Source organism: Falco rusticolus, chromosome 4 (assembly GCF_015220075.1).
Source record: "Falco rusticolus isolate bFalRus1 chromosome 4, bFalRus1.pri, whole genome shotgun sequence".
NCBI lineage: Eukaryota > Metazoa > Chordata > Aves > Falconiformes > Falconidae > Falco > Falco rusticolus.
In genome coordinates this window covers 75653149-76089298 of record NC_051190.1, presented here as the reverse complement: position 1 = coordinate 76089298, position 436150 = coordinate 75653149, and the positions used below count along the sequence as shown (strand labels likewise).

At 38.8% G+C, this 436150-nt stretch overlaps 10 protein-coding genes and 1 long non-coding RNA gene across 34 annotated transcripts; 7 read left to right on the top strand and 4 right to left on the bottom strand.

Annotated features, from left to right (window-relative positions):
* The first annotated feature begins 4138 nt into the window (after positions 1–4138).
* Positions 4139–19910, top strand: FAM133B (family with sequence similarity 133 member B). Of its 4 annotated transcripts, XM_037386071.1 has the most exons (12): positions 4139–4313; positions 8127–8224; positions 8912–8990; positions 11066–11140; positions 11315–11347; positions 11743–11811; positions 12394–12489; positions 13583–13630; positions 15397–15492; positions 16278–16326; positions 16481–16544; positions 17826–19910. In XM_037386071.1, exons 1-12 carry the CDS (start codon positions 4290–4292, stop codon positions 17947–17949), a joined length of 855 nt encoding a protein of 284 aa, XP_037241968.1. In that variant the 5' UTR covers positions 4139–4289; the 3' UTR covers positions 17950–19910. The 4 variants fall into 4 exon arrangements, with proteins under 4 accessions (XP_037241968.1, XP_037241971.1, XP_037241972.1 ...); XM_037386074.1 differs by lacking the exon at positions 16481–16544 and having other exon boundaries at positions 16278–16322; XM_037386073.1 differs by lacking the exons at positions 4139–4313; positions 8127–8224 and adding an exon at positions 10134–10358 and having other exon boundaries at positions 8911–8990.
* A 603-nt stretch (positions 19911–20513) lies between these two features.
* On the top strand, positions 20514–30941 carry EFCAB1 (EF-hand calcium binding domain 1). 3 transcript variants are annotated; one of them, XM_037386076.1, is made up of 7 exons: positions 20515–20647; positions 20905–21060; positions 23202–23306; positions 24905–25056; positions 27203–27307; positions 29129–29198; positions 30830–30941. In XM_037386076.1, the coding sequence occupies exons 1-6, from the start codon at positions 20590–20592 to the stop codon at positions 29177–29179; spliced, it is 627 nt and encodes a 208-aa protein (XP_037241973.1). In that variant the 5' UTR covers positions 20515–20589; the 3' UTR covers positions 29180–29198; positions 30830–30941. The 3 variants fall into 3 exon arrangements, with proteins under 3 accessions (XP_037241975.1, XP_037241973.1, XP_037241974.1); XM_037386077.1 differs by lacking the exon at positions 30830–30941 and adding an exon at positions 30305–30576; XM_037386078.1 differs by lacking the exon at positions 30830–30941 and having other exon boundaries at positions 20514–20647; positions 29129–29326.
* Positions 29396–34255, bottom strand: RBM48 (RNA binding motif protein 48). The gene is made up of 5 exons (XM_037386070.1): positions 34030–34255; positions 32397–32587; positions 32121–32266; positions 30656–31191; positions 29396–29645 (listed from the first exon to the last, which is right to left on the bottom strand). The coding sequence occupies exons 1-5, from the start codon at positions 34141–34143 to the stop codon at positions 29559–29561; spliced, it is 1074 nt and encodes a 357-aa protein (XP_037241967.1). The 5' UTR covers positions 34144–34255; the 3' UTR covers positions 29396–29558.
* A 155-nt stretch (positions 34256–34410) lies between these two features.
* PEX1 (peroxisomal biogenesis factor 1) lies at positions 34411–61898 on the top strand. Of its 5 annotated transcripts, none has more exons than XR_005103990.1 (25): positions 34411–34654; positions 36880–37023; positions 38908–38991; positions 39240–39354; positions 39443–40215; positions 41668–41787; positions 41893–41925; positions 43893–44016; positions 44305–44414; positions 45717–45817; positions 47140–47272; positions 47987–48083; positions 49196–49366; positions 50776–50930; positions 52101–52290; positions 52492–52661; positions 53509–53643; positions 54217–54281; positions 55119–55261; positions 55340–55443; positions 56596–56772; positions 58460–58563; positions 60044–60244; positions 60554–60684; positions 61610–61898. XR_005103990.1 is itself a non-coding variant. In XM_037386067.1 (25 exons), the coding sequence occupies exons 1-25, from the start codon at positions 34526–34528 to the stop codon at positions 61692–61694; spliced, it is 3918 nt and encodes a 1305-aa protein (XP_037241964.1). In that variant the 5' UTR covers positions 34412–34525; the 3' UTR covers positions 61695–61898. The 5 variants fall into 5 exon arrangements, 4 of the variants coding, with proteins under 4 accessions (XP_037241964.1, XP_037241963.1, XP_037241965.1 ...); XM_037386067.1 differs by having other exon boundaries at positions 34412–34654; positions 52495–52661; positions 58333–58563; XM_037386066.1 differs by having other exon boundaries at positions 34412–34654; positions 58333–58563.
* A 4874-nt stretch (positions 61899–66772) lies between these two features.
* On the top strand, positions 66773–81152 carry LOC119146824 (1-aminocyclopropane-1-carboxylate synthase-like protein 1). Of its 4 annotated transcripts, XR_005103853.1 has the most exons (15): positions 66777–67131; positions 67263–67322; positions 68660–68730; positions 69547–69616; positions 69931–69997; positions 71580–71677; positions 72342–72419; positions 75109–75209; positions 76874–76960; positions 78168–78213; positions 78780–78921; positions 79012–79154; positions 79282–79435; positions 80127–80352; positions 81035–81152. XR_005103853.1 is itself a non-coding variant. In XM_037385061.1 (14 exons), the coding sequence occupies exons 1-14, from the start codon at positions 66835–66837 to the stop codon at positions 80294–80296; spliced, it is 1569 nt and encodes a 522-aa protein (XP_037240958.1). In that variant the 5' UTR covers positions 66773–66834; the 3' UTR covers positions 80297–81152. The 4 variants fall into 4 exon arrangements, 3 of the variants coding, with proteins under 3 accessions (XP_037240958.1, XP_037240959.1, XP_037240957.1); XM_037385061.1 differs by having other exon boundaries at positions 66773–67131; positions 79282–79420; positions 80127–81152; XM_037385060.1 differs by having other exon boundaries at positions 66778–67131; positions 80127–81152.
* Positions 81153–86057: 4905 nt separating this feature from the next.
* On the bottom strand, positions 86058–92016 carry GATAD1 (GATA zinc finger domain containing 1). Of its 4 annotated transcripts, none has more exons than XR_005103855.1 (7): positions 91743–92016; positions 91504–91629; positions 90950–91009; positions 89326–89509; positions 88363–88601; positions 88158–88273; positions 86058–86731 (listed from the first exon to the last, which is right to left on the bottom strand). XR_005103855.1 is itself a non-coding variant. In XM_037385064.1 (6 exons), exons 1-5 carry the CDS (start codon positions 91929–91931, stop codon positions 88411–88413), a joined length of 750 nt encoding a protein of 249 aa, XP_037240961.1. In that variant the 5' UTR covers positions 91932–92016; the 3' UTR covers positions 86058–86731; positions 88363–88410. The 4 variants fall into 4 exon arrangements, 1 of the variants encoding a protein (XP_037240961.1); XR_005103856.1 differs by having other exon boundaries at positions 88158–88213; XR_005103854.1 differs by having other exon boundaries at positions 88158–88601.
* A 7928-nt stretch (positions 92017–99944) lies between these two features.
* On the bottom strand, positions 99945–192145 carry ANKIB1 (ankyrin repeat and IBR domain containing 1). 4 transcript variants are annotated; one of them, XM_037382474.1, is made up of 20 exons: positions 192038–192145; positions 161371–161636; positions 142797–143097; positions 136520–136702; positions 129028–129145; positions 126363–126571; positions 124039–124127; positions 122144–122288; positions 120584–120750; positions 116369–116457; positions 115227–115357; positions 111342–111476; positions 110700–110786; positions 110541–110607; positions 109991–110136; positions 109154–109332; positions 108564–108615; positions 105218–105329; positions 103536–103669; positions 99945–103190 (listed from the first exon to the last, which is right to left on the bottom strand). In XM_037382474.1, the coding sequence occupies exons 2-20, from the start codon at positions 161556–161558 to the stop codon at positions 102438–102440; spliced, it is 3285 nt and encodes a 1094-aa protein (XP_037238371.1). In that variant the 5' UTR covers positions 161559–161636; positions 192038–192145; the 3' UTR covers positions 99945–102437. The 4 variants fall into 4 exon arrangements, with proteins under 4 accessions (XP_037238371.1, XP_037238374.1, XP_037238373.1 ...); XM_037382477.1 differs by having other exon boundaries at positions 103626–103669; XM_037382476.1 differs by having other exon boundaries at positions 105218–105311.
* Positions 192146–192450: 305 nt separating this feature from the next.
* KRIT1 (KRIT1 ankyrin repeat containing) lies at positions 192451–214467 on the top strand. Of its 6 annotated transcripts, none has more exons than XM_037382481.1 (18): positions 192451–192530; positions 193794–193865; positions 194795–194916; positions 195336–195495; positions 196841–196933; positions 197822–197951; positions 200050–200293; positions 200587–200702; positions 201133–201276; positions 202349–202505; positions 202792–202899; positions 204202–204358; positions 206701–206852; positions 207477–207643; positions 209533–209620; positions 211325–211531; positions 211835–211951; positions 212737–214467. In XM_037382481.1, exons 3-18 carry the CDS (start codon positions 194815–194817, stop codon positions 212803–212805), a joined length of 2211 nt encoding a protein of 736 aa, XP_037238378.1. In that variant the 5' UTR covers positions 192451–192530; positions 193794–193865; positions 194795–194814; the 3' UTR covers positions 212806–214467. The 6 variants fall into 6 exon arrangements, with proteins under 6 accessions (XP_037238378.1, XP_037238376.1, XP_037238377.1 ...); XM_037382479.1 differs by lacking the exon at positions 192451–192530 and adding an exon at positions 192615–192676; XM_037382480.1 differs by lacking the exon at positions 192451–192530 and adding an exon at positions 193169–193551.
* A 1719-nt stretch (positions 214468–216186) lies between these two features.
* Positions 216187–227993, top strand: LOC119147448 (lanosterol 14-alpha demethylase). Its single transcript, XM_037386446.1, has 10 exons — positions 216187–216364; positions 217027–217125; positions 218149–218325; positions 222378–222504; positions 223459–223633; positions 223809–223928; positions 224375–224570; positions 225155–225250; positions 226119–226287; positions 226955–227993. The coding sequence occupies exons 3-10, from the start codon at positions 218173–218175 to the stop codon at positions 227131–227133; spliced, it is 1215 nt and encodes a 404-aa protein (XP_037242343.1). The 5' UTR covers positions 216187–216364; positions 217027–217125; positions 218149–218172; the 3' UTR covers positions 227134–227993.
* A 304-nt stretch (positions 227994–228297) lies between these two features.
* On the bottom strand, positions 228298–349026 carry AKAP9 (A-kinase anchoring protein 9). Its single transcript, XM_037386447.1, is given in 54 exon segments — positions 228298–228900; positions 229555–229694; positions 230881–231001; positions 231803–231888; positions 232890–233122; positions 233505–233705; positions 234261–234446; positions 235323–235431; positions 236416–236621; positions 239069–239737; positions 240617–240767; positions 241843–242062; positions 242809–242953; positions 243543–243731; positions 244359–244550; positions 245356–245474; positions 246164–246227; positions 246642–247145; positions 247538–247684; positions 248761–249849; positions 253094–253273; positions 253532–253684; positions 254117–254221; positions 254327–254503; positions 257501–257620; positions 260139–260371; positions 261554–261592; positions 262772–262984; positions 267454–267616; positions 272847–273058; positions 280469–280674; positions 281391–281491; positions 282040–282180; positions 283579–283803; positions 284771–285142; positions 286672–286767; positions 287610–287703; positions 290730–290928; positions 291351–291456; positions 293424–293521; positions 294023–294161; positions 295602–295621; positions 295624–295680; positions 296401–296439; positions 296442–296613; positions 298170–298726; positions 298729–300613; positions 301405–301602; positions 302613–302768; positions 305249–305419; positions 305819–305872; positions 312839–312883; positions 320853–321107; positions 348792–349026. Coding segments are annotated over 54 exon segments (11844 nt in total). The 5' UTR covers positions 348840–349026; the 3' UTR covers positions 228298–228856.
* Positions 309105–335699, top strand: LOC119147450. Its single transcript, XR_005104042.1, has 3 exons — positions 309105–311872; positions 329960–329970; positions 335689–335699. It is a non-coding gene; the product is annotated as an uncharacterized LOC119147450 (long non-coding RNA).
* Positions 349027–436150: the final 87124 nt, after the last annotated feature.

Here is a 436150-nt window from a genome sequence, read left to right as displayed (position 1 = left end):
CAGACAGACAGCCATGCTCCCACCCCAAGGGCTGCAGCAGTGCTGGGCACGGTTTACACGGGTGCAGCGTGATGGCACTGGTCACCTAGAACTGGATTGTGTGGCTGTGTGCCAAAAGGGCCCAAATCTGTTCAGGGTGAGGACATCACCACACTTCACAGAAGGAGTATCGTTACATATTAGTAATACTCCTAATCTTATTTTGTGTATATTTTAATGCAGTTTGTTTCTTCTGTCTTCAATGTACTTCTCCAGCATCACAGGCAGCCCAACGAGAACTTCCGCCTGAGGTGCTTCCAAAGTAGCCATCCTCATTTTAGTATACACCAACTATTTTCTGAGGGATTAAATTTTTCCCTTCCCTTATGCACTATCTTGCAATTTCCAACAGTAAATTTTATTTGCAATTGAGCAAATGTTACTTGCAGTTCTGGTGTAGTCACCTTCTTAGTTTTCTTGTAGTTCCTCACAGACTGCTCTTGGTTTTACTGAGTAATTTGGTATCACAAATTCCCACAGGTTCACCAATTTTCCAGCTATTCCCAAATACAATAAACACAGCAATGCTACTTCAGAAGCAAAACTCGTTTTTACTTTGTATGATAAATGTATTGACATGCGATTATTTTTCTTCATTTTTACAAAGCTGTGACTAATATGCAGTAACTTTTAATGGTAACACTTTAAGGAAAGGACATTTGAAATTTGGAGTTAGTAGATCCTGGTAACTCCCAGGCTTCCCCTAGCATTTTCATTAACCTTGTCAATATTACAATCTTCTTTATTTTGCAGTGCAGAGAGCTAACAAGCACTTTTGTTTCCCCTTTTTTTTTTTTTATCAAATACAGCCCCATTTCATTGAATTCTATGCCAGGACAGGCTGCTATTTCATAATACCTTGGTCTATGCATCTACTGAAGGAAAAAGGAAAAGGAAACACTGCAGTTCCACCTGTAGCTGACCACTAGACAGATCAAGAGAACAAAAAACCCTCATAGTGGAATTTTGTCCTGTCCTGGGATGTTTATTCCAGGTGGGTGCCCCAGGCCCTGCACCCCAGGATACAGGTGTACACATATGTTTTATTTCTCCCCTCAGTTACACTCCACTCCCCCAGCTCCCCCTCGCCAAGGCCAGCCCAGCGTTACCTTCCTGTTGGCAGGCCAGGGCATGGCCACTGATGGGAGCCTGCCCGCTGTGCCACTGGCCCTTCACTGCCACCATCATAACAACACTCATCCTGCCAGGGCCACCGCCAGCTCCCCACCATTGCCACCACCCCAACCAATGCCCTGCATTAAAGCTCCTCCACTTTCACAGAATCACAGAACCACAGAATGGTTGGGGTTGGAAGGGACCTCTGGATATCATCTAGTTCCACCTCCTGCTAAAGCAGGTTCGCCTACAGCAGGTTGCACAGGATCATGTCCAGGTGGGTTTCAGATGTCTCCAGAGGAGACTCCACGGCCTCTCCAGGCCACCTGTTCCCGTGCTCTGTCACCCTCAAAGTAAAGAAGCTGTTCCTCATATTCAGATGGAAATTCCTGTGTTGCAGTTTGGGCCTGTTGCCCCTTGTCCTGTCGCTGGGCACCGCTAAACAGAGCCCGGCCCCAGCCTCTTGACACCCACCCTTAAGATATTTGTAGACACTGATAAGATCCCCTCTCAGTCTTCTCCAGGCTAAGCAGGCCCAGCTCTCTCAGCCTTCCCTCATAAGAGAGATGCTCCAGTCCCCTAATCCTCTCCATAGCCCTCCGCTGGACCCTCTCCAGCAGTTCCCTGTCCCTCCTGAACTGGGCAGCCCAGCACCGGCTCCAGCACTCCAGGTGCTGCCTCACCAGGGCAGAGCACAGGGGCAGGATCACCTCCCTCGACCTGGTGGCCACGCTCCTCCCCATGCACCCCAGGATCCCACTGGCCTTCTTGGCCCCAAGGGCACCCTGCTGGCTCATGGGCACCTTGCTGTCCACCAGAACTGCCAGGTCCTTCACAGAGCTGCTTTCCAGCAGGCCACCCCCCAGCCTGTACTGGTGCATGGGGTTATTCCTTCCAGGTGTTGGACCTTACTCTTGCCTTTGCTGAACTTCATTAGGTTCATCTCCACCCAACTCTCCAGCCTGTCTAGGTCCTGCTGAATGGCAGGGCAGCCTTCTGGTGCAGCAGCACACTCTGTCCCCTCATCCAGGTCACTGATGAATAAGTTGGACAAGACTGGACCCAGCACCGACCCCTGGGGAACACCACTAGCTACAGGCCTCCAGCCAGGCTCTGGGCCACTGATCACAACCCTTTGGGCTCTGCCATTCAGCCAGTTCTCAATCCACCTCATTGTCCACATGTCTGACCCACACTGCCTGCACTTACCTATGAGCATGCTATGGGGGACAGTGTCGAAAGCCTTGCTGAAGTCAAGGTAGACAACATCCACCGCTCTCCCCTTTCTACCCAGCCAGCCATTCTATCACAGAAGGCTATCAGATTGGTCAAGCATGATTTCCCCTTGGCGAATCCATGGTGACTGCTCCTGATAACCTTCTTTTCCTCCACGTGCTTAGAGGTGATGTCCAGGATGAGCTGCTCCATCACCTTTCCAGGGATGGAGGTGAGGCTGACTGGCCTGTAGTTTCCTGGCTCCTCCTTCTTGCCCTTTTTGAAGGCTGGAGTGACATTGGCTTTCCTCTAGCCCTCAGGCCCCTCTTGTGTTCTCCTGACCTTTCAATGATGGAGAGTGGATTAGTAATAACATCTGTTAGCTCCCTTAGCACTTGGCGGTGCATCCCATCAGGGCCCATGGATTTGTGGGTGTCAAGTTTGCCTAAATGATCTATAACTCCATCCTACCTAACCAAGGGAAAGTCCTCCCTTCTCCAGTGCTTGTGAGTACAAGGCCCAGCAGCACACCTCACCACGTTGGCTCCTACACCACATATGTCAAAGAGTTGTCATCAGTGCTCTGCAGAAACCTCCTGGACTATGTGTGCCTAGCCACGTTGTCTTTCCAGCAGATATCAAGGTGTTTGGAGTCCCCCATGAGAACCAGGGCCTGTGATCATAAGGCTACTTCCAGCTGTCTGTAAGAAGCCTCATCAACTTCTCTCCCTCACCAGGTGGCCTGTAGCAAACACAACAGCGTCACCCATGTTGGCCTGCCCCTTAGTCCTTTATCCATACGCTCTTGACTCATTCTTCATCCACGCCTAGGGACAGCTCAGTACATTCCAGCTTCTTTCTCACATAAAACCCAACTCCACCGCCTCTCCTTGCTGGCCTGTCTTACCTAAAAAGTACACGGCCATCCATGACAGCGTTCCAGTCGTGCCAGCTATCTCACCGCGTCTCTGTAGCTGCACTAGGACCACAGCCCAGCGACCACACATGGAGCTCCGGTTCTCCCCGTTCGTTCCCCGTGCTGCGCGTGCGGTGTACGGGCACTGCAGAGGGAATCGAGCGTGTGGGTGTCCCAGGAGGGGTGCAGGAGGATCCACCACAGCCACACACCCCTGGAGGCAGCTGGCTTTCCGGTACTCATCTTGGGAGGCAGCTAAGGAACATACACCGCTGCTCTGGCTGGCCTGGCGTAGCCCCCAGCTGGATGCGATGGCGTGAGCAGTGCCACTCTGGACACCCCACCCCCCCGAGCCCACCGGTGTGAGGCCTGCCTGGCCAAGCCGGCTGGCCGCTGCCTCCCCTGGGCAGGTGGAGCCCACCCCTCCCCAACAGGCCATAGAAGCCAAGCCCTCACACCGGCACCAGCCGCCAAGGCCGCAGTTGATGTGCATTGTACACCTGCTGCTGGCTGCGCCCTTTCCTCGCACCGGTAAAATGGAATTAATAACAACTCGGGCACCAACATCTGCCACTCGTACCCCCAGGGCGTGATCGCCTCCTGTGGCTCTGCCCCGGTGCTGGCTTGTTCTGTCATTCGCGCCCCCGTGACAGAGCAGCAGCGGCCGGGCGGTGGCACTTCCGCGGCAGCACCTGTCACCGGCCCCCGCCCCACCCCACCGCCCCCCTCCCCACTGCGCCCACCCCCCCCGCCGCCGGGCTGAGGGGCGGGGCGCGGCTGAGGCGGGGCGCTAACGGCCACAGCCCTCCGGCAGCGAGGGCCCGCGGTGGCGGCGCGGTCCCGCCAGGCGGCGCTGTGTGGCCGCCGCCATCGCTGCTCCCCGCAGCTCGGCGGCTGCTCGGGGCCGAGGCGGCTGCGGCGCGGCTTCCCGGGCGCGGGGAGAAGGCCTCGGGCTGGGCCGAGGCGACGGCGGGCGGCGGCGGCGGCGGGTCTCGGCGGCGCCATGGGGAAGCGGGACAACCGGGTGGTGAGTAGCACGGGCGGTCCGGTGGGGAGGTGGCGGCGGGGCCCGGGCCGGCGCGGCGGCCGCCCCCGGGATCCGCCGCGGCGGCGGCAGCTTCGGGCGGGCCCCGTTGGGGAAGCCGCGGGGAGCGGGGCGCTGCCTGAGCGCGGGCAGCCGCGGCGGCCTAAGCAGGCCCGTCCGGCCGCTGCCGTGCCCCGGGCGCGGGGGCGGAAGGGCCGCCGCCCCGCAGCCGCGGGGAAGAGGGGCCCCGTTCGGGCGGGCCTGCGCCTCGGCGGGCGGGAGGCACTCGCGGGCTGGGTACGCGGCGGCGGGGCCGGGGGGCCCCGTGCCGCCAGACAACAAAGGCGGGCCCGTGCCCTGCCGGGCCGCCCGGCCGCGGTGGGCGCCGCGGGGAGCGGGCCTGGGCCGCCCGGGGCGCTGCGGGCCGGGCCGTCCCTCAGCGCGGGCGGGCGAGTCCCCGCCGTCCCCGGGCCGCGCCGCGCCGCCTTGTCAGAGCCGCGGCGGTCGTGGCCGGTGCCCGCTTTGTGATCTGCTGCGTGAAGGTGATTAAGATGCTGGCCGGGTCCTTACAAAGCTACGGTGTTCCCCGTGGGAGCTGCAGCATTCCCTGAAGGAGCTCCGCTCCTCGCGAAGCCGGATTTCCTTAAACTTGGCGTTCCGCGGTACCGGAGCGGTTTGAAATGTGCGAACCCTCGGAGCCAGCCGCCGGGCGGCCACAGATGTGCTCCTACACACCCGGCGGCAGGACCTCACTTTATACTGCTACCGCGTTCATCCCTCTTCGTATTTTTCTTGAAAACTTTTTAATAGCAGTTAGCCATTCACCTTATGCTCATAACTCATTTAGGCACTGTAAATTTACAATTAATGAGCTTTACGAGTAAAACCAAGTCATAGTGTTCTCTACCCACACACCCCCACCTCCCACCCCGCCTTGTCTCTGGTATGTGCTAGGAGTTCATACTCAGATCCATTCAGGGGAATGTCTTTGCTTACCTTGGTGGAATAATACAAAACAGACATGGTGGACATAGTTTGTATATGTGTATTTGTATAATGTATAAAGGCCTTTGATTATGGAGGCATCAAAATAAGTGTACTGAGAAAGTGTGGACAGTGTTAGACTGCAAGACCTGGCCTGTGCTCAAAATGTGTTGCCCTCCCATAATGTTTTTGGGTCTATTTGGGTGTCTTATGTTCTTTCAATGAGACAGTTGGGATGCACCTACCAATGCCAGCAAATCTTTACATTCTTATATAAGGTTCATTATGCTATGACAGCTGCTGGCACAGACAAGTTATAATATAGGAAGGACCCTTCACCTCTGTTCTATGATCGTAAAGCTTCCTACCTGTTGCTTCTTTCCCATGACCCTTTTTAAATACACCATCGTTTTGACAGTTTGGAGATGGAAAATAAATTTAGGTTTTTCATATCTGCAGGATACTTGCAAGGCAGTAATAGCTTGTATCGCTTGCCCAAAGAACCCTAGCTGACTGGAGCCTTATGCTTTTCATAAGCATGAAAGCTATACAACAGATACCTTTTAATAACTGCTTGAGCAAACTGCCAAAAAAAGAAAATGAATGTGCAGACAAGCACTTTCTTTACTGAGGGTGCATTTCTGTGCTCTTTCTGGCGAGTGAGGTGCAGTTTGGCAAAGTCGCGTAAATACTTCTAAGAAACGTTTATTGATAAAGTAATTCTTCATAAATAAACCTGTTTGAAATTGCAAGAATGTCTTTTAAGACATCAGTTTCCTAATTGTGGTATATATTTCCTAATCGTGGTGTATATAGAGCAGTATTCGGTCGTTATGCACTTGCTTCTAGAAAGTTAAAGAAGGCCACTTGAATGGAGGAAGGAAGCTTCCTAGCTGCTTATCTGGGATCAGTTTGAGGAAGTAGAAAAACAACACTTGACAGTTCTAGCCTCTTCTGCAGGTAGTGAGTTTTGTTTGGAGGTGGTAAGGTGTTTGTTTCAGGTTAGCTCAGGTAAGAAGGTAGCTAATTTCTATTAAATTTTAATGTTGGGTATAATAATTATGTAAGAAGATAGACCTTTCAGATATAAATTGTTGAATGGTAACCGGAAAGACTTGACTTGCTTTGCTCTCTGGAGTAAGCCAAGTGATTAAGCATGTTGCTGTTGTTTTCTATAGTGGATCTAGTACATTGAAATTACCTTTGTTCCGTGAAAACAGTGTTCAGATACTCTCTTCCAGCGTTGCTAAAGGAGCTCATTTTCTACTTGAAGATGAATTCAAATGCAAATACTTATTTGTCATATAATGAAATGCTAGAGTTAATAATGTGAATACTTATCTCTAAGTGCTGTAACTATTTGAGTGCATACATCCACCAGGCTACAAAAGAAGGTGCCAAGCTGAGGTTCAACTAGTTTAAATTGGCATACCTCAGCATTTACCTGCCCATGTTAGTTAGTCCCTTTTTGTGTGAAGTAAAGGAACACAGCAAAGCCCCAAGAAATGGCAGCAGACCGCAAAGTTAAGAGTTGCAAAGTCAACCTGAGTCAAAAAATGGTCCACTTGAAAGACCCCTCAGATTGCTTCAGTGTGGTCTAGCTGATGGACCATGAGCCAAACTCCGTGTGGGGACTGTTTCCCTCCGGCCTGCTGCCGCATCCCAGGTAGAGCCTAGAGTCTCTTTTCCAGGACCAAATGTGGTCCCAAGAGCTGCAGGCCATCAGCCTGCTCGCAGTCCAGTCCAGAAACTCAGTGTTGCAGTGTCCACTGCTTCTGCAGTAGGGGGAACAAGAGAGGAGGCGGCAGCTGCGGTTTTTGACAGCTTTCACAAATGTTCACTTGCTGTGCGTGGTGGTTTCCAAATGCTTACTTTATGGCCTGATAAAAAGCAGTGCGGGCATGTAAGAGCTACTGTGCGTATGGTCAAATCTTTATTTTGAATCTACAAAACGTTGTACTTCAAAAAAAAAAATAAATCTTGAGCTGGTCAACTAAAGCTAATCATTGACTGTTGGGTCAGTGTTCTTACTGTGGACAGTAAGAACAGCACGTGTTATGTTTTGCAAAAGTAAATTGTGACATGTTGAGAGGATGTAGTGGTAGAAGCCCTTGAGGTAAGGGGGTACATGTACATTCCTTTTGCGTAAGTAAAATATTGGTATAAAAATAATAATTGTTTGCTAGTTAAGAGTTTTTTCATTAATTGCTGAGGTGGGTTATGGTTTCTAAGTTTTAAATTAATCTTTTGTAAGCTGTTACATTTTTAGGGTGAATATGGAGAGGCTGCATGGGTTTGGAAAATGGAATACCTCATAAGATATTTAAAAAAACCCATAAATTTCCCCCTCCCTAAAATAGCCCTAAATCACAGAATTTTCACACATGCATGACTGTAGCACAGCATCGCCACTTGCTTGTTTTGGTGTTACAGCAAGAAACTTTATGCAGAATTTGTTGAATCTACTGTCATGAATTTGAGCAGAATTTTAAAGGCATAGTAGGATCACTTGTCCCAGAGAGAATATTTCAGCAGTTGTGATACTGTACTCGGTTTGCAAAATCATTGCTCAGGGAGGGGAATTACTGTAAGCAACATAGTCTCTTTGTGGATGAGTTCTTTCTGTCAGTCTCTAACTGAAAGCGCATACCTGAGTCTTTCTGCCAGACTGAATCAACTTGGTTTAGTTAAATATTTTATATCTTTAGAAACAAGTCAGAATTATTTTTCAACAAGCGAGAAGAAGTTCCTATGAAGAACAAAAAGGACAGATTTTGATATCACAGCGCAGCTAGTGAATTTGATATTTCTTTTTGTTATTTCATATTCAAGGCATATATGAATCCCATAGCTATGGCCAGAGCGCGAGGTCCTGCCCAGAACTCGGGACCAACGATACAGGACTACTTGAACAGGCCAAGACCAACATGGTAAGTGGCAACAGTTGTCTGTCTGTCCTTCTGACCTTTTGAGAGAAAGATTTGGTCCCTCTTACTAAGATGACAATGGTATCTACCTCCTCCCCAGTAATACATCTTGAAAGATGCCTTGTCTTTGGCCAGGGTGTTCTTTTTCAAATATGTATTTAATCTCCTCTTTTAAAAACAATAGTATTTCATTTTGAATTGCATATTTCTTATTTGTCTTTAAAAGTTTTGGCAACAGTTTCTCAGAAGAGGAAAACATCAGTCATTTTGCCTCTTTCACAAATCCTACTACCTAAAGCCTGCAGATATCTATAATTTTTAAACAAAGTAATCTCTAGCAAAAGCTTTTGCTGGTATATTCACAGAACACAGTTTACCCAACAAAATCATCGCTTTGAGATTATCAACAACTTACTTTACATTCAGTCCATTTTGCCTCCTCTCATTAGACATTAGAGAACAGTTCACCTAATTACAAAGTTAGGTTTAGATCTTTCAGAGGGATTTAATTACCATACTTTAAGTTATTACGGTTAGGTTACGATATGCATAACATCTAAGATGCTTTCATTCTTCTTTCTGTTGGAAGTTCAGCCAAAGTTAAACTTGAAAAAAAAACTACAAAAAGTTAGATGCCAAAGAAGGTATTTTTAATTGTGAAAATTGTGATCTATCATCCTTTTTATGTAGGGAAGAAGTGAAAGAACAACTAGAAAAGAAAAAGAAAGGATCCAGGGCTTTGGCTGAGTTTGAAGAAAAGATGAACGAGGTTGGTAATGTTATTAGTATGTTAGTACTTGATTCTTCATATCTTACATACCACTTTCCTTCTGTTATCTTTAACAGCACCAAGTAGCCATTACATTTCACTTCACTCAAGCTTTCAATGAGTAAATATTTTGTCTCATTTGTATCAGAAGTTAAGGTTTACCACTTAACCAGTGAAGAGCTATTCTCAGTTAAGAGAAACACTATATAAAAAGTTTCGACAACTGCTGCTGAATAGAACTTTTTAACTTTTCAAAAATGTAAATACAGTTTACAAATGCATGTGTTTATATTAATAAATGAAACTCATGCACTTTCCAGTATGATAAACTGAAGTCTGTTGGGCTAATCTTCTCTTGTTTAAGGTCACATGATCCGAATATATTTTAAAAACGTGCATTAGTGGAAACGTGTCTTTGGCAAGAAACGTACACATAATATTAGTATGGGAGAAGGCACAAAGAATGGCCTTCAATACACAGATAAGACTATAAAGCACTTTCTCTCTCATCCTAAGATGATTAATTCCATGCTGGTTCCCTGCTATAAATGCAACCGTTCTGATGCTTGTGTTCAGTACCTACTGGAGATCAGCACAGTGTAAAAGTTTCATGTGTAAGTCCTGTTGTGTATGTAGGAAGAAATTAGTATACAATGAATTAAACTGTTCCTGTTCCTTTTTGGATTCTGGTATCTTGAGCTAAGCTTCAAGCTGTAGTCTCCGTCACTGTGTGTGAGTTTCTAGTTGAAGTAGATTATGCTCCTGCTCTGTTACTGGAAGGGTATAGTACGCGTAGTACTCCTGCTACTACCTTTTTGCCTAAGAAATTATACTGGTATTTGGAGGGTCATGGTGTGCTATTCTGAGAGGATTGGTTGTTCTGTGCTCTGCCAATTTTCGCTTGGTGAGTTTGATTTAGTATTTTATTCCTTTCCTGCTTTTATCTTTGCTTTATTATGAAATAATTGGAACTGGCATAGATAGAAGATAACAGCCTTTCAGTATGGCAGAAAGGTAGGAGGGGGTGCAGCAAATAGTGAAATGGCCACGAGTTCTTCCTGAAGCTCTGAAGAATAGATCTCTGAAAGCTGAAAAGATTACAAGTCTCTGAATGAGTTGTGCTCTCTCCTGTTTTACTGACAGATAATTTAAAGAGAGCACCTGCCTAATAAAGCACAGGCTGTTGTTACAGACCCCTCGGGTAGCTCTGGGTAGCTGGTATATCGAAGTACGCGACCCACCGCAGTATTGCGTAGATGGACCATGGAAGCACATGACACACAGCAGTGTATCTGGGCTCAGCAGCACTGGTCAGCTAATTCACCGTATGCTGACTTGGGTTTCTGTGTATCATACTGCATTGCACAGGTATAATCTTGTTTAATTCCAAATTTTTTTCCTGTCCCTTCAGCACAATATGTGGATTATTGTTGCTTTGCCAATACAATACCAGTGCGGCTTCATTGTGAAGAAAGGGAGGATCGGAATAGTAGTAATGACGAAGGGAGCATGTGGTGTGTCTGACAGGAAGCAGGAATAGCACAGACTGGAGCTAGCAGCCTTTCAGTCTGATGGGGGCAGGTTGGATATTTCCAAGCTCTTGAAGAGGGGATTTTAGGTAGACATAAAGACCTTGTGAGGAATTGAAAAGGAGGAATGAGAGGAGACTTCTATGTGTGCAGTGTGTTTGGCCTAACAAAAGTAAGAGTGTTGCTATGAAGTTTTTCTGGTAGGGTACCCTGGCCTTCTGAAGTGCTGTAGCAAGAACACTGTGCTACAAAAGTAAAAATACCGTAATTAACACCCTCGAAGATAAATTCCAAAGTCCTAAATCCAAAAAACTTGAACATTAAGGTGTGAACTAACATGATATTTTTGATGAATATTATTCTTCTGTAAAATCAAATGCATTATAGCCTTGGTTAACATTATATGTTGTTTATTTTCTGTGGGTTTTGTGAAGGCTATAATACCAGGTAGAGGACAAGATTTCGAAAAAGGCCTCTTAAAAAGACCTATTTGGAAATAACACTTGTGTCACTGTTTCTGTTTGGGGTGTTTGTTTTTTTTTTCAGAATTGGAGGAAGGAACTGGAAAAACACAGGGAGAAATTACTGGGTGGAAACGAGAGTTCCTCCAAAAAGAAAGAGGTACGTTATTTTTCAGTTTCCTACAGCCTGTGTTCAGAACTGCATTTATCATCGATGCTGCCAGTACAGAATTTCATAAATACATTTTAAAAGCCATCATCAAAGTACATAAACCTAAATGCACAGCAGAAGAACATCATGCCAAAGTAACATTTGTTTTATTCTATTTTTAAGAAAAAGAAAAAGGAAAAGAAGAAATCTAATAGGGTGAGCAAAATTTTCAGTTTTCTGAGCTTTTTTTTGCTTTGGGTTTGTTCCTATTTGTCATTCAAGTTCTCTTGGAAAGAGAGAGTATAACTAATTTTTAATTTAGCTGTTAAAATAACTTGAGAGGGGTGGCGTACATTCTGTACAAGCAGAATTTTACTTCTGCTTAAAGGGAGGAAAAGAGCTTTAAATAGATATCGTTAAAAATGTTAGAAGTTACTTTTTACAGTTTTAATAAATAAAATCTGTAAGACGAGCTGCTTGGAAGTAAAATTTCGTTGATAATACCTTGCAAATTAATAAACTTTAAAGGTAGGGTTTGGAGGGACTTTAGAATATTTGCCAGACAAAATGCTGCATCTCACAAGCTTCACTTTTTGTTGTGTTTGGTCAAGTTGTCTTCATCTTCCTCTTCTTCATCAAGCTCTGATTCTTCCAGCAGTTCATCTGATTCAGAAGATGAGGTAAGAACTAATAGAATCTAATATGTTTTGTTAATGAGGCTTATTAACAGAGATTTTGGTAATATATTTTAGAATATTGTTTGAGGGCTTGGATCGCATAAAACTATTTTTTATGCATTTGATACATATAAAGTTGTGAATTTTAGACATGTATCTCTGCAAGAATTTCTTTGAGGACTATAAATTTTTGGTGCCTGGCTTGTAAACTGGATCAATTTCTGTTTTAACATTGAATTGTATATTTTCTCAATAGAATCCCCCATCTAATCATAAAAATGCAAAAATATCATTTTTACTTTTTAGCAAAAATCTTTATTACAGATAATCAGATTCTACAGCACACATCTAAATAATAAACAGAACCTAGAGAACCTGGATTTTTCACCATTATTTCAATGCAGGAGAGTTATGAAGGTCTTCCTCTTAAGAGAATCTGACTGTAGTGTACTTTATTCCTTCAAGAGAACATGCTAACATGTAGGAATTTGGTGTTCCCTATTCTTTACATTTAATTTAAGTCTTTAATTCTAGTGAGAATAAATTCTTTTTTTCTTTTTTTTTTCCTACAATATTTGTGGATAGGATAAAAAGCAAGGGAAGAAAAGAAGGAAAAAGAAGTACCGCTCCTCACGGAAATCTTCAGCAAGCTCAACTTCTGCATCTGAGTCGGATAGCAAGGTAAATATGCAGATGTGTTACCCTTGGCAAGTTTTCTTGATCTGTGTTATAAAGACATACACACTTCTGATTTTCACTTACCTGGGTGGGGTTTTTTATCTTCCAAATTTTAAACCATGCATTCTGTAGCTGAGCTGCACTTGTATCTTCCAGATGCAGTCAGGAATCTACCTCCACTGGTCACAATGCCTGGCAGAAATAATTTGATCTTAGAAAAAGAACATGCTTTATTCCAACAACTTTTAGCTATTTTTCTGAGTTCAGACATAGGCAGCTTTTGTGCTGCTCAAATGTTTAGTTTTACTACTACGTTAGCACTTAATGTTCTGTGAAATTCTTGTGAATATGCTATTTAATTGAACACCATCTGTGAAAATATAGTTATTACAGGCTATCAGTGGCCAAAATACTGCCTTTCCAAGTATCTGTGGACTGTGGATATACGGGCTTACTCAATGAACAAAAGGGTGGAGAAGATACATGAGGCAATTTGTTCTTGTATGTTAGCATTGTTCTGTGTTACACTGGATGGTAATTGTACTTCTTGCCTAAATATTAATAATATAGCAAGTTGTTAAGATTTTATGTGTAGACTTCATCACAGGCTTTCACTGGAATACCTAATTCAGTGTGGTATAAACGTAAGGAATTTGTGCTAATGGAACTTTTAAAACTTTTGCTACATAAAGGGACACAGATCTATTACTGCTGAAATTGGAAGACAGAAGACTCCACGGAAGTATCTTCCTAACTCCTGCCTGATCAGCAGAGATGGGCTTAGAGAGAGAATAAGAACTCCAGACTGTTATATGTGGTTATAGTAGCGATAGCTGGTACCCTTTCCAGAGGCTCTTTACATGTACTGCAAGGACTTTGTTACCTGTTTCCATAAAGACCTTTTTACGCTGCTGGTTCAAGAAATTAGTAGCTGCATCAAAACTATGACTTTTTTCCTGTTAACTGCAAGGTAGAAAGAAAAACTCTGAAGAACGACCTTCAGTAGACTGAAAAAGGCAATGGGTCAAACAGCTTTTGGGATTTCAGCCTTTTTCCTGAAATAGTTTTGTCATGGTTTGTTTTCCTTTCTATTTAGGACAGCACAAAAAAGAAAAGGTCGAAAGAAGATTATGAAAAAGAGAAGGTATTTTTACTCTTTAAATACTTGCATGAGAACTGCATTTTATGTACGCACTTTTTTAAAAAAATCTTTAATATTGAATGCTTCAATTTACACCTATGGAAATTTTCTGTCCAAAGCTACACAGTCAGAAGGTATTCAGTACCCCAGTTTGACTTAGACTATTAGTTGGGATCAGCTCCTGTTTTAATAATTCTTGTTAGTGGAAACTGCTGGATCTGTTCATGTTATGAAGGTAAATGAAAAAAGTATCTGATCTGCTGTAAGTAGATCAGCTGCATTTCATTATTTTGGGTTTTATCATGAGCAGTCACATTGAGCTAAAAATACGTGTGGTGATATTTCAGTGGCATGCCTGGTAGGATACTGGCTGGTTGCTGTAAATTAAGGAATGTTGAGCAGAGGATATATTTATCTAAATGTAGTCATAATTGCAAATATTGTACTTACGACAGCTTTGAAAAATTGCAGAGAAAAATGTATATTGGCTTAAGAAAAAATTATCTTATTCTATCTTTGAGCATGAAAACCCTCTCTCCTTTCTGCTGCCACCTCACCATTTTGTCCACACGTCTGAGGACTTTCTTCTGTTTAATGCACATAATCTTGTTGACCTAAGTTAGTTTACACATAGGGTAGAAATAACAATGCTTTCAGAGTCCTCCCTAGTCTTTCTCTCCAGTTACCTCTCTTATCACATTGGCCTCTACCATCCCAGTCAACAGTATTGACTTTGATGTACAAATTCTCGGTTGTGTAAGGCGAATGTGTCAATACATTTATTCCATCACCACCCTCCGTGCTGCTGCTTCCATTTCACAGAGTTTCCATTTCCCATCAACTCCTTTTAACTTCTAGGTAGCTTTGATTCAAAGACCAAGTGTCTACCAGAACCCCTTACTGTAATGCTGCTTTCACACATCCTCTGAAAGCAAAGGGCCTTTGGGGACTAGAGGTCTTCTACCTGAAGATCCCCCATTCTTCAAATGTGTTGCATCATGTCTACTTTTCCTGAGTACTTTTGGGAAAGGATTGTGGTACCTACTATAGACTAAATAGCACAACTGAGATGTGTGATCATACCTTGCAAAAAGTTGATTAGCAAGAAATTGTTTTCAGTCTCTGGCCTTAGAAACCGAATGGAAGAAACTAGCTTCAGTCTTAGGAACACCTTGCCTGGTCCAGAGGAAAGGTGGGGGAGTTGAAAAGTAGCTCATCAGAGCAGTCATGCAGCATCAAGATTGTAAAAATAAAGTCTGTCCTTTCAATGTACCGAGATTATAAAGTGTTGAAGTGCAGCTGGCAGGGACAGCTTTTCCCAATGGGAGACAGATATAGAGGGAGCTTTTTCTTTTAATCAACAAAGCAAGAGTCTGAAACCGCAACATTTGTATGTGCGTTTTGAGACATCTTAATTTACTCGGTATCTGGAAGTGGTGAAACATTTTATTTTCAAACGTTTACTCCTTCATGTGTTATTCTTTAAAATAAGAGACTATACTGTAGTAGTATTGCTCTCACTTATAGAAGGCTGCTGTATCTTGGTAACAAGAGAAAGGAATATACAGAAAAAGGATTATTTCCACTAAAAGCATTTTAACAGCTGGTAGGGTAATTTGTTGATGATTAGTAATTTGTCAACAATATTGTCAACAATATTTAACAATATTTCGCAACTTAGAAATAATATTTCAATTTTAAGTTTTAAGCAGAAGTTCTACAAAATTTGAAAGGCCTGACTTTACTCACCAATACATTACTTTGTGTAGGAAGGCAAAAGTCACCACAGGAAAAGGAAGAAAGCCGATCGCGGTGATGGACCTTTATCATCAGACTCCTTATCAGAATCAGATCAGACAGAGGAGGTCAGTATGAAACCTCAGTTTCAGATGTGATAATGCTTTAGCTTACTGATTCGCATGAGTCAGTGAACAAACCAGCTTAGATTTAATCTGTTGTTGAAACTGTTCTGCTCTGTGCAGTTGAATTCAAGAGCAGCACATTCAAAGTTGTTTGTGGTTTTTTATCTTTAATAAAAAATTTTACTAGAATTTTAATACAATTCCTATTACTTATAAGTAAATTAGAATTAACTTTCTTGAAAACTTTCAACTTTTAATGGATATTTTAGAGCTCAATGAAATGAGGTTTAAGTGATTGGTGTGGTGTCCTTCACAAGAAATCTGCCAATCTATTCAAAATCATAAGAGAGAAATGAAGATGTCTAAAATGTTTTGGCTCCCTTTTCTAGTGAATTAGAAAATTTTGAACATAATAACCTTACTCTCACCCTTGTGTATATCTACTTTGAGGATCTGTATTCTTGTAGGATTACAACATTTGGGAAGGTTCCAATGTGGTTTTTTTTCATTAAGAATTTTTGCAACGTTATTGGCTTAGTAATTTTACCTTTATATCTCTGCTGTGTCTTGTTCTGCTGTGTATTAAAAGCGGAGTGTGTTTCCCAAATCATATGTGTAGGGTAATGTGTATTCCAGAACATAGCACAGAACAGATAACCAGTGTTTCTTCAGTATGTTTTACCGCTGTTGTGCCATCATTAATTTATATGCAACAAAACCTCAAACTTTTATTTAAAACAGCACTTCCAAAGCTGCTTTTCCATTACATTAGATTTAATTCTTTTCAGGTGCAAGTGAAAAAGAAGAAAAACAATGAGGAAAAAGAGAAAACAGCAAGTATCCTTCTTACACATACTGTAGTCTTAGGGTATAAATATTCTGTACTTGATTAGTTTCCAGTTTCACGTTTTTCAGTAATACAGATGTCTTATCACAAAAGTCTACTGTCACATGAATTTAAATTAACAATTTCTCTATTTACCTGCTGAAGTCACTTTTTCAGTTGTTGAATTAAAGGAAGGATTTTTCACAGAGATACGTGATTTGAGATTTGTGTAAGTTTAACGCTTACTGTAGCATATATTTTACTGTATCAACCTACTAGAACTAGTCATCTGTGTGGTATTGGGTAGGGTAGCAGTTTGCCACACAGCCATCAGTGCTGCTTTTTTGTCAGTGTCGTGCATAATTCTTCCATGCTAAGCCCCCTCTACCAGACCGTGAAAAGGGCCTTAGGATGTAATCGCTGCAACATCTACACGAATATAATTCTTCCCCCAACCAAATAAAAAGCTGTCAACAACCTATTACTTTTCTTAATTTTGTCCATTTGTTTCTGTTGGTAAAAGTGAGAGGAAGGTTCAGCAGTGATGTATATACAACTCAAATTCATGACATACACCTGAGGATCCTCAGTTAGGAGTATAGTGATTCTGAGATCCTAAATGTCTGGCAGAGATGTCTGTATCTTTCCATCTCCTGTGTCAGCAGCAGTGCTCCTAATCGGACATCTCAGCTGTCTAGATGAGTTACCGTGAAGGGAAGGTTTAGGTTTACATTAGTCGCCTAAAAATACAAGCATAGGAGTGTCAGTGATAATACACATTGTCCATAGTACTTGTTTGGTTTTTCATAATCATATAAGTTGTTTGCCATGAAATTTCTAGTGATACAAAGCTTTCATACCAGGATTTTTTTTGCTTACATAATGTCACATCTGTTTACAAATTCCAGTTCAAATTCTGCTTTCAAAAAGACAGAATTGCATCTCTCAGCTTCTGTATTACAGTGATCAGGTTAATATCTCCAGGACTGAATCCAGTAGGGTTAATTGAGTGTATTCATATTTACAATTGAGATCATAATTGTTTTATTTTAAATGATGTGCAAGTGCTGGAGATTCTAGCCAAATGTGGTTGAACTATTTAATTGTGCACAGTAAAAGCAAGCACGCACTTTAGAATCTGTAAACATTCTAGTTACTCCCACATATATAAGTTGTCACTGCTTGTCAAAGCACTTCCTTAGTACTTTCTCAGAAATCTATAAAGCACTGAAAATCATCTAAAAGATTAGAAGATGTAATAGTGATGGTGATAAGGGGTGTGAAATAGCCAGACCATGATGGAGATAAATTGAAGACTGCTTATTAATAGTACAAATTACTGGGTAAAATACACATTTTCTTTCTGTGATCTCTCAGTAGGCTTTTACAGAAATCTCTTAGGAAATCTTTGTTAAGATACCCTTTCTGTGCTCTCATTTTGCACTAGCAGAATTTCATAGACGGCAATTTTATTATACAATAGCTTCAATTTAATTTTATTATTTTTTAGGATAAAGCAAAAAAGAGAAAGAAGCACAAGAAACATGGTAAAAAGAAGAAAAAGAAGATTGCTGGTTCAAATTCGGATTCAGAATAATAATAATAAAAAAAGACTATCAACAGAAGTGCAATGACTGAAGGAAACTTAAACTGTGAAATGACAGCAAACTTTACCAAACTGCATGAGTTTTCCTGTGTTTTAGAAATATTCATAATCTTTCAGTAGCCAGCCAGATGCAGCTGTGCTGGGAAAGACCGTTGTTATTGCCTGCTGCTTAATACATGAGGTACAACTTCTATAAAATTGCAGTAAGCAGTGTTAGATGTTTGAAACCGTATGAGATGGTAGTCCAGCAGAGATGTAAAATATCGGAAAATAAAAGTTGAACTTTTTAGATAGTAAGAGTAGTCTTTTAAAGCATTAGTAATAGTCTTTATTTGTAAATCTGGACAAAGAAAATCCCAAGTTCATCCTGCAGGTTAATATTATACATAAACTATTACATGCTGGTGTCTGCTAATGGCATTTACAAAATGGGAAATTAATGATAACATTTAAAATGCTGCCTTTGTAGAAATGTTTATGATCTGCCCCATTACCATCTTCATGCTTACGAGAAAGGGAATGCTACAATTTTGGCTGACCGCATAGGGTGCCTTTGCCTTTGATTCTTGCAAATCTGCTATTCTTAATCCACGCAGCATCTCTGATTCTAGGGAGGCCAGAACTATTGTCAGCAGACTTCTTCTGAATAAGCAGTTCTGTGCTTCTAAGCATGTGCTTCTGCATTAAGCAAGAGCAATGACATTTTGCAGTATAACTGACGTTCGAAACCTGAAGATTTTACTTCTGCTTCTTTGAAATAGTGATAGCTTTTTGCTAGTAAGTATGCATATTTCATTTAACATAATTTTGGGTTAGTTGAATACTTCTTGCAAACACTGGGAGCTTTCTTTGCATTATCTTTAGAATTGTTTTGCATGATTTGTACCATTTTTAAATTAACGAAATGCAGGTAATCGTTTGTTGTAACCAGTTCTATGAATTATGTTCCACATGCAGAGTTTCATGTATGTACTTAGTTACTCTTATAGTTAAGTTCATTGCTGTGTTTAAGTGCACACTTGAAGATACTTAGCATGTAAAAAGCGGGGTTTTGATACCTTAACAGCTTCATATTGAAGCTGATTTTACTCTAAGCAAGTTCAGTGGCAGACCTGTTACATGATGTGTCCTGTTAGATAACTACTGCCAGAATCTCATTAAAGATACTGTTTAAACAGTTTGTATTTATATTTTTGTACTTGAGGGCTACAGAATGTTGACTAAATCAGAAAGCTGATTTACTTTTAAATTAGTTGCTTTAGAAATTGAAAAAAAGCTTTTGTAAATTAAACGTGCACACAAGAAAACACAAGCAACCATTTGATTTTAGTTTTTACATGAAATTCTCATAGTACCTTCCACTGAAGTACCTATCGCTGGGCTTCCATTTAGTTAAGAACGGCCTGTCCCTCCTCTATGGTCAGCTGTAGATTTTGCTCTTGATCCGCCCCTTTTTTTCGTTGTGCAGGTGCTAACTTAGAACTTAACCTCTGTTGCATACAGATGTTTCTCAAATATTGTATTGCCAAGAATTGCAAGACCTTTAAGACCTTGATGGTTAGTCTGCAAACCATAACCAAAAACGGGGGGGAGAAAGGTGATTTCATATTGGCATTCTACAGAGAAATTGACTTCAAGTTCTTGAGAAAATACAACTGTTGAGTCGCAGCAGTGTCCCTCTAGACTGTAGTAAGAATATGTTGATCAGATATTTTATACTGATGGGCTTGATGTTACTGATTCTAGATGCTGTTTTGCCAGTGACGTTGTAAAGACAAGGTGAAGTGAACAGTAGGGGTTTGATTAGGGTTTGTGTTTGATTTTTTGGGGGTGGTTTTCTTTTTGAGTCATGGTGTTGCAGTTTTGGTAAAAGAACTTGTAATGAACCATAGCGTAAATGCTGTGTCCTGTGTGATACCGTAATTGACTTCTACACAGCCACCTGCAACGGAAAGAAATAAAAATGGAAATGAGCCCCAGTCTTCCAAATTGTAAGCTGGTATGTCATTTTAATTGCCTGAATCTAACGTGTGTGTTCTGGTCAGCTGCGGGCTTCAGGTGCTGCTGCCGTGCCTTGGAAGCGGCGTAGCTGCTCGAGGGGCTGACAGGCCGCGGCAGCTGCCAGCAGAGCTGCTTTAGTAGTGACCGTGACGCCTCTCCGTTTGCAATACGTACAGGAACGCGTTGCCACTCCTCTCGCATCCTGCTTTTCCCGGAGGAACAGCCTGGTGGCCGCCCTGCACGGGTGGGCGGCCCGAACGCGGGACGGTGGTGCGGGATGCGGGTGGCGCCGGGCGACCTGCAGGTGTTGGCGTTACAGCAGCGGGACGGAGCAGGAATGAGCCGTGTGGGAGTAAAAGCGTTGTAAGGTCCTCTGACCGCAGGGGAGCAAAGCGGCATCGCACGTAGTAGCTAACTTGTTAAACAGGATCGCACGTAGTAGGTAACATTAGCTCTTGCTTCCGGAAACATCGATTGAGGTTTGAAGTTCGGTTATTTTATTTTCTACACCCGCTGGTTGCTGTGTGTGAGGAAGGTGTCTGCCTGTTTATGCGTGACGCCCCGCAGCCGCCAAGCGGCGCGGCCCCCGGGCCCGCTGTGCCCCGCCCGGCCGCGTTGCCGGGGAGCGGCGGGGCCGGGGAGCGGCGGGGAGAGCCCGCCCGCCGCCATGAGCAGGAAGCGGCTGCAGCAGCTGGTGGAGGCGCTGGGCCGGTCCGCCCGGCACTGTGAGTGCGCGGCCGGCGGGGCGGGGGGCTGCGGGGGTCGAGTGCCGCCGCCGCCTGAGGGGCGGGCGCCGCTGCCGGCCGCCTCCCGTTGTCCCGGCGCCGGGCCCTGCTCGCCCGCCGCCGCCCCCGGGGAACGGCGGGTGGGGGTGGGGGGCGGAGGGGTGGGGGTCGATGGCTGACCCTCGAGGTGCCCGGGCCCGGCGGCTTCCCCGCGCCAACTGACGTTACAAAATGTGCCCGTTTGTTCCGGCCGGCAGTTAATAAAGGCGAGGTGGAGTGTCTGGTCCGGCTGTTCGACGCGCTGGTGGCCGGGCCCGGCGCCCGCCCCGCCGCCGTTGGCTTTGACCGCAGCACGTTCAGGGACACCCTGCACGGCGCCTTCGGCTTGACGGACGACATGATCTTGGACAGAGGTGAGACGGGGGGCGGAAAAGGGTGTGCGATCTGACGTGCGGAATTAAGTTCCGTACCTCAGGATAAGTTATAAAGCAGGTATGTTTATTGCGGCACCGGGTGCAAAGGGGGTCGCTCCTCCAAACTTGCACACTTGGTTGTACTCACAATGCACATTTATACAACGAAGTTGGTTAGTTCTGCCCGAAGTCTACACCTACTAATTATTGCTTTCTCGCTTCAATTTAAAGGTACAGTTCGTTAAAAATTTACTGCGCATGCTCCCCGAGCGGGGTGTTCACTCTCTTCGGGGGGGGGGGGGGGGCTATTTGAGGAAGGGGTCATGATCTCCCACTTTATCCTGGTGTCCTTGAGCCTTGTCACTTCAGTGGGTTTTCTTTTAGCAATTAGCACGTCCTGTCAGAAGGCTACTGGTTTTCACCCTTGCAGAGTGATTTAAAGAATCCATCCTTTAGGTCAACAACAGAGGCCTTGGGACGTTTCCCAGCTTTAGATAAAACTTAAGTATATCATTCTTTAGATAAGCGGTACGCCGTTCATCATTCAGGAGCTCACCGACATCGGTACCAGCTGTCCCTTTGGAAGCGCTGAGCGGCCCGGCCCCAGACCTTCTCTCGCAGCCGGTGGGGCTCCTGCCTGCCTCTTGGTGCTTCTGTTACCTGTGCAGCTCCTGCCTGCAGAGTTTTAGGGGTTTCACTGTGTTTTCTCACATCACTACGTTGTTGACTTGACGAACAAGCCTGGACAAACCCGTGCCGGCTCGCCCTTGCCAGGACAGCAGAGGAAGAGCTGTGCCCAGGAGCTGCTGAGTAAGGGAGGGCTTCCCCCCTCCCCCCTTCTTCGTGCGGAATTATTTTCCCTTGGTTCAGCGTGGCTCACGCTGTCGTACGAGGGAGACCGGCCGTAGGGGGCAGTTGTAGTGCTGCGACTGTCTCTGTCGCAGTTACTGCGCTGTCGCGACGGAAGAGGGCAGCACGGTGTCGCTGTCTCCTCCGGCGGCCGCGGCGGGACTGCGGGCACCGCGCGAGGGGCAGCGGGGTCTGTGGGGCCGGGGGTCCCGGGCCGGCGTTCGGCTGGGGCGGGGGGGCTGCTGCAACGGAGGCGCTGCGGACAGCGCTGAAGGAGCCGGGAGGCGGCGGGCGGAGGTTGGAGCGTGAGGCAGACACCCCCCTCGAGGATGCGGCCGGGCCGCCAGGGCAGCTGCCCTGGAGCCGCACGGGTGGTCCCTGAGGCACAGCCGCGCAGGGGGTGCGAGCCTGCCGTGCTTCCCAGCTCGGGCTGCTGAGAGCCACCCCTTGGTTCGGCGTGGCCCTCTTCGCCAGCAGGAGGGGTATTTAAATGCCGTAACGTAAGAAACCTGTTGTCGTTTTGCACGAGTCAGGTGTGTCTTGGAAGGCACCTTACATGAACACGTCATTAAAAATTACTTCAATGCTTACATGCAAGGGAGCCGATTTCAGTTCGCAAAAGCAAACCTATTGTTTTCCAGTTCCAAAATGCTTGGCTCTGTGTTTAGAGGCATGTTTGTCGCCAACTTACTAATTAACATTCAAACATACGAATTCTTACAGATGTTAGTTGATGCTTTGAAAAACGTCTTTGATTTGTGCTACCGTATTATAGGCTGTATGAATAGTGAAGCTGCACGATTGGAAGTTGCTTATTTCAGGGAAGGGAGAAGAAAAAGATTTTGGTACATGAAAGACCGGAGAGAGTTATTTTTCTTTGTATATTTGAAATATTTATGTATCGTTTCTCAGATTACATTCTCCAAGATTTTCTGCAACAAAACCTAGTAACTAAAATCTTTTTCTGTATTGAAATATGTCTTAGCGTAAGGGATATTGGTTTATTTGTTTACATCTGCATGGCAGTGCACTTCCTGTAGCTAAGTCAGGAAAGCAGCAGATCAAACAAAATATCTTATCCCGCAGGATTCTGGAGTGGAAGATCAGTAAACTGAGGGGCAAAATCTATTGTTACGTTCTAGAAAGATTCAAGAAGGGTAATCATACCTTGGGTGAAAGCAGAGGAACATCTTCAGAAAAAATACTTATATTTTCGTTGAATTTAAGAAAATATGCCTTTGTTTGTGTTTCCCAATTCTATAAATTTAAAAATTATCTAATATGCTTCCCAGTGTTCCGCACTTTTGATAGAGACAACGATAGCTGCATCAGTGTGGTGGAATGGGTGGAAGGCTTATCAGTATTTCTTCGGGGGACATTGGAAGAGAGGATTAAATGTAAGATTTAGCTGTACACTTATATTTAGTAGTAGTCACTGAATTCACGCCTACTAAGTTACGCACTGCTTTTATTTCTTATTTCTTGTTTCTTATTATTTATTTCTTGTCATTTATTAGTTGCTCTTATAAAGTATTTGGTAATTGAAGAGTTTTCTTCTGTGTAGTTTGGTGAAACTGACCTCACAAATGGCTTCTCCAAGGCAGGTTTTCTGTGTAAACTGCTGTTGTCATAGCTGCCACCTTATTTTGTTGCTTACAAAAACTAGCATTTGAACTGAAGCTTGTTCTACATTATACAGTTTTGACAGAATGTATGTTTTTGTATTCACAAACAGAATTAGAAAGAAGTAAATGTAGCTCAGGCTACATTTGCATTTGGTTATTTTGGCCAAATAACACAGTCTGAAGCCAACCAAGCCTTGCCAGCATTCATTTACTGGCACAATGGGGGCACAGCAGCAGTTGCATTAATTCCAGCAGTTCTTCAGCTTGGAAGCATAGATGGAAAAACTGAGTCTGTAAGATGGTCATGAGAACCTCCACAGTAGTGATGGAGAAAGATGGGGGAATAAAAATAGCAGGAACTCTAGAGTTTTAAGGAATTACACAAAAAAATAAAGTAGGGCACGTGGGGGGGAAATTGTTACAGACAAAGGAGAATGACAACATGATGTTTCCATAGTTCCCCCGCTGTAGCATCAGCCATGCCTAATGCAATATATAAATTCATCTGCAAAGTGGCCTGGGATGTCACAGCACTAGGATGTGTGCCCAGGATGTAATTCAGTGTGTCAATACAACTACAAGCAGTAAAATACACAGCCCTACTGTAAACACTATAGAATATACTAGAGCTTAGTGATACACAATGTTGTCTGTCGTAATTGTATGCCAGTAGTTTTTCACTGTAGACATCGCCTTTGTCAGAAGAAAAACAAACAAAAAAACCCCAAATAACTCTTGAGTTCCAAAATTGAAGAGTTTTGTTTGTTTGTTTAAAAGTTTTGTGAAGGATGGTAAAGTCTATTATGATCGTACATTTCTGATTCCAGGAAGGTAGAAATAATTAGACGGGGAATTAGGCAGATACTCATACTTAAAATGCTCCATTACAGGGATTTTCTCTTTCCATTAATGGATACCTCAGTTGTCTTTTCCATCCTAGTACAGCTCAGTCTTCCTTTTTCTTTTCTTTTCTAACCCAGCTTCTGAAATATCAATGATGTTTTATAACTGCAGTGTCCTTCTGATACAGACAGCTGGTCCCTGCTGTGGTGAATTGGGCTTCTAAACCAGAACCTTGGTTCTAAATCGACAATTTTAGAGAAGATCTGCAAGTTATTATAGTTTCTGAGAACTGAAGATTATTTATTTGAGCAGAAACAGATTTTTAACTATGAAGGGTAAATAGGCAATAATTGGCTAGTATGTGTATCAAAATGTGATACATATATATTTAAGATATATATATATGATGTGGCTCAGTAGATAAGCTGTACAACATAAAATGCACATTTTCTGTCTAGATCTGTCAACAGTTTTAATGTGTACAGTACAGTTTGTATGACCTTGAAATCAATTTATCTTTTAAAAAGACTGTTTTGAGGTTTACGACCTGAATGGTGATGGATACATTTCAAGAGAGGAAATGTTTCAAATGCTGAAAAACAGCCTTCTCAAACAACCATCAGAAGAAGATCCTGATGAGGGAATTAAGGATTTGATAGACATAGTACTGAAGAAAATGGCAAGTACTTACTCCTTGTGATAATTGAGTGTCTTTCAAAAAGTCACTAACTGAACCTTAGAACATTCCCATGAGATAACAAAATACGGTGTCTGATCTCCAGTGGGATTCTGAGCTATGGAAGGAGTTAGGTACTCAAGGTAAATAAGTCTCTTGAGGAAAGCCAGAAATATAATTCAGATCTAATGAGTCCCAGTCCAGTATCTTCAACTGAAACTTAATGTATTATGTGAATGTATTATAAACTTTATATATAAACTAGCATGTCTATGTGTGCATGTGCATGCCCAGTCAAAACAAATGCCCAGTCAAAAGTGGAATATTCAAATGCGTAAGCTGCATTTATTCCAGTGTTAGGCATCTGCAGTGGCTTTATTATTAAGTATGTTTGTGTTTTATCAACTGGTTGTGAAATTTATTAATCCGATTTATGTATTTTATTAGAATAGTAACCTCAAGGTTATTAAGGTAAAGTTTGTCTTACTGTGATTAATCTAGGATATTCAGATCAGCGTTTCAACATTTCCATCAAATCAAGAAATATAACCTCCCCTCTTATAGTTCAAAAGATCTCACTTCAAACCAGGTCTTGAATCCCAACTCCTTTTGTCTAACCCATCTTTCCTATTTTTCAAACCCACTCCTTTTGCACACCCTCAGCTGACAGTCTGTCTTGCTGAGTTACTGAGAACTCTGAGTTTAGTCTCGTGCAGAAAGCAAGCTATTTGTTTGTCTTTGGAGCACCTACACACACAGCTTTCCTACAGGCTGCATCCAAAATGAATATCCTTATGTTCTGGGCAGCTGACAAGTGGGCTATGCTAGTCCAGGCACAAGCACTATGCTCTAGACATAATAAATCTTCAAATTTGTAAGAACATACTGTAAACTAACCATGTACATAATCCCGTTTCAGCTTTCCCACAAGAACTTAATAAAGCTTTGATATGTTTGAATAATTCCCAGATCTGATTTGGCTGCTGGGCAGTTGTCAGAGTAGGATAGTGCTACCTGTATCAGATAACTAAACAACTATTAGGTATCCAAAAATGCATTTGTGGAGTCCATCGCTCAAGAGAAAATTACTCTTTGAGCAATTGCCTGTACGTACCGTGGCATTGTGACTTAAGCGTAAGTCCAGTCCCGTGATACTATTTTCATACCTTGAAGTATTTGTAAGGAATATGCTCATGCCCTGCCCTCCCTTGTGCTGAAGAGTATAAAAGGTAGAGAGTACCCAGCCACTTCTGTTTCTCTTAGGCATCCGGTGGCGGGTTTTCCTGCTCAGGAAATCTCCATCTGTGTAGCTCCTTGCCTCTGCTTTTCTGGCTGTTGGAACCTGTGCTCCCTGCATGTTCACCAGCTATGACGGTTCATTCCTTGGCTTGATCTTCAGAAATGTTGATTTGGCCCTGTGCCCTGAACACTAGTCATATCTACCTGTCAATCTTCATTTTAAAGCCTTTCTTTTATCTGGTTTAACAAAGTACTTATGCTCACCATAGCGCTTGTTGGTGGTTTAGGCTACCATGTCAGTAGAAACAGGAGCTTTTCAAATTGCAGAAATACTAAAAATGCAAGGATGCTTTTTCCACCCCCAGAGGAATATTCTGCTGTGCTGAGATTCTGCAGCACGAAGGAAGTGGGCTGGCATCAGCACACTCCACCATACGCTTCTGGGTGCTGTATGTGAAAAAGACAGGGCAGGAGTGTGCCTACTATAGAACCCACTAGCGTAAAGTATTTCCAGCCTCGTGAATAGGATGTAGGTACACTCATGATGTAAATAACATATACAGAATATATCCTAACGCTTTCTCGTACTTTTAAGTCTCCTTTTAATTTATCTGAGTGCAACTGTGCTTGAGGTTTATCTGTGCAGTTTTCAGCTCAGCCTCTTCCCATGTTAAGGTTTTGCCTTCTCTGGAATTCTGTTAGGAAAGCCATACGAGATAGTTGAGCTTGCTCCACCTTTTATGCCTTAAGTAGAGGCAAATGATACGGACCTTGCCCGAGCAGAGGACTGATGGCCCAAAGAAAATGACTTTTGCATACAAACTAAAAATAGAATCCATGTCAGTAAAACGACCTGCTAAACAAAAATACAAGTAATCATCCTTTACTGAAGAGTTCCTTTGTTTTGTAGGACTATGATCATGATGGCAAGCTTTCTTTTATGGACTTTGAAAAAGCAGTCAGAGATGAGTATCTTCTCTTAGAAGCCTTTGGACCATGTTTGCCAGACATAAAGGTACATAACATTGAGTTTGAAAAAGTGCAATATTTTCTGTACTATTGGTAAGGAGATGTAAATATTATGGTGTTAATTGTCATTATGTGGGGCCTGCTGAAGTCAACTGATAGATGCCTCGCTTGGGAGATGCACATGTGTGAGTTCCTGTCTACCTTTCACAGCACTGGTGTTTCCTTATACAGTACCAGAGAATTTAGGAACGCACTTTTCATCTGTCCTGGCGCAGCAATATAATGAATGATCCTCAATAAGCATCTGATCAGACTAAGAAAATGAGAGTGTTCTCTTTAATTGTTTATCTGAAAGATCTCCAGGAATACAACTTTCATTTCTTCTTTCTTCAGTGCCACTGGCAACACTTGCCATCACCTCATTTATAGAGTCTTTTTTGGGAGAGGCTGGTAACTTTCTGAAAAAAATACCTTGAGTAATTTTCATCTTAGTGTGGCACTGCTGTTTTTTAACCTAACTGGCCTGTATTTATTAGAAATAAATCTAATTCAATTCAGAATATTTGATGGTAATGTAGAACGTGCTTTTCCCCTCAGTGTCAAGTTCAACTGTGGAGAGCATTTGTGCTCTATATAAAGAATATTTTTTTCCTCATCCAGTAATCATTATTCTATTTGAATGGCGTGTCATTTTAAAATACCGATAGTTGTGCCTTCATAGAGGTGGAAAAACAAAATTCTGAAATACAGGCAGTGCTTCCCAGAAACAGAAAAGACTGTAAGACTGCGGAGAACACCACAAGTTTTTGTTTGCTGGAAACCTACGCTTTCTGCCAGCTCACCTGCCTGGCAGGCTGGAGGACAGGAAGGAAGAGCCTTGTAGAGTGATTGCAGGCTGTACTGTATCGTGTCAGCTGCAAAGCAGCTGTTTCCAAAATGCCAGACTTCTTGGCAGGCTGTCAAAAGACTTTGAAGGATTTTGGAAAACCCAGGTTAAGTACTCTGGTTTTTTACACCAGTGAAAAGGTTTTAAGAAGTTTCTGAGCAAAATTACATTCATAAATCAGTTTGCTGTCACCGTTGGTGATAAAGCAGGTACACAACTCGTGGCAAGAGGTGGGAAACTTGGCTTGTTTCTTGCTTACAGTATTCGGGCCCTCTGTTCTGTACCCTACCCAGCTTTTGCCTTTTTATGAGGTCTGTAGTTTCAGCTACCAGCTTTACAGGTAGAAAACCTGTAATGTACTAGATTTCCTAGTGGGGTTATGTTGGGGAAATTTAATTGTACCCCTTGACTCAAATTAAACACTTGTTTCTAGTTAAATATATTTTTTAAAAATGTAATGAACAATGTATTGGACTGAGTTCTAGCACTGTAAGTGGTCCTACAAGAGTCCACAAAGATATGCCATGAGCTGATCTGTTACATGGGCTTGGACCCAGCACCAATCCTGTTGAGTGTCAGCGTGGGGCACCATAGCCCAGTGATGGGCTCATCACCCCAGCACCAGTTCTGCTGCCAACAGCAGCCCCGGAGCGCTCCCACTCCAGGACTGTTACAACGCAGTGCTGTGGATAGTTATCTCATCATCAAGGGAAATGTCGCTCCTTTACTCATTCCTTCCTCACACGTTACCACTGCTGAACAGTTACAATGTGAATTTCCCCTTCAGTTGTAACTTCAAATATTCTGACTAGTCTCTCGGCGATGATGTCATTAATGCTATGGAATTTACCTTTTCAAAGCTAAAAAGCAAGAGGTACCCTAAATGTAAGGACTTTCACTGCTTACACGTTTCATTTCAGCACTTTTTCTGGCCAAATTTAAATCCTTTAGTAACTGAAAATATTTTGTTTTGTTTTACAGAGCAGTATGGCATTTGAACAGAAGACTTTCCGGGATGTTCGTAAACTCTAACTCCAAGTGGAATACTGTTGTAAGAGGTTTTTTCTTCACTGTTCTTCATGGTATAGTAAAAATAGGAGCAACTTAAAACTGTTACCAAGTTTCAATAGTCCTTTACCGTAAAAGCTACTGAATAAATAGTTTACTTCTATTACTCTACCTAAATACAGTTCTTCAATGAGTTATGTAATACATTACACATTCAAAGACAAGACTGCAACAATAATATATTATACTGGTTTTTTCATTCCAAGAAACAAATTGATACAATTTTCAACAGGGAATTCTCTGTAACGCAATATAAAATAGTTTTATTTTTTATATTAAAAAAATAAGTATTTTAATCTATAGCCTTTAAAAAAGGACTGTTGGAAGATGCTGCCAGCAGTACCTATATTCTTCTTCTCTGCTTTACAAGTGGTTTGGCTGAACTACTCTCTGGCTTTTCCACAGATGTCCTTGAAACAGAATCTGCCACCTAAATTGGGAGAAAAAGTAATTTTTAGTAAACTGCAGCCACTTCTTTTTTTTATGCTGAAGTAAGGCCACGTCTCCAAAATCTGAGTATTGGGAGGGATGTATTACTGTAATCACACTTGTATGGAACTTTCCTGCAGAAAAAGGGGAAAAAGGTAACACCAAATGCAGCATTAAACACAAGGGACGTGAAACTTGGATGTGTTAGCAGAACCATTTTTGTATATTAACCACGGAAACTGATTTCAGATACTCAGTAATAAAGCATTGCGTATCTCCCTACCAGAGGTATTTAAAACACGTACCAAATCTTACTTTGAAAACTCGGGTATTTCAGGAAGAGATGAGAAAGCAAAAGTGTGTTCAGACACCTATTTTAGAAATGTATTTAATATAAGCAGTGACTGGAGATAAGCTCTTTCAAATCAATCAAGTTAGTCATAGTCAAGGGAGCTTTTTTGTATTATAATGTAAATGGAAAGTTACCAGGAGTGTTTGACCTGCTGATTGATTAATGTCCTCCATAAAAGGTTATAAAAAGCACTTCTACCATGCTTCTCGGCATAGAATTTGTAGTTCTGTACATCTTTTAATGCCGTAAGAAGTGTTGGAACAAAATTACATTGAACTCCGACTTTGTTATTTTTCACTCCCTTTCAGAAAACAGATACAAGTCATGTACTTGATACTGGAGTCAGCACAGCTACCTGCAAAGTTGCTGTGCCTCCCCATGTGGGGGGGTGCAGAAAAAGTGTCATTTACTAAAAATCATTTAGGACCATGCACTGACACTCATACTTGCTGAAGTGTTGTGTAAGAGGTATGGAGTAGAATTGCCTACAATGTTTTGCATTATGGAAGAGTTAAATAGTAAGAACATCAGCTTCATGGCAAATAAACTGCTAAAACTAAATAACTGTTGAAGTAAATTATCTTAGGGTCTCTATTTTTATGGATAATGAACATATATGTGTTTGAAAATGAAAATATCAGAACTTTTGGAACCCATACCTCTTTCAGTTTATTTCGAATTAACGCAGCTGAAGTATTCAATGAATCATCATCCATATCCACTTTAGGTATTTCCGGTAGCTGTGGACCAATAATGACTTCAGTATTGTCCACGCTTGTTCCAATAAGGGGAAATTTGTTATCTTCTTCTCTCTTCCTCTTACGTTCTTGCAGGTGAGTTGTACGAGGCATAAACCTATCAACTCCATTATCAATCGGAACCATTCTTTGCTGCATTAAGGAAGCTGGTGGAGTGCATCCTCCTGGATGTACACTTGGAGTTAGGGATACGTTTTGACCAAAGTACCCAGAAGTTCCAGTGCAACTGTTACCATACTGGGGAAATGTCAACAGACCCTGATTAGGATTCCCAGATGGATACCCCATGTGGTGGGACACCCCGTGAGAATTTGTAAAGCAGGATGGATCCCAGTTACTGGCTGCACGTGATTCTGATGTACTCCACAGACAGTTGTGCTCGGAGCTCTTTGAGACTGTCTTCTTAGGCCCCTCTACTTTCTTTAACACAAAGCAGTCTTCAAAACAAAAAAAGTAGCTTCACTATTTCACATCATTATTAGTTCTAACATGTAACAAAAAACATTTAGTAAAATTACAGAAGCAATACCAGTGGTCCTTCATTCCCAGCCACCCTTCTGCACTTCTTTTCTCTTAAGCGGCACCTTTCAAACTAGTTTTCCAGCCTAGTCCCTCTGCTGGCTTGTGAGGAAAGCCTGAGCAGAAGTATTTCAACAGTTTTGAGAACACAAGGCAGATATATCTAATGCTGAAATTGGAACTGGAGGTAAAAGTCACTGATTTGCAAGGACCGGCTGTCTTGCAACATTGAAAAAACAGGCGTTCTGATGTGAAGTCAATGATTTTACTCACTTTAAAATATCCTCATGCAATGAATAATTATATGAAAGTACACAAGCACAGGAAAGGAGAAGCCTGTGTTCAGCAATCTGCTTATTTCTTAGCTTGCCCAGCCTTCAGTGCTGCCTGGGAATGCTGCAGTACAGTAGCCTTTATAAACCCAGCCCACTCCTAGCATTCCTCCTGTGCCAATATGTAGGCTGGAGAATTTTTTTGATGAAGGTTCTAGTATAGTCACCTTCCTCACAAAACTGCCCCTTTGGGCATGCCTGAATAAGCTGGAACAAGGGTGAAAAGATGATCTCAAATTTCCTGCCACTGCTTTAAATTTCTGATAACATTTTGCAAAGAAAACAAGAAGAGAAGGAAGTATTTCATTATTAAAGGGTCTTAACCAAAACAAAAAAGTTACTCTGAAGAAGGTACAGCCCTCTAAATACTGAAAGATGTCTCCATTCTGCTGCAAACAAAATGCATCTTTAAAACAGCTACCCAAAAAGCATTTTCTTTAATGGCCATTTTAACCAAAACCCTACTCACCCCTGAAGTGAGATGTTACGATTCTATAGGAAGTTTAATTACAAACCTCTTTGATTTGTTGCTTTTGCTATGTACTTTCTTCTATCCTGCAACTTCTCCCTAGTTTCTTGGACTGTTTCAAATTCTGGAGCGTAGCACACATGCAGCAAACTACCAAAGAAACTTCGTTCGTCCATTTTTTTCTTGGCCACCCTGAAGGGAATTAAATTGTATTGGCAAAACTGAGGATTTTACTTCAACTCTCTAGAATCTTAACAGATTGTAAATAAAGAAGGTGTAGAAGATTAAGACAGCAAGAGGCAGATACTGCCCTGTCCAATACCTTGCACATTGCAGTTTCTGGAATTTTATAAGATAAACTTCAGTGAATTGCTCTGCTGGATATTCATCTAGAGCATGGTACTCGTCAATGGCACCATATAATGCAAATTGTTCAACTAATTCCTTCATAACACCTAATGCTGGAACTCCTTGTATTAGTAAATAACGAGATTCCAAGTTGATAGTATAAACCTGGAAAAAAATAAAGAAGACACAAAACAAAATACAGTAATCTAAAATGCTCACATTCTTGTTTTACTGCAAAAGCAAGGAATTTCTCCGTGTTTTCTGTTGTTTCTCAAATCCTCTCAGGATGCTGAAAATCCCACTGTGCTCTATTTTGACTGCACTCTTGCAGGAACATTAAGTACATGGCTATCTGGGACCTCTTCATCACTGAGCAGGAACTAAACTCAAGCTTCTTACTCAAAGTAGAACACAAATTAGAGCCGATTCTTTCACACCAGGTTAGGGTACTGACATTTGCCGAGTAAAATCTCTCTCTGGCTAATGCCCTTGCAAGACTGACTAATAGCCAGCTAATATGAGGCAGTGCCATGATAAAGAAAAAAAAAACCACACTGAAAAACCTGTCTTGTTCAGAGACAGAGGTCACACAGGTAAAGCAGGGGGGAATCCACAAAAAAAAAAACACCAAAAGTACAACAATTCCAGATCACCTATGCGCAAAGCTAAGCTGTCTCCTTGCTCTGGTGCTCAAACAACATACATTTTTAATACAAGATACAAGAAAGACGACAAGAGAAACAAGGTCTTTCCCCTGCAGGTTAAAAACCAGCCACTTTTTTTCTGCTTTGTGTAATGACTGTCACATAACACAGACTCGTAAGCGAAGTTCTCTTGACGGCTCACGACATACACTGGGCAGCTAAGCTATTAAGATCAAAGGAAGTTAATTCTTTGTTAAAAAACCCCACGTTTAGACTGCATGAGTTACATGTATTTCTCAAAAACCAGAAAACGCAGGACAAAGAGAGAGCCACTGAGGAAACCAGCTCTCAAACTGCCATCACAAAAAACAGTCTCTGCAAATAGGTCGCACAAATTGTTTTTGTGACAGCGGCTTCCTCCTGCCTGCTCCTTCTCAAGCCAGCCCTAGAAGGCGCCGTTACAGCCCACCACTGCACGTCAACAGCACCGACCAAACCCAGATCCAGCGTTCGTGCTGCTGTAACGCGAGCCCCTGCCGCGCAGCAGGCACAGCAGCGCCCTGTGCCCCCAGCCCCGCGCTCCCGCCGCCCCCCGGCCAGCGGCGACAGGCGGCCCCGCCGCTCCCGGGCACGGCCCCGCACCGCCGGGCGGACACCCCGCCCGCTACGCGCGTTCCTGAGCGACCAACTCGCACAGCGCAGGGCGGGCGGTACCCGAGCCACCCGGCTCCGCTCCAGCCCTTCCCCCGGCGCCTGCTGCCAGCCGAGCCCTGCCCCGCCGCACCGAGAATAACAACCAAAACCACCCGGGACGGGGCCGAGCACTAATGGCGGCGCGCAGGCGGCGCCACAGCCGCAGCCGGGGGCAGGCGGGGAGCCGGGCTGGCGGTCTGCCCCGCGCCCCATGAGCCGCAGCCAACGCCCCCGGCCCCGCGCGGCCCCGCGCGGCCCCGCCGGCCCCACCTTCACGGCGCGCGGCCTCCGCCCCTCCCGGTATTTGGCGCGCGACTCGCAGACCCCAAGCTGTGCGTGGTGCTTGCAGGCATCACCCGGCCCGCCGCTGCCACCGGCCGCCATCTTCCCATCGCCCACCGCGCCCCGCGTCAGGCCGCTCTAGCTGCTCGCCGAGAGAACAGCCAGTCGGGCAACGGGCAGAACTCCCGTTGGCTGCAACTGAGGCGGATATAGACGGGGTCGGTAAACCAGACAGAGCAGCCGAAACCCTCGATAGAGAAGCCAATCAGAGGCAGAGAACGGGTATAATGCCGCGTCCGCATTGGCTGGCAGCGGGCCACGCCCCTGCTTCGGGCGTGGCAGGGGAGGGAAGGGGGCGCTCTGGGAAGGGCCGTCCCGCCCTCTCCGCCCGTCCCCGGGGAGGCAGCGCCCTGCCGGGGCGGAGCGGGCGCGTAGAGGTGCCGGGCTGCGGGGCCCGGCCCGGCTCGGCTCGGCCGCCGGCGGCATGTGGGGCAGCGGCAACCCCGGCGGAGGGGGAGCTGGAGCCGCTGCGGTGACGGTCGTCCTGAGCGGGACCCGAGACTGCTTCCTGCACTTACCTCCCGTGCTGGCCTCTCACCTCCGCCTGCAGCAGGTACCGGCTCGGCGCCGCTCGGGGCCCGGGCGGAGGGGAGCCTTGGGCAGGGAGGATCATGGGAGAGCACCGGCTCCCCGCCCCCCAGCACCCCGCTGCAGCGGTGATACGAAGAGCCCCCTCCCTCCGCGCCTCGGCCCTCCCCACCGCCGGCTGCGGTGTCGCTGTGGCGACGGAGCGCGTGGGCCCCCCCGCCGTTGGGGGACACCCGCCGCCCCGGGGACGCAGCTGCCCCGTGGCCACGGCGACAGGCAGCCCCGCACGCCGCCTCGGGCGGGCCGGGCCCTGCAGGGGCGCTCCCTGCCTGCCCGGCCCGGCCGCTCAGCCAGGGGCGGGGGATTGGGGGCCCGGCCTACACCGGCTTTCCCAGTAACTCGCTGGCGTTAACCGAATACTGTGCAAATTAATCTCTCGGGTGTGAGGTAAGGTGGTAAATCCGAGCTGAACCAGCGTTCTTGGCGTACGCGAATCGTTCGTTATGTATTCCTGTGCGGAAAGGGACTCCTGTCCTGCTAAGGCCTCTTAGGTAGATTGCTCGCTTGCAGGAAGCCCACCTTCGATTCTAAATAACATTTCCATATGAAAACAAGAGCAGGGCCTGTGCACATCCCTTGTGCAATGAACACGAGAGTTAAAGCTCTGCTAGCAGAACAGACAGGTTGAAAAATGGCAAGAACCAGCAGGTGAAGGGGAGCAGGCAGGAGTGAAGCTCAGGAGCGGAGGTGGCAGCCGCAATCCTGGCAAAGCCCCTTCTGGCTAGGCTGGCCTCACCCAGTATGTGTAACCTGCTCGTTTCCCAAGGCCAAAAAGGACACTTCACAAAAGTGCAATCATCTAGACTTGTAAAAACCTGCTCTTTTCCTTTGGGGTAGTAGAAGAAGGTTGGTAGGGTTCCAAGAAACCTGGTATAAATGTTAGCTTTGCTTCTGCTACGGTTTCTGGATGTCTTACAAATTTGCTGATAAGAGGGAGGGAAGAGGAGTGCAATTCCTTTGAAGTCTTGTGACGAGTGTCATTCTGTACATAGTTGGTTATGGTGGGCTCCTGCTTTTACTTAACGTGATCCACAAAAAAATGCATGATCTCTGAAGTCTTGAATGAAAATATTAAAAAGGGGATAAATAATTACATTAATAGATTACACTGAGTAAATAATTAAAAAATGCAAATGGAATCAAAAGCTAAATCTAATTGCAGAAGGTATTAGATAAGTGAGTGACGAAGTGGTCTACAAAACTCAGTGTTGTGTGGCAATTAAGACACTATGGGAGAAACTCTTATCTGTGTGAGTAGAGGGAAGAGCTGTAAATTAAATATATCATTTAGTAAAAGAATCTTGGGACCATTGTAGATGTTCTCTGAAACTTTTCAGAGTTCACCAAAAAGTCAAATAATACTTGAAATTATTGGGATACAGTTGCAAACAGAACAGAAAATGTGACTATATTAATAATTAAATCTGTGATATGTTCACAGTGTACATTGTCTTGGTCACTTGATTTTCATAAAAATAGTAATGTTTGAAAAAAAAGTCACTTGAGTGATACAATCTAGGGTATAGTCTCTTTATATGGAAACTGAGTGGACATATTAAGATTCTTCAATTTGGGATCAACAGCGCTGAGCAGTTGTGAAACAAATTAATAAAATCATTTTGGTCTGAGTTCATGTGATTTGTCGCTTACATTAAATATTCCCCATCTCATGAAAGCAGTCTTGGAGTCCATGCAAATGTTACAACACATATAAAGTTTAAGCCTATGCTTATGTTTTTTCCTCATTTGAGAAACAGAACTGTGTTACATTTCTGTAAGGTATTTCCTTGACAGACTATAATACAGAAGAAAGGAAGAGGAATTACTGTTCTTACTTAAACATAGTCCATAAAAACTAAAAGCTGTTTAACAGTTGAAACCAGCATGCTTTTCTGTGTTGAGAGTTGTAAAGTAGGTAATGTGGAGAAAAATTCTAAAGATGGTCTTAAGAAGTTGGCCAGTCTGCCAGAATTAAAAAATAATTCTGTCACTGCTAATAGAAACACCCTTTACTAACACGTTGTAAATTCTGCAAGTTATTTTTAGGGAATGTTAATTAAAATAGGGCACATAAAATCCAGATAATATTTTTAAATCCTCTGATCTAATCAAATACAGTTTAGGTTGACTAATAGTCATCTTATTTAGCTTGTTTGATGTTAACTTATTTTATTCCTTTGAAATTTGTAGGGCCAAGCTGTGAAAGTATCCTGCAGTCGTCAGCCTGTATTTTTGAGCTGGATGGAAATCAGGCGTCGAGGTCACCAGGGTGAAAATATTGCAGAGATTAACAGACAGTTAGCAGAGAAACTTGGCATTACAGATGGAGAACAGGTTTGCAATGCAATCTTTTCTTCTTATTTAAATAAAGACTATATTTTAAGATCATTGGTATCTTGTAAGAAAAGGTATTTACCTTTCAAGAAAAGGTAAACAAGTTAACTAGGACCTTCTTGTTTCATATATTTAGACAGTTACTTCATTTATATCTGCTCGTAAGAACAGTTAACAGTCATTGAATGTCTCAAACATGAAAAGATTTGCTCCTTAAATCATTAACAATTGCCTAAATAACGTTAGGATAGGCTTGTAGGTAGGTCTTTCCCAGGTTGGAGCCACTCTCTGCAGTGCCATTTGTTTTAGGAAAGTACACTTCTAAGCAGCTAAATAATTTGGGAATTATGAGAATATTTTGCTAGGGGTTCCTGTTATTTTAAAATAATGATTGACTTACTGCATTATTCTTTGACTTGTTTGGGGTTTAACTTTTCATCCCTTTTTTCCCCCCTTCACCATACGTCCCCATGCATCCTCTGGCTTTGAATGTGCGTTTAAATTGGCCTCTTACTCTTGGATGCTGTGTTAAACTTTTTGTAAATGATTCTTTCATTGGACAGAAGTTGAGAGAGGCAGACAGAGCTTCTTGACGTAGGACTATTAAAATATGAGCATCCAAGTGTGGGGTTTTGGTTTTTTTCCATTAATGGGTGGAAATTTAAGTGAACAGGAATAGAAAAGTATTCCTCTATACAATGTTATTGTGTAGTATGTTCATATACACCTATTCTTTCATATGGAAAATTTTATTCAGGTAGTAGAAGACATCAAAGAATGTGGCTCAAAGCAGTGTATTATCTTACCTTATTAACTTTTTTTAGCATATTCTGTCTAGAAATGAGGTATCAGTTTGCAGAGCTTTACAATTTACTGGTTCAGTGGCAAGGTAAGAACCTTTTTTAGTTCTAGCAATTAATAGCCTTCAAGAGAAAAACAGTTGGCAAAGGAAACCTAAGAAAACCTCACCTAACTGTTGCCTAGAAATAAGCATCTGTACGGTCAAATACGTGAATAATTAGGTAGTTAGCCATTGTTTGGATTCAGGAATTATATGTTTGCAGTGTTTCATAATAATAGGCTCTTCTATTTACCATGCTGGGGAAAAGATACTCCTCTCAACTTTTGCTTCAAATTGAGGACCTAGAAGAACTCAAAATCAATTTTTACTTTTATATATTGCTCTCAGAAGACAAGTAACTAGTTTTGTCTCAAGAAAAAAATAATTAAATTTATTTTAAGATGTATGACATGATATTGTTTTAAAACTGTTACTTTCTGTCAAATGGAACCTTTGGTAGAAGTTGACTTTTGAAATGTATGCTTAATGGTTTCTGAAAAGCCTAAGCCACAATAGCTTTCATCATCCCTCCTGATGAACTTTATGAATGGTTTCACAGGAAGCCTCGCTTCCACAGAACCGTTTTAAAGGAGCTGGTTCTGCTTTTGTATTATACTTTTTCCTGATTTTTTTCAGCTGTTTCTGCGCAACCTAAATTTGCCCGCAGCTTAATGATTTTTTTCAGCATTCTAAAGTCCAGAACATTTAAAAATAAAAATCAAAACATTAAAAGATGATTATGTGATCAATATGCATTAAAAATTTATTGTTATCAGCTGGTAAAGCTCTTGATGCTTTTCACATTCGCTTCCATTCATGGCTTGTTGAAGTCCCCAAAGCATGGCCCATGCAATCTATTTCCCATCTGTTCAATATCCAAATTCTGCTTGTGAATTCCCTGGTGTCGTTAAGAAGATGTATGTTCAAAGTAGTGAAAGCATATAATGAAGGAGATGTCAGTTCTGTAGTTGCATTAAAGGTGGAGCTTTTATGTGTTTAAAAGTAAGTAGTTAAGCATTTTGAAATAGTGTTACTTTTGCCAGGTATTTCTTGAACCATGTTCCCACATCTCCTCCTGTCAGCAAGTAGAAGTGGAACCACTCTCAGCAGACGACTGGGAAATTCTGGTAATAAAACCCTTTCCACTGTTCACGTTCTTTTCTTACAGATGACAGAGATTCTGATGCAAGCATATTTTTTTTTGCAGAATGCCCCATTCTTTTCAGCCCCTAAAGAACTAATAAATGTGATGTAATGCTAATTTGTATTTTATATTTCAAATGATGTATTAGAAGGACATTTAGAGTTTTCACCTTCAAACAAATGTTGAAAATGAATGCAGTATTTAATTGATAATGGTACCACATTTCCCCAGGAACTGCACGCTTCTTCTCTTGAAAACCATCTTCTTGACCAGATTCGGGTAGTATTTCCCAAAGCCATCTTTCCTGTATGGGTTGAACAGCACACTCACGTTTACATCAGAATCGGTAAGCAACAGCGAAGGCTCTTGTGGAACCTTGAGTAAGCTGTTTTGCAGGAGTGGATGCATTCATGACCTGCTTTGTTCATACTCAGGTACGCTTAAGCCAGCAGCCCCCTATGGGAGATTAGAACCATGCACGGAGCTTCTAATACGTCCCAAAACACGCGAACTTGAGGAAAATACCACCAGCACAGCTTCCACAGAAAGTGACATCTTGCTCAAAAGTTTTGTGAAAAACAACATGGAGCAAGAAGAAACAGTAAAGGATCCTTTTGCCAAAGAACCTTACTTAAAGCCAGGAGTCCTTGAACAGAGTAAGGCTGATGCAAACATGACATTTGGCTCAAATGTTCTCCCAAATATATGGAATTTCATTGGGAGCATTTTTTCTCATACATCTGAGCAGAAACAAAAGACTTTGTGTGATAAAGATGAAGTGAGCACCTTCAAAGACAAGCTGCTGAACTTAATTCACATGGATTCCGTTTTTAGAGTATGTCAGTCCCAGCCTCCCAGCGTGCAGAATGCATCTACCACTCATGCGTTTCTGAAATGGAATGCTGTTCATGTTTTTCCATGGAACTTAGAATTTACTGATTTGGATCCAAATCCTGTAGTATCATATGGCAAAATTAATCAGCTGCTTTCCCCGAGACAGCGTCAACAAGAAGCAAAGCAAAATCTGCCATCTGAAAAGCAAAAGCAGTTGGCTAGTACACAAGACAAAAATCATTCTGGTTCTAATAGCAGTCAAGCATCCAGTGAGGGTTTTGTTGTTCAAATTGTTTGGAATGGATTTGAAGACCTAAAGAGTGTCATAGAGTATCGCCACAGTGGGGAAGCCTTACATGTTGGAAGAGTTTGGGTCAGTTTGAGCACACTATCTTTTGGGCTTTTTATGCAATAATATTTTCTGTTGGATAATTGTGGAACTGGCTGGTTAACATGCAGTTTTGGGATATAAACTTTGTGTTAAGCTCTCGAGTATACTAGAATCAAATAATATTTACTAGAGCTGTGCTTTGGTAAGCTGTCTCATTCTGGACTACATTACTTACTGTCATCCTCCAAGATGTACAGTGTATTCTGGGATTCTTCATCCTTAGCATTTTTTTCACCAAATGGGGAAAATGCCTCAGTGTTTCTGGAGGGAATGCATGGTTTCTTCAGAATCTGTTGGTAGTCATTGTATTCAGGAAAATGTGAAAGTATCTACTTACCTACACTCAGTACTGCATAGCGAGATTCTTTTTGTCAGTTAGAACTTTGAAATGTGCTTTGGACTTTAGGTGTCATCAAACGGTAAAGTTAATGGGATCACATATCCTACTGCCACACAATGTTTGTGAGTGCTTTTATATACTCTTTTAAAATACCCCTTAAAATTAATATAACTAGGTTTTATGTAAGTTAAACTATTTTTTGTATGCTGTTTTGCAAGGTGGCATAAGTCTTGGTGTATAGGTGCTGACATTTCAGCTTGTCCTGATAGAACTACAGCCTGGTTATGTTCTGTCTTTCCTGGAAGCACATGTGGGACCAACAAAAATAGATAAAATGCACTCCAAATCACTGTTTGATTATTTTGACATAATACACTTTTCACCGTTCACTTACGTTTTTTTGTTGAGAATGGGAGCAAGAGCCTGTAGTAGTCTTTACCACTAAATCTTTTGAGACACTTAACAGTTTTCCAAATGCCAGCAACCATAAAGTCTTTTAGACTTATCAAACATTTATGAGATGTTTTCAATTTCGATATATGTTTAAAATATCACAGAATATTTGAAAAGTAGTTTGCTTTTTAAAAGGGCAAACTGACTAGTACAATTTAAGGAGGCTGGGTTTTCTCTCTCTGTGCTGCAGATGTGCTTAGTTCTGATCTGTGTAATGGCCTACTTATGTTTACCTGCCCATGTAAAATTAATTTTAATCAGCAAATGAAGGTAGAGTTGTTGGGTTTCTTCTATACTAAAAGCATTCTTACAATGTTCTAAGAACTCCGCCTAATTCTTCTTTTTCAACCTTTTGGGGTTTTATTAAAGAAGTTAGTAGACCATCAGCTATAGTGAGCACTTTCACAATTAGGATAGAAGGCAATTAGAAGTGTGCATGAGAGAACAAGATTTGGACACTACCATCAGTTTTATGGTTTCCTTCTATTCTATACAGATTACAACCAACAGACAGATCAATGGTCAAATCTAGAAGTTCTGTTAGTGATGAAGAAACTGATATTGTATTATAGATGCAATATTATAACTGTTTTACTTTCTAATATTTCCTTTTTTCTTTGCTTTTATTTTAAATATTTCAGATTCCAGATGGTCTGAGGAAAAAACTACATATCGACACACATTCAACAGTCCGAATTAAGTCAATTGAGTCTATTCCTAAAATTCCTGTATCTCTGACACTACAACCCAAACAGAACTTAGTGAGTTTATATTCTCGGTCATGTACATGTTCCTATATTGGAAAACTGATAATGTTGCTCTGGTCAAGTTGGGATTTTTTTTATGGGTTTTTTTTCTTCATTTAGAAGATGTCTGTCATGTTTGACGTAATTCCAAAGGTGTGTCTTTTTTGAATAATTGCTTTATCTTTCTGCTGTGTAAGTTTAAATTAAGAAGATGCTGTAATCTACTTAAAGCTTATCTAGTAATGCTTTTTTGTATTTTGTTGAATGATACTGTAAACATCAAGCCATTAAATTTTAGTTTGCACTTGGAAATATTTCAAATACTTTGGCATGCTATCTGTAACAATTTTCTATCTGAAGGAATTGGTAGAGGTCACAGAGGGTGGACGAAATAGAACTTCTGGATTCTGACTTCTGGTTTCCTGAAGCTGTTAGACAAATGCTGTATAGTCCCTTTTAAATCCTAGGGACTTAGTTATTCTCAAATTGTGAAAATTTCTGATGTCTGTCTTATTAGAAAGGATGTTGACATGAAGGAGAAGTAGCATTGGTAGGGAAAAGATACATTTTTCTGTCTAATTAGGTCTCAAACATAAAACAGTTGCTGTAAAACCAGCAACAATAATCGATAATAATTTTGCATCAGACCCTTCCCTGCAGTACATTAATACTGATTCAAACCTAGCAAATGTTCAGTGTATACATTTAAGCCTATAAAAATAAAACACAAAAAAGAAAAAAGAATTACAGAGTTAAAGAGGAAAAAATACCCATTTTCATTCTTCTGGGGGAAGACATGCTTATACTCTTCAAACATTGCAGTGCCCAGTAGATTTCTAAGAAAGAAACTGCTGTAAAGTTATTACAATTTTGTATATGCTGTTTAGGTTTTTACTTCCTTTTAATGCTTCCTTTCAATTTTTCTTTTCCTTGTACTGAAGATTTAATTTTCTAGAGTTGTCTCATTTAATCCCTCTGTTTTCCTGTGAGGCATACCCAGTCTCCAGAGTGAGCATCTGTGACAGTAAGAACATACCTAGTACCAGTTCTTGCAGCCTGTCAGGTGTAGCTGTGGAATGACGTATTTCTTCATCATGTACCATATGCTTGTTTCTGTGTGACACTGGCCTGATTTGTCATTTTAGCTGCCCTTCAAAAGCTTAAATACAGTGCTTCCCATCATAGCAGGGCTTATGCAAGTTTGTTCTTTATCCCCAGTATTCTAATTTCGTTTCTTACCCACAAAGGAATAGTTGAACAACATTCGTTTTTTTTATATTGGAATTAACAGAAGTATTCTGGCAGTAATCTGCTAAAATTGTTAAAAGTAGTTGTGTGGTTTTATGTTTTAAATACAGATTCTTCCCTTTCTTTCCTTTCTGATTCAGTTGACATTTTTTAGTTCTTGGAAAAAACAGGCAAACACAGAAAGAAATACAACAGTATCTTTCCATTCCTTTTCTGAACACTGCTTCCATGATCTTGGTTGATTCCCCATTTTTTAGGTAGGAATTAGGCTTCTCTGATTAGGAACTCAGCCAAGAGATACGCAATCTAGACTTGATTTCTTTTCCTATTCCATTTATCTGGGTGATCAGGGGTAAGCTGTTTGCTCTCTTTGCCTGCCTCTTGAAGTTTGTTGGTGGTGCCCGGATAAGCGCAGGGTTCTTTGTATATGAAGTGTGTTATACAGGGAAGAAAGGGGTATTCTGAGAACCCAGAATAAGTCATAGGTCAATATTGGTGTATACCCTGGGTGGTCTTTCAAACCCAGGAGCTGAGTAGTTCGCTTGGATCTGGCAATACAGATAAGTAAAACAAGAATAAAGGCTTTTCCTTGCCCCCAGGTCAGTGTTTCAAAGATAAAATCTTCAGAGGTGGCAAAAGATTCAGCTGTTGCCATAGCAAGGGCTAGGCAGATGCTTTCCATGGAGCAGTTGACAGAAATGGTGTTTGCTGGAAAAATACCATTTTCTAAATAAATAAAATTCTTGTATCTTCTTCCATCTCTGTGCTACCATAAAAGAAACAAATGCCTCATGCAGAGGAAGAAAACAGTTTTACTTACTAACACCTTGTTCTATTTCCCTCTGTTTTTTTTTTTTTTTTTTCCTATTTAGCATAAAGATATACATGAAGATGATATTAAATCTGCTTTCAGTTCTTGGCTGCAGGATTCCACTACTGATGATCACCCGTGGATAATGACAAGCACATGCTGTATAGATCTGTCTGTTAAAGAAGGTAAGGAAGGATAATAGTGTCCTGTGGTGTAGCTGTCTTAGCTGTCCATTATGGAATTTACTTAGGCAATATGCCACTTAATATGTGTATACACCATTTAACATAACAGATACCTCTTTAAACTGAAACTGTAAGCATGAATTATGCTTTAATAATGTTCAATATTTATTATTCTTTCTTTTTTATTATATCTTAGTAATTCAGAAGACACTAATCTGTTCCATCTTGTAAGGAATAAAAACTGAATTTATTTGTAATTTTAATAGTTGTTCCTTGGGTTTGTTACAGGAACGGAGGAGTTTGTCCTTAGTGTAGTGCATCCTGTGCACGTTGAAGAAAATAAGTCTGAGAATATTTTTATACTGAGTCCCAGTTTGCTGCAAAAGACTAATATACAAGTAAATATCACATAGTATCAGGTATCAAGTAATTTAAGTTGTTATATTTTGTTAAAAATGTATTACTTTTTATATATAATGTATTTTGGTTTCCATTCTTAAGTAAATAATGTCAGACTGTTCATTAAATTATGTTTGCATTCTTTAGATGTTATTTTATAGCCTGAGGTATTGCTAAGATTCCAGGCGTGCCACGCTTGTCACTGAATTTCATAGTCTGTATCAAACTCTCAGAAAAATCAGTTAGAGCAGAGGAATGTTAGTACTGTCCAAGTCTGAACATACTGTCCTTATACTTTGTTGGTCTTTCCCTTAATACCTAAAGCACTGTAAAATCACTTCACAGTGTATCTGGCAGGAACAGTACCTAGTTCTGACAAAGATTCAAACCTACCAAGCTCACACTACCTTCTCTTTCATATAGTTCATGTGCCTTCTGTTCCTTCAGTCTTTCCTTTCTCAGAAGAATAAATATTTCTATTTAACATTAGGATTACTGTTTCCATTAATAATTCTGGTTGAACCAGTGGCCATGAGCCCAGGCTTATGGTTATAGGAGTGAGATAACATGTTTTCATTTTTAAACTGATAGTTACATTTTAGTGGAGAATTAAGGTGTCCTCTTCTGGCTGTTTAGAATATAGTTTTTCTGCAAAATTCAGGATTCCTGTTCCAAAAAAAAAGTAAAACTAGCTTTATTTCTGCTGGTGGTAGAGAAGTACAAGAAGGCTTCTACAAATTGTGCTAGTGACTGGTGCTAAGATGAAGGGGCAAAATGTGTTTCTTAATAGCAGTGCCAGCATCTCCTACCAGCGTGTTCTCATCTGTGAACCTCTCTGTTAGCCCTGTTTGCCTGCCAAGAGTGAACTAGACTGAAAAATCCATGCAGGTAAAAAAACCAAGGTGTTTAGTCAGGTTATTTTTCATCCAGGCCAGACTCCTGGTGTAGTTCACTATCCTGCCTCACAAGTGCTCGTGCCAGCACAACAGGGAGGGCAGAGGAGAAGGAACAAGTAGTTACAGGTAGGGAAAGAGATGATGGGCTGCATAGTGTGGTAGAAAACAGCACTTGGCCTAACACCTAGTCATAGGTTGTTACATCACTGTAAACACTGGGTTGTGTTTTGAAATAGTTGTATCTATGCCATTTCACCAATGCATCTTTCTTTCAAGCACAGTAAACTTCAGCAGAGCATACATGCAACATTTTCTTTACACAATTCCTAAAATGGCTAGTCACTTTGATACCCTTCTCCTGTAGTTATATTTAATGTAAAGTACTAACTCTTCCCTTTGTTGTAGGTTCTTTTACATCCTCTAACTAGAAAAGCTGATGGTGACAGCCAGCCACCTATATGTGATACAGACAGGAACCTTCCTTACCACAAACTAAACGATTTAGGGTGAGACATTTTCATAGTAGAAAACATGGGAGGGAATGGGAATGAGAATTATAAATAAATAAATAAATAAATTGGTGGAAATGCAGCTTTTTTGAAAACTAAGCCAGGTCTAAAAAAAAAAAAATCTCTGCACCTTTTGCCTTGTGCCAGGTTCAGACCTTATCCTAGTAAATGTAAATGGTTAATTTTATCCTCTGAATAGTCTTACTGCAGTGAATAGAAAACTTCATGTGACTGAAGCTGTTCACATTCTGAAAAGTTCACCATGTCTGACAGTAGGATGGGAGGTCTCAGAACTGCCTAAGTTTCAGAAGAAATACTGATGTTGCCAAGTACAACATAGTGTACTGAGATACGCCGCGGGTAAAATGTGCCCTTCAAACTCAACAGCTCCTCAGTTAACCTGCTAGGTGGCCCGTGGCAGAGGTGTAGTCTGGAACTAGCCATAGGACATGCTGTCTCCCAGCAAATAAGTAATAATGCAAAGCCATGCTCATTGATAGAAGGGAAGACAGTGGTACCACGTAGCAAACTTCAAGTAGGGATGGGACAGAGGGGACGTGAGAGAGTTGGAGTGTTGTGGTAGTATGCTATCAGCTTTGTGAAAGGCAACTGAGGATATTACTGAGGTATTTTGAAAAGCAACTGAGCATATTATTATTGAGGAGGGAATAGGAATTGATGTGGGGGTATTGTGGTAGGGGTGGGATGTCATCGGGTAGGGATGTTAGAAACCAGGATTCATTTGTTCATTCCATTTTTCATGGAACAACACTTTTTGTAGAAAGTTGAAATACAAAACTGATAGCCTTGCTGTTTGTGGATCTGAAAGGAGCACTGTTGTGTTGAAAGTTACAAAGATTTAGGACAGGTGCAGGATAAGGATGTCTTCAAAGCAATTATGTGTTGCTTTATTTCTGAAAAGCCTGAGTTTTCCAACCCAGGCATGCTCCTGGGGTTTTTTTTACTGGTTTGTTAACATTCCTTAGTAGGTTGTTACTCAGCCACTCAAACAGGTGAAGTCCCAAAAGATGGTGAGCTCTTACCTTCTGAGACCTACCTCGTGCTAGGATGGTGTACAACGACTAGGTAACCTTGCCATTGTGGGAGTCTTCTGCAATATCTGTCCGTGTCCCCTGTGTCACCACTGCAGAATAAAGCTGCTGTCTCTTCAGATTGAATTGTCTTTAGCTTTTTCTTGAAAGGGTGAAGTATGTCACAATGTGTCAGCATTGAAACTTCACCATACGGCAGGCCATTGCTATTTACATCATGTGTATTGATGCTACCCTAGGCCATTTAATGTTTTATTTGCTCTGCAGGGGACTGGACAAATTAGGAACATCCTCATTTGAACACATAAGCCACAGTCTTCTGGGGCGTCCTTTATCTCAAAAGCTGGCTGCTGTTGCTGTGGGACTGCGAAGTGGAGGGGTGCTTCTCACAGGAGGAAAGGTACACACCTCACTACTCTCTACTTGCAAACCCCCCCAGGTTGTTTTCCCTATTTACAAAACTGTTTTTCTTAGTTTTCTTTGATACTTCGTGAATTCCAAAGAATTAACAAACAAGCTGAAGAAAGAGCAGTTAATTGAACAGAATTAATTCAGTAAAACATTATATTATATACATACATTATATGCACACTTTATAAATATATATTCATATTTCATGTATGTATAAATATATATATAATGTAAGTTTTAAAGATTGCTACCAATGCAGCTAGGGAATTAATCTACTTTGTGTTCAAAGTATAATAAACACATCATGTCTCTGAAATATTTGAATGAAAATAAGAGTATAGTATTTTCTCCTGTGTTCTAACATAAAATGGCAGTGGAGTTGATATGCTTGTTTTCCTGTTGCCTCTTATGTGATCCATTTAAGGTCAGATTCCACCGAAACTAACAGATGTCTTAACACTGAACTCAGTGGAGTCAGAGCGCTCTCTGCAGTGGATGTATCCACTCTTGAATTTGTTTATACTTGTTTTGCTCTATGGCTTTGTTCTCTACCAAGTGATATAAAGACAGCATTCATATATACCTGGTGAAAATAAAACCAGTGTGTGTACAGCTTTCTCAGCTTGTTAACCGGTATATTCTGTGACAAAAACAGAAGGAGCTAGTTCTGTCGATTTACATTAGCTCACATTTATTTTTGTAGGGAAGTGGAAAGTCAACATTAGCAAAGGCCATCTGCAAAGAAGCATTTGATAGACTGGACGCTCATGTAGAAGTAATCGATTGTAAAACTTTAAGAGGTACGATAATATTTTTTTATATATCTCAAATGTTTGCTGTATGATGAAGAAGCACAATTATGAAGTTGCTATATTTAGTCTGCATAATTTTTCTAGTGTTATTACTGCTTTTGCAAGGATATTTGATGCCCTGCAATAAGCATCTTTCTCAGCCTGATGAAAATACAGCTGCTGTAAGCTTATTTCACACTTTTATCAGTTTCTGTCCCATGTACCACCACCAAATTCAAACCATGCTTGCCATGCTTATTTCTAATTATTGCAAAACAGGAAGAAGTTGCAAGTTGAACTATGCTTTTTTTTCGGCTGTGCTAGCTGGAACAAATGTTACATTAACAAATCATAAGTATTAAAGATTACCTGTATTACTCAGTGAAATGATGACACAGGCACCAAAGAAAGATCAAACAACCAGCTGAAACCTGATTTATGATGACACATTTACTAACCTAGTATATGTTTGCAATAGTCATCTAACACTCATCATTATAGATGATGATGATGAGATGGATGAATCCTTAGGTTTTGTGAGTTCAAAATAAGTAGTTTGCACCAAAGATGGAAGAGGACAAAAAAGGCTTTTTTTAGTCTTTCACTTGCTGGCTTTCCTAAATAATCTTGATGTTATAGAGGCAGAGAATACTCAACTGTTTTCATACAGAGTCGTTGTATTGCATGGCTATACTCTTTTTTTTCTAAAGTTCCTGCCAAGCTCCTTGCTCCAGAGGAAAAGGGAAAGATTGATAAAGAGCTAGGTCCTGCACTCTGAAAAATTCTTCTAATTGCAGGACTCCTTAGTAGCTAATTTAGAATGCTGCTGCTATTGCTCTAACTGTCTAGGAATTAGACCTGTAGACTTCTATAGTGGTTGGGAAAGATGATTAATATAATTTTAGTACAGGTGGATCCTTCTAGTACTTTTTTTACATGGAAGATGTGGTCTCTTTACTGAACTGCTGACTTTGCTTTAATCTTGGTACTTGGATTTTACAGGAGTAAAGTTAAGCTACACAAATCAAAACACTGTAGTATTATGTGAGCACGATGTAGTCAGTCTGATGATTTTTTTTCCCTCATATGTTTTGTCATTAAAATTGTATTTTCCGTTTTAGGAAAAAGATTAGTAAACGTAAGGAAAAATGTGGAAGAAGCTTTTTTAGAGGCAGCATGGAGGCAACCATCTATTCTTTTGATGGATGATCTTGATCACATTGTTGGAGTACCTTCTACACCAGAGCATGAGAACAGCCCTGAAACCATTCAAAGCAGTAGACTTGCTTATGGTAATATTGTGGTACCTGTGGATAAAAATATAATGCAACTTAGAATTTCTTGCACCTGAATCGTACTGTCCTACCTGGACAATTCTGTTTGTCATTATTGCCTGTGGACCATGTGGTATTCCATGGCAGGGATTCACAAACCATGGTATGTAGACAGTTTGTGGACCACTAGCAGAATCAGAACAGTTCACTCTGGAGCTTGGAGTAGTCATTGCCAAGGGTACTGCTGATGGTAATGCCTGTTGTCAGTACCACTGCCAGCTGTAAGGCTTTTCAGTTCCCTTTTAGATTGTTTGTGCACTCAGATATGTTCCAGTTGCTTACAAATTACAGGTGAATCTTTAACTGATAATTATTGATAAGATCAGTATTATAATTGACATATCATTAATATTGATCCTGTTTTCAATAATTATTATTTGTAATTACAGAGGTACATATATTTGGTACTTAGTGATACTTAGAACCAACTTCTTTTAGCTGTGTACTAACGTTTTTGTCATCCTACTTGGTATACTTTGTAGAAGTTCTGTTTTATTTTACAATGTAACAATCCACAGATTTCAAAAATAAGGTTATCATTGTAGCTTGATATCCCATATACAGTTCCTTTTTAGTCCCTAAAATCTAGGCAGTGATAAGTTGCAAAATAAAATTAAAGTGATCAATATCTTTATTTTATTAGCTGTATTAAACTCTGTTCATGTAAAATTAAAGCCATAGCAAAAAAAACCAACCTTCCCTTTCTTAGCTCAGTTTGAGGGAGTTAGCATATTTTTAAATTAAATTATTTTTGAAGTTCAGCAAATCTTACTATAATTTCTTTTTTAAAAATCTGCATTTAAGTTACTTGCAGAAGTGTTTGTGTTTCTTATTACTTTATTTACAGGTATAATACATACAACAGAAGCTTTGAGTTTTAAAGAATATTCCTTGAAGATCCACCTTGCATCCATAATTTCTTTAACTTCCATATATTATTTTTTCCTAGACGGCTTATTTTCTAGTCTTTGCAACTATTTTCAATCTTACAACTTTCCCTTTTTTTGTTTGCATGGAGGGAATAATATTTCTAGAAGAGTGATCATAACGCACAAAAAAAAAATAAATCCTTGTTTAATATCCTGTGGTAGACATCATCAGTGATGTTACAAATCTAGCTTTTAAAGAGCACTTGTGATGGTATTTTATTAATGGAACGTACTGTCCTAGAGAAAATAACTATACATCTCTCTTTTTTTTTTTTTATGATTAAAAAAAAGCCTGTAAACATGGGAGTAAAACAAATAAATAATATGTTACATTTTGTGTGCCCTAATGCTGCTCTCCAGTACAGTAGAAATGTCTATTATGAAATGCAGAATCTTTTGTTATTTTGCAATTCATGGAGCAATGTCTTCTGTGTTTAGTTTTGAAAGATCTGATAAAAGAAGTTATTTCCATGGGGAGTTTGATTGCATTAATTGCCACAAGTCAGTCTGAACACTCCTTACATCCTTCCCTGGTTTCAGCTCAAGGAACTCACATATTTCAATGCTTCAAATGTATCCGATCTCCAGATCAGGTAAATTTGGGTAAAATGGTTAGTGTTGTTCGCCTTCCCTGCAACCTCAAATACAGTACAGGAACAGCTGCAGAAATAGTAGGTTACACCCAAAGATGAGAAAAATATCTGGAAGTCTTAGAAGTTATTTCCTGATACTTAAATACCTCAGAAATTACACATGACATTATAATGTTTTTAAAGAATAAAAGTAATCTAGTGAAAACTCCCAGTTGCCCCCACTTATTACTTGTAAGGGTATTCTAGAGGAGCAGCTTTGAAAAAGTAAATGTAAGTCACTACAGTTAGATAAATGAGATTAAACATGAGTGTGTTTTTTCACTGCTCAGAGGAATAAGTATGTCCCTGTAACATGTATTTTTTAAAACGTTACTAAAACTAAATGTTAATTTTATGGGAAGGGTTTGGGTTGGTTTTCTATATTAATTATATCGCTCTACTTTTGATTATGGTTCATTTTGAAAGCCGAAAAGGAAAACCAGTATAACTTCTTTGCAGAAGACTTGACACTTTCTACCTGTGCATGCCCTAAAGACATGACACAGACATGGCAACTCATTTGTATTTCACAGTTGTTCCTGCCTGCTGGTCTGCTGTCCAGGATAGCAATTAAAAGGAACTGAGGAGAGGATTCTGCATTAGATATAGTGTAGCTTTCTCCCACTTCCTGCAAGTCTACTTTTATTATTTTTAATACAAAAATGATTTAATAAAAAAAATTAATAAGGATGAGACATCACTGGAAAAGTCAGGATCTCAAAAGATAGAAAATTATCTGATGTATTTTAATATAATGCAATATATTTAATCTCAAATATATTCTGCTCAAATTGGCAAAATGAAGGATGTTCCTTTTTCTGTGAAACAGAAAAACTGGTTGTAAAACTATAAAATCTGGGGCGTGGAGGGTTGTTACATTATTATTTTTGGCTGTAAGATAGCTATGGTGAGGTAAACATTTAAGGGTATAAAACTGGTGAATTTATTGAAATTCACCTGAAGAACTAACTTCTGTTTATCTTCATGCCTGCTCAGATTTTGTTATTGGAAGGTTTGGTGACATGTAAATATTTAAGGAAATTTTAGTAACTCATATGTTTTTACTTTCTGAATTTCTGAAATTCATATGAGACTAGTAATACACGCTTGCTGCATAATTCTGTTTTTCAGAAGCAAAGATGTGAAATGCTGTATTCCATAATAAAAATGAAACTGAATTCTGATGTAAAGAAGTTCTCTGATCTTGACCTCCAGTGTGTTGCAAAGGAAACAGAAGGTTTTGTTGCTAGAGATTTTACTATGCTGGTTGATCGTGCCATTCATGCCAGTATTTCCAACCAGAATGCATTTCAAAATGGTGGTACGTTGACAACAAAATCTCTTACTTCATAGCCTTGCTTCTGTCATCCAGAACCTGTGGAGTAATACAGAAATAAAAAGGCTTTTTTTTATGGTTTATGTTTAGAATGTATGTAATTGTTACATATTGTGAGGAATTTGTTACTGGTAGGATGTGTGTTCTCTTTTTTTGCTCAGGTTTTTTTTTTCTTTTTTTTTTAAGTAGAATTGATTCTGTCAACTGTGGATTTTCAGAAAGCTCTAAAAGATTTTACTCCGTTAGCTCTGAGAAATGTCAACCTTCATAAACCTAAAGACATTGGCTGGGACAAGATTGGTGGCTTAAAAGATGTGAAGCAAATACTTATGGATACCATCATGTTACCTGCAAAGGTAGACAGCTTTTTTTTTTAAAATTAGTTACTTGAATTTTGTACATAATGTTAGCAGGGGAAGAATGCTTTTTAAGGTTTGATACAGTATTTGACAGAAAGACAACAGGTGTGATTTTAAGCTACTTTTGTAACTTCCCAGTCTTCAGCTGTCTTCAGCTACTGAAAGACTCTTTCTCCTTCCCTTGCCCTGTTCCAAATACAAACGGCAATGGCTTGTGCTTTCCTGCAGATCAAGTGTTGCAGTACTGCTGACATCATCTTTGCTCCCTGCTCTGTTGCAATGTTTGTGATTAGGCTCTGTGATGATAACATTTTCAGCTGTCTTCTGCAGTACTTTTGCTGGAGTATTCTCTTTTGGATTAATGCCAGTCCACGATTCCCCTTTATTTTGCTTTGACCTTTCTGCCTTGCTTAAGACTTCATCAAGCATTGAGATGAGCCATCCATTTCAGTCTTCAGAGAAATGACCGAACAGTTTTCTGTATAATGGACAGAATCTTTCACTGTATACTTATATAATTTGATCATATCAGTCAGTGATTAAAATAAGAATTCAGAAGCGCCAATATGGGCTTTATAAAGCTCTAGTGAATTCCTGTTTTGTCCTGTTTCCTCTTAGTAGAAAATGCCACTTACTTGTATTTTAAGTACATATGAAGTGGGTTCCTAGGCTTCAGTCTCAAGTACACCACCAATGGCCCAGATGAGCTGTTGTGATAATAATGTGGATTAAAAAAACTGGAGACATTCTGCGTAGACAGAAATTAACACTAGTCAGTGATATTACAGTGCACTGCAGAATAATTACATATTTTAGAATATGTCTTATTGAAACTCTTTTCCAGTATCCAGAATTATTTGCAAACCTGCCCATACGACAGAGATCAGGAGTCTTGCTGTATGGAGCACCTGGAACAGGAAAAACACTGTTAGCAGGAGTAATTGCTCGAGAAAGTGGAATGAATTTCATCAGCATCAAGGTACCAAGATTATGAAGTTTGATTGATTCAGTTGATTAACTGAATGAAACAGCTTAACATAATACCTCTGAGTATTTGTGATGGCTAAATTCCAAAGTAAGAAACTGACATTTAAAATTTGGTATATCTTTGGATATCCTACCATCTGACTTCTGGAACGTCACAGTTTTATTACTGGGGATTTTTTTTTATATATCTATAATTATTCGTAAGGTAGAATTATAAAATTTAATTAGATGTTCTTAGTTTCCCATTTTTTATAAAAAGATCCTGGATTTTGGTTCCATTGGACAATGAAGTTAAGCAATGCATTTTAAACATATTTTCAAAATACAGTGTAAGCCATTGCCTTGTGATACTGTAACATATGTTCTGTCATAGTAGAAAAATAGAAATAAGTTGGAGTGCTTCAGAGATTCTTTTGGTTTATCTAGACCACTCAGCTCTTCTGTTCAGAGATGCCACTCTTGGCTGCAAGAAAATTCACTGTAGTATATAAAATGTAGGCTGATGTTGAATCACACATTAAAACTAAGAAACAAATCATGAAATTTTTATTTTATTTTTTTTTAGGGACCAGAGCTGCTCAGCAAATACATTGGAGCAAGTGAGCAAGCAGTTAGAGATATCTTTTACAGGTTGGTTTTGTAAAGATTGGTGATGTTATTGATGAATTTTATTGGTTGAAGCTCCAAGAAATAATTTGGTTGTCTTAGGAGAGACATGGCATCAGATCACAAAAGCATCTGAAATATGATTAGTTGTGCTGAATCAGATGTTCAGATCTTGACAAGTTCAACTTGACCATCATTATTTAAGAACTGAACATTCGGCTGAGATTGGAGTGCACTTTTGAAGCTGAACTCCCAGTTCTTTCCATTTACCATGCATTGGTCCACATCACAGAACTGTCTTGGAAAACACATGCAGAATTCCATTCCCAGCTGATTCCAGGACACAGTTGAGTAATGCTTCAACTAGTAATGAACACTCAGTATACGGGTTCATACTAGACTTGGTATCAAGGTCCTCTGTGCCAGTTGTTACTACAAATCTGCCCTTACTGATTCTCAGTGTTCACTAATACGGACATACCCTACACAGCCTTTGCTTCTTGTGTAGTTTGAAGTGTAGGCAGTCTGTTAGATGTACATAAGCCAAGACCTGATCTGCAGTGATTGGATTTTAGAACTTTCATGTATATTAACATGACAGTTGAGTATTTCAGAAATTAGAAAGTAAGTGCAAAGTGTGCTATAAAAATGAGCAGTGATTCCATTGCAATCTAATTCTTCAGAACCTCTTAATTTCTACAGAAAAGATTTCATGTTCTCTCTTTAAAGATAACTGAATCTTTGCTTCTCTGAAGCAAAAAGCAATTATCCTTAATATTTCTAAGCAGTTTTACCTGTGACCCAAACTTAAATAGAATTTAATTATTGCTTCTTTTTTTTTTTTTTTTTTTTGCCTTGCAGAGCTCAGGCAGCTAAGCCTTGTATTGTTTTCTTTGATGAGTTTGATTCTATTGCTCCTCGCCGAGGTCATGACAACACAGGAGTTACTGACAGAGTGGTCAACCAACTTTTGACTCAGTTAGATGGCGTGGAAGGCTTACAAGGTAATAATTAATCTATGTGCTCATTTTTATGCAAAAATTTAGCAGATGTTAATTGTGGTTTTTCTGTACTTTCTAAAGGGGTTTATGTGCTAGCTGCTACTAGTCGCCCAGATTTGATTGACCCTGCTTTGTTAAGGCCAGGTCGACTGGATAAGTGCCTGTACTGTCCACCTCCTGATCAGGTGAGGAAACAAAACATTTTAGATTGAATTTTTTTCCTTGCCTCCAAACTAATGGGGTTTATTCTCCTTTTCTTTATATTTAGTGGCATTTCAAACCGCCAGTAATACAACAGTATAAATTCACTGATTTTAGTGTCAATGTGTTCACATAAAGCTAGGGAAACACAAGGCTGTTTACCACAGTCTGCAGGACCAAATCATGATCCTGTGGATATAGCAGATTAAAAAAAATAAAATTAAAAAAGGAAGCTAGCTGCAGAAAGAATTTGGATGCAGGGTAGTGTTTATCATGTTCTGTGTCTTTCTCTGAATTTGAATCCAGTGGATTTGCCATTTGCTTGAAGTGAACTATAACCATTCCCAACTCAACTCTTGAATTACCTAAAGCTTTCCAGAGTAGTTTGATTCCAAATTCAGTTGATCCCACACTTTTTTATCCACATTTAATTTGGAATATTCAAGCTCTTTTAAGTCAGATGTGTCACTAGTTAGGAAAGGAATGATTCCCATTGGTGTCAGTAGGCTTTGGATCAAGTCTTAGAGGCTGTACAATGTGTGCCTTTGATTCTCCATTTTATGAGAAAAAAAACCAGTGCCGTTCATTTTCAGATTAGCACATTTTGCAAATGCCGTATCATTTAATTCTGAAACACACATGAAGATGATGAATCTGTGCCTTAAGAACACAGATATACTCTTTTTCCTTTTTTCTTTTTTCTTTTTTTTTTTTCTTGTAAACTTCTGGTTTGGAATATTCAGGTAAACATAAGGTTTTCACTTTAGTCGTACTTCTCTTTGGAAAAGGTCGTGTGAGTAGCAGAGTTCACTGTCATATTTTTATATATTGCATATATAAAAATCCCAGATATTAACTGCATATTTAAGGAAATATATTTCTCTGTATACTTTATTTGGTACAGTTTCTCTTAGACTCTTCAAGAAAATGTAACAAAATGAATGCCTATATTTTAAAAATTGCTATACAGTATGTCCTATACATACTATTATTAGGGTAATGTCATCTTGAAAAAAGATCCTTCCTCCCTCGGATAGGAAGTTGCTTGTGACAGGGCCAAAGCACTATTTAGAAATCAGAACAAGGAAGAAAATAGGTTGCTTTATTGACTTTTTCTTTTTTCTCCCTTTTTACAGAATTCACGCTATGAAATCTTAAAAGCTCTCAGTCATTCCCTGTCCTTGGCAAACGATGTGGACTTTCAGGATTTGGCAGCAAAAACAGAACGGTTCACAGGGGCTGACCTAAAAGCTTTGTTGTACAACGCCCAATTAGAGGCAATCCATACTAATTTAGGTTCAGGTTTAACACAGGTAAATAACACTGATATAAGAGAAGTCTCTCCTCCTTTTTATTTTGATGTTGATATGTTTGAAAAGGCTAATTTTATCCTTTTTTTTTAACCAAAATTATGTTTAATAAGATGTAATTTTCCAATATTGGTATACAGACAATTAAAGTTTTAGTATCTTTGCAGAAAAATGTAGGAATAATTTAACAAACTAGTTTAAATACTTAAATACAATTTTTTTCCATTTTATGGTAGGTGTTTAATGTTAAATAGATTTATGTAAGCTATATCTGTTTATCATTGTTATGAGGAATGACTGACAGATCAATAGGAGGTATCACACTCAGTTTCTTAGGACCAGCTAGCAAATTCAGTTTTGAGGTGACACATTTCAGATGATGGAGGAGGCAAGAAATTGGTGGGTTTTGTGGAGTTGCTCCAACAGATTGAGTTTGACCTGAGGTCAGGAGAAAAGCAGCCAGAAGATGGGGTTTCTGAAGCAGCCTGCTCTGGCTCGTCTTTCAGGCACCAGCTAATACTTGCACTTCCCAAGTACAGGATTGCACCCCTGGCTTATACCCCTTATGTGACTGACCGTTCCTTTCCTCTTTTAGCCTCTAATCAGCCACCTCTCCTCATATTTTTAATGCCAGTCTTCTGGTTCTAGCTGGAAAGGGGCAGGCATGGCTTCTGCTACTTGGTGGTCAAAGGGAGGGGTTGGGGCAGAGGTGCAAAAACAAGGAGACCTCTCCGGTTCTGTTACCAAGGGATGGGGCTCTGAGGATGCAGCCCTTAGTATTGGAAGGGAGGGATCTACAGCATATCTTCCCTAATAATCGCTTCACTTGTAGCGTCAGTAAGTAGTTGTACGGATACCTGATGATTATGCATCGTTAGAGGCGGCCATTATCTAAAGCAGTTGTCTCCGGAGTGGTGTGCACAAGACAATCCACTGAGGTGCAGGAAGAAAATATTAGAACTTCAATAGCACATGTATATAAATTACAAATAAATAAATGTGCATCTATTTGGTGGAATGTATTTAGAAATGTTTTACTGATAGGGGTGTACAAACAAAGATTTGCAGACACCATTCTAAAGCAACAACCGTGACTTCTACACCAATCCTTAAAATGTGTTGACTGTGACTAAAGGTGAGTACAGCAGTTAGGCACTGTAGAAGTAGATTTACCACAATCTCTTACAGCACTTTACACAAGACACTAAATTGCCTAGAGGGAATGGTTGAGACAGAAGTGATACAGTTCTACAACAGAAAATGTGCATGAAGTTTCCCAACACTTGCTGTCACTGAGGGAGTGAGGCAGTTCAAAGCAAACAAATAAAAACCTTAAGATTCTCTCCTCAAATTCTTTTTCTAGCGTGAAGACAGAAAGTTCTGCTTAAAGGCATTGGATTTTCCTAGCAACATATTTAGAAATACACTCCCAGAGAAGGACAGAATACTAGAATCAAATGTAAATCGATGCTTCCATTCGCACTGTATATTACATTTTTTAATGTATTTCAGATTGCAATTAGCTCTGAGTTAACACTTCTAATGTTCTGTTCTTTGTCACAGGATTTTGGTTCTAGTTCTGATAGTGACTTCAGTCTCTCTTCCATGGTTTTTCTAAACCACAGCAGTGGCTCAGATGATTCAGCAATAGATGGAGACGCAGGGCTAGAGCAATCTCTTATTTCTTTAGACATGTCTGACTTGCTTCCTGAAGATCCAAGGTCCAATATGTATCGTCTTTATTTTGGAAGCTCTTATGAATCAGAGCTGGGAAATGGAACTCCTTCAGAACTGGTAAACTACTCGCTTCCTATTTTGAAATTTCTAAATATTATCACTTGTGAAGCAGAAAAACTGAACTAGGCAAGTGGTGCGGTTTTATAAATACAATTATGTCTGCTTGGTCTTTCAAACTGTCTTTAGCCTGTATCTTGTCCATGGTGCGGCAGCAGATGGAGGGATGTCATCTGACAAAATACAATATGGACTTCTCTGCAACTATGCAGGGCTTCAAAGTCAAAATCCCCAAATATACTGCTTAATACCTTATAATAAAGCAAACTGTATTCATACTAGATCTTACTGTCTGGTCCAATGGCTTATTGCCTTTCAAACTTCAGTACTAAAACAGTCTTTTAGTTTGTTTGTTGTTTTATGTTTTTGTTTTAACTTAGTTTTATTACTCAACAATGGCCATTCAGCTTTCAAGGATTCAGTCAGAATCTTAAGAATCAGCAAACATTTTTCAGTTTCCAATAGTGTGTGTATTAATGGAATAATCTGACCATGGAATTGTGTAAATAACAGAAGTAAACTTCGGCTTCCATCCTTGCTTTTAAGAAGCAGAATTCCTGTTATAGTATCACATTGCACAGAGGGCAGCACATTCTCTGGCTAGCTTGCAGACAGGAATGTGCTGGCTACCCAGCATGTGCGTAGCGATCAGCTGGCCAGCTTGTCTTCCTTGGCAGCTGCTGTGTAAGCAAAACAGAACATGCTGTCTTCGAGCTCCTTATGGTGAACATACGACCTCAGAGTTCATGTGTGATCCACGGGACATTAATTTTCAAAATCTGTTGCAGAACTACTACTACAAGTAGTTATCAAGGTTGTTACGCTTTTTTTTTTTTTTTAATTCAAAAGTGTATGGCATTGATTCTTAAAGCAAAAAATTGCTTATGTTGACATTGGAAAACAAATTTCTGAGCGCTAAGGTGCTTTTGTGTGCTTTATCTTACATAAATTGAATGCTATCATCTATAATGCATCTTTAGAGACTTCAGTTTTCCTCCGAGTGTGAAAGTTTTTCAGCAAGGCTAGAAGGACTTTGATCTTTTTAAAGTTGTTGAACTTAAAATTTGCATATTTTATCAAGTGACAGAGAATTTGGAGGTGATAAATATTTAAATAATGAGGAATTTCAAAGCTTAACTACATAAATTTGCCCAGATTTCTGAACCACTGATTTTCATATGTACATAAAACAACAGAGTTAGTAGACCTTTATTCTTTTTGAGATAGGCCATTGCAAAAATATTTAGATTTTTTCTAAACATGAAACATGTCACTTTGAAACTTTTACTCTTCCCCAAACACCTTGGCAAATTAACCTACATCTTTCTGTTCAAAAAGTTATGTGATATATTTTATAAGAGAAAATACTCTTTTTGCCAGTGGAGGCAAGCTTATACTGAATTGTAGGCTAAATCTCAATGGCAGAATTACTCTTTTGGATCCATAATGAGGTAATTATTTCTTCTTATGGTCAATTTAGAGCTCTTTGTGTTTATCTGGACCAAACTCCCTAAGTCATGATTTTATCAGTGTGACACAGAGAGACACAGCATCATCACAACCTTCAATGCTTAGAACAGCTTCTCAAGAAGACTCCCTGGAAAATAACCAAGAGCAGCAAACAGAGCACCTGAGGACAGAAATCAGTGCTATCAAAGCCAATCACAGAAGCAAGAATGGGGTATGGCAGTTTTTTCAATTATTTAGTCTTAAAGCTTTTCTGTTGTTCCCCTACACTTCTTGGTATTTCAATAAATAATTTCTGCATAATATGTAATGTAACAAAAATAGCAAAGATGAAAATATGCCAGATGTTGCATTCATATGACAGAATAGTTGTTTCTGTGTTGTTAAGGGGGTGGGGGTTTGTGATTGTATTTATAATACATTTGTCTGTACATGTAATGGGGAGGTTCCAGAGTTACTGGTATTCATGGCACTATGTTTCTGTGGTAATTTTCCATTGTCTGTTCATGGTTCTGTTTTCAAGGAGGACAGCACCCTTGATCAGTCCGTGCTTGCCAAGAACAGTTTAATTATTACCCAGTCCCATCTGATGACTGCACTTGAGGGTATAAGACCATCCATTAGCCAAGATGACTGGAAGAATTTTACTGAACTGTTAAGTATTACGTTTTAGTAATTGTGAATTCAGTGGAGATTTGGTATTTTCACAGCCCTTATTCATCAGAAACACAATAGTTATTTAATGTGGGGAACGGCGGTGGAGTTGAATAGCTTCTGACGGCAGTTTTTTTCAGGAATATTAAATTACATACTGGGAAAGGGAAAATATGTTACCAGTGCGTTGTCTTTTATTGTTTTTATTAACATAAGACCTAGAAATTGTAATCAGACCAGAAAACCCTTGTACTATGTTAAGACCTATACCAATACGAAAAGGCACTGATTCTTTAAGACTCAGAGCTAGGCCCTTCCTGCTCCCACTGAATGGTAGCCCCTCATACTTTCAAATGGCTGGATTTTGTCTCTCCATAGTGGTCTTTGTAGCTGCCATGTTTGGGAAAACACAATCATCTGCGTAAGTATAAACGTACTGAAGAGGAGAGTGTTTCTCCTTAGACTTGGAAAAGCTGGAAACTGGTACAGGGATGTTCTGTGATCTCATCATGGGGTTATTCTGACACAAAGATTGTTAAGGAGTTGTCATCCTCAGCTGATACATGGATAAGGGAAGGTCTTATAGCAGGGGAAGGAGAGAAGGAAGGGACAGGAAAGGAGAATGAGAGATGCTTCCCAGGAGTCTATACCACCCTGTCCACTTCTGTTCCTTGTCCCACCCACATCTGTCCTGTCCCCTCGGGGAAAAAAAAAAAAAAAAAAAAAAAAAAAAGCCCTGTAGAGAGCTCTCAGAGTCAGGTCTGTGGATGAAGACTCCCCCAGGTCTGAGAAGACATGCACTTTTCAGTTACGTAAAAACATACTTAAACATCTATAGTTCTGTGTTGCATTAATGTACATCTGAAAAGGCATATGCAAACAAGGGAGTTTCATAAGATTTGCTAATACCTTTTTCTGTTTCCAGGTATGATAATTTTCAGAATCCCAAGAAGAGGAAAGGACAAGTTGGCTCAACACTCAGACCAGGACAAAAAATTACTCTAGCATAGTAACTTGTAATTACTTGTAGTTGATAAACTGTAACTAGGAATGACAAATGTGATTTAAATGAGATTATTTATATTCACATGGATTTATTAACACAGAAGTTGAAGACAAGTTTCTTTTAAACTTACATGCTGTAAAATTACATCATATTTTATTTTGAAGAAAATTGTCTTCTTTCAGAGTGATATTAAATTTTTGAGAGAACATTGGTTATGTTCTGTCCAGTTGTTTATCACATAAAATTTTAAATTTTGCGTTTTATCAGTATAGTTGCCAAAACATAACAATGATTTCCTATCCCTGTTTATTTCCTCACAACAAAAAGATTCTGTTTGAAGAAATTGTAATATCTAATGGTGAAAATGTTTAAAAAAAATATCTATAAAACCATTTTCTAATGGCCTTTGGAGGGCTTAGAGAAGAGTGCTACTTCATGTGTTTATTGGTAGGTAATTAGATTAATACTTCCAGAAAAACTACGGGGGGGGGGGGGGGGGGCGAAGACAAACCAAGATAATTGTGTCTTGGTTTCTGCCACTGCTTATTATTCAGAAGAATATCAATTGCATTTCACAAAAATTGTATCTTCTTATCCCCATCTTTTCTTCTTGGAGGCTGTTCAAAAACATCTCTGATGTTTGGAAGTTTTCTGATGTTACACCCAGAAATTATTCACAACTGCCATCTTACATGAAGGCTGTTAGAGTTGTTCTTCTCAGCTGATACATAGATAAGCAGGTCTTAACAGAAGGGGAAAGAAGGAAGGAACAAGGAAGGAACAGGAAAGGAAGAAAGCTAGAGATGTTTCCCACGAGTCTGTGCCACCCTTTCACAGCATTTTGCCATTATTGGGGAGTTTTACTTGCTTGGTTTTTCACTAATTTTCCTTCCCTACTATTTACATACCTGAGGTAATTAGAAAACATTGATTTTTTTTTTTAATTATTATTATTTTTTGGGGTTTGGTGGTCTTTCATAGCTGTTATGTGCCTTTTCACACCTGTATTGCATTGAGCCATTGGGCATTATTACCCTTTCCATGATCACATAGTATGTCCAGGCTTCCTCTGATCACTTCTTCAGGTACATTAGTAGCAGCAGCCTTCCAGAAGTTGCTTCTATATGTTTGATTATATGGTCCCACTATATTTTTTTCAATTTGTTACTTCATTTATGTATCATGCTACATCAGTAATCAGAAGAACCCATCGTATTGAGCGTATGATTATATTGTTCACTGCTGTCTACTGGCAATTCCTATTCTCAGTGCCAGCAAATAACCCATAGAATACATGATTTGTATGTTTGTTCTTGCAGCCTGGTGCAGGCGAAGCCCGTATACACTGCAGGTCTTGATACACTACAAGTCTTAGCTTATAGCAGTTAATAGCCCTGATTTTCTCATTTATGGTGAGCTATTGCTTTTTACTGGTGCTTAACTCTTGCTTCAGAAGGTTTTGAAACTGAAAATTCTTACTGCATTACTACAAAGCTCTACTATATTGAATCCCACTATGTCATTAACATCACACTTGCTTCTCAAAAGTGGGTTTAGCATTGGAGCCATAGCCTAGATTACCTCTAAACTTGAGTTCATCTTTCTTATATAACAACGTAATTTTTTTTTTTCCTTGGCCACTTTATTTTAAATGGCTGTAGAGGTGAGTATGAATAGTGGTTGCACAGATGAGCAGTTTGCTGCGAAGGAGCAAGTTATTCCCTGTCAGATGCTCCATGGCAACTCACATTTACACTGTGGTAAATACAAGGTACTTTATCTTTTAACAGATGAGGGCTAAAAATCATTGATACTGCTAATGAAGTGCAGCAGCTGGCAAGCCATAACTACTTGCTCTGCTTTGTTTATGTATCAGAACTCAAAAACTTAATGGCTCTTTTTTTTCAATTTAACTTTCTAGGTTCAGTAGTTCATTTTGGGCATTTCCGGCATTCAGGATGTAAGTTATTTGTTTATCAGCTTCTTGTAATCTTTTTTTTTCCTATGATTATTAGTGCAGTGGCATTTTGAGCTCACACAAAATATTTTTTTCAAATCCACGATGCTGGATTATGTTGACTGGGAAAAGTTTTGGGAAAAAAATGAGATAGTGGGTCAATTCTAATTCTGTTAAATGCTGATTTAATCAGTGCAGTCAACTCTACTGAAAGGCTCATGTGTCTGAATGTGGGTATTAGAATTTGGTAATTCCTAATAATCAAAATCTGCCAGACTTATTTTTCCAAGAACTGGGGATGCTGACATAAATAACATTTGTTGTTTATTTGGGAAATGGATTTTCTGTTGTCCAGTAAAAACTTTGTAGGGTATTTATTGTATAACTTCTGCGTCTTAAGGAATCAAACTTTGCACCATTTCTAAAGAGAAAAAAAATAGAAAATATTTCCTACCTCATTTGAAGTCAAATTAAAAGATAAGCAATGTTTGCTGAGGCTTAGATTGCATTAGCCTTATGTTTCATAATAGACATCACCAGCTAGAAGTCTGCTTGACAATATTTTAAGCATGACAGCAACCTGGTTAAAAACACACAAATTTGATGATTTACATTAGGTTTGAAAAGTACTTTGGATTTAGTTCACCCAAACAAGTCTTAAATTTTGTGTGGACTGATCTACATGTAACACAATGCAAAGAGTTCTCCCTCCTCCTCTTCTGGCATTAAGGAAGCAAAGTAAATTTCTCCAGCCCGAAAGCAAACAAATCTTTTAAAATATAATTTCAAAACAAAAGCATTGTATTAATTTAGTTTTATCACAGGGTATTTTACTCAAATTAACTGAGGGTGTGTGTGTGTGTATATATATGTATACATATGAAACATGAACATACAATTGGCCTTTTTAATATTATGAATCTAATTTATCATTTTACTTGTTGCCTAATTTATTTCATAACTCCTAGCTGTTATGAAAATAGTAAAATACATACATGCTGTATTATTGCACAAGGTGTTTATTATTTAATACCTCCTAAGCTCATCTAGTAGGGTGGGAGGGAGTGAAGCCTACTTTCCAGGGAGTTAAGATAGCAATCACAAAATTGTAAGGAATGCAGGAACTTGGAAGAGCGCAGAAGCAGAACAGAATTTCTTGCATGAGTTAGGCTGGTATTTGCAGCATTAACCCTATGGAATGAAGCTGGGGGACTGGACTCCAGTTTGTCAACCTCAGTTGGCAGGTAAGTGATTCATTCTCTCATTCTCATCGGGGAATAATCCATTTACAGCTGCCACTTGAGCACCTCTGCCAGGGCTGCCGAGGTGGTTTGGCAGAGGTCTGTCAGGTTGGCACTCCTTCAGCACATTTCATTGCAGGGGTCTGTAGAGTCTCTGTTGCACTTACTGTGCCCTCTTAAAAATAGGCCACCAGTTAGCATGACCTTGGCATCAGATGTAAGTATGGGTTAAGTGAAATATTTTGCATCTGAAGCACAAGGGAGATGACAACTTGGTCATGATGATAATGTGTTTGACCTCAGTGTAAGCTGTTGTAATACACCAGAAGTTCAGCATTTTAAGTAATATGCAGTTTTGCCTCAGGTACAAATCTGGAGACGTAGTTCTATAATCTGCTTTAGCTTTTTAGCAAGTCGTCCAGTAGGTTATTTCTCTCTTTGATTAGTAAGTGCACAACGGGATTGGAGTGGTACAAATCTTGCTTTAAGGCTCAGTTGCTGTAGTTTTCCTATTTATAAAAGAGACCAAATGGTAACAATCTGTCACAATTGATCTGTGCACTGACATGAAAATCTGTTGGCTAAGGTTTAGTGTGCTGTGCCAGTGATGCAGCAAGGAGATCTAGGATGAAATGCTTTCAGATGCTCACATGGTGGTAGGTAGAGAAATGCTGAATCAGTTTCCTAGTATTTGGTCACAAGCGTTAAGTCAGACTAACAGAAATAAAGTGTGAAAAATTCTCTCCTCTGTATCTTCTAGCAGCTGGTGGGGCTTTTGCATGTACCTCAGTACGCTGCCTTCCTCTGGCACTGTACAGCAGTGGTGTCGCGTCAGCTGCCATTAGATAACCAGGGCAGATTTTGCATTTTTTAGAAGTGCTGTCACACACCAGTCTCCAAAAGTCTTTAGCAGCTTGAATTGGTTGTGACAGTTTAGTGAAGTGTGATACCTTAGGGAAGAAGTCAGTTTGGGACTCCTAGGTGCAAAATGCTGACCTCTTTCTTCATTGTTTACACAAAACCAACTCTTACGATTCTGCAGTAATTATTATCCCGCAATTTAGGCACAGCTGTAACAGTACTATCTTGTGGAGACCCAGGGGATAGGTGGGTGCTGGCACCACATTTTGGTACCTCAGGGATTGCCAGGGTCATACAGCTGTATGACCCATTTCCCTTCCTTCCAGAGAGCCACAGCTTTGCCGAATCAAAAGCAAAATATGTGAAAAAAATATGTGAAAACACCCACAAAATCCTGTCAATGCTGTTACTGTGCAATTCCAGTATACGCACCACTAGGATTAAAGCCATCCTCACAGGTTTGTGCTATTTTTCTGTTGGGAAGATACTTGGATCCTTCAGATGAAGTAGTTAAAAGATTCAGTGCTACTCTCCATTTCCCCCATTATTGCCAAGTAATATATAACAGTAATACAGTTAATAATACTTATACGTTAATACAATACTTTAACAGTGCATTGGCAAATAACTGTGTAACTACAGCACCATGACCATGTTTAGGTACTAAAACGCTTTTCGGTGCAGGACTGTTTCAGTACTTGCCATGAGCCAACTCTTACCCATTTTCTAACACCTGTTTTCCCACACCCCTTTTCCCAGGATTTTCTTATTTCCTAAATGCCTAAAAGACATTTTTTATTTCTAAAAGACAAAAATGTTCTTCAATTAAAAAGCAGGGGTTTAAATATATCTGTAGAAAGTAACACTTGCAGCCAGTGTGTTGAAACTTATTTTTTTCTACGGCCCCCGGGGGAGAACACGGTCGCGGCCTCCCCCACGTGCCCCCCGCCCCGCCCGGCCGCCCCGCCCGGCCGCCCCGCAGCAGAAGCTGGTCCCGGGCTCCTTCCGGCGTGCCGCGGCGGCTGCGGAGCCGCGGGCCGCTCCCAGCGCCCTGTACGGCCGCGGAGCGGGCGGGAGGCCCCGCCATGCTGCTGCTGCCCCGCGGGGCCCGGCGGCCGCGGGGCCCCTTCCCCGCCCTCGCCGCGGGGCTGGGGGGCGGCTCCCGGCGGGGCGGGGCGGCGGGACGCTGCGGAACCCCCGCGGAGCGCGGTGCTGGGCGGCGGAGGATGAGCGGCCACCGGGTGGACGGGGCTGCCGCGGCGGCCCCGGCCCCGGCCCTGTCTGCCCGCGGCGCCCGCATCGCCGGCGGCGCCCCGGGGCTGCTGGACGCGGGCTTCGCCCTCTACGTGGCCGACCCGTTCGATCGGGAGCGCAACCCGCAGGTGCGGGGGGCGGCCGGGCCCGCGGCCCCGGCCCGGCAAGCTGCGGGGCGGGGGGGAGCCGGGGCGGGGGGGGCCCGGCCGGTGCCTGCCGCCCCCGCAGCGGCGCCCTCAGCAGCTGCCGTCTCCTCCAGGGCATCCTGAACCTGGGTACGAGCGAGAACAAGCTCTGCTTCGACCTGATAGAGGAGCGAGTGAGTGCTGCCGGCCCCCGGCCGCTTACCGTGGCGGGGCGGGCTGGGGGCGGCCGGCGGCGGGAGCCCGGTGCGGTGGCCCGGTGCTGCTGGGGCTGCACGCTTGGAAACACGCTTTGCCAAGTAATGCTTACGTTGAAAACTTGCGGACGGTGGAAAACCAGGATGGTTTTGGTTTTGCTTCTACTTCAGTTGCGTTTAACGGAGCGTGTGCCCCAAGCGGGGCTGGCGGTACCGGTGCCTGCAGGGCAGAGGACACAGTTCGGCACGGCAGCCTTCGGGAAGAAGCATGTTTGCAGAGGGGGAAGTCGCGGCCTGATGAGATGCTGGTTGTCCGATGGCAAAGCCAAAGCTTTCACTGAAAATGTGCCATCCATGGAATTCAGGCTTTGAGCAAATTTCAAGCTGTAACATAAACGTTAACGCTGCTTGTGCGCCACGGTACGAGCCAGTCTCGGAAACGCCACTGTGGGGAAATGGCACCTTCTTTAAAGACAGTATTTCCCCCAGAGCTGTTAATACTGGCTCATCTGCGGGAAGGCATGGGGTTCTGCCTTAGGCGTTAACCACGCGAAGCTCCAGTTGCCCGGCCAGCCCTGCAGCATGCCACTTGCTTCTTGCTTCTCCCTCCCACTTCCATGAGGTGATGCGCAGCTGCTCCTGCCTTTGCCGTGCTTGTGGCGCAGGGTCAGGCGTGAGCTCCACGTACAGTTGGGTTAGCTGATGAGCTGGCAGCGCAGGCAAGTCAGAGAGGATTTTTGTTCTTTGGAATAAATCCAAAGGAATGTCACAACGAACATAGGACTGGGCCAGTTTTCAGGGGGTGCGGGGGGCACCTGCTTCAAGAGCAAGAAAGCAGCTGCTGGTAATACAGTGAGTTTTCTTCTGTAGTGCATAGAGTTGCAGTCACTTTTCTTCTGTTGATTGAGAAGCTAATCAAAGTTGACGTGGATTAAAAGCTGGTATCATAAGTATCGCAAGCATTGTTTGAGCTTTAATGTATCTCAGAAGTGGCTGCCGAATCTCATAGGTACAGCTGGGATGCGTTTCCTCAATGTGTTATTCAGGACTTGGTTTCATATATGACAGAATAACCCAATAATTCTTTCATTATTTTCTTCCTTCCTTTTGATGATGTTTTAATGTTTTCTAGTATCTTAAAACTAAAGAAGTTTAAAGTATAACCATAATTGTAACTCACTAATTTTTATATTCTCCATTTCCTTAACATTAATGAATAATGGGGTTTTAAAAAAAAAAATCTTTTACTCTGCTACAGCAGAACAGAAACTCCCAAGAACACTGTGTTCTGCATTCTCTCTCTTGCATGTCACTAGTTCACAAGACCTGACATGAATTATCTGGAGCCTGATCTTTTCCAGTATTCTGATACACAAGGTACTAGAAGGTAAGAAGTTTGTTTTTCCCATTTATCACATTGCTTGTTGTCAGCCATGCCCGGTGTGAAGCTGGGTGCGGTTTCACTCTTCTGGTAAGCCCAAAGGATAGGTGTGTTACTGTTAACCTGCATGCTGGCAAGCTCTTGGATTCCTGTGCAGGAGTTGCTTTTCTGAGTTTTTGTTCGGGTTTTCTTCCCACCCTCGGTGTGCCACAAAGACCCAGAATGGCAAAGGTCAAAGATCTGGCTGGGGGCTTGTTGGCAAGCAGGAGAGCATGTATCGATGTGGAGAATGGTTCTGATGTGGTGAATCACTCCTGGAATGGTTCATTCTAGTCTTTAGTGAGGGATAATCTGAAACTCTGGGGTCTGTGAAGAGTAGAGAGGAAATACTGGCTCGCTGGAGATCTATAGGGAACTCCACCGTTGCCTTCACTCAGGCTATGAAAGCCTGTCTTGATCTAAAGAATTGTCATTGACTCAGGTTCCACTGTTTCACCCAAATTTTTGTCCAAAAAACAGATGCGACTTGGGCTCAGAGATGCTTTCTTTTCTCGTTTTTCTAGTGTATAACAGTAATAGTTGAGGCACAGTCACTGTTATTCAGGGTAGCAGATGGCTTCTGTGTGCTCCTGTCTTACAAATGTAGTGCGCTAGATATCTGAGGAAATTGCATTATTTAATCAAAATCTTCAAGGCTTTTGTAACAGAATGAATTATGTGTTTTTTCTGGTTTTGGTAAGCTTCATTCTTCTGTGTGTATTTTGTGCTTTTATTTCCTGAGAATTACGTGATTGCCTATTTGACTTTAATTCTGTATTTTAGCTTCAGAGAAGAAATTGCCAAATTTCTAACTGACTATGCCAGAGCTGCAAAAGCATTGAATCCAGAACATGTAAGACAAGTGCTTTATCTCTGCATCTTATTTTTCCTAAACTGATAAAGATGAATAAATCTGAACACAAATGTCAGCAAGATACTACAGGAGGGATATATGCAAGATTTGCAGAAGTCTTAGTGGTGTTAATTTTCCATTTGAAAAAGTGGGCAAGCTTTAACACTCAGGGACTAGTGTTATAGGTGTAGTAGGGTGGCTTTTTCATGCTGTTTTTTTGAATTTAAACTAGTGCTGATGCTTATGAATTTAAACAAGTGCTTGTATTTTTGCTAAGTATTTGACTGCTACATGAAATTATGTACTACTTTCAGATAACTGTTATGAATGGCTGTTGTTCTGTTTTTGCTACTCTGTCAACCGTATTATGTGACTCTGGTGGTGAGTAAAAACTTGATAATTTTACTTAAAAACATTTGTTCGCAGTGAATATAATCGTACTGTGACTTCTGACAGCCTGCTGTTACTCTGCCTGAATGAAGCATGGCAAGGAAATCCTTGTCACTGGCAGAGTGTCTTTGAAATAATGCCACTGTTTCTAGAATGGTGGAAAACCTTTGAGGTGTCAACGGGCCCACTCACTTTCTGGAATGCAACCTATAGTTTTTTAAAGAGTGTTACAGAAAGAGGAGAAGGGCATCAAGAGAACGCAGCATATTTTGAAAAGTTAGGAGAAAAAGAGGTGGGAGCCGTGGTGGAAGCTGGAGGGAGCAGGCACACAGGGAGGGAGGTGTACTGGGTTGAAATCTGGGACCTAGAGAAAATTTGGGTAACTGGATAAGGAAAACACAAAGAAGTAATTTGGGACAGAAGAATGGAGCTGTAGCAAAAGAGGGATTCCTGGCCAAACAGGGGTGGTAGTGAGGAGGAAGCAGAGGTGGGAATGCAAAGCAGAAGGACTGAGGTCCCGGGAAACACTCTGCTCACAGCAGAAGCAGGCAGTAGGAGAAAAAAGAGAGCCCAGCAAGGGAAAATAGTTACCTCTCTGGTTTGGAACGAGGAAAAGCAGAGCTGGTGTGCAGTACAGCAGAGAATGGGGAATCCAGAGACCTGCCAGGGAAGGAAGATGAGCAGGATGACTTATACAGCCTCCAGTGCAGGAGGCTGTGCCGCCACCCATAGCACCCTGTTACTGGCACCAAGACCCCCTGGGAGGAGGGTGAAGCGATGCAGAGTGGTGCAGTGACTTCAGCATATTGATGGTGAAACCATGTGAAACCAGTGAGGGTTTTTTAGCTTTAAAGGATAACGGTACTGATGGCTCCTTGTATCCATATCTATTTTGATATGTTCAGATTTCATTATATTTGCACAGTTTTAACAGGAACTCTTCCACTTGAAAGCTAACAGGCGCCTTTTTACCCCTTCATTAATGCAGGAAGCCCACTCCATCCCCTCTGAAACCCTGGCACGCAGGGCTTTTGCAGTATCTCCAGGAGAACACCAACCTTCACAGGCTGAGCCTGTGAGCCAACACAACCTGGGGCTCCTTCACAGCAAAAAATATGAGGAGGGAAACAAGTTTCACAGTGCTGTAGGCTCCCTGGCTGTAAGGTAGCACCTTGGCAACCAGAAAGAAGTAGTCTGAGGTTTGCAGCAATTCTTCATGAAAAATTGATAGTAACAGAGCATTAGCAAAAGTATTGAGAGCAAAATCATTATTTGTCAATATTATTATTTGAAGAAATAAACCAAGTAGTTGATCAGGTCCATTCCCTTTTACTGAAAATACGTGTGACTGTCGAATCTGCTATTGCAAACACTTACAAAGAATATTGGGAAAGAATTCAGGTTGACTGATATATGCTGAATTTTCAGTTTTGTTTAAATATTGGTTTAGGCCACAGTGAGGGCTTTGAGAGTGAGTCAGATGTCAATTTCTTAGATTGTCAGTTTAGCCTATTAGAGTATAAGGAAATAATGGCTCATGAGAAATGTTCATTTCATTTTTTAATATTTTTAGATGGGTATCTTATTCCAGCTCCATACTATGGCGGTATAAATTCGAAAACATGGCTATATGGTGGAATACAGCCTGTTCATGTGCCCTTATTCAGTGAGGTAAAGCTTTAGCTATTCACGTACCTTAACAGACATTTCACAGGGAACAGTCAAAAAACCCTGAAAATGCAAACCAAATCTAAGTGAAGAGACAGGTCCAGTCTACCGCTTTAGAGACAGCCTGTCTTTTTCTCAGGCTGCAGCATGATAGGAGGCTGCTGTCATCAGATATATAGGGTTATGCTTGTTCTGCGCAGACACCGTTCTGCACCGACATGCTGAACTATTAATTTGTCAGCTCTAAGTCTGTCACTCCTACTCTGAGCAAATTTGGTTTGCAAATTTTTCAGTCACATTTTGCAAATCATTCTGTCAGAGAAAAAGTAAATGTGATCTTTCAGGTACACATGTTATTCTGTAAGTTGCTGATAGTATAATCTTGGGTAAGGGCAAGGTACGCTTAAATGCAAAACAATGAATTATATAGAAAAGCCTGATCTTAGTTTCAGATTCTGAGCTGATAATAGTATTGTCGTTAGACTGCTGTTTTTCCCCCCTTGAGTCTGTGCCATGAGTAACTTCTTTTGTTTAACTTTCCTATATTATAAAAGCCAGTAGCAATTGTATTTTCACGAGGTCAGACTGTTTCCTTCACTGTCTCCTTTGTAAAATATATTAATATATTTTGTATCTTTCTATTCTTGCTGATTTTTTTCTTCTTTAGGTGGCTGATGAAGAAAGTCACCCTTTTCAGTTAACAGTTGAAAAATTAGAAGCTGCGTTACAGAAAGCTAAAAAGCAGGTATCAATAGCATTGATTTCTGATTTTCATGTTTTTGTAGTTACTTTGTAAGCAGCGTATGTTCTCAGCATTGAAGCATTTGTACAGTTTCATCTCTGCAGATTTTCAGTCTTGTGGCTGAGGTGGTTCCAACTCTGGCAACAGGAGTGGAATTGATTTTATAGTATCTGGGCACTGTAACAAAAAGCAGAGAAGCCCCCTGACTGTTTTATGAAGAACAGATCTTAACTTGTGTTTCAAGACCAAGTTTCTTTCTCTGTAGATTTTAATGGAATTTGAAGTGTTGCAAACAAGCTATTGTTCTGACGCTCAGGAGAGAGAATATGCTACTGTAACAACCCATTCCGTTAATGAAAGGAACATGTATAATGCGATTTTGAAGAGGGTTCTTCTGAATTCCAGCTAACAAGGAATTGCTAGCAAACAAAAAATTACAAATGTAATTTTTCCAGAGTTTAGGGAAGTTCATTACTTCGAAATGCTTAGCATGGTCAGTGGGTTTATTCTGATCGGGATCTCATAAATGAGGTTATTACTGCTTGTCACATACAAATCTATTTTTTTTTTCCATTCCTCTGTGTATCTGGAACTGCTTTTCTTCCTTGTGGAAGTGTTTAGTTTAGTGATTGTCCACAAAATAGTGCTCACCAGTCTTTCAGGCTAAAATGTTTCCTGTTCTTATTGTCTTGATACTCATAGTCCACTCGCTTAATGGAAAATTGTAAATGCACTTACACTCAACTGCGTGTACTCTTCCTTGGAAGGAGGAGGCACAGGCTGAATAGTAAAACATTTTACCGAAGATGGTAACGTAGTGGTGGTCACCAAAGACGGTGATGGTGGTAGTGATGTTTCAAAAACATGAAGTGAGATAGACTTCTTGTGTCCTCTTCCAGAATAGAAAATTAGGTTTAATGATAAAGATAGTTAACAAGGAAGGACACATGTAAAAAAGTGGGTATTTTGGATGCACACAAATGTATCTTAACATTTTTTTTATAGATATGTTGAAGCTGTCCTAGTTAGAAAATTGCTTGATCAGCACGGTGCCTATGTTTAGACACCATCTGTATGTCTGTGTCATCTGTCTGTGCCTTTGCCAGCCCGTGTGAGCCCAAGCGTTCAGACACTTCTCACTTGATCCTAGCAGGAGGCAGCTAGCATCCCTGCTGCGTTGTGGTGCTGTCAGGACATGAACTGGCTGGACAAGGTGCTGGGTCACAGACCAAATTAACTCTTTAGAGATCCGCATGTGTTTTGTCAGGCTTCTAGAGCTGAAACTGTCTCACCAATAATATTATAAACATCTGCTTTGGATACATGTCATATCATAAATAGCTAGAGGAGCTAGACTAGAACAACGATCGAGACACTGCCGTCCCACAGCAGCTGTTCCCGTGAACAGCATCTTCAGCATAATACACGCCAGTTTCAAAGATATCTGACACCAAGTATGCTATTGTGCAAGGACTACTTGTGGAAACAACTGTTTGTGCTCAGGATTTGCATCTTCTCTTGTTTTAAGGTGATTTCTTTCTGTAACTGGAGTCAAAGGCAATACACTGAAAGTTCATTTCTTACAAAGTTCTTGCTCATAGGACTCATTAATGTTCAAACAAATTACACGTGGCACGAAAAGCGAACGTCAGGGCTTCCTCATCATTGAACTTTATTTCCTGGTGTCCTTGGGAGTTGATCTTTGCAAATAATCTCCTTTGGAGGAGGCTTGGGTGGAGTGAGAATTTGCAGTGGGTAGAGTTTTCTAAAAATTAAAAATGTGGCATCAAAAAATATATAATAGTTTAATTTCAAGTTTATCCCAAACATGAAGTAATGATCAACACATTACTTCAGTCTCCTGTTGATAAGTTTAAAGTCTTGAAAGTTCCTGCTGTAGTCATTGCACTGGGTGATTGTGTACACCAAAAATATATTTGCTGCATATAGTTTACATTAATGTACATTAAGGATTTTTTTAGCAAATAGAAAATGGGTGACTTTCTGAAAAATACCTGTAGACTTAAAAAGACTGGTTATGTTTGTACTTGTAATCTAATTTTTGGTCATTTGGGAGTCTTCTTATTATGCGGTAGAATATTTAGCTTCTGTGGAGAGGATTTCTGTAAAGAAATTCTGCACTGTTGATAAAGTACAATTAAAAAGTAATTATTTGCTCAAGACCTCTGCGCATCTCATAGAACACCAAATAATTCCGTTTTCAGTCTTCTGCAGTTCCTATTACTTGTTTAAAGAAAGGAGCAGCATTTAAAAAGTAATTACTTGGCAGGTTATTAGATGTCAAAGTCCAGTTTCTGTTCAGCTTTCCCACGTTTATCAGCTGTAACTTTGCTCAGTCGTGGGAAATTATTTTGGAAGTATGCCTGTAAAACCAGTATTAATCGCTACAACACCGTAATCCTGCCTGTTGATATCAATGGGTGTTTCAAATGGGTGCTAACCTGATTTTCATTTACTAATAAACTATTAAGTATGGGTTTTGGGGTGGTGTTGGATAAATTATGGAACAAGGTCGGTAGCTGGAACCTTAGTCTGTATAGTAATTATAGTATGTAATTAAATAATTTTCAAAAGTGGCTTTTCACTGAAGGTTCACAAACTTCCTCACTGCATCCTTGCTAGTCATTGGTTTGATGTTGTTGTCTTCAGCTGTTGGTTCTTCTTTTTCCAGGGCATCCGAGTCAGAGCATTGATCCTGATCAACCCCCGCAATCCATTAGGGGACATTTACCCAGCACAGCTACTGAAAGAATGTCTGGAGTTTGCACACAGGTTTGAGCCCTAGTGCTATTTGCTGTTTCATTTTCTATTAATGCAATATAGCAGTGATGAAAAATCACCTTTGGTGATAGCCTGTTCTTTGCCCGTACATGTTCAGAGGAGGTGGGCTGATGGACAGGGTCCTGATCATGTTTCCTGCATAACCATCCTTTTTACTTGGCCTTTCTGGGAATACTAGAAAAAATTGCTTGAACTGGGATCCAGCAATGTTTTTCTGAATGAAATACTGTTGGGATTTTTTTTTTCCTTTAGGTGTGGTTTAAACTTACAAAGCTTTTTATTTGCCTAACAATGTTTGTTAAACATCTTGATGCATGGCTCAGAAAAATGACAGCAGGTCATTGTCAGTGTTTAGCAGTAGTAGATAACATGGTCAGCATTGTCATTTGACACATTATCAAAATAAGAAAATCTTAACATTTGATATTGTTGGAAAGAAATTGAATTGGCAAGAAATAAGTCAACAGTCTGAAGTTTTGTAGGATTTGTTATACCTGCTTAGCTCAAGATGTGCAAGCAATTTGCTTTCCATCAAAGGAAGATACTTCTGAAATACCTCATCCCCATTCCACTTTTTTTATCCTTTCCCAGCTCAGAGTTCATATTCTAAGCTCGAAGCTTGTAACCGTCTCCTGAATCCCCTGGGTACTGGTGGAGAAAAAGCACTTCCTTTTGAAAAGGATCTGTATTTTTTTAGGAAAAGATACGTTCCTTCATTATTTCAGTGAGCTTCTGCCAAAGAATATCACAAAATCCTGTACACTTTGAAAGCTAACAATACTTAGTTTCTGACAATCATAAATAGAGTAGGTTGGTATTAATTGTTCATTAATTACCAAAGATTACTGGGGATAACACAACATTCCTGCATTTTGGCATGATTTTCTTTTCATGGAAAGAGCAGTGGAGGTTGGTAGAATTCAGTGTGCTACTTCCTAAATACTAAGTACTAAAATAATATCAGGGGATAAGAATTAGAAACAATAGTTTTTAGTGTAACAACTGTTCCGAAAACAAACTTAATTTTAAAATAATTTGTAGAACTCAACAATCAAATTAAATGAGGTTTTCTTAGAAGAGGATACCTGCACTACTTGGGTGTTTAAAACTGTTCTGCATTTTTTTCAGTATTTGTAAATACGTGCATGGCTTGTTGGTATCCAGTATGGTAATATGGCTTGCTGTTAACTGTGGCTTTCAGAGCGAGAGCGTATAGAGGGTTATTTTAAGTGCATGACAAGTCTTTTTTAAAATCTAACAACTGCATTTTACCTAGTCTCACTGGAGAAATCTTGCAGGGTAAAGGAGTTTATAATATGCTGCTGTGTTCATTTTAAATTTTAAGTAAGAGTTGGGTAGGACCATGCATATTCCAGAGAACCCTTGGATTCAACATGCAGTTGGATTTTGGTTTAGATATATGGAATGTTATTCCTGGTGTGAAGTATGCAATATGTATACACAGAAGTTGGTGATGATGCACAAGTGCTAACAGTATGCCCTGTCACCTCTTTGTGTAAAATTTATAGGGGGAATATAATAGCAAATAAGTGTGCTTATGGATACTTTGCTATGGCAGTAGTTGAGATTATACATATATATATGCAAATAAATTTATTTTAAATATGTTAATGTGACTATTTTTTTATACGTAGATATGAATTGCATGTAATAATGGATGAAATATACATGCTGTCTGTTTATGATGATACTGCCTTCACCAGTGTTCTTAGCTTAGATTGGTAAGTGTGATTTCTTAGCAGGGATCAGAGATTTTTAATCCTATCCAGCACCCATGCCATTTTTTTCAAACTTCTGGTTAGCTAGTGTAACTGGTGTAGTTCAAATTAACCCATATCCAAGTCTTTGCAACTACGAGGCTAGTTAATGCAAGATATCTTCTTCACAGACAACTTTATATGGCAGATCTCTTGCTTCCAGCTAATGTGTATAATACGGTAATAACAATACAAATTGATAGAGCCCTTAGTCATTTCGCCGCTGCTTTTCGTTGTTGCTCCCTGGCACACAGCCTGGGCGTAAGGTTCTCGCTGTAATGGTAATGAAATCACCTAAGGTTGTGCAAGATACCTGCTAGAATGGGTTTCCTTCCTGACTAGTATGCTGTTGGGCTCCTAGTTTCCTAACGTGTGATGAGAAGAATAAATGTTTCAAGAATATTTAAACCTGTTGGTATGTGACTAATAAAACTTCTTTCCCTGAAAGATTGTCTTTATATAACGGCATAAATTTCCTACTGATGGGAAATTTCCAAGTCTGTCATACAACCAAGCCCAAGCGAGCCCTCACTCATAAAAGATCATGAACTATAAATGAAGCCTAAAAACCTACTCCTGTTACTGAGAAAGTTCACCCAGCTCCTTTAGGCTGAAGAAGGAAATTTCCAGCCTTGGCCCTGCTTGCACAAAGTTGTACAAAGGAGAAAAACCTACCATCTTCAGTGGTACACTGACAAGGAGTGAAGGTTTTGTTTAGTTGCATCCCACTGTGTAGGTGCGTGCCCTAAAATGTTCGGTTTTCCCTTCCCTTGCCTGAAATATAGCATAGCTGAGTGAACAATGCTTCTCCATCAAGTACAAGAGCAGTCGTGCATCACTTGTTGAAATACTGGTTTTGTTTTAATGTGTGTGTGATCACTGACTACGCAGTGGGAACCTGGGAATTTTAACTGGACCATTACATCTTAGTGCAGATCCTTTCTGTTCTTTTTTTGTTTTGTTTTGTAAATTTGTGCCTCAGCACACACTTAGGAGATCAGGGTCATAGGGTAATAATTTGTTAAAAGATCTCTCAAAAAAATGTCATGTCACTTTAAATACCAATTTTACCAAGAAATTACTATAATTTTACAAATTTAAACATTTTTTGTACCTTGCATAACTTGTTCTTCTATAGCAACAATTCTCATCTTCATCTTTTCTTATTCAGTTTACCAGATCCGGAACGGACACATTTTATGTGGGGTTTTAGCAAGGTAGGTCAAAATACTATGTTTGTGTTTTAAGGTATTTCTCCACAAAAATTGGTTGGGCTATTCTGACATAATTTGTGTTCTAGGTGCCAAAATAAGTTTCTCTTTGTTTATTAATTTGTTTTCTTCTTTGGTAGTGTAAAATTTCTTCAACTCTGGAGTTTAATTTGGGATCTAGTTAACAGCAACAGTTAATGCATATGTATTGAAGGCATTGAAATGTATAAGCATGTTTCAGATCTGTCGCATTTTGCCTTTTCTTCTCTTGGAGGGAACAGTCGGCTGATGAATGCTTGGAAGCAGCAGCAGGGTGTAATGGGGCCAGGCCAAGCATGTTTCCAGTTGTGTGAGAAACAACCCAGTTAAAGCCACTGGCCTCCATGCTGCAGGGTTTAGAAGTTGCTGCCTGGTTTTCATTGTGCTTGGGACTGCATTTGGCAATATTGAGAATTTACTCCAGAAGGTGTTTTTTTTTCTTACACATCACAGTGGCTCTAGAGTTGCTGGCTTGACAAAGCACAAACATAAACTAAAAATTGCACCTCACTCTCTTCTTCTTGACCTCCAAGGATTTTGGTATGAGTGGTATCAGAGTTGGAGTACTGTACACCACAAATCAAGAAATTCGGAAAGCTGTGAATCAACTGGCTGTCTTCCATAGCTGTCCTGGACCTGTTCAGCACATTCTCAGTCAATTCCTTAGGGACAGAGGTTAGCCACACTGGAAATGTTTCCATTGAACTGTTTTATTTTTCCATTACAGGTGGAAGTAAAACAATTACATTTTTCTTGCTTTGATAGATTGGCTGGATAATGTGTTTTTTCCCACGAACAAAAAGCGACTTAAAGAAGCACAGAATATTCTTGTGGATGGGCTTGCAGATGTTGGAATACCGATACTCAAAAGTTCAGCAGGACTCTATGTGTGGGCAGACTTCAGAAAAGTATGTAAGAAGTTTGAAAAGGGGTGGGAATGTAAAAATTGACACACTTCATCAAGTCCTGGAAAATACTTTCAATGAATTTATGCAGTTGTTCAACCTTTCATAGAAAATTATTTTCTTCTTTTAGTTCTTAAAATCACAGACATTTGAAGCTGAACTTGAATTATGGCAGAAGCTCCTGGATAAAAAAGTCCTGATTAGTCCTGGAAAAGCTTTTTATTGTTATGAACCTGGATGGTTTAGACTGGTTTTCTCCGATTCTGTAGATAAGATTTACTTGTGTAAGTGGGTTTTCCTTCTAATATGGCATGTAGTAGCATCCAAGTTTTAAGAAACATTAACGTTACAGAGTTCAAACCTAATTATTCTCTTGTCAGCTTGTGAGGGTCATTTTTAGAATTTGTTTGAACTGAGAGATATTAGATTGGCCTAGAGCACAGGTTACAAACATACACTGGATTATATTAAACCTCTGAAGCTTTCAGAATTTAATTTTAGAATTTATTTTTACCCTATCAGAAGTAAGGAACCAAATTTTATGTGAAAGTGTTCTTAATCTTTCAAATTATGCTTTGCAATGGAATTCCTCACCATCCCTCATTTTTATGTGGCCCGTATTAGATACGAAAAATGTGTTCATCTCTTATGCTGTAAAATACTTAATCTTGAATGAATGCTTTATATTGTTGACAAAGTGGATGTTTGTGAAGCATATAGAGCATACAGTGTTACAGACAAATGTGGATGGAAGGGGAACTCTTGGGTCATCTAGTACAGCGTCCTGCTCGAGGCAGGGCCAGTTTCTAAGTCAGAGCAGAACTAAGTCGGGACCTTGTTCAGCCAAGCTGGAGACTGTATAAAGATGGAGATTGCGTAACCTCCTCAAGGAACCCGTTCCAGTATTTAATCACTCGTGGTGAATTTTTTTCCATACGTCCAGTCACTATCTCCCTCTGTATTTCCTTTCTGCAGGTATTCAGAGACTTGAGCAAATGTTGCACAGTTACACTGCTGAACCAGTCACAAACACTGCATCTTCTACTGCAGATGCTTTATGCAATCCAGAAAAAGATTCTTCTGACAGACCTTCAAACACACCAGGAAAAGATGTCTCCCAGCTAAAAAATATACTTGTTTATTAAAATAATATATTAATTTGATGATTTGGTATAATTTAGCATGCTTATGTTTACTGAAGGTGTGTATGACACCAGTATTTTTGGTTGTAGCCTTGCATAGCACTCTCGCTTCACTGTGACCTGGCATTAATAATCTGCAAGTGGACTTACTAAAGTTGAATTTTAAGGAAAACGGACCTCCTGAATATCGTGAAATTAGGCGCTGTTAAGTACAGCACTTGGTTTTACTCCATTTCAAGTGTGCTATGCGTCAGTCAGATCAGTGAGTCTTAATACATACTTGCACAGTTGTTGAACTATGAAATTCTGAAAACACTGGTAAAATAGCTGTGCACATTACTATATATTATGGACTGTATATTTTAATCAGAATACTGAAAGTACTGAATCAGGTGATACTAAAATTTTGCTAAACTTCTGTAGCTGGTAGGATGTTTTTGTATGTTCATGAAATCGCTTTAAGCATACACAGCTCTCAAAATTGTACACCTTTCTGTATACGCACCCTAAGTGAGTACTTTCTGAGAAAGCATTTAGTTTTGGCTTCTGGGCTCCCTTTCAGGTTATTTCTGTGTGCCTGTGTTCATTGGATAGCATTTTCATACATTAATCCATGGAGGTTTGCAATACATACTTACTTGACAGAGTTATATGGAGACTTTTTTTTGCTTTGTTTTTGATTGGTTGGGGTTTTTCTAAAAGTATTTGTAGAATTAATTCACTATTTGCTCCCTTGTTTAGGTTCGGTGAGAGAAAACTAGAACTGCAGAATTAACAGACTGCTGCTGTAGAGGCTCGGTAGGAGGATTGTTGCGCTGTGGCTCCCTAATAAACCTGGAATTTGAGCTCCTGATGGTAATACGGCCTTTGACCTGTTTCTTGTAGCTTTTAAACTTGGCAGCCTTGCACTGTTCAGGCTGATAACATAAATAATCTGCGGTACAGCACTTTTTAAAGCTCATAGAATCATAGAGTAGTTGAGGCTGGAAGGCACCTCTGGAGACTGTATGGTCTAACGCTGTTGCGTGGAGCAGAGTCAGCCAGAGCAGACTGACTAGGATGGGTCTGGTTGGGTTTTGAGTATCTCCAAGGATGGAGACCCCACAGCCTCTCTCAGCAGCTTGTTCTAGAGCTCACTCACTCTCTTTTTTACTAAAAAGTTTTTTCTTACGTTTGAACAGGTTTTGTGTTTCTCATTTTGTGCCCATTTCCTTTTGTCCTGTCACTGGATACCCAGAAGAGTCTGGCTCATCTTCTTCCCCCTGAGCCTTCCCTGTTCCAGGCTGAGCAGTGTCAGCTTTCCCCCGCTCCTTGTATTTCAGGTGTTGCAGTCCCGTAATCATTGTTGAGGTCCTTTGCCTTTACTTGTTCCAGTATGTCCGTGTCTGTCTTGTATTGGAGAGCCCAGAACACTGGGGCCCAGTACTCCAGGGGTGTCACACTGGTGCTGTGTAGAGGCCTGTGGTGTTTAATGGACTCGCCTGATCTTGACAGGGAGAGCGAAGGGTGAAACTGCACCAACAGCAAAAAACCCTGATGAGTAACCTTCTCAGGCCTGTGAAAGCAAAGGTTGGCCATAAAGCACTACAGCCCTTCACAAAATGTGCTGACTGCACTTAGAGGCACTTTACTGTAGATAAAGGGAAAGGAAAAGCACCATGGTAGGGTCTAATGACCATTGCTCTTCAGTAATGATCCCCCATGAAACACCAGCTTGTTGTTAAGAAGAATTTGAATGTTAGAAATTCTTAGAGAAGAAATAGAAAAGACTTCAGAAAGTGTTCTGTCATAATATAAAAATCCGTGGTGTTCCTGCCTGTGTGCTGTTGAAGGTTACGTGCAGTTTAGGTCCTTCTGCACCAAAAAGGATACAGCAGAGCTGGAAAAGTCAGTTCATTCTACTGAGGAGTCCTAAACACGCATCTCTGAAATGTGTTTCAGCAAGTAATATGGTGATTGCCTGGATCTCAATACCAGTCTGTGAGGCATTAGAAGCTGGAATTTGGCCGTTATTGGAGGTGGGCTACTATGCAGAGTTTAGGTTTGCCCTGGTACATCTGTTCCTATGTTACTCTGAAACTCTGCTTCTGAGCATTGGGGGAAGAAAGAATGTAGAGCTCTGTAACAGAGAAGTGGGGGTTGCTGTGGGTGGCGGGGTGCCAGCACCAGCGGAAACAGCAGAACAGGAGTGAAAGGCATGGTCTGCATCAATAGCGATGGAAGCTGCGCCCAGGCAGTCTGGCCAGGGAGCGGGGCAAGCCTTGATGGTCGCACGCTGACAAGACCGTGGCATGGACAGCTTCTGCAGAGGGCCCTGCACTTCTACGAGGGGAGGACGGCAACAAGCCAGCCTATCACGTGGCATTCCTTCATGGCATTAATGTGAGTGTGTAAAACCAGTTTGTTAAGAGAGTTGTTAAACAGATTTTCCCCAGATCTTGCACTGAGTTTTGTTACACTAATTTTCTACAAGAGGCACTGTTTCTACCTCAAAGTACTGTAGCGGGTTGGTCAAAAATGTTGGTCACTAAAAGCTACAGTGAACTTGTCAGTTCCTTTTTTGACAGTCTCAACTTACTCAGGGTGGGCTGTAGGTCCTTATGAACAGGTTAAGCTTGACTTGAAAGCCTATGGAGGAAGCATGTCACAATGTACGTTCCTGTCATTATCCCACAGTATGTGTTTCTATCTATAGCCTTACATGGATATGTTAAAGTTTCAGCATACCATTTCCATGTACCTGACAGAGGGAGCAATTAAGCCACAGACAGGCTCTGCAAACTGCAGGTATGAAGTAGTTTGATTCGGTTTTGTTTTGGCCAACGACAAATGCAGCATCCGCTTCCATTTCCTCCACAGTTTGTTTGAAAAGGGGACGAATCTTTTATCCTGCCTAGCAGTAGTCTGTTACTAAGCAGTTTAGAAACAAAAGAACTAAGAAAGCAGGAAGATTGAACCAGAAGTTAGTAAGATCAGCACCATGAAAAACTATTGATCTTCTTGACACAAAAGGCTTCCTTACACACTGTACAACCATCCCACTATTGGTTGTATGCAGGGGATGAACATGGGTAAGTTTTTCAGTAAGCTTTGCTACCTGGTATTTGCTTATAACGTTTGATGATGTTCTGTTGAACGTGTATGTAATATTTAAATCCTTAATGCCATGACTAGTTTGTGCAGTCAGACTTTACAGCTAGTTTATGCATCCAGCTCTGAACCAATAGGTGCACAGAGATCAAGATTTCATAGGTAAAGACCTTGTTTCTTGAGAAAGAATGACAAAGCTTTCCCTTGGCCATTCATTATACTTCCTACAGTCAATTCTTGTTTTGAAGTTAATAGTCACTAATTGTTTTGTGATATTTCAGAAGATGGGAAACACATGGACAAAACACCCAGTGCAGAACGATGACTAGTGTGAAGGATCAGTATCAGTAAGATCCTGGTGGAAAAACAGTAAGTGAAGATCTCCTGGGATTCCACCTCCATGTGCAGGACATAAGAAAAAAAAATAAAGCTGTTCCTCTGTAAACCAGCTAAATAACATTTTCACTCTGCTATGTCATGATGCCTTCAGGAGAGGTAACTGGAAAATTCTGTATGCAGATTCCCACAATTTTGGAAATTGGCTTCAATTTCCAAGTAGTTGGCAGATTAGGCTAACAGGTTAAAAAAATGTAAATAAGAAGGGCTACACCCTAAATGCAACAGGAGCCTGCTTGCTTTGGATGCATTGAGCAGTATGGGCTGCTGCAATGACTGCCTTGCCTCAGGCAAAGCACATTAGCGGCTCCTGGGAAAGTTTCGTGTCCTTTTGCAGGTTTGTGTGACATACAAACCATCCATATTTGCTAGTGGAGATGTTAACATCAGCAGTGAATGCCCACCTTCCTTAATTAGGCAATTGCTGGTTTCCTTTTACTTGCTTTTTCAGCGATGTAGGGGAAATAAGACTATTCACAACATCTATTAAATATACATTTCCAATGTGGAAGGAAGGGAAAAGTCACCCTCTTTGCGTAAGCCTCATCTTCAGCACACAGGCTCCAGAAAGCATCAGAGATGATCACAGACACAGACTTTTGAAATCTAGGCAGCATAAATCATCCTGTATACCATCACCAGTATAAAACTTACTGTTCAGCACCGTTGCTTGTCACTGTTCATCAGTCATCTTTGACAATTCATCACCTTGTGTTCTTGGCCCTCTGGGAGCTGTGGATGTAAAGAAACCTGGGTTTGAAGAGTATGCAAAGAAAGCCAAGGGGAACAGCACTGAGCACAAGCAGGGGGACATTTTTCTTCATTCACACTTTGGCAATCCTGTTGTGCTCAAGGTGCATGCTGAAATGTGTATTTTGCAGTCTTGTAACTACTGCTTGCGCTTTTCCTAGGACAAGGGTATTAAAGCAGCTGGAGTACTATTGCTGGCTTTCACTTCCAAAGTACACGGAAATGATGCAAACCGCTTGTTCAGATAAGTGTTACAAACCAAGAGGCTGTTAACAGTACCACTTGGGACCTCTGCTGGAGTGAACCGGGTTAGTATTTTGCTACTTTTCCTACATCTTCTGGTTGTCTTGGTGGCATGAGAAGGAAATCTAATCTAATTTCTTAACATTTTCTATTCACATCTTCCATACTGCTTTTTCTTCCTTGAAGGCTGGAATTGCAATGTGAGGATAGTAAAAAAAAAAAAAAAAAAAGTGTGTATATATATATATACACTTACCCTGTGTGTTGAAAACCGCAAAGTTCCACTTACTGATTGTTAGGCTTTTCATTGTCTCTCAGCCCGTTCTTCAGGTTGAAATGGTCAGTGTTGGTCTATAGCACCAAATGCAACCATTGTAGCTTCTCTGCAAGTTCAGGGCTCACATGTTCAGTCAGCGTGTGTTGCTGTGCTTGGTGAGGTGCAAAGTGTTGAGGAAGAAAACCGAACAGCTAGGGGCTCTTGGGCATGGAGGGAAGGGAAAAAAGTTGGTCTAAGGCCAGATCTGTTAACTGGGTCCCAAGTCTGGCTTCTACTCTGTAATGGGCTCAGATCCTGCCCACCCAAGGCTGTCTGTACTGGCCCAGGTAGCTCTGGTCCTCACGTTCAGGCGTTGGAAGGAGATGCAGACACCCCAACAAAGCAGCAGAATTAAAAAGCCTTTGTTAGAATGTAAACCCCATGGGTATGCCACTACAGTGCTTATCAAAAAGTTTCTAGGCATAAATTATTAAAACCTGGAAAATTGAATAAATTCAGTTCTAGAAAATACAGCCCTTGTATTTTTCCCCTTGATCCAGCCTTCAAATACAAATCTCCACATCTTCAACAATACTCACTCAGGCAATTTAGAGGTAAAAAATTTACTACAGACCCAGTGCCTACAAATATATGACAGACAACTACCTGAGAAAAAATTATTTGCATGTATGCATCTGAAGCGAGTCATTTTTCCATTTCAATGAGTATGGCTTTTCATAACGAAGACTCCATTTCAATAATATAAAAATATGCTGAAAAAATATTGAGTATTTAATAGGCAGTCTTCACATATATGAAATCCGAATGCTTTGTTTTCAGCAAATAAAGCTGTTACTTTTTATTTCCTATGTTTAGTTGAGCTATCAGTCACTAGAAAAGTTTTGTTTGCTTCTTTATTTTTATTTGGATGAGTATTGCTATTATTAACCTGCGTACAATTGCCAACCAAACGACTTCACTGAGTGCCTCTTACACCTTGAGAAGCAAGTACATTGCTTAAGTCCATGATTTTTCCTTTTCAAGCTCTTTTATTATTTCTCTTACAAAGACACAAAAGTGAAAATTCTCCTCTAGAAGTAGTTTTAAAAAAAGTCTGTGTTATTTCTGTCGTGGAAACTTTTTCCTGTTCTGCAAGGCAAATGTTTTTGGATTTTGTTTTCTACAACTACAAAAAGGGTATTTTCTTCCTGCAGGAGATGGAACTGCAATGTATGTATCAGGGCGCATCCTGCATATTCTGTACCTTACTCAGTATATTATATATGCTCTTCCAGCTCTTAGCTCCACAGTCCATCTTTAGATCTAAAATTGCTTAACGGGAATGTCTGTTGGCGGGTCATCAAACTCTGAAGCTTAACACATGGCCATAAATTCACCAGTAGTATATCCACTCACAGTCCAATGATGCAAGAATGAAACGTACCTAAATTTTGGCATGGGAGATACCGAACAAGAAAAGAGAGAATGGGTGAGCTCAGCTCCTTCAGCTGCAGGGCATCAAAGCTTTTCCCCATGTGATCCTATAATATCGCTTCTGCTGTAGAGTCCATTTTGCAGGTCTTCCTTTTGCTCTTCCTAATACGAGGAATTTTCACAGAGACATTGCTCTCTGAGGTCCTGTTCTTTCACCTGTGTCTGTAAGAAGCTTGTCAGTCATCCTTCCCATGTTACTGGCTGATGTTCTGGACATAAAAAAAACAAAGACAGCGCAATTGTTCAAGTATCTATAAAGTTACAATGCTTTAATAAGACACTGCCTGTGGTTCCACATTTTTTAGGGAACTTCCCATCAGAATCCTTGCCCAGTTGGATTATTTTTTAGCACTCCCTAGTATCATCAAAAACAAAAAAATACTAAGGGAGGTGAAAAAAAAAAAAATACATTTTATCTTTTTTAGACTGTAGCTGGAAGTATATTAGAATTATTTTAGATTGAATATTTTGAGCGTTTTTCTTTCACTGATTTACATTCTGCTTGACCTTTTTGAGCTAAGAGGTTGCCTCTTCTGCCTTAGCTCCCACAATACAATAACTATACTGCAAGCTGGAAGAATAACTGCATTTGTAACCCTGTTACTGTTTTTATTTACTCTGAAGACAAAAGTAAGTATTATTAATGGATTATGTCACAAATAATCTGTCATGATTTTAATGACAGCTTTGTATGTTTTATCGAGTCACTCAATTTCTACTAGTTATGTTTGCATCTCCAAAATTAGCAAAATTCACATTAAAAAAATGAAATAAAATTGAGTGGTCTGTGCTGGAAACTGTTAAAACTAGCAGGACTGATCCTGCTCTAGTGAGAACCATTAACCCCAGGGAGTTCCGGCCATAGAATCACATCTCATAGTGTCTGGAGCTGACTGGCTTGTAAAATGTTTAGTGCAGAACATTGGTATTTTAGTATGCAGCATTTTTCCCATTCTGCTGTTTAAATATACTGAGACTGTCAATATATAAAATCATTCTTATTTTCCTTAGCGAATGTTTTTTTCATCTGAGTTACTTGAGGATTTTTCTCTACTGTCATTAATTGCAAAATAACAATTTAAAATCAATTTTAAGAGACCCAGCTAACACACACACAAACTCAAATCATACATCAGTGTTGGCTGGCTCAGGAGATGAAGACACATTTCTGTCACGAGGATGCCAGGATGGCAAGGCCAAACAACATTAATTTTTAAATCTGCATCCAGCCTTCCAAGAAATTTGTCCCCTTACATAAGCAAAGTTTAGCAGGAAGCTACACATGTAGGCCCATATTTTAGATTCAATTGAACAAAATTCCTTTAAAGGTGACTTAAATAGAGTACTGCTTTGCAGATGATAGATTTCTCTTCAGACTAAAACCTAAGTAGTTCACTCCTGTCTCCAGTATAACAGAAAACTGTTAACTGCATCACTGACCAAGTTTAGCATTTACTTGGAGCTAGTCTTAAATTATTTAAGAAGTAAACAAAAACTGCAAGTATATATACAAGTGTATATATATACACAAGTATATGAAGTACTGGATGATTATGTCTTTAACTCCTTTTCTGGAAAATAAGTTAGAAAATAAAAACACTAAAGGCAACTTTCAGAAGTCAATTATTTGCTCACCAGAGTTGGAAGATGACATGAAACTTGTGGGTTTGTCCCAAAATAAGCAATAATGCCTGAAGAACAGAGCACGGAAATGACGCATCAAATGGAAAGAAACCTTCCACTTCAAAGATCTGATATAAATTAAAATAAATACCATAATCCATAAAGTAAAATGAGTATTTTATAATTTTTTTAAACTTCTTGTATGGGGTTCACAGACCTGAGAATACACCCAAAATAACTCGTCCAAAGTATTCCTTTAAAAAAATTATAAATTGTTGGTAACAGTTTCTTTAATGGAGATTGCAGGAGTAGGTCCCACATGAGTCCATATATAGCCCTTCTCTGGTCTTGTAGGAACAGTAGGGAAGGGAGATGATCGAGATTTGAAATATTCCGAAGGTGCATGACAAACAAATTCTAAATATTCCATTTTCCTTGGAAGATCTTCTTCTGGTCCTAGGAGAAAAAAAAAAGGATTCTTCAACGACAAAACTTAAAGGCATAAAATTGGAGTATGCAGGACTTAAAAATACGCAGCCAGAGCCAGCATCCCTTAGAGAATGCACCTTTTCAGTGAATGAGTTTCCTAGCAAAGTAGCCTCAAACACTAGGCAAGAAACTTACCTTTATTTTGCTGGCCTGACACCCCCACCCCAAACCAGTTTGAAGCATTCAGTTATTTGTGTGAAGTACTTCAGGTAATGTATTTTAAATAGATACTATTTATGGCCTTTCAAAAGAACTTTTCTGAATTATTAATAGTTTTATAATCAGTAGCAGAACACTCTCTATGCCTTACATATTTTAAGTACCCAAGATGAAGATCAGCTAATTCAGGTCACTTTAAAAGAAACAGCTTGGACTGGTATCAGATTTTAATAACTGTGCCTCTATCTATGGAGTAACAATTTGATCTTTAAAGTTGCAAGACTATAATTGTGTCTGTGAGCACAAATACTTAAGATAATCACACTCACTGCAGTAATGCTAATCATATGTTATACGCAAGATAAATAAAAAAGGTTATTGAAGTAAACAAGACGCTTACAGGATTAGGGTCTAAAATGCGGAAATTGCATAAATGATCTTGACAAGCTAGTAAGTTCACTTAAAAAAATACAACTCTGCCTTCTTCTAGGCACATATAAATAGCTGTATAAAATGAAGGCCTACAGATTACCTATGATATAGGATGCTGGATCAAAACAATCTTTGGGACTGGCTTGTGTAGGAATGAGCCAGGTTAGCGCAGCACTCTTTTCACAGTATTGGTCCTGAATAAACCCACGTATCTGAGCGTAGTATGTTTTTCCGTCCTGCTCGTCGACCACTGAAACAACATCTCCAATTTGATAGTATACCCCCTAGAACATACAAACGATAATTAAACAATCTGATTCTGTAAGTTTCATTCTATGACTCTGATTCATATCTTAAGTATCTCAAATTACCCCAAATTTGAAAGACAGCCTTAATTCAGCCACATGCAAAATAATGGTGGCATAAGATAAGAGTGCAGTCTCACTTAAGCAGTCATCAGCACTGGTTTTGCAGTCACCCAGTGCCCAGGAGTCCGAGCCTACACCTCCTGGCTGCACAGTGGAGATGGCCTCACTCTACCAGAAACACGAGAGCGCAACACCACCTTCTAGAAAAGGTAACTATATTGATTTCCCTGTGTGCGCAGGGAAAGCAGCTTTCTGTCTACAAAGAAGTTCACTGATTTGAATGCAAAGGAATCCCAAAACACGGATCCACCTCCTGCCACCTTCCACGGTGCTCCGTAACACGCAAGGCTGCACAGCAAAGGCAATTCACTACATGTTACAACAGTGTCACACAGCACAAGGCAGTGCCTGCACTATTAAGATCATAATTTGCCAAGAATCATCCAGGAGGGTTTTTTTTTTTTGCAAAAGATAAAAGGAACACAAAAACCCCAAACAATCCCCTTCTCAACACAGCACAGTATCAGAACAGAGATCAGGGTAAATAAAACTTCTGACAAATTCTTAGGAATTTCTTATAAAAAACAAAAACACGCAATAAAAAGACATTAATTCTTTTCTGAACTAGTCAACAGCAGAGCGTCATCTTAGATGCCAGACACGAAGCATCAGGTCTCCAGAGAGCATACGGAAGCTGAGTCTTCCACTTCTCCTCTGGCTGTGCGGTCTCCCATAGCCCTGACCTTTTCTTTTGGCAAAAAGACATTTCAAATGGTTTGTTTGTACTACCAGGAAACAAAAGCAAATTCCAGAACTTCAGAACACTTAACACCTTAGCAAGCGTGAGAAGGCTAGCTTCTGCTTTCATTGCAATAGTCAACCGACCTTGTTCCCAGGGTGTTCAACACTGCTTGCACCCAGCTCTGAAATGGGAGCCCGTTTAGATGTTAGGGCAGTGCAACCCATCCCTTCCACGGGCAATATTCTCTGTGCCCAAGGTAGGGAACATCACATAAATTTAAATCATCAGCTATAGTCACCTTTGCTTGACCTCTGCACAGTGAAACTTAAAAGTTTAAAAACCTTGACTGCAATCACTACTAAGGAAACCAGATGCATCTTTTTCTTGGAAGAAAAAAATGGGGGGACGACATGTACGTAGGCTACAGTCGTAAACCACCTTGCAAGATTTAACGGCTATAACATAAGGCAAAGGAACATCGTACACAACTGCTAGGCAAGGAAGAATGGTCTCTGTGAATACATCTCTAGTGCTTTCACTATCTGTGATAATCCTTGAAATTTGAAAAAGGAACAGCAAGATCTATTTTGCAAACAAATCTGCATAAACCATACCTTATAAAAGATTGATTCTGCTGTAATTATAGTGGATACAGACTCGGGAGCCTTGATGGGCTACGAAAAGAATACAGAAATGGAAGACCGAAAGTGTTAGAACAAATCAATCATACGATGTAATTCCAGGTTGTTGGGGTTTTTTTATCTTTCAAACAACATACTGATACATTAGCTTCTTAGAAAATTAGTAAAGACAAGAAATCGGGTGCAAACATTTCAAACTACTGCACTTTAAAATGGAAAACAATACAGTTAGCGTTTTCGTTCTCAGGATTTTAAGTGGAGAAGCGGGTACTACATTCACACGGCTCCTACTCACGCAGCTCCCTCCCGCCGGAGAAGGGCCCGGCTGCCGAGGAAGGCGCCGGCGCCGGCACCAGCCGCTCCCCGCCCGCTCCCCGCCGCTCTCGGGCTGGCGCTGCGGCCGCGCCGGGGCCCAACGCCGGGGCGGGGGTGGTTGCTCGGGGTCCGTCTCTTCGGGGGATGGACAGGGCGCCCCCCCGGGCCCGCCGCCCCTCCCCGGGCCCGCAACGAGCCGCACACCGCCTTACGTTTTTTAACTTAAAGATGTGCCTCCTCCCCTTGCCCTTCGTGGAGACCTTCTTCTCCGCGGCGGGCGCCGACTTGTACTTGGTGTTCCGCAGCCGGGCGGAGCGCCGGTGGATCTCCTGCTTGCTCTAGGGGGGAAACCGCCGAGTCAGTACGCGGAAGGGCGCTGCCCCGGGCGGAGGTACGGCGGCCCCGGCCCGGCCCGGCCCTCCCCGCCGAGACCCGTCCCGGGCGGGCTCACCTGCTTCCCGCCGCCGCCGCCGTTGCTGTGCTGGGCGGCAGCCGAAGTGGTGGCGAAGGCGGCGGGCCCGGGCGGCGCGGAGCGGGCGGTGCAGTTGTTACACAGGATCTCGCCCTGGCCACCCTTCTTCCACATGGAGGAGGACGTGCTGCGGCACACGCTGCAGGTGGGCTTCAGCCCCAGCGGCATCCTGCGGCCGGCGGCGGGGCCCGCGGCCCCCGGCAGCGAGACGGCGGCGGGAGCGCGGCGCCAACACCGGCCCCGCGCCGGCCCCTTCCCGCCGGCGGCGGATGTCGCTGCGGCGCGGCGGGAGGAGCGGGGCGGCCGGCCCTGCCCTCTGCTGGCGGCGGGGGGCGGCCCCGGCCCGCCTCGCCTCGCCTCCGCGCCCGCCCCGCCGAGCCCCGCGGGGCTGCCTGCCGCCAGCGGCCGGGCCCGCCGCGCTTGTGCCCCGGTAGGGCGGGTGGGCGCCGCTTGGCCGGGCCGTGCCGCCGGGGCCGCGGCCTGCGGGGCGGCTGTGCGGGCAGGGCGGAGCGGAGCGCCCTGGGCCCGTGTGCTGGCAGCCTGAGGGCTGCTGCTCTCGGGAATGGCACTCTGCGGGCGTTGGCGCCCGGTCCCCGGAGAGAAAGGGCCCCTGTCCCGGGCTGAGCGCGCCTCTGGCCTCAGCAAGAACCGTGACAGAGAGGCAGCGTCCCTTCAGTCCCGGCAGGGCCAGAAGCAGCCAGGACAGCCCCGGCGGCTGCAGCAAAGCGCAGGAGCTGCCTCTGGTGGCCGCTCCGTCCCCACCCGCAGGGGGCCGCCGGGCGCCGCCGTCGCAAAGGTGCCCCGGTGCCGTCGCCCTGCGCACCGGGAATCAGTGGAGAAGAGGTGGGCTCACGTGTTGTCCTCATCCGGGAGAGCCGTGACTGTGGATCTGACCCTCAGGGTACGCCAGCCTCAGCCTTCGTCACGCCAGCAGCCCTCTTGCGTGGGCCCTCAGGCACATACCACACAGCTTAAAATGCCGGGGAACGAACTGGCTGCGTGAGGCCCGGTGAGCTGAATGCAGGAGCCGCCGAGCTAAGGGTGGTTCCTCACCCCGATGCCACCTGCATGGCCCCCAGCCATCCTGGGTAGGTGTCTCACGTCTGATGTTAAGAAAGGCAGACCCACTCCTGCACGAGGATTTGCAGCCTCTTAGTTTCCATACTAAGCCTTCATCCTTAGGTTTCATTTAAACCTTCTTTTGTGCAAATTAAGTTTCTTTCTTTTTGTCTTGTTCTCAGTGGACAAGAAGAACATATAATCTTCTTTAATAACATTTTTTACACAGAGGAGAATGATCCTGCTAAAATAACATCATTATTTTAGGTAAAATAAAGCTATTCCATTGAACGGTGTTATGGTAACAGTTGCATAATTAATAGACATAATTAGCAGGGATCTGTTTACCAGATGCTCCGCTCATGCAGCTGCAGTGGATGCCTGGGTTGGTGCTGACTCATGGGCAGCTTTGCTTAACCTCCTGCATGCCTCTCTTTCACACCAGCTTTGACTTTCTTATCTCAGGTGCCAAATTTATTTCCTGTTTTTGATTTAAACCCTATTTTACTTGCATCTTCTTTCAAGCTGTTCATAGTTCTTGGGCTGTTTTTTTGGTTTTTTTTCTGTTCTTCCCTGTGCTTTCATCTATCCCTCTGTAGTTTTGTGTGATTGTCATGGAGATCAGTGAGATCACAGAGACCTTTAAACTCTTCCCACCACTTTTTTTTGCAGCTTCTCCCTACCTGCCTTCCTAACCACCCAGCTCGGAAGTTCTCCATTGCCCAGGCCCTCTCAGTGCCATCACGCTGGCATAGCATCACTAGTATGCACAGAAAAGCAGTAGAAGTGAGTAACAGTGTCCATTTCTGCCCAAGTGAGTGCCTAATACTTTGTGAAGGCTTTTATTCTGTAGGTTTATGAGATACAGTGTTAATGGATAACAAGTAAATTTGGAAATAGTTGGGGTTTTTTTTCAACACCAGTTTTGCTGTAGCCTTTCTACTACTTCCCCCACTCTCAGTTTCTTCCCCTTCAGTCTTTTCAAAACAAAGCTGCAGAGTCTTTTCTTCTGCCACAAATGTAGAATGTATGTATTTTACATATATCTCTATATTCTTAATTACATATGCTACTGTATGTTGTTCTGATAACTTATCCACCATGATTTTTTGTTCAGTTTTGAAATTATAACTTGAATAGAAAAAAACAAACCTCAAGCTTTAAAAACCCTAATTTGAGGTGGTAATTAAGATAATTCAGTGGGGTTTAGACAACCATATTTATGTAATGTTGGCAGAAAAGTGTTTTCAGTATTCCTTGACAAGTCAAAGTGCAGCTTCATTAATGACTGTCATTTCAATGGAACCTCAATAAAACAACCACTTCAGATTACAGTGCATAGTATGATTATTCTGTTGGTCTTGTGAAAGGCCGTTAGAGCTACCATGATGGAGAGGCAGAGATTGCTCTCAGTGCTGTTTGATCACTCCCTACCTAGCCTGAAAGGTAATGGAAAGACCAGTGGTTAGGATGTTTTGTCAAAAATTGAAAACAGCCTGTCTTTTATTGTAGTTATGTCCAATAAAATTAGCATGGGCTAGTGATTTTTGTTACTTGATAGTTAACTCATTATGTAGGCAATAGCAGAAATGCTCTGATTTGAGAGTTGCTGAATACAGAGTACTTACGGGTAGCAGGGGATGGGGGCTGAGGACTTCTTAAAAGTACCCCTCTCTAGAGGATCCCAAGTTTTACAATGTTGATCCTAAATTTTGAGCATCATCTTTAACCTCCTGATTCTCCTTAAAAGAACTAGCCTCTCTTTAAAGCTGAAGTGGGTTGAAAGGCAACTCTTAGTCTGTGGCCTGACTGGAATTGGAAACGCCTGACTTCACTGAGGGATTTTGCACAGTGTAACCTCAGCTAGAGCCAGAGAGTAAATATGTTTTCCTCCAATTAATGCATCTTTCCACTTTTTTTTTTTTTTATTTTTGACCCAATAAGAGAAAGGTGTGCTCTTGGCTAAGCTCTTTGGAGTCATCATAACCCATCCCTGCTCTGAGAGACTTCAAATGTAAATAGACAGGACAGAGAAGTGGAGAAAACAAAATATTGACTGCACTGGGGGAGCAGGAGTGTGAATTTTTAAGAGACACACTGGCTGTTGCTGCAGAATCATTTCTTACTGGGAGCTTTTGGGAAGGGTGTTTTTTTATTTGAAGTGATGCACATCCACGCACACTCTGTGTATCTTCTGCTCAAGTAGCTGAATTGTTCTGCAGTGGTGGATTTAACTGCATTGCTTCCTGTTAGATTCCTACTGCTGTCCTATAGTCTGCTGGTTCACAACTGAAGAATCCTTTATTCTGATTTTCCGTGTGTCACTGCTCCACAGTCAGCTGCAGAGGATGCACCTGAAGTGCTTCTCCAGAAATACTTGCATTTTAAATGCAATTAATTTAATTTGGTAAATTTGTAAATTTGGTATGAATCTGACTGGTGCACTTGCCATTTCCACATCGTCCTGTACTAAGGTTCTGTACTTATTAGGTCTCTTGTGAGAAAAGCAGGTTTTATTCTCTCAATTCCCATAGCTAAAAATGATGCTGTCTTGAAACTTACTGCACAATTATCATTTGCATAAGTAGCGTGCATCTATGTTTGCCACTTCTGGGTCTTAATTACTCATTCAAGTGTGTGGTAGAGCCAAGCGCTTAGCCCAGATTTTGTGAGGTCTTTGGGTTTTGGCCCTGTGGGACATGGCTAGGTAAAGCATGACCACAAGTACTTTGTTCTTTTAAAGCACCTTAAAGCTGTCTCCTGAGCTACTTCATGTGTACTCTAAAATGCTTCTGTGATACATGAACAGCAAAACCACACCTTGTAACAAAAGTCAGTCTGTCTGCACTTGTTGTTTTGTCAGTTCAGGCTCTCAGGACTGACTGACTTTTGTAAAAGCTGACACTTTTTCACTATTGTATCTTCTTGTAAATGGGGATCCTGTAGTACAGACTTTCTGCTTAGCAGGGTATCTTTTACTGCTTCTGCTTTGACAGTTCTTGCAGATCTTGGATCAGTTTTGAAGCAAGTCTTTGAACAAAACTTTAATTGGTGGTTCTGCTAAACTGCCACTAAAAATAATTTAGACTTGGGTTTTAGACTTTAAAATGCTGGTGCAATGATGTGGTCCTTGGATGCAGCCTCACTTATGACTTTGGGATTGTCTATCTGCACTAGTGACAAAAGTAGGTATTGCCCTTAACTGTGAGTATAGAAGTACATTTTCTTTATGTATGTGTTTTGTTAAAGAATGCTTTCACGTCTCCATTATAAGCCAGTATGACAGCTGCAAGTCTGCACCGATTCCTGAAGGCACAACAAGCACGTTCCTGCTATGCATGTAAATTAACTTGTTAATCACATAGACTTTCTCTTCAATGAATTAGTAAAAATACATAAAGGAGATCTGCCAGTTGTGTAAGATTTCATACTGAATGAGAACCAGCCTCAGTTATTTACCATTGCCAGTTTATTAGCTTCAAAAAACCTGACAGAAGTTTGTCCTTTTGAGTCAGCTGCACCTAACAGGTGACTTGGGATTGCCACTGTAGTAGTTTTTATGAACTTTTCCTCTGAGGTAAGCAGCTCCCTGCCCCTCTGCTTCTGATGCCACATCAGCTGTGTTTTTTAAAGCAGTGCTCAAGTCCTTCTGTGGCTGTAGTTCTGTATATTGCACACGGAGTCCCTGTTTCTGAGGAACTGTGTAGTTAGAGCCTTTCCAGACTCCTGAAAGGTGCCAGGCTCATGGTATAGTTTTGTGACTTTTTGTCTCTTCATACACTAGTCAAAAGACCTGCTGCAGCAGGCAATAAACTGAGTCCGAGTTCCTTTTGTTATTTCCAGTGGGACTTCACTGTAGTACCTAAAATGTTCCTGGTTCTGATCTTAGCACCTGTGGCCTTTGGCGTTCTTTGTGTCATTCTGCAATGGTAAGTGTAATCATGAGTACATGGGACTACTGTAAGTATACCTCATTTTCCATGAAGCTTTGCAGCATGTTGCTTCATTTGTTGGATTCTGCAGCCAGTTCAAACTTGCCTAGGATTCTTTTCCATGGTTTAGTCCGTGAGTTTTTCCCACCATCCCCGTTTTATTCCTTGTCGGGCTCTGTTCGTGAACTTCAACCTTTCTCTACATTGTTATTACAATGGAATGTAGAACTACACTCTTCCTTATTTGAGTTCACTGAAGTTTCTTCAAAGATGAAACTGGACTGCTGTGCTGTGTTGATACAGCAGAAGCCCTGTGCTCAAGCAGAACTTTGAAGGCCTGACAAACATGAAAATAGCCATGTAATAGGAAATTATAAGAGGACACATTTTTCTTTACACTGAAACAAAATAGCAATTTGTTATGCAAAGATTTCCAATGCAGAGCAGAGTAAGATCATTTATGAAAAAATGTTTTGTCCTTTCGTTTTCTAAGAGTAGCTACAAACAGGTTATGCCCTATTTGAACAGTAGTTTTCAGTATTTTGATATAGTCTATTCTGGTCCTACCTCACAGACTTACCTAATTTAAATCTCTTAACACTGTTTTGGAGAAGAGCTATATGGTAGCAGAAGCTGCAAAAATCCATCAAGACTGGCTATATGTCAAGGGGAAGGTACTTTAAGTATCTTACATATCTCCTGGTATAATAAATAAACATATACACCATAAAGGTCTACTGTCTCTTTCTGTACCATGTGTATTGTGCTCACTTTGTACAAATAGAGTAAATGGGTTTTTAGTTAGACCATCAGAGTACCAATTTCTTCTGCCTTCCAGAGCAGAATCTAAAATAATGGAGTATGGGATTGGATGGCTAAATTATAGCCAAGGAGAATCTGGACTGCTGTGCTCACTAGCACTGTCTGTATATACTCCAAAAAACAGAACTGGAATTTTAAGTGGTGCCTCCTGCTGAATTTTGTGTAAAGACATCATGGTCAGAAGGAGGGCCTCAAACTCCAGATGCCTGAACAGAAAATAAAAGACCACTAATTTAAAAATAAGTGGGTTTTTTCTTTACATTCTGAAATTAAAAAAAAATTAAAAAAAAGAAAGTTTTCTGTTCTGACAGGTATAAATTCCAGTATTCTTTGCAATCATATTAGTGAAACTTGGCTAGCTAATTAATATGACAGTGCTGTTTGTTTGCATTCCTAAAGGTGGTGATGTTGGCTACATGGACTGTCATGCTAACAAATGTAGACAGCAAGACTGACTTTGGCATTTGCAGAGTAAAAATGGTACTAAGACAGACCTTTTTTCAAATAGATTATTATATATAAAATTGATCTAATAATTAGAGCAGAAGATGCAGTGTCCAAAGTATAACTGATGAATAATTTGCATAGTTATGTTCACTGCTGCTCACACAAAAACACCTGGGTTTGTAGACCAATAAATACTCCTTAAAAACTATTATTAAAACTATTTATGTAAAGGTAAATCATTCTTATGTAGTGAACGATTCTTATGTAAAAACCTGAAGATAAAATCCCCCATCTTTTTTTTCCACTGTCTTGGGGTGGACAAGACACTTATGCTTGGATGAAAAATCACTATAATCTGAATCATGAAGATTACATAAATTGCAGTACTGAACATCTACCTGGATATATTAAATATTTTCTTGCTCATATTCCATTTATCTGGATATTCATGAAAATGACCTAAAAAATATATATACGTATGTAAAACAGCTTTTCAAGTTTGTATTTCACTGCAGAAAGGACTTCTGTAACGATCAAGACCTGCATAATTTTAAAATAACACCATTCTGTTAACAATTAGCTTTAACATTTTGTTGGTGAGAAGTAACCGTAAGCATCTATGAAAAGCTGAGGAAAAAAGGGCTTTGCAATTAAGTTAGGAAACATTTTTTTCTTTACTCCATGTTCTACTTCTAGTAATTTTTTATGAACTACTGAAATTGTTTTATATTGTTATGTATTTGGAGAATAGTATGAATTCTATACTTGCCTATTTTTGAAATGAAAAGAAAGCCTATCATTGCAGAGTCAAGCCTTCATTCCTTCGCCCTCATACAAAGACTGACAGGAACCACAGCTTTATGCAGTATTTACAGGGGATCCATCTCCTTCTGATGCACATCTTGTGCTCTATGCTTCAGTTAAAAAGATGAAATGGTGCAAATGACAACTCACTTTTGTGTCATCACTGGCTTCTCTACCTCTTTCAAGTTTCCACATCTGGCTGATCTACAGAAGAGTAATGAGGACAATAATCGGTATATTGGCTAATTTTGACTAGATTGTCTACACAATTTTTAGTAAAAAAAGTAGTTATTACATCCACGTTTGGCTTCCTCCATTCTTCCCAGCCTCTATGAGTATTACAGCCTTGTTGTGCTGGGAGAGAAGAGATGGTAATGGTGAAATCAACGATAAACAGGTCTCTGAAACTGGGCTGTGGGGATGTCCGATTCTGAAGCATGTTGTGATTTTAAACACCTCAGAAAATATGTTTTAAATTTGTCTATCTATTAGTATGTTCTAGCTTCCATAAACCCCAAAATCTCTCCTGTGGTACTCATGCTCTCAGTAAAGCTCAGCGCTTGCTAATTGCAGCATATGCAGTGACACCACAGCAGCAGGTGATGGCAAGTGCCTTACAGTGACTAATCCAACTTTCTAGATCGGGTTTTAGGAGCTCTCCAGCATCTTGGCATGCTTGTTGGAGGAAGCTAATTAAATTACTGTAACAATGAATAGATTAGTTTAGTGCCTGTTAACATCACAGAGGCAGTAGGCAGTCTGGAATTTCCTGGTAACAATGGAGACTCAGTATTAAGTGGCACTTAAGTAACATTAATTAACAGGATCTTCCTCAAAAATTAGTCCCCCTACTCTCTTTAACACCACTATTTGTAATGACAATACTCCCTGCAAAAAAACAAGTGCACAGTATGGAGTAGCAATTAAGATAGGATTGTCTATTTTAGATTTTGTTTTCAAAGCTTAATAAGTACCTTATTTTTACACATCAAAACATTCAACTTACTATATGGTCCCCAGCTAATCTGGCACAGGACTGAACATATCCTAAAAATGTCTGTCATCAGTCTTAAAAATCTGCTACAGTAAGTCTAAAATGTAATGAAACAGAACGTAATTAGTTTAAGTAATAAATGTTTAATCAAAGAATTTTACATATTATTAACAGCATTCATTTGGCCAAACATCTACATGGTTGTAGTATCCTACTTGTATATAAAGTGGGAATGTATCAAGTATAGACTATGAAAGTGCAAATAACAATTCAAGGTTAGAGTAATTTTTTTACATTATAAAATTAACAGGTTTACAAAATAGTCTTGCCAAACTTTATTTTTGAATTGTAAAGTCAATGACTATGGTGTTAAAATAAGTACCAAGAAAATACAAATTTAATAGGCTAATTTCATGCTTGTAAGAGTAACACGGGAACAATGGATATACTGCACAACCTAACCAAATTACAAAAAACCAGAACCCACAAACTTCACTATCTTCACAGAGAGCACTCTTACATATCTTACTGTAACTTTGCAAGACATCTCAACGCAATACACAATCTTTTTGTGAGAATCTTTCTATTCAGAAATTACAATTCAAGGAAGCTATGCCAGTTAAACAACTTTCAGACCAATTCATGATGACAGTTCATGAAGAACTGTTTTAGTTGAAGGATTTCATACCACAGAACAATTTTAAATAGGTATTTTTCAAAGATGTCCAAAGGTTCATGATGACTATGTCAGGAGTAGGGTGGCTAGAGGAAGAGTTGGAAAATGAGTTCAGACTATTCTATTCCGTTGTCTCTAAAGATGCTTGCAAAATGAACAAGGTTTTTATGGGGTAAGGGTAAAATATTCTTACTTCGTTTTTTTTACTAATATGAACCTTGTGACTGCAAGGTTCAAAAGCTGGATTTGCATGAATTAGTTACCAAAACACTCACTTGAACTCACAGTAATCAATACATAAACTTTGCTATCATGACACTTGCCTATACACACTCAGTAGTAATAAACTTTATATCATATCAACAAATCTCTGGTAACAGTTAAGCAAAACTTAAAATGGAGTGTATGTAATTTGCTTGTGTTATGACAAGTTTTGATTATATGTAATTAAAACAGCCATTTGAACAATTTACTCTAGTTGTAATTACATACTGTACCATTGTATCTCACTAACTGTAGATTGATGCTTTTAAGCAAATCTAAAACCAGTATTTTTTTTTCACGGTACAACAACTAGGAAAAGGGGGTTTTGTGGGGGTTTTTTTGTTTTGTTTTGTTTTTTGTTTGGTTTTTTTTTTGGGTTTTTTTGTTTGTTTTTTTTTTACACTAAACAGTAATCACACAGCAAATGAATATTGTGCAATTGAACAAATACCTAGCAGTGTTTTGTTTATGCAAAAACACTGACTGAACATTTAGTTATTTACTGTAAAGGCAAGGCCATGGGTGGTTTTATGGAGGTCTTTGCAATTAATAGCATAGTTACTCCAGAACAGACACTGAATTTTAATTACTTGTTTAACTGTGGCAACTATCCAGTTGGGTTAGGCAAAGGCACCATAACATGTTGAGCAGAATGTGTTATCTGAACTTTAAGTGTGGGACTGGCTAATATATGAAAATTCTGTATTCCTGTATTTTTATAAAATGTTATCATTAGAAGTAATTGCACTATTAGTGCATAGAATGCTTTGTAGAATTATGAAAACAAATAACTATGATTGCACTTCCGTTAAAGTGTCTCTTAAAATACAGCACAGCTGTTGCTAACTCACTGTATTTTAATATTTAAAATAACTGTTTAACAGCAGCATTAGGTTTTATTAACTTAAGATACAGGCTACATTTAATTAAATGCAGTCACCATGGCAACACATGCCAGTTAAATTTAGAGAAGCAATGCTACCCAGTGGTTTCATCATTGCTAAGAATTGTGGGATTAGTTTGATAGAGTAACACTGCACTGTTTTGTTAGGCTACTGCCAGCTAACTATTCACAGTTTGGCACATTTGGACTGTAAATAGACATGAAAAAGTCTTTGATTTTAATGGGAAAGAATATCCCCTAAAACGTGTTCCTGGAGCAGTACTAAAGAGAAGCATTAAATACCTCTGTTCACACTGCTAACAAAAATGAGAAGTGAGTAAGGAAAAGATACGGAAAACAAAAACAAAATGCAAATGAACTGCTAAATGTTACTTTGGTGAAAGAATGAGTTCTAAAAAATGGAATAAACTATTTCTTAGGAAAACCAACCAAAATAATCAGTGTAAGCCTTTAATCCATACTTTCAAGTTAAGGATCATCAACCTAAGGCTAAACAGATGCTGCATTGTATTAGGAATGTGGAACACAACCTACTTATTCCTTTTTCTTGAGAGCAAAAAGGCAAGTACTACCTAATTAAATGCAAAGGATATTCCTTGAAAGGTTCACATTATTATAAAGAACTACAATTCAAGAGAACTCCTAAATATCTGTTGTTATGTCAGTGGTTACAACTGAGCTGCAATTATGTGGATCAAAGCCTCCATAATGCTTACTCCACATACTGTACCATCTGTCACTGCCACTCACTTACTCCAGATTTAGTTTTTATTCATACCAGATGCACATGTTCAATCCATTCACTTGAGGTTTGAGGAGTCTGACTTGAAGTATCTCCTGAAGTATCTAGGGTGCTTGTTACTCCCCTGTGGTTATCACCACTTTGTGATACCATTTCACCTGGAATAATGTTTTCTTCAGAAGTGCTTTCCTCTGTTTGCGTTCCTCTGCCTTCGTTTTTGAGTGCATCCTCAAACAGTGCATGCTCTTCCTGAGGCTCCAGCCCTCTGTCTATAAGGTTTGGTTGCCCTGCTGACCCATCTTCAGTACTGGGTTGCTGTGACTCCTCATCTGTTTCTGTACTTGTTGAGGGGATCAGAGCAATACTCTGTGGGTTCATGTCATGAAACCAGGCCATAATATTTCCAAGGAGATTTTCATTGGTATTGGGATCTTGACTGCTGGAATCAGCATCACTAGATGTTGAATATAATCCACTTCTTGTATCACTGCAGGGGTGTGAATGAAGACGATCAGCTGCAAAGGGATCATTGCCTGCACCTAGTCTCATCAGGCTGTCACCAAGTTCTAACAGCTCAGAGCTGCTCAACGCGCCTCTGGGATTATCTATACTTATGGGAGCAGAGTCCAATCTTGTAGGTAAAGAGGTACCTATTGCTCCTAAAGATGCCTCATTATTTAGAAAGTCTCTAGTTTCTTCATCTATGGCCAAGCCAGATTCCTGTAATGATAACTGAATGGCTAGCAGGATGTTTGGGTCATCTTCATCCAAAGAACTCAGAGCCTGTGGAAATACATAAAGGTTGCTTTCAGAATAAAACTTTCATCTTGTTACATATTTTGGATGAAAAGTAATTTGGGCTCAAATCTGAAATTAATTCATTATCCCTATGTGCCATTTATCAGAATCAATTTTTACTGACACAGTTAACAGAATTTAAAAGGTGATACTGTTACCACTAGCAATTGCTTAAACAGTTCTTACCGGTGTGAATGTATAATCTGTTGTCCTAAATTCTCCCTTTCTCACGGAAGAATTAAGATTTGGAGAGAGACAAAATGACACAGAAAAGCAGACCAGTGGAAGCCAAGCAAGCAGAGAGTATGGAAAACAGATCAGGAGAGATACCTGAAGAGAATCCTGGTTTTCAGAGCGACTGACAGGGGTATAGTCATGAAGTGAAGAGCTGTGCAGAATACCCATAGAAGCTGAACTCACCATGGATGTGCCATGTCTTCTACTACTGCCACCTTCCTGAGTGTCTGTTTGGACAATTGAAACAAAAACAGTTGAAGAGCCAGTGAGGAAGCCTTCTCCACTATTATTTAGTCAGAGAATCTCTTCCTTCCTTTTGGATTCCAGCTGTGCAATTTTACTCCTTTATTCATTCAGAATGAAATAATCCAGAACCTTCCACACCAACTCTTACGCAGTGGCAAAACACCAGGCCCACTGTTTCAGGAGTGACTGCCTGGCTCATTTGTGCCTTTCTGCTCTCGATACCCTTCTTCTCTTCGAAAGGATGGGGTACGCCATCAGGAGCATGAGCCCTTTGGCAGGAGGGGCAAAGTGCTTCTAAGGCACATACATGATTTATGGAAAGTCCTGAAAAATACTGCACATGGACACGATACAGGATGCATTTACAACAACTCAGCTGTAATGCTGACATTACATTAATTTTTACCATAACATTGCTCCACAATTAGGAGTGGAGTCATCAGTGTATACCTCAGCAATTATTGACATTGTTGTTTTCTTAAAACAACCAACAAAAAAAAGGAAAGTAGTAAAATGCTGTTTCTAGAAAAATTGCTCCATAATAAAAATAAAATGGAAAACTCAATTTTCCATTTCAAAACTCAAAATGAAGTAAGGGCAGACAAACAGCATGCACTGGTCATCACTACAATATCCAACTGTTCAGTCAAATTCTAGTCCTCAAACTAACAAGATGGGTTTGCATTTTATATGTGTAATAGGGAAGGACCAAAGCTCACCAAAATTCTTTTTACAGTTTCTAAAATAAAGAACGCATTTGCTTATTTCTCCTCAGGAAAGGATTTTTTTGTTTTTAGAGGACAAGCTATGTATAGGACCTAAGTTCATGAGACACAGCAATTAGAGTTTCTGCAGCGTGGCTTAGCCACCGAGCACACAACTGGTAGCACTGAAGAAACAGTGTCACGGGATGATTTGGGTTTGAGCTATATTTGTACTGTTGCAAAGGTCCTGGCAGAACAGCCCAGACAGCCAAGTTACAGTGACCTTAAGGTACGGTGCTACCAGCCGTAGCACTGCTTAGAAAAGCAGCACGGTGGAAGCCATAGCCCATGGCGACTTGTTTCTTGGCTGTCTTTGCCAATACAGGAGTTCCTCTGCAGTGTTTTGGAATACAGCATTATGACCACCTGTCAGCAGGCCATGTAGCAGGGGAACCCTCTTCCAACTCTTTATGCAGAACTGGTCTCCTTTCAATTGGCATAAAAGAGCTGCTATATGGGTAAGACTGTCATATGAAGTATGCGCCCTTCAGAATTTCTTCAGAAAAGCAAACCTGCCCTAAGTAGCTGAGGAGCTGTTCGTGGGAAGATCAATGTATTTCTCTTTAAAAAGAGGAGCAGCCATAATGAACTCAGCAACCCTTGTAAGATCACATACAAAAATAACCCTTTATGATGTATCCTGGAAAATACAGCAATGTATATGAAACTTCTTTGAAGTGTGTCCACAGAAGAACACACACTGTGGTCACTACTAGCAATTTCTGAAGCAGGAAAAGAAAAAACCTAGCACCAGGCAGAACATACCTAATGTACTCTCACTGGGGTCATCAGGATCCGGAGTATTACTCAGCAGACTGTGCATGTCTCCACGTCGGCGCTGTCTGTGCCTCCTCCGATACTGAAATTCAGCATATTCCTGCATAAACCAAAGGTTACAAAATACAGGGCAGCATGCAGAAATATTTTTCTGATGTAACAAGCACCACATTTTTATAAAAAAATGTGTGATTTTATATGTACATTATAAAATCACCTGTTTTCAGAAAAATAAATTGCAAGTTATATCATGCAATGCTTAACATAAATAATAAAAAAAATTCCAAGGTAAGCCTAAACCTATAAAATAATGAATTAGCAAATAAAAATACTTGACATATTACTGACATTTTAATACTTGCAATCTCCCTTTTTAAAGAATTCCAAGTATATATTTTTGTTTAAAAGCTTTGATGCCAAACTTTATATACACACACACACACACTGTTTAATAAATATATACCTAGTGATTTTAGAACATAAAAATAATTAATCTGAATTAGACCAACAGACTAACTCAGAGTCCCTGTACCAGCAACTGCCAGTATAAAATAACCTCTGGAAGACCATAGAAAGCTGGCAAACATACATTGGGACTTGTTACGCTTTTCCCAGCCTCCAGGACACTTTGCTATGCCTCAGAAACTTCTTAAGCCACAGCTGATATTCTTCGACTGAACAGGTTTTGATGGATTTTTATTCCATGAATTACAAATCTCCTTTATTTTTTGCTTAACTTGAGCGGTTAATGAGCCATACCACACAGATTTTAACTCCTGCAGCCTGTACTTTCTCATGTTATATGAATTTACTGAAGACTGTTTATATAACGTTTATGGAAAAGACTCATTTTTGACCACATGAAGCTAACATCCCAAAAGTTAATTATCTTAATACTTGGAAATAAATGCTTTGATTTCCATGTCTTTCCTATTAATAAGAGACTGATTTTTTGCTTTGAAGGCAAATTTCCAGATAACGTTTTTTGGTTAGTACAGATGACACTGAACTTGACTGGGTAGATAAGATCTTTCGTTAATTTCAGTTATTCATTTACACAAGGCAATAAAAATATACACGCAGGTACGAGCTCTTCTCTTCAGAAAAGATTATTGCTGTTTATTTCCCTGAGCCCCAAGCTGAGAAATCTGTAATCCAAAAGCTTCATTTGGCCGAATGAACTGGGAAGGATAACTACCTACCATTAGCTTTCCTTTCTTACATTAACTTTTCATCCTAGAATCTCTCAACATCTGAAGTATCTAAAACTTAAATCCAGAAGTGTAATTTCTCTTACACAATAACCTTACTACTTAATTTTGATGATATTATGATGGTATATTGTCTTTCCCTGAACAGTTTCAGACCAGGTTCTTAGTCATAATGACAGATGCAAGGCAAAAAAAAAAAAAAAAAAGATCACAAAATCATCATTGTGGGCAGATTTTTATCTGTGTAAGAAAACTGTAAGAACAGGAAAATAGCTGTACTTGACAAAAGCTGTATTTAGGCCAATGATCTGTCTTCAACAGCGTTAGTAGCATATGCTTGTTAGCCTATGAGACAGCATAAAAACCAGGACAAACATGAAGTGATTCTGCTTTAAAATATTCTTCCAGCTCCTAGGGAGCTCAGGGATTTCCTAAATGGTAGCGCCCCAAACCAAAATCTGGTTTGAAAAATGAAAATAAAAACTTGATATGGAACAGTACAACTGAATTACTTATAAAATATGTATTACTGTGAATCAGACAAGGAATAATGGGAAGCAATCACTGAACACTAAGATTTATTAATCATATCAGATCTTATCTCTCATCTCTTTGCAGTAAAAAAGTATTTTTACCAACAGCCACTTAAGTTTTGGTTGCTTTTTAACCCTTAGAAAGACATCTTAATTACTCCTGATAAAAATTTATTTCTGATTACTTGGAGCAACAAATACATGTGAGCAAAAGAAGTTTTAATTTTGTTGGGTAGGAACATCATAGTTTCACATAATGGTCTACAGTAAGCAGTGTTCCTTGCTAAAACCAGTAAGATTTTGTTTTCTGTAATCATCTGGTATACACAGTAATTCTACTACTTGTCAGTAAAAGTACAGCTCTATGTAAAAAAAACCCTTAGTGAAACTCACTAAAACAAAGATGACTGCTCTTAATTCAACACAATTCCTTTAGGACAGGTGGTTGCAAGTATCCTTGACAGCTATGTAGCAAAGAAACCAACTTGCATCACACAGCATCACATTTAGGCAAATCATAAAAGCTCATAAGCAATCACCTAAGCATGACTGCAATGGCACCTACTGCTAAACAGCTTATCAACATATTGCTTATCAGCTTTTTCTCATAACCAGTTCCACTGATGATACAGTAACATCACAGTGAGTTTGACATTATCAAATGTGGAATTATTTCAAAAGCAAAGACTAAAGGAACTAGACAGGAGAAGCAAGTTGATCTTTTGTAGAGAAGCAAGAAGCTATTTTCTCACCAGTGTGATGCTCACCAACAACAATAGCAAAGGAAATATATAGAAAGAGTACATGGAGTTTTCCAGGATGCTTTAAAATGAGTAGCTAGAAAGAAAACAGCACCAAGGAAATGTTGAAATGAAGTTTCCTTCCCAACTGAATGCTTTAATCTAATGTTCTCAAAATATTGAATAAAAATTAAGATGATAAAGGAAAGCTTTATAGGAACCTTCTCATTATTTTAGTGCAGAGTCTCAAAAATTATTTACTCTTTCCTATATATAAAGATAACGGAATATTAACTTTAAAAACTATAATTTTCATTCTTGGTTAAGTAGCAGAAGCTCATCTCATTTAAGTATGTAATTTCCATCCTGCTTCAATAAATAAAAGTAAAAAGAAACATTTCAAGTAGTTAACAATATTTAGGCATATGCCTGTTATGTTTTTGTTATTACAGGAGGATGGAAATTTCTTAGACTTTTTGTCAAGATGTGCTGAACTGATGTTGCGTTCGAAAGTAATCTATACAATTTCATATATTTGTTACTTTAAGGTTCCCCAGCACACAGACACCAGTTTATATACAATTATAAAACTGGTTATCTACTTGGAAAATGATGAATACAACTCAGCTTGTCTAATGCCACCTTAAAATAACTATATCCATATTAGAGGCATTGCACAATTAGTGATTAATATATTTCCTTCTATTGTGGAAGAAACAAAACAGTAAGCTTAAACCAACTTGAAATGCTTTGAATCAAAATACGGAAGCTCTTCATGCAGATTGCGATCATACCTTTGTTTCTAGAATATGCAGAACTAAGTTAAAAAAATTAAAAAGAAATAGTTTACCTCAGGGGATGCAAATCCTAAATACTCCCAATCCCATGTTCCACCAGCAAAGCTATAAAATGAAGAGATACATCATAAAGTTTAGGAAGTAGCACAAGTATGAACAACCTCCAGCGCTTCAAAACCTATCAATATCTAAACCCTAGTGCAACTGTAACTCTAAACAAGTCTTCTACTTCAATTCTTACCTTGAAATTAATTTAGACAACCATACAATTAAATTGTTGACTATTCCAGAACTGCCTGATATTTTTAGCAAATACTTAAAGATTTTTGAAGCGTACCAGATATTTAGTGACAATCTTGAAGGCAAAAAGAGAAATGGAAGCCATGACATCTACTCCTTAATACAGCACAGATGGGGTAGCAATTTAGGTTACAACATACAGAGCAGTGATGCTCAAGTATGTTTTTCCTCAGTGCAAAGCTGGAATTCCACGAGGATCAAATGTCCAAGAAAATATTACTGCCCGGTGATTTCCAGCCACCACGCTGATCAGCTCCACTGTACCTCACGTTCCAGCAATGGCAGCAGCTTCACGCGCTTTGGCAGCTATCATTTGACCTGCCCAGAATTTTGGTTGGGTTACCTGCGCCTGGGTGCTTCTGGCGAGTCGGCGGGAGCCACGCCACGGGCCACAGAGGCCAGGAACTCCTGCCGCTTCTGCTGCACAAGACAAGCTGCCCGGATGATTTTATGGCGAGGAGTCCGAAGGTAAGGCCTGTTCACTTTCTGTGCAAGGTCTTCAGTGACCATTTCTAGGTCTGTCTGCAATAGTTAATAAGTAACGTAATTTTACAGTGAAATGCAAACAAGGGAGAGCTCTACACCATAAATACTGAGCAGAATTATCTCTATTTTCCTGAAAATACCATTTGAAATACCAAAATAACCCAAAATGTTTGTCCTCTAGCCTACCCTTTTACCAACCTAAATGCTGTCCTCCAGCCTGGAGCACGGCTTCCCTGCACTCACAAATACTGAACATCTTCGGAGGCCCTGAAGGAAAGGAAAGGAGGTGGCAGCCCCTGCCACTGATGCCACTGCCACCCAGGTACACCCCCAGTTTTGCCCCCACCCACTTGTCAGACACATGAGTAGGTAAAGACAAGAAGAGCTAGAGGAGATGAAGACTGTAACTAAAATGTTACCCTCAGAAAGCAGATGAACAGGAAATGATGTTCTTCCTTTCCCCCGCCACCTGTCCTTATCTCTTTCCCCTTGCAGCAAAGCGTTGTTTTTAAAAATTGAACTAAAAGCTACTGTGTCACAGAGTAATAGAAGTGGGCTAATTTTCCAAACTTGGTTACAAATACAAAATCAGTAGATCAGTTTTACACTACAAAAATGACAAAAAGACACTGGTAATAGTATTAAAAAAAAAAAAAAAGTAACATTAGAAAAGCAAAATATACGCATGTATTACCTGCATAAGTTCAAATATTTCCTTCTTTGTGCTTTTAGGCTCCAAAAAGAATCCATATGGATAAGAACACTTAAGAATGCGGCGAGTTTTTAGAAGCTCTTGCACTGCATCTTCAATGAATGTGGTATCAGGACAGCCTCCCTCAGCTGTAAGAGGAAACAAGCATTATGAAAATATTTTCCTGGTGATGTCAGCATTTCTTTTAGCGTATGAGTTTTCCTCAAAAATAAAATTCATATGTATGTCAGTTAAGTATTTTGCAAGTAAACAGCAGCAGATTCTCAATGACTGCACAGTGTTCCTACTGAAGAAGTAAGCACAGAATATTAGCTTCTGCCTTACTAATGCTATTTTCTTCTTGAGTCTTTGGAATACTTAAGATATAATGTACATTTAGCTTTCAGCCACTGCTTATGAATTCCAGTACTGGAGGGATCACATCACACAGCAGACTGATGTGAGATCTGTCCAGAAAAAAAAAAAAAGGGTTTAACCGTAACAGAGATGATTTGATTTTAAATCAAATTCATAGATCACAGCAAACACTTACTTCCACTGAGAGCTCTGCTCAACTGCTCCATCTTTTCTTTGGCTGTTTTTAGAAGGCGCTGTTCTAACTAGAAAAAGAAATTAAATAAAATACAGTAAGATAATTATGTTTTGATTAATAAAATAGAAAAAGAAGTCATTAAAATGGCTTGACCAATACCTGGTAGCTAAGTTCATGGTTCTTAAATCTTGTGTAATAGTGCATAAACCTATCAAGCTCTTGAAATCTTCTATGCTTCTTTTCAGCCTGGAAAACAATAGGGAAACAAAAGAAACCAAGATAAATCTTACGATTTAATTTAGAAATAATCGTTAGAGATAATTACATAACCAAATCTTTCTATTCCCACTATACATGAAGTATTGTACACAATGCTGATGAGTGCCATATAAGTAAAGAGACAAATTTAATTTTTGAAATTTGCAAGTCTGCAAATACCATAGCCAGAGCGTTGATAGATTGTCTGTGCATGCTATTTAAACAGACTGTCCAAATGCCAAAATTAAGGCATGTCTCCTGTAGTGCACAGCAGCTAACAGCAGTACCAGCATGCCCATTTCACAAAAGGGAACCGTGGCACAGAAAAGTAAAGTAACTTGGGTAAATCACCAGTGGTTGTTGCCAAAGCCAAAAGCAGAACCAAATCTTATGTTTCTATAAAAAAAGAAAAGCAGTGTTTTCTTTCTGTCTCTTTGATATATTTAAGATACATTTAGAACTTGGGTTTGGAAGAATTTTGAGGAAACTAATCCTAAACAGAAAACTGCAGCCTTAGCGCTATTTTTCAAACACATTCATTACCTCTACTGTCATCTCCTTGGACTGTTCCTCTACATGCTGAATAACCTCATAGCGAGTGCATCTGTAGTAGCCACCAGTGGAAGAGCTGTGCTTCTTCCATTCTTCTAAGCATATCCAGCAAAAGTCATATTTGCACTTGATAAAAAAAAGGAACAAGGGGGAAAAAAGAAAAAAAGTTGGTAACATTGTAGGTTCTAACTTATGCATCATTATTCCTCCATGAACAACTGAATTAACATCATTCTGAGTCTGCTTTTAAGGAGCCTCCTTCCTATTTTACCTACTACAGATCATCTCAGTTATCAAACCATGTCAGTCATAATTTTTGTTCCTTAGATCACAAGACTGTGTTGCATCTACATGTTAAGTTTTAAGTGGATGAAGTAAATCAAATTATAAATACAGCTGTTCAAGCCTGATTTGTTATCGTTTTTTTAAAAAAATCCCATTTTTTAAGCCACACAGAAACTGTTCATGAGAAAGACTGATTCTTTTCCTAATATCACTTACAAAAATGTGATTACTGGTATTTCTGTGATGTGGTATTCCTGATGCGAAGTATTAATAACAACTACTAAAGCAAGAGAGAAGAAACCAGGACAAAAACTTTGAAGAATGGTTGTGTCAAGGTAAGCCTCTTCTGCATTGACTCAGTAGAGAGCTTTCAAAATAGGCAACACCTTACAAGATCTGACTTATCCAGGCTTCTCTGTGTCAGAGATCAAACTTCTCAACTCAGCACTGATTTCTCAGCTAGTTTATTTCAAAATAATTGCAGCTATTTGCAGATGGATGGGCAAAAGACTTTATGACTTGGTGAATTGTGTTTATTTTACCTATTTTACAGATAAGCAAAGAAAAATCCTGAAAAAATGAAGGAAAAATTTACATTAATTAATATGAATCCATTAATATTATTAGAATTTGATAAATTAAGTCATATTTTTTCTGTCTTTCATAAGTTTAACCTTTCCAGGAATGTCCATACCAGATGTGTTTATCTGTAGTTGTTTTATACAATCCATTAGATATATTACAGGAAGAAATGAAATCTAATTATTGCATTGTACGTTATTTCATGTCACCAGTAGTGCCGATTTTCTCCTAAAAAGCAATGCAGACTAGGGTGTTATTGTCTTGTCATTGTTATTGTCTTGTTATTGTGCTGCACCCTCTTGTTCTTAAACTTTTTGAAGCTGTAAGATGAGTGCAGAGAATGAAGTATGAAAACGACTGTCTACAGAAGTGTTAAGTGTGTATCACTGCATCATTTGCCTATCATTCAAAACTACTCATACTCATTATTAGAAAAAAAAATTACAAAATATTCAAAACCCAGTATGAAACAACTTGTTTCACAAGCAACAGAACTCATAAAGCTTGACTTCCTATTAATTTATGTGTATATGCTCCTACTGCAATAATCTCATCTCTCCCAAACTATCTCCCCTCCATGACCACTCCACTATATATTCCTTCTAATCTCTCATATCTCCAAAAGCGTCCTCAAAACCCCAAGATTCACCCAGTGTTCCCAGATCCTAATTCAAATACCTTAGTCCCATTAAACATTCAAGACTACATCATTTGTTTCTACACATCTCCCAGCCCCCTGAGCTCTGCATTTTGTGCCTTTCTGATCACCTAGCCATGCAGCAGCACTGCCAGGGCTTCACGTCTGCTGCCTGGCCACTGTCTGAGACAAGCAGAAAAAGTAATTGCTGAGCAGGTAACTGCTGAGTAAGTGTTTCTGCCTCTCTCTTGGTGGCAGTACAAATTTAAGTCTCTGCACCATACAGCTAACAAGTTCCAGGAAACTTGCAGTAATTTAGTGTCTGTTGTGCTGGTTTTGGCTGGGAAAGAATTAATTTTCTCCATAGTAGCTAGTATATGGCCATGTTTTGGATTTGTGCTGGAAACAGGGTTGATAATACCAGGGATGCTCTAGTCCCTGCTGAACAGTGCTCACACAGAGCTGGGGGCTTCTCTGCTCCTCACCCCACCCCACCAGCGGGTGGGCTGGGGGGGCACAGGGGCTGGGAGGGGACACGGCCGGGACAGGTGACCCCAGCTGAGCAAAGGGATATCCCATACCATACGGCGTCGGCTCAGCATTTGTTTTGCTTGTGCAGCTTTTGCTTTAGTTATTAAACTGTCTTTATCTCAACCCACGAGTTTTCTCATGTTTACTCTTCTGATTCTCTCCCCCATCCCACAGGGGGGAGTGAGCAAGCGGCTCTTTGCTGCCAGCTGGGGTTAAACCACAAGATCTGTGAACCCTCTCTGCTCCTTCATGTCTGGTTCAAAGTACCCAGGAGGTTAAAAAACTACTACAGGTAGGGGAGTGAGAAAGCAGGTCTGCCTAACACTTATCTCCTTAGAAACTGGGCTCATAAACCTGTAAGATATAAGTACAGAAATGTGATTTTATGAATAAAGAGTATCCCCCTTTACACCAAGGTACATGCTAGCTGCTATGAGGCAGTCGTAGCTTATCATGTAGTAGGCTTGAGCAGACCTTACTGCAGCAAAGGCAGAAGCTCCACCACAGACGGTCACTTCAGAGGAAGAGACAAGTGAGGTGACCACTATACCTGTGTCTGAGCTCTGCAATGAGCTTGAGGATACCCTTCCTTTCCTTCCTCACTAGGCTGAGGGAAGGCAGCTTCAGTTTGCAAAATTGCTCCACCACAAAAGGAATCTGACTGTTTTAAGGACACCTGAAGCTGTTTATAAGGTACAGCATCAAAGAGGAAAAGAGAACGGTGGGTGTCAGCCAGTGCCTCAGAACGGTACTGAATTAAATTATCTATGTTCAGCAGTGTTTAATGGCCAAAGTCTTCTTCAGCCTGCAGCCCTACTTCTGTTCAACTGAGATGAGCTCAGTGGCAAAAGCTGCAACATACCTTTCACAGTTTTTAGTACTATGAAACTGATGAGCTCTTTTAAAATAATTCAAGCTAAAAAAAAAAAAACCAACAAAAAAACCAACGGCAAACTTGCCATAAACCAAAGTGGAGGAGAATCTGTTCTCTGCTGCCACAGACAAAACCAAAGAAAGGCATACACAAAAAAGGCCCAACCTTCAATTTGTATCATAGAAAGAGAGACACTATGTGATTGTAATATAAAGAAAATCAGATCTGCATAGCAATGCAGAGAGACTAACATATTTCCAGAAAAATAAAGGGAATTACTTTCTAAATCTCTTAGCTTTTTATTAGACTATGTAGTGAGTGCTTTCTTATTTTCAATGATGCCGCCTCAAAGAGGTATTAGCTGTAGTTATAGAAGATATTTCTGATATAAATAGTATTCTAAATATGCTGCTTTTAACTAATTTGAGAGAAAAGGAATTCTCAAATGATACTGAACTCATGGCAAAACATTTTTTTCTATTTCGGTGACACAGTGCAAGCTCATGACTAATTTCTTGGATGCTGTCACCAAAGAGTTTCTTTTGGAATTACTCTTTGCTGTCTTTTCATTAATCTACTGATTAATTCCTGTTTACAGTTTTCTATTTAAACTACTCTGTTTTGTTGCTATGTTAGAAAAATAATACAAAAGAAATATGTAGTAAGGCAAAACCTTCATTAAAGCTTACCATTCCTCAAAACTTTCATCTTATGCCAACTAAGAATGTTCTTTCTCTTCTACATTATTAATGATGATTAAATTATCCAATTATTTCTGTTTCCTCAAGTTTCATACTGTATTGCCAGTAATTCTTCGGTGTTTAAGACATTTGATTGTTACAGTGTTCATCTGCCAGCCAAACAGCAAATATTACACATTTTCTTTATCTGTGCTCCTAAAATGTGTACATGACACACGATCTGAAGGATGGGCTTCACAACAAAATATATGAAGGGTCTTTCTTACCTTTGCACATTGCATGTGGTTGCAGCCCTCATTCTTCTGAATTGGAGATTTGCAGTTGGCGCATGGTTTGGAGTTCGTTAGCAACCACAGGCAGTTGGCAGCATCTTCATATGCCTCACTCACTCCCACAACTTTTTGAGGGTGACAGGAGGATATGGAGCATGCAGAAACAGAGAAGTTGAAATTGTACTTGTGTAATCTTTGGTGAAAATCAAATTAGGAAAGACATATGTTTACCTGTTTCTTGACAGAATATTGTTATTACTCACTATATATATTTCTCACATCTACAAATATATATAAATTTTCTAATTTATATGTATTACACATACTATTTCTGTATATTTCCACACATATTTCTATACAATTTTTTTTATATATATCTATAGGACATTTATAGTTTATAAATGAGCAAATACATACATGAGAAAAATTGTCATAGTTTGACAAAGTATTGTGTATTTTGCCTCTTTATAAATTTTTCTATGCTTTCCAGAGTATTTATAACATATTATGGAAAGGCTCTGAACTGTGGTAACCAAGTTAAGTTAGTATTTATTCAAATTACTGCTAATCTTTAATCTTTTTTAAATGCTTACCAAGAAAATGTCTGTCCTGTGTAAACCCAACCTTTATTAGTTTTTTTCAGTAAATATTATTTATCATTAAGCCATTCCCCACAACTCCCTTGCAATTCACCCTCAACCTTACAATCATTCTCACCTGTTGGCTTGAATTAGTTTTAAAGCACACAAACTGCATGGAACACAACCGAAACAGAAGTGCAGACTGGGCTACAAAAATTGCCGAGGACAAATGAAGCCATATTCAGGAATAAATCAATTGATTAATGAAACAAAGCTGTAAGAGGAAGGGAAAAAGAGTTTTGTATGCCCTGACTGAACCACAAGCAGGTTTATGGGGAGGAATGGTTTACAATCTACCACCGAGCTGCCTAATAGGCTGTTGAAGTGTGAAGCAGCCCCCCATTTAGGGGTTCAGTTTTCTTCCCCTCGTACCCCATTTTTTAACTAATGTAGAGTTCTTACCTAATGCAACTAAAAAAATCCCTATAAACCCAAAAGATAAAAACAATAGCAAAAAAATATTAATCCCCACCCATCCCCCGGCATGACTCTTACGTTCTTCTGGTTTCATTTCAGATATTTTCTGCAGCCAGTCCTTCCAGGTTTGGCAGTCACAAGGTTCATGTGCTTCACCAAGACATTCCCTGAAAATGACGGTATATACACAATTACTTCTAATTTAGAGATTTAGAATTAAAGTTAAAATTGGTTCAAGCTAAACCCCATGGAAACGTATGAAGACATACTCAAAAGTCAGGAAGATAAAAAGACATCCAATTAACATTACTTTAAAATACTCTTAGACTACTTGCTCGCAAGCATAGATGACCATTATTAAGATTAACAGAGTGAAATGAGACAGGAAAAGAAAAAGAGATTTTTATGGGTACTATAGCACAAAAAGTGCTAGTTTCTGTGATAAAGGTAAACCAGAATAAAGAGATTATCCAAAAGTAGGTAGTTTGCTATAGCTGAAATGCATTTTATGTAGAACTACTTGCATCTATTCAGTTGTAATAATTAATCTTTAAGTAGCCTCAAGCTTTTAATCTAGAACAAGTTCCAAGTCCTTCAACACCAGCATTAAGTATTTATGGATGTTTACCCTTTCCACCAGAGCCTCTTAAACGGAGGCTTTAACTTAGATATGTGCACACAGTGGAGAAATGAGTCCCTTGAGCTTCTCTTGAAGTTACTACTAGCATTAAGGATGGCAATCACTAGCATGCAGTGGCAGATATATAGCTTCCAGATGGTACTTTGGTGTAGATGTGTCAATATGGACTCTGGATTTGTAATGACTCCATTTTTTATTGGAATGACAGCAAATAGCCTCAGACAAAACAATTCAGAGGGAGTATATTTCACATGGGCACCGGCTGCGTCAGAGCATATGGAAGTTTTCTGCAGATTCAATGGTGAACTGCTCTCTGCAGCACAGATTCAGAAGCTACATCAGTACTGTTCTGATCACTTCTGTCCACATCTTAAGCAGAAATGCAAGAAGGAAGAAAAGGTTACGGTAACAGTTTTCAACCTTTTTGCCACTAGCTAGTCTGCTATCAAACAAGCTTAAATTCACTAGACAAGGGTCTCTGGTTTTGAGATATTTAAGATCTGTAGCTGGGGAAGATCGTATTGGAATGAATAACTAGTCTGTAATGAAGTAGTCTCGGCCCTGGTTGAAAACTGACACCTTTCACTTCTGTAGGACAGCAGTACACTTAAATCATTGACTTCAAGAGAGCCAGGACCTCTCACACAGTATTTGTTCCCAGAAAGAACTGAAACTAGCAAAAATTAACTTTAACAAACTCACTTTTGAGTTAAAAGTTGATTAGTCAGTCTATTATGGGGTGGCAGGGGGAGGTGGTGTCTTTAATGTTTTCAAATTTGTAAATCTGTGGATTTTTAATGAAGTGCCATCATATATATATAATATATAGATATAGATACATGAGATATATGACAATGAAAACAGCACTAAAGAACAACTTCTCATGGAAGAAGTTCTTCCTTCAACCCACCCCAGAACAAAGATTTTTTTATACTGGGATGTCATTTTACTACAGCAAGTGAGTAAAATTTATGAGCCTATCACTCATAAAATTTTTTATGAAACAAAGTTGTATTTTGGAAGACTCCCTGACAGCCCTGAATGAAGGGAACTAATTGCCGAATGGCTGTGCCAGTTAACAGCGCTAGCCTTGCCAAACTGCCTGCCTCAGGACTCAGCAGGATGAGTTACGTGAAGGTGCAGCACATACTTAATACAAATGCAGCAAGTTTCAACAAGTTAAAATACATGGAAAGGCTTAAAAGCATCATCCAAGAAGAATGCAGTTCCAGATTTTCGTTCCCCTCATGATAATATTTATGCAATTTAATGAATTTTGAATCAAAATAGAAAAACACTGTTTCCGATTTATAATCAGCTTCCCAAGAGCACCTTGAAGAGATGTCTCTCCCACAGAACAAGACTCTGCTTCTTATCTCCATCTAGGATGAAAGGAGTGAGGCCGGATGGTACAAAACGAAGTCTGCACTGCCTGCTATGACTAGCTTCCAGAAGTGTCTGCTCACTGCAATTCCTTGTGCATCTGAAACAGCATGAAGTGGTTCTAATATGTTGAATGTATCTGGTAATACACAGATGTAGGATTTGTGCATAATTTTCATTTGTACTACATTTAAATATCTTAGAATGTTTTTTTCTGAAAGGGAATGGAATTCTGTGTTTGTCACAATAGATTACATTTTGTTGAAATCACTGTGAGTCATGGGTAATGAAAAATGAGCAAATTCTAAGGAACTCTGTTTTTCAGAGGAACATTCCTACTTCCACACTAAAAAGAAAAAAGAAATTGCTCAACAGACTTGGAGAATTTTTCCTTTCTTGCTTTCATGAGTAGGAAAGGCTGTAGATCCAGAAAAAACAAGTGGTTATTTAGGGGTTGGTTGGGGTTTTCCAATACATAAATTCCAAAAAATCTCTTACTAAATGAAGTATCAGTAGCTATTACAATGTCTAAGCTGCAGATTACCTGGGTAAAACTTGCAGAAATGACCTAAGTATGGAACTGTGGAATGTGCTGATTGAACTTTACAGGTACAAAGCAAGCTCCCTTTAAGCATACAGTAATGATGAAAATCCTCTGAACTGAGAATACACTTTCTTTTTCTCCAGAGGGACTCATTCGTGCGTGGGGTTTTGTACTGTAACACTAATATGGCTGTCCTCAGCAAAGGGTTCTGATTTACAGTACTGCGGGATGCTTTGGTTGCTAGCAGAACTTTACTGCCATCTCTGAAACTCTTCATTTGCTTTTGAGGGGATGAAAAAAAGGCCTTGGAAAGGTCTTCTTGCACATTTTGCTGCTAAAATGAGATCTTTTCCAAGATCTTAACCATATTTTCTTGTGCAGTATCTCAAAGCATTAACATAAAAAAGCATTCAGAAATATTATCAGGAAACATAAAGATGACATCTCTCATAAAAATTTGGCACTCAGAGGACATTTTCACATTCAGAGGACATTCTGGGAAGCTAGTACATTCAGCCCATGTAAAGGAAGCACAAGCTGGCAATGTCTGAAGAACCATGTCAGTATTACACTAAAGTGGTCTCAAGCTTTGTCCTTCAGGTTAATGGAAAAAATGATTCTCCCTCTGTAATCAGAAGCAAGGACAGTACTTTCTGGTGGAATAGTACTCAGTTTTGTTATAAGTTCACTGGTAAGAAAAACATTTTCTGGTTTGTTTCCACAGGATTTGTTTCTTTCTGAGCTCTCCATCCACTATGAACAACCCCTTCTAAGAAGCTCTGTTTTCTGGCTTCTGTGGTTGTTTCATTATGTCTACTTTCCTCTCATTCCTTCTCCGTTTCCATTCATATGGGCAAAGAACTAAAATCAGAAGCATCTTAAATAAGACATTAAGAGTCTCGTGATATTTGGAATCAAGCACATTATTCAGGATCTCTTCTTCAATTGAAAAACGAAAAGGACTACTCAGCTTGTTTGAACGTCTATACTGTGGTTGACCCTTTTTCATTTCCCAACAGCAAAAAGGATGCCCCACAACAATAGTCATAAATGGTCAGTCTGATAAAGTCAAGGAATTAGGACAGGGCTTTGCTCTGCACTTCAGAAAAATAGAAGACAGGCAATGTGAGGGATCTTTTTAAAATATCTTTAGGCTTTTTAGTCCTTCTCAAGCTTGTATTCATCTTAAGACTCAATAGAAGATAACATAATGTAACGACCATGAAGGGAAAGAAGGATTGGAATGATCCTGGACAGAATAGCTATGTATGAAGCAAAAGGTCCTTCATGGCCCTGTTTAAAGTACAGCTTCTTTGATGTGATTCTAGAACAATTCAGAAAGCTAAAAACTGCTGATTTTCTGTACTGCAATTCAGAATGTGCCATGTTTCAATTATACAACTATCCAGAGCAGACACAAAAATCCCTTCACCAATATCCCGCTTCTCCTCTGTCCTCTCAGAACAGAACATCACAACACTCCATACTGCTGTTTTGCATCTAAGAGAGCCAATAATAAGACAGTATTATATACCTTTGCTGTGCCCCAAAATGCTAAAATATTTGTGCACATAACGTTATTTAGTGCATGGATACAGGACAGTACAGTCATATACCATCCCATACAATTTTTGTTGCGTGCTTGGTACTAAGTGGGACTTTTAAATTAATTCTGGAACAGCAGTAACTGAGTTTATGTAGATGTAGGTAAGTTTCTAGTACTAACCAGCAGAAAAGATGTCCTTTTCCACAATCTACAGCAGGGGCTTTTAGCATAGGGAAGCTAAGCGTATCTGATCCTGCTGAATTTGATCCTTGCCTTGTTAGCCTTACTGCTCTTTCACAGCCTGGTATAGGACACCATTTAATAGCAGGATTATTTTCAACAAAGGCCTGGGGGGAAAAAAGGGAAAAAAGGAAAATGTTTTATCACATAAGATCAGATCTCATCACTGGTATAAACCAACCTGTATTCATAATCTTATTTTGAAGGAACAAAGCCAAAAAACATAAACACAATCTTGTAGCTACTTTGATACACTTTTTAAAATAGTTACAGGGAATAATTCAGTTTCCACCTTAAAGATGTGGTGGTTTCCTTTTTAAACAACAACAGTACTCCAGACTTATGCTAAGATACAAATTACTTACATCCCTAACAAAATGTTCAATGTGTGCAAGTCAATTCCTTTGTGATATGGCTTTACTGTAAACCTCTACTATATATGCACTGGTAATCGAACTGACTCTTGCAGTTAAAAAGAATTAAAACCTTACTGAATAAAACAAAAATCCTGTAATATATCCCACCCACAATAAACCTGAAATCAGAAGAAGACTAACTCAGGAATTTATCTCCAATCTTTTTTGGTTAATGTAGCAGGTCTGCTCTTGTAAAACCTGCTTCTAATAAATGAGGAGGAAAAGGAACTTTCACTACTTTACTTCAAACCTATGCTGATCACCAGCCACGTGAAATTTGAAGATATAAAAGATGAATCAGATCTGGCCATTTAATTTGAATCTTACTGTGTAAGACACTGTTACTGTGTATTAAAAAGAGACTTGTCACACAGAGAAAGCATAGTGCACAAAAAAAACATTTCTCTACCCTCCTTTGCCCTACCACCACTGACAAAGTAGCACATCAGCTCAAAGCCAGGTTCATTACTACACTAATACAGAAGAAAAAAGGTGAATTAGAAGATTGCTTTTAAAAACAAGTTGCAATGATGGAAATAAACACGTGAAAAAAAAATTGAACAGGAAAACCAAATCAAGGTTTTCCTACTTCTCTTCTGATATACAGCAATCATATAAAACATCGGATGGAAAAAAATTAAATAATTCACTTGTACTAACAAATTTTTGAAATGGAAACAAGAATACTATTTTTGAATGTAAACAGTCCCTTGGTAATAAGAATACTCCAAAAACTCTTAACAATTTTAGATAGCCAACATAAACAAGTCCAGCTGATTAAAAGCTTCATATCACCTGTTACAAACATTACTTTGATCAAATCTTGTTATAAATACTGCATTAAGTTACACATTATGGAAGTTCTGCATTTGTGCTTAAGGAGTAAATATAATGTTCTTTCTTTTTCTCACTGGTATATCAAACATTGGTATTATGGCATAAAAGCCAATAATTCAGTGTACATATTTATGGATTTCTGTTTAGAAAGTTACAGACATATTACAGCATATCACATAGAAGTTGTAAGGTTCTTTTTATGAAATGAAATACAGTTCAACAGTACAAGAACAGTTTGATAATTTACCTTGATGTCAAATTGAAGGTATCTTTTGTCCATCTCCTTGGAAACCACACTTTCTATGATGTCTACAGGCACAAGCTGGAAACAATCATACGCTGGGCAAAAAATGTTGTGAGCTTCACCCTCCTGAATTTTCAGATTCAAAAATCTGCCAGAATTTTGTCAGTCAGTATTTGTGAATAAAAAGTAAAAATTAAAAGGCTGCTGAATACTTTATACTAGGTTCACAGATATCCACATTTATCAATTTGTAAACAAACAATAGGAAATATCCCTTTCTGCTTCAAAGGGCTACAGATCTGATGAAGAGCAAAATTTAAAAAAAACAAAACACAACAAAAAAAACCCCAACACTGTCATGGTTCAGAAGTGAGCACCATCAGCTATGCTAGCCATTATGTGTTTGTGTTTTTCATCCTTGCCACTTATAAGAGACAGCTCTTCAGTGTTTAATTAAACTGAGCATTACTTCTAACTTAAACCAGAAATGGGACATATAAGTGTAATTAATCTAGGAAATAGTTAACTTGACATACAATTAATTTTTGCAAATATGCTAGTCAAAACAGGTCTCCTCTTGGAAACAAATTTATAAATTGAGACCTTTATAGTCCCTAAGCACCAGAATGCAAGACGGAGCGAGTTCAGGAATCTGCTAAAAGCCAGACTTTAGCTAATAGTGTACAAGGTAGCCGAGTTTAAAATCTGTAGCTTATAAAAAAAGTTTTATATATATGTGTGTGTATATATATTTAAAATCATATAGAGGACAGGCAGCTATTCTAGTCACCTGGGATCCTTCAATAGTTAAGGTAGGGAGATTTTCCAATTCATCCCATCTTAGATTCATTTCTTAGAATAGGAGAACTCAGTCCTGGCTGTACTCTGGTTAACAGAAATGACTGGCTCTGAAAAATGAATCCCACCCTACCGCAAACCACAACCGCAAATGCTTGCTTGACATTGAACTGTACCTCTGAGTGCATGTGCAAATTGCAGTACACATAGTCCAGCACCCAAATTAGAAGCACCATGTCAAGCCAGTGATCCCTTGGTAATTTCTACATTGCTGCATAGCAATTTGCAAGACAACAGAAGCGTGGCTATTAATTTTCTTGCCACTGAAAAGAACTGCCTTCTAAAAGCTCACATTGAAGAGAAAATGCTCTTCCTTAACACAGGAGGAATGGATTCACATAAATTGGGATGATCTGCAGTACAACTAGCTGTGCTGATATGACACTATAACAAGACACTACAGTGGTACAGCTCAAGTAGTATAATCTCTGAAATGGGGACAAAGAAAAATACAAAAGGCACTGCATACAGACATAATTATTCCTGGGAAGTATGATTAATATTTATACTAGCATAATTATCCATGTCTGAGTTTTTTACTGGCATGACTATTCTGCTTTTAAAAAAAATTTATGTAGTAACAAGAGCATTACACTAACAGAACTTTTAAGCTAAATCTACTCAGTTGTTAACCCTCAACATAAGAAAGCATTTTAATTGCTTTTCTGTCTGGAAATGGATTTATGATGCCTAAGTTTATTGTGCTAAAGTAAGAGAAGGAATTAAGCATGTGCTTAATTTAGAAAGTGTAAACCCCAATGCTGCCAACACCACATACATAAAGGGTAGGCTCACCTATTTACACACAGGCTTAAAACATTTGCTTAAGAGTTTTTCTGAATCAGGACCAAAACAAACTTTATATAGAACAGCTGATGGCCATTTTTGAGTGATAACTTAAATATCTGATGGGGTCAAACCACCAACTCTTTGAAACCCAAACAGTACTTTAACATTAGCTGTTTATGGTCTTTGTCCTTTCCTCTTCAAAATGGCAAGTATCAAAGTTTCTCAAAAGATAGAAAAGCACATCTACTCACGCCTCCCAGCATGCTCTGCAGAAGTCATGTCCACAAGGCATATCCACTGGCTCTTCAAACACAGAAATATTACACATACAAATGTCACACTGTAGATGAAAAAAATACTTCTGATTAAGAAATACCCTAAAGCCTTTCATGCTGTTAGCAGGACATGTTACACAAAGGAACCTCAGCAAAAATTTCAAGGAGTGCTCAGTAGGAGGAGAAAAAAATAATCTAATTGTAACCAGAAAGAAAGTTATTTAAGCTATAGAAATAGAAATGGTAAAGATTAGGTATATATATTTCTATGCCTCCCTATTGAAAAAGCGTATTTTGGGGTGCCTTCCATCATGTCCTCCAGCTCAGTGAGTGCTTCATCCTGCAAAGCACTAGGACATTATAGAGTTCTAGCGATAAAAGGGACCTGAATTTTTCATCAGCCTCACAGGCAGTCAGAAATGGAGTTCGGAGATGACAGAAGCTACAGGAAATGTTTAGCATCTCACACTACCAGGTCCAAATAAAGGTGGAGCAATCTGGTTGTACAACAGCCGCAAATATTTTAAGCAATAATCTACATACATATGTTTTTTTTTAAATAATTATTTATTGTGATAAAAAGCCTCAAAGTAAGTTAAGCTACAAATATTCCAACAGATATACCACTGCTGAATTTTATACAACTAGGTACTACCAAAAAAATAAAACACTGAATATTGAGACCAACCCTTATTCTGAAAACATTTAAAGCACAGAGATGAAACTGCTCATTGCTTGTGGTTAGGTGTGAAAATAAACATTCATGTTCTTCAAGGAGTACAAATGGATTTTTCTTTCCAGAGGAACAAAAATTCCATGCAAATTTACTTCAGCTTTCAATACATTAGATATCATACACACATAGCACATTTTCAAAAAGTTAGTCTACAGTACACCACTTTTTAAAAGCACTTGCATCACAGCCAAAACAAAACCAAACAAGTTGGCCTTTAAAGTGCAAAACTTGATGAAGGCATTTATTGTTTCAGTTATTTCAGCTTATTCTTCTGCCAAAGTTAAATATTTTATAAGTTGCCAATACATCAAAAATATTCATTATTAAATTCATACGCGTTTTCAATTTTGTTTAAAATGTAACTTTAAAATCAGGAATTTCATGAAGCTCTGACTTCAAAGTATCAAGTGCAGGACATTTACCGGAACAGTTTTAGTTACAAGATAGGATGTAAATGCAAAATCTGAAAAGGAGCTTTGTAGCTTGGGGTTTTATTTTATCTATGCTTTTTAGTTTTCTCTTTCCATAAACATTTTGAAAATATGATTTTAATGGCTCTTTAACATTTCTAAATGAACAGGAATACTAGATGTATAACTCTGGATTTGGATTCAGACACACTAGATCTAGAATTGCAAACCACACCTGCATTCCTGGCTTATGGACAATCAGCGAAAACAAAAACCAAAATGTAAAACTGAAGACGTAATCCTTCATTACATATTTTAATTAGGAAATATTCCCAGACAATATTTAACTACTAATGTAAATAAGTATATGATAACATTATTCCTTCTACATAGCTTCTTTTTCAGCATTTTACAATTAAAGACATAAAAGACTTCCACGCAGGAATGCAAAATCTTAATTTTAATACGAGATTTAGGGATGATCCATTTGCAAGACTGTACATAATATTATAGAAAAATGCTTAGGTAGGTCATGGAGCAGAAGTTTTATAATGCTGCAGCTGCAGATTATTAAAAAGAGAACTCTGTCTTCCAAAAGAACCACACTGATTTTAATGAAAGGCGCTTTCATATTTAAAATTTGCAATAGCCTTGTAAACTGCTTGAAGCAGCCCACACATAGTAAAAGTAATTATAAGCTTACAGTACACTAGTGGGCTGACATTTCAAAATGCAGACAAAGAGAATTTTGTTTTCTAAAGAAAAAATTTTCCAAAGGCAGGGTTCACAGCATTAAGTACATTCAGGGAAATGGATACAGTGGAAGTGAACATCTTGGTAAGTATGAGATTAGAAGCAAAAAGAGCCAAATGCACTGATGTGACCATAGCTGGCTAAAATTCTACTTTTGTGAGTGACAGCCAAGGTGTGAACAGAGTGCTTTCCATTAAGCAGGTGCTCAATTGTGTTATTATATTGAACATTTAAGGTGTCAACTTCTCTGTTCACCACTTTTGGGAAGAGAAACACTTTGCAGCTTTACAAATGTATTTTCAGAATGAGATGGTAACACAGCTCTCCTATCCACATAGGTGTGCTATGTTTAGAAATAAGCTCTTTTGCCCTGCTAGTTTCAGATCTATTTATAAACTTACCACAGCTGTCTCAATGTCTCCTGGCGAGGGGCTGATTTCATCAGGGGAAGTTACAGAAGAGCGAGTGGTGCGTGGGGTTCGTGGAGAAGGGAGCGTATCCCATGCGTTGTATCCACTTGGAGGTGGAGTTGGCATCTGAACCCCTGAACGTTGGCAGCAGTTCTCCGGATTGGACATCCATGCTTCAAGTAACTTCTCCCTGTCCCAGTCTTCAATAAATATATAGACACAGGAAATTATGCAGGTGACAATGTTAAAAATATATTTTGTAACTACACCCTCAAAAGAATATATAAACCCTCAGCTAGAAAATTCAGAAAGAAATTATATTTATCACGGGTTAGTTTAGTTTAACATGTGTAAAGATATGCACTCCGAACATATTTACACTTAAAGAATTATAAATTGTATCTGCATTTTTCAAATTACCCTAGGCTTATAATCTTTCAGAGGGGAGGTGACTGATGCTAAGATACAGGTAAAATTTGCTAGAAGTTTTCTTGAGCTCCTTTGTTGTCACTCTATCTTTAAAATCAGCCAGGGTTAAGACATGCTACTAAATAGATTCCACTGTGTTTCTTTACTAACTTCGGATTTTTAGTAAAATATGAGGCAGTTATATTTGCTGAATTGCCTCTCTTATCCTGAAATCAATTGCTGATTATGAACTAGAAGAGAAATAGGAACAATACTGAAAAACACTGTAGAAGAAGTGACGTTATTAATTTTCATGGCTGCTATAATAACATTTCTTTATCTTGGTTCTAACTACATATTTCTGCCTCTTTATTAAAAAAAAAACCCCAAAACCAGAAACCCGAAAAACCCTACCAAAAAACCACTCAACACTTGCAGCCTGTGTCAGTAAATTGATACAATTGTATGATAAAAGAAAGCGTCTTGGATATTACATGTCTGTAAACTATTAAAAATAGTACACAAGAATGATCTTTCCAAGAATTTAAAACATGCTTTTCATATATTAAGCACAAATTGAGTTGAGATTTCACATTATTCTTTTATGAATTTCAAGATTAAATGCAAAAACATTACAATTTGGCATTTGTTTCCCCAGTTGTCTAAGGCTTTGTAAGTAGCTCAGTAATTCCCCCTTACCAGGCTGAACCAATGCCTTCACTTCAAATAAAATAGTTTGAATAATTTCTAGTGTATGACTACAGCTACAGGCAAAACAGTTGACTTTCTCATGACTTGTAAATCGTCTGTGCTTTTTTCTCCGCACTGGCCAATTGCATTAAGTAACTGCTACATCACTAGGGCAACATCAGTAGAATGACCTTTCCAACACAGACCGATTTCTTCTCAACTTTGAATCCCTGCTTGCTAGATGCTGGCAGACATTTCTCCACAGTTTACATCAACCTCATTGCTTTTGGACTTATTATGGGCTGTGCTGTGAGTTTGAACGCTATTGCCATATTTTTCTTACTCAAAATGTCTGCACAGGTTACAGAATCTGCCTACCCACTTAGTCAAATATTTAGTAATATTTAGCCTTAATGAGAGTAGTCTGAGCATCCAAAATAGCATTCAAATGTTGCACATATTATAAATACATTATAAGTATTAAACACATAATCAATGTTAAAAAGCCATAAATGCAAAGATATGCCTTAAGTATCATCAGACTGGAACAACTTCATGTTGACTTAATCAAATGTTAAAAGGGATACAAATACCTACTATTGAAAATAATGTAAGAGATGAGTTTCAGGTAGCATACCACCTCATGAAAGTCTGCCAGATTTTGTGGGTTTAAAATGACGTTTTCCTATTTCACTTTTCCCTTTCATTTTCACAAGGAGCACACAAGAAACAGGGTATGGAAGCTTAATCCAGCATTATGGCGATGAGCATGCAAACCATTAACTGCCCGAGTAGTTCCTTTGGCGTACAGCAACAATGCAGATGCTTCAGTAAGCATATGTTTTGAATCACTGAATCAAAACTTAAAGCCTCCGCTGAGTTTCAAAGATACTTTTGTCTGGAGTGAACATACTGAATTCAGTATATCCTCATTCTGACAACCCCAGTTTACATTACACGACAAGAACATAGACTGAATTCAGTGAAGTTACACTAGTTACAGATACAAACATGGAAAAGTATACTCTATTAAAAGAGTAACTATAAAAAACCTTTCAAAGGCCATACACGCTTATGCTTTAAACTCCAAGGCAATTTCCAACCATCTATTACAATGGTCAGACTGCTTTTATTGCAACAAAAAAATAAACAAATAAAAAAATGTTGATCCAGTTTTATACACAAATATATAGTGGCAGAAAACCAATGGTCTGACAAAAACAGATACAATGAAATTGACTTTTTTGACAAATAAAACCATGGAAGTTCTACTTCTGTGCCTCTCACTAAAGTAGGAAAGCTCTGTTTCTCCACACTGCTTCAGTTAAATTCTCTTCCATTGTAATTCCTAATTTGTACCTCTTTCCTATTGGCTTCCCTGACTGCCTCAATGCTTTCTGACACACCACAGCTGTACTTTCTGAAGTACCTGGGTGAACTGTTTCCTGGTATTTGATGAACTGTTACCTCTTTTACTTGGAAATAAAAAGTAAACATACAACCGCAACTGTGATTTTGCTGAAAATACATTTCTTTAGTCTTCAAGGTTTTGGATTACCATGTGCTCGAAGTAGAGCTTCTGCAGTAAAGAGCGGGGCTTGGAGCATGTCAGCAGATTCCACGATCAGCATATCCTTAAGCCTTCGCAGGTCCTGAAGTCTTAGCCCCTCATACGGCTTTGAGAAGAAGAAAGACAATTTATGTCTAGCAGTATTTTCCAGTTAGCCTCTAATGCCATATTAAAATGAAAGCATTCAAAGCACCATTAACTGATTATCATCTCAACTGGGAGGTAGTATGTGACAAAATGTATTCACTGTGCAGACCAATGACCATGCAAAGCTATACGGAAAAACAGTAACTGTGCAGTATTTACAGTATGATCTTTGTACATTTCAAAAATCTAAAAGACAGTATCTCTAGGGTTCTCCACTAAAATTGAAGGCCATGTTCAAATGATGAACTATCCTAACTGACTCCCTCTCTCAAAAAAAGCTAGATTTCCACAGAATCCAGCTGAATTTTGAAGTGATTAAACCTCAGATGTTGTGGCATGGCAAGAGAACGCCTGACTAGATTTGAACTAAGGATTTCAGAGGAGAGCAAGAGAGAGGTTAATATGCGTTGCATGTAGATTCTCTGACACTAACTTTATACGTGAATTGAGACCCATTAACTTTGCATTGATTTGGGGGAGGATACATCGAGATGTTAGATGGGTATAAGATATATAAGATATATAAGAATGGGTATGTTTGTGAACAGTATCAGGTACCGGTCTTTTAAGGCAATATCTACCCTCACAGAAGTGAAGTCAGTCATGAACAGGATAGATGAGACATGCATTAGAGGTTCACAGAAACACAGAATGGTTGAGGATGGAAGGGACCTGCAGATGTCATTTGGTCCAACCCTCCCACTCAAGCAGGGTCACCTAGAGCCAGCTGCCCAGGACCGTGTCCAGACAGCTTCTAAATATTTCTAAGGCTGAGGATTCACTGTACATGAAGATGCCAAAATTCTTTTTGAGACGCAATGGCCGACCAATAGCCCTACACAGTCAGAGCTGATCATCCAGGTGCCGTCCTGGTCTGGAGCTCCATCCCCTTATTATAGTGTAAAAAAAAAGGCTGAATTAGAAAGACAAAAAGGCAGTATTTTCACAATTCTGAATTAGCTCCAACCAAGGTACTACAGATGCTTACACGTTTTGCACACTCCTTTTTTAAAACTAAGAAAGGAAGAACATGACAGTAAATAATGTATTTGTTAGGGCAAATAATATATTTGTTATTTGCATCTGGAAAATGCCCAACAGGTAGAAAGAGAAAAACAAGTGACAGGATACATGCAGTGAATGGATACAGAAAGCGTATGTAAAAAACTTACTCTCACATGCACTGGTTTTATTTATATAAAGGATAGCCAACAAAAGAATTAAAGTATTTGACATAAAACTGCTATGTGCTCAGAACTTATGAGTAACGTGGCCACCAAATGGCAATTGTCTTCACCAATTTGGAGAAGAAAGGACACAGAGCAACAGTAACAGAAAACCACAGTTAAGATTATGCATCATTATTACCTCCTATCTATATTTTTATTTTATGTAGAGCATAGTCCAGGACTCCCCAGTGCTAGATGATATGCACACACATGCATGCATGCATACATACACACATGCAAAGCAATAGACTGGTTCTGTCCTAAGAAGTTTACAATGTAAGTAAAAGTCTACTGTGCATAATCCTTTGAGGATAACAGGCAGAAGGCAGAAGAGATGGGGGAGAATGGATACCCTGGGCTCCTAAATGATTTTGTTCTTTTGAGACACTCTAAAAACATATCAATGCTTCCTACATTCTAGGTATCATAATAAACTCTGTAAAATGCATCTAAAAGCTTAAACTGAGTCCTACAAGGGCTTCTTCTGTTAGCTAGTCAGTAAAATAAACAGGAACTTCTTGGTATTAGAAACTTTGTGATCGGCAAGAGTAATGGTGCCACAGCCCTGTACTGGGTCTTTGTTCTTTTCGAGAAAGCAAGAGGAGCAGAAGAGAAATGGACTTTTGAGTGTCCTGACCTTTACTTTGATTGCCCAAGTTCAGGGAGTTTCTCTATGTCCTTGCATTGTTGATCATGCATGACTCAGTAAAGGACAATCCGAACATTAATGGCTTGCACTGAAATAAATCTGGGCTGCTTGATTCATAGCATACTGGAATTTGAGTGACCTACTTAATTTCTTATAAAAAAGATAATTTATAAAAACATGTCACAAAGACAGGGATACAAACAGCTGGGTGCATGAATGATTATAATTGTGCAAATATACTGCAAAAAAATTGGAAGCAAATATTAAATCATCTTGACTGAATCTGAACTGCGTTTTGAATTAGAATTGTAAAACAAGTAGCTTTCTCAGCACAACAGTACTCAATTCTTGAAGACCACATATATCCTAAGAAGAAATGTCTTTTCTGTTAAACCTGCAACATATATACATATTTAAGAACTAGGATCTTATCCTGAAATGCAGATATGCTCAAAATTATATTTAACCGATCAGGTCTAGGTCAACCACTGGCAAGTATCTCCCTTGAGTAACAGACTATTATATTATGTCAGCTGGAGCATTCCAGACAACCCAGAAGGGGTTTTTGGATGCTGCAGTTTTTAAGAATCCTAATTACATCTTTTTAAGCAATGAGGGAAGTATTTCTTAAGAATTTGTTTGAAACTTCAGACTTTTATTTTGTAAAATAATATATGAGCCCACAGAAGAAGCTGAAAGGAAGGGAATTCTAGGCTGGCACCATTAAGCAGCTCAATCTGGAAATTCCAGAGTGAAGGCTTTATACAACAAGCAGCTTTAAAAATGTTAGTGCATACAATACACAGTCTTGCAGAGACACAGTCTTCTGCTATAAGGATGTATATCCTTAATAAAAACATACCTCTGCGGTATTACAACTACTTCAAACATTGATGACTATATCTGCACTGTCATATACCGTAAAGGATTTTGGTTACAGCTTATCATGCTCAGAGACCTCCTTTAATACTCATTTATGGAGGAACTCTTTATTTGTATTTGCTGTAAAAAAGGCATTGCTCAGTATTAGCATCATGTAACTATATAATGATTTTGGAATATACTACTTGAGTTACTACTGTAACACACTGGTGAGCTTCTCACCACAGATTTCAACACTTTTGTATTCTCAAAAGCCCCTCCTTTTAGCTATTTTCTTCTCAAGTTTTTACCACTAATATTTAGATATCATAAATTATATAGTTTTTTTTTTTCTCCTGAAAGCACTTTTAATATATAAGCTGATTATTTTAAAGTTCATTTCAAATTATTATTATTTGCTTCACTTTTAAAATATCATTAAAATAGACAAGGGCAAAGTAACTTTCCTACAGTGATGACTATATAATTAAATGGTGTCAAATCAACTCATTTATGGGTGGATGGAGTTCTATAGTTAACGGAGTCATATTAAAAAAATTATTTATACTCCATGTAATTCATTCAAGTATATACACTATATGTATATAAATGTGTACATATCTTAACTACCTGTTGTCCCCTTCTCTCCTTTCACTTAATAAACCATTCTCTATCTGCAAAGATAAAGTAAATTTTAATCAATTTAGATAACTCTATATTTACACTTGTATAATATATATATTTATATGATGTCGTTCTGGAGCAGAAGAAAACCATTCCAACTGGTATACACTCACTAAGTCTGTGATACATTGACTAGCAGTGTATTTCTACAGTATGCCATGACCCGTATGTAAAATTAACTAAGAAGTTATATACATTGCTATTGCACAATATATTTCACTGAGTATGACTGAGAGCCAAAACTGTTCTGGATGATCTGCTCTGAAGTGCTGCTCATTCCCAGACGCTTCTTATATAAGTTTAAAACATTGCATGATGTGAGTGAAATAAAGGTGCCTGTTATCTTCCAGGAATACATCACCAAGATAAATATGCTCCCCTGCTAGAATAAACATCAAATTAAAAGACTGTACAAATAAAGAAACTGCAAAATCTATAACAGCCATTTAAAAAACAAGCAGTTACGGTCATATTATTTAGTGTAACTTCAATTAGATTTAAAAGAAAAATATAAACTTTGATTTTATAGAACAGATTTTTACTTTTTTAGATTGTTCATCAACAAAAGAAAAGAATCAAGACAAAGAAGTTCATCCCATATATTCCCCTGGCTTGTTTTCTAATACCCTTTCTACTGCCCACACAACATAGAAGAATCTTTTGCTACAACTGTGTTAAGAGTCACACTTTATACTCCATTCTTAGAATATTTACCATTTCCATTCTATATAGGGTAATGCAGACTATGTATGTGTTGGCACATGGTTTCCTTCCAAACTGTATTTTGTGGAAACACACTTAGCACATGTTTCTGTTTCAAATCTATTCGGGCCAGTTTTCTGTCCGTTATTAACTGCCGTCTCTAATTTGATCACTAAAATGTACTAAAACTAAAGTAAAATAGAAATGTTGCTTTAATGAGGTTTTAAAAGGTTGGGTAACGGTATGACAGAAATGGACTTTATTCAGAAACCCCTTTCGGAGTAAACTGAACTGCTGGAAGATGGACAGGTCTCTGCTGTTGGGTCTACTCAGCAATGTGTATTTCTTGACAGCTTGAGAGCCTCTGTAATCAAAGAAAGGTATGTGTGCAAGTTATTTTTTTCACTATTACAAGTATTTTGATTCTAAACATGAGCAGTAACGTAACTACTTGGTGAATTTCAGTGTGATGAACACCACCAACTGGTTCTCAACATCAGAAACAAAGCTCTGTTATTACTCTGAATATGCATGCTTAATTCAATGACGCTGCATAGAGCACTAAAAACTCTTTTGCTCTGTATGAAAAAGAGGATTATTTTCTGCTGTAAACATGGTAGGTCTGGAAGGGGAGGTATTGGGTACTATGAGTCCAGACAGTACTGTGCATGTCATAAACACCAGAGTTAAGCCCATTTGGTTGTTTTGCTTGGGAAGAAATCTCATTCATGGTTTTCAAATGTTCATCTTTTCCTCTAACCTTCATTCAAGAGATTAAATTACTTTGAATTGGTGTTCCAAAGTTTTTTAATTCTTCATGAATTTTTTTGTACTTTGGAAGGATGTTGAAGGGCATCACTGAACAATTACTATCTAAACGCTACATTAAACAAGCATTTTGCACACTCATGCCCCTCGGTGTTTAATATTTTTTAAAATGAAATTGAGAGAAAAAAAATGTAGAGGACCATCTTTGAGGGGCAATTTTGGTGAAGGGTATGTGTTCTGGGGAAGGCTGTTGGATCACCTCTTGTGCCCCATTAAGCCAACAGCTGGAGGGACCACCATAGCCAGTGGTAAGCACAGCTTTCACTGCCCATCCCAGACATCTGCCCACAGACCTCGAGGATGAGAACATGCAGTCATCTGGATTGCAGTTCAGTGCTAGTCTTTCTAAGGCCGGGGTTTTTTCAGCTGGTTTTGGCTACACTGAGGGCCAAGATTGAAAAACAAACTTTTCCTGGCTACGTGCTCTTGGCATCTCTCTTGTGCTAGCACTTGTACTGTTACAGTTACACAAGAAGTTAAGAGAACTTACCCCACTGAAAAGTCACAAAGAGAGGGGGGTTGGGAAGAACCGAGCACATGAAGGCAGAACTGCTCTATGGAAGTGAAGCCCCAAGACCACCAGTTTGTGTGCCAAATTCCAGGCTGACATTTTTTGGCTTGTGAATCTTTGGAACATGCGGGAAAGCTGCCCTGGTATGTCAGATGGATCTAGGTTGGCAGGCCTGCCTGCATTTCAGTTCTCATGCTCCACAACTTTGCAAAAAACAAGTCAAATAAGGAACAGAACCGTATCTTTTAACAGTCGCAGTGAAGTGACCCCAAATTAACACAATTACCTTTTACTCAAGTCTTTTGTAACTACGAAGTCTTTAAACTGATTTTGCTCTGAGCATCTACCTTAAACAGTCGTAAGAGATTATTTTCTCTTGCTGAAAGGCCTGTTCAAGTCGTTCTTGTTTCCCCACCCGTATTTGTAAGTTCACTATTCTCTTGGCTGTGCTGGTGCATATGTCAGCAAACCCATGGTATAATATAATGACAAAAATTATTCAGCTTAAATAAAACAAATATTACCACTCTTTTAAAACTTTTTCTTCTTTTAAGCCAAATCATTGCTATGAACCAGCATCAAAATAGTTCTACTCGTACAACCAAAGGAGCAGTAAACTGCAACTGTGGCAGGAAACTGCAGCAGTCTTTTAAAGTGGTTTTGCCAACAGAGAAAATAGAATTTCAAACTATACTTTTACAACAATTTGGGTGTCTCAATCTGGGAATATTCAGAAAACCTAAAATCAGTTAATTACATTTGGTATTTCAATGTACTATTCAAGTATATTAAACCTCATCTCAAAATCTTTCATTTAGCAATAAACAATTTAATTAAGCTTGCTTTTATTTGCATTTACTCAAGAAAATTGGTCAGAAAATTAATTGACCAGTACAAAGACTTTCAAATAAATGTGACCATGAGCGGTATTTTTCAGGGAAACAGATGATGTGATCTAAGGCTACTCATATAAAAATCTGAATTAATTTTCTTCTGAATGTCATTAGGTCGTAAGTGGGCAAAGCTAGTGAAAGGCAAGGCCATGCTACTTTTGAAGGGAACAGCCATACAGAAATCTATTGTCCTTTAACTTACACAGAGTTACTTCGTAGTATTTACTGATTCATATAATTTAATCTATGTATTCTTATTTAAATTTTAGTTAATTAAAATCTGATAATGGATGGGGAAGGGTGCTTCTGCTCAGAATCATTTTGGTCAAACTATCCTTATCAAATCACAGTCTTTATCAGGCATATAGTGTCTCTTACAAAAATTTACTTTAGAATAACACCACCTGTTAGTACCTGTTTTTCATACAAGTTTTGGTATGCAATGGTTTTATAACATGATGCCTGAAGCAAGAAAGTAAATGCACTGTTTTGAAATCCTGCACTACTCGTTTTTTGGTGATATTCAACCCAGTCAGTCTGGGAGGATTCACCAGAACATTTTCCCTGTTGTATCCCACAGATCTTCACCTTTTTAGAATTTCTCCTGCTCTCATTCTTAGACAAAAAGGCATTTGAAGAAATAAAAGTACGTAAGAAATGTTTGTTTTAGAGAAACTGTTTCCCAGCTTACTGGTCTCACTGTATTTTCTCCAGACTCAGAGCCTGCAACACTTTCAAGACATTCCATGGAATTAAATATATGAATAAACCTTCTCTCTAGTTTTGACAATATGTGTGTTACGTTCCCCAAGCTTAACTTGAAAGCTATAAAGAGCTGTGTTAAAACCAAATGGATTACAAATACACAGTACCAAGTACAGTACCTACCAAAATACCTTGCATAATAATTTTGTCATAATGTAATGGCTACAAATATAAATGTGTAAAATACCCCAAAATTAAAGTATCCTCTGACCTCTTTTTTGTCTAAAGCAGCATATTCAGCTTCAATGCTTTCAGCTTCGGGATCACGTGAAAATACCATTCGAGATTCCAGGTTAAGAGCCAGCTCTTTGTGGTGTTGTTTCTCTGCGCAGTCACATGGGGTATCTTTATTTTCATTTTCTGCAAACAAATCTCCACCATGTTTTACTAGAAGCTGAAAAGTAAAACAGCAAAATAAACAGTTATTAATTACCAACTCTAAAAATACCCTGAAGATTGTCGGTTAAGAGCAGCACAAAAAAACATGAACAAGGAAAACAGAAAGAAGAGAGAAATATAATAGCAATGGTCTGCCGGAAGCAAAGATACGCTATTGTTATTAAATAAATTACTGGTTGCTTTCAAACATGATTATACCTATACCTACCATAACTCCACAGAACCCCAAAATCTCAGAAATATGTTACAAGGCAACACTGTCCAATGTCTCTATTAGGTTTCAAAGATTAAAATTCTGCTCTACTGCTACAGTCAATACTCCATAGAAAATAAGGGGCCTGAAGTCCACAAGCATCTGGCAAGATGCAGCTATAAGCACCTTTAAATATTCTTTATATATGGGTATAACTCCACCATTATTATCAGCACTGGTATACTGGTGGTGACAGAAAATGAGAGAATCCTTGAGTAGGAAGGATGATGGGGTACCAATTCACAGATTGCACACAATACTACTGGTAGCTCTACTTTATTATTGAGAACATGAGAAAAGTGAAATGAAATAATACTAACTCTAAAAATCCTAATACAGTCTAGTACTGTGCCATTTCACCAACGTTGTCTCTTGCCAATAATCACCCAGACACACAGTCTCTAGCTAATAAACACTAACTGTGCTGCTCTTACTACCTTGCCAACCTTGTCTCTGCTACAAACTAGTCTGATACAAGCAAGGACAACATACGACAGATTTTAAAGGCCAACAGTGGACCATTTTGCTGATTTACCATGACATCTTTGTAACACATGCTAAACTTCTAATGGTGGTGCACCCAGTACAATTATTCACTACTAAAATGATTCATCTTATTTCTAAACAAAACTAAAATCTATAAACATTATCTCGCCTTCAGATCATGATGGCTGTAACACTGTTGTGTATCTTCAGCCAGGATATTCCGAAACTCAGCTTCTAATTTTTATGCTTCTGAAAAAATTAAAGTTTCCCCCAAATGACCTGTTGTCCACATAAAACTTTCAGATCATAATCAGTCACTTCTTACTTTTCTTTTCAGCCGATTTTATTTCCTTCATCTGTCACTTTAAAATACAGAATGTATTTTACATACCTAGATTCTTTGGAAACTTTTCCCATATTCTCCAAAACAAAAAGAAATGCAAACCTCAAAAACCCACAAGCCAGTATAATAACAAGATTTAGTTGAGAAGATATTAAGTGTCATTAAGTATGACACCGTATTTTATTTCCATAGCAGAGTACCAGGCAGAAATAAAGATAATACTGGGATAATTATCAAGATAACTGCAGGCTGGGTATCTTGTTCTGTCTCAACTTCTTAACATTGCCAAAATTTTGCCGAGTTTCACGTTCTGTCTGTATATTTTAAACTCTAACAGAAATTTAACTGAGGCAACTAAGATACCTTCTGAGGAAGAAAAATATTAAATATACTTGAAGGAACACTCCATAGACCTATGCAGCTCAAAATCTAATCCACAAGTTGAGGAATATGCAAATCAACCAGCTTTTAATAATGATGCCATATTTCTCCGGCAGCACTGTTAAAAAGGCTTGTGTCTCTTAAGTAATTAAAAGGAGATGGATAATCTAAATAATCACCTTAATAATTTAATTGCAAAAATGCCATTTAATATTCCAAATATGCTGTGATAGAGCGGAATATAGTTGCATAAAATCAAACCTATTCAGCATGAAAGGTAAGTCTTTTTTTCTATTCAGCACTTTCAGGTAAGCACATTAACTTTGCCCAAACTACCTCTAGCAATGGATTCCATACAGCTGTTCTGCTCAGAGGAGAAATTTAACACATGTGAATGGAGTAGTATCAAGACTGCACATTTAACTATCAACTCTGAACAAACCAACTAGTAGCTGGTTCACCCACAAGGGGCTATGTTTGGTTTTTCCTTTCCTTATGTGGGTGTGGTAAGGAAAGGGGAAGATACAATCTTGGGGTTTTCCTAAAAAGTTATGGAAAAATAAGGAGATGATTAAAGAGGACTGCTGCTCTGAAATGAGAGCAACCACCACAAACTGCCAAAAGGTGCTCCTGGAGTTCTAAGTAACCCTCAGTTTACTGGAGAGAGGGAAGACAACTTGACAATTAGGCAATTGTGGGTTTTATCTCTTTCTGTTTTGTTAAGATTTTTAATCCTCAAATACTTCCAGGAACAAAGAGATCATTGTTAAATTCCTTCACCAAGCTGTTTCAGGCTTTTCATAATGTACTGTTCCTGTTCATAATCCTGTTCCTGTTGAAGGAGTTAGGACTACAGACTATACTGGAGGACTTAAGATGTCTTAGAGACTAATCTTAGGATCCAAGGCCTTCTACCCTATGGTAGGGCACATAATGAAGTTTGAGCTTGGGGATGTACTCTATGTTTCTAATGTAGAAACCATGATTAGTTAAGACTACACAACTGCGTCCAAACTCTGGCAAATAGCAATCCAAGTGGATCAGACTGTAAATTCTTCTTCAAAGACAAACTGAAGGCAAATTAGAGTCAGGAATGGTTTAGTCAATTGAGCAGTATGTATATTCATGATAACATAAGCCAGTTTATATAATTAAATGGGGAACTAGTAGTCTAGTAGCTGGATTCGTCTTATGAATCATATCACAGATGGTGAGAAATAGCAAACAATAATTTTATGAAAAAACGCAAACGGTGAACTTATCATGATGAGTTTAAAACCAACTGATTTTACAGTCTGTGGTTAAAATGTGCAGCCCAGCTCCAGAACCACAATCTACTCCACAACTTACGCTGCAGTGACTGTGATTCTTTCCAACATCATAGCCTGCCTGGATCTTACTGTGTGAGCTCATGAGCTTCACGCTCTTGAAACTGAAACTTCTGAACAACTGTGTCTACCTCTAATACCACTACATAGCCCCATTTGCAGGCCTGAAGGCAGAATAATTGAGGCTGAAGACTCATTGCTCAAATCCCTTGTAAATCTGAAGTCTAAGTTGCCTGGGAATCTCAAGTGTACAGAAAGATAAATGACAAAAAATAGAGTTCATGTGTATAATGTAATTGTTGTGGGGTTCTTGCAGTACATACTGATATGCATCCAACTATAAACACTTCACAAATCAGTGTAATAGACATAATATTTCATAAATGTGAGCAAGCTTGTAAATACCAGAAATAGAAATATGTTGGAAACTGGTTACTAAACTTTTCTTCTGTTCACCATTTCTCTACCAGACGCAACCCTTTCCATATCAAATAATTTTATGTGAGTGTTTTTAAGACTCTTTGTTCAAAGAGGCTGTTAAATGATGAACCCCGGTATCTCCCATTTTCTGATATGACCTGCACATTTGTCCTCTAATGTATAATAATGTTTAAAACCAATTGGATCTTCTTGGGAAAGGCTAAATAGAACAATTGTGACTGAAAATGCCTGTAGCTAGAATTTATCAGACAGCTGAACCAAACAAGTGGCAGTAAAAAAAGAAAACAAGGGAAAAGTACCAGCTTTATGGAATTAATAATTTTTGTTTGTTTAACAAAGCTAAAAAGAATTAAAAGTTGACAATCAACATAAAAGCAGTATTAACATAGACAGCCTGATATTTATTTACAATTCAACCACATCAAAAGAGGCACTCAATCAATCATATAACCATACAAATAAAGAAAGGGTCATTCTAGTTGACAGGAAGAGCCAGGCAACACCTCTATGTCATTCAGTTACCACATACATAATTAGCAGGGTCTGAGCATAACTCAGCTAGCAAAGACGGCACGGTGACTTGGCTCCCTGTAGAGTGTGTATATAATTTCTAGGGACGTGTTGAAGACAAACCGCTAGTGTGGAGCTTGAGGAGCTTTAACAACATGGGGCAGACAAAAGAGAAGGTGCAGGCTGTGATACTGGAGGTTAAGCATCAGCACTTAACAGCAGCATCCTCTTAACTCCTTTCAGTACTGAGCAGGGGACCAAAGAGACAGAGGCTTAAGTTACAGCACAGAAAATGGCATAAGGAAGCTCAGTTTCCATTCATTAGAAGCTCAGAAAACTAGGATGACACCAAAAAGCTTTGGTGACCACCTGACCAAAACTGTAACATTAACAAGAGTGACATGCTGACCAAGAGCAGAAATACTGCAAGGGCAGAAACCACAAAAATAAAGGAAACTTCAGTCACTGCATCTCTCAAGTACATTGAGAAAATGCTATGCTAATACATGATGCTTAATTAAAATTTCAGACTACATAAGTGACAGAATAATAGACAATAGTTAGCACACAGAGAACCAACTCCTGACTGTCCAGAGTAGTCTACAAGACGTAATTCAAAATGTTATCATCAAAGAAGCACAAAATGTACTTAGATGTACCATTCTTGCAGAAGCAGAAAGAAGACAAATAACCCACTGTCTGCTTTCTAAAAGTGGTACTAAATAAAAGCATGGAAAAAAATTCTAGAAATACCAGAACAATCTGTGAAAGTAGAACAATGGGACAGAATCATATAGGAACTACGAAGCTGAAGCTGTCTCCAGATCTGTGAAGAACAAACTCTGGGAAAGGTAAATGTAAAATCACAATAAAGAAGGCTCTGAATGTTTTTTGAGCAGTATGCCAAGTGCATAACAACTCAGAATAAATAATTTTAAAACATCACACAGTAAATCTGTCAATGTGTTTCTAAAGTTGGTTGCTGGACAAAGTGCAAAAGCAATCTCAAAAAACATAAAGCAGAAAAATGATATGAATTGCTGGGAGCCCAGATTCTCTGTGGATGTACCACACATGCTTTATGAGGACACAAAACTAAGTCTGTTTCAAATTGAAGTCTCAGCACAAGAGGTCCTGGAAAAACCAATAAACCAAATACTAATATACATACCCAGCACCAGATGGTACTTATTCATAAGCTCAAATATGAAACTTCTGAACTATTTATTGTAACATGCAACTTAATGCTTAAATCTGTCAAAGCACAAGCTTAGAATGTGGTAAAAGTAACACCAATACTAAAAATAGCTCCAGAGAAAATCAGGAAGGTACAGGGAAAACATCAGTTTTGACTGGTGACCTGTCTCTGCAGTAAAGTTCCACAGGTGCTGGGACCTGACTGTTTAAGACATGCAGACCTTATCTAGAAACGAAGGGGAATAATGAGGTGATAAACTTCGCTGGTGATAAACTTCGCTGATGACACTAAGTTAACGTAGTCTTAGAAGTGTAGTCTCAATAAGCATCAAGTTACAGACAGAAGAAAAATAACCTAAATTGTACAAATAAATACTAAACTCTGAATAAATTGTTACCATTCAAAACAGAAATCTTGACATAATAATAGACAGACTTATGAAAATGTTAGCTGTTTTTGAAAATGTTAGATGTCTGTTCTTGCGTTCTTTAAACTTAATTACCATCACAATTACATACTAGTATAGTTTAAAAATAAATTTGATGGGAGACTTTCAAAGTCATTATGATTCCCAATTAGTCATTACTATCCACTACTTTCAAAAACATTAAAGTAATTTTAAATTTGTAAAAAGGTAATTATATTTAAGTATGTTAGCACAGATTATGGCATAGTCTAAAAAAACTGGGCACTGTAAATTAAAGACATCAAGCCTGTTCTTGAAACATGGACAGCATTTCCCAGCCTCAGTTACAGAGCAGAACAAAAAGAGCTCCAATTTTCTCTCAGGCAGTTACTTCACTTCTCTTTACACATACCGGTATGCCTATGCCTACCTTCAAAGCTTTTTCTCTGGTGTTAGAGCCTTGCAATTATTTCCAACTTTTATAAGCCTACACAAGTCTTCATGCTGAGGAGTTTATGTCATGAAGTTAATGTATATGTAATCAATTTTTTCATTGTTCTCCACAGACAGTGCATGTTTTGGGCTGTTTATCTTTGTAAATTTTCCAATTAATGATAAAAAAGAATTTTAAAATTAATTTAATATACTGCATCGTATTTTTTTTCCTGAAACAGCTTGTTGAAACACTGCATGTCATTTACTAATAGCAATATATAAACTTGTGATTATATATGAACATTTACCTCGACACAGGTTTTCATCCCTGAGGCAGCAGCATAGTGCAAAGGTGTATTTTTTTTGTTGTCAACAGCATCAATGGCTGCTCGTTCATATTGTCCTTCATCCAGCTTTGCTCCCTTCCACTTCAGGATCATTTGCAGACAATCTGCTCTTCTGCAGTCATCTTCTGAGGGTCGTGTCAGGCGAGGATGAAGAGCTCCTTCTGAGATCATGATCTGAGGTCCCATACACAGTAAGTGCATAGATGTCTCATTGTGCACATTCCGTTTATTTGGGTTACCATCTCTAACAAAAAGGAAAGTTCTGCAGGGGGGGGGGGGAACAGAAGAAAAATAATTAGCACAAAATTCCACTCATTTCCTTGAAAGGGGAAGGGTTTATTGCGACAGCTCTCTTTTCTTCTTGCCAAGATTTTGATTAGCCATGTTAGTGATAAACATTCTTAGTAGGTAATCACTACTGGACAGCTCTCCATTTTTCTTTGGAGTCAAGAGCCGGATCTGGATGAATTACTGAAATATCATTAAATGCCATATATATTTACTCTGTCAGTGTGCAACATAAATTTTAGTTTGAGAAATTATTCCAAAATTCTGTGTTGTGTTGCAATAAAAGTTATTAAGTCACAAGATTGATGAAATGGATACTTGCTTTTTTCTACTGTGTATCCTGAATAGTAAGTAGTGCATTTGGTAGTTTGCAGATAGATAATGCCAGAGCGATTTCTTAAAAATTCATTCTTATTTCCTGTATCTTTTGTCAGATGTCAATGCAGTACTTCCTACTTATTGAAAACATATGAAATATTTTTCCTACTAGCACCGCATGCACTGAGGAAAGACTCTATTTGCTTTTTCACTCTAGAATATATGGAAGTGCAACATAATGCAAACCCTCACCTATGCAGGTAACAGAGGTTGGCAAGAATTTAAGTCTTCTCTTGAATGCTTTAGAGGCAGTTCAAAGTGGACAATATACTGACAAAAAGGATTAGCTTAGGAATGAAAGGGAAATAATAAAACTGACTCCTGGAATCACAACCCTGATTTCTGACAGCTCCTGAGACAAGGCAGCTCTCTGTGCTTCTTGCCAAAAGAAATTACAAAAGTTATAATCCAGTTCTGAAATGGAAGAACCGAGACATATCATAAAAGCCCTGTGAATCCAAACTTGCTTTAGCCTTTTGAGGTATACTAAAGTAATTTTTTTATCAAGGCAGAGTGAACGGTAGGAAATGGCAGAGAAGAAAGACCATCTCTTTGTAGGACTGTCGTTGGAGACACAGCAGTGGTGAAAGACCAGAGAGGTAGCATCAGGCTAGACCAAAGCATGGCATATGTTCAAGAAGTCACTGCAGAAACACCTGCACTACTCCCATAAGCATCTCACACATAAACCCAGCAGAAGCCGCTCTTCATCTCCTCTCCAGGCTGTTGCCTGACTCTGAACAGTTTTCAAATATGAAAAAACCAGTTATTCAGGAATCCTTAAGTCGATACAGCTTCCACCCTCCCTGCCCTCACCGCTAAAGCTCATTAAAGGGTTTTAATAACTTTCAGTTTAAAACAGGCATCTCAGCCACCTGAAGGCAGGCGCTGCCTGAATACAAAATCAGACCATCTTGCTCTTGGTGAACGGTGGAGAGCAGAACAACTTGATAACCAAACTGACAAAAGAAAACATTATTTACCTCAGTTATTGCCTTATGCTGTGGTTACAAGTCTAAATGCTACCTCCCCTTTCCATCGTCACTGAATACCTCCCACCAGGCACTACACAGTATCCCTTTCTCACTCCCAAAGTTCTCCCATGCTCTGTTCAGGACAAAGAATAATTCTGAAATTATTTCATTAATAAAGAAGGAGGCTATACATGGTGGGTGTGGGATTTCCCTTTCTGAAATTATTAAACACAGGCTGGGCAAGTATTTCAGTAGAAAAAACCAGGCACAGCTGATCTGGTCCTGCAATGGAAGGATGTCTTGATGACAGCTGTCGGGTCAGCTGGATTTCTGTCCTTTCCTCCCTCTGAAAAACTCTGAACAGTTAGAAGTTCAAAATGAAACTTACTACTAAAATACCGTTCTTATAAATAAGAGATAACAAGTTATTCAGAGGAAAACATAAAAACAAAACAGGCTCCTCTGTGTCCCATTTTGGCAGGAAAAATGTTCCTTGGAGAAATCTCTCTTTCATTCCATGATAGCTGACATGAAAGATGCATTTGTTAGGAAATACGAATATGCCAAACTTGAGATTAAATATGTTGTGAAAAAGTGAAAGCACATTATGTTTGCTTGGGGTTTTTATTGTTTTCAGATAAAAGGGATTTAGCAATACAGACAAAATGCTTCACAGCCAATGACATGAAATAAGACTAATCAGTATCAAACACTACCCAAAATGAATTTGCTTGTTTGAATTAGCTTCAAACCAGTCACCAAATCACCCCCAATGTAGCCTCCAATGCATTTGTAAACTGCAGTATGAGCAGAAAAATGTAAAGTTGTTCATTTTTCAAGTCAGAGTCCTCACATCAAGAATAAATTAAGCTTTTTTTTTTTTTAAAATATTAATCCCTTCTCCCCTGCCCATGGCGGTTACTATCCATATGCCTCCTAATGTTTTATCCCAAAACTCTTGCATCTTCCCCAAGAAAAAAAAAAAAGAGATCATAGCACTTGTAAGAAAGAGCCAGCAGCTAAAGATTGTAAAAGACTTCATGTGTGGCCCCTTTTTCAGTCATTTTTAAAGCTAGGTAACACTAATGTTCAAGTCAGTAGGCCTAGCTATTTTTACCTGATGCCTGTAACAAAGTTTGTAACTGCAGCACACATCTGTTAACTTCAAATTTGCTGTGGAATGAGTAGAGGAGAAAGGATAAGAAGGGGCCAGATCCCTCCTGCAATCACCACAGTGGACTGCACTGCAGTACCCAGAGTACCAGTTTTCTGCAGAAGCATTCAGCAGGAATCCCTGCGGACACACAACTGAGCAAGTACCGAGATTAAAGGCTTCAACTGGCACCAAGGCACAGCACCAAGCTCGCCGTATGAAGCTAACCGAGACAACTCAGTATTGCAGAGTGTGGACTTTGTCTTTCACAACAAGTGCCTGAACTCTTATTTCAAAGTTTGCACTTAAGACTGTTTAACGTGCTGGATGGCTGCAGTAATTAGACCACCATATTTTGACTGTCAGGGGAGTCCTTTGGGTATTCATTAACCACATCTTTTCTTCCTGCTTTGAGTTGCTTTATATTCAACATACTGATTGAATACTACTACTCATATGATTGAATAATACATACTACTCCTCTAATTCAAAGTAAAATGTTACTTTAAAATTCAGTGAACTGTCTGTGGTTTCTGTATGACACTGACCCAAGGCTTAAGTTTTTTTAATTGCAAGAAGACCTGCACTGTCACTCCTTCCAAATCAGATGAAGTTTCTCTAGTATCTTTAGCTATCTAATCATTACCTTCTAGGCTTGATAATATTATAATGTACATAGCTGTTCTTAATATTTAGCTCTTCATCAGTGGAATTCCATACTGTGGTATTCAGCATGGAATAAAGCATGTGATTCATTCCTGAATCAGATTACAGTGCATCTGATTTCAGAACAGCACAATGTTTTTGTGGTGACCCGTGAAAGACGTAAATCACACACTTTGTCTTAAAGATCAGTATTTTACATACAAACAAAAAAATTCATAACCTCGCTAACCTAACAGCAAGGTTAACTGAATCATATCAATTAAAGAGATCATCCTGCTTGTATTCATCTCCCCCTTTTTATTTTTTTAAAACTTTACTATATTTTTCCCAACAATTCTTTCAAAATTCTCTTTAATAATCCCAAGCTATAGGGACTTTTTGACTGACTATATGCTGTAACCTATTAGTTTTCCATTACTAAGATTTGTGCAGGTTTATAGAAGAACCTTTGCAGAAGACAAAAATGCTGAATAGATACAAATGCTCTCCCATACCTCAAGGTAGGCATTTCACCTTATCCGGAACAGTTCAGTTATGAGATAGTTCTGCCCTAGGCTGAAACTGTGCATAAAAGTAGAATTTGAAGGCTGTCAAACCAGTACCCCCTTTTAAACCCAATATTACTCTCCAAAGCATTAAACAACAGTTTAAAGGGTAATTTTAGTAATGACTATTAATTATCATAATATTATATATTTTATATATATTAACTATTAGTATAAATTTTTCCATAATAAAATTAGGCTTTTGTGGGGAAAAACCCAATAAAGCTCTTGTTTTAAAAAGTTACGTATATACTAATCTAAAATGAGAAGTGCTTACAGCCTGCCTGCTTGCAGACTCTCTGTTAAACAAATAGAAAGGTACTTTTCTGTACTAACCAAATGATGAAAAAATCTAGGATGGATTTAAATCTTTAGAAGTGTCATTGCGCGGTCTTACTATTGCTTCATAGCACAAAGAATATCCCTACTCAAATAAATCTATCAGCAAGGTAGATTTTAAACTCTTGCAGCAAGAAGTATCAGCAATTTTTTTTTTTCCAAGAGAGAAATGCAAAAAGCCTCCCTAGGAAGTTATTCCCTTGCCTAAACGCAACATTTGTCCTTCTGTCAGAGTTATCTGTTAAAAAAAATTGTCCAACCATCTCTAAATATGTTGAAATCTTCAGTAAAAACCATATGCAAATTTTCAAGAACGATTTGTGGGATTTATAAAAAACACTGTTGGGCTTGGGGGAAAACTAGGCTTGATTACTTCTTGTTTCTCACTCAATATCTCTGTCTCATAAATGAGTATGACAAACACCAGAGCTGCCAAAGGCAACCAGCACCTTGCTCTGGACACATAAATAGGCTTCAAAATGCCAAGTAGCCCCCCTTTTTCTCTCCTTAATCTCTTGCAAAAGTGAAAGGATCAGCTCTTCAGTGTAAGGGGAAGTCACGTCAACACTGAAAAGCCCAGCTGAAGCCATGACTTGAAGTTCAAATGCTAATGTGTTGTCCAAAAAAGGATAAATTAATACATTTTACATCCACAAATTCATTATTCAACAGGGATCCATTTCTACCAGTGGTATCTGGCATGTAAGACTTCAACAGAGCAGTGCTATAAACTCCTGCAATTTGGCTCACAACTTCAGAGGTATAAAAAGCTAAATGTCTGGAAATGTACTGATAGAGTGAAAATATGCATTGCCTATGGGAAATACCACTTAACCACAAGGCAGCCAGACTTTACTAGAGTTGTAGTTTCCAGATTTTGCTTCAAGCTATAGTTCTTTGCAGAATCCAAACCTGAGGTGACAAAAGCATCAAAAAGTACTGGAAAAAGTGACAAAAAAGAAAGGGCTGTAATATTCACACCTACTACTACCTGTATTTGCAGAAAAGCAGCAAGAGAGTCAAGATCACAAGGCTGTGAACTTGAATAATAAACAGCTGGCACATTCCCTCACTCCAGGAAGATAACATCAACAGAAGCGTTTCTTCAGGTTTTAATAAAATTATGCATGTTTGGGGCACGAAAACCACCATATTTACAGTCTCTTTGTCTCTCTAAACAAATGTTATATACATGTGTACACATGTATATATATGTATGCATATAAAAACATACAAAAATGTACCTAGGTACAGAAAGCCAGAACAAAAATAAAAACTAGTGTAAAATGAAATTATAAAGGTAGTTCTGACAGCTGGAGACTAAAACAAGTCTGAATCTGCTCAAAGACAGTAAAACTTACTGACTTTTGAATGGAAACTTATGTAAAATATATATAAACTATACAGAAAATTGCAGTGTTGCTTTAAGCAATATAAGAACAGTACTATAAAAAGTTGAGCTGCAGCAGTGAGATAAAAATAATCTGCACAGGGTTACCTTTCACAACATCCCCTCTGGTCCTTGGGTTAGATAGCCTGTGTAAGTCCAGCTTGCCATTAAAAATAAAAAAGTTACACTGCATGCTGCAGTGCAGACATAAACCCAAAGCTCATAGCTTTCTGAGCATTAAGGGACATACAGGTAAGCCATGAGTTAAAACAACATACAGAAGAGCCAAGCCCTGTTACGCAGTAATTTCAAAGTCAAATGCAATGAATTAATTCATACAATTATTGAACCATTCAGCTTCCAACACAATAGGTCAATACTGATGCATTAAAACTTGAATAATCACAGTTATTTCATTAATTCAAAGTACTTTCCCCTGAAAATGTACTGTAACAAAACAACCAGTTACTAGCAAGCACTTCAAGAAATCTTTTTAGTTGGCTGTACAGATGTATGAGCTGGTTTAAATAATTTTGTGCCGAGTATTATTATTTACCCGACGTTGAAAGCTGTATCTACTAAAAGTAATTATTGATATTTTTATTCATTATATAGTGGTAGAAAGTTATTTATTAGTACTTACAGTTTCTTCTCTGTTTCATTAAGATTCTCAGGCATCTCTTACAGCCCAGGAATCTTTTGAATACAGTAAAAACTGGGGCAGGTGACAGTGACTATTTCTATTCTAACATAAGGAATCTGCTGACAGATCATTAACTATTTATCAAAGACAAAAAATCAGGATAGTAGTCTGTGGTTTTTAAGCCTTAAATTCAGTTGGCCCCTTGCCTAAGAACTGTTAGGAACACCACCAGAATTACCATAGTAGTAATATCCTGCTATAGTAAGGAGTGAAGTTATACCAGTGGTGAGTTGGGCTAACAGCAAAGGGAGCATCTAAGAGGCTGTCAATGATACCGTCTCCACTGCTGATGGAAGTTTGCGAGGAGCTAATTCTTCTCAAATTTGAAGTCTTCACAGACATTTCACGATCCCTTACGTCAAGTACTCCACTTTGGCCTCCAGTTCTGTATTTTTCCTAAACAGAAATGGCTCCCATTTGTTTCCATTCATATGATACCTACCAAGTACGGTACATCTGGCAAAATGGGTTAAGTCAATTTCCTGAGTACTCAAACAATTTCTGCTGATCTTCAGATAAAATCACCAATTTGAGAACCAAGTCCAGAATATGGCACATATGAATCCTGCCTTTACTTAGAGCAATCTAAGGTTCAAACAGAAATCGTTGACTCTGCCAACATACACTCTTCTGGGCCTCATGTTCAGTACAAAAATACTGCCTAGAACACAAGCACTGTCCTCACTCTCTCCTAAACCGGCTCTAAAAAGCCTTACAATCTTTTTCACTCTATTGCTGTCATTTCACCTATATTTTCCCAAAACAGCTTGTTTCCAAAAGACTACTAAAGTGACTAAAGTTTGACCAGCACCTGGGTCTGAGTGCCAGTTCTGGACTGACTCATGTTAACGTAGCAACCCATCACCTAAAGACACCTAAGCAAGGTCTTGAGATATAATACACATCAAGAACTTGATATTCTCTTTACTGAAAAGATACAAATAGGTGGAAAGGTTTCTTTGGTTTAGTGGTTTTGTTCAGCTAATATGATTAAGTACAACCTTCTGTACGTAGATAGCAATCTTTGGCATGATAAAACACAAAAAAAACCCCAAAAGGGACAATGTGCAGGAGTGGCAAAGGGATACAATTGAATTGTGGAGCACAGATCCAAAGATGATGCACACTACAAGCCAGGAACAGAAAACTTGGTTAATCCTTACATTTGTTACACTGTAGGCCAAAAATAGCATGCTTTATATATGGTTCCTGTGCCTGTTAGGAGGAACAGCAACACTGAAACACAGAATTAAACCATTCCTGATGCAAAAAGGTATCAACAACATCCTTAAGTTATCCTTAACCAGAAAACTACTGCTTTTATTTATGAATGACTTGAGCTTAGCCTTCCCTTGGACAGTCAGGAATACAATTTCCATGATCCCATGCCACTTCTGGCTTTTATTTCAATATTCTGAGTCAGATTTCAAAAGAAAAAGAGCTGAGTGCCAAAATAGAAGCAGCTTCCGCTGGAGCTGTCTGCTTACCAGCAGCTTTTGTGACTAAATGTCTTCTGTAAGACAGAATCTGTGTGATATTCATCTGTCTCTGGCCCTTCTTCTATACACTTCTTTGTAGCTAGAACCAATTCTCAAATTTAGGTGTCATCCTTCCAGCCTTCCCTCCTTTGAACAGTTTTTTCTGAAAAGACACTGAATTCTCTTTTCATATAACTGTGAGACTTATTTTTAGATTGGTTTCAAACAAATGTCAGATGAAATTAAAAGCATGAAAGTACCAACAAGTGCGTTCATCTTCATCATTTAAACACATATATTGTATTTCCATGAAAGGACCATTATCTACATATCAGCCTGTAAATCACCTAGCAGTGTATGACATCTAGTGTTGATATTATTTATACAGCAATAATGATGAAATTTCAGAGAATACACTAACAGGTTTTGCATCATTTCTGTTCTATTTTTAAAGCTATGAATTTATTCCAGAGATTGTCTCATCTTCCTCTATGTCTCCCTCCAGAAACATTCTTTCAGCCTGTATGTTGCTTGATCCTTGATGACACTAAATTTTATTTTCCTTAAATGTCTCAATGAAGTAATTTTATTACATTTAAATTGAAAAAAAATTACAAATTTAAAAATTCAAATAAGTCACAGTCTATACTTTGGCCAAAAGGTACATTGGGTTTATATACAATGTCACTGATTATTTTAGCTGGATATTACATTTAGCTATAAGAGTTGATTAGTTATTTCTGATAAATCTACTTCTGTTTATCAGAAACTGCAAGTCTCTCAGTCATTATTCTGGTAACTACTGAACCAACATTCTCTGGTAAGGAAGCCACGTGCGCCTCTAACCCCAGGGCCATTTGTTAAGTTAAGCCATGTGACACAATGATTCAGCAGTTACCAATCAACTCCACAGAGTCACAAACTCCACCTGGTAACAAAATTAGTGGAAATGAAGATTCAGTCATCTTGGCTGGCAAGGACCACAGCTGTACTCCTCTACAAACCAAATATAATTTTACTTTGCCTGTGGTAAAATGTTCACAAGGGTTCTACTAAGGAGAACAGACAACACACATTAAAAAAATCTTTAATAGTGTACTGCATTAATGTGTCTCATCTCACCAGTCACTAACAAAGCAATCTTATTCTGCAGTACCCTATTTCCAAGGAAAGAAAAAGGAGAACAATGTGGGGAATAGGTGATCATTTTAGTATAAGCATTTAAATGGCACCTAAACATGCAAGAAGAGCACAGCAACCTAAGGCTCCTGCTTTCCTAAGCAGGAAAACTTAGTAGTAAGAAGCAGCAGTAACTACACGTTCAATGGTGGCACCTGTGACTGGAGAGCAAGGCTGTGTTGTAACTTACAAACTCTGTAGGCATCACATATATTCACCCTATTAAGGTTAATATAATCGGAAAACATCTATAAAAAGGTCAGTTTAAGGGCTAAAAACATAGTAGCTAACTGGCATTTGAGCTTTGCTTGTACGTCAGACTACTATCAAGATAAAGCCTACCCACCATTTTGTCTTGTGAGGAAGTCATGAGGAGCACCAGGGAAGCCACCTTAGGAGGGCTCACATCTAGTTAGTGAGAGCAGCTGTTAAACAAGATTTTCAGCTTTAGAGAAAAAACCCCAATGGAGTAAGTCAGATAAGGGTTTGAGTTTTTAAACCTGCTTTAGCTGTACTTTGGTAGACAATGCCCAACTGGGTGACAGCCTTTGAGAAACCTAGCAAACACTAGTGCTGCTACTTCACACCTGTAGCTGCTCCTCTAAATATTCCTACTGTTTTCTGTCTTTGGCAGTTTTCTCTAGCGAGGATTCAGCCACAGTAAGGAGTTGCTCAATTTTACCATTCCTCCATTCCCTTGAATGCTTTTGAGACTAGCTATCATGAAAATGACCTTATAAATGACTATTTTCTACCATTGTCACATGCTCTGCTACTGAAGTCATGGGCATTTCAATCCACTTGGTCCTCTTGCTTCTTTATGAACATTCCCACAAAGCCTGGTCAGATCACGTGCTTCACATATTGTTCTCTTACATCAGATCAAAAAACTCCCTTCAGTGATTCATATTGCAAAGCATTTAGTAGGTGACAAAGCCTCATAGCCATATAAAATAACTAATCTGAAAAGGGTCTTACAGAGCCAAAACCCTGGTATTTTTCAGCAGAATGAAGGTATTTTCAGTGGAATGACAACAAAACATTCAGGGAAACGCCAGTGCTCGCTGGCACTCAGATGGATCCAAACATTCACCACAGACCACACCAGTGAAACATTTAACACCATGTCACAAACTGTATCTCCCACAAGCAGCATTCATGTCTGATACTGTAAAACTGTGAAAGTGTTGAATTTACAGCTTTGCAGGTGGTTACTGTTCAATTTTACACAATTTAGCATATTCTAGGATAGAGATCTTAGCAGCTCTGGAGATCTACAGTGCAGACAACTAAAGCTGATCCAATTCTCTTAGGTTCCTTTTATAATCAACAGGAAGAAACAGGCACTTCTAGCACATAATTAATTAAAAATACTTCATGGTCAACTTCACAGTAAAATAAACTGTGCTTCACTGTCACTGATTATTCTGACTGGATTTACTACCTAGGTCTACACCGACTATAAAGGGAGCCTAGCATGAGTAATTCCAATGCAGACATACTTACTTTTATGAATAAAATTAATCTTACATAAAATTATATTCTAAATATTCAATTTATGATTTATATTTAAAAAGGAGTTTGCTTTTTCTTGTTCAAAAGTGCATAATCTAGACAATGACATTCCAATAAATTATTCAGATGAAATATTAAAATGCATTGTAATATTTTAAGTTATTGAAACAGGACAGAATTCTTTTGTTGTGTGGGAGAAAGGGAAAATAGTTAGGTGAATATATTTTATACTAAAATCCAAAGTCAAACTTTTAAAAACTACTTTTAGGAAAGAAGTTTACATGACTATTATATCTTCATAATTTTTTTCCCAAATGAGCTGTAAAGTTGCCTGGAAAACACCAAGCAAATTTAATCATTCAGACCAACCACCACACCATACCCCCCCCCAACCAAACAAATGGGGGGGGGGGGGGGGGGGGGAGGGAGAAAGGAAAAAAAGAAGACTCCTCCATGATTTCTGAACAACCTACTGAAAACATCCATACATTCAATACAAATTTCCTTACACTGGGAACCTGTTGTTTTGGTTAGTAACTCCTTTTTTCCTATTTGCCCTTATTAGACAAACAGCTGCTATTAACCTTGTTATTTTTCTTTTGCTCACACTTATATTGGAAGTACATTTATAAGAGTAATTTAAAAGGGAATACCGGTCTTACTGGCAAAGCACTGAACAGATTTTTAGAAATTTGATACAGAAAGAATGTACTTTGTAGCACCTTTCTGAAGATTTCAGCATGAATGATTTAGGTCAATTTGGACCTTAAAGTTTAAACATTTACCAAACTTCTGTCACAGTCGAAACAGCAGAGAGTGAAGTTGCCTGAAGTACCCTCTCTTTTATTTGCATCTCCAGAAAAAAAACCAACACAACTTATCAGGAAATAATCAACTACAGCAGCCTCTCTAAAGCCAGAAGACGTTAACAAGGTCTTCTCTAGTACTTCTCCTTGACATAATTTTTAAAGCACAAAAATCCTCAAATATCCTCTCAACTATAGAAAAATTATGTTCTGAAAAACAGTCTGCACACATCTACCTGCTATACGTGCAAAACTAATTTTCAATGACCGCAAAAGAAATAAAAATCTACAAAACCTGACATGGGAAGAGCCAGTCCTGAATGTGTTGTGACCAATGTGATGCTCCCTCTGATATCAGCAAACATTCTGCCAAATTCATCCTGTATAACATATTGGTAAACTCAACACACTTTCCTTGATTCCATTAAAATTGCTTAGATCAGCCTTTACTGAAACCCCTTGAACAGCCAAGAAAACTAGATAAAGTACAGTAAGACAAGACTAGACAAGACTGTAGCCTACATCAACCTGAAATTCCAAGAGCTGCTTAATTTATTTAACATATCAGGAAATTTCAACCAAGAGGAAACCACCACTACTTTGATCTTCTGCCATTCTACTGCACTGAAAAATACTTCCCAAATTATAGCAGTGAAACAAGAAATACTTTCTATAGCCAGATCCCAGGCATATTTACCAGTGCTTCTCTCTGGCTAGCTTAGCTATGCCTTCAGTGCCAGAGTTCCTTTACTATTATTAGTGACTGGCAGGCATCAAGAATGTTAAAGTTTGGGGTTTGGTGGGTTTTTTTGCAGTTTCAGCATTCACCTCAATTTCCAGAACCTTCTGTAACTAGAAACCTTTGTTTTCCATGTTCTAGAAAAAAAATGGAAAAAAAATCAGCTTCACAAACTGGTCCTGCCTCCCCACAGCCCTGTTTCTATCACCTCCTCCTCCTCCTCCCCCTTCCACCCAGGACCAACAGCAACTGCTACGAACAATCCACTTCTGGCTTGAATACTCACAAAGTGCTCAGACACAGCAGCACGAAGCACATGATGAGGAAAATCTGTCATTGATCCAAAATGCTTCCCAGCAAAGCTAGAACACTGAATGCCACGCCACAACACACATTGCAAAATGACAGTTTTATCTAAGATATTTTTTTTCCCCTTTCAATCACAAGTAGGGTTCCTCATGATTTCCAGCCATTCCACCTCAGCTGCCCTCTAGAAAGGCCTATTCCCTTGCTGAATTTTAGGAGTGGTTCACCAACAGCCATACCCTAGCAACTTTCCATACTGACAGCAATTCTTTCAAACTGACAGTCAAGATGGTCTTAAATGTACCATAGACAAAAACAGCCCGAGGACATCGGAGGTGCTTGACTATGTGAAGACTGCATTTTCTAAAGAAAACAGATCTCCTGTATGCGCTTTCTCTGTAATAGTTTTACACCCATTTAGTGAATGAAACTCAAAACTATCCTCTTGGACGTGAATCTTCTGTCAAGACTTTCATTCACAGGGAATTGTGATACATGTTTATAGCAGAATAAAACCAATGTATATCTTGTACAAAGCTTTCAAAATCCATCTGTAAGTGCTGCTACTATTTTTTGATGTTTCTGAGAGCTACATAACTTTTTTCTCTTACTTCCAAGATGCCCTACGTATCACCCATCAGAGACCACCTATTTATTAGCTTGCAGTGAACACAGTCTGAATAGCAACATCAATACAGTTTTGTAACAGAGATGTCATTTCTGAATAAGAGCTGTTAAGACCAAAGCAAACTTCTCTGAACATTAATGCCGAATCTAAGCACCACCAACAGATGTCTGGAGACTGGAGAAGAAAATCACTGAGTAAATCACCCTTAAATTGTTCCTGCAGTAGTTACAATATAGTCCCATAAAGAAAACTTGAAATGCTTAGTTCTTCGCTTCCAAAATTGAAAGTAACCTTCACATGTTTTCTGGAGGCATTTCAAGGCATATACTTTCTCTTTGTATCTTTCTATGTTTAGTAAAAGGCTCCAGATTGTTAGGGGTTGGCAAAGATGGAAGCAAGGCTGATGCAGCTCCATGCACCCAGGTCCAGCCAGCAGAGAGGCTGGGCTGTATTCCCAATAGACACACGTCATCATATATACACGATACATGTATACATGTGGTCCACATAGATGTACATGGACAGAAACACACAGCACTCTCACGACCACAAACACCACTAGCAGCCTCATTCTGTTCCCCCTTCGAGGCAAGCAGGATGAAGGTCCACTAGTGGCAAATATATGCATATAACAACGTTGATTGTTTCAGTAACTGGCCTTGGATGCTGTTTATCCCATAACTGGCACTGGATGACCTGGACCTTCCAGTTACCTTGCACACACACATACTGCAGATCCCCAGTACCTGGCCCCTTGATCCCCTCATTTCCAGTTGCCTTGAACAGGTCTTCTGGGTGACCTGTGGACTTAATGCTGACTTGAAACATGGCTCCCAAGCCACTTACCCAACTTGCTAGCTAGTCCAGCTTTGATATTCATTAGCTGTTACACATTGATATTCGTACTGACATATGCGTGCACTCTGGTCTCTCCAGCTGCTGGCATCCCAGGCTCAGGGACCTGTCTGTCATGAGGACTCTACTTCAGTTGCTGGTACTTAGACCTGTGTACACAAACATGCACACAGCATTTTCCCAGGTGATGGGATTCTAACTAGTAATAGAGTTTAATGAGAAGACAGGACAGACTGCAGTGATCAGGCATGATCAGAAAAACATTGTAGTCTGATCACACCTCCATTTCACCAGCCCCTTTTAGCCCCTGCTTTGTTGTCCCAAGCATGTTCCTCTCCAAACCACACTGATCACTGTGGTGGGTTGACCTTCACTGGCTGCCAGGTGCCCACCCAGCCACTCACTCTCTCCGCCATCTCAACTGGACGGGGTGAGAAAATACAACAAAATTTGCTTGTGGGTTGAGATAAGGACAAGGAGATGGCTCACCAATTACTGCCACGGCAAAACAGACTCAACTTGGGGAAATTAATTTATTTCCAATTAATAACACAGTAGGATAGCGAGAAATCAAAACAAAACTGAAAACACTTTCCCCCCATTTCCCTTTCTGTCCAGGCTCAACTGCACTCCTGACTCTTCTATCTCCTTCCCCACCACCGCTCGGTGGATGCCGGATGGGGTTGTGGTCTGTTCATAATGCTTCATTCTCTGCTGCTCCTGCCTCTGTTCCCCTGCTCCAGCATGAGGTCCCACCCACATGATGCAATCCTTCCAGACCTGCCCCCATGTGGGTCTTTCCCACAGGCTGCAGTTCTTCAAGAACTGCTCCAGCGTGGGTCCCTTCCACAAGGTGCAGTCCTTCAGGAACAGACTGTTTCAGTATGGGTCCCCCATGAGGTCACAGGTCCTGCCAGAAATCCTGCTCCTGTGTGGTCTCCTCCCCACAGGCTGCAGCTCCTGCCAGGAGGCTGCTCCAGCAGGGACTCTCCACAGGCTGCAGGTGGAGATCTGCTTCACCATTAACCTCCAAAGAGCTGCAGGAGGCTGCAGGGAAGCCTCCCCGTGGGCTTCACCAGGGGCTGCAGGGGAATCTCTGCTCCAGTGCCTGGAGTTCCTCCTCCCTCTACTTCTTCTCTGGACTTGGTGTCTGCAGGGCTGTCTCTCTCACGTTTTCTTCACTCCCCTCTCAACAGCTGCTGTGCAACATTTTTTAGCCTTTCTTAAACACGTTATCATGGAGATGCCACCAGTATCATTGATAGGCTCAGCTTTGGCCAGTGGTGGGCTGGAGCTGGCTGTGTCCAGCAAGTGGCAGCTCCTGATCTCTTCTCACAGGAGACACCCCTGTGGTCCCCTGCTACCAAAACCTTGTCACATAAACCCTGTACAATGCCCTTCTGTAGACTCCTCCTGACGGGGTGGATGGCCTTCCTGTGACAGCCCTGGAGCAGGTGGCTTCTCCGTCCGATGAGCTTACCAGGCTACCCCTGCTGCTCTGCCTCTGGGCTCCCCTGCACTCCTGGGGATGAGCCCTCCATCACACCACCTCACCCAAAATCTAACTACATAACCCCACTAACTGGACAGTGAAAACGGACAGCAGCTCTCAGTTACGGGGAGCTGCTAAGCACTATGTAATAACTTCAGGCAACTTCAAGCAATGCTTCGAAAATTATTTTTTGTGCTAGTTAGCTGTGACCAGCAATTTTTGGTTTTTAAACATTAAATGGTCTGCTAAAACAAACTGATGTCTCAGCTAAACATTATTTAGGGCTGCAGACCAAGCAGAAGTTATATATTAATGGAATGTCTACCTATTTTCCATTTTTATTTCAACATTACTAAAACACCAAAGCTTTCTATGATACTCATGAAAAATTGTCACAGAAACAATCCTAGTATTTTAACACACTCTTGCTGCATCTTGTATAGAGAGAAAATATTAACAGCAAATTTCCAAATTTTTACAGCTCGATTATATACCAAATCCAGTTTCTGGGCTGTAGATGCTGGATGAAAGGCACCGCAGCCAGTTGACTCAGACACCTGATGTAAAACAACTGTGCAGTTCAAAATGATTGAGAAAGTTTTGTTGGCTTAACTTTCTGCCAGTAAGCTTCATGCTGGATTATACAAAGTTTGTCCTGGTCTGGAGTTTCGCTTCACGACCCTTTCACCTCTTCTCCAGTTTCTTGTTTCTTTACTCTTCTGAGACTGTGATACCAGGATGTCCCTAACTCCCTCTCATTGAAAACTAGGTACCTATGCTTTCACCGTGTCTTTGGACAGTCACCACCAGCCATACATCTGGTAACAGGGAATTTGTCCCTTTGCCGCAGTATTTGGTAACAGCATTGCCAGATAGATTATTTCTAAAGATCTCAGAGTATCTCTCTCAATGTATTCTGTTACGCAAAAGGTGTACTTACAACTGCATTGCCCTACTCTATTTTGAGAAAATTTCACACAGTGAATTGTAAAACATGCCAGTTCTTATCCACCTACAATAATACACATATAAGCCTATAAAGAAAAATTGAATTATATGGTATATGTGTAAGTAACGTCTAGAGTTTGAACTACAAGTTAGCATAGCTACAGATTCCCAAATATTTACAAGGTTTAATGAAGGGATGAATAAAAACATTATAGTACTACAGACATATCATAATTGTGAATTTCTCTCAAAATACAAACAGATTAAAATTCATTTATTTTCAGCTACTGCACTTCATCAGTAAATCAAAGCATTCGTTTTAATATTCTGTTTAATCTCTGCCATATCCAGGACTTCCTGTATCAAAAGGAAGAGGCTTAACTGGAATTCACTTGTGCCTTTCCTACTGTCAACTTTGCAAAGTGACAAGCTGTAAGATAGTTATTTATTCACTCTTACTAACAGACAAAAAGGCTCAATTTTTGTGCAGTATGTCCTAGAGAATTCTGAACAAAGCCCTTAGAAAGACAGCAGAAAAGTAACTAGTAAAAAAACCTCAGCAAATTACTCCTACCAACAGCGACAATTCTAACAGTACAGGTTTTCAGAAGCAGACTAGCAAACAATAGCACTTTCACTGCTTACTGGCAAGAAATGTATTGCAAACCTTGGACTCAAACTAGAAAAAAGAATGATTCTGTTGATCGTTTGTTTGCAATGTGTGCAAAATCTAAGTGAGTTGTCCGGTGAGACTTAGATGTTAAATGTCCCATGCAGCTAGCAGTAAAATGTCTTTTCTAAATTACCTTTTTTTTAACACAAAGCAATCATTTGAGATCTCAACATAATGGTGCAATATGAATTAATTTAATGGACAGTTCAGAAATCAGTAATTATAACTCCATTTCCTTCCACATATGCAAAAAATCTCGCATGTCCCTGTTTCAGCGAGGTTCTATTTTCTTAAGAGATATTTTCTTGAAAGAGATAACCTGAAACTCTCAGAGAAAAAAAGAAACCACACAGAAGATTCAAATAAAAACTGGATGCTATTTTAAATCTGGTTTAGTTATTTTTTTCCTGTAATTCAAGAATCAGGAATGGGGGAAAGTTTTGGGGCTGTTAAGAAACAAACAAACAGATTCAGCAATGAAATAAAAATATCAATTAAAAATATTAAAACAGAATAAATGGGAGAGAAGACAAAAATACTTAGCAAAAAATCAAGATAAGTGATAGGTTACAAAGTATAAAAACCGGTTAGGTAAATCTAAAACACTGAGGAAAAATTTATGGCGGGACGCCAGATAACTAATAAAGTTACAGCATATGAGGGACAACATGAACCGTATGAAGAATACCACAGACCCATCAGCTGATAGAAACACAGAGATGAAAAGAATATTAACAACAACACAGTTCATTATATATTTCCATCCTGCTCCCTAATATAAGGAAGAGGATGTTTACAAAATTCTCTCTAACTTACTACCTACTGAAGAGGTTTAGCAACTTCTACTTGGTACTAGCTTCATTAAATATTAGACCACAACAGCTTGTACCTGCGATGTCTGGACATAGATGAGGTGTTAATCTTTAATTGATCTTGAAGCACTGACAAAAATATAGAAGAGTGGAAGTAGCTAACGTCAGGGATTGTCATACATATCAACTGCAGCAATAATAAACTTAGTCACTATCAAGATACTAATGCTCACTGTTATCCAAAATGAAAAAGAAAAGCTGCCTGAATAACACAAGAATAAACATATATTGTGCCTTCTGGAAGTAGATACAATCAGTGTGGTATCCATTATGGACGGCTTTACAGGCTATTTTAAGAGAGGAAAATACATCAAGAATGCTGGAACAGTCACTATTTTCAAAGAACCATGGTATAGGAGTATTCGGGAAGCAAGTCAAAACTGTAAACCAAGACACTAAAAATAAAACTGTTATACCAGTCTGTGATGACAGACTAATTTGTGTGTTTTCTATTACTACTTGAACATGTAACACATTCCCTGTCTGCAACACACACATACATGTACACATATATGTGCACACATATTAGGTATTTATAACCTAGCTGACACTCTTGCATTTCTTAGGTCAGCTCTTCACACCCAAGCAAAACTTCAAATCATACTTACCCCAGTATACGGTTCATTCCATGCCTAGCAGCATAATGGAGTGGAGTATTGTGCTGGTACGTTTCTCCATAAGAAGTATTTGGGTCAAGAGTTTCTTTTAGTTGAGGGTTACTCTCATAGATTTGGCAGGCCAAGTTTTCATCTCCATTTATAAGAGCTTTGCGGAATTTGGTGGTTGTATTTCCCATGTTGCTGTCCTAGCTATCAATGGCACTTTTTCCTTTCCCCTTCATCCACTTGTATGGTTCTGTAACATGCCTCACAGCCTAAAAAGACAAACAATATTTCAGTTATTCTGTAAAACGCTCTTTCCGAGATGAATTCACTCAAAGCTACAGCACTGTAAGAAGGCATGTGAAGAAGTACATAGGGCCTGTAAACTCATGAATTGCTTAAGTCCTTCTAGGCAAATACACACACATTCCCAATTCTTCACAGATTATTTCCCTGATAAATTGTGCCCTCTCCCTATGCAAGTATCTGCACTACCTATACTCTTTGAACATACAGAAAAGAAAAAAAAAGGCCAATATCCAACTGTATTGCAAGACACAGATGAGCACTGAATTTCTATGCATGAACTGAATTAAAAATTAGAAGTGACTTCAAAACACAGCAGAACCAAAGCAAAATTCTTAAACAAAGAGGTAAAATTCTTCAAAAGCATGCAAGAAAGCAGACATCAGTTTAACTTTTACTTAAAGAAGATCACATTAAAATGTGCTTGAAGCACCTGTGCTGCGTAGATGGGCGTAAACAGCACCTTTCTGTGCCAGGAAGACAAATGCACATCAACACAGGAATTATCACGGCCCTATCTTAACAGTTCTGCTAAGCAGACTGTTCTTAAAACACCTAACTTCAGTTTTAAAATGACACTTAAAAGATCAACAACAAATGGATCCATACGATGGCAGGCATTATACTGGCACAAACCAACTGCATCTTACAAGTATGTCAAAGTACTTTCCAGATGCTGTGCTCCCCAGCCTCTCACCTTTATCTGATGGAGGGGACCAGCCGATCCAGTTGCATAGACAGGGCAGGCAGCATCTCTCCTCATGAGATGGGACATGAGAAGCTTATCAGGTCGTACAGCCAGAAAGAGCACTCACTGGTTTGTGTCAGAGGGACAGACAGGGGACTCAGCACCAGGCTGCAGCTGATAGCACAATGAACCTTCTAGGACGTTTCCTTTTGTGCATGTGTCATCCTATCCAGATTGCTCCATGCCAGACCTTTCACCCCACAAAGCACACATTGGGATCCAAATATGCCAGGCACAGCAGGTTAGGAAATTGAGATTTGTTATGTTGGGCACATATAAGCAGGCAGGGCAGAAGCTGCTTCAAGCCCAGTATCTTATGTTCAAGTTGTTGGGACTATCTCGACACTTCTATTTCTACATTGGCTTTCCAGCACAGTTACTGCCCAGACAGCCTTACAGACAGAAGAAACTGAGGAATCCAAGGGGTCTAGAGCTGCAGAAAATCCAAGGGAATCAGCATGTGGATGCAGGATCCAAGGGAATCAGGTTGTCCCATAAAAGGCTTTGGGGAAACCTGGCGAAGAGCTGCATCGAGGTATTTTTGTTTCCTGAGTAGTCCTCTCATGAGCTGCCTTCAGCTACTGTTGTGAACTTACATGTCACCCTGCATCCCAGCCTTACCATAGCTTTGCTCAGATCTCATTCTGCATGAAATCCTACCAGCAGGAGTCTTGCATTGTCTCCTCTCTACAGTTCCTCTGAGATGTCATTTTGTGAAGGGGAGGAAAAAGACCACTTTCGTCCTAATCTCACGAGCGCTGTCAGGGCTGTTCGAGAAGGAGAGCAGTGGTTTTCATGGCCTCCATTTTCATCCCCTTTTCCTAGAAAACCTTGGGGAGGCAACCTTTATTGTGGAGCTGTTGTATCCTACCTTTTTATCTCATTGTGCAAGAGAACAATGATACTGCTGAATCAGCTGACTCAACATGCTAAATATGTTGCCCATATTCTCATCTGTGACCAGAGTTATCTAACAAGCAACCAAATTAAGCAGCTGAAAGTTTCTCATAATAATAATGAAGTAGGCACTCATCTAAAAGCAAATGCACACCCTTCATATGTTTAGTTATATACATAAACCAAAGCCCAGATCCTTCAAACACACTAAGGATTTTGCAGTTTTTTCCATCTTCCCGTCATCTATTTTAAAATATAAACATACAGATACTACGCAGATATAGTATTTCTTCCAGAAAGTCACCGCATATTCACATCACCATATCACAGCTCTCAGTGCTGTAGATTAAATGTGTTTTCAGATGCAGAAAGAGCTGCATTACTCTAAATATTGGATACTTTCAGGCCTTCACAAAAGGCTGTACAAAACCAAGAAAAACTCTACACACTTTTCAATCAACCAGCAGTTCATACTACCTTCAACAGCTAGGATCTCAAAAATAACTTGAAAGAATGCTTTTCAGTGGAGTTTGTCAATGAGATTAGTTTATGGTATTACATTATCTGTCTACCCCTATCCACCACCAAGAGATTCCAAGAGTATCAACTAAATTAGACATGACCAAGTGCCTGAAAGATACCATTTTCTTAGAATCTTCATGTAAATCAATAATGAAGGTACCAATAGTGCCCATAAGAAGATGAAAAGCATAAAACCTTCCATAATTTGAAATTAGAAAGTACAGCACCAATTGCTATGCACTTATTTCTGTCAATTAGCACATGGATAGCTTGCATCAGCTGCAGAACATGCTGCCTCTTGCCCAGAACTGAAACATTAAACAAACCTGGGTAGGGATGACAGAGGGTTTTTTAGAGCATAAGGAGATAAGAAGGTGCCCTCGCGCAGCCTGAGAGGAAGCTGGGACAGGGTGGTACTACTGAGATGTTGAAGATGAGATTTGAATGGATTTGGGCAGGGGTCTGGAAGTGCATGGGAGAAATGAGCAGCTGTGTAGGGTGGCTCTACAGAACTAAAAGCTCAAGTTACTGCAGCACAGAAAAGGCAAAAATTTTAAGTTGTATTGATTCTATATCGCACCAAGCAAATTATTTATTTTTTATGGAGCATGGATGCATTAGTAGGTAGCACAGTATTCAAAAACTAATAATATAAAAGATGTAGGCACATTGCTTGAACTGTTATGTACATTATCGTAACATCTGGGAATGTTAGGAATATGCAGTATGTACTCCATAAGTCACTGAAACAAAACTGACATCTGCTTCCATAAAAAAAGCTTACAGCCCATGTGCAAAATTAAGGGTTACATGCGATACAGAAATTATATAGAAAGGTGAATGAAATAAAACCAGTGTAATACTTGTCTGCATAACATGGCCACTCTCCAAATGAAAAAATTCTCAGTCAAAGAAAAGCAAGAATTTGAAGGGTTATGGAACACAGCAACTATGTGGCTTCAAACAGACAGAAGTGAAGCTCCCTGCAAAACCAAGAATCAGCAGAGAAGTACTGAAAATTTAGCAAATGGCTAATGTAACTATAATCATCACACTATCAAAATAAAATGCAAGATGATAGAATGGGGATAGTCCATGAAAGCCCTTCAGGTGAAGGCAAACAGCTTATATTTGATGTGATACCAAGAAACCAATCCCTGGAAGAATGCAAGGAGAGAAGTGACAGGATCAAAACTAAGTCAGAAAACAATTCCACGCTTAAAATATATGATATAATAAACTGTGCTAATAGTTTTCACTTTCACAAGGTCTTTCTTTCATCTTTAACATTAAAACAGGCATTTTATGCTTTGGAAATTTGGTGGGACATGCTGTAGTTTTTTCTGAATCAGTCATTAACCATGCTAGCAGAAATACAGAGAGACAGGGGAGAAGCTGCCTCAGTACTCTGGCTGTAACAGTTGGCTTCCAGCATGTTTGGAAGTCCAGGAGAAACCAAGACGTGACAGCTGTTGCCGCTCTCAAGCTGCTGTGGCTCACGAGTGCCCTGCTGTAAAACATTCAAGATCTGTCCATTTGCAGTCTTCAGTTCATCTGTCAGTTAACAAGCTACGTCTGCCACCAAAGCCTCTACTTCAACTGAAGGAGAAAAAGGACAAAATATGAGCTGATGCAACAAACTTTTTGTCCTGGTTTCGGCTGGGACAGAGTTAATTTTCTTCTTAGTAGCTGGTGCAGTGATGTATTTTTGATTTGGTGTGAGAACAATGTTGACAGCACATTGATGGGTTTGGTTGTTGCTGGGTGATGTTTATACCAAGTCAAGGACTTTTCAGTTTCTCAGGTCCTGCCAGCAAGAGGGCTGGAGGGGCACAAGGAATTGGGAGGGGACACAGCTGGGACAGCTGACATGAACTATCCGAAGGGATATTCCATATCATAGAATGTCATGCTGAGTATATATAAGCTGGGGGAAGAAGAAAGTGGGGGACACCATTTGTCATTGTTGCATTTGTCTTCCCAAGTAACCGTTACACTTGACGGAGCCCAGCTTTCCTGGGGATGGTGGAACACCTGCCTGCCCATGGGAAGTGGGGAATGAATTCCCTGTTTTGCTTTGCTTGCGTGTGCTTTTGCTTTACCTAATAAACTGTCTTTATCTCAACCCATGAGTTTTCAGTGTAGAATCTCCCAAGTATCACGCCATATTTCAAATCATCAGGGGAAAGCCAGTATCCTACCACTGACACCTGACTACACTACAGAGAGGACCAGTGCTCTGTATGCAGACTGCTGATAGTCTGCATGTTCTGAATAAACTAAGCCACACTTACTGTAGTTTATCATACAAATAACTGAAAGCACTGAAAGAAATACTACACACCATTTCAACTAACATGCAATGTCTGCAGGGTTCTCTGTTTTCACTTAAGCAAGCTATGCTTTGAAGAGTGACAGAATACATGTCTACTTGGTGCATTATAATTATTTTATAAATATCTGTGGAATTAGATTTTGTAAAATATACTCTACTTACACTAAAGAATATCCGTTTCTATGCTATTCAAGTGGGAGGTGAGGAAAGCACATTCAGCTGTCAGAGACATGACAAACAATGTTCACAGACGTACCGGACTAGAAACAAGCACGCACATATTTTTATTGTTTCCTGGAAGCATTCTTACATGCTGGTTTTGTTCTCTGTAAGCTAAAAGACAATGTGACCCCACTGATCTTTGAAAGAGATCTTGATTTTGTTCAGATGAATGAACAAATCAATTTCCTTTTAACAAAGAGGTAATTTAACTGGTCAGCACTCCTTCAAAGCAATACATTCATTTAAGGTCTAAACACAGAATCCGGATCACTCTGTGTCTAAAATGAGATGATTCCCACAGCAAAATAAATTTTCTACACGGTATTTCACAAGCATTTTATGACATTTCTGAGAGAGAAGTTTAGGAACTCCTTAACTCTTTCTAGCCCAAGAGGTACATATCCTGCTTGTCCTGGTGCTAAGTTCCCAGAATCTCAAGTCATCATTGCTAAGAACAAGACATTCAGGTAACTGCAGTGACAAGGATCATCACTTGCACCTAACATATGCCAGAAAAATAGCAGAACTGCAACTGCTGCACTTCCAATAAAATATTTAACATACCCACTGGCAAAATTCTGACTCTGGCTGGGAAATAGCAAAAGATATATCGGACCTCATCTAATTTACACAAACACATAACTAAGAAATGTTTTTAACTTTTGCCAGAACACCTCTGCTGAAATACTGGGCTGTTTTTCCCACTGTGTACAAACTGTTTAATCATTTACATAAAGGCTGTGGATAACAAAATTTAATTATAGCATGTCACAGTTTGTATTTACGAAGATTATTCTTGACTCTAGTGTAATTACAATGAAACAAATCCTTGTTGCGTGATAACTATTTTTGGCTTCAAGACAAATATCAAGCTGAAGAAATCAGAGAGCAAGAATAAAGCTTACTTTAAAAATCCAAAACAATCTGAGCTTGAATTAGAGAATCACAGAATGGCTTGGGTTGGAAGGGACCTTTAAAGATCATCATGTCCAACCCTCCTTCCACAGGCAAAGACATCTTTCAGTACATCAGGTTCCTCAAAGCCCTGTCCAGCCTCACCTTGAACACGTCTAATCATGGGGCACCTAAAACTTCTCTGGGCAACCTGTTCCAGTGTCTCACTGCCCTCATCATAAAAAAGGTCTTCCTTATGTCCAATCCAAATCCACCCTCTTGCAGTTTAAAACCATTGCCCCTTGCCCTGTCACTACAGGCCTTGGTAAAAACTCTCTCTCCGCCCTTCTCATAAAGCCCCTGTTAAATACTGAAAGGCTGCTGCAACAAGGTCTCCCTGGAGCCTTTTCTGCTCCAGGCTGAGCCACCCCAACTCTCTCAGCCTTTCTTCACAGGAGAGGCGTTCCAGCCCTCCGACCATTTTTGTGGCCCTCCTCTGGCGCTGCTCTAACAGGTCCAGGTCCTTCTTGCACTGGGGAGCCCAGAGCTGGACACAGCGCTCCGGGTGGGATCTCACAACAGGAGAGGAGAGCAGAGCAAAGGAGAAGAATCACCTCTCTGGACCTGATGGCTATGCAGTTCTCCTATTAGTTCTTCTATCAGCTCTCTATTAACAGAATCAACATACCTAGTCACTGATGTAGACACTAAGACAATACAAATTACTACTGTTCTTTAGAGAATACTATTACTGAGCTTTCCTATGTAAGGCAAGGAAGTAAAGAGAAATACAAACTACCCGAGTCCCTTATTTTGCAAAATCTGAGCCTTTTGGCATCACAGTTGCACAAAATGGAACACACTATACAGATTTTGTATTACGAAGATTTTCAAGAACCAGTCTAAAAAGAAGCATTCTGCTTTACCAAAGTCATAAAATATTTATAACTTTAACTGAGAAGAGTTTCATCTATTTACTTGACGTTTCTACCAGAAGTAACTGTACAGACACTGGGATCATCAAACAGTGAATGGTGCTTGATAGTTAGTGGATCCTTCTCTGTGATCCAGCTAGTCAGAGGAGACAGTAACAGCAGTTATGCCATTTCTCCTATGTTGTCACTATTCCTGCTGGCAACCAGATAAGGTGGTGGAAAAAGACAGCAGGAGTAACAAGCCTGGCTGGATTGCCAGGAGCAGGAAACAAGGGAAAACAGTTTGCAGTAATCAGTGGGTGGAAAATGGAAACAGAAAACAGAGACTAAAAAACCTTCATCATTCATGGACCACTGTCATGAAAGCTGAATAAGGCAAAACTAGTACGTGTTCATTTACACTAAAGGACATATTAATGAAGGGCCTATACAAGCAGGTGAGTTGTAATGTCCTGAACAAACATCCCTTATTCTGGCACTTCTTATTTCTAGGAAGTTACTGAGACTGTATAAGCCTGTTACAACGATTTTTCTCTTGTTGAACCTTTCTCAAGTAGTATGTGCCTATGCTACTTGTCACTACAATGCTCCAGTCAGGACAATGAAGCTTCTTTAAGAAACAAAGAGAAGCACAAACAAACGATTAACATTACTACCCCTCCTGACATCCAAGTTTAAGAAAAATGCATGTTACAGTGTGCTTGAAAATTAGTATTTATATTAAAAATCTAAGACATAAGTAAAGAAAGCAGGTGTTCTATGACAGAAATGAATTAATTTTTAATTTCACTTTTTCTATGTTCTTTTCACAGCTAATATTGTTGAGAAGTTTGGTAGTATCAGCCAGGGAGTTTTCTGCTCACTCCTGCCTGGCACACAGTTCAGCTTACATGCCCAAAAAATATTAGTGAACACAGACCTACCGTTAATCGTTCTTTTAAAAGTCCCGTTACAGTCTTTCTTGAACAGCAAAACTTTGATACAAACCCCATTCTTTATATTCTAAACCATGACATTCAGGTCACCAGATTCTTATATCTGATGTCTGCCGAAACATTGCACTATTGCATTCACTGTTTCAATTTCCTATCATGCCTGAAAACAAAAATCTCTCTGTTCATGCAGAAATGTGTCATACCAATAGAAGAGCATCTGTGCTCCAACAAATCCAACGGCATTTGTACTGATTAAGGCTAACCAGTTTGCACTTAAGTTTTCATTTTAAATTACTGCAATACTGTTGCAGAAGGCCAGGAATGATTTTGTTGTATTGGTTTAGCACAGAGGCTGCATCACACCACGCTTCACTAACCAGCCTGTATAATCAAATTACCCTTCCTTCAGCCAAAGCCTTTTAAAAATCTTCTTTGTCTCCAATGCAGTAAATTTGACAGCAACTTCCATGAGTTTAGATTAAACAAAAGACAGCTCTTTGGATATCATCCTACTGTTGTGCTAAAAGCCAAGAGAAGGCAGACAAGAAGGTTGTTCAAAGGTATCTGGGGCAAGATAGAATCTCAGCCAAATCTGATGATCCAAAACTATTATATCAAATAAATGTTTGATCTAGGTAAATGGCTGATACAGCAAAAGATAAAGATGCAGACCAACAGTTTCTGGATGAAAACTACTGCCCCAATTTATGAAAGAATACATGGTATTTCACAGAAGAAACCAAGCTTTTGGGTACTGAGAAATGAAGGATCCTTGATAACAGTAAGGTCTCCTAATACCTGTGCTTGCCAAGATAAAGATTTAAGTAATCAGAAAGGATCAGGATGGTATTGAACTTCTGGCAGAATCTCACCAGAGTGAGTTTAAAAGACTGTGAAGACCTGCAGGAGTTGCATTCCTCAATTTTATTTACCTTCTTCTGCATGCTAGAGAAATTGTTTCCCTGGATTGCAACCTCAGAAATTGATATAATCCATTATCTTTCCTGTTAACAGGAGGAGTTTCCTATTACAGAAAGAGTTGTAAAAAGCTTAAACAATGAACTGCCAAGGGAAGAAATTCTTTAGTTCAGCAACTGATTGACCTTGTCCTGAAATGAGAATTCTTCATCATTCGTATTTACTCATGAGCTTTCTTATTGCTTGCATCCACAGTGTGCAATACTCCAAAAATTACAACAGATCCTTGGAGCCAGTGTGTTCTACAGATAATGGGTTCAATTGATACTCAGTTTGGAAACCCGAAAAACTATCTGGCTTCTACAGCAGACCAAGAAAGTAGAAAGTTTAATGAGCTTTTTGTAGCTACATTATTAAGCTTAAGAAAAAAAAAAAAAAAAGAGGAATTACAAAAACATTAGACAAGCCTTTAAAAAAATATAAAAGCAAACCCCAGAGGGTTTTTTTCAGCTCTGTAGATTTCGAAGGGTTATAGTATCAATTAAAAATGACTGTAAGTCTGACAAAGACTGGAGTCCTTTTTTGTTTTGAAAGTTGTTTCAGACTTACTGGAAAAAACAAAGCGTCGGTCCTCAAAAATAAAGGCAAATTTTGCTTAAAAATAAATATCTGAAATTCTAAATGGCAGAAAAAATAGTTTATTCCTACCTTGAAAGAACTCTATCCCTAACAGCAATTCTATTTCAAGACATTAGCTTAAAGCAAGCTGAAGATGATTTTCATTATATATACTCAAATTGGGTTCATTATATACACTCAAATGGGGTTGTTCAGCCTTGAGAAGGCTCTGAGGAGACCTTCTAGCAGCCTTCTAGTACCTAAAGGGGACCTACAAGAAATCTGGAGAGGGACTTTTTACAAGGGCATGTGGTGACAGGACAAGGAGTAATGGCTTCAAACCGAAAGAGGGTAGATTTAGATGAGATATTCAAAAGAAATTTACTGTGAGGGCAGCAAGATACTGGAACATGTTTCCCAGAGAAGCTGTGGATGCCCCATCCCTGGAAGTGTTCCAGGGATGGCTGGAAGGGGTTTTGAGCAATCTAGTCCAGTGGAAGGGCGTTTGGAACTAGATGATCTTTAAGGTCCCTTCCAACAAAACCCAAACCAGTCTATGATTCTATGGAAAGTTATTAATGACAACTAGATTACTTCTTCAATTCTAACAATCTCATTTACCACTTCTACTGTTTAGATGCCAACATTTTATTGATTAATACAATTTATTGTGTGCTTTCATGAAAACAGCATTGTATCTGGTTTGCAGCAAAATTTCCATTGGTTTCAGACTTCACAAATACAAAATCAAACACTTGATATGTAACTTTACTTCTTTTAGAAGTCTGCTGTTACCAATATATGCATTTTTCTTTCCCATTTTGTTTCCAAAGATTATGAACAGTTACAGTAATGGCCATACTGGATCAAATACTACTCATCTAATACCTTGTCCGGAGAGTTGCCAGCATAGTGTACCAATGAAAAGTACAAAAACTGGGCAAGCATGAACTGATACTTTTCCACAATCCTCTTAGTCTTCCACAATTTATCACTTGGTGAATTCTTGAGCTAGGTGAGCTGGTTTTATATTAATAACCTGTAATGCATTTTTCTTCCATTAACTTGTTCAAAAACTCCCTGAACCTACGGAAAATTTTAAGAGCCACAGCATCCTGAAATTTCACAGCTTAACTATTCATTGCAAAGAAACATCTGTTTTTAACCTGACACTTGTTAAATTTCTTTTTCACTGTCTACAAGAACTGAGAGGTAGACAACACAAAAGCTTTCCTATTTACTCTCTTCTTTCCACTTGCAATTTTAGGGATTTCTATCATACCACCTTTCACAGGTGATCACCCTTCTATCGCTATCTTTTGCTCTTTTAGAGATTGACTAACCCTGATTCTTAAAGAATGGATTCTGTGCAACTTTTAGGATCCTTTCTGCTTTTTCTGACCTATTTCCAATGCCACTAACATCTTTTTGAGGTAGGAGCCAAGAAGCTGTGTACAACATGCAAAATGCATGGATTTACATGGTGGTAGCATGGTCTCTACTCTTTCAACATCTGACTTACTTTTTGGACTGGTAAGGACTAAGCTGATTTTCCTTAGAGTTTTTATTATAACCGCAAGATCTTGTTTCCGAGTGGTAATAATTAAGAGAATAATATTCTACATAAATTTAGGACTCCTTTTTTTCTCCCAACCACATAATGTCTCACCTTTTAGCTATACTGAGTTTCATATACTATTTACCACTGTGTGTCATAAAATTCTTTTGCAGTTAAACTGTGTTTGTAGTATTGTCTATAGAGACTATCATCTCATGACTTACCATTTTTTCCAGATCGTTTACCCTCACATTAAACAGTACAGGTCCTAGCACAGATCTACCTGGGACTCTATTAGTAATCTCCAGACACTGCGAAAACTTTCTCTTTACTCCTACCTAATTAAACAGCATGCAACTAGACCCTCCCTCTTCTCCAACACTGTATGGACTTTAAGACTTCTAAGCAAGGGATCACGTGAAATGCCCTTTGATAATCCAAGCAGATTATATCAAATACATTTTCCCTGCTAACGTCTCCAAATAATTTTAGTAAGGTTGTGAGGCCAGACTTTGCCTTACAATGTTATGTTGACTGTTCCTTGGGACATCACATTTTATCAATGTGTCTGCTCATTTGATACATTATTACATCATTTCTATTAATACTCCAGGAACAGGCATCAAGCTTATGCATCTGGTGTTCCACAAGTCTGTCTTGGAATCTTTTAAAAATTGCATTATGTTAACTCACCTCCAGTAACGTGGCACCAAGTTAGTTCTTAAGAGAGAGGTTAAACATGACAAAATGCAAGTTTTTTTGCACAGTTTTAATTATCCAAAAGGTACTAAAGAAAACCATATCTGCACTGAGAAGAGTAACCTGAAACAGAGTCTCCACCACTTTTCTACAGGATACAACAGACAGAGTTCTGAGATCTGACCTACAAAATTAGACCCTGGCTCTCATCACCAGTTAAGTGCATCTCACTTCAGCAAACAATACCTGATAAAGCGATGGTGCCTATGCTAATCTGCCTTTACCTTGTTTGATTCAGCCAGAATGCAGGAAACCTGTAAAGCACATCTGGAACATCGTTTACATTAAGATAAAGGAGTGCTATTCTGTCTTTTAAGAACATTGAATTATTTTAGACTTCTCCCCTATTTTCTCATGAAAGACCTCTCTCGCCAAGAGATGCTGAATATCAAGGAAAGGTTGTAGCCAAATGCTACAAAAAAGAAAGCTTAAGAAGTCCTGCGTGTTTTTTCTCCTACTCTCATCAAGTTCATGGGATCACATACACAGACCTTGCTTCTCCTTACTCTTCTCTACTTCATAGCAACAACAAATAAAGGGAAACTTGCCAAACAAACTGCCCCTCTCCCTACAATTCCCCTGTTCTCCTGTAGTCTCTAAACCTTGCCACTTTTATTACTGTTCTCCTCTTCATGTTTGCTGGGGAAGAACAAGACGACACCTCCTCACAAAAAACACTCGGGTAGCCAAAGCATACCTGAAAAATTTCACTGAACTTCCCAATATGAAGGAGAAAATTCCTCTGACCAGAAACAGATCTAAGCATTCAACACTAATTATACAGTCTAATATACCTGTCAGGAAATTACTTTTTGTGCTTTAAATCAGAACACTGCAGCCTAAAAAAGGGAATTATCATAAAAAGATTTTGATTGTAACTTGACTGTTTTGCTGGATCTCCGTAGAACCTGATCATCTGAGGTACCAGATTTAAGCCTGTTCAAGAGGAGATTGCTAACGGTCATACAGTAATGCTCCCCCTACCCAGCAAAAGCCTTTGGCTTGCTGTCCAGTGGTCAAGATCATCTCAAGCCTTGTCCACTAATTCACCTTCATGTACTGCCCAAGTTTTTGTGGGATGGTTTGGGGTTGGGTTTTTTTGGATGGAAAGCTGCTACCTTACCTCTTTTTACAAGTCAGTTACTTCGCCAGCAAGCATGTGTTCTGAAAAGCAGCATTTATTAGATTTACGTAACCTTTGTTTCTAATACTGCTTGCCCATGAGCCCGTCTGGTATCAAAATACATAATGCGGAGTTCATCACTGGCTCTGTTCCTTCCACATCTGCTCCATACAGTTCCCTGGGTCGTAAGAAAAGAATGACTGACCATGCTGCAAAACATAGCTAGCTCACCAGTGGATCCGGTACTTCTGGTTAGGTAAGGTGACTTCTAGGACCTCTGTGTCTCTTATTTGCTGCTACATTAGACAGAGAGGTCCTGCAGGGCAGAAAGATCCAGGTCATCCTCCTGACTCAGGAGGTGTCAGTGACGCCGCACAGGAGGTTCTTAGCCAGTGCTATTTCTGAATGCTGCTCACAAAGTCACAGAGGACATCTGCACATGGGCTTTCCCTGCTGTGGTCGTGCTTCTGTGATGAGGACACACTTTCCCTTCCTTCTACCTCCATAGCTAGGCATGCCTCCTCACATCAGGGAAGACTTTTACTTCGATGTCTACCAAACCTGGCAAAGCAGTGACAGAGGCACTCTGTCAAAGACAGCCTGTGGCCACCTGAGACCAGGTAACCCTGCATGCTCATGTAAAAGAGCAGGCTTACAGCTATCAGTCAAGTCACCATGTCTCTCCTTCAGCTTGACAAGCCTATTCACCTTCCTTTACCATGACTGGTAAAGCTGTTCTTAAGCAGCCTGACTCACCACTAGGAAAAGTTCAATTATCAATCCAGCATTTGCTAAGTACTGGTAGAACTTATATCTGGCTGCCTGAAAATGAGACAGAAATCCACTGGGGTAAGGTCCAAGAATACAGTTCATTAGAAGAAGAATCCCACTGCCACTTTCACTGCACACACCTGCGGGAGCAAAAGCAAGAAGTGGTAGATGAGACATAAGTCAGAGGAAGCAGCTGTATTAGTTTCAGCAGCTCACAGAGTTGTGCTGCTCAGGAATCCCTTGATGGCTGTTTTATGAACAAACAGCCCCAGTGCCAATGTAACACACAGGCACTTATTTAAAAATAGTTCTTCCTGCTTGTAAAGTAAAAGGCATCACAAGAGAATCCCTTCCCCACAAGAAAAAAAGAAAAGAAAAGAAAAGAAAAAAGCGTATTTCTTTTTCTCCGGCACTTCTTGCTCCTGTCTTGGGTTGTTCTCCTTCAGGTCCAGTTCCCTGTTACTGCTATCCAGATCAGTGTGTGACTTCTACCAGACTTCTCCAGAAGCTTCACAAGTAATTTTAAGAGTTATTATGAAGCACGCACTCAGCAAGTTGGAAATCTGCCTCCATTATCTTTTTATGACACTAATGTTGTTTGAGAAACTTAAGACTGTTGTTTCTAAAGTGGTTTTCATTGACACCAAAGCTGATCCTGCCCTTTCTGTTTCAGATCTGCCCCTTCTGTTTGTCCATATTTCTGCACTTTATTTTTTACTGGCATGTGTCTTTGTAACTGCCTAGAGAAGAGGTAATTCAGAGCAGTTCCTTCTTTTGGGTTTTCTTCCTGGATGTTGATGGTCCAAACAGCCAGAGCACGGCAGCAGCAATAGGAAGGCAGGATGATTTGTACTAGTGCATACTGTAAAAAATGGAAATACTTTCAAAACAGTGTTTTTTCAAACCGAAGTGCAGACAGAAGCAGAAACACCAGCAATGTACAAACTGTGCAAAGCCCACAGCTGTCTGGGTGCTGCAAGCCCAGCAGGACTCTTCGTGAGAACAAACTCTACTAACTTGGCACAAAGCTTTTTGAACAAACACAGTCTTGAAGTGGGGGGTGGTAAGAAATATGTCCAATAAAATACATATCCACATGCACTTTGGGAAGGGCTACTGTTGAACAACAGTCATCCCTTCCTTCCCTCCTATACTGCATATCCTTTGGCATTGTATTTCATAATAGACAATCCATACACCAGATTTTCAATCGCTGGTAGATATGTAGAAACAACAATACTTTATCAATAGGGTCAAGGTATTCACTAGAGAATTTAAGTCTTGAGGTCTTCTGAAAATTTCCAGCAGGCAATCTACCCTGGTGTCACCCTATGCGCTCGTATAACATCCTGCATAGCAAGAAGCTTGTTCTAACTGCATTAAACTACTCTCTAGAAGACTCACAAGGGGGGAAAAAAAGGAATAGACAAGAAGTGAAAGAAATGGAACAGTATTTGTATTACAGTAAAAGTAAGAAGCATCTTTAAGCTGTTAAATGCTTGCTTCAGAGAACAGCCATGACTAACAATATACACTAATAAAAAATATACCCCTATAAAGAGATGAAATAAATATAAGAGATTCCATTTTTAAAAGGTGGCTTGTATGAAAACATATCATATTGCAGCAGAAGGGCACGAGGCTGGAACATTCCAGGAATCAGGGATGCTAAAACCACCTACTCTAAAAGGCACATAATCCACCTATGCAATAGCTTGGTCATTTTCAGGATGTAATCAAGTGTCTGCATAACATAAAATCTTACTTCCTGAATCAATTAGAGCAAACTGTGTAAAAAAAAAAGCCCAAAACGTCACATTTTACAGCCTCATGTCTCATTTAATCCACTCTGAAAACAGAACACTGCTCTCAGGTCTTGAATTCTACATTGAAAAATTTTGAAGTCACTTCTACTTTTAAGAATGCAATACATTTAAATAGAATGAGAAATCATCATCAGAAACATAATCAAATGTAAGGAATCAGGGCCACAACACACAATTACTGCATCAGAACATTTCTCAGGTTCCCTTGGTTACAGCTGTTTGGATACAGCAGCTGGGTGGGCAGTTTAAAAAGGACAACAGAAATCATCAGAGTTAGAGTAAGCAGACCCAGGCAGTACTGGGGAAAACAAAATATACAATAGCTAAAACCAAGGCATGGTCAGAGTGGACTGTCTGGCTTTAAGAATGTGAAAGGATTTATTTTCACAGTAGGCTGTGGGCAGACTGGTTCGGGAATATTTTTTGTTCAAAGCTCATACTTAGGTTTTAAGTTTCAAAAAGAAACTTTGTTGAACAATTCCATTTAGCACTAACCCCATCTGCTTTGATCTGCATATCATCATACTGTGAAGGAGCTAAAACATGCTGAAGACACCCAGAAAATACTGTCTGGTTTTGCTAGAAATTGTATTATTCACACAGAAGTTATTCCCAGGAAACATATGATTTTGGGGTTTAGGATTTCTTCCCTCATACTCATGAGTAGATGCTAAAATTGAGAACCTCTGTAAATCTGCAAAATAATGAAGGACATTTATTACTAACTCCTCATAGCTACCCTGATACCACAACCTACAAACCTGAAGTGAATTCACTATACTTTTAAGGCTTGTGACTAATTTAGAAGAAACTTGACTCATTCTCTTCTTAGAAAGTCATATGAATAGCTAAAATGGGGTGGGGGTGGGGTGTAAAAGAAATTAACCAATCACTGGTTTATTGATTTTAAAACCCTCGTTCTCCAACTGATTCCCCAAATCACTGTATACATAATAGAAATACATGCAGGGGAAAAAAACCCCACCAAAACACCAGCAGGATTTCTGAATTGAGCTCACTGAGACTGAACTTTCACTGAGACTGAACTTAAAAGGTGTTTCTATGAAATAAAGACCAAATCAACAGGCACTTTGCATTGCCTTTGCAGTAAAATTATGTGACTGTTTTAAGTTTGCTTATTTTACATTGTCATAACATCCAGTGTAATAAAGACTAAAATCTCCAAGTTATTTCTTTTTAGTTAAGCATTACAACTATTTTATGCTAGAACATGCTGCCTGTCTAACTTCCATTCCAGACAAATTAATTTAACTTCCTATTCTTTTCCATTCCTTTATTAAGTAGGTATAAATCTCAGGCAGCTCCCTTATGCGAAAGTCTGGATTTATGAATCTGGAAAAAAAACACCCAAACAAAAAAACCCCAACCTCAACAAATAAAACCAGAATAGCCTGTATTCCAACTACAGTTGTACATTTATTTCATTGTCTGAAAGGATGCACAAGAAATCAAGCTACTTCTACAAAGCAGGAAAAATTTATAAAGTAGTATTACAGAAAAAAACCCACCAACATTATTTAAAAATACCAAACTCTGGAAAAAAGATACCTTGTTCAGGATTAGTTTATTTCATTACAGACACATGATAATTCAAAGCACTAAACTAATCACTTCAAATCTTTGACTATATAGAAATCAGGTTAAAAAACAAGGTTTGAGCCATATAGTAGAATTTACATGAGATTCTCTTTCATGAAGCTCCATTCTGGGCCATGGGCTTCAGCTGAGCCAGAACCAGCTGTATGCAGAGGAGGGATAAAATGGTTGTGCAGCTACATCATCTGATATGGAGCAAGTACGCACTTACATTGGAAGGAACCTCTGGAGGTCAACTGCTTCAATCTCCTACCCAGGGCAATCTTCAAAGCTTCAAAGGCTGCTCAAGGCCATTCTCAATTAAGTTGAGTATCTCCGAGGATGGAGATCCCACAGCCTCTCTGGGCAACCTGTACCAGCATTTGACCAACCTCATTGTGTAAACCCTTCCCTAATGTTTAAATGAAACATTCCTTGCTAGAATCTTTTCCGTTGCCTCTAGCCCTATCACCCAGCTCCTCTAAGAGAAGACAGAAGTAGACTCTGTACCCTTCCACTAATTAAAAATAAGATCCTCCCCACCTAGTGTTCTCTCAAAGCCAAGGACACCCAGCTCTTCCAGCTTCTCTTTTTGCATTATGTGCTCCTGCCCCCTAATTATCCTGGCAGTCATCTTCTAGACCTGCTCCAGTGTGTTAGCTTCTCTCCTATAGTGGGGAGTGTAAAACTAGAAGTTTCAGACGCAGTCACAGAAATTGCCAAGCTGACAGAAATGCTTGCTTCTCTCAGCTACTGGCTTCATTCTTGCTAAGTAAAGGCACATGGTTGACTCACATTGGGTGTCCACCAGGAAAGTGACATCATTTGCTGCAATGTTGCTTTCTAGTCATTGGTTCCCAGGGTGTACTACTGTGTAGGGTTATTGTTTCAATTTTCAGATGCTGTTGAACACCATGAGGTTCTTGTCAGCCCATTTCTCCAGCCTGCTGAAGTCCCTCAGAAAAGCAGCCCTGCCCTCCAGCACACAACCTGGTGTCACCAACAAGCTTGCCGATTCCATCGCCTCATGCAGATAGCTAATGAAGGTTATAAATGGAAAACTGCACTATTTAATTTTACTGAGTATTAATTACCATGTCCTGAAAAGGATAAATGACTTCCATGTTGTTTAACGTTAACTAATTAACAGGTTGGTAAATGGGACGTTACAAAGAACTTGCATTTCAGTACACAAGCCACCAAATAAAGCCTCTTCAGTATTTTTTTTAATGGCCAGTTCGCACTTGGTGACTCATTGAAAAAGCTCCAATGAAAGATTTCTCTCCAAAACATCCTTCTAAATATGGAGAACTAAATACATGAAGTATCTGTGTCAGTGACTCAAGAAGTCAGGGAAGAGGGCCTAAATTAAGAGCCGTTGTATCTTTGTACTGCAATAAGCCACAGAGCTGTTAGTAATGTCTCAGTACCGCAGGCTGTGCACCTTCATACACAAGCTTTCAGAAAATGCAGCTGGAGTTCTTCCATTAAGAACAATTCCTTTCTCTTAGAACTGTATATAACTCACAATGCTGCATAGCCCTAGATTATTTGGTATTACAACTTTGTAGTAGAACTATTTCTACAGAAGAAATGTGTCAAATCATTGCCTAAGAACCACATGTTCTGCTATTGTGAAGTCTGCTATACAGCTGTGTCTCAAGATCTGAGCTTTAAAATACCAAGATCCTCACCTTGTGGGTACAGAGGTAACTTCAATATTTAGCAAACATGAATGAAACCGCATCAGTCAGTAAGTTCTTAAAAACATTAAAACATTTAACCTGCATTATTAGCACAGCTGGAACTTTGGTTTGTAGTAGCTACATGCTTTTTTGTTTTTTTCAAAACATCAGTGAAATTCACCATTTTGACAAACTAACAATATATTTTCTGGGCTCTACTCTGCCAGGATGTTTCTACACATAGTCTTTCAACATAATAAGAGAGTTAACTGGAGATTAATACATTTGCTTGTTCCCCAGCTGCTTAGAGATCTAGGACACAGCAGAGCCACCTGGATTTTAAAAAAATCCTCAAAAAATAACAATTCTGCAAGTAATGTACAGGCAAGGTAATAAGAAAAAGGACATTTCAGAGGAAAAGTCCGTTGCAACAGCATTTACAGGTTGCTACTGCTGAAAATCAGTACTGATGTGCATCTAGCCTTGCATATATTATTCTTATATCTTACACACATAGTAGCTAATAATAATAAAAACACACAACTGCATACCACAGCAGTACTGTAACAACCAAACCTTCAGTACAGAGAACAGTTCATTAGTAAAATTACAACAGCCCTAAAATTCCTGTTCTTAAGTCCATGATAAATTATAACAGGACCAGTATTTAATGTAATGGCAGTGCAAAACCATAGATAAATACATATCATGATCTCTTCTCATAATTTTTAACTTTGCCTTCAAAATTCCAATTAGAAATCCACTTGAAATAAAGGGGGTGGGGTGGGGTGTAGAGTTGCTACCCCAATTAATATCTGTGAAAGCTCCTTGCAAAGGAGATCTTAAGTGGACTGTAAACACATCTCAAACTAATAAATGTAACAAAAACAATTTTATCCACTAAGTTATTTGTAGTAATTTACCATCATCAGCACCAAAACCGGCTAAACACAAACAGGACATGATGTTCCTACAATTACTTAAAGTACCTGCTATAAGAATAAGTAGGGCCTGTTTTTAAAGAGGAATTATATTTATAAACTAGAAAAAACTTGTTCTTTTCTATGCTAAATTCCAAGAAGACTGATTAGAAGTGAAGTACTTGGGGCAGATCAGAGAATCAGTTTCCTACTTATGTTTACATTTAAATGCAGTTGAATACAGAGTATATAAAACAGTCAAGAAACTTGCCATTAGTATGTACATAATCAGCATTATATATGTTACCTTTAAGCGTATTTTCCCAGAAACAGCTTTGAAACCTCCAAACCTGTATCCTTCCTCAAGTCATCTTTCATTTACAAACAAACAAAAAAAGGTGGGGGGGAATCGCCAACACTCCTGTAACACATTTTTCAAAAGTCAGTATTCTAACTTTTAAAGACAATAACGACAGAATTAAACTGGGTAAGAACTTTCACAATGAGCCACAATCATCCTTTTACCACTCTTCAAGTAAGTTATCTCAGTGGTTACCCCTGGCTGACATCATCTATTGGAGTCTAAGTCAATACAAAATTATGTTTTCCTCTTTATAAACTTTAATTCTATCTGAATTACAGTTAAATATTCATTCAGGGTATTCACATAAAAACTTGCCCATTTGACTTAATTTCCCCTTAGTTTATCTCACTTCTTGATAGTGCTTTGCTTCACAGTGTCCGCAAGACTGTGTCTCTGTTTTTTAAACTGCTAAGAACTGTTTAGAATTTCTACTTGTATAGAATTGCCAAATCATTGATGGTGGTTAAAAAAAGCCCAAACAAACAGAAAAAAACCAAACCCTCAACACCATAGCGTCTCTAAAAGGTTTCACCCATTCAATTAACTTCACAAGACAGAGGCAACAGCTAAGTATAAAACAGCATATGAGACATTATCACAGCAGATAACGCTGAAGACAGTCCTGACTCTACAAAAATGTTTTACAAGAGCAGATCAAAGCTACAAGGCATTCATGTTGTCAACAGAAGAAAAAGCCCTTTGCTTCATGAGGTATAAAACAAAAATGAAACACAAAATAATTGAAAAAATAAGGGGGAAAGGATAGAAAGAAGAAAAGCAAGAAAAATAGGAATAAATATTCAGAAGCTAGAACACTATATAAATACAGAGGAAACACCAACACAACACCAAGGTAAAACAGCTACTACAAGATATGGGAGAGACACTGTACAGAAGAGAAATGACACAAACCTCAACAGTAGTAGCAATCATGTCCAAGGAAAAAACCAACACTCTTACACGTTACACTTTTGTTAACTTGCATAAATGGAAAAGGATTTAAATGCATCAGATTTAAATATACTACATGAAGGAAAAAAGTCTGCCTCCATGAAACATATTTTAGTATCTGAAGTTAATCCAGAATTTGAAAATAAGCAATGGACCTTTTCTTTAATAAGTGTTTATTATCTCCCTACCTCTGATAATGACTCTTGAAAAAAAATGCCACACGTATTTAAGAATTTACTCCACGTTACTGAAAAATGGCCCAAATTTACAATAATTTCTTAAAGCTATATTTAGGAGGTATACAAGTGATTTACTTTCCTGCTTAATACAGAGAATAACCTACAACCAATTGATCTCTTCCATAGCAAAACAACTCTCTCTAGATTCTTTTGGTTTTCAAAGCTTATTGTCCTATTTCTACAAGTCAAGATTCTTAAACTGACTTGCATTGTATACAGTCTGGCAGATGATCCAGAAATCGATCACTCTTTATTTTTTCCTCTAAATCATGCTTTGTTTCAGAATGCTGTAAGCGAGAGAGGGTTATGCATATGCCTTACAGACTATCAACTGTAAATATAGGAGAATTTCAGATCATTCTAGCAAATACCACAGTAACCTGGAAATGCCTAAATTGTATTTTTGACCACTGTCTTTATTATAAAGCAAGGACTAAATGGTTCAAAGCAGTTTAAAAATACTCCTTTGAAATGAACATACACCATTTGGCTACCACATAACAGTCCTTATTCCATGGAACTTGGTGACTGCAGTATTTCCAAAAGTCTCCTTGGGTTTATTTACTTGTATGCTTCTGGGGTGCCATTTTCACAATAAAAGTATATGTAAAAACAGTACAACTACTTTTTGTTGTTGTTATTTTTGTTGGGGAGAAAAGGAAAACTTAAGTGCAGCAAAGAGATATAGAGAAGTAGCAACCAATAACCAAGTTTCTACTTTCCGGAATGCTATGGGGGCAGACGACACCACGGAAGTTAAAATCATAGAATCCTTTAGGTTGAAAAGACCTTTAAGATTATTGAGTCCAACTGTTAACCCAGCACTGCCAAGTCCACCACTAAATCATGTCCCTAAATGCCACATCTACATGTCCTTTAAACATCTCCATGGATGGTAACCCAAGTATGTCCCTGGGCAGCCTGTTCCAATGCTTGACCACCCTTTCTGTGAAGAAATTTTTCATACTATCCAATCTAAACCTTCCTTGGTGCAACTTGAGGCCACTTCCTCTTGTCCTGTTGCTTGTTACATAGGAGAAGAGATTGACGCCTTGCTACAACCTCCTTTCAGGTAGTTGTAGAGAACAATAAGGTCCCCTGCTGAGCTTCCTTTTCTCCAGGCTAAGTAACCCCAGTTCCCTCATAAGCCTTGTGCTCCAGACCCTTCACCAGCTTTGTTGTCCTTCTCTGGACACGCTCCAGCACCTCAAGGTCTTTCTTGGTGTGAGGGGCCCAAAGCTGAACACAGTGTTCGAGGTGCGGCCTCACCAGTGCCCAGTACAGGGGGACAGTCACTTCCCCGGCCCTGCTGGCCTCACTGTTTCTGACACCAGCCAGGATGCTGCTGGCCCCCTTGGCCACCTGGGCACACTGCTGGCTCGTGTGCAGCCGGCACATGTCAACCAGCACCCCCAGGTCCTTTCCCACCAGGCACTTCCCAGCTGCTCTTCCCCAGCCTGTAGCGCTGTGTGGGGTTGTTGTGACCCAAGTGCAGGACCCGGCACTGAGCCTTGTTGAAGCTCCCACAATTGGCCTTGGCCCATTGGCCAGGCCTGCCCAGACCCCCCTGCAGAGCCTCCTGCCCTCCAGCAGATCAGCACTGCCCCCCAGCTTGGTGTCCTCTGCAGACTTACTGAGGGTGCACTTGATCCCCTCATCCAGATTGTCAATAAAGATATTAAACAAAAATGGCCCCAATACTGAGCCCTGGGGGACACCACTTGTGACCAGACACCAACTGGATGTAACTCCATCCACCACCACTCCTTGGGCTCAGCCATCCAGCCAGCTTTTTACCCAGCATGAAGTATGCCCGTCCAAGCCATGAGCAGCCAGTTTCTCCAGCAGAATGCTGTGGGAAACGGTGTCAAAGGCTTTACTAAAGTCTAGGTAGACAACATCCACAGCCTTCCCCTCATCCACTAGGGAGGTCACTTTGTCACAGAAGGAGATCAGGTCCATCAAGCAGGACCTGCCTTTCATAAACCCATGCTGCCTGGACCTGATCACCTGGTTGTCCTGTACATGACACATGACGGCACTCAGGATCATCTGCTCCATAACCTTCTCCAGCACCAAGGTCAGGCTGACAGGCCTGTAGTTCCCAGATTCTCCTTCCAGCCCTTCTTGTAAGTGGGAGTCACATTTGCTGACTTCCAGTCAACTGGGACCTCCCCAGTTAGCCAGAACTGCAGACAGATGATTGAACATGGCTTGGTGAACACTTCTGCCAGCTCCCTCGGTACCCTTGGTTGGATCCCATTTGGCCCCATAGACCTGCGCGTGCCTGTGTGGTGTAGCAGGTTACTGACCATTCCCCCTTGGATCATGGGGGCTTCATTCTGCTCCCCATCCCCGTCTTTCAGCTCAGGGGGCTGGGTACCCCAAGAATAACTGGTCTTACTATTAAAGACTGAGGGAAAGAAGGTATTAAGTACCTCAGCCTTTTGAGGAAAAAGGTCCTTTGTCACTAAGTTTCCTCCCATATCCAATAAAGGATGGAGATGCTCCTTGGCCCTCCTTTTATTGCTAATTATATTTATAGATTATTCATAAATTATTTTTATTGCCTTCTACAGCAGTAACCAGATTAAGTTCTAGTTGGGTTTTGGCCATTTAATTTTCTCCCCATAACCTCATGACATCCTTATAGTCCTCCAGAGTTGTTGCCTGCCCCTTCTTCCATAGGTCACCAACTCTCTTCCCCCCCCCCCCCCCCCCCCCCCCCGTTCCAGCCAAAGCTCTCTGTTCACCCAGGCCAGTCTTCTTTCCTTCCAACTCATCTTTCGGCAAATGGGGACAGCCTGCTCCTGCACCTTTAAGATTTCCTTCTCGAAGAATGTCCAGCCATCCTGGACCCCTTGCCCTTCAGGACTGCCTCCCAAGGGACTCTGTCAACCAGGCCCCTAAACCTGCCCTCTGGAAGTCCAAAGTAGTAGTTCTGCTGACTCCCCTCCTTACTTCTCCAGGAACTGAAAGCTCTATCATTTCACTATGGCTGTGCCCAAGACAGCCTCCAACCTTCACATCACCCACAAGTCGTGCTCTGCTCGTGAACCACAGGTCCAGTGGGGTGCCCTCCCTAGTTGGCTCCTCACCAGCTGTATCAGGCAGGTATCTTCCACACACTTCAGGAACCTCCTAGACCGTTTCCTCTCTACTGCACTGCATTTTCAGCAGACATCTGAAGTCCCCCACAAGAACAAGGGCTAGCAATTGTGAGACTTCCCCTAGCTCCTTAAAAAATTATTTCATCTGCCTCTTCATCCTGGTTCAGCGGTCTATAACAGACTCCCACCATGATATCTGTCTCATTGGCCTTCCCCAGTTAATACCCATAAACGCTCAACCCCATCATCACCATAGTCAAGCTCTAGACAATCAAAACACTAACATGAGGGGCTACCCACTGTCTCTCTCTCTTTGCCGATTCCTTCTAGATTTAGAGCCATCCATTGCAGCACTCCAGTTATGTGAGTCATCCCACCATTCTTCCATGATGGCAACTATATCCTAGTTTTCCTGCTGCACAATGGCTTCCAACTCCTCCTATTTATTGCCCATATGCATGCATTGGTGTAGATGCACTTCAGTTGGGCTATTGATCCTGCCATCTTTTTGAGCAGATAAGCCCTAATTTGCACGTGACCATCCTCAGGTGCTTCCATGGTTTCTAACACATCAATAACACTTGTGTCTTTGCCACGCCACATGGATCTGCATCCCCTACCTCCACTGTGACAGCAGTCCAAAGGCTCTCACTAGCACACTGTCCCTCAGTTATTGGCATGCCAGCCCCAGGCTTGTCTCTAGTGAGCCTGGTTTTATCCCTTTCTCCCTTCAAATCTAGTTTAAAACTCTCTCAATAACTCCTACTAACTCAGGTGCAAAGATCCTTTTCACCCTTTGATATAGGTGCACCCTGTCTGTTGCCAGTAGGCCTGGCATCCCGTAGACTGAGCCATGATCAAAAAGCCCCAAATTTTGCTTGTGGCAGCAGGCTCGGAGACAGGTATTGATCTGCTGGCTCTTCCTGCTTCTTCCCTCATCATTCACTGCAACTGGAAGGGTAGAGGGGAACACTACTTGTGCTTCTGATCTCTTAACCAGTCATCCCAAGGACCTGAAGTCTCTCTTGATTGCCCTTGGACATCTTGTTGCAACTTCATCCCTGCCTTCCTGAAAAATCAATAATGGATAATAGTCTATGAGGGCTGTACCAGGGTAGGAGGCTTTCTCTTCATATCTTTAACACTGGCCCCAGGGAGGCAGCAGACTTCCCTAAGAAGTGGGGTCCAGTCTGGACACTGGGCCTTCTGTTCCTTTCAAAAGGGAGTCTCCTACAACAATGACCTGTCTTTTTTTCTTTATGGGAGCAGTTTTGCTGCAGGGTATAGGCCAACTTAACACTGGTGACACCTCCAAGCTAGATACACCATCTTCCTCATTACTGTTCAGTTCCACTTGCAGAGCCTCAGACATATTGCACACAGGCACCTGGGAAGGTGGGGTAGTCACACAGGAGATGTGCTTGCTGCTGTGCCAGGCAGAAACTTGTTGCCATTGCCCCTATTCCTTAAGTCACTGTGTTCAGCTGGGCAGGGAGAGGTTAGGGAATCCTCCGTATCATGTGCCCTTTAAGTTTTTCAGGTATGTCAGAACAGTAAGCACAAACCACTGGGAAGCTCCCTTAAGTAGGAAGAATCCCCAAGTAATTTAATAAAGTTTTCTCCAACATAGAAGCCTGCACATAAGAACCATTTTATATGTAATTAATGATACACTGCCTTAGTTCTCATGATGTAATATTTAAACTACACTAACTTATTGTCAAAGAATAACATTACCATACTGCAAGCTGTGTGCAAACATTCGTTCCTAGGTGCAAGTTTATACACCAACATAAAATTTACTTTTAGAGAATTCATTTTGGCCCTTCCTCTTCCTTATCAGAACAGAACCGAACAAGAAAGGTTCCAAGAGGAACTATACAGATAACACTGTCACGCAGCTGCTCCATAAAGCCATCTGAGCCAGGAAGGATCCCAGGCATTCAGCAGAGAAGCCCTTCCAGCTCCCTGCAGTAATCCATTTACAACCTGTTACTGTATTTTTACTGCAATTATCCTTCAACAGTCAGAGTTCAGAATTTATGTGCTTTAAAACATAAATCAAAGCAAAACCACTACACGAAAATATCTCTTAAGCAACTCCAACAAAACCCCTCAAAGAAGATTCAAGGATACTAGCAGTACAACAAATTAGCTCTAGGTCAAAAGATGTGTTTGCCTTATCTAAAAACATGGCAATTCTTTTGTTTGGAAAACAGGAGACTTAAGGATACACATAAATGTGAACTTGAAATATTAACCTACATAATATATGAGATGATTGCACTTCTGAAAATTACTTTTTATTACTAAAAACAAGAATACAGAAAGAGGATCAGAGAAATAACAAGGACTCCTTCAGACCACCTCGACACATCAGTAGAAGAAAAACCCTGGCTGATTTTACACAAAGACTTCTTTAATTTCTTTGTATTTTCATAGTATAATTTAAGGTAATGTCAGACTAAAACAAAAAGAAGCAGAAAGTAAGGACTATACTATTAAAGCATGGAGGGTAAAGGAAATTCAGAAAACAGTTAAAAAAACACAAAGCAACTAACTAGGATCTATCTTTCGCCAAGTGATTTTTGGACTAATAAACTGAAGATATCCTGCTGTTGCTACATTTACTTTTACAGCATGCCGAGCATTTTTTGAGATGAGGAGATAAATGAATGCACATATACATAAAAAAACATGAATTAAGAGTTTCTGCAACGCAAAACATACTATTTCACTGACACTAAAGAAGACAATCTATTATTCCTTAGGGCAAAATCACAGAATGGCTTGGGTTGGAAGGGACCTTTAAAGCTCATCATGTCCAACCCTCCTTCCACAGGCAAAGACATCTTTCAGTACATCAGGTTCCTCAAAGCCCTGTCCAGCCTCACCTTGAACACGTCTAATCACGGGGCACCTAAAACTTCTCTGGGCAACCTGTTCCAGTGTCTCGCTGCCCTCATCATAAAAAAGGTCTTCCTTATGTCCAATCCAAATCCACCCTCTTGCAATTTAAAACCATTGCCCCTTGCCCTGTCACTACAGGCCTTGGTAAAAACTCTCTCTCCGCCCTTCTCATAAAGCCCCTGTTAAATACTGAAAGGCTGCTGCAACAAGGTCTCCCTGGAGCCTTTTCTGCTCCAGGCTGAGCCACCCCAACTCTCTCAGCCTTTCTCCAACAGGTCCACATCTTTCTTACGTTTGGGGCTCCAGAGCTGGACACAGAGCAGAGGCGAGAACTGTCCCCCTTGACAAGCTGGCCATTCTTCTTTCTACATAGCCCAGGATATGGTTGGCTTTCTGAGCTGCAAGAGCACGTTACCCACTCATGTCCAATTTTTCATCCACCAGTATCCTCAAATCCTTCTTCGCAAGGCTGTTCTCAATCCATTCATCTCCCAGTCTGTAATGACACTAAGACTGCCTCAGCCCAGGTGGAGGACCTCATGCTTAGCTTTGCAAAACGGCAAGTGAAAACTATTTTTACTAGTTCCACTTTAAATCTGGAAGACATTTAGTGGTTCTGAAGAAAACTAGCAGGTTTTAAACGTCACAGACTTCTCTGGCTTGAATTTTTAATGTAATGTAATCTTGCATGAAATATCCTTTACCCCTAAAATTTATACATGTGCGATTTCAATAACACTCCACAGAAAAGCATGCGGCATTGGGAGGAGAGAGGGAAAACAGTAAGTTTCTTGTCTGATGATGATGGTGTTGAAAACACAACTGCCTCTGTCTTTTTGAACATTTCAGAATTTCCACAGGGTTGCTCTTCAAGCAAAACAGATCTCTCTTTGCTATGTATCATTACCAACTATGGAACTACAGTAATGTGATTGGAAACATAAACTGGTTCAGCACATGTATTTGTAACCTCCAGCTTCACTATTTTCTTACTGGCATGAGTAACCTTAGCAAAGGCTACAAAACTTCAACAGTGATAACTGCAGAGAACAACTTTAAGTTTTCAGATTCCAAGGTGAAGTTAATTAAGTAGTCAGGTAACAGTAACTACATGACATCTAAACAGCAAAGCTAAAACCAAAAAAACCCCAACCAAACAAAAGAATCAACCCAAAATCACAAATAAAAAACCAAAACAAGAACTAAAAAAAACACAAACAAGCTAAAAAAACCCCACCCCACTAAAAAAAAAAAAAAATCACCACAAACCCTGCTAGACAAACTAGTTAATAATTAATAAACAAAGCTCTATTACTGAAATAAAAAGCAATGTAGTGGTAATCAATTACAGCAGAGGTGTCACAGACCAGTGGGTGAGAAACTGCTGAGGACAGATTAAATCAGCTGTTGGGTTAACAAGGTCTTACATAGTTTTCTAAAACCATTTCTTTATAGTTGCTCCATTAAACAAAAGCTGACAGCTGGAGAAGACACTCCCTTTTAAATGTATGTGTTTAGTTTCCTTTAGTTTCCTGGAGCGTATATGCCTGATATAACAAGCAGGTATGTGTAAACTTACATACAATATAAAACTAAGTCTAGGAAACTCAGTGTTTCTTTCAAAGAGGCCTAATCATGTACATATATGTACATACCTAGTGCGACCTAGATGTGTATGGCACAAGTTAAAATTAAAGGGAATGCATAAAACTTACTTGCTTAATTTTTCTATTTTGATTACTGATGCTATTATTATACCAGTGCCGCTGTTGTTCTTTTGGTTGTTTTTTTTTTTTAATTTTCATTCACAATATTCTCCTGATGCATATATTTAAAAATATATATATATATATAAATATGTCGGCACCACCAACATAATTTAGTTTTTTTAGTAGATTTCTAGGAATATTTTTATTCAGGAACAATATATTGCACTGTTAAAGTATTTTATTCTTCTGTTTAAGGACAAAATTTGTTAGAGAAGGAATCTGCTTGAATACAGGACCACAGAAAGTCTTGGAATTAAAGTTTCCAGAAGCCTCTTCTGTAAATTGGTCTCTTATTTGTAAGGACTGTCATTTTACCTTTTACACGTCCCAGGGCGGGGAAGTTGCTATAAATTCTACTACTTCACTTCTGTGTCGGCACCTCAAATAAATAAGCCACATGTTCTCAGAAGTTGAAAAATGCTGTTGTGTCCCATCTAACTAAAGCCTTCCCCCCCCCCCCCCCAAGGAAGACGAGTATTTTTTCCTGTACTCAAGATAGATTTAAGAGAAATTAATCCACCAAGCTTCATAGTGAAAATCAAAGAGATGAAAGTAAGAATAAAACATGTAAGGAAGACACAATCTCTTTCCTTGCTAACCTCCACAGCTAATAATTCTCTCAAAAGCAGTCTCTTTAGGGAACACGCTTAAATTACAGTACACCTACTGATGTTACATCTACAACTAAACCTCTTTTTCTGAAACTTGTAAGCACAGAAATGCACTCAAAGAAGAAAGCACAATCAACAATGGTTAGTAATGGGGGGGAGGGGGGGGAGACAATTTAAGCTGTGGTATTAGTGCCTTACTCTGCAGAGCCTGTTTTTGTGACTCCACGTTTCGTCTGCACTGTAAATAAAAGGCAGACTGAGCAATCGTGAATTGTCAAGGTTCTTAATGTTCAAAAGTAGCCGAAAATGCCAGTACGTGTTTAGACATGCCTGGAGAGTGACGCTGCTACTTAAATAAAACTGTTACAGTATCAAGATTCAAATTTTACTCAGAAAATCAAAATGAAAATTAGGATACGAGCTCGCGAGCATCCGGTTTCTCTCAGGACAGACGGCTCCGGACGGCGTCACCCAGCCCGGGAGCCAGGCTCCGTCGCCACGGCCCCCCAGCAGCAGCAGCACATGCTCCCGCTCCGGCCGCTCGCACTTTTTCCCTTCTGCCTTCAAGGCAGCATTCCCAGGCTACCGACACGGCGGGCAGGAGCCGGCTGAAGCCACGACATCGGGCAGCTCCAAACTTTCCACCGCCGCCGGCCGAGGGAGCCCCGCCGCCCCGGGGCTGCCGCTGCCGAGCGCCCCGCACCCGGCCGGCTTGCGGGCGAGACACCGGGACGGCGGCGGCCTCTCCCCCCCGTAAACAAGCCAGACCGGCGGCCGCCGCCTCCTACCATTACGCTTCCCCACAGCCCGCCGCCCACCGGGGCCCGCGCTGCCGAGGGCCGGCCCGACACAGGCAGCCAGCCTCGATAACCTGCTGCGTGTTTACCTCCGCTCGCCGGCGCTAACGCTGCTCTCGCCTCCCCTGCTCCGCTCCGCTCCCCCAGCCTGGCGACGGCGCCGAGGAGCTCCCGGAGCCGCCTCCCGGCCCGCCCCACCCGCGATGCGAGCGGCTGCCGACGCCCAGATGTGCAAAGCCCCCCGGCTGCGCCCGCGGCCCGATTCCTCCGGCCTCGCCCCTCACAGCCCCGCGGACCCCGCCCGAGCCTCCGCGGGCGGCGCCGGGATCGCTGCCAGCGCTGCGGGGTACTCACCGGCTCCTCACAGGGGCTCTCCTCGGCCCTTCCCGGCGCCTCCGCGCCCGCCGCCCAGCGCCTCCATTTGCTCAGCGGCTGCTCCCCTCCGCTTCTCCCGCGCCTCGCTCCTGATACGGCGCCCTCTGGAGTGCCCGCTTCGCCGGGGCTCCGGCCCGCGGGCAGCCGGGGCCGTCACTCAGCGGCTGAAGCGGTGGGGAGTGCCCGCCCGGCGGCGAGGCTCCCTCCGCGCAGGCAGGGCGCTGCGGCTGCCGCTGTGTCGCTGCTCCTTTGTTCGGCGGCGGCTCCTGGCGGCGTGGCGGCGCTGACAGCTGCCGGCGGCGCTCCTCGGGACCAGGCGGCCGCTTCACCTCAGCGCCTCCCTGCCTGCCAGCAGCGCCTCATGCTCCCGGCCCGCGCCGCTGCGCGGTCTCTCTGCTTGTTTCTCCGCCCGCGGTCAACAACCGGCGGCAGCAGCAGCAGAAGTTCAGGCCGCCGACCCGGAAACTCATCGGTAGCCGAGGCCCGCGGGGGTCCGACGGGAAGCGGATCCGCCGAGCCGGGGGAGGGAGCGGGGCGGGGCCGGGCCGGGGCGGGACGAGGGGCCTGGGTGCCGGGCGCGGCGAGAGGATGGGGCGGCAGGCGAGGCGCTGGAGGAAGGCAAGGGGGGAGCGGGCGAGCGGGGCCGGGGCGCTGCCCTTCGCCCCGATGGGGCCGTCCCGGGGACGTGGAAGCCGTTGTCGCTCCGCCAGGCTGCGGCGTGAGCACCCCTCCGGGGCCCGGCTCCAGGGCGCCACCGGGAAAGTTCGGGGGGGCGTTTCCCGGCCGTGAGGCGCCGAGCGGCGGGGGGGCTGCGGCCGGAGCGGGCGGTACGGAAGGCGCGGGGCCCCTGCCCGCTCGCCGTGCTCAGCGGTCGGCGGCCGTCTCCCTCCGTGGCGGCGGTTTCGCCTGGCCGAGGCAGCGCTGCGGGGGAGGCCGAGGCCTTCGCCGTGGCTCCCTGTGCGGGGCGGCCTCCCTCGCGGGGGTGGCGTGGCCGCGTGTCCCCGTGGGGCGGTGGGGGCCGCCCGCCGCCTCGTCCCGGCGGGTCCGGAGCTGGCGGGGGGCCGGCGGGCCGCGCTGTGGGAGGGGGCGAGGCCGGCGGCGCTGGGGGGAGCCCGTCTGAGGCGTGTTCGCTAGACCTGCCTCCCTTGGGAGGGTGACGCGTTGTTGGCACCCGGATTTGGTCAGGATCAGTTCACTGGTGGTGCCTTCTGAAGGTGGACATCTTTATTGCCCTTGCAACCCCACTCTTCTTCATCCTCTGTTTTTGTTTTCTGGAGTCATACCGTAGTTCTTAATGTGAACCAGACGTTCTCGTCCCGCTCAGGATTTAGTACAGAGCAGTGACAGAAGGAGTTCGCCCGCTGCCTGTGCCACCTGCCACCCAGGTGGCCCAGCCCTGTCTGTGCAGGATCCCTCCCGCAACCTGTGACCCAAACCCGGTATATCCTGGTACCTGTAGGGAAACCCAGGGAGCACACCTTCCTCAGCTGCCTGTAAGGGATGGTTGGTTCTTGTTGCTTTCAAAACTCCTAATATCCCGAAGTACAAGCTCTCACAAGTCAGCACCTTGCTTGTTTAACGTTTCTAGGTGCTACTGTAATGCAAATCAACAGGTATTTCTACATGGATATTATTGTTCAAGTACCACCATTAAATCCTCTAATGTATTTATCTTAACCAAAGGTGAAAATGTGCATGCTGTTACTTACGTTGGGGTTTTTTAATATGTTTTCAGGTAGTCTGATGCCAGCAAAAATACTGGACTAAGGGCACGGGACTCTGAAGACCTTTGTTTCTGCTAGAAGAGGTGAAGAAGCTAGAAACAGTAACATCCAAAATCTTTGTGGAGGGATTAAGTCTGCAAAAAGCATGTGCTTAGGGATGATATAGAATGACAGGAAGTTCATTTGCAGATGAAGCAGATGATTATCTGGAAGGTGCTAATGGCCAGACATGACCTTTCTCAAATCTGATACATGATTTAGCCTTTGGACGTTTTCCCTATCATTTTTATAAAATTTTGTGATTACTGGAATTGTCACTTGGGGTTAAACAGAAGGGTAAGCAAGCTTTTGTCTTACATCTAAAAACCTGCGTCCACTTTCTGCAAAAACTAAAGATTTATTCCTTTTAGAAGCTCTGTGTTTGAATTAATTGTGCATCAGTTTGCAGCTTCACTGAAGTAAAACTAAGTAAATTAATCCATACTATAGTTCATTTTCATCAGCTTTGTTACTTGGGCTGTAGGGAAGATGGTGTTCTACTTCTGGTGGGGGTGGCGGGCAAGCAGAATCAGGTATTTTCTTGAAATCCCTGTGGAACTCACAGAAATGGAGTACTTTGTTATGGCACATACAAATTACAGTGCCTTGTCACTTTAGAATGGTTTTCTTTTCCATTTCATATATTCTTCAGAGTCCTGAATTTCTCTGACATTATGGCTAGCTTGCAAAAAGGGGAAGATAGTTACAAAGTGGGAAAAAAATATACTTTATTTTTATTTTTAAAATGGGTTAAAGAACAAGATTATTTGTATTACATCTATGTGATATAGAATTCTCCCCTTTCATGAAAGGGAAACAGAATTATATCAGCCATTGATATTTCTTCAGCTAAAGAGCAATAAATGAATAATGCAAGGAATCAGTGGATATAAATACTGCATCCTGAACTTTATCATGCTGTTGGATTTTTTTTTAACTGAACCTTTACTTTCTGTTTATTCATTGTTTCCAGTGATAAAATAAGAAGGCGAAATGGGAAACCCAGAAAACATTGGAGATGCATATGTTGCTGTGATTCGTCCAAAAAATACTGCTAGCCTGAATTCTCGGGAATATCGAGCTAAATCCTATGAAGTAAAACTATTTAAATTTTTGTATTTATTAATGTTTTAAAAAAATTTTTACTTAAACTAGAAGAGAAAATGTGACAATAAAATATTTAAATAATTTCCATGTATGTCATATACCTACTATGCATTGCCCCATCCTTACGGTATTTGAACACTTTAAGGTTTTGTAATATATTTGTGTTTCATTTCATTTCAGGGCCTCTTGCCCTGCGGGCTGCTCATTACAAGGGTACAGCCTGGTCTTTTTCTCTTTAACCTTACTGTTATGGAGGTCATTCTGACTTTGCCGTCCTGCTCCTCCACATTCAGCACTTTCTGAATTTTGTTACTGCTTTTACAGTCATACAGTAAATAACAACAACAACAAGTTCTGTGCTTGTTTCAGTTGTACTTAAACTCCTTTGGTTTCATTATTGCTTGAAGATTTTATTGCTTGAAGTTCCCATTGAAGGCCAAAAGAAAAAAAGAAAGAAAGTTTTGCTGGAAACTAAACTGCAGGGAGGCACTGAGATAACTCAGAGCATCTTGGATTATGTATTAGAAGCCACCAAACCAATTTCACCAGCCAATCAGGGCATTAAAGGTAAAAAAAAAAAAAAAATTGTGGTTGATAGCTCTATAAAAATACTTTAAAAATTAAATGGGCATGGAAACATGCAAAAGCATGAAATTAGTTTTTAAAAAAAAGAACGAATGTTTTGAGGTTCATTAAAAAAATGCAAGCCAACTATACAGCTAAAACCATTAATTTACCTTTTTTCCTTTTATCTTTATAAAATGCTTACTAAATTATTTTTATTAAGTGAAACTTTTCTTGTCTGTACTACTTCTTCATCTCAAATTGAGGTTTGTAGCTAAAGTTCTGGTAAACTGGATTGAAGTGGCTTTTTTATCCTCAATTTCAGCTAAAACTTGACTTGAACTAGTGAATAGATTGCTTCTAAAGTCTTTTCTAAAGCCAGCATCATTCAGTAGGCAGTATCTACATGAAAATATTTCTGGCATAATTTACCACTTACAGATATAATTTGATTAGTACATTTTCTTTTTTGCTGTTGTTGCATAGCTGGTATAGCAAAGAACCTCATGCTTGTGCTGACAAAAATTGTTTTAGCCAGCATATTTCATTTCCAGATTGGTATAAACTGTACTGACTAAAGCATGGTTTTTTGCTGTGTATCTCATCTCTGCTTTGTAAGTAAAGTTATACTAGGAGGGTTGTTAGTTCAGACAAGGCAATGCAGTGCTAACAATTTAGAAAAGGACTAGCTGGTTGCGTGGTAGAATGTTGTGGGTGGCAGTAATTGGGGCTGGATGAGGAATACCTAGTAAAAGCAAAAACTGTTTCTTCCATGGTTTAGAGAGTTTTAAATTGACTTTAACAGAGGGCTGAAGCATTAATATGCATAGCTTAGTGTGGCCACTGCTAAAGTATGCAAGTGAGATCAGAAAAGCAAACAAAATGCTGAATTCGGTAAGAGTGTAAGGGAGGATAACAAAGGAGGAAAATACTGTCATACCACTACATATAAAAAAGCATAGACCCTAACATGGAATATAGCATGCAACTATAGCACGCTTTCCCACTTCAAAAAGAATCTTGTTTAACCTAAAGATTTTGAGTGTGAATGCTATGAAAAGTCGGGGATATAGAAAAGTTGCTATGAAAAAATCAATTGCATTTTTCATGTTAATTGATATATATATATATGCATATTTATGGTCTATTTTTAAATATGTATTTAGATTTTCTTAACTTGCTTTAGATTATATATTTCATAGTTATAATTTTTTTCTTCTCAGAAATAGGGAAATTGAGTCTGGTAAGCTTTCAGATGGCAAACTCTAGGTTTTATTGGTTGGTTGGTTGGTTTTTTTTTGTTTTGTTGGTTAATTAATTAATTTGGCTTTTTTTAATACTGTGCTAGGAAAGCGTGTAGTGTTAATGAAGAAGTTTCCTCTTGATGGAGAGAAGGCAGGCCAGGAGGCATCGCTTTACATTGTTCCAACTGTTGTGAAAGGTAACGTTGAGCATAATTTCTGAAATTGTACCCATTTTAGCAGAAGTTCAGTTGAAGTGTTATTAAGGATTTTTGTGAATATGATAATATGGCTTTTTCTGTATTTAAGCATTAAAAGTTGCATTCAAGTGGAAACCTCTCCCTGAGTACACTAAACTTGAAAAAGTTACTTAGAATTAAGGAAAAAAACCCTTGTTTTTTAATGTATTACTTTTGTTTCTGTAACAATAGTATACTTCTGTTTTAAGCTGTATTTGTTCACTTGATTATATGTAAAAACATATGCGTTAACTTGTATAGAATTTACTGAAAGCAAGTATGAGACAGATACTCTATTCAGTTCAGTGTTCTTTACTCAGAAAAGAATACTCCCTGAAGTCTGTGAACAGTTATAGCAAATAATGTCTTTAGAAGGCAAAGTAAATTGCTTGTCGGGAAAGTATTTTTTAAAAAAAAAGCCTGAAGTGGAAGTCTTTGTGCTTTTGGGGAAACTCCTTCATTTTTGCCTTACTAATAGTTTTTATGCTTAAAACCTATCAAATAAATACCATTGTGGAGATACCAGTGGCAATAAATACCTCTTCTAGTCCTGAGTCCTATTCTTCTTTTCTGGCAACAGAATACATTTTGCATTAATTTTTTAGATGAAGCTGATCACACTGATGAAATAGCAGCTGAACGCTTTTAAGGTTTTTAAGGCTGCTCTGTTGGGTTGTGAATTGTTCTGTAAGGATTGTATGTAATTTCTATCAATTGTCATTTGGAAAAAATGAAGTTATTGTAGCCAGAGTTAGAAAGTGCTCTCAAGAGCGTGTAACTGCAAAAGATGCAGAAGGGAAAATAAGGTTCTTCTCATCGATTTGTCTTCAGAGTATGCTTTCTTTTTAGATAATACGAAATACGCATACAGTCCTGGATGCCCTGTGTTCTACTGTTTACAAGACATCATGAGAGTCTGCAGTGAATCCAGCACCCATTTTGCTACGCTTACTGCAAAAATGTTAATTGCTTTGGATAAGTAAGAAATTTCATCAGTAAAAATATGTTAAAAAACAAGTTAAGATAATTTGTAGATGTAGCACATAGTTTTTATAGCATTCTTGTGATTAAGAAGGAAATCATTGTGATATCACATTATTTTGTTCTTGTTTATCAGAAACTGAAACCTTGACAGCAAATATCTAAATCTTTCTAAAAAAGTTTTTTGCAAACTCAAGAATGGTGTGCTTATCTAAATCAAGTGGCTTTTTACAGGTTCTTGCTCACAGTGAATGTTTTGTACAAGCATATACTAATGATGAATCTTTTAAAAGCGACCTTTAAAAGTATCTGCCAGTGTAGTAAAAACACCCTGTTAATTGTATAATGTTCATGCTTACCTTTAAACTAAACCTCCCTTTAGAAAGGGAGTGCATCTTCCCCAGCCATACAAATTTATTCGCAGTGGGGAGTTAACTTTCAGAAGGTGATTATTTGTTTAGTCAGATTTAGAGTAGTTTGAAAATTGAATATGTGAGCAGTTTTTTGGTCTTTTTAATGTACCCTTAACAAATAAATAGCAGATATACTTACGTGTGAACTTATTTGCATTAATAAAGTTAGCTGAAAATCTTGGCTAACATGCAGAATTGTAAGTTATTAATTATAAGTTAGGCTATTATCTACAAAGATTCTGTGTGTAGGGTTTTTACAGTTTTATTGGTAGAGTCATAATATTTGCATGTATACCATCATGCCAGTTAGACTTATTTGCTGCTTAATGAATGCATTCAGACTCTAAGCTCTGCTTAAAATGTGTTACAAGCCTTACAGTTGTGCGAGAAGCCTTGGCAGTGTAATAGTAAATAGTTTATATTGATTATTCTGTATGTATGTAATCTGAAACACTTCTGAAAGATTCAAACTACTGTAACAAATTTATCTACCAACTGTTTATAGAGGAAAAGCCTGAAAATCCCTCAGGAAGGCAAGAGGGTGTTTATAGCGCAATGACCGCAATTTTACAGTCCTCCTTTCCAGTAGGACCGTGAATAAGTGAAGGAAATACAGCTTTTGCAGTACGTGATAGCTTGGAGGTGGGACTTAAAAATCCAGGCCTAAGCATACGTGGTGAACTGCAAGCCATGTTCTGCCATTCTTACACATGGTTCTGGGACAGACAAGATCCAAGTGGTCTGTCAGTGGATCTATCTTTCCAGAGCATGTACTACTTCTTCTGTATTTCCAGGCTAACTCTCTAAACGGAATTTATATGTTCCAGCAAAGCACGTGTTTATCTCAGGCTTGAGAGAAAGTACATGCAGAAACCTAAATACAAACCTGGCTTTAGACCCTTAGTTAAAATGTGCCCCATTCAACATAACACTAAAATAATTCAGCAATTTAGTGAGAATACATTTATACAAAACCTGAGATGAATAACTTGTCCTGAGCCCTGTGTTTTATGTGGCAGAAAAAAATGCAGCAAGTGTACAGTGCTGACTGCCCCCAGTAGCTCAGAGTAAGAGGGCTCTAAAGCCCTTCTGTACTGACAGTAGGGGAGCACTTAAAAGAGAATAACCAGCACAGCTTTGTGAAAAGGCAGGTGGTAGCCTATCTGAAAGAGGCTTAGCAGTTCAAAAACTGGACCTTCTGATTTTTTGTCTTTTTCCAACTCTCCCTAATGAAACACATAAGTTAGAAGACTTAAGTCAGCACAGATATTGAAACTTCAAATCATCCTTAAAAAAATGCTTTAAGTTTCAAAATGTGTATGTTGAGATTATTGAAAGTACTGAAAGTACACAAAACGGTGACGTGTTGGTGTGGTTAAGTGTTTTTTCTATAACCAATGTTACACTTAGTTTAGCTTATAATTTCCTTTTCTTAGAGTTTGTATTAGCAGGAAATGTGTCTGAGCAAATATATTTGCTTAACTATACTTGGTTAAAAAATACTGTGTTTGGGGATTAATTTAGTCTTACAAAATCGGCTGTGCAGCTTATAATTAATTGTTTTTAATTAAAATATGTGATTATCATACATGCAACCCTTACTCAAACAAAATAATGGACAGGCATGACCAAAATAGTCCTTTTCTGTCTGAAAATAAATTACTTGCGCATTCTGTCCTGCAGGTGGTTGGATGAACGGCACACCCAGTCTCACTCTATCCCAGCTTTATTCAGACCATCTCCTCTTGAGAGAATTAAAACAAATGTGATAAACCCAGCCTATGCTATAGAACCTGGTCAGACAGAGAGCTCATTACATATGGGCTATACTGCCCTGGAAATAAAAAGTAAAATGCTGGCACTGGAGAAAGCAGATATGTGTATTTATAATCCTTTGTTTGGATCTGACCTTCAGTATACCAATAGGGTAAGAATTATATTTTCGTTTTATATTTGTGGAACATACATATGTTTTCATTTTACAATTCATTCATTTATTTGATATGAGTGTGTGCTTTATGTTTGATATAATCAGATTTCTTTATTGCACACTTACTGCTAAATGGTTTTTAAAATCCTCATATTTGAACATCATTCTTGTTAATTGCAAAATGTTAGTCATAACTTGTTTCAAGAGAATATTCAGCCTGGATGGGGGATTGTTTAGGCAAATCTCAATAAGGTATTTTTTCAGTTGTGCTTTAAATTATGTCTTCACAGGTTGACAAAGTGGTAATAAATCCATACTTCGGCCTCGGAGCCCCAGACTATTCAAAGATTCAGATTCCTAAAAGAGAAAAGTGGCAACGTAGCATGAGCAGTGTCACAGAGGACAAGTATTATGTTACATTCTTTTTTCATTAATGGATATTTTTGTTTTGTTTTATTACAGTAGTACTTGGTAGACCTGGTCAGAGTGAGATTCTTCTTACCTTAGGGCTTTATTGTACAAATATTTTAAAAAAATTCTGTTTGAAGTCTGTAAGTAATGAAACACAACAATTAAAGGATGGATCAAGAAAGGTTTAAATTATAAACATTAGGGAAGCATTTCTTAGCATAATTATTACAGCTGTGGCTTGACTACTGCATGATGAAAATACTAGTTGTGTGAATACTGGCACGTTCTAGCTGCATGAGCTTCATTTTTGTTCTTCGTGTAGATCTAGTTAGTGCTATGTTTATGATTTAAAAAAAGTTGATGCTCTCAACTATTGAAATATTTCTGATCTGTGTTTTCCTCTTGTTTCCCCTTCTAATTCATAGAGAACACCAGTGGGTAGATGATTTCCCTCTTCACCGCAGTGCTTGTGAAGGCGACTCTGATTTACTAAGCCACCTTCTGGATAAAAAGTTTTCTGTTAATCAGTTAGATAGTGACCACTGGGCTCCTATTCATTATGCATGCTGGTGAGTCAAATTAATATAGTTGCCAGTCAAATGCACGCTTGTTATCATGATTCTTTATCACTAATCATTTATGTAACTTGTCATATAGACACAAAAATAAGTAATAAAAAAAACCTCTAGACTTGTTACACTTTGACTCTAATATATGTTAGTGTTACCTTCTGAAGAGAAAGATTGCTTCAGGTTTTGAGGTAATTTCAGTTTGAATGGTTTCAGAGGAGACCAGGTGTGGAAATCAAATCATCAAACACTTATCTATAGCCTCTTGTATCTGTCCTGAAACATGTGTTCTAGTTCCTGTTGGAGACATTGGGTCTGGTTTAGTGTGGTAACTTTCACAGTCTTTGTTCATTAAAGGCTCTGAGCAGTTTTACAGCACAGCCATAGCTGAGCTGAGCACATTTTGATGATGGTCAGGCTTTGAGTGGGAAGCTGGACTAGGTGACCTACAGAGGTCAACTTCTCTGATGTTTTAATGAGATATGATGTTTTAATCTGTAAGTGCTTGAGAGCTTTCCTCAGTTGTAAAAATGCTTTTATTTTATGCAAGTTAGTCTTTTGTATTTATAGTAGTGTCTGATGATATGAATAACATCAAAATCAAACTTGGCTATAAAAAAAATAGTTGATTTGTAGTGTTTCAGAAAGCTTACATAAACAGTATACGCAAGATTTACCAGTTATCAGCATGAGGCTTAAGAGTCCTCAGGATCCATCTGCATGACAATCAGAAGCTTTACTCTGGTTCTCACACAGAGTATTTTTTTTTTCAGGCAAGGCTGAATTATGTTTTGCCATGACTGAATTGCTACAACTACCCAAAATTAGCTAGTTTAACGTAAGGTTCGGTTTGTCTGTAATTAATCCAATAAACGGTTACTAGACCAATGGTTACCAAAATGGTGCAGAACTGATACTAATTTCTGAAAATATTAATGTTGCATTGTCTTTGGTGTCCTTTCAAACCTAAAAACTTGAGCATGGGAATACTTTTCCATATTTAGAACTATCTGGAAAAAAAGATTTTATTTTACATTTGCTGTGTCTGTTCTGCTTTAAAACCTGTCTACAGGTATGGAAAAGTTGAAGCCACTCGAATGCTCTTGGAGAAAGGGAAATGCAATCCAAATCTTTTGAATGGCCAACTTAGCTCTCCTCTTCATTTTGCTGCTGGAGGTGGGCATGCTGAAATAGTACAAATTCTGCTAAATCATCCGGAAATCGACAGAGTGAGTTCTATTTGTGTATAGAAACAGAAGTTTTAGCAACAGTTTCTAGCTTGTGTGTGTGTGAGATATCTTGTGTCGAGATCATGATGTGTAAACATAATGATGCTATTGAGAGATTACCAAAGAATGGTTAATTATCTTCTGTTACCTCTACTTTCCCATTGTGTATCAATTAGATGTTTGAACTGTAGGATCAAGGATTTTAATTATCTCAAAAAATGTGTACATGCTTTACCTATCTCCAGTGAAAACAATGTATTACCAGTGTTTCTGTTTCTGTTTGTAGCATATTACTGATCAACAAGGAAGATCTCCGCTGAATGTCTGTGAAGAGAACAAACAAAATGAGTGGGAAGAAACTGCAAAACTGCTGAAGGAAGCCATAAATAAACCTGTATGAGTTTATTTTCAAAATAGTTTCAAGTTTATATTTAATTTACTCACAAACTTGTAGAAGAGCTAGGCTGACATAGCTGCTATTGGAAATGTGCAGTATACTGAAATTGTTAGTGTAAATATTGACAAACTAACGTTTTGTCTCTAAATGTTTCTGTCTATATTGCTCGAGAAATATATGCAAGACTTTAAACATGATTTTTAAATTTACTTGTAGAAGTATCAATAATGTCAGCTACTGATTTTTTGTCTGCTTTTGATCATATAACCATCAGCTTGCTTTGTGCGGTGGCATCCTTAGAAGGAGCGTTCAGCTGGCTAAATGTAGGGTTCTACAAAATAAGCTTTACATCAGTTAGTCAGCGTAGGCTTCCTTGGCAGTCAGTGGAGATCGAGCTAGGATAGTAAATAAAGCGTACGATGTGATTCCTCTAGTTCTGAAGTAGATTTAGAATCAGCCAAATGATACAAAACCGCTTGTTGCGTTTCTTTGACTTCAGATGCAACTTGTATCTCTGTAGGCAGGTGGCAGTAAACCTGTTGATTTTTCAAGATGTTTTAAATTATTTTCATTTCAGTCTATATGAATGAGTTTTCCAAAATAATTAATGAAGGGAATTGACCTCCTTTATTTTAGGGGTCTTATTATGCAGTTGGTCAAATGGCAGAAACATTTAACCTGTTAGATGAAAACAAGACATTTCATGGATTTATGACTTGTGTGTATATGCTTTAGGCATCTGTTTTACATAGAATTACGTCTCACAGGAGGCATACTCCGGGCCCATATGCAATTCAGTGAAAGCTGTGGGAGTTCTGAAGGGGAAAGTTATTTATTAGTAGTAATATTATAGAAGTGCTAAAAGACCTTAGTGAAATTGTACTCTTGTTGTACTGGGGTCTGCATAAAGGGTGGTTCTTCCGTCTGAAAAGTAAGTCTTTAGTAGAGACTGATGAGGGGAATCATTCATAACCTGTGAGTTAACAGTGAGGTAGACGTTTCAGGACATGCATAGGCGCTTGAGCCCAAATCCCTTGGGGAACTTCTAAGTGCCTGCTTACCTTTGAGTTCAACAGAAGTGAAGTCCTCAAAGTATCAATAAGATCTTTCTTGGGGTTATTGTGGTAAGCAGCACAGTGTAAGAATTTGCATAGGACATGAAACAAGCAGTTTTGATAAATAGTAAATCTGCAGGAGTTGTTCTTTTTCTCAACAGTATGGATTAATTGCTTAATTATGGTAAAATTGCTTTTCAGAAGCACCAATATATTTGTTTAATATGTTTAAATTTTTATGTAGTATGAAAAAGCACGAATTTATCGTATGGATGGGTCATACCGCTCTGTGGAGTTGAAACATGGAAACAATACTACTGTACAGCAGATAATGGAGGGAATGCGTTTGTCTCAAGAAACTCAGCAGTACTTCACTATCTGGATCTGTTCTGAGAACCTCAGTAAGTAACAAGGAAGATCATTATACTCGAGAGCTTGTAATGTTTTTTTTAATTTCTGCTTGCCTTTAGAAAAAATAGTATTTCCTTAGGAAAACAGGAAACATCCTCTCTCACAGTTCTGTATTAACCTCTTTCCATCAGCTTTTAAAAGACATCCTTTACAAGTTAATTCGTACTTAGACTGTCTGTTGATACACTTTGCCCCTGCCAGACCCTCTGTAATGCCTGTAGGTCTCATTCTTTCTATCTTTTGCATAGGGAGTGAGACCAGGTTTTCTATTCCCTCTGCTTAAGCTTTCCTCCAGTAGATCAACTGCCAGCTTTTACAGCCTGGTGTCTCCAAACTGTGCTTTCACAGCTATAGAAAGCTTCTCCAGTTTAGGTTTTTGGGTACTTGCAATAGTCTGACCCTGTGTCACTGTGGCATCTAGAATGTACTTCATCTAGATGAAGATGAGGCTAGTCCAGGCTGCCTTTCTGTTACAAGGCACATTTGCTGTCATAGTCCTTACTGCTAACTTACCCTGATTTTAGTAGTATTTTTCTTCCCAGAGCATCTGAAATTGGATGCATGTAGTTGTGTTTACCAATATTTAATCTATTTAAAACTAGTAATTAAAGTAAAGCTGATAAATATTTTTTCATTAGGTCCTTTAATGATATGAATTTTCATGTGATTTGCACCAAAATGATTTTTGATAAACAAGTTTTCAGATATATTTGGTGGAAGGAAATTCTGATGCAAAACATAATTACATTTGCTGTATGTTTTGGTATTTATGATCTAAATAAAAAGTATATTTATAGTTGTAATTTGAGATGTAGCAAAAGGTAAGTAGGACCACAAAAGTGATTGTGTTTTGTCAGAAAACATAGTAAACAGTACTGCTGGAACAAGAAAGCTATGGGATACATTATAATGGATTTACAAAGCATAATTCAGGTCTGGTAGGATACTGTGTTGCAAGTGCCATTAACACAGAAGCCTTGCATTTAAATTTTTATTTACTATTGTCAATCTTCCACTACAGTGGCATTGTTATTTTTTCTTTTTATCTATAAATTTTGCAGGATATCTGTTCTTCATTCTTTTAAAATCTTTTTCTCCCAGTGTCACGCCATTTGCCTTTTTACTTTGCTGTATGCCGCATGGCTACTGTAACCCCCAGTTAAACATAGATGTTAATGTCTGGAGGAAAAGGAAGTTTTTGGGTGTTGAAGTCTCCCTGCTTGTGCCTTTTCTAAATACATATGTCGTGTTTTACTGAAATCATTGAAGTATTACCCTTGCATTTGAGGGGAAGAGCTCACTACATTGTTTAAAACCAAGTAATTATCTAGATACTTTGCCATAGTTTGAAAATGTCAGCTGCTGATTCACAGCTTCAAACAACTACTGGACAAATTTAATTATAAAAAGTATTTATTGCAGTTTGTGTACAACTGTAAAGCCTGTAGTTTTCTTGTTTGTAGGACAGATAACACTTTTCTGTGTTTGAAAGTAAGATGGATAAGTTGAGTGAACAGATTATTCTCAGTGAAAAGATGTTGCGCTGTTACATGTCCTTTGAAATTTTTCATATAATGTGAAATGTCACAGTGTAAAAGCCAGAGCAGCGAGGGTGAGGCAGACACAGCCTTCTAGTTCCTCACTACTAGGAAACAGCCAAGCAATAATCACAAGGACAGGCAGGGTAAGTGAATAAGCATAACTGAAGGTTTGGACCTCTAGTACATAGTAAAACTGTAGTAAAAAGCTCTGTATTAATTTCTCAGCTCTCATATACACAGGAGAACATGAAGCATTGAATGACTGTAGCCTGTTAAGAATAAAGACATTTTACAGATTTTTTTTAAAAAAAAGCCTGTTCTGAAAAGTTCATGGTTTATATATATATCCAAAAATGGCAGATGTGTTTATAAGATAAGCTATATCTGTATTTCTCTGTCAGAAATAAGATCACTGGACTTTGTATTTCTCCCATAATAATTGAAACAACAGTCTCTAATGTTTTATTATTGCATTCTTAAGGTCTGTGTTGGTATTCCATTAAATTTTTAAATACCACTTCACTCTTGAGAAGCTGAAAATAACAGAGGTTCACCAGTAGTGCATTTAGTGAGTTGATGTTGAGAGTTTTGTCAATAAATCCATATTTTCAAAACCTTTTTTTATGGCAGTTTAGAAAACACAGGGGAAAATGTTTGTTAATGAGCCCTTAGTTTCAGATACTCTGGTTTTGGTGCAGCATTTAATCATATACATATATATGTGTGTGTGTATATATGGGGGGGTGCTGGGTTATTCTGTTTATCTAAAACCAAAATCTCTTATTTTTCAGGCCTCCAGCTGAAGCCATATCACAAGCCTTTGCAGCATATTCGAGATTGGCCTGAAATATTCACTGAACTGACAAACTTGGATCCTCAAAGGGAAACTTCACAGCTTTTCCTGAGAAGAGATGTGAGACTTCCACTGGAAATAGAAAAAAAGGTCTGCACTTGGAAGTGATGGCATGAAATCATGGTCAGAGTCAGAATGCTTTGACTATCAACACTCAGTGGGTTTAATGACTGGAGTAATTTCCAAACTTACTTAAACCTGACCTCTCCTCTCCTTTTTTGTACTAGTTTGAGTCTTCAGGTTCTTCTCTCTTTCCTTCCTGCCTTCCCCGCCACGGTTTGGTTTGTCATAAGTCGTGTGTCTCAGTCTTTATCTGTCTGTCATACAGCTAAAGACAACCTGCCCAGTTTTCTTTCTCTTCCTGTGCTGTGATTTTTAAGATATATTAATTGCTCAATTTCTATGGGATTATTTAGATATATTATTCAAAATAGATTAATGGGAGAAAAAAGCCCACAGACGTCAGTATTTCTGTGAACCTTTTGATTGGGCATGGTATGCTAGTCACCTTTAATTTGTGTGTTAGGTCAGTGAAGTGTTGAACTAAACCAATGAACGTATCATTTTTTCTATTACAACACATTACTAAAATGTACACTTCAGTCAGGATCACACCTTTGTCGTCTGTCTCTGAATCAGTGAGAAAATCTAGTTATAGTTTCTAGGCTTATTTTCTTTTACAAAGAAATCATATTATTTAAATTTTTTTGATAGATTGAAGATCCATTGGCTATTCTTATCCTTTTTGATGAAGCCAGATATAATTTACTGAAAGGTTTCTATACATCACCTGATGCCAAGTTGATCACACTGGCAAGCCTGCTTCTACAAATAGTCTATGGAAATTACGAGAGCAAGAAGCACAAACAGGGCTTTCTAAAGTAAGTATGTGTGTTTAAAACTTAAATCATGCTTTTAGATTAAGTATTTTTAGATAGCACTTACTATGGAACTCTTGATTTTTAGGTATGATATATTTATTATTTTTCTTCATCACTGAGGTCTAGTTCAGAGTAATCACATAACCCTCACAGCGTTAATAGAACCTGGACAGGGGTCTTAAAAATGTATTAATCTTAATCATTGCAATCCCAGGCAGAGGGATGGAGGTCCTGTATTCTGAGTCTATATAACTCTATACTGAGATACAGTAATACCAAAATGAGTAATAGTATTCATGTGAATGAAGGGTTTTGATGGGACTGAGACTTTGGACAATGCTCAATTAACTTCTTACTGTGTCCAGTTATTCCATCTTGTGGGATTGGCTTTCCTCCCTCTTTGAAGAGCACAGACCATGCAGAGATATTACTTCTGTTCTCTCATTTGTAGTGAGCAGCTGTACTAAGTTGGTCAGAAACATAGCACCAGTAGGGCTCTGCCAGATGGTGCTTTCCCCTCCCCTTCTCTCTGCTTGCCAGCACAACAGTAGCTGAGCTGTTCTGAGATACGACTTTTTCTTCCCACATACATTTCTGCAGCAGCATCTGAGCCCACCGGGATTCCAGTTCTCTACTGTGTGTACCTTCACTCCACCCCCTACCATCTCCACCTCAGTTCATTCATGTAACAGCAGCTGTGCTATTCTCAAACACTACGATACTTCTCATCTCCTGTCATTCACATCATCAACTGAGCTGTCTTGGTTTCCTTTCTTTTGGTTGTGTTCTCCGCCATCAGTGAATCAGGGTGCATTTTCTGCTATAGTTACTCTGATATAAGTGTGGGCTGCCTCTGGAAGGGCCGACTGCGCTTGCTCATTCCTTTCCCTTCATTCTGTCAGGTGTAGAGGCTATACCATCACAGAGTGAGCTAGGTGAATGAGCTCACTGGAAGGGTTTGGGGTTTGGGTGGGGTGTTCAGTAGGTTCAGCTGTTGACCCATCTTGTCCCAGAGTTACACAGTTGGCAGACTGAGCATAAGGAGAACTGGGTTTAAGTGGGACTGCCTACCTGCAGGAGTGTGCAGTTAAATGCAGCTGGGGTTAACACAAAACTACCCCCTGCTGAATCCCAGCAGCTGCAGGGCACTGGTCCTCTCCATGCTGAGGCAAATCGGGAATGGGGTTCTGAGTTGATCCTGCTCCATGGAAGTGTTTGACTCTGTAGACAGGACTACTTGGAAAGAGAGTTTAGGCCAGATAAAGAGCCTCCTGGGCATCTGGGCATGTTTTCCATCCATATTCAAATTTTGATCTTGGAAAGTATCTCAGCTTGTTCTTCTCCAGACAGATGAAGAGGTTTATATTCTGATTCTTTTTGTCGTTGACATAAACGCTTTATTAAAAGACCGGTCATTTCAAAAATGTATCCAGGCTTTTGTTTGTTTCAGAGTATCCTTGACTTTAAAGATTAAGTTGCATTGTCGTGTGCAGGGTTTTTTCTTGATAGATCACATGTGCAGTTACTGACATAGTTGTATGACTAGATTTTGAGACTACCTTAATTGTGCATAAAAGCAAACTAGTAAAGGCTTCCCTTTAGTGTTTTTTGTTTGCTAACATTTCCTCTCCCTGCTGTGTCCATGATGCATGACACGAAGTGTGTAACACAAAGCTGGATCTCCATTAATTGAGAATTACACTATATCATATCTTAGGAAGCCTTAGCTTACATTTCAGGAAAGCTTCTCACCTGATGAGGCAAAGTAGAGTAGGAGGTGACTGTCTAGCTCAATATGTGACTCGAAGATAGAAATTGTCAGACGTGTTCTTTCTCCTTGCTTTTTTCAGTGAAGAAAAACTTTTTTTTCTGCTTTGTTTTTCTCTTAGTGAAGAAAACCTTAAATCTATAGTACCAATCACTAAACTAAAAAGTAAAGCTCCTCATTGGACAAACAGGATACTTCATGAATACAAGGTAAGATAAATAATCAAGTAGTAGAAAATCCTGTCTTAAACATTTTTGGACTGTTTGGTTGTCAGTTAATTAAAAAAAAGACTGGTATATAAAGCTAGAAATGTGTGTGTTCTGAATTTTTGGGATGGGTTGTTGGAATGCTGTTTTTCTTGTACAGTTACAGTTGATCTGTTTCTTAAAAGTATAATTGTCACCTGTTAATTTATCTTCAGTGTCAACTGTGTATTGGGGATACTGCCAATTCAGACATACATGTAAAAAAATCTACTCTGACTTATTTTCACATGTTTGTAGCGACAGATCCACAGTCCTTTTTGCCAGTGTAACTTGTATGTTAGGGATCTGATAGTGCTACTGATGTGAGCATGTGTATCTGCACACACAAGCTCCTTTGACCAGAGCAGTTAATTGAGCAAAATTTTTAAATGTGGACTTGGGATGCTTCTGTAAAATTAGACATCTAACTGAGGGCTGTGGATTCCAGCCTGGGTCATAGGCACCTGAAGGTTAAATTCGTGAACTTCATAAAAAATTATGGAAAAAGTGAGGTGTGTCAGAGGGAGAACTGTACCGGCTGACATGCATCAGTAAAGGTAGCTGCCAGGAAACACTGCAGAGGCACCCAGGGAATGTTTTCAGGCCTTGGCTGTCTTCTGAGGTTACTTAAAACCAAACTTTCTCTTGGTACCTACACTGTTTTTGTCAGAAACCAGCAGATCATTCCTGTTCTTTCCAGTACAGATGAATGAGAGGATGATGGTGGTCTTTCTAAGACTGTGGGCATAGCAGCATAGTCTCTGCTCTTTCTTGTATCACATAATATGTAGGAATAAACATAGCTTTCTTGACTTCAGTTCTTAGGCCATTATTGGGGTGCAGGGGATGGGGGGAGGGGAAAAGAGTTTCAATCTTTTGTTCCAAAAATACTCATATATTTTACGTTTTTAAAATAGCTGTGTAGAATTCAGGTAAGCTGTAACGCAGAGTGTGGATCCAGCGAGGTTGGTCCCATACACTATACCCACAGTCATGGTCCCCTGACTGTTGAAGATGTGCTCTCTTTTATGCCTGTGCCGCCTTATCTTGCACGTGGCCCAGCCAAGTTTTCTGCTTGTTACTGTACCTTACACCAGTATATTTTGAGGCAGGAACACTTGCAATCCTTCGTTGCGACTGTTTCACACTGCTGAAGAAGGCGAAACAGAAGCCTGTCTCATTGTGAATGAAGACTCCACTAAAGAAAAGAAATCTGCACCTCTGTTTTGCTTAGAAAAGAAAAAAGAAAATCCATGTTTTTTGGGGGAAGGTACTTGCTCATCTTACGATGCCTCACTGGATCGGACCCCTTAAAGGAGGAAGAATGCTTAGTTTTAAGTGATGCGTTTAATGTCAGATGAGTGCGTAGGTGCTTATCCCTGATGAGCTGATCATATTTCTGAGAGAGGCAAAACTGGGGGGCCCTGCACAGGTGAGGTGTCTGTGGCTCAGATTTCTGAGGCTCATACAGGTATCTGCTTTCTGCCTCAGTCTTTTTTGACATTTGGGCCTTTCTGTTGCTCTGGGGTTTAGAGTAGCAAGACAGTTGCTGGGAAGGCACTTCGGGAATACTAGTTCAGTGAGAATTCCTCGAAATAGTGGATTTTCTTCCAATAGCCACAACTATTTGGGAAGACTTGTTGATTGCCATCGTTCCTTTATTTCTAGAACCTCAGCACCAGTGAAGGTGTAAGTAAAGAGATGCATCACCTTCAGCGCATGTTCTTGCAGAATTGCTGGGAAGTTCCTACTTACGGAGCGGCTTTTTTCACAGGACAGATATTCACCAAAGCAAGTTCAAGTAGCCATAAAGTCATCAAAGTGTACGTAGGAGTAAATGTAAAAGGGCTGCACCTCCTCAACATGGAAACGAAGGTCAGCTTAAGTGAATTGCCAGTGTTAACTGTTAAGCTTAATTCTGTTATCTTGAATTCTTTGTGCTAGTAGTCATTTCATGTCCAGCTGTTTAGTTAAACTTGACTGTGAAGATTTCTAAGATTTTATAAGACATACTAACTGAAAGCCTTGTAATTTTCCACTTCACTACTTCATAAGCTACAATTAGATTGTGGAACATTCTGTTCTAAGTCAGAATCCTGTCTAAGTGAATGAAGGAAAGTTCAGTTTGTAAGTATGGAGAATATTTTCTGAGTGACAGTTTCCTACATTTCACTGTAGGCTTTACTCCTCAGCCTAAAGTATGGTTGCTTTATGTGGCAGTTGGGAGATGGAGATACGTGTTTTCAAATCCATAGTCTGGAAAATAAAATGAGCTTTATTGTGCATACCAAACAGGTAAGCATTGTCATTTTTCATCCTTTATGCTCAATTATTGTTTCCTAAACTGGATACGTTCCTCTTCTCATTTGAGATTGACCACCCTTGTACAGTATAAAAGAAGCCCAAGCCAAGCCCCCACAAAAATGATCTTAAAAATTTCTTTTTAGTATTGCAGAATGGTGCTTATTTTCCTAGCACGTGAAGCCTTTAGGGTTCAAAATACATAAAATGCATTTGTCATCATTAAACTTTTTTTTTTAAAATTGAAACTGTTTGTTGCATGTGTCCAATCCCTCAGACTCTAAGGGTAATTCCAAATATGATGCGAATCACAGAGTTGGAGCTGGTAACTTTGCTCTCAAACCTGGCAGGGTTTGATATTGAGTAAAACTAAGGGTCTGTGAAGGCAGTGTTAGAAAGCAACTTCACTGCAGTTGCTACCAGCAACTGTGATAGTGTTTGTGGATGTCTGATAGAAAACGCCTGTTTTACTCATGGTCTGCGTCAGTGGTAAGATGCCATGCTAACATGTGTTCTGATGAAATTACAGCTTTGAGTACCTTGCATACTTTGACCGTACTTGCCTTTGATTCTGTTATATTAAGGTGGTTACAGGGGAACTGTTTGAAGGTTTTGAGAAACACTTTCTGATGGCTGAGAAAAATCCAGGGTTTATTTTCCTGATTTCTAAAGTGATGCAGCTTTTATCTTACTATTTTTATCTACTTTGATCTGTCATATACTTGATTGTGTCATGGTTCTGAAATGCTGATAGAATTTAATTGTATACCTTTATATAGGCAGGTCTCGTCGTAAAGCTTCTGATGAAATTAAATGGCCAGTTAATGCCAAGTGAACGAAGTGAATGATGGAAATGAACAATAGTTACAAAACAACATCTGATGGCTAAGCAAAAAAATTACTTCTCATCACAGCAGAAGACTTCCATGTACATGAATTTTACACAATAGAAAAGTCAATTTGTACAGTTTTTTAACTTTGTACAGAAGCTGCATGGTTTATTTTTTTAAAAAAATTGTACAACATATCTATTATTTTTATAAGTATTTTTGTGTTTCATATATAAGCTATTGTAGGGCTTGAGCTTACCCAATAAAGCTAATGAAATGTAAATGGTTTACCAAGTTGGACGAGCATGAATCAAGTAAGGCTTTTGTTCCCGGAGGACTATGGGACTGACAGTGCCATTAAGCAAGTCTCAGTTAACCTGTTTACCTTTCATGTTATTCTGTGGAACATTAAGGAGGTTGTATATGTTAACAGTATTGTGTAGACACACTTTATTTTTAAGGTATTGTTGATAAGTGTGCTTAAAAGACCAGTCAGACCTTCAAGCGACTACTTTGGGTAAACCATTCTTATGGGTTTCTGACAAATGTTATAACTGGCTTTATTTTTACTTGTAACTTTCTCATACTTTGTATTCATATTTATTCTAAAATATTGCATGAGGATGTCAAAAGGGAAATACTTAAAAACATTCAGAAGCCATATAAATGTTTAGCATGCTTGGGTTTTTTAAAGAATGTTTTTTACTTTTGCTGTGCAATATAAAATATGTCTATGGAAGAGGGGGAGAAACAGATTTACTTACAAATTAGTCTTACTCAGAGGACTTCAGAAAGTTTAATAAATCTTACCCTGGATTGCAACACATAAGCAGTAATGAAAACTCATATAGGAGATACTAAGTTATTTCTGTTAAACTAATTTTCTTACTGATTGATTACTTGAGTTTCTTGAGACTACAAGCAGTGCAGAGTGCAGGAATGAAGATTTATATTGCAAGGAAGCTGGATAAGCATTTTGCCTGCTCTTTGCAGAGTCAGGATTGGATCTCAACCAGTTGGGTCCCAAGTGTAAGGTGGGAGCCTATGAAGTCTGAAACATATCCTCCTATGTTAAAACAGTATCCGTAAGACAAATCTTGTAAAATTTCTGGTTGTATTTCAGGGTTTTAAGTGCACTTGACTATTTCTTCCGTGTAAACTGCATGCTAGAACAGTGTGCAATATTTTGTAAAGAAGTTTTTTTAAAAATAAAAATTAGCACTTGCTTCTTAAGTTTTCAAATAAAAGTTAATATGAATGTTAGGAACTGTGCTGTTGTGTAGTGACTTTACTCATACCTTACTACTATTAAGCACAGTTTAAGAAATAAAGTAGTAAGCAGTTAAAAAAGTGAACAGGAGACATAATTTGTAATCTTAGCAAGTTATACTTTTCTAATTAAACTTCACAGGCATAAATAATGGTAAATCTTCATGGGTTGTTGTATTTTATTTAAGGTAAATAACGCAATAGTCAGGTCCTTCATAGCGCATCCTTGTTATCACTTGGCACTGCTATCAGAAATATACTTCACATAGTACTGCGTTAGAAAACTAGAGGAAAAACATTAAAATGTACATCAGTTGGATATTTAACAATACTATTAATATGCCTTATTGCTGTATAGTTCTTTCTGCTGAATTCTTATTTATTACTAAATAAATTGTTTGCAACAAGTCATGTTTGTTGGTTTTATTATTGCAGCCAGCATGGAAGTGCCATCAGTCTTACCAAGCAGGTGTTCTTACCAAAGGGCAGTATTTTGTAACAGGCTCATCTATGCAAGGTATGTAGGAAGATCATCAGAGAGGATCATCGGGAGGCTCCCATGGCAACTACAAATTAAGACAGCACACAGTGGGAAACCACTCGGGCGTTCATCAAGGGAACTGAAGACTGCTCGTCATGGCAAACCAGAAATTGGCAGATGTAGTGTGTCAGTGGAGGGCATTAAGTAGCGAGAGCTCATTTAAGGCAGTCCTAGCAAGCTTCTTGCAGCTGGGTGCGTAGGAGTTTCCACTATTGCTGCGAGAAGGCAGGTGAGTACAGTCGTTTCATCCAGAAGTGGGTAAATGAAAAATAGGAACAGAGAGAAATCCAAACCCTGTAGAGACAGACTGGTAGCAACAGCCCTCCTCTCTGTACCAAACACAAACAACACTGCCAGAAGGGGGCAAGTCTCAAAATCCTACCTTTAAGTAAGCAAGTGATGCTCGGCTCAACTCCTATAGCTAATCTATCTTATTGACCACCCTTCCAGTGAAGAAATGTTGCCTACTATCCAATCTAAACCTCCCTTGGTCAACTTGAGGCCGTTTCCTCTTGTCCTGTCACTTGTTAATTGGAAGAAGAGACTGACCCCCACCTGCCTACAGCCTCCTTCCAGGCAGCTGTAGAGAGCTATAAGGTCTCCCCTGAGCCTCCTTTTCTCCAGGCTAAACACCCTCAGTTCCCTCAGCCGCTCCTCATAAGCCTTGTGCTCCAGACCCTTCACCAGCTTCGTTGCCCTTCTCTGGACACGCTCCAGCACCTCAAGGTCTTTCTTGGTGTGAGGGGCCCAAAGCTGAACACAGTGTTCGAGGTGCGGCCTCACCAGTGCCCAGTACAGGGGGACAGTCACTTCCCCGGCCCTGCTGGCCTCACTGTTTCTGACACCAGCCAGGATGCTGCTGGCCCCCTTGGCCACCTGGGCACACTGCTGGCCCGTGTGCAGCCGGCGGTCAGCCAGCACCCCCGGGGCCGTTTCTGCCGGGCACCGTCCCACCCGCTCTCCCCGAGCCCGCGGCGCTGCCTGTGTGGGTTCGAAGTCCCGCGGGGCCGGCACACGTGACCCCCGCACGAGCCCAGACCCACGGGTACCACCCCCCGCGCCAGCTCGGCGCCGGCACGCGCTGCCCACGGGCGCGTCTCCCGCGGCGCGCTGCTGCCTCGGCGCTGCGGCACCGGGGACCGGCGGCAGCCGCGCGGGGCGGTGCTCGGGGCAGGGGCAGCGAGCCGCGCAGCGACAGGGCGGTGCCGGCAGCAGTGCGCGGGCCGGCCAAGGCCGCGCCGGGGCTCCGCTCCCCGCTGCGAGGCCGCGGCCCGGCGCCACGCTGCTCTCGCCCGCCGGCAGCTCCGCCGCGACGCCAGGCCGCCTCACCGCCGCCGCCACCCCCCCGGCGCGCCGCGCCAGGCCGCCGCCTGCCGCCAACCGCCAACCACCGCCCGCGGCCCGGCGCCCCGCCCCCCCTCCCGCCCAATGGCGTTCCGCCGCGGCCCGGCACACGCCGTCACCCCGCGGAGCGCGGCCGCCGGTTGGCTCCGGCGCCGGGAATCGTCACATGGGCAGAGATCAGCCCAGCGCGGGGGGCGGGGCGGCTGCCGGGCCCGGCGGCGGGTGCTCGGCGGGGCACGGCGCAGCGGCCGGCGGCGGAGGCCGGGGCGATGCTGAGCCTGGCGGAGGTCGGCGGGTCCCTCCTGGAGCGGGTGGCCGTCGGCAACCCCCTGTCCCTGGTGCTGGCCGCCTCCGCCTTCGCGCTGAGCCTGGGCTACCTGCTGCAGCTGGGGTTACCGGCGCCACGCCGGCTCCGGCCAGGGGGTAGGCGCGGGGGGCCGGGGGCAGGCGGGGGGCCGGGGCGGCCACCGCGGGGCCCGGGAGCGGCCCGGGCGAGCCGGGCGGGGAGCGGAGGGAGGGCCGGGGGGGCCGCGGGGCGCTCCCCTGTGTAGCCGCCCCGGGGGCGCGGGGCACGGGGGGGCGCAGCCGGGCGTGCGGGAGCCGGCTCGGGCCGGGGGGCGCCCGCAGCCGCGGGGGCGGTGTGTGACCGGAGCCCTGTGCCGGGTTGTGCCTGCGCCCGGCTGCGCCCGGCCGGCGGTGTCACACGAGGCGGAGGTGCTGGGCGGGAGCGGCTGAAGGTGGCGCCCCGCGGGCGTGCGGCTCCCGGCCGGGCCGGTAACGCTGCTGCTGAGCGCCGCCGTCCCAGCTGCAGTACCCTCGTGCTTGGCTTTCAGACGCCCCTTAGCAAGCATCTTTAGTTGTATTTATTTTCTTTTAACCTCTGCTGGTTTTAAATGCGGCTTGCTCTTACTCTATTTAAAAAAGAAAAGAAAATCACTTTTCCACGGTTGGCTTTTTCACAAAAGAGTTTAAACAGAACATGTCTGGCGTCTCCTCTGTCTAGTTTTTATGTAAATGGACATAATCTTACTACTTTCTGCACAAATTTCAGTAATTATTTTTCTCTTTTTTTTTTTTTCCCTCAGAAACACCCACCTTACATTTCATCAAGCATCCCTTTCCTTGGACATGCAATTGCATTTGGAAAAAGTCCCATTGAATTTTTGGAAAATGCTTATGACAAGGTAGGTGTGTTTCCCACGTGACTGGCTGAGCATATGCTAAAATATTTCTGTGTATTTATGACAATCTCTGTCTGGAGTCTGTGTAAAATCAATTAATTCTCATTTACCGCCTCGAATGTGGAAATGGAGTGTGCAGGGTAGACTCTTGTTTCTTCAGATCTTTTTATGTACATTGTTGTTGGAGAAATAATGTTTTTTGAGGTATCTCTTATGATTCAGGTTTAAAAATATGTTTGTGTATTTGGGTAATGTTCATAGCCAAATCACAACTTAATTAAAAAGCCATTTTCATGATGTTATTTCATGCCTAAATTGGGAACTTTTAATCTCACTCTATTAATCTGTGACCAGGCTGGAATGTAGCTGATCACCTCTGCAGGCAATTTGATGAATTCTAAGTCCCTCGCCAATGTTACAAGGGCTGGTGTATAAAACCTTAGTAGGTTTTATACTGTAACAGCCCAAAAGAAATGAACTAAGGCAGTACAGCCTTAATTCCAATAAAAGAAGATTTATTGATCTGTTTCACAATGTCTAAAACTTTCTAGAGTCATAAGCTTCAATATTAGCTTGGTTAGCTTAGAGAGAGGCAAATTTAGTACATGAAGGTCTGCTGAAGGTGACCTTTAAACTTCAAAATCTTTTGTTGCTCTTAATTATTTATGCATAACTCCAAATCCGGAATTTTTTGAGACTGTGTTTGTAGGTTACTGGAGGCTATATGTGCTTTAATTACCCTGCTAGTTTTTGTAGTGTAATTGGTCTTTCATTTACATTTTTAAAACTAAATGGTTTTAAAATGTGCAAGATCATGTGTGTTCATTATAACGTTAGATATCGCTAATAAATATATTGAGAACAGAATTTAAGTATGGCTTAAAATATTTCTATTCTGATTAAATCTCTAGATACTTCCTAGGCGAGCAAGTGATTTCTGGCAGCCTGTATATATAGAGAAATGAATTTAATAATTTGTGTTGTTCATATTTAAAACAAATTGTTGCCACTTTTTTCCTCTCTTAGTATGGACCTGTCTTCAGTTTCACAATGGTTGGCAAGACATTCACATACTTACTGGGTAGTGATGCAGCTGCTCTACTCTTCAATAGTAAAAATGAAGATTTGAATGCAGAGGATGTATACTCTCGGTTGACCACACCGGTTTTTGGCAAGGGAGTTGCTTATGATGTCCCTAATATGGTATGTATTTTAAGTATGAGTAGAAAAGTCGCATAATTTAAATTCTGAGTAGGCAGCCCTGAGCTCTTGGCTCTGTATGATGGAGTTGTGTGTTCATATGCAGTTCTGGCATATTGTTGGTAAATTGTCCTGGTTGAATAATCAAGACTGAATGTGTTTAGGTTGGTTTATTTACTACATGGCCCTTTGTCAGTATGGATGCTATTTTTTCTTGTTGAAACCGTCTAATCCCACCACATAGAAGAAAAACCAATAAATGAGTCTCTTCATTTTTCCTTCCCTTACAGCACCACTGGCCACAGTTTACTTTTCCCTTACAAGCAAGTTTAGGTCTTCCTTCTGAGAGAGCTTTAAAGAGTGATAATTTTTCATTTATGCCATGCCAAATCTAGATATGGGAGTATTAATTTGACAGTTTGCACCACAAAGTTTGTCTTGCTCAAACAGAAATCAGTCTGTATATGTTCGCTGAATACAGTCTGCCTGGGTCTGGAATGCTGTGTCGCGTGGCATTGTTTCTGAGCTACGTGTTGGCTACTTTCTTGTTTGTTCATGTTGCTGTCATGACAGACTCTTAAGCGGCAGAAGCCAACTTTTCTGTGGATGGCCTTGCTCCACTGGGACTGTGTTCAGTGTATGTTGACGTTTGCAGCCTGTTGTAGAACAGAGTAATCTGGTGGCAGAAACAGCGCTGCGATACACCGTATTTTGGGGTTTTTGGTTTTGGCTTCATTTTGTTTGTATAAATGCGATCATATAACTGGTAATAGTTTCTACAGCCATCAGTACTTTTCCTCCTTTGTGTGCCTCTTCGCTGTCCCCTGCTGAAGATACTTGCAGTGATTGTTGCCCTCTTAATTATGTGCCTATGGGGCACTAGTCTCTTTTCCTCCACACTGGCATTTTGCAGGGATTCACAAAGAATGTATCTTGTTCTTACCCCATTCTTTTGGAAATCTCATTTACAACTGATTTCCCACAACTTCCATTTAGCAAATAAGGAGAACTTACTAGTCGCCTGCTTTGTCGGGAAATGTTAAATGGTGGGTGGACAGTGTCACAAAAGTTTGGGGGCAGGATTGTTTGGTTGTTGGGTTTTTTTTGCACTTGATGGGTTTGAGTAGCCTCTCCCATCCCTTTGTGAATGAAACTAGCAGGACCGCAGCCTGGATGAAAAGTAGGAGATCGCTTCTTGTGTCCTAGGAGACCTCTTCCACAAGTGGGGCCATTCTAATGGACTTGTTTTGCCAATTCTGACCGTTGGAGGTCTTCCTCAAAAAGTCAGGGATGGAGTTGTGGATCTTTTGGAGCTGCTTGAGTGTAGAGGGTACATGATTCTCTGCAGTGCATCTTTCATGTTCTTCTCTGGTATATGCTAGTTTCAGAAAAGTGTCTATGAATCAGATGTCGACTGCTAAGTCAGCCAGTTTTTCTCGGTGTTGTGCTTGCTCTTTGGATTCCGACTGTCGTGGGATGTCTGCTTGAAAATAAAAAGTGCTGGTTTGTCCTTAATTCTGTGACAGTTCATCCACTTATTACACCTGTTCTGACTTTTGCTTTCACACTCTAGAGTTCATGGATGGATTTGAAGGTCTGTCTTGATTCAAGAGCTAGTTCTTTGATGGGATCTAATCTCATCCTTCAGCAGTTTCATAAAATTTTCTATAAGCTCCTCGGAAACAGGCATTTCCTACAATTATGTTCTTCAGGTATATAGGGATGATTAAGGCCTACCTCACTGATCCACCACTGCTTTTTATCTGAAACGAGTCTTTTTCTAGAGTTTTTTCCCCTAGGGTGTGTTTGAGTTCTGCTTTAGTCAAGAGATTAATCTTTCCGTATTACTCAGTATTGTGGTTTAATGTCAGCTGGCAACTAAGCACTACACAGCTGCTCTCTCACTCACCGCCTCCCTGGTGGGTTGGGGAGGAGAACTGGGAAAAAGGTAAAACTTGTGGGTTGAGATAAGAACAATTTAACAATAGAAATAAAATGAAAAATAATAAAAACAATTGTAAGGAAAAGAGGAGAGAGCAAGAGAGGAATAAAATCCAAAAAGGGAAAAAAACCCCCAAGTGCTGCACAATACAGTTGCTCATCACCCGCTGGCCGATGCCCAGCCAGTCCCCGAGCAACAATCGCAAGGTCCTGGCCAACTTCCCCAGCTTATATATACTTAGCGTGATGTTCTGTGGTATGGAATATCCCTTTGGATTGCTCGTGTCAACTGTCCTGGCTGTGGTCCCTCCCACCTTCTTGTGCCCCTCCAGCCCACTTGCTGGTAGGGCCTGAGAAACTGAAAAGTCCTTGACTTAGTATGAGCATTACTTAGCAACATCTGAAATGTTGCTAAAAATCTAAATCCAAAACACAGCATTGTACCAGCTACTGAAAAGAAAATTCAACTCTGTCCGAGCTGAAACCAGGACAGTTGGTCAGTCTTGAGTGTCTGTGGATAAGTCTATTTAGTTCATACCTTTGATATTAAAAGGACTTCTTCCTTTTTATCTTTGCAGATCCAGGTTTCTAAGAAAATTGCCTAGGCTACTTTTTTCCACAGCTGGGGAGGTGCCGGGACTTTGCTCTTGACATCCACTGATTGTTTCTAGTTGTGTGTTTTCCGATGCGAAGCTGGAGAGGTAGCATGTTGGGTTGTGGCCAGAATTCATTCTGCTAGTAGTGAGCTGGTTTTTTGCATAGCGCTACCACCACGACTTCATTTCAGACATCTGCTGGGAGGGCAGTTAGAGAGACATTCAAACTTTCATTGGCGTTCTAGCATTGATGGATCATTCAGAACTTTCTTTTCAGGCCCCCTTCTCTCTGCTCAAGCTGCTAAGTCTCTGTCTCTTCAGTGACTTCCAGTCATGCGTGTAGAAGCACCACCCCTTACTCTTTAAAAGGAAGTAATTCTGGTAATTGTTGGTTAATATGCATAGTCTATATATCAAGTCACATTCACTCTCTGTCTCCTCCCCTCGAGCCTTTTGTTGATAGTTTTGTGTTGAGAGATGCTGAAATGGCAGAGGACGAGTCTGCTCCTGTGTGTCATCCCTGTCTCTGTCAGGCTGGAGATGGAGATTGGCTAGTGTGTTGTAAGGGACAATGTGCTTGTCTCTGCTCTCTGGCACGTGTACCCTCTGACAGACGGCTGGAGGAGTCCCCACTGCATTCACTCTTTTGAGCAGTTTCTAGGAAGTAACCTTTCTTTTTATGCCTTTTGTTTTGTGAATAACTTTATAGGACATGCAGAGCCCTTGGTGGGAAGATGGATTTTGGCATATTACTCATGGTGCAGTGCAGATCTGTAGTTCAGATGCCCTCATTTGTAATCAGGGCTTAAAAATTAATCAGATAACTTTTCTGAGCCAATGTCCTATCAATCCATTGAACGGTTCTCATCAAATAATGGGCTTTTTACCAGTAGGTTTGTTAGCTTTGAGTCTGTTCAAAGGAAAAGAGGAAGAGGTGAGAAAGACGTGAAGCTCACCGTTTTTCTAGGAGGCAGTTTGCTTCCTGCTTCTGTGTCTGACTTCCTGGGCAGTGAGGTCAGAGGGCCTTTGAAAAAAGGTGTATCTCTGGACCAGAGGTAGGGTATTACTGCGTGAGAGAAGATTGATGCTGTTGGGGAGAGGAAGCAAGGAGGGCACGTCACAAGGAACACAGACTGAATCCAGACTTTGCAAGGACAGGTTTGATTACATTTATGGTCATGTATCTGAAGCGTGTTCCATATTTCAGTCTTGAATGTTTCTTGTATCTTCAGGGATAAAGTTTAACAGAGATTCTCAGATTTATTTTTTGTTCTGGTACTGCAAGAGAGAGAACTGTATTTTACTTGGATGTTGCTAAACTTTTGCTTGAAAAACAAAGAAGGTGAAAACTAGAATAGTACCTGTTATTTAAATTTAAGTGTCTGTTGTACACTGCAGTCCTAATCACAATCTCTTTTTAATTCTGTATGTTCTTATAGTACAAATGATAATAAGTTGTTAATTACATCAGTATGATGAACCTTGTACTGACCACTTTTTCTGTCTTGGTTCCTCTAGGTATTTTTGGAACAGAAGAAGATGCTCAAAACTGGGCTAAATATTGCCCAATTTAAACAGCATGTATCTATGATCGAAGAAGAAACAAAGGAGTATTTCAAAGCATGGGGAGAGAGTGGAGAAAAAAGTAAGTGAGATCAGATGCATTTTTCCACCAGTTTTCTGGGAAGGCATTAAGGCCAATGCAGTGTATGGTTTTGTAAATTATTTACTGCAATAGTAAAGAAATTAAAAATGACATAGGTAAAACTGTACTGAACATTGGAAGAAATGTGCAAAATACAGATTTTGTTTAATCAAATTTAAGGCTATTGAAGAATAAAGTTGCTCAGAAAATCACTGAAAGGAGTGGCGCATTATCTTACTTTTGCTTGCTTAGTCAGCTTATGGAGAGTGTACCTGCTGCCTGGCTGAACCATCCTCATTTCGCACGATCTGAGTCAGCCCAGTGTAACCACTTAGTCCCTAGGAAAAGATCCTGCTCTGCAAGCCCCCAGTGGCATAACAGTGTCATAAATATTATTTATTTAAACATATATATTTTAATTAAATTGGTAACATTTATATAACACTTGTATATTTTAATATAATATGGTTGTAATTTATTTTGGAAGTATATAATTTATATATAGAATGTGATAATACAGAGTTTTATGCTTAAAAGTATAAATATTATATAAAGACAAATCGGTGAGCAGCAAAACTAAAACTGGTTTCTCATGCATTTGGATTTCAAGGTTAAGTTTTCATATGACTTCCTTTATGTTTGTTAAGGATTGAGCTTGTGCTGCATGGCTTACTTTGGAAGGTTTACTAGCTCTCCTAGAAAAATTTCTAGAAAGAAATACTTTAGAAAAAAGCTGTTGAAATCAGCAATTAAAGTGTTGATTAAAGACAGACCTGACAGACACACAGAAATTTAAAATCAGATGCTCCGTTCTCAGAGTAAAACAATCTAAAACACTTAAAATCTGTGTCCAGTTACTTATTTTTCTCTTCTGTAAAATAAAAATAAACCTGTAGAGCATAACATCTCGCCTGAAATGCATCTTCGGTAACATTTTTTCAAATCTTTCCTCAGACCTGTTTGAAGCCTTTTCCGAACTTATCATCTTGACAGCAAGTCGTTGCTTACATGGGAAAGAAATAAGAAGTTTGCTGAATGAGAAGGTGGCTCAGCTGTATGCGGATCTGGATGGGGGCTTTACTCACGCTGCCTGGCTTCTGCCAGGTTGGCTGCCTCTGCCAAGCTTCAGGTACCAGAAATAACAGATGAAGCAACTTAAGCATCTTATCTAAACGTCTTTGTTGTTTGGATCCCCCTCCCCACGTTCTTGTTCGTAAGCTATTCTAGATGTCCCAATAAATCCTCTTAAGCATTTTTTGTGTTGCATTGTATAGAGTTGATAATAGAAGTGTTTTTAATTGCAGACGTCGAGATCGAGCGCACAAAGAAATAAAGAATATTTTCTACAAGGTTATCCAGAAACGTCGAAAGTCTGAGGAAAAGGAGGATGACATGCTCCAGACTCTACTTGATGCTTCGTACAAGTAAGCCAAGGGTTTGAAGACTTATCATTTATAGACCTTAGCTTTGAACTATTCGGTTAAAACTGTCTACCAAAAAAAAAAAAAAAAGAAATATTCCCTCATGGTCTGAACTGTTTTTGTTACCAGAAATTGGTCCTAGCTGTAGTCTTAAAAACAGCTTAAAAACCTTACTTGTTAATGGCTGTTCAGATTTCTGTGATTTTCATCGCTGGTCATGAGGTTGTTTCCTTTCTCTTTGCTGTTCGGTAATGATTTTCTTTAAGGCTCCCAGAATGCGTCTCTCCCTCTGTTCTCCCTTCTCCCTACCCTTAGAGCTTTTGCTGCTCCATATAGGGTAGGCAACAAAATAGAAGGAGGAGAAAGAAATACATTAGAAGAAATCGTAAATGCTGCTGTAACTGGAAAACTGATCAAATGAAGTTCTAACATAACCCCCTTTAACCTAGGGATGGCCGTCCACTGACAGATGATGAAATTGCTGGAATGCTTATCGGTTTGCTGTTAGCGGGGCAGCACACATCCTCCACCACTAGTGCCTGGCTTGGCTTCTTCATAGCCAGAGACAAATCAATACAGGAACAGTGCTACACAGAACAAAAAGCAGTTTGTGGGGATGACCTGCCACCATTAACTTACGAGCAGGTTTGTATGTTACGGTATTGCTGCTGGGTATTTTTATACTTCTCGATGCTTCTTTAGAAAGAAAAACAACAAACAAACGTGAAATACAGTCATGTGCTTTGTGTTAGAATCAGTGTGTCGCTGTCACTGTCATAACACTGTTTGCCAATATTATCTCTTCCTCTCCAAAGAAATACACAGCTTGTTACTGTCTTGTTTTTTTTTTTTTAATTGGTGTTAAGGAAATTACAGTTCCTGCAATGTTTATTTAAGAAACAGTAGTTCTGTAGAGGAGGAAGAGCTTCATATTTCCACTGAGGAAAGGGATGCAGTGTGACTCTGTGCTTTAATTAGGTGTCAGAAAACACTCATGAGACAAATTAGAAGGAAACTAGTCCTATTTGATTGCACTGGTCAGAGACTTTTCCTTCTTAATCGAATCAAATTGGGGAAAAAAACCCATCAGGATAGCTAATGAAGTACATGTAAATATGAGCTGCTTACTCTGTTTTTTTTTAAATTTAGTTTTACGTGGTATAAAAAACACTTTGTTTGTGTTGAATAAACTTGACTTTATTTTGATACATCATTTTCTCTATATTCAGCTCAAGGATCTCAGTTTGCTGGATCGCTGTCTAAAAGAAACTTTAAGGCTTAGACCTCCTATAATGACCATCATGAGAATGGCCAGAGCTCCCCAGGTGAGTATGCTCGTTGGAGCTGACTTCACTTCAGTAGAATGGGGCTGGAAAAGGCCCGGCGGGGGGTGTCCCACGTGGCAGATGGAAAACATGAGTGAGCAGTGTTTGCTGACAGGGAGGGGAGCTGATGTCTGCCTGGGTTGTATCAGTGGGAGTGTAGCTGGTGTTGATTGAGGAAAGCAATTAATACATTGAACTTGGTAGTTGTTACCTTCCGCTGGAATTGTATCCAGTTTTCGACCCCTCCGGCCCCCAGCAATCAACATGTTGATGAAGTGAAGCAAGCAGAGGGCCACCAAGCTGGCAGGGGACGGCAGCACTTGTCCTGTGAGGCTGAAGGAACAGGGTTTGTTCAGCCTGGAGAAGGGAAGGCTTTGGGGGGACCTGGTAACAGCCACGTGTGCACGTGTCTTCTTCAGCAGAACTAACCCTTTCTTCCATCAGTCTCACTGGAGCTTAGTTTGGTGCTACCATTTAAAGATACTTTTTGTTTGCCAGCTACTTTTAGTAGTTATCTTGGAAGAATGTGGCTTGTACTTAAACTTGCTGTTTGTACAAATAAGAAAGTAAAATAATTATTTAAACAATTGTTCCTCCCATAACAAATGCTTTCAATAAATTTAAGGTAACACTTTTTTTTAAAAAACCCTTCTGTAGAAGTGCCAGCCTTGTTAAAGGTTCCTGCAACTACTTGCACATTGTGCCCTGTACAAGTGAAACAATGAAGTATGAAGCTGCATTCATTGTAAATGAGCTTAGGCAAAATCTCTGGAAATTCCAGCGTCGTGATACAACACTTCAGGTAACACTTTGAAAATAAAAATGGGGAAGTTTTGTCACATGTGGAGTCTTGTCTCTTCTCTTGTAGACTGTCGCTGGATATAATATTCCCCCTGGCCATCAGGTCTGTGTCTCTCCCACTGTTAACCACAGACTCAGGGACTCCTGGAAGGATGCTCTAGAGTTCAAGCCTGACCGGTATCTCCAGGATAACCCAGCAGCTGGAGAGAAATTTGCATATATTCCATTTGGCGCTGGTGAGTAAGAGAACACAGCACTTTCCTGAGCGATTGAGTACTGAAGTAGCTCACACTGGTCATCTTGTACAGCACCTCCCCACACTGTAGTGCCCAAGGATCTATTTTTTTCCTTTCTGTTCCCACCTGAAAATTTTCTTTATGTGAAAGCGCTGTTAAAAGAATGAAGTAAATTGAGCAATAGCTGTATATATCACTCAAAGTAGCAATCAGAACAAATTAGGTCAGCATGTGTGATATTTGACTTGTCTTTTCAAGTCAAGGTAAAAACCTGGTAATACAAAGTCAGTTTTAGGCACAGCAAAAATGTGGCAGTTGTGACTCCATGCCCAACAGTTTGCAAATGTCACCACAGCAGGGTTAAAGTCAGCATCTTTTCTCTGTGTTGCAAATGCTTCTCCGGCAGTACGTGAATTAATGCTTTGTGGTGAACACAGAACAACACAATCTCATTCAAATGACTCTCAATCTGTTTTATGCAATGGCAGTTTTTATAAACAAGACTTTGGTGCATCAGAGTTCCATAATGGTTTGTGTGCAACATCAGAGCCTCCTGTTGTTTAGAAAGAAGCAATTACTGGCTGCAAAAAACTTTCAAAGTTAACTTGTTGTCAAAAGTGGTTTGATAATATGTATTCTAAACTGCTTTTTATGGCTTTCCTCCTAGGCCGTCATCGCTGCATTGGAGAAAACTTTGCTTATGTTCAGATTAAGACTATTTGGTCTACTTTGCTTCGTTTGTATGAATTTGATCTCATCAATGACTATTTTCCAACTATAAATTATACAACCATGATACACACCCCTAATAACCCCATTATCAGATATAAGAGGAGGTCACTGTAAATTCTGTAGCTAAAACCTTACTTGTGTAAACTAAGAGACTTTTGAAGAAAATTGTCACAAAATGGGTGGCAAATGGAAGCTGTTGCAGCTACTGTTAACAGAAAGCAACAATAATTACCAAATGCAAAGTCTTTGCATCAGTTTTGTTTGCTGACATCATTTAATGCTGCTGTGTATAATTGCTTGTTCTACACATTTCTCATTGCATTTTTAAAGAAAAAGTGTCTTTATTGGTGTAACACTTTTAAGGTGCATGCCAGCTCTTCAAGGTGAAGAAATAAGTAATTTCTCTAAACAGAACTGTTTGCTTTGGAAAGATAATTGAAGATTATTTTCCACAGATAGTAAGAGGTTAAGACTGCATACTGTACCTCTGTGTCCAATTGCAGTACATCTGTCAGGGAACAGGCACTGCAGGGGAATGTGATTCTGTTCCAAGCCAACAAGGTATGGTTTTGGCTAATTATTTTTAAAAAATGTTACTGTACAGCTGAGCAGTAGGCAAATTGTTCACAGAGACGAACAACTTAAATGTCTAACTTGAAAGCAGTTGTAAAATGCTTAGGTTCAGAAAGAAAAAAAATAATTCTTTAAAAAAGCCTTCTGAAAGTAGTGATCTCTGGAAGCTTGATGTTAAGTGTGAAAGTAACTGATAATACAGATGTTGATTTGGTAAATAACATGTTTGTGTATAAAATGGTCAAAAGTTAAGTGAAACGGCTGAATTTTGTCCCCCTTTGTAATGACTAATGCAGGATTGTGAAACGGCATTTAGTTCAAGAGTGGCAATGATAAATAGTAACGAGCTCTGGGTTACAGGAACTTTGAATTACATTTATAAAAAGTCTTCTTGTGACAGATTTCTGTGCTCTACCCTGTCACTTCTGAAAAGCTTTATGAAGAAGAGTGGGTCTTGCAAGGAGCTTACCCCCCCTTCATCAGTGCTCACCATAATGGGGGTGTTGCCATCAGGCACAGCAATGGTGGGAGTGCAACAGTCTTCCCCGGCAGCCCTCCGGGATGTGACCAGGGTCTTCAGGAGCCAGGCTGGTACCTGTCCTCTCCTCACTAGCAGCAGTGTCTTGGAATCCAGAAAAGTAAAGCTGCCGCAAGTAGGAGGAGCAACCTTTTCCGTGGGAATAAGGGAGTGGTTCTTGAACACAGTTAAAGCATGAAGTCATCTTTTATTTCAGTACTTTGACAAAATACCCATAAAATTCAAAACTTCTACCATTACAAAAATAGGTCTCTACAAGTGATATTCTGTCTGCACTGCCAGTAGCAAATATTACGAGAGTCATGTAACTTCAGTAGCCTTGCCAGAAAAAGTGCAAGTAAACTTCGCTGAATGTAGCTCAATTTCATTAATACACAAGTTTCATCTTCGCCCCCTTTTGATAAATACACACTTGATAAGTTAATCATTTAAATTAGCATTCCACAAATATACATGTAATTTAATGAGGTGGGGGTTCGTCGTTTGGGTGTTTTGAGGGGTTTTTTTGGTTGTGGGGTTTTTTTTTCTTCCATGATCACAAAGTGCCTATATACATAAATCCCAGTCTGCGTGGGCGTGCCAGGATGGAACTGTATACAATTGTATAGCTGTGTTCATATTGGTCCCACGATATACACATTGTACAGAAGCATAGAAAGAGCACAGATCTAGAGAAGGCAATCCATTAACATCACTGCCAGTGATAGAGATGTTGAAAGGGCATTATTATCTTCTCATACCCAAGTGCAGCTGAGTGTACGAAGTTGAACCTGTAAGATGGAGAGATTTCCATTAAGATTACTTGAGGATTCACAAATGACATGTTATTCAGCTGAAGAAGCATGAAAGATTTCCCATGGGTAATCTTTCAAGAACAAAATTTCCTCAAATGATGGATTTTATGCTGAAGCAAGACTTTAATACAGTAACTGCAAACCCCAAGTTTGATAAATTATATCCCATTGATAATTTTCTTGATTTATTCCTTTTGCAGCACAAAATTTACTATCATCTATGGGACAAAAAGGCTGTAACTTTGGGAAGCAAAGTGGTAGGAGATGAAATCCCCATTGTACTCCCACATCCCAATCTCTTGGGTACATTTTTCTCCTCTAGCTTAAAATCGTAATAGGATGCCAACTGAATCCTTGCTGCACATTCATTCGAGATCAGGGAAAGTTAAAGCATTACCAATGACCTAAAAACCTGTAATTAAAGCACAGCTGTGTATCTCCCTTCAAAGAATTTTACAATTTTCTTAATGAGCTTTTTGCTACATCTCAGAGTAGCCTCTTGTTTAAGGCTGAAAATGCCTAAATTCAAAGCCGTTTGTTACAGATCTTGGAGAACCAGCACATGCTTTCTGACGTGGAACTGAGCCCTGTGCTACCCAGAGTCATGGGGAGGACTGCCCCCGCCCTTACCTGACTGCACGCTGCCGAGTCGCCTTTGTAGTGCTTCCAGCCGATTGATATAATCTGTTAAAGCTCGCTCAGGATCGTAGTTCTGCAGCTGAGAACAGGTGAAAGAGGCTGGGTTTAAATCGGCATGCATACCGTGGAACCTAGGGGCAGAACACCACAGATGTTTTAAAAAAACAAAGTTTGAAGTAAAACAAAAGTATCGGCAGACACAGTACTGACTGCACGTCCCTTAACTTACGCAGGAGTAGCCAGCACACCGTACCCATGTCACCTCCCTGCCATTTACTGCCCAAGTCATCACACTGCCTGCCCCAGAGAAACCACTTTTCCCAGCTTCCTCTTCCTTCTACTGATTTGATGCTGCATTTCCCTGGGACAACGACTGACCAGCAAATTCCTGCTGAGACAGCAGCAGAAGCCATGGTAAACTCAGGTTTGCTTTTCTATTTAGAAGCTTGTGTGAACAAGGACACGGCCATCTTTACAGGATTCTGTCTCTCTTCATTACTCTCTAGAATTAAAAATGTGGCTAAAATAGATCAAAGATTTTTTCCATGTAAACTGTTATGGTTGCCACAAAATAAGATTACAAATGTTGAGGTGGTTTACATAAAAATGAAAAACCAAAATGGCTAAAATATGATCTTCAGTAAAAATCTGAGCTCCCAGCTCCACGTAAACTCAAAGGCTGACAGTGCTTATAAAAACGTTGCTTTTGATGAAGGACACCTGGTTTCACTGGCATCTGATTGACCGATTCCTCTGGTATCACAGCTTAGTACAAGCCAACCACAAGGGTTTAAACAAGAACAAGCATGGAGCTACCAAGCAGCTTCCACCCACGCTCTGGCCACAAGGCTGTGGCAATCCCTCCCAGCCCGCAGCAGCCCCACAGCCCGCCCCAGTCCCAGCAAGTGGCCCTGCTTTTTCCTGGCCTGCTTTTCCCTTCTTTTGGCTGAGTGCACCTGAGGCAGCACCTCTCCATGCCGTGCTCCGCTGCCAACCAGAAAGGTGGACAGGTTCGCTTGGTCGTGAAGCCTAGACTCCACAGACGTAGATAACTGTAGCTCCAGCCAGTGACCTACCACCAGTTCCAAGAACATGACATAAATCAGAGAGCAGAAGGCTGCGAGCTTTGGCCTTGATCAGGTGGTAAGTAACCACACACTGAAAGCCTAAGATGTAATCTGCTATGTATCCTTACAAAAGAAGTTTAAAAAACAATCTTCTGGCATCAAAGATTACAAACCTTAGCAGTAAGCACTGATGCATTCACTTAGTAAAACAGTGTTCTCACAGAGAAGAATAATCTAAAATAAAACGTACTTATGGTGAAAGTTTACAGGAGATCTAGGAGACTCCATGTCTGACCTGGATCTATAGGAATGCCTTTGTTCTCCATAAAGGTCCATGCCACCAGAGAATGCATCAGGCCGTAATTCATTACCTAGAAATAAAAAAAGCAACAGCTTGAAAACTAAAGAGAGTAACATCTTTTGCACTTTACTGGGAATCGAAACTGCGAGTTTTCTGTTTGCATTCACAAAACCAGTGTTTAACAAATGCAGACCACTTTCAGTCTGCTTCAGAGAAAACCAGAGGTGAAATCCTGGCTTCGCTGGTGTTAATGAGAAAACTCGCACAGACTGAGCAGGACAGGGTTTTAGTGCAGACCTAGACAGCCACGAATTAATGATGAAGCTTCTGATTCTCCTTAGGCTCATACCAAAAAGCAAACAGAAAATCAGATTTCCAAAACTTTTAAGCTGTAACAAAAGAATGACACGCTTTTGTTCCGAGGAAAAGGCCTGAGGACTGGTCAATAAGCTCTGTCATCACTGCAGGGTCCAGTAGCTGCTACAATTCCCCTGTCCGTCCCTGTCCTCAGCACCCCCTCTCAGAACTGGGGGTGCAGATCTCTTCTGAGAAACCCAAGGACGCAGCTAAAATTGTTTTTGCAAACACACTCCATACGGAAAGTTGCCATATTTTTTTTAAATCCCACCCACAACAGCAAAACAAGCCTGAAAAGCAAGCAGCCTGTGCTGAGCATGAGAAAGTCTGTGCTGAGCATGGAAACTCTCAGAAACCTGAGAAATAGGTTAATTCAAGCAATTATAGCAAAAGGAAGGGGGAACGGCATCCCACTCATTCCACATGAGGAAATACAAATGAAGACCCAACTCCATTAAGCAGCGGTGTGACTTGTGAATACCATTTTTTCAGTCATTACTGGACTATGATTTACCTGTGTTCTGGCTAAAGACATCCCTATTGATACATAGTATACCAGAGCCTGTAACTCTGTGCCATCGACGAACCAGGAACTTCATTCTGCAATTCAAATTTAAAAAAACCATTGATTATTGATAAATGAAATAGCTAAAAATAATCTGCTTGCTGTATTCTAGAAGGCATAAGAATTTCTTAAAACAGCAAGCAAATTAATGGATGGGCATCTAAAAACCTGAAGCTTGAGTAGAAGAGATCCTTATACACATCCCTAAGAAAAACATCTTTTGTCCAAATCTGCTTTCAGCTTCACCTCTGCAATTCCAGTGATTCCAGAGGTGCTGCATAAGTCTAAGTGGACAGCAAGTAGCTTAAGCCATGAAGCAACAGGGCATCAGCATTTAAAAATTATACTAAATACAATTTTTGCACTGTCACATCCCCAGAATTATAACCACAGAGCTATATAACTATGAGTAAAAGCCTCACAACAGGTACATGAATAGTTCCTTGCATTTATACTGCACAGAAGGCTCAGATCAACAGCAAACAGAAGTGCTTGAGGGTTCAAACCTTTCTGAAGAAGGTTTGCAAGCAACGTGGCAGTACTATGCAGCAATAACCTTCACTTGTTCTTCCTCATTTATTCCTATTCATCCTCAGTCTGAGACCTAAAGTCTTGTGAATTCAAAGGACTGCCTACATGGATAAAATTAGTTCACAGATCTGTATTATATTTACGTGTAAGAATTTAACCTTTAAAGGAAATCAAGCTGCAAAAAATATCTTCGTAAGTAAGGGCATACCCTCGAATTGCTAACAGTTTTCCCCCCCCTAATATTATGACTTTAATATACTCCATCTTTGCTTATCTAATACAGAGTCCTTTTCAGCTACGATGTTTGCTTATTCCTATTGCAGATTTTGCCTATGCTCTGCTCAACTTGTTGCCCTACACAGTATCTACTCTATTCATGACTACCAAAAATACGTAATTTAAACAGGATGAAACATGACAAGTTCTAGATTCAACTACAGCTAGAAAAGTGTATATTAAACGTCACAGCCCTATTTGTTCAAAAACTTAACTTCCTCCAGTTTACCTTGAAATTGCGATGGACACTCTGACTGCAGAGCGAAATCTTGTAAAACCCTTTGAATGATGAGTGATGATTTCGAGGTCTGTGTAGGAAGGCTGTCCACCCATTCGTGCAATGAGGGCCAGCGTGGCTTCTTCACACTCCTGGAATCCGCCTAGTAACAGCAGCAAATATTTTTTCTGATATATGAGAGCTTTCCGAAAGCTCTCTGCTCGTAGGTATTTGCCATAAATTCTCTACAACAAGGGGGAAAAAAAAAAGGTCCCATAAGCTCCAAGAATGATTACAGTTCTAAGACTTTTGGACATCATTACTCCTATAGTATTTCTGTGATTATTCATTTTTCACTGTCACAGAGAAGACTGTACTGCTGCTCACACTTGTTAAATGTAGTTTTGTAATTTGACGGTCACCTGAGCAGCAGGAAATATGAGCATACATGAAAGGACAACTCCATTCTTGGGGAGAAAAACTGAGTCAGGTATCTGAGGATGAAAATTTAAAAACTGAGTATCTGTTTATATATGAATAAGTAGAGTGAACACAACGATAAATCTGCCCAAATCAAAACAAAAAAAAGCAGCTGTAGTTAGTATGCGGACAACAAAGTTTTCCTACCCTTAAAACAGCATTTTCGGAATCTGATCCCAGTTCTCTGAGGAAAGCTTCGCTCCTGAGCTCTGCTCTCAGCTTGGAGAGCTCTGCATCAGCTTGTTTCAAAGATTTCTGCAGTGACAGCTTTTCTCTGTTCCAAATTTCCTTCTCAGAGGCAACAAGAGTATCGATATTAATTCCAACATCCGATGAGTGTCTAGAAGACTGAAGAAAAAAGGAAGTAAATTTGAACCACACAGTTTGGAGAAACTTGAACTGTATCATTCCAGTCATTGGTTTGGTGGAGAGCTCATAAAATTAATGATAAAATTACCCACTGATTGGATTTGAGGCCACTCTTGCATTCTAACACCTCAGAAGCAGAGAGTTTAGGAGCCTGATCAATATCCTAGAAAAATACAGCTTATCAAAAAAAAAAAAAAAAAAAAAAGGATCATACCAGCTTTATGATCTTGAAGCTACCTGGATCTGTTTGCTACTCATCATCATGGTGATGAGATACGGATCAAAAAGAGAAGCGCATGGAATTTAAAAGAAAAGAGCAGTTAAAAAGAAGCTGGGTAAAATCACAAAGTTTACTGTAAACAGCATGAGCAGAGATATACTGACCACAGGACAAGAATAACTCACACCCATTTACTCTGCAGGGGGAAGTCAAAAGACAGACGGCTTGATCATTCCCACTTAGGTGACTAAGACAAAGAACAATACTTTCATGCCTATATATACATCATTATATCAGCACCACTAAAGACATACGTAGTCTCCAGAAGGTTGTCTGTGCTGGTAACTTTTCAGTTGTTCTTCCAGTTTCATAACAGCATTCCTCAAATTATTCTTTTCTTCACTCAGTTTGCTGACAAAGCCCGTCAGCTCAGCATTTTGTTTCAGCAGCCTCTCGGTCAAGGAGCTGGATGGAGTCCCTGGTGGCAGCACTAGCTTCAGCTAGAAGGAAGAAAGAAAACCAAAGAAAAGTTGTATTAGATCCAAGTTGCCAACTTGAAAATAAGTGGCTTACAGTGAAAAACTTTTGTAGATAATGACAATAACTTCATAATAACTTACATAAAGAAAACATAAGCGTACATGTAAACTATAGATTAACATGACTTTCCCTTTTGTGCTTATCCTGTGTATCACAGCAAAATACTTTCACACGAGCTCAGATGTACTGGCTGTAACAATTTTCAAAGCTTTTCTACTGTGTTTAGGTTTATCTAGCTTAGAGGAAAAGGAAAGCTTCAAAGTTTTTTTTCAAGTCATGTTGGAAAAACTTGCTGAAAATGCAGGTAAGGACCTAGCCAAGTGCATTTAAAATGAAACATTACTGAATTCTTTGTAACAGATTACCTCATTTTATTTTCTACAGAGGTGCACACTACTCAGTCTTCAACTGCCTTTCCTTTGGTAAACACAGATTAAGTAAATGTATTGTATCAACACAACCTAGTAAATGTTAAATGCTGATTTTAATACCAGCAAGTACTGAGCAAAGCTTCCTCAGTTACAGAAACACTGCTGTTAGAAAAAAAAAAATCTTTTCTTAAAGAAAAAGCCATGAGATTAAAAAATTTATAATAAAAAGAAGAGAAGTTTTAATGTGAAAGTTGAAAATTCACTTTTTAAGGTTATTAAAATTGAAAAAAAGAAAAGAAAAGGGTTTTTTACATTTCTGCAACTCCAGATCAGAACAGTTACTAGAGCAGATTTTCCTGTGTAGAGTACAGACCTGGCTAAGTACAGACTTAACAACTCCTTGCTGGTTTCCACTCATAACTCACCATCCAAACTCTCCCACCGAAGTTTAAACGTCGCACTCACCTCTTCCAGACAGGACAATCCAGGCAGTTTTTGCAGCTCTGAAATAACTTCTTCAATAGCATTTTGTATTGCGATGAAGTCTTGATCATCTGCTGTTTCAAACTGTAATCTGAAACAAAAGTGACAGTTTCAACAGCAGGTATCCTGACACCATGGGCCAGCCTAACAGCACTTTCCATCGATCCACATGCACTGGGACTTCAGCAAGTCACATCAGCATAGTTACCAATGACACAGCAGCATTTTCAAGACTGCTCAGTGACTCTAAATGAAATTGGCTCAATTTTACAAAGAATTTGCATAGAACAGTTCCCACTTATTTAGAAAAAAACCCATGTTCTACATGAAGCACATTTAAAACTGTGGTTCTGCTTCCCACAAATCTGTTGAATCTGTGTGATCAAAATCTTAGGGTATTTTCAGGACAGAATGAATTCCACTTTGCCCAAATGTATCAGAATGAATGTTTAATATTAAATCACCATCACAGCATAATATTATATATATATATATATATATATATATAAATAAAACAGATTAAAACCTCCCATGGACCTGGTACTGTGCTACATTTTTTTCTTAAGAAACAGTAACCCAAGAAAATAAGAATCAAGGTCAGCTTCACTTGACCATCAAGTATTTTTTTTTTCCTGGGGGAAGCAAGGGGGATGATCCATAGCAACAATCCCTATATTCATCCTCTTATACAGTGAATTATTTCATTACTAAATTGTTTTAAAATTACCTACCTACATGATACCCAAATAAACCTTATCACTTTTCAGTGAAAAAAAAAGACAATGTTGCTGTAACTTACAAAAGACCACATTAAGCATGTCAGATTTAGAGCAGCACCTGATACTCTGTGATCCTGTCTTACATCACTATACTTCAAGTACTGGGATACACGATAAAACTAGAACAACCCAAAAATCAGTTAGGCCTGCGGTCTGTGAATTACGATTAATCAATATTATTATTTCAATTATAGAAATATGAAATTATAATTATATTAATTAATATAAATATGATGACAATATATTAACTTGTTGGTTGCTATTAACAAAGCCAAGTAGCTGAAGACTGGTCTAACCTGCTAGCAGCTTTCCGAGCCAACTGCTTCAGCTTTGGAGATACATTTTGCAGCTTGTGTCTGACATTTTCCAGAATTTCAGTAGCAGCAGAGAGATCTCCTCCTCCTGTCAGCGTCGGGTAGGTCAATTCATTTGTCTTGGCTCCTTCCATTTTTTGCTGAAGGACCCAATTTCTTGTTCTGTCATTGGCTGTGTCCCAGGTAGTCTGTACATAAATATGTTTTTTTATATTTATATATATATGTATGTATGTATGTATGTATAAAATGCATGTGTCCTGGTGCTTTAAAATGGAAACATTTGATTTTGAAACACACCCAGAAATTGAAGAACAAACAATTCTGACACAGAGTTTAGTGTGAATACACTGGTGCTGTAGTGTACTACTAGACGTATTTGTGAATGGCATAGTGTGATGCCTCTCTTGACTAAGATCTACCAATCATACAGCTACAGCGTGAATCCATTCAACAAACTCAGCCAGCGGGATGCCACCAAGCCTTTCTGTTTCTTCTACCAGAAGCTGCTTTACCAGCTGTGCAGGGAATTTGGGCAACTGAGCCCATGTGTTTTGGTGACAAATTCATAGTCAGAGAAACAGGACTGGAAAAACCCACCACAGTCATGGAGGTGAGTCCACAGTCACAGGCAACTGTACTACTGATGCTGCCACAAGTGAAGCAACGTGCTGAACACGTGCTCCTCACCCGCACTAAATCCCCCTGACACTGGCCATGGAAGAACTGCAATGCCCTTACAAGGAAACCTGGGTCTATGGCTGTGTCATTGCATATGGCTAGGGGCTCTGCTGCAGGCTCAGGGAAAACGGCTGGGAAGGTGCCCAGGAGAAGCAGACCCGGGGGGTGCTGGTTGACATGTGCCGGCTGCACATGGGCCAGCAGTGTGCCCAGGTGGCCAAGGGGGCCAGCAGCATCCTGGCTGGTGTCAGAAACAGTGAGGCCAGCAGGGCCGGGGAAGTGACTGTCCCCCTGTACTGGGCACTGGTGAGGCCGCACCTTGAACACTGTGTTCAGCTTTGGGCCCCTCACACCAAGAGGGGCGTTGAGGTGCTGGAGCGTGTCCAGAGAAGGGCAACGAAGCTGGTGAAGGGTCTGGAGCACAAGGCTTATGAGGAGCGGCTGAGGGAACTGGGGGTGTTTAGCCTGGAGAGGAGGAGGCTCAGCAGGGATCTTATCGCTCTCTACAGCTGCCTGGAAGGAGGCTGTAGGCAGGTGGAGGTCAGTCTCTTCTTCCAATTAACAAGTGACAGGACAAGAGGAAACGGCCTCAAGCTATGCCAGAGGAGGTTTAGATTGGATATTGGGAAAAATTTATTCACAAAAAGGGTGGTCAAGCATTGGAACAGGCTGCCCAGGGAGGTGGTAGAACCACCATTCCTGGAGGTGTTTATAAAATACGTAGATGCAGTGCTTAGGGACGTGGTTTAGTCGTGGACTTGGCAGGCCTCGGTTAACGGTTGGACTTGATCTCAAAGGTCTTCTCCAACTAAACAGCTCCATGATTCTATATTTGACCACTGTGTAGTACCAGTGAACAAGAGCAGAGTGTTTTAAAAGTCACAGGAAGCAGCAGGAGGTTCATTATTTGAAACTCCAAGCAGATCCTGGAAAACAGATCATACTATCTGCTGCCGAGGAGGCGAAAAAGCCCCAGCAGCCACTGCCAACCTGAACCAAAGGAAGATTTGTAACTGACCACAGTGCTGGCAGGTACCTCTGAGCAGAAAAGCAAAGCGCACAAACTAAACATTGCAGTTATCAATACACTCAACGTCCTGCCTCTAGCTGTGGGTGGTTTCTAGTGCTTCAGAAGATTAAAAACTAGTAGCTAAATCAGATGAAAAGTTTCCTTCCTGGCTCCACAGACAGCTGCCAAAAAGCATGGAATGATGGCATGATGGACAAAATCATAGTCAGCAAAAAGGCAAGTCTCCTGTCAACCATCTCTGGGACCACCCACAAATCTCTCACCCAGCAACACTTATCTTACAGGGAAGTTTCTAAAGAGTTTTAAAAGTAATTTAAAAGTAATTGTAAAAGTTTCCAAACCTTTTATGAGAGAGAAAAATTTACAGGCAACAGTGGCTCCAACTTTCATTCACCTACAAATTAGGCTAAAATCTTTTATTTTTTACTTCGATTTCTTCCTTCTATTTTGTTTGCTAACATATACATATTCATGTATATGCCTGTTGTGATCACTTAATTGCTGAAGTCATTCAGAAATCACTTTTAAATATTTCAAAGCCCACTTGTGGTTTATGAACTAAAGATTAAGAGCACTGACCTGGAGCATTCCTGAGTAGAAAAAGTTCATTCCTGTGACTGGGTGCAGGGAATATTATTCTCCTATACTGCCACACCAAGTGTGTGTATACATTCAGATGCATTTCTCCTGCTCACGCTCCCTCCTTACACACCTCTACAGCTTCATTCTCAGAGGATGTGTGTGAATCGTTGTAGGTAGCAAAACTGGAATGCTTTCCCTTTCTTTGGTGCCCATATTTTGTAATCTGCAGACTATTTTATAGACTGAGTAAAGGCACAGTGACACACAATGCTAACTGAACAAAAAAATTAAAAGCTAAATTGCACAGTTCAGTATTATATATTGCTCTTAGTCCTACTGTACCTCATTTGGATTGTGGCTTGGTGTCCTTTCAGCTTCCTTTCTTCCTTCATTCTCCTGCCCTTTTTTCTGTAGTTCTTGGATTATTTCCTGCAACTTCTTTGTTTCATTCCCTAATTTATTAACTTCTTGCTTCTTTTCTCCAAGCTGCCACTGAAGGTCTTCTACTTTGGACTCCAGTTCATGGAGTTTCTTCTGTGCTATTATGTTAGCATCTTGTTCTGCTTGTAATGCTTTCCTCTGGATCTGCCTTTCTTTTTCCATTTGCTGTCTCACTTGCACAGATTCCAGTTTGTACTTCTCCATCTCACTTACTAACTCCACTATACGGTCATGCTTTTCATCCATTTGTTTCTGTAGCTCTTTAAGTAATTCCTCAGATGGATTAGGTGCTCCAGCTTGCCCCTTATCTTCAGCACTTTGAAGCTGAGCACATAGCTCTTTTTCCCTTTCTAGGGCGCTGCTTATTTCAAGAGCTCGAACCTTCTCTGATTCAAGAAGCACCTGCAACTCAGAATTACGGCCTTGTTCACGTGACAGCTGGGCAGCACTGAGTGCTTCTTGGGATTCAATTTTCTGTTGCAGATCAGTTGACAGCTGTTTCTCTTGCTCCAAAAGTTTAGTCAACTCTAAGTTCTTTTGTTTTTGATCTTCAAGTGAAAATTTTAAATCCTTAACGTTAGAAAACAGAGGAAAAGGATTTATTAAAGCCAGTTATGTATACATTACATTACCTTCTGCAAACTGCAAATATGCTACCTCTACACATATTGCTTTTAACAGACTGCGCTATTCACAATTAATGTGACAATACTCTGAATGCTACATTACATCTGATATTAAAATCTATTACAGATGTCTTTATTCTAAAATCAAATAATTTCATAAAACAGTATTTGTAACATATACTTCTTCGTGAGATACAAACAGCCATAGCTCTGAAATGGAAAACAACTAGCTGCTTTTACTTTCTAAAATTGTGGAAGTGATTTTTCAAGTAAAGATTTCAATTTTATGCCGTTCAAGTTATCGCATTTTTGTCTTTATACTTGTACTACGATACCTGCTCTCTCCCTCATTATATCTGATACTGCAGAGGTACCTAGGAAGCTACTAATGCATTTTCTCCTAAAGTAAACTCACTAATTTGGTTTTCATGAGGTGAAACTGCTGATTTTTTTAAATGGCAGCAAACAATATATGTCCTTAAATACTATCTTTTGTGAGTTAAGTTGTGGTGGGGGCTAGGTGTAGCCATGTTAGCAGTGGCCTGTCCCTTTGGATATCTGAGGGCTATTATATAAAGTAGAATTTTTTCATCTTGGCCCTAAAAAGCACAGCTGTAAAAATTCCCACCGATTTAAATGGAATTTGCATCAGCCTTTTTCTTTCTTTGCTACACAGCTTCTGTACATCTTTCTTCAGCTCTAGATGATACTGAAGACAACAGGGAGCACACATTAGACAGAACAGTAAGCTGAGATGAAATGTTAACTGAAAGAATGTTTGTGAGCTCCTTAATGTTCCAGGTCATTTGGAATTACGGAATACCTCAAGCTCTTCTCTTCCTCTTTCCTCATTGCGTTCCATTTTAGCTTTTTCCTTTTCCAAAGCCCACCGTAGCTCTCTTGATTTTTTCTGTTCGCTGGCCATTGTATCCTTGAGAATATCCAGCTCAGCTGCTTTTTCTTTGACTTCAGTCCTAAAAGAGAAATGGGCAAACTTTAGATTAGACAATGGCTTTGATCCTATCATGGTAACATCACTTACCTGATACTTATTCCACCTTGTGCACTAACATTTATTCCATTTTGTGCTACCTGCTGATGTAGTAGAGTAACAGTAAAAGCCTATTTAGAAAAACAAGCCTAACTCTAAAACAAAAAAACCCCGAAAACCAAACAAAAGAGTTGCATAGGTCAAAAATGACATAGACTGTGTCCATGCTGCTGACTTTGCAGCTGCTAGATTTTAGTGTTCAACTTAATCCAGTCCCTGGCCAAAATCTGAAAGAATGCAGGGGAAATGCATCTTGCTGTCATGTGTCTCAAAGGAAAAAAGAAAAAAAAATATCTTCCAGGAAAAAAAGAAACAAACAAACCAAACCTACACCCTGAATTATATTTTTATTTTTTTTTTTTTTGGCAAATCAATTTTGCATCCATTTGTGAAAGAATCTTGTTCCTGATGGTCTGTAACAGCTGTAAGGTAATCTATAAAGTAATACCAACTTAAACTCTGTCTTAACTTGTTATTTCTGAGCTGAACATTAAGATACCGTATGTGGGCACATCCATCTGGTAAAGGCATAAATAATAATGGCTTTCTTGAGTGCCAGATATTTAGACTGTTACCTCTGCTGTTGACTGTGCCAAAACAACACAAGTCGTAGAATTTCACATGGAGGTACTTGCAAAGTCATATTAACTCTGCAATTTTTTTCTCCATGTTCAGTTTTAGAAGCACAAAAACCTTTAATAAATACAGTATACTTACTAGCTTCTACACAGCAGCCTAACGTGTCAAAATTTAAAAAGAAACTTGTTATTAATAAATCACTAAAACTATGAATCACACCTTCTTAATCTATACAATTGCATTTTTTGTCACATGGAACAGAAATCTATTTGTTGTCACATATTTTTACAGAAAAACTGAGAAGCATTTACATGGCATGAGATCAACTTCCTTAATAAAATCAGTGTTACGATTTCAGACAACACTGAAAAATATCATCTTCACTGTCAAGACAGAAAGTTTGGCACGGAAAGCCATACCTGATGGTTTCTAGTTCCTTGAAGTGCTTGTGCTGTGCTTTAAGGGTTGCTTCAAGCTCTAGTTTGGCTTGTGCAAGTTCATTCTTCAGCTCAGCACCCATCATTCTCTCCGAGTTCAGCTGTTCCTGAAGCTCAGCTGTCCTGTCCTTCATACTGCGGAGTTCCACTTGCATCTCCAGTATCTGTGACTGCTTCTGCTGCATATTATACTCCAGCATTTCTAATGAGAGTACCATCAATATGGAAATTACTCAGTAAACAACCAACATTGCCTATTTGGGTAAAGCTTCCCCTAGCACAGAGAATGACCACAAGGCTATCACAAAGAGTGGTATTTTTAAAATAATATATTCTTTCAATAGTGGAGTGAAAGCAAAACCATGCCTTTTATACTGGAATACCTTTCATATGTTCCAAGATACCACTTCAACTCATAACATTCTTTAAAAGACTATGTGCACAACCATATCAATATTTATCATTTGAGTTACGACTTACATAACTGAAGTTATGTCTGCTTGTGACCAAATTTTTGTGACAAAACACTGACAATGAGCATTTACTTAATTTTGAGGTATACCTGTTCTCTGAACTTTTTGTTGTTCATTCTGATTGCTTCTTAGTTTACTCATTACGACTGACTATCCAACTTCGATAACTTCAAAGCTGTTGAACCTAAACACTGAAGTGCATATATGGAAAATAAACTTAAATACAAGCCTGATTTTCATAGCAACTGAAATAACTTTGTACCACTTTCAATTTGATACAAGTCATAAGTACACAGACTATGTCTTAATTTTTGCAAAATTAGTCCAGTAAGATTGAAAAAGATGAAAACTATGCATGGTCAGAACATGAGTATCAAGATCAGAGCACAAAGAAAGTATTTTTTCACCTACAATGTTATGACCACTGCCATGAAAGTGGCATATAGAAATAGACATATATTACCACAGAAGTCACCTTGGCTTTTTGAATCAATCTCTTGTCCTCTCTTTGGATTATTTTTCTTACTGTTCATCTGAGCATGTAATACTTGAATCTCCATCAGCAAACTTCTTCTGTCTGCATTCTGAAGACAGTCCATTGCTGCTCTCTGGTCAGTAGCCTATTAGCATTAGAAACACTTTAAGGTAAAACTCCAGATTTTATTAGAATATCTATGGTGTGGATCTTACATTTACTTATATATTCATAGGGCAGATATATCCAGAACATTTTCAATGAAGTCATAATTAAGTCAATATTATAATACTGGGAAGAATTGCTCGTTATTTTTGTATTTCTCTACCAGGCATAAAAAAATAATAGAATCAAAAGAGCTATCAGTTTTATGGCAAACTAATTTTCCTCACTAATCCAGAAACTGACCTCTCTGTCCCATAGCAGCCTTATCACTTCCTCTTCTTACAACTTGCTTCACATATACAAGCTACTTTTTCTCTTAGACAGTGTAAGCTAATTCTAATTAACGTAATGAAATCAAGCTCAGAACTTGTGTTTAATTCAAATTGATCTCTGAAGGCTATATTTTTTCTATAGCTGGTGCACCCAACACCTCTTCTTCCTACAAGTCTTACTTTGTTTTCACCCTTAGACTATCAAAACTACTATTAATACATGTATTTTAAATAGATTTATACATTCAAAATCTAATGTAGACAAACATCCTTTGACTAAAGTACGTTTTATATTACCTGCTCTTGTAGTCTGTGCTCTAACTGATTCATCAATATCACTGCATCTCTTGTGCCCAGTTCTGCAAGTTCGGTTTGAAATGCAGCAAGAAGAACATTTTTTTCTCTTACAAAAAGCTGTTGAATAGCATGCAGGAGTTCTCCTCGCCAGTCTGAAACACCTTCAGGAGATTCAGCACTTTCATATATCTACAGTGGTACAAAACCAGTTTAAACAGCAGAATTCAAAGACTACATCAAGCATAGTCATTATCATTTTATGTAAAGTGGTTTTCAGTGGAAAACTGAGCTTTTCTTACTTGATAACTATGTAACAAGCGTTCATACAAATGGATGTATTTATTGTACAGTTTATGATTTCTTCTGCATGCAAAAATGCTAAAGTTTTAACTGTGTTGTAGAAGGAAACAAGTTAGCTTTTTATAACTGAAAACTCTGCCCTGTGTAGTTATTATTTATGTTACTGTATCACACTATCCTTTTGATTTTTATGATGTTATATATATGTTCCTAGACTCTCACAGAACTATGTGGTAGTGTGCAGATACTGTGTATGAAGAAGATTTAATTTTATAATGATATAAAATTAATCCCCCCACTTCACATGCTGAAGGAAATGCCAAAGAAAGAAATGCAAGCTGTAATTTAAGACTTATTTTATTATCAGAAAGTGCAACATGCAGCGTTACTGCATATTTTTAAAATCTTTTGCCTCGTTGCAATATATTTAGAGCATTTAAACCTGAATTGTGAATGTGCCTGATAATGTTATCATAAATTATTTTTTATTTAGACAGAATCTTATATTATTTATACCTCAGCTTCTCTATGAAGTTGCATTTTTGCAATTAGATCTTTCAGAGATGAAATGGTGCTTAGAAAAGCTTTCCTCTCCTCAAGCCAAGACTCTGGCTCTTGCTTAAAAGGTGGGATCTCTCTTTCACCATATGGAAATTCTGTGAGAGACAGCACCTGTACGCCTTCATGATGGACTGCTCTCAGCAAACCCTACAATAAATAGAAATCAGTAATGCCAGTCCTAATAATAAAAATAATAACTACAACAACAACAACCACCACCACCTTATTTCATACATATTGGAATACTGGCACTTCTAAACTGATCAGCGTAAGGAAACTATTTTTACTTCCTGGTATCAAAACCAGAAGCGTCACCTAGTTCTTCATATCTGCCAAATGGTAAAACTTATTAAATAGGTTTATTTGTCCTCAGTTTTAAATTAAAATTCCCAAGGTTCATCTGTCAGATCAATACTCAGATTTTAAAGTGGTTTCTGATAGAAACTGACATTTTAAAAGCAAAGTCCTGGGAAGCTTCCAGGTGAGCTTTGCAATTCACTTATTGAAATCACTGTTAAGCTAAGGCTTTGCTGCAGAAGACTTGCCTTTTTAAAAAAATATAATTAAAGCACGATACCCTTACTGTTTATAATAAACACATTTGTTTACTTTCATAATGTAGGTATTATTCTACACCTATAACAACAGTATCTATACAATTGCGTAATATATGATCATGACATTACCATTAATACACAATAACTACAATAAATTATAAATTAAAGCAGTTATATTTCTTATAATTGAGAACAAGCCTACAATTACAAAACTCATATTTAACCTAATTTAACATGCAAAAAATGCATATATGTATCAGAATTATCTTAAAATCTATCTAGAATTTATTCAAAACTTATCTAACTGGCTCTTTTCACTCATCACGCAGCAGCTAATTTAAGCTTTTGATAATATCACTCTTGTTCCATAACAAAAATGACTGGGTTTATTTTACCTTAATTTTTTTTGGAAGCAAATCTGCTGAAGTTTCACCTTCGTCTATTCCTTCAGATATCATGTCAGATCCCTGGGTCTGGGCAAGATACATTCCTTGACTCCAGTCTGAACTGGAGTCTACAATAAAAGGAGAAAAAAAACATGAAAGCTGGATTACTGTGAAACTTTGAAGAACAGGCATCAAAAAAATATTTTTGTCTGTTGTTGTAACAGGTGGTTGCATGTCACCAGAGTTGATTCTAAGCCTGAAGACTACCTGTTTTATAGATTTTCTTTTCCAGTTTCAAAGCAGCAGCAGCACAACAAAACTAAAAAAACCCCAAACTTAAAATCCTAGTTTAGTTCTAGAAACAACTACTTGCACAAACATTTCTGCCAAATGACCCCCCTCCTTAATATGCTACAAAAAGGATCATGTTAATAATTGTTATTGTTCTTGGAGAAGTCAGTACCTACCATCATCTCCCACCGCTAGGGAGGTGTAGCTTTAAATTGTATCAGGAGATCATGAAGCTACACTGAAGAGCTAACATAATATGTAAGTAGAATATAGGAACTCCAGTGGGAAGATAAAAATCGGCATCTGGTGCCTTGACTCAACCCATCTCCACTCCAGTCATTTCCCTTCCAAAGCAAATTAATAGACATGGCACGCTCAGCACCTTTTGTTAGCGTGACAGGCTTCTGCATCGATCTGGGGAGTAGTTTTTATTTCTTAGAACATAAACCCTTTAATGGTAAACAATATTAAAAAAGCAGATTTCATTTACTATGCTGTTTGAAATCTATAAAAACAAGTTTCTTACCACTAGAACCTCCATCTCTAGCTTGATATGGTGAGGAATGTGCTAATCCAGAAATGGGGATTCCCTATATTTAGAAAAGAGAACAATTCAGTCTTTAATCACCCGACACTCACAATAAAGGAACTAATGCTAAGGAGCAAGAAACGGTATGAGCCTCTTTGCTCGTTCCCTGGCAATCACAGTAATCAAAACGGAGACAAGAAAGATAGAATATTTAATAGGGTGACCTACACTTGTCCCCCCTTCACAGAACAGGACAGGTCCAAGGAAGCGTCTGGTAGTCAAGCACACTCCCAAACTTAAGCTGCTGAGGAAGGGGTTCACGATCTCTCCCTAGGCCATGGAAACATTAGAACACTTAAAAGCTTTATACTTACCATGTGGTGGTTCAAACCTATCAGACATCAAACGGCAGTTTCTGTAGCAGGAACAAAAGCACAAACCAAAGTAGTTCAATGAATAATTATAGGATACATACCTCTTTGGCTTGCAGAGTTTCTATGACTTCCTTTAATGTATTGCACTCTTCAGTCAACACCTGCACTGCAACAAACTTCTCTCTCTTTAATGCTTCAGATTCGGAGATATGCCTTGTCTCCATGTCCATGATTTCAGCAGCGTGGAGTTCTTGCATTTGGTCGATTTTTTCAGTAAATTCTCTTATGATCTCTGCAATCTCTTCTGAAGAGCATCCATTTTGCAAATCAGTTTGGATTTCTGCTTTTTTAACAAGGACTGGTGAAGTCTGGATACAGCTGTTGATTTCCACAGTCATGTCTGTTTGTGATGATGAGCTTTTTCTAATTAGAGTAGACTCACTGGTTGACAAATCACACAGTATTTCTGCATCCTTTTTGCTTTCAGTTTTTGCCGTTTCCTTGCCCTTTCTCATGTAACTCGCAAGCCTCTCTTCTGCTTCAACTAGATTCTCTTTGGCTTTGCACAGGTCTTCCTGAAGATGTATCAGACTTGCTTCTTTTACCTGCAAATATGGAGAATCTGAATCACAGTCCTTCCAAATGCTTAATTAAAAAAAATAAATTAAACAAATCTAAACCCTCCACACCATTAAAGCGTAGTTTACTCCTCTTTTAAAAGCAGTTATGACACACGGTAACAATAATATCTCCTACGAAACACAGCTCTATATCCACTGTTGCACTATAGGGGACTGTAAAACTACTTCAGCAACAAGCGAAGATTTGGTCTTCAGCATCAGTTCTGTTCCACTGACAGTAGGTACTGAGCGACCGTTTTTCTTAGTGGCATTCTCAGTACAAGATTAAAAAAAAGCTATAACATGCATATTTGCTCAATTAAGTTCTGTATAATTATTTGCTTTAAATACAATATGGAAAAATGCGTGATTCTTACTGCTAGTTCTTGCTGAAGTTTTTCTGCCTTTTCTCTGTAACTGCTCAGTTCTTTCTTAGCAGCAGCTGCTTCTTCTTTAACTTGCTCTAGTTCAAGTTCATTAATAAGCACATTTTCTTTTTGACTTCCCATGAGTTGTGCTCCTACCTACATGGCAACATAAGATATGGAAAACTGTGCAGAATCTTTTAAAAAGAATCAAGTATTAACAGCATTGATTGCTTTCACACCAACTTATAAAAAACCACAAATAAAAAGAGCATAGGGGGCAACAAATGTATATTATTTGAATTAACATAGTCTTAATAAATCAATCCTGAAAGACCATTTTCCTAGGATTAACTCCCACAAACTGAATAAGCATGGGAGGAAAGACAAATGTGGGAAGAAAGACTGCCTACTTGCAGTTCACTGAACTGCAAACAGAAATTGGCTACACCACACAGAAAGCACAGGGAGGAAAGCCAACAGAGTAGGAAATAAAGTCTGATAATATTATTAAATTGTTAAGACATTTATGACATTCATTCAATCTGCATTTGGTTGAAGGTCAGAGAACCTTCATGGGCCAGCACTGGGTTCTATGATGTCTCCGAACTTAAGAGTTGCAGCAATCAAGCCCACGTTTGGGCTATCAAGCATAGTCAACTTTGACCAAAGGTTTTAAATTCAGAGGCAACATAACCAGTGATGGATGCAAGTTAGGACAAAAATCTACTGGTAAAAACTACTGATGGGAAATATCTTTGGCATCCAGACAGGAAAGCAAGAAAAAGTAAACCAAAACCAAAGCATATATAAGCAAACAACTTGCCCCCCCAACCCCCTGTACAAATTGCTATCGCTCCCTTATCATTCTGAACTCTTAGATAATTTTTATAATTCTAATTTTTATCTAACTCCATGCCATGTAAAAGGGTAATTCACTCCATTCTATGTCAATTCAAAGTAAGAATAAGAAAGTGTACATCCAAAATTCAAAAATCACCCTATGTTCATGAAAAGGCAAAGTATTTTTAATGCAAAATGGAAATGGATAGTGGAGCTCACCTGAAATCCTCTCCTTGTTGTAACTCCAGGAATAATAGAGAAATGAAGGTCTAACCCCACACAGAAGATTCTTATACAGACTAGTCTCATTAAGAAGTGTTTCATTCACTATAGTTTACATATAAGAACAGATTTTAGTGAAAACAAGCCAAACAAAAATAGCATCTAATTACCTGATATGTCTGCATTTCTTCTTGCTTGATGTATTTCTGAATCTCTCCTTTGTGTTTTTCTTGAACCTCTTCCAGTAATTGCTGAAGTTCTAAGAGTCTCTCTTCTTTCACTTTAGCTTCCTTTTGTGCAACTTTTAGATTTTCTTTTTCTAGCTTGAAGTTACGATTTACTGTTGCCAGTTGGTCCTCCATCTCACTAAGCCTCTGTGTCAAGAATGATAATTTTGATTCTGTCTCATTTACAGTTCTATCAGTCAGATCCTCTGTTTGGGCACTCCTACTTGTTTCCTCCACACATCTTGAAGCTTCCTGAATTTCCTGCATGAATTTCCTTTGCTCTTGAACTGCATTTAGCTGGACCTGACTCACAAGAGCAGCAGCAACTTTTTCCACTAGTGTCTTTTCCAGTTCCAGTATCCTCTTTTTAAGCATTTCTCTTTCAGCTTTGCCTTGCTCTTTCAGGTCTTTTATTTCATTGTAGGACTGGCGCAGCTCTGAATCTTTTTCCTTAACATATGCCTGAAGTTGCTGCAGTTGTACCTCCATCTTGCTAACGGCGACTGTTGTATTCTCACCTGAAGACCTAAGCTTGGATTGATCTAGCAACTCTACCATCTCACATAAGCCTGCTTCCATTTTTTCAGTTTTCCCATTGCTCCCATCTTCCGTTTTCTCCCTATCAGCTTTCATCAGTGCACACTTATATTCCTCTGTCATTCTTTCATGCTCTTTTTTTAACAGACTTATTTCTTGCTTTAGCTGGTTCATTTTTAACTTAGTTTCCTCAAGCTCACTCTTTGTTCGAGATGCCTCTACATTTATGTTTTCTACTTGGTTCTCCAAAGCCTCTTTTTCTGCCAGAACTGTTTCAAGTGTGTGTTTCAGACTGTCAGCATCTTCTTGAAAAGCAGCAATGTCTGCAGGTACTTTTTGTTCAATATTTGACAGTTCCTGCTGAAGCTTTTCAATTACATCATTCAACTGCTCTACTTCTTCATCGTTTTTTTTCTTCAGACGTTCTTGATCACTTTTCAGATATTCTACCTGGGCTTCAAGCTCCCATATACGCTCATTTTGCTCTTCAATAACCTGAAAAAATCCAATAAATACAAGAAAATAACTTCATAATGGGTAACTAAAAACCTTATTTTTTTCCTGGACTTCACAGCAAGTTTGATTAAACATTGAAGCACCTTGTAAAACAAGGTCCTTAGTGAATTTCTTATTGGGATGTCTTTTGTAAAGCTTTATGAGAATCAGGACATCTTTACATGACTGACAAAGTAGCCCGTGACCTCAATGAACTGCAAAATAGGTGTGAAAGCATCAAATGAAGTGAAAGCACTTCTAATATTCAGAGAGGCATGAAACACTGCAGTTTAAGTGTTCACAATACTTTTTTCCCCAATAGTTTGGTCTAAAGCTCTGTCTTGTTATTTTTATTGAAAATTAGAATGGAAACAAGTGGAGTGGTCATGTTTGCTGCTAAATCTTCTTATGAAACCAAGTTTTAATACACTGTTTTTCCTGCATTACATTACATAAAGAACTTCCTTAAAAAAAAAAAATATCTTCAAGTTTACCATACACTGGTCAGCTATGTTCAGTTAGATTAGATAGATACTGTGCTCTTTGTGCAAAAGCACCACTCATTCATATGGTCAAACAGATTTATATAGGACACAGTTAAGATGGATATATATTTTAAATACAAATAGACCTTTAATTAATTGTGTTGAAAATACCATTATAACATGTTTTCTAGTTCAAGACCACAGAAAACACCCATTAGTTGTCTCTGAACTTCCTATTAGAAACTTAAATATGTGTTTGCTTATGTGTGTGCACATGTATGCAGATGTGCACAAAAACATGCAGGGCAAATAGTACCCACAGAGCCAAAGCACAGTTACTTCTTTCTGCTACAGTTTAAACAGTAGTAAAGAGAGACAAAATTACAGAAGTATTTATTTTAAAATGTATATGACTATCCAAACAAAATTAAAAAGAGAGATTGGTGAAGACATGAAGAGAGCGAGAATAATACCTTCCTAGATTACTTCTAAAGACACTTAAAATTACAGGCTGTGTAAGGGGCTCAGAATTCCAAGATATTAATAAAATCACATAAATTAGCAAATATCAGGGTGTTGACTTTATGATGAATAAAAGAGAAGCCATCTTATATCAGCTTCTAAGAAAAAAATAAATGAGTAGACACACAAAAAAATAATCATCAAGTGAGTGGTGTTGATGAACACCAAGTTTAATAAATAAAATTGTAATATATTAAATAATATAATTTCTTAATGTACATCTACTAATTTATTAAACACTAAGTTTAATAAATATAATAGAATAAAAACACAAGTTATCAGATTCCAATACGTTTTATAAAATTAATTAAAAAACCTGCTTGTTAGATGACAGTGGGAGCAAATTCTCATTTGCAAAGTCAAAATAAAAGACAGAGCAGATTCTAAATAGAACATCTAAGAAACAAAGTGGATGTATTTTCTTAAAGGAGTGTCTGGAGATCTGAAATGAACAGTACTTCTACAATGGAAAAGAAAAAGTTCAAAGGAAATTTGTTAAAAATATTTGGAAAGAGATAGTACAAAATAAAATCAGTTATGGTACATAAAATAGGTCAGAACTCTAAAAGGACCTTTTAGAAACATGAAGAAGAAAAAAAATGCAGAAGAGAAGATAGATGACTAAATTAATTACTAAAATAGCCATGCTTTTTCCTTTATCTTTCAATACTTCATTATGTTTAGTTAGTTAAATAGAATAAGATGATGACTTTGTAGTAAGTCTAATATGTGGAAAAATAAATGATAAATGTGACCATATAAATTAGAGGAGCTGATTTGCCAACCAAGAACTTATTTTTAAAAATCCACAGACTAGAGGAAGCTCAAAAACACTAAATAAAATGTGAACAAGTCATTTGTTTTCATAAGAAAAGAACAGCGATCCTGGTGATTGCTATCAAGTCAGCATAACAGTTTCTGTTCTTAATAACATAATGGAATAAAGGACCACAGAAGGCAAATACAGCAATTAAAAGAAGCACGTAGTGGGATGAATATGTCTAAGGGACTAGGAAAGCAATTGACCTAGATATTAAATATCTATTGATATTTAATACCCATCTCATAATCAAGCAGAGTAATTATTTAATGGCCTGGAAAATATAACTGAGTAAGCAGATGAAATTAAGAAAATGAAACTTCATATAACAGGAGAAGAACCAATCATTAAAATGAATTCTACTTGAATCCTGGGTTTGTTGTTTTTTTTCAAGGCAAGAAATGTAACAGTATTACCGTGGTCATTGTATAAAGAAGAACCATTCCAGATTTCTAAAGTATGATCTTTCCTAAATCAAATTTCCTAAGTCTAATTTCCTAAATTCAGTTCAAAGTTTTGTCATTATTCACTGAGGTTCATTATAACTAAATTTTGCACATAAACCCACAGTGAATTTATCCAGCTCGGTCTGAGCTCTATTTTACTGGTCTCAATATGTCCTAGTAGAGTATTACCCTAAATGTTCAATCATCTACTGAAGGGTAACAGAACTCCTGGTCTTACCTTACTGAATAATATTTGCTTTGGGATTAAAGCTTACGACTAATAAATGCTCACATCTAAAATGGTCAGAAAAAAAATCCAATTTTCTTTCTATAAAAATATGTGATACTGAATGCCTGTTTCTGCTATCGCTTACATCAATGCAAAATAAGTATTATTTCTTAAGTAAATAAAAGAAAGATGAATCAATGTTTCTTGCTCTCCATTTCTAATAAAACACAGCATTTTGTTTGCACATCCATAATGCTTCAAACTGCATTAAAGATGTTGCCAACATCAGTATGATGGCAAACTATTTACACAAGCTCATGGAGCACAGAAGTTCACTACAAAATTCAACGCAATCCAGTAGGTGTCACTGAAACATCACACTGAAAGTAAGTCATTGTAGGGAATATGGTAGAATGAATGTTGAGAGTCCATCTATGTACTATTGAATGCTTGGAAGTATTAGATTAAGGAATGCAAAATTGAAGACAAAAACTCAAGCAGAAATAAGGCAGAATTATAAAAAGAAAAGCAAGCAAAAAGTATCCTTCATAAAAAAAATGAGACAAAAGAGGAAAAACAGATTAGGGTTAAAGTGTTGCTTGAAACTGAAGCATTTGCATTTTTAAATTAAGGCAGCAATAGAAGATAATGTAATTGGAGGGGGGGACATGGAGGGGTTTTTATTCTGTAAACAGCTCACAACACAAAGTAGGATTCTCAAAAAGATTTCAAAAGTGCATACTTTGTTGTCAGTTGTGACTTCAAGTTGCTGCTGCAGTTTTGCAATTTGTTCATGAAGATGATCTATTTCCTGCTCCTTTTCTTGCATGACGTGAGCGAGCCTCCCAGCCACTAAATGATGGTCCTTTATGGTGGCATCTTCAGATTTCTGGATAGCTAGTCCCAGTATTTCCATTTCATCCTACCAAAGAAAACCCCAAACAAAACACGTTATAGCTGTACATAACATTTTCTGTATATTCTTGTATAAGCATTTAAGGCATAGGAATCAAAATACACAAATTGCATGGAATGGGAAGTAGTTATATGAGTTCTTTTAATATTTTGCAAGTTGAACTGTGGAATGCTTGAGAAAGAATTTGGCATTTTGGCTTTTTCCAAGAATTTCTTTCTGGGCAGGAGGGAGAACTAAACTCTAGGCTTTCTGTTACACAATTACCTTAAATAATCTGTTCTCTTGTTCAAGTTCTTGCAAGTGTGTAGTAGACTCCTTTCGCTGAATTTCTAGTTGCATGTGCAATTGCTGAACTTCTTCATTTTTATTTTCTAGCTCCTCTCGAAACTGCTCCAGTTGTTCCTCAAGGTTCGTGACCTACGTTTCCAAAATGAATGGAGGAAAAGGAATAGACGGCCATATGAAAAACTGAATGTCATGATTTTCAAGTGCATTGTCTACAGTAAACTGGTTTGATATACGAAAACAAAAGAATGGGTACTCAGTGACATTCTGAATCCTTAAACTGAATGGAATTTTAAAACCCAGTAAAAACAAGCTGAAATCACTATGAAGTTTTTCTTACTTGGGCTGAATTTTGATTCCAGAAACACACTTGTAAGTGATAAGCATGAACATAGACAATAACAATTACCATAGCTCACAAGAGAATTCCAAAGGGATTTGGACTGCTGTCTCTCTGATCTGTTAAAAAATTTCATCTGTATAGTTCACTAAACTCAACAGAAAGCAATAACTGACAAAAACAAAATATCAGCAGAAACACAGAATGTTTCACAGGTATTTTACCTCCTTTTCTTTTCTGTCCACAGCTTCTCGTTCAGCTTGCAGTTGTACTTCAAGAGGTAATTCTCCCTTTACTACGATGGTGCCAAACTGTTTCCTGTCCTCCACCTTTAAATATAAGTAGTATTAATAATAAACAAATAAAAAAGATATACCGTTTTGTTCTCAAGAAAATAAGAAAGTAGTAAATGATCATTTTAGATCAAGCAATACCTTTTGCAGGTTGTCTGCACTGATGATTAAGGCCTGTTCCAGTTCTCTTATCCTGCATTCTAGTTTCTCAATTTCTTCATTTCGTTCTTGTATATCTCTCTGAAGTTGTTCCTTAGAGAGCAAAAGCTCACTGCATTTGTCTGTTTTTTCTTTTAGATGATTTGTTAACTGTTCAACCTGGTGATAACATGGCAAGATGATGAATATGTTGTACTAGACTGGAAGGGTTTGCTAGCAATAGCAACAGCAGTAGTTTTTGACAGAGAGAAAATATCCCTCTTTTTTCTCATAAGAAAACTCCTACTCTATAGGTGAAACAATATAAAGTTAGGATACTGTAGTGCTACATCCAACAAATATAAACAGCATTTTTTAAACAAATTTCATGTTCTATGCTCTATCACCTACTCTCTAGAACTGACCTTGTCCTTCTGAAATTTTCAGACTCTGTAGTCAGTTAAAAGCAAGTAGCATGGCATCCCTATGTAGCCCACTAAAAAGATACCTTTAGCATCTACAGATGGAATGTCTTGACTGTAGGGTCAAGATGCTATTTGCATCTTTAAGGAGTGTCATAATTGTAAGAATCTGCGTCAAAATTATTCAAAATAAGGAGTTGATCAGTGATATACAGACATATCCTAAACTCACTGGGTCTTTAACATTGACAAGAATTGCTATACTTCAACCTTGAGAAACAAAGTTTTGTTTTCTTGCTGGGTTTGTTAAATGGGACCAAATAGATATGATTGATGATACAATTTCACTTTCTACAGGGGACAAAGCACCCAAATAAAGCATTCTAAATCTCAGTAGGTCAGATGTTTGCAGCTTAGAAACAACATATTAGAAGAGTAACTGAAGCAGTAGAGATAGAAATGATCCCAGTTCTAGCAGTATTTCAGTAATGATTAATCAAAATTACAGATAAGAAAGATGTGTGACAAATCCATGGTATTAGGCCTGATGCACAGTTAAGACCTGAGTTGAACTAAGCAATCGAGCAAGAGGCATGGAAAGTAATGTTCGTCCCACTCAAGAAACTGATTTCAGTATTTACAATTAGGAAGTTACGATGTAGCCAAAAGGTAGAAGACTCAAAGCATTTCAATAGATAGAAGAGGACCAGAACATAAAGCTGACAGGATGGTATTATTGACGTTATCCATCCATGAGTAACATCAAAGTCTGAAGTGACCACAGAAAAGTCCTGAGAGAGAAATGGAAAAAGAAAAATCAAGTCTAGAGCAGACTCTTCATGACAAACTTCCCTGGAATAAGTTGACAGAGTAAGCTGAAACAACATTAAAAAAGAAATGAAGTTATCAACAGAATGCTCACAGCATTCACGCAAAGCAGAAGAGCATTTAAAAAACTGTGCAACTATGAAAAAAATAAAGCCACTATCTCAGAAAAGCATGAGAAAGAATGAGAAAAGGTATACTTACAAAATATTCCAAGTGACATCTAAAGATACTATTTAGTAAGACATGTGCCTCACCTGATAAAAATTAAATGTAAATCTAATACACTGTTGAACATTCTGTCTATAATTTATAATATATCACATTCAACATCACCCAGCTCTAAAACAGCTGTCACTCCTGTGGTGCTTGCAGACATTATCTTATTGTCTGTTTTTCTACCTACTAGAAACCTCTAATTTAAAAGCATCCGATACAAATCTGAAAAATTTAATCACAGTTACATCTGTCTTTCATTTTAAAGTATGCTTTAAATTTCTATTGTAGCATACCTGCCAACTTAAAAGAGTATATACATATGCTTATATATGCATATAAAACAAAATTATTTTTACCATAGATTCTGTACAGAAAAATAGGGCAATTTTTATTATGGTATCAAATTTGAATTTTTTTCTTGGGAGAATTTTTATTTTAACATGTGATAATTTTAACCAGGAATTCACATGCTAGCCATGCCATAAATTATACACATACACAGAATGAAATGAATTCAGAATGAATATTCCGGATTCAGGAAAACTAATCATGCTAAAAACTCTCCTCCATTTGTGGAATGTGCCAACAGAAGAGGAGTGTGCACACACTTTGCAATAGAAGGAAACAGATGCGGAATTGCTCTGTATGTGTTGGTTAATACACCCCCAGCTAATCCCAGAAGATTCATTGTGCAGAGGCTGATGACAGCCGTATCACATACTACTGACTGAATACTTTGTAAGATTTCTTACAAACCTTTGTATTAAATTTTATTAAAAAATCCATTAAATACACCTCTAAATCTGAGAATAAGTAAATAAATATTTTGACAACTTGTATCTCACATATATCAATTTATGTCCTATTAATGTCTATAGTTCAGGACCATAAGTTTAGGACTAAAGTATATAATACAGAATACTAAATATTGCTAATATTTAAGAATTCAATTACAGCAACTGAACTACCTCAGTAAGAGCTTCAATTTGAAAATCATAGTGCAACCTAATAAAAGGCATTTTAATACTGAAAATCAGGCAAGAAAATCATGCAAAAATATCAGCCTTGCTGAAAAAGCAGGACACAAGAAAATGCACAAAAAATGAAATGCACTTTAATTGACTAACAGGTCATTAAACAAAACATGCAAAAGCTTCATAATATCTAGCATTTGCACTGCTGCCACTTTTCTTGATTTTGTTGCGTCTAAGCATTTTCTGTGACTCCACTGAGCTGCTGTCCTACAGTCAATACATTTGTTTCAGTGGAGACAGACTTTCACTGGGGAGGTTCCAGTGTACACAGAGCGCACTGCTACATCTCAGGTGCTAAACCTTGGTGACTCAGTTTCTCCAGTCGTGTACCTGTGCTACAAATGGGATGTCAAAAAACAACATAAATCCATGTGAAATTGCTAAAGAAGTTCTAAATGTTTCCACAGGCTTTTGAAAACAGTGGATTTTCTAAATTGTTACGTGAAAGAACCTTTTTGAGTTACAAATGCCTACTATTAAAACCAAACAACCTGCCTAAAAAAACCTCAAAACACAGTTACACCACTCTCACCTTACCCCTCACCTAAGGGGAATTGCTTTCCTGGCTTGTAAATTAATGCAGGTTAGGTACACCATAATATAGCTTCATTACATTATCTTAACAGCTGTCAACTTGTCATTTATACTCATTGCATAAAAGAAAAAAAATGTGTTACCTCTCTGGTTTGATGTTCATTGACAGGCTGACTCCTTTGTGGAATCTTAAGCTGTTGTTCCAGCTTCTGTATCTCTTGCTGGAATACATCTCTCTCATGTTCTCGGTCGATTGCTTGCTCCTGAAAGTTAAGAAATCATGTGGATACACCATTTGATTTAAAAACTACCTAAACTAAGTATATTACTACTTCTTATTTCTGTTAATGTGAGGCTGGTAACATTATGTCAGTATCTTTAAGGTAGCAGAACCTTTTGCAACTACATTCAACAGAAGTTTCATCATTTGGGGCAAATATATTTATTTATTTTTTAAACTAAAAATTTAGGACAGGATAGATGCATTATTTCACAAAAATGACAGCTGTGTTTCTTCTCTTCTGGGTACACCACAGAAATGGTAATAACCCAATATTTTTCTTTCCTAATGTTTATCTCCGATATACGTAAGATAAACAGAAATTAAGAATAGAAATGAACTCTGTGTTAATATCAATGAGGAGCTGACAGAAAAAAAAATATTTGAATTTTACATTTCACTTTACTTTCAACCGGTTTCAGCTGTTATATATCCCAGTCTGACATTTGGGAAATACATCTTTATATCGGAAATAATGCACAACTGGTAGCATCCAGTGAAGCATCACCTTCAAATGACACTTCATAAAACAGACAAACCTTATCAGATGCATTAAAATAAACTAGCTGAAGTATCTGATACACAGAGGAATGCTTCCATCTAGCAACAAAATATTTTGCAAAAAATCAGGAAACCAGAATAAATCCTCAACCGTTACAAGTTGCAGATTTTAAAAACTCACCTGCTGTTTCATGGAAACAGTAGAGTACTAATGCTGCTAGCACAAACAGCTGCCCATCTCAGTATTCCATAACTCTGCAGTTCATGCTATTGATAATCCCAAACCACAATGCATTTTTGACTATAGGACTTGTAACAGGAATTTTTACTTCTGAACCTTGTCCTATTATGACACACTAGTTTTAGTCAGAAGAATAATCTTATAACTGCAGAAAATGAAATAAAGCAAATCCATTTGTGCCAAGAAGTATCTGGAAATATCTCTCCTTTAATAGTGCTTAGTCATAGATTACACAGAGAATGTGCCACAGAGTGTTGTATTTATTAAGTAAAGAATTATTCCATCATACTGCTGTCAGCTAGAGAGTTAATTGAGAAGGCACAGAAATAAGTTTTCTCCCAACAGCACCATAGGACATTTAAAATGGGAAAAGGAGGAAGCAGGGAAGATAGTGTTTGCTGAAAATAGGGTAGAGTCTAAAACAAAATCGCAGAGAGTGCCTAAGGCAGGAAAGAAGTTGTGTACAATACAGACAGCTGCTCCTGTGAATGGGGACAAATACACATATAGTGTAACTGTCTGGAAGGTATAGCTTTATATCTGGAGGTACATTCTTGGATACTATGAAGGAAGACTATAAAAGAAACTTAAGAGAAATTCTGCTTTCAATTTCTAAATACAAATAAAGCTGACAATTCAGAGAATCATAGAATAGTTTGGGTTGGAAGGGACCTTTAAAGTCATCTAGTCCAAGCCCCCTGCAATGAGCAGGGACATCTTCAACTAGATCAGGCTGCTCAGAGCCCCGTCCAACCTGACCTTGAATATTTCCAGGGATGAGGCAACCAGCACCTCTCTGGGCAACCTGTGCCAGTGTTTCACCACCCTCATCATAAAAAGTGTCTTCCTTATATCTAGTCTAAATCTACCCTCTTTTACTTTAAAACCATTACCCCTTGTCCTACTACAACAGGCCCTGCTAAAAAGTGTGTCCCCATCTTTCTTACAAGCCCCCTTCAAGTACTGACAGGCTGCAATAAGGTGTCCCTGGAGCCTTCTCTTCTCCAGGCTGAACAACTCCAAGTCTCTTGGCCTGTCTTCATAGCAGAGATATTCCAGCCCTCTGATAATTTTTGTGGCCCTCCTCTGGACCCGCTCCAACAGGGCCATGTCTTTCTTATGTTGGAGGCCCCAGAGCTGAGCGCAGTACTCCAAGTGGGGTCTCACGACAGTGGAGTAGAGGGGTAGAACACCCTCCCTCAGCCTGCTGGCCACACTTTTTTTGAGGCAGCCCAGGATACAGTTGGCTTTCTGGGCTGTGAGTGCACATTGCTGGCTCGTGTCCAGCTTGTCATGCACCAGTACCCCCCAAGTCCTTCTCCTCAGGCTGCTCTCAATCCCTTCACTCTCCAGCCTATATTAATACTGGTAGTCGCCCCGACCTAGGTGCAGGACCTTGCACAGACAGACTAATTCTAACAGACTTTATTGGAAAACATGGAAATTCCACAAACTGTTAAAAATGAAGGTCACAAAAATTTGTTTCCTCATTAATTTTAGAAGTTTCCCATTATTTTAAACATTTAAGAAGCCTACTAAGTTATACTTAGAAACACAGAGAAGTCCTAAGCAAGCATCTCAAATGAATTTTCAACTTCTAAAACTAATTAAATTCTTGGGCTGGAACCTCTAACACTGTTACTATTGTGTGCTTCTTTATGTTTGCACAGAAGGTGAAAAAATTAGCATTTCCCACTGAACCAATCCCTAGTACAGGTGCCCACCCACCTTCATGAAACTAGCCTTTTATCATACTTACATCTAGAAATTTTCTTGTTTTCTCTAGTTGCTTCTCCAAAGCCTGGTTTTGCTGCCTTAAGTCCATTAGTTCTGCATTTTTTTCTTGCTCTAGCTCTATGAAACGATTGACCTGTTCTTCCAAGTCGATTTCCAAGACTTTCACTTGCTTCTGAAGGTCATCATACTCTTTTTCAGCTTGACGCTGTACTTCAATTTTTTCTTTCATTAGCTTCTCTGTTTCCTCCAGCAATTCTGGTTGTAATAAAAGCATAACACACTACTTTTAGATAGTCAGTAATGTTATGAAGTAAAACCACTCCCCAAGGTATCCATGCTGTACTCTGCAGAAGGATGTGAAGTGGTTTGGGTTTTCGCTATTTTTCTTTTTTTAGAAAATATATTTTCTTCTGAGAAATAATCAAGATCACTACTCAACCAAATTCATATTAAAATTACTATCCTTTAGTTAGTCTTCAGAGGACTGTTAAGTTGTATCAGATCACTTTCCTGTTTAAGTTTCATATAAATTAAAAAGTCTTTGTACAGTTGAAAAGAAAATGCATGGGTTCAAACTACAGATAGTCAGCACAGGGGTTAACAATGAAGAACAGAAAACCCAACCCTCTTCTCATTCCCAGCATCAGTAAAATCAATCCACTCCCAGTCTCATCATTTACTGTGATACATATAAATAATTTGAAGGAAATATTTAAAGACTTAGTGAGGTTGCTGGGCAGGCAGAGGGGGAAATTACTGACCTGTAATGGAGCTTTGCATAATCATTGACTGCACGGACGCCCAATTTTGAGTCCTCATGAAAAGGCTGGCAAGCATATATAGTAAAGCCCCAAACCACTCTACTGAGACTCTTAAGCCACAGCCCACTGAAGTACATATTAACTAACCGTATGAATCCCTTGAGGTAAAATCCAAACTGTAAAGTGCAATTTCATTTGAAGAATCTTTAAAACATGATTGATATTTAGACAGAAACAATACAATTTCACTATAGAAGAAAGATCCTTTAGGCACCATCATCTTACATCGTATTTAACCAATTCTCATTTCTAGGTAACCATTATATATCAATATAATACAAGTGTTTAGTTATCATAATGAATTAATCAACTGTATTTGGAAATAAAAAGAAAAAAAAGGTTACAAAAATATCCCTCCAATACCACCTAAGTATCTGTAATTCGTAGGTGAATAAGATGATGGTTATTAATGAATTTGCTTATTATGTTTAGAAAGTTTAAGAAATGTTGTTAGCAAAATGTAAAACTGAGTATGAAATACAACATCAAAGCTGCAGGCCAGTAAGAATTACAAGTAATGTCAGTAAACCAAAAGCCCAATAATCCTGATTAACAATGTCAGTATGTGTAAGTCTTCCACCCAATTACATATTGGCCATGCAACATACAAACACACCTGCTTGGGAAGCTGCATCGACTGCAGCATCTACTAGGCCTAGGAGAATAGAGAGAGAGAGAAAACAAAAAAAAGAAGCAAAGTAATTCACATGCCAGCTACAGTTTTCTTGTGGTGCAACAATGTAAGAGAAAATGAAGCCAAAGATAGATATGGCATTTAATGACAAAGTTATTGAGGTAACTTAGGGAATGTGGTAAGTTATTCTGGTATGCATGACATAAGTACCTACATGTATTTATAGAAATGTTTATCCTTACAGTTGTTATACATAAAACAAGTAACTAAACTGGAGTCATAGTTAAGTAACTTCTTTACTATAAAGCAGGAAGCGACAGGTTGTTTTTAACATTTCATTGTTACACAAAGTAGATGCAGGAAATTGCAAATATACACCAAGATGTGTAATTTACAAAAACAGCAACATTATAAATTGCCATAAACTTTTAGACGTTAAATAAAATAGTAATTTCATCCTGCTATTCACAATGTAAGTTCTGCAATCCTTGAAAGATCAGTACTTCTTAAAACACCACTATTCTAACTTTCTTCCCCTCTCAAACATAAAATATTAATTTAAGTTATTAGATTAAGGAAGAATTAAAAGACGTTACCTTCATGAAGGTAAATGCTCTTCTGAGTAAGTAGTTAGTTAGATTACATTGACATAGTATTTATCTGAAATTATCACCATCAGTGCCGAAAGTTTTCATTACTGGAAGATAACAGGCTTTCTTTATCATGCAACTTTTCTGCCATTCTTCCCCAAAAGAGGAATTTGTTAGAAAAATGTATCTTCTGTGTCTAAAATAAGTATAGCCATTGTGTAGTTCGATCATGTTCTGGTAGGTATGCTTGCTAGTTGCTCTAAAACTCTGTTTGAGAAGTATTTAGACCAGTACTTTTATCCATAGGTGCTAACTTTCATCTCCAGTGACAATATAGATAAAAGCAGATTTTCAGAGGTATCAAGCTTTTGCTGGCTTAAAAAAACGATTGTGATTGCTTGATACTGCTGAAAATTCAGTCATTTTTTGTTTAAATATCAATAAAAGTTATCATGCTAACATTAGGCATCTGTTATGAAAATACCACATTTTACCCTATTAGATTTTTATTGATTACAAAGAAGTGGGGGAAAAACCTTTGCCAAGATTACTTAGTAATTTATTTGAAAGTGTAAGAAAATCTCATAGAAAGATTGTGAGGAATACGTACGCTGCTCTACTGGCCCCGCATCTGCTCTCATGGCATCCTTCTGTCTGGAGAGTAACTCTTTTTCTTCCTGGATCTGCTGCTGTTCAGCCTCTAACTCCTGCAATTTGTTACCTGTACACAGTAGCTCTTGCTCAAGATGGTCAATTACATCTATTTTTTCCTGGAGTTTTTTTTCCAGAAATGCTTTTTCATCTGCATAACCATCAATGAGACCTGTAGAACATCAATGTTGGGGCAGATTTAATAGACAATAAAGAACAATTTGGTTTTTTTTCCATGATGAAGTCACACACGTTAGATAGCACCTGACAGCTTCTACTCCTGTCCTCGCTATTCTTCCATGATCAACAAATGACAGGAAGGATAGCACAAGACCAAACATAGCTTTTATTTTTTTTCTTGGCACAAGATCTCTGGAGCAAACGGGAACTCCAAAACCAAGGAAAAATAAGTGTGTAATAAACACAGGAGAAGTAAGAAATTTCAAATAAATTCAGGTACCAGGTGCAATTTTAGATGCCTCAAGAAATTTGCCTGACCTCAAACCACAGTTTCCGTAAGATCATGGGTCTCCTGTAGGTCAGGTATAATATAGATACCTCCTACATCATAAGGCACCAAATCTAGCTGTAGGTGTCCATGCTTAGCACCTGAATTGCTCCCAAAAGCCCTGTAGCAGTTGACATTTAAGAAACAATTTAATTTCTTTACTATTAATGCACAATTTTTAAAGTAGCACAGAACTAACTATTAATGATCTTGTTAACAGAATTCTGGACGCCACCTTGATGTATGCTTTTGAAAACTTGTTCACAGTCAAGTAGTTTATCTAGGATTCTGAGGGGAAACTATTTTAGCCTTATGAATGACATCATGGCTGTAAGAAATGGCACCATCTTGGAATAATGTGGAAGTGAGCACAAAGCTAAAGACTTAGGAAAAAACAGTGGATTTCCTTGAGGGCTGTACAAACTGAACTGAGATCCTGCAAGGGTATCTGCTTCGGAAGATTCACATCAGTCCTTTCACAAACATCTGACCACAGAACACAAAAGACATTTACTGAGTGACAGAAGGTACTAAATAGGTATCCCAGATTTCCATGATAAGGTGTGTTCCATCATGTTGGATACCCATGGTTCCAAAAGGTAGACAGAAATCAGTCATATGATGTCCAAACTTCCTCAGCTGGACACAGACACCTATCTCACAGGCTTCTTACTAAACCCACAGAATCTAGAGCAGCATTTTTTCAGTATCAAACTATTTTCAATATGAAAGTACTTTATCAGTACAAATCTATAGTCTTGTGTCAGCATCAAAATGGATTTTACCCTGGCTTGACAATGTAGGAGAACTAAAGATGCTTCCATTCATTATCAAAGTAGGCAAAGTAAAACCTCTGTGAGCATCTAGTTTTGTATGAGAGGAGATTAAGTAACAGTGGTCCTCGTATATACAGTCTGAGAAACACAGGTCAGGTCCTGCTGTGTATCAGTCATGCACACCTGACCAGTCTTTTTTTTACAGACTTAGATTCACAGAGAATACAGCCACATAGAGGGACTGGCTGTTGAAAAAAACCCTCAAACCCAAAAAACTAAACTAAAACCATCATTAACAGCATTTCAAAAAATTGAGACAATATGAATTCTAGTAGTTACTTCCACCATACCAAATGTTGTTCACAATGAGTACTTAACAGATCGGAAGTTGAGAGGGCATTCCCAGGTTAAATGGAGCATGCACCCTCACCAAAAAGGTATGAACCATGAAGTCTACTACGATCACATGTTGTGGTATTTACTCCTGCCTTTTTTTTTTTTTTTTAGGAGATGTAATGAAAGTTGTCAGAGTTCAGTGAACACATTGGCATTAGCTTTTCTATCACATTAGGTAAGTGATATCTGACATGACTAAAACACTAGAGGTTTGAAAAATGTCTCAGCTGCAGTAGTTTTTGCGGTAAGAAAAAAATGATCAAAAATGACACATTTTATCTCGAGAGAAGACAGAGTACCATCAGACGTATAATGAACTGAGACATTGTTCTGCATACCTATCTAAGGAATTTGATAAGAGAATGTAGTTTGGCTTTGTCAGAGAATGCTCACAACTCAGTTCAATAAGCAGAAGAAATTAAATAAAAAGAGTTCTATGGCATTTTTGTTTTGTCACATCAACACCAAAATAAAAGGTGCCTGTCATTTAGAAATGCATTAATTTCGGAAGTTCACAGAAAAAAAGGATGAACAAAGATTTAATTAATTCAGGAGTTAAAAAAGCATTAAAGCAATTAAAAGGGAAAAATGAGCTGAATTCCTGCAAAAGACTGAACTGAATTAAATACCTACATGTGACATAAACCTGCACCTAACTTTAAAAGCTCAACTGTGCAATATATCTGTCAAGGGCTAAAGCTAACATCAAATTCTGTGTCATACTCCAGAACTTTTCACGAACCAAATCAATACAGCCCGTCTGTCATGTCTTATAAACTAACACTGCTACTGTTTTGATTAAAATTAAATTCCAGTTAAAAATTTTTGAAGATGTTTCCACTTTATATGCTTCCATGTTTTTTTTTTTTCTCCAAATAAAATGTGATCAGACAAAATCTGGAGAGTGCAAAACATAGCTTCATAGCTCTCACTAAATTTTTGTGCTTAATATACTTTCTTTTCTAGCAAAAAATACGTATTTGTCTCATCCGTTAGATCCCCAAACCAGGTTCTGATGGAAAATTTCAAGTATTTAAAAAAATTTTACAGGTAAATTTTGCCTTCATTTACATATGGGCAATCCCATTATCTACAAACTGCCAGTGAGTAAGAGTTTGCAGTTTCTTTGCTCCTATTAGTTTGTTTGTATATGGAAACTTTATAACAGAAGTGTATTGCTCAAGAACCTAGTTAATTTTAGATTTTTTTCTTGTCTGGTGGTAATACGATAAAAATAATACTTAAAAAAGAAAATAAAACATGGATAATAAACAGGTCTCATACTGGGAGATGGCATCTTCAAATACAATTATGCATGTACTCTTTGCAATAGACTCCTGCATAAGTGGAAATTTATTTATTGTAAATGAAGAGGCAAGCTTGTAGTTCTTAGCGGGAAGCCTGACTAAGCCCCAAAATACAAACCCAGAAGGCAAAGCAACAGAGATAAGTTCATAATAAAACTTTTTTTTTAATAAATAAAATTAGTCTCTAGTATTATTTTTTAAATGCTACTTGTAGGATTAAACATACGCAGACAGTTCTGACATTGACAGACTCCAGCCTTTAAAGAGAACTTAACACTAACCTCTCTGCTTTGTCCTAATGTATTATTCTGTTCTCCTTAATTATTGAAGATTTGTGAATAAAGACTATCATGAGAAAAATATTATCCTCCAAGGAGAGCAACAACAGACTTATAAGCTGCCTGTGTTCTGAAATTCGTCAATACTAAACATTTTGTAACTCCACATGTACAAGAATATAAATTCTTAGGTCATCTATATTTTGGTGGAAGACTTCATCTATTTTGCATGTTAAGATGTGTTATAAGATTTTTTTCACACAATTTAATATTTAGAAAAAAATTAACAACGCCTCTTTCATATTTACATCTATTCCATCTGAAATTAATTTTCCTCCTTTCTAGTTTTGCTAAAGCTATTGAAATGCTGCAGTCAGTACTGGTGCTGATGACACACAACGTTTATCCTCTGTGGACTGACAGACTACCAACTGTCCCTTGCACCCTGTTTTAGACACGTGGCTTAGAAACCTGAAAAGTGTAAGTTACGTGCGTTCCAGCTGTTAATAGTGTGTGAATAGAACTCATGTCGGATTATCTGTCTATGTAAAAAGAGGAGGAAGGCTGGCAGGATAGCATTCTCCAGGAAAAACATTTTGCTATGAAACTTTACGCTATGCTCCCACTTTGAAACAGAGAAGTCTGCTGAGCTTCAAAACCAACTGAAATATCTTTCTGCTTACTACTACTAGAGATCCTACCTATAGGGTAGGTGTTCTTAGCATCTTTTCCAGATGCTAATTACAAACAGATTGAAACGTATCATTACCATATCATCAAATTCTAAGTGAAGGTTCTATGTTTTTATCCATGTTTTGTGGAACCAGGCCAAGGTCAAGAGGCAGCACACACAAACTGAAACATGAGAAACTGCATTTCAACACACACACACACACAAAAAAAAAAAATCCCTTCCTGCTCTTTGACAGCAGCTGAACACTGGAACGGGCTACCCAGAGAGGTTGTGGACATTCGAAACTTGACTAGACACAGTCCTGGGCAACCAGCTCTACCTGACCCTGCTTTGAGCACAGGGTTAAAATAGATGATCTCTAGAGGTGCCTTCCAGCCTCGTGATTCTAAGTTGTTAATATAATGCTTGTCTGCACAAACAGACATGTTATGATGAAATAAATTAATTTTGAGCCTAACAACACATATTCTACCTATTATTTTTATTAAGTTAGACAATAATAAGTCAGGCAAAGTTGGGAAACAGAATCACACAGTGGTTGCTGTTGGTAAGGATCCATAACTATCCAGAAGGCTCGTAACATTCTGAAATTTGTAAAGAAATTAATCTAATTTGCAGTTTCTTTACCCATGAATAGGTAAGTGAGTGCAAAGTTCAATGATTCATCAAAAAAGCTACTCACCTTCAGCTTTGCTAAGCTCCAAAGCCAACTGCTCTCTGGCTTTGCTTTCTTCATTAAGACGTTCTTGTAGTTCTTCCTGATACTTGATAAATTCTGTGGCTTCTTGTTGCTTTTTGAAGGACTCTCGCATAAGTTCTGTCTGAGCAATTTTAGCATGTTCAAGCTACCACAGGAAAAAAAAGTAAAGAAATTAAACAAACCAAAGATTTTCTGGTTAATAACTATTCTATCTTTCCCCTTTAATTAAGCTGATTTACAGTGTGATGAGAACTCTCACATAACTTCACTAATTCAATAAGACACACATTCACAGACTACAATAGGAAGATTGACTCGGTATGAAAGTCTAAGCAAATAGGCTTTGTCAGTACAGTGCACTCAATGAGCCACCTGGCTAAACCCATGTCTTTGTTCCAGTAATTCCTGGTTTATGAGTTTATACTAGATTCACCTGTATTTAACATATGAGTATTATCCTAAATACAAGTAAGCTATCACACACCATATACTTAGACTGGCTAAAAAACATTGCATAAAACTGGCAGAAGTTTTAATATAAACTGAAACAAGTGGTGCTTCATCTCTTTTTCTCCTTAAGATGAAGATAAATCAGAACCTTAGGAAAACATGAACTTTGAATACACTGCACTTTTCAACAAAGCATTGCTTCTTCCAACTATGTCCACCTAATAAAATTATTAAGAATTTTTTATTCTTCTTTGCTTATCTGATGGGTTAATATTTAATGTGTACTACCACAGGTTTAGCACAATATCACTATGTCACTGTCCTGCACTGCTGGAAAATCAGGACTAAAATGCATAAAATTGTATAGTTGCTGCCCAGTTTAGAGTACCCAAAGCAATAATCTCAAAAAGAATTCAAATTATAATTACAAAAGCAAAATAGTAAAGAAGAAACATTAAAGTAATGTTGGAAGTTTTGATTACACAATATGTTCATCTAAGATAACAGCAAACTGGAGTCAAATACCAAGATGATCTCTACTTCTCAACTGTTAACACTTACAGCCCACACCTAGCTCTTTGAGGGACAAAAATACGAACTGTCAGAGCTGAACCAGGCACAAGTTCTTTGTGTGGCTTCTATTCAAATACAAATTGTCAGAGCTGAATCAGGCAAGACTCTTTGTGTGGCTTCTATTCAAAGTAAAACAATTTGTTTTGAATAAGAACAGTGTTCAGAAAATGAAATAACACAAATACATATTTCCTGCTCCTCTCCCTCTTCTCTTTTTTTTTTTTTTTTTTCTTTTTAATATTGTGGATATTGGCAGGTATTTGTAAGACAGTAACATCTGTGGCTTTGCTACAGTTTCTATAAACAAATTATTGCTCTCAATTTCTTAAAAAATAAAAGCTTTCTCACCATCTCCAGCTAAGTTCATGAATATGATTAGCTTGCTTTAAAATCTCAGAAAAAATGGCTTAGGAGCATGTCATAGAACACTGCACACAAAATTACCCACTTATGAAAAGAATGTCTGAATAATCAATACATTCTCCTTTATAACGCACTGAATTTAAATACTTTCTTTTCTAGAGCATTCCTTTTTAGAGGGACATTATTAACATGAACTATGTATTCTGACAGGAGTTAAAGTAAGTTGTAAATACTGCAGCTGAGTATTGGCACTGGTTTGAGACATTTTAAAAATTTTTAATTTTTACTTTATTCTTACATTTTGAAGTGCTTCATGAAAGACCCATCTCAGATAAAAGGGAAACGTGATAGGTTTACTGTACATGGACTACCATAAAAAATGGCTTACTCAAATGCATCAAATACTCTAACTAAAACTCTGAAAAAAAATTTTCTCCAGCTTTTTTCAGTAGTAACAGCTCATGGTATTATTAAAAAATATCACAGGGTAAAACCAAAGAGAAGCACAAACATGAACGTGATTTGTCAAGAATAAAAATTTCTTCATGGGCTCACTGGAAGCCATTAACAAGCTTCTGCTAGTTAATGTTACTAGTCAGTGCATGAAGGCTATAAAGGAACAATTTAAACTGACTACTGCCCTGCCCTCCCACTCCTCCAAGTTATTCACAGTGAGAAAAATGTAGTAAGTAACATTGAAGTGCTTTAAAGAGATCTCAGATCTCTTTAATTCAATATATTTCTGTCTCTGGTAAATATCTTTTGTTAGAAATGAACAGATAAAATTGTATAATTAAAGCTTTTTCAGTGCCCATTAAAAACTGTCTAGGAAAAAAGCCCGCCAGCAGTACATAACAGCTTTAACAACAGAGACAAGTTTATATGATTTTTCATTGCATTCTCTTCTATTTAAGCTGGTTTAAAAACAATTTCTTTTAAAAACTTTTATACTTACTGAATAGGGAGGTGTAGGCAAGGAGATTTTAGAGACAACTTTTAAAACGTGCCCATTTTTTTTGTGGCTGAAGTGAAAAATTGAAGTATTTACAACTACAGAATTATTCTCATCTAAATGTTCAGTGAAAGGAAAAGGATATGGTAAAGGCACACGAGATTCAACCTCGTATGTATCTTCTTCTTGGCCTTCAGTCCACAAACTACTGAACAGATTAGATGCCCAGTAAGCACGGTAAGAATCCATTCCAAAAAATTATCACTGCTTCTGTCTTCTCCACTATCACATAGGTATTCTGCACTAGCCGGGCTGGTTTTAGAAATTTGTAACAGGAATTTGTAACAGAACATGTACATTTAACAATCTGAAGACACGTATCAGCACTGTTGGTCACAAAGGTACTCAGAATCAGCAGGAAGCCTCAGATCACAGTCTCAAGCAGAGTAATTCAGACTGGATTAATCCAAAATAGAGAGAGGTGCAAGAAAACTTCATACGATCACTCCTAAAATTTGTTCTCAGAGAAGTTTCACATGAAAAAGCAACAGAAATCTTCCAAACGGAGTTGGCAGGTAAGTTCCAAGGCAAGGAAGCCTAATTTTCAAGCTGCACAGGTACGCTGCAGCAGACAAGCAAACTAGCAGAACAGAAACTAAAAATTATCTTCCCTCTCCATTATGGCAAATGAAAGAGTATATGCCCTCATTCTTGTTCTTGGAGTTAATTCAACAGGAAGCACTTTCTCAAACTCTGCTATTTTAAAGGCTTCCCGTAGGTATCTACCAGCCAGCAGAGTTCAGGGGAGTGGCATGATTTATTTACCTATACGTAACGCCAGCAGGTGGAATTTGAATTAAAACACCCACTATATGCTTTGCCTGAGAAGATTTAAACTGCACTTCAGGTCTGAAAGTGTGTGTTCAGACAGGTCTCAAATAGTTACTTTGAAGATTTTGCCAGGTTTCTCTCGCTCTTTTAAGTTTATTTGAAGAGATAGGTACATCTGCCTGTGTGCACAACAAAACTGATTAAGAGGAAAGGTTAAAATCTTTTCTAATATTTAGATTATAAAATACTGCAGAGCAGAAAAAAAAAGTATTTAGTTTCTGAATATTTAAAAATAATTGTCAAGTGACCTACAAACACTTGGTATATACAGGAACTGTTTACAATCCAGTAAGCACACAACAGACATCGCAAAGTAGACAAGCTTGAATGCTTGCAAAGTACCTCTACAGAGAAGATGTCAATATTTATACTTAATACTGTGGGAAAATATGTAAACAGGTTAACATTTTTTAAACTTAAAAAACCCCAAACAAACAATCATCAGGGATAAATCCTTATTTGTGTAACCCATATTAATGAAAAAAAAGCGTGTTATGTGTTTGAGCCAAAACATAACGCTGTTGCTGGTATAGGCAAGATCTCAGTTACAAAGTTATGAAGGGAAAATAAACTTTCTTGATCAATTGACAATAAAAAATAAGCTGCTTAGAATACACTGAGTACTTCCACTGGTATCATGAAAAGTAAAGACTTGCTGCAAAAAATCAGTCACAATAGTAAAATAATTTAAATATTTTAGGGCTATGTATACAACTACTGCATTTAAAGATCAGAAGCAAGATGTCAGAAAAAAAAGCAGCACCAAATAACTGACAATACTGTTATAATCACAGCATGAATTCTTAAGTACTGTGAAGCTCTGAAGTTGTTTTTCTTTGTCTGTATCATCTCCTCTTTAAATGCACGATTTCCTACAAATACCTAAATATATCTTTAAAGACCTCAAGAAGCCCAAACATCTCTTTTTAACTGAACTCATGCTCGAACAGGAGGGTGCCTTGCAAAACGAGTTTGCAAATAAACACAATGCAGAAACTGATTTACAAGATCCACCAGACTACTTAATTTAGTAAGCCAGAGAGGGGTTCACCAAATTTGTATTTAAATTACTTTTAACTTCAGTAACTCACAAATTAGTCTTTTATCTTTTTCTTTAAAAAAAAAAGTATCAACCTCATGCTTTTGAAAAATACCTCAAACAACAAATACTTAAAAGCTTAAAACTGAAGTATTAGCTGAACTTCCATATTACTTTTGTAATTTTCTTCTCCTTCATTTCCAGTAGTTATGATTTACACATTTTACAAGAAAGCAATGACTTTTAAAATAATATTATTACTAGGTTAATAGATGGGTCTGTGTCATAAAACACACTGTATCCTTTGAATTCCAGTCTCACACACAATAAAGAGCTAACTCTAAAGACAGTCCCTCAAGAGAGCTTAAAAAGCTACAGTGAGATACAAAGTATTTACTTTGATACCTTCAAATTGAGATGTACATAATGTAAAAGTAAAGCAGGTGATGTAAGTAGTGTGATTTGAACTGATCAAACTAGGTATACAGCTCCCAAGTCAACAGGGAAGTACCCCAGAAAGCAACCAACATCCCACCATGCAGCATACCCTGGCAGCACACAGAAAGGTGTACCCACACATGGCCTCTTTCCTGAAGACCCTTCATGAATCACCTCACGTGAACACTGGAGAGCTGGAGTGCAGACTCCTTTTCTGCGCTTAACTGGCCGTGTTTAAATCATGGTTGGAAGAGACAGCAGGAGAGCTCCACCCTTCTGGCCAGTCAATTGACTAAAATGTTTGTCAAGAGAGTTGGGCACAGCTCCCCTTAACCCTCCCTCTTCACACGGACCAGCCCAATGTGCCCTGACACCTCCTGTCTCATCTCTGGATTGCAGCAGAATGCAGATGACCCATACGAGCAATGAAAGAGTGCCCTAGATTGACAAACATGCCCAAATTCAGGCTTCCTTTGCAGTCCAAAGCAGATTTTGAACATTAATCAATTAATCGTTAAAGTCATACTGGAGTAGAATTTTTTGGGTGTAGGCACTTGAAGCATTGTTTTGGCTTTCAAAATCACCTTACAGGTTTTAGGCTTGTAAAAACACATTCGGGGGGAGGGGAAGACACAAAATTTAAAATGCTTCACTATTAGATCACCCTACCTGATTTGAAGTTTCATTGATGGCTTCCAGAAGCTTTTCCACAGCCGCTTGCAGTCGAGAACTAATATTCAGAATGAGTTCTTCATTTTCAGGATCTATTTCCACTCCACTTTCTGCAAGATGTTGGCTCAGTAGCCCTTCATCCAATGCTCCTGACCACAAGTTAATATCATCATCTCCCATACTACTACCATGATATGAGGAACAGGACTCTGGAAAAACAGCAGTTACCTTTTCACACAGACTCTCAGCACTTCAAAACATGAAAAAATGTACATCCGAGGTATGATTAGAAAGACAAGTCATAAAATGATTAAAATATTTGCATTGGTCAAAGACAGAAAGGGAAATACTGCATACTCAAACAAGATACACAATGTGTTACCTAAAAACAAGCAGCGGGAAAGAGAAAAGGAGGTACTAATAGGAAATATTTTAGACATCCTTTCAGTACACTTTTGGGCTCTGAGGCTCACCCTCAAACCTTTGTTACTATCAGTAACCATTACTACTTTGAATAACTTGCAATAGTGACTTACAAGATTGTCTTTAAAATACAACCGGGTTAAAAAAACCCAAACAAACAGGCTGTCAGTCCCTGTTTCACCAATGCCCAGCTATGTTAGTGTACATTAACACAAAACTATTTAAATTTAGTGACTCAAAAGCACAGACTCAAGGGAGTAAAGGAAAAGACATGTACATAACAGACTAGAATACAGAATATCAGGATTCAGCATTATTATGAGTGAACTGAAAACTGATTAAAATGGGTTGCTGAACAAATCAAGTACAGTGCAGAGGGACTGTAACTGTCCCTACTGATGGGCCACCTGGCACCTGCCTACTTCTCAATCTTCCTGAGGTCTGATTCAGTTTAGAGGCATTATCCATTCTGCCCGAAAAGCAGAAGACACAAAGTTCAACTATGGTATTAAACTAAGAGCAAGTCACCTAGAAAACAGTAGATTTGCCACATGTCCAATTCAGGGGTGTATTTAAGCAAGAGAAGTGAAAGCAAACTCTTGAGATGTTTTACAAATCACACTTCCAGTATGAAATAACAACACAGTAGTACATCATGACAGTAGATGACAATTGTTGATACAGTGTTTTAAAAATGAAGAAGTGTTACGTCATTAAGCTGTTAGATTTGAAATATCAGAAATAAATGCTACTGTCAAAAGTTTTTTTAAAAAACAACAGGTTATTTTAATGAAGTATATTTCTGAAATAGATAAAAAAAATAAATTGTTTTGGTGTTTTGGTTTTTTTTAAGAATTAGATGTTGGTTTTGCCTAAGGTTTTCTCGAAAAATATTTTGGGAAAGAGCAGTATAACTAAATGGGTTAAGAACAGTCAATGCTTGTTTAGCAATTAAGTTGCAATCTTTGAATTTAAGTTCCTGGTTACTCCACAAATTGTGGCTGCTGAACTGCAACAGTTTGTTTAGTTACAGACGTTAAAATGACGTTATAATAGGTCCATCTGACAAATTGCCTTTAAAAATGTAGTTAGTACTCTTGTTGTATACATTTTCCTTATACTTGCTCTTGCCTCTTAACCAATCATGCAAATAACATTGGAAATAGGAGTCCTCTTGTTGAAGTTGTTTGAACCTAGCAAGTAAGTCAAATTCTAGTTTTCAGGTTTGTTTTTGGTGTTTTTTTTAAACAAGTTGCAACATGATCAGCCACCTGGTTTACTTACAATACTTTTATACCTGCAAACATTCTGATAATAATACCTACACATTTATGTCATTATGTATGCAGCTCTATGTGTGACCCATATACAACAAACTAATCTACAGTGATTTTAATTTCAAAAGATCTTGTTGTTTACTTTTATCTCATAATTGCTAAAATTTTTAAAATGCAAATGTATTTAGTAGTTCTTTTCTTCTGGTTATATGATTATTGTTTCATATCTCCTTTTAGATATGTGGGATATAATGTTAAAAACTCTTTTTCGCTCTTCAAAGGGAAAAAGCAGAAGTACACTATATGTGTGAATGGAACGAATAATCGGATGAATTTAATATACATTCATCACGTGGCACCTTTCATCTACACAGGATTTCTACACCCTAGCAGTGGCTGGCAATCATTTTCTTCCAGTACACCAAATATTCGCCATGGGTTTGTATAGCATAAAAGCTTTCCCATAACATCTTAATATTCCACCCCCTGTGGCGTAAGGAAGGCTGCAAAATCAACAATTTCATAGTTTTTATTCAATAGCATTCCGATTTCTCATCAGCCATATTTGGGTTGGCTCTGGGTGTCTCAAAATACCAATAATGATGCAGAAGCTTTAATATCCTCAGAGTAGAGAGGATCTTCATTTAAGATGGACATCCAGCAGTGTAAATATTTCCAACTGCTATGCCAAAGTATTGGTTGAGGACTGAGCTGAAGGAAAGCATATTCCCTACTGAGCCACCGACACACTTACTGTAGCACCTAATGCTCTGTTAAGGCCACCCATCTTAAGTACTGACCAGGTAAGACTGCTTAGTTTCAGACCTGTATCACAAAATAAAAGCCCAATGTACACAGCTATAAACAAGATAACCCAATGACATACTAGTTACTGCACAATCTAATTATTTCCTGATGGAGTACAAATTACCTATGTAACGTCCTGGTTTTCCTTCTCTGGCTTAACCCATAATTCATGTCCTATAACCCTTATGTTTTACTACATTATTTGCTTGAGAGCTACAGCTGAATTGTACAATGATGAGCGTATGTCAAATACACAAATAATCATTATACAAAATAACTGCAGAAATGTAGTCTGTTGCAATATCATCTAAGCTTCTGGCTCTCTGGAAACTTAGGAGAAAACTTAAAAACACTGATGCCTGCTCAGAGTGTTATCTTTTGAAACCAGGTCCAGAATATGTCTATTAATAGTATCACTAATACTATTACTACTTCTTGCCAGTGACCAGAACAGTAGAATTTGGCCTCTCATAATTCATGCCAAGACTTTAAACTCCTGTTTTGCTTATATCAGTTCTTTTGTAATTTACTTCCATTTGTTCTAGATAAATACAAAATAAATCAATGTTAAAATACAATTTTGTTATACGAAAAAATCTCAGAACAAAACATCATAATTTACCTCAAATATAACTATAAAAAATGAGGAAAGAAAAAGGGAACTGTCAGCTAAAGTATAATTTGGCACACGGAAACTTTACTATGGTCAAAGATAAAAAAGGAAAAACAAAACTTATCAAATGCACACAAAGCCTATAATAACTCTGCCTATACTGTACGGCTGGCAACTCAAATAGAAAAATCAATGCCAAATGATAAATGTAGACATCCATATTATAATTTCTACAAAGTGGCACTTAAGAACAGGAGTTCATATTAAATGTCTTCCTAACTGCAAAGTGAAAATCTCTGTATCTTTTTCCCCTGAAGATGGTCTTAGTATACAGCATCTTAGTACAGCATCTTTCCAGAAGATTTTCAGTGGTGGAAGCAAGAACTAGAAATGTTGTCAAGTCTTATTAACTACCCATGGCAGCTGAATGCCTAACCCCCATTTTACTCATGCTTATAATAATGCTGTTCAATTTCCCACCCCAACAGAACTAAAACAATTTTTTTTTTTTTTTTTGGTCCCGCAATTTTCTTTTTCAGTCAACACAAAATAAAAAATAGAATATAACTGGCCCAAGTAAAAACATCTTCTCCTTGTGTAAACTTTCTGCTTGTAACAACCCCCCCCTCAACAAACAAACCCAACAACAGTTCACATTGTTTCCTTTGCCACAAAGCTTGCAGTTCAGCACGTCAGATGTCATGGCCCACTAAATCTGAAGTGCTTAATTATACAGTGCTTACTCAGAAATTTCAAATACAGAAGTTGCTTATGAGATGCCAAGTAACATTTGCGAAGCAATACATATTTTGCATCACATACAGCTAGTTTCTCAGTTTACTCCTGAGATTCCACTGAGGAATTAAGGTCAGGGGTTAAAAAAAAAAATCCCTCCAAAAAAAACCAGTTTTATGGTTGTTCAGTGTATAAAGCTATTTACTACCTTGTTCCTGGTACACTGTGCGGAAACAAGGAGCTCAGAAAGTAGGTGAGAGGGTTTAGTATTCAAGGCATGCCATAATCACGCCAGCTTCTCCAGAGCAACCTGCATTACTGCAGCCCCTCTACCTAAGGTACAACATCTGGGGCAGGAGAACAGCAAAGCCTGCCTGGCCCAATCTCCAGATGCAATTGACTCACTGAATTACTTTGCACAAATACTGTTCACTTCCAATGGTATGCTTTATGACTGAAATTTGAACTTTACTCACTTTGCTAGAAATAAAATCCTGTGTTAGCCAATAACCTAGGCAAGGTCCCAGATAAACCTCTATATGCTCTATAAATCAGGTTGTGGTTATCAGTATGTGACCTTAATGATTCAGCTTTTTAAAATGCTGAAACTCAGCAAAAAACAGTAAGCTGAATTTTGCTCATCAATAAATATGGATTATGTTCAAAAGGTCAGAGAGAATTTACTTTATTAAACACATTTTTTCTATTTTAGTATTAGATTTTTATTGGTACAGATTTATTCCTCCAAATTTCCTAACAAAAAGGAAGATCTTTTTGGCTAGGTATTAGAAAATTACAATAACATGCACAGGTTAAAATATAAAAGTAGTGTCTACGTATTTCGTACTTCCAGAAAACAATGGGGAAAAAAAATTAAAAGCTAATGTCCTCTCAGGCCACTCAGTGGAAGTATAAGAATTTAATAACAACAGTCTTGTTGCTGAAAACACTAATAGAATTTGTCCCCTAATTTCATTTGAAAAGGATCAAATACTTCAGCGGATGAAACAGTATGACTGCTATTATTACTGCCTGACCCCAGTGGCAGAGCTATGTATACAGCAAGGATGCTGCTGTATCATTTTGAAAGAGAAATAAAGAAAAAGAGAACTGTGAACACAACCTCAGAGATACACTCAGCCATTACAGCTACTGTGAGCTTGGATCTTCTTTAATCCTCACTCTTTTCTTTGGTTTCTCCTCCTTTCATAATTATTTCTGAATGTAAGGAAACACACACAAAAAAAAACCCTGGAATAAACAACTGGTATGTGGACAGCTGGAATGCCGCTCTATACCAAGGAGGGCCATTACAATAACAGACATAGTGTGTTGTTACAGAACAGTGAAACCTTACATGTCTCTCCAAAATGCAGCAGTAGCAAATACAAGGAGTTAAAACAGTCAGCTTTCAACACAAGCAGAATGGATTAGGGTTCTCTTCTGTTTAAGAGAGTAGTGTCTCATCAGAAGACTGCACAAGAAATTAACAATACATTCCAACTACAGGGCCTGTTGTGGGTTTAGATGGCAGTAGTAAGAAAGCCAGGCATAAGCCTATATTGTACCCAGCCAAAATACCAAATAAAGGTAATTTTTAAACTGTGTTTTTCTACATATGTGTAATGCAAGTATTCCATGTTAAGAATTGTTAATTACAGTAATTAGTAACATATACAAGGATACATATTGCTTTGCAGGAGCAGGCAAAAAGCAAATGCACGTATTGTGTATTGTACATGCCTGTGCAGAGCAAGCATGTATGAGAGTAGTGAAGGGCAACAATCACATATTAGTACTTTGTACATACTGTTACGTATATATTATCCGAGAAAAGGGAGCAATAATATTCTCAGGAAATGACAGTGAGGGAGAAAAAACCCAGTACATGTTCTCTGAACAGGCACGACGTAACTGTGAAGTACGTTCAGTGAATGCACGAGGTAATATCACCACACACAGAGCTGTGACAACCTGTGATCACTTCCTTCATAACCAGAACATGTTTTCACCTCTTTGGGTAATGTATGTTGTGAAAATCCCAATGCTTTTTACACACCTCAGACTATACAATGAGAACACCAAGAATATTTATAAATTTCTGGTTTTAATATAGAAAACTTACTTAAAATGCAGTTTACATAAAATTTAAGACTGCCTGAGAAAACCAAAGGAGGCAGTGGTAAACTTCAAGCATGGTCATTGCTCCTTTTACCATTTAGCTAGGAGACTGCAGAAAATAGTTGCCAGTGGTTGAAAATACTTTTAAGTGCTTTAACATAAGTGAACTGTATTAATTTCCCACCTCAAAGTAAATTGCATTTCATTTTGAAAGAAGTGATTCCTTCAATTATAGTAGCAGATGTTCTCCATCTTTAAGGTCTCCTGGACAAGTATCAAAAATTAATGCCAGAAGCTTAGTTATTCAATCTAAAATCTGGAGACAAAGACAACCCCTTGAAACTCTAGGTTCAAAAAGAAGTTTTCCTCACAAATAAATACAGTGAACTGTGCAGAAAACAAAAGTTATGAGGATTTTTGATGAAACAGCAGTACAAGCATAGAAGTGCTGTTAACCTGAAAAATTCAAGAATTCTTAGACTGCAGTTGTACACGTTTCACCGCAGGTAACCTTTTGAGTAATCCACTGAGAGAGATGAAACTATGCTACAAAGTCATACATCCCTTCCTGATTTGCCCCAAGGCTTAATGTGACCTATATTTAAAGCCAGAGGGAATCAATAATATTTAATTTTTTTTAAAAAATTTTGAATGAAAGAGTTAAAGTTCATCTTCATTTACCGTTTCTATTATCATTGTCTATTACTGAAATGTAGTATTTGACTTCCAGTTCTTTTTCTCATTCACTACAGTTAAAATTCCAGCCAAATTCAGATGTATAATGTGCTTCAAGCTGATCGGTTGTATATTGCCTTCCCATAAGAACCAGGAGAAATCTACACACCCTTAATGGCACCTAAATGGCAATATGATAAGAGCACCTATTCTTGCCCAAAAGAGAAATAGACAGACCCTATCCTAGTACAATCACAAGAAACTAAACAGAGCCTGGGAGAGCGTTTATGCACTGGTAAGCAATTAACTGCAACACTAAAATGCTCATTTAGGCTTGTTCCCATTAGTGCTCCTACAAACAGCTGACGGGCAAGTCTGGGCAGTTAGAAAGTTCCTGGAACTGTTTTCAAAAGGCTATTTACATGCAACCACCCACTTTAGGAGGTTAAGGAAGTCCACAAACAAATATATATACACAGACATACACACACACACATCTGTGTATACATATATACACACACACGTGTGTGTGTGTGTATATATTTATTTATGCTGTTCCATGCCAGCTGGCCTCAGAGACCAGCAATATCCTCGCATACTTTAAATGCCCATTCCCCATACATACAGAGGAAGGTGTGAAGTTGGTGGAAGATGCCATGGAGCTGTCTCATTCTCTTTCCCTTTGCCTCCTTCAACAGGAACATACTTGCTTTTTTACTTCTCAATCAGTTCCTCATTCTGCTGCAGCCTTTGCAGCAGGACCCTAGATACAAGTCTTAACTGGCTTGAGGCATGACCCAGACAATGCCTGAATGTTGTCTCTTAAACAGACATGTCATATGCATTCAAATTACAAGGAATTGAAAAAAAAGTTTAATTTAAAAATTCAAAAACTAAGTTTATTTAAATGTATAATAGAAATATGCAAGTGCTACTTTGTTATGAAATAGAAACCCATGCAATGGTACCTTTTTCATATCCCACACGGATACAGGGTTTTACTGACTCCTCTGTCTCCGTGTCCCAGCCAGGTGGTTTGGAAGGCTGGACTTTCCCAGACCGATCCAGTAACCCAAGAACATGGCGACCAATTGTCTCCTCCATCGCCATAGTTGTCTTCACAACTTCTAAAAGAATCTTCATGAGTTTTTCATTAGCCTTCTGGAACACAAGCCTACAGAAGAGAGAAGCTAATCAGTCCTTTGATTTCCCCTGCTTTCAAAGTGTTGTTTATACCTTCTATACCCTTGCAACCAGGAAAGATTTGCAGCTGAAGCAGTAAAATTAAGGTTTCTTTTTTAAGACACAAACCCACATGATACACATAAATATTACATTTGTGTTAGAACTCAGTTCTTCTTACAAAATATGTAAAAAGTCAAACTATTTATCAATATTTCTACTTTTATCTTGCTATTTTACCTAGTTATTCCTGGTCTACATTTCCCTGGTATTCATTATAAACTTACTCTTTCCTCAAAGTGACAATTGAAAAGATTGCTCCTCTATATGGATCAAAGAAGTTACAGAATAGTCAAAAGGTATTACGAAATGTAACAATCATATTCATACAAACGTATTTCACATATGTACATACAATGTGTATATGAATACATGTGTATAGATGATATATACAATTCTATACGTGTGTAAAATGAAAGATACAGTAAAATAGGCTAAGATTTGTCTCATCTTCTGTGCCATTACATTGTTAGGGCTTTATGAAAAATAAGACACTATGTAATCTAAGTCTGTAAACTTAGCAATATAGTTATCTAGAATAAAAAATGCCATTATCATCAGTCGGAATAAAGCTTATAAGTATTATTAACAACAAGAACATGATTCTCAAAATTTCTTAGAAAACGTTTTCTTAAGAGTTCTATGCACCTTTCTTTAGAAAGAAGAGCTGATGTTTCATCAGGCTTTCTTCCTCCATCTTCATGTTCAAAGATCTGCAGTCTCACATCCTTTTGGTTTTCATTTTCATTCTGAGTAAGTTTTTGCAGAGGGAGAGAAGACAAAAAGGACAGAAATCCTGTCATGCCAGAATCAACACATTCTTACACACAGCAGAATATGACATTTAAAACCTAATTTAGTTGTGTTCTGTTAATAAAACTTATGTACCAAATTCAAAACCCAAGAAATAACTCCTCCTACACGGAAAAATTAACTAAAAGATAAATAAAACCAAAACAGGAAATTCAAGGCAGGGCCTATTAGAAAGAACTTTGTTATAGTGATTAAACAGTCCTTGTGTTTTCTGTTGGTGTTGCTATAGTGATATGGAAATGTGAGTTTACCTGAGTAAATAGCTATAGTAATAATCCCCACCTTCAAACTGTTAAAACTAGCTTCTGTTCAGCTGAAGTAAAAAACTACGTCTACCAGTACCGTCTCTTGATTCTTAAACCTTTGTTCAAGCAATAACCAACATCTTTTAGGAAAATAAATTATATAAAAAGAGTAGCAGCAAAAAGGAATCTTACTGGTTTTACATGCCACAGCTGCCAAGAAAATCAAAGTCCATATTTACCTCTGTTTGCGTGCTGCTGTTTTGTAGCTGGCAAAGCAGCCTCTCTTTTCCGGGTACAGAATGTTGTTTTAATGATTCCAGTTCTTCTAAAAGTATTCGCTCTCTTTCTGCAACCAGGTTGTCATTCTCCATTGAGACACGCTAAGAAAGAAGTGTCATAGAGGCACACTCAATTTTTTAAGCTTCTGAGTATTAGCGAGTCCTGTCACTTCTAATTTTTTACATATTTTGCACAATAAAATTTCAGTCCACCTCTTTAAATGGTTAAACAGACATTGAAAGCTTTCTAGAATGGAATGCAGCCAATAAATACTTTTGGTATCTTATACCTTCAAGATTTTCGTGAAATTTTTATGCTTTTTATGAAACACAGTGGTCACAATGCAAACTGGAAGGAATTTCTGGATATTACATGCTGTAGTATGTTTCACACCAGAAAAAAAGATGAAAATAAGTTCTTTTTATAAAAAGCCTACACACACTCTCTTTTAGAAGAGCTAGAAGTGTTCATGGCTTAAATGCAATGTATGCATTTCTATGCAATTCTTATGAATAAACATCCTTGGCTTTAAAAACTGGAGAAAAGCCAGCAGTGTAAGTTCTACTTAATGTTTTTCTAGTTTCAGGAATTTGCAATTTGCAACCTCTAACAAAAGATGCAGTTGCAAATTGACGAAGAGGTAAAAGGAGAAAGGATGTATCTACTGAAAGGAAAGATTATCAGGACAAATGACAGAAAGACACCTACAAAGCAGCTAGGAGAAACAGACACCTGACATTGCTGGAGATGACAACTAGGACACAAGTGACTGGCTCTCTAGATTCCCCAGCTCCTTGATCCCAAACTTAAGCAGAACAGAACCAGGTCTGGATATGGTATGAAGGAACCTAAAGCTCCACTCCACAGTGAAATCAAAGAATTTTAGAGTTCACTGATTACTATTTCCAGGTGCATTTTTGTACTGTTACATTGTTGAAGTTAAATCAGAGCAAGACAAATTCTTCTGGATTCTGTTTGTCTTTCAAGGGAAGAAATCCTTGAAAGCAAGTCTATAAACAACGTTATTTTTGAAGACTTAATTATTAAGATAAATTAATGAGTTTCATTGGCATACCTACTATAGGCTTTGAATAGATGCAGAGTGACGACAAGTTAAGTTTAAAAAGGCAAGGAAACAATGCTGTTTCCCATGAAACTACACAGATCTTTTTGGATTCCATCCACCTGGAATGTGGCATGGTTTACAATGCATCTGCACTCACTCTTCCGGCTGCTGTGAAGCACTACAGGTTTTCTCCAGGTTTACAGAAGTCTAAACTGACCCATCACTGACTGAGCTTTGATTAAAGAAATATGCCTTTTATACATACATGCATATATGTGTTTATATATATGCACATATGTGTGTATGCACGCATATAGTAAATATATGTATACCTCAACATACAGAGAGATACAAATAGAAATAAATATCTCTCTGCCTGGTGATGTCCCTTTGTTAATCCACATTAACCCACTGGGTCAAACTCTGTTATTACCTCAGCTAGTTGCATTTTAAGACTCTCAAGCTCTGCTAAGAGTTGCTCTTGATTTTCTTTTTGGCGTTCCATTTGCTGCATGTGCCCTTGTCTCAATAATTCTGTTGCCTGCTGATGTTCCTGATATTGCCGTACTAGCTCCTGTCGCATGTCTTCCAAACGTTCCTCATATAACAACAGCTCACTTGACGTTTCTGTGTCTGATGCCATCATCACACTGTAGCGCTGAAATATTGGACCTACTTTAGCATTTTATGTTCAATGACAGTTTTTAGTAAACATTTAAATAAATTTTAGAAAATACTTCCACAAATTAAAGTAGCTATCACAAAAGCATTACCTTGTAGCCAGCTTCTTGGGAAGTCCAGGCTTACAATTATTCTCCATTTAATTATTTTTTTTTAAATAACTGTGAACAGTGTTAACACTTAGCTTTTTAGCTGGCAGGGATTTCAACATAAAATACACTGGCTGACAAACACACGTGTCAGTGTGTGTACAACAGCAGATGTTTGAGAGCAGTATCATACAAAACAGGAATATTACAGTTTATTCACTATCAAGATAATACAAGACCAGAATATTTAACCGTTATGGAAATCTGAAACTATGATTTTTAGTCCAGCTAATGCCAAATTTAATTAAAAAAACCATTAAACATAGGATGAAATTGTGGAGTGAAAATTTATGACTGCTTTTTACCATATTTATTCCACCTTAGCCCCACCCCATGTCTTTGAAATGCTAAATATATATTTTACATATTACTTTTATAATTTTTATGTTCAGCTGATAGCCTTTATCACAAGTGCCTCAAACTCTTTAAGCACTATATTTAATTTGTTCCTTGTATAAACACTAGAATATAACCTAGCTTACAAAATGTCTTTATAGAATTTATTGCCTGCAATACAGTTTTATCCATAAAATGGAATAATCTATTTTAATGTAACCCGTGTTATGTTCTATTCCTTTCCTCACAGCACAGCATAACGCCACGACAGGCAGAATGCAGGAAAGACAGGTAGGTAATTTAGGTCTAAAATTGTCACCTCTTTGAAAGGGAAATATTTAAATGGAATTTTCGTCTTAACCTTTCTTTGCAGTTCTCATTGATATCAACTGCAAATCTGTTGGAAAAATTATTCAGATAGTGTTACATGCCGCCATTTTTTTTCCTCACCCCACTTACCTGTGTTTCTTCTGCCAAAAGCCCTTTGACATTGGGAAACTGTTCTTCAGAAATCTCTGGTTCATGTGTGGTCTGTACTAATAAGCAACCAGGCTTGCTATTAGCATGAAGCCGTTCTCCAGGCAAGTTGATCTCACCAGACTCTTCACTGAGTTCCTTGCAAAGTGATTGCAATTCTTCTTCATCCTTACTGCTTTTTCCTGTTGTTTTTCTAAGAAGGCTGTCAACCTCTTCTTCACTACATTGCTTTTTAATTTCAAAATGCATTCCCTGTTGAGGTACAATCTGTGTTTGTGCTGCTTCTTCCTTCTGCCTAGCAATTCCTGACAACTCAGTCTGTTTGGCAAATGCTACGCTCATTGACACAATTACCTGAATAAGTAAGAAAAGTCTGTATTAGTTCATGCTTCACAGCATCTCCTGTTGCTGAAGAAATCTCACTGCTGACCACAATTATATAAGTACTAAAAGTTCTGAACTACAATCTACATTGTTTTTTTTTCCTGAGGAAAACAGGCAAAAGAACAGAGACATCTTGCCAATCTCATCAACAGTCACATCTTAAAATAGAGACATGCTGTATTTAAGGTAGTTTATTAAAATGTGATGCTATTTTCAGTTAAAATGCATTATTTGTCACAGAATTAACTTGTCCTTTTTGAAAAAAAGATTCTATAAGGCGACTTTAAAAAGTCCTGGCATACTGACATAAGTGCAGTTTTGCTAAGCTTCCTCTAACCAATTTATCCTTTGTAAATGTTTCACCAACGTGGAATTTTGGGCTGTACAAAGACAGTAGTGCCATGTACTTGATACTCAGCACAGGAATTTTACTAGATCAGAAAGAAACTTCTACTGGCATTAAATAGCTGAAGTTGCAGTTACAACAGACTGGTAAGTTTTGTAAGTATTGCTAAGTATCTCCTTCTAATACAAATAAATCCCTTTTCCAATCATGTGAGCAGTTATTTTCTAGATTTAGAATACAGCCATTTATAGCATAAGCTACAAAAAAGTGTAAAAATATAGTATAATAAATACAGAAGTGTTATATTTGAAAAGACCTAATACTTCCTTTCCAGATAATGCGTTTGTCTTTTGAACTTAAAACTGCCCTTAAGAAAACACAAACCAGTCACGTACTTTACCTTCCCATAAAGAAGGGTCTTCTGGGCAGCAGATGAGAGAAATGGCACTTTTACTCCAGAAATGTGGATTACTTAAATTAATGCCAGAACCCAGTGCTGGCTATAACATTTTTCTTAACTCTGACTGTAAACCTTTTTAAGAAGTACTCCTTTGTTTTTCCCAATTTTAGATTTATGTTAAACTGATTTTTATTTATGCCATGATATAATGGAAAGCAGAGATAATTTTTCATTCTCAATGAAGGGAAAAGATTTTTGGAAGTCAAAAAGTAAGCAAATCCACAATTTAATATGTCACCTTAAAATCTTAATTTTACTTTTCATGTTTTAAATAAAGTCATCAGATCCAAATAAAACCTACACATTTTACACAACATATTAAAATGCACAAAAAAATATGATCAGAAAATTGTATGAAACTGTTAAATGCAAAATCGTTTGAACTGACCTGCTGTTAAGGCTACAGTAGCGAGAAATTCATTCTCTAAACCTCTGGATTTCCTAAATAAATTCTAGTATCAAGTATGGTTGCATGTTGTCTAGTCTCTTTTGCATCTTAAAGCAAAACACCACCACCACCCCCTTACATAAATAGAAATTACGAGTCACAAATAGGACAGACGGCTAAAAAAACCCACAGTGTTTCAGGTTTGTTTCGTTTTGTTTTTTTTAAAGACTTTCCCATTCAGAAATGGCAAATGAAAATGTCAATTTTTTTAAACACGTTTTTAAGTACGAAAATAAAAATAATACCTTTGCTATCTCTTCTTCTAATCTTTCTTGGTACTGTTTTTCTAGCAATTGAAGGACATCCAGATCATCATTCCCCATTTCACTTGCACTAGTAAGCTGTAAGAAAACCATGAAATCTCAGATCATGTATTTGTGCTTTTATTTAATTTCCAGAGTTTCAATCTGACAGATTTTTTTCTTCAATTAGGTTATCTTCATTTCATGCAAACCACATAATTTTGTAGCACAACATAAAAGAAATGGGTAAAAAAACTTCAAGTTTCTGGTTCAACATGAATTTTAAAAGTAGAATTTGCAACAGCTCTTCATCCAGCACTATTTGAATTGTCAAATGCAGAGAAAACAGGTGAGAAAGCACAGGATCACACTGCAAAACAGCATTGGTATTTTTAAAAATGCAGAATTTTTGAGCCAGGTTTCCAGCAGTAGAGGGGGAGAAATGTATGGGGTCTTTTCCATTTGCATTTGGTTTCTAAGATCTTTGGGATTACTTTTGCAAAATTTCTCCAAAACTGTGCAGTCTATACTTCAAAAGTATTAGGATTTCACTTAAATCACTCTTCTGTCATAACCAGTTTTTAAAGAAGAGTCACAATATTATAGACTCCCGGAGAAATCCCAGAATTTGAACACTAATTTTCTTCCACTTTCGTAAGAAGCAGTCCAACCCCAATGTCTTGTTTTAGAGAAAAAATAATAAAAAAATAAATTTAAATCCAAGACAAATAAAGTAAGTTTTATCCCTCATAATTTCCAGAAGTGTTTTTCAGCAAAAATTATCTTTTTACTCTAATATGGTCTAATAGTATAGCATAGTACTAAGATAATTACTTTAATACTACCAAATATTAGTCTATATTTCAATTTCATCTTAAAAATTAAAGCATCTGTATATATTGACCATATGTATATTACTGTCAACTGAGTTTATACGATACCTCCAGTGTTTCATCTGTTCTTTGCTGATGATTTTCAGTGCACTTCACTTTCCTGAAAACTTCTTTTAGGTTTATTTCGAATCTGTGGATACACCTAGAAAAGTAAAAGAAGCAGAGGGGGTGAAATTTAAATAAGTCCGTATTTCAGTATCCATTTTTTTCCTCCATTAAAATATGCATTTTATAAATACATATATACATTATGTATATCAAAGACCTATAACTTCAAATATTTTCCTCAGAACACACCTTCTCCTGTGCCACTAATTTCATGCACTTGACAAGGTAATTCATCTGCCTTCCAATTGCTAGTTCCTCCTCTCAGTGCAACACACCTTAACACCAGTTTTGCCAATGACCTCACAAAACTTACTTTTAAAGCTACCTGAGAATATTTCATGCATAGTAACTATACACAAAAGATGAGACAAAAGCACCTGTTTGGATCATAACACTATGAGAGAAACCAGAATGGCTATGTGTATGAAGCCCTAAAAAATGGTTATATTTATTTTGATACTTTTAAATTTATGTTTATCAGAGGCACTGCTTTCTTTCCTCTTGTGTTATATAGATGAGGCATACACAGGAAAATAGTAAGAAATCTGATTCACTTTATATTTAGATAACAACATGCTGAAATATATTCAGAGACAGTCTTTTCCAACAGAACCGCTCTACGTATTCACAGTGCTGTAAGTCAATAAACACCAAAGTAACATCACACATCACCAAAACTCTAGCTCCCCTTTCACTACATATTGAAAAAGGCTTAACAGAATTACACTGCCAAAAGGAAAAGATACAGTATCAAACTACCTAAAATAATAAAAAAAATATCTCCTCTAATATTTGTGATCTGCTACCAAAAAGGAACTAACACCTGCTAAAAGACAGGATACAAATTTAAGTTAGCAGGCAAGTTTATTGTCTGAGAGACTTGCAGTCTTAACTATGCTAGGGTTTTACATAGACCATGAAGTTTCCTTTTGCTCAGATCTGAGAGCTGGCATAAATAATCCTGAAATGGAGTCCAGAACAGTAGTTTTTATAAAATTTGTGAGAATTTTAATTACAAGAGCAACCCATTATTTTTAGCATTCACATTTCATTTGGTGAATGAATAGTAGCAACTGGTTGGTTTGGGTTGGGTTTTTACAAAAATTCCCACGCTTGGCCACAGCTATACTCAGATCTTAGTTTAAAAGATGCAGCAACAATCAGGTATGGAGATTGAGTATTAAGAGATCATTCAACAGGCTACTGACTACACCATTAAAGAGACTCATCTCTTCCAGCTGGAGATGTAACGAGACAGACCTCCATACATTATTAGAAACCAGTTTAGGTACCAATCTAGGAACTCTTCCTGTAAAAACTCCAGTTTAATTTTAATGTTTAAAACCTTAAACATTCAAGTATGAAAGCTAAGAGAATGCAACACTTCAAGGGAAATGTCTTCCCTACTGTTAGCTCCTAAATATCGATAAACACTATAATTCTCATTAAACATATGTAAAGTGAATTTTGAGTATTTAGGTGAATAGTTAGCATAGATTAAATCAGAACACTAACTATCCATTTAAAAACAGTTTTAAAAATGATATATGAATATACACCCTTGTCTTGGCCAGCACACATACAGAAGTATATAGTTTTACAAAAAGCATTTGAAATGCTCATAGGGTTTTTTTTTTCCCTTAACCAATTAAAAAGTAATTAAGAAGCCATATAGTCCCTTAAAACCAAACTCAGGCTAATAAACTAATAAACATGTACTGACTCTACAAGGCAGATAGTGAAAAATAGTCATATAAAATTACAAGTCTCAGTCTTACAGATAAATAATCATTTGCAGAACTTGGACCTCTTGTTTATAAAACCAAATATATATAAGTGTTAATTCATAGAAGGAAAAAGATTTGGTTATTTTACTTGCCACTTCCAAGATTAGAAATATATTTTAAGGAATGAAAGGAAAACTGTTTAAAAGTTAGAAAAAACAGATGGCTGAAAAAAGGCTGTGATCAAACAATAACGGAAAAACAGCTGGTTTGGTTCTGATGGGTCATGGTTGAAGGAAAATACTTTCATCTTCATTTCTCTCGCCTTCTAAGGATTTATCCTACCACAGTCCTTTTGCTTTTTAAGGGTGTACTGTGGTAAGTATATCAAGTATTTAACAATTTCCAGAAACATTTAGACAATTTCCCCCCCTTTTCAGTAGCATATCCTATTGCCACTGTGTCTATCCATTTGCCTTTTACAGTTGGGCACTGGTCTGACTAACAAGCCCTCACAGTTCTCTCTCACAGAAGGGAGATTCAGATAAAAGAAAAATGCAGACAATCTGAGCAGATTTGTAGGATAGTAAATTAAACTGTAATGTAAGTAAATGCAAGGAATACAAGGGTCAAAAACAGAAGAACAGGAAACCAGAGATGACACTGAATCAGGCACAATTAAAAGCACCCACCACTCCTTGAACGCATTCAAGGGACAATGAAAGAATCGGGGAACAGAAGCAGGCTCCATAGCTGTCAGGATTCCCCCATGACAATTTCAACTCTTTCAGTTTTGAATGGCCACAAAGGTCAGGGCCAGGAGAAGGCTGTTGAGTGTATCCCATGGCCCACAATTTGGTGAAAGCCAGAACGTATTAACTGGACCTCAATTCTGCCATGAACTTTATTGTTACATATAATTCTAGAAAATCACCAATTTCATGCAACTGTCTCTTAACCAGGTGTCTTTAGTTGTAAAGTACACTGCCTGGAAGTTCAAGGCTTAAAAGTGGTCTATCAAGTCAGGAGTTTTGAAATTACTGCTAAAAAGCTCATCTATACAAAATGACATTTGTACGTTATCCCAATTATCAAATCAGCCTCTATTAACTATAAAAATGTAATAAATTCTAAATGCTGCACTACTTAGTTTGCAATGTTTACGTCATTTCTTCATAACACTCAACAACTCCTGATGGAACAACATAAGAGTAATGTTTTTATAAAGAATTTCTCAAATTTTGAAATAAAACACGTAGCTTTACACAAATGGTTACCTGAAACACTTGTTTTGTACGCAGTGCAAAGTTACAAGGATTAAAGAACAGATTAATACCTCATGCGGTCAGAGGACACCCCAGCACTCTGAAGCTTGTCCTGCAGATGGACAATCTCTGTAATGTATCTCTCTTCACGTTCTTTCAGCTGCTGTTGGAAATAGGACCGGAGGTGTTCCAGTTCTTGAGCATGCTGTTCTTCAAGCTGTGTTTTAAGGTTCCCCATCTCCTTCAAACAATATTCTTGAACTGTAGAATCTATATGTAGGTTATTGGGTGGGTGGATGGGAATAATAAAACTCCCTCTCAAGTTATTAGCAATGATGGACTGAATAATTATCGTGGTTTAAAAATTATTCTGATATCATATCAATTACTTTTCCAAAACAAATAATTCTAACTTCATCTTCAATTTTGCAAAACTATATTTGATATGGCTAACAGAACTTTTTGGTGGAAAACCAAAAAAGCCTAAACCAAAACTGTTTCACAGAATGTAATTCCAAAATATTACAGCAATTTAAAAAAAAAAATTATCAAGAGTATCATACTGCAAAATCTGCAAAAATCTCTTAGGCGCTTTAAGCTGTAGCAATCTATAAATCAGTTAAAATTTGAAGTCATTGTCCTCTCTCTCTCTGAATATGTACTCATTAAGAACAACATATGCATCTTTTTACCCATTGGACCCTGAGAAGGGGTCTGCAGACACTCATTCCGTGTTTCCAGGTGGCAAGGTTTGTCTTCTTTCCTCCTTTGTGAAGAAGATAGCCATGGTTCTTTGACCTAAAAAATAATCAAGTAAATACAAGTGATGACAATTTGTCCAGGAATAATGCAAACATATTAACTGTAATTATAAACATATAAGAAAGGTTGATAGTCAATGCATAAGAGAGCGTAACCAGTGTTACATGTTTCATTTTACAGCCCGAATGACCAAGTATACATTTATTAGCTAGATGATCAGCCTATGTAGAATGTCCACCGTAAATCTCAAATTCCTCTCTTTGGACCTAAACTGTTAAGTCATAATTCCTCTGACTCCAGGACCATTATACTTCCTTTCCAAGAAGAAGAGGTAAACGTTAATACCCTCCTCAGGCCCAAGATGCAGTTTTCACATACAAATGTTTTTTTTCTACATCTATATCCACCAATACACGTGACCTGCAACCATCTCTTGATATAATTGGCTAGTGTACTCTATTTAATACATGGAAGTAACTAACTCCAACTTTACTGACAAAATTTGTCATTAGGAATCCCAGGCCCCCAAGGTAAGTGTAAAAGTTTGGAGCAAGGAAGACAACCTTGGTGGAGGAGAATCAGGTGAGGGAACAAACGAGACATGAAAAATTTGGTAGAGCCTGATGGGAGACACCAAGCAGTGCTGACGGAGCTGGTCTATGTTACTGCGAGGCCATCCTCAATTATCTTTCAAAGGACATTGTGATTGAGGGTGGTTTCTGAGGACTAGATAAAAGCACTCCTACTTCAAGAAAAGTAAGAAAGTTTTGGGGAACTACAGTCAAGTCACCCTCACTTTGATCTCTGGGAAGGCAATGGAGAAAATAATCCTGGAAACCATTCCCAAACATATAAAGCCAAGAAGATACTCCATTTGGGAGTACTCGGTATGGATTTATTAAAGGGGAAATCATACCTGACCAACCTTTCAACATCACCTCTTATTACATGCCCACAGACACACTGATGAAGAATGGGGATGGCAAGGCCAACTGCAAACTGGCTGAACTGCTGGGCTCAAAAAAATTGTGATCGGTTGCACAAAGTCCAGTTGGAAGCCAGTAACTAGTACTAGTGGTATACCTAATCGGTTGATACTAGAACCGATACTGTTTAATCTTTTCATTAATGTCCTGGATAACGGGACAAGAGTGCACCCTCAGCAGCTTTGCAGACTGTACGGAACTGGGAGGAGTGGCTGATACACCAGACGGTTGTGCTGCTGTTTCAAGAGACCTCAACAGGCCAGAGAAATGGGCTGACAGGAGCCTCATTAAGTTCAACAAAGGTGAACGGCAAGTCCTTCACCCTAGAGAGGAATAGCCCTTTGCCCCAGTACATGCAGAGGACTTCCCAGCTGGAAAGCAGCTTTGCAGAAAAGGACGTGGGGGCCTAGGCGCCAAGTTGGACAGGAATCAGTAATGTGCCATTATGACAAAAGTCCAACAGCCTCCTGGCCTGCATTAGGAAGAGTGTTCGCCATAGGGTCAAGGGAGGGGATCCTTCCTCTCTACCCAGCACTGGTGAGGCACATCTGGACTGCCGGTTCCAGTGCTGCACCCCCAGTATAAGAGAGAAATGGACATACTGGCATGAGTCCAGCAGAGGGTCACAAAGGGGATGGGGGGCTTGGAGCATTTGTCTTACAAGGCCAGGCTGAGAGAACTGGAAATGTGTAACCTGAAGAAGACAAGGTTGGCCACTAGACTCTCCATCCTTGGAGATACTCAAAATTCCATGTGACACAGTGCCAGGCAACCTCCTCTTGCTGACCCTGCTTTGTGTGAGGGGTTGGATTAGATAAACTCCAGAGGTTCCTTCTAACATCAGCCATTCCACAATTCTGTGACGTGGGTAGCAGCTTTCTCTATTTTATCAAATCTTTGCCTTCCTCTGCACTCAACCACAATACATAAACACAATTGCAAACACATTCTTTGCTCGTTCAGAGGGAATTCATGCAAGAGAAAATTCAAACACTTATATATATTAAAAATGTTTACCTGTTTACAATCCTTTATCAGCTGTGTTTGAAGTGCTTTCAGCCTACTGTACTCTTCCATTATCCTGTGTAGAAGTGCATCCATACGCTCTTGCACAGCTAAACAACATAACCAGGGACTTAGAAAAAACACAACCAACCAACAAACTGAAATCAAACATTTTACCACAAACTTTAACAATTTTAATACAGTGAATTGTTCACAAGTTCTCTAATGAAGAATTATCTGATAAACATTACATATTATTGAAACAACTGAGGCCCCTTCCAAATTTTGGATGCATTTTTATATAGTATTGATATATATGATTTTTTTGGTAAAGCTGCTAGCTTCTTCTACAAAAGGAGAAGGGGAAGGAAAACAAACCCAAACCACTTTTTTCACCAATTTCCACTACAATGAAAGCAGCACAAGAAAATACCCATAATAAAAAAAAAAAAATCAGAAGTGGTTCAGAACAGTGAGGAAATCCCTAAAGCAGCTATTTAGTCACATTAATCAGCACCTGAACAACCAATGGTATAATTGCCAGTCTGAAATACTTGAAATCAGTAATTTATTATTTTCTTTTAACCAGCATGATAGTACAATGTCATTACCTTGAGCCTGACCTCTATGTATTGGTAATTCTACACTCAGTTTTTCTTTCACAGCAGCAGGTTCGTGGAAAATATCCTGTCCCCTATCACCAGCTTCTACAGCAGGTGAAGAATGTTCCTTTTGATTGTAACACAAAGCCTGCATAACAAATTAAACAAAAAAAAAGTGAAGAATTTTTTGTTAATTTATCAATCACAATTCTAAAACAAAACAAGAAAAATGCTGGCAGGAAAGTAGTACTTTGTGAATATTATCTTCTGTGGAAATGATGGCATAGATGTTTTGTTCTGTCATAAGGACCTAGAAAATCTTTAAAACTCCTGATAAAAGAAACAGGTATGGAAAAACTTTTCAGCTAAAACATAAATACATATATTTTTGAATTCTTATTTAATTTGGAACTGCCAAGTATTAAAATCTTGCAAAGAAAGGCCTCCTTCATTAATACTGAAAGCAAATTTACGTTATAAATGTCTCATTCTTGTAAACCGCAATTTTACTTGGAAGGAGGATTCCCTAAGGCAGAAATGTGTACCTCTTTAGAGATTACCATTCATCATGTCCTTAAGTATTCAACAAATAGTATAAAAGGGGATGGCATAAGAAAACTCATGCAAATCATAAACCAGAACGCCTCATGTTTGTTGGTGTTATGTGGCCAGCAGAATAGCTACCATATTTACCATGACTAGGCAAAGAGAAGATTTATCTGTACAATTTCTGAAGATAAATGATCCTGAAAAGAAACAGGCTGCTCAGAGCACACAGTGGCATTCTTCAGTTAAAGATTTTGGACTCCATAGACAGCAAATTCAGCTTACAAAAGTAAAATCACAATTCCTCCAAAGCCCAACATGGAACATACATAACAGCAGCGTTCTTTCTCAGCTGTGAAACAACTGATGTCAGGCTCTCATCTAGCTGCTACATTCTGTGAGCTACCATTGAGTCCTGCTTAATCTCTCCTAAGTTGGCTCTCCAAGTAAAAAGTGCTGTTGTCTATTTTCCCCAAAAGATATGGCAAAGTAGTATTACTGTGGCTGATACTAGAACGCAGACTAAAAATAAGCTTAAATTTTTTACTTATAATATTTGATTACTGAGAACATATAAACAGCAATTTTACTACTTCTTAGACACTTAAGTCTTTGAAAGATATCCTGCAGCTAAGAAAGAAATTACTATCTTACTGCAGATATGAGTGTGATGTCCTCGTGCGTCAATATGTGTGTGACATTGGATGACTGTTTAAATCAAACATAGAGCCAGACACACACAGAAAGAAAAAAAATACTTCTGAACTAGTAGATGTAAGAGAAACATTAGACAGAAGATTAAGACTAGGTACAAGACAGAAGAATTGTCTGAACAAGGATATAAAAGCAGGGGGGAAAAATATTCAAAACTCCTTGTTATTTGGAAGGTCAGTTTAGCAGTCCTCTGTTTTGAGATCAATGCAAAGAGAAAAGCTGCAAAAAAAACCCCTGTTGGAAATTATGCAGAAAATACGAGGACTCTCTGTACACATGTTTTTGTTTTCAGAATTTTCTTTTTAAAAAGGCTTTTGTTAAATCTTACCTGAGCAAGCCTAGTACATCCTCAGTTACAGCTTCATTCAGCTCTTCTATAAGTCTTTGTGTAGATTTGACTTCATCATCTATAAATAAATATGAATAATTTGTAAACACTAGATGCACAACAACTTTTCAAAGGCCTAATTTCCTGCCTCAGTCACATTGCCTCTTCGGCTTTCTTTTGTTCCATCACACAGACTCACTTATAGTAGAACTGCATTTCAAGAGGAGGAAGTGGTAACAAATGGCTTTGGTGTGTTAGTGATGTCTAGAAACTTTACAGAAACATACTGTAGGGCAAAGAACTTACGCCAAAAAATTATGCAAGGGCAAATTATGGGATGACACAAAAAAACCCCATCATGATAACATAAAGCTCACTATGGCAAAGAAGTAGTAGCAAAGAAGCTTAACTAATGTGGGCAGGGAGTCAATGCAGGAATTCAAAGAACAGAGAACAGAACAAGCCAAAAATATTTTGCTGATGCATTTGCTTATTATTTAGTAAGGAATACAACTGTGTATGTTATCTTTTGTATATTTCTTTACATTAATTCGACCCAATACAAATGGCAAAACACGAGTACTTTCTGTTCCTTCTTTTATATTATTTTACTTTTGTTTGCTTTTTAAGTAAACCAATAATAGACTACTTGTAATGGGGTAAGCAATGTTGGTAAAAACCACTACAAAATGTTCTACAAAAACAATTATTGGATAGCTACAGCACAAACTTTGTGATTTTTTTTTTAAAGACACTTACATATCATAGAGCTTCACTGCCATAATTTTGGCCAAGTTACCTGCTTGTTGAATTTTCAAGGTCTGGAGCTCCAGTTGAGCATGTTTTTAAGATCATTCATCTCTTGCAGGTGACTACTTACAAGTTCCTCTTTAAGACTGCAAAGAGCACTCTCTTTTTCTGCTTTCAAGCACTCACGAACCTGGTCTACATGAGCTGAATAAACCAGGGATAGGCAAATGCGCTGTGCTTCCATCTGTAGCCGTAAATCAGTCTTTGAATAAAAAGACACATTTTACAATGAGTGAGAAACAGGAAAATAAAAAAGTCCCATCTTAAATTTCTGAAATCAATAGCGTTGAATGGAATACTGCATATATGGTATACTTTAGGTAAATTTAAATATACAAAGGTTGGAAAATTGAATTGTAACAAAATAGTGTAAGACTTCTTAAATTTAAACTAAAAATTGAACTAAAACCAACGAAACTCAATATGCTCCAATTACTATTTTGCAGTGATAAAAACTCAACAAATGTTACCTGATGAAGTGAAAGCACTATCACCACCAAAGTAAGCTAAGAAAGCTCACTCCAAATACAGGAAAGAAGACCGTATTATTAGTAGACCTTAAAAACATTGATTTCCACGGCTTGTAGTTCTAGCCTGCACTTTTGGTTATTGTTTAGGATATGCCAATAATGAGCTACTTAGAGTTCAAACCTGAACATATTTTTATAGACACTTCTGGACCATAATGATTTTTTAGTTCTATGGCAGGAAATTGCAAGACCCTTATTCACATCCTCATAAAAAACCCCAAACAAATATTACACAGCTGTAGCTTTTTTCTATAATCTCAGAACTGTTTCCAATGTGGCTTTACTTGTGATTTTATTTCTTAGGAAATGAATGAACTACAAAACAACATAGAAGTAGGCAATGGTGGTATTAGTTCACTGCTAGGTGCATTTTTAGAACATGAAAAATAGTAGACTTGTTCTCATCTATTTCTACAGAAAACTTGGTTGCATACTTCTTGCACCACGCTATTCAACTTCATCACTGTATATAAATTTAAAGGCAGATTTATGATTCCAGCACCTAATTAAATACTGGTAATTCAATACTTCGCTATTTTTACTAGCAAATTACAATCCTTTCCATACTACCTGCAATTCATTTACAATACCAAAAAATATGAGAAAAATTTCTCCAGAAAAACTAAGAGATTGGTAACAATCACATGACACGTAACTTATCTTCACACGCTTCTCTTCTCACATTCACATCCAGATACATTTCTTAAGAAGTGGTAACAGCATACACACAGAGATCTTGATGATTGAAGATTAGTTTTTCACAAGCTTGATATTTCACAGGTTTGACAAAAGATAACTGAAGAAGTTAAGAGTTTCACTATCTCTATATTGTTTGAATTGACTACTTAGCAAGTTGAAAAGCTAATCACAGATTAAATTACATCCTGAATAAGTTTTCATCTCAAGTAGGTTAAATCCTATATCAAAGTGTGAAATGTTACAGGCCTCTTCTCCTTACCTTTTTTTGTTGTCATTGTTGATCTAATTAAATGCAAGGGAAGAATATTTCTTTCACTGAAAAACATTATCTTCATACACACTGAGTACGATTACCATTCTGGTCATTCAAGTAACCACTTTCAACCACCGGCTACACTGCCACACACACACAACCACACATCTGTACTTCAAAGTAGCTAATAGGAAAAACATGATGCAAATTTCCAAGTGCAAGGTCCTACAAATTTTCATAGGTAAATTATTTTCTACACTGCTTTATGTAACATACCTGTTCTGATTTTAAGGCATCCACTTGCTGCTGAAGAGTATTATGTTCACTCTGTGCAATGGCTATTAATGATGTTTCATCCGTCAGTCTGTCTGTCACTCCATGCAAATGTTCTACAAAAGACTGCTGTTCTGGTTTCAACATTTGCTCAACTTCCTTTCTTTTTGTTACCTCATGACTGGTATCTTTATCCAAACCTAGATTTCCTCTTAGATTTATTCTTTCATCAACTTTATTCCTTGGACCAGGGGTTTTATTTCTACTTTCAGCTACTGGAGCAGCAGTCTTTAGAGATTTTCCTTTAGAGCATTTTGTCTTAGTGACATTACTACTCCTAATTCCTCTCTGAGCATGGCTAATTATGACTTCTAGTTCTTTACATTTTGCTACAACTTGTTCTTTCTCATCTTTTAAGGATTTAACTTTTTCATTTAAATGACAAATTTCACTATGTTTTGACTTCAACTGTTCCGAGAGATCCGAAAGTCTCAGGGATAATTCCAGTTTCTCACGCTGTGTAACCTCGAGCTTTTCCATAAGTTCTGTCATATCTTTCCAACGTCTCCAGCCTCAAATGTGTCTGCCCTGAAGACCTTGATTTCTTTACTTCCTTCAAAATCAGAAGTTTTAGTCTTAAATAAAACCAATCTATTGCTTTGCAAGTGGTGAAGTTTTTCATTCAAAGCTTTGAGTTTGCTTTTATATTCAGCTTCCTGCTTATTCTTGGTCTCTTCTAACTCAGTTTTTGCCTTCAGAAGACTTGCACATTCTTTCTGCAGCTCTTCACAATCAGCTTCAAATTTTTTCTCGGTAAATGCAAACACACTCTTCTGCCTTTCAGTATCCTCTTGGAGTTGACCATTTTGGTTTTTAAGTTGCTCATTTTCAGTAATCAGCTTTTCTACCGTTTTTTGCAAGTCCAAAATTTCTGACTTAGAGCTAACACTGTTGTTAAAAATGACATTTTCTTCAGAGCTTACCAACATACTTTTTAATTTCTCTTCCAGAGATTTGTTTTCCCCCTTCAGAATGTTATTTTGCCTTTCAAGTTCTGAACACTTTTTTTTAAAGCTATCTTCTGTCTTCCTCATTTGTTCCTGCATCAACTCAGTTTTAAGCTGCAGCTCCTGAATTTCTTGTTCAAGGGTACCTTTTTCCTTTTCCTCCTGCCTAAGCACTTCAATCTCATTCTGCAGCTCATGGATTTGAAGTGTCATTTCTTCAGATCTAGAATTCACAATAGACTGCTGTAAATCTTTTAGGTTTGAAATCTCTAATATCAACTGATTTTGCTTTGTAATTAAGTTGTCCTTTTCGTATTGCATGGCTTCCATCTTTTGACTCATTTCATTTTGTACCTCATCTAACTGCTGTTTATGATGCATATTCAAGTTATCTTTAAGGTTTTCCATGTTCACCATGTGCTCTTTTTGTAAGTCTTCTTTAAGTCTGGAAAGTTCCTCTTCATGACTAAACAGCAGCTTTGTTCTCAGTCTCTCCAATTCTGCTTCTTGAGATTCAGCCATTCTGTCCAAAACCGCATCCTTCTCCCTTTCTAGCATTTCAAGTTTTATTTTGTAATTTGTGACTTCTGCCTCATGTTTTAATTCCAATTCCTTCCTAAATTCAGAAGCAGAATCCAGCTGAGTTTTTAAATCTTCAATCACAATCTGGTATTTTTCAGCTTCATTTAATCTACATTCCATGTCCACTATAGTCTGTTTGGCTCTTTGAACCTGCTCTCTTGAAAAATTCAGCTCTTGGAAAAGATCTTCGATTTTATTTTGTTGAAGAGACTTCTCAGCTGAAATGACTTCCATTTGTTGTGACAACTCTTGCTTTATTTTTTCCCTTTCATTATCAGCATCTTGCAATTTTACATTCAATTCATTAATTTTAATATTCATTAAATGCATTTGATCTTCATTAACATACTCATTCAAACACAGACCTGAAGTTTTCTCCAATTCTACTTTTTGTTGCAAAAGACGCTGTTCTATTTCCACTGCATGTTGCTTAATTAATTCTTGCTTCATTTGTACAATCTGCTGCCCATGCATTTCATCTAATTCAGCCTGAAGTTGTGCCAGTCTCCTTTGTGTTTCTAATTCCATTCTTTGCACAATGTCAGCTTCAGACTGGCTGTCTTTATAACATCGTTTCTGCAATTCTTCCACAGTTCCCATTAATTGTTTTATTTCATCGGAACACTGCCTTTCTTTCTGTTTGTAGGTGGCAAGTTCAACTTTCATGTTACTTATCTCCTGGTTCTTTAGTGAAATCTGTTCTTTCAATTCTTCAAGCAATTTACTGACATCTGATAATTTTTCCTTAAGCTGAAATGAATTTTTTTCTTCTTCTCCAAGTTTTGCTTCCAGCTCTCCAACTAATGCTTCTTTTTCCTGTAGTTTACTCAAATCTTCTCCCTCATTTTTCTGTTTTTCCTTTAAAAAATGAGCAAAAACCATGTTCTTATTTTTAGTTCATCTGAACATATAAGAACATTTATAGACTTAGCTATTAAACACAATGCCTTTTTTAGAAGGCTAGCGATCATTTATAAGAACTAAATATAAATTATTTGTTGACCTCATTTAAAGGCTTTCAGTACCTTTGGAATAAGTGACAATCCCTGCCCCCGCAAACAAAGGAAAACAACCAAACAAAATCAAAAAACACCAGTTACTTCCATTTTCCCCAGTTGTGCTCTGATACTTTAAAAAAAAAAAATAAAAATTGGTACAAGCTTTGTCTCTTGTCACTGTTAATGATATTTTATTTTTTTAGGAACTTTTAAGATGTTTTCTAGGAAGGATAATAAAAAAAATTACACGAAGAAAAGAACTGGTTCTTTCCTTAAGACAGAAAAGACTGTTCAACCAGGTTATTTTAATTTTTTTTCCTAACAAAATGATCTAATTTAATCAAGACATTCTAATATACAGTATAGTTTCATAATTTGTTGTAAATATTTCTTCATTTTTTTAGAACATGATACATATTACTGATTTAAAAATTTCAGGTTTAAACTATGCATGTATTACGTGTTAGTTAACAGAAGCAGTCTTAAATTTAAAATTAGGTTAGAATTAAAATTAAATTAGAAAAATCTTTGTATGCATTATATACAGCACGCTCACAATCTGTGATTTGGCCCTTATATTTCAAAGCAACTATAAAATCCTGAAAGGAACAAACAGATTAGGAAAAGTGATCTTTCTAGTAAGGAACATACCATTTCATATGCTGTGATTTTGTCTTGAAGGTATGTAATCTGCACTTCAAACTCTTCATTCTTTTTTTGGTAATTCTTCAACAGACATTCTTGTTCTTCTAGCTGTTGCTGATGTGAAATTATCTGTTGCTTGGCTTGCAATAAATCAGCAGCTGTGCAACTATGGCTGGTGTTCCTTAGTGCTTCACTTGCCTGCAACTTGAATGTTAAAAAAAATAAAACTTAAAATACATCAAGTTCTTCAGAAACAGCTTGTACTACATATAAACAATATTTTTATTATTATTTTTTAAATAATGTTATTACTGTATTAAAAAATACATACAAAGAGTGATCTTTATTTTCTTCTTCCACATCACAGGCCTGAAGACTATCGCAAAATTTTAGAAGGTCTTTTAGGAGGTACTGATATAGCCTTATTCATTTGGGATGGCTAACCAATAAAAGATATTCAATATTAAATCATTTCATGGTGAGCTAGCACAGGACAGCAGTGTCTCAGAAACATTTCTAAGTAGTAAAATGAACTAGTTGCAATTACTGTCCCCATAACCAGATTTTTAATAATAAATAACTCAGGCTTCAGAATATAATCCACTTGAAGCTCAAAAGAGCTTTATAAGGTGCTTAAACAGCACAAAATACTACAATATCAACTGCAACACTGTAAACTGTGGTCACACAGGCTAACAGAGCACCTCAGTCACTAGTGCTTTTAGAACAAATGCTTCTCTGAAACTTAACTTTGTTATTTAAATTAACTTCTAATAACACCACAAGAGGCAGGTTTTACCCAAAAATACAGGAAGGACTAGAGCATGAAGTGGTGGGGCCCACCAGAGTTGATGACTGGCTGTTTTGATTTCAAAGGGAACAGGCTGGATTTCTGCCCAAAGCTCTGGGAGCTAATTACACAAGTGTTTTCCCCTAAAATAACTGTCATTACCCAGTATTTATCAGAAGCTACTACCATATACTATGAAAGAAAACAGCCTAATTTTTACTATTCTATAGTGAATTAGTACAATAAACCAGGTACTTTAATGACAACTGTAGGACCCTAAAGTGACTGCTGATCTACATTATGAGAGCAATTCTTCAAAAATGCACAAAAATTCTGTGTTTCTGAAGGAAGTAGCCTTTTATGGACCATCCAAAGTGACACCAATTTTCAAAAACCGATAAATATTGGTAGCACTGTAACTTACATGCTGAAACTGAATTTGCAGTTTTTGACTTTGTTCAGTAAGCTCTAAGAACTCCCTCATAGTTTCATCCTTTTCTTTCCGTGCCTGCTGTAGGTTAGTAGTGAGCTGAGTGATAATGTCATCTCTTTTTTTGATAGCAGCTTCAAATTCTTGCAGCTACAAAATATAAAATTTAAACTATTAGTGTACCTTAAAAAAAAAATACTAGCTAATTCTAGTTAATTAGAAATTCATCCCTACCCTCTCAATTTAAAAGATGTCTCACAGACCTACTGGAGCATTTATGTTTTCACAAACCCTATTTATAAAAATTTCAGAAACAGAATTTCCCCCCTCACCTAACAATATATGACTTCTCTTTATCAAAGAACAAAATCTGAACCTTTAAGAAGGTTAATTGCTATGTATTTAACTTGCTTTTAAACTAAAAAGTGTGGCCACATAAACAAACCATCATAAAGGAAGCCAGAGTAATCTACCTAATAGTGTTTCAGCAATTTTGTACAACTACTCATGTCCACACACTTTTCCCACAATAAATGCAAGTTATATCACCTTTCACTGAAAATGCAATAAATTGCATTCATCATACTAAAAGTATGTAATAGATACCATGCAGTACTCTACATTGTGAACCCTGAGAAATTATTCATAACTACATGAGAAAATCAGCTCAAGCTGCAAAACTTACACAGTGTACCTAACAGATGAATCTTTTGTAATTTGTAATGATGAAGAAATGACAAAAGTACAGAAAAAAATCCTTTGCAACTGTTTAACTTTTTTTGTAGGATTACAATCAGGCCAACAGGAATTCCACAATACTAATTCCAACTATTTTACGTGCAATTACATAAATACATGTGTTACTTGGTTAAATGTCTATTTGAACTTATTTAAAGACTAGTGGTATCTTCATCTCTACATATTGCAAATTTCTTAAAACAGTTATAGAGGATGACTGATGGTTTGTTCCCAAACTGTTCCCCAAAAGAAGCTTCTCCAGGTTACACCCTGAGTCTCGAAGTTAAAATTGTAATGCTTCCAGATAAAGCTTACTGATTTAGAGGATAGGGACATTATCAGGGGATACAAAAAACAGAAGTCCCTTAAACAAGCCAAACTATGCAAAGAATTTGAGGAAATTCCTGTAAAGTTCTTTTCACAAGACTGAACTCCTACTATAAAAGCACAGACCTAGTAGAAATACTAGATGTTTGTTATAATAGAGAAAATTAGGAACAGATCAGACACTTAAGTATGTCATACCTTTCCTTTTGCATCTGTTCAAAGAAATTGAATTAATAAATATCTCTGTTCCAATCCACACACTGTTATGATAATTTTCAACTTTTATAATTCAATCTTTTTCTATAAACAACAGGCAGAACTAAAGCAACAAGGTATCTTCCACACTCCCCTTTTACAATTCTTTTGTTTCTTCTGAAAAACAAGCTATATGCATTTCTCAACCGAGATAATATGCACTGTACTACTATCATAAAAAAACATGCTGCAACTATTAAGATATTATTGTACCACAGCCTGCTTTGCTTTAATATATTTTAATTTATTTTTAAATAGTAAACAGTCATTTAAAAAATGCAAACATTTCCACTTTCAGCTTTTTCAGGAAAATCTAGCAGTAGTCACAATTGTGAGAAGCTAGAATTATGTTTATGTTCTTTGTTACGCTGTAATTATTACTATTATGTTTAGCAACACAGACAAAAGACACACTAATCAGAAGCTGAGTTTGACTTAAAATGCAACACCAGAAATTCACCAACAGACAAAGGAATGGTAAACCACCTCCTCCAGGGCAACCAACAAGATCAGTCTAGTATGGTGGAAAAATACAACATCCATTTTCACAGAAAAATACAAATGAAAGCAGAAAAAATTATAACTGTGCAATAATATGATTGCAAAAATGACAATATTAGAACAATTTCTGTAGTAGTTTGCAACAAATAGAAAAACACAATGATGTGACTTTAATCCAAATTAAAAGAGAGAAGTAAGACATGAAGCATGACAAAGCACTGCTTCCAGTGCATTGCCACACTTGCTTGAACTGGAAGAATATTCTTTACTTTACAATCTAACTTTAAATTCCAATGGCATTTCTAAAGTACAAAATACTTCCCTGTAATCCCAAGATGTTTATTGAAACATTCTGACACAGCTGCCTTGTATTCCAGACGTGAAGTCTGACAAAATATCTTTTTCGTTCAAGGATCAACTAGTTATATTATTTCTTAGGAAGTAAAACCTGAGGTTTTTTTATCTTGGAGCAAAAGAAAGGTATTAAAGAAACGCAGTCTTTGCACAACTAGAGAAGAATTAGGGCTCTCCTTGAAGAAAATTGTCTTTGCATTCCTGATTTGAAGAAAGTCACTTCAAAGACAACTGGAATTTTAGTCACAAAATACAGAGAAGCAAGACACACGATGGAAATGCCATTCAAAGAAACAGAGTGCATAGTATTGATTGAAAGAAATTATGTGTAATTCTGTATCACACACTGACTGCATTGTGAACAGCTGCCATTAAGTGTGAACTCTTTCAGGTGATGCTCTGCAATTTTGCATGTAACCAAGTAGCAAGCAGAAAGCAACATAAGGTAATTATACCTGTTGCAATCCTTCTGTACCATAAGCTGCCCTCATTTCTTCTAGCTCTCTGTTTAGCTCTTCAATTTCTTGTTGTTTCCCAGCCAATTCATCCTCCATCACCTCTAGTTGCATGTGAGAGTGCTGCATTCCATACTCAGAACAAATCTCTCCAATTCCAAATTCTTCTTCCTAAATCAATCCAAGTTCCTTAACACGCCATTTTTTTATGCTTTATCACAGTAAACTAAAATATCAAATGCCACCTTAGAACATTAACATACAAGACAGCATCAAAGATCTTATTGCCATGGTAACCTCTTTTGTTAGTATAATTCACATCTCAGAAGCACTAACATAAAGCATTTCTGCCAGTTCTGCTTTATAATCTTAGCCTTAATAGAAGTAGTAATTTGTTTTTAATTTCAAGTTTAATGACACACTATATTAAAATATAATAAATAATGTAGATGCAGAGCAGAGCATGCAAAATAAAGTATTAGTCAGCAACATAGGTTTTGTTCAGAACAAATTGTTTTGAGGTTTTTAGTATTTACCATTAGTATTATCATTCAATTTGCAATACTGTACCCTGATTAAGTCTGCAGGTATAGCTGTTCTTGTCACAAAACTGCAACCATTTACCTGTATAAAGACAATTTCTAAATACATTATTATTTGAAATAAACCTTGATTTCTATTTTCCATTCATTTGAATCTTTTGTGGGGATTCCTGCAGACCAACAGGAATTTTTATGCTACAAAAATTTCATTTGAAATACAAAGTAGCTTTATATATAGTAAATTGCATCAAAGTAAGCATATGTAACAGGTAAAACACCCAAAACTGCAAAAATGGATACTACTGTCTAAAACCAAACCCCATATTTTGAATTTAAACATCTAAAGAAAGCAGAGGGATTCAGATTTAAAGGTCAATGCAAAGCTTTATACTTAAAATTATTAAAATGCAGTACTATTGCATTTAAAATTGTTTAATATTTCTCTATATTACTAAACATAGTTATGCATTCTAAACGTTATTTATACGCCCCCAAGATTTACTCTTTCTGAAAGTCACCAATCTCTCAATAGTAGATGAAAGGCAGTATCATAAGACTCTTATCCTCAATTTGAAGGAATTTCTTAAAATTGAAAGAACAAGGCAAAATTTATGCATTTAACATAAGACATTTGGGGAAAATCCTCTTTCACCCACCTCACACTGCAATCCCTTTCAGCTTCTGTGAGAATTTTGGTTCTACACACTGTGCAAACCAGTAAGGACAAATCTCCAAAAGGCAAGCAGAAGCCCAAGTGGCAGTTACAGGTCAAAAAACCACCTCCAAATGAAAAGAATTATGTTGTGTACTTCTGGGTAACCATAAAACAGACAGGCAGGCTTTTAAAGGAGCAGACCAATGTTTTAAAATGAGAACGCAGTAATAGCTGTACTTCCCCTCAGAGCTTTCTATTACATCAGAGCCTGAAACAAAATAACGCTACTTGAGACTGAAAGGCATGCATCACAGTGTTTCAGACCGGAATACTATGTTTCCATGAAAGAAAGAAGCTATACTGCTCAGACTTTTGCCATAGTCTAGATTAGGGCTTACTTACAAAGGACTATTACGCCTGAGCAAAGCAATAAGCACAGTTAGAAATGGGATCGATATAGTCATCAAGTTTGTATTAAGAGAATGAATAAACTTGCATTAGACAAAAATTTGCAGAGCTGACACAGTGCCCTTTCAATTCCTGGCTTCCAGTAAAAAGGAAGACAACACAGGCAGATTATTACTTTACTTTAGAAAGAATTAAGAAAATTGCAGTAAACAGCAGTCCAGGCAACTCACAGAGGCACTGCACATCGCTTGTGTATTGCCAGATGTTCGCTCTACATTCAGACATACAAGCATCTACACAACGCCTGGCACCAACGTCTTTATTCAGATTTTGGGGCATGTCCCAGATTAATAACACTAGTAGTTTAACAGAAACTCTATTTTGAAACACTTTTCCTTTTTTTTTTAACTCCCATTTTATTTAGGCTTAATTGATAAAGATGTAGTATAGGATTCTTGTAATCTACCACAGTGGACATGCTTCTCTTCCTGTGAACAACAAAGACTCTTAGTTGCTTTATAACAAGCGCTGCTAGGAAAGACATAAAAGCCTTATCTCATTAAATGTTCCAGACTCCTCAGCAGCTGAAATTTCTACAAAAGACCTTTCACTTATAAAAGGGATTTTGCTATATTCATTCAAAACAACTGCCTGGAACTTCAGAAATCCTGCCTCATTTCACAGGAGCCTAACTCTTAGAGATCACAGAAATGAACCACAGTAATACGGTAGTCCATGCTATTTCTCATCTGGTACCTTCTCCTTTCAAATGCCTTATGCCTTCTCTTAAAGTGCAAACTGAAACACAACAAGACAACAAACTGCACTGCAATCCATGGAAAAAGCAGCCAAACCACAGCAGCAGGGTGCTGTGCACATGGGAGACTCAAGAGCAGCCTGGCAACTTCTAGCACGACAAGAATCCTTCTGTGTCAGAACAGACAAGACAGTTGGGGCTGAGTTACTACCTTCAAAACATCTTAATTTAAAATTATTTTTTCACTTATCTGCAATATATGAAGACTGTAATCCAGATGTCAGCTTCAGCATTAACATCTGTTTACAAAAGGCCTACTGAACTTCTGTGTTTTCTGTCATGGCCCCAGTAGTTTACCCATATAGAGATTTTCTGCAAGCCCATAAATACTACTGATGTAGATTCTTAGAATTTTTTTTCTTTTAAAGCTTTGCAGTTCACCTTTAATGCTGAAACATCCTTATGATGCGCTTAGTTACATACCCCAGCAAACAATCAAAGGTGTAAAGAAACAATCAAACTGCATCGGATTTTAAGGTAATGGAAACAAGGAGTAACCAGAGCTCTAGATACAATTGCATAAACAAAGTAAGAAAAAATTAGATTTTACAACACATTAGCTGCCCAGGAGCAACTGTTCTGGTGAACAACAGACAGGAAACAAGCGAAGGTTATAGAAGTCATTCAATGGACATTCTGATTTTTTTCTTCCTTGTTTGTATTTTCAAAATAATTCACAGAAACAGTATTTACTAATACAAAGTAAAATAAAATTTGTAGTCTATTGGCTAAAAATAAAGGTATTATTTATATTGCATCAGTAAATACATATGTTTAAAACAAATTAATCTTCCAGAAGAACACAAAGAAAACCCAAGTTCCACCACTGAATTAAGGCAGCAATTCATGACAACTGCCACCAGGGGGCAGGATTACACTTACGAAGTCACTGTACCTCTTTTAATGTTCCTTAGACCTTGGAAGACTTGAAACTGTACCCCAGAAAGAGTAGCAATAATATGTAATGTGCGACTACTTATAACATTAATGCCAGTACTACAGAGATCTCCCTTTATCAATAGCTAATTCATGCTCAGCATACTGTTCAATCACTGGCAAATATAAAAAATGCCCTCAATACAACTTATTACAGACAGGCAAGAAGACTTCTGATTAATCAAGTGCTTTGATTTCGTAGTAGAAACATACAGAAGTATCTTTGAATGGATTAACAATTTTACCTCATGTTTTCATTCCCCCCACCCCCCTTTTCTTTTAACTTTTAGACATCCGACTCCTTCACAAAAATTAATACGTAGACCAGCAACACTGCTTGTCACTGTTCTTAGCCTCTCCTCAATTATCTAGTTATGTCACAACTGACTGTATGAAACATAGCAATTAGGGTTACTTGGGAAAATGAATTTCAGTTGTGGGATTTTTGTGTTTTGTTGGGGTTTTTTAATACTCCATAAACAAAAAACATTCTCAGTTTGTGATGAAAATAATTACAATCATCTAACTACAGTTAATAACTTCTGAAGAATAAAAACTAATGGCTTTTTAAAATATCATGGCTTAATACACTTCTTAATATATTAATAGCACACAATAAAGGATTTCTTTATGTAGTGGTTAAGGTTGAGGTATAGAATTTCATTAACATTAAAAAAAATTGGGTAGAGAGTCAATAAGGGGGGGAAAAATAACCAGGTGAAACAGTCTTTCCGTCATACTGTAAAATTGAGGCATACAGAAAATATATGGGGGCAATTTCACCTTACAGTTATAAAAAAACCCACAAATACTAGCTGTTGGAAAAAGCCTAGCTTCCCTTAGTTCCGAGTTGAGACCATAACCTTAAATAGCTGATCACCATTATCATTTAATGTAAGACTATGCAGGTAGGTGTCATCCTTGGTCAAAGTAAGTAATTTGTTACAAAAGGCAAGCTGGCCACATGATGGATTTATCAGTCTCCAGTTTGGCTACTACCTTTGATAATGTATGTATTTAGAAAGGTGGCAAAAAAAAACCTGAACAAGAGACTGTATTTACAATAAAATTCCTTCAAGACAAGAATTCCTATATAAACATTCACTGGTTCCTACAAATTTCGTATTGGCTTATCATTGTGTGTCTGGTAAATTTCCTAAAAAGCAAAATACTCATAACTGAATTTTATCCAATTCCCCAAAAGAAGGGGCTGAAGAATTATAAACATCTGACTTATTTTATCAACTGCAACAAAACAAATTATTTATTACCTATTTCACTTTGAAGCATGACAGACTTGCTTTCAACATAATTTCTGACAAAAACCACTAAAAAGAATACCAATGTTCTAACCAACGAGGGGAAAGACGAATCAACAAGCCTATGTTTCTACAAATGTGTCATTTCTTAGTATTCTGAAATGGAGGCCATGTATCTGAAAAACGTAAGCACAGCAACATTTCATGCAACTTCAGAATTATGTTGTTACAGATGGAATGCAACATATTCTCATCTTCTTCAACCGAAAAGGCCTCAGATCACTTTATTTACAGGGTGGACGTGAATTTAATTAGAGCTTTTAATAATAAAAATAACATTACAGCTGACATGAAAAATATAGAAAATTCATTTTCTAAAATATACACATTCCTAAACACCCTGTTTCCTCACTGCAGATACCAACCAACTGTAATGAACTGGAATTTAAAAGAGCTTATTAAGATAATAACTCTCACCACTTGAGTTTGTTCTTCACCAGATCCAGTATCACGTTACTATCATCATGTTACTATTCACAAGTTTTGTGTTGCCTGCTTATGTCTTAGAAAATAACTCTGAGGGAGGTAAAAAGTCTTTTGGCATGAATGAGAATAAGAAGTGCCTAGAAATGCACCTATCATTGCATTTTTGGAAAAAATCTTCAGTTTTGAGGAAATCTGCCATTTTGTAAAAGGCACATTCAGAAGGCAGTCTGGATGTAATTCTGTTGTCTTTAGTAGCTGAAAAATTGCTCCCTAATATATTCTGTAGTCACCTACAGAAATCTTTAAAGACTGAAGGGGGGTAAAGTCAAGTGTTTAGATGTGGGAATTCATTTTAAAATAAAAGCTCTGAATTCAAATGATACTAACAACAAAACACTTAAAATCAGAATATATCCACAATTATCATGAGGCACTATGACAGATCTTTTCTGTATTCCACCTCCTCGTGCAAAGATGTGTTTCTTAAGCTTTTGCAATCACTCTTCAGCACTGCTTCCTACCACCTCAGAAGTGATCAAAATTTCTTAGTCTTACTTAGTTACATATGTAATACCTCTCACTTGTAAAAATACATGAACATCAATGCCACTGTCAACTGTTTTCATGGGTTCATTCTTCACATACTGCATATTTCATTTAATAGTAATCACATACCATGGTGATGCATATTCTAAAAAGGTGCAGTAAGGTCACAGGCAGTTGTTCAAAAGTCCATTTGCTACACTCTCAGTGGCAAACTGCGTGCACATACCACCCTATCATCTTACCATACATAAAGCAAACTTGGACCCTTTTTGTCCTTTGCTACTTTAATTCCTATAAACCACATTTTATCTATGAAAAATACAAAATCTTTAAACTGATTATATTTTTCCCCTCCAGGTAGAGTTTCCTTCAACCCCTTGCACGTATCCCTGCATAAAAATGTTTTTTCTTTCCTTCACTTGCAGCACGCCCCAGCAGCTGGACTGGAATTTTCAATTCCAGAAGTGCTGGTCTCAGGGTTTGGATTTGTTTTGGTTGGTTGGTTGGGGGGGGGCTTTTTAAAGAAAATCTGCATCACAAAAAACACACCCTAAGAACAATCACAATTGACCATACCAAGGGTCCATATGGTTCAGTATTCTGTATTTTCAAAGTAGCCCATAATGACTGTCAGGGGACGGGGACGTTTTCCCTGTACTCCCAAGTGCCTCCCTCCCAACACACCAGAAGAAAGTGAGGGTGCTTATCAACAAGGACAGGAGGAAGAAAGGACAGTGGGAGAGAAAAAGTCAGACTGGGGAAGAGAGGGACAGGCAAAGAATTCAACTTAAAAGGCTGAGACCAAATCTATGGAAGAAAGTGCACCTGGGATTTGATGAGGGAGGCTGGAAAGAAAAACTGCCGCTTTCACCTAGGACAAGTTGAGCTGAACAGTAGAAGGACCCCAATATAAGAAGAGGGAATAAAGCAGAAGAGGTTTTCAAGGAAAAGGGAGAAAAAAAAATATTAAAAGAAGTTACCAAAGTTACTTCAGCAACAGAGGCTCATTTGGTTAGTACACCCCCTCTTACTTGTTGCCAAGCTTAAGATTCTGGGTTGTGTTCTGCAGAACTGTTTAGCACAAAGATCTGCAAAACAGGACCCAGATTGTCACCACAAAAAGCAATTGAGACACAAAAAATTAATTTTTTAAACTAGAAACAATATTTACTGTAATCAGATATTCCATGGCTATTTCTTGCAAGCATGTTCTTGACCCATGGTTATGAGTGAGGTAGTTTACTCCTCACAAACATACAAACTGTTTTATTTGGCATGACCAAAGTTCGGTATATGCTACCAGCCTTCGATGTTACAGAGACGAGCAGTAGATCCCAATGTGGTGGCCTGACCCCTGCCCACAGCTAGGCACCCCTTCCAGTCACTCACTCACTCCACCTACCAGCAGGACAGAGGAATCAGAAGGCTAAAAGCAAGAAAATTCACGGGCTGAGATAAAGACAGCTTAATAAGTGAAAGAAAACAAAACAAAGCCCCTAAACAAGGGATGCAAAAGCATCACGTCACCACCTCCCATCAGCAGACTGATGCCAAGCCAGTCACTGAGCAACAGCTGCTTTGGAACTCATTAAAACATAATCAACTTGTTAAATAGTTGCCCACAGAAATTTAGTAGAGCTTATGCACAGCCACAACTCCAATGGCAACACAAAGCATTAATACAACCATAATGATGACATTGTTACAACAGTTCATATATCTACTGGATTATTGATTATAGTAGCCATCCCATTATGTAGTCAACACAATGCTTGCTTTAATGGTACATGAACGATACCAGTAATAACATGAAACAGCTTTCTCTAGTATCATGTCTGCTCTTTCTTTCCTTCTCTTTTTGAAAACAATGCACAGCATTGCAGTAAACACGCAAAAGAAAAGTTGAAAGAAAAGTTAGGAAAAACATTACTTCAGTCTTACCTCAGAACTGTAATCTTCTACTGTGGTGGAAATTTCACTTTCCGGCTAAAATAAAATATTAAAATATTTACAATGATGGCACTCTAACAATATTAAAGAAGACATTTTCCATCCGTTTCTGAGAATGCAGACAGTATTTGAAAATAGTAAGGTATACATGAATTTGATTAGAATATATATATATCTATCTATATCTATATATCTATATCTATATCTCAAAGGCCACCTCCACTTTCTTGAAATCCCAGCTTAAAAAAAAAAGTTACTTTGCTATTCTATGATCATGGAAACATTGTAATTATCTGACAAAGTCTTCTTTGCTATACTATGATCATGGAAACATTATAATTATCTGACAAAGTCTTCTAATAAAAATACAATGTACAGGTACCAAATAATATTTGGAAATATTACTTGTATTATTTTTTTTAAAGTAGTAAGGAGTACCAAGAAAAGGACTTTTCTCTGGTAGAGCTATTTTACCCAATTAGCAACATTGCTGGCTTAAAAACATCATCATCATCTATCGAACGTCATTTTCATACAGGCAAGACTTTTGATGTTGACTAGAGTTTTAAAACAAACACTCATATTCTCCTTCCGCTTCCATGGAAACCAAGGAAAAGTAAAAGTGACCAGGAAGATCAAGGACAAAGACTCAAATCTTGTGATCTAATAAATCAGAGCAATTAAAGGAACAAAGTCTTAACAAAGTGAGCATAAACGTGCCATGAAGGACACTTGATTTAAATACAGAGTATCTTGCTGACCTATATACAATATAACAGGCTTGAGAATCAAGATGTTAGTAGGAAAATATGCAAAATCAAATTATCTACAAAATGTGCCCTACTGTGGAGTAAGTACCCTTTTGAACTCAAAAGGCGTAATTTTGAGTTAAAACTACTTTAGCAAAAATGAAGTGTACATAATAGGCTTTTCCAAAATTCATTTAACACATTAACCAGCCTCACATTAAATCAGTTTTCATTTCACACTTAATTCTGTCAGTCTTATTTTCAAAGGAACATAGTCAGTTTTATATCAGTAGACATCAGTAAAATTTGGAACTGTCAGCTGCGTTTTGTTTTGTATTTTTTTTTAAAGAAATCTGCCACTCAGACCTACTGGACGTCTGCAGTTTTTATAGTCCCAACATCATCGATTGTACCTATTTTGAATCCAGTATGCAGCTCCACAGTGCAATTAACCTAAAAAGAGGGTATTACGTACAGAGTACTCAAACCTAATTAAAAATACAAACGTGGAAGCTAAAATTCATACAGTGGTCCACCTTAAAAATAAGTCAAGATAAAACAGAAATCAAAACTATGGTTTAAAACCACAGGGTGACAAAAGTGTTTCTGCTGTGGAATATACAATTAGTACTTCACAATATTTATTTTTTATATAAATATATGTATTCCTTATATACACTTATATGTATATTTGTGTATATAAGCATATACACACACAAATTTTACATTGTATTTGTCATCTGTGTCCTTGTTCTAGGACAAAGTTCTCTGGAAGGAATAATAAAATCAGGGAAAACCACATTGTTACTTATATACATGACAAGTGTATGGCTGTATCACACTACAATTTTTCATTGTTTGTTCCAATTCAGAAGACTTCACAAAGAAATATTAGAAGTATTCCTATAAATGTACATATTTAATTCTTTAAGTTCTTTATATGGTGCATGAAATGCAGGTACTTCAACATGCAAAAAACAAGGACAAGTAGTCTGACTTCTTATATAGTTTTTCCTTGTAATGTTTTTGAATTATATAAACATCTCCTTGTTTATAAGATGACAAATGAATGTTTAGATCCTGGGATAAACACAAGCCTAGTACATAATTACAGTAAAAGGCAAAGAACTTGTAGATCGAATATATTAGGTTAGAGTGAGAAAATATGATCTCACAGAAAGGTGATTACTGAAAATAATTCTCTATTTTTTTAATGATAATTTGGCCAGATGCTTTAAAAATTAATATATTGCTGGTCTTTCCTAAATACCAATCTAAAGTAAAAGAACCTCTAAAACAGTTTTTAAAAAATTATCAAAACCCATAGTGTTCCATCACTCTAGGTGTACAATACCTGTTAGCAGCATAAATATTCTAAAATATCTCCTTCAATCCTGGATCTAGATATTTTTTTGGCTGTTAGGATCAAGTATTTTTGCTAAGGGATTTATTGAAGGTAAGTACAGAAAGATGGCTAAATGAACTCAAGTTACATGGATCTGATTTTTATGCTAAGGGGTTCATCCAAACCCTGCTAAAAATCAATTTAAAAGACTTAAATTCTGTGAGGTCACACATTAAACTGTAAGACTTAATGCTGTTTTTTTGCTGCCACACTCAATAACATTACAAGTAGCCAACAATTTACAGGCACTCATCCTGCCCTCCTAACAGCTGTGCCTAAGAGCTGACCAACCTTATTTCAAAATCCAGTACCTTCCATTAGCCATCCATTCTGTATGCTTTAGTAGTTCTTTGGTCAACAGAATTAATTATGTTCTATACGGATCAGCTGTCCAAACCACAGGGGTCCAGTTTAAAAGGAACTGCTTCAAAAAGTTCATATATACCCACACTGTATTTATGGAATTTGAAATAGGTATCTGTTACACTGACTTCAGGCTGTTAGTTTGCATGTATTCTACCATCCACGCCCCAGAACATTTTCTTGCTACAAACAGTTCTCCTCTTCTGGCAAGATGTTTTAATTCTTTACTTACTATTTTCTTCACTGATGAGGTTGATAGTTGCCTATAGTCTTTGAGATGTTTACTCTGTATTTTAACTATCTCCATCAACTCTGCACATAGTACCTTTAGTGATAACACTTAAGGATTCAGAAAATTTAACACACTTTCATCTGTATACATTCTGCACAGGAAATACTGCAAGATGATACAAAAAAGGGAATAATCAGGCTGTGGAACACAGAAGTTTCATTCCAGAGTAACTTGCTTCTGTACGCAGTTAAGCATTGCTCAGAAGTTGCGTTCTTTGGTACTGGATGCCCAACATTATCACAGCGTTCACAAAAGAACTCATATATGAAACTGGCCACAAGAACTGAAATGTTATTTTTCTGTTTCTTTAGAAAACTTTCATATGTAACAATAAAATGTTTGGCAAGAACGGACATCCAGTATTAAACTACTGCAGCTGCAATGGATGAGAGTATTAAAGGGCAAGAACCAAGACCGAGTATTCATGGAACAGAATTCTACCTGAAGTAGATTCTTTGACCTTTTTTATGACCTCAGTGTAAACTGTTACAAAAATGGAACTCCAAAATTCTGGATTCATTCCTGAATGCACAATAGCCAGTATCAGAAGCAAAACCAAGTTATTTTAGCTTGGCCAGTTTCACATGGGTCACTAGAGATCCATAGATGATCACAACCTGTGTGAGACTAAGGAAGAGGTCCATGACTAGGAAGAGAGGCCAAGAGAATGTAATCTGAAAATCCCAGTCATGAAACCCTCTCTTTAGGTCATTCTGAACTTTATGGATCTTTAATATTTGCAGAACATTCTGAATATGATGTGCTATTCTAATATATTGACTTGCCATGCCTTTTTTAGCTCTTAATCCAAAAATCATTCAATTCAAAGGAATGTATTCCCTGGTAATTTATGACCCAAACCATCTGACTACAATCAGATTTAAATAGAGCACATCTCAGCGGAGATAAACCATGGCCAAATATGCATATAACCTGCAGTGAGTTACCTCACTCCTCACTGTATAAATTTCCTGTATCAGAAAACATCATAATTTAATTAGGTTTCTATTCTTTGATAATATGGCCTTATAAATGTTTAAATTAAAATTAAATACTCTGTAAATCTGGCAAGACCATCTTCAATACAGGTAACTTCCATGTCAGTAAATCTATTACAGATCAGTATTTACACAGAGAAAGGAAGGCAGCATACCAGAGGTTGTCTCATGCATCAAAGTAAAATGGCAAGATATTCTGGCAATCTTTTGGCCAGATGGTGAAAGGGAAGATGACTGATTTCAGTCAGAACCATATGCTGCTGAGAATCTATTAGCTTCTCTTGGGGCACTGACTTTACTATTGAACAGACTATTTCCAAACATTTTTTTATCTTTACTCTCCAATTTAAAAATATTTTTCAAGGGATGCTACACTGTCTGAAGTGACCGGGCTAATTGTCACTACATTTTATTTACCCACCCTTTTCTTCCAAATCCTTCATCACATTGTACTTCTTAGAATAGCTCTTCTCTAGTCAAAGCCTTTGGCTGCTCTTTGCTTTCATGCGTGTATCATAGGAATGCCTTACCCACTTTCACCACCTACACTTTTCCTCAATGAGGCAACCTCTCTGTGTCTCCGCACTGGTTATGTTATTGTATTTCTGTCATTTTCTTAGTTCTTCCCAAGAATCCTACCCAGTGTCTCCCTTCTCACTCTAAGTTCTTTGCCTGTCAAATCTCAGGCACTAACTGGAACAAGTTATAGAAATGAAACAATGAACATGGAGCTTTATCACCTGTTTGAGCAAACAGTTAAGCTATTCTAAAACTATTGCCAAACGGATTTGTCCTGTGAAAAACAAAAGACGAGTTACTAATCCAACCTTAGTCAATTAGCAGGTATTCTTCACCGCAGAACTTTGAACTTTTCTTTTCTAAGAAGCTTTGTATAATAGCTTTTACTACCAGGTGACTCAAGGACAATTTTACTGTGCCACAAGTTAATTTCTTTTGCTTTCCTGGCATTGGTACATCCTTCCAAAGCAGTCTGCTCCAATGCATCATTTCAAGACTTCTCAGAGAAGGTGATCTCATCAGTTATTTACCTTGGAAGTGGCTTTTGCTTTCTTCCATTTTTAATTGCAGGAAGTAACAAAAATAAGCAATCCCTAAACCAAGAGTTCCATTGATCCAATTTATTTCCTGGGCTGTGTCTTCTACGATTATTTTTACTACTATATGGAAAAGGAAACTATAGATGTCAAGACCAAAAGATAACAGGGTGCGACAGAATAAAGACAAAAAACAAAAGGAACTAGAAGTACAACATATTATTCTCTTTGTAAGATCAAGACAAAAAGCATTCAACATGAAACAAATTAAGACGCAGAGACTTTAACCAAGAAATACCAACTGGCATTTCTCTTAATAAATCTTGTAAATTAACTGTTCCTCTGACAGAGGATGGAAAACCTTATAGAGATTACAAGTAAGTTCAGACAGAAGGTAAAACGGAATGGATAAGGACAGTACAAAACAATCATAGTTCTTCCAGAGTTCTTCCAATTAGTTTCTGTAACACGAGAGATTACAGGGGAAGCGAGGAACCCACCCTTAGGAAGACAGAGAGAAAAAACCTGAAAGGGATGACTGCAAAAAATAACATTGAATTCTCTGAACAGACTTTTACCCTCTCTGAACAGGAATTCCTCTAACTTCAGGTGGGCAATAAGCTCCCAGGCAATAATTCCCAATAGGGACTAAAAGAACATACTAGAAAAGCTTCAGGGAGATACACTTCTATCAACAAAACTATCACAGAAGAGCCCAGGTGGGATTTTTAGATAAGACAAGCAGTATAGTCAGATGCTCTATTCTGTGGTACAGAAGGAACAATTCTAAATATGAATCCCAGTAAAAGATGAAATAATAAGTGGAAACAAAATTTAGCTAGAAAACAATCCTTCATGATGCTTCCAGTAATCTTGCCTTATTCTGCTGACACAGCAGCCTACAAAGATTTAACGTTGGGTGAAAAAAGCAAACAGCTCGAAGAAGCTGTCTGTAATTCTCCATCGCAGAGATTAGTCTGAAACTGTCTATTACATTGGCTGCCATTTCAGCTAAGCAAGTTCTAATCCAATTACTGTAATACAGGCTCTCTGTCCAAATCATGGCACTTACAAGACTAAAAACAGCAAGTTGTGAGATTCACTGTTTCAGAATTTTTCCTCTTTCATTCATAATGCACAGATAGAGACTTCAGCAATCACCTTCCAACTCCAAAGTATCATATACTTATTTGTCATGAATAAGCAAGCCACAAACAACATGTAACAAAGGAAATTACTCTCTCAGTTGGGAGCAGTGTTATTTTAGTGGAAGTGAACAGTTTTAGAAATCACTAAGACATGAGTAATTCAGGAGAGTCAAATTACAAATAAACACTGGTTACCATGCTTATTCTTTAAAACTACATTTAAAAAAAAACAACTAAAGAAGAAAACCCAACAAGCAAAAAACCCCTCTGCATCTCTATATTTATTTATTTAAAAATAAGTTGAGTGCTTCTGGGAATAAGACAGACCTCAGAAAAATCATACCCAACCTTAAGAATGTATCTATCTGTACAATCTGTAGCAACTGCAGCACAGATATTTTTTCCATTTTTAAAATCATCTGTTTTGCACTGTTAGAATTCAAAGGCCAACAAAGGCTGCTAGTACCAACCAATCTAATCAGACCTACTTTGAGCACAGGTTCGGACTAGATGACCTCAGAGCACCTAAATTATTCTATGATTCTGTACTTTACACCCTGTTTTTCCAATTGTAATAGAGATACTTATTCCGACTGAGAGTAAGCACATCAGCAATGTCCATCTGTAACATGCAATCATGATGTACCTTAAAATGTATTTAAGTTTCTTCATACAGTTATCATATTTATGTAGACTATAATATTCTTAAAACAACAGTTTAAGTGATTCCCTCTGAATAGCTCTCTGCCCTAGCAGTCCTCTGTCTTTAGCTGTAGCTAATCTACTGCATTTCATAAAGTACACTTCTCTCTTTTCCTAGAAGGCAATAAGTCTCATCTTCACCTATGAGAACAGTCACTGTGGTATTAAATACTCTTTGAAAAATTTATTACCTCCTCCAGGAAAAGCTCCGAGTTGAACAGACAGTTTTAGTGAGTTACTACAAACAGTTGTGAAGCCCTAACATGATCTTTCTAAGTATGAAAAGCTACATATTAAAGGCATGCATCTATAAAGTTCAAAATAGCTAGTGTACTGACATACTGTAGGCTGAAAATTGTGAAATAAATGGACCTTTACATGTTTTTATTTGCATGTATGATTTAATCTCCCTGGCGGAGGGGCAGAATGACTTCTATTTTTTAAAAAAACACAAATGCATAATTTCTCTATTACTTCTCAGCTGCTGGAAATGAGAGAATGGAGCCAAAATAGTTTAAAATGGGTCTATCCTAGCACAGGACTGACAAGTCAAAATGCAGAGCATTCATCTGTATTACATCTCTCAGAAAAGACTGCATTCACATGCACAGAGCTAGGAATCTGCATTGAGCTCGTTGTTCAGAATGCCACTCATGTCCTTAGAGGCACTGCTTTCACGAATGGAATGAGCTATTCTGTAAATAACATCAGCATCTCTGTCCCTCATATCTAGAACCACATATTACGTTACATGAATACATGTCCACCCAGAACTGAACTGCACTGCCAGTGTGTATCACACCGGGCATCTTACAACCTTCCCAGAGCATGTACTTTCAGCCACTAGCAATCAGGATTATATTTCATTAAGTAGTACAAGTAGACTATCTGTTTATCAGTCTCTTAAGTCATCCAGTTCTAAGTAATGTTTTCTAAATTCATTCCTCTTCCTCATTAACCAGAAAGACTCAAATTACATTATGGATACTAGTTCCGCATTTTGCTGTAGCCATAGCTACAGTGGTCAGAAATTCACTGCAATTTGTAAATTTTTAATAAAACAAAATGCATAAAATGAAGTGATAAAACAAAACCAATTTTTGCCAATTTAGGGAGCACAGCAGTACCAACAAACTTTCCATAAATTACAGCACACGCACAGCAGGCAGGTAGAAAGTGCCTTCTCTGGACATATTAAGGACAGACAGAAATATCTAAAATCTCCACTCTGAAAATTAATGGACCATTTTGCTCCCCTCAAAATCAACTGTTTACAGCATGAGACAAACTTACCTCAATGGTGTAAGCCTGGCTGTGTTTGATAATTTCTCCACTATGCAAAGTCCTGATAACAGCAAAGTCAGCAGTAGCAGCTGCTCCCCTTCGGCTGCTGCACGTGGATGTTTCATCACCTCGAGATTGATCAGTATCAGTCCCATCTTGTACTGATTCTTCACCTTTGATGTTTGCTGTTTTCTTCTTCTTTTTCTGCTTCTTTGATCCATTCTGACCATCAGTTTGTGCCTTTCGCTGCCTAAATTGGGCAAGCTGTACAAAGACAAAAATCTTGTTAAAGGTGAAAGTTTTCCTCTTTATTACTAATGACATGCTCTATAATGGCTTACTAGCTATTCTACATAAAGCTTCAAGACTCAGATTATTTTTCCATTTACATACATTTCCCATTTCCATAGTTTGCTTTAAAAAATAATCTTAAATGTAAAACAACAATCTAATAATGAATTCCTTTTCAGTTCCGTATGATCAAGTTACTGTTGTACAGACTGATACCTAGAAATCAAAATACTTAAAGTAAAGGTACAAATGTCATTATAAAGGACAAACGCAATAAAATAGCCTCTGATCTCATTTTTCAATTATAGAGTAACAAATCCCTCAAAATTAATTTACAGAAATTACTTTTATACCAGAGAGAAAAGCAAACCTTTCTTCCAGCAAGTTATCATATAAAGTGTTTTTTTTAAGTTTGTTAGATATCAAAAAGCAGATCAAGTTACCGAAAACACTCTAAAGGAACAGCAAAATCTGTAACAAAGGAACAGTCTAAGACCAAACAGTGAGCAAATTCTAAGATACACCACCTTGTAGCAAAACATGCTGATGAACAAAAAGTCACAGGTGAGCCAGGCACACAGTTGAAAAACCAATTAGTATGTAAGCTATTCAAATACTGTAAGACACTGCCTTTTGAAGAGCTTATCACTTTTAATCACTTTATAGTGGTTTACACAAGAAAATCCATTTAAAATATTTTTTTTTCTTAACAGGAACAGTATTTCTGTTCAAATACAAAAAACAGCATGGCAGGTTTAACCAACTAAAATTCAAATTTAAACAGATCCTACCAATAAAATCTGGAAACAAAAATATTTATTTTCCAATTGAAGAATCCAAACTTAATAAAGTGCTAAAATATGTTTTACAAATGTAGCTCCAAAGTAAATATTTAGCATGCAAATAAAGGCACTAAAGCTTTGAATACTTTTTACATCAACTAATACCCAAATATACTGTATTTTTTTATAAATCTGCTGCAATTTTAGAAAAAGTTATAGAAAAGATAGCACATTTGTTCACAATATTCACCCATCGAGACAGCCGGGCTTCCATCCAACTTCTGCAGGAACACCCAAATCAAGCAGGACGGATCCCCTTTCCCAGTCACCGTTCAGTTACAGCTCAAGCCGTCACTTGAACTGCTCTCTAGTTCTCATCTGGCCCCAAGATAGCTGAGAAGCCCCAATTTAAATAAATGCAACACTGACAGATCGGTTCTGACTTCTAGCTAGTTTATGCTTTTGTCCCTTTATCTGTATTTCTTCATGGGTTTCTTCAGCCTCCTCTCCGTTCTTAGGAGAACTGACAGCTTGGCATATGGCTCCTGCTCTGTTTACAGAAGGAGGACCTGAAGATCTGCTGAGCCAGATATGCTCACCTACGTATTTAATACTTACTTCCTCCCTACTACATCTCTAGTAAGTTTAACTTCATGGTTCTTCTTCTATTTTTAAATTATTATTTCACCAAAAATCCACAAATTCTGAACCGGGGGGAGGGGGGAGAAGAAAAAAAAAAAAAGATTTCTCCTCCTGACTTCAAAGTTTAAGGAAAAAAAAATAAATCTCTAAAATGGGGAGGGGATGAAGACTCCAGTTGTCTCCTTACATCACTATGTTCTCCTAAAACTGTGTATTTACCTCAACAAAATAATTTCAGTGTATCCAAAAGTCAAGTGGAATATGTCCAAATGCCACAATGACATAAAGTGGACAACCTGACTTCAAGTGTAACTATTGAGAGATTTTGCTTTTTTTCACTTTTTCTTTTTAAATAATGAAAGACATGTAGTGCAAATGGTCAAGAACTCTCTTCCCCAACTTGATTGAAACCTTCTGTAATGGAAAGTTAAGTTGGCTTTTTAAAAGCAGCTTTACAGTCTTTATTTGTCTACAAAATTAGATGTGTAGCTCAAGGACAAGTGAATTACTCTGTGTCTCTCCTCAAGTATTTGCATATTTTAGCTGAGGCATCTGGGCCTGCCAGATTTCTCTCCTTTCAAAATCAAGTTGTTGACTTCCACTTCTTCAGAATTAACAGATTAAACTCTACCATGGCAGCTACAAGCAGAATTTACTTTTTTCTGTTTAAGCATTGATGAAGAAGATGGGCACGTATGAAAGCTAAACACACATGCAAATACAATTTACATTTCTGTATTACACAAATTCTCAACTGACAATTTCTGTATGAGTGTCTAGTATTTTGGAAATAACTACACTATTAGTGACAGATGCATGCATGAATCATAGCAATTTTTACTCTGCGCATTCACATGTATAACACCGAACTGTCCAGCTACCAATGCAACATAGCTTCCAATTCACATTTTTAATCAAATTTTAAAAACTAGAAATGAGAGAAGCAGATAACAAAAGCTACTGCTGGCCAAATACACTCTGGTGTTCATATCAAGACAGGGGAGTCTCAGATACTGAATTCCTTCAGAAAATGGGACTCAGGAACTAGAGCTGAGGATCTATCTACATTTCAATGACAAGCACAAAAAAGTCCACCAGCAGTCATGGGAACTAAAGGAAAACAAATTTTGTAGCATTAAAGCTGCCAAATACTTACAGATTTTGTATTTCTAGAAAAATACAGAAAAATATTTTTTTCCAGTGCGAACAAAATGTGAAACTAATACAAGCTGATACAACTAAAGGCTCCTTTACCCTGTCTTCCAGGCACATCAGCTTGATAATGCCAAAACTAAGCCCGTGGAGAGCTTACACTGCTTCTATCAGTTCTGAATCTGCAGTTTTGAAACAAATCAGTGTCAATTCTGTTGAGTTACAAAAGTTGCAAGCAAGAATAAAAGATGTAAAAACATGAGTTACTTATAGAGGAGGAAGTATCCAAAACGAGAAGCTGAAGGACACCCAGCACAGGCTCTCTGCATTGATTCGTCTCCAAGGAGCGACAGAGAACGAGCACCTTACCCTGGGAAAGCATCAGGAACAGAGTCTGCCATGATGCAACTCTACCACAGGCTTTAGTACACCTGAAAACAGACCTACAGCAAGTCTTCTTTCACTCCACCTGTCTGCCAGCCCATTGCCTCCAGCTTTTCCCATGGTGCTGGTAAGACCCTGGATTCTGCAAGCAGTACCGAATCCTGTTAAAAATTCCATCAGTGTTTTCCAGTACTGAGTAACAGCTGATTTTGGCTCTTATCCTTGATTCTCAACTTTTGCATCTAAAATAACTAACAAGGTGCAATTTCCACTTCATAGGTTTTTGAAATCCTGCTTCTAGGCAAAAAAGCCATCCTTTTGGAAATAGACATGTCCACTTTATAGCAATATTAAAAAATTACAATATGGAGTACATGTTTACTGTCCGAATTATTTCCATCGATTACCCAGTGTACAATTAAAATCTTAATTATAATAAATATATGGAAGTTTTAAGCTAAACTCTGAGAATGAAACTATGTTTGTTTCCTTTTAACGTGTAAGAAACTACAATAAAATTGTGCAGGAAGAATTACATGTTTATTTTCAGATTTCCAGAAGTACTATTTACAACACCTGCTCAGCTTTCCATTAGTTTGAAAAAAATGGGAAGTGACTGGATGTTAGCACTAAATTCTGTGGATGCACAAAACATGTTGCCTCTTATAAACAGAAAAACACTTACCGAAAGTCACAGGACTACAATAAAGTAGCATGCAGGTAAGTAATGCGTATAGTTTTCAAAATAATTTCCCACAGTAAAATAACAACTGAATAGAAGAACTTAGGTATTTACACAATACAATTATTTATTTAGTTCTAATTAAAACTTCTTTCTACTAATGAATCCCAAAACAACATACTAGCCCAAATCCCACATCACACACTGCAGCAAAATTAAGACACCTGGCACAACATTAGCTTAGCTTTTAAATGCTGGTATCCAACTGGCAGAAAGTCAGAAGAGCAGAGGAGAATCAACTGCTATTAGGTACTAAATAAACACTCTTGAGACAGAAGGGAACTAACTTGCAGCATGGTGCAGATTACTTGTGTAAAAAATGTCAAACATCGTAGTTAATGTACCACTATAATTACAACAGTGGCATTATTTATTTATTCAGCTGTCTTCAGCACATTCTGACCCTTGGTGATTGTGCCAGCAATCGAGATTGCTGGGATATGCTGACATCAATTAATTTCAAATACGGTCTGACTGAACTATTTCTAGAGTAGAAATGCATGTTAAAATAAAATTTGGCTCCAACAGAATGCAAAACTTAATCTCTTCTTAAGCATTTAGAAAAAGGTATATATAAAATATCGGAATAAAAGCTGCAACATTTCATCACTGCCCATGCATCAGCACAAGAAAATACTTAAAAAATCCACAAAAACTAAGTTACATTTATAAAGCATGGATAGATATATTTTAATTTCACATGCACAAGAGAATTTTAAAAACAGGAACACCTTTAAACCATTTAAAACTGGATGCTGCCTTATAATAGATTGTTATTCCTTAATATTCTCAGACAATGTATTATAACTGGATAGTTTAATTTTCAGAGCTACTACAGCTAACAGGAACTGAAATTTTCAGTGCCTCTGAAGAAGGCTGTTATATTTGCTGTTCTTATTGTTTAAAAATCAACTTCTAAGTGCTAAGACAAAAAGTTTAAGTAGCACATCCCATACAAGTATTCTTGTATCATTATACTTCCTGTACCTGTACACAGATATTCTTAGTCTCAAATTTTAAATTACTAACTTCAGATGCTTACATCTCATATTTAGTGCTGCATAGGCACCTCTTACAGAAAGAGCAGGATCTGTTCAATTCTCACAGTTCCTCTTCAAGTACAAAATCTCTATTTCTTTTTTTTTTTTTTTAAGCTTGTATTTAAAGCATCAGCATAGAAAGATGAGTCATGAACTTACAGACTGACAACAAAAAGAAACCTCAGAGAAGCTGCTCCAGGCAAGTAATTACTTTTTCATTTCTACACTGCACAGTAAAAGCATGAATGGAGACCTACATCACAGTCTTGCATTTCTCAACTAGTATAATTTCAAAAGGTGTTCCAGATACTGCTTAAACTTCAGCCTAATGTGTCCCACTCACATTAAGGGACTTGCTTTTTACTTCTTCTTGGTCAGAAGTTCTCACACAGTCTGGTATCCAGTGAGAAATGTTATGTGCTGGACCCAGTCATCTTTAGATCATTTAGTCAATGTAAGACAACAAGGACTTCTGAATATTCTTGTCTCTAGCTCAGAGCAGTGGTTAATGAATCAAAGTCCAAATGGCAGTCCTATAATATCCAGTATCTTAATAGATAATCTGGATGATGAAATTGAACGCACCGAGTTCAAACTGGAGAAAAGTGCAATATACCAGAAGGAAGAACCACTGCACAAAGAGACCTCAACCTGCTGGAAGACTAAGCCAAGAAGAAATGCACGAGATTTAACAAAGATAAACATCTTTAAATCCTGCACCTGGGATGGGATTATCCCACATAGCAGTAACAGCTGGGGACTGACTGGCCTGGTGTGTAGCTCTGCTGAAGAGGACCTGAGATTCTTGGTGGATAGCAAGATAACCGTGAGCAAGCAGCATGCCCTGGCAGCAATGAAGAGAAACCATGTGAAATCTCTTTGAAATGACTCTCAATGCCTACCATAATAAATGACTAAGATATGAATCCAATTGTTGGTAAACCACTTCTGCAATTAACTACTTATTGCATGACCAAAAAGACCCTACACAGTCGTCTTTTGTAAAACAGAATTTGATAGCAGTAATACCATCAGCTATTTTAAAATCTGGTTTCACAATACAGTGAAAAAAGGCTCAGTGAGCCTGACAAACAACTCCTAGCTTCAGTGCTCAATACAAATGTTGCATTTAACAGTAGAAAGCATATTTTAAACTTTCAAACTAGCAGACTGAAACTCTCCACAGGAGCAGTATCTGCAACTAAGCATATGGAAGGTAGGCAAAAGTGAAATAGTATTCTTTGTCAGGTGTTGCTTGAGACTTACCACCAACAGAAAGGCCACAAATCTGTCTGAGAAAGGGTTATTTTTTTCCATATAGAGTGAACACTAAAGATTCTGCTCTAAGTTGCATTGTGGCAAACTGTATTGTACAAATGATAAATATGATAAATCCCAGAATCAGACAGACTCCGGCTGCAAGTGCAAGATTACACTCAGAAGCATCATGAAACTCACAAGAACATAAACAGTCCTGTGACAGAAAAGCTCAGGCTTTTCCTGTTATAATGCTCCTAACCCTCATCACTGAATGATAATAAGGTATAATTTCTGAATGATTACTGAGTCTAAATATTTTGGTTTCACTTTCACTCTATGACAGACTGATAACATGTCTTCAAGGGTGAAGGATTAATTTAAGATTCACCTGCCCTATTAATGATAGGTCACTACTCCCCTGAACCACAGGTAAGCAACTATTGCTACAAAGTCTTTCAGTGACACACAAAGGACAAAAGCAGGGGCCTGTGGTGGGATTTGCTTTGATCATCTATAAAGCATGGATACATCCCACAAAGTATTGATTTGGGTGTCTCACAAACCAATAGGGTCAAACCAAAAAGACCAACCTGAATTTGAAATTTTGACATCATTCAGAAGCTGGAGATCTGCTGTGGTTTAAGTCTCAGGTTACCTATTCCACTTTCCCCTAGAGAACTGAAAAATACCTGCTATAATCTCTCTTTTACCTGGGATCTGTTTTTTCCAATATACAGTAACATTTTTATGTTGCATGGCAGCAGATATGAGGCCCTTAAAAGGGATAAGGGAGTCTGGGGGACAGTAACACTGAGGTTTAGGCACTAAAGCCTCACCTAGGCTGTTTAAAACTCATTTGTTGTTGGGCCACCAAGTTTTTACAAAGCTTGACAGTCTGCCCCCTAAAGAGGTGTCAAACAGGTTAACTGGTAACTGTATTAGAGAAGAAAGTGGCACTCTCACTTTTTGCCATATTCTCAAAAGGTCTAAGCACTGAAGATTGTGTTGTCAAAGCAATAATTCCTGAAGTATAGGCAAATTTACAGTGCTCCCTGCATCTTTTAGGCTCCTGATGCCTGTACTAAGAAAAGAATAACTGAGAGCAAGATGAAAATTATCAAATACAGAAGATAAACAGACATTTTCCTAGTGAAGTCTGTTGATTCTATTTTATTAATATATATTATAAATAATATAATTAATATAAAATTCTGTTAATCAATAAACAGAAGAGTATCACAACTCTTCCCAAATCCAAAGATAAAAACCTCAGAAAGAACATCACTGAGCAAGCAACCTGGAAATATGTTCAATATATTATGCCACATAGCTAAAAATCCTGTAAAAAAACCTGTAAATAATTAATGTTCTTTGCAAGTTTCAATCTGATTATTTGTTGAGACAAATAGAACTTTAGTTTATTTGTTCCATTCAACAGATGATGAATTTACTAAATGGGAAACATTAGGCTGGATGAACAAGAAAATAATCACCCAGGAATGAGGTATTTCCAATCTACTCATTCTTATGTTGCACTCAGATTTTCCCAAATAACATGAGCAAAACCTCAGAACGTCTCCCCTTACAGAGACTTAAGTGGTTCATGAGAATTCGAGGATGCCAATAAGGCTATGAAAACTTCCAAAGAAGAAGTGCTATAGTCGCTACCTAAATACAAGCTTGAGAGTCTTTCAACTTCAGAGACAGCCATTCCTTTGCAGTACTCTGAAGAAAACCAATGGGATCACCACAATTTACATTTAAGGCTGAATTACCATGAAAGAGAATGCAGGATAGTGAGAGGAATAGCACATTGGGCAATTCTTTTTAGCAGTCTGTATCAAGTTAGAGTTCTGTTGGCAGTGCTAATAACCAAGGGCAGTGAACTTGAATGAACCCCTCCAGATGGCACTGTGAGCTGGAAAGCCTCAGAATTAGTGTGGTTCTGATCTGGTCTGCTCTTCCATGTCCTAAGAATTTAAATAGGAACAGACCTAGGAACAGCTAAGTTAATTACAGCTGGGTTATTTTCTGGACAAGGAATAGAAGTTAGGGTACGAAAATACTCTCAAGGCAGGTTACAATGACAGACTCAAGCACCACAAGCACATTTCAATGCTGGACTGCTTCAGGAAAAGCAATGCCTCAAACTAACTGCTAAAAAAATTACTCAACTGAACTGGTCTCTTAACTAACTTACTTCTACATACATGATTTACATATTGCTTCTGTCTACTTTTTAACTTTATTCTTCTCACAGTGAATGCAGTATAACTGCCTCTGCTGATATACAGGGTGAAAAAAAGCATCTGACCCACACTGGTACTGTATTTCCCCAAAGTGAAGAGGAAAGAAGTGGACTGGGCCAAGCTGACAATGGCAATAATAAAGAGGGCAACAGAGTGTAAAAAAAGCACAGATCACCCATGTGTGAAGCCTGAAACATTAGGAAGACTCTGTCCACCAAGGCCAAGGGTGCTGACATAAAACAGAACCTCTTCTAACCCTGCATTACGTGAGGGAGATCACCAGCTGGATGCTGTCTCAAAAGGCACAGTCCATCCTCTGCTTTTGCCTGGAGTTTCAAAGGCTTGGTAATAATGGGAAGGCAAGAATTATGTGCTGACAGAAACGCACTCCTGTTCCACTAGGGTTTATGTGTAACACCAACTGTAATCAAAAACTGGATCCTGAAACTTTCTTCAGCTATGCTAAAAAAAACCCCCAGTATTCAATGTCCTACAACCTTCTGAAACAATTTTTGAAGGGGAGGTGGGGAAGGAGGACAAGGATTAATGAATGTGAAAATCTTTCAACCCCCAGCAAGGAAGAATGTCTCCTCCCTTGGCCTTTCTAAAATCATCTAGCTTGACAAAGGCAGTAAATTCCAGGCCAGAGCTAAAATTTGGTCAAATACATGTAGAAAAGGAAACAGAAATGTTTCTCACATTTTATCCTTACAAAAGAATGAAGAAAATAAAATTTACTACTTACTTTGCTAAACTGCTAGTTTTTAATGAGTCGTATGATTTTATTCACCATCTTTTTGAAATAGAAACCTTCACTTCTTTGCAATGCCATTCCTCACATCTCAAGAAAGTGTTTTGAAAATACACATGCAGCAGACAGGTTTGTACATGAATTCATTCTTGAAAATGAATCCTAATATTAAGATTTCAATACTTTGAAAGCATTACTTGCTTTCCACATAGTTACAGTACTGTTCACTGGGCTGTATGAACTTATCTACAGCCCTTTAGAAACAAAATTATCAGTATTTATCTCCAAGTGCTAACAAATTTCCAGTGTTCTCATCATCTTCAAGACAGTCATAAAATTCAGTCACTAGGCTATAACATTGCAACTATTTTCTACACACCATCACGCTTATGTCTACATGCAAATCCACTTGACTCCATTGATTTAGTAACATGTACTAGTTGCTAGTAAGTTACTCCCCAGCTGTACCAAATTTTCTAGGGTGTTTTGGTATCCACATAAGGCAATGGGTAACTTCAGCTCTGACATCCATGTAAGGACAGTAAGTTCACTAAAGCACAGGACACTAAACAAGATATAAATGTAGACAAGGTTCTATTAACTCAAACGGTTGCTGTTTTAGAAGTGTATGTGAAAGACTACAATATGATTTTACTATCACTTTCCTACTGACCAAAGAAACTGGATGTGTAGGTTTTGTTGACACAATCAAAAGACAGACTCTAGGAAGTGAACAGACAACTTTATCTCAGTCATTTAAATAGAGATTAAAAATTATGTCAGCAGCCAAACAGTAAATGCTAAAGATAATGACAGAGAAAAAAGTATATAATGTTTATGAGCTTCAAAAGGTGATACAACCTTACCTATCACGGTCTTAGATGTATAACAAGATGATACCTCTCATCTTAATGTAAAGTTGTCAAAATTCTAAGTTGTCAGATATTGAGTTAGACCTCAAGAATAACTAATAAAATTAAGACACTGGTGGCATGTAGTAGGCTAGATGAGGTAAACTACACATGACACCAACCAAATGGAAACTAGGCTGCTGTGTGTCCTCTACTGGCCTACGGGATACACAGCAACCAAGACAATGCTTGTGTTCAATAAATTCAGTAACATGAAGATAACCATAAAACAAACAAACCCAAACCAACCAACCAGTCAACCAACCAAACAAAAAGGCGGCCTGGGACTTGTAAAAACAATCACACCTTTAAAGTCACTGGGACAGGTCATACTAATGCCTACAAAATACACTTGCAGAAAAATCATTAGACTGAAAGCCATAATTATTACAGTATTTCATGAAGACGAACTCTTTAGCAAGCTTCAGCACCGACATTTTTTGTAAGGTTGTACAATTACAGATTTGGTTAACACTATAAGTACTTTTTCCCCCACTCAACTCCTGATGAAATCAGCCTTGTGAAACAAGTTACCTTCTGGAAGTAAAAGGCAGATATAGCCCTCCTGAACAGAAGGCAAAAAAAAAGGAAGTTCCCAGTCTACATTAAAATTATGTACTAGCTTTCAATTTTATATCCATATTTTCTTTCAAAATTGTTTGATTCAACAAAATGACAGTGTTAGGCTTTATATTTACTGCAGCTGACTTCTAAAAAGCCATGCAGTCAAGCGAATTACAACAAGGATCAATTTGACTAATTTTTACCTACAGAACCATACTTCATGAACTGTTCACAATGAGTTATTTAAACAAAGCACGCAGATGAGTACCATACATCAAGAAATAAAGAAAGAAGTAACAGCTATTTACAGATAACAAGCTTCAGCTGGGCTTCAAAGAAAACTTGTTTTATGGCACAGTAGCAACTTAGTGGTTAAATATAGGCATTAAATCATTAATCTATTCAGAACTTTAATTTTTGGAAAGCATCAGAGTCATCCAACACGGGAAAGTAAGTATGTTGCCTTCTGTAGCACTAAAAAAAAATAAATTACTAACAATCTAAGTGTTGCTTATATAGTTACTTTATTTCTTCTTAAAGCAACTGGTTTAGCACCTGTTAAAAAGCATATAATTGTATCAGCTATTTAACTATATATAGTTAAAACAGCAGGTGGAGACTCATTTAATTAATCCCTTGGAGTTCTTTCAGGATAACAATTTATTTTCAGAAAACAACTGCAATACAGTAACAGGTTAAGCATTAAGCATGTTTATTCCACTGTATTTAGGTCTTAAAAATTATTCAATTCAGAAGAAATGTCTTCCAGAATAGCAACAGTCTAAAAAGACATGAAACCATGCCATTAAATACTACATGCACCAAAGAAGATAATAAACCTCTGTCCTGTTCAGTAATTGTCTTCGCATGCTGCCCTTCTTCCCCCAAAAATAATCTTAGTACAACATTCCTAAGACCAGAAGGCAGTGAAAAAGTGAGTCTGCGTTTTCCCTGAGCCCAATGTAAGGCTAAACTCCAATCTAAATTTCTGTAATAATAGATGGAAAGAGCAAAGTTTCCTTCTGGTAAAAGAAAAATTTATTTTTATGTCTAGCATTTAGTAATTTTTCTCCTCAATTACTATTTTTCTCCTTACTAACCACACATAATTGCAAGTTATCAAATCCTAGAGAACTGAGTTTAGTCCTCATTTTTGCTAGGATTCTGAAGAAAAAACCCAAAGTTATATAGTACACTGAACTTCATGGAGTGGGCAGAACAACCTTGATCCTTCAAACTGAAGTTCACAGGGTTTCTCTAAAATCATTTTAAACTCTGGGTTAGAGCAGTCCCAAATACTTTATGAAGTTCCACTGAAACAACAAATTCTGACTTTGTGATGGAACACTCCTCATTATCAGCAAGAGAAAGGCCTGAAAGTGTCAAATCTGATAAATTTTTTCAGGAAAAACTTCAAAATGTTGCTATTATCACAAAATAATATTGATTACTTATCGAGAAGTTACTTGAGAACAAATCTTCCAATTATTCCAAAGCTCATCATAGGTACCTTTCATATCATTAATAAAATATTACAATAGCTGGTTCCAAAAATCCTATACTATAACTTAACAATTAAAATCAAAAACCATATAAACACATGATATTTAGACAATTAAATTTAAAATACCATATATAAGTTTTCTCTAAATCAGAAACATAAAAAAAATCATAATCTATAGCCATCTGTGCTTGCCAGTTAGAAGCCAACTGTAAAAATACAAAAGTATGCAAAAGCAACAGTTGCCAGTAACTCCACACAGTGCTTGTCAATCAAATTACTGGCAATCTGCACGTTTGCATGCAACACAGACACTTTCTTCCACTTACTAATTGTCTTACATGTTTACAAGTCCAGGTAGACACTTTATATTTTTAGAAAGAATGAACTTTTAACATTAAACTATAAAAATGGAAAATATAAAGCTTTAAGAAGCAAGGTAATGATTCTCATATTTCTAATAATAGGAACCTAAATACAAATTGCACTAGATTTGATTATGAGTATTAACAGACTCACTTATATTCTGGTTTAGATGCATTTATGTATAACTAAGCAGAACACTGCTATTTTTATGTTTTCAACTGGGGGAAAAACATTGGAATAAATTTACTTTCACCAGTTTTATAGTATTCTGTACATTGAATTCCTAATAAGATACTTGAAAACCATTTTCCCCACACAGATACAGCCACATGGACATTATAACCCAAATTAAAAAGGTGTTCTTCCCCACACCCAGTAGATGAATACAATATCCAAAACCAGACTTATTTTGGAAAGCATGGAAAGAACACAGCACTATCAGAAATTATCTTAATCGCTTAACATCTTACTGCACTGTATCAAAAAAATGCTTTTATAAAAATGCTTTTGTATCAAAAAAAGGTTTTATATAATCCTTTAGTTGCATAGCTCCTTAGGATGTAGTATAGTACTGAATTACTAAATATATGCTTACATATTTGTATTTTCTTAAATTAGCTTTATGTTGTGCCTATTCTGGCACTGTGAAATCAAGTTTTTGAATGTGATTCTCCCAATGAAAAGAAATACCTTATTCCAAGTTGCTTGGAAAGAATAAATTGGTACCTAGCTATTTTTGCAGAGTTAAAATAGAATTTATATTTAATGTTAACATCTGAACATCCTTTGGAATAAACAGAGTAAAACAGAATATTTGCTAAAAATGAGTAAATGAATCTAAAAGCTGGTTCACAACATCAGCAAATAAATACAGAACCCCTCCCCTTGCACAATATATGCTGCAATGAAAAAATTACATGGGGAGGAGCAGGAGAGAAGTGAAAGATAGCCGTGTTGGCTTCCAGCTCCCCTTAAATTTCTGAATAATCGGTATCTGACCGACTCAGTCCATTATCACCTGGAACAACAGCTATCATGCTACCAGATAATTATATTATGTACCTCAAGTTATTCTTACCTCGTTTCAGGTAAAACCCAAGATTATTACCTACCCAAGCTGACCACATTAGAAAAGTACAGTTTAACTTAAAGAACTCATGAAAAACAAAAATATACCAAAATTGGGATTGCAGGTAGGAATCAATTTTGCCCTAATGTGGAGTTCACATGCATTATGGCACAGTCTTTCTATTTTTTTCCCATAGGATTGGCCTTAATCTGTGCCCAGACTGAACTGAGATACTGCCATCTGTAGAATTACCTTCTCTTTCACTGTAAATTGGAAGGCACATAGAAAACAAGACAGGGTGGTGCAGGAATATAAATGATGATCTTATGCTGAAGAAAGGAGAATACTGCATAAAAAAAACCTCTGTGCTTTCGTTATCTCTTTATCAACCTCCCTGGCCAGTCATCAAAGAGGTCATCCAGACCAAATTTTTTATGATGTTCTTCAGCTGTCTGTTCTTCAGTTTATAGCTACGTACCCTGGAAGAGGAGGAGGGCCCCAAAAACACACAGTGCTGACCCACTACTGTGAAATGCAGCATCACTTCCTGACTTCAATTAGACCACAGCATCACCAGTTTTAATCACTGGAGGATCCTGCAGGCTACTCTTACATCCCTATAATGAAATGATAACTTGAAATTCTTCCTTTCTGCCATTGGGAGAGTGTGTGAACTTTCTTCTACCATCTTCTTTCATGCTGTTATGATCTCATGAGTTTTCTGCCAACCCATTTCTCCAAACTGTCAAGGTGTCTCTGAAAATAAGCTGTAACTCCTGTAACATATCACATCAAATGCCTTCCTGAAGTCAAGGTAAGCAACATCCACCATTCTCTCCTCATCTACTGAGCCACGCAGCTCATCATAGAGGACAGTTAATTTGCCCTTTGTAAATTTCAATCATGTTCTTGCCCTTCATGTGACTGAACATGGCTTCCAGGAGGAACTGCTCCATAATTTTCCCAGACACCACAGCCAGGCTGACCTTCCTATTGCTCCCCAGATCCTCCTTCTTGCCCTTCTTGACGATGGGTCTGATGTTCGCTTTCCCCCCTGCTCATTTAGAATCTTCTAATCACAATGACCTTTCAAAGATGAGCAAGGAAATAGCCTTGTAACAATAGCAGCCAGCTTCTGCAGGATGCTTGGATACATTGCACTCAGTCCCATAAATCTGTGTACATCAAATTCGTTTCAGTGGTCTCCAGCTTGACCTTTTGTACTGTGGGTAATGCTTCACTCCATTTCCATCATTAGATTCAAGGCACTGGGAAGCCCAAGGACAGCCCTTATCATTAAAGAGGCAAAGAAAGCCTTGAGCATTACTTCCATGTCCTTTTGTACCATATCCTTTGTCAAGATCATTTTGAATTCTAAGACTCTTTACTGTGTTTGCCGCCCACTTCAGTTTACATATAACTGTCTACATATAACTACACATTCTTTCCACTGGTAATAATGTAAATAATGAATGACACAGGCCCCTGAAAGACTTACTCCCAAAGCAGGTGGTCTTAGCCATTAAAAAAATAGCAATTCTAAGCACAATTTTTTGTTCAGTTGTAACCACAAAATGATGACTGTACCTAGACCAAGTCTTTAGTTTTCTTGTAAGATCATGTTGAACAGTATCAAAAATCTTAATACCAACAGACGTTCAGCAAGAAGTACTATTGGAATCAGCCCTAGTTACATAAAGGCGCTCTCATATTAACAGTTGTGCAGATCCCCAAGGACCTTAATGTTGACAATTCATTTAGGCAAGTCTGTTTCCTTGAAAGAGCAATCTTTGCCAGTCTCTTGCGACTTCCTAGTGAGTATAAGCAGAGTCTTATTGATGACTGCAGCCTCGGTTATGGTGTATTATCAAGCATCAGTGTAGCTTCTAGGGGGCAAGGGTTGGGGGTAATCGGCTGTTTCTCAAAAATCATGAATACTGATTAGAATTCTACAAGAAAAATCCTGATACATAGTCAGGCAATTGCTGCTTCCCATGGGATCCTCATCAATACTCCATGCCAGCTCACATCGTTCATTCTTCCACAACACACTGCAAATTGTCCACTGCAATTTCTAACTAATTAAATTGAAAAAACCTACCATTTCTAGAGTATAGGGCTTTAAAGATGCAGCAATCTTGAGACATATAATGAAATGCATGGTGAGAATCTGTATCTGAAAAGGCTTTGTCCAGACTTCTTTATGTAGCAAATGCAAGAAAACTTAAATCACAGAAGCATTTGCCATTTCTGGTTTGTGTTGATGCTGCAAGAAAGGGACTGCAGCCAGCTGCGTGTTTTTTCTGATCAGGACTCCTCCACTTCACAACAATGCACATTTTTCCTTCCTCCTGCACTATAACCTTTCCTCTATATACTAAATGAGGAAGAAGAGTTTATTAGAAGTTGACTGGAAAGGGCTGAAGAGACTGGCTTTGGATGTTAGAAAAAGCATCAACTATTAATTTACTTTGAGTGACTCTGTACTGCTTATATTATTCTGATTCATGTAAATCTAATCTTTTCATCCTAAGAGAAAGAAGAATTTATAATAGCAAAAACTTTACTCTGCTGTAAAACTTTTTAGTTGTATTTATGTAGATTACATCTAGATTTTTTCCCTCTGCTTCACACTGTGTCCTCTTTAATAAAAATGTAACTAATGTCAGAAATATTTAAAGATCAAAAATTAAGGAAAAAACTTTAAAAGGTAGAGAGAATATAAAAAGGAATGGAATAAAGCACAGTAAGCTCTGAATAGTTTTGTTCATATCTAATTTCTCATTAACTAAGAAGTCCAAAAGAAAAAGGCACATTTAGAATTAATAGACCACACCTAAATAAGTCTATATTAATAACCAACACAAGACTATAGTATTTGTCAAGTTGACAAGTGCCATGAAATTGATACAGAATTTGAGAGGTTACAATTTTGGCAACAAGACAATCAGCTTTTCACATACAGATCAACAGTTTAAATTCTGTCCAAGTTAAGCAAGGCATAATAGCCACTCCTTGTCAACAAATCCAAGTGATGTGATGACTTCCAGCCGGTGATCAAAGGCAATCAGGCAATCTTTTCACAAAAGTTAGTGTTGAGATTTTCAAAGCAGTCTGGAGAATTTACATACATTTTTAGGAGATTATTCATAAGCATTCTGGCCACCTCTGTGTAGAAACTGAACAAAACTTTACATTTTCAATTTACAACCTGTTTGTGGTGGGTTTTGGTTTTTTTTTAAAAATCAATTGTAAAATACTTTAGAACAAGTCAAACTCAGCTGCACTTCATCATTTTCCCACCTTGTTTATATTATTTTTACATGAATTCATACCATGTGGCATGTCTGGCACTGAATGGACAGAGTGAGAATGAAGCCCCCAAACTCAGTAGGTTTGTGAGAGACAGCTCCTTGACGAGCAGAGCAGACATAAGGAAAGAACCAACTGCATGAATTTCACGCTCAGCATGCAAGACTTGACAGGCTTGTATTATTTTGACATGCTTCTATTACTTTTTACAAGCTGCAGAACCATGAGCGAAAAGCGATCGCACAAAGACACTAACATTGCTCCCAAAATTCCAGACTTGTCTGTGGAATTTGCTTTCTTAAAAAAAGAAAGCAAAATTAAATTCCTGGAATATATTCCAAACAATGAAGAAAATTTAAGAAACGCATCCCTCTTTGAAAAGTCTTGTATCAGGGTTTCCATTATTTCTTTAAACACAGCAATTTAGGCTACTTGGCACAACATACTACTGCACATACAAAGGCAGGGTTTTCTTTGTTACGAAGCATTACCTGTATCTATCTCCTACATACCTTTTAATTGAAAATACATACTCTCAATGCATGGTACTAATGTTAAATCAGCCACCTTACCTGGACAATCCAAATTTAGGAACACTTAAAAAAATTTTCCCTTGTTTTGTGGTTGGACAGAGGAGGTTTCTTTACAGAAAAGCAACAGTTTAAGGGCAAGTTAAAATTTCCGAAAACTAAACCAGGATTAAGGAACAACCACTTCTGTTAAATCACAGCCTACCAGCGAAGTCAAATTTGAGTAAACTTATGTAACTTATTCTGCTTATTCTCTGTAGCACCTATTTTATCAGCATTTCCCCAAAAATATACTCAGCCCCAGAATTCCACCTCTTCAACTGTACCAATCTTCTTTGGTCTTCTGCTCAGGATCATAAGCTTTAGTCATATGCTGTAATTTTGCCATGACTACATTTTTCACCAAATCTATGCTTTTCCCTGGAAATATCACAAAAATGGTATATATCTTTAAAATTATTATCTCCAATTGTGGAAAGTCTTAAAATTTCGTGTTTTCAGATTTAGAAGCATGGTCCAATACACTACCTCTTCTTTGTTTTGTGATGATGCTACAACTTAAGAGTTGTTACAACTGTAATTTGATCACTTCCCCCACTTTCCTGAACTTGGTGTTTAATTTCTAAAGTTTCACATTCTTTTGCCCAACTGACAACTATTGAATCTGTTCTATTTGGAAGCTTGTTGAGGTTCCTTTTCAGAAGAGAGGAGAAACAGGAAGACTGACTCCATACTTCCAAGAAACTAAGAATTCTAAGAAATCTTAACATTTTTATTCATTCATTCTTCTGTCTTTTTCTCCACTCGTAGGAAAGGTAGTTTATAATATAATATGTTGGCTTCTCAAGAAATCATGTGAAAATGCAGATTAAGGTTTCTTTCAAGAAACAGGAACACCAGAGCTATCAACACAGTGTAGCATGCCAGGACTCTGCAGTCAATATACAAGTGTCTAATCATAAATTTCAAGATCTATTTACTTTATGTTTCAGCATAGCAGTCAAAAGACTGCAATTACTGGATGTGTTTCATTAAAGCGTGGCACATTTATCAACATGTCCTTGCACATTCAGTGTCCCATTAGCTGGTACCAGTAACAAAATGATTTTTAAACAAATACACAGAAATACATTGAAATCTCTAGCTATGGGGCAGACACATAAGACAGAGCTTTCAGCCCCTAAATTACAATTCCCAACAATTGTCTTAGTATATAAACTTACACTGCAATATAAGGTAGTACAGCAAAGTTGGCCTTTTTTCTTTTGTCCTCATTTTTATCAGATTTTTACTATTCCAAACACCAAGGTGCAACAGGAACCCTATGTTATTCTGCAGTTAGTGTATCTGTACAGCAATACTTAAGAGAACCTACTTGTTTGATTATTTCCTGTTGGGAAAAAAACACAGGAATTTCTGGTAACACCTACATATGTCAAAAGGTTCAATCTACTTTTCTTGGAGTATCAGATACACTTTACTGGAAGTACTGTAGAAAGAATATGTGGTGGTGATAATGCCTATTTCCAAATCTGGATAAACAAACAAACTTGTGTGGATACTGTTATAACTGAGGGAAACAAATGCCAGTCACATCTGTTTTGCTATTGCAACACCCATACTAAGAAAATAAATAGCTGGAAAGCAGACCATAAAAATGAGGGAAGAGACTAGCACTAAAATGAAGTCTTGTATGTAGGCAAAGAACAACTCTTGTGTTTTCTTTTCTGTAATTCCTTCTTTTTATACATGGAGCAGCAAGAAAATATTTTAAATCGTTTTTCTACAGTGCGATTTCTTGCTTTCACAGTACTACTAAATACTGCATTTTCTTATTTTTTTTTAATTTTTGTGAAATTCACTGGGCATCTTGGATTAAAGACCAATTTTCTCTAAACTGGCTACAGAACAAAGGTTATTTTGAAGAGCTATTTATCTACATTCTCAGAGGAAAGTAAGCATTACTTCAAACTCATTCTACCTTGCATCACTATTGAAAGGTAGACAGCTACTTTACAGATTTGACCAGAAGGGTATACTGACAATAACATTTAAAACAAATAATCAAAGCCCTGTATCAAAAGCAAGATTAGATCTCTGGAATGAGGGAAATGGAGATCAAAACGAAAACAGAGAACAAAGAAATAGGAAGAGTTCTAGTAGTGTCAATTGAAAAAGAGAGCTGAAATCCCAGATTTCAATTCAAGTTTTTTGTTTTTTTTTTTTACGAGGACCCAATAAAGTCCAGAATAAACTTGAACACAATGAGAAAAAACATGATTTTTTTTAAAGGAAAAGAGAACACTGAGAAAACCATAAAGAGCAGGTAATTCTATTATCCTCAAGAGAACATCAAGTTTATTTTAAGAGAAAAGCAGAGTAAGAAAATGCAGACTGAAAAGGAAATTCTTGCTTCTAGGACTCTCTATTTTCGTTCACATTACTTGAGGCAGACAAGAGGATAAATAAAATGAATAGTCTACAACTGAAAGCAAAACAAGATGTGTTAGGTCAGCCCTTTGATGAAATGTAAGGTTTAAATGCATTTAATATCTTCTATGATTAAAAACTCTTAATAATCACTGAAATGCTGCTTTCTCTCCTCTTCAGCTAAATTACATGGCATTTAAAAGGACCATGTTAAACAAACATAATCTACATGTTGAATTATTCTGGGGTTTTTAAATTAGAGCTTTAATCACTGTGGCACATAGCTATTCCATGCTCCACTTGAATCTTTTATTTAAAAAAACCTGATCCAACAGCCTTCCTAGAGAAATCCAAAATTTCTCAGACCAAAGAGGTCAGATATGAGGAAGTAAAATCTTTTTCTCTCCTCAAAAGAGTAAGATGTAAGAATGCAAACATTCTCAGGCTCTTAAGCAGTGCTATTTTAATAATATGTATAATTTTCATCTTCAGCCACCTGAAATACTTAGATGTTGTCATGGTTTAACCCCAATTGGCAACAGAGTACCATGCAGCCTGTCACTCATCCCCCCCTCCTCCATGGGACAGGGAGGAGATTTGGAAAAAGACAAAATTCTAGGGTTGAAATGAGAACAATTTAATAATTGAACTCAAGTAAAATATCGTTATAGTAACAACCACAACTGGAGGGAGGGAGGGAGGGAGGGCAGAAGAGGGAGGAATAAAGCCCAAGAAAAAAAAACAAGCAATGCACAATACAATTGCTCACTACCCATTGACTGATATCCAGTCAGTCCCTGACCAGCAATTGGCAGCCCCTAGCCAAGTCCCCCGGTTTATACACTGAGCATGACATTCTATGGTATGGAATATCCCTTTGGCTAGTTCAGGTCAGCTGTCCTGGATGTGGTCCTTCCCAGCTTCTTGTGCACTTCCTCACTAGCAGAGGTGAGAAGTCCTTGATTTAGAGGTAGCACTACTTAGCAACAACTAAAACATCAGTGTGTTCTCAACATTATCCTCATACTAAACCCAAAACACAGCATTGTACCAGCTACTGAAAAGAAAATTAATTCTATTCCAGCCAAAACCAGGACAATATCCACCCCTTATTCCATACCATTTGTATCATGCCATACTTTCCAATATTCTGTTACCTTCCCTGTCTTTTCATATAAACACACAGGTACTCCCTTAGTCTATGTACCATCCCTATAAAAGCCCATTGACCTCGTTCAGTCCATGACTTTGGGCTCCAACTGTCATAACAGTCTTTCAGGGCAGGAAAGACGATGCAAGGTGTTGGACTGTTCCATGCTGAAGCCAGTTCTGATTCCACCACTGCTGCACTTGTCCCGTCTCCTTGAAGTTCATTCTTCATTAATGTGGTGATGAAAAGGAGGTGGGTTCAGATCCCCAAATCCAGAGTGGCAGAGACAGGCGCTGCAAGGTGCCCAGTGCAATAATGGGCATACAGCCACCATAGAAGTGACAATATACAGTGTTGCATAGCAATTAACATCATACAATTTAATTAATTGGCTATTCTCACCCAAAATCAAATGCCCCGGAGGCACACACTGAACTTCCCCATCCTCCCATGCTACCCACCAAGTGCACCCAGGTCCTTGAGCAAAAGCAATCCTATGAACGAGTTTGCCTTTGCCTGAGGCAGGAATAACCCAGACTGTTTTCCCAAGTATATTTTTGATGTGCACTACAGGAACTTTATCCCCTTCTGCAGTACATAAAAGCTTCAACTGGGCAGGACCAGCTCAGCTGGCAGACCCTCTGGTGTTGACCAACCAGGTGCCTTTTATTAAATGTGTACCCCAATGTTTGAAGGTCCAACCACCCATTGCTCTCAGTGTAGTTTTTAACAGTCCATTGTATCATTTCATTTTTCTGGAGGCAGGTGCACAACAGCGGATGTGATATACTCACTCAATGCCATGCTCTGTGGCCCATGTGTCTAGAGGTTGTTTTGGAAATGAGCCCCGTTGTCTGACTCAGTTCTTTTCTGGGGTGCTGTGTTGCCATAAGGCTTGCTCTTCAAGGCCCGTGATAGTGTTCTGGGCAGTGGCATGGGGCACAGAACACATTTCCAACCATCTGTTGGTTGCTTCCACCATTGTAAGCACATGTTGCTTGCCTTGGCAGGTTTGTGGGAGCGTGATATAGTCAACCTGCCAGGCGTCCCCATATTTGTATTTCAGCCATCACGATCCATACAAAAGAGGGATTAGCAGCTTGGCTTGCTTAATTGCAGCACATTTCACATTCATAGATAACCTGTGTGATGGTGTCCATGGTCAAGTCCACCCCTCGATCATGAGCTCATCTATGTGTTGCGTCTCTTCCCTGATGGCCCGAGGTGTCATAAGCCGACCAAGCTATGAATAATTCACCCTTATGTTGCCAGTCCAGATCTACCTGAGCCACTTCAATCTTAGCAGCCTGATCTACCTGTTCACTGCTTTGATGTTCTTCAGTGGCCTCACTCTTGGATATGTGAACATCTATATGATGTACCTTCATAACCAGGTTCTCCACCTGGGCAGTGATACCATGCCACAGTGCGGCAGCCCACATGGGTTTACCTCTGTGCTGCCAGTTACTCTGCTTCCATTGCTTCAACCAGCCCCACAGGGCATTCGCCACCATGCATGAGGTAAAGCATTGGCCATTTTTCTCACTCAGCAATGTCTAAAGCCAGGTGGATAGCTTTCACCTCTGCAAACTGACTCCATTCACCTTCTCCTTCAGCAGTTTCTGCAACTTGTCACAGGGGACTCCATACAGCCATCTTCCACCTCTGATGCTTTCCTACAATATGGCAGGACCCATCAGTAAACAAGGCATATTGCTTTTCATTTTCTGGCAATTTATTATACAGTGGAGCCTCTTCAGCACATCACCTCCTCTTCTGGTGACATTGTGAGATCTTTGCCTTCTGGCCAGTCCATGATCACTTCCAAGATTCATGGACGACTGGGATTTCCTATTCGAGCTCATGTGATCAGTGCTACCCACTTACTCCATGCAGCAACAGTTGCATGATGTGTAGAGGAGACCCTACCTTTGAACATCCAGCCCAGCACTGGCAACCGGGCTGCCAGGAGGAGCTGTGTCTCAATGCCAACCACTTCTAAATAGCTTGAACCCCTTCATAAGCCACCAGTATCTCTTTTTCAGTTGCAATATAGTGAGCCTCAGATCCTCTGTATCCCTGAGTCCAAAAGCCCAAGGGTCAACCTCGAGTCTCCCCTGGTGCTTTCTGCCAGAGGCTCCAGGTAGGCCCATTCTCCCCAGCTGCCGTGTAGAGCACATTTTTTACACCTTGCCCTGTCTGGACTGGTCCAAGAGCTACTGCATGAACTACCTCCTGTTTAATTTATTCAAAGGCTCAGGGCCCCATTATATTCATACAAAATCCAAAACACTGCACTGTACCAGCTACCAAAAAGAAAATTAATTCTATCCCAGCCGAAACCAGGACACATGCACGACAAGACAAAGTGCATTTATTTCTTTTTACTATTCAATCTGTGAAGATAACTTGTTAAATTAGTTATACAACCCATAATACTTGTCCACTGAGTGCCATTAGCGCTTCCTAAACGAACTTCACTGTTCTGTCTGCTCAGCGATTTTCTGGTATAGATCAAAATTAGTAACACTACTTATTCTGTGCTCAAGTGTTTAACTAAACTAGTTCCCCTTATTTTTTAAGGTTCTTCAACAATTAGATTTCTCCAAACACCACAACAAGAATATATTACAAACATACACTGAACCTATGAAAATCAGGACATTAAATTCTGCACTTACAATGTTAGATCTGAAATCCTAAACCAACCTGAGAGAATTTACAAAGTAAATTAGTGTCTTTTCCTCATTCACCCCTCCCATACCAAAAAAAGCACACAGCTAAGGAGCGTGCCCTTTCCTCAACACAAATTTAAACAGGAGCAACACACAAATTTAAATACTTTACAAATAAATTTTCAGTACTGTGAAACTGACCGTTCCATAAAACTTGCTATTGATAGTTTCATCTCTCTTAATTTTACCAGTTATAATAGCTGTGTGGTTTTTGTGTGTGTGTGTATAAATCACTTTTTTTTTTTTTTTTTTTTAAATTTCAAAAGCTTTACCAAAATACTGTTAGCCATTTTCTCATAAGGGAATCCAAGTCCCTGATGTTTTTATTCTGGAGCTAGCAAACTCTTCTGTATAGTTTTGAAAGTTGATTAAAATAGTGGGACATCCTGATAAGAAAAGCCAGCTACTAAGCTGCTAAAATGAAATAAAATATTTTAAAATATTAAATTATATTTAAATATTTTTAAATAGTCAATAATAAATATTAGACAGTATTTAAGATCTTTTTAAAAACTAACTAAAATTAAAAGACCCAACCACCATAAATAGTAGCCACTGTAATGTTAGATGAGATTTCCAAGCAAACTGATGCACACAGGCATGCACACATAGTATGCGTGCACACAAATATCAAACTAAGATCTTCATCAAGGTTTTTGTAAGACCAGCTATATCTACACTATCTCAGGCCATCAACAATATTCTAGAATCTTTTTAACAAGGCACAAAACATACCTGATTGATTTCTAAGTTCATGGTGTTTTGGGGCACTGATCAACTTAACAACATGCATCTATATTTCTGTTGCTGGCACACATCATCTTCTTTCCACCTTCCATCACAGTCAACCCTGTTACCCCTAACTAGCCTTTCTGACACTCTCCTTGCGCCACTATAATCAGTGCAGGATCTGAGATGAAGAAATTGTCTGGGAAGAAGAGACTTCTATAAAGGCACAGAGAGACCATTTAAATGGGTAAAGGAGACAGATATTTACAGAGGCTGGGTTAACATCCAACACATTTACCTTGCAGCCAAGGAAAATGAATGACTACAGGTCTGGAAAAAGGAGCCTGTAATTTACTGGGTTTAACTTTGTGCCTCCCTTGCCTTTGTGGGTTTGTAACAGACAGAACAGCAACATACGGTGCAACCGCCTCATAATAAAGATTTGGTGTAGTCTCCAAAAGTCAGCAGGTACGCATTAATGTTGATGAGCCTTTATCAAGAGCTTTTAATTCCATTTTTCAAATGATGTACTGGCAAAGGCTGTGTTTTCGTGCCGAGACCCAATCTGCCAGGCTTGATCATACTTAGCACCTTTCAATCAAGGTAAAATTCACAATGCAGTTTCTCATTTCTAGTAAAAATAAAGAAGGACTCAAACTTCCATTGCAGAAAATCCATTTGTAATACACTTCCCTGTAAAAGATCTAAGTGGGGAGACTGTGTCTTAAGAAGACAACAAGAAAAAGTTCCACTGCACATAAATTCACACAAAAACAAACTCCACAGCTTGCCTACTCAACATTATGATTGGGGAACAACCAAACAATTGCTTTACAGAATATTCATATTGCTTAATACACACATACTGACATTTGGTAGTAGTTAGCTACCTCCTTTGCGAGGAAAAAAAACCCCAAAACGAACCAAACCCAAACAAGAGTCTATGTCCTAATTTCAAATAATAACTCCACTGTTAGCAATGTACCAGCCACCTCCGTGGCACCTACTAGACTCTTTTACTGGCCTCCAAACCACCTACATTCATCCCACACTTTATGCAACATCTTATTTACATATTTATAATTTTAGGTGGATGTATTAAGGTATCTGCAGCATAGCAACACCTGCACTTTTAGCACAGTAACAGCACTATCTTTAATACATTTTCCCAGATATTTTACTTAAACAACACTCAATGGTTAGGTTCAAAAGTTTTTGGATGCTTGTTGCTGTGGTTTGCAGAAAATACTCGTTGGAGCCAAGCCGTTTTAGAAGACATACTGATTATGCTACTGTGAATATGTTTGTATCCTTGAAAAAGAGAAAAGCAGCTTCAGGAGCAACTCCTGCTTCCATTCTCTAATAATTTCTTCTTTTCTGCATTTATCAGTAGCATTTGTCACTGGAAGACTATGCCCTAGTCTCCACAGTACAACACGTTTAATTACATCATTCACACATTAAAAAAGGGGGTAAATGGTACACAGAACACCAATGAAAAATCTGAAAAACTAACACTGCTTTTACAGTACCTTCCCATGTAAATCACATATAGCTTTAAAGAGTTATAATGACTTAAACCACAAGGGATGTTTAAAAGCACAGAATATGAAAGTCTTCAAGTGAACACAGGATCATTAGGTTTTAGTCAGAAAAGTCTGGAAGAAGGGTGAAAATTATGACAGCGCTCTTAAAATGCAACAAGTTAGTAAGGTGTGTACACATTTTTTCTCAAAGAAGGAAGCCATTGAATTCCTGCTAGAGTCCTGGCTTTTGGTTCACCTCTCAGTAATTGTCATTAATTTTCTGTGTCGATCCCAGGCCAACATGGACAGAAAAATATAAATTCTCTTGATAAATCCTTCATTGTGGTTTATAATACTGGCAAATTAACTTCAACCATTTTCTTTGCAAAGTACTTTCTGATGTTCTGCAAAAGAATTAGCCAACCTGGGTGTGACAGAACACAGTGCCACCAGTACCTGATCTGTCCCAGTGCCCTTTAATAGTACTGCATAACATTGTGTAAACATTATTCTTGCTCTCAGCATTTAAAAACAGGTCTCCCTATATAGCTCCATCTAGGAGTTTCCCAGTGTAGGTTTTGAACAGTCTTTCAAAGGGAACAAAAACTCACCTAAGTTACAAAGTTTTTGCCTAATACAGCAAAATACCTATTCAAACTTAACAGCCAAACTTACCTTGTCTTTTTCATGGACCACAGAAACAAGACAATGCTGGTGTTCCAGTTTTATCTTTAGGACGTCTAGTTACCTGTACTATGAGCTCCTGCCAAGTTACATGTGTGCGAATGACTGGCTGACAAACTACTAAACTCATTTAGCAATGACTGCTGCAAGGAACCAGACGGTAACTAATATCAAAACACTAATTTTATCTTCTTTTCCTACGAGTGCCGTTAATTACCTTATCTCACTGACCACGCCAAGGCTTTCTTTGAAGTAAGAAAGAGGTCCTCCTACAGCGCGGTAACTCCGCTCTCGTCGCCCAGAGGGCGGAGTGCTTTACAGCCGGCGTGCGCTGAGCCGTGCTCGAGGAGTGAAATGATAAGCTCCCCGATTAAAGCTCCGGTAAGCCCGCAGGGCCCCGTCTGAGCCGCCCGCCAGACCAGGAGGCGGGGGCGGGGGGGGGCACCCAGGGCTGCCAGCGCCCGCGGCCGGGTCCCACGGCCGCCTCACGTACTGCCCGGCGTCTCCCAGAGAACCGGGAAAGGCACCTGGCCGCGCCACCGGCGGCACCTGTAATCCCCTGCCTCCTAAGGCTCTCTCGCGGTATTAGGGACATGGCTTAGCGGTGGACTCGGCACTCCGGGGTTAACGGCTGGACTTGATCTTAAAGGCCCCTTCCAACCTAAGTGATTCTGTAGTACCTCACTGAGGAGCAGCTGCCGGTTCCATGCACTGCTTTACAGGGAGCTTCCCAGGCTTAACAGCAACAATTCGTGCCCCGGCTGCGAAGGGGTACGGCAATTGGCTCTCCTCCTCCTCCTCGGCTCTTCCTCCACCCGGCGCCGCCAGCGGCCGGGCCCCACAGCTGCGGCCGCCCGGCCCTGCGAGGAGCACCTGTGGCGTGCGGGGCCCGCTGTCACCGGCCACTCGCACCCACGCGCCGGCCGAGGAGGGCCCCGCGCGGCCCCGAGGCCGGGCGCGGAGCCGGGGCGGGCAGGGCGGACAGCACAAAGCGCCTCCTCCGCCCGCGGCTTTGTTCGCGGCGGCGCCCCGCGCCGAGCCTCCCGCCGCAGCCACGCTCCGCCGCCGCCCGGCCCAGCCCCGCTAACTGTCCTCCCCTGGCGTCACCGCGCTCCCCACCGGCTCCCCGCCACGCCGCTGCCTCCCACCTTGGCTTTCCCCGCTTCCAGCTTCTTCAGCCGCTCCTCGTCCTCCATGGCGACTGCCCGACTGAGCAGACCGTTACCGGCGGCGCGAGGCGGGGCCCACCCTGCCTCCGCCCCTCAGCCGGGGCGCGCGCACACGTTCGCTGTCCCGTCCCGTCCCGTCCCGTCCCGCGTCACAGCGACAGAAGCTGCCGCGGCGGGGCCACCGGCGCCGCCATCTTCATCTCCACGTACACATGCGGCCGGGGAAAGTGACGTGCGGGCCGCCCGCTCCTCCTCCTGCTGCTGCGAGCTCCTCCTCCCGCCGAGCGCCCCTGGCCGCCAGCGCCCCCCGCCCGGCGGCGAGCCGCGCCGGAGCCGCCCCGGGACGAGCGGGTTTGCCCCCGCCAGGCCGGGCGGGCAGCGCGCACCGGCGGCGGGAGCCGAGCGCGGGCAGCAAGCCGCGAGCACGGCCGCAGCCGCCGCGGAGCGGGGGGAAGGAGGCGCCGGCGGGCACACACCCCTCCGCACCCCGCCTCGCTCCTGCAGGCTGAGGGCGGGGGGCTTCTCTTCCCACAAAGAACGGCATCGCCGAGACGCCTGTAATTTGCTGCTGCTTTGATACAAAGGACTGAGCAGGCACTGCCCGAGGTGTGCAGGAGTGCTGCCTTCTGCTCGCAAATCCACCCTCTCTGGCTGCAGTGCTAATTTTGACAGTTTCAATACTCTTACAGTGTTTTCTTGCTCCTGCCTGCGGCTCGCTGATTTGCAAGCTCCCTATAGCATGGATCTCAAGCCTGGAAATACACCACCCAGGCTTCCTGAGCGTGTGTCGCAGGCTGTGTAAAGATGACAACAAAGGATGTGTATCCCCACCCCCCCACCCCCGTTTAAATTACTTAATATGCACTCATCGTGCCAGAAGAGTTGAAATGGGAGTGTTAAAATCACAATGGGAAATATGGCACGTGGCTATTAAATGCTAATGCAATTTCTATGCCTCAGCATTTGATACAAAGCAATATACTGGGCTTATTTAATATCGTCTGCTAATTGTATGCCTTGCAAGTCTAGTAGCAATTTGTATTACCTGTTCATACTGTGCTTTTTCTTTCAACTACACTTAAAGTCAGTTCCGTTTGCGATGGTGCAACGGATGGCACAGGCTTACACATTCCTGGCATGCCTTTTTTCCTTAGTGTGTAACAGCTGCCCGTGAATGGATTCCTTATTCTGCATCTGGAATCATTCTACTTTATTAAATGAAAAATCCTTCTGAATTAATTTAGATTTCAGCCTTGCTCATCTTTTGAACGCAATTCATCTAGTATGTGTTCCTTCCTTGCTTGATTTACCCAGCAAGGACCAGGTACACCCAAAACGGGAGAGAATGTCAAAGAGAAAACATCTGCACAGTATTACTGAGCAGGACCAAGGTGAAAAATATTAGGACTCATAGCAGCAGAATTCCACACCCATGTTACTGCCAAAGTAAACTAAACCTACAATCTGATTTTTAAGGATTTTCCACCTCTCCTAAAACACATTATATTTCATGGAAAAGTCTGAAATCATTTGTTGATCAGTACACATAATGTGCATTCCTGTATTTACAAAACAATGTCCTCAACCCTCAGTCAAAAAGGAAATTAATACCATTTATGTAAAAAAAAAAATTCTATCCATGGTAGGGAATGACAAATGTCCACATTATACTTTGTTCCATATTTGAAGCGAGTGTATGTTTCAGTTAAAGTTCTCAGACTTTGCTATCTCACTAAAGAAAGTGCATGTTACAGAGAAAAGCAGCAAATGAAAATTAAATTAAGAATTAAAGAGGAAATATTTTTATAGAAATACAAACTTATTTGAGTTCATCCCCTAAAAATATGTTCTTGAGTCAGTAATAGAAAGTACTTTATTTTTTCCCAGTAATTACAAAGGCCCAGAGGTCCCTGAGGGAAAAATAAATCACCTTTTCTGTGCCAATGACATTTGTCTTGGCGGATGGAGCCCACTGTCACAGAACTAGATGTTCAATGGCTGTAAAATTTCACCCACACATAACATTATGATAGTAATTTCTTAATCAGTACATATCCCATTTAGAAGATAATTACAAACTTCCCAAATCCCATCATTAAATGGGTTCTTGAGTCAATGCTAAGAATTGATGGGCCTAATTTCCCGCTCACAGATTTATATCCATGTAATTCTAATGGATTTTAGTTAAACACCTAATTCACGACAATGAAAGTCACAAAAATCAGACTGACAAACTGTAATAGAGTACTGTGGAAATTACTGCTGGATAAAATATCCCAGAGAATATTTCCATATTCTTTTAACATTAGAAGAGCAACAGGACTTTCTCTCCTAGGAAAAAAAAACCCCGCAGTCCATACAGTATAATCTCCTACTTCAGCTATTTAAATTCCTATTTTATGATACATGCAGGGTGAGCTGACTGGAATTCATAACTTGGTTAGCCAATTAAACTTTCAGTTACAGAAGGGCATTAATCTTGCTTGCTTAATTCTCAGAATTGACCAATAATGTTCACTTGCCTAAGAATGTAAGATAGTGCTCAAGAGTCAGGCTGTAACTGCTTTAAAAATTGATTAACTTTCTAACGCTCCTTGAATTCACATAAGTTAAACACACATTAACTGTTTTCAACAGTAGCATATGTGAAGCAAAACTGATTAACAAGGTAAAAAATATAGATCAGACATTTCCAAAATAGGAGTGACTGGGGGTTTGGCCCAGGCTTATTTTTATATGCAAATATATTGATTATTGGAAGTGCTCATACAAAACTGCACTGAACTAGCTTCGAATATCAGATGTAATTTTTAGTTGTGTTTGTAAAGAAGGACAAAGGCCTCTTCGCCTACAGCATTTTCTGTAACAATGAAACTCCACCTTCTTCTTACCCCTGCTGTTTCCTTTATTCACTGTTCACTGAAAATTTGCCTGGTGACTCTCATCATGGTGCTTTAGTGGACTGCAAAGCCAAAAGATGAAGCCTAAAGACCATGTGTGATAAAGTCACAAAGTTCTACTTTGGAAATTCAAACTCTGTCATAGTTCACTGACGCCGGAATAAGAGGGCTGTCAGATCATAACATGCTGCTGGTAAATCACATGTAAATAAGACGCAAAAAATACAAAATATCACAGGCCTAAACTGGTGATAGAACCTCTTCTGACAGCTAAGGAGCTCAGATACTGTGTGTTCTCAGTTGTCATAACTATCAGCAATACCACTTAATAATGAGACTATCCAACTCTAATTAATTTCCTTCGAACAAAAAATACAAATTAGAATGAAAGACTCCTACATGAACCACATAAGATTCCCTGAACCAGCTTGCAAAACCAAAACATTACCTGATAACAGTCAGATCTTTTTCCTAGCACCAATTCAGTGACCATGGCACTTTATGTTTCTTAAGAGAACCACAAAAATTTTTAACTTGAAATGTCTGTATTTGGTCAACATAATATGGTAATGGAGTAGTCCTCCTGCTAACGGATGTGCAACCTCTGATACGTTTGCCCAACAGTTCTGCTGTACAAAACCTACCTGGCAGGAAAACACCTTCAATTATAGTGAACATTAAATGGATCAAGTGTAAAAATAAGAGACGCCTCCACCTGAAAGGTGACCATGCCAAAGGGTTTATTTGATGGGACATGCACCACTTTCACTGAACATAATTGGAGTTCTACAGCTGATTTTACTGACAGTAAGGCAGGGTGTCAGTACTTACCTGTCATAGAGCTTGTAAACCAGAATTATTTGCTTTCACCTCAGTGTGAGGTTCCATGAAGAGTATGAGGTTGACTTAATGAGTACCTTACCTCTGCCTTTGCGACAGTCTGCTGTGCCACTCTGTGCCTTATCAGCTGCACTGAGCATTGCTTTGCACTGCAGTTTCCCACAGTGCTGCTTTGTTGGCATGGTTGCATCAGACAGGTCATTTAGGTAAACGTGTAAAGTTCATAATTTCAGAGACCCATTTGTAGGTACTGCTGAGGGAATATTACCAAATCATATTAATTTACTATTAGCAAATGCAAATCAACTCAAATTTCAGGTAGAACTTGGCCTATTATACATAGATTGTCTGACTACATGTTATAAAAACATTTTTTAAGTCCTCAGTTACTTTCATCTCAGGGATTTTTGAGGTATGTTATTTATGTTGGGACTACCCCCAAGTGTGTTTTAGAAACAGACAAATGTTCTCTCCTTCAAAGCAGGGCACAACAAATGCCATTGCAGAATAAATAGTGAGGCTTGGTGGTTAACAAGTAAGTGAGCTACAGATGTAAGGAAAACATCTTATGATTTAAAGTTTGGTGTGGTTGTTTGGGTTTTTTTCCTTTTGAGAATCACTGGAGAAGCATGGTTGTATGAAAAATTATTAAATGGGGTGACTGATGAATATATATAGAATCAAGGTCCGATGTAACAGCTAAATTTTCTATTCCTCTCATATGTATTTTTAATGAAAAAAGTTACCAAACAGCATGAGCACTGAGGATAAAAATAAAATGTTCTGACATAAGGAGAAACAAATTACCAAAACCATGTGATTTTTAACTCATATCTGCAGCTGTGAAGTTAGACAAACTCATATTAACCATTGCAACCAGTGTCCCACCAAATGTATAGCTTTGTCACTACTCAGAATGCATTTTTTTCCTAAATTAAAGTAAGTTTTATTAAGTTTTGTTGTAATAGGTGACAGAAGAAATCAGACATTAAAACCTTCCCCACACATATGTGACCCAGGCATTCACTTAATACATGAATAAATGTGGGCTTGCTAACATGCTTCAGTTACAGTCAAGTCCAGCACACAAAATTATTTTTCTTGTTTCTAAACCCAAACATTTTTCTTCTGCTGAAAAGACGATAAAATAGCCTATACAACAGCTGTAAAGCACAGGCCTCTTGTGATATTACAGTAACACTACCTCCTGGAGCTGTGTGTCTCTATGTCTTGTAATTTAATTGATTAAGACAAATATGGTATTTGTTTGCTGCTTTGATGTAAATACTGGAAATAGTAAGAGGCAAGACTCTTTAACTAATAAATTTTGACATGGACAATTTATTCTGCAGACATAATATATCCAGGAAGGTAATTTAAGTAAGCTTGCAACTAATACAACTAATTAAGTGACCCAGAAGCATCAAACTAGCATTTGATATCTGAGGTACACACTTTATTATAGAAATTATAGAAAGATTACTTTCTACCACAAATCAGTTATTTGTATCCGCTCTATGTAGAGCTATTATAGCACACATTTCTTTATAGCTGCTCACAGTTCTCCAGTTTACATAAAGATTCTGCATATGATTTTCTTATGCCTATTGCATATGAAGGTATAAACACTAGCTATTTTCCTACTATTCTGTTATTTTATATGGTCAAGTGTTATTCATGAAACTCCATTTAGAACATGGGAGAATTTAAAAAAATTACCAGAATGTCCACATTTGAGCACACTACCAATTTGCCAGTGTGAATATTTTCAAATTTATCCAGACTGTTCACCTGATAGGTCAGCATTCCCAGTGGTTTTTTTTTTAGAAATTCCAGAATTTCCAGTGCTATCTGAGATGAAGTGCTCCAGGCAACAGAAATGGCAACAGAATTACAAAATCCAAACAAGGTATAGCTTCCTAAAACTCTTAACTATTTTGATACAATTGGGTACTAAAATGGAGACTTGTTATTCGTATGTTAGCAAAGCTCAAAATACATTAAAAAGATAATTACTTTCGTAATGAGAATTACTCCTAAATTATTGTAACATGGTGGGAGATATGGCTTTTTTAGCATTATTTTTTGGGGGGAAAGAGATAGCACGCTGGGTAATCCCATACAAACTGCTAAGTACAAGGAATTTCCTAGGCTTAACTTCAATACTTCCAGGGAAATCTTTTGCCACCTCAAATAACGAGTACCCCATACACAGCAGAGCTGTGAGAAGAGTGTGTAGGCCTTCCAAAACCAGCACGCCTCACTAACACCCTGGCAAAAGGATTTATTACTGAACTGCTATGAGAACATGCTGGGTGCTCTGCAAGTATGGCCAGAGCTAATCCACCAGGCCAGTGCAGCAGGAGTGAAAGCAGCATGGCCGCCTTCCCAGAGCCACGTCTTCTTCCTGCTTTACCCACAAAAAGGCTGTGCGTCACAGCCTGGTTGGGCAACACAGCCGTAACTGTGCAGGTTTTTCAGCAGATCTGATTGTTTACCTGTTGAGATTTTTTTTTTTATTTTTATTTTTTCTTGTTTGCACTTTTGTGAAGGCAGGACCGGCTGCTGCCTGGCCAAAGCACCAACACTGGTGCTGGCCGGCCTGTGTTCCTGGCTTGCACTCCCTCGGTGTGACCGCAGCTTTTGTTGTCACCAAACTTTAACATGCTCTTTAAACAAATTGGTTTCTACCTGCTGCTATCAACCTAGCAGCTGTAAAACTGACTGAAGTACAAGGGGTTTGTAGCCCACCACCTACTTCTGTAAATCAAGATCTTCGCGTGAAAGGCTTCCCAGGAGGCCCGTACGGCTCTGTGGGGGACACCACTTTGCTGGCGAGCAGCTGGGACGAAAATTCCGGGATATTTTATCGTATGCTGCCATCTCGTGGCAAACGGCTCATTACAAATAAAATGGTGAGTAAAACGTCTCTGCTAGGCGGCAGTACTGGCAGCAAAGGCGGCCTCGCGTAATGGCGGTGTCTGCCTGTCCCCTGCCCTGCCCTGGGCGGCGGCCTGTGGGGAAGGGCGGGTTTCCCCGGCACCTTGGGCCTCCGGGGGAGGGTCGGGCAGCCGCATTTTATGTTAAATTTAGAGGCTGTAAAGAGCAAGGTGAAAGCTCAGCACTATGATTTCTGGTTAGTGCGTGTGGCCTGTAGTCAGTGAGGTGAAAACAGGCCCTTGGTGGGCTTTGGCACAAGCTCGTGTGAAAGCGTGGGCTCTTTCTGCAGGGCAGTTTAACCTAGCAGAGATGGCAAATGGGGCCCATCTTCTGTGCTGGCACTGGGAAAAAGGAGAAACCAGAGAATCCTGTGCTGCCTCTGTAACAAGGATGGCAGGGAGCCCCAGTGCCTTCCCACTGCCTGCCTGCAGCTGCAGCACCGCAGGGAGGTGTTACGGACATTCCCTTCCCTAACAGTTGTTATCAATCAGACTTCATATGTGAAGGTGTATTAACTTTGTTAATATCTATATCTTAGTTTCACATTGTATACTGTAATGTAATGAGGTAGCGGCATTTTACTGCACGTTTTAGTATCGTTCATGCTTAACTAAAACTAAAGTGAAGAACAACCCAGCCCTGGAAATAAGGACTATTGCTTCTTGGAAGCTTAGAGCTGTCCATGAAGGATAATGGTTACACCTGGACAACCAAGATAATGCCAGCATCCTAGCCTCTCTGGCACATCTTTGAAACCCTCTCAGCATCATCTGGTGTCATAGATAAGTAACTATAGCAAGACTGACTGCAGGAACATCTGTAATCAATATACAAGCATCAAGAATGCTGCAAAAATATAGTTGCTTTATGAAGTTCAGTGTGGGTGTTTGTGATTAGTCAGATTGTGGTATACCTAAACATTTGAAGGGTGTAAGAACTTTGTGTAAAAAATGTAGCTGGGACACCTCATGCACATGAATATTTATCCTTGTAATACTGTTCTTTGTGTCCTAACTTCTCTCCCCTGTTGACATGGATCAGTTGTGAATTTCTGTGGCAGACATGAGGACAGGACAGCTGCTGTGCCCCTCTGTGTCCGAGTGGTGCTGGAAATGGCAGATCCAGGATAATCCAGGGCCAATCTGTATTGGTTTTCCCTGTGTTTGGGTTTTAGCTCAGTGTAAACGAAGTGAAGCACTTATCAGACTATTGACACAGGTAAAGGCAAAGCCTGGGAAGCTTGCTTTAGGGGAGGAGAAAAGCAGCTAGTTGTTTGGGAAACTGCTTCTTTCACTGGCCCCAGTGAAAGGACCTTGGCTGGTTTTCCACTCATTTTACTCTGCATTTGGAGGCACGAACTGCAACAATTCTGTAGAAGTGTGGCTGATGATTAGCTGGGTTGTCACGGGCAGTGGTTGTACCTCTGACACAAAATAGAAAAAAAATGTTCCTGATGTAGAGAACTAGTAAACTTGTGTGCAGGACTTTAGGGATGAAAGTAGAGAAAAAAGCAGTGCCAGAACTTGATTTATATTTGCTAAAGGAGTAGCCTTAATCATATTGGTCCAGGATATTGCATGACCTTCCGTTTGCTGTGTATTTCAGGAAATGGTAATGTCTAAGGTCTGAAGTCCTTCCCCATAGGCTCTTCAGTTGCTGTGGAGCTGGAGGTGATGTGTGGTGTTTTATGTTCATGCAATGCCACAGGTTTAGCTCTTTGAACACTGACATCATATTGCTGGAAAACTTCACTGAAACATGCTGAGGGCTTATGAACATGAGTAGACCTCACAGCACTCATTGTTGATTAAAAAATTGTGGTGATTTTCATCAGTGATCTATGTAACAAGCTCTGGGTGTTGTGAATTTTTTTATCTTCAGCAGTGGATAGACAAGGTTTGATGTATGTATGCATCTTGTACTTGAAGAAAATTAACAGGCTGTTTCCATGCACTTGAGGGTTATTACTGGGCTGTTAAGGCTTTTTAGTCTGAATTCACTTACCTGGCTTAACAGTGTGAAGACTCAATGTCATAAGCATCACTTACAGCTGTTTGAATTGAACCTGGCTTCACAATCATTGGGGAAAAAAAGACTTGTGAAGAAATGAAAGAAGTCTTTGTGTTGTTAGAGATGGCTTCAGGTATTGCTTTGGTGGGAGCATAGCTTCTTCCCTCTCCCCATCTCATGCTGCAAGAGTTACTTGCAAAACAGTGAACAGAGACTGGAGGGTGAATCAGTTTATGCTAGACGCCTACTGGATAGTCATCTGGATTGGACCCTAATTTTGATCTCCATTAGCTATAATCACATATTGATAGCTACATTTAGATTATTGTACTGGGGTGTGTTGATCTTCAGCTAAAGTGTTTCCTAAATTGTTGATACGACACTTCATCATGGTTTAACCCCAGCCAGCAGCTAAGAACCATGCAGCCACTTGCTCACTCCACTGGTGAGGTGGGGAGGAGAATCAGGAAAAAGGTAAAACTTGTGGGTTGAGATAATAACAATTTAATCGGGGAAATAAAATGAAATGCAATAATAACAACAACAATTGTAATTAAAAGGAGAGAGAGGGAAAGAGGAATAAAATCCGAAAGGAAAGAGACCCAACAAGTGATGCACAATACAATTGCTCACTACCCACTGACCGATGCCCAGACAGTCCCCAAGCAGTGATCGCAAGGCCCCAGACAGCTCCCCTCAGTTTATACACTGAGCATGACATTCTATGGTATGGAATATCCCTTTGGCTAGTTCAGGTCAGCTGTCCTGGATGTGGTCCTTCCCAGCTTCTTGTGCTCCTCCAGCCCTCTCGCTGGCAGGGCCTAAGAAACTGAGAAGTCCTTGATTTAGAGTTAGCACTACTTAGCAACAACTAAAACATCAGTGTGTTCTCAACATTATTCTCATACTTTGTACCAGCTACTGAAAAGTAACTCTATTCCAGCCAAAACCAGGACACACCTGGTGAAAGAGGTGGCCTCTCAATGTTACTGTTGATGTCACTTATTGCAGTGACTACTTGCTGTTCAGAATCTGTGTGTTTGCTGTTAATTATTTCAAAATAAGGGATCAGATTTAAAACAGTATTTTGTTGTGTGTTGGTTTGTGTTTTTTTTTAAGCAAAAAATAAATTGCTCTTTAAAACACAGGAATGTTGCCAGCAGTTAATCCTGAGAGGTCTGAATCCCATTCTGAAACCTCTTTTGTTGCTTTTACGATTTTTATCTTTTGAAGCTTACTTTGTGAGCATATTCAGCAGCTAGGTTTTGTAGAGTTCTTAAAAAAGCATGAAAAATCCCGGTTTCACTGAATAGGACAAAGGTTTCATTCACTTCAGCGGGCTGCTTGCGTCACTGGCTGAGAAAGTGTGCTGAGATTTAGGACTTCCAACCTGATTTTTGGCACTAGGAGAGTGACATCATTTCCTGAGTTCTGTGACTGTGCTGGAAAATTAAAATACATGGGATTTTTAAACAATCAACTTTATTTAAAATCCCAAGAAATGACACATTATGCTGAAAATCAAATAGTAAATTCTACATTAGAAGTTACTTCAAAACAGTGAAGAGGAACTCTGAAAAGGTGTGCATTTTACAACTTAGGAAATTTTTAACTCATTGCCATAGTAAGATTTTGTAAAATAGTGACTCTTTAAAAAAAATAATACATAATGTCTTTGTAACCATGAAACAAAGTTACTGTGAACCAGAATCAGATGTTGTGATACCTCAATTTTAATGAGAAAAACTCCTTTGGAATGAGATTGCTGTGGAAAAAAAGCTAGATATTGTCTTTCCAGGACTTCTTGAACTCTTACTTAGAAAGTATATGTAAGACATAGCCGGGGAGTGTTGGGAAAAATTTATAGGAAATTCTGGATGGCATATTAGTTGCCATAATTTATACTGGCTTTCAGGACTATGTGAAGCTGAGTACTCTGAGACTCTAAGGGCATGCAGAATTGGGAAAGTTTAGCAGAAAATTCAGTTCATATTAGTGATTCATTCTCTGAGGGCTGGCGATTCTGTTTCACATTTCTTATAAATGATGCTCTGAAACTGTAATGTAACATAATTTGGCTCCGTGACAAGATCAAACATCCCTATATTGTACTTTTGAGTTTGAAGTACAGCTTAACTTTTTAAGAGTTTGGGTTAGTACTAACATAATTATTTTGAGCCATTTGTTTTATTTAAATAATTGCTTGCCTTTTCTTATTTTGGTTAGAGGTTTTTTTCTCTTTTTAATCTGTAGCTAATGTGTGTGTGGGAAAAGCCTCAATACATTCTTTCTTTTTTCATTCAGCTTGATTACGTTATATGGTTTTTCTTTTTCCTCACCTCCAGATGAAGAACCGTGCAAGAAAAGCAGTATGAGGATATATACAGCTTCTGATCCCCACCGCAGATGATCGACACACATAAAGAATGTATTGCTTCTCTAACACACACATAATTTCTAGCTATTAGATGTTCAGTGGGAGCTGTATTCAGACTGGTGCCTTTTCTGGTTTCAGAAAGAAGAGAATCGAGTAGTGGTGATGCAGAATCACATGAAGAGCAACCTGGCATGTATTAGGGTGGATGTCAGAATAGTAAGACAAGAGCCATTGGGTGTTCTTAGGAGACTGATCACAAGCAGGGCCTGAAGCAATTCCTGAAGATCAAAGGAGCTAGCAATCTACGTATTACCATCAGAATCTAACAGTAGCCATGGGTCAGCCCATGAGTTTCTTGGAAAAAATTGGGAAAAATATTATCATGAGTGATGTAAAAAGTAAAAAGATTCTGGAAATTTACCTAGAGTCCTTTCCTCATTCTTGTATTAACAGCAATGTGGAGAAAAAAGAATACTGTTTTTTTGCTTTCTTGGGTTGATACCTAAAAATCTTTAAGTTAAACAGAGCACCACAAATGTTTTCAAGCAGAGTAGAACTGGTAGATGACATACCTGCTTCATGAAGTCACCTGTACACAGTGAAAACCAAATGGCTTTTTAAAGAAGGCCATTTTTAGAAATACCTTAGTCCTCCTGTAGAGCAGAAAGTAACAGCACTGAGTTTCTCTAGGCATCTTTCAAACAGAACATCTGAGAACTGCTATCCCTTGTTGTGTGGCTGGTATTTTGAACTTATCTAATGAGCACACTGAAAGAAATCTTACAGGTATCAAGGAGAAACTGCCTTCTGTTGATTATATTGGAAGAGATGTGGATAGACTTATTCTTGACTATCTGCAAGTTCTTCTTTCATTCAGAAACTTCAATGATAAAATAGTTCATTTTGTACAGCCAGAAATCTACATTAAACATGTAACAATAAACTTTTATATTCTATGTAGAGGTGCATTAAGCAGTTGGATCAGAGAACTGGAAAAGCTTGATTATAACTGAAACTTACAGAAGTGGCAGTCTTGCTGTAATTAAAAGGAGATTTGAAGCTAAACTGAAAACATTACACGTTGATTAATCAGATATAGCTATTGTTCATAAGCTATTGTGTGACAATAGCTTGACCAGATTTTGTAATTAAAAAAAATATAAAAATTCTATATTGCTTTGAAAAAAATTTAATCCCCCCCCCCCCCCCCCTAAATAAACAGCTGTAAGCAAATGTTTTGACATTAGTACTGGAATTGTCTGAAGTGGCCATGAGAAAGTTCTGATGGTTGGCCTGTAATTTGTGAAGGTAGTGGACCTCTAGAGATGTATTGATATGCTTCTGCTGAGGATTTGAATGGAGTCAGCAATGGCACAGACTGTAATGAATGACTGACAGAGGTGTAAGAAAGGTGGATCTGTTGCCCTAGTGTCTTGAGGGCAGTTTCATTAAAGGCTACAGAAGTCTTCATGGAAGATCAAACTAGTCTGATCTTAAATACTTCTTAATTCTTAAATAATTTAAGAAGATCCCTGTCAAAAAACAAAACAATAACAAAAAACCCCAAAACCCAACCCAGTAACCTGATGCCCCTGAAGTATAAAAAAGGAGTAATTTTGTTTTTCGGATGCTTTTTTTTCCTACTGCTAAATTACAAGATCTTCAAATACATACATATATGCACTTGTCTTCTGATTACACAATGGATCTTTTTTGCTTAGTCTTGGTAAAAGTAAGTTTCTGTTGTTTTGTTTCCTCCTTTTTAGGCTGCAGTGTGTGGTCTAAAAACACCTATCTTTAGTCAGAAATGCAGGTTTTTAAATTTACTTTTGTTACTGAATATTTAGACTTTCTAGATAGAACGTTAATTTCTAGTTAACAAGAAAGGCATTGTTCTTTGTTAGCTTTCTTCCACAGTTGTGTTTTTCTTACTATTTCCTCTTGTTAGGAATGCCTGGGGGAAGGGTGCCAGGAAGGCTTGATCCTGACTGCTGTAAAGGAGAAATGTTGAGGCAGTTGTATTTGTCTTTTAGTAAGAACTTGAGTTTCATTTTTGTCTTAACTTTGGTTTAAATTCTGTTATGATTAGAAGGTTGGCTTTTCTTTAGCAGGAAATCAGAATGCAAAATTAGGATTTTTTTAAATTGCCTAGATGTTACTATTTAAAGGGACAGGTGATACAAGAGAAAATGGATGCACATCCCTCAGGAATGAATAGAATTACCCGTTTTTAAAATCTAAGGTGATCTATATTTGCAATTAGTGCGTAATTAAGTTAAGAAGGCCCTCCAGTAGTTTAAAGAGTCTGGCTTTAGTTCTCTTAGTGTTGTTTTTCAGTAACTGAAAAAGTGGAGATCTTAGAGACCTACAGTGAGTGCGTGAAGACTTTTTGGCCATTTCAAGATTTGGTTTTTATGCAATGCCATTTTTTTTCTTTATGATGAACACATAAAAGATACCAAGAAATGTTTACATAAGCTGCACTCTTAAGACAGTGTAAAATAGTAAGAGCAATAGCTTTAATAACTGCTGTAGATCAATGCTTGAAAACAGATACTCCAAAATGTCAAGCTGCGTATGTATTACTTGGCTCTGAGAGAAACTGCAGTAAATGCTGCTTTTATAGAGACTTTCTCTGACTGCCAACGGAAGAACTGTAACACATTTATAGGGAGTAAAAATTGGAATGAAACATGCCAGAGTAGAACAGTAATTACTTCCTTTTTACCAATGGAAGAGAATTAATAGAATAAATCATTAGGACAATAATTGGAGAGATGTTTGAAAGATGGCTTAGTTATTAGAAGCTATAATTTAATTAAATGATACATTACAAATAATGACAAGTTTGTATATAATTCACCCCAACCCAAATTTTTCATTAAGAAGTATGTATTTTCTTTCTATTTAAGTAATAAAGAGAATAAATCAAAAAATCCTAACTTCTTTTTTATTAATGTGTATGTGAAAGCAGAAATTTTATGAAGGAAAGATACAGCAATAGTAGCTCTTAAATGGAAAAAGTGACTGACCATGTGTTACTAGAAAGGGTAAAGCTCATTGTATTTGAAGGTTAGCAGTAGATCAGATTGTGGAAACCTTAGGGAAATATGTTATTTTATTTTATTATGTGATGTTATTCCACCTAATTACTGTACATATGAAATATGAAGTTCACAGATTGTTTCAAAGCAGTCATGACCTTTCTTGATAAGAAAAAATCACCCATTAGATGCTTTTGATTATAAAGTCAAAATACATATTTCTGTAGATGCCTCATTTTGTCATCTGAATGCTGTTCAAGCCAACCTGGTAATATGACTGTGTTTGAGACTGTGAATGAAGTTGAGCTGTTGATAAAACAGAGTTTGTTGTAGGACCACTGAGACATTCAGGGAGTGGTGCACCTGACAAGCAAGGAGATGCTAAGAAATGCTAAGAATGCACTACATTTCTTTAGCCTGGAGAAGGAAAGAGAATATGCGGAACCTAATTAATAGCACTCTTCTGCTCCCTAAACAGGCATCATAGGAAGATGGAGCCAGACTTTTCCTCTGAAGTTCAGAGTGAAAGGACAGAAGCCAACAAGAGAATTTTTGATTAGATATGAAGGATGAGAATGGCTAAGCACTGCAATAAACTACCCAGATTCACCCTTGCAGATTATCAGTATCTGACTAGGCAGGCCCCTAGGCAACCTGATATATGCTCCCAGATGTTTCTCTTCTACTAAATTTTATCACTGTAGAACTTTCTCTGTGGAAAAACCGCACCTCCTCTGCAGAATAAAAATTATTCTGAAAAGCAAACATCTTTCCTCACTCTCCTCTCTACTTCTAGACAGCTCAGATATAAACTCTTCAATATTACTAGGATAACAGTTATTTTAAGGACTGGAACAAAGAATGGCAGTATGTTGCTGGCACATCTGCGGAAAAAATGCTGTGATATGGGAGAAAGTGGTGAAAGAGCAGGAATTGTATGGATGTTAAAGAAGCTGCAACATAAATCACGAGAAGGATCTATGTAGGCCTAGCTTGTTAAGCCCACTTTGTCTCAGAATTGTGGAGAAGGATTAAAACCCAGTATAAATCCTCTTGTTTTATTGCAGAACTGCCTATATTACATTCAGGAAGGCCAGAACAAGCCAGCCAAACCTGGTAAGTGGCTGTGTTTCTTTTCTACTGAGAACAGATTTCAGAAGGGAAATAATTTTCTATCATGGTTTTTGAAGCAAAAGATTTGAAGAAAATACCTGGACTCAGATAATTCAGAGCAAAAGCCTATACATGAAGGGGAAGTGTTATGTTTCATCTACACATTATCTAGTTTTAAAAATAATTTCTTTCTTACAGAAAACAACTTGAAAACAGTTGAGTATAGCACCGGTTTTTTTCTGGAGTTGTAAAGGAAGTTCATCAGCCAGATTTTTGTCAGCTCCATGTACTATTTGACAGAGGTGTTTCTTACTGTGAAAGATAAGTAACCAAATACTCTTTAGGGAGAACTGTGGCATAATTGGCTTGCAAGATAGAAATTCATACTAGTTTGTAAGAGTTGCCAAACTGTTTGGTATGTTCTAGACCTTTACTAGCAGAGATGTCAAAAGTTTGAGGGTCCTTCTATGTAAGATCTATACAGATATTGTCAGTAAAGGTTCTTCCCAGCCTGTTCAGCCAAAAGCTAAAACATACAGGAGATGCTTTTTTGCAGCTGCTTGGCTGTATAACGCTGAGGAGGTTCTGAGAACTTTCCTATACATCTTCATAATCCTTGTGTGCATACATGTCACTTCTAAATAAAGAAAACCACATTGTTAGTTATTGGTTAAAAGATGGTGTCGCAGCAAAGGTATCTCCAGGTCTTAGAGAACAGATGAAATCAAGCAAATTACCTAAGTCACACAGGATATAAATTGCCTAGTGGATGAAATTTGAATTACATACAGAATATGTACATACTAAGAATTACATCCAGAATACGAATATGTTGAAATATGAAGAACTACATAGTTCCTGGCCAAAGACCTAACAGCTAAGGTGAACATTTGGTCTAGATGAGCCATTGTGTCTTTCACTGAAAAAAACTTTGGAGCTGGGATTGAGAGAAAGATAAGAGTTGGAGCTCCCAAAGTGGTAATTGCATTAGAATTTGTAGTCTGTATGAACTTTTAGAAGTTTCCTTACAAAAAAAATTTTCTCAACAGGAATGAGAATCCTGCTCCTTCCTCTGTGGTAGAATTTATAAACATGTTGATAAATTCGGAGATGAGGGTGTCTTCAGTATCCAACCAAGTTTTATGCATTCTGTGGGAGGCTGATGAAGACAGAAATGCTTGTTGCAATTTGGTTGCTTCTGTTAACCAGGTGTCCTAGCTTTCAGTATACTTTAGATAGTGGCCTGGGCTCATCTTAGAACTTACTCTTATTTGTAGATGATTTAGTATTTACTAAGCTTTTACATTCCTGATGCTCTGGGGGCCCAGCAACAGAGGTAAGATGTATTAAAAAGACGACGTTATCTTATGACAATGTCAATGACTTGACTTCATTACACTGCATAGTGGGAGGTCATGTCTGAACTGATCACAGATAGGTACTATACAATTTTTAAGGCTGCAGAGACTCCCGGTAGGGAGCATGTTCTTCATAGTAAGTAGTTTTCTTAATAGGTGATGCCAGTAAATTATGCTAGAGGCCTTGTCCACAGGTGAATACGATTACTAAAACTATCCAAGATCAGACAAACCTTTTAACTGAAAGTCTGCTCTTTATGAACATAGAGACAAAGTACTGCACAGGCCCATTCCAGCCAGTGCTGTACTAACATTTTTGGACTGACTGAAACAAGGAAGCTTGATAAGGGATGGAAGGAAACATCCCATCAAACAAGGAAGTTTGAGGAGCAGGATGATTCAGTCCCTGTGTCCATTTAGACCTTCAGTGTTGGATTCATATGTAGGAAGTGTGCAGACATGAGCGATATGAGTACCAATCCCCTCCACTACCAAAGATCCTGGATAGGTCTAGCTATTCTGAAAGATCCAGTTTACTGTAGAGACAAGCATGAGTGGTCCTTAAATGAGTCCCTCAGAAGGGAAATTATAATTTAATTTAATTTTCCTTTCTCACATTAGAAAGAATGCTAATAAGTAAAAAACCTGATGCGGTAGTTTGTCAGGAAACAACACATCCCCATTTCACCAAATAATAGATTTGCTGAGCATATAGCCATTGCTGTAAGATGTTGAGAGTAGAGTCCTTGTAAAAAGCAATGTCCTGGTTTTCTAATCAGATGAATGCACAATAAGCTTTTCCCTGACAGTCTGAAATCATAAAAAGAAAATTTAAGGAAAGACCCAAATTTTGTATGCCATCTGAAAACTTATTGTTTGCAAGTAAGTCTTAGAAAACAGTAAGAGCCTAGTTTAAGATAAGATGCCAGGTAAGACCTTACCTGAGACAGATCCTTGAAAAAGCAGTTGCAACAGTAGGAGAAATCCAGATCTCACTTCCCTTAAGGAGCCTGCCTGCAAATTGCTGTCCAAAGGAATGGGTTAAAAAGGTTCCAGATTAGCTGAGGTACTGGCAGCCAGGGCAAAACAAGCAAGAGGCTCTATTTATTGGCTCCTGCCACAGATGACTAAAAGTCTGAGGGCAAAAGGAATTCCAAATGTTTCATGTTAACAGAACTGAAACATTGGCACACAAATCCTATGTTTATGGTGTTTTTAAAAAGACTCTTAATTATTAATGCTATTTTTCTGAGATGACGGGGGAAGACACAGAGAAAGTGCTGCTAAAGGCCTCACAATGGTTCTTTTGTATGCAAAGCCAAAAAGAAATTTTAAGACTTTCTTTGGCAGTCAAAATAAAAATTGCTTTGGGCTTTTGATGCCCTAGACATTTATTTTTGTATATGCCATATGCTCCCTTTAAATTATTTGTTTTAAAAATATTGTTTCACTTGGAAGAAACCCGGAACAGGAGAATTGCCACCAGCTGGAATGCTATTATAGCTGTATAAGGAGCTGCAAACTATTATTTTATCTTCTTGGAGCTCACTGCTGACAAATTTAATTGAGTTGTGTAGGTCTGCATGACTTCCCAGGGAGGGATGGCACCTTTAGGTAAGAGGATTGGGTATGCACTTTGTTAGATAGACTCATGCTGAATCTAATTTTTAATATAGCTTCCTAAAACAGGGCAGGTATGTCCCAGAAATGGGACCACTGTCCCAACAAATTTACAACCTCAGTTTACTCAACATGACTCAGTATGTTATGGAAACAAGCAATAGGGAGAGAATGGGATGAGGAACTAATACATTTATTAATGAGAAAAGATGTGGTTCCTGTTAAGTTCCATTTTCCTGTTAAGCTTCTGAAATCCACCTTTAAAAGGGGAAATACAGGATGCACTATTTGTTTAGCACAAGGCTTGTAGAAAAAGGAATTTTCAGGACTGGTTTGAAGCGGAAATTAGTGGTGTTGAGGGAGTAAGGGTCTTATGAGATTTCCATGCACGAGGGGAAATGAGGCAGTCACAGACCCCTGCTCATTAGCAGCAGTACAAATTCACTCCTGATGCAAATTGGAGCAACTCAGCTGACTTTCATGGCACGGTATGTGTAAGTAAGCCAATGTGGCTCAGTATTGCAACTACGCTTATTAACAATGAAACTAATTGCAGGTTTTGGTTTTTTTTTTTAATTTCAATGAATAATAAAATTATCAGCTCTTGAATCATTTTATAGGTGAAACTTTCCTGAAATGGTGAGAACAGAAGTGGGTGTTTTATTCACTCCCTAGGCTTTATGTGGAACTCATTGCAGGTTGCTGGTTTATAGTCTTAAACTTTTTCCCTGATTTCCTACTTCTCTGCTCTCCCTCACTTGTACAGACCACCAGACTATACCCACTAGCACATTGAAGGTAATTTCTTGAGATGTGATTTCTACAGTTTGTCTCCACTTTTTCTCAATATCAGCAAGCTCTTTTTCTGCCATTGAGTTTTTGAATGGATTCCCTGAACTCAGCTTTCTCCGTGACTGTTTGTTTGGTTTTTTTTCTTGAAAACATGATGGCATATATACCTCCTGGTTAAGCACCAGGTCCATCTTAAATTTAGGCCTGTCTTTAATTTACAAGAAAGACTTTTAAAAAGTTTTTCAGTGGTTTCTCATCACAGCAGCCCATTAAGTTACCTCTTTTCTTTCACCAAGGGAAATTTTTAAGTACAAAACCTTGGTATTATCCATTGTTATTTAATAAATAGTTATTTGTAACTATATATTTACAGTCTCTTAACTGAAATCCCTCTGTAGAAACTAGGTCTTTGGAATTTCTTTTGCTAATTTGAATAACACTGATGTTGGTGATGCACTAGTTGCTTTACTTTGAGTTGTCTTAGGCTGAGGACTAAACTGAGAGAGAGACTTCAGAATTGTAGTAATTTAAAAGGTTATTGAAGCAGACTCCTTAGACTTCCCTTGTGGATCCTAAGGAGGCTTTTCACTATCATGACACAAGATGAAGGAATGAAAAAGCACCTTTTTCCCTTTACTAAATTTTAGGTTTTGTATCTTGTAATGTGCACAGCTTAGTGAAGCTCAGAGTTCTGGTTCCAATATGTAACTGTGTAATGATATTTGAACTTCCATTGGATTTAAGAGTGTAGGTTTTTCTATAATAGAGCCAGCCCACATCCTGTCTTTGACAGTTACTAGTACGACGTATGATTTCATTAGAAAGACGAAAGAACTTGCTCAAAGCTGGTTGCAAACATTGTAATTTGCTCAATAGATGGCCAAATTATTATTGATTGGGTTATGCCCTTTATGACTGAGATAATGTCTAAAATAGTAATTGGCTAGTGTTACTGGGACATCTCATGTTCCTCTCACAGTTTTGAAATAAACAAGAGAACATCTCTGCTAGAGAAATGTCAAAACACTTGTATGGGTCTCCCCACCACAATTTTGTTTCACTGTGGATGATGTATTCTTTATACCATCTATAAATCACCAATAATGTGCTACAAAAGCACAGCATACTATTTATAACCTTTTACTAGGCAGAAGTAAATATATAAATACATGACCAGTTTGTACACAGTTGTTTTGTACCCCAGCTCACTGCCAGCACACCCATTACTGAGCCGCTTGTACGTGTCAAGACCTATTCCTGCAGGTGTCCTAACCATGCTCATTCCCAGGTCTTCTGCTGTGCTCTCTGCTCCTTTCTCCCCTGCTCTGTATTAATTCATTCCCTTTGTGTGGCTGTGAGAACAAACGCAAGAAGGGAAAAGAAAGGGCAGCTCTGTTGAATTTTCTTAGCAAGAAGCATTTTCTAGAAATAAGTTACTAAAATGGGCGAAGGAGCCTTCCTCCGTGTGCTAGAGGCAAGGACTGTGTGGTACACAAGGAGTCTGAGACAGACAGAAGACATGGGGAGTGCTGCTGTGTAAGCAGATGAGAATTGACATGAACCGGTTGTTGATCTGTATTTGGTTTGTTTTTCCATAGGGGAAGATAGCGTAGGATTGTACTGTTAGAATTTTGAAACATGCATACTAAAGGGCTGAATTAAGTTCCCTAAAGAATTTTATTTTCTACATTTCTCAGTGTTTGACTGTGCATCTTGAAGAATGCTTTTCTGCATAGCTTTTTCTGTGAAGTGGAGAAGTGCTTCAACTGTCTTAGTGAAATACAACAGAATATACTCTTAGTGGGTTATTAATCAATACTGAAAGATCACAACTCAAAGTATCTTAAACTTTATTTCTGTAAAAAAAAAAATTATATTTTTTTGTTAAATCAGATTTACATTCCTTTTTGTAAGGATAGTGCTTAGTTTTTGCCTAGCTGGCCTTTCTGCTATTTGCAGCTAGATGGGGTGAGTGCAACAGTAACATTCAGTCTGAACACCAGCATTAAATTACAAAATACAGTGAGTAGCTAATGTAAAAGTCCAGCAGTATATTGAATATATAGCTACACAGAAATGTTTGGTTAGAAACATGCTATACGGTAATTTCTGGCAGTTCAGTAAACAGGATGCAACTTAAATTGTAGTTTTATGACTGTTAAATGATTTTGTAACTTCACTGTCTTCATATTCATCGTGGCTTATACCTAAACTGTCAGATAGTGTTTCCTCGGCATTGTCTGTATGTACATAATTGACTTGGAGAGTTATATATCAAATTTTAAGGGGATGGGAAGGAGGGAGCATTGTTATTTCAGAAAACAAACCAACTGAGGGAAAAGAGGACATATTTTCTTTTTCCTTAAATATTTATCCTTCAAGACCACTTCATGTAAGTAATAACTAGTTAATCATCTGTCTTGCTGTTTTTCTGCCCAATTGTTAAGAAGTTTTTAACTGCATTTTTCTTTTTTCCTAAACCATGGACAGCTGAGCCTTCATTTATCTCCTCTGTCGCTCAGTTCATAAAAAAATGGCAATGAAAATATGGCAAGGCTTTGAGAATAAAATGTTTTCTAATCACAAAACATTGGCAGCTAAGGGGAAAAAAACAACAGTTGGATGCTTAAAAAATGTTAAATAGATCCAGCTGAAATGTTTAACTTTGCAAAATTGAACAGATGCTTAGACTTTATATTTAGAAGATAGAGAGGCATAGATTTTCTATCACTTATGCCCTGATAATCATATACAATCTACAATAGTTACTGTAGAATTTTAACCAGTAATTCCTTTGTCAATCCCAGTAACTTTGCTGCTGAACTAGCTATGTATGGGAAGCTAAGGAATGGAAAGAGCACTTGACTAGCTGAAGGTCCTGTGGGAGTCTGTGGTAGAGCTGCCAGCTGAATCCAGATCTCCTGAATCACAGGCTAATTTTGTACAAAACAATCCGTTTTCTCTAGTCAGCACAATAAAGCACTGTCTTTTTGTCAGTGAACATTTTAGCTGCATAATGTTGTCAAACTGTGGTAAGCATCTATATTACTTCACTAGGGTCCATTTCAGCAAAGTTGCAGAGTGCCACAGAACTGGCTCATTGTGTTGTCTACACTGAGCTGGGCTGCGCTTTGGAAGACTCCTGTGGTGCCGTGTCTGTGGAAGATGCCTGTAGCAGATTTACTCCACGTTTTTGTTCTTGCTATATAACCAAGCAGTAAACCATTAACATTTTTTCTTCTTTCTTACTAGTACTTTACATTTTCAAAGTGTGCTATCAATATTCGTATGCCACATCAACACTCCAGTTACATCAATGTAATGGATGAAAGAGTGTTGTAGCATATTTTACTTCTGGGGAAAATGAGGCATGACTTTTCATGTAATCTGGTTGTAGGAACTGTGGCCTAGTGACTTACGCATGGATCCAAGTGGCAAGAGACCTGTGTTTCAGTCAGGACTCTGTCCGTCTCATTGTGTGACAATAATGAGTAATCATTGCCCTGTGGTTTTTTTATTGCTAGGAGCAGAAGACTTATGTGTGATGGTGCACAGTGCTGTGATCAGTCCAATACACCTCACTTCTAAATACCTTGCAAAGGAGGTTAATTCAGACAAAAGCTACGCTGCTTTCTCAGGCAAGGTAAGAGGGGTTCTATACTGAATGCTACGCATACTGTTTTGTCAAGGGCACTATGTGTATCAAGAAAATGAACCATTTATAGACTTCTGAATTTCTGAATGACTATATTCTGGCTTTGGTAAAGTTTATGGAAGTAGTTAAATGGCGGTTTGGGTTTGCAGCAGTGCAGAACACCCTGACCATATATTTCTCTTCTTGTTCTGATGAGTCTGCGGAATGGGTAATGATAAAGGGCGCAGTAGGAGAAAATTGATGATAGAAGAGCTAGGACTGTTGATTTGACCCTAGCTCATACCTTCATCACAATAATGCAGTTCTCTGCTGACTGCATTGACCTACTCTCCAGTCTCGTGCTTCCTAAAAAGCCAAAGGCCTATGTTTCCAAGGGAATTATTTAAATACAATTAAAAAAAAAAAAAAGTGTTTAAATACAAGATGTATTCTGTTTTGGTGTTTTCAGACATTTGGGTGGGTCACCTGGATTCATTAACAAAGCATGTCCTTTCTCCTTTACGTGTTGATGAAGCAGGAAACTAATTTCATTGAAAACTGATAAAGACAGCTTTCTTGTCACAGAGATGGTCTGATACTGCCTTAGCCTGTCATATACACAGTGCTGGAAAGAGTGCCAGGCAGAGTTCATTGGCTGCCTTCTGCACACCTGTGTTACAGAAGCCATGGTATCTTGGTCATAAAAAAGGGTGTAATAAACACTACTTATATTCCTTTTTGGCATTAAGGGTGTTTTCTCACCTCTCTTGGATCTGAATAGTGGAAGGTTAATTAAGCCTGCAATCAACATGAAGTAGAAAAGATTTAACGACTGTTATTTGAAAAAAGCCTAGGTCTGGTATCTACTGTATCTGTTTGCCTCTCAGTAGGCTGGGCAAGTGGCTTACTGTATTTCAAGGGGTTTGCAGAGAGGTAGGATTGCTCACGCCAGTAGCACGCTCTGATGAAAAATGGAAAGCAATGATTATCTTCGAAAGTCCACAAAGGTTCAGTTAAAGTAAAATATGAGACGTATGATCAAAGGACTTAAAGTACAGAAAACCCAGGTGAAGGTCTGATTCCATGACAAATACTCTGTTCAGCCTTTACCAAGAGACATAAGGGCTCCAGAGAAACCATCCTGGATGACTGAGGATATGCATCCCATAGTTCACTTTAGGAGGATTAAGAGCACATCTGCTTCCTTTTGTCAAGGCACGTATTCCCAGGCTGCTGATGGATTAGGTTAGCACCAGTAAGATACAGACTGCATGACATGTATCTTTTCATCATCCTAAAGTGTTGGTTTTTTTTTTTTTTTCTGTTAAGAGTGGGAAGAACCCTGAAATGAAAAAAGAGTTGAACAAAGTGTTTTTCCTCAGAAAGTTATATTTGTTTTTTCTATTAAAATTCAAGAAAGTCTTATTATGATTAGGCTTCTAACAATTTTTTCAATCTGTTTTACAGTATTGACAGTGACCTGGAAGGTTAATAATTGCTGAATTTCAGTGATTTTTACCTCCTAATGTGTAGTCCAAGGACCTATACCCTCATCTGGTAGAGATTCCCATTAGAGCTTTTAGTTTAAATGAAGCTCTGAAGTAGCTCTATGTCTGGGGGAGGAATGAGGGGTTTCAGACAGAACTAGGAGCCAGGAAATCTTCAGCTTTCTCTGGTTTTAATTCTGTGTATTTTTCATTAAGTCCCATGTGCTTCCATGTAGGAAAAAAATGAGGCTATTTTCTATCATTCTTCTTCCAGCCGTTTATTTTAGGACAGCCACAGGGCTGCTCTAAACTTAACTGCTTCCTAATTATCTTTAAAAGACAATTTCATTTATGGTGATGAAGATAATGGATGAAACAGAGGGAGATAAAAGAGCAACTAAAGTTCACTGTGCTTTGACCCCCTACCCTGTCTCCCAGCCCCCACTTTTCCTAGGTCTAGCACAATGGAGGCAGAATCTGGCTCTTAACATTTTTGTAACCTGGAGCAAGACAAATCCTTAATATCTTTGTCTTTTTTTTTCCATTTGTAGGAAATAATCTCAAAGTAGCAAGTCTATCTCTGCAAATGAAAATGAAAAGTATGACTATAAGTAGAGACTACTATTATAAGCTAATTTGGCTTAGCTATAAAACAATATTTTGTTTAGTAATTTAATCAACAAGGGGATATTCACAGATCAGGTAAATATTGCAAAAACTTTTCAGAAAGCAACAATCTTTTTTTTATGCATCATTATAAGAAGTGCCAAAAAAGTTACTATATATGTTTATGTAATGTACTGGGATTACCCCTCTCAGAAACTTTTGGTTTTCATTTGCCTCTTGTTTTTTGGCCTGGGTGTGACTGCTAGCCTAGAAAAAAAAATAATGTGCATTACCGTTTAGCAGTGTTCAGTATTTAGTTTTCTTTTTAGGAGGAAAATACATTTCACAGAGACTATCCACTGAATTTATAGTGCATTGCCATGGTGATCACCATGGAAAACTCAACAGTTATGAACTATCATGTTCCACAAAATGTTAAGAAAATGCATAATTTCTTACTGTGGAGACACTTGTCAACCTGCTGTTCTGTTTAGCAAATGTTTCATTGTAATGAGAATCATTGAAGTAATTCCTTTTGAATATTTTTATTGAGGCTAGAGCTCAGATTTGCTCTTGCAGGACTGCTCTGCTTTTAGAGGGAATGTGGGGCTTGGGAAGAGGCAGTGGTGTGAGGCTGCAGCTGGGGAGCTGCTGTCTACCTGCAGGACTTCGGAGCGTGGGATCTGCCTCGACAGCAACCGCTCACTCCCTGCTACAGTGTGTGCTTTGCCCTCCCTCCCCAGGCAGGACCCCATCTGCCAAACACAATTTGTCGGCACATGCATCTGATGTTGGATGCCAGAGCTAGAGGGAAGCTGAGGAGCTGTTGTGTGGTTGCCTGAGACTGAAGCACCGCACTGAAGAGAGCGAGATGGAGCCAGATGAATATCCTGTGTGTGAAGTATGAGGCTTGACAAGTCTGGCATTACGCACTCCAATACTGCTTTTGGCTGAGTTAGCTTTTGATCTGAGTTACACCGTGATAAGTCTATGTAACTCTACTGAATTTTACTTAACAAAATTAAGTATCAGAGTGTTTTTTTCAGTAGAGTTATTCTGCATTTTACTGGATGCAATTAAGATCAAAATCCTGTCTCAGTTATATTGTTGTCTTTAATTTTGAACAATTGAAATGTAAACAACAAATTCAGCAAACTTATGGAATGATGAAAGGACAAATTATCTTCGTACTTATGTCTATGGAAAAAGAGTGACTAGAGTTTGACGCTGGTTCTGTCAAGGCAGAGTGTGGCCCTGGATGTGTATTTTCAAAAGGATTCAAAGCGTGGTTGAGTGAGGCTCACCTCAAATGAAAGCTTAATGACATCTTTTCCTCTCTTGTAGTAATTACTTTCCTCCTTCTACTGCTGTCCGCTTTTTTCCATATTAATGATTAATTGCTTATGTTCCTGCTTTCTTACTAAAATGCTGTCTTCCACCTACTGTTTCCTTCTGTTTTATTCCTTTATAGTTGTTCCAGCTAAGCACCATCTATATGCAAAGCATTTAACCGTTTATATGAAACATGTGGTTCTTATTTTGCTTTGCTCCAGACATGACGTGTGTGTGCATAGGAAGGAAGATGAAGTAGTTTAACAGTGCTAACAGAAAGCTAGATGTTTCAGAAGAAAACTTCTTGCTTAACTGAACTAAAAAAAAATACCATCTTTCCAATTAAAATATTCTTAAATAAAGAAAAAAAAAGGACATTCTGGATTATTACTCCAAAAGGAAATATCTTTAGCATTGCAAATTGTTGCTTTACAGTCTGAGACTACAGCAAGATTTCCAAAGTCTGGTTTAAATAGGCACAATTCTTAAGGAATGCAAAATGTAAAGCTTGAAATTTGGGGTTTCTTTCTTTTTTCTTCTTTTTTTTTCTCATTTTCCTCCCCCCCTCCCCCATTTTCTATTTTTTTTTCTCCTTCTCCTTTTCCTCTTCCTCTTTTCTTCTTTGCCTACTTTTCCTTTCCTCTTTTTCTCTCTTTTTCTTCTACATTTTCTTAGTTAATTGACAACTTTCCAAATATCTTTTTTAGATTACTCTTCAAGACATGGAAGATTTGTCCCATTTTGCATATATTCAGGAGGTAGTAGTATTTTAGATTGTATTTAAAAAGGAAGTAACCCATGGAGAGTCTAGTCCTTTTTATAAGCTGACTCTGGGAAACCTTTTTCTGCAATCTATATAGAAAATCAATTATAAGGAATACTGTAGCATCAGGGGACTATTCTGAGCTTGACTTTGCTATGGTTTACAGTGTGGGGATTTACATGCTTGAGGGCTAGATACTCAAGATCTTACATGGATGTCGTGTACCTAGAAACTGTCTTTTCTGCACATAATTGTGTTGCTGAGCTCCCATGAAAGTCTTTAGACATACAGGTTAAAATTCACCCTGCCTGTCATAAGGAACACTATTTAAAGAGAAAGAAAAGCAATGTGTATGTGCAAGAGTTTAATGCTTACACAGAGATTGAGCAAACTGTTTTTTGGGAGAATGAAGTCGGGGCTGGAAGTTGGGAGGTACTACCATAGTTCACAGGCAGGAGTACACAGTCATCTCTGTTGGAATGGTGCCTCCATCATCTCTATTTGCAGATCTCTGAGGTGGTAGGGCTGTGTGTGGACACTCTCAGGCCTTTCTGGCTGTGTTTCTACAGCAGGAAATGTTTCTGTTGCAGTGTATGAGGTTTAGGACAGGGGTTTATATTCCACCTATTATTACAGCAATTGCCATTCTTTCCCAAATGTTTATGGTACAAAGCTTATGGTTTCCGTGGTGCAGAGAACTGTGTCCTGTTAACCAGAGGCAAGGGGTGCAAATTCACTTTACAGTGCACATCAATTGCAACATCAGGGTTGCTTTGCATCTCTCTTAATAAGTTGCAGGGAATGGAGAGCAGAAGTTAGACAACTCTTGCAATAGATTTGCTGATTTCATTCTCTGTCTAGTGAACAAATAGCCTTTTACTGTTATTTTGGTATCTCTGTGTCCCTTTTTTTCTGACAGTGTGTCTGTTCCATTTTTTTCTTCACTAAATCCTTTGGGACAGGAACTTTATTTTGTGTTTGTATAGTATCTAGCACAGGGGGTCCTGATCTTTAGCTGAGGTTGTGGTGAATACTATGAAAATGCAGGTAACATTAAGAATATGCAAATGTCTGTACTACATAAAACCAGACCCAGCTAGCACAGACTCCTCCTTCTGATGGTGAACAATTCTGACTATTTAGATTAAGTATGTAAGATAGTGGGCAAGAGTAGCAAGATGTTTGTTCTTATTTACCTTCCCGGATTCTGGCACTCAGATGCTGTACAGGGACTTGCTTAGCTGTAGTGTGCATCTAGGTCATTATATGCAACAGAGACAATAACGGAACTACCCCCACCCCCCTGCCCCCCGCATCTGATTCTTTCTCTAAAACAAACTGTAAAGTAAAACCAGGCAAATAACACAGATGATACAAATAGTAGTGTGGGTGAAAGTAAATACTATAGGGAGTGGAATAATGTGGACTAGCTGCTAATGCTGTTGGAGATTTTAGGGAGTGGTGCAGCACAGCTCAGAAACCATTAACTAACTCCTTCCAAACACATTTTTATTCCATGAGCAGGTTGGGGAACCACACCTAAATTCTACTGTTAAAAAAAATCATAATGGTTTTATTCTTTTAAGCTTTAGTGGCTTTGAGCACAGCAGCAATGTGTAGGTATTATTTCAAAGAAAATCGTATTCAGAACAACTACATTACCTTTCCTTTCCTTTAGCAAGCCCAGTGTACATGTCACATCTCATTTTTCCTGTCTGTAAGAAATGCAGTTTTAGTCCAGATGGACTACAGAATTAAGATCCTTGTGTCACATTCCTCATTGATCACTCATTTTATATTCCCAGAAGAGTACACGAGCCTTTGTAATTGCAAGACAAATGATTGTACATGCACCAATGCAGTTTTGTATTAATAATGCTTTTCGTATAAATGTGGAAAGTCGTCTTCTGACTAGCTGCTGGACCAAGACTTTATATACTTTAGAAAATAGTATGGCTTATAATTATCTCACTCTTTTCTTCCACAACTTTTCTATCACAAAAAATTGTCATTTTCCTTACAGGGAGCTGCACAGGTGCTACATTTGATATTTTAAATTGGAATAGTTTCTGCCTAACCTATTGCAAAGATATCTTAAGAGATCGTCAGCTAAATAAATATCCTTACACTGGTTTAGGTCTTGTGTATCTAAAGGAATAACTGGATGTTCTTCAAACATGAAGAGTATAAAAGATAGGAAACATCGGTAGGGATAGAAACAAGGGCAATATATTTCAGGCCAAAGGTAATAGCTGAGAAAAGTGCTAAAAACAGAGGCTTAGAAAGAAAATTCGATCTTTACTGTACAGTGACTGAAGCAAAGCTATAGTACTCTTCAGTGCTCTCCACCTAAGAATTGGCAGCCTAAAATAAAGTTCAATTTCCACCTATAGCCCTAGGTGATAAGAAATTAATTCCAGGAGTTAATTCAATTCAATTAAATCATGTAGAAGATTAGCACCTTCCATGTTGAGAAGAATCAAAAAAATCCACATAGTCATGAACACTTACACATTCTGTTTTTCAAGCAGAAATTCAGTCTCAACGTCATGTGCAGAAAGTTATGTTTTCAAATTTAAAATTGTGGTACTTGTACATCAACTGGCTAGAAACAAATGTTTATTTTCTGTCTGAAAAATGCACATTTTCTAGCTTAATTGCCTAACAGCAAATTGCCTTTATTTATGTTGGATATAAATTCATAAATGTCTTTTTCAGGAGCAAACTTGCCTGCAGATGGCCACTATATGTTTCTGGAAATCTTTAAAAAAAATCTGTCTTCAGTAGAAATCTTGTAAATAAACAAAGGTTTCAGCTAATTCTTTAAAATATTCTGGAAGGAAAGCCATGTCAGGCCAATAACATGGAGCTGTTCTCACTGAAACTTTTTCACTGCAAATACTGGATGTGGCCTTTGATTTTGCTTATGAATGGGCAATGGCATATATACATTTTCATGCACCCCCAACTTCACTATTTCTGGTAACATAAATAGTTCCCGAGTTGGTATTTTTTCAAAGCACTCCTTGAAAAAAATCTTTAAATTTTGGTTGGTTTCACTTGGAAGTGTTACTTTACTTTACTAATCATGTATTAAGCAGTTCTCTCCATTATTTGAAGTCTTCCAATACAACTGTCCCCACTTTCATAGCTGTAAAATCAAGATGCCTAATACACTATGTTAAAGCAAAAAGAGACCTCATTAATTGGTTTTAGTTTTCTCGGGGCTAGAGGAAGAGCCTAAATCTCTGCAGCCAAATTAAAATTCACCCATAGTGCAACATCCCACAATTCACAGACACATCTTGATTTTCAGAGCAGATGAATCAGGTCACTTCAAATCCAAAAGCACAAGCATGTTCTATTTGAATTGCAAGTTACTTCTTAGGTGGTTGATAATGCGTCCTTTACAGAACCTTTCCTACATCCTTCTCAACCATTTAAATTCACACCTCATTTCTTAGATAATTTCTACAAAGAAGTTTCTGCCCATCATCATAGCATGTGGATCCTTGGCGGGGAGATGGCTGCATCTGCTGTTTGCAGTTTCTCATGGGTAGAACATACCTTGGTAGTTGAGAAGTATGAATTTAGACAGCACCATCAATCACTGAACACAGGTGAGAAAGAAGGAGATATTGCAATTCATAACCTTCTCTTAGGCAACTGCAGGAGAGCTGTCTGCTGGAAAAGCAAAGAATTCACAATATACAATGTCTGTTAGGGCCATGTGAAGAGAGAGAGTAGTGACTTCAGGCCAGCTTTACTACCCATTGCTCAAGTCCCAGCTTTGAGGCACTTAATACACTGATAGATGCGGTTAGGTGAGCAGAATATAGTCCACTCTGTGACACCACCCATCCATATGCAGTTAATCGTTAATGTATAGCTAAAACAGGAAACTTCTACAATCAGATAAAGAAAACTCTACAGAATGTGATTATGGTTTGGTCAGATGTGAGCATCTGTATGAAAAATAATACCTCAGGTTGAATAACAAAGAACAGCTTGTATTTGAACTTGGCTGTGGTGCATTAAAATGAATTCCCCAAGTCCCTTTGCTCATAGTAGCTTTCAGTTTTGCAGCATTTTTCAACCCTTTTTCTCCTTCAGGGTTATGAGTGATTAATTTTATTGACTTAATCTCAACCTGATATTTTTACTGCAAATCCTTCCAATGTTCAGAGTATAATTACAGTTTAATGATTTAAGTTTGTGGATTCTCTTCCCCAGAAATAAAGGACTATATTTCACTTCTATGGTTTTAAAACTATTTTTCTGTTTCACTTAGAAAATGAGCAAATAACACATAGGAAAATCGGGAAAGTTTGTTAGTGACATATTAATCACTACAGGTCTTCATAATTGATTCTTTTTGCCCTGTGTTTATAATTTTATAAAAAAGTCTGTACGCAATTTAGTCTTATCCTTGAGGAGGGTGGATAGCAGAAGAATCAAGAGTTTGAAGTTTAATAAAGGAAGCAAAATAGTGTTTCATGAGCTGCAGTATAGATCTATATTATGTATTCTGCACACCAAACCAGTATTGATATTAATGGAATTTCACTATGTGTAATGAGGGGAGCATATTCACTGGAGATATATGGTACAGCTGAAGAATCCACAGCATTGACTTTGCCCTGAACGTAGAGCTCTGAAAGACAAAAATACCTGAACTACCAGACACATTTAATATTAAATCTAGCTAGTTACAATGAAACAATTATAACACTGTTCAGATAGAGTAAGAAAGAAGTAACTTAGTGAAGGTCAAATTTTTAGAGGCCTAGTGTGATCTCCATTCATATATGCCTAAGTCACTTGCATGGGCTCTTATGTTAGCTACCTCTTGTGTTAACAAATAATTTTTTTAACCCAGAAATCCTCTACTCTGGTTGTGCACTTTTTCTTTTTTTTGTGCTTTTGTTTTGTTTGTTTGTTATGTAGGCTGATTAATGTTAATGTCATTTCTGTCACATTTGCTCTCAACTGCTAACATGAAAAAGGGCACACGCAAGAGATTTTGCTTTACATAAGTAGACACGGTTGAGGCACATTTTGAAAATCTGGCTTATAGAGGTGCTGTATTCCATAGACAGAATAAAAAATGCTTGACATAATAATCAAGATGAAAAAATAAACATTCCTATAGTGATGGAGTTTTTTTCATCTTCTCTTTGTCTTTACCTTCACTGTACCTCAGATATCCATAATGAAATATGAAGCTGAGAAAACGTGGCAAGAGGCTAAAACATTTTTTCTCCCTACATTTTGTCAGGCTAATTACTTTTAGAACATCATGCTACCTCCTCAGCAAGTTATTTCAAAGGAGTCTAGGAGAGTGGATATCCAAACTGCTTTTAAGTTTTCACTTACGTTCAAGTTGTTACTGTTTTAATAAAGTAGTATTGCTGCTTGAATTTGCTTCATTCAAAATTGCACTGGAATTTTGTTCCCTTTTGTAGAATACTCCTTCTGCTTCTGAATTTACATTTTGGGGTACATGTGGCTAGGGACATGCTCTGCAGCAGAATGATCAGTAGAAACTTTGATAACGGCTAAAAGCAGCTTAATCTGCCCCTTCTCTGAAGACAGAAAATTGTCCCATTCTTCATTGCAGCATAGTTCAATACTTGACAAATACTTGGCTCATTTTCCTTTCTAGAGGAATCCTTCCTCTGTCATTCTTCAGGAGTCTAGGAAATAAGTTTTTTCTGGTATGATTTGTGTAATGGAGTCACAGTTAATATTGGCAGATGTCTTCTTTTGATGGTATTCCTTAGGCAAATGCCCTGAATGAAAGAAGTAGCACTGGCAGAGGCAGAGAAGTTTTTAATTATAGAACTACTCCTGCATTGGGACTTTCTGCTGACAAAAAATGGGGCATAGTCCCACTCCTAAGTGAATACTGTTTCTGATGTATTAACATATTTCAAATAAAGAATAACACATTTTTTGTAAACCTCAAAGCATGCACAAGACATCTTTGTGGAGCTTGCTTTATATTCTTTTTGATGGCCACTGCCAGCTCTTTCTAGTCAGCTACGCACAATTACTTTGTAAATAGATTTAATGTAGCCATTTCTATTTGATTCATTATCCTGTCCCTAAATCACTGTAGCAACATTTTTCATCCTTTTTCAGGAAAGTCGTATTCACAATGAAAAAGAAAACAGAGGGCAACACCTGTGATCCCTGGATTGCACAGAGAGTATATAAGATAAAATATGGACACTGGCTTCTAATCACTGCAAGCAAACTTTGCAAGTTTCATGCATATGTTAACTTTCCAGGAAGTGAGAGTCAGATCTTAAAATTCTCAACCCACAGGAAAGTCTCTGATCCAAAGGAAAGTCCTTCAGTTGGGTAAAGTGAATCAAAAGACCTGGGTCTTTGTAGGTCCTATTAAAAGAATTTCCATAGTCCTGTGTTCCACATGGCCATGCCACATGGTTTGAAGATTAGTAGAGAAACAGTTAGTTTATAAATATCTACCTGTCTATTTGTCTTTAGAAAGAGCTTGTCAGGTTTCAGCAAGCATTGCTGAATGAACTTGTAAGGTCTTGTCCTGAATTCACTGCATGTTTTCTGACCAGAATTGAGGCTTTGATGAACTGGGGATGCAGAGAGCCACTGGTTAGCAAGGCTACTGGCTTTAAACTGCATGAGCTGTAACCTGTAGATCATTCATTTGTGGTAGTGGTCATTTATTATAACTGAGGAGGGAGCAAACTTCTCAAGTTTGTTTCACCTATGGATCAAGGGGACAGTAAGAAAGCTGCCACTGAATGAACAAGGAATGGAAATAAAAAAGAATAGTTTCAAGCTCCTGGTTAACAGGCAAGCCCTTCTTTTGCTTTTTGTTTTTGGAAGGAGGATCCATTCTGGATTAACAGGCTTGTGCAAGTTTTTACTTGGAAAATTGCAGCACTTTCTTGTAAGTACAAAATATGATTGTTTTTCTGAAAATCAAGCCTCATATCAAGGTGATGATTTTAAATTTAGTGAAACCTAGCATTTGTTTGCAGTGAACACAATTTTCACAGCTTAAATACTCTGTATGTGTTTGTGGGATGCTCAGCTCTGTGCTTTTCACTTGCTGTATATCACTACAGAGCTGGATAATAACAATTTTTGGAAATGCTCAGTTATTGCATGTTCAAAGAAACAAAGTCAGCTACCTATAAAGATATGGAGAAATGCTTATCTATTTCAACAGCATTTTTCAGAACCACTGCCTCCTACATACACGTATGGGCATTCTTTCTGATCAGCAAACACTTAACAGATTCTGTCTTTGGCAGGTACACTTTTAAACCATATTTCAGTCCTTGTATGTCCCCTTACACACCTTGAAACTGGATTTTTTTTTTTTTCTGAAATTATGCCCTTATACAAATACTTGGGCTTGATAACAGTTCTAATTTCCAAATTTCCACATATAATTGCTGTCTTGTGCTTGCAAAATTGAACAGCCAAATACTTGAGAACTACAGCTGGATGATGAATTGGAAGTGTTTCAACCTTTAACCCCACATGTCTTTAAGTCCTGTCTACTTACATAAAACTGACAAACCCACATTTTTATGGTTTATTTTCTGTGAAACAGATCTAAACCAGCTTTTTAGAGGAAAAGGAAGGTAGATTGTGTTCTGGTTCTGTCAGTATCAAGGTAATGAGGAAATTTAAAATTATGGAGGCATTGTGTGTTATTGAAGAAAGTATAAGAAAGAGAAAATACTTAGCTTATTTTTGCAAACCTGAGCTTAGCAAAGGTAACTGACAATTTCAGAAAAATAATATTCTCCTTTTCTATAGTCACATGGCCCTGTATGAGTTGGTTAGGAGGTCATTCAGTGTAGGAATTGCTACTCACTACAATCTGCTCTCAGCTTCCTGGCTTCAACTGAGAGATTAATCACATACACAAATGAATCCAGCCATCTCTGGCAAAAGTGTATTTTTTTAAAATCTAAATTTCACATCGGTTCTTTGATATTAGACTATTTCTGGATGTGGTTTTTTACCTGCCACTTTGGCCCTTTATTGTGCTGGCTAGATTGACACTTGAACTGTGTAAGTAAATACAAGAGTAGCAAGGATGTCCTGATGCATATTAGATAGAGAGATAACTTCTAGCAGGAGTGTATACAAATTACAATAACCCACAATTCAGGCTATCACCTGTGATCTGTTCCTTTTCACATTTGTGAGATCCTGTCTTTTCTGCTTCTTGTACTGTCAGCAATTCCACTCATCTTTGATAAAAATAGCTAACTAAATTTGGAAAAAATCTTAATGCAGGAGAAATACTGCGTATACTAAACTAAAGCCACCTTCAAAGAAGGTTGAGATACCTCTTTGAAATTAATGTTGCAAGCAATGTTTTGTAACTGTATATTACAAAGAGGTTAAACTGCACTAGGGAGAAAGTGGCAACAGAAGGAAAACTGTAACAGGAAGAAATAATTATTCCTATGAAAATAAAGAAGACTAGATGTGTATAAATTAGTTTCCATGCCAGAGCTAAACAGGTCCCTTAGGAAGATAATAAAGGCCTCTTGAATCTCAAAGGCTTCTTGCTGCTTTCATATGCAGCTTCTTCTATAATACCTGTTTTGTTCAAATTAAAACTCACGCTCCTGTTGCCAATATAGAAATCTTTTCAAGCACATTGAAGGCATAGCTCTTGGGACCAGAAGTGGGGTAAAGCATTCTGAAGAAATACATTTTCCAAAGTGAATTTGTCATTTCTTTAACCTCATCCTGCAAACACAAACCATAACAAGAATTTTGATAAACATGTTTATCTTCAGAAGAATGTAAGATCTGAATAAGATGCTTCTTGCTTTATTGTTCAGAGTGAATGGACTTGCAGTGTAATTGCAAATGATAGAGAATATTTGTGATATATGTGATAGAGAATGAAATACATTAGCTTATTTAACAGCTGTGATAAGACTACACTATAAAGCATGTCTACACTGGAAGATCTGTTTGAATAATGATGAAATTTGTGAAATTAATCATAGCCAGACTGAACAAATGAGTCTAACAATAAACTGTGCATCAGTATAGTAGAGCAGTGTCAATGGAGACCAACTATTTAAATAACTGAGGGCTAGCTGATGCTTTTGTAACAGGAGTTAGAAGCAGCCCTCAGATTTCATTAATTTTTTTTATAGCAGTATTAATTTTAAAATCTATATCAGACTATGTGATAATAATTGAAAGGTCCCTTTTACCGTTTGAAGAGCCCTTATGTAAATAAAGGATGGGATAGTTTCCCTCAGAAAGAGTCATGAACCCATAAGGGAGAAATGGAAGTCTGAACGACGTGTCTGAAAAATTTTCAGCACTGCAGGATTATGTTTGGAGGAAGAAAACAAGGTGTCAAACCAATGAAAATCCTGGTGGTGACATGAGCCCTGGAAGTCCTGTGGGATCATATGTTTTGTCCAGACTGAGGTGCTTTCTGGTACCAAATTTATGGTAAAGGACATTGTTTAAGTATTTTTGTATTCAGATGTTTTACTAAAAATGACAAGTAAAAAAAGCCCAAATCAGTAGAACTGAAAATCATTCTAAATTATAGAGAATGTGATTTAGGGAGAATGAGAAAGTATGGCATTTGTAAGATGATTCTCAGAAGTAGAATGTCAGCAAATGTGAGGATTTATCTGGAAGTGGTAGGAAGGGCAAAGAACTGAAGAGTAGATCCCACATTCCAGAAGTGCGCATAATTCCAGCATGGTGCAATTTGACAGTACAAATATGTGGTGGTGAAATATTTCGGGTAAAGATAAAAGGGATAGAAACCAAAAAGAGAAATAATAACAACCATCTGTTACACATCAGAAGATCTGGAAAACAGTGGGGAAAAAGAATTCCTGGAGCCGTTCTTTATACTGTGGGACACTGCACTCCTGAGGAATGTTTACAACTCGGGTATTTGCTGGTTAGCAAACCCAACAAGCCTGCCTCACTGAAGAAGTCTGTAAAGTATGTAGAAAACAAATTTTGGAAGCAGTGCTTAACTGTGCCTGTAAAGTAAAGGCCTACTGTGAGGGACTGATGAAGAATCATTCTCTTTAGCGAAACCCCACATGTTTTAGATATAGTCACTATTGTGAATTCTACCCATTTGGATTCCTACTCATTTTTGATGACATGGCAGTCAATTTAGGAGGGAAGTGTGGTACGAAGAGATAAACATTTAGCAAGTCTTTGTTCTTGCCAAGGCAAGGCTTAGCTGAAGTGTTCTTTGAAAGGCCCAAATCACCTGAGCCTGTGAGACTTCACAAACTGATAAAGTTCAATGCAAGTGTGGGCTTTGTTGCATCACTGTGGATGTTCGAATGCCCTGAAATCGTACACACAAGTCAGGGCATTGCACAGCTGGAAAGGTGAACTGTAAATAGAATGAAAAAGTGCTGATTTTTATATATACATATATATATATATACCCTTCAAAGCACTATTTTGCTTGAGTTCCAGAAAATGCTGAAACAGGTTTGAATTCTGGTTTTGCAAAGTAGAGATTACTATTGGCTGCTTTATATTAATTTCAGGGTTACCAGAAATGTGAATGCAAGAGGTAAAGTTTTCTCTGTCTACTGCATGACTTCTCAAGTTGATTTATGCGATGACAAGCTGGCATCAGGCGAGAAGTGTTCACTGACAGAAAGAGAAACACACTGTTATTTCTAAGAGAAGTTAAGGTCAGAGCACAAATATATTCTTTTCTTGTTTATTTGTTTTTGCAAAACCCCAGGCCAGTCTGGTCAAGTTCTTCAGCCACACCAGGGTCTCCATTTCCTGCTTGGAGAAATTTAGCCCCACAAGGTATATGCTTCATTCCTGACCTAGATTAGAATCTTCTCTCTGTGGAGTTTGGTCAAAAATACAGAAAACTGCACACTTTGGTAGGGGCAGTAGTAGCACATTCAGGATACGCTTAGAATTTACTTCTTATGAATTTTGAAGTCTTGGCTTAGCAAAAACGAATAATCAAGTTAGTTACAAAAGAATCCAGGAGAACTTGTTCAGTCCTTCTTCAGTGCTAACCATACTGGAGTTCGGTTCAAGAATCTGCTGTAATGCAAACAATGATTTACAGTTAGAGACAGCTTTGGAAAGAAACATGCTTGACTGCTGTGACTAGTTGTGGTCATAAAATTCATAATCAAGATGAAACTAACCTGGAACAGAGATGAAATATGACAGTGTATAAGAAAAATATGAAAATACATTTTTCCCTTTCACAGTTTGAGAAACTTGTAAGCAGTACAACTGCTTCCAGGGTTTTCTGAAATACAAAATTATATAAGTGAGACAAGTGTATTTTTCTAAGTGAAATTAATACAGTGTTAAAAATACAATTTTTTCCAGTTAATTTGTATTTCTCTCAAAATCAAAGCACACTCTTAAAATACAGTGTGTTCAAGGAGGAATTAATTATTAAGCATACTTGAGGTGCCTTCAAGGTTATTTATGTGGGAAGAAAGCTCTCAGTAGCAGTTGGGTTGTAACAGCAGCTACAAATACTTTTCAGGAAAACAAGAGAACAGGAACTTTGCATGTCCAATATTGTATGCAACACTCATAAACTTTATGATAAGGAGCACAGCAAAAGGGAGTTTGTTCCTATTATGGTTTGTTTAAAATTTTCCCATAAACTATGCTAAGCAGAAATATTGGCTTGGATCACAAATCCCTCTCAGCCACTGCCTTAACACAGATTCTCAAAAGCACTAACCTATGTGACCTTTGTGTGAGTCTCAGATGACTCCAATTATTCTGCTGTGAGCTCTGATTCTTTTACACATCCTGCTCTTAACTTTAAAAAATTTAAGAGGGTGGAGGTCTGAGGGGAATGAAAGCTGTATCACGTGGCCTGACCACACTTTGTACCCTATCAGACAGGCCATCGAAATCCTGGAGAGGTAGAGGGAGGGAATTTATCTCCCAAATCTGTAGATATCAAGAGCAACTGAGTTCCACCACACTGGGGTCAGCTGTGCAAAAGGACCGTATTTTGACACAGTCAGCTTGAAAAGTGATGGTGAAGCAGAGATAAATGAGAAACAGAAAGTAGGTTACGAAAGGGAACAAAAATGTGGACCAGGTTATGCAAGAACAGAGGGGTCAAAGCTTGAAGAACCTTGAAAGTTATTGGTAAAATCCTGAACTCATATCTCAATTTCAGAGGGAACCAATATCGTGTCATGAACAAGGGGGCAGCATGGTAACAGCAGGGGCAGCAGCAGTGGGATGAAGGTGAGATAGGATGCTTTGATAAAAAAAGGTGTTGCTGATGCAAACCCTCAAATTAATGCTACTTCTATGTAGAAATTTGAGGCCAAGTCTAGGTCCCACTGAACCTTCTAGCAAAATGTTCCATCCAGTTCAGCAGTGTCAGGTTTTGGCTCCTGAATTTAAAGTTAGATACCAGATTGCTGTGAATACACAATACACACTTCAGTGTGTTACGACTTCAAGATTTAGCTTCAGGACTCATTTGTAGGGGTTTGTTTTCTACCCCTCAAGGTGTCGCAAGTACGAAAATGTTCTCTGCTCTACATCACTTGCTACTCTGTGGCCAAAGGTACCACAGGGCAGTGGACAATCCTGAACAAAGGTTTTAGCTGGAGTCAGGAAGAGAATCAATTTGGCTGTCCTGTGAGAGTTTTCACTGTTTCAAAGAGTCTTCCTGTCTAAAATCAGAATGGAAAATCAAAATCCATTTTTAAATCTGAAATAATAACTGGAATAATGGGTAATCAGAGTGCACTAGCTGAAATGTTGCAATATATTCACCATACTTTCTTTCAATTCTGAACTTACAGGTTTTATGTTTTTTTTCTTTTTAATACTTTAAATGAACTAAAATTTTGAAATTAAAAAATGTTGAAAAAAATGCCCAAAAAATGTTTTGACAGTTTCAAAACATTCTTCTAAGGTTTTCTTTAAATAGGAAAATTAATGAAACTTACAATTCTATGTAGATAGATCAGCATTTCTTGTTTTATGCTAAAAATACTTTCATTTGCTCCTGACAAAAATTACACCCTAAAATAAATGACAGAATTTGGGATTGACTTTGACCCACAATAGAAAATACCTTCCTTCACTGTTAAACTGTTACCCACTTGCAGAAGAACACACATTTGTGTGAAGGCAAGTTGCACAGCCATGTGTACCACATGTTGACAACTACCTTCTTCCTATACCAGTGTATGTTAGTCTTGCTTTTGGTGGAAGGTATGATCAGTCATTTCTATGGATAAGCCGCATAGAAGTTATAGCTGTCAGACATAATGCAGGTACCTGTCACTGTCTGGCCTCTATATGGCAAGTGTGCTCTGACCACCTTAGACTTGTGCCCCAAAATGTTTGGATTAGGAAGTGCATCATTCTAGCTCACACAGCCAGGTTTCTTTCCTGTGAAGACCTCGATGACGAGAGAAATGCCTTTGGCTCTGAGTGGTGGGAGGCACTCTTGTCTAAGCAAATACGTGCAGACATTGTGTATTTGAATCTGCTTTTTGTTATTCCTTTTTGCTTTATCTATCAACTCCTGCTTCAAATAAAGGATTCTGATTTCACTAATGTCTAACTTAAATATGGCAACTTCAAAGTTAGATTCAGCAGTATCTAATCTATACTTTTACCCCATCTAAAATCATAAACTGAGCTTACTTGAGACAGGGAATATTTATACTGAGCTGCCATATTTTGTAAAGAAAACAAATAAGGAGGATAGTGGTTCAGAGTTCACAGATGTTTTGGGGAAGGTGAAGAAGACAGAAGTTTTGCCTGACTAGTAAAGACAGTCATTGTCTTTGTAATCTCCCCAAAGGAGGAAGAGGGGAGAGGTAATGAGAGTGCACTGGGGTGTGCTCCACAAATCCTCCCTGGGTATTCCACTGCGGGTTGGCCTGTCCTCACACCCTCAGTGGTGGCTGTATGTAAATAGATGTGATGTGATGAAAACAAATGCTGTGAAGTCAACATTACCATAATCACATTCATCATTAGACATTAAGAAATAAATAATTATTTTTCAGTAATATCTTATGCATCCATTTTTTCCTGTGTTAATTTAAGACAGTAATACAGATGGGACAGTTAACAGCCAAGTCAGTTAATGGGGTGACCATCCTTGCACTTTTTGCTAAAGAATGTAAAAATGCTTTTTTAAACACAAGACAGCTTTCAAACAAACAAACAAACAAACAAAAAACCACAATAGATGATTCAGCTATAAAAGCAGAAAAACATAAATTGATTTTTAAAAGCTTATTGACTATGAGAAGCTAAGTGGATTCTTGCTCCAGAGTATTTTTAAACAGGACATCTCAGAAGATCTGTTATAAACTAAATAGTTGGTAAAAAAGAGGTCTTTGGAGAATATGGGTAACAATAGAAATAGTTTGGTTTTTTTTTTTTAAACTAGAAATAGTAACAGATCAGCCAGAGCATGTGGTGCTCACTTGAGTTATATAGGAAGTTAGCTATGAAATGAGTGAACTATTCATTATGCCATACAGTCTTCTAAAATTTCTCCCTTGCTTATGAAAAGAAAATGACACAGTTTGAAAAAAAAGGCTTAATGGGGGAGTTGAGGCTATATAAATCTTAGTAAATCTGACATTTGCCTTTAGCAAATTGGTAGTAGTTATAATAAAGAATAGAACCAATGAACATGTATAAATATGATTGTTATAATAAAGAACAGAACCAATGAACATACTTATGTATTATTTACTGAGTAGGACACAAGCATTGTGTTTCCATAGGCAATTATTCTTTAAAATGTGGATTTCATGGAAGGAATCAATCAGCATTGGATGGGAAAATCCTGTTGATACATTCTACTGGGTTTTTCAGAAGGATTTTGAGGAGGTCTTCATCAAATGCTTTTAAGGAAATTAGGCGTCGTGTCACAAAATGAAGGATCCTAGCATGCTTAAATAGCAAGTTTAGAGATAGAAAAGAAACCAAAAGGAGAATTGGTTGGCTTGTCTGAAAGATGCACCAGTGGAAACTTAGAGAGCTTGTTGCTGACCTCTGTGCTGTCAAACATGTATAGGTCTGGTCAAAGCAGTCAACAAAATGATGTGGCACAGCTTTTCAAAACTGAACTAACAATTCAGGGTAGATTTGGAGGATCTTAGGGTGCTGGCTGGATGATAAAATGGCAGATATAATTTAGTGTTGGAAGATGCAAACTGATGCACCTGGGGTTGACTCTGGTATTGACAGCTGGAATTATTAAGAAAGGGATAAGAAACAAAATAGAAACCATCAATATAACACTTCATAAGTCTGTGGGTAGGTGTATCTTGAAGACTGTCCCCTACATCTCAAAAAGGATAAAGCAGAAATAGAAAAGCATGAAAGGGTGCTCAAAGTTATGAAATAGCTTCCAGATGAAGGTTGACTCCATTAACTTGGTATCCTGAGTAGGAAAAGAGGTGTCTGAGGGAGGAGGGAATAGAAGTCTATAGATAGTGAGTAATACAAGGGAGGTAGCACAAATAGGGCAATGGAGTAGCAGGTTTGACAAACAAAAACAGGGCTTTTTTTGCAGAAAGGGTAGTTAAATCGTTGGTGGCATTAGCACAGGATTCTGAGGATGCCAGAAGTTTACATGGCTTGAAAAGGGATTAGATATATCCACAGAAGAATAATTCATCACAAAGTGTAAAACACATTGATGCTCTTTCTGGCTCAGAAAATCTTGGAGCTCATAGCATGCTAGAAGCCAGGGGAACATTACTGCATGTTCATCTTCATTTGCATGCGTCCCTAGCCTCACTTGGCCACTGCTTGAAACAGGATGCTGAACCAAACAGTCCTTTGGTGTGACTTATGATCATCCTTAGTGTCTATGCCTGCTTTCCCTCTGCCATAGCTTGGAAACTCATGTCTGCTTCTGCCGAAGTGTGAAGCAGTTGCTAGTGTTGGGGACAGAGGGAGGTTGTCCATTCCCAGCAGCAGTCTTTCTCCTGTTTCCCCCACTCTGCTAACAGCCGTAAGGGCTGAGTTCTCATCAGGCTGCCTCTGACAGGTGTAGCCCAGTTTTGCATCCTGAAATTTGGGGTGGTAAATTTCCATTTTGCCTGTATTATGAGAAGCTGTGGATGAACTTGTCCTGTGTTTGGGCCCTTTCAGAGCCAGTAGACCTGACTGGTAGAGTTGTTCTCGCCTGCTGAGAGAGTTTAGCACTCAGCATGAAACCCCTCAGAAAGGCATTCAGGAGTTTCCAGCCAAACATATAAGTCACTCCAGGATCTACTGGAACTTGGCCTGGTTTTACTCAACCAAACAAAGTCAAGCCAAGCCAAGCAAATAAACAGTCATTTTCAAAATAATTCCTAAGTCTTCAGGTGCAGAACTGAGCTGCAAACAAATAGCAAGTAGCTCCTGGCTTTTACTGAAATTGTGTTTGGGTTAATAGTAAAAACCACAATTTTTTAAGGAACTTAAACTGTTTGCAAATATGAATCATCTACAGATAAATTCATCTGAATAAAAAGTAAACCAGATAGTTTTTTTCTTCAGAAAATTAGGGAATTAAATGCTTCTTTTTAATACCCTAATTTTCTGAAGAAAAATAGGTTTCATTTTAGAAATGCTATAATGTTTACTTTTTACATTTGCAAAGTAAACTTCTGTTTAGAGTTTAGTAATAGCTCACTGTAAAAAGAAAAGGTTTTTAAGTGAAAGCAAAAATCATTATAGATTAGTTTGATCCTTAAAAAACCCAAAACCCCCTCTATTTTTCCAAAACCATGAAATGTCTGTTTTGATTCAGACTCAACCGATTACATTTTGTTTTCCTTTTTCTATAGTGGCTGAACCAAAAAAACCTACTTGTTTGTCTAGCTCTGGTTTGGGTTATGTTATGAAAGTTTTACAAAGGGGTTCATACTAAATTGAATGCATTCATAACAAATTATAGCTGCATTTTCCAGCAAGAGTAAATACTGGGTTTTATCTTTGTTTGCAAATAATGGTTATTGCCCCATGAATATCAATGAGGAAGGATAGAAAGGATAAATTCAAAAATTTAAATTTGCATGTTTTTTGAAGCTTCTTGTTTTAAGTGCTTAATGCCGATTATTGCTGATGCCACATTTTCCCTTTCTTCTTTGTGATCGTTTTGACTTCCTCATCTTAAGGAAAACATTCAGAAGAAATCAGTTTCTCTCCCCTGCCCCTCCCTCTTCTTTTTTCTTCTTTTTTGGCTGGCTGTGGCTTCCCTAATTCTTCTCTTTCTTTGAGTCCTTCAGTGCTAATAAAATCTTTTAAACTAAAATTTGTTTAATGACTTTTTGAATGGAAAATTTGCTTTGTTGATTCCTTAAAAAAAAGGCAGTTTATTTTAACAGAAGAATAACTGACTTTTTGTGTAATCATTCATTTCAGTGAGTGCTTGCCAAAAGGACCACACAAACAAAACACTGTCTCTAATCTCAGTTGGCCATGCAGAGGAGTGAGCTTCCTACATGCTTATTTGCAAGATGATTTGAGGGAGAGCTGTGAGGGAAGGCAGCTTCCCCACGTGAGGGTGACTCTCCATGAGGCAGAGCTGTCACCCGTTTTCTCCTAGCTAGATACCTGGGAGGCATGTGAGGTGGTGTAAGCCCAAGGAACACGTCAGTCCTCACAGACATTATTAGCAAGGACTTGTTCTCCATGCAGTGCATGGTACTTCTGGCTAAGCTGAGTCCCTTTCTTCACCTTCCTTTGGAGAAGCAGATGTCAGTCACTGCTGTAGGCTGGGTACTGTGCTGGTTTACTGCTGGTATGTTGCTATTGCTAAATAGAGATGGTTTTCACTCACAGAAACCCCCTTGGCTAGTACAGCAAATAGGCTAAACCCCATCCTTTCACCTCAAGACCAAATAATGTTGCACACATTGCACCCACCCTCTTCCCACTTAAACCACTGTGGCTTCACTCCTGCTGTCCTGTCTCTAGCCCCCTGTCCCGTGGGTCATGCCCAGGCCAGAATGGTGTTTTGCACCCTCTCTCAGGCAGGGCAGTGCTCCATCCCATAGCCTGTTCGTTTACATGCATGGACACAGTCGTGACTGGGGCTACGGAGAGGGCTGGTCCCTTGGCCTCTGCTATGCCATGCATGGGAATGTATTTTCCTTGTAGTAAAAGCTGGAGGTATTTGATAATTTGTTAAAACCATTGCTATTACTAATTGCCATTTTATTGTGCCAACAGTGACAGCTACCTCCCAAAGGAAAGCAGACACAATCTATATCTGTCCTAAGCAATTTATAATTAAAAGGCCCCAGTCCTATGCTGCTTTGTGTAATGTGTGTAGTCTATATTTTCATTAGGTCTTCACCCAGATTTAGCTTTAGAGTTTGCCCACCTTTTTCAGGGTGCTGAGGGTCCCTTTAAAGGCACCACAGCTTCTAGAGAGAGATTTAGAGAGCCTGGGTTTCTGTAAAGCTTCTGAACCACCATTATAGTTTACACCGGGAAGTTTACTCTTAGTTTTAGACTTGTTCGTAACTCTCTCTTCAACCAAACACTGCATATATTTAATTCGGCATGCTTCCCTGATATCCTTTTTTTAAAAGTATGGCCTATTGCTGGTGTAGAAAAATCTTGCAGGTTTTATTCCCTTGATTTGTTTTTACCCAGTTATCTCGTTAGTATCAGTGGGACTGACTGAATGAGGAAAAATCATTCACATGAAATGTCTGTGCAATCAAGACTTTAGTTACCATGACTGAGAGACATTGAAGTCTGTAATGTGAAAGACATTTTCCTTTCACAAGGTGTTTCCAAACCCAAAGTGGCAGATAGTATTCTTCTGTTGCTGGCCTATATTAATTTCTAGTGTAATCTCATAAAATGATGTAGAACTACACCAAGAAGAAATTTAGAGCCCCAACTTGAAATTTCATTTCTGCTTCACAGAGCTATAAATTGCAGTGGTCTGGCATAAGCATCTGTGGAAACATGAATTGCTTAAAACTAAATGTATATTGTTGTGTTCAAGAAGGTCGCACAGCTCTACTTAGTTTTTTGTGATTACGTACCTCAAACATCCAAGCAGAAAAAGCAGACTATGCCATATACAAGGAAACACTTACATGACCACAGCAATGAGTGATTTAGTGCAGATTACCTGAAAGACATATTCACATTTTGCAGTTTAAACACTGCCATGTTGTCCGAAAATTCTGGGACATATCCATGAACAACTGCAGAGCAACCCATGTTAGAAGCACAGAAAAGTAATGGCAATCTGAAATAACAAACTCTGATTTTCAGTTTGTGAAGGATGATTTCTCTGCATTCTGGGTTATTACGATGCTATGTATCATATAGTTAAGCTTAGAGACTTCAGTGAATTTAACACCTCATTAAACAAGGCATAGTAGAAGCACATAATGAGAGACAATCTTTTCTGAAAACATTACTTACAACGTGCAAGACAAGAGTGGAACAGAAGCATAGAAAAATGAAGCCTGTGAAGATCATGCTGTAGATCAGTGGCTGAGTCAAGAATATAAAACTGAGTTTCCAAGCTCTTAATTTCACATCATCTTATTTGGATCCCACTGCCATAGACACGAGATTAAATCTAAGCATTGTGAACCGAAACCTTAATTTTTCTATAATCATAGCAATCAGTAACATGTGGTGGCCATAATTTCAAATAATGAGTTTATCTTTGGAACTCTCTGTATAAAATTGTTGGATTTTGCCATGTTTAATCCCCCCATAAGCATTTCTTGTACATTATGCATAATGTTGCTGCCAGCTACGTGGAGAGCACAGGGAAACTTATACATGGAAAGCTGAAGGAATTTCCACAACTGTTTCAGTATGGGGAAGGAATTTCCACAACTGTTTCAGTATGGGGCTGGCATTGTCATTTTTCTCTGGGTTCAGTGGCATACTGAGGGATTCAGCCACAACATAAAGTAATAGAAAACATTCCCAGGACATCTGAAAAAATGTGGTCATGCTCTCATCTCACTAAAATATCATTCCCCTGCAAGGAGCAGTGCAGCAAAAGCAGTGTCACATTACTTTAACAGAAGCATTTAACATTTTTACTGACAGACTCTAAAGCATGTGGTTATGGAGTGTGAAATCCTCATTAAAATTCCTCAAGAAAAATCAGTTGAGTAAATATCCAGTAATTGTCACGGTGCCCTCATTGCTGTACTTTTACAATACAGTAATTCTCTCCATTGATCAGCTTTATTCTTCTATCATAAAAAGAGCTCTGAATCTTGTTCAGGAATTTACTACCTGTCAGGGGAAATTCAGATATTTGTAAGTCTAAAGCTGTAAAAATATGTTGCAGTAACCGTGGGCTGGGTCATACCGCTGCACTCGTGCAGCTTCCCTGTGCCGCTCCTCCGGAGCAGTGGCAGTCGCCCCTCCCTGCACATCTCTCCCACTTTCCCCTTCACGTGGTGTGCACATAGAATATGGATAAGGCAAGTGGGATTCTGAAATGAGCTGGTGACTCAGAAGTGGGAAACACCATTAATCCTACTCATGCTGAAGTCTCCTCTGGGCATCTCCCTTTACTTTTCTCTGTAGAGAGGATTTCTGGAGGGACCATGCAGCCTGGGTGTGAAGGGATGGGACACTGAACCGATACACAAGGCGTGTGCTGTCTTTATAAATGATCCTGGAATAGCTGAAGATTTTAGGGAAAACTTCAGTATCTTGAATAAGTCCTAGAATTTCTTCAAAAGTAGAAGGGAATGGCCAAACTCTGCCCCTGGACTGAAGGGTGCCAGAGAAATTTTATAAGGGAATATGTGTGTGTGTATGCATATATATGTGTGTCCAGGGTCTCTTCCAACTATTAACTTCAATGAGCATTAGGACTATCTTTACCTTGATCCTGTCACTGTTTTAAAGTGCTTGGCCGTTCAAAAGGACCAGAGTGAGGTATTGAATGTATCTTAGAAGAGCTGCTGGCTTCTCTAGTGGCAAATTATTCTTATTTTGGTTAAACTGGAAAGTATTTACATCTTTCTTATCTCCAAGCTGTTATGAAAATGTCTCTGCATGTTTCAGAGTTAAGAGTTTGTAGCTATATGACTCCAATAACATGAGGCTCTCAAAAGAAAATTCACAAAGGCCTAATTTTAAAACATCTTTTCTGCCAAACTTATTAAACCTTTGAACAAGGAAACATTATTAAAAAAATCAGGTAGTCTGTGAAAAGTGAGTGTGTTAAAATTGGAGGCCAAACCTCATTGCTAGCATATGAAATAAAAAGATTCTTGTCTTAAGATGCAAACCTGCATTGAACTTTAACTGTTGACTAGCAAGGCTCTGCTTTAGTCCGGGCTGGACTGCTCCAGGACGTTCAGTAGTGGATATACTGGGATCTGCCAAAGAAACCGGTCCAAGCAATCAACTGTATGGTTATTATGAAATCATACACAAAATGATCTAGTTCAGCACATTTGAGAACAGATTAAAATGTTCAATACAAAGCTGGTATATTTTTTCTTCACATTTTAACCAGAAGGTGGCATTGTATCATGTCTTTTGCAGGCAAACCATCTTTTAAAAATATTTTTTAAGAAGACTGGGTCTTTACAAACAACACTAACTCAGGTTTTTCTTTTTTGCTGTTTTTCGAGGGATTTATTTGTTTATACAGATGCGATGGATCATCATTCCTACATGTTTCATCCTCACTGAAAAAGTGTTCTTTGTTGGCAGTCTGATACTCATATTATTGTTTAACTATCCAGATATATTTCTGGTCAAAACAATTTGAAGAACTTTATATAGAATACTACCTGTATATATATACTGTTGTGAAATGTTATTTCAATTCACAGCTATGTTTGAAATAATTTATAATGATGCCAAAAGAAATTATATTGCTTTCATTCACAACCGGGGCAATTGCATACCACTAAATGTAGAAACCTCTTATTTATGGTGGCTCAATAAAGCTGTTCTCTTAGAACAGAAACAGGACCGGCTTAAAAGCCAGAAACCAAAGCAGGTAGTTGAAATAGTCTGAATGAGTGGGAGAGATTTACATTTTACAAATGGCTTAACCAGAGTCCTCAGGGGTTTGAGCAGGTATCTGAAATCAGGAAGGAATGTCAGCTGTTTTAAAAAAAAAATGTGTTTGTTTGTTGTGTGTGTATGGTTTTTGAAAGGCAGGGGCTTGGCAGATAGTGTCAGTCAGATATACTCCTACAGTCCATGGACTCATGCAGATTATGGGAAAAGATTTCTAAAGGGGATAACAGTCTCAAAGATTGGATCAATCTCTTCAGCCACCCATCATGTGGACTCCGCGATGGCTTCTCCTCTGGGTCTGTGCCAATTTTAGTTGTGTCCTGTGCAGTATGGGCAACTGTCCATTGGCAACCACACAGATACCAGCAACCAGCCGTAAGAGGGTGACAGCTGCTTATCATCCAAACTAATCCAGCATTCTAAACAGTAAAGATCTATTTTACCTGTCCTTAATCAGCTGTTAAAGGAATTTTGCACATAGTGCAAAAATAGTGAGCCAACGAACACATTCTGCTGAGCTACAAGCCTGCCCCACACAGGAAGAAATCATCCATCTCAAAGCACGGATTTTCAGTAACAACTTTTGGGGTACTTTGCTAGAATATTTTCACACCAAAATGGAAATAGATCTGTATCAGAAAGTGAAATATATTTAACTTTTCTATGGTGATCCCAAAACTAACATCTCTGTTTTTCACATTGGGATAGGTATAAGTGTCTGTAGTATAGGGTACAGGTGAGTTCACAATGGCATTTGTGCAAACCTTCTAAATCCAGCCAAAGCAAGGAAGTGGAGTGTCAAAATCAGAAATGCTTTGCACTAACCTTGCAAAGAGCCTATGGTCACTATGGCTGCTTAAGATTTTAGACATTCAGAAACAGCAGCTTGACTCACCACAAGGGACTCATACAAATGCTTTAGAAACAAATGCTTTTAGATGCATTATAATCATCTCCTTAACCACTGGTTAGCAGATCATGTTGACTGGTTTGACACTGAAACATCCTTGCATCAGAAAGTAACAAAAATCATATCATGCAATCAACAGATTTGGTGTGTTTCTGTGCTGTACATGGTTGCAAACCTTATGCATCCTCTACAATGTGCAATCCAATTCAAGATATTACACTAATAGAGTGAAGAGCCTACTGATACTATATTGCATCAACTTGAAAGTGATGGCATGGTCTGTGTTTCTGATTTTGAGGACCAAATACTGGCACTGCCATATCTTAGAACCTGTCAGCTGTGTGCCTTCGTTGTATCTCAGCACTGAACCACACCTTCTATCTGTATTCTGGAGGGTACTGCAGGCATGCAGCTAAGACCTTTCCATTTCTAATAATATATGATGCAAAAGGTCACGAGACAGATGAGAAACCATATTCAATCAATACTGGACTGATTTTTTCCCCCCACTGATTTTGGAAAGTGTTTCCATGGTTCGTAAGACTCTGGGATACACAGAGAAAGAACAGTTAACTGATGTGCCTGTAAACATATTTATTTGGCGTTTTGCTTCACTGAGCATAGAAGTCATCTGGCCAATCTTAATTTTTTTCTAAGGGACCATCACAAAAAGACCCCGTAACACAAAGGAAAAACAATCTGCAAATGCTCCCTTGAAATGTGGCCTTTTCTGCCTGGTTACAGAGCGAAATCGATACACAGCTGCAGATTTGTTGACCTGCACATGAGACTGAAACTATAATATGAAAAAAATGAAATTCTTCCCTGATGATAGATTTTTCTCTATTTAGATACCACTAGTGGGGACAATATAATGACTGGAAGGATCTGCAGACCCCTGTATAATGTTAGGGAAAGTCATGTTGAGAAAGGGCATATGTTCTCTACATCACTGCTCCTTAATCTTCTCAGATTTTCACAAAGAAATCATATTAATCAAATCTGCTTTCAGCTATATGAAAAGTGTAGTTTGAATGGTTCACAGCTTAGGAAGAAATTGGATGTAGAAGAAAACCTTGGATAGAAATAAGCCTAGAACTTAAAATAACTTGCTGTTGTCAGTATCTCACTTTATGATTCTGAATAGCTGTGACAATTATGCATCAGAAAGCTCTGAAACTGCCCCATACTGTGGCTATGGAGTGGTCCATGAAGGCAATACAGGAGCAGAGGAATCGCCAGATGAAATCAGACTGGTGAGCCATCTGCTACTGGCTTGAAAAGAAAAAAAGCAAACCCAACAAAAAATCATACCCAGAAATACATCAGCAAGGGGCAAAATTCTGCCTGGTACTGAACAGATACAACTGCTCTCCCGCATAATTTGAAAATCTGCTTGGGAGTTGAGGGAGATTGGGCTGTATATATATGAGGTGCAGGTTTTGTTCCAGTCTTGCTCCCTTTCCATTGCCCTGTTGGGGACAAACTGAGAGGGCAGAGAGTGGACACATTCTTTCGGTTCCATGCAGTGGAGGGGATGGGTGTAGAGGGGAAAGCAGCTGGCACTCTATAATGACTGGGAGAAGCCAGCATATTCCTCCATATATAGGACCTGTCAAAGAGTCATCGTGCTTTCTTAAAGCAGGGTAACCTTCCAGTGCTCCCTCTGACACAGAGCTGCCTCCTCATTTTGGGTTGTTTTGAAGACAGCCTTAAATCTGTGGAAATATGTTTTTTAATTAAATATACCAAATAAAAGACAAAACACTTGCATGTGGTTTCCTCATTGCTATTAGTGTTTAGTGTTTACTGGGCACGACTATTGTGTTTGACACCATTCAGACTACAGAGATAGACCTGTTTCCCGTGCTGGAAAGCTGATGACCCACCCAGTCTTGCTCACCTTGGAATCATGGGGATACTTGCTGCTGACTTTGGATATTAAGAATAGGGGGGACATGAAGGTGCACTCCTTTCCTCTCTGTCAAATTTGAGTATCAGACTTTTAGGTAGATGATCACCATATCACAAAGTAAGCTTTGAGATATGAATGACAGAATGTTGATTCTGGCGATAGATTCTAGAGAGCACTTCTGTGTCACTTAAAAAAAAGGTAACAGCATTTCTTTTGAAGGTAAAGTATATTTGATTCTAGAAAAAACATGAATAAAAAAGAGACACCAATCCAATGAGAATTATATTTTAAATTGGTGCCAGAAAAACAGGATATTCCTGAGGTCTTTCTGAACATGTCTACTTCTGTCTGGACTCTGGAGAAAATCTACTAATAGCAAAGGCATGACATTAGATTACAACCACAAAATTGCAGTCTTAAGACTGTAATGAAAATGGGTTAAGTCTATACTGTTTCTTATTTGTATTATAATTCCTGCCACAAGAATAGCCTTTCCTGGAATTATTGAAAAGGAGTCTCCCTTGCTTGTAAATGTAATTTCATTTTTCCTCTCACTGTATTTGTAAAGATAGCTGAAACTGTTTAGCTTACCATTTTTCAGAATGCTATCCAAGTCTGAGGGTGGTTACTATAAAAGGAATCTAGCATGGGCTAAACATTATTACACTGTGGTGTTTGAAATCAGGAGTGTTTAATTATGTACAGACACATGGTGAAGTCAAACTTCTAAGAAGTGAGAAATGAGATTTGTAGTCTATGGTGCTTGCAGATGTTCAGGATTGAGGTGTTAAGACCTCTGTCTGCTCTGGTTGCTGTTGGATTTGACTGCTATGCATATGCCACAGCATTCCTAGCTTACAAGAAGACAACCTTCAGATTTGCAGGTCTTTTGCTAGCTGGGATATGTTGGATCTCAGTAAAGTAGGGGAATAATTCTGTGCTCAAAAAGCTAATTCTACAAGAACGTGACAGTATTTATTTTTTTTTAGTAGGTCCCAATTCTGATGTTGGTGAGAGTGGAGATACTTCTTGTAGTTAAGGGAAGAGGTGTCCAACACACAGTCTGTATGATGTGTGTTAAGTCACATGACTGGGTGGCAGGAGAGGCTGTGGGCCTCAGAAGTACAGTGATGGGGACAAGTGTGCCAGTGCTATTCACTGGGTACATAGTGATCCCCTGCTTGTATAGAGGTGCCTTCACAATGACATCTGTCAGGAGGAACGAGCCATGGCAAGGTGAAATGCTTCATGCATGGCAGGAAGACCTATTTTATGTGTGGCCACTTCACTGATAGGGATATATGCCGTTAGTATGACTCTTTTCAGACAGGTGGGCTTTGCTGTGTGTGCTGCATATGTGTGCCTGCAGAAGCATTGAGCTAGGTCCTGTGGCCTGCCTTTGCAGGGAGCCTGGGCACTACTCACTTACAGCACTGTTTGCTTTGAAACAATCACTCAGACATAAATGACTCGCTATGAGGTGCTGGAAGTCATGCTGGTTGGTGTAGCATTCAGCGGTCTAACAGCCTCAAGCTCAGTGCAGGAGAGGAAAGACAAATTTTTCACTGGAGTTGTAAAAAAGTAAAGAAAGGAGCATGCTGCTTACATTGCCTTTTTGATGCTGTTCCTATCTAGAAATTGCAGTAGACAATCCAAGGTGAGCTATGATGTTTTAAAAGCACTTATTGAAGGAGGTGATGAAGATTGCTTGCATAGAGTCAAGCTTGCTGGCATGTTAAAATCAAAGCCTGAAAGTATGGAAAAAACCCCACCTGATTTGGGAGAAAAGCTATGTTTTTAGAATTATTTCAATTATTTTTATATTATTCTACTTTTGCTAGATCTTCAATCATTGACTTTGAATGGCCAACTAATACGTGAAGGTCTCTGGTGTCCTGCAGCAGACTAACAGTAGAGGTAACTTAGCAGGAAACCGTGATTAACTTGGAGCTTGTGATTCAGTTTTACTTGACTCTTCACTTTGCTTTTTGCCCAGAAAAGTGGTTGGGAGCTGAAGCTGACTCTTTTTAGAGTTATACTGAGTGCTACACATGCTGTGCTGCTGGCAGCGGAGGGAGGCTGGACTCATCCAGGTGCCATAGCTCTCCAAGCACTTTGTGAGGGTGATGGTGAAGAGTGAAGGGAATGGTCTTATTCCAGGTATACCATAGTGTGGTGTAGTGTGTATATATAGATTCATCAGTGAAATTGACAGTTCCCCCTGGAAAAGTATAATCATAAGAGATTGTTATCTCTCTGCATGCTCCCATTCTGGACTCACTTTAACTATTTCTATAGCAGGGATGACTTGTTAAAGAGATAAAACTGTATGTTCATTTCCTTCCTTGATGCAGCACTTGTCTCTTCGTAGCTCAGCACAAACCTCCAGTCATTTGGCCATTTTATCTGTCATGTACAGACAGAAGACAGAGTTGGCTAGTGTGAGTATTTGGAAGATTTTGAGCTCACTTAGATGGAGAAGTGGGCCAGACGTAAGTCCAAAGGAAGAGAAGGTAGCACAGACTTGAAGTCCTGTGTCTTTAGGCACAGGAAGGGTACCAAACCCCAGCCTTATGGTGGGAGTGCTCTGAAAGTCTCCAGCTGTGATTTTTGTGATTTTTGGAAAGTCTGCTCATTATGGTAAGATGGACTAAAAAGCTGATATTCAAGAAATGTACAGGCTGCTGCCCCTGACATTTTCAGACAGAAGGTTATAATGTTTAAACAGATATATTCTTTTGCAATTCAGAATGAAAACATGAAATTGTTGTTACGGATAGCCAAATACAGTCTATTTAACTAGGGAATTAGATACAGATTCATTCATGACTGCTAACTTTCCTCTGTCTCAGGAAGGCCTTCCTCCCAAGCAGCTAGTTGCAGGAAGTTCGTAGTAGGTAGAGGCCACTTTGTACCTGTTCTCTTTCTTCTGCTTTTTCTCTAAGGAACTGGTATTAATCACTGTCGGATGCAGGATACTGTGCTGACAGTCTTTGCTGTGACTCAGTGGTGTTCTGAAGTTGCACTCTTATGTATCTCTGTTTCCATACCAACTGCTTAACTGCTTGACGTTGCAGACTCTTGGGAAATGTTTGCTGCAGACATGGTTTTCTAGCAACTGAAACCTGAGGAACACTTACATAAACTTTATAGATCTCCCATTTTATAAATCTCTCCTCATCCTAGTCTTCTTTCGTCCCTACTTTTTTTTTCCTTCCATTGCATTCTCTCAAATGCCAGGTGTCTTGCTCCTTCTCCAGATACATTCCTGAATGTTGATTATGTTTTCTTGCCTCTCCTTTTCCTTCTCAATAAAGAATTCACTTGTATCACTTGATCCAGCGGGCCACCTACCTTGGTGAATACTGCATTAGGTTGTTGTCCCTGGTATTCTTGGACTTCACCCGAACTAGGATTAGTTCAGGTTCTTTCATGTACCCACTAAACCACAGTAAAGTTACAACATGATTTTTTTCTGTATTCAGTAGCTTATAAAGAGGGCAGCACATACCCTAATCTAAATGCTAAAATGTACTCTATTTTGAATGGCTGCTCACACTTCCTCTTTATCACAGGTGGCCAGGTTTGTAAAAGGAGAGGAAAAAGAATTGTAAGCTTGCTAAAATTATTGAACCTTGAAAAGAACAGCTATTATAACCCCTGTCTGTCTGTCACAGAATGGTTGAGTGTCTAGAAACATTACAGCATTTCTTATATGATTAATGAAAACAGAAAGAAATCATGCAGTCTAGATGAGGTGTTTGTAACAAGAGTCAGAGTATCAGAGTGGGCTGACTGGAAAATACCAACATTTGGGTAAAAGGGGAAAACCAAAACTTTTGACCTTAAGCACAAAAATTGTCTGAAAATCAGAACTCAAATATGCAGTTAGGGACTTGATACTATTTCTAGTTGGGCTTCTTGTTGGTCTGTCATTCTCTATTGCTCGGTTTGTTTATTCCATGATATGCCATCTCTTGCTGATCTACCGGACTTACGAGAGCTGTTGGGAGACAATGATTGAAAAGCTTAGTTTCTGTTGAGAACTAGATATTGAAAAATAATGTCTTTGGAAAACTGTGGGAAAATAGATTTATATGGCTATGTATAAGCCTTAATTGAGACCAATCTTCTACAATCCTAAGAGACATTGTGATTTTTGTTTTCTTCAAACATGCCATAGCATGCTAAAGTAAATTACTGGAGGAAATATACTGAAGGGGCAAGAAAAATGTTTTGGTTATGGTGCCATCTGTCCAATGCTAGCTGACTGCTGAGGCAGTGGAAAGGGAAATTAATATAATACAGTTTCTGTAATCTTCTTAAATCTCAAATTAAATTAGCATCAGGACTGGCACATTTAGACTGAGTTGATGGCTGTGATTATGGCTCCTTCTTGCTTTCTTTAGTTTCATTTATTGTTAGTTGCTATTATATGTTTATTAGAAGTAATTTAATAAATCATGGGATTTCCTGCCTGTAAAACAATTATAAGAATGAAGTGTGATGGCAATGGTTGGGGAATATGCTGAAATCTGGTAACCCTTTGTGAAGGCAAAGCAGGACACAAATCCTTACTATTTAATTAAAAAACTATTTTGTATAATAGTGCTTTCCTCTACTCACCATAAGTGAGTGAAGCAGGATTTGAGGCAACTTCTGGGTTCTAACTCTATCTTTGTGGTAGGTGAGCGTGCAAAGGTCACTTCTGTCAGTATTTTTGGGAACCAGTGCTGATTAGTATGTTGGTTATTCAGGTAGAAGGATGACTGGGCAGTATCGTGACACTGGGGACAGAAATTCACAGTTTTCTTACACAGGTGAGTACTGAGGACTGTAGTGGAATGATTTTAGGGAATCACTGCCCGATTAATTTAAAAATTTCAGAGGCCTCTGGGTATCCAAGTACAGACTCTGAACTTCATCGAGCCATGGACGTATGTGAAGCCATTCAGAACCAGGTGCTTTTTAGTGGCCTTTCTGTACTGTTTGAATACCTCTATTCAACTTGCTTAAAAGGTCTCCAATCACACAGTGAGAGTGAGGAATGGTGGAGGAAGCAATGAAAGTTTGGTGAGGGGGAATGGGGGAGACTGAGAGAAAAAGAGGGAGATTGTTCAGACAGGCAGAGAGCATATGAGCAATAACTGGGACTGTGTTTATACTGTCATGTTAGCTTAGGATTCAAGGTCACACTCAATGGTTTCCTCATTGCTTACACATTAATGTTCACCCTGGCCTTACTGGCTGTCAGGCAGAACTCAGGTCTGACCATGAACACAGCTGCATACACACTCCACAAAGGCCCAACGATTTGGAGGTCTAGGGAAGAGTCAAAGTTTATGTGGAGGGAGCTGAAAGAGGCAGGCTGGTGAGGGATGAAGTGAGATAAACGATGAAGCACAGGACAAGGAAGGGTTAATCTCGAGGGGATTCAAGAGAAAGCAGGATGGTAGCCAGGCTGGCCTGGGGGACAGAGGAGGCCGTTGTCTTCTGCAAATGGAAACTGTGTCTAGAGGTTTTCCAGTAACTTCACTGAGATGCAGATTACCAGGAGTCACCCTCCTCATATGCTAAACTGGTGTGAAGCCTGGAGAGAGCTACTGACAGCAGCCACCTTCTCTGACAGCTGCTCTGGTCAGTGCATAGCCCAGGGCAGTACCTGCCCAAGGAGACTTGTGTTTCTCATCAGTGGTGGAGAGAAATTCTCAGCATAAAGATGCAACAACAGCAACAATTTTTTTTTTTTTCCTGGAGTTCAAAACAAATAATTCCTGTTCATACAGTATCTCTTTAAAACAGACAAATATTTCTTAGTAATAGCTGTGGTACAAGGAATTAACATAACCCTGAGCACTCTCTGAGGACAGTGCAGCCTTTAGAGCCAGAGAACACACCTACACCGAGTATGATGTGTGCTTGTATGACTCAAAGATAATATTTGCAGCTGTGGTGGTTTGGTTCCTCAGAGCATGCCCTGAGCCTTCCTTTCACACTATATTACCCTAGACTGCATTGTTCTGTAAGGGAGACGCTGAGTCTGGCTCTCTTTGGAGGATGCCGGGAAGCCAGAAAATGTGCATGTGGTACTGAATACTACAGGATCACTCACGTTCGTCTCAGAGGTGGCAGGCTCATTGCAGCTAATAATTCCTCTATCAAAACCTGGCTCCTCACCATCTTCTTAAACCCTGAAGCAAATGTAATAGTACCCTCAGGCCCTCAAGAATGCTTGTACAGCAGGAATTTGGCATCTTCCAAATGTGATTCATAGGCTTATTCATTATGTTGTGCCCCTTAAAATATGAAGAGGAGAGTCTAGGTACACTGCATACATGAGTTCGTTCCCATTTGATGAGGGAATATGTTTGCCTGGCCTGGAGGACTTGACATTTCTGATAAACTTGGAATTGAAGGAGCTGGTGAAGACGCAGTTGAGAGTGCACATGGGGACGAAGAATTAGGAACACTCAAAGTTTATATGGAGAGAGGTGGACCAGCTGGAGGATAGACTGAGATAAATGATAGAATAATAATTAATAAAAAGGAGATATAGAAGTATTAAACAAGCAAGCGATGAACAGGAATCAGATAAGCTCTGCAGCTGGGTAGGCACCATGGTTGCCTGTTGAAGTTACACGGCAGAAGGAGAGAAAAGATCCCTGTTGCAGTTAGCGTTGAATGGCCACAGTTATGGTATCTAAGCTTCATGTGTTAGATGACTTCTCAATTTTACAGTGTCTGAACAAACATCCAAGTCAGAGTATCCAGACATTTGCCTATGAGCTGCAGAGGACAAATTCTCAAAAACATTATAGACTGATCTTGTGTTGCAATATTTTCAAATCTAGTACTTATTTTGTTTATTATTATTTTATGAAATGTATTACAGAGGTTTCTGCAAGTCTGAATCATGACTCAGGATGTACTAGATACAGTAAAAATAGATGTTTTTTATCTTCAGGAGGGTCAAAATGTGTAACAGGAGACTGCAGAAGGAACAAACACAGGAAAACATGATTAATAAGGTAGACGTACAACCTTTAGGTTGTAGGTTTAGTCACTTATGGATATTGGTCGCGTCATCTAAGAGACTGTTTTAGTCTTTCACTGTTCTGCATCTTTTTCAGTAGAAGGTATTAATTGGCTAGAAGATCCATCTTTTTCAAAGAAAAGTCACAGTAAAAATGGTATCTTTCCTTCCTGGAAATTGAAATGCCTCAACACAGGGACAAGTCATTAGTTAGCATGCAGTCATTCCTACCTTATTCAAATACCGACTTTCTGCCTTACCCACCTGAAGGGGGCTGCACAATACACAGACAGAGTTGTTTAAAAAGGCTTCAGATGAGACAAGAAGAATAAGAAATAGGTATAATGGTGAAAGTCCTTGGCAGAATGTAATGCTGGACAAAGGTGTGTGGTGAAAAAAAAAAAAAGAAACAGAGTCATAAAAGGAAAGATAGTCTTAGAAGGGAGACCTTAAAAATGATACAAAAGAAGATAGGAAGCTTTGGAGGTCATTTAGGGTAAAGAGAAATGACATGATCCTTATAGCAGAGAGAATTTTATATCCAGCAAATACAATTCACAGTCTTTTTAAGGACCTGCATAATAATTTGCTGGTGAGAAAGAAACATTTCTTCTCACTATGTGGTCATTCAAACCATGCTAACATACTGGCACCCTGTGCATGTTATGGGATTGCTCCTTGGTGAATACTGAATAATTACTCTTACCACTGGAGAGATTAATAGCATGAAAATTAAGCTTCTCTAAATGCAATCTTGATTATTGCGGCTCTGAGTGTGTTGCTGGGAATGCATTGCTCAAGTGTTCAAAAAAGTGCACAGTATGCACTGTGTTATCAGTAGTTTGAAAGTTAAGAGTTTGACGGGAATTTCAGCATTAAATGTAATCCCATATGAAACACTCTCCAGGAGCTAATCTATTGCCATTTCCTGTTTATATAACTAGATCAGCCATAATGAATTAATAAAAATACATGGCAACTCGATGCACTTAGCAAAGCATGAACCACTGACACATCCTTGAAATGCCTACTGGCTTATACAACACATTTCTTTTGCCCACTGCCTAGGCTTTTTGAAAGTAGTGTTTTATTTTGGCACTTAGCTTAGGCACAGAGCTATGTGGAGAAGGATGTCTGTCTCCCATACCCAGATTAGGTCCTGGGATAGTACTGTTGCTTCTGCACCCAGCACAGACTGGAAGTTTTGTCCCAGTAGATTGGGAGTGCCTTTGTGCAGAATCAAGGAGCTGGAAACATGGAGCAGAAACACAGCCATTTGTTACTTTACCCCTCAGTGTCTGACCTTGGGAACCCCATATTGGCTGTTACTGACCTGCTTCCAACCTCTTCACACTGTGAGAGGGAGTTGTGGTTTCCTATGCAGTGCTGAGTGAGGACACAGTGCCAGCACAGACCAAGTGGTGTGCCCCAGCCCCTCCTGGAGCAGGGACCACGTTACATATTCAGCAGGACTTTCAGAGTTCCAGTCCTTGGGAGATTTCCATGATTTACCTTCTTAGCACGTGCTTTTCCTATTGTTGGTGTGGTGCTTCTGACAACTATTTCTCCATCCAAACCTACAGATACCTGAAGGACCTGCTCTTAGAAAGACACAAATCAGGGGCATTTCTGATGTGGGTTGTATGAGCTCTCAACTTGCTCAGGACAAGCTTGAGCTCTGTGTCAGCACTGGCCAAGTTACAGTTATGCTGGATCTGTGGTTAACTAGCACTTATGTTTCCTAGATTTTTCCATTACCTATGGTATCCTGGACCTCTTTCAGTTCAGATAATGGAGTGTTAATAAAGGTCCTTTTGCTGTAGTTTGCATTAAAAATGAGACAAACTTTTTTTTAAGGAAAATATATATTTTTCCCTCTTGCATTCATAAAGCAGAGAAAGGGGTAAGACCCATATTTAAAAAATAATAACGAAGAATAGAAAAAGAATAACCATGGAAAAATCAACCCAAGTCATTTGGGAGGAAGAGAGAACAGGGCAGACATATCCTGCCGTAACAGTTCCATGGCACCGTACAACTGGAAAAAAGGGTTCTTTCAGTTACCATTTATTGTTAATGCTCAGTTGTCCAATGTTTAACTAATTCTTTCAACAAAGTTTTGCAATGACAGTTCTTTTTTTTTTTTTTAGTTTTAAAGGGTAAATCTCTAAAGTAGTACATGGAGAAAAAGGAACTGAGCTTATAGGACAAAACGTGACACTGGGTGCAGTGCCACTATCACTGTTCAGTGAACTTACTCTTAGTGTTTTTTTCCTGTATGAAGACCAGGAAACACCCATGATTCTCTCACAAGTGGCCTTGTCAGAATTTTTTCATGTTAAAAAGTTATTAAAATATTTACAATCTTAATTAATAATGAAAAGGCTGCACTAAAATACTTTGCTTTCATGTGACAATTACAAAACAACCGCTTAGCCAGTTAACTGCAAATGAAAAAAGAAAGGGAAGTTTTCAGCCCTGAAAGCTTTGAACAACACCAAGTACAACATGGTGGGTTTTTTGAGAGATGGGAGGCTGCTATGAGACACAAAGTGCAGGAGATAAAGGGACCTTGCAAGAACAATTGACATGCCTATGTGAGGGAACTGCTTTTCAGAAAACTTACTTGTACTTGTCCAAAATGATAATAAGGATTAGAGCTTTACTTTCAGTTTCATTCCAGGAAAATGTAAGGATTTTTATGTTCAGAAACATGCCAGGTTTTCTTTAAAGTAGCCATTGGTACAAAATGAGGAGTTGTAACCAGAAATCCCTACTTGGTAACACAAACTTATTTTCAATTTAACTGGAAATTTTTGTAACAGCAAATGTTTATATGCAAATTGGGATGGGTGCATGTTGTGAAATCTTTGGAAAGACAGGAGGAAGAAAGATACTGATGAGCAAGTATGAAACCAAGGTACTCACAAAGCTCATACTCATTAATATACACATTTTCTTTTACTTTTCAAAAAACATGTTGGTTTAGTGAGAAATTCACCAGCTGGTTGTCTTCTGAGAGATTATGGGATTGTTACAAAATGCAGCTTGCTTACTTTATTTTTTTAAAAAAATCTGCTTAAAGTTAACACTATGGATGAGAGATTTCAGTCATACCTGCTACACCACCTCCTCTCTTGCTATTCCTGTCATTGCAGTTCTTTGGAGCAATAGAGCTGAAAGTAGATTAGGGCGTCTTTCAGAGCTGTTCCCCAAAACCAGCAAAGGTAAAACCTCTAGAACTACATAGGTCTTCAAATGGCTTTTCAAATGGCTCACAGTGATGCTGAGCTTTCTGTTTGCAGCTCATTCAAGCTGTAGAACACTTCTACACAATGGAGATTATTTTCTCTGCCAGCACATCCTAGGTGTCTCAGTGTTTCCCGGATTATAGCAGTCATTAGAGTGCTGTGGGAATCAGCAGCCCACCTGTCCTGAGGGAAGGGTAAAATGTGGTCACAGTGATTATAAACACAGTCTTGAACAATTACATGAAACGATGTGGGAATGGAAAATAGTGATAATGTGGTAAAGGACCACAAACACAGAAGGTTGGTCTGGTGATGCCATGCATGCTTCCCCTTTCTTTTCTTTTCATTGTGTGCAGCTTGGTTGAAATTTCCAAGTAAATTTAAATTCTGACTCCAGCCTACACTCTGTTCTCAGCACAGGTTATGCACAGTTCTGCCGTGGGCTGTCAGTAGCCTACAGCATACTGAGTAAGCGTGAAAGAGCAATTTTACTTTTTTGGATGACTGGTGTTACAACCCTCCAGTTCCTGATCTGGGACTGTCACACTGGAGATCTCTGCTCCTTAGATCATTCTTAATCGTCACATAAACAGAAGGCAGGTAATGGAGAAGGCAGAGATTGGAAGGCCATAATACTGGTCACACAAAATATGGAAAAAAAGCAGATATACAACATATAATTTTCCTTGAAAGTAGTGTCTGGCAGCGAGATCACAAAAGGCTGGGCTTTTTTTGCTCTAACAAGGATTAGCAGTACTTTATTCTGTTTGTTCTGTTCCTTATCTGTCATGATTCTTCCTTCTTCCTGACTATTTTTTTTTAAATCCTGTGATGGGTGGAATGTCACCCCGGTTCTTATGACTGTATTTATTACCATAAACCTTAATATTTTAAAATAATATACGATTACAACTGAGTTATTTCTGCGTTTGGTGGCTTTTTCTCTTTCAATAATTTTGTTTTGCTCCTTACCACGGCTGTTTTCCAATTCTCTGGACTTCCCTGCATTTGATGGCACTCCATTTAAATAACTGCATAATCATTCCACATCTCACAGCGATGGCAAGTCTGTGGAAATTCTGAGTTAGGACTGCCTGTGGGATTAGCGCATGAATAAACTGCTAGGCTCTTTGTGAGTGCTTGGAAACAGGAAAACATCTACCATCCATTTCCTGAACGTTGTCCAGCACCTTGTCCTTTTGGGGGTATAAAACAATATGTTAAATCCTGAGTAACATTCTACATCGGTTTGCACTCACGCAGCTCTACCAGTTGATTCATTTCCATTACTATCATTGATATTAACCCAGTTAGATATGATGGTCCAGGCTGTTATTTAAGTCAAGGGCTATTACATGGCAAAATGGAGTGAAGTGGCCAGAACATAATGAAGAATAATTCCCCAGCTCTGAAAGAACAATCTGGAGCTGGTGCTGAGAGACAGTGTAACAGTCCCTTACAGTATCTTCCACGCTATTTCTCATGCTCCAAAAATCAGACAGTGATTTTTTTTATCTTCAAAGAAATGGGGGGGGAAAAAATCTAGTTTGCTTAATACTGTATTCATTTTGCTTTTGTGTATGTAATATGCATTATCTCTAGTAATTGCTGACAAATCTGAAATGCCTACGTCAGTATATTGGCCATCAATAAATGAGAAGTGACAGTAAATATATGGTTGGCTGCTGGACATGTTTCTGAACAAGATTGCTATAGTTAAGAGTGGAAAAATGCAGGACAAAAGGGCAAGAACTTCTGGTGGGAAAACATCTCTAGAATTATATTTATTCTTTAAATTGTCTTTTGATTAACTTTGTAGATCACTACGTTCCTAGTGTAGGTTAGTCATTATTTAATTAAAAGATACAGACAAAGAAGAATCCTGTTTATAACTCTTAATCTACTTAAGTTATTATCTAACCAGCAGTCCTGAGAGAATATTCAACATATTGAACTGATTTGTGCATGCTTCATTAGCTCTTTATATCTTAACTGTACATAATCATTCCCAGCTCTGTCATGGTTGTCATGGTGGAATTTCCACTGAAGTCCAATGAACTCTGAGTGTAAATTGACTGCAAAACAGTGACTGGGACAAATTCTCTCTTTATCTGAAACCTTTGAAATGCCACTGGCTTGAGTGGAATTGCTGGAGACGTGACTGAATTTGGTTTAATTTTCTGGTATTTATTCAAGTTAGTGCCTTGAAGACCTGGAGTTCTCTCATTTAATTTTAATATTTTGAGCTGAACTTGACAAATACTGATAAAAATAATGCCTTTAGGGTTTGCTTGAAAAGCCTTTTTGTGACAACCCGAAAGATTTCTGTTAGCATCAGCAAGCCCTTGACTGAGCTTTTAGTGGTCATAGAGGAAAGGTAATTGAAAACATCAGTCAACTAATAGGGTGCTTGAAAAATGGCAATTTTTTCACAGATTTTTAAAAATGCAGCAAAAGTTTATTGCATTCAGATTTGTGAAAGTACAGCAATTTAATCTATATATGAAATTAATATAATTTTGTTTCATTCCAGGTTCAGGCCACATTTTCTGGCCTTTTCTTTCTAGTATAAAAGGAAAATAAAAGGAGAAGGTGGAGAAGGAGAGACCCAGAGCAGTCAAGGCTTTTTCTATTCACCCTGAAAAAGGGGAAATATCTGAAATGAAATTATTCCATCAGATTTTTCCTTACTTACTTCCCTTCTTCTTTTCTTTTTCTTTCTTCTCTCCCCTTTTCCATCCTTTCTTCTTTCCTTCATAAAGGAAAAGGTTTAAGGAAAATAAAGGTTTAAAGGAAAATCTTTAGCAGCCTCACTGCTATAGGCACAGAGCTTGCAATTAGAGCACTTTCTGGGACAATGTGGCATCCTATAGAGTCAACAGAGAAGAGCAATTACAATGTCTAGAACTACCACCTAGCATGGGATTTGTTTAATCTAATTTTAGCTGCATAAAGTTTAGTTTTCTAGTCCAGAAAATAATTTAGGCTCCTCTTATAAAGAGTGCAGGGATTTAAGTGCTTTCAGAGGAAAATTCTTCTAATTTATGTTGGTATCTGTCCTACAAAGAATTGAGCTGCCCTTGGGATGTTCTTTCTCTCTGTGTACAGAGGGATTCTAGCTGACCAGCTTAGACAAAATACTTGTCTTTGGAAGACGGTTAATGATAGGTAAGTGAATGCCAGCCAAGCTGAATATGGCCATGTGCATTTCCATCTGAGATATCAGAAGAACCATTAATGTCCCTCTAAAGCAGGTTCAGCAGGTATGAAAGAGGAAATGTGGATCATATTGTGGTATGCAGAGTTTTTCAGAAAATTTTGGTGATGAACCAATCCTCTTTTTAACTAGTACTATAAAAATACTAGAGACCAAGTTATTAAAGAGAAAGTGTATTTTGCAGCTTTTTTGTGTACATCCTCTTCATGCTTTGATAGTTTTAACGCATAAAAGAACCTATGCTTTTTGATTTCCACAGATCTTCACTGTGGAGTTAATTTGAAAGCCGCTTTAATTTTGCATCGTATCTACATACAATGTTTGCTCACCTGACTTTAGTGATGCTGTAATTTCAGGATTATTGACCCAGACAGAGATAATGATAAGAGGATGCCATGTTCATTCAGTTAATTGTCTTCCAAGCAGGACATTTCCTGAGTCATTTACATACTAACAATTCTGCCATCCTTTTCGATAAATCTCCCTCTTGTCAGAAGACCTGACAAGTCCCATCACAATTCATCATTTGGGGAGAATTGTAGAGGCTTTCTGGAGTGTGAAGTCACTCACTGTGGCCCCAGAATTCCCAGCCATATGCAAGCATGAACACAGGACGAGAGAGGACCAAATTCTTGGAAAAGGCTTTGCATAATGTGGGTGGTCAGAACAAAATGAAGAGTTTCTTTCAGCATCACCACATCTTATTACAAGTTCCTATTACCATAAGAGGTCCCCATCTTGTTCTAATTATGCTACTTATTTCTAGTTGCACAGAATGATTGTAGTTAGAGGCTGACAGTTCTCCTGCATCCTGTTTCAGGAGCGGTGTTAAAATGTTACTCCTGCTTTCTGAAAGTAACGAACTGTACTGCAACCTTAGCAAAATTTGCAGGGTAAATAGACTCTAAATCATTAATACTGCTTCCTAAAACTCCAGTGAGGTTTCCCACCCACAGATTGACTTAGACCAAACCCAGCTGGACCCGTGGTACATGGTGAGGTCACAGCATTAATTTCTGGGACTGTAGGTGCAAGAGCCTATCAGCATTACCGTGAATTGTGAATTGCTTTCTGAATTGTGAATTGTGAATATCTTTCTGAGGATTTATAATTTAGTTTTTAAATATGCATCAATCTGAAACTTGGCATAGGTGCAACATTTGGTTTAAAGGGGAGAAAGGACTTTAGGTGATCAGTTATTTTTCAAGTTTTGGGAGTTTTTGCTGACATTCATGCTATAGTAATAGAAAAAGCAGTCATTAAAACTGAAATATTGCAAGCTCTTTCTGTGGAAGATGTGGTGTGCTGGCAATTAAGAAAATCTAAAGAACAGAGTCCTTAAAATGCAAAGACAAACACCTGGTTTTCGTATTTGCATTGTGTTTGCATGTTTTGTCACAGAAGATACTTAGAACAACACTTGTTGTACCTTATCCAAGCTATATATTCCCATGACACATTTTCGTTATACTCAAGGTTGAAGGACTAAGTGGCTCCACTATACTCTGCTCTACCAAATGATGTGATGAAGCCTATAATGCTGTATTTCTGAGGTTCCTTTCCCTTTACTGGTCTGAATCACACCTCACAAGAGAAAATCATGCCTCTAGATGAGTCCTCTTTTAGCAGGTGCTAGTATTTGAAATTACAAGTAGGCCACATAGAGTTAAAGTATTTAGTTTAATTGGGTTCATGGAACTAAGCTATTGTTGTTGCAATGTACACACAGGCTTAGGATTTGAAATGTGAACTGTGTACCCATGCACAGTGAAGCAGGGGAACACAGGGTAACGCCTAGAGTTCCTGATTCAAGACTGGGCACTGCTGGCATTGTTCACAGCAAAAGGACCTGTAAACCTGTTAAATCCACGGTGTCTGCTGAGTATCAGAGGAGCTCTTTTCCCTTTATATCTAGTCCAGCCATCAGCCAGTTCTGCCCCACTGAGGGCAGCTTCTTTTCACCTTCTGGGAGAGTCCCCTTTATTGATTTAAGGCCACATGGAGATGTGATATGCTGGACCTAAAATTTCAAACTTAACTCTTTGTCTGCACTGCCCAGTAGGGTTCAAGTTATAAAAGCCAGTATGCATGCTCTAATTAGCTGATCCTATTAGTTCAGGTCAGGGCTGGTTGTAGTCCTGGAGGAACAGACACAACTTTTGACAACATTAATGTTGTCTCCTGACTCAGACCTCTCTCTCACCCTTTCCCTCCCCTCATCCTGGCACCTGAGGGTAGCAGGCATCTCACCGGCTCAGGGCAGCTGGGGTGCTGGTGCTGTTCTGGGTTCAGCCCCAGTGAAGTTAAATACTTGTCTACAATTGGAAATTATATGGGATTAACTGAATGGTGTGAAGTGAGTGTGCAATAGCTGCTTCAGAATAAATCCATGTGTACACAAGCCTTGTGGGCTGCCCTAATCTCTTCCAGCTGGCTGCGACATCCAAAGGGACATCCCTAGGCAGCTGAAGCAACAAGTTCTCTTGCCATGTCCCCTCTGTGCCACCTCTCTGGAGAAGAATTGCAGAGCTCCCCACTGACTAACTTTTGCTAAGCTGAAATTTTCCTACTCATTCCTCCCATTTGTTTTCTTTCTCCGAGCCAATTTCTTATCTATAAGCATATTTTGCCTTTTACTGCGTGATCTCTTAGTTTCCTCTACAGCCTCTTGGGAGGGACTTTGTGAAAGGCTGTTCAAAAATTAAAATAGTTACATCATCTTGCTCTCTTATCTGCTTATTTTGACATATGCAAACTATTCTACCGGATTGGGATGGAGGGCTGGGATAATGAAAAGGAATTGGCAGTACTACTGAGCCCCTATAGAGGAATACTTTTAACAGTGCTTGTTTAATGCCAGGTTTTGTATTTACTTAATTAGTTATAGAAGAATCTTCCCAGCTTTATGTCCTGGTGGTAATCTTGGTTTGACATTTTCCTTGAATGGGTCAAAAATGAGTTGAACAGGGTTACTGTTAGAATGAAGAAAGGACAGCTTTTTAAGGGTAAACATCAATAGCATTTCATTTTTTCCCCAGTGAAATTTAATGACACCTTTACAGCCAATTACACATTTTTCCATTCCATTTTCTGTTTTCTGCCTTTCTTTTTTTCTCTTTCTGTCTTTTTTTGTGTTAAAGCACTGGGGCTCATAAATGGGGAAAAGATAATGGTTTACAATCAATGCTCATGGTCCAGACAGCTAATCTGAACTTAACTAAAAAGTCAATATTTAGCTGTACGTTATCAGTGGAGAAATGTCAAGCACAGAGGTAGACATGAACAAATTTCCAACTGATTTCTTTTTCTTATGCCTCAGTGTTCAAAGCATCATGGAAGAGTTTCAACATCAGATAAGACAAAACTGGCTTTGAAAAAAAAACACATAACAAATGACAAACTTGCGGCTGCAGAGACTGGAGTTTATGAAATGAAAACACACGTCAAAAATTCATTCTAATCTCTCCTCACACATTCCATTGGTCACCTTCCAGCCTGTGTGATGCTAGCAGTTGATAGTTAAACACTGCAGGCAGTCTTTAAGAGATAGCAGCAGGAAATGTTTTCTTGCTGAGTGAAGCCGTAGTTTGTTGCCACCCAAAACAAAATTGACATAAATCATTTTGAATTCTAAAATTGCTAAGGATTTTAATATATGTGTGAGGTACTGACTGGGAATTGTGCTGTTGTGCAAGAACAAGTCTCACAGCATACAAATTTTGTAATTAAAAATTTGTTTGTTATTTATCAGCTCAGAATGAACATCACTTTTATGGTCTGCAAATCATTTAGCTGTCTTGGTTTTTGTAAAGGAACATCTAATGGAGTTATACCAGTAAAGAATTTAATCCTTGGCTAGAAATTGGAACTGCTTAGTGTATTCTCATTGCCACCCACTTCATGGGTGACCTCTTAATTTTGATGACCCACATCTCTCAAGCACAGTTATGGGGCTTCCTGGACTTGAGGGTAAAACAGTGTTTTTAAAATTTTTCATAACACATGGAATCCACTAGCTTTGTACTTGTGTAATTTCAACATCTCTCTGCTGCTCTTTGTGGATGGGAGGGAGAGGAAGGACAAAAGGTGGGCTGTGCTGTGCAAAGCTACAGTTCTGGTGCTTTATGCTCATTTTCCTTAAGGAGATTTTAATCATGTTGGACTACAAAACGTTACATAAAAATGCTGGTAAGAATAAACCAAACAGGGAGTAGAAATAACTGCATGACTGGCATTTATTAAAGCTTAAACATAGCAGAAGAAAGATTGCCAGGGACTCATCAAGACTGCAACAGTAATGGGAAAAATCAGAAATTAATAGGTATATTTGGATCCTCAGAAATGGTCTTCATTCATACACTAAAGATCACATTTTGTTTAGGATTGCACCACTGTTCTGAACGTTTTTGAAAGAGTAATGACATCACCAGACTTTCCATGGTCCCCAGGTGTTTATAACTTGTTTTGAATTTTGGATGAATCCTGCCAAAATTAAAATCTTAACTTCTACATTGCAAATACTTTAATTTTCTTTGTTCCATCTTTCTTCCTTTGCTGAATGAACAATAAATATTCAAAATGAGTTTAACACGGGCGAAAGACAGAAAAGAACCTGGGTAAAGTTTTCAGCAATGTTTTTGGAAATACTCCACTAATGAGTCCATTTCTTTTGTGAAAACGTTTGAGATTAGCAGTGTGTGTGTGTGCACTTTATCAAAGAAACATCTTGGAAACGCAGACACTTTATATATTGCTACCTCTCTACTGTATCTTCAAAGGCATTTAACCTTTGGCTCCTACACACAGCAGAGCCAGAAAATGAATTCAGTTGTTGGACATATATGGATTAGATTATAATTAAACAATATTAAGGTAAATTAACATTGACATTTTCCTCCGAATGGAATATAAGATAAATATGTTATAATTCAATAAGAATATTGCATTATTTTCTCAGCCTGATCCCTCATAGAACAAAGCTTTATATGCACTGAATTAACACATTTTGCTGCTTGAGATCCCTGCTATTTTATGTTCGTTTCACACGGAGCCTTCAGAAAAATAGATACACAGTCTGCACTTTAGTGTAACTGCATTGTTATTCTATTTTTGTTTGCATGTGCTTTCAAGATAAACAAAAAGCCTTTATGCTTCTGGAGTGTATCTTTTCTTCTACTTAGGAAAAAACTACCTGTAAATGATGCCAACGTTTATCATCGCACCTCCATTGCATTAGACAATTTGGAAAGTTTGGAATCCTATGACTGGGGGGTGGATAGCAAGGTGTCACTGTTATGGATGCACGCAGGATGTTTGGAAAGGGTAGGCAGGGAAGAGGAGGGAAATTTTTGCTCTGTATAAAGGAGCTGTTTTCCTTCACAGAGCTCCAGTGTGAGAGCAGAGAAGTGCCTGTGCACATACATTGGGTCAAGACCAGAAGGGAGGATAACACTGCTGATGCTGAGGAGGGGTCTGTTATGGGCTGCTTGGCACTGCCCAGTATCCCCACGCTATTCACTTTGCTAACAATCTACAACATCCTGTGCATTTGGTAGTCAAATGACCATGAGAAGGTAAACTAAGTTTAGGAACTTGCAGTTTTCCCCAGCTGCCTGTAGAAATAGTGAAGTTCTTACATCTAGTGAATGAAATGTGTGGCTGAGCTGTTTCTGCTGACCCTGGGTGTCTCCTAGTGACTTATTTCAGAGAAGGCTGGCAATGAATTAATCATGGTATGACAAGCTATACCAAAGGGAGAGAAAGGTTGCTCAATCAAAAAAGTGAAGAGCCTCCAACCCTCCATGTGGACTGGCTTTAGCTGCATTAGGGCAAACACAGCCAGAGTGGAAGAGATTTATCAGATGTGTCTGCCTGATATATCTGTAGAGTTTTCTTTTCTACACAGGTGTCAATTAAGGAGCTTCAAAATTACATATTATATACGGGACAACTTGTTATCATTTTTACCTAAGATGAAAAGTTGGTCATTTGATGTGAGCCAAAGATATAGGAAATTTGCTTCTGATAACTAGTTGCAATCCTGTTATAGAAACATGTTAAACAGGTAAATTTAGCATGTTTTATTCCTTTACTAGTTCTTTCTATGATGTCTTTAAATCTGATCAAGATTTTTTTGCAGTTGAAGTACAAATAAAGGAATTGGAAACTATTATTTGTGGACTGCTGCCTGTTGAGAAATGCACAAATTAAAGCCAAGCAAATTCATATTTTGAAAGACAATATAATTCCAATGCAGAATTTCACCCATTTGGGCCTTTAGTAATTTGTCCACCTGGGTTTATTTTATAGAAAGGCTTTCCTTTTTGATTTTCAGACACCAAGAAATGGAGACTTCTTCATTTTTCTTGGCAGCTTTTTCCAAGGAGTAATCACCCATAGCTCCTAAGATATGTTTCCTCTTCCTAGTTCTGTTTCAACTGTTGGTCTTTGATCCATTTTTCTTTGGTAGGCTGAAGAGCACATTATTAACATCTGGTAAGTACTTAGAGAACAGTGTCAGGTGACTCCTGCATCTTTCTTTTGACAAGCTGAAGAGATGGAATTCTTTAAAATGTTCTCAATAAGGTATTTGTTTAAAGTCTCAAGTTGTTTTTGTGGCTTCTCTTTGTAACATCTCCAAGTTTCAACACCCTTTTTCTAATGTAGATACCAGAACTGAACTTGATATTCCAGAACTGATCTTGCCAGAGCTGCCCAGAAAGGCAGAACAATTTCCTCACTCCCAGCTCTTCTTTTTTCTTTATCCAGGACTCAAAGAGCCCTTTGGATGTGGCATTGTACAGAAGCCTCATGGTTAGCCTGTAATCAATCATAACTTACAAATATTTAGCTGCTGCCTCCCAAAGGTCTCATCCCCTCCAAGTACAACCTCTGTTCTTTGTTCCCAGCTCTATGACTCCATGGCTGCTCAGAAGAAGTCTCTGAGACACAAAATACTTGCATGCTTACGTCAGGGTGCTGTGTGGACCAGGGGCTCGCATGGATGGGGAGCTCAGCGGGGCTTATGGATGGGCAGGGCAGGGCTGTGGGGAGATGGAGACCAGCCCTGCTCCGGCATCACTGGGTCAGTGACTGATGACCCCGGGGGAGCTAAAATGGGGTCCTGAGCTGTGGGTAGGGTGGCGGGCTCCTAGAGGCTGGGCAGGGTGAGTCAGGCCTGTAGGTGCTTTGAGGACATGGACAGTTTGTCGGGCTCTTACCTGTCTCTCCAGGTGTCACAGTTGGCTGTGTCTGAAGGTAGGTCATGGTGGAGAGCAGGCTTCAGGTCTGGTCAGGCACAGCTGCTCTTATCTTGTTTCCCTGAGCTGGGCTGCTACTGACACTGCTCCTGGACATCTCCAGCGAGTGTACCAGCAGCCTTAGTGCTTCTGCTTGCAACTTTTCTCTCCTCACTGGCCATACTAAAACACACAATGTTAGCTTTAACCCCATTGACTGAGATGACCAACTCCAATGGGCTGCATAGAGTCGAGGTATTTTGTGGTTTATCCCTAAATAACTTGTGGGGTTTTAAAACTTGTGGTTTGGTTTTTTGTTTTGGTTTGAGTTTTGGTTTTTTGTTTTTTTTTTAATTTTCCCTTAAGGAACATCCAAAAGGCAGATACCATCACCTTCCAGGTTTTTCTCTTGATGTGATTGCCTGCTTTTGTCATTTAGAAAGTTTTCCATTGCCTCTGACTTTTATCATTTTTACAGCAAATTAAACTGATTTGTTCTGGTCCTGCCCCTTCTGCACTCAGAGAACAGTTGTCTTTTTGAAAGACTGTTCCTGTGACTCTCCTGTAGTCCTTTGTTTGTTAAACTTACAAGGTAAAATTCTTTTAATCATCCCATACTTTCTAAATCTCTTATATTTATTCTTCTCCTGGCTGTCTCTTTTATTTGCCTATTTTTTTTCTTAAAGTACAGTGCCCCAACAGCTTCCTGTACCATAGTGATTTTTCCAGCTCCAGCTAAAATGATTACCACCTAGATCTTGCATATGACACTATTATTAATACTTAAACAGCATTTAAGTATCAATTGCTTTACATATGAGGGTTTTGAGGCAATATGTGAATATAATAACTATGTAGATATACACTGAAGGTCAAGTGCATTTTATGCCATTTGCTCACATGGAAAACTCCGTGAAGGGCACTTTCTGTTACATTAATTAGGGAGAACAGTGAAGCAAATTAAGGAATGGGAACCGAGATCGTAGACATGTTTGTCTTTCATTATTTTTGTCCTAGCGTAACTTTTTCTATACAAATGCATGTGTAGGCTCCATTGTCTGCTTTGCATCATTCAGCTGTCTGAGTTGGTATGCTTTAGGTCAGGTCACATATATATCATTTCTGAGCAAGGAAATTCTTTATTTTGGATCAAGTAAAATAACGTTGACTTATCACTAAAAAGAATAATTGTCTGGAATGTCTGCTTTTAAGTCTACTATTATGTTCTGCAAATAAATTATTGTGTGAATGGTACAATAAGCAGGGATATTCCTGAGTGACAAAACAAGCAATGCAAGCTGTAAGTAGTGTGAATTTCTGTGTCATCATGCTTATCATTAGTCAAATAGGCAATAACAAGCAATCAATCATTGACATGGGATAACTGAAAATGGTATTCTAAAATATTTCTTGAAAACAGATCATATTTCATGATGCTGGCTTCCAGCTTTTCTTTGTGCACGTTTTGGATTATTTGTTGAATAAAGCCAGCTATAAAATATAGTAAAAGGCCTGATAGGTTTGACTTTGACAGATGTCTTTTCCTCTGTTCGAACATCATCAGTCAGGACTAACGTGGGGTTTTAGCATTACCACACTGCACTCAGTGAACTAAAGCACACACTTTATGGAAAATGCATGGGTTTTTTTTTTCTGAAAACTACAATTAACACTCCAACCAAAAAAAAAAAGAAAAAAGAAAAAAGAAATTTTTATCTCTTATGGATATTTACACCCAGTAAATGACCTTTCTTATCCTCTTCGAGATTTTTCTGAGAAAACATTTTTCTCCCATGAGAAGACATTTTGACTGTAACATTCATTCTTTTAAAAAGCACTGATGTGATGCCAAATATGAGATGAAGTCTAATGAAGAAATGAAAGTATTTGTCTTGTTGCAAAACCCCTCTGGGTTCTTCTGCTAAGCAGTAAAGCTAAGCGAATGAAATGAACATTAATTTTTGACCATTTCCTGTATTTGAACAGGACTTTGTTTCTTAAGTGACGTACATTTTCTTGGAAGCCAAGGATTACATATAAAGAGAATGGAAAAACAGTGTTTAAAGGAATGCAACTTGAGGTTCATAATTGAAAACCATTAACACAATGCTGCTAGTTTGGGATGAAACAATGCTATCTGAAGCAAAGTTAGAAACAATTCCAATATTAAGTTGGGTCTTCTGTTTAGGTACTTACAATCATATCTGTTGAACAGTTGCAGTTAGCAAACATATTGCTGTCTGAGACAATCTAAATAACCTGTCTGTGGAGGAAAATGAAAGGGTAATTTTTCCAGACAAATCTATTATGATGAATTGTTTGCTGACAGTCGTTACTCTGAAGAAAAAAAAAAAAATCATATGCAACTGCTGAATCTGATAAGCCCTCTGTATGAGAAACACTTTCTCCTAAACACACCAGATCATAAATCCTGTATGAAAGTCCCCACATTTAGGACAAATTCAGTTCTGGATGTGAATTTTGTCATCTTGGGACTGTCTCCAGCTGTTTATAAATGTTATGGTTTTCTGTTACATGACTGCAGCTGTATCGTTATACCTGTGGAGGTTTCATAGACAGACCCAGTACCTTTCACTAGACCAACTGCTATAGTTGTTCAGATTTGAAAAAAGAAGAAAACTTCAAATGAATCAGATTATAATTACACATAATAAGAGGAAGGCAAAAGAAAAATGATGAAAGTAAAATCTTCAGAAGAGGTTTAAGGAATTGATTTATTTATGTCTGTTCTGTAGGTTACCTGAGACCAAAAGCAGTGGCTCTTTCTGCTGCATCGAGATTAATTTCCTCTCATTTGAAGGTTCAGTCCATGGTAAACATGCTATAACAATTAATACACACCACATACCCCCCAACACTTGGTACCCTGGCAAACACTACAGCCTTGATCTTCTGGGAACTCTGAGAAAAATATTATAATGATTCAGCTTCCAGAATGAAGAAGAATGGAGGGAGAAGTGATTTGAGGACAGACATCATCTAATGGAAGGAGATGATGTGACTGACTGTTCTTGCTTGTCTCTTTCCAGTGCGTTACCCTGGCACTCGGTGGCAGAAACTCATCCCTTTCCTGGGACAAGGGTTTGTTTCCCTTTGCTGTCAGAGCTGTAGCAGGAAAATGCAACGTGAGGAACCCTTTTGGGCTGGAATGGTGAAAGGAATGATTGCACCAGGGTCAAGGTGACATGGTTACTTCCGACTGGAGAGCAAATGGATGTAAATGGTAGGAATGTCTGCCATGGATCACACTGAAGAATCAATGTGGTACAAGAGAGAGAGAGGCGGAGAGAAGGTTTTTAAGGTACAGCTGTTCAAGGAGAGCAGATATATTCTTAACAGCTAAGTCCTAGAGATAGAAGGAGCAGTAATGCCAAAGGAAAAAAAAACCCCAAAAACCAACCAGCCACAAAAATTGGAATGGAATTTTGTGATATTTTTACAGCATCTTGCTGGGAATAGGGGCTTACTCTAGGATATGTATATTCCTGCATGAAACCAAATTACAAAAACCCAAACACGTGCTATGTATGTGTTAGGCTGACTTTGAAAAGTAGCATGTGGGAATAATAGGGAAAAGAATAATTTATTAAAAATATTCTTTAATGGAAAGTGCATAAATGCAAGTTTCCAGAACAGGCTTTAAGTGCTGTACGTAAAGCGTGTCAAAGTAGCAGAAGACATATCCATACCTAAAGAGAGAAGAAAGCAAGAGGAAAAAAACTGGAACCCTTCCATGATTAAATCGCAGTGCTGGTTATTCTGGTGGCTTCAGGAGATGGAACAGCAGTCCATACAACGGGGCACAAGTGCTGAGAGGCTACGTTATGTTCTGGAAATCAAGAAAGATGCAAACAGATCTGACAGGGGAAAACAAGTGTCAGGAAATATTTTTTTTTATCAAAGGCAGGAAGTCTGTGAAGTTTTATCAAAGTATCCAAAGCATTCTTGCTGCCTTCCTTATCAGAAAAAAAATATGTGGGAACCACCATCTTCCCAGGCATTTAAGACGTGTTGATTCTGTGCAGCAGGATGAGGGGAAAAGGAACTGCTGTAGCTGCCATAGTGCTGAAATTAAAGATTAATTCAAATCAAATTAAAAATTTACTTGAGACTGGAAAATCATGATATCTCAGTTGGAAGGGACTGCTGGTCCAACCCTCCCGTTCAGAGGACGATTCTGAAATTAGAGCAGGTTTCTCAGTGCCATGTCCAGTTGGGTGTTGAATATGTCCAAGAAGGGAGATCCCACAGCATCTCCAGCCAACTTACTGTTCACAGTGATTTTTTTCCCCCCTCATCATATCACCTGCTCCTGACACCTGGTGCAGCATTTTTGCCAGCATATGGTGACACCCGCTGTAGACCAGGGAACTGCAACAGCACATGAGATATTCTGGATGGCTAAACTCTTGATCCATCGGTGATCAGGGATCCTGCAACTGTTCACTGAACTCTTGCTCACATTTTGGCTCTCACACAGCTCGTGCTAAGGCCTGATGTATGCTGACAGCATCGCCAGTAAGTCCAAGCAAGAGCAACAAGTAGTCAGGAGACAAAGGAGAGGAAGAGATAAAGATCATTAAGGAGCCATCACCCCCTGCAGCTGGCTGTCTCCTGCAGCATATGGATTGTCTGGCAGCCTCTTCAGAATCCACTTACCACTTAGGAAACGGTAAACACCAACCTGAGAAGCATAAATGCCTCGGTTTATCCAAAAAGTTTTTTAAGTGGATCCAACAGCAGCCGGACTGCTAAGGCTGTCATGTGTCCCGGTGTGATACAAGGGATGCCCAACCACGAGGAAGGGAAAGGGGGAGCACCCTCACCACCATCGAGTAGGGGACCAAGACACCACCTCCACTGTTCTTCCTCTGAGGACTCAGTGAGTGACTCGTGTACTTTTTAAAGACAGTCTGGATTGTGATTATTGTATCATGTGCTGACTATTACAAATATGACCTGATGTGTGGAGGGTCCAAGTAACTGGAAAATCTAGGTAATTGAAATTTTAGGTAATAGGAAAACTATGCTAATTGCTAGAAATTCTGTGTAACAATAAGTTATGCTGTTTACTAAAATCTTTATATAGTAACAAAGCTCTAAGTATAATACAATCCTGTGGCCAGTTCTCATTCTGCCAAGGATCCTTAAAAGAGCCTACCCGTCCCCATAGTGTCAGGTATTGCTGGGTGACAGGTCACAGTTAATGAGAATTTTCTTTGCTGCAAATTTTGTCTGTTGCTTTCACTGGGATAAGCATGACTCTGTCTTGTCCACGTACTCTATGCCCTCTATACCTTCCTGCTACATAGCTAAAGACAGCAATAAAATCTCCTTTAGCCAACATTTTAATGAAGAACAAAACCTTGTGCTCTCAGGCTCGCTTCTTGGACCTTCAACTCTAGCCCTCTGGCCATCCAGGTGGCCTTCCACTAGACTCACTCCAGTTTGTCAATGTCTTTCTTGTATTGGGAAGCCCCAAACTGGACATAATATTCCAGATGTGGTCTCATCAGTGCTGAAGACCGGGCAGTAATCACTTCCCTTGACTTGCTGGCTCAAATTTTTCTAATACAGCCCAGTATGTGTTTAGTCTTCTTTGCTGCAAGGGTGCTTGGTGGCTTATGTTCAACATGGTGTGTACCAGGACATCCAGGTCCCTTTCTGCAAAGCTGCTTTCCAGCCCCCGGTCTGTACTGGCACATGGGATTGACCTTCCCAAGGTGCATGCAGGAGTTTGCATTTGTGTTGGTTTCAATTGCAGAAGGCTCATATAATCACCAAATTATAATCCAAATTGGAGGATTTAGCAATAAATCATGGAAAAGATGTCAAAATACAAATTTTCAGCATGAATGTGGCAAGGTCAGTTGCATTTTCTGTGTGCGATTATGTGCTACAGCTCCTTGAGTAGGGTAAAAGAAAACTGGTGAATGTATTTTATATGGACTTTCACATTCTTTTTTATAAGATCACTCATAAATTGCTCGGAAAATAAAAATAATCATAAAATGAGAAACATTTATGTTATATCTTAACAACTGACTAAAACGAGAAAAATGGTGACCATGGTCCATTTTCAATAGCATGAATAGTTAATGTGCATTTTTCCTGAAATGAGACTGTCTTGGTTAAAACCATTTTTCAATCATTGGAAAAGGAGAGTGGAAACCTGAGACAATTTTCATACAGCACAAAATTACTTAATTTGGTAGGATTATGGAAGACACTGAAAAATTCACAACATAACTAAATTGGCAGTACTATGGCAGACAGTTCCATGTGGCCAACATCAAGATCGCACAGATTGAAAAGAGTATTTTTTATTTCTTGTGCATGCGACGGCTTTAAATTCATTGTAGCCTCATATCTCAAAAGAACTTTTGGAGTCTGTGCTAAGAGATCATTAAAAGTTTCTGTATTTTGAAAAAGACCTTCCTGTGGCAAGTTGTATTAATTTCTGGTTAGAAAAGAAATCAAAAGAGATACAGTTAGATGGAAGATGAAAGGATTTTATATGTAGAGAAAAAGAGTTATTAGAAACATGGGAGGTCCCACAGAAACAAATAACAGCAGTCCTGTAGTAATAACTAATGAAAAAAATGAAAATTATTTAGTAAGAAACAATTAGACTGACTGTAGCAAATAGAGTAGCTATATATAAAGATACTCTAAAGCAAATGACAGACAGAATTTATATTGTGTGCTTAAAAGTTCAAGAGCAGAGATACTGAACAAAGTAGAAATATAGGAAACAAAAACTTTTAAGGAAATATTTTTCATTAACAAGAAAATGACCTATGGAAATATGTGCTGCTGGGTGTAGCTGATGCTAATAAAAATAGAAAAATACCAAAAAGGAAAACATTTACAGGAATAAAAAGAAAAATCACAACTGTAGAGGACTGAAGCTATGAATTTTATGAACTTCACATTTAAATGTGTTCATCAGGCATTGAATTCAGTTGAGCCTGGTAGGTTGTATGTCTTGTGTCCGAAGATTTTAACCACCTTTTTTCTATGGACTTTAAATGAAAGCTAAGATGCTTTACAAATCTTCCATTTTTGAATCTTTATTTGAAGCTTTTGGTGTTGGCAGTATCAGAAGTAGGACTTTGGGTTAGGTAGATCCTAGGTCTGATCCATTAGCGTTTATGTTCCTTTCATGCAATTACCAAGAGAAGGGGTTGAAAGCTTGATGTAGAGACTGACATGGAAACTGCTGTGCCCTTGAGGCAGCATCTGAATGCAAGTGCGTTTAAGTCTAGGAATATCTCAGTAAGGAGGAATAAAGCCTGCTGATGGTGGGTTTATAGAAACGCCAGATACAAATGTCTCCAGCATCTGCAAAATATGAATTTATGAAAACATAAGCTGGGATCCTCTGATTCACCTTGTCCTAGTGTAAAGGACAAAACAGGAACTGGCTGATAGTCCTGCAAGAGGGGGACAGACAACCTAACCAAATAGATCTTTTTCATTTTAATTTTGATGATAATGGCAGTGAGTTCACAGAGAAAGCTGAAATATCATCCGTAACTTGCTTTCTGTGTCTTGGCATTGCTGCAGACTTTTTCTGCTGAGAGACCTCTGCAGTGCAGAGGCACCACAGGCTGAGCTAAGCACATGCTGTAGCTTTCACTGTGGATTCCATTTGGAGTCTCACATTTTTAATGCATTTTTATGGCTCCATCCCCTACAGATTTCTTTCAAATAACCAATAAAAAAGGGAAAAGTCAAATGAAAAGGAGAAACCTTTCACACATAAAAGCATTTGGAAGTTAATTCACTTTCAGAGCAGGTTAAAAAACAGTTTATCAGAGGCAATCCATCATCTACACAATTTGCATGTTTTAAAAGGCACCTACTATCTTTCACAAGACTCATTATGAACTAATATGCAGCCCTATAACAACAACAGTAGTTTGGTCAGTTAACAAGAACTGCTAGGCAATGTTGGAAAGCGTGGTATTTCCTATCCAGTAAGAGTTGTTGTGAATGAGGATTACAATATGGTATGGGAAAGTGGAGGGTTCACTTGATGCGATGAGGTTCTGGTGGCTTTGATTTGTGGGACACCTACAACCACACACTTTTTTTCAAGAACTGTATATTTTTTGAAGCACAGATACATACACAAATGGAGATTACAAAAAAACATGTATAAAATATTTCAAACCCTTGCAATTCTGTTTAAAAATCACAGTAGTGGGAATGATTTAATAAAACATGATTTTCAGAATGCCAGGTGAAAAATTTGTAGGGAAAATTAACTTTGGATGTTCCATTTCTTACAGTTACTGCTATCACAATATTGCAAGTTATGTCTGAAAACAAGCCTTGAGCCAAAGCCACACCCATTTCCACATTTATATTTAATTTTCAAGACTGAATTTTCCATTTTAATCCAGATTGGAGGATGTACTTTTTTCTTTATGACAAAGAAAAAGTGTCTCTATTTTTCCATCATCACAGATTCACCCAGAGCTAGAGGTAAACCAGTTCAGCACCAGTGAAAACATACAAATTTTACTGTTCTATACAGCAGATTTGCTGGTATTACAAAGATCAAGCATGTGCTTCCAAGAGTATAGTCTTTATCACATGTACTTTGTACAGCTTAACCTACACCGATAATTCCGTGATAATTGGAGAGCTAGATTGTTTTGGTTTGCCTGAATCTTATCTCACATATATTGTGACCCTTACCAACCTGTCACTCAACTAGCAACAGATGTCATCTCTATATAGGATATAGCCATCTCTTTTGAAAAGTAAAAGGGACCCCCGAAACACTGTCACATCTTATATGGAGACTCACAGTCCCTGGCCTCTGCGCTGGGCAGCCTCAGTTTCTGCATCTTCACACTTGGATGTCATATAGTATGATTTCTGATTCTAAACAAAATAGAGGAAATGTGATATTTTTGATATACCCCAATGGCAGAAAGGGATTGATATAGATTTTTTAAGTGAAAAACATTTATATGTTGGCATTCTACAGTGGTGTTAAGTGGACCTTGTGTGTTTTAACATCTGTGAAACTGAAAAATAGTTGGTATTGGTAATCCATACAAGACTCTTGTATTTATTTCCAACTGAGCAACACAGAAGAAAGTAATAGACTTTCACACATTATAACCTACTCAGATTGATGCAGAAATAACTTTAAAAAAAAAAAAAAAAAGAAAGAAATTTCTGTTCCTTCATGGTACTTCATTGTGGCCAGATGGGTTCAGAAATGATTCCCAGAAAAAAAAAAAATATATTTTTTTGCCATTCAGTCTGTATTGTAACATGATTTGTTGGCACACCTTTGTGCAGAGAGGCCCAGGTTAATTGTTCACCAACATCCATCCACCTTGCAGCAAGAAGAGAAACTCCGATTCATCTGGATTACTTATCAATCCTAAATACATGCCGGAACACTGAAGAAAAAGGACTATATATGCAGTTTATTGTTGGATCCTTGTTGGATCACTAACTCTTTTATTATTTCTAGGTAAAAGATGCTATGATTAATACTTTCATGCTTATTTGTCTTTTAATCTGTTGGAGCTTCATTGAAAAGTTGCTCCAGTACCGCTGCATCACTTGTAATGCAACACTACTGTGAAGTTGGCACAAGAAAAGGTAATAATCTTCTTAAAGATAGAGATATGGAGTGACTTGCCCAGAATGGAATGGAAGAGAGGTGATGGCATGTTTTGGATGTAAGGTCTCCTGCTGGATTCCCTGCAGACACATGTTTTCATGAAGGAAAGGGCCAGATACCTGCAGAATGGGGAACCTTTCATCTTTATCTCTTCCTTCTGAGCCCATCGAGACCTCCCCACATGAAAATTGTACATATGGGCGGCTGGAGGATTTTAGAGGGAAACATGTTTGGCAAACTGTCAGGAGGAAGTTATTTACTAGGAACTGGTGAATTGGCATCAGTCCCCTGGCATTGGGAAGTGTTGTGGGAAACTGGGTTCTAGCTGAATTGTGTTTCTGGAGGAAGAGAGGAATCTGAAAAGCAGCATGTATTGCAGAAGAAGGAAGAAATAAGTGTACTTATTTTCCATCTTTCTCACACAGATTGGTGGGGACTGCAGCACTGGGAGATCACCTTGCCGCATCCGCAAAAATGAGAGGTACCGAATACCCTGCTCCCCAGAGGGAGGGTGCTATAAGAATTAATCAGATCCGAGCTGTAAGGTCTAAGGGATGTTTTTACCATGTCTGTGGAGCAGTAGGAGCAGGAAGGTAAGTTGCCCCCCAGCTAAGGTGGGAAGCAGGGAAGCAAGCCAAGGGGAGCTTTGTTCCTCTCCCGATTTAATAAATAATGAAGCTCTGGGATGAGAGCAGGGTGTCTCACATACAATGTGCTAAAACACTAAATGACTGAGACAAGCTGCACTGGGTGCTTTTTGGCTAACAGTGAAAAATTAATGCTTCTGGGCTAAATGCTTCCCTGCTGAGCTATAGCTAAGGTGAATTTTCACAGGAACTCTTTAGAACCACGTAATGTAAAGAAGGGCTTAGTGACACCCCCATCACTGGGTACCACAACAGAGCCACTACACTTGCTGCTAAAGAGACTGTCTTACGGTTAATGCTGTAGGTTTAGCCTGAAAATCAGCTTTGGTTCTCCACTTAGTTGCAAGCAATTTAAAAAGATTCATACGTGCAGTTGCAGGACTATGGCTCTCTTCCGACATGCAAGAAGAGCTCTCATTCCTGGCACAACATAACAGATCAGAAACCCCAGGTCTGCTTTCTGTTTTCTGATGATGGTTTTGATTCACAGCTAAATTGTAATTACACAGGAAATCCAAATGTAAAGCTATGTAGCAGGGAGAGGTGCTTTTTCTTGTTCAAAAGCATCTCGCCATTCTGTGGGTGGTCGCATAATTCAGCAAACGCCCACAAATGGCAGAAGGTTGTATCAGCCAACTCCGTGCAGCCCAGCACTGGTGTGCAGAGCTGTGGCACACTTCACCTAAACACTCCAGGGCACTCCGTCTTCGCTAGGAGGTAAAACTGGCACTGGAAGCAGCATTTCAAAAAGGATCACATTTGGAAACAGAATGTTAAAGAGAACAAACAGCATGTAAATCAGCATTATTATATGCTCTTACCAGGCGAGGTTTTTAATACTCATTTCCTCAATGAAGTACAAAAGTAGAGAGTCATGAAATCCTCTGATAGAAGATGATGCTGTAGGATTTTTTTGTGATTGTATGCAAGTGTCTGGGAAGGAATAGTCAGAAGTTCCCCATAAACCATTTTGGAAATACGAGTAAATCTGCCTGACAGGATTCACTGTGTCCCTGCTACCCATTTTCTGGGCCACAAAGTTTATTTCTATGTCTTTAAATTGAAAATTCACATTGAAAATGAAATGGTCTTTATCTAAAACGTTGATTATCCAATGGCTTATATTTTGTCTCCTGAGACATTTAGATAAACAAATTACAGCAATGCATGGAGAAAATGAATTGTGGCTGCAAATAACTATGTAAAAATTGTACCTTCTTTCTTGATAATATAATCCTGTCATGCATCTGAGTCCTATCTGTTTTCTTTACTGACTAAAGTATGGGTTTGGAAAGCAAAGCAAAGGCTCCTAAGTTGTAGCACACTAGCTGAATTCTGTCTCCAGTGTTGCCAATTGGTCTGTCAATTAAGTTGTGATTACAGGATGTTTATTATCTAACAGAAAGCTGCCTGCATTAGGGATTTGTCTTCCTCTTGTCCCATGTCTATGCTTCCACAGTTTATGATCAGGAATGGATTAAGGCTTAAATCGATGCCCAGATTTACCAAAATCACCTGAGTGCTCCAAAAAGCTCCTTTGCTGCCTCTGCCCATCCAGTCTGCTCAACGGCTCCCGCCTTCCTCCCTCTCCCCGCAGGATGCCATCTCATCTTCCTCTGCTCCTGAGCCCTTGATGTCCCAGCCAGGGGAGGCAGCTGAGCCCCCCGGGAGGCTGGCTGGCACCCCTCCCGCTGCCTCTGCCACCCCCCGCGCTCAGCCCTGGCTCCTGCCTGCACCCCGGCTGCTGCTGACCACAGATCCGGGGCCCCAGGAGGGCAGCTTAATCCCCTCCTGCTGATGCTGGGGATGCAGGAGGCAGAACCAGAGCTTGCTTGTCTGATGCAGCGGGGTTTTGCAGCAGGAGAATCTGTAACAATAATATTTAGGCACATAAAATGAACTGATTATATTTAGAAGGTGAGAAAGGGGTATATTGTATCCCCACAAAATGTCAGGACTACAAAATAATTTGTAACTGCACTTCACACAAAGACAAAACTAAGCAATGATTAAAAATCAGCTCTGTGTTATTATTTTGCTGTGGCATCATAATAGCAGTAGTATAAACTACAGTTGAGAAGACTCTGAAAATCTTTATTTTCACACACTTACAGTCATTAAAAATAAAGTGCTCAAGGGCCTGAAAATTGTCAGACCAAAGAGCTGAGGTTTTTTTTCCACCTGAAAGTCTTAACAACATTGTAGCTGGAACACTGACGTGCTGGGAGCCTGCTGCTCCTGGGTCAAAATTATTTCAGCCCTGCCAGCTTTTATGCATAGACTTTTCTCCTTCTTTTTCTACATAGGACAAAGAGAGACTGAAGGTGTGGATGGGAGATTGCACAGAAGCTGCCTGAAGTAGTCTGTGGGTCCCACTGCCAGCAGGCCCCCTGGTATCCACGATTTGGGGCATGATGGTGGGTAGAAACACACAGCCCCAAAACGATGCCCCTACAGTCCAGTTCCCTTGCTGATGTTAAATAATCTGGTGACTATTTCTTGAGGCTGAAGAGTATCACAATTAGTAATTCATAATGTTCCTTCTCAGTGTTGGCCCACCAACAGTAACGCATGTATTTGTGCCTGTATGCAGGATGTATTTGTGTGACTATTTCTCTTTTGATCTCAGTGAAAGCTTATCCAAACTGGTTTGTGATTTTTTGATGTCAATGTCTAGAACTCCAATCAGCTTGAAAAATCAGAATATCTGTGTTGTCTATTGTCATTAATAATGACTGAAAAATTGTTGCTTGTCACCTTTAAGTACCACTGGAGTATGAATTACAGAAACCTCCAAAGAGTAAATAGTAAGTAGTTTGTGAACGTAAAAGGCAAAATTATGATAGACAAATGTCAAGATTTTAAATCAAGTTGATTATTCAATGATCTGTTAGTCAGAAGCTGACTGATCTTTATCTTTACAAATATATTCTTTCTTGCATTAAGTCTTTTAAATACTAGACAACTGTTCTGTCTGAAATAGCTTAGGGATGGTAGATACAGTTTCGAAAAAGAGGTATGGGCTAGGAAATCTCCTGAGTCTTCTCTGTTGCTGTTTATATAACTCAGTGTCTTTGGGGGCAGATCAGAATACTACACTGTCATTAATCAGCATGCAGATTACACTTTTAGTGCCACCTTAACGAAGGGGTGGCTGAACACTTTCTGCAGTAGGGGAAGGAACAATTCTGTATCTGTAGTTCTGCTGTGTAACCCCGTGTTTCGTAGCTCTGTTTTGTCTCATATATTGATCTGCACATTTTTGATAATTTTACTGTATATACAATGTCATTTCTGCCAGGTAGCTCTAATGCTGACCTCCTACTGTCTCTCACACAGTTTGCTGAATGGGGATGTTACTCTTGGCATCAGGCTGTGGCACACATTTTGGGAAAAAGAAGCTCAAAGACCAGTCAGGCAGCCAAAATAAAGGCTGAAATAAACAAATGTAGCAGACCACAGTTGGTTTGCTGGCATATTATTTATTTTGTTAATCAATGCTGATAGTAAAATCCTTTCCAAGAAGTCATTCAAGTTTTCTATTATTTCTTTTTGAAGACGTGGTTCATTAAAGCCCATTTTGTTATTAGCATTAAGGGTCCATGCATATAAAGGCTCAGGCTCCAGGCTCCAGGTCAGGCACAAGCAGTTTAATAAGTTTCAGATGGTATACAAGCTATCAGAGAGGTATAAAATTCTTCAGACTTGCAATAACAGCTCCTGTTCCTGGCAGACCATAATATCAGCAAACTCCAGTTCCGCTGTTTACTGTAGATGGTTCTGATTCACAGCGAAATTGAAATTACACAGGAAATCAAAATATTCCGACTTAAAGGTATGCAACAGAGAGGCTCTTTTACTCTTCCCAGACTATTTTATAATTCTGGGGAATGAGGGCATTTTGCAGTGGTTAGCACGCTAAAAATCTTACAGGGAGAAAAATATGCGATAGGAAAAAAGGCAACATAAAAAGATACTAATCCTCATGAAAAAAATTGCAGTGTGCATAGTCTAAAGACACATGATTGAGAGACTTACACTTTCTATTGTTTAAAACGTTGCTTCTGGTGTTTAACATTAAAAAGCATGATGCAGGAAGAGAAGAGCAGTATTGGATGGAAATATCTGCAGATGTATCCAGCTCATCAGTAACTCCTTATTTGAGCTCTGATTGGAGTTTTTGCATAGAAATGAGGTTAAATCTCTAAGCAGTTGCTAATCCCCCACTTAGAGTTGTAAATTTCCGTGCTGAACGGTATTCATGTGAATGAAGAGAGTCAGTCTTTGCACATGTGTTTGCATGTATGTATATATGTATATGATACACCTGTGTCTTCTTTAATTGCAGAATGCAGAATTTAAACAAGAAAATGGATTCATAGAAATGTTCATATCCTCTCTATTTTGTTTGCAGAAGGTCTCATACTTTTGGCTAGATCTACCGTGCTGACAATGGATGTACAGCCTGGAAACAAGCCAACTTCACCATCTACTTATCTCCTATTTAGTTTGCTAGTATTATTGGCAAATTGGACCAACATACCACCATCTCTTTCACTCCAAGGGAAATGGGAAAACT

What these genes read in the sequence shown, in the direction of transcription:
- FAM133B (XM_037386071.1), top strand. Translation starts at nt 4,290, where the DNA reads ATGGGGAAGCGGGACAACCGGGTG. An exon ending in GTTCCTCCAAAAAGAAAGAG is followed by an intron (nt 11,141 to 11,314) that starts GTACGTTATTTT and finishes TCTATTTTTAAG; the next exon opens with AAAAAGAAAAAGGAAAAGAA. An exon ending in ATACGTGATTTGAGATTTGT is followed by an intron (nt 16,545 to 17,825) that starts GTAAGTTTAACG and finishes ATTATTTTTTAG; the next exon opens with GATAAAGCAAAAAAGAGAAA.
- LOC119146824 (XM_037385060.1), top strand. Translation starts at nt 66,835, where the DNA reads ATGCTGCTGCTGCCCCGCGGGGCCCGGCGGCCGCGGGGCCCCTTCCCC. An exon ending in TCAATTCCTTAGGGACAGAG is followed by an intron (nt 78,922 to 79,011) that starts GTTAGCCACACT and finishes TTGCTTTGATAG; the next exon opens with ATTGGCTGGATAATGTGTTT. An exon ending in TGTAGATAAGATTTACTTGT is followed by an intron (nt 79,436 to 80,126) that starts GTAAGTGGGTTT and finishes TCCTTTCTGCAG; the next exon opens with GTATTCAGAGACTTGAGCAA.
- RBM48 (XM_037386070.1), bottom strand. Translation starts at nt 34,143, where the DNA reads ATGGCGGCCGGTGGCAGCGGCGGGCCGGGTGATGCCTGCAAGCACCAC. An exon ending in GGAGGCCGCGCGCCGTGAAG is followed by an intron (nt 32,588 to 34,029) that starts GTGGGGCCGGCG and finishes ATTTTTTTCCAG; the next exon opens with GTTTATACTATCAACTTGGA. An exon ending in TTCGAAATAAACTGAAAGAG is followed by an intron (nt 29,646 to 30,655) that starts GTATGGGTTCCA and finishes CTCCCAATTTAG; the next exon opens with GTGGCAGATTCTGTTTCAAG.
- GATAD1 (XM_037385064.1), bottom strand. Translation starts at nt 91,931, where the DNA reads ATGCCGCTGGGGCTGAAGCCCACCTGCAGCGTGTGCCGCAGCACGTCC. An exon ending in GCGGCGGCGGCGGGAAGCAG is followed by an intron (nt 91,630 to 91,742) that starts GTGAGCCCGCCC and finishes TTTCCCCCCTAG; the next exon opens with AGCAAGCAGGAGATCCACCG. An exon ending in CAGAATCAATCTTTTATAAG is followed by an intron (nt 89,510 to 90,949) that starts GTATGGTTTATG and finishes TGTATGTTCTAG; the next exon opens with GGGGTATACTATCAAATTGG.
- PEX1 (XM_037386066.1), top strand. Translation starts at nt 34,526, where the DNA reads ATGTGGGGCAGCGGCAACCCCGGCGGAGGGGGAGCTGGAGCCGCTGCG. An exon ending in TCACGTTTACATCAGAATCG is followed by an intron (nt 39,355 to 39,442) that starts GTAAGCAACAGC and finishes GTTCATACTCAG; the next exon opens with GTACGCTTAAGCCAGCAGCC. An exon ending in TGGCGTGGAAGGCTTACAAG is followed by an intron (nt 55,262 to 55,339) that starts GTAATAATTAAT and finishes TACTTTCTAAAG; the next exon opens with GGGTTTATGTGCTAGCTGCT.
- EFCAB1 (XM_037386076.1), top strand. Translation starts at nt 20,590, where the DNA reads ATGAGCAGGAAGCGGCTGCAGCAGCTGGTGGAGGCGCTGGGCCGGTCC. An exon ending in CGACATGATCTTGGACAGAG is followed by an intron (nt 21,061 to 23,201) that starts GTGAGACGGGGG and finishes TATGCTTCCCAG; the next exon opens with TGTTCCGCACTTTTGATAGA. An exon ending in CATGTTTGCCAGACATAAAG is followed by an intron (nt 27,308 to 29,128) that starts GTACATAACATT and finishes TTTGTTTTACAG; the next exon opens with AGCAGTATGGCATTTGAACA.
- ANKIB1 (XM_037382474.1), bottom strand. Translation starts at nt 161,558, where the DNA reads ATGGGAAATACAACCACCAAATTCCGCAAAGCTCTTATAAATGGAGAT. An exon ending in GGATGAAAACCTGTGTCGAG is followed by an intron (nt 136,703 to 142,796) that starts GTAAATGTTCAT and finishes TTTACTTTTCAG; the next exon opens with CTTCTAGTAAAACATGGTGG. An exon ending in AGCTCTACTTCGAGCACATG is followed by an intron (nt 126,572 to 129,027) that starts GTAATCCAAAAC and finishes TATTTATTGAAG; the next exon opens with ACTGGGACAGGGAGAAGTTA.
- KRIT1 (XM_037382481.1), top strand. Translation starts at nt 194,815, where the DNA reads ATGGGAAACCCAGAAAACATTGGAGATGCATATGTTGCTGTGATTCGT. An exon ending in AGCAGTGTCACAGAGGACAA is followed by an intron (nt 200,703 to 201,132) that starts GTATTATGTTAC and finishes TCTAATTCATAG; the next exon opens with AGAACACCAGTGGGTAGATG. An exon ending in CCTATTCATTATGCATGCTG is followed by an intron (nt 201,277 to 202,348) that starts GTGAGTCAAATT and finishes ACCTGTCTACAG; the next exon opens with GTATGGAAAAGTTGAAGCCA.
- LOC119147448 (XM_037386446.1), top strand. Translation starts at nt 218,173, where the DNA reads ATGGTTGGCAAGACATTCACATACTTACTGGGTAGTGATGCAGCTGCT. An exon ending in CTTATGATGTCCCTAATATG is followed by an intron (nt 218,326 to 222,377) that starts GTATGTATTTTA and finishes TGGTTCCTCTAG; the next exon opens with GTATTTTTGGAACAGAAGAA. An exon ending in ATATATTCCATTTGGCGCTG is followed by an intron (nt 226,288 to 226,954) that starts GTGAGTAAGAGA and finishes CTTTCCTCCTAG; the next exon opens with GCCGTCATCGCTGCATTGGA.